Source organism: Mercenaria mercenaria, chromosome 17, assembly GCF_021730395.1.
Source record: "Mercenaria mercenaria strain notata chromosome 17, MADL_Memer_1, whole genome shotgun sequence".
Classification (NCBI taxonomy): Eukaryota; Metazoa; Mollusca; class Bivalvia; order Venerida; family Veneridae; genus Mercenaria; species Mercenaria mercenaria.
This window is the reverse complement of record NC_069377.1, coordinates 18,806,060-19,382,775: the sequence shown is the minus strand read 5'-3', so window position 1 is coordinate 19,382,775 and position 576,716 is coordinate 18,806,060. Positions and strand designations below refer to the sequence as shown.

The following is a 576,716-nucleotide window of genomic DNA, read 5'->3' as shown; positions in this document are numbered from 1 at the left end:
CAAAAATGCACATTTTCACCTTGTGACATGCCTAGCTCAAAAAGTTTTTGATGTAGATTCATGAAACCTTGCATGAGTCTTAGTCATGATATGAACTTGCGCACCTCCTATTTTTCATTTGGGTCCGCCCCCTATTTTTAGCTCACCTGTCACATAGTGACAAGGTGAGCTTTTGTGATCACGCAGCGTCTGTCGTCCGTGCGTGCGTCCGTCCGTGCGTAAACTTTTCCTTGTGACATCTCTAGAGGTCACATTTTTCAATGGATCTTCATGATAATTGGTCAGAATGTTCACCTTGATGATGTCTAGGTCAAGTTCGAAACTGGGTCACTGGCCTTCAAAAACTAGGTCAGTAGGTCTAAAAATAGAAAAACCTTGTGACCTCTCTAGAGGCCATATATTTCACAAGATCTTCATGAAAGTTGGTCAGAACGTTCACCTTGGTGATATCTAGGTCAAGTTCGAAACTGGGTCAGGTGCCATCAAAAACTAGGTCAGTAGGTCAAATAATAGAAAAACCTTGTGACCTCTCTAAAGGCCATATTTTTCTGGGATCTGTATGAAAGTTGGTCTGAATGTTCATCTTGATGGTATCTAGGTCAAGTTCGAAACTGGGTCACGTGCGGTCAAAAACTAGGTCAGTAGGTCTAAAAATAGAAAAACCTTGTGACCTCTCTAGAGGCCATATATTTCATAAGATCTTCATGAATGTTGGTCAGAACGTTCACCTTGATGATATCTAGGTCAAGTTTGAAAGTGGGTCACGTGCCATCAAAAACTAGGTCAATAGGTCAAATAATAGAAAAACCTTGTGACCTCTCTAAAGGCCATATTTTTCATGGGATCTGTATGAAAGTTGGTCTGAATGTTCACCTTGATGATATCTAGGTCAAGTTCGAAACTGGGTCACGTCCGATCAAAATCTAGGTCAGTAGGTCTAAAAAATAGAAAAACCTTGTGACCTCTCTAGAGGCCATATATTTCATGAAATCTTCATGAAAATTGGTCAGACTGTTCACCTTGATGATACCTAAATCAAGTTCGAAAGTGGGTCACCTGCCATCAAAAACTAGGTCAGTAGGTCAAATAATAGAAAAACCTTGTGACCTCTCTAGAGGTAACATTTTCCATGGGATCTGTATGAAAGTTAGTCTGAATGTTCATCTTGATGATATCTAGGTCAAGTTTGAAAGTGGGTCACGTGCCATCAAAAACTAGGTCAGTTGGTCAAATAATAGAAAAACCTTGTGACCTCTCTAAAGGCCATATTTTTCAATGGATCTTCATGAAAGTTAGTCTGAATGTTCATCTTGATGATATCTAGGTCAAGTTCGAAACAGGGTCATGTGTGGTCAAAAACTAGGTCAGTAGGTCTAAAAATAGAAAAACCTTGTGACCTCTCTAGAGGCCATACTTGTGAATGGATCTCCATAAAAGTTGGTCAGAATGTTCATCTTGATGATATCTAGGTCAGGTTCGAAAGTGGGTCACATGCCATCAAAAAGTAGGTCAGTAGGTCAAATAATGAAAAAACGTTGTGACCTCTCTAGAGGCAATATTTTTCATGGGATCTGTATGAAAGTTGCTCTTAATGTTTATCTTGATGATATCTAGGTCAAGTTTGAAACTGGGTCAACTGCTTTCAAAAACTAGGTCAGTAGGTCTTTAAATAGAAAAACCTTGTGACCTCTCTAGAGGCCATACCCTTGAATGGATCTTCATGAAAATTGGTCAGAATGTTCACCTTGATGATATCTAGGTCAAGTTTGAAACTGGATCACATGCCTTAAAAAGCTAGGTCAATAGGTCAACTAATAGAAAAACCTTGTGACCTCTCTAGAGACCATATTTTTCAATGGATCTTCATGAAAATTGGTCAGAATTTTTATCTTGATAATGTCTAGGTCAAGTTCAAAACTGGGTCACATGAGCTCAAAAACTAGGTCACTATGTCAAATAATAGAAAAAACGACGTCATACTCAAAACTGGATCATGTGGGAAGAGGTGAGCGATTCAGGACCATGATGGTCCTCTTGTGGTTAAATTTCTTCCCCTTTGTTGTTACTGTCCTTTGGACTTAGATATTTTTTCTGAGGACCTTCTTGTCCTCAAGTGCAATGATAACAGGTGAGCGATATAGGGCCATCATGGCCCTCTTGTTAGAGTTATGGCCCCTGAAATAGTCAAAAATGTACATTTTCATCTTGTGACACACCTAGCTCAAAAAGTATTTAATATAAATGGTTGAAAAATTGCATAAGTCTTTATCATGATATAAACTTGCACACCTCTAATTTTTTGGCTGGCTCCACCCCCTATTTTTAGCTCACCTGTCACATAGTGACAAGGTGAGCTTTTGTGATCACCCTTTGTCCGTTGTGCATCCATCAACAATTTCTTGTCTGCACGATAGTGGTTTCATTTATGATTTTATTTTAACCAAACTTGCACACAACTTGTATCACCATAAGATCTCGGTTCCTTTCTTGAACTGGCCAGATCCCATTATGGGTTCCAGAGTTATGGCCCCTGAAAGGGCCAAAATCAGCTATTTTGACCTTGTCTGCACAATAGCAGCTTTATTTATGATTTGATTTTTACCAAACTGGCACACAACTTGTATCACCATAAGATCTTGGTTCCTTTCTTGTACTGGCCAGATTCCATTATGGGTTCCAGAGTTATGGCCCCTGAAAGGACCAGAATTAGCTATTTTGCCCTTGTCTGCACAATAGCAGCTTCATTTATGATTTGAATTTAATCAAACTTGCACAAAACTTGTGTTGCCATAAGATCTCAGTTCCTTTGTTAAACCGGCCAGATCCCCTAATGGGTTCCTGAGTTATGGTCCCTGAAAGGGCCAGAATTAGCTATTTTGACCTTGTCTGCACAATAGCAACTTCATTTATGATTTGATTTTAACCAAACTTGCACACAACTTGTATCACCACAAGATCTTGGTTCCTTTCTTAAACTGGCCAGATTCCATCATTGGTTATAGAGTTATGGCCCCTTAAATGTCCAAAATCTGCTATTTTGGCTTTTGCAGCCATATAGACACTTCATTTATGGTTTTATTTGATACAAACTTCCAAAATATCTTCAACAACAATAAATCTTGGATTCCATGACAGATCAGATCCGATCGTAGTTTCCAGAGTTATTTTATATCTGATTACCTCCCCTGATTGTAGTCAGAATGGATTTATATCAGTAAGTACTTACAGGACTTATTTAAAATTTCATTATTGTCATTAGTTTGACCGAGCCAATCAGGGTAGATAACTATGGACTGATTTTATGTCAAATTACCTCCCTTTATTTCAAATTAAAATGGGTATATCTCCGTAACTAATGAAGATACTGATCTGAAATTTCATTTATGTCAGCAGATTTATTTGGCAGATCCTTCTTTTGTTAACTTACAATAATTTTCGTTTGAATTACTTCCCTTTTACGTTACTATAAATAGCCTAGTTTTAGTAACTTTTTTATTATTGGCCGTAGGGAAAAACCGAGACCACTTTTCTGTGGTACAACATGGATGGTACCTCCAATTTTTAGGTGTATTTTGACATATCTGTACCTTGTAAGAATTTTGTTTTTCCTTTTGGTTAAATTTCTTTCCTTTGTTGTTCCTGTCCTTTGGACTTAGATATTTTTTTTGAGGACCTTCTTGTCCTCAAGTGCAATGATAACAGGTGAGCGATATAGGGCCATCATGGCCCTCTTGTTAAAGTTATGGCCCCAGAAATAGTAGAAAAATGCACTTTTTCACCTAATTATGTATCTAGCTCAAAAAGTATTTGATGTAAATTCAGGAAACCTTGCTGGAGTCTTTATCGTGATGTGACCTTGCACACTTGGCATTCTTCTTGAGAATCTTGACTCTTATTACAGAGTTATGGCCCTTGAAATAGCCAAAATAGTGGATTTTTTGTTTGTGATGCTCATAGCTCAAAAAGTATAGGGCCTAGAATAATGAATCCTTTTCATAAAATGTTTGTTGAGGCTATACCCCATTAAGACTGCAAACATTTGAATTATTGCCCCTTATTTGTGACAAATGTACCAGTGGCCGGGGGGCACACCCTGTGTCCTACAGACACATTCTAGTTTGTTACTATACTGTATACATACAGTCTATATACATACAGTCCACATAATTATGCAATCTTGTGTGCGTCAAATTGCAATGTACTGTGTCAGTGCATGCGGGGGGTACATTTATCACCTTTAGTGATAGCTCTAGTGTTTTTAGGGTCACTCCTTTAATGGTCAAGGTCACAGGGGCCTGAACATGGAAAACTGTTTCTGATCAATAACATGATAACTGCTTGACCCAGAATGTTGAAACTGCATAGGATGACTGGATATGCAGAGCAGGTAAACCCTATTGATTTTGGGGTCACTCCATCAAAGGTCAAGGTCACAGGGGCCTGAACATGAAAAACCATTTCCGACCAAAAACTTGAGAACCACTTGACCCAAATTGTTGAAATTTTATAGGATGATTGGACATGTAGAGTAGAAAACCCCTATTGATTTTGGAGTCACTTCATCAGAAGTCAAGGTCACGGGCGTGAGCATTGAAAACTGTTTCCAGTCAATAACTTGAGAATTACTTGACCCAGAATGTTGAAACTTTATAGGATGACTGGACATGCAGAGTCGATGACCCCCTATTTGGGGTCACTCGATCAAAGCTCAAGATCACAGGAGCCATAACATGGAAAATTGTTGCCAATCAATAACTTGACAACCATTTGATAGGACTTACAGAGTAGATGACCTTATTGTTTTTTGGGTCACTACATCAAAGGTCATGGTCACAGGAGCCTGAACATGGAGAACCATTTCTGATCAATAACTTGAGAACCACTTGACCCAGAATGTTGAAATGCTTAGGATGATTGGACATACAGAGTAGATGACCCGTATTGATTTTTGGGACACTTGATCAAAGGTCAGGGTCACAGGGACCAGATATTATTAAATGGATTTGATTCAAACTTTAAATAGTTGTTCCACAACTTCTCCCACATCATTTGATACAAGGGCCATAACTTTGAAATTTAAAGCACATGCATAGTTTTGTGTTTCGAAATAAAATTTGACCTTGATTTTTACCTAGTACTTACTTTCACATTTCTCAAGCTACAGCCTTCAAATTTGAAGCACATTCATAGTTTTGTGTACCGAAGTGAACTTTGACCTTGAAATTGATCTAGTGACCTACTTTCACATTGTTGAAGGTACAGGCTTTAAATTTGGACCACATGCATAGTTTTGTGTTCCAATATTAAATTTGACCTTGTTATTTACCTAGTACCTACTTTCACATTTCTCAAGCTACAGCCTTCAGATTTGAAGCACATGCATAGTTTTGTGTACCGAAATGAACTTTGACCCTGAAATTGATCTAGTGACCTACTTTCACATTGTTGAAGGTACAGGCTTCAAGTTTGGACCGAAATGAACTTTGACCTTGAAATTGATCTAGTGACCTACTTTCCACATGCATGGACCACATGCACAGTTTTGTGTACCGAAATGAACTTTGACCTTGATTTTGACCTAGTGATATATTTGTGCTTTGCTCATAACACATTCATATATATTGACCAATCTCTTTGATATTTTGTATGTAAGTACCTTGTATGGAGCCAAAATTACCAATTGGTATTAGAGGTCACTGGATCCAAGGACTTGATGACCTAAATTCTGACATAGTGACCTATTTTTAGGATTTTGAACTAGTCTTGAAATTTGGAACATTCAAAAATGACTCAATGGTGGGCACCAAGATCATTCTGTGATCTCTTGTTTTTAAAAGAACCATCAAACTATTGGTAAACAATTATAAAACTTAAAATAAAACTGTCAAGATTTTTTTTTTAGGGTGCCTCAAGTAAACGGATTTAATAACACAGAATTCAAACTCCAACGTTGAAAAATTAAGGTCGAATCCTGCGGGTCTGTTTTGAAATTTGCTCACTTCATTCAAAAATAACCTTGGGGCAGAAGTAAAACCTACCTACATTTCTTCCACAATATTTAATCTAAAGAATGAAGGCAAAATAGAGAACTTTTACCGCATGTAACTCAGTATTTTTTTTTTTTAAAGATGTCTAACTCTACCCCTTCTGTTTCAGAGGTAAATTCGCTTTAAACAGCAAGAAATCGCTTATCAAATGAAATTTTTCCACTTTTGTACAATAAATCAATAATAAGTCTTGAAAGAAGTAAAAATTTACTAGAAAAAAAGGAAAATTAGGAAAAAAATTTTGGTCCCAGTGGGGCTTGAACCTACTCTTTATTTCAGAACTATCTCATTGTGAAATATCACAGTCTTTAAATATATTTGAATGCACTATAGAGTGTCTATTGATTGTCTCTCACTTAAATCTAGAGTGGGTACAATTTCACTATTGGTCTGGTAGTAGGCTTTCCACCGTAATCTGGGAACGTCATCGTGCACCTGCACTACGTCGCCTGCTTGTATCGTCTGTTGATTGCTGGTTTGCATATGTTGTTCTCGTAATGACATCAGATAGTAAGTTCGCCATCTTGACCAGAACCTCTGGAGTAGCTCCTGCTGGATTTGAACCCATTTTGACATCTTTTGCTGGTTCTGATTGTGACCTTGTTTCGAACATCCTTGTGTGGTAGCATTGTGAGTCATCGACCATGGAGTAAATGTGCTGGTGTGAGTGGCTCGAGTTCTAACGTGTCGTACGTCATGTAGGTTAGAGGTCTATCATTGAGAATGGCTTCAACTTCAGTCAGCACTGTTTAGAGGGTTTCAAATGATGAATGAACGCTAAGTATCTTCATTAGGCTGGTCTTCATCAATCCGATTTTCTCCCACCAGCTACCGAACCAAGGAGCTCTATTGGGTATGAAACCGCCACTCAATACCTCTCTTGCTAAGCTGGTCTCACAAGGTCTGGGATTCAAACAGCTGTTTCAAACTGTTGGAGACTGAGTGGTAAGTACTAGCGTTGTCTGATATGATGACATTTGGTAGGGATCTTCTGCTCGTAAATCGTCTGAAGGCTTGCAGAAATGATTCATGTGTCAAATCATGTACAAATTCTAGATTGACTGCCTGTGTCAATGTACAAGTAAAGAGACTTAATTATGTAAGCCTTGGACTCTTTGCTGGACTCCATGCGGACATAAAGGGCTCCACTGTAGCCGACCTGTTGACTGAAAATGGTGGTGAATCGTCAACCCGACACTTCGGTAACGGTAGTGGATCTGGTGCAGGGTAAGGCTTGGAGCTGACTTTATGGCAGGTAACACATGTTATGAGTATTGACTTCACGACCTGGCGTATCTTGGGGATCTAAAACCTCTGTCATTACTGGCAATAGTAGTGTTCGCGCCGGAATGAAGTTGAGTTTCATGGGCATCTAGTATCATCAACCTTGTGATAGATGCTTGGCCAGTAAACGTATGGGAAAATTTTGTGTTCTTGTCTAGTGGGGGGTTGTGTATGCGACCTCTACATCTAATAATACTGGATTGATCCAAGTAGAATCGTAGTTGTTGTACAATCGGTAGTCTTGATTTCATGTAACATATGTTCTGGATTTCTTCACTATATGAAGACTATTGACAGTGCAGTATCCATGAAATCTTGGCTTCAGATAACTTTTGTGTTGTCAGTGAACCAGTATATCTTGACTGGATGTCGGACCTACAGTTGCAGATAAATCTGTATATGTATGCCTTAAGTAGTTTACACATGTGACTGTTTTCCTGAGTGTCTATGGCTGCTTGAACATTATTGAACATTAGAATTTTTTTTTGAATTTCAGTTAAGTTCTTTAAATTTTGCTCCCATTCTCTGATGTAACCCTTCGGGCATATATTGCCCCGTTTGGTGGCCCTCTTGTTGTACATTGTTAAGACTTTGGTTTGTATGCACAGTTGAGTTAAATGAGTCCCAGAATGTTTGCCAGTGTAAAAGCTTACCATAGAATGTTGGCAATGATAATTTCGGAAGTCTGTGGAAATTGGACAAATGTGTAGAAAATGAACTGACCTGTGAATCCATTCCTGCTGGCTAAATGTTGACAAATGACAATTCTTCTAGTCTTGATGGGATACTCGGAGCATTCTCCACAGGCTTGTCATGATCTCCGTCAGAGGGCTTCTCATGATCTGTGGTCTTCCCTTCACGAGTTTCACTGTACGCATGTAATTCTCGAATCTTGATTTCACTGTCACTGTATATTCCTGACTGCTTGCAATTTCCTCCTCGATTTCAGCAATTTCAGTCTGCTCCAATATCTTGTCATTCAGTGACTCTAGTGTCTCTAATTTCTTCATGGAGTCAAGAATGGCGTGGAATTCTACCAGTGTTGTGTTTTCCTTCAAGCTTAAGCGTTAACATGAATCATTACCTTATAAATTCCAGACACAGGTTTAAAAAAAACTGCTAATTAGATTGGCGAATGGCAGGCTTATGGGCAGGCGGCGTCAATGGTTTCCGCTCAGTATCTTGAGTAAGGAGTGACAGATTCAAATGAAACTTGGTATATAGGTAGCTTGCAAAGGGTCGGAGTTTGGAATTGCATATGAGGTCACTGGAGTTAAGGTCACTGGTTCTAAAAATAGAAAAAATGGTTTTCGCTTAATAACTTTAGTTTGCAATGATGTATTGAAATTAAACTTGGCCTACTGGTAGCTTATAGAAAAACCAAGGTTGAGATTTTATATGGGGGTCAGTGGGGTCAAGAAGGTCAGCACAACTTAATTAATCTTTATACTTAGAAAATTCCACCGTGGAGCATTGGTCTAGAGCGTTGAGTCAAAGCTGCTTTTTGTGCTGTGGAACAGATGGGTCACAGCACAAATCCCACTGAGATCCTAATTTTTTTATGAGGAAAAAGGTCATTTTAATGCCATTGGGTCAAGGTTAAGGTTACAGTTAAAAAGGTGGTTTCTGTTTTAGCTCACCTGTCACATAGTGACAGGGTGAGCTTTTGTGATTGCCCTTTGTCCGTCGTCAGTAGTCCGTCCGTCCGTCCGTCCACAATTTCTTGTGAACACAATAGAGACCACATTTTGCAAGCAGTTTTGATCAAACTTGTACAAAACTTGTATTGGCATGATATCTCGGTTCCTTTCGAAAACAGGCCAGATCCCATCATGGGTTCTAGAGTTATTGCCCCTCAAAGGGCCAGAATTTGCTACTTTTGTGTGTCAACAATTTCTTGTCTGCACGATAGTGGTTTCATTTATGATTTTATTTTAACCAAACTTGTACACAACTTGTATCACCATAAGATCTTTGTTCCTTTCTTGAACTGGCCAGATCCCATTATGGGTTCCAGAGTCCACTATTCTGTGGTACAACATGGATGGTACCTCCAATTTTTAGATGTATTTTGACATATCTGGAAAATTTAAACTATATTTTCTCATTATTCTTCTGATTGATCTTGATTATGATTTTTTGACCTTCTTGTCCTCAAGTGCAATGATAACAGGTGAGCGATATAGGGCCATTATGGCCCTCTTGTATAATTTTAGTTTGGAGTTACTTACTGTCACCAAACTTGGTGTACAGCAAGCTTATCTGAAGAATTAGCTTTGAATGATATTTGTGGTCACTGTTAGTAAAAAAAGAACAAGAGCTGTCTGTTGACAGTGCGCTTGACTATAAGAAGAATTGATGTAAGCATGAGGTGAAAATATTACCACAGAATTTCAGACAAAAGAGGAAAAATAGATAAGACAAACACTGTAGTACCTGTATTTGTGGAACTGGATAAGTATTGCACTATAATGGCAATTTGTGACCATGATGGTAAACAAGTGTTCAAAGTTTCAAAGCCACATATCAAACAGTTCAGACAAAATATGGAATGATATGCAAAACTTAAATAATTTCTATGTCAAAAAGGGCCATAATTCACCCAAATAGTTGACAGAGTTATGTACTCTTGCCTCCAGATGGATATCATGATGATAAACAAGTATTCAAAGTTTCAAAGTCACAATGTCATGTCATGTAAAATTGTTTTGACAAAACGTAGACTTGTCCAGAGAGGCCCAAAATAGCTTAGTTATATACTCTTGCAAATAGATTGAGACCATGATGATAAGCATGTGTTCAAAGTTTCAAAGCCACATGTCAAATAGTTTTGACAAAATTTGGACTTGTATGAAAACTGAACTGATTTCCAAGTCCATATAGTTCAAGTAAATATCTTTGATGGTATACAAGATATTACCATTTTATAAAAACTAACTTTAGGTGGGCCGGTGGTCTAGTGATAACATGCTAGACTGTCATTTCAGAGGTCCGGGGTTCGAATCCCGGTCCAGGCACTGGAAATTTCTGAGATGCTCTTGAGTGTCTCCCACCTAACTAGAGGCCTGTACTGGTTCTTCCCAGGAAAGACGGCTTCGCCTGTATCGGTGCTAAACACCGGACATGTTAAAGAACCAGACTGTCTATTCGCAAAGAGCTAGGCTAAGTTAGCCGGACACATCTGTATCTAAAATGTTCTCTCTGTCTGTTCTGGGGGGCTTTATCTCACTCTGTCCCTCTGGTCAGATCACTGTGTCTGTACTAGTAGAGGATGAATTTCGTGCCCTGTGTGGCTGCGTTTGCTATATGTAAAGTGCCTTTGAACGTGTTTATTATGAAAAGGGCACTATATAAATCTGGTATAATAATAATAATAATAATAACCAACGCCAGAGCCAGGGTGAGTAGTATAGCTCTCCATATTCTTCGAATAGTCAGCTAAAAATGGCTTCAACTCAATATCTTTATTTTAGGTACACCCGTTGTCAGTAAACTTGGTGTGTAGATAGCTTTTATCCAACACAGGTTATCCAACACAGGTTGTGAATGTATTTGTGGGTCAGGGTCAAGGTCACTAACTAAAAATAGAACACTGGTTCTGCTCAATGCTTCTAGATTGGAATGAGATAAATCTGTTCAGTTTGAAAGTTCCACTGTGGCACAGTGGTCTAGAGTGTTGGGCTAAAGAGATCTGTTGTACTGTGGAACAGATGGGTCACAGTTCAGATCCCTCTGAGCGGCTATTACTTTTTAGCTCACATGAGCCATGGTGAGCTTTTGTAACAGCTTGATGTCCGTTGTCTGTCGTGCGTCTGTCAACAATTTCTAAAAAAATCTTCTTCTTAAAAACCACTGGGCAGATTTACACCAAACTTTACAGGATCCTTAGTTAGCCTCCTTTCAAAATTGTTCAAAGAATTAAATTCCATACAGAACTCTGGTTGCCATGGAAACCGAAAGGAAAACCTTAAAAAATCTTCTTGTCCAAAACTGCAAGGCCTTGGACCTTGATATTTGGTGTGTGACATCATCTAATGGTCTTCTATGATGATTGTTCAAATAATGCCCCTAGGGTGAAAAGAGGCCCTGCCCCGGGGGTCCTAAGTTTTACATGGACTTATATAGGGAAAAACTTTAAAAATCTTCTTGTCTGAAACCACAAGACCTAGGACTTTGATATTTAGTATGTAGCATTGCCTTGTGGTCCTCTACCAAGATTGTTCAAATTATTACCCTTGGGTGAAAAGAGCTCCCGTCCTTGGGGTCTCAAGTAATAAATGGACTTATATAGGGAAAAAATTTAAACTGCAAGGCCTAGGCTTTTGATATGTAGTATGTTGCAGTGCCTAGTGGTCCTCTACCAAGATTGTTCAAATTTTACCCCTAGGGTGAAAAGAGGCCCCACCCTGGGGGTCCCAAGTTTTACATAAACTTATATAGGAAAAAACTTGAAAAAATCTTCTTGTCTGAAAGTTCAAGGCATAGGCCTTTGATATTTGGTATGTAGCATTGCCTAATGGTTCTCAAACAAGGTTCAAATTATGCCCCTGGGATGAAAAGAGGCCCCACCTGGGGGTCACTATATAGGGAAAAATGCTTCAAAAATTATCTGATCATATTTCCTAGACTGTTTAATTATATATACCTGATGACCCCAAGTAATTTGGGTCACTTGACTGTGACCTTGACCAGCTGGCCTACTTGCTTGTTTTTAGCTCACCTCAGAGCACAAAGTGCTGAAGGTGAGGTATTGTGACTGGTCTTTGTCCGGCATCCATCATTGATAGTTGTGTGTCGTGCATCAACATTTGCCTTATGAACACTCTAGAGGCCACAGTTGTGACCCAATCTTTATAAAACTTGGTCAGAATGTTTGTCTTGATGATCTCTAGGTCAAGTTTGAAACTGGGTCATGTGGGATCAAAAACTAGATCAGTAAGCCAGATCATAGAAAAAGCTTGTGTACACTCTAGAGGCCACAGTTGTGACTCAATCTTTATGAAGCTTGGTCAGAATGTTTGTCTTGATGATCTCTTGGTCAAATCCGGAGGTCAAATTTGCCTTGTGAACACTCTAGAGGCCACAGTTGTGACCCAATCTTTATAAAACTTGGTCAGAATGTTTGTCTTGATAATCTCTAGGTGAAATCCAAAATTGGGTTATGTTTGGTCAAAAACTAGGTCACTAGGTCAAATCAATGGAAAAGCTTGTTATCACTCTAGAGGCCACAGTTGTGACTCAATCTTTATGAAACTTGATCAGAGTGCTTGTCTTGATGATCTCTAGGTCAAGTTCAAAACTTGGTCATGTAGGGTCAAAAACTAGGTCAGTAGGCCAGGTCAGAGGAATATCTTTTTAGCTCACCTGTCACATAGTGACAAGGTGAGCTTTTGTGATCACCCGTTGTCCGTCGTCAGTCCGTCTGTGCGTCCGTCCATCAACAATTTCTTGTCTGCACGATAGTGGTTTCATTTATGATTTTATTTTAACCAAACTTGCACACAACTTGTATCACCATAAGATCTCGGTTTCTTTCTTGAACTGGCCAGATCCCATTATGGGTTCCAGAGTTATGGCCCCTGAAAGGGCCAAAATTAGCTATTTTGACCTTGTCTGCACAATAGCAGCTTTATTTATGATTTGATTTTTACAAAACTGGCACACAACTTGTATCACCATAAGATCTTGGTTCCTTTCTTGAACTGGCCAGATTCCTTTATGGGTTCCGGAGTTATGGCCCTTGAAAGGGCCAGAATTAGCTATTTTGACCTTGTCTGCACAATAGCAGCTTCATTTATGATTTGATTTTAACCAAACTTGCACACAACTTGTATCACAATAAGATCTTGGTTCCTTTTTTGAACTGGCGAGATTCCAGTATGGGTTTCAGAGTTATGGCCCCTGAAAGGGCCAGAATTAGCTATTTTGACCTTGTCCGCACAATAGCAGCTTCATTTATGATTTGAATTTAATCAAACTTGCACAAAACTTGTGTCACCATAAGATCTTGATTCCTTAGTTGAACTGGCCAGTTCCCTTAATGGGTTCCAGAGTTATGGCCCCTGAAAGGGCCAAAATTAGCTATTTTGACCTTGTCCGCACAATAGCAGCTTCATTTATGATTCGATTTTAACCAAACTTGCACACAACTTGTATCACCACAAGATCTTGGTTCCTTACTTGAACTGGCCAGATTTCTTCATGGGTTCCAGAGTTATGGCCCCTTAAAGGTCCAAAATTGGCTATTTTGACTTTTGCAGCCATATAGACACTTCATTTATGGTTTATTTGATGCAAACTTCCAAAATAACTTCAACAACAATAATTCTTGGATTCTATGACAAATCAGATCCAAGCGTAGGTTCAGAGTTATTTTATATCTGATTACCTCCCCTGATTGTAATCAAAATGGATTTATTTCAGTAAGTTCTTATAGGACTTATTTGAAATTTCATTATTGTCATTAGTTGGACTGAGCCAATCAGGGTAGATAAATATGGACTGATTTTATGTCAAATTTCCTCCCTTTATTTCAAATTAAAATGGGTATATCTCCGTAACTAATGAAGATACTGATCTGAAATTTCATTTATGTCAACAGATTTATTTAGCAGATCCTTTTGTTCACTTACAATAATTTTTTTTTTAATTACTTTCCTTTTACGTTACTATAAATAGCTTATATTTAGTAACTTTTTTATTATTGGCCGTAGGGAAAAACCGAGACCACTTTTCTGTGGTACAACATGAATGGTACCTCCAATTTTTAGGTGTATTTTGACATATCTGTACCTTGTAAGAATTTTTTTTTCTTTTTGGTTAAATTTTTTTCCTTTGTTGTTATGGTCCTTTGGACGTAGATATTTTTTCTGAGGACCTTCTTGTCCTCAAGTGCAATGATAACAGGTGAGCGATATAGGGCCATCATGGCCCTCTTGTTAACATTCTAGAGACCACAATTTAAGTTTCAAACTTATGAGAATTGGTCAGAATGTTTGTCTTGATGACCTCTAAGTCATGTTCGAATCTGGGTCATGTGGGTCAAAAACTAGGTCATCCAATCAAATCAAAGGAAAAGCCTGATAACACTCCGGAGGACATCTTTATAACCCTATCTTTATGAAACTTGGTCAGAATGATGATCTTGGTGATCTTTAGTCCAAGTTTGAATGTGGATTATCTGGGGTCAAAACCTAGGTCATCTGTTAAAATCAGAGAAAAACATTATGCATGCAATACGGGCTGGATTTTTCATATGATGTGCATGAAACTTGGTCAGAATGTTTGTCTGCATAAAATCTCATATGAATTTATATCTGGGTCATGTGGGGTAAAAAACTAGGTCACTAGGTCAAATCAAAGAAAGCGCTTGTTTATACATGTTTTTTGGTCCAATCTTAATGAAAATTAGTCAGAATATTTTTCTCCAGGAAATCACTAGGTAAAACATGTTTACATTGTTATGGTGAGCGACCTAGGGCCATCTTTGCCCTTTTGTTTAAGATACAGCCTTGAAATTTGGATGTCATATACAGTGTTGCACACCAATCTTAAAACTGATTTTTAGTGACCACAGGCATTCCGGTGTTCCTACTTTTCCCTACATTTTCCTACTTTTTGATGAAAACTTCCTACTTCTTTTTTGCTTGACATAAAAAAGGAAAAAAATCCAGTAATGTTTCTACCTCGTATTATAAGTGCATGCCTATAGGAGGTCTTTATTGATGCAAATGAGCATAAAGTATGGTTGAAGTATCTTTTAATCAATTTCTTTTTAGCTCACATGTCACAGAGTGACAAGGTGAGCTTTTGTGATCGCGCAGCATCTGTCGTCCATCGTCCGTCCGTCCGTCCGTAAACTTTTGCTTGTGACCACTCTAGAGGTGACATTTTTCATGGGATCTTTATGAAAGTTGGTCAGAATGTTCATCTTGATGATATCTAGGTCAAGTTTGAAACTGGGTCACATGCAATCCAAAACTACGTCAGTAGGTCTAAAAATAGAAAAACCTTGTGACCTCTCTAGAGGCCATACCTTTCAATGGACCTTCATGGCAATTGGTCAGAATGTTCACCTTGATGATATCTAGGTCAGGTTCGAAACTGGGTCACTTGCCATCAAAAACTAGGTCAGTAGGTCAAATAATAAAAAAACCTTGTGACCTCTCTAGAGGCCATATTTTTCATAAGATCTGTATGAAAACTGGTCTGAATGTTCATCTTGATGTTATCTAGGTCAAATTCGAAACTGGGTCAACTGCGGTCAAAAACTAGGTCAGTAGGTCTAAAAATAGAAAAACCTTGTGACCTCTCTAGAGGCCATATTTTTCATGAGATCTTCATGAAAATTGGTCAGAATGTTCACCTTGATGATATCTAGTTCAGTTTCAAAACTGGGTCAAGTGCCTTCAAAAACTAGGTCATTAGGTCAAATAATATAAAAACCTTCTGACCTCTCTAGAGGCCATATTTTTCAATGGATCTTCATGAAAATTGGTCAGAATTTTTATCTTGATGATATCTAGGTCAAGTCCAAAACTGGGTCTCATTAGCTCAAAAACTAGGTCACTATGTCAAATAATAGAAAAAACGACGTCATACTCAGTTCAAAACTGGGTCATGTGGGGGACAGGTGAGCGATTCAGGACCATCATGGATCTCTTGTTGATAGTTTTCTATCAAAATTTCGAATTTTGTCATAAAACGCTTGATAGACATCAATATACGGTGTTTCGCATGTGACCCATGGCTCAAATGACGTACATACCATTGATCTAGAAATACAATTTTTATTTTTGCAAAAAAACAGATAAATCTTTACCATTTCTTTGGCAAACAAACCACCGCCAGCGATTATTATCCTTCATATGCTGTAACGTTATCCAGGAATACTGTAACAGTAGCATCCTAAATCTGTAACATGATATCCTCCACAACCGAGTCTCGTGTAACAGTTCCTCCCCCGTGATAATATGACTGGGTGGGGTATTATGCCAGGTGTCTACGGCATGATATTCCAGTGAGGCAGCGCTATAAAGTTGGGCATTGTGCTCACTGCTACAAGAAGACACCGTCGTTTATATGACTGAAAAAATGTTGAAAAAGAAAGACATTACACACATGCACGCACGCACGCACGCACGCACACACACACACAAGGAAAACTTCGGCTTTGATATTTGGTGTGTAGCATGGTGTAGTAGTCCTTCACCAAGATTGTTCAAATTATCCCCCTAGGACCACCCCGGGGGCTGGGGGGGCATGGTATAAATAGACTTGTATAGGGAAAAATCTTTAAAAAAAATTCTTGTCTTAAACCATTAGGCCAAGAGCTTAGATATTTATTATGTGGCATGCTCTAGTGGTTCTCTACCAAGATTATTCAAATCATGACCATGGGGTCAGTATAGGCCATGCCCGGGTGGTCCCTTGTTTTACATAAACTTGTTTTTGAAGCAGTGGCAAAGAAATTTGTACCACAAGTATAATGTTTGATACAGATTTCAATACTCATCTTGAATAGTCTTAATCATGACCTACTGACCTACTTTCTTGTTTTCGAAGGTACTGCGTAGACATTTGGACCACATATATAACTTCTGATACCAAGATTGTTCAAATCATGACCCTGGAGTCAATTTAGGCCACGCCCAGGTGGTCTCTTGTTTTACATAAACTTCTTTGTTTTTGAAGCAGTGGCAAAGAAATATGGACCACAAGTATAGTGTTTGATACAGATTTCAATACTCATCTTGAATAGTTTTAATCTTGACTTTGATTTTGAAGCTACAGCAAAGAGATTTGGACCACCTGTTTCATCTTTAACGGATTTCAGTAGTTATCTTGAATAATCGTTACCATGACCTACTCACCTAGTTTTTTGTTCTTGAAGCTTTATCAAAGAAATTTGTTCAAGCAAGCAACTAAACTTGAGCGATATAGGGCCATCATGGCCCTCTTGTTTTATATTGACAAATTTGTTTTTGAAGCAGTGGCAAAGAAATTTGGGCCACAAGTATAATATTTGATACAGATTTCAGTTGTCATCTTGCACCTATTTTCTTGTTATTTAAGGTACAGCATTTGGACCATATGTATAACTTTTCATACAAATTTCAATGCTCATCTTTGATAATCTAAACCATGACCTATTGACCTACTTGTAGTAAGCAAGTCTACAAGATAGATTAAGCCCCGCCTATGATATCATATTCCATTATTGTTTCTGTATGTAAGATATATACATATTTCTATAGAGAGAGTGTGAGTTTATACTTTGGATGCAACACACCTATTAAATATATAAACCATCCTTCGGGTCTTGTTCTGTTTGTGTGTCAATAAGCCATCTCAATAGATTAATACATATATATTACAATGACGATATATATTACAATGGCGGCGAGGATCGGATTATTTTAAAACTGAGGATTAAGTGATTTTGTGACAATGGAAAATTTACCTGCGTTTCCCAAATTTGATGTTTACGCTGACGAAAATTCCCTAGGTGTTCGGTGGGACAAATATGTAGATAAATTGGAGAATTTATTTGTTGGGCTAGGTATAAATACAAGGAAAAGGAAAAAGGCACTGTTACTGCACTATGCTGGAGATGATGTATATGACATTTATGATACGTTAAATCTGCATGGAGAGAGTGAAAATTACGATGAAACAAAAGCTGGACTTACGAACTACTTCAAACCTAGAAAAAACACTCAGTTTGAAATTTTCGAATTCAGGAATATTAAACAGTTGCACGGTGAAACGATTGACAAATATGTGACTAGATTACGACAAAAAGCTAAAAACTGTGAATTTTCGGACACTGAATCAGAAATTAAAAGCCAAATCATACAGGGTGTTATTTCGCAAAAAATGAGAATGTGATGTTTGCAAGATTCAGAAAAATCACTTAATGACTTACTTACAATGATGAGAACAATGGAAATTTCGAAGACTCAAGCAACAAGTATGTCAAAGGACACTGGTAGTCAGCAGGTAGTGCGTGTAAAAAGCAATCCATATTTTAGTCGGAAATCAAAGGGATTCGTACCACAACGTTCGCAACAACGTTTTAGTTCATATCAAGGTTTACCGCAAGCAGGCTTGTCGTCGGGAAGGCGAATCAGTCCTCAACAAACTAGCAAGAAATGTCGTAACTGTGGAGGAAAATACCCACATATATCACGTTGCCCCGCGCTTGGAGCAGAATGTAATTATTGCCACAAGAAGAACCATTATATATCTGTTTGTAGAAAATGTAAGAAGCAGGTGACATTGATCGAGGATGAACAGCCGGATTTAGAAATTTTAACAGATGAATACGCGACGGATTGTAATTCGGATGAATGTGATGTGCTATTTGGATTCATGTTAGATAGAAAGAAAGTGCCAAAGAAAAGAATAAAATTAAATGGTGTAGATGTGAATGTTTTGGTTGATAGCGGGTCATCGATCAATATTGTCAGTGAAATTGTCCTTAAGAAAATGAAAAAATCACCGGAAATCAAGAAAGCGACCACGAAAGCGTTCGCATTTGGACAGAAGTCTCCACTGCCATTCCAAGGTAAATGTTCTTTGCTTGTTGAGTCGAACTCAAAATTCGTGACCAGAGATTTCCATATCGTTACGGGTAATAAAGAATCATTGATTAGTTATGAGCTGTCAGTAGAGCTTGGGATTTTACCGCAGATACAATCTGTTCAAACCAAAGACGAGTATGAAGGACTTATTGAGGAATACTCGCAAGTTTTCACTGGGTTAGGATGTCTGAAAAACAGAAAAGTTAAGTTTCACATTGATGAAAGTGTTGTGCCAGTAGCTCAGCCTCCTAGGAGAGTGCCATTTCATGTGCGTGAGCAAGTTGAGCAGGAACTTAAAAGTTTGGAGGATATGGATGTTATTGAAAAAGTGCAAGGTGTACCAACACCATGGGTATCGAACCTGGTAGCTGCTCCAAAACCAAATTCACCGAGAGAAGTAAGAGTGTGCATAGATATGAGGAAAGCCAACACCGCAATTAAAACAGAGAAAAATGTTAGTCCGACGGTGGATGATATAATCTTAACGTTGAACGGCGCAAAAGTGTTTTCGCGTCTCGATCTGTACAAAGCTTTCCATCAAATTGAACTGGATGAGTCATCACGTGCAATGACAACGTTTCAGACACATGTTGGACTTTTTCGATATAAACGTTTAAATTTTGGAGTGTCAGCAGCACCGATTCTGTTCCAAAATGAGCTTCGTCAAACACTTCAGGGTCTAACAGGCGTGTTAAACATTGCTGACGATATCGTATGCTACGGCAAAACGCGTGAAGAACATGATATCAATCTGCGAGCATTACTTCAGCGTCTTCAAGAACGGAACCTGACATTGAACAAGAAAAAATGTTCGTTCGGACAATCAAAAATCAAATTCTACGGATACGTGTTTTCGGAATCGGGAATTTCACCTGATCCTGACAAGGTAGATGCAGTAAAAAACATGGACAGACCAAAATCTGTATCCGAAATCCGTTCATTTCTTGGTCTCACAAACTATTTGTCTAAGTTCATAGATGGCTATTCAGTCCTAACGGAACCATTACGACGACTTACACATCAGGATGTAAAATTCGAATGGAATGACGATCAGGAAAAATCGTTCACTTCACTAAAAGAGGCATTGACTAGTGACAAAGTCATGACGTATTTCGACCCGAGGAAAGAAACTGAACTCTGGGTAGACGGCAGCCCAGTAGGCTGTTCAGGAATACTTATTCAGAAAGGAAAAATAGTGTCGTATGGGTCGTATGGAAGCAAAGCTTACAATTCAGTACAAGCGCGCTATTCGCAAACAGAGAGAGAAGCTTTAAGTGCTGTTATCATGATTCAACATTTTCATTTGTACTTATTCGGCAAGCACTTCAAATTGATAACGGATCACGCTGCACTTCAATCAATTTTCAACAATGTAAAGAATATACAGTCACCAAGATTAGAACGTTGGCGTTTGAAGTTGTTAACGTATGATTTCCAGACGTTTTATAGACCAGGTAGTCTAATGATCTCAGATTATCTTTCCAGACATCCGCACGCGAGACACGCGACCAACACAGTAGCCGAACAATATATCAGTTTTATCACTGATAACACTTTGCCAGATGCATTGAAGCTATCAGACGTAGCAAAAGCTACTAAATCAGACTGTGTATTAAGTTGTGTCAAGAATGCAATAGAAACAAATGACTGGAAAAATCAGAAATGCCAATCCGATGAAAGTTTTCGTTTATACGAAAATTTAAACAAGAATCAAGAACTTGCAGTTGCATATACCGATGAAGGATATGTGTTGTTACGGGGTACACAGCTTTGTATACCAGAAACTTTGCAAAAACAAACAGTGTTACTTTCGCACGAGGGTCACCAAGGCCAATCAAAGTGCAAAGGATTACTTCGGGAATATTGTTGGTTCCCGCATATGGATAAAATGGTTGAAGAAGCATGCAAATCATGCATTGTGTGCCAAGCTGCATCACCAGGATGTACTCCAGATCCGATAAAACCAACACCTCTGCCACGAGATGTGTTTTCTGAAGTCAGTTGTGACTTTTGTGGACCATTCCCGGACGGGTACCTGTTATTAGTGGTAATATGCGATTATAGTCGTTTTCCAATAGTTGAGAGAGTCAGGTCAACATCCGCAGAAACTGTCATACCGCGTTTGGAATCAATATTTTCGATATTTGGATATCCAGACGTATTGAGAACGGACAATGGACCTCCATTTCAGAGTCGTACTTTCAGAGAATATGCTGATAAGTCGGGATTTAAACATAAACGAATTACTCCATTGCACCCACAAGGAAATGCAATAGTCGAGCGATTCATGGCACCATTGCAAAAATCAGTCAAAACCGCAATAGCATCAGGTCAAGATTATAAGACAGCGTTGAACAGATATCTAATGAATTTTCGCAATTCGCCACAATCTTCAACACAAAAAGCTCCAAGTGAATTAATGTACAATCGGAAAGTAAAAACGAAATTACCATCAATGACATTTGAAAAGCAAGACACAGATGTTCGCGACAGGGACAGTCTGTCAAAATCGAAAAACAAAATTTATGCGGACAAAAACAGAAGAGCACAGCCAAGTGCATTGAAAATTGGAGACCGTGTGTTACTAAAACGGGAACAACGTAACAAATTTGAGACAATGTTTGACCCTACACCTGGCATTGTCATTGCTAGGAAAGGTTCGATGCTAACAATCAAGCACAGAGGAAAGGAAATTACACGAGACGTGTCAAAGTTCAGGGTAGTTCAAGGTGGTCATGAGCCGGCGCAGACGAAACCTGCAGATACTGTATTTGCACCACGTCAAAGGTCGCAAAGGAAACGACGACCGCCTAGACGGTTTGTCAATGAATGATTGGATTAATCAGTGACATAATTGCACATGTTTCAGTGCACAGGATTAGTCACCTAAGTGTTGTGTGGGCCATAATAATGCCCTATTTGCTACCATAGCAGTGTAGTCATTTTATATTCGCTTGCTGGATTTATTATTCTTTGGACAAATGATCAGTGTGTGAAAATATTATGTTACTCTTGGGAATTATTACTTGTCTGTTTCACAATTACATTATAATTAGTTCTTGGGCGGTAGAACTCAAAACTTAATTTATAATTTTGATAAAAATAACAGTTGATTGTACACATTTTAGGGTTTTGAGATAAAACACGAAACTGTTAGATAACGACGGAACATTCCGAGGACTTTCCCAGGATATTTCAATTTACAGTGACATTGTAAAAGTTCTTAGCTAAAGCAGATGCTCTATAAACTGATTATGTTGATAACAAGGGTTAATGAACTTTGCTGAAAAAAAGAGGAGATATTATGATAATAGACTTGCTAACTAGCTTATTTCATTAGAACAGAATTTTCATGTTTTGAGTATATATTTGAACTTTGATTATTTTAAACAATTTATGTGTTCTGATTATTGATGAGTTCTAATCTAAAGGTAAAGGAGGATGTAGTAAGCAAGTCTACAAGATAGATTAAGCCCCGCCTATGATATCATATTCCATTATTGTTTCTGTATGTAAGATATATACATATTTCTATAGAGAGAGTGTGAGTTTATACTTTGGATGCAACACACCTATTAAATATATAAACCATCCTTCGGGTCTTGTTCTGTTTGTGTGTCAATAAGCCATCTCAATAGATTAATACATATATATTACAATGACGATATATATTACACTACTGACCTACTTTCTTGTTTTTGAAGCTATGGCAAAGAGATTTGGACCATGTGTTTAATTTTTTATACAGATTTCAATACTCATCTTGAATAGTCTTAATTGTGACCTACTTTCTTGTTTTTGAAGTTTCAGACCATGTGTATAATTTTTGATACAGATTTCAATACTCACCTTTAATATTTTTAACCCTGACCTGCTGACCAACTTCCTTGTTTTTGAAGCTACTGCAAAGAGATTTGGACCACCTATATTTCAGTAGTTATCTCGAATTATCTTTACCTTGACCTACTCGTCTACATGTTTGTTTCTGAAGCTTAAGCAAAGAAATTTGAGCCGCATGTATAATTTTTCTAAACAGATTTCAAGACTTATCTCGGATAATCTGGTTAGAATTGCACCAAACTTGGTTGGTAGCATCCCGGCAGAGATGTTTATCAAGTTTGTTTAAATGGTTAACCATTACTTGCCTGTATTTATTTAGTAGAAACTTCTGTTCAAGCAAGCAACTAAACTCAGATGAGCGATATAGGGCCATCATGGCCCTCTTGTAACTTTTGTAAGGATTGACCGACTGTTGCCAAACTTGATGGTATTTTGAGTCACTCTTCCTAAAAGTTATATCAGAGAATCATAAATTACATATGGCATTGACACACCTACTTTTCTTTTATCTGTACTTTTGAAAGGCATGATTGGATGCAGTCAGATATGTATAATAGAACATGACCTTTTTTAAACAGAACCTGTTAGCACACGGCAAAGTTTGAAAACCTGGTATTCGTGGAATTTCCACCTTTCTTGTCTTACAGTTTTCTTGGTAGATCTGCCTGATTATATGTTACCTATTAATGTATAATATCTTGATATGTACATGTACATTATCATGTAAACAATATAATTTACAGGTAATTTGATGCCGCACTCACAGTATCCAAAAATATCCATGACAAAGATTGATTTCCTTACTGCTGATACAGACACAGGTACCACACCAGCTGTGAGTGCCACAGGGGTATGTATTTATTATCATTTGAAATATCAAAATATAAAGCTGCTCTCAACACAAGTTTTAATGGCTGACCTGTTAATAGGCTTTTATTAGCTCACCTGAGCACAAAGTGCTCATGGTGAGGTATTGTGATCACGCTGTGTCTGCCGTTCGTCCGTCAAGTCGTCAACAATTGTGTTTAAATGACGTCTCGTCCAAAACCACTGAATGTATTTTGATGACACTTGGCCTGGATGTTCCTTGAGTGGTCCTCTTCCAAAGCTGTTCAAACAGGTCCGCTTGGTTGCACATAGGGGCTGCCAGAGCTAAAAATAGAAAAATCTTCAAACAACATCTCCTCCTAAACCAATGGTCCGATCTTGAAATAATTTACACAAATGGTCCTTCTGTCACCCTTTACCAAGATTTTACAAATTATACTGATTCGTCAAAAAACATGGCCGCCAGGGTGTGTGGTCACTTTTCCCTATATGTATATAGTGGAAACTTTAAAAATCTCCTTGTGTGAAACTGCTGGCCCAATTTTAAAATAATTTTACACAAATGGTCCTTTTTTTTACCCTCTACCAAGATTGTTCAAATTATTCCGATTCATCAAAAAACATGGCTGCCAGAGACCGTGGTCACTTTTCCCTGTATGTATATAGTAGAAATTTAAAAAATCTTCTTGTGTGAAACTGCTGGCCGGATTTTAAAATAATTTTGCACAAATGGTCCTTTTGTGACCCTTTACCAGTTTTGTTCAAATTATTCCGATTCGTTAAAAAACTTGGCCGCCAGAGGGAGTGGTCACTTTTCATCAACAATTTCTTTAAACAATATCTCCTCCAAAGCCATTGAATGAATTTTGATGAAATTTTACACAAACAATATCTGGGTACCCCTTTTTCAAAGTTGTTCAAATGGTTCTGGTTCATTGAACATATGGGTCTCTTTGGTTAAAAATAGGTTTTCAGCAATCACACTTCAAAAATCTTTTTCTCTTGAGCCTTGATATTTGGCATGTGATATAAGGGTTTAACTCTCTACCATAATTGACCAAATTATTGCCCTAAGGTCAAAAATGGCCACGCCCCTGTATGTGACATGTACTTACTATAGGCTTTTATATAAGAAACTTTGAAAATCTTCTTCTCTGAATCAATAATAGCTAGAGTCTTGATTTTTATACACCCGTGCAGCGTCCACAGACTTTGTCTGGAGAATATCTTCTTCATGCATGGAGGGATTTTGATGAAAAGTGGCACAATTGTTTACCATCATGAGACGAAGTGTCATGCACAAGAACCAGGTCCCTAGGTCTAAGGTCAAGGTCACACTTAGAGGTCAAAGGTCAAATTCAAGAATGACTTTGTCCAGGGCATATCTTATCATGCGTGGAGGGGTTTTGATGTAACTTTACACAATTGTTCACCATCGTGAGATGGAGTGTCCTGCGCAAGAACCAGGTCCCTAGGTCAAAGTCACACTTAGAGGTCAAAGGATACAAGAATGAAAACTTTGTCTGGAGCATTTCTTCAACTTGCATGGAGGGATTTTGATATAACTTGGCAAAAATGTTCACCACCACGAGACGGAGTGTTGTGCGCAAGAACCAGGTCCCTAAGTCTAAGGCCAAGGTCATACTTAGAGGCCAAAGGTCAGATACAAGAATGACTTTGTCCGGAGCATTTCTTCTTCATGCATGAAGGGATTTTGATGTAACTTAACACAATTGTACACCATCTTGTGACGGAGTGTCATGCGCAGGTCCCTTCTTTAGAATTACTTCCCTTTGTTGTTACTATAAATAGCTTATGTTGTAATTTTTTCATTACTAGTCTTAGGGAGAAATCGAGACCACTTTTCTGTAGTTCAACATGCATGTTACATCCAATTTTGAGGTGTATTTTGACCTATCTCTACCTGGTAAGGATTTTTTTTGGACTTACAATTTTTTTTTCTTCTCTAAGATTAACTTCCCTTAGTAGCTACTATAAATAACTTATATTGTAACTTTTTTATAATTGACCATAGGGAAAAACCAAGACCCCTTTTCTGTGGTACAACATAGATGTTACTTTCAAATTTAGGTGTATTTTAAGGTATCTCTTTCTGGAAAGTTTTTTTGTGGTCTTAGAAAAACAAAACTTACTTCCCTTTGTTGCTACTATAAATAGCTTATTCTTGACACTTTTTAAAAGGCTAGGAAAAAGCTTACTATATACATACATGTGATAAGTTCAGAATCCCAAAACTGGAGGTTTGCCATTTTTCAGCTGGAGTTGAGGTCTCAAAACTGGAGGTTTTTTATCGACATAAATTATGCGCGCGGACACAAAACTTGGTGATAAAATCCAAAATTTTAGGCCACAAAATAACACATAAGTCTACACCAGAAGAAACAATTGATCCTCATAATTCTTGATTTGAATTTTGACAGAGTTATGCCACTTTTTAACTTACATTTTTTGGTTAAAGTTTTATATAATGTCCAATATATCTGTTACATTCAAAGCTATTGACTATTATGCCCCTTTTACTAGCAAAGCTTTAACTGCCCCTTTTACCGGCAATGCTTTAATTCAGAGTCAATCACTGAGAAAAGTCGAGCATGCTGTTTTACAGAAGTTAAACGAATTAAATTTGTTGAAACAAAGTCTCAATTTAGGTCTGGAATGGTAGTGAACATGCATTAACATTATTCTACTCGAGGACTGAAGAAAAAAACGAAGCCCTAAATTGGTCTGAACACAACCCATAAATTATGTAAATTCCTTACCCCACCCACTTTTGTATGAAAATACTGATGATTTTGACATGAAAAACAGAAAACAGAAATGCATCAACATGTATTTACCCTTACCAAAATAATGTAGATTGATGTTATCATACAAATGAGTGTGTGTTTTCATCCAATTTTCAATGAAATAAGTCCGATTTATTTAAATTATTAGCAAATTAATTTGGTAAACATTGGAAGAAAATGGCGTAACTGCATAAGGGGAAATAACATTCATGTTCTAAAAATAGTACTGGGTTGGTTTTTCCAACAATTATTTATGTGATTTTATTTTCTTTGAATAATCAAAAATTCATTTCAGCTGGGAATTATTTCTTGTGACCACAGGCACTTGGTTGCACTGATGGTATGTCGAAAATCCGCTTTTTAAAGAATCTTAAAAATTTGGTCTCAGGATAGATATAAAGAGAAGGTATTGCACTCCGCCATTTTCGGCCATTATCGGCAACGGAACTACGGTCGACTGGTTTTGCAAACGGTAGTAAGCCACTAATTTATCGTGGCGTGGTAACTAGGAATGTAACTAGAACTACCTAACTTATTTCATGCGTTAATATTACATATTAACTCTGTATTACTAAAACAGATCAATGGAAAAGACTGTAAAATGAACTGGAGTACATGTCGATTTTTGCCTACAGAGCCAGAACCATAACACAGACACGTCGACAAAGATTGTACAAGAATTATCATTACAATTTTTCACAGAATTCATGATGGACCTCCAGAAATTTATAATTTTAACATGACATCACCGTACGTTAGGGATTCTAACTGACCAGTCAGAGAGCTGCATTTTCGAGTACCTGCCAGTTTCTACTTGGGTATAACAAGTATATTTACAATGAAAATAAAGTGACTAGAAATAAATATCACACTATTTTAGATATCGAATTAAGATTTTTCAATGCACATGCTTCAGACGATGCTACAAAACTTTGAAATTTTGTTCAAATATTATATGGATTTAATACCTTTATTTTAGTTTAAAGTTTGAGATTTTACAAAGAGGTTTACGATAAAGTCCGAGTGAAATGTAATAATCACCAAAGTGGAAATATTAAAGTATCATTGCGCAATGTTTTGGACATGATAAAATTATTAATGGTAATAACTGATTTGGTCTATTGCTGTACAGTTATTTTTTCCTGTCTCTTGACATGGTATTTTTCAAACATCTGATGTTGTTGGAGGAATACATAAGGTGTGCCTGCAGGTATAACTTCATTTGACACCTGGGTAGAACCACCAACCTTCCATGTACCAGGATAAATTTTTCAAGCGAAAGATTTCTACACCAAAGCAGGACTTATAATCCACACTGGTGAAGAGCATGTAAATGTAACTCCTCAGTTATGATGATAGTCTGTGTAAATATTTACTTACCAGCAATATGTAGGGTTATGGAATAACCCTTTTGACATTTCACTGGTTTAAGACCACAAACACTATAATAATCTATTTCATTTTCAAATTTAAAATTATAAATCCGTATTTAAACAAATCACCACTTTATCTTAGACAAAACTGACTTCAAAAACTTAAAATTCTATAGCCTTCTGAACATTGCCTCCATAATATCTGAAATTTCCATCGATAAAATGGATGTTGTTGAAAAACGTAAGTTCGGGTGTGGGGGTTTATACTCCATTGATGAAATACACTTCAAATCCAGTTTTCAATGTTAGTTTATTATGAGATTTTGTCTAAGATGGAAATAAAGTCGTCATAATTATAATTCTCTCATTCCTCTGGTCTAAAGTCACTTAATATTATAACTGTAAAATATTTCATTTCTTGTTTCTATGATCTGTCATTTTCAAAGTCCGAGCCAAAAGTAAAGATTTTTTTCTCCCTAGTTCTGACCTAGGTTTATATACAAAAGCAAGTACCCTCCCATATTTGGAGTGTATCATAGTGATGAAAGACAAAGATTACCCTTAATATTTATGAGGATAACCGTTGACTGATGGTACCATCCCAAATACGGAGCCACCTCTAACTCTAACAAACCAGACATGTTTACGATGGTACATGATGACAACATTCCTTGATAAAATGATACACATTCCAGTCCCAAGCAATTTATGAGGGTAACTGGTGAATGACATCTCTAGTAGCAGAGGCCAAAGTTTCTCATCAGTAGAATCAATTAATAAATCAGTTTTAATAAGACTGCTAAATTTACAACAATATTCTCAAATTGCTAGCTAACCTAAAACCAGACAAAGCTGCAGGACCAGACCATTTTTGTCCAGTTGTCCTCCAGGAACTTAATGATGAAGTTGTTGATGTTCTGCTGGTAATCTTCCACATTTTTTCTTCTCAGGCACTGTTCCCACAAAATAGAGATAAGATTTTGTTTGTCCTCTATTCAAGAAGGGGGACCCGCATGACTTGGCAAATTATCTGTTATATCATTCACTGTGTAAAACACTAGAACACATCTATGCATCCGATGTCTCTGTCCATCTTTCTAAACGTAACATTCTTTATGATATCAATTCTGTGGATGGAAACAAAATCCTCGAGGAAAATCTTAACAAGCTAGAACAATGGGAAAATAAGTGGGACATGGAGTTTAATCCTTCTAAATTAGGCACTACATGTCACAAAAATCAAAGCTGTCATCAAAACCAAATATTTACTCCATGGCTATATTTTATAGTTAATTGTCAGTGCAAAATAGTGTGACAGATGTAAAATATCTTTTAAATATCTTTAAATGCTAATAAACACTTAATTTCATAATCATCGCAACAACAAACGAAAACGTCAAAACATAAGCATACAAATACTTGTCCGTCTACAGCTAGAATATGCATATACCATCTTGTCCCTAAGTAATACTATGGAATAACCTAAGTTTCAGATGTACTGTGGAATAATCTTGACCACCCTGACCTTGCAGCTTTCAAAGTGGTTGTAGCAACCATAAAGTACATGTACTAGACCAGAGTGCTATGGGTTTTTTATCTTTTAATGCTTGTTCTTTTTTAATCACACTTACCATGCTAACATTCCTTTAGCCTTTTCATTTTAGCTGATGTCAGACCCAACAGTCTTTTAGAACTCTTTTTCAACATAACTAGCAAGTCGACGTGTATCCCATGTCTCTATCAGTCGAGAGATGACTTGACATTATGAGAGAGAGAGAGAGAGAGAGAGAGAGAGAGAGAGAGAGAGAGAGAGAGAGGGGGGGGGAGAGATTTTTAATACCTGCCTGCAGCCACTTATGAAGTATATACCTACCTTTCATACAGAAATACATTTTCAATTTTTATAAATTAAATATCTGACATGTGCATTGTGAGTAAGTTCTTTTTCTATAATTAGCTCACCTGAGCACAAAGTGCTCAGGGTGAGGTATTGTGATCGCTCACCGTCCGGCGTCCGTCCGTCCGTCCGTCCGTCCGTCCACACTTTCCTTTAAATAACATCTCCTAAACCAACAGGCCAATTTTGATGAAACTTCACAGGGATGTTCCTTGGATGGTCTTCTTTAAAAATTGTTCAAAGAATTGAATTCCATACAGAATTCTGGTTGCCATGGCAACCGAAAAGAAAAACTTTAAAAATCTTCTTCTCAAAAACCAGAAGCCTAGAGCTTAGATATTTGACATGTAGCATTGCCTAGTGGACCTCTACTAAAGTTGTTCAAATCATGATCCTGGGGTCAAAATTGACCCCGCCCCAGGGGTCACTTGATTTTACATATGAAAATCTTCAAAAAATTTCTAAAAATAAACTAGAAGGCCTAGAGCTTAGATATTTGACATGTAGCATTGCCTAGTGGACCTCTACAAAATTTGTTTAAATCATGACCCCTGGGTCAAAATTGACCCAGCCCCAGGGGTCACTTGATTTTACATAGGAAAATCTTAAAAAATCTTCTTCTCAAAAACCAAAAGCCCTAGAGCTTAGATATATGGTGTGAAGTATTGCCTAATGGACTTCTACCAAGTTTGTTCAAATCATGACCCCGGGGTCAAAATTGACCCCACCCCAGGGGTTACTTGATTGTACATAGGAAAATCTTAAAAAATCTTCTTCTCAAAAAGCATAAGCCCTAGAGCTTTGATATTTGACATGTGGCATTGCCTAGTGGACCTCTACTAAAGTTGTTCAAATCATGACCCGGGGGTCAAAATTGACCCCGCCCCAGGGGTCACTTGATTTTACATAGGAAAATCTTCAAAAAAAATTCTAAAAATAAACCAGAAGGCCTAGAGCTTAGATATTTGACGTGTAGCATTGCCTAGTGGACCTCTACTAAATTTGTTCAAATCATGACCCGGGGGTCAAAATTGACCCCGCCCTAGGGGTCACTTGATTTTACATATGAAAATATTCAAAAAATTTCTAAAAATAAACCAGAAGGCCTAGAGCTTAGTTATTTCACATGTAGCATGGCCTAGTGGACCTCTACAACATTTGTTCAAAAATGACCCCCTTGGTCAAAATTGACCCCGCCCCAGGGGTCACTTGATTTTACATATGAAAAACTTCAAAAATTTTCTAAAAATAAACCAGAAGGCCTAGATCTTAGATATTTGACATGTAGCATTGCCTATTAGACTTCTACAAAAAAATTCAAATCATGACCCCTGGGGTTAAATTGGCTCCGCCCCATGGGGTTACTTGATTGTACATAGAAAAATCTTTAAAATTTTCTAAAAAAAAAAACCAGAAGGCCTAGAGCTTAGATATTTGACATGTAGCATTGCCTAGTGGACCTCTACAAAAATTGTTCAAATCTTGACCCCCACTCCCCCCACGCAGGGTCAAATTGACCAAGCCCCAGGGTTACTTGATTGTACATAGGGAAATCTTCATAAATTTGCTAAAAATAAACCAGAAGGCCTAGATCTTGTTCAAGTAAGCAACTCTACTCAGGTGAGCGATATAGGGCCATCATGGCCCTCTTGTTTAAAGTTGTGAGCTTGTTTTTGACCTTGTGCAACATTTTTATTACATAGTTTTAAAAAAAAAAGACAACAGTCATGATCAACGTTCAAAAGCCGGAAATAATTTAGTGGTTCAAAACCTTTTCATTACCCATCATACACCGGTCATACACTTCCGTTGCCGTGTCAGGTCTGCCTTATATGTAATAATATACCAAAACCTAAAATTTTAACTTTTTTAATAAAAGGGATTCACTTACAGTAAATAATGTTTTTGAATACAGGGAGCACTGGTGCATGTATTAAAACCAACAAACAGTAGGTACAGGCCAATATAAATACTATCAGTGCAACCAAGTGCCTGTGCTTGTGACTTGGAGTTTTTTTGCTTCACATTGGTAAAAAAATGGAGCCTAATTGGCATTGAGAATGGGTTGATATTCGGCCCCATGAGACAGGTGGAAAAGGCCCTGCTTGTCTAATCCCTTATCAAAACAATTAATCATGTTATCAAAATTCACCTGTGAAAAACACTCTTTCCTCCAGCTACGTGTCAAACATGTATAATACACAACAGTCGGTGACACTTTGATTTACTGTGTAAACATGTTTGGCACTCCTCGGTAATTATCAACCAAGTCATAATATAGATTTTTTTTTTTTTGTTGTTGTTGAAACGCGGGAGAATTATGGTTTTAGTCGGGAGACGGGAGGCAAGGTGAAAAAATCGGGATTTTGACCCTCCCGCGCGGGAGATCACATGTATGCTATATAAAAGGCAACAAGTAGTGACACTATGCAACATGCTATGAGCAGTCACACCTTATATAACATGCAATGAGTAGCCACACCTTATATAACAGGCTATGTGTAGTTATAAAGAATTACAATAATTACTAAACAACAACAAAATTAAACTTCCATTTGCAAATACAGGTGCTATTTGCTAATTTGCTGCGACAGGCGTATATTGTGACATTCTTGCACTCTTGTTATAATTTACCTTAGGGAAAAATCAAGACCACTTTTCTGTGGTACATCATAAATGTTACTTTCAAATTCTAGGTGTATTTTAAGGTATCTCTTTCTGGTAAGTTTTTTTGTGGTCTTAGAAAAACAAAACTTACTTCCCTTTGTTGCTACTATAAATAGCTTATTCTTGACACTTTTTAACCTGGTTGTTAGAATTTGATATTTAGTTGTTTTGGCTTACTGTCTACCAAACTTGTACAGAATATGTCTTACTGTATCGTCTATATGACTGGCATATATTGTGACATTCTGGCGCTCTTGTTATTTTTTGTTCATGCCAAGATGCTGTATACGCATGCAGTATGTCTTGTGAAAAATGTCCTTAGGCGGGGGACGTAGGTAACTCTGTTACAAATTCTTTTATATATTGTAGTGTCTTATAGCCTGTTTGATATTATTTGGTGTGTTATAGCTTGCTATATGTAGTGTGCTTACTCCAGGCCTGTTATATTTATTGTAGTATCTCATAACCTGTTTGATATTATTTGGTGTGTTATAGCCTGCTTTTGTAGTGTGCCTACTCCTAGCCTGTTATATATAATGTGGTGTATATAGGGGTCTCATAGGCTGTTACATACATTGTTGTTGCTCATAGCCTGTTATATATAGTGGCGGTGTGGCAATTCAGTCTGTTATATAGTGTTGCAACTCATTGCCTGTTGTATATAGTGTGGTGTCACATAGCCTGTTATATTTAGCATAAATATTTCTAGCCTGTTATGTATACATGTGTGGCAACTCATAGCATGTTTCATATAGATTAGTGTCTCATTATGCGTAACATATAGTGTGTTGGCTCATATACCAGTAGTGTGGTGACTCATAGTTTGTACATATATTTTGGCAGCTCATTGCCTGTTATTTAAGGTGTGGCTACTCATAGCCTGTTATATAAGCTTTAGCTACACATAGCCTGTTATTAGCTCACCAGTTTATATAGACTTATATAGGGAAAACTTTGAAAATCTTCTTGTACAAAACCACATGGCCAAGGGCTTTGAAATTTGGTTTGTAGCATCATCTAGTGGTCCTCTACCAAAACTGTTCAAATTATCCCCCTAGGATCAAATATGGCCCCGCCCCGGGGGTCCCAAGTTTTACATAGACTTATATAGGAAAACAAGTTTAAATATCTTCTTGTCTGAAACCACAAGACTTAGGCCTTTGATATTTTGTTTGTAGCATTGTCTTATGGTCCTCAACCAAAATTGTTCAAATTGTACCCCTTGGGTGAAAAGAGGCCCTACCCTGGGGGTCCCATGTTTTACATAGACTTACATAGGAAAAAACTTTAAAAATCTTCTTGTCTGAAACCACACAACCTAGGCTTTTGATATTTGGTATGATGCATTGCCTAGTAGTCCTCTACCAAAATTGTTCAAATTATGCCCCTGGGGTTAAAAGAGGCCTCGTCCCGAGGTCACTTAATTATTATATGAGTTATATAGCTAAAATACTTTAAAAAGTTATCTGATCCTATTTCCAACACTATTTAATAATAATTACCTGATGACCCTAAATAATATGATGTCACTTGATTGTGACCTTGACCTTCTGACCTACTTTCTTGTTTTCTAAACTACAGCCTTGAAATTTGGATGACATGTACAGTTTTGCACACTGATCGTAAAACTGAATATCATTGACCATGAATGTAACCTACTGACTTTCTTAATATTTTAGCATCAGTTTGACATTTGAAACATGTAGCTCATATTACTCAGGTGAGCGATCCAGGGTCATCATGACCCTCTTGTATAAGGTGCGGCTACTCATAGCCTGTTATATAAAGTGTAGCTACACATAGCCTGTTATACAAGGTGTGGCTACTCATAGCCTGTTATATATGCTGTAGCTACATATAGCCTGTTATATAAGGTGCGGCTACTCATAGCCTGTTATAGAAGTTGTGGCTACACATAGCCTGTTATATAAAGTGTAGCTACACATAGCCTGTTATACAAGGTATGGCTACACATAGCCTGTTATATAAGGTGCAGCTACTTATAGCTTCGTATATAAGGTGTGGCTACTCATAGCCTGTTATGTAAGGTGTGGCTACACATAGCCTGTTATATAAAGTGTAGCTACACATAGCCTGTTATACAAGGTGTGGCTACACATAGCCTGTTACATAAGGTGCAGCTACTTATAGCTTCTTATATAAGGTGTGGCTACTCATAGCCTGTTATACAAGGTGTGGCTACACATAGCCTGTTATATAAGGTGCAGCTACTTAAAGGTTCTTATATAAGGTGTGGCTACTCATAGCCTGTTATATAAGGTGTGGCTACACATAGCCTGTTATATAAGATGTGACTACTCATAGCGCTACACATAGCCTGTTATAGAAGGTGTGGTTTCTCATATCCTGTTATGTAAGGTGTGGCTACTCATAGCCTGTTATATAAGGTGTGACTACACATAGCCTGTTATATAAGGTGTGGTTTCTCATAGCCTGTTATATAAGGTCTGGCTATTCATAGCCTTTTATGTAAGGTGTGGCTACACATAGCCTGTTATATAAGGTGTGACTACACATAGCCTGTTATATAAGGTGTGGTTTCTCATAGCCTGTTATATAAGGTGTGGCTATTCATAGCCTTTTATGTAAGGTGTGGCTACACATAGCCTGTTATATAAGGTGTGGCTACTCATAGCCTGTTATATAAGGTGTAACTACTCATAGCCTGTTATAGAAGGTGTGACTACACATAGCCTGTTATATAAGTTGTGGCTACACATAGCCTGTTATGTAAGGTGTGGCTACACATAGCCTGTTATAGAAGGTGTGGCTACTCATAGCCTGTTATATAAGGTGTAACTACTCATAGCCTGTTATAGAAGGTGTGACTACACATAGCCTGTTATATAAGGTGTAGCTACTCATAGCCTGTTATAGAAGGTGTGGCTACACATAGCCTGTTATATAAGGTGTAGCTACTCATAGCCTGTTATAGAAGGTGTGGCTACACATAGCCTGTTATATAAGGTGTAGCTACTCATAGCCTGTTATAGAAGGTGTGGCTACACATAGCCTGTTATATAAGGTGTAGCTACTCATAGCCAGTTATATAAGGTGTGGCTACACATAGCCTGTTATATAGTATGTGGCTACACATAGCCTGTTATATAAGATGTAGCTACTCATAGCCAGTTATATAAGGTGTGGCTACACATAGCCTGTTATATAAGGTGTGGCTACACATAGCCTGTTATATAGTATGTGGCTACACATAGACTGTTATATAAGGTGTGGCTACACATAACCTGTTATATAGTATGTGGCTACACATAACCTGTTATATAGTATGTGACACACATAGACTGTTATATAAGGTGTGGCTACACAGAGCCTGTTATATAGTATGTGGCTACACATAGCCTGTTATACAAGGTGTGGCTACACATAGCCTGTTATATAAGGTGTGGCTACTTATAGCTTCTTGTATAAGGTGTGGCTACTCATAGCCTGTTATATAAGGTGTGGTTTCTCATAGCCTGTTATACAAGGTGTGGCTACACATAGCCTGTTATATAGTATGTGGCTACACATAGCCTGTTATATAAGGTGTGGCTACTCATTGCATGTTATATAAGGTGTGACTGCTCATAGCATGTTGCATAGTGTCACTACTTGTTGCCTTTTATATAGTAAGCTTTTTCCTAGCCTGTTATAAAGTGTAGCTTCTCAAGACCTATTATAAAGTGTGGGTTCTTATAGCCTGTTTATATAGTGTGACTACTCATAGCCTGTTTTGTAGTAAGGCTTTTTCTAGCCTGTTATAAAGTGTAGCTTCTCATGACCTGTTATAAAGTATGGCTGCTTATAGCCTGTTATATAGTACGACTACTCATTACTTGCTTTATAAAGAGTGTGGCTACTCATAGCCTATTCTAAAGTTCACCTACTCATAGCCTGTTATAAAAGGTGTGGCTACTCATAGCCTGTGATAAAGCATGGCTTCTTATAGACATTTATGTAAGGTGTGGTTACTCATAGCCTGTTGTGTAGTATGGCTTTTCATAGCTTGTTATATTAAGTATGGCTGCTTATAGCCTGTTATATAGTGTAACTACTCATAGCCTGTCATAAAGGGTGGCTTTTTAGCTCACCTGTCACAAAGTGACAAGGTGAGCTTTTGTGATCGCACAGCGTCCGTCGTCCGTGCGTCCGTCCCTGCGTGCGTAAACTTTTGCTTGTGACATCTCTAGAGGTCACATTTTTCATGGGATCTTTATGAAAATGGGTCAGAATGTTCATCTTGGTAAATTCTAGGTCAAGTTCGAAACTGGGTCACGTGCCATCAAAAATTTGGTCAGTAGGTCTAAAAATAGAAAAACCTTGTGACCTCTCTAGAGGCCATAATTTTCAATGGATCTTCATGAAAATTGGTCAGAATGTTCACCTTGATGATATCTAGGTCAGTTTCGAAACTGGGTCACATGCCTTCAAAAACTAGGTCAGTAGGTCTAAAAATAGAAAAACCTTGTGACCTCTCTAGAGGCCATATATTTCACAAGATCTTCATGAAAATTGGTCAGAACGTTCACCTTGATGATATCTAGGTCAAGTTCGAAACTGGGTCACGTGCCTTCAAAAACTAGGTAAGTAGGTCAAATAATAGAAAAACCTTGTGACCTCTCTAAAGGCCATATTTTTCATGGGATCTGTATGAAAGTTGGTCTGAATGTTCATCTTGAATGTTCATCTCTTGGTCAAGTTCGAAACTGGGTCACGTGCGGTCAAAAACTAGGTCAGTAGGTCTAAAAATAGAAAAACCTTGTGACCTTTCTAGAGGCCATATATTTCACAAGATCTTCATGAAAATTGGTCAGAACGTTCACCTTGATGATATCTAGGTCAAGTTCGAAACTGGGTCACGTGCCATCAAAAACTAGGTCAGTAGGTCAAATAATAGAAAAACCTTGTGACCTCTCTAAAGGCCATATTTTTCATGGGATCTGTATGAAAGTTGGTCTGAATGTTCATCTTGATGATATCTAGGTCAAGTTAGAAACTGGGTCACATGCGGTCAAAAACTAGGTCAGTAGGTCTAAAAATAGAAAAACCTTGTGACCTCTCTAGAGGCCATATATTTCATGAAATCTTCATGAAAATTGGTCAGAATGTTCACCTTGATGATATCTAAGTCGAGTTCGAAAGTGGGTCACGTGCCATCAAAAACTAGGTCAGTAGGTCAAATAATAGAAAAACCTTGTGACCTCTCTAGAGACCATATTTTTCAATGGATCTTCATGAAAATTGGTCAGAATTTTTATCTTGATAATATCTAGGTCAAGTTCAAAATTGGGTCACATGAGCTCAAAAACTAGGTCACTATGTCAAATAATAGAAAAAACGACGTCATACTCAAAACTGGATCATGTGGGAAGAGGTGAGCGATTCAGGACCATCATGGTCCTCTTGTTGTAGCTTGTTATATGTGGTACTCATTGCCTATTTTATAAAGTGTGTGGTTGCTCATAGTCTGTTATGTAGTGTGGCTTCTCATAGACTGTTTTAAAGTGTGAATACTCACAGCCTGTTATATAAAGAGTGGGTTGTATTTAGATAATACAATTTGTGGACAAATGTTGAAAATATAGTTTGACAGAATTTTAGTTTTTCTTATCATCCTTGCCAAAAATAGACATGTACCAGTAGATAGCAGTATTAAAAAGATGGATTGATTTTGCAGATTATGACAGTAAATAACAGCCTTAGACATTACCACAACTCTAGTGGACTTTGAGTAGCTTTGTTTGAAACACTAATGACTTTCATTTTGACTTTTAACCAGGTCTTTTTTTGGGATAATGTTGAAAGTTACCAAGATTGTAACAGCATTTACATTGAATGGAGTAGGGAATGGAGTTCATATATGCCCCCCTTTTTTCTTTGGTTGGTCTGTCTGCCGACCAGTCGATTCTTAGACCAGTCAGTTTCAGATGATAACTCAAGAATGCTTTAGCCTAGGATCATGGAAGTTATTAGGGAGTTTGGTCATGATCAGCATATCACCCCTAGGTCAAAGGTGTCAAGGTCACAGTGACCCGGAACAGTTGAACGGTTTCAGGACAATAAATTGAGAACGCTTGGGCCTAGGATCACAAAACTTAATAGGGAGGTTGATCATGACCAGGAGGTGCCCCCTGTAGATTTTGAGATCAGTATGTCAAAGGTCAAGGTCACAGTGACCAAATAATTTCTGTTCCTTGTGCAGTTACTGAATGCATCAAGAGGGGGTGGGGAGGACATTTCATGTTCTACAACCTCTTGTTGACCGTTATATAATGTATAAATTTTATAGATTATCAAGAAGGACAGTAGATGTGGAAAGAGTGTTGGATGTTACCATGATTGTGGCAGCAGTGATTCCTGTGGATTTTTATTGACCTGGATGGAGAATGGAGATGATATAGATTTTACCTTGACCTGTAAACGAGGTAGCAACAGTGTCTACTGTGCCATTGGTTTGTCAAAGGATAACAAAATGGTAAGGATTATAAAAAGCACAATAAAAAAAAGAGGGACATACAAAAGGGCTGCTTCCTTCCATCTGTCTTTCCATCTGTCCTTTTTCTTTTTGTCTTTTAGTCATCTGTCACACTTTCTTGTTTACTCATCTCGTACAGTTTCAGTCTAATTCAACTGAAACTTGGTATAGATCATCAGCATGACGTGGACATGTGCATATTTTGGGGATGTGCATTTCCAATTTTTATGTCCCTACCATTAAAAATGGTGTCCAAGAGTCCTATGTGCACAAAATGTCTTTGTTGTGCATCGTCTGATTTTCGACCTTGTGTCCTCAACTCCTCCAACAGTTTCTGTCCAGTTCAAATGAAACTCGGTATACATCATCAGCATGTTGTGTATATAGGCATATTATCGGGGCTTTCATGTCTGATATTGATATTATAACTGGGTCACTTAAGCCAAGGTTATTAGAGAAATGTGTCAGCTAAATAACTTCAGTTATGAATGAGGAATTTTGGTTAAACTTGATGTGTAGTTAGCTTTTGGAGATAACAGTTGGGACTGCTTAGATCAAGGTCAATGCTAGTGTTACTAAAAAGAAGAAAGTAGTTCACTCTTAACATCTTTAGTGTAGGTGCACCTACATGGCTACTAAACGCTAGTGCCACCACCAAATTGTGGTGATAAGGAAATGAGCTATCGACATTTCTGTGGTGCAGCTATCGCCCGTTTCTATTTGTAAACACGTGAGTAAAATTTATATTTTATCTTATGTTTTTATTGATAAAACTTTTTTCGAAAATCGGAGAATGTAGTTCCATGTAACAACACTTTTACTACAGGTTGACTGTTATTTCATTAAAATATCATGCAAATTGTGGTGTCAGGAGCTTTTCTCCCGAAACTGACTGTGGCACATTTTCATATCGGCCAGTATTCGAACACCATTCCGATGAATAGACACACTGTAAGAACACACCTGCGCATGCAAATGGTGCAGAAATGATAAATAATTATATATGCACACACCATGAACAATAGAATCTCGGGTTAGAAGAAATATACCAGGATTTTTAAAAGTGGTGGCGCTATAACTCTAGTGATGACACTATACAGTAGTGGTGGCGCTGTTACGACATTCAATAATACGAAATGCTGACGCATCCGGAACAAAACAAACACAATATTTTTTCTAATTGATAATTTTCCTGCAAAAAAATATGTTATTAAAGAAAGAAAAACACGATCATAGTTTATTTACCTTTATGAAACATTCTCTATCCAAGAAAAAAAAGAACACAGACCCTTGGGACTCGTGTAGTCAAAGTAAATATTTTCTTTTGTTTAAAATGTTAATGTATAATTATTTCTAACCTTTAAATAGTGTACTTAAATACAAACGTAAGTGTACTTTAAATTTGGGTCAAGAAAAATTGTAGCAATACCTTTATCTCAAACGAAGATTTGTATCCAGGCAATAATTTGAAGATAGTGTAGAATTTATTTTTATATTAATATTCTGAAAGTTACTTCCCTTTGTTTTTATACGTCGTTTGCATGTCATTGTAAACAAAAGACCTTACTTTCACAATTCTTTTTGAAAAGTGAATACAGTACATTTTCAATTCCAATCGATTAAATATGATTAATCAATAGAGCTTAGTTGTACAATCTGAATCAATATATATGTAGATTATTTTATGTATGTATTTTGCTGAGTAACGTAATTTGTTTTAGTATACAATGTAGTGTGGGATAGGTTGATATCATCGATTATTGTAGAAATTTCCATGGCTTGCAGACAGACATTTTCATATATCAAAATTAAATATATTAGCCACTAATCATATACAACAGCGCCACCACTACAGTATAGCGCCACCACTTGAGTGAAAACGCCACCACTTTCGAAAATAGTCGTGTTTTAACTTTTTACCGTGTTTTTCGTAATTCTTTGATGTATGGGAATATGTGTAATTCATTTCTACACCATTTGCATGCGAAGGTATGTTCTTACAGTGTGTCTACTCATCGGAATGGTGTTTGAATACTGGCCGATATGAAAATATGCAACTGTCAGTTTCGGGAGAAAAGCTCCTGGCACCACAATTTGCATAATATTTTAATGAAATAACAGCCAACCTTTAGTAAAAGTGTTGTTACACGGAACTACATTCTCCAATTTTCGAAAAAAGTTCTATCAATAAAAACATAAGATAAAATATAAATTTTACTCACGTGTTTACAAATAGAAACGGGCTATAGCTGCACCACGGAAATGTTGATAGCTCTTTTCCTTATCACCACAATTTGGTGGTGGCGCTAGCGTTTAGTAGCCGTGACCTACTGTCACCTAACATGGTTTATAGATAATTTTTATCCAGACAAAGGTTGTCACTGTTATTAATAATGGAAAAATGGTTTTAGCTCAGTATCTTTAGTTTTGGTTCACCTATTTTAAGCAGACTTTGTAGGCAGATAGCTTTTATCTAGACAAAGGTTTGGATTATATTTGGGGTCACTTATGGTCACTTAAAATTACGGTACAAAAAATTCCACTCAATAATTTTAGTAACGAGGTATAGTGGTAAAACTTTGTTGTCAATACAGTTGGTTTGCAGAAAGCTATCAGTCAGACAAATGTTGAGCATATATTTTGGGTCACTCAGATCAAAGTCAGGGTCATTGTTACTAAAAATAGGAAATGTTTCCACTCAGTAATTTAAGTTAGGAATGAGAAATAATGTTGAAAGTTTGTTTGTAGGTATCTTTGTTGGAGATGCCGATGGAGATTACGTTTGAGGCTGTTGGGGTCAAGGTTAACATCACCGTTACTAAAAAACAGAAAAATTGTTTTCAATTAGTATCTTTAGTTTTTGTATACATATTTTCAATAAACTTGTTTTGTAGAAAGCTTTTATTGAGACAAAGATTTGGAATGTACTGTTACTGTCACAGTTTCTAAAAAACAGAAAGAAATGGTTTCCACTCAGTAACTTAAGTTAGGAAGGAGATATTATGGTGAAACTTTGATTGTTGGTAGCTTTGGTGGAGATGCCAGTTTTGATTACATTTACTGTTTCTAAAAAGAATAGAACAAACTTTTTCAGTCAATATCCTTAATTTTGGTTTACATCTATTGTCACCAAACTTGGTATGTAGAGAGTTTTTATCCAGATTGGAATTTTATTTGGAGTCACTTTTGTCAAAGTCAAGGTCAATGTTATTTAAAATAGAAAAACAGTTTCTACTCAATAACTCTTGGTAGGAATGAGATATAGTGTTAAACCTTTGTCTTAGGTCACTTAGGTGGAGATGACAGTAAGGATTGCATTTGGGAATGCTTGGGTCAAGGCAGTGTTACTAAAAATAGAAAAAAGGTTTCTGCTCAATGTTTTAAGTTTTGGTGCACCTATTGTCACCAAACTTGGTGTGTAAATTGCTTTCATCAAGACAGAAGTTGGGATTTCATTTGGGGTCACTCTGATCAAATTCAAGGCTATTGTTATGGAAAATAGAAAATGGTTTCCACACAATATCTTTAGTTTGGGTAGACCACTTGACAATTAACTTGGTGTGTAGAAAGCTTTTGTAGATTGCTTTCTTCAATTAGTCTTTAGAATTGTGATATGTATTTCTTATGTGGAGTTGCAAACATTACAAGCATTTGCATTCATATGAAAGTGTCTGGTGTCAAATATTGAAATGGTTTCATGGCATTGCCATGTTTCTTTTGTTTTATTTAATATTTTTTGGATACACTTTTTATGCCCCCACCACACAGTGGGGGGGGCATATAGATTTGGTATTGTCAGTCTGTCCGTCTGTAGAAGGAATTTGGCCGGGCTATTTCTCAGCAATTATTTGCCAGATTCCCATCAAACCTTGTAATTATTATCAGTACCAAGCTTAGTTGTGCATGTGTGAAGCAAGATCCATTCGGATGATTTTTCACGAAGTTATGGCCCTAAATAAATTTTTCTTTATATGTATATGTGGAAAAAATTTGTCCAGGCTATTTCTCAGCAATTATGCCAGATTTCCATCAAACCTTGTAATTATTATCAGTACCAAGCCTAGTTGTGCATGTGCGAAGCAAGATCCATTCGGATGATTTTTCATGAAGTTATGGCCCTTTATTAATGTTAGCTCACCTGTCACATAGTGACAAGGTGAGCTTTTGTGATCGCCCTTCGTCTGTTGTCCGTCGTCCATCCTCGTCTGTCCACAATTTCTTGTGAACATGATAGAGACCACATTTTGCAATCAGTTTTAATTAGACTTGCACACAACTTGTATTATCATAATATCTCAGTTCCTTTCGAAAACTGGCCAGATCCCATCATGGGTTCTAGAGTTATGGCCCCTTAAAGGGCCAAAATTTGCTAATTTTGGCTCGTGAATACAATAGAGACTACATTTTGTAATCAATTTTAATCAAACTTGCACACAACTTATATTGGCATAATATCTTGATTCATTTCGAAAACTGGCCAGGTCCCATCAGGGGTTCAAGAGTTCTGGCCCCTTAAAGGGCCAAAATTTGCTATTTTTGGCTTGTGAACAGGAAAGAGACCACATTTTGCAATTGATTTTAATCAGACTTGCACACAACTGGTTTTGGCATAAAATCTCTGTTGCTTTCGAAAATTAGCTAGATCCCATCATGGGTTCCAGAGTTATGGCCCCTTAAAGGGCCAGAATTTGCTATTTTTGGCTTTGGAACACAAAAGAGACTACATTTTGCAATTGATTTTGATCAAACTTGCATACAACTTTAATTGGCATAATATCTTGTTTGCTTTCGAAAACTGGACAGGTCCAATCATGGGTTCCAGAGTTGTGGTCCCTTAAAGGGCCAAAATTTGCTATTTTTGGCTTGTGGGCTTGTGAACACGATAAAGACCATATTTTGCAATTGATTTTAATCAAACATGCACATAACTTGTATTGGCATAATATCTCGGTTTCTTTTGAAAACTGGCCAGATCCCATCATAGGTTCAAGAGTTATGGCCCCTTAAAGAGCCAAAATTTGCTATTTTGGCTTGTGAAAATGTTAGAGACCACATTTTGTAATTTATTTTAATCAAACTTGCACACAACTTGTATTGACATAATATCTCGGTCCTTTCGAAGACTTGCCAGATACCATCATGGGTTCAAGAGTTATGCAGATGTCGGTCAGTCTGGGTCGGTCTGTATGTAGACCAATCCGTTTCCAGATGATAACTCAAGAACGCTTTTGGCCTAGAATCATGAAAGTTGATAGGCAGTTTGATCATCACCAGCAGATTACCCTTATTGATTTTGAGATCTGTATGTTAAAGGTCAAGGTCACAGTGACCCTGATTAGTAAAACGGTTTCCGGAGGATAACTCAAGAACGCTTGGGCCTAGGATCATGAAAGTTGATAGGCTGGTTGGTCATCACTAGGAGATGACCCCTATTGATTTTGAGATCTGTATGTTAAAGGTCAAGGTCACAGTGACCCTGATTAGTAAAACGGTTTCCGGATGATAACTCAAGAACTCTTAGGCTTAGGATCATGAAAGTTGATAGGCTGGTTGGTCATCACTAGGAGATGACCCCTATTGATTTTGAGATCATTAGGTCAAAGGTCAAGGTCACAGTGACCCTGAACAGTAGAACGGTTTCCGGCTGATAACTTAAGAACTCTTAGGCTTAGGATCATGAGTGTTGATAGCGAGGTTGGTCATGACCAGCAGATAACCCCTATCAATTTTGAGGTCAGTATGTCAAAGGTCAAGGTCACAGTGACCAGGAACAGTAAAATGGTTTCCGGGCAATAAGTCAAGAACGCTTAGGCCTAATGTCAAGAAAATTGATAGTGAGGTTGGTCATGACCAGTAGATGACCCGTATTGATTTTGAGGTCATTAGGTCAAAGGTCAAGGTGACATTTGCCAGGAACAGTTAAATGGTTTCTGATCTTCTTGTCCAAAACCACAGGGCCTAGGGCTTTGATATTTGGTATGGAGCAAAATCTAGTGGTCTTCTACCAAGATTGTTCAGATTATTTCCCTGGGGTCAAATATGGCCCCACCCGTGCGAAAATGGAACAGGAAATCCTGGGATTATCCCAGGAAGTCCCAGGACTATCCTGGGATAATGTCCTGAAAATATCTCAGGAATTCCTGGGATAGTCCTGGGACTTTTCATGCCGTTAAATGGGACAATCCCAGGATTTTCCTATGAACATGAAAAAACAGGACATCTGAGAATTCCAATCCTACTATCCTGAAAATCCCAGGCATGTCCTGAGATTTCCTGAAGACAGGACATAAAAATATAATATTGTCCTGTTCTCAGGAAATCCCAGGAATTCTTGAAGTCAGGATATCCCAGGACAATTGTCCTGTCATCAGGAAACCCCAGAACATGTAATTGAATACCTTGTAAACATGATTTGAAATTCTCTTTGGCGGGAAATACAGTTAACAAATTGACTGTTAAAGTTCAATACTATTTACAGTAAGAATATAAGGATTATCATTTCCTAATATTAAAAAATATTTTGTAGTTAAAAGGCAAACATCATGTACATTGAAACAATACAACCTGTCATAGCAGAAATATTAATTTCTTGGCACACCTTAAATCAGCTCAAATATGTGCACTCATGGCAAAAAAAAACTAGGTGAAAGTACTACTATTTAGTCTAGAATCATCAAATTATGAGCTTCATACTGAGCAAAAAGCTCTTATCATTCTATGATCTGTTCACTAGAGTGAAATTGTTTTTGATCAAACATGCATGTACAGATAACCTAAACTGTAGTAACGCATTTCACTTTTTAATGCTCTGACTGATTTTAAAGAAAACTACTTTTCTAAATAACTTATTGTTTTGTAAAATCATTAAATGAAGGAGTACATTTAGTATTATTTCTAAAAGTTTATACAGAAATAATTTGCTAACTTACCACCAATTTATAGAATATATTCCTGTTACACTGACAACACCACAATCAGAAGTACTTAATGATACAGTTTCTCCCAAAACATGAGTCTTCAACACCAGGATGTAATTAACTTATTACGCCATTAAAAGATCATGTTTCAAATTAATTACCATCTTTCAATCTGTATCTTTTAGAAAAAGTCCTGTCTTTTTCCTGTGAACAGGACAATTTTTCTATCAAAAGTCCTGTCTTTTAGTGTTAAAGTCCTGTCTTCAGGACTTTCTTGCAGCCTTGCTAAAAGAATCCCAGGATATCCCAGGATAATCCTGGGATTTCCAGAGAACAGGAAAATATTTCTGCACGGGCACCCCGGGGGTCACATGGTTTATTTAGACTTATATAGGAAAAAACTTTGAAAAACCTTTTGTCCAAAACAACAGGTCCTAGGGCTTTGATATTTGTAATGTAGCATCATCTAGTGGTTCTCTACGAAGTTTTTTCAAATTATCCCTCTAGGGTCAAATGTGGCCCCACCCCGAGGGTCACATGGTTCATATAGACTTATATAGGGAAAAACTAAGAATCTTCATGTGTATAATCTACATCATTCAAAATTCAGACCACATGTATTGTTTTGAGTGACAAGGTGAACCTTGACATGAGTTGATCTTGATCTTGACCTAGTGACCTACTTTCACATTTCTGTAGCTACAGCCTTCAAATTTGGACCACATGCATAGGTTTGTGTACCGAAACAAACTTTAACCTTGTTATTGACCTAGTGACCTACTTTCACATTTTTGAAGGTACAGGCTTCAAATTTGGACCATATGCATAGTTTTGTGTTCCGAAATAAAATCTGACCTTGATTTTGACCTAGTGACCTACTTTCACATTTCTCAAGCTACAGCCTTCAAATTTGGACCACATGCATAGCTTTGTGTACCGAAATGAACTTTGATCTTGAGATTGACCTAGTGACCTACTTTCACATTTCTCAAGCTACAGGCTTCAAATTTGGACTGCATGCATATTTTTGTGTTCTGAATTGAAATTTGACATTGATTTTTACCTAGTACCTACTTTCACATTTCTCAAGCTACAGCCTCCAAATTTGAAGCACATGCATAGTTCTGTCTACCGAAATGAACTTTGACCTTGAAATTGATCTAGTGACCTTCTTCCACGTTTCTCAAGTCACAGCTTTCAAATTTGGACCACATGCACAGTGTTTTGTACCGAAATGAAATTTGATCTTGATTTTGATCACTTGTTAGGTTAATAGGTTAAAGGTCAAGGTCAGATTGTACCAGAACAGTAGAGCTTTGTTTACAGTTAGCATATAATTTCTGTTCCTTGTGCAGTTACTGAATGCATCAAGTGGGGGGGGGGCATTTCGTGTTCGACGAGCTCTTAATTGTTTATCTTGTTATGAATTCTTGGACAAATACGAATCTGGGTCAGATGGGGTCAAAAACAAGGTCACTAGGTCAAATCAAAGAGAATGCTTGTTTACAATCAGGAGGCCACACTTTTGGTCCTATCTTAATGAAAATTGGTCAGAATATTTGTTTTCATGAAGTCACTAGGTCAAAGATGTTTACACTGTTATGGTGTGTTATTCAGGTGAGCTACCTAGGGCCATCTTGGCCCTCTTGTTTCTCTATATGTATGTATGGAAAAAATTTGTCCGGGCTATTTCTCAACAATTATCTGCCAGATTTCCTTCAAACCTTGTAATTATTATCAGTACCAGGTCTAGTTGTGCATGTGCGAAGTGGGTTCCATTTGGATGATTTTTCATGAAAGTTATGGCCCTTTATTAATTTTTTCTTTATATGTATATGGAAAAAATTTGTCTGCGCTATTTCTCTGTCCTTATTTTCCAGACTTTTATCAAACCTAGTAATTATCACTGGTACCAAGTGCAGTTGTTCATGTGGGAAGCTCATTCTATTTGAATGATTTTTCATGAAGTTATTGCCCTTTATTTGTTTCAGATATGTGTTATATAAGAAAAAAGTTCAATAATTTCTAACAGTTCATATGCTGTCACAAATATATTTGAGACAAATGTACCAGTGGGGGACACACCCTGTGTCCTACAGACATATTCTAGTATAAAAGAAGTTTCTTGTTTTATATTCAAACAACTTTTATATTAAAAATTCAAATGAAATATTTTTTTGTCAAGCTCGCTTGCGGAAGCGAAGACATAGTTTTCTTGCCTACCTATCGGGGAAAGCATACATTTATCCGAGCACGTGCCGGGGAAAGATATTCCTGTCTTTCCCAAGGGAAAACCTTGTCTAAAATAGTGTGCACTAAGGTGACGTCACATAGTACTGGTACCATTGTGACGTCATAAACTCTATAAATAATGTCAGGAAATACCAAAAACCTATTTGTCTCAATGATCTCTTTTGAACATGATAGGCAAGAAAAATGATCTAACATGTCTGCCTGTGTAAGACAGCTGTTTTCCCTACCCTCGGGACAGCTTGGATAAAGAACCTCCCTAACGCTCGGTTTTCCATTCCACACTGTCCCTCGGGTAGGGAAAACCCCGTCTTACACAGGCAGGCATGTAAGATCCTTATAGTCCAAATGGCTGTTCGGTGTATGTACATCCGTTTGTCCGTCTGAATTTGTTTGTCAAGACCATAACTTTGACATGCATGGAGCAATCTTGTTTATATTTGGCATGAATATTTACCTCAATGAGATGGAGTGTCATGCATAAAACCCCAGGTTCCTATCTCAAAGGTCAAGGTCACAGTTGGAGGTCAAATGTCATTTTAGAGCTTGTCCAAGCTATAACTTTGATAAGTATTGAGCAATCTTTTTTTTTCTTTGGTATACATGTTCACCTCTATGAGGCGGAGTGTCGTGCGCAAACCTCTGGTCCCTATCTCAAAGGTCAAGGTCACACATGGGGGTCAAAGATCATTTTAGAGCTTGTCCAGGCTGTAACTTTGACACGCATAAAGCAATCTTTTTATGCCCCCACTTGGGTGGGGTGGGCATATAGATTTGCCCTTGTCCGTCCGTCCTTCCATTATCCGTCCATCCTTCTGAGAATGTTGTGTCGTGCCTCGTGGGGTTTTGCATCCGGATTCATTCAGTCTTGTAGGAGTTATGGCCCCTGACTTTGTAAAAAATGGTCATTTTAGTGTTGTGTCGCGCCTAGTTCCAAAAATATTTGACCTAGAGTCACCAAAGTTTACAGGAATGTTGGTCAGCATGTGCACCTGGGGTTTTGCGTACAGATTCATTCAGTTGTGTAGGAGTTATGGCCCCTGACTTAGTTAAAAATTGGTCATTTTAATGTTGTGTCGCGCATAGCTCCAAAAGTATTTGACCTAGAGTCACCAAAGTTTACAGGAATGTTGGTCAGCATGTGCAGTTGTGCACCTGGGGTTTCGCGTCTGGATTCATTCAGTCGTGTAGGAGTTATGGCCCCTGACTTAGTTAAAAATTGGTCATTTTAATGTTGTGTCGCGCGTAGCTCCAAAATTATTTGACCTAGGGTCACCAAAGTTTACAGAAATGTTGGTCAGCATGTGAAGTTGTGCACCTGGGGTTTTGACCCCCCACCCCACCCACCCTCCCCCACCCAAAATTTTTTTTATTTTTTTCATTGCTTATTTTAGATTTTTTTCAAACCTTCCAAGTTGATCTGTGTCCTTTGTCATGTAGAGGGAGCATCTGTGTCCCATGGACACATTTCTAGTTTTTATTTGGCATAAATGTTTGCCTCAATGAGACAGAGTGTCACATGCAACTCCCAGATCCCTACCTCAAAGGTCAAGGTCTGGTAAGTCTTAGAGGTCAAAGGTCAAAACTTGGTGCTGTTAGTCCTTTTGACACCAGTCCTGACAGGCTCGACATGTTGCCCGTGAGCATCTAGTCTGACATGTAAATTTGGCAACAGTCAGCAATACTTTAAAATCCTTATAGTAATATGTATTTTAAAAAAATCAACTGATCGATAATTTTAATCACATTTGTAAGTTCAACATCAAAATTAGAAAAAAAAGACAAGGTGAGCTTTTGTGATCGCATTTTGTTTGTCCTCCATCCGTCTGTCGTCCGTCCCTTCACAGTTTCTTGTGAACACGATAGAGACCACATTTTGCAATCAATTTTAATCAAACTTGCACACAACTTGTATTGGCATAATATCTCAGTTCCTTTCGAAAACTGGCCAGATCCCATCATAGGTTCCAGAGTTATGGCCCCTTAAAGGGCCAAAATTTGCTATTTTGGCTTGTTAACGCAATAGAGTCCACAGTTTGCAATGGACTTCAGTCAAGCTTGCACACAACTTGTATTGGCATAATATCTCGGTTCCTTTCGAAAACTGTCCAGATCCCATCATGGGTTCCAGAGTTGTGGCCCCTTAAAGGGCCAAACTTTGCGATTTTTGGCTTGTGATCACGATAGAGACCACATTTTGCAATCAACTTTAATCAAACTTACACACATAATATCTCAGTTCTTTTCAAAAACTGGCCAGATCCCATCATGGGTTCTAGAGTTATGGCTCCTTAAAGGGCCAAAATTTGCTATTTTGGCTTTTGCAGCCATACAGAGACTTCATTTATGGTTTAATTTTATACAAACTTAGGCCTGGATTGAAACTGAGTCATGTCGGGTCAAAAACTAGGTCATGAGGTCAAATCAAAAGAAAAGCTTGTTAACAGCCTAGAGGCCACATTTATGATCCTTTCTTCTTGAAACTTGGTCAGAATGTTTTAACTTGATGATTCCTATGCCAAGTTTGAAACTGGGTCATATGGGATCAAAAACTAGATCACCTTGTCAAATCAAAGGAAAAGCTTGTTAACACTCTTGTTCATTTGATGTGCATGGAACTTAATCAGAATGTTTGTCTGCATGAAATATCGGATGAATTTTTAACTCGACTATATGAAGTATATGGAGAGCTATCCTACTCAACCCGGTGTTGGCTTTGGCATAGACGTCCTTCTGCGTCCCCACCTTTGTTAAAGTTTTTTAGCTCACCTGTCACATAGTGACAAGGTGAGCTTTTGTGATCACCCTTCGTCCGTCGTCAGTCCGTCAGTGCGTGCGTCAACAATTCCTTGTCTGCACGATAGTGGTTTCATTTATGATTTTATTTTAACCAAACTTGCACACAACTTGTATCACCATAAGATCTTGGTTCCTTTCTTCAACTGGCCAGATCCCGTTATGGGTTCCAGAGTTATGGCCCCCGAAAGGGCCAAAATCAGCTATTTTGACCTTGTCTGCACAATGGCAGCATTCGCTGAGTTATCTTCCCAAATGATTTGACAGGTGTCGCTACGGGCGAATAGGTCCTATCATGCGGTGTACTCTCAGCTTTTATCATAGTGTTAAACTCTTTTTCTTAACCTTTCATGCATTTGATAGCTGAATAAAAAAAATAATTAAAGCATTTTAAAAAAAATTCTAATCATGTAATTTATCAATATAATCTATTTATATAGCTGTTTCTTCTGTTTTTAACATAAAATTAAAAGCCTTGTAAAATTTTCATCATTTCAAAATGCTGGCTAGTAATATATAACTGAAATTATTATTTTAGCATTAATTTAAGCGAGTCACATTTCCGTATAATTTATAAGCAAAGTGGGGCTAGCTAGTAGCTAGTTGAAAATATTGTTAAATTTTACCCCTGAATGGAAGCTTTGTTCCAAATAGACAATGGTTACTCTGGGAACATTTAGTTTGCATAAAATTTCCTATCCACCGGCTGCATACTGATTGTTATCATAAAAATGTGCATGCCATGTGTCCTGTTAACTCTAGGGGGTTAAATTCAAGAATATGTCCTTGAAGCAGACTTAACACTTTCTGCTCCCACTTATGTGTTAAATATCGGTCAGATGTTAATGTTATGTGTATAATAAGTTTTCTTAATACATTGCAATTTGAAATAATGTCTAAAAGGTCTCACATTTGTTTTTATTTTTAAAGCTTCACAAATTTGTGGTCTGTGTATTAAAAATCCTACGGGTGTTTTTATTAAATGTAAAGATTTATATTTTAACTTTATGTGGGCAAGTTACTGTGAATTTGAATTGACTGAAAATTAAAGAGGCAGCAACATAAAATTAAATTAACAGGTGGTATGTCAACTTGTCAATAGAGATCATTTATGCTTCATGGATGATATTTTCATGAAATATATGAGAAAACACATATAATAATTTAATTGAGCTGATGGAAAATTGAAGGGACATCTTATCACAAAGGCATATATATTCTAACATTTTACAGTAATTATTATTATAATTTCTATATTATTCAAGATCTCATTGCATTAAGCTGTGTATGCAGATCTTTCCGATTAATTTGTAACTTTAGGAATATATACTGTCTAGTATATTGATTCTTATTCTAAGAATATAGTCTGAATACTTGCACAATGATAAAATGATTTTCCAAGGAGGCATTTCAATATTGAAAAATACTTTAAAGCTGAATAAAAGCATTTATTGTCACAGTTAACAAACATAACAATCATACAGTCCATATTTAAACTGACACACAGAAAATGCACTTTAAAACAGTCCTTACAGCTAGCCTCATATTTTTTAAGGCACAGAGTATCAATAAATATAAATAAAGCTCTTTCCTCAATTGCTCAAGGTATAAACAGCTGAATTTTGATTACATAATCGGATATTTTCCAAATCTACTAATATAGTTTGAAGTGACAGCGACTGAATAACAATGTAAATAATGTAATCAAACTTTTCTAGGACCTATTCGCATGTAGCGCCACCTATACGCGCACCTGTTTAATCAGGGGAATTAACTGACCGATATCGCCCATAGCGGCTTTATTTATAATTTGATTTTTACCAAACTGGCACACAACTTGTATCACCATAAGATCTTATTTCCTTTCTTGAACTGGCCAGATTCCTTTATGGGTTCCATAGTTATGGCCCATGAAAGGGCCAGAATTAGCTATTTTGACCTTGTCTGCACAATAGCAGCTTCGGGCCTAAATTAAAATTAAGTTTGTTTGACCTTTACCGACCCAGTATTTTTACAGTGGGTAGGTAGGTAGGTAAATAATTTTATTATATTTTAGTTTTTTTTTAATGTTTGTTGTCTCAGTAATAATAAAAATTAAAGTCTATATATTAATACCTATTGCTTGTAGATAATCTCGGAAGATGCTCTGTTAAATGTATGCTTGTAATAAACCCCTAGCCCTATTCATGCACACACAATATGGGCACAGACTTAATTTGCACATAAGGCAAAGTTGACCAAGTCTTTGAGTATCTTTCATGTCTATACTTTTTCTTTATATATATATCAAAAATGTATTTACTACATCTGCGCTTAAAGTACAAAACGATATAGTCGCGAAAATATTTGGCATCTAAACACACTACTGAATTACAGCTTATTTTCAACAAGTGTTTGATGCTTAATTCAATAGATAATAACTTTTTATGAGTTTTAGAAGGTTTTTACAACGGTTATGGCAGTATGCAAGCAAAAGTGATGACTTTTTAGCTTCAAGCTACTTTCACGTATTGGTCATGTTACTAAGAACAGAAACAAGATTGGGTTTCCCCGACATCAGACATTTATTATGCCATTGTCCTGGCAAAAGAAGTATAAGATTTTTATACCTCTTTGTTCTGGCATTACAAAATTAAAATATTAAAACTATCTAGCTTGTCATATTTCAAAACATTTACGTTCGTGTCAAATTCTTGAAATTCGGAAACTGAGATTTTCTCACTTTGAACAAATGCATTTCAAAACGATCTCTGATTAAAGACATTTTGAAATCAACAATTAAGTCAGTTCATAATATATTTTCACAGATAATCAAATTTCCCACCACTCGCCTGTCAATTGCCGTAATACTGTCACTGTTATGAAAGCAGTATTATGTACAAGCAAATTTCAAGTATAACACATAGTAGACAAATAATAATCTCATGTACATTACGTTTCCCTTGTAATCAATCGTATTTGTTCTTAAATTTCGTTTTCACAGCAGACATTTTTCTTTCAGGGTATTTTAGTAATCACCACCACCTAGTTGCTCTCCATAATAACTGCATCGATAGTAAAAATAATCACAGTCTAACCCTTACCGTATTTCCCAAAAATGTTAGGACTAGTTATTTTCACTTTCTCAAGACTTATTTCCCGAAAAATGATTATTTTGTGAAGTGTCCCAAAAATATGGACACAAAAATCATAATCCACCCAATGTTGAAAGCGTAATAAAAAGCGTAAACGATTATCGGTAATTATTCTGTTGATAAACTTAGTCCTTGTCATTGTTTTCATCATCAATTAACACCCCCCTCAAAGAGCTAAAAGAAGTGTGTATATATCATGGCATCTGAAGTGGAGATCAAAGCGTTACAGTTGCCCGAGATTGTCATGGAATTACGTCATGTTTTCGCGCCATATAACACATCACTGTTTGATCGTACCGCCCCGGTTCTTTGAATTAATCAATAAAAAAGTTTCTTCTTTAATTTCTTAAAGCGAATTCAATATCCTGTATAAACTGACAGGTAAATGTGTCAAACGATAATTGTGGATATCCTACCTCTGTGAGCTATTTTGCCGCACTAACATAAATCTGTTTGCCAAAAGTCGTTTTACGCCATGTATTTAAATTGCTGACGCTTTTTCATTATTTAAGATTTTTTTATTCTGTTTTTGTTTTGTTTTTTGTACCTTCTGGTCAAAAGTCTGAACTTTATGCCCATAGAATTTATCATTTATTTACTCTTAGAAAGAAATAAGTAATTTTAAGATCGCACTGTTTGACATTTTACAAAGAACTAAATTTAAATGTGACCGTTTTTATAGAATTTTGCCTACATTTCTGTCGATATCTTATTAAAATCGTTATAGAATTCAAACTATATTACTTCTTAAGCGGTGCTAAAAAAGTATTGATGCGATAATAACAAAAAATGATGCACTACGCGCGTTTTTTTTGTGTATGTGTAAACAAAAGTAACGTCGAGTGATGGAAATTAGATATTACGATAGCTCGCACGTGCTCGTGGAATGGAAAAGTACCGGCATGACGTTTTGGTTTCTTTACATTTAGCGGGTAAATTAGATACTAGATTTGTAAAATTATGTCCTTTCGTCAGATTGCCTTCCGGTTATAAGCGGTTTGATTGTCGTCTGCACCCTATGGCCTTAGGCAACGTTATCGGCATAGTTGACACGTTTTCGGAATACACGAGATGATAAACAGTCTGCTTTATCGATTTCTACTAACCGACCGCGGGTTACTTTCTCACTTGCCATAATTATGTACGCATTTGTTAAATAAAATAATCGCCAGTTTCAAGCACCAAAATAAGTTTTTCCCTTTGATAAGAAAATAAAAATATTTTTTTTCTCTGGAATGCAATAAAATTATTTGAGTCGCGGCAATTTTTTCGGGTCGGTCGGTAAAGGTCAAACAAACTTAATTTTATTTTAAGCCTCATTTATGATTTGATTTTAACCAAACTTGCACACAACTTGTATCACCATAAGATCTTGGTTCCTTTCTTCAACTGGTGAGATTCCTTTATGGGTTCCAGAGTTATGGCCCCTGAAAGGGCCGGAATTAGCTATTTTGAATTTGTCTGCACAATAGCAGCTTCATTTATGATTTGAATTTAATCAAACTTGCAGAAAACTTGTATCACCATAAGATCTTGGTTCCTTTTTTAAACCGGCCAGATCCCTTAATGGGTTCCAGAGTTATGACCCCTGAAAGGGCCAAAATTAGCTATTTTGACCTTGTCTGCACAATAGCAACTTCATTTATGATTTGATTTTAACCACACTTGCACACAACTTGTATTACCACAAGATCTTGGTTCCTTTCTTGAACTGGCCAGATTCCATCATGGGTTCCAGAGTTATGGCCCCTTATAGGTCCAAAATTGGCTATTTTGGCTTTTGCAGCCATATAGAGACTTCATTTATGGTTTTATTTGATACAAACTTCCAAAATATCTTCAGCAACAATAAATCTTGGATTCCATGACAAATCAGATCCAATCGTAGGTTCCAGAGTTATTTTATATCTGATTACCTCCCCTGATTGTAATCAAAATGGATTTATATCAGTAAGTACTTACAGGACTTATTTGAAATTACATTATTGTTATTAGTTGGACTGAGACAATCAGGGTAGATAACTATGGACTGAATTTGTGTGAAATTAACTCCCTTTATTTATCCCCCCGCCAAAGGCAAAGGGGATATTAGAAATGCTCTCCGTCCGTGCGTGCGTGCGTCCGTCCGTGCGTCCATCCGTAACGATCTTTGTCCGGAGCATAACTCCAAAAGTACTGGAGGGATTTTCATCAAACTTCATACACTGATAGAACACATTGGGAAGAAGTGCAGTGTGCAAGAACAATAACTCTACCTAGTCTATTTTTTTAGTTATTCCCCTTTATCGTATTTTCTTAAAAAAATTTGTCCGTAGCATAACTCCAAAAGTACTGGAGGGATTTTCTTCAAACTTCATACACTGATAGAACACATTGGGAGGAAGTGCAGTGTGCAAGAACGATAATCTTCATTTATGGTTTTATTTGATACAAACTTCCAAAATATCTTCAACAACAATAAATCTTGGATTCCATGACAAATCAGATCCATTCGTAGTTTCCAGAGTTATTTTATATCTGATTACCTCCCCTGATTGTAATCAAAATGGATTTATATCAGTAAGTACTTACAGGACTTATTTGAAATTTCATTATTGCCATTAGTTGGACCGAGGCAATCAGGGTATATAACTATGGACTGATTTTTTGTCAGATTACCTCCCTTTATTTTTGAAATTAAAATGGGTATATCTCCGTAACTAATGAAGATACTGATCTGAAATTTCATTTATGTTAACAGATTTATTTGGCAGATCCTTCTTTTGTTATCTTACAATAATTTTCTTTTGAATTATTTCCCTTTTACGTTACTATAAATAGCCTATTTTTAGTAACTTTTTTATTATTGGCCGTAGGGAAAAACTGAGACAACTTTTCTGTGGTACAACATGGATGGTACCTCCAACTTTTAGGCGTATTTTGACATATCTGTACCTTGTAAGAATTTTGTTTTTCTTTTTGGTTAAATTTCTTTCCTTTGTTGTTCCTGTCCTTTGGACTTAGATATTTTTTCTGAGGACCTTCTTGTCCTCAAGTGCAATGATAACAGGTGAGCGATATAGGGCCATCATGGCCCTCTTGTTTTTTTTAGGATTAACTTCCCTTAGTTGTTACTATAAATAATATATTGTAACATTTTTATAATTGACCGTAGGGAAAAAACAAGACCACTTTTCTGTGGTACAACATAGATGTTACTTTCCAATTTTAGGTGTATTTTAAGGTATCTCTACCTGGTAACGAGTTTTTTTGTGGACTTAGAAAAACAAAAGACTTACAATGATTACTAAACAAAATTAAAATTCCATTTGCAAATACAGCTGCTAAGGTAAAGAAATTTGCTGCGACGGGCATATATTGTGACATTCTGGCACTCGTGTTCCCTGTTAGCTTTCCATTCCTTCTTTTTACAGTAGCCATATAGAAAAACATCATAGCTATACTGTTCATGAAAATTAATAAAATTTAGCAGTAAACCACCTCACTACTGACTTATTCTTTCTTCCACATCTTTAAAACCCCTGATGCGTCCACAACTAAACGGTTCTTCAAAGCTTTCCTCAAAATTAATACTTTCAGACACTAACTTGCCAGGAACTTTAGCCTTCAATTATAATATGCCTGGCGGGGGGATTAGCCATGTCTAACATGGCTCTTGTTTCAAATTAAAATGGGTATATCTCTGTAACTAATGAAGATACTGATCTGAAATTTCATTTATGTCAACAGATTTATTGGCAGATCCTTCTTTTCTTCACTTACAATAGTTTTTTTAGCTCACCTGTCACAAAGTGACAAGGTGAGCTTTTGTGATCGCGCGGTGTCCGTCGTCCGTCGTGCGTCCGTCCGTAAACTTTTGCTTGTGACCACTCTAGAGGTCACATTTTTCATGGGATCTTTATGAAAGTTGGTCAGAATGTTCATCTTGATAATATCTAGGTCAAGTTCGAAACTGGGTCATGTGCCTTCAAAAACTAGGTCAGTAGGTCTAAAAATAGGAAAACCTTGTGACCTCTCTAGAGGCCATATATTTTACCAGATCTTCATGAAAATAGGTCAGAATGTTCACCTTGATGATATCTAGGTCAAGTTCGAAACTGGGTCATGTGCCATCAAAAACTAGGTCAGTAGGTCTAAAAATAGAAAAACCTTGTGACCTCTCTAGAGGCCATATATTTCACCAGATCTTCATGAAAATTGGTCAGAATGTTCACCTTGATGATATCTAGGCCAAGTTCGAAACTGGGTCATGTGCCGTCAAAAACAAGGTCAGAAGGTCTAAAAATAGAAAAACCTTGTGACCTCTCTAGAGGCCATATATTTCACAAGATCTTCATGAAAATTGGTCAGAATGTTAACCTTGATAATATCTAGGTCAAGTTCTAAACTGGGTCACGTGCCATCAAAAACTAGGTCAATAGGTCAAATAATAGAAAAAACGATGTCATACTCAAAACTGGGTCATGTGGGAACAGGTGAGCGATTCAGGACCATCATGGTCCTCTTGTACTTTGAATTTCAGGTTAAAGTTTTGATGCACTTTCACTATATCTCAATTATTACTAAATGGATTTGATCCAGACTGAAAACAGTTGTTCAGCATCATCACTCACATCATATGACACAAGGGCCATAGCTCTTGCACCATAATTTCATAAATTATCCCCCTTTTTACTTAGAATTTAAGGTTAAAGTTTTGATACACTTTCACTCAAGCTCGGTTATTACCAAATGGATTTGATTCAAACTTAAAATACTTGTTCCACCTTATCACCCACATCATATTACGCAAGGTTCAGAACTCTGGCACCAATTTTTAATAAATTATCCCCCTTTTACTTAGAATTTAAAGTTAACTTTGATGCATTTTCGCTGTATCTCAGTTATTACTAAATGGATTTGTTTCAAACTTATAAATTAAATATTGTTCCACTTTATCCCCAACATCATATGACACAAGGTTCATAACTCTAGCGCCAATTTTTCATGAATTATGTCCCCTTTTACTTAGAATTTAAGGTTAATTTTGATGCATTTTCACTATATCTCGATTATTACGAAATGAATTTGATTTAAACTTGAAGTAGTTGTTCCACATCATCACCAACATCATAGGACACAAGTTACATAACTCTTGCACCAATATTTTATGAATTATGCCCCCTTTTTGCTTAGAATTATACTTATTTAGTGTTTTCATACACTTTATCTTTACCTGTCTTATTACTTAATATTTTTGACACAGACTCAAGCAATTGTGCAATATCTTCATCCACCATTGGAGTCATTAAACACTCGAGTGACAGCTCTAGTTTCCTCAGATGTGCTCAGTTTCACTATCCAGCATCGGAATAGTCGAGCACGCTGTCTCCTGTGACAGCTCTTGTTATCTGGGTCATGTAGGGTGAAAAACTAGGTCACCAGGTCAAATCGAAGAATAAGCTTGTTTACACTCTGGTGGGCACATTTTTAGCTTGACTATTCAAAGAATAGTAGAGCTATTGGACTCACCCATGCGTCCGCATCCCGATTTGGTTAAGGTTTTGTATGTAAGCTGGTATCTCAGTAACCACTTGTGGGAATGGATTGAAACTTCACACACTTATTCATTGTGATAAACTGACCTACATTGCACAGGTTCCATAACTCTATTTTGCTTTTTAGCTCACCTGTCACATAGTGACAAGGTGAGCTTTTGTGATCACCCTTCATCCGTCGTCTGTGCGTGCGTGCGTCCGTGTGTCCGTCAACAATTTCATGTCTGCACGATAGTGGTTTCATTTGGACAAATTCGAATCTGGTAAAAAACTAGGTCACTAGGTCAAATCAAAGAAAATGCTTATTTACACTCAAGAGGGCACATTTTTAGCTCACCTGTCACATAGTGACAGGGTGAGCTTTTGTGATCACCCTTCGTCCGTCGTCCGTCCATCCGTCCACAATTCTTGGGAACAAGATAGTGACCACATTTTGCAAGCAATTTTGATCAAACTTGTACAAAACTTGTATTGGCATGATATCTCAGTTCCCTTTAAAATCTGGCCAGATCCCATCATGGGTTCTAGAGTTATTGCCCCTTTAAAGGCCAGAATTTGCTATTTTTGTGCGTCAACAATTTCTTGTCTGCACGATAGTGGTTTCATTTATGATTTTATTTTAACCAAACTTACACAAAACTTGTATCACCATAAGATCACGGTTCCTTTCTTGAACTGGCCAGATCCCATTATGGGTTCCAGAGTTATGGCCCCTGAAAGGGCCAAAATTAGCTATTTTGACCTTGTCTGCACAATAGCAGCTTCATTTATGATTTGATTTTTAGCTCACCTGTCACAAAGTGACAAGGTGAGCTTTTATGATCGCGCAGCATCCGTGGGTCCGTGCGTGCGTAAACTTTTGCTTGTGACCACTCTAGAGGTCACATTTTTCATGGGATCTTTATGAAAGTTGGTCAGAATGTTCACCTTGATGATATCTAGGTCAAGTTCGAAACTGGGTCACGTGCGGTCAAAAACTAGGTCAGTAGGTCTAAAAATAGAAAAATTTGTGACCTCTCTAGAGGCCATATTTTTCACAAGATCTTCATGAAAATTGGTTAGAATGTTTATCTTGATGATATCTAGGTCAAGTTGGAAACTGGGTCACGTGCGGTCAAAAACTAGGTCAGTAGGTCTAAAAATAGAAAAACCTTGTGACCTCTCTAGAGGCCATATATTTCACCAGATCTTCATGAAAATTGGTCAGAGTGTTCACCTTGATGATATCTAGGTCAAGTTTGAAACTGGGTCATGTGCCTTCAAAAACTAGGTCAGTAGGTCAAATAATAGAGAAACCTTGTGACCTCTCTAAAGGCCATATTTTTCATGGGATCTGTATGAAAGTTGGTCTGAATGTTCATCTTGATGATATCTAGGTCAAGTTCGAAACAGGGTCATGTGCGGTCAAAAACTAGGTCAGTAGGTCTAAAAATAGTCCATAATTGGCTATTTTGGCTTTTGCAGCCATATAGAGACTTCATTTATGGTTTTATTTGATACAAACTTCCAAAGTATCTTCAACAACAATAAATCTTGGATTCCATGACAAATCAGATCCAATGGTAGGTTCCAGAGTTATTATATATCTGATTACCTCCCCTGATTATAATCAAAATGGATTTATATCAGTAAGTACTTACAGGACTTATTTGAAATTACATTATTGTTATTAGTTGGACTGAGACAATCAGGGTAGATAACTATGGACTGATTTTATGTCAGATTACCTCCCTTTATTTCAAATTAAAATGGGTATATCTCCATAACTAATGAAGATACTTATCTGAAATTTGATTTATTTGGCAGATCCTTCTTTTGTTCACTTACAATATTTATTTTTAGCCCACCTGTCACATAGTGACAAGGTGAGCTTTTGTGATCACCTTTCATCCGTCGTCAGTCCGTCCGTGCGTCCGTCCTTCCGTCCGTGCGTCAACAATTTCTTGTCTGCACGATAGTGATTTCATTTATGATTTTATTTTAACCAAACTTGCACACAACTTGTATCACCATAAGATCTCGGTTCCTTTCTTGAACTGGCCAGATCCCAGTATGGCCAGAGTTATGGCCCCTGAAAGGGCCAAAATTAGCTATTTTGACCTTGTCTGCACAATAGCAGCTTTATTATCCCCCGACGAAAGTCGGAGGGATATAGTTTTGGCGTTGTCCGTCCTTCCGTCCGTCTTTCTGTCCGTCCGTCCTTCCGTCTTTCCGTCTGTCCGTCCGGAGCCATATCTAGGAAATGGTTGGGAATATTTATTTAAAACTTCATATACGTGTTCACCACTATGAGTTCTTGCGGCCCGTCAAGTTTCAGTCAGATTGCCCAAGTAACACCAGAGTTATGGCCCTTAGAAGTTTCTAGTGTTAACTATATAGGGTACTATAAATACGGCAATTTCTGCATCATAACTTTTGATATATTTGACCTAGAACTATGAAACTTAAACAGAATTTAGATCACCATAATTTGGTTGTGTACACACAATTTCATTCAGATTTATTTGTAAATTAAGAGTTATTGCCCTTTAATTGTATAAAAATCCACATATTTGTACATAACAAACTTACCATTTGGTAGAATTTCATTGAATTTCTTTCATTCTTTTCCATCAGCATTTATTGTAAACATGTGAAGTTGTGTACCCACACCTGGTCACCCCCTTACCTTGATTACACACCTCCCCCCCCCCCCCCCCCCCCCCCCCCCCCCCCCCCCCCCGCACAAAAAAAAAAATCATTCCTTATTTTAGATTTTTTTCAAACAAACTTCATATACATGTTCACCACTATGAGGTTATGGGGCCCATCAAGTTTCAGACAGATTGCCCAAGTAACACCAGAGTTATGGCCCTTAGAAGTTTCTAGTGTTAACTATATAGGGTACTATAGATATGGCAATTTCTGCATCATAACTTTTGATATATAGAACTATGAAACTTTAACAGAATTTAGAGCACTATAATGTGGTTGTGCACAGACAATTTTGTACGGATTTCTTTTGTAACTTCAGAGTTATTGCCCTTTAATTGTCTAAAAATCCACATATTTGTACATAACAAACTTACCATTTGGCAGAATTTCATTAAATTTCTTTCATTCTTTTCTGTGAACATTTATTATAAACATGTGAAGTTGCACACCCACACCTGTCACCCACTTGCCTTGGTCACACCCCCTCCTTCACCCTTTTACCTTTTTTTTTTTTTTTTTCATTTTTAATTTTCAATCAATATTTATAATCAACATGTGAAATTTTGTTTCCTCTCCCATTCCCCTGCATCCCCACCCCCTAAAGAAATAAATATTTACATATATCTATATAAATACATATATATATTTCCATTCCTTTTTTTTTTTTTTAATGTTCAAACCTTCAACATGTTAAGTTGTGACTGCACAAACCTTGCCCTCAGCCATGTTCAAGATATCTTACCTATGTTCTCTTAAGGACATCTGTTCTTTTAAGTTCAAATGTACATGTTAAACAGCAACACCTGGTGCCAAACCACTCTAAGACAATATTTCGTTCCAGTTAAACTTCAAGCTCACATTTCAATTAACTGCATTTAATTTTAAAAGCTAAGCTTATTACAGTAAGCATATCCCATTCAAAATAAATTCTTTAGTCAGGATCAAAGTATCATACATTTATTATGTACTGTTTAATTAAACATTTGTTTTCTGTTAAATTGATTTTGACTAATGAAATTATTTGCTTCTTATTAACATCCTTAACTTTTTGCCGGATATATCTTTTTGCCATTCCTCACCATAAACCCTTTCGGCGGGGGATACCAATTCATCGAATTTGCTTGTTTATAACTTGATTTTTACCAAACTGGCACACAACTTGTATTACCACAAGATCTTGGTTCCTTTCTTGAACTGGCCAGATTCCGCCATGGGTTCCAGAGTTATGGCCCCTTAAAGGTCTAAAATTTTATTTTAACCAAACTTGCACACAACTTGTATCACCATAAGATCTTGGTTCCTTTCTTCAACTAGCGAAATTCCCTTATGGGTTCCAGAGTTATGGCCTCTGAAAGGGCCAGAATTAGCTATTTTGACCTTGTCTGCACAATAGCAGCTTCATTTATGATTTGAATTTAATCAAACTTGCACAAAACTTGTGTCACCATAAGATCTCGGTTCCTTTTTATTAAACCGGCCAGATTCCTTAATGGGTTCCTGAGTTATGGCCCCTAAAAGGGCCAAAATTAGCTATTTTGACTTTGTCTGCACAATAGCAGCTTCATTTATGATTTGATTTTAACCAAACTTGCACACAACTTGTATTACCACAAGTTCTTGGTTCCTTTCTTGAACTGGCCAGATAATCAAAATGGATTTATATCAGTAAGTACTTATAGGACTTATTTGAAATTTCATTATTGTTATTAGTTGGACTGAGCCAATCAGGGTAGATAACTATGGATTGATTTTATGTCAAATTACCTCCCTTTATTTCAAATTAAAATGGGTATATCTCCGTAACTAATGAAGATACTGATCTGAAATATCATTTATGTCAACAGATTTATTTGGCAGATCCTTCTTTTGTTCACTTACAATAATTTTTTTTTTAATTACTTCCTTTTTACATCACTATAAATAGCTTATTTTTAGTAACTTTTTTATTATTGGCCGTAGGGAAAAACCGAGACCACTTTTCTGTGGTACAACATGGATGGTACCTCCAATTTTTAGGTGTATTTTGACATATCTATACCTTGTAAGAATTTTATTTTCTTTTTGGTTAAATTTCTTCTCTTTGTTGTTCCTGTCCTTTGGACATAGATATTTTTTCTGAGGACCTTCTTGTCCTCAAGTGCAATGATAACAGGTGAGCGATATAGGGCCATCATGGCCCTCTTGTTGGTCTAATCTTAATGAAAATTGGTCAGAATATTTGCACATGATTTGTCTCCATGAAATCACTAGGTAAAACATGTTTACACTGTTATGTTGTGTTACTCAGGGGAGCAATCTAGGGCCATCTTGGCTCTCTTTGATATTGTACAAAACTAGAGTTAACTTTGCATTAACCTTTTAGTCAAAATTTTTCCATTTTATCTATGATATGCAGAGCATAGGTGCATTTCAAAGTAGATCACACTTACTCAGTCTAACTAGCACAGCCCTTTCCCGTTGTAGACAAATGAAAGTTAGCCTGAAAAAATAAGTGTTATATCTGTATATTTCAGGGAGATGACAGTGTTTTTGAATGTGTGCACAGTGGTGGAACAGCATCAGTGTTTTTATCATACAATGATGGCAGAAGTAATAACAGGCTTGATCAGGTAAATTGGGATTCCTTTTGATCAAACTTGTACAAAACTTGTATTGGCATGAAAGCTCAGTTCCTTTCGAAAACTAGCCAGATCCCATCATGGGTTCTAGAGTTATTGCCCTTTAAAGGGCCAGAATTTGCTATTTTTGTGTGTCAACAATTTCTTGTCTGCACGATAGTGATTTCATATATGATTTTATTTTAACCAAACTTGCACACAACTTGTATCACCACAAGATCTTGGTTCCTTTCTTGAACTGGCCAGATCCCTTCATGGGTTCCAGAGTTATGGCCCCTGAAGTGCCAAAATTAGCTATTTTGACCTTGTCTGCACAATAGCAGCTTCATTTATAATTTGATTTTAACCAAACTTGCACACAACTTGTATCAGCATAAGATCTTGGTTCCTTTCTTGAACAGGCCAGATTCCTTTATAGGTTCTAGAGTTTTGGCCCCTGAAAGGGCCAGAATTAGCTATTTTGACCTTGTCTGCACAATAGCAGCTTCATTTATGATTTGAATTTAATCAAACTTGCAGAAAACTTGTGTCACCATAAGATCTCGGTTCTTTTCTTGAACCAACCAGATCCCTTAATGGGTTCCAGAGTTATGGCCCCTGAAAGGGCCAAAATTAGCTTTTTTGACCTTGTCTGCACAATAGCAGCTTCATTTATGATTTGATTTTAATCAGACTTGCACAAAACTTGTGTCACCATAAGATCTCGGTTCCTTTCTTGAACTGACCAGATCCCATAATGGGTTCCAGAGTAATTGCCCCTGAAAGGGCCAAAATTTGCTATTTTGACCTTGTCTACACAATAGCAGCTTCATTTATGATTTTATTTTAACCAAACTTGCACACAACTTGTATCACCACAAGATCGTTTTTCCTTTCTTGAACTGGCCAGATTCCTTTATGGGTTCCATAGTTATGGCCCCTGATAGGGCCAGAATTAGCTATTTTGACCTTATCTGCACAATAGCAGCTTTATTTATGATTTGAATTCAATCAAACTTGCACAAAACTTGAGTCACCGTAAGGTCTTGGTTACTTTCTTGAACCGGCCAGATTCCATTATGAGTTCCAGAGTTACGGCCACTGGAAACGCCAAAATTAGCTATTTTGACCTTGTCTGCTTAATAGCAGCTTCATTTATAATTTGATTTTGACCAAACTTGCACACAACTTGTATCACCATAAGATGTCGATTTCTTTTTATACGCCCGAAGGGACATATTATGATATCACCTCGGTGTCCGTCTGTCTGTATGTCTGTTGGTTAGCAGTTTCCCATTCGCTCTGTAACTCTTGAACCCCTTGAAGGATTTCAGAGCGCATGTTTTGGATGGCTCACTTCAAGGTCAGGGTCACACTTAGGGGTCAAAGGTCATTATGACTGTTTTGTGTGTATATTGCTCTGCATTTGCGTTGATTGCAGTGCTCTTGTTTTTATTTGGCAGATCCTTCTTTTGTTCACTTACAATATTTTTTTTTAATTACTTCCCTTTTATGTTACTATAAATAGCTTATTTAGTAACTTTTTTATTATTGGCCTTAGGGAAAACCCGAGACCACTTTTCTTTGGTACAACATGGACGGTACCTCCAATTTTTAGGTGTATTTTGACATATCTGTACAATGTAAGATTTTTTTTTTCTTTTTGGTTAAATTCTTCCCTTTGTTGTTCCTGTCCTTTGGACTTAGATATTTTTTCTGAGGACTTAGATTTATTTTTAATTTCTTTCCTTTGTTGTTCCTGTCCTTTGGGCTTCATCAGTCAAAATTTTGCTCCTATCCTCCTCTGATGTAATCCTTCGGGCATGAAACTACTGGTCTGATTTGAAAATAATTTTATTTGAAGTAACTTTAAGAAAATTTCAACTATATTTTCTCATAATTCTTTTGATTGATCTTGATTATGATTTTTTGACCTTCTTGTCCTTAAGTGCAATGATAACAGGTGAGCGATATAGGGCCATTTTGGCCCTCTTGTTAGCTCATCTGAGCCAAAGGCTCATGGTGAGCTTTTGTGACCGCTCAATGTCTATCGTCTGTCGTCTGTCATGTGTCGTGTGTCCGTCAACATTTTCTAAAAAAATCTTCTTCTTGAAAACCACAAGGCAGAATTACACCAAACTTCACAGGAATGATCCTTGGATGGTCCCCTTTCAAAATCTTTCAAAGAATTGAATTCCATGCAAAACTCTGGTTGCCATGGCAGCCAGAAAGAAAAACTTTAAAATCTTGTCCAAAACCGCAATGCATAGAGCCTTGATATTTGGTATGTGACATTATCAAATGGTCCTCTATGAAGATAGTTCAAATTGTGCCCCTGTGGTGAAAAGAGGCCCTTCCCTGGGGTACCAAATTTAACATAGACTTACACAGGGAAAAAAATAAAATCTTCTTTCCTGAAAGTTCAAGGCCTAGGCCTTTGATATTTGGTATGTAGCATTGCCTAGTGGATCTCTAACAAGATTGTTCAAGTTATGCCCCTAAGGTGAAAAGAGACCCTGCCCTGGGGGGTCATTTGTTATATGAGTTATATAGGAATAAATACTTAAAAAATTATCAGATCATATTTCCTAGACTGTTTAATTATAATTACCTGATGACCCCAAGTGATATGGAGTCACTTGACTGTGACCTTGACCTACTGACCTACTTTCTTGTTTTTCTGATTTTTTTTGTTAAAGTTTTTGATAAAGTCAAATATCTGTTACTATCTAAGCTTTTGACTTGAAACTTAAAATGTTTATTTACTATCAAAGTCTACACCAGGAGAAACAATCTTCATAACTCTGTTTGAGTTTTGACATGAGTTATGCAACTTTTTAACTTAGAATTTTTGGTGAAAGCTTTATAAAGTTTTTACTGGCAAAGCTGTAATTCAGAGTCAAGCACTGAGAAAAGTCGATCGCTCTGTCATTAGACAGCTCTTGTTTGTTACTATACTATATACATAGAGTATATAAACATACATTCCACATAATTATGCCATCTTGTGTGCGTAAAATTGCAATGTACTGTGTCAGCGTGCGTGTGTGGGGGTGGGGGGGGGGGGGTACATTTATCACCTTCAGTGATAGCTCTAGTTTGAGACAATGTTTATTCCTTTAATATTCATAATTTCCTATCAATATGATTCTTAAATTTATGTCAAATATATATCTTTAAAAAAAGACACTTTTGCGTTTACAGGATAAATTTGGTCTAAGTTCTATATCAGCTTCATATGAAGATGGGATTTTGACATGTGCATTTTCAAGAAAAAGAACAGCATCATTAAGTGAAGCAGCTATCTCAGGGCGTAAAAAGCGAGCAACTGTTGCATCATCTGCTACATACTTTGATATGAGTGAGGACTGGACATTATTGTATGCTTATGGATCGGTTATTGGAGGTTTGTACAGTGTTATGAAATAATGCACAAAAATTCTATATTATCTGTAATTCTATAAATCTGTAATCTGTAATCTTTGTTTATCTGTAATTATGTCCAGAAATTTCAATTACTTTCAGTTTTTACATTTCAGTTAAATGTTTGTTGTTTTTCAGATAAATTTGATTAAGCCTGACAGATTTGGTTAAGTCTCTGTCTACCATAAGGTAGACCTGCACATTTGTTACATGGGAAGTCATGGATTTATCTGAATTACCTAGAATAAAAGCTGGGCCCAGCGTAGTTCTGCACATTTGTTACATGATTACCTAGAATAAAAGCTAGGCTCAGCATAAGTATGTAACATTCAACAAATTAATAGCAACTCTTGTTATGTCTCCCACATAAATTGATTTAGTGCTGTCTGTCCATATGTCTGTATGTCACAAAGTTTTTCCACCCAACTCCTCCACTCCAAACTTTATAAGGTGGTCATTGCCAAGCCTAGTTGTGCATATCGTCTGCATTTTCCTCAGGGATTTTCAGCAGAGTTATGGCCTTTAATTCATCAAATTTTATGATGTTTTAGCCTCTTCTCTTATATAATAGGGCAGATTTCCACCAAACCTTACAGTAGTGTTCAGTGCCAAGTCTTATTATGCATATTTTTGACATGTTCTGGTTCAATGCTGTTTAGTGGAGTTATGACCCTTTATTTGTCAAATGTTATGATATTTTGGCAACTTCTTTACACCATTGGGCAGATTTCCCGCAACCTTACAGGAGTGATAAGTGCCAAGCCTAGTTATAAATATCATCAGCATATTTCAGTTCAGTGATATTCAACAGAGTTATGGCCCTTGATTTGTAATATTTTACAGTGATTACACTACTTGCTGTATACAATCAGGCTTTATTAGTCCTCTACCGGTGGAACAGGAGGGGACAATAGGAACGCCCTCTGTCCATCCATCTGTCCATCCCCAAATCTGGATCCTGCAGTTACTCAAAAACTATTCAAGGTAGTTTCATAAAACTTGATATGTGAATAGAGGGCAATATGTAGATTATGCACGTACATGACTTACTCTTGTAGGTCAAAGTTCAAGTTCACTATTGAAGGTCAAGTAAAAATTGTTTCTGCTCCATAACTTTTATGTGCATTGATGAATTATCTTAGTGCTACATAACAACATTCCCCATGATGAGACAATGTGTCAACACATGATCTATGCTTGTCGGTTAAAGGTCAAGGTCACAGGTAGGGGACTTCTGTATTGCCACTGCAATACTCGCATAGTTGTGCATTTTATCGTCAGATTCTAATTATCTGATATTCAGTGGATTCATGACCGGTGATTTGTCAAATAATTTGGTCTGTGCTACTTCCCCTATACCACAAGTAGGAATTAAACCAAACTTTACAGGAATGATCAGTGCAAAGCATAGTTGTGTATAATCACAGGAATGTTATGGTGATTTGCATTTGAATTGTGGCCCTTAATGTGTGGCATTTTACAATGTATGCATTGTTAAGTGTCAGGAGACATACATTTTTCATAAAAAACAATTGCCTTTGTAGGTTATATCAGTAAGCATGCAGTGTTGCCTACAGTATCATCTCAGAAAGCAGACTTCCAGAGCTTTATGGACATCAGTGCCACAACAATAGATAGATCATTGATTAAACTTCATGGTATGTTAAATTTGTCTGTCCCGGAATATTATTAAAGAAAGTGTAATGAGCTGAATGGGTAAACAATGTTTTGTTTACAAAAGAGGTTAATGTTGTCATTGAGGATCTCACTGAAATTATTCTGTTTCTGATTTCTGATGTATTCTTGTCCAGTTTATCCCAACAGACAAGTAAATTTCCCATTTGTATTATGTTCAAAAATTGAAATCCATGAATTCACATCCCCACAAAATAGCCGTTCTTGGGAAATCAAGAAATTTCATGCCCATGAAATGAAATGATTGCTCAGTAGTGTAATTATGTCTCCCACCACACAGTGGAGTAGGAGACATAATGATTTACTCCAGTCTGTGTGTGTGTCTTTGTGTCTGTCACAAAGCTTGTCCGCACTCTAAGTCGAACATTTCTCATCCGATCTTCACCAAACTTCAACAAAATGTGTCTACCAATAAGTACTCGGCCAAGTTCGATAACTAGCTAAATCGGCCTAGGCACTTTGGAATTATGGCCCTTGAATTACAAAAAACACTCAGATTTCTTGCGCAGTTTTACCCCCAAACCGACGCCTATACTACTAGTAGTATAGGTGTCCTTTTGGTGTCAAGAAAGCGTATGCACATGTGGATTAAGTAAACAGTATATAAAGACTGACTTACTATTTAGATGATTAGGCAGTTGTGGGAGACATGCGCTTTTCTCAAAAGCATCTCTATTTATGTTTATTAGCTCACCTGAGCAATGCTCAGGTGAGTTTTTCTGATCGCTCGAAGTCCGGCGTCCGGCGTCTGTCGTCTGTCGTCTGTTGTCTGTCGTCTGTCGTCCGTCGTCTGTCAACATTTAGCTTGTGTATGTGATAGAGGCTGTATTTTTCAATTAATCTTCATGAATTTTGGTCAGAATGATTGCCTTGATAAAATCTAGGCTGAGTTCGAAAATGGGTCATCTGGGGTCAAAAACTAGGTCAGTAGGTCAAATCGAAGAAAAACATTGTGTATGCAGTAGAGGATGTATTTTTCAATTGATCTTCATGAAATTTGGTCAGAGTGATTGCCTTGATGAAATCTAGGTCATTTTGGATATGGGTAATCTGAGGTCAAAAACTAGGTCACTAGGTCAAATTAAAGAAAAATCTTGTGTATGCGATAGAGACTGTTTTTTTCAGTTGATTTTTATGAAATTTGGTCAGGTTGATTGCCTTAATGAAATCTAGGTCGAATTTGAACATGGGTCATCTAGGGTAAAAAACTAGGCCATATCGAAGAAAATGCTTGTTTTATCGCAAGAGACCAATTTTTTGGTCCAATCTTAATAAAAATTGGTCAGAATATTTGTTTCCATGAAATCACTAGGTCAAACATGTTTTACACTGTTATGGAGTGTTTCTTAGGTGAGCGACCTAGGGCCATCTTGGCCCTCTTGTATTTTATGATGAGCAAGGAGCAAGACTTTCTTGTCTATGTTCAGGTATTTTGATGACAGTTGCTTGGATGTTCTTTGCTGTGTTTGGTATATTTATGGCAAGATTTTACAAGTGTGTGTGGCCTGATGGAATGGAATGGTGTGACCAGAAACGCTGGTTCATTGTAAGTTACTTTTTACCGGTATAATGGTTTACTCTAAAGAAAGGGAAAATGTGCAAAATCTTGAAATTATTTGCATTGTTAGGACCTTAACATAGTCAGTAATCATATATAGCATAACTGAACATAACTTAAGTGTAGTATCATCTCTTACAGAAAACTTTGTTTTTTTGTGCGCCCCCCCCCCCCAACTTTCAGTGTGTGCTCTTGACCTTGTCCGTCTGTCTATCCATCTGTCAGTCCGTCCTAATTTTTGTGTTGTGTATATCTCAAAGAGTTTTTATACACCTGTTTTGGAAAAATGGGACATATTATGTAATGGCGCATGTGTAGGTCTGTCCGTCTGTCTGGTCTAATGTCACAAATTGAACTCAAAGATCAAATTTTTCCGATTTATTTCGTGTCTGGGGTATAATTTATTAAGCATTCCAGGTATTGACTTCAAACATGGGATGTAGGTAGTTGATGTTGAAACGATGTGCAGAGTGCATGAACATGGTGGTAGTGGGTCAAAGGTCAAGGTCTCAGCAAGGTGAAGTCTGCCATCCTGTTTCATGTCCAGAGCATAACTTAAAAACTATAATTAAAGGTGTTGACTTGAAACTTGGAATATAGGCAAGTGTTGATACAGACTGCAAAAAGTATCTCAAAAATTATTTGGCTTAGGATTATGAAATATTACAGGAGGACTATTATTCAGCATGTTTTGCAGCTAGGGTTTTGTAAGGTTTTTTTACAGTCAGACAAGAGTTATGGCCCTTGACTTAGTAAAAAAATATGCATGAAAGGGCATAAAAGTTTGTGTCGCACATATCTTAAAATGTATTTGGCCTAGAGTCATCAAACATCATAGGAATATTAATCAACATTTGAAGTTGTGCACCTGGGATCTTTTGCCAGATTTCTATCTGTAAGACTAGAGTTATGGCCCTTTATTGTCAAAAATATGCATAAAGGACATACAAGGTTGTGTCGCATGTATCTCAAAAATTGATTGAGTTAGAGTCATAAAATATTAGTGGATTGTTACGGTATATAGCATGTGAAGTTGCACACCTGGTGTTCTGTTTGTGATTTCACTCAACCAGACCAGAGTTATGGTCCTTGACTTCATGAAATGTACACATAAAGTTAAAAGTTTATGCTGCATATAATTTAAAAAATATTTCACCTAGAGTCATGGAACCATTTAGGAATATGTGAATTTGTGCCCCTGAGTTTTTCTTGGATTTCATTCTGCAAAATCAGAGTTACGGCCCTTGATTTAGTGAAAAATGTACATTAAGGGAATATAAGTTTGTGTCCCATGTATCTTAAAAAATATTTCACCTAAAGTCATAAAACATTAGAGAATTGTTATTAATTACATGACTGTATTCTATTGTTTCTCTGATTGGCTAAAAACGGTTCGAAAAGTAATGAGTACATACCATATCAACTTATCTTGGGTTATTAATAGTACGAAAATAAAAATAGATCGAAATAGGTGCTTGGAAAACCAATATCAACCTGATTTGGTCTAAATTTATATTTATTTCCTTATTTCTTTATTAAAGATACAGTTGTAATAACAAGACTGACTATACATTTATTCATGTAATAAAACAATTATTGACTTTTTAATAGGTTGATACTCAGGATTTATCAACCCTCAAAAAGTTATATTCACCTCGCCTTCGGCTCGGTGAATATAACTCTTCTCAGGTTGATAAATCCTGATATCAACCTATGAAAAAGTCGATAATTGTTATATAGCATGTGAAGTTGTGCAGCTGATATTCAGCAATACCAGAGTCTTAAAGGCTTAAAAAGCATTTCACCTAGAGTCATGAAACCAGGTACAGAAACATGAAAGGGATGGGGAAATAGTCTCCTATGGACACAAGTCTAGTTTGGAAAAAAATTATTCTGTGCAGAACTTGGGCCTACGTGGCAAAGTGGTTAAAGTTGCCGACTTCAAATCATTTGCCCCTCACAGATGTTGGTTTGAACCTCAGTTGCGGTATTGAATATTTCATGAGAGGAAGCCATCCAGCTGGCTGACAGAAGGTTTGGTTCTACCCAGCTACTCGCCCATGATGAAACAATGCATGGAGGGGCACCAGGGGTCTTCTTCCACCATCAAAGCTGGAAAGTTGCCATATGACCCATAATTGTGTTGGTGCCATGTTAAACCCAACAAAAAGACATCCATGCATTAAACTCTAGTTGCTTGGCAGTGGAAAAGAAAAAAACTTAAAAACCTCTCAGAAACTACTTGCTGGATTTCAAAGTAGTTTGAAAGGAATGTTCCTTGGGTGACCCTCTACCAAGACTTCAGATTATTGCAGTTTGTTGAAAAACATGGCCATATAAAGGGTAAGTCACTTTTCCCTATATGTATATAGTGTGAAATTTGAAAATCTTCTTATCAGCAACTGCTTGCCCAGTTTTATAATAATTTTCAGGGTTTCCACTGGCCCCAATTTTTTTTCCGCCACAAAATATCGAAGTCAACGACAAATAGGGGGAGAGGGCGTCCAGTGGGTGTATTCTCCAACACACTGTGCATGTTGCAACAATTTGTCATTTTTACAGTTTTTTCATTATTTGATTGTAAAACTCCTATTGGGGGATGGGGGCGAGTAGGGAGCTCTCCCCTTGAAAATTTTTGAAATACAGGCATGAAATGAAGGCCTCTGGTGCATTTTTATGTTCAAAATTTTGAGATAATGGAGAGGTTAGTACCCTTTTGATGAGTGTGGGGGGGAGGGGGGCTTTCCCCCTGGGACATTTTGAAATACAGGCATGAAATGGTGGACTCTGGTGCATTTTAAGGACCATAATTTTGAGGTAAAGGAGGGGTTAGTACCCTCAAAATGAGTGGGGGGTGGGGGTCATAGGGTTTTCCCCCTGGAAAAATTATAAAATACAGGTATGGAATGGTGGCCTCTGGTGTGTTTCTTGGTCTAAATTTTGAGAAAATATTATTATTATTCCTTTGCCAAAATAACAGGGTACTTCTCCGCAAAAATTAAAAAATACATTTGCATAGGTAGGTCTTCTCTGAATGACCAATATTAACTGGAAATTGGGGTCGCGAAAATGTGTGACAAACGAAAAAAAAAGGCAATCAAGACTAGCATTATTTATAAAATGAAAATTTATAACTTATTTTCTATGGCCAGAGTTGATTTTTATCATTGATTTCTGCTTGTTTATCGCAGTTTTTCATTGGAATTTGCCAAAATCAATCTATGATCACGATTTAAAAATTACTGGAATTTATCGCGGATGTCCCGTCAGTCGTTCATTCCAAGGTTTTGCTACAAAATATAACTTAGAAATGGCTACTTTGACACTACTTTGGTGATTCCGCTTGTGAAAACATGTATAAATCAGCTGTCAGTGTCTTTTAATTCAGTCCGTGAAACATGACTTTCATTTGTTTACTACCGCGCCATATTACTTCAATCAACGATGACATGTAAAGGCGGAGCTTAATAATTTATACGTCACGCGTTCTACATCCAAAGCTGTCATTGGTTTATCGCATGTTTAAATTAAAGTCAGAGATCGAGAGGCACGTGGCAGCTTGTGTAATTGATGCCGAATTGCTAATCCCACGCTTGGTGACACGCTGTGTATTGTGTATCATAAACGGAAACGCCCGCGGGTAATATTGATTTTTTAGGCAAGACAGAGAGTACTTAAGACAGAGAATACACATTATAAAAAATACATTTATACAGCAAAAACTTTTTTCGCCAATTTTTTATTAGCTCACCTGAGCACAAAGTGCTCAGGGTGAGGTATTGTGATCACTCACCGTCCGGCGTCCGTCGTCCGTCCGTCCGTCCGTCGTCCGTCCGTCCGTCCACACTTTCCTTTAAACAACATCTCCTCCTAAACCAACAAGCCAATTTTGATGAAACTTCACAGGGTTGTTCCTTGGATGGTCTTCTTTAAAAATTGTTCAAAGAATTGAATTCCATACAGAATTCTGGTTGCCATGGCAACCAAAAGTAAAAACTTTAAAAATCTTCTTCTCAAAAACCAGAAGCCCTAGAGCTTAGATATTTGGTGTGAAGCATTGCCTAGTGGACCTCTACCAAGTTTGTTCAAATCATGACCCCAGGGTCAAAATTGACCCCGCCCCGGGGGTCACTTGATTTTACATAGGAAAATCTTAAAAAATCTTCTTCTCAAAAACCAGAAGCCCTAGAGCTTAGATATTTGACTTGTAGCATTGCCTAGTGGACCTCTACTAAAATTGTTCAAATCATGACCCCGGGGTCAAAATTGACCTCGCCCCAGGGGTCACTTGATTTTACATAGGAAAATCTTCAAAAAATTTCTAAAAATAAACCAGAAGGCTTAGAGCTTAGATATTTGACATGTAGCATTGCCTAGTGGACCTCTACAAAATTTGTTCAAATCATGACCCCCGGGTCAAAGTTGACCCCACCCCAGGGGTCACTTGATTTTACATAGGAAAATCTTCAAAAATTTTCTAAAAATAAACCAAAAGGCCTAGGTCTTAGATATTTGACATGGAGCATTGCCTAGTAGACTTCTACAAAATTTATTCAAATCATGACCCCCGGGATCAAATTGACCCGCCCCATGGGATTACTTGATTGTACATAGAAAAATCTTCAAAATAAACCAGAAGGCCTAGAGCTTAGATATTTCATATGTAGCATTGCCTAGTGGACCTCTACAAAATTTGTTCAAATCATGACCCCCGGTGTTAAAATTGACCCCACCCCAGGGGTCACTTGATTTTACATAGGAAAATCTTCAAAAAATTTCTAAAAATAAACCAGAAGGCTTAGATCTTAGATATTTGACATGTAGCATTGCCTAGTAGACTTCTACAAAAGTTGTTCAAATCATTACCTCCGGGGTCAAATTGACCCCACCCCATGGGGTTATTTGTTTAGCTTTAGCAAAGAATTTTTTTCAAGAAAGCAATTAAACTCAGGTGAGCGATATAGGGCCATCATGGCCCTCTTGTTTTTTTCGCCATTGGTGACTTTGGCGAATTGCAGCGGAAACCCTGATTTTAGAGATATCTTCCTTGTTTGACCTTTACGAGGATTGTTTTATATTTTTTTTGTTTGTCAAATGTATGTATATAGTGATAGTATACATCGTTTTGTCAGAAGCTGCTCATCAGATTTTCAGATAATTTCAGGAAATGTTCCTCGGGTGACCCACTCCCAAGATTTTACAAGTTATTCCGATTGGCCAGAAAAAAAACATGGTCCCCAGGAGTTGTGGTCCCTTTTCCCAATATGTATATAATCGGAACTTTAAAAAAAAATCAGATAGACTGATTTTGAAATAAGCACCAAACTTGGTCTGTAGCAGCCTCTCTCGAATTTGTTCAAATTGTTCTGCTTACCGGTAATTAATTTTAGGGGCTGCCAGAGCTTAAAAAGATAAACCATTGAACAACTTCTCCTCCAACCATGTAAGGGACCACCACTACTCTTGATCTGTAGCATCTTTGTAAGGTCATCTGTCAGATTTTTCAGGTGACCCTACTTCACAAATATCAGATGTCACCAGAGCTAAAAATATATATATAAAAAAAAAAAAACAACCTTTTTACTAAGTGTTCTCATGAACCACTTCATGGATCGTTATCAATCTTGGGCTGTAGCATCCTTTAAAGGGCCTCTCTCAGATTTGTTCAAATAGTTCAGCTTGACTCATTTTAGGGTCTGCCAGATGCTAAAAGTAGAAAGAAAAATAACTTTAAATGGCTTTTTCTATGAACCGTATGATAGATCTTCACAAAACTAAGTTTGTAGCAGTCTTGTAAGGTCATCTATCAGGTGCTTGATAAATTTCAGGTGTCACCAGAGCTAAAATACAAAAAAAAATGTTTAAACTACTTCTACTCTTGAACCACTGGATAGATCATTGCCAAACTTGGGCTATAGCATCCTTTTAAGGAGGGATGAGATTTGTTCAGTTTGGCTAGTTTCAGAGACAGTGAAATGGTAAAATTAGAAAAACAGCTTTAACTCAGGCTTCTTCCTATGAACCGCTTGATAAATCTTCACCAAACTTGGTCTGTAGTATCCTCGTATGGTCCTCTTTTAGGTTTATGCATATGGTTCCATTTGGCCATTTTAGGGAGTGCCAGACATTAAATAGAAAAGAAAACCCTTTAAGCAACTTTTTCTCTTGAACGACTAAGTGATAGATTATCGTCAGACTTGGTCTTATTCTTGATAAACCTTCTCACATATTTATTTAAAAGGTTTAGCTTAATGATGATATCTTGGTAAACATTTTCAGTTGTCAAACGCGATGTCCTATTATTTCTAGGCTCAGTTCAAAAGTGGGACATCTGGGTTCACAAACTAGGTCACTAGGTAAAATCATAAGAAAACCTTACTAAAACTCGAGAGGCCATGCTTTCTACCTTATCGTAGTGAAACCTGATTGGAATATTTGTCTGAATGAATTCTAGGTCAAATTCAAAACTGGATCATCAAAAACTAGGGCAAAGGGTGAAATACTATAAAATCCTTGTTTTCACTCTATAAGGCTTACTACCTTGGTAGAGGTGGCATTTTCTGCATATCTTAATAAAATAAGTGGAAACTGTGAAACTTGATCACCGTGATACAAAGTGTAGGTCACTAGGCCAAATAATAGAGAAAACTTAACTTTAGAAATCACAGTTTTTATCTAATTTTCATGAAACTTTTCTGGTATGTCTAATTTCATAATAAATACAATAATTATTGTTACCTTGTAATACAGTTTGTCATTACATTTCAAGATCAGACAGTCAAGGTCAGTTGAGCATCTCAGGGCCACCATGACCTTCTTGTTTCTTTGAATAAATTTAGATTTAATATTAATAAAAAGTAATTGAATACACAAATCCTGTATGGTGACAGCATTTCTCCTGACAGCAGCATCTTTTGTTGTTATATTTGTAGGTACACAGATCATGTATGGTGACAGCATTTCTCCTGACAGCAGCATCTTTTGTTGTTATATTTGTAGGTACACAGATCATGTATGGTGACAGCATTTCTACTGACAGCAGCATCTTTTGTTGTTATATCTGTAGGTACACAAATCCTGTATGGTGACAGCATTTCTCCTGACAGCAGCATCTTTTGTTGTTATATCTGTAGGTACACAAATCCTGTATGGTGACAGCATTTCTCCTGACAGCAGCATCTTTTGTTGTTATATCTGTAGGTACTCAGATCTTGTATGGTGACAGCATTTCTCCTGACAGCAGCATCTTTTGTTGTTATATTTGTAGGTACTCAGATCATGTATGGTGACAGCATTTCTCCTGACAGCAGCATCTTTTGTTGTTATATTTGTAGGTACACAGATCTTGTATGGTGACAGCGTTTCTCCTGACAGCAGCATCTTTTGTTGTTATATTTGTAGGTACACAGATCATGTATGGTGACAGCATTTCTCCTGACAGCAGCATCTTTTGTTGTTATATTTGTAGGTACACAGATCTTGTATGGTGACAGCATTTCTCCTGACAGCAGCATCTTTTGTTGTTATATTTTGGGTACACAGATCTTGTACGGTGACAGCATTTCTCCTGACAGCAGCATCTGTTGTTGTTGTATTAATTTTGTAGGTACACAGATCATGTATGGTGACATCATTTCTCTTGACAGCAGCATCTGTTGTTAACCAGGTTTTTTTGTCCGTAAACTTTTACTTTAAACGACATCTCCTCATAAACCGCTAGGCCAATTTCATCCAAACTTCACAGGTACGGTATGTTCCTAGGGTGAAGCTCTACAAAAATTGTTCAAAGAATTATATTCCATATAGAACTCTGGTTGCCATTGCAACCAAAAGGAAAAACTTTAAAAATCTTCTTCTCAAAAACCAGAAGCTCTAGGGCTTAGATGTTTGGTGTGAAGCATTCCGTAGTGGACCTCTACCAAGTTTGTTCAAATCATGACCCCGGGGTCAAAATTGACCCCGCCCCAGGGGTCATTTGATTTTACATCTATAGGAAAATCTTCAAAAAATTTCTAAAAATAAACCAGAAGGCTTAGAGCTTAGATATTTAACATGTAGCATTGCCTAGTGGACCTCTACAAAAAATTTTCAAATCATGACCCCCGGGGTCAAAATTGACCGCGCCCCAGGGATCACTTGATTTTACATAGGAAAATCTTCAAAAAATTTCTAAAAATAAACCAGAAGGCCTAGAGCTTAGATATTACATGTAGCATTGCCTAGTGGACCTCTACAAATTTATTTAAATCTTGATCCCCCAGGGTCAAATTGACCCAGCCCCAGGGGTTACTTGATTGTACATAGGGAAATCTTCATAAATTTCTAAAAATAAACCAGAAGACCTAGATCTTAGATATTTGATTTGTAACATTGCCTAGTAGATTTCTACAAACTTTGTTCAAATCATGACCTCCAGGGTAAAATTGGCCCCGCTCCAGGGGTTACTTGATTGTACATCGGAAAATCTTCCAAAAAAATTCTAAAAATCATCAGTTCGACATTTAAAAGATGTAGCTCATATTACTCAGGTGAGCGATCCAGGGTCATCATGACCCTCTTGTTATATTTGTAGGTACACAGATCTTGTATGGTGACAGCATTTCTCCTGACACCAGCTTCTTTTGTTGTTATATTTGTAGGTACACAGATCTTGTATGGTGACAGAATTTCTCCTGACACCAGCTTCTTTTGTTGTTATATTTGTAGGTACACAGATCTTGTATGGTGACAGCATTTCTCCTGACAGCAGCATCTTTTGTTGTTATATTTGTGCATGTTGGAGGATATGCTGAGGTAAGTGTACTGTATCTTGCACCTTTACAACCATATTTTGTATGTTGTATCTTCATCAAGGAGAATTAGTTAGAAAAAGAATATATATGTTTCAAAGTGAAATTGTTGCCCTATGTTGCCAGTGATGATTGGTGAGGCTAAATTTCCTGTTAGATTGTATGACAATTTTTGGTCATTATTATGTGAACCTGTTTCCTTACTTTCTACTTTCTTACTTTATTTTGTTTAGAATTGTTTCACAGTTTTTAGCCCCTGAAATAGCATCCAGGTAGAACAAACTCCTTCATCTACAGTATCTCTTTATACTCTCAACAAAATTTATTTGTTGGGGGCTATATAAGGAATCATGTCCCGTCTGTCCATTTTCCTTCCTGTCCCATCCTGTCTAGGAAACCAGCACAGATATCAAGTTGAAACTTACAATATAGTTGAAGGATCATAAGACAAATTCATATACCAGATCAAATAAATCTGACTTTTGTTTTGACAAAAATATTTCCCATTTTCACTTGGAAAATTTCCCAAATTGACTTCAATATTTTTCCTATTCATGCCTTTAGTTGAAATTTTACACAACCATTTGAGATCACAATATCAGTTTACAGTTTACCAAGTTCCATATCTCTGCCATTATTTTTGACAAAGGACGAATATGGTAAGATATGCAAAATGGCCTCCTAAATAATTAGAATATGAAAACTCCATAAATGAAATTTTAACTGTCTGAAACAAAAAAGAAGATCATAATCGTTAAAACTATGACTTTTAAAAACTTCAAAACCTTTAAAATAGGCGAGGTCCGTGACTTTTACCGTTTTTACACGCAATTTACACACTACATGCTCGATTTTCATTGTGAGCCGGACCTGGTAATAATTTATTGTAGGTTGATTGTGATTTGTTTTGTTTTGCGTTTTAAAGCCGTTTTTCAACAGTAACAGACAATTAACTTAAGCAGAGTTCCTGGATTCCGTACCAGTAAAAACCTGTTCTCCGCAAGTAATTGTCAACTTCCCCACATGATTATGAGATGGAGGACAAATGATTATAGTCACAATACCCCTTATCAGATCATCACGGAGAAGAAAAACCTTGCCCGGGGATCGCACTCGCGATCCTGCGATCATGGCCTTATTGAGCTTGTGAAGCAAGTTCTACAACTTATATAAATCAATTTCGACATTTCATTCCTGATGAATCCATCATCAGGGTAGGAGCAGAGAAACCAGTTTCCCTTTTAATGACAAGCATCCAAGCAACTGGTAATATTTCTCACGTCTTTGGTATGACGGGGCCGAAGATCAAACCCAATACCAGCCCCGCCCCACCGGAGTCGAAGTGGGACCGAAGTAGCTAGGCTCTCTGCACTGTTAATGAATACGCTTTTGAAATATATTAGTATAAAAATACCTCTGCACACATATCACTCTGCATGATTGAAAACTTACTATAGAGATCACTTGTTAGCTATTACGTGGGCACGTGCATAGCTGTTTCTTAGACTAACACGTGCGTACTGAGCAACTATGCTGGTTCTTTATCGCTGCAGCTGTTTCGTCTCAAATCTGTCTTTCTTTCTATCTGAAGAAAGGAAAAGCAGAAATCCAGAGGGAAGTCGGGGCATCTGCTTCTCATTGTGCAACCATGACCTATTGTTATTTTGTAAACAATTTATACCTACTGCTCTAATGAATTCAGTGTTTTCATACCATTAGAATAAAATCAAATGTCTTCATGCGCGCATACAAATGGTATACTACTTGGGTATATCCCAGGTCGTCTTGTAAACTGATTTTAATATAATCGCAATATATAATATAAATGCAACAATTGTAATTGGAATATAACATAATGGAGTAAAATCAAAAAAAAATTCTTTCATCTATAACCAAAAATCTTTTGCAGGAAATCGGAAGCATATTACGTTACATATATAAGGGCATTTTGGCGGGAAACTGCACGTGCCTTTCATGTCAATCCTTCCGTAATGATCTTACATACGCTAATGTATATTTCTTGCTTCTCATATCGATATTATAGTTTCGTGTTAAAGGAAACGTTTTTGATTAAATTAAGTTGAATAAACTACATAGATATGCTTCCATAGTTGTAATACTGATCTAACTCGGTTCCGGCGACATTTTTGCGGGTACGTGTTTTAATTATGTGGTAAGGATTTAGTAATATTCAACTCGTATATTATTTATTCAAGTAAAATGAACACTGTCGTTTTTTCAACTTACTTGATGAAGATACTTCATTACATATTTAAAATAAAAAATCACCGAAAATATGAAAAAAATGGAAACTTGTAAGACAAAGTCCTGCCTCCTGATTTATTCGACGAAGGTTTTGTTTCATACGAATGTCACACAAGAAGAACATTCCGTATACAAAACAAAAAAACCCACTAAATATGTAAGGAGATATAGAAGCAAAATTTTTTATTTCAAAAAATTAATATTTTATCAAGTATGTGAAATAACTCGCTAAATCACTATAAATCCAAAAAATGCAAAACTGTTTCTATGTTGCTGTGGTAATGCATATGAAATGAAAGTTTTGAATTTTAGTTTTAGAAATTTTCTTGATACGAAATAAAGCGAAACAGACATAATAGTTAGAGAATAAGCCAATGCAGATGTATAAAATAAAAAAAAAAATCTTATTTCTTAAAAGAGTTTTCGGTCGTCCTTACATGAAAGAGTTATCTCCCTTGTTTTTACACGATCATTCTGTCTTAGAATACAAAATAAAAATTTGTTTCAAGAAGTTGGATCACTGTGTATTGTGACGACATACAAATTATAGGGTTCAGCCAAATAAACTAAAATATTTTGCAAAATAGTTTCTATACCCCCATTCTAAATTATCAAACATCTTTTCAGCGGAAGTCTTAAATGGATGTAATAATCAATTATTTTTGGTTCATTACCAACGTCTGGTCATTATATCTTGGTGGATTTTGAAAAATATAGTTAATTACCAATGGAATGGTGTTGTTTTACATGCATATTTAGTGGGGGCCATTTTTGGTCCTAATCATATCCCGTCCTTTATTCTGCATTTTGAGTTTGAAAATGTGACATAATTTATGTATTCTTTAAATATCTCTGGAGCAAATGAAGGTTTGGCATTGGTACTTCAAAACAAGTCAAAAGGATCATAAAACATGTTCACATGATAGGCTGTATAACTATTGACTTTCGTTTTGACAATTTTTTTCCCTTTAAAAGTGGTCAAAAATGGACATTTCCATTATTTTTAACTCACCTGTCACATAGTGACAAGGTGAGCTATTTTGATCACCCTTCGTTCGTCGTCCGTACGTGCATCAGTCTGTCCGTCATTCAACAATTTCTTGTCTGCACAATAGAGGTTTCATTTATGATTTTATTTTAACCAAACTTGCACACAACTTGTATCACCATAATATCTCGGTTCCTTTTTTGAACTGGCCAGATTCCATTATGGATTCCAGAGTTATGGCCCCTGAAAGGGCCAAAATAAGCTATTTTGACCTTGTCTGCACAATAGCAGCTTTATTTATGATTTGATTTTTACCAAACTTGCATAGAATTTGTATCACCATAAGATCTTGGTTCCTTTCTTGAACTGGCCAGATTCCATTGTGGGTTTCATAGTTATGGCCCCTGAAAGGGCCAGAATTAGCTATTTTGACCTTGTCTGCACAATAGCAGCTTCATTTATGATTCGAATTTAATCAAACTTGCACAAAACTTGTGTCACCATAAGATCTCGATTCTTTTCTTGAACTGGCCAGATCCCTTGATGGGTTCCAGAGTTATGGCCCCTGAAAGGGCCAAAATTAGCTATTTTGACCTTGTCTGCACAATAGCAGCTTCATTTATGATTTGATTTTAACCAAACTTGCACACAACTTGTATCATATCTTTGTTACTGTTGCTTATATCTTACTGTAACTTCACATAACATTGTCCAGTATACAAACAATGTATGTGTAGGGGCTGAGCCCATTATACCCAAGGTCAAGGTCACCAAGCTGTTATACTTAGGTTATTTTTAAGGTTAAAGTTTTTCGGCAACCTTTGTTTTTCTGTCATATCTTTGTTAATATTGCTTATATCTTACTTCACATAAACATTGTCCAGTATGCAAACAAAGTATGCTTAGGGGCTGAGCTCATTATACTCAAGGTCAAGGTCACCAAGGTGCTATACTTAGGTTATTTTTAAGGTTAAAGTTTTTTGGCAACCTTTGTTTTTCTGCCATATTTTTGTTACTATTGCTTATATCTTACTGTAACTTTACATAAACATTGTCCAGTATGCAAACAAAGTATGTTTAGGGACTGGGCCCATTTTATCCAAGGTCAAGGTCACCAAGGTCTTATACTTAGGTTATTTTTAAGGTTAAAGTTTTTCGGCAACCTTTGTTTTTCTGTCAAAAGTTTGTTACTTTTGCTTATATCTTACTGTAAGTTCTCATAAACATTGTCCAGCATACAAACATAGTATATGCAGGGGCTGGGCCCATTATACCCAAGGTCAGGGTCACAAAGGAGTTATACTTGGAATTATTTTCATGTTAAATTTTTTCGAAAGCTTTATTAATAGACGTATCTTTGGTACTTTAAAAGATAATGACTTGAAATTAAAAATATTTGTTTACAATCATCACCTGCATGTGTGGTTACATACCCCATAACTCTAATTGTATTTTTGACAGAATTATGCCCCTTTTGTACTTAAACTTTTTTTTACAATCTTCGCTTTCTGGATATTACTTTAATGCAATATAAGATGAAGACTTGAAACTTAAAATGTATCTTTAACACCATCATCTGCATGTGTGTTAGCAAACCCCCGTAACTCTGATTTGTATTTTTAGCTCGACTATTCGAAGAATAGTCTAGCTATTCTGTTCACCCTGGCGTCGGCGTCGGCGTCACACCTTGGTTAAGTTTTTGCATGTAAGTACATACAGCTATCATTTAAAGGCATATAGCTTTGAAACTTATTTATTCTTTTTTAGGTCAATTACCAACCTCACTGGGTCAAGTTCCATAACTCTAACATGTATTTTGAGCAAATTATGCCCCCTTTTGGACTCAGAAAATTCTGGTTAAAGTTTTACATGCAAGTTACTATCTCCAAAACTAATGCAGATATTGAATTGAAACTTCACATGTGTCTTCGGGGTTATAAAACTAGTTGATAGCACCAAGTCCCATAACTCTGACCTTCATTTTGGCCAAATTATGCCCCCTTTTGGACTTAGAAAATTCTGGTTAAAGTTTTGCGTGCAAGTACATACAGCTATTACTAAAAGGCATATAGATTTGAAACTTATTTTTTCTTTTTCTAGATCAATTACCTACCTCACTGGGTCAAGTCCAATAACTCTGACATGTATTTTGGCCAAATTATGCCCCCTTTTGGACTTAGAAAATCCTGGTTAAAGTTTTGCGTGCAAGTACATACAGCTATTACCAAAAGGCATATAGCTTTGAAACTTATTTATTCTTTTTCTAGGTCAATTACCAACCTCACTGGGTCAAGTTCCATAACTCTTAAGATGTATTTTGAGCAAATTATGCCCCCTTTTGGACTTAGAAAATTCTGGTTAAAGTTTTACATGCAAGTTACTATCCCCAAAACTAATGCAAATATTGAATTGAAACTTAACATGTTTCTTCGGGGTTATAAAACTAGTTGATAGCATCAAGTCCCATAACTCTGATATGTATTTTGGTCAAATTATGTCCCCTTTCGAACTTACAACTCTTTTGATATTTAACATTTTGGGTAATAATTTCCTGCTTCTGTGACAATATTTCGAATAGTCGAGCTTGGCTGTCTTACGGACAGCTCTTGTTTACCAAATTATGCCCCTTTTATACTTAAATTTTTTTTAACAAACTTCATTTTCTGGACATAACTTTGGTACTATATATGATAATGACTTGAAACTCAAAATTTATCTTTACCATCATCATCTGCATTTGTTGTAACAATCCTAATATCTCTTATTTGTGTATTTGATGGAATTATGCCCCTTGGTGTATCTTCCTTTTATAGTAGAGGTCTCTTATTCAGACATATATTCATTTTACTATCAAATCCCCGAATAGTAGAGCGCGCTGTCTTACTGACAGCTGTTGTTTTTTCCCTTTTTGCTCTGTGAAAATATCCTTAAAGTGCTATTTCAGTTAATAAGATAGATTCATCATCACACAATGTGGGTCATAATGCAAAAATACACACCTCAAGTCAAGTACGGTGTGAACTCCAGGTATGCTTTATTTTGACAAAATTATTCCCCCTCTTGAATCCTAGAGCAGGGTATTGGCATAGATATCTTTGTCCTTGCTCTGAAACTCTGAAACCAATGGAAGTATTTCATTGGAATTTCACATAAACCTGTTGACTCGTGAGGAAATTGACATAACAGGTACCATAACTATCATAACCAATGGCTCATGGAGAGCTTTTGTGCCCGCTCAATGTCCGTAGTCCGTCGTCTGTCCATCAACATTTTCAAAAAAAATCTTCTTAAAAACAACTGGGCAGAGTTACACCAAACTTTACAGGAATAATCCTTGGTTGGCCTCCTTTCAAAATTGTTCAAAGAATTGAATTCCATGCAGAACTCAGGTTGCCATGGCAACCGAAAGGAAAAACTTTAAAAAAATCTTCTTGTCCAAAATCATAAGGCATAGAGCCTTGATATTTGGCATGTGACATTATCAAATGATCTCTATGAAGTTTGTTTAAATTGTGCCCTTGGGGTGGAAAGAGGCCCCGCCCCAGGGGTCCCAAGTTTTACATAGACTACTTTAAAAATCTTCTTGTCTGAAACCACAAGACTGAGGCCTTTGATATTTGGTATGTAGCATTGCCTTGTGGTCCTCTAGCAAGATTGTTCAAATCAAATTGTGCCCCTGGGGTGAAAAGTGACCCAGTTAGTGAATGATGACTGTACACAGTGAATGGTGACTGTATATAGTGAATGATGACAGTGAACTGAAAGGAAGAACAGAAGAACCATAAATCTGTTATGACTTCTTATTACACTTTCATTGTTTTTGTTTTAAATCATATTTCACATTTTGTGATTTAAGACAATGATTTTAAAACCAGTGAAGAGAATTGCATGATATTATATACAATGATAAATAAAAAAAATGAAATAAACTGAAATAGTCAAGAACTGTAACTCTTTCTTTATTATACATAAAATCATCTCCCAGTTTTAACATAAAAGGTGCAGTGAGTTGTATTCAAAATGATACAGTGATGTTTATTTTATTACCCAGAATCAAGAACCAAAAGAAAGAAGTGCAGTATTCTCAATTTTAATTCAATATGCCAGAAATGTGAATATATATCAGTACAACTAAAATAAAGCACTTGAAAACGTTTGTATCTTTTGTCTTAAATATGGGAATATTATGACCACTCAAAAGTTTAGCCGGGTGACCAGCTAAACAGCAAATCTATCCGGGTAACCAGCTAGGGAATAAATCCTCCATCCAAAAGAAGACCAGGCGTGTTCTTTAAAATCTAACCGGGTGACAAGCTAAATTTAATTATTTACAGAAAAAGCTTATACCGAGGCACAAAGTCCATCAATTACGGTTCACTACGACGGATGAAATGACACGTGTGGTTTTTTCCATTACTCTACAAGTAACCATAATAATAATGAAAAATATCAAACGACTGTCACTTAACCAGATACAGCACTGTAGTGACCAGCATCAGCAGACATGACAGACGAGTGGTATCCTTCATTATTCTATGGGTAACCATAGTAACAATGAAAATCTAGCCAGGTAACCAGCTAGAGTCGCAAAGCAAAGCAAGGCAAAGTACTGTAGTGATTAGCACCAGCAAGGCTATGTATCACTTGAGCAAGGCTATATAGAGCTAGGCAAGGCAAAACGCAACGCTTTGAAGGTTTTACCATAGTACTTGGGCAATACCTTTTGTACATCACTTAACTCAATGCCACGCAAGTTAACTACAAAAATGACCAAACTAAAAGTGAATTGCAATGCTCTGGCCCTAGTCCCACCACTCACGCTAGTAACTCACATGAGCCGAAAACCAGGACCAGAGTTAAATACAGTTTGAATAAAGCACATACTTATAAAACAGTTAATGAAACTAGTATAGAAAGATGCTAAAGTATGATACGCCCAGTCCACTTCCAATCTGCAGAATTTTTCACCGAAGCCCATATATGAGTGACTTATCTAAAATAATTTATAATAATACATGTCCATAATATCCTTCTGGATAATATTTCCTTCATGAAAATGTTAATCCATAGAAAGGAGTAGAACTGCAGCAAAATATACATATAATATGTAATAGTTCATTTATGCTTGTACCAAACTGCATACTTAAAGGGTAAGGAAAGCCTGAAAATAAGTTGATTTTATATGAAAGCCAACATCAAGCCTTTCATAATGCTGAAAGAATTTTTAAAATTGGACAACCATTGAAAAAGACATGACAGTTTGAAATTTAAGAAAATGGCTGATAATGGAGGCTGCCATTTTAGTGTGTTTATGACGTCATTTACACACTGCTGAAAACTTTATTTAGCAAATAACCTTTTAAAAGACTAATTTTCATATGTTTCTTGAGTACACTGGGACCCCTTTATAACGCTGTCATCGGGGTCCAAGGTTCGAGACCCGCGGATCTAGCGGGGTTAAATTTATAACGCGGGTTGGCCGTATATGCCGATTGTGCAATACCCCACCCACCCGTAATGCATTTAACGTATTTTGAACGCTGCTTTTTTTAAATATCAAATTCTAAGCGTATAAACGGGACATTGATTTACCTTATATGCTACTGGAAAATACATTTAAAAAATTATAACGCTGTGTCATCTTCCCATTTCGTCGTAATTCTAAAAGAAAGTTGAAATTCTGAATCCCGGAAGTAAACATATAACGCTGTGTGAAAAGCGCGCGGTCATGTAAATTACAATAGTGCGGGGTTTTTAAACACGTGGAAAATAAATAAAAATGTAGAGTTACGAAGGAGAAAAAACGCGAACAGTTTTACAAAATGGATAAAATAAGATAGAAAATAGTAAAATAATCTAGATCTACGATAATAAAAAAATGAGAATGGGATGATTATGAAAAACGGCTGCATTTTATTACAAAACTGGACATGTTGTTTGATTTTTTTATTCACTCAAATTTTCATGTCGTCTGCTTAATTGATGCAAACTTAAACGGCTTGATAATTGACCAATGTTACACTCTTGTTATCAATGCAAACATTAATGTAATTTTGACACGGTGTTGATTGCCTAATTGTCACATGTCTACATGTATTCAAAATTTAACAAAGGCGTTACCAAACAAGTAAGCTAGCAGACGGTTATTGATTTTTTGTCATAGTTGTCATGGCAAAAGTGTTAAAGTACACAGGTACCTGCAGTTTTAACACTGGTTATGGTCAAATTAAATAACATCCGCGGATTCGTTTTTTTTTAGCTCACCTGTCACAAAGTGACAAGGTGAGCTTTTGTGATCGCGCAGTGTCCGTCGTCCGTCCGTGCGTCCATAAACTTTTGCTTGTGACCACTCTAGAGGTCACATTTTTCATGGGATCTTTATGAAAGTTGGTCAGAATGTTCATCTTGATGATATCTAGGTCAAGTTTGAAACTGGGTCACGTGCCATCAAAAACTAGGTCAGTAGGTCTAAAAATAGAAAAACCTTGTGACCTCTCTAGAGGCCATATATTTCACAAGACCTTCATGAAAATTGGTCAGAATGTTCACCTTGATGATATCTAGGTCAAGTTCGAAACTGGGTCACGTGGGGTCAAAAACTAGGTCAGTAGGTCTAAAAATAGAAAAACCTTGTGACCTCTCTAGAGGCCATATTTTTCATGAATATTGGTCAGAATGTTTATCTTGATGATATCTAGGTCAAGTTCGAAACTTGGTCACGTAGGGTCAAAAACTAGGTCATTAGGTCTAAAAATAGAAAAACCTTGTGACCTCTCTAGAGGCCATATTTCTCAATGCATCTTCATGAAAATTGGTCAGAATGTTCATCTTGATGATATCTAGATCAAGTTCGAAACTGGGTCACGTGGGGTTAAAAACTAGGTCAGTAGATCTAAAAATAGAAAAACCTTGTGACCTCTCTAGAGGCCATATTTTTCATGAGATCTTCATGAATATTTGTCAGAATGTTAACCTTGATGACATCTAGGTCAAGTTCGAAACTGGGTCATGTGGGGTCAAAAACTAGGTCAGTAGATCTAAAAATAGTAAAACCTTGTGACCTCTCTTGTGGCCATATTTCTCAATGGATCTTCATGAAAATTGGTCAGAATGTTCACCTTGATGATATCTAGTTCAGGTTCGAAACTGGGTCATGTGCGGTCAAAAACTAGGTCAGTAGGTCTAAAAATAGGAAAACCTTGTGACCTCTCTAGAGGCGATATTTTTCAATGGATCTTCATGAAAATTGGTCGGAATGTTTACCTTGAAGATATCTAGGTCAAGTTCGAAACTGGGTCACGTGGGGTTAAAAACTAGGTCAGTAGATCTAAAAATAGAAAAACCTTGTGACCTCTCTAGAGGCCATATTTTTCATGAGATCTTCATGAATATTGGTCGGAATGTTCATCTTGATGATATCTAAGTCAGATTCGAAACTGGGTCACGTGGGGTCAAAAAGTAGGTCAGTAGGTCTAAAAATAGAAAAAACCTTGTGACCTCTCTAGAGGCCATATTTCTCAATGGATCTTCATGAAAATTGGTGAGAATGTTCAGCTTGATGATATCTAGGTCAGGTTCGTAACTGGGTCATGTGCGGTCAAAAACTAGGTCAGTAGGTCGAAAAATAGAAAAACCTTGTGACCTCTCTAGAGGCCATATTTTTCACGAGATCTTCATGAAAATTGGTGAGAATGTTCACCTTGATGATATCTAGGTCAAGTTTAAAAGTGGGTCACGTGCCTTCAAAAACTAGGTCATTAGGTCAAATAATAGAAAAACCTTGTGACTTCTCTAGAGGCCATATTTTTCAATGGATCTTCATGAAAATTGGTCAGAATGTTTTATCTTGATGATATCTAGGTCACATGTGCTCAAAAACTAGGTCACTATGTCAAATAATAGAAATAGCGATGTCATACTCAGTTGAACACTGGGTCATGTGGAGATAGGTGAGCGATTCAGGACCATCATGGTCCTCTTGTTTTATAAATTTGGGAGCCAAGACCGTACCGCGGTATATCGAATAGCGTTATAAAGGGTTTTGAGTGTATAAGGTGTAAAAGATGATAATTTCTTTCATTATAGCGGGAAAAAGCAGAGGAATTATTTACATTAAAATGTAAATGCAGTTCAAATGTGTATCTAAAAAATTTTAAAAATCGCCGTTTTGTTTTTTTGTTGCCATGGAAACAAAATGGCCGCCAATTTGACCAAATATTTAAATGCTCATAATTTCCTCAGTTTTACTCGGATTTTGAAAATTCTTTCACTTCTTTAAATGATTTAAGATATCCCAGCTGACAAAATTAACATTAGAACAGCGTTGCCTTTCCCTTTAAATAATTAAGTAAAATCAACACTGTCATAATAAAAGCACAAGCACTAACACTTGGGAATTATCACTTGACACAGGTAAGTCAGTGTAATAACATGCACACATAAACATATACATGTTCTCACAATTAAATCACGATTGCATCAGCAATGTTCATCACAAATTTATAGTTTATGCTTTATTTATGCTTCAAAGTCAAAATCTAACAAGCGTTGTTTCGTAAGTTGTGTAAGTTTACTGACTGAGAATATTGCATGAGTTTCTGTGTTATATATGTTCATATTTTGTGTTTGGTTCCAGAACAAATCTGGTTTATAAATATGTTACGCTTATAATAAACCTGGAACCAAAACCAGTTTTGCTTCACAAAGCTTACTGAAAACATACATGATCATCAGGGCTCCGGAAATTTTGATAACTCAATCGGTCCGAAATGAAAATCCTGACATCGGCGCTACCCCACCCACCGCATTCCCAATATTACATATTTTGTAAAACGTGATATGGTAAAGAAATAAGCATGTCATGCATTAAAACTGAGTTACCAGTCACCACGCGTTACCATGCAATGAAGACGGTTATTCAGTGTTATGTGTGATCATTACTTTGTTTAAATTTCGATGTTTTTCCGAGATAATACGAGGCATTGACACCGTGTGCGTAACTAGTCTAAAAGCCAACGCACGTGACTTCGCTACCGTATACACGGCAGATACTTTGTGATGTTTCCTCATTCTTTGACGGAATTCTATAAAATACAATGCGTCAAAGTGAGTTACACGACACATATTCTCTGCATAACAGCCTCAGTATTTAAAGAATACTCTGCCGCAGACCGAATGTGTACGTTATTTGAACGCTGAGATCGAAATTTCCCGCATGTATAGTACCAAAACGTCACGCGGGTTGGCCACGGATATTTCATTTCACTTACGTTGTACTTCAATAAGCAACTACATTTTATAAAGTTATATGCTTTTCTGATGTAAACAAAATTTCATTTTGAAACTTTTTTTAAAAGACCGATTTGATAAACAGTGCCACTCCGGTTTTCTTTATCATTCGTGGTTGCCCGTCCATTTTTTTCTTTTTTGTACAGTCGGGTTGCAAAGACGATTTTCTGCATTTGTTTCAACTGGAGCCCCAACAAATGAATCATGTAATTTTTTCAAATCAAGTAATTATAAAAATTATTTTTATCGGTTTTCCGTGTGATGTCTCATTAAATCAAAGACCTATAATGTACAATTATAGCTCTTTGATTAAATGCAGCGACCATTTGTTTGTTACCATGATCAAACATAGCCTTTTGAAATAAACCATCCGTCGGATTCTAAATAAAAGAAGTGGATCCCCGTCGAAATGATTTGGATCCAGTCAGACACGTTAGGAAACATTAAAGGATGTGCCGCGCGAGCACTGATTGCGTCACGCGCTAATTACGGACCGATTATCAAAGTGACAATCAGACCGATTGACACGTTTATTGATTATCTGAAGGTGAGACCAACAATTTCCAACTTGGCAGGTGATCGTGTATTGAGATATCAGACCGAAATTTATACTTTTCTCCATTTTTACGGGACCGATTTTTTTCGTTTTTTCACTTCACGAATCGGTCTGAAAAGTCAAAATTTGGTCCAAAACCGACAAACCGGCAAATTTCCGAAGCCCTGATGATCATACATGTATAGATATAGATAGGTATAGATACAGGATGACAAACTGACCTAAGTATAGATACGCGATGACAAACTGACAATTTCGTAAAAAATAAGAGCAATTATTTCAAAGATAAAATAATTGATGTTTTATAAAATCCAGTGAGCAAAATATAAAAGGTAATTCAGCGAAAGGAAATATTTCATGGATTTTCTGTTTACTAAAATATAATGGGCATCAACAAGTCAGATTGTTACAAAGATCAAAGAAAAATTCATGGCATCACAAATTACCCATCTACATTTGAAATATGTATATAGCTACAGTAGCCTTGAAGTATGGTTGATATCAAGTTATAAGAAAGCAATTCATAGGAATGGTATCATATTGATTCTTGTTGAGTATAACATAGTGCTATTTGAATATGTTTACAGATAGAGGGATCAGGTTTTGAGAAATCTCATCCTATCATAGGGATAGTGGTCATGTGTTTAGCTCTTATTAATGTAAGTATCAATAAAACATTAATCATTCTGTTTTCTTACTGGCAATTTATGTTGCATTTTGTGTTTTTTGCTAATTTGGCTATTTCAGGGGGGAATTAATATGGGTTTGATAATAGTTTGTTAGTATTTAAGGTGGAATGCGCCCCAAATTTTTTTGCTGAATTTCGTCCTCAAATTTTTACTGTACATAATTCAAGATATATGCGATTGAGCTCCGGTTTTACTTTGTCGCCATAATGTTCGTGTTTTTTGCTATTATGTCCGAAACATGGCCCCTGACGTCACTTTTCGTGCAACACCCGGTTCCGAGTGCTTTCGGCATTTTTCCTTTCCTGCGCTCTGAATGTCATATGAATGAAAAATACAAAATAATTATCACTTTGCATTCAGAAAATGCTACTCAGTAGTACAAAATTCAGCAAAATAACATTTAAGCTTAGGACGTCAGAGATGATATTGTCACGTCAGAATGGAAAATCTCACATCAAGTTTTGTTACAAATTTTGCCTTAAAATCCAGTTTATAAGAAATCGGCTCGATAAAAAAACATACAATTTTGGTATGTTGTTTTGCAATGTGTGTACATGTAGTAGACACATAAATACTTAGGGGTCACCGACTTATATTTTTCAATATTTGACGATATTTTACCCCTACCCCATGTAGAAATGACATGCTTAATCGTCGTTTATTTAACAAAATAATTAAAAAAGTATGCGAAGCTGCATATATATATACGGTACATTGGGAATGAATTGATGAAATGAATCGACATGAAGTATTGAGAGACATATGGTGAGATTTGCTAAGAAAGTGTAAAAGAAAAAGTCGATTTTCTTTAAAAAGAACAAAAAAACATGTAATAAATTGAAACATTCAGGTGATTACGAACATGTTCCGAAAAGAAGAATTGTAGATATGAAATATCTTAATGAGATATTTGATAAAGGGTGTAAATCATGTAAACGGCATTTCCTTTTAAGTGTTCTGATTGTGAACACGAAACTACAGTTTCTAAATCCAGGGCATCTGGAGAAAAAGGTATGGCTTTTACTAAATCTCCGTACTCAGCTGCAACTGGTGAGGGGTTTATAACATATTTTCTAGTATTTATTTCTAAGAGTTTGTAACTGCACTTGATCAAAAGGTTCCCGCTAATAAATGAATTATTTGCATCGGACCAGCAGTTGTGCTTTGTTGTTATAAAAAGACACTGTCTCAAGAATAGATTCTCTGCGTCTGGCCAGCTGCAATACTTTATCGTCATCTGAAGATCTATCCTTAAAGAATAAAGTCTATTAGCTGGACTAGCTACACTGCCTTACTATGACATCACTGTCTTTGTCTCTTTGTCTTTCTCGTGCGGAGGGAAGGGACTTTGATTGCTGGTCGTTTACCAAGGATGTGAAAAAAATGATACCAGTTGCTCAGCATTATGCGTATAGAACAGACTCTTCTCTCAACTCATAATCTCGCATGAATAAGATGTGGAGATTGAAGTCTAAATTGGTAGAATTTGTTCCATGATTCACAATAAATTAATCCATGTAAAAATATTAATTTCATATAAGATATAGGATCTGGTATACTATTTTCGTGCTGATTATACATGGGAAATAGAGCAACAGTGCCTCGATAAATATTTCTGTTAAATCAGGCAAACCCTCGTATCATAAAATTACATATGAATGAAATTTCTAAATATTTAAAACATGTTTAAGTACCATTTTTCATGAAATTAAATCGTCAGTTGACCGCATACTAGTTTTTTTTTACAAAGTTAAGTTAGCATTTTGCATTACCGTATTTTGGTGTGTATAGGTCGCGGTAATGTATAGTCCGCATCTAATTTTTGCTCTGGAAATGGTCGGAAAATTTAACTTCTAGCGTATTAGTCGCAGTTAAATTTCGGATTTTTTTCCCCAGCAATATTTAATATTTAGGCCTAACTAAACTAAAGGAACCAGCTTTGGAGCCATCTGGTCTAGTCGCGTAATGGCTGCCAGGTATTTGAACACTAATTTTTCACTTGGCATGGCAACAGAGATCTAAATTGAGGCTAGTTTTGTTTAAATTTCATTGTGGATGTATTGTTGACATTTTGGTAGGAAAAATGGGAGAGCAGGTTGTATTTGGTGAAGTCAAGCTCCATTTTAGTATGAGTAGTACTTCCAGGTCACAGCAGTGTGATTTTGATGTCAGTTTACAGTAAGTAAATGTGACCAGAGAAATCTTTCTTAGAAGATACATGACCCCTACTTTTCTCTTCATTTTATAGCGAGCTCGAAGAGCAGGCCCAAAGGGCCTGCTCGAGAATCGAGCTTTACGGTAACCGCAAGTATGTTTTTCCCCTTTTGGTGATGATTTAAAAATTTTCCCGGTCGGAAGTTTTTAAAAAAGGGCGAAACCCCAAAGGGGACAGGTGCCACAGGAAATATTTTCTTTCCGGGTAAATACAGAACTTCTTTCCCTTTGCTAAAAATTACTCTCACTAAACCCAAAACAATGAAAAAAAATTTTTTCCAGTTGTTTAAAAAAAAAAAATTTTTTCATTTAAAAGATCAAGCATGGGCCAAAAAGGGAAAAATGTATTAATAAGCAGAAAAACGGGGAACGCGGTAATAAGTCCCCGGGTGCCCAACCGGGTTCCCATAAATTTTGCAACGTATGTTTTCCCGGTGTTATAGTAGGGTGACACAAAATGTAGATTTTTTTTAAAGGGAAAAAAGGGTTTTCCTCCCAATTTTTTGGGGAGTAGGGAATATTTTCCCTTTGGAATTTAAATGATGCAAAATTTCTATCAAATCCTTTCCCTTTGACCCCTTTTTAGGTTTGGCCCTTATTTCAAATTATCAGTTTTTTCAAAACTCTTAAAAGGGGAAAGGATTTTTTTCTCTAAAATGGGTCTACAAATGTTTGGTAGCCCCTTTGAAAAAGGTCATTTTAATATAAAAAATATAGGGAAAATTTTTTTAAAGGCTTTTGGGGACCTTTATTATAACAACAAATATTTTGTTTGTTCTTTTTTTCTAAAAAAATTTGGGGACCTTTTTTCCAAATGACCGGAGCCACAAGGCCCCCTTTTAAATTTCTGAAATTTAACTTTTTCTTGAAGAATATTGTCAGTGCTAACAAAAATAAAAAGAAAAGGGGGGGTTCAGTTTGATGCAAGAAAAAATAATTTCATTAAAACACACAAACTGAAAAAATCAGCAAAAAAAAAAGGGAGCCCCCAAATTTATACGGGTTGGGGGAAATGATCTAATTTTCCTTTAAAAATTTTTTGTCATGGTTTTTTCTTTCATATCAAAAGCTTCTTCATGTCAAGAAATAGCTGTCATGTGTTTTTAAAACCAAAAAAAATTTCAAAGAAAAAAAAGGGAAAAAATAGCTCTAAAAACAGCAAAAAATTTAGGACTATTGAAATCCGCCATTAGCGACTACCTTTTTTTTTTCGCCCTTTTTTCCTATTTAGTGTCCTTTATCCTATAAAAAAAACTTTTCCGGACAGGGTGCCAATTTCATTTAAAATGTCCCAAAAAAACCCCCAAAGGCATGAAGAAACCCAAAGGGTTTTAGTTTGATATCAACATTTTCCGGGTTTTTTAATGGCTTTTTCAGAAACCATAAACAAAGAAACAGATTTTGCCCAAAAAATAGCTGTCGCGACAAAAGGTTAAAGCATTTAAACCCTTTTAAAAAAATTCAGCCTTTTTTTTGCCCTGTTTTGACTTTTTCAAACTCTGATCTGCATGCAATTAAAACTTTTAAAAAAACCGGTTTATATTTTCACTTTTACCCTGAGGGACAAAAAAAGCAATCAGTACCTAAAAAATAGCAGTTTATGAAAAAAAATACCCCAAAACAGGGGAAAATGTAAATTTTTTTTGGGTTTTTAAATCCCCCTTTTTCAAAAAATTGCCATTAATTTGTCATTTTTTTTAACCAAATTCTAATCAAAACTAGCCCCTTTCCCCCCTTTAAATCTGGCCAGATTTCTTTTTTAAACCAAATGCACCCTTATAAGAAAAACTTTTTTTTTTTTCCCCTGACAGTGTGCCAATTTCATTTAAATTTGAAACAAAAACCCCCCCAAATTTCATGAAGAAACCCAAAGGGTTTTTTAGCTTGATATAAACCCAGTTTCCGGTTTTTTGGCTTTTTTCAGTACCAAAAGACAAAGCGCAGTTTTTGGGTCAAAAATGCTGCCCCGCGACTGATTTTAAGCAGTTACCCAAAATTTTCAGCCTTGTTTTCCCTTTTTTGACATTTTCAAACTCTGATCTCAAAACCCAAAATGAAAATTACTTTTTTTTTTAAACTGTTATATAATTCACTTTTACCCTGTTTGGGAAAAAAGAAAAAAAAAAATCAGTAGCCTATAAATTTGCAGTTTATAAAAAAAATTTACACCCAAAACAGTGAAATTGTGATTTTTTGGGTTTGTTTTTAAAAAATCCTCTTTTTCCCAAAAAAATTTGGGGCCTTTAAATTTTGTCATTTTCTAAAAAATTTTTCTAAATTCAAAACTAGGCCCCTTTCCCCCATTACCCGGGCCAGTTTTCTTTTTTTTTCCCAAATGTCTTTATGGGTTTATAACACCTAAATGTTGTTTTTTCTTTTTTCTATAAAAAAAATTGCCCTTTTCCAATGCCCCCGCACACACATAAAGGAACCCCTTTTTAAAAATTTTTCTGTAATTTAACATTTTTTTGAAAAATATTGTCATGCTAACTAAAAATCAAAAAAAAAGGGGGGTCATTTTTTGATGCAAGAAAAAAAATTTCATAAAAACACAACAAACGCCAAAATCACCCAAAAAAAATTAGCCCCCCCAAATTAAAATTGGGGGTGTATATCTAATTTTCCCCAATAAAAAAATTTTGTCATGGTGTTTTTTTCCAGAAAAAAAAAGGGCTATCTTCATGTCAACCCATAGATCTGTCATTTGGATTTTCCAAAAAAAATTTGAAAAGAAAAAAAGGAAAATACTCTAAAAAACGGGCGAAAAAACGAGGACTTTTTGGTATCCGCCATTATGCGACTACCTTTTTTTTTTCGCGCCATTTTCTATTTATTGTCTGTATCCCCTTAAAAAAAACCCTTTTTTTCCCCTCCCCTTGTCCCAATTTTTCCATTTGAAATGTACAAAAAACCCAAAAAATTTAAATGAAAAAACCCAAAGGGTTTTTAAAGCTTGATATCAAAAACTTTTTCCGGGTTTTTAAATGGCATTTTCGGGTACCATAAGAAAAAGCGTCAGTTTTGTCAAAAAAAGCTGCCCGCGACTAATGTTGAAGCAGTTCCCCCCAAATTTTCGGGCCTTTGGGGTTTTTGGGGGTTTTTTTTTAAAAATTTTTCCTACTCTAAATCTCCTGCAAATTAAAATTTTAAAAAACTTTTAATACTTCCCTTTTACCTCTAAGGACAAAAGGGAAATCATAGCCTATAAATATGCATTTTTTGAAAAAAAAAACCCCCAAAAAAACGTAAAAAATGTGATTTTTTTTTGGGTTTTTTTTCCTCATTTTTCAAAAAAAATTTGGCCATTTTTTTTCATTTTCTACCTTCTAAAAAATTTAAAACCCCCTACCCCCTTTTCCACCATTATCGGGCCCAGATTTCTTTTTTTTAACCAATGCCCATCCTATAAAAAAAATTTTTTTTCTCTGACAGTGTCCCAAATTTCATTTAAAATGTACAAGAAACCCAAATGCATAAAGGGAAACCCAAGGGTTTTTAGTTTGAATAAACCATTTTTCCGGGTTTTTAATGGCATTTTCATCCCCAATAAACAAAGCTCAGTTTTTTGTAAAAAAAAAGCTGCCCCGCGACTTAAGTTAAAACCATTTAAACCCAAAATTCACCCTTTTTTTCCCCTGTTTTTGCCATTTTCTACTCTGATCGGCATGCAAAAATAAAACTTTTAAAACTGTTATTTTAATTCTTCATTTTTTACCTCTGAGGGGACAAAAAATAGCAATCATACCTATAAAAAATTTTTTTAATGAAAAAAAAACACCCAAAACAGAAAAAATGTATTTTTTTTTTTTGGGTTTTTTCCCATTTTCAAAAAAATTGCCATTAATTTGTCTTTTTTCCTTCCCCCAATTCAAATAAAATACCCCCTTTTCCCAAAACCCAATTTTTCGGGCCAAATTTTTTCATTTTTTCCCAAAGTCACTTATGGGTTTATAACACACAAATAGTTGTTGTTCTTTATTCTATAAAAAATTGACCTATTTCCAATGACCGCAGCACCCCTCAGGCCCCCTTAAAATTTCTGTAACTTACATTTTCTTGAAGAATTGTCAGTGCTAACAAAAAATCAAAAAAAAAGGGGGTCTTTTGAGGGCAAAAAAAAAATTTCAGTCAAACACCAACGGGCAAAATCAGCAAAAAATAGCCCCCCAAATTAAAAACTGGTGGGTATAAATTTTTTCAAAATTTTCCATAAAAATTTTTGTCATGGTGTTTTTTTTCCCTGACCCAAAATGCTATCTTCATGTCAAGCAAGACTTCATTGATTTAAACCAAAAAAAAAATTTGCAAAGAAAATAAGGAAAAAGCTCTAAAACCGCAAAAAAACTGGGACTATTTGTATCCCCCCTTATGCGACACCTTTTTTTTTTTCCCCGGCCAAATTTTTCCCTTTTTATGTCTTAGGGCCTATAAAAACAAACTTTTTTCCCCTTAAACAGTGTCCCAAATTTAATTTGAAATGTCCCAGAACCCAAATTAAAACCAATTTGAAAAAGAAATTTTTCCCAAAAAAAGGTTTTTAAAAGCTTGAAATTTAAATTCCCAAACAGTTTTTCCCAAAGGTTTTTAAAAAAGGGCCATTTTCCCAAAAAAGTAACCAAAAAAAAAAACCCCAAAGGGGCTTTTTTTTCCCCAAAAGGATTTTTGGTCAAAAAAAAAAAAGTTTTTTGGGTTTCCCCGACCCCAAATTAATTTTGTTGAAAGCCCGTTAACCCAAATTTTAAAAAGCCTTGTTTTTTGCCCCTGTTTTTTTGGGACAAATTTTCCTTCCCCTTTCCCTTTTCCGGGCTTTTCAATTACAAAAAATTTAAAAATTTTTTTATATATCTTCATTTTTCCCTCTGAGGGCCCGAAAATACCCAATCGTAGCCTTAAATATGCTTTTTATGAAAAAAATACCCCCAAAACAGGGAAAAAGTGATATTTTTGGGTTTTATCCTCATTTTCAAAAAAAAATTCCCAAATTAATTTGTCATTTTTTTTTTTAACCAAATTCTAATAAACAACCCCTTTTCCCCACCATTACCCTGGCCAGATTTCTTTTTTTCCCAATGTCATTTTATAAAAAAAAATTTTTTTCCCTCTAACGGGGGCCCAAATTTTTAATTTAAAATGTACAAAAAACCCCAAAATGCATGAAGAAACCCAAAGGGTTTTAGCTTATATCAACATTCCCCCAGGTTTTTATGGCTTTTTTAGTACCATAAACAAAGCTTTCCAGTTTTTTGTAAAAAAATCTGTCGCGACATAATTTTAAAGGGCGTTCCCCCAAAATTTTCGGGGCCTTTGGGTTTTCCCCTGTTTTAAACATTTTCTACTTTTATCTCCCATGAAATTAAAACATTTAAACTTTTATATATCTTCATTTTTACCTCTAAATGGACAAAAAAAACCCAATCAGAAAGCCTATAAATATCATTTTTATGAAAAAAATACCCCCAAAAACCCGGGAAAATGTGAAAATTTTTGGGTTTTTCCTCATTTTAAAAACAAATTGCCTTTAAATTTTGGTCATTTTCAAACCAAATTCTAATCAAAAATCCCCTTTCCCCCATTATCGGGCCCGGGTTTTAAATTTTTTTAAACCAATGTCACCCTTATAAAAAAAATTTTTTTTCTCTGACGGGTGGGCCAAATTTCTTTTGAAATGTACAAAAAACCCAAAGGGCATGAAGAAACCCAAAAGGTTTTTTAGTTTGATATAAACCCATTTTCCCCGGGTTTTTAGGGGCCTTTTTCATACCATAAGAAAAAGCGTCAGTTTTTTGCCAAAATAGCTTCGCGACATAATGTTGAAGCATTACCCTAAATTCAGCCTTTTTTTTGGGGGCCCTTTTTTAAACTTTTTTCTACTCGATCTGCTGAAAATTACATTTTTTAAACTTTTTAATATCTTCATTTTTTACCTCTATGGACAAAAATAGCAATCGGGAAAGCCTAAAAAAAATTGCAGTTTATAAAAAAAATACCCCCAAAAACAGTGAAAATGGGGATATTTTTGGGGTTTTAAAAATCATTTTTCAAAAAAAGGGGGCCAAAAATTTGTCTTTTCAAAACCAAATTCTAATAAAACTAGCCCCTTTTTTCCCCCCTTATCGGGCCCAGTTTTTAAATTTTTTAAACCAATGTCATCTTATAGGAAAAAAACCCACTAAATAGTTGTTGTTCTTTTTTCCCTTATAAAATTGACCTATTTCCAATGACCGCGGGCACACATCAGGCCCCCCTTTTAAAATTTTTCCTGTAATTTACTTTTCTTAAAGAATATTTTCATGCAATAAAAATCAAAAAAAAAGGGGGGTCATGTTTGATGAAAGAAAAATTTTTTCAGTCAAACACACAAACTGCAAAATCAGCAAAAAAAATGGGGCCCCCCAAATTTACTGGTGGTGTTGATCTTTTTCCATAAAAAATTTTTGCCCATGGTGTTTTTCATGATCAAAAAGGCTATCTTCATGTAAAGCATAGATCTGCCTTAAATTTTAAAAAAAAAATTGCAAAGAAATAAGGAAAATAGCTCTACAAAAAAGCGAAAAAACTGGGACTTTTTGTATCCGCCATTATCAACTCCCCTTTTTTTCCGCGCCTTTTTAGCTCACCTGCCCAAAAAAAGTGAAAAGGTGAGTTTTTTGTGATCCCCGGGGTTGTCCCGTCGTCCGCCCGTCCGGCCGGCGTCCGCCCTTGCGCCCCGCCCCGTCCGCCGTAAACTTTTGCTTGGGGGCCCCCACCTAGGGGTTCCAAAAATTTTTTGGGGGGACTTTTTTAAATTTGGGTCAGAATGTTCATCTTGATGAATCAAAGGTAAATTTTCAAAAGGGGTCCCAAAGGGCCTTCCAAAACTGGGTTTCAGTAGGTCTAAAAATAGAAAAACCTTTTTGACCCTCTCTAGGGGCCAAAATTTTCACAAGATTTTCATAAAAATTTGGGTCAAATTTCCCCTTGGTGTATCTAGGTCAATTCGAAACTGGGTCCGTGCCGTCAAAAACTAGGCATAGGTCTAAAAAAAAAACCCCCCCTTGTGACCCCCTCAAAGAGGCCATTTTTTCAAAAGACCTTAAATGAAAATTGGTCAGAATGTTCCCCTTTGTGATTCAGGTTTTCCCGGAAACGGGGTTCACTTGCCCTCAAAACGGGAGGCCCCGTGGGTCAAAAAATTTAAAAAAACCTTGTGACCCCCTAGAGCCATATATACCCCAAGATTTTTCATGAAAATTGGTCAAAACGTTAAACTTAAATTGATATCTAGGTAAAGTTGGGAAACGGGGTCACTGCAAAAAAAAACTGGGGCAGTGGGTCAAATAAAAAACCCTTTGTGCCCCTTTCCTAAAGGGCACATTTTTTCAGGGGACTGTATGAAATTTTGGTCTGAATTTTTAAATTTTGAGGATATCTGGGCCCAATTCAAAATTGGGGGTTCCCGTGGGGGTAAAAAACTAGGTCATATTTTCTAAAATAAAAAACCCCCTTGTGCCCCCTCTCTAGGGGCCATATTTTTCCCAAGGGAAATTTTTCGGGGAAAATTTGGGCAAGTTTCCCCTTGATATATCAGGTCGGGTTTCGAAGGGGGGTCCCCTTCCTTAAAAAAACGGGTCAGAAAGGCCCAAATAATAAAAAAAACCTTGGGACCTCTCTAGGGGCCATTTTTTTTTTCAGGGGAATCTTAAAAGTTGATCTGAATTTTTTCATCTTAAATGATATCTAGGTCATTTTTTAAAAAGGGGTTTCCCGGGGCCTTCAAAAACTGTCAGTGGGTCAAATAATAAAAAAAAACCTTTGTGACCTCTCTAAAGGCCATTTTTTTTCCGGGGATCTGTATAAATTTTTGGGGTCTGAATTTTCATTTTGATGATTCTGGGGCGGGTTCAAAAACCGGTCATTTTGGGGAAAAAACCTGGGCCCGGAGGTTAAAATTTAAAAAAAACCTTTTTTGACCCCCTCTAGAGGCCAACTTGTAAAGGGATCTCCAAAAAATTTGGGGGTTTCAAAATTTGTTCCCTTGATGATATCTAGGTCGGGTTTTTAAAACGGGGTCCTTCCCTTTTAAAAAACTGGGTCAGTAGGTAAAATTTAATAAAAAAACCTTTTTGCCCCTCTCTAGAGGCCATACTTTTCAGGGACCCTGTATGAAATTTGGGTCTGAATCTTCACTTGATGAATCTGGGTCAATTTTAAAACGGGGTCAGGGTGCGGCCCAAAAACTAGGTCGGGTGGGGTTTTAAAATTTTTAAAAATTTTTTAAACCTCTCTAGAGGCCATTTTTTTCAAGGATTTTCCATAAAGGGGGGATCGGAAAGTTAAACCTAAATGAATCTGGGGTCATTTTCAAAATTTGGGTCATTTTCGGGTAAAAAAAAATTTGGGCCAGTATTTAAAAAAATAGAAAAAAACCCTTGTGACCTCTAGAGGCCATTTTTTTTTTCATGAATCTTCATGAAAATTAGTGAGAATTTTCACTTTTGATGATTTTCTAGGTAAAATTAAAAACACAGGCCCACCCCCCCTTTCAAAAAACAAATTTAAATTGGTTTAAAATAATGGGAAAAACCTTGTGACCTCTCTAAGCCATTTTTTTCAAGGGATTTTTCATAAAAATTTGGGGTCCAAAAAATTTTTATTTTTGAAAATATCTAGGTCAAGTTCAAAACTGATCACATAGCCAAAACTGGGCCCACTATGTAAATAATAAAAAAACGACGTCAAAACTCAAAACGGGGTCTTTGGGGGGAAAGGGGTTTAGCGATTAAAGGAAACCCATCAGGGGCCCCTTTTGTTCTATTTAGTGTCTGTATCCTATAAAAAAAACCTTTTTTTCTTCTGACAGTGTCCCAAATTTCTTTTTGAAATGTACAAAAAACCCAAAGGGCATGAAGAAACCCAAAGGGTTTTTAGCTTGATACTTTAAACATTTTGGTTTTTTAAATAATAGACATTTTTGGCAACTTTGGAAAGTCATTTATTAAAATTTTTGGGGAAATTTGAAAAAACTAAAAAGGGAATAAAAGAACTAAATTTTTTTAAAAAAAAGACTTTTTTTTTTTTTTGGCAAATTTAAATTGCTTTTTTTTATGTTTAAACCCTAGAAATTTTATTAGTAAAAGGGGGAAGTTGAATCAATCTGCAAATATATATCAAATTTTATCGATACAACCTACAAAATTACAAAAAAGGGGATTTAAAAAAACTTTGGCAATTTTTTTTTCGTTTAGTTTCAAAGCAGTTTTTTAAATTTATTTGGGGCCCAGATAATTAAAAATTTTTCCCAAAATCACCTATCCTAATCTTTTTTTGTAAGCAAAAAACCCTTTTTAAGATATACCTACTTGTAAGGATTTTTAAAAAAGTTTTTTTGTTTAATGACATAATTAAACTCACTAAAAATTAGGTTTTTAGAATATGTTAATGTATAAAACTAGTGTATAGATCAAATTGTCTCTTTTTATTTCTGAAAAGAAAGGGGATAAAGTTTTTTTTTAAAAAAATTGTAATAATGACTGTTTTGTCCCTGCTGTACGTATTAAGAGACCTAAATAAACTTTTGCCCCTTTACTTGACTTGTAATGACACAGAATTGCTTGTCTAACCAAAAAATCTAGGAAAAAATGAAAAAACAAAACCGATCAAACCACTACAATCACAAAAAATTTTTTGAATGAAATTTCTTCTTACGCTCAATGTTTTTAAATATTCTTTGTTTTTTACAAATACAGCTACTTTAAAAAAATAAAGAAAATTAAAGTTTTTTTTAAACAAAGGGAAAATTTTTCAAAATGTTGCTTTTGAGTCATTGTGACTGACCAAAAATGATATTGGTAAAAACCTAAAAAAATATATAAAATATTTTTTTTGAAAAAAAACTACTTGTAAAAAAATTGATAATTTCTTTTTTAACCCCCTTAAAACATAAAAAGGGCAGTACATTTGCAATTTTTTACCTTCCTAGCATATTTGTGACCCTCCACTTTTGCAGTTGGGGAGGTTTCAGCACCCACCTCAGAAAAAGAACTCCTACCCAGGGGATTTGCAACCCTTTTAAAAATATCACAATCTAATTAACTGTAAAAACATATTTGTGAGCCTCCTACTTTTTGTGTTTTGGGGGTTTTCCCCGTAAGCAGCAGCCCCAAATCAAAAAGGCTCTTTGGCCCCAAAAATCTAGATAAGGGGGTTAAATTCTACACATTTACTGTATGTTTTAATTGGTCACACAAACATCCAGCTTTCTATTCAAAATTAAAAACAACGGGTTGGGGCAGTTGAATTTAAAAATTTGATAAAACATTTCTATCAAGTTTTTTAAAAACAAATTTTCAACTTTTTATTTTTTTTAAAGTGTCACATGTAAAACATACAAACATTTTACATAATATTAAAAAAAAGACACTTTTAAAAAAGTTTTCACCACCCTTACTGACTTATGGACCTAAAACAGTATTAAACCCAAATTTTTTTCACCCAAATGTTTTGTTTTTAAAAATACCCATTTAAAGTTTACTTCATTTACCGACGGGGCCCATCCACCCCCCCAAAAAGCATTGGGTGTAACCAAAGCATTGCCGGGCAAATATACTACAAAGACAATACATACCCTAAAACCCATTTAAACAAAAATTTAAAAACTTAACACAATTTTAAAAAAATACCCATAATTTTAAAAAAAAATAAAAAACAGTATAAAAAAAAAAGGGCCCGGGCATTAACCATATTCTTATTTTAGAACCCTAATTTTGAAAGCAAACTGAACATCTATGACTTTCCCGGTTTTTTTCAAAATGTGACAAAAGCAATAACCCACCAAAATTTTTTTTTATTTAAACCTATTTGGGAAATTTTTTTAAAAAATCCCTATAATGAAAAAACCAAAAAATTTGGGTTTTTTTCCCCGAGTGTCATAAAATTTTATTTTTCATTTTTTGAAATTACCATAAATAAGAGAAAAAAAATGAGCTTTTTTCATTATTCTGAAAATTGGCAGATATTATTTTTCATAACAAGAAATTATTGAGTTTTCACTATAAAGTGTTTTATCATAATTATTTTTATTTCTATATTTACTACCTTAAATTTTTATCATTTAAAATACTGTTGATGGTAAAAAATTAAAAATTTAAATTTTGATTATTATTTAAATATCAATTTGATTATTGTTATCAGTATTAAAACCTACATTCACTGAAGGGAATTTTTAATTAGCTGCGATAACACAGATAAACAGAAGTTTTTTATAATCGGAAATTTTGGGGGGGGGAGAGGCACTTTCAAAACATGACTCTAGGAGGGAAAAAGTACTAAAAATTAAAAATTGAAAAGTACCCAAAAGTTAAAAATTTTTAAATATTTTAGCGGGATTGTATAGCCAATCAAGGTAAAACTTTTCACAAAATATAAGTGATTTTTTTAACTAAAAAAAAGGGTAGCCCCAAATGTATCAAGACTGAATTTTTTTTAATATTCGTTATTCAACTAAAACATCAAGATGTATCAACAAATAAGTTGTTAGTTCAATATTTTTAATCCTTTTAGCACTCCATTTAAATGATAAAGCTGTCCAAACATTTTTAAAGATGTTAAATGAATAAAAAAAAATTACTGATTTTTACAAGAATTAAAATTGGGAAAATTAAATTTTAAAACATTTACAGTACAAACCCAAAAAATTTGAAAATTATATTTCTGTAATAAAACATAAGGGGCTTAAAAATCAACTCCTGAAAATCAGATTTTATTAGAGTTCCCCATCTTTGTTACAAATTTCAATTTACAGCAATAAATGTTTTGGGTGGGTCCTAGTATTCACTAAAGTACCTAGATTATTCAATAATGAAAAATTAGAAATAGCACCTCTAATCAATTAGTAGACTAGATAAACCATTTATCTTGTACTTGTTTATTTGAACATTTATTAACAACAGAACCCTTTGATAGGAGACTTAAAAATGTAATCAGGTGCAATAAATATTTCTATGATTTAATCAGTCTAAGCCTTTTAAGTTCAAATCCTTTTTGTTCATGTACCTTTTTATTAAATTTTATTATATGTTATGTCCTGTCAATATTATAAATGCAATCATTGTAATTTGTTGCAGCTTTAAGTTTTTGATATTTTCTCCAATTAATCATAAATTTAAAACAAATTTATATGTTGAAAGCAGACTATTTAGTACCCTGTAAATTAACCATATGAAACAAATCAACAATTACAGTTTACTTTTGTGTTCATAAAAACTATGAGCTGAGCCATGCGGAGATGTGTCTTCAGAAAAAATATACTGAAATATATGTCTTTTCAAATTTCAAACAAATGATTCTTCAAAAATAATATTTGCAGAATTCAGGTGCTAATGTCATTGCCATTTCCTTAATACCATCAATATTTATTATTAATTTGAATACTAAATTTATGTACTCACTGAGAAAATTATTTTTATTTAAGACTTCTGCAGTTCACTGAAGGTGTAATTATTGTTAAAATTAGATTATCAATTTATAACTTTTTTTTCAACTTTGTGGTCATGGAAAGTTTATCTATAATTTATTACTAAATTAAATGTATGTACATATTTATAATTTGTGTTTCTTTTCTTTGTGGTAGTGGACAGTAAACAAATACAATTTTTGAGAAATTGCACAAACTTTTTATTTAATATTCAACTATTGATATTTAGGTATAAAAGATTCAACTTTTGATATTTTGAAAGTCTCCCAAATCATTACTTTATGATCTGTCAATTCCATAAATATATTTCTATCTAAACATAAAAAATGCAGATAAATTTTGTAAAACAAAAAAATAGATAATAATAATAATAGTCTATTTATTCAATGAAGTTCTACAAATTCACAATAACTTGTAATTAACTGACTTTCCAATGTCTGCACATTATGTCCACTTATAAAACACAAGTGTCATATTTTCACACATTCTATGTGGTCTGCGTTTTCCAATACCTAGTATATTCTTTGTGGTCTGCATTTTGTAGATCCCCTATATAACTCTACTGGTCTGCACTCTTCTTTCCCTTTGTGGTCTGCGTTTTACCCTGTGCCAATTTTGCGAGAGCTACGGTCAGAAAATTGGCCCGAAAAAAAAAACTGCTGGCAATGTTCTGTCGTATAGGTCGCAGGAACTTTTTCAGGCAGCAAAATGGGTAGAAAAAGTGCGACCTATACACACCAAAATACGGTAGACTAAGAAGGTTAGTAACAGAAATGACATCTAGTCTTCAAGTTTTGAATCTGCATTTTGAAAACCTCGATAGGAATAATCAATGGATAGTAAAAGGTGGATATTGTCCATAAGTATTGACCCGGCCCTCTATAGAGAAATAACTACTGCGTAAGTATTCTTGATGATTTAAAAAAAATATCGCATGTGCAAGTAGCTGCGGGGACAAAACGATTAGCCATCAGTCTCGGGGTTGTGGGTTTTAGTCCTCAGTCTAACACCTTTTTTTAAATTTTAAATTTTCCAAAATTTACAGGACGGAAAATTGATACACTTATCTATTTATTTTGTATGGTTCATTTATTGAAAGACATACACTTGTATTCGATATATTTTGTAGGAAGTGTCGAATAAAAATCTTTAAAGGTATCTTAAATGAAAAGACAAATTACTCCCGAAAATATGCCACAAGAGAAAACAATTAAATTTCGTGAAAGTCGTTGCAAAAGATATTGTAAGAATAAAAGCAAATACGGTAACACTATATTACATTGAATTTAAAAAATGGTCTTAAGTAATTTCGAACCTGTGGTAACGTGCGTGGAAGTCAGACGGTTACCAATAAAGGTTATTTGTGTAACAATGAATCTTTTCAGGATACAATATTGCATAAAGTAACGAAAACGCTGGAAAGTATTAGCGAAGATTAATGAGTGCCAGGTCAAATACTTACAGTCAATAGTACAAGATATACATTTTGTCAGAGGTGTTTCCTTTCACTAGTACATGGCACCTGCAGTTCAGATCGAATGTATCGTGAACATTTCTTATAATAAATACATCTCGTTTTTTAACACGAACGTGAGTTGTGTAAGCTGAAAACACATTCTTTTTAACTCTAACATCATATAGCCTCAAACTATGTGGGGGTAGGGGTAAAGTTATATTATATTGCGAAAAAATGAAGTCGGTGACCCCTAAGTATTTATGTGTCTACTAGACGTACACACATTGCGAAAGAACATACCAAAATTGTACGTTTTTTTATCGAGCCGATGTTTTATAAACTGGATTTTAAGGTAGAATAGCACTTTGTAGTTTTTTTACAACCCGCATATGATTTTCATATCATATTAAAGTAGAAGTTATCCCCGGCATGAATTTGCAACTGTTTTCTTGGTTATTAGTGAAACTTTTTAGCTATGACGTCGCAAACATTACCATGCACGTCTGTTTTGGCGCCACGTTAAAAAGCGATAAAAAATCGGTTTATTTTCTCTCATTTGTTAATTTTTCAATTTACGGCAATGAAATTTACATCTTTATGTGTGTTATACAAAGGTCTACAGCGCTGGATAGTAGTTGTCACTTTTATTTTCAAAACGATGGAAAAAATGAAGAAAAACGACATTCTCAAAATTTTAGTTTTATTGAAAAAAATCGCACACTCGTTGAATTAACGGGAAAACGGCTCGAAATTTTTTTACCAAAATTTTATATATTTAAGATAAAATTATATATAATAATATTCAAAAAAATTGAGAACTTTTACCATCTAGTATTCTTTTTAATCACTGATTTTGTCCCCTATCCGACGAACAAAAAGTGACGTCAAAATGCGTTCTTAGATACAACGCGGGTATGGTTTCGTAAGAATAATCTATATACTTAAAAAGGCATGTATGCACTGAATATTCCCTTATAAATGTACTCCATTTTTCTCAATTCTTAATTGTTTTATAGTAAAAATATTTCGTGAATGAATTTCATATAAATTCTGTTTCCAGATCTTGTTAAATCTGGCAAAAATGTGCCGTCATGATGCAATCAAAGGCATTTATAAATATACCAGTTTTTAATTTTTTACGAAAAGAAAATTGTTTGAAAATTTTAATAGCTGAAGAATGTAAAAGCTGAAGAACGTTAAAGAGGATCAGAGCCCGCCCGCCCGCTTTGCTCAGTAGTGATAGCGCAGATCTGCGGATCGTGAGTTCGAGCCCTGAGGGAAACTTAAGTTCTCCGTGACGATATGATAAAAGACAGTGTCTGAAATCATTCGTCCTCCACCTCCGATTCATGGGGGAAGTTGGCAGTTACTTAGCGGAGAACATGTTTGTACTGGTACAGAATCCAGGAAGACTGTTTGGTCAACTGTCCACTGTTACATAACTGGAATACTGTTGAAAAACCCAAGACAAACAAACAAAATAAAAATCTCATGACAATAGTGAGGTCACACGAACATATGACATAACAAATTCAATCAAGTATAGTGATAAAACAATGTCTTTCAGGAAGCCTTTTCCGCAGGTAAAATATCTTTTTTTCTAAAATGTAGTAGTGTTTGACAATATCTTGTTAGCCCACCATCATCGGATGGTGGGCTATTCAAATCACTCTGCGTCCGTGGTCCGACGTCCATCCTTCCGTCCTTCCATCCTTCGTTAACAATTTCTCGTTATCGCATCTCCCCAGAAACTACCAGGGGGATTTTGACCAAACTTTGTCAGAATGATGTATTGGTACCCTAGTTGTGTCCCCCTGAAAATCAGACTGGTTCAACAATTCTTTAGTGAGTTATGGCCCTTTGTTTATTTCTATAATTTACATAGATTTATATAGGGAAAAACTTGAAAATCTTCTTGTCCAAAACCACAGAGCCTAGAGCTTTGATATTTGGTATGAAGCATCATCTAGTGGTCCTCTACCAAAATGATTCAAATTATTTCCCTGGGGTCTAATATGGCCCCGCCCCGGGGGTCACGTGGTTTATATAGACTTATATAGGGAAAAACTTTGAAAAACCTCTTATTCAAAAACACAGGGCCTAGGGCTTTGATATTTTGTATGCGACATTATCTAGTGGTCTTCTACTAAGATTGTTCAAATTATTCCTCTAGGGTCAAATATGGCCCCGCCCCGGGGGTCACATTGTTTACATAGACTTATATAGGGAAAAACTTTGAAAATCTTCTTGTCCAAACCACAAAGCCTAGGGCTTTGGCATTTGTAATGTAGCATCATCTAGTGGTTCTCTACCAAGTTTGTTCAAATCATCCCCTAGGGTCAATTATGGCCCCGCCCTGGGGGTCACATGGTTCACATTGACTTATATAGGGAAAATAAAAGCTTTTAAAATCTTTTCAATAACCTACAACATTCAAGTTTGGACCACCAGTATGGTTTTGAGTGGCAAGATGAACCTTGACATGAATTGACCTTGATTTTGACCTAAAGACCTACTTTCACATTTCTGTAGCTACAGCCTTCAAATTTGGACCACATGCATAGTTTTGTGCACTGAAAAAAACTTTGACCTTGATATTGACCTAGTGACCTACTTTCACATTTTTGAAGGTACAGGCTTCAAATTTGGACCACATGCATAGTTCTGTGTTCCGAAATAAAATTTGACCTTGATTTTGACCTAGTGACCTACTTTCACATTTCTCAAGCTACAGCCTTCAAATTTGGACCACATGCATAGTTTTGTGTTCCGAAATGAAATTTGACCTTCATTTAGACCTGGCGACCTACTTTCACATTTCTCAAGCTACAGCCTTTAAATTTGGACCACATGCATAATTTTGTGTACCGAAACAAACTTTGACCTTTACATTGACCTAGTGACCTACTTTCACATTATTGAAGGTACAGGCCTCAAATTTGGACCACATGCATAGTTCTGTGTTCCAAAATAAAATTTGACCTTGATTTTGACCTAGTTACCTACTTTCACATTTCTCGAGCTACAACCATCAAATTTGGACCTCTTGCATAGTTTTGTGTACCGAAATGAACTTTGACCTTAAGATTGACCTAGTGACCTACTTTCACATTTCTGTAGGTACAGGCTTCAAATTTAGACGTACATACATGGGATTGTGTACCGAAGCAAACTTTGACCTTGACATTGACCTAGTGACCTACTTCCACATTTTTGAATATACAGGCTTTAAATTTGGACCACATGTATAGATTTGTATTCTGAAGTGTAATTTGACCTTGATTTTGACCTAGTGACCTACTTTCACATTTCTAAAGCTACAGCCTTCAAATTTGGACCACATGCATAGTTTTGTGCACTGAAAAAAACTTTGACCTTGATATTGACCTAGTGACCTACTTTCAAATTTATCAAACTACAGCCTTCAAACTTGATGCACATGCATAGTTTTGTGTACAAAGAACTTTGTCCTTGAAATTGATATAGTGACCTACTTTCACATTTCTCAAGCTACAGGTTTCGAATTTTGACCACATGCACAGTGTTTTGTACGGAAATGAAATTTGACCTTGAGCTAGTCAATAAGTCTTAAAATTTGGAATTCTCAAAAATGGCACATTGGTGGGCGCCAAGATCACTCTGTGATCTCTTGTTTTCTTATAGTACTTTGCAGTGATAGATATATACATGTTTAGATTTTATACATGTACTTTCACCTTTGCTAGTAACTTAAGTAAGAGCTCGCGCTTTAATTTGTTGAGCGCCAGAGTTGTCGCAGTTTTGATCATTTCAGTTTCAGTTCACGCTTATTATTACATTGATAAATTAAAAACTTTTTCAAGCGGATGTACTACGGATATACTACAGTAGTATGTTCAGGACATGCATCTATTTTTAGCTCACCTGTCACAAAGTGACAAGGTGAGCTTTTGTGATCGCGCAGTGTCCGTCGTCCGTGCGTGCGTCCGTAAACTTTTGCTTGTGACCACTCTAGAGGTCACATTTTTCATGGGATCTTTATGAAATTTGGTCAGAATGTTCATCTTGATGATATCTAGATCAAGTTCAAAACTGGGCCACGTGCCTTCAAAAACTAGGTCAGTAGGTCTAAAAATAGGAAAACCTTGTGACCACTCTAGAGGCCATATATTTCACACGATCTTCATGAAAATTAGTAAGAAAGTTCACCTTGATGATATCTAGGTCAAGTTCGAAACTGGGTCACGTGCGGTCAAAAACTAGGTCAGTAGGTCTAAAAATAGAAAAACCTTGTGACCTCTCTAGAGGCCATATATTTCACAAGATCTTCATGAAAATTGGTCAGAACGTTCATCTTGATGATATCTAGGTCAAGTTCGAAACTGGGTCACGTGCCGTCAAAAACTAGGTCAGTAGGTCAAATAATAGAAAAACCTTGTGACCTCTCTAAAGGCCACATTTTTCATGGGATCTGTATGAAAGTTGGTCTGAATGTTCATCTTGATGATATCTAGGTCAAGTTCGAAACTGGGTCACATGGGGTAAAAAACTAGGTCAGTAGGTCTAAAAATAGAAAAACCTTGTGACCTCTCTAGAGGCCATATACTTCATGAGATCTTCATGAAAATTGGTCAGAATGTTTACCTTGATGATATCTAGGCCAAGTTCGAAAGTGGGTCACGTGCCATCAAAAACTAGGTCAGTAGGTCAAATAATAGAAAAACCTTGTGACCTCTCTAGAGGCCATATTTTTCAGGGATCTGTATGAAAGTTGGTCTGAATGTTCATCTTGATGATATCTAGGTCAGTTTCAAAAGTGGGTCACGTGCCGTCAAAAACTAGGTCAATAGGTCAAATAATAGAAAAACCTTGTGACCTCTCTAAAGGCCATATTTTTCATGGGATCTGTATGAAAGTTGGTCTGAATGTTCATCTTGATGATATCTAGGTCAAGTTCGAAACAGGGTCATGTGCGGTCAAAAACTAGGTCAGTAGGTCTAAAAATAGAAAAACCTTGTGACCTCTCTAGAGGCCATACTTGTGAATGGATCTCCATAAAAATTGGTCAGAATGTTCACCTTGATGATATCTAGGTCAAGTTTGAAACTGGGTCACGTGCCGTAAAAACTAGGTCAGTAGGTCAAATGATAGAAAAACCTTGTGACCTCTCTAGAGGCCATACTTTTCATGGGATCTGTATAAAAGTTGGTCTGAATGTTCATCTTGATATCTAGGTCAGATTTGAAACTGGGTCAACTGCGGTCAAAAACAAGGTCAGTAGGTCTAAAATTATTAAAATCTTTTGACCTCTCTAGAGGCCATATTTTTCAATGGATCTTCATGAAAATTAATCTGAATGTTCACCTTGATGATATCTAGGTCATTTTCGAAACTGGGTCACGTGCGGTCAAAAACTAGGCCAGTAGGTATAAAAATAGAAAATCGTTGTGACCTCTCTAGAGGCCATATTTTTCATGAGATCTTCATGAAAATTAGTGAGAATGTTCACCTTGATGATATCTAGGTAAAATTCAAAACAGGGTCATGTACCTTCGAAAACTAGGTCAATAGGTCAAATAATAGAAAAACCTTGTGACCTCTCTAGAGACCATATTTTTCAATGGATCTTCTTGAAAATTGGTCAGAATTTTTATCTTGATAATATCTAGGTCAAGTTCAAAACTGGGTCACATGAGCTCAAAAACTAGGTCACTATGTCAAATGATAGAAAAAACGACGTCATACTCAAAACTGGGTCATGTGGGAAGAAGTGAGCTATTCAGGACCATCATGGTCCTCTTGTTTTTGAAATTAAATTATTTCATGCGCACGACATCTTGTCTCGTGCTATTGACAACTTATCTCATGTGCAAGAAATATTATCTGGAGAGCACGACATTTTGGCATTTTAAAATTAGCATGGCACACTGGCCTTCCACAGTCTCATTACTATACTACTAAAAACGTAACCCGCTTCCAAAATGATTAAAATGGAATTGCTAAATAATAAATAATAGCCTAATATATAAAAAATTAGCCGCTGTGCCATTCACTGATTTCGCCTATCATCACCAACCCTCCTACCCCCCCCCCCCCCCCCACCCCTCCAAAAAAAATTAAATAAAATAAACAAACAAATAGCAAAGATAAAAAAATCATCGTATCAAGTTTGGCCTACCGGAATAACGAAATACGATTGTATTAAGCAAACCTGAGATAAAAAGTGATGAAATTAATGAACAGTTATGATAAATTTGTCTGTCCCCAACGAAATATTACTACTCTATCCCCACTTACCTGACCCCCAACACACATCCTTCAGTCCATCGGTGAGTCCAACAGTGACGGGATATGTGACTTTAAAATAGCAAAATTTTTCATGTCATATAGATACAGAGAAATATTCATGGGTGAGTGCATGCAAGCGTGCGTACATCTGACCGTCCATCTGTCCGGCTAATTTTTGTGCAGATCATAACTTCGTCGTGTATTTTGAAAATACTTTATGCTTTACTCAGTGAGATCGATTCTCGGGAGCAAACATAGGACCTCTATCTCTAAGGTAAATGTAACACTTAACTGAGGGGGTTAGACAAAGGTTGTGCTCACAAAAATCATCACACTGCGGTAAGCATGTAGCATTTTCCCAATGTGGAGCAACAAACATTAAACAGACAGATGTTGAGAATTACGTCATACTGACACAATTTTAGTCATATAGCGGCTTTCCAGCTTTTGTTGATAGAGGAGACCCTGTGTTCCCATTTGTGCATTTTTCAAGGGAAGAGATAAATTGTCATGCGCAGAAGATATATGCGCGCACGACACACAAAATAAGATGTCATGCGTGAGCAGGGAATACGCGCAATATTAACTGAGAAGGTTGGAAAAAGTGCTAGTGAAACTAACAGGTCAAAAATAATGAACTTATTGTCATTATATTTTGATAGGAAATGAAAATGTAATGTGCAATTTTAATGAACGTTTCAGCGCTATTGTAAGTGCACATATACGAGTAGCATTTCATTTCTAAATTTCGTTGAAATTCAGAATACGACAGCTTGTGCAATTTCATTGTACACGCTTAAAATGTACTTGTAAAACATAAATCTGATAAGTTATACTTTTAGCTATGTGTAGCAGGCAAAAAGATGGAATTTATTTGTAAAAATTATGCAAGTTTTTACTTAACATCCGAAGAAGTTCACTGCACGTATGTGTAACAGTTTGGGATCGCATCGATATTGCGCGGAACAACCTATATCTAATGTTTAATCAAATGCAATAATTCTATAAGACTATGTGTCTTTCATTTTTATCCTTTCCTACTTGTCTTGTTCAAACTATGATGTATGTATTTAATTTGTATATGTATTACTGGAAATAAAATATGTTTAAACTATTTTTCCCAACTGTTATGGAAATGAGTTAATGCAGATACTGCTTGTGTTCTTTTCATTCAATAGCTGCTTTTGATTTATTCTAAAAACAAAGTTGTGATATGCAAGACATTTTTCACTTATGTTCAGTGGTTTATTTCTCCTATAAGATGATTTTTTTTCAGTAAAGAATGTTCTGAATAGAAAACAGAATAGTATTTTATTATTACCTCCACACAGGAAGAATACGTAATATGTCACATTATACATGCATAAATACATTTAACATAAAGTTTTTTTTAAGAACAAAACATAATGCAAAAATACTTGAGGCTTGATACTTTGCTGTTTCTGTCATATGCACATACAAACAAAGTGTGAGTGTAAACGTACTGTATCTCTTCATCCAAATTATTCTATTGACGCAACATTAATTAGATAGAGTTTATATTTTGACGTCAAATTTTACTGACGGATATGTTTAATAAACCATTAATTAAAAAATAACTGGATGGTAAAAGTACTTAATTTTTTAATATTCTATCAAACATAAATCTATCTTAAAAATATAAAAATTTGGCAAAAAAATTTCAAGCCGTTTTTCCGTTAATTAGACAAGTTTGCCATTTTTTCTAAAAATCTAAAAAATTGAGAATGTCGTTTTTCTTCATTTGTTTTCTTAATTTTGAAAATAAAAGATACAACAACTGTCTAGCGCCATAGACCTTTGTATATCACACAAAAAGATGTAAGTTTCATTGCTGTGAATAGAAAAGTAAACAAATGAGGGAAAATAAACCTATTTTTTACCGCTTTTTAACGTGGCGCCAAAACAGACGTGCATGGTAATGTTTGTGACGTCATAGCTGAAACGTTTCACTAGTAACCAAGAAAACAGTTACACATAAACGCCGGGGATAACTTGTACTTTAATATGATATCAAAATCATATGCAGGTTGTAAAAAAATTACAAAGTGCTATTCCACCTTAAGGCAAAATTTATAGCAAAACTTGATGTGAGTTTTTCCGTTCTGACGTCACAATATCGTCTCTGACATCCTAAGTGTAAATGTTATTTCGCAGAATTTTGTACCATTTAGTTGTAATTTCTATATGCAAAATGAACATTATTTTGTATTTTTCATTTATATGACATTCAGAGCGCAGGAAAGGAAAAATGCCGAAAACACTCGGAGCTGGGCTTTGCACAAAAACTGACGTCAGGGGCCATGTATATGACACAATAACAAAAAACACGAACAATATGGCAACAAAGTGAAACCTGAACTCAGTCACATATATCCTGAATTTTGTACAGTATAAATTTCAGGACAATATTCGGCAGAAAAAATTGGGGCGCATTCCACCTTAATTTTGATGATTGAAGTGACACCAAAAGCCACTGAAATTTATTAGGCAAAGAAATATATAACATTTTTATTTGAAATTATGATATACATTTTTAGCTCACCTGTCATGTAGTGACAGGGTGAGCTTTTGTGATCACATTTTGTCTGTCGTCCGTCTGTTCACAATTTCTTGTGAACACGATAGAGACCACATTTTGCAATTAATTTTAATCAAACTTGCACACAACTTGTATTGGCCTAATATCTTGGCTCCTATAGAAAACTTGCCAGATCCCATCATGGGTTCCAGAGTTATTGCCCCTTAAAGGACCAAAATTTGCTACCGGGTATATTGGGCTGTGAACACGATAGAGACCACATGTTGCAGTCAAGTTTAATCAAACTTGAGCACAACTTGTATTGGCATAATATAAGTCTGCCGGACAAGTCTGTATCTAAAAAGAATTTCTCTCTATCTGTTCTGGGGGCTTTATCACACTCTGTGTCTGTACTAGTAGAGGATGAATTTAGTGCCCTGTGTGGCTGCGTTTGCTGTATGTAAAGCACCTTTGAATGTGTTTATCATGAAAAGGGTGCTATTTAAATCTGGTATAATAATGATAATAATTAAAGGGCCAAAATTTGCTATTTTGTCTTTTGCAGACATATAGAGACTTCATTTATGGTTTGATATGATACGAATGTGCAAAATAGCTTAAACAACAATAAATCTTTGATTCCATGATGAATCTGTCAGATCCAATCATAGGTTCCATGGAACAGCCCTTGATTGACCCATGAAAGAGCCAGAATTTGTTAATTATGTCTCCTCTGGGGGAGACATATTGTTTTTGCCCTGTCCGCCCGTCCGTCCGGGGTCACTCTGTCAAAGGTCAAGGTCACAGGGGCCTGAACATTGAAAACCATTTCCGATCAATAACTAGAGAACCACTTGACCCAGAATGTTGAAACTTCATAGGATGATTGGTCATGAAGAGTAGATGACCCCTATTGATTTTGGGGTCACTCCATCAAAGGTCAAGGTCACAGGGGCCTGAACATTGAAAACCATTTCCGATCAATAACTAGAGAACCACTTGACCCAGAATGTTGAAACTTCATAGGATGATTGGTCATGAAGAGTAGATGACCCCTATTGATTTTGGGGTCACTCCGTCAAAGGTCAAGGTCACAGGGGCCTGAACATTGAAAACCATTTCCGATCAATAACTAGAGAACCACTTGATCCAGAATGTTGAAACTTCATAGGATGATTGGTCATGAAGAGTAGATGACCCCAATTGTTTTTGGGGTCACTCCGTCAAAGGTCAAGGTCACAGGGGCCTGAACATTTAAAACCATTTCCGATCAATAACTAGAGAACCACTTGACCCAGAATGTTGAAACTTCATAGGATGATTGGTCATGAAGAGTAGATGACCCCTATTGATTTTGGGTCACTCCGTCAAAGGTCAAGGTCACAGGGGCCTGAACATTGAAAACCATTTCCGATCAATAACTAGAGAACCACTTGACCCAGAATGTTGAAACTTCAAAGGATGATTGGTCATGAAGAGTAGATGACCCCTATTGATTTTGGGGTCAGTCTATTAAAGGTCAAGGTCACAGGGGCCTGGTCATGTAAAATCATTTCTGGAGAATAACTTGAGAACCACTTGACCTAGAATGTTGAAACTTAATAGGATGATTGGACATGCAGAGTAGATGACCCATATGTATTTTGAGGTCACTTGATCAAAGGTCAAGGTCACAGGAGCCTGAACAGTGACTTGAGAACCACTAGGCCAATAGTGTTGAAATTTAGCTGGATGACTGGACATGCCAAGTAGATGATCCCTTTTGCAGCCAACCATCAGTGTCTCTTTGACTTTCGCTCCTGACCCCTATTGACTTCTTGCCTATAGGACTTTGCATTGGGGGAGACATGTGTTTTTTTACAAAAGCAATTTCTAGTTGTTCAAATTATTGCCCTAGGTTCAAAAATGTGTGTGACATGTATATAATATAGGTTAACAGAAAAAACTTAACTCTGTACTTACACAAACACACTTGAAGCCTTGTACACAGGTGAGCGCTTTAGGGTCAGTGACCCTCTTGTTTAGATGATAACCATAGTTTGTAACCAATGATATAAAAGTATTTGTATGATGTAGTACTTTAGAGTGATATTGAATGAATATTTCAGCCTATAATGGCAGTATTCAGACCTCACCCAGGAACACCAAAACGACCAGTATTCAATATTTTTCACAAGGGGTTTGGTACAGGAGCTGCAGTCTGCTCAAGTAAGTCTTTTATATGTATACACTAACTGTTGAGCTGATTAGATGAAAAGTAAAAGGGATTTGGTTGAAGAACCACTCAGCCTATATGTTATAGAACTGAACTTTGCTATACCTCTATATATAACATCCAACTACTGGTTTGTGTTGCTAAAATAAATAGTGCAAACTATGCATAGTTTTTACTAGGTAATTAAATCTTGCTAGGCGTTTGTCCGTACAAGTTTGTTCCGGCTGTAACTTATCTATGAATCAAGGGATTCTTAAATAATTTGGCACATGTGGTGTGTCACGTGCAAGAACCAGATTGGTAGCTTAAAGGTCAAGTTCATACTTGAAGGTCAAAGGTTGTTAAAAGAGGCATCCGTGGAACTTTCAAGTCCTCTTTCGCAATATTTCAACATTCTTTTAGCGAAATCTTTCTTCCCAGATGAATGGAAAAAGGCAAATGTTACGCCAATTTTTAAAAAATCAGATCCCTCTAATCCTAGAAATTATCGACCTATATCTCTATTAAGTTGTGTGGGTAAATTAATGGAACGTTGTGTACATAAGCATGTTTATAATCATTTGATAAATCAAAATCTACTTAGCCCATTTCAGTCCGGATTCATTCGTGGAGATTCTACAACAAATCAGTTAGTTTATATCTATAATGATATTTGCAAGGCTCTTGATGATGGCAAGGAGATACGAGTAGTTTTCTGCGATATTTCAAAAGCATTTGACCGTGTTTGGCACCGTGGATTAATACATAAATTATCGTCTTTTGGAATAAGGGATTCCCTTTTACAGTGGTTTACATCATATTTAGAAAACAGAAAACAAAGCGTAGTCTTAAAAAACTCAAATTCAAAATGGAGGAACGTAATGGCCGGGGTGTCACAGGGCTCGATCCTCGGGCCTCTTCTTTTTCTCATTTATATAAACGACATTGTGAAAGATATTAAATCAAACATTCGATTATTCGCCGATGACACAAGCTTATATCTAGTAGTTGACGATCCAAAAGACGCCGCATCTCAACTCAACTCTGACCTCGGTAAAATACATCATTGGGCAAAAACTTGGCTAGTTGATTTTAATCCTAATAAAACGGAAACTCTTCTCATTTCTAGAAAGTATAATAAACCTCACCATCCGAACTTATTCATGAACAATATTCTTATAAAAACAGTAGAAGAACATAAACACTTAGGAGTCATATTTTCAAGTGATGGTAAATGGCGCCCTCATATTTCATCCGTTATTACTCGTGCATGGCAGAGAATAGGAATACTAAGGTCGATGAAATTTATTATCAACAGACAATCGCTCGAACGCCTTTATATATCTTTTATAAGACCACTTCTCGAGTACAGTGATGTCCTTTGGGACAACTGTACTGAAGAACTTAAATGCGAACTAGAAGCGATACAAACTGAAGCAGCGAGAATTATTACCGGCGCGACGAAGCTCTGCAGTATTAACAACCTGTATACCGACTTAAAGTGGGAAACACTATCTAACAGAAGAAAGAAACATAAACTTATACTATTCTACAAAATGAAAAATGACATTTCCCCAAGCTACTTATGTGACCTTATCCCTCCTTCTACACAGAATAGATATCAATTAAGAAATAACACGAATATTCCCTTATTAAATTGTCGTACACAATTATATAAAGATTCTTTTATTCCATCTACGATTCGTGAATGGAACGCGTTGTCCGAAGAAATCAAAGCAAGTCCTTCGTTAGAAATATTTAAGAGACGCTTAAACAGCAACGTAACCAAACCCCCGCTGCATTACCTTTCAGGAAGTAGGATTGGTCAAGTACTACATACTTGTCTCCGTCTAGGCTGCAGTTCCCTAAATTATGACCTTTTTCGTAAATCAATTTGAAATAATCCTTATTGTATATGCGGTGAACCAGAAACAACAAATCACTACCTTTTATCATGCCCGATTTATATACCACAAAGACAATTGCTCCTAAATGAATTACCTTGTGCACCCACTATTGATAACTTACTGTTTGGTAACGAACACTTAACAACGACTCAAAATATATCGGTCTTTACTAAAGTGCAACAATACATCGTTGCCTCGAAGTGGTTCTCCACGTGACCGGCATACCGGTGCGTGCGGGTGGCCATTGGCGCGGACTGGCCGCATGCAGCACATTCTTAGTACCAAGCAGCATTTCTCAACTATTTTCACAATGTTCATACTTTACTAACTAAAAAGATATAAAAAGAGTTTAAACTAACAAATAAATAGACAAACACCATATTCTTTTACACTCTATCCTTGCGACATGTTTTACTGTCGAGGAAATGAATTAATATAAGTTTTCGCTGAAAACTTGTTTTCAGATCCTTTACATCATTTTGATTGTAAATGTTACTGTATATATTTATGTACATGATATATCTAATAAATACTGTTTAAACTAAGGTCAAAGGTCAAAACTCGGTGCTGTTTTGCTTGTCCGGGCTTTAACTCAGCCATGGATTGAGATATTCTTAAATACTTTGGCACAAACGTTTGCCTCAATAAGATAATGTGTCATGTGCAACAACCAGATTGGTAGATTAAAGGTCAAAGGTTAAAACTCGATGCAGTTTTTTCTTGTCTGGGTGATGAAGATGTTCAAAAACAACTTTGCAGAAATGTTTGGCGCAGTCAGTTCTGTCACCGCCAAATAGTTCCATAAATGTTAGTCTTTTTGACAACTGGCGGGCTGGTCGCTGTGTGGTTAAGGTTCTCTTAGATGTTAATAAAGAGACTATTACTAGTAGGAGGGTATCATTTAGAAACTTAAAAAATTTGAACAAATCAGAATTTTCCAGTGACCTAAGTGAAATAAACGTTGATTCACACAAAAACAACAAGTTTGTGAATGAATTTGAATCGGAAATAGAGGATGTCCTGAATAAGCATGCTTCTTTAAAAGAGAATACTATAATTCAGAGAGCACCCAGACCACGGGTTAGTGAAAATTTGCAACGTCTAAATCAGTGAGAAAGTCTGAGCGTACATGGAGGCATTACAGTAAAACAGAAAAGTTTGTGTCATATAAAGTAGTAAGAAAGGAATACAATTTTGAAAATCAAATGTCAAGGCCACATTTAAAAATGTCTGCTGTCTCCCAACCCTACTTTTTAAAGTTTGGTAGGTAGGTAGGCAATTCTTTGTTTTGTTTATTTTTTTGGTAGGGGGATTATACTTTTACCAGTAGATATAAATTATAATTATTTCTTACAGAAGATTTCTTCTGTATATGTTGTATAAAAGGATGAAATTAAATAATACAATTTAAACTTTCTTATTACACTGGGACCCCTTTATAAAGCTATCGTTGGGGTCCAAGGTTCGAGACCCGCGGATCTAGCGGGGTTAAATTTACAATGCGGGTTGGCTGTATATGCAATACCCCACCCACCCATAATGCATTAGAAGTATTTTGAACGCTGCATCATGTTATATAAGAAAATTCTAAGTGTATAAACAGGACATTCATTTACCTTATATGCTACTGGAAAATACATTTAAAAAATTATAATGCCGTGTAATCTTCCCATTTCATCATAATTCTAAAAGAAAGTTAGAATTGTGTATCCTGGAAGTGTGTGTGAGGAGCGCAGTCATGAAAATTTAAAATCGCGGAAAGAAAAGAAAAGATAAACGCGGACAGTCTTAAAAAAAAAGAAAAATTTTGAAAACATGTAGAAAATGGATAAGATAAGATAAAGATAAAAAATGGTAAAATAAACTAAATCTACGATAATAAAAAGTGAGAATGGGATGATTACAAAAAACTGCTGCATTTTATTACATGATAAGCTTTTAGGATCATTAGATGTCCATCTTTTTTCTTTAAAGAACCTCTTGTCTTAAGACGCTATGCCAGTTTCAACCACATGCTGCAGGAATGTTTCTTGGGTGGTCTTCTTTCAGATTTCTTTAAATCTAGGTCATCCATGCAGAATTCTTGTTGCCATGACAACTGAAAGGATTAGAATAAGAATTCTTCTTCTCAGAATTTGCTGGCCCAGTTTTGAAATAATTTCACAGAATTGTTATTTAGTGGCCCTCTACCAAATTTTTGTGCACCCCCCACATGAGCGGTGGGGGCATATAGATTTGCTCTTGTCTGTCCATCCTTCTGTCTGTCCTTCCGAGAATGTTGTGTCGCGCCTAGCTCCAAAAGTATTTGACTTAGAGTCACAAAACTTTACAGGAATGTTGGTCAGCATCTGTAGTTGTGCACCTGGGGTTTCGCGTCTGGATTCATTCAGTTTTGTAGGAGTTATGGCCCCTGACTTAGTTAAAAATTGGTCATTTTAATGTTGTGTCGCGCGTAGCTCCAAAAGTATTTGACCTAGAGTCACCAAAGTTTACAGGAATGTAAGTCAGCATGTGCAGTTGTGCACCATGGGTTTCGCATCCGGATTCATTCAGTCATGTAGAAGTTATGGCCCCTGACTTAGTTAAAAATTGGTCATTTTAATGTTGTGTCGCGTGTAGCTCCAAAAGTATTTGACCTAGAGTCACCAAAGTTTACAGGAATGTAAGTTAGCATGTGCAGTTGTGATCCTGAGGTTTCGTGTCCAGATTCATCTAGTCGTGTAGGAGTTATGGCCCCTGACTTAGTTAAAAATTGGTCATTTTAATGTTGTGTCGCGCGTAGCTCCAAAAGTATTTGACCTAGAGTCACCAAAGTTTACAGGAATGTTGGTCAGCATATGCAGTTGTGCACCTGGGGTTTCGCATCTGGATTCATTCAGTATTGTAGGAGTTATGGCCTCTGACCTAGGAAAAAATTATCATTTTAATGTTTTGTTGCGCATAGCACCAAAAGTATGTGACAAAACTATTGTGTCCTATGGACACACATCTAGTTTCAAATTATTCTGTGTTGTCAAACATTACGCTTGAGGACGCCACGTCTTTGAGTTCTAAGCATTGATGATAAACAGCTTTAATGCTGAAGATTTCATTTTGCATCCATTTTTATGGCCCTGAAGGGAGGCATATTAGTTTTCAACTGTCCTTCCGTTCGTTCATTAGTTTGTTAGTCACAACATTAACTTTTTGCATGAAGGCACTTTACTCAAGAACCACTGCACCCAGGACCTTCAAACTTCATGTGCTGATAGTACTTATTGAGTACACAACCCCTACTGACTTTGGAGTCACCAGGTCAAAGGTCAAGGTCACAGGGGCCAATGTTAACTTTTTGCATGAAGGCACTTTTCTTGCAAACCACTGCACCCAGGACCTTCAAACTTCAGCATTCAAACTTCATATGCTGATAGTACTTATTGAGTACACGACCCCTACTGACTTTGGGGTCACCAGGTCAAAGGTCAAGGTCACAGGGGTCAATGTTAACTTTTTGCATGAAGGCACTTTACTCGCGAACCACTGCACCCAGGACCTTCAAACTTCACATGCTAATAGTACTTATTGACTACACGACCTCTATTGACTTTGGGGTCACCAGGTCAAAGGTCAAGGTGCTGCTGGGGCATTTGTCACCATTAGTGACAGCTCTTGTTTCATCATATTTAAAAGATTGAATGTCTACTTGTAGTTCATAAAAGGAGTTGATATAACTCCTGCCTTCTTTAAATATATTTTCTGATATTCTTTTCCATCGAAGCTATAATGAACGCCTATAAACAAAAAAATATTTACTTATGTTACGAGTAAAACTATCGCTAAACTTTTTTCAGCATTTCACCGTATACATTAACACTCAGATAAAAACATCACCGTTTTTATCAGTATGTGGTGTTCTTTTTTCTTTTTCTTTTCAAATTTGAATAAATTGAATATTATAGCTGGATGTAGTTGCTAAATGGCTGTCAGTGTCAACTTCAGCTTGAACAAAACTGGGTAATATGAATGAACTGAAGTATGAAATACATGTATCAAAGATTGGTGTCATTTCTAAACTTTTACACAAAAATTTAGAACCCAGGTCTCCATAACATGACTGCCCAGAGTCTGTTTTAAAACAGCACTATAAAATAAATAAACACAGCACTGTCCAGATAAAAATACGAATAAATGGGATGGAATTTAACTCGCAAAAGTGTGAACAAATAACTTTCGCCTTTTAGCAATTAACTGTTAATTTCCTTTTTAGCTCACCTGAGTGGTGAGCTATTAGGATTGATGAATGTCCATCATCCGTCCGTCCATTCACATTTAATTTGTATACACTCTAGCATCACAGTTTTGAAGCAATCTTAATCAGACTTGGTCGCAATGTTTTTGGTCAGAAGACCTCAGATAAGTTTGATTATGGGCTAGATCGGATCAGTATGTCAAGAGTTATGTGCCCTTGATTGACAAAATTTATATAGAATGTTCAAGATCTTGGATGATTTAGATTATTAGCGAAATTGGGCCAGTAGGACAAGAGTTATGTGAACTTGATTGACAAAATTTGCTATATTTCATCTTGTTTAAACTCTAGCATCTCATTTCTTCACCAATCCTAATCATATATACATAGAATGTGTATGGCCTCAAGATCTTGGATGAGTTTGATTATGAGCAAAATCGGGCTGGTAGGACCAGAGTTATGAACCCTTGATTTACAAAAATTGCTATATTTTATGTTGTTTACACTCTAGCACCTTCATTTCTTCACCAGTCCAAAACATATTTACATAGTATATGACTGTATTGGATGAGTTGAATTTTGAACAAAATCGGACAAGTAGGAGCCTTGATTTTGCAAAATATGTTTTACCTTGTTTACACTATAACAACTTTATTCCTTCAGCTATCCAAATCATATTTATACAGATGTGTTTGAGCATAAGATCTCGGATGAGTTCGATTATGAGTGAAATCTGACCAGTAGGACTAGAGTTACTCGCCCTTGATCTTACAGAAATTGCTATATTTTCCCATGTTTACACCCAAGCAACTTCATTTCTTCACCAGTCCAAATAATATTTACACAGAATGTGTATGATTAAAAGATCTTGGATTAGTTCTAAGAGCTAAATCGGTTCAATAGGACCAGAGTTATTTGCCCTTGATATACAAAAATTGCTATATTTCACATTGTTTTGCATTTTTCTTTCTTCATAATCATGTGTATGTGATTGATTTGAAAGTTTATAAGGAACAGCTTAGGACCTCTAAAAATTGTTCCCTATAACCTAGGTTCCTTATATCCATATAGCGAACTTTTTCCTTGTAACTGAGGTTTGTATGACGACACAATTTGTATAGCGAACACTATTTGACTGACGTTTGTTCACACTCCGGGCCAACCATGAACCGTTATGTGAGAAAGTTGCGAGTCTAGTAGTAGTTCCGATCCTTTCCTGGAGAGATGGTAAGGTAAACTGCCTGCATGTATATGACTGAAATGGTGTTGAAACACAGCATTAAACCTAAACTAAGCCAAAATGTACGTCGGTAAGAATGTCCGTAATTTGTGTTTATTTTTTGTCGGTTATTTCAATCTTTTTTAGAGAGCGCTACATTATGACTATAAGATATGTTACAGTTTCTCCCCTTACCTTGCTTGAGAATAGGCATCAATACTAATATAAAATAAATGTTCAAATCATTTATTTTGCACACATTGTAATGTACATGTACAAATAAAATATCATATAGAACTCAAATCTTCAGTGTCAATATAGCAAAATCAAAATAATACATACCGATTAAAGTGTAAATTATACCTATATAGTTTTGCTATTGTCCATTTTAGCACCTGCTATAATGTTTACAAATGACAATTTAGTAAACTGGACTGTTTGCCATTGTTAATCACACGTAATTAGCACATTTACTTAGGTGAGACAATAATGACCAATATTAATATCCCAAATTTCAGTGGCTGTTACTGATTTTCGTTCATGATTGTTAACATGAAATACCTAATACATGTAACTCTTGAGCATAATCTTGAGAGTAAATATAAGTCTACTATCGTCTAGTATTTGGTAAATGTTAATGATGATATTATATTATTTTCTTTTTATAGTATCTGTGAATTAACAAAATAAAGATCATAATTCTAAATGAAATCATTTGTGTTTATTCATGTGCATGAAAGCGCTTGCAAGTGCCGACATTACTTCGATGTCACCAGCGATTCTCCTAATTATTTCCAGTTTGCAATAATTTTTATTCTTTATGTCTGTTCGCTATAATCGAGGGGTTTTCCATTGAATTTCGTACTTTGGGACTGGAAAAAGTGTTACTTATAACCGAGTGTTCCTTATAACTGAGTTCCCTATAACCGAGGATTTTTACATTGAATAAAGAAGGAATTAGATCGGGAGATTGAAAACTGTTCCTTATAACCGAGTGTTCCTTATAACCGAGTTCCTTATAAGTGAGGTTTACTGTATATGTCTTCAAGTGGTCTCAGATTATCAGGGTAGATAACTCTTGACTGATTTTATTTCAAATTACCTCCCTTTGTCTTTAATTAAAATGAACATATTTTGGTAACCTCTTGCAAGATGGGTTCCAAATTTCATTTATGTGATCAAGTGGACCCAGACAACCAGGGTAGACAACTCCGGAGTGAATGTTTGACAAATAACCTCCCTTTATTTTAATTTGAATGGATATTTCTCAGTAACTTCTGACAAGACTGATTTGAAATTTCATCAATGTCATCAGGGTACTCAGATGGTCAAGTTAGAAACTTCTGGACTGATTTATGTCAGATTACCTCTCTTTGTTTTTAGCTCACGATGATTATTGTAAAACCTTGATAACACTATACTCACTGTAGCATTTCTATTCCCAGTCCATTTGTTTATAAGTATGTCATATAATATACTTCCACTGACACAAATAGGTGAGCGATATAGGGCCATCTTGGCCCTCTTGTTTTATTAGCTTGTCTGATTTTTACAAAAAATCTACGATGTAGGTTATCAAGGATGCAACTTGCTTTGAAAATCCTGCTTATTACGCCTTCTTGACCTTAACTGGTCCTCAGCCAGATTCCTTCAAATTATTCTTTTTAGCTCACCTGAGCCAAAGGCTCAGGATGAGCTATTGTGATTGCTCACCATCCGGTGTCCGTCCACACTTTCCTTTAAACAACATCTCCTCCTAAACCACCAGGCCAATTTTGATGAAACTTCACAGGGTTGTTCCTTAGATGATCTTCTTTAAAAATTATTCAAAGAATTGAATTCCATACAGAACTCTGGTTGCCATGGCAACAGAAAGGAAAAACTTTAAAAATATTCTTATACAAAACCACAGGTCATAGGGCTTTAATATTTTGCATGTAGCATCATCTAATGGTCCTCTACCAAGTTTGTTCAAATTATCCTCCTAGGATCAAATATGACCCCGCCCTGGGGGTCACATGGTTTACATTGACCTATATAGGGAAAACTTTGAAAATCTTCTTGTGCAAAACCACAAAGCATAGAGCCTCAATATTTGGCATGTAACATTATCTAATGGTCCTCTATGAAGTTTGTTCAAATTATGCCCTGGGGTGAAAAGAGCCCCTGCACGGGGAGGGGGGGGGGAGGGTCCCAAATTTTACATAGAGTTCTATAGGAAAAAAACTTTAAAAATCTTCTTGTCAGAAACCACAAGATCTAGGTCTTTGATATTTGGCATGTAGCATTGCCTTATGGTCCTCTACCAAGATTGTTCAAATTATAACCCTGGGGTGAAAAGAGGCCCTGCCGTGGGGATCCAAAGTTTTACATAGACTTGAATAGGAAAAAAATTTAAAAACTTCTTGTCTGAAACTGCAAGGCCTAGGCTTTTGATATTTGGTATGTTGCATTGCCCAGTGGTCCTCTAACAACATTATTCAAATTATGACCCTGGGGTGAAAAGAGGCCCCACCCAGGGGGTCCCAAGTTTTACATAGACTTATATAGGAAAAAAACTTTAAAAATCTTGTCTGAAAGTTCAAGGCTTATTTGGTATGTAGCAATGCCTAGTGGTTCTCTAACAAGGTTGTTCAAATTATGCCCCTGGGGTGAAAAGAGACCCCGCCCTTGGGGTCATTTGTATGAGTTATATAGGAAAAAATACTTTAAAAATTATCTGATCATATTTCCTAGACTGTTTAATTATAATTACCTGATGACCCCAAGTAATTAGGGTTCACTTGACTGTGACCTTGACCTACTGACGTTCTTTTTTGTTTTTTAAGATACAGCCTTGAAATTTGGATGACATATACAGTTTTGCACACCGATCTTAACAGCATAGAAATTTGGACCAGGTCAATAACATTCAATAAAGATTTCAATACTCTTCTTTAATGTTCTTAGCCCTGACCTCCTAACCTACTGACCGACACTCTTGTTTTTGAAAGTATGCAAAAAGGTTTGGACCACATGTATAATGTTTGATATAGATTTCAATACTCATCTTGAATAGTCTTAATCCTGACCTACTGACCTACTTTTATGTTTTTGAAGTTACAGTAAAGAAATTTGGACCACCTGTATATTTTTTATGCAGATTTCAAAACTCATCTTGAATAGTCTTAATCATGACCTTCTGACCTACTTTCTTGTTTTTGAAGATACAGCATGGAAATTTGGACCTTTTGTAGAACTTTTGATACAGATTTCAATACTCATCTTAAATATTATTAACCCTGACCTACTGACCTACTTTCTTGTTATTGAAGCTACTGCAAAGAGATTTGGACCACCTGTATAATGTTTTAACAGATTTCAGTACTTATCTTGAAGAACCTTTACCATGACCTTCTCACCTATTTATGTCTCCCCCCCCTCTGGGGGAGACATATTGTTTTTGCCCTGTCCGTCCGTCCGTCCTTCCGTCCGTCCGCCCATCTGTCCGTACGTCACACTTCATTTCCGGGCAATAACTGGAGAACCATTTGACATAGACCTTCAAACTTCATAGGGTTGTAGGGCTGCTGGAGTAGACAACCCCTGTTGTTTTTGGGTCACTCCGTCAAAGGTCAAGGTCACAGGGGCCTGAACATTGAAAACCATTTTCGATCAATAACTAGAGAACCACTTGACCCAGAATGTTGAAACTTCATAGGATGATTGGTCATGAAGAGTAGATGACCCCTATTGATCTTGGGGTCACTCCGTCAAAGGTCAAGGTCGGTCACAGGGGCCTGAACATTGAAAACCATTTCCGATCAATAACTAGAGAACCACTTGACCCAGAATGTTGAAACTTCATAGGGTGATTGGTCATGAAGAGTAGATGACCCCTATTGATTTTGAGGTCACTCGTCAAAGGTCAAGGTCACAGGGGCCTGAACATTGAAAACCATTTCCGATCAATAACTAGAGAACCACTTGACCCAGAATGTTGCAACTTCATAGGTTGATTGATCATGAAGAGTAGATGACCCCTATTGATTTTGGGGTCACTCCGTCAAAGGTCAAGGTCACAGGGGCCTGAACATTGAAAACCATTTCCGGTCAGTAACTTGAGAACCACTTGACCCAGAATGATGAAACTTCATAGGATGATTGGTCATGCAGAGTAGATGACCCCTAACGATTTTAGGGTCACTCTGTTAAAGGTCAAGGTCACAGGGGCCTTAACATGGAAAACCATTTCTAATCAATAACTTGAGAACCTCTCGACCCAGAATGTTGAAACTTCATAGGATGATTGTTCATGCAGAGTAAATGACCCCTATTGTTTTTGGGGTCACTCCGTTAAAAGGTCAAGGTCACAGTGGCCTGATCATTGATAACCAGTTCTAATCAATAACTTGAGAACCACTTGACCCAGAATGTTGAAACTTCATAGGATGATTGAACATGCAGAGTAGATGACCCCTATTGATTTTGGGATCAGTCTATTAAAGGTCAAGGTCACAGTGGCCTGTTCATGTAAAATCAGTTTTTGGAAATAACTTGAGAACCACTTGACCTACAATGTTGAAACTTAATAGGATGATTGGACATGCAGAGTAGATGACCCCTATTTATCTTGAGGTCACTTGATCAAAGGTCAAGGTCACAGGAGCCTGAACAGTAACTTGAGAACCACTAGGCCAAGAGTGTTGAAATTTAGCGGGATGACTGGACATGCCAAGTAGATGATCCCTATTGCAGCCAACCATCAGTGTCTCTTTGACTTTCGCTCCTGAACCCTATTGACTTCTTGCCTATAGGACTTTGCATTGGGGGAGACATGCACTTTTTTACAAAAGCATTTTCTAGTTGTTTTTTTTTGTTTTTGAAGCATTCGCAAAGAAATTTGTTCAACCAAGCAATTAAACTCAGGTGAGCGATATAGGGCCATCATGGCCCTCTTGTTTGTTAAAAAGCATGGACGCCAGAGGACAGGGCTTGATTTTCCTATATGGCTATGGATAACTTTGAAAATCTTCTGCTTTGAAACTGCAAGCTTAATTTCAAAATAATTTCACAGCAATGTTCCTTACATGACTATCTTCAAAATTCCTTCAAATCATTTTGTTTTGTTAAAAACATTACCACTGAGAGGTGGGGCTAGTTTTCCAAATATTGCTTTATGGAAAGCTTTAAAATTCTTCTATTAAACTGCTGGTCCTGTCTCAAAATAATTTGACAGCAATGTTCGTTTGGTGACCCTCTACCAATATCTGTTTCTTTTCATTAAAAACTTGGCCTCCATGGAATTGGCCTAGTTTCCTCTTTATGGCTATATGGAAAACTAAAAGTCTTTTAAAACCTTCTTCTAGAAAATTGACACCAGAATTCAAAATTATTTCACTAGGATGTTCCTGAACTACTAAATTCATTCACGCTCCCACCTACATTACCTCATCTCCCACCCCACAAACCTCCTCAGATTTATTTACTTCTAATTACTTGTATTTCTTGATACAGTCGACATTGTATTAAGAGACCACCCAAGGGACTGCTAAGAAGTGGTCTCTTAATGGAATGGTCTCTTAATGAATTTCAGTCAGATGAAAAGGAAAGTTATTTTTAACTGTTAATGTAACTGTATTTATTACGAACATACATTTATGGTTTCAAAATCTGTTTTAACATCGTGAACAGTTTTCCAAGTCCGCAAGCCTTGAAAATTATGGCTAGATTGTTTGTCAGTTTGACTGATACAAAAGTTAATTGCTTTCAGTCACGTGCCAAACGTACTCGCTAATTACACAGATGAAGAAATGCCCAGTAGAATTTTGGTACCCGGTCGCTTAATAGATACTTTTGTCAAATATTTTACCTGTCGGGACTACATTAAAAACGTCGTTTAATGGAATGAATTTATATACTGAAAACTTTCGGGAGGGATTTTGACTGGTCGTTTAATACAAAAATCGCTTAATAGAGGTAGTGGCAAGTACGATGTTGACTCTACTAATTTTTTTTAATACCCCCTCCCCTACTTCTGTCCACTACTGCTTCCTCATGCTCAAGGTGAGCTATTGTGACCAGTCTGAGTCGTCTGTCATGTATCAACTTGCCTTGTTCTAGAGGCCACAGTTTTTACCCAATCTTTATGAAACTTGGTCAAAATGTTAGTCTTGATGATCTCTAGGTCAAGTTCGAAACTGGGTCATGTTGGTCAAAAACTTGGTCAGTAGGCCAGATCAAACGAAAATCTTGTCATCACTCTAGAGTCCACAGTTTAAGTTTGAAACTAATGAGACTTGGTCAGAATGTTTGTCTTGATGACCTCAAAGTCAAGTTCGAATCAGGGTCATGTGGGGTCAGAAACTAGGTCACCTGGTCAAATTGCAGGAAAAGCTTGTTAACACTTTAGAGGCCACATTTTTGACCATATCTTCATGAAACTTGATAGAATATTTATCTTGATGATCTTTAGGCCAGGTTTGAAACTGGGTCATATGGGGTCAAAAACTAGGTCACTAGGCCAGATCAAAGGAAAATCTTGTTAACACTCATAGAGACCACATATATTAAGTTTAAAACTCATGGTGATTGGCCAGAATGTTTGTCTTGATGTCTTCTAGATCAAGTTAGAATCTGGGTTATTTGGGATCAAAAACTAGGTTACCCACTCAAAAAAAGCAAAGAAAAACCCTATGTATGCAATAGGAGCTGCATTTTACATTAGATTTTCATGAAATTTAATCAGAATGTTTGTCTTGATGAAATCTAAGTCAAGTTCGAATATGGGTCATCTGGGTTGAAAAACTAGGTCACCCGGTCAAATCAAAGAAAAACCTTGTGTATGCAATAGGGACTACATTTTTCACTGGATCTTCGTGAAATTTAATCAGAATGTTTGTCTTGATAAAATCTAGGTCAAGTTTGAATATAGGTAATCTGCATTAAAAAACTAGGCCACTCCTTCAATCAAAGAAAAACTTGGTGTGTGCAATAGGGCTGCATTTTCATCTGATGTTCATTAAACTTGTTCAGAATATTTGTCTCCATAAAATCTCATATGAGTTCTTATCGTGGTCAAGTAGATGTAAAAATTAGGTCACCAGGTCAAGTCAAAGAAAAAGCTTGTTTACACTCTAGGGGCCTCATATTTGATTCAATCTTCATAAAACTTGATCAGAATGTTTATCAAAAAATCTTGAAATATTTTGAATCAGCTCACATGGGGTCAAAAACTAGGCTACTAGGTCAAATCAAAGGAAAAGCTTGTTTACACTCTAGAGGCCACATTTTTGCTCCAATCTTCACAAAACTTTGTCAAAATATTTGCCTCCATGAAATCTTGGAAAAGTTCTAATCTGGGTCTTGTAGGGTCAAAAACTAGGTCACTAGGTAAAATAAAAGAAAATGCTTGTTTACAATCAAGAGGCCACATTTTTGGTCCAAACATAATGAAAATTGGTCAGAATATCAGATGGGTTAAAAATTTGGTCAGTCTAAATGTTTTATCTTGAGTTATTACGGCCTTTTGGAGTTCCTACTTTTTCCTACATTTTCCAACTTTTTTTAAAATGCCTCCTACTTTTTCCTACTTTTTGATGAAAACCTCCTACTTCTCCTACTTTTTTGCTTGACAGAAAAAGATATAAGGGGAGAGCCCCTCCCTCCCCCCTCCTCATCAAGAGGGCTGTATTTCAAAAATTTCCAGGAGAGAGAGCCCCCTGCCCTAAAATGAGGGGAGTACAGACACCAGTAAATGCACCAGAGGCCACCATTTCTTACCTGTATTTCAAAAACTTTCCTGGGGAAGTTCCCCACCCCCTAGACATGGGCAAAAGGCACCTGTCCAATACCTACCCACTCTTAGTGCTCGCTATGCACCTTAGTCGTTCTAGACTGGTGTCCCCACCTCTCCAGTCAAAAATGTCTGGTTCCAGGCCTGGTTTAGATGTAGTATTATCTGCTATTAAGGTAAGCATTGCAAATTTTACTTTAATAACCTCCTTCTTTTCCTCCTTTTTTGTCTGCAAACCTCCTGCTTTTTCCTACTTTTTTGTGTAGGGAACTCCTACTTTTCTCCTACTTTTTTGCAAGGCCATGCTGGAAGGCATGGTTATTCCCCTGTTTTTGACTTTACAGTAGTACAACTACTTTGTTCCTTGTGTACTCAACTCCTCCTACAGTTTGCATTCAATTTAGATGAAACTTGATATATACCATCAGCATGAAAAGAACATATGCATATTTTGGGTCCTGAATATTTTTAATCCCCCGCCGTGGCGGAGGGATTATAGGAATGGTCTGCGTCCGTCCTTCCGTCCTTCCGTCAGTCCTTCCGTCCGTCCATCCTTCCGTCCGTCCGTCCTTCCGTCCGTAACACTTTCATGTCTACTCCATATCTCCTAAACCCCTTGAAGGATTTTCATCAAACATGGGTCAAATGATCACCTCATCAGGACGATGTGCAGAACCCATGAGTCAGCCTTGTCGGTTCAAGGTCAAGGTCACAACTCAAGGTCAAAGGTTTGAGCCTGCCATTTTGTGTCCGCTCTATATCTCCTAAACCCCTTGAAGGAATTTTATAAAACTTGGGTCAAATGCTCACCTCATCAAGATGATGTGCAGAACCCATGAGTCAGCCATGCCAGCTCAAGGTCAAGGTCACAACTTTGGGTCAAAGGTTTGAGCCTTCCATTTTGTGTCCGCTCTATATCTCTTAAACCCCTTGAAGGAATTTTATAAAACTTGGGTCAAATGATCACCTCATCAAGACGATGTGCAGAACCCATGAGTCAGTCATGCCGGCTCAAGGTCAAGGTCACAACTTGGGGTCAAAGGTTTGAGCCTTCCATTTTGTGTCCGCTCTATATCTCCTAAACCCCTTGAAGGATTTTCATCAGACTTGGGTCAAACGATCACCTCATCAAGGCGATGTGCAGAACTTATGAGTCAGCCATGTCGGCTCAAGGTCAAGGTCACAACTGAAGGTCAAAGGTTTGAGCCTTCCATTTCGTGTCCGCTCTATATCTCCTAAACCCCTTGAAGGAATTTTATAAAACTTGGGTCAAATGATTACCTCATCAGAATGATGTGCAGAAATTATGAGTCAACCATGCCAGCTCAAGGTCAAGGTCGCAACTAAGGGTAGAAGGTTTGAGCCTTCCATTTTGGTGTCCACTCTGTATCTCCTAAACCCCTTGAAGGATTTTCGTCAAACTTGGGTCAAATGATCACCTCATAAAGAACTCATGAGTCAGCCATGTCAACTCAAGGTCAAGGTCACAACTGAAGGTCAAAGGTTTCAGCTCTGTATCTCCTAAACCCCTTGAAGGATTTTCATGAAACTTGGGTCAAATGATCACCTCATCAAGACGTTGTGCAGAATTCATGAGTCAGCCATGTCAGTTCAAGGTCAAGGTCACAGCTAAAATCAAAGGTTTACCCTTTCACTATCCATAGCAGTGGCGGGGGATTTAGCTGTCGTTCAGACTGCCTTGTATCTGGAGTTATGCCCCTGTTTTTACTTTACAACATTACAACTACATTAATTTTGTACAGTGTGAACTGAACTGCTCCTTAAACTTGATATACCTCATTAAGATCAAGTGGACATGTACATATTGTTGGGAGTTTATGTCTGATTTTTTTTCAGTCAGCCATATTTTGACATTATATATTATTCTATGGAGCATTATCAGGGGGCATCTGTCTTACAATGTTGGCATCATTCCTGTTTTCCAAAAAAGGTGAAAATATTTATTTATCTACTTTCAGTTATGAATATTTTCTCTGGGACCATTCTAACAGGAGCATTTGTACCAGAATATGTGAGAATTGTACTCTGGGTGGCCATAGGCTGGTGTGCTCTTATTGAAATCATATCATTTGTATATGACTGCCAAACACAGAAAGGTAGGCTGTATTTTTGTGCCCACCCATGAGTGGTGGGGGCATATAGATTTGCTCTTGTCCGTCCGTCCTTCCGAGAATGTTGTGCCGCGCCTAGCTCCAAAAGTATTTGACGTATAGTCACAAAACTTTACATGAATGTTGGTCAGCATGTGTAGTTGTGCACCTGGGGTTTTGCGTCCAGATTCATTCAGTCGTGTAGGAGTTCTTGACCCTGACTTTGTAAAAATTGGCCATTTTAGTGTTGTGTCGCGCCTAGCTCCAAAAGTATTTGACGTAGAGTCACAAAACTTCACAGGAATGTTGGTCAGCATGTGTAGTTGTGCACCTGGGGTTTCGCGTCCGGATTCATTCAGTCTTGTAGGAGTTATGGCCCCTGACTTAGTAAAAAATTGGTCATTTTAATGTTGTGTCGCGCGTAGCTCCAAAAGTATTTGACCTAGAGTCAACAAAGTTTACAGGAATGTTGGTCAGCATGTGCAGTTGTGCACTTGGGGTTTCTTGTCCGGATTCATTCAGTCATGTAGGAGTTATGGCCCCTAACTTAGTTAAAAATTGGTCATTTTAATGTTGTGTCGCACGTAGCTCCAAAAGTATTTGACCTAGAGTCACCAAAGTTTACAGGAATGTTGGTAAGCATGTGCAGTTGTGCACCTGGGGTTTCGCATCCGGATTCATTCAGTATTGTAGGAGATATGGCCCCTGACCTAGGAAAAAATTATCATTAGCTCACCTGAGCACAAAGTGCTCAAAGGTGAGCTTTTGTGATCGCCCTGTGTCTGGTGTCCATCTGTCGTCTGTCGTCAACAATTTGGCTGGAGGTCACAATTTTGGCCCAATCTTAATGAAACTTGGTCAGAATGTTACCCTCAATAAAATCTTGGACGAGTTCGATATTGGGTCATCTGGGGTAAAAAACTAGGTCACCAGGTCAAATCAAAGGAAAAGCTTCTTAACACTCCTGAGGTCACAGTTTCTCAATAGGGAAGGAAAAATGGGTTTGAAATAAGGTAATACTTCAATTTTTCGTGCTTTGTACGCATGGATGGATATACAAATACTAGGCACAAACAATTAACATGTGATAGTAATTGAATTGGTAATATTTAAGACCCATCTCTTGCCAGAGGTCATTGTCAGAGGTCATTTTTGTGCCCCCCAAAAGTTTTTGGGAGCACTTAAAGTTGCATATGTTCGTCTGTCTGTCAGAATTTGTGTCATGCGTATCTCAAAAAGTATTTATCCCAGTCATCAAACCTCACATGATCGTAATTCCGCATGTGGAGTTGTGTACCTGGTGTTTTAACTTGGATCTCACACAGCTAGACCAGAGTTATGGCCCTTGACTTAGTCAAAATATGCATAGAAAGGGCCTAAAAGTTTGTGTCACATGTATTTGACCTAGGATTATGAAACAATTCAGGAATTTATTCAGTATGTGAAGTTGTGCACCTAGGATTTTGTTAGAGATTTCTTTCAGCCAAAGAATGCGTAAAAGGACATAAATGTTTGTGTTGCATGTATCTTAAAATGTATTTGACCTAAGGTCATGAAACATAATATGAATATTATTCAACATGTGAAGTTGTGCACCTTAGTTGGATTTCACTCTGCAATACCAGAGTTATGGGCCTTGACTTGGACAAGGTTTTGTTCCAGATTTCTGTTGGTCAGACTTCAGTTTCGGCATATGGTTTAGTTAAAAATATGCATAAATAGCATACATGTTTGTATCCAATTATCTCAAAAAGTATTTGACTTAGAAACATAAAACATTATGGTATTGTTATATAAGATGTGAAGTTGTGCACCTGGTGTTTTATTTGGGATTTTAATCAGTCACACCAGAGTTACGGTCCTTGTCAATGATCAAGGTCAAACATGAAGGTCAACTTCATGTCTGCTCCATATCTTCTTAGTTGTTAACCTCATTAAGATGACATGCAGAGCACACAACCTTGGTCACTAGGTTCAAGGCCAGGGTCTTATTTGAAGGTCAAGGTAATGATCACAACATTGTACTTACCCTGTAATAAAGTGGTACTAGTATCTGGGGGCTATACTGGATTCCAGTCCGTACGTCAGTCCGTCTGTAGACGAAATATGTCTGGGCTGTTTCTCAGCAACCATTTGCCAGATTTCAAAACAGACTTTCAGTGACATTGATTTTGACCTACTGACCTACTTTCTTCTTTTTAAGGTACAGCAATGAAATGGAGATTTGATACAGTTTTGCACAACATTTTTTGTGCATTTTTGTACATTTTCTTCCTATACAATATACAAATGCAATGCATCATATTTTCAATACCCCTGTTCCTCTGACAATAAGCTACTGTCTGGGAGTTCATCATCATTAGTGATAGGGCTTGTTTATGTCTAGATCAATATTCAGATAACTTGGTACTTACAGGAGATAACAGTTCTCTGTTACATTTCAACACAAGGCAAGTTGTGGGAACTTGTTTATCTTCCATCTCTGATTCATGTGGAGAAATTGTCAGTTATACTTGGAGGACAAGTCAGGTTCAGTATCCAGGAACACAGTTTGAGCCATTATAAAACTGAAACACTGTTTAATGGTGGAGGTTTACATAAATTAAACAAATATATGTAGTTACTTATTCTTGCAGAAAATAAAGGTGAAGCATATGAACTGAAACCAGTGGGAGGGGAAATGGAGAAACAGGAAAGACACCAGGTAAGTACAAGTAACTACACTAGTTATTCAGTGGAATTTCTTTATACCTACGCAAACAATGTTGAGATGGAGTATATAGCAGAAATTTTATGATTGGTTGATCAGCTGGTTGGTGAGTCTTGCAGTTGAAGGCATTTTAGAAAAATTGTAGAGGTTTGTGACAAGGGTCTAGATGTTAATGACATCAGTCTAGATGTTTGTGACATCAGTCTAGGTATTTGTGACATGAGTGTATGAGTCTACATGTAGATGTTTGTGCCATGTGTCTACATGTTTGTAACATGACTCTTGATGTTTGTGACATGAGTCTTTATGTTTGTGACACAAGTTTAGATGTAAATGACACGAGTCGAGATGTTTGTGACATGAGTCTAAATGTTTATGACATCAGTCTAGTCGTTTGAGACACGAGTCTATGAGTCTAGAAGTTTGTGACACAAGTCTACATGTTTGTGACATGAGTCTAGATGTTTATGGTATGAGGCTATATGTTTATGACACAGGTTTAGATGTTTATGACACAAGTCTAGATGTTTATGACACAAGTCTAGATGTTTGTGACAGATTTACATGTTTATTACCAATAGATTGTATTAAGTATGTGTGTGAAATTCCCAGATTCACAATACTTATTCAGTAGGTAGAAATTGATTGGTTTATTTTCAAGTTTTTTTTTTTTTTGCCTGCCAAATAGTCATTAGATTTATAGATCTTCAAGAAAATTTCATGCTATTCAACAAAATGAAACCACTTTGCACAAGTTCTGTCTATTTGTTTTGCAACCAGTTTAAATGTTAAATGTCATTTTTTATTTATAAAAAATAGATGTATTGTTTATTTCAGAATGTTCCATTGTTTAAGATTGTTATTCTGTGGTTACATTTGGTGATACTGGTTGGGCTGACAGCAGGTGTATGTGTTCTTATAGCAGTGGGAGACCGTATAGCAGACCATGATGAGCATCACTGAATGATACACAGACACTTAGTAGATGTTTTAACTTGAGGGTCACTATCTATTCCTACCATGTTTTAGACAAGGAAAACTAAAACACCACTTTCTTTGGCCTTTTTAGCTCACCTGTCACAAAGTGACAAGGTGAGCTTTTGTGATCGCGCAGCGTCCGTCGTCCGTCCGTGCATGCGTGCGTCCGTCTGTAAACTTTTGCTTGTGACCACTCTAGAGGTCACATTTTTGATGGGATCTTTATGAAAGTTGGTGAGAATGTTTACCTTGATGATATCTAGGTCAAGTTCGAAACTGGGTCATGTGCCTTCAAAAACTAGGTCAGTAGGTCTAAAAATAGAAAAACCTGGTGACCTCTCTAGAGGCCATATATTTCACAAGATCTTCATGAAAATTGGTCAGAACGTTCACCTTGATGATATCTAGGTCAAGTTCGAAACTGGGTCACGTGCCTTCAAAAACTAGGTCAGTAGGTCAAATAATAGAAAAACCTTGTGACCTCTCTAAAGGCCATATTTTTCATGGGATCTGTATGAAAGTTGGTTTGAATGTTCATCTTGATGATATCTAGGTCAAGTTCGAAACTGGGTCACGTGCGGTCAAAAACTAGGTCAGTAGGTCTAAAAATAGAAAAACCTTGTGACCTCTCTAGAGGCAATATATTTCATGAGATCTTCATGAAAATTGGTCAGAATGTTCACCTTAATGATATCTAGGTCAGATTCGAAATTGGGTCACGTGCCATCAAAAACTAGGTCAGTAGGTCAAATAATAGAAAAACCTTGTGACCTCTCTAGAGGCCATTTTTTTCATTAGATCTGTATGAAAGTTGGTCAGAATGTTCATCTTGATGATATCTAGGTCAAGTTCGAAAGTACCTTCAAAAACTAGGTCAATAGGTCAAATAATAGAAAAACCTTGTGACCTCTCTAGAGACCATATTTTTCAATGGATCTTCATGAAAATTGGTCAGAATTTTTATCTTGATAATATCTAGGTCAAATTCAAAACTAGGTCACATGAGCTCAAAAACTAGGTCACTATGTCAAATAATAGAAAAAACGATGTCATACTCAAAACTGGGTCATGTGGGAAGAGGTGAGCGATTCAGGACCATCATGGTCCTCTTGTTATATTGAACAGGAATGTGATTTTTTTTAGCTTGACTATTCAAAGAATAGTCTGAGCTATTCTACTCACCTTGGCGTCAGCATCTTACCTTTATTTAACCAGGTTTTTGTAGAAAAGCAGTTATTAGATTGGGGTATGTCGTCGGGCGGGCATTCGGGTGTCAAACTTGGTTTCCGCACAACAACTTTAGTTTGGAATAAGCTATAGGCACCAAACTTGACCTGTAGATAGATGGTAAGGAGATTAAGGTTGGGATTACATTTAGGGTCATTTGGATCGAGGTCAAGGTCGCTCTTTCTAAAAATAGAAAAATTGGTTTCTGCACAATAACTTTAGTTTACATTGATATATTGAAATTAAACTGGGTCTATAGGTAGCTTATAGAAAAACCAAGGTTGGGATTGTATATGGGTCATTGGGGTCAAGTTCAAGGTCATGATAACTTATTTAATCTTCACACTTAGAAAATTCCATGGCGGCGCGTTGGCTAGAGCGTTGGGCCAAAAGCTACTTTTTAGTCAGTGTGACGGAAGGGCGTCGGTTCAGATCCTACTAAGATCTAAATTTTTCTTTCTATTTTGCTTTTTTTTTTTATGATAAAAAGGTCATTATAATGCCATTTGGTCAAGGTCACAGTTACTTAAAATAGATTTTTTTTCTTTAAAAGAAATTTTATTTCTCAGTGCGGTCATCAAAAAGGTGGTTTCCGCTTTATAATTTTAGTTTGGCCTTACTTACTGCTACCAAACTTTGTGCACAGCAAGCTTACCTGAAAAGTTAGCTTTGAATGGTATTTGGGGTCACTGTTACTAAATATAGAAAAATGGTTTCCACTCAATATATTTAGTTTGGGTACACTTATTGTCAGTATACTTGGTGTGTAGATAGCTTATATCAAACACAAAAGGTTGAGAATGTTTTTGAGGTCACTTGGATCAGGGTCAAGGTCAGTGTAGCTAAAAATAGAAAAATGGGGTCATATTTGAAATAAAAAATAGATTTTTGTTCTGTGAAATGGAAGGGTGTTGGTTCAAATCTCACCGAGTTCCAAACAAATTTTTTTTTCTTTTTTTTCTTTTTTTTTTTGGTGACAAAAAGGTCATTTTAAAATGCCATTGGGTAACTAAAATTAGAAAAGTATGGTCATAGATATAATAAAAGATATCTGTAAAACGACTATTTTTTTAAAGAACCTATTGGCGTGATGCAATTGAAAATCTGGTTTTCGTGGAATTTCCACATTTCTTGGTAAAGTTTTACATGCAAGTACATACAGCTGTCACTTAAAGGTATATAGCTTTGAAACTTATGTTTTCTTTATCTAGGTCAATTACCAACCTAACTCGGTCAAGTCCCATTACTCTGACATGTATTTTGGCAAAATTTTGCCCCCTTTTGGATTACCGTATTTTCCCAAGTCTTGGGACACCCTTAAAGTGGAGGACGGACGTTTTGGCCACGGACATTTTTGTCTGGACGTTTTGGTCTAGGATCTTTTGGCCTAAGATGTTTTGGCCAAGAAAATTTTTGAGGTAGGATGTTTTGGCCAAAAAAAAAATATTTCCATAATATGCAAAATATGATATGGATATTAATATGTTATCATATGTTACAGTATAATTGATCATTTTTTAAGAAAAATAATTGTGAATAAAATTTATTTTCATAACTCTTGATTTGTTGTAAATGGCAAATATTTTCACATACACACACACATACACAATGTATATATATATATATATACATATAAAAAGATTATAAAGAAATAAAAATAAAATACCATGAGTATGTTTTATTATCAGTTTCATTTATTTACTTACACTATAACAAAGAGCTATAAAAATAAATGTTTTTATACTTCGTTGACTATAACAATTTTTAGAATAATCTCCAGACCATATTTTGCATGATATGGAACCACAATTTATTTTTGGCCAAAACGTCCTACCCCCAAAAAATGCCTGGCCAAAAAATCATAGGCCGAAAGATCCTAGGCCAAAACGTCCGGGCCAAAACATCCACTGGCCAAAACGTCCTACATTCCCTTAAAGTTGGGACACCCTCAAAAATTGCCAAAATAATTATTTTTTCGTACCTAAAATTTGGGACAGAAGAAAAATTGGACATTTTTCTGTTACTAGAAGTTGGACAGTCAGTGAAGCAATTGTTTTACCAACAAAAAAAGTGAGAAAAATCGAGAGAAAATTGAATTATATTACTGTTTAAATTGACTTGTTAAACTTCATAAAAAAAGCTGAAGTTATAATCAGTAATTTGACTGATTGTAAAATGATAACGACCTATTAATTGCATATAATATGTCACACTCGTAAATTTATTACACTCATAATTTCTCAAACAATTGTACAAACAAATATTAATTTTAGTTTAGTGACATTGCGTAAGCTTTTTAATCTGCCCAGAGGATTAAATTGCAGTGACATTTCACATGGAGAGAGCACAATATTATAGCAAGTGAATGTGCAAGCTGCTTGCTCCATGTCTACTATCTTTACCATCATCATCTGCATGTGTGGTAAACTCGTATTTGTGTTCTTGACAGAATTATGCCCCTTTGTGTAACTTCCTTTGGTTTTGCTGTAACTCTGTGATTCCAGCAGGTATACAAATTTTGATTCCATACCTCATGTTTTTATTTCGATGTAAATGAGATGTGGAACCAAAATTTGTAGTCCTGTTTGGCGCCATATAACCTATACTGTGTTTGTGCGCCATAAAACCCAAATAAATAAATAAATTAATTAAAGTAGAGGTCTCTTATTGAGACATATATTCATTTTACTATCAAATCGCTGAATAGTGGAGCGTGCTGTCGTACGAACAGCTCTTGTTTTAATTTGCAGTTTGTAAACATGGTTTTCTGTGGGATTTCTATGTAACCTCTTATTTCTATTGACAAAAATTCATTCCCACAACTTTTACTTTTTCTTTAAAATACCGCACTGCTTAAAATAATTTAAGTTACGTGAAACTCTTATCCACTAAACTTGTGTTATATTAAATCTTTGAACAGTGTCAGATATTTGTACCTACTGACAACAAAGTTGTAGGGGGAGGGTATACTGGTTTCAGGTTGTCCGTCTGTCCGTAGACACAAGCTTGTGTGCACCATCTCTCCTCATCCCCTTGACACAATTTAATGAAACTTCACACAAGTGATCAGTAACAACAGTAGTTGTGCATGGGGCATGTTAGGTTCTTTCAACGACAAAAATTGCAGAGTTATGGGACTTTGTTTCTTGTTAACATACTATGTACATACAGTCTGCATATGCAATCTTGTGCGCGCCTAATCTTCTGAACCCATGCACATAATTTAATGAAACTTCACACAAGTGATCAGTATCAACCCTGGTTGTGCATGGTGCATGTTATGTTCTTTTAGATAAATATTCTGCATAGTTATAGGACTTTGTTTTTAGCTCACCTGAGCAATGCTCAGGTGAGTTTTTCTGATCGCTCGATGTCCGGCGTCCGGCGTCTGTCGTCTGTCGTCCGTCGTCTGTCAACATTTAGCTTGTGTATGCGATAGAGGCTGTATTTTTAGCCCACCATCATCAGATGGTGGGCTATTAAAATCACTCTGCGTCCGTGGTCCGTCCGTCCGTCATTCCGTCCGTCCGTCCGTTAACAATTTCTCGTTATCGCATCTCCTCAGAAACTACTGGGGGGATTTTTACCAAACTTTGTCAGAATGATGTGTTGGTACCCTAGTTGTGTCCCCCTGAAAATCAGACTGGTTCAACAATTTATGAGTGAGTTATGGCCCTTTGTTTATTTCTATATTTTACATAGATTTATATAGGGAAAAACTTTGAAAACCTTCTTGTCCAAAACCACAGAGCCTAGGGCTTTGATATTTGGTTTAAAGCATTATCTAGTGGTCTTCTACCAAGATGATTCAAATTATTTCTCTGGGGTCAAATATGGCCCCGCCCTGGAAGTCACATGGTTTATATAGACTTATATAGGGAAAAACTTTGAATAACATCTTGTCCAAAACCACAAGGCCTAGGGCTTTGCTATTTTGTATGTGACATCATCTAGTAGTCTTCTACTAAGATTGTTCAAATTATACCCCTAGGGTCAAAAATGGCCCCGCCCTGGGGGTCATATGGTTTACATAGACTTATATAAGGAAAAACTTTGAAAATCTTCTTGTCCAAACCACAAAGCCTAAGGCTTTGATACTTGTAATGTAGCATCATCTAGTGGTTCTCTACCAAGTTTGTTCAAATTATCCCCCTAGGGTCAAAAATGGCCCCGCCCCGGGGGTCACATGGTTCATATAGACTTATATAGGGAAAAGCTTTTAAAATGTTCTTGCCAATAACTACAACATTCAAATTTGGACCACATGTATATTTTTGAGTGGCAAGATGAACCTTGACATGAGTTGACCTTGATTTTGACCTAGTGACCTACTTTCACATTTCTGTAGCTACAGCCTTCAAATTTGGACCACATGTATATTTTTGAGTGGCAAGATGAACCTTGACATGAGTTGACCTTGACTTTGACCTAGTGACCTACTTTCACATTTCTGTAGCTACAGCCTTCAAATTTGGACCACATGTATATTTTTGAGTGGCAAGATGAACATTGACATGAGTTGACCTTGATTTTGACCTAGTGACCTACTTTCACATTTCTGTAGCTACAGCCTTCAAATTTGGACCACATGCATAGTTTTGTGCACTGGAAAAACTTTGACCTTGATTTTGACCTAGTGACCTACTTTCACATTTTTAGCTCATCTGATTTTTTGAAAAAAAATGATGAGTTAATGTCATCACTTGAGCGGTTGTCGGCGTCGGCGTCGGCATCGGCGTCGGCGTCGGCGTCTGCGTCGGCGTTGCCTGGTTAAGTTTTATGTTTAGGTCAGCTTTTCTCCTAAACTATCAAAGCTATTGCTTTGAAACTTGGAATACTTGTTCACCATCATAAGCCGACCCTGTATAGCAAGAAACATAACTCCATCTTGCTTTTTGCAAGATTTATGGCCCCTTTTGTACTTAGAAAATATCAGATTTCTTGGTTAAGTTTTATGTTTAGGTCAACTTTTCTCCTAAACTATCAAAGCTATTGCTTTGAAACTTGGAATACTTGTTCACCATCATAAGCAGACCCTGTACATCAAGAAACATAACTCCATCTTGCTTTTTGCAAGATTTATTGCCCCTTTTGGACTTAGAAAATCATTTTCTTGGTTGAGTATTATGTTTAAGTCATCAGTTTTCTTGGTTAAGTTTTATGTTTAGGTCAGCTTTTATCCTAAACTATCAAAGCTATTGCTTTAAAACTTGCAACACTTGTTCACCATCATAAGTTGACCCTGTATAGCAAGAAACATAACTCTGTCCTGCTTTTTGCAAGATTTATGGCCCCTTTTGGACTTAGAAAATATCAGATTTCTTGGTTAAGTTTTATGTTTAGGTCAACTTTTTCTCTTAAACTATCAAAGCTATTGCTTTGAAACTTGCAACACTTGTTCACCATCATAAGCTGACCCTGTACAGCAAGCAACATAACTCCATCCTGCTTTTTGCAATAATTATTGCCCCTTTTGGACTTAGAAAATCATTTTCTTGGTTGAGTATTATGTTTAAGTCAACTTTTCTCATAAACTATCAAAGCTATTGCTTTAAAACTTGCAACAGTTTTTCACCATCATAAGTGGACACTGTACATCAAGAAACATAACTCTATCCTGCTTTTTGCAAGAATGATGGCCCTTTTTAGACTTAGAAAATCATGGGTAGGACAATATTTCTATTACACAAAAAAAATCAGATGAGCGTCAGCACCCGCAAGGCGGTGCTCTTGTTGAAGGTACAGGCGTCAAATTTGGACCATATGCATAGTTCCGTGTTTCAAAATGAAATTTGACATTGATTTTGACCTAGTGACCTACTTTCACATTTCTCAAGCTGCAGCCTTCAAATTTGGACCATATGCATAGGTTTGTGTACCGAAAAAAACTTTGTCCTTCACGTTGACCTAGTGACCCACTTTCCCATTTTTGAAGATACAGGCTTCAAATTTGGACCCCATGCATAGTTTTGTATTCCGAAATAAAATTTGACCTTCATTTTGACCTAGTGACCTACTTTTACATTTCTCAAGCTACAGCCTTCAAATTTGGACCACTTGCATAGTTTTGTGTACCGAAATGAACTTTGACCTTTACATTGACCTAGTGACCTACTTTCACAATTTTAAGGTACAGGCTTCAGATTTGGACCACATGCATAGTTTTGTATTCCAAAATAAAATTTGACCTTGATTTTGACCTAGTGACCTACTTTTACATTTCTCAAGCTATACCCTTCAGATTTGGACCACATGCATAATTTTGTGTACTGAAATGAACTTTGACCTTTACATTGACCTAGTGACCTACTTTCACACTTTTGAAGGTACAGGCTTCAAATTTGGACCACATGCGTAGTTTTGTATTCCGAAATAGAATTTGACCTTGATTTTGACCTAGTGACCTACTTTTACATTTCTCAAGCTACAGCCTTCAAATTTTGACCACTTGCATAGTTTTGTATACCGAAATGAACTTTGACCTTAAGATTGACCTAGTGACCTACTTTCACATTTCTGTAGCTACAGGCTTCAGATTTAGATCACATGCATAGGATTGTGTACCGAAACAAACTTTGACCTTGACATTGACCTAGTGACCTACTTTCACATTTCTCAAGCTACAGCTTTCGAATTTGGACCATATGCACAGTGTTGTGTACAGAAATGAAATTTGACCTTGAGCTAGTCAATAAGTCTTGAAATTTGGAACACCCAAAAATGGCACATTGGTGGGCGCCAAGATCACTCTGTGATCTCTTGTTCAATTAATCTTCATGAATATTGGTCAGAATGATAACCTTGATGAAATCTAGGCCGAGTTCGAAAATGGGTCATCTCGGGTCAAAAACTAGGTCACTAGGTCAAATCAAAGAAAAACCTTGTGTATGCGATAGAGACTGTATTTTTCATTTAATCTTTATGAATATTGGTCAGAATGATAACTTTGATGAAATCTAGGCCGAGTTCGAAAATGGGTCATCTCGGGTCAAAAACTAGGTCACTAGGTCAAATCAAAGAAAAACCTTGTGTATGCGATAGAGGTGGTATTTTTCAATTAATCTTCATGAATATTGGTCAGAATGATAACCTTGATGAAATCTAAGCCGAGTTCGAAAATGGGTCATCTCGGGTCAAAAACTAGGTCACTAGGTCAAATCAAAGAAAAACCTTGTGTATGCGATAGAGGCTGTATTTTTCAATTCTTCTTCATGAATTTTGGTCAGAATGATAACCTTGATGACATCTAGGCCGAGTTCAGAAATGGGTCTTCTCGGGTCAAAAACTAGGTCACTAGGTCAAATCAAAGAAAAACCTTGTGTATGCGATAGAGGCTGTATTTTTCAATTGATCTTCATGAATTTTGGTCAGAATGATTGCCTTGATGAAATCTAGGCCGAGTTCGAAAATGGGTCATCTCGGGTCAAAAACTAGGTCACTAGGTCAAATCAAAGAAAAACCTTGTGTATGCGATAGAGGAGGTATTTTTCAATTGATCTTCATGAATTTTGGTCAGAATGATTACCTTGATGAAATCTAGGCAGAGTTCGAAAATGGGTCATCTGGGGTCAAAACCTAGGTCACTAGGTCATATCACGTAAAAACCTTGTGTATGCGATAGAGGCTGTATTTTTCAATTGATCTTCATGAATTTTGGTCAGAATGATTGCCTTGATAAAATTTAGACCAAGTTCGAGAATGGGTCATCTGGGATCAAAAACTAGGTCACTAGGTCAAATCAAAGAAAAACCTTGTGTATGCAATAGAGGCTGTATTTTTCAACTGATCTTCATGAAATGTAGCCAGAATGATTACCTTGATAAAATCTAGGCTGATTTCGAAAATGGGTCATCTGGGGTCAAAAACTAGGTCACTAGGTCAAATCGAAGAAAAACATTGTGTATGCAATAGAGGATGTATTTTTCAATTGATCTTCATGAAATTTGGTCAGAGTGATTGCCTTGATGAAAACTAGGTCGGTTTTGAATATGGGTTATCTGAGGTCAAAAACTAGGTCACTAGGTCAAATTAAAGAAAAATCTTGTGTATGCGATAGAGACTGTTTTTTTCAGTTGATATTTATGAAATTTGGTCAGGTTGATTGCCTTAATGAAATCTAGGTCGAATTTGAATATGGGTCATCTGAGGTCAAAAACTAGGTCACTTGGTCAAATCAAAGAAAAAACTTCTGTATGTGATAGAGGCTGTATTTTTCGGTTGATCTTCATGAATTTAGGTCAGAATGATTGCCTTGATAAAATCTAGGTCGAGTTTGAACATGGGTCATCTAGGGTCAAAAACTAGGTCATATCTAAGAAAGTGCTTGTTTTATCGCAAGAGACCAATTTTTTGGTCCAATCTTAATGAAAATTGGTCAGAATATTTGTTTCCATGAAATCACTAGGTCAAACATGTTTTACACTGTTATGGAGTGTTTCTTAGGTGAGCGACCTAGGGCCATCTTGGCCCTCTTGTTTGTTACTATACTATATACATACAGTCTACATACATACAGTCCACATAATTATGCAATCTTGTGTGCGTCAAATTGCAGTGTACTGTGTCAGTGCATGCGGGGGGTACATTCATCACCTTTAGTGATAGCTGTAGTTTATTCTATTTTGGTTCTTTGCAATTTTAAATGGTGGTCCTATTGCATGTTGATTTTATACTTTTGATTGATCTTGAATTTTCAAGATTTAAATTATATTACTTTAAACCTAGAAATGTTCGCGCATACTATAATTTGCGTTTTTCAAAGCGTGGACATTTTCGCGGATACAAATGTTCGCAGAATCATATCCATCGCAAATCCAGCGAAAAATGGAATCGCAAGTGAACATATTTAGTATACTAATGTGAGTATCACTGCATAGTTGCATTTATAGTATTATCGAAAATGTTCAGTTTTATTGTACCCTTCAATTGTAAATGCACCCTAATCTTTTTCATCCATATCAACGGTTATTCACAACCCAAATTATTGACAGTTGGTAAATTGCTGATATTACACTGTCATTAATTTTGTTTGCCATTTAAATAGGCAATTAATCATCACTTCGCAGACATAGACACAATATTTTAATTACAAATAATATATTGTATTGGCTGCCGACTGCAAATTACATTTATATGTCAGTCGATAGATGCATATTGTTTTTGTTTTTATCCACTGACGGATCGATATTGAAAAAGCTGTTACTTCATACATAAGTACTTTGTCAATCGACTGAAATAATGTGGATTTGTGCACACATGTTATGCAGTTATAGTACTAGAATATGAGTTATTAATATCCAGGTATTTGTAAGCACAGAACCATTTTATAGCGATATATTTAAGATGAAGCTAGAAGCTTTCAAGTTTTTTGCGGCTATTTAATTTCACAGAAATATACTACCCACAAAAGGCGCTAATATGAAAAGCACGAAAACAATTCTAGGTTTACAGTATATAATGGTTGTTGAACTAGGTAGATATGGTTTTATATGCCCTATGAGAGTGGGGCTTATGTTAATCTGTTTAGATACTTGATGATAAAACTGATACTATAAGTGTAATTTTCAATATTTTTACATGTATCTTGAGAACTCACTAAAATTGTATAGTCTTATATTGCTGTGTATTATGTATTTCAGCTATTTTTGGCAGTTAATGAATCCAAGTTTATGTAATTTTGTGTCCTTTTATAAATTTGTTTAAGTTATTTTGCTAGAGGCTACAAGATCTAAAGATAGAAAAAAACATAAACAACTCGTTAAGCTTGTTCCATAGTATCGTTTCATGTAACTCTCTCTCTCTCTCAATTCATTCAGATGGTTTCACTTGTTAAAGCTAAAAAAATCTTTAAACAACTTCTTATGAAATGCTTGAAAGATCTTATTTAAACTTGGTCTGTAACATTATTGGATGGACGTTTGCAAGGTTTGATAAACTAGAAGTAATGGCGTAATGACATTTATTCTGAAAATGTAGAATAAAACCTGAATTAAGCAAACAGCAGTGAAAATTAGTTTTAATCACCTGCCAGGAGGGGTGGGGGATTATAGGAATGGTCTCCGTCCTTCAGTCTGTCCGTAACATTTTGTGTCCGCTCTATATTTCCTAAACCCCTTGAAGGATTTTCATGAAATTTGGGCCAAGTGATCACCTTATCAAGACGATGTGCAGAACACATGAGTCAGCCATGTCGGCTCAAGGTCAGGGTCACAACTCGAGGTCAAAGGTTTGAGCCTTCCATTTTGTGTCCATTCTGTATCTCTTAAGTTCGACTTTGTCTACAAACCACCAATTTTTTATGTAGTTATGGCCCCTTTCCAACTTAAATTTTGCCAGACAAGAACTTGAAAGGCTTGACAGATTTAGATAAATTTTGGTACACAGGTGTAACCTCATAAAATACAGGTCAAGTACATTTAAATTGCACCTTCTTGTGGCTATGTCTTTCTTATGGTTGCCATTCTTCTGTGACCGTATTGTGGGGGTATTGGTCACTCCTGTGACAGTTCTAGTTTCCTCATACATGGACTATAAAATATATTTAACAAAGTCAATGCTTCCACCCAGTACCATCGACCCTTTCACTATCCATAACAGCGGCCGTGTGACAGGAAAGGCCGTACCGGCGACAGTAACCATCAGAACAAATCAACACCCTTTACAATATTTACAAATTTATTTACATAAGATGATTATTAACAATGAATAGATATGAAAAGAAAAAAAAACTGATTATAAGAAAGAAAAAAAAAAAAAGTTCAGTATCTCTAGATACAAAAGTTCTTAAATTCCATTCTAATCTGACGTGACACAGTTCTTTAATTCAATTGTGAACTTTAAGTAGCACAAACAAAACGTAGCTTCTAAATTCAGTCCCTTTAAACCGTGAATACGTTGATTCCGTGTTGGCTCCCTATGGTGGTAGGTGATTGCATCCCTGAGCTGACTTCAAAGGATAACAAAAATCATCGTCTTTGCGGTTTACGGCACAACCATGGGACGAAAGCTCTGCGCTGGGAATATCACATCCAGGCGAGTGAAGACAAGTGAACCTCGGGCATTGTACTTCCGGGTTATGACGTCACCAGGTAAAATCGTCTGGCGGAAGAAGCTAAAATATATAACATATGGTAAGCACCATAGCAAAACAAATAAGTCAGGGCATAAAACTGCTCCTTTGGGTACACCATACCTCCGTAGGCTCCCATAAATAATACGTGCTACTTATACAAAACATGTGCTACTAAGTTCAAACGTCACATGATTAAAATACGTCACTTATTACTTCCATATTACAAAGATTACTTACTTAAAAGACTAAAGTTAAAGTATGAAATGATATGAAAAGTATATGATGAAACATTATAGATACGGACATGATAAACTGCAGCTATTATTTACAACTACAAATTAACAAAATTCAATGTAAATCAAACGTTATATGATAGTTGGCATCCATATAATATCTAATGCCATACACTAAAACGGACATTGTATGTGTATGCAATAGACTGTCACACAATTTCATATTACAATAATATATACATGGTACTAGACTTGCCATATAAATTTATACATAACAATACAATGCAGTAATGGCGTTCCATAATAACGAAATGTTTGACATAAGTTTTTGAAACAAAGTACTTTATAAATATCATGTTACAAATTTCAGTACAAATTTTACATCTTATATAAATGAAACATTTTAGATTCCTCTTTCGAAATAATTTACAAAAGTCTGAAAATTTAATAAATCATCCTGACATACCGAAACTAGCTAAAATCATATGCCGAAAAGTAAATGTTACAGAATTCTGTAGAATGAACAAAAATTTACCCCAAAAAAATCGTAATGCAAAAATCATACAAAAATCTAACAAATAAATTTCTTACCTCGATCGAGCATAAATTTCTAGCAAGAAAATAATTCAGACATAGATTCGTCTATAAAGTCGTAAGGTGGTGTGCGCAAGGCATATCTAGTCCAGTCTATTTAAAGGGTAATGTCCCGCCAAATACTAAATTTCATGGGATTCACGGCTAAGCCGTGGACTCCGACTATTGTCATTTTCACGGGATTCACGATATAGCCGGGGAATCTAACTACTTTGGCGCGAATTTAAATTGACAATTTGAGGCCCATTATAGTGGTTTTGGGGATAAAAACATAAATTACTGAAGTTTATAAAATATCAACTTTCTTATTACTGAACAGAATTTAATGAAATTTACATGGAAATTTAAGTTATGAAATACAGAAAAACATGAGAGGTATTTCATGCGTGAAATCTGACATTTACCTCAATAATTCAAAAATTTACAAAAAGATGATGCAATACCTGCATTTACAATACATATAAAATAAGGCCCGTATGTCAATTTGTGACAGGCCGAGAATATAGCTGTCTTTCAGACTGCCTTGTATGAAATAATGCTAACACATGAGTAAATTCGTTTTAAAGTCAATGTTACTATCTTTCTTAAGTTAAAACATATGATGCATTAGATAATTTGAAAAAAACAGCTTAAAATCACCTGGAAATATGTGGATCTCTTTAATCATTGGCAGATATCTGGAATACAAACACACAGACCCATACATTTTATTATGCCCCCCAAAGGTGGGCATATTAAAATCACAATGTCCGAACATCCGTGTGTCCGTCCGTGCATCCATGTAAATTCTTGTCTGGGTTGTAACTCTGCCATCCATAAAGGGATTTTGAAATAATTTGGCATAAATGTTCACCATGATGGGACGACATGTCTTATGTGAGACCCAGACCCATAGCTCCAAGGTCAAGGTCACACTTAGAGGTCAAAGTTTAACAGAGTCTGTTTCGTGTCGGGTCCATAAAAGGATTTTGAAATAACTTGGCACAAATATTTCCAATAACGAGACGAGATCCAGACCCCTAACTCTAAGGTCAAGGTCACACTTCGAGGTTAAAGGTTAACATGGAGTGTTTCTTGTCAGATCCATAACTCTGCCATCGATGAAGGGATTTTAAAATTACTTGGCATAAATGTTCTCTATAATGGGATGACTAGTTATGCACAAGACCCAGACCCCTAGCTCCAAGGTCAAGGTCATACTTAGACGTCAAATACTAACATGGTCTGTTTCTTGTCTGGTCCATAACTCTGACATTTATTAAGGAATTTGAAAATAATTTGAGACAAAATTAATGTTAACCATATTGGGAAGAAGGTGTGTCGCGCTTACGACCCGGGTCTCTCAGGTCAAGGACAAGGTCACAAAATGATTCATACCTAAACTGTTCTAGCATATTTTGCGCAGACAACTGCAGCATTCTTGGACAGGCTTCAGGGGTATTTGTTACTAATAGTGACAGCTCTTGTTTCACCATATTTTAGGCCGTATGTTTATTTACGACTGAGAAGTTTCATATAAATCTACATTGTAGAAAAAATTCTATCTGCAAAAATGTTATCAAAAATGTGATTTTCCCAGACTCCCATTATGAAAACTTGTGTGAGGTTAAAATTTTTCAAATAGTCTAGCACAAAATCAAGCACACAACCCTAACTTGGTTTTATTTGCTGAATTTTCTAAATCTATTCTGAAGTTTTAAATAATCAAAGTTTAATTAAATTCTACACTAGAAAATTTTTTGATCCAAATGTGCAAAACTGTCTTAACTGGATGTAGGGTTACGGGTCTCAAAAACCTTTTAACAGCTGCTGCTTATGAACTTGGACCAAACCTGATCTTAAGCCCCCTTGGTTGGACTTCTCTCAAGTTTGCATTAAGGGATATGCATTTCAGTGCCATCAAAGCAAGAAATAGAAAAAAGCTTTAAATAGCTGTTGATGATGTGTATTTAATGTTCACCAAACTGTTCAGAAGCAAGGTCAAAAGGTCATTCTCAAGACACAGGTTTTGTAGAAACAGTCTTTCAATAGAGATGCCATATCCAAATCAAAGCACTGAGAGTACTGATGGGTCAGGGCAATACAGCTGTATTTATAACATAGCAGAATAATCTCCAGGGTTCATACAGAAATCTGGGAACTGAATTCAAAGACTTCCCAAGGACAAATTGGCATTTTCAAGGACCTGTACCCAGCTCCAATTTTTGAGACAGTTACAGTTTTTAGCTCATCTGATTTTTTGGAAAAAAATGATGAGTTATTGTCATCACTTGATCGGTGTCGGCTGGTTAAGTTTTATGTTTAGGTCATCTTTTCTCCTAAACTATCAAAGCTATTGCTTTGAAACTTGGAACACTTGTTCACCATCATAAGCTGACCCTGTACAGCAAGAAACATAACCCCATCCTGCTTTTTGCAAGATTTATGACCCCTTTTGTACTTAGAAAATATCAGATTTCTTGGTTAAGTTTTATGTTTAGGTCAACCTTTTCTCCTAAACTAATGAAGCTATTGCTTTGAAACTTGCAACACTTGTTCACCATCATAAGCTGACCCTGCACATCAAGAAACATAACTCCATCCTGCATTTTGCAAGAATTATTGCCTCTTTTGGACTTAGAAAATCAGTTTTCTTGGTTACGTTTTATGTTAAGGTCAGCTTTTCTCCTAAACTATGAAAGCTATTGTTTTAAAACATGTTACACTTATTCACCATCATAAGCTGACCCTGTACAGCAAGAAACATAACTCCATCCTGCTTTTTGCAAGATTTATGGCCCCTTTTGGACTTAGAAAATATCAGATTTCTTGGTTAAGTTTTATGTTTAGGTCAACCTTTTCTCTTAAACTATCAAAGCTATTGCTTTGAAACTTACAACACTTGTTCACCATCATAAGCTGACCCTGTACAGCAAGAAACATAACTCCATCCTGCTTTTTGCAATAATTATTGCCCCTTTTGGACTTAGAAAATCAGTTTTCTTCGTTGAGTATTATGTTTAAGCAAAGAGTTATAAAATTAAATAGATCGGCAACTTGAAAGGCTTATAGAGCAAATCTCGCCAACATCCCGTGACTACAGAATGAGATCTCGTTTACCGGAAGTGACGCGTTCTCCACGCGCCATTTTGTATTTATTATATTATATATTTGTATTTAAAACAATTATTCATCGGTAAATTAATTATCACAGTATGACCACGCTTCTTTTGATGGTAAGAAACGTGTACTTTGTGTCTTAAGACTATTTCACATTAAACTAATGTTGTTTTAGAAGCTAACATGTATTTTAAATGTAGTTTTAAAGTTACAAGTTGTAACTCCATCCTCACCGATGTTTGTTTTTACTAAGATAACGCCGATTCACGCTCTGACACGAGATCATGCGAGATTACAGCCAGTTGCCATTCTGTGTATTTTATACTTCTTTGGTTTAAGTCAGCTTTTCTCCTAAATTATCAAAGCTATTGCTTTAAAACTTGCAACAGTTTTTCACCATCATAAGCGGATGCTGTACATCAAGAAACATAACTCTGTCCTGCTTTTTGCAAGAATGATGGCCCTTTTTAGACTTAGAAAATCATGGGTAGGACAATATTTCTGTTATACAAAAAAATCAGATGAGCGTCAGCACCCGCAAGGCGGTGCTACTGTTTTTTGGTGTTGTTACTTTGAAACACATTTATCAAACTATTTAAACCATAGATATTATTCATAACTTTCGCCCATGATACTTTTTCAGTTTTTTTATTATAAACTCGACAATGCGCTTTGTAGACGTCTTTTTCTTTTCTGCACCATCTTTAATCCTTTAGCCAACTCAGTTTGAAATGACAATTGCCATTTTGAAATTAATTGTCAGTAAATCACAACAGGAATCAGTAAATTTACGTCGTCAGTCCGTGCGTGCGTCAACAATTTCTTCTCTGCACGATAGTGGCTACATTTATGATTTTATTTTAACCAAACTTGCACACAACTTGTATCACCATAAGATCTCGGTTCCTTTCTTGAACTGGCCAGATCCCATTATGGGTTCCAGAGTTATGGCCCCTGCAAGGGCCAAAATTAGCTATTTTGAGCTTGTCTGGTCAATAGCAGCTTGATTTATGATTTGATTTTTACCAAACTTGCACACAACTTGTATCACCATAGGATCTTGGTTCCTTTCTGGAACTGGCCAGATTCCTTTATGGGTTCCAGAGTTACGGCCCCTGAAAGGCCCAAAATTGGCTATTTTGACCTTGACTGCACAATAGCAGCTTCATTTATGATTTGATTTTAACCAACTTGCACAAAACTTGTGTCACCATAAGATCTTGGTTCCTTTCTTGAACCGACCAGATCCCTTAATGGTTTCCAGAGTTATGGCCCCTGATAGGGCCGGAATTAGCTATTTTGACCTTGTCTGCACAATAGCAGCTTCATTAATGATATCTTGGTTCCTTTCTTGAACCGGCCAGATCACATAATGGGTTCCAGAGTTATGGCCCCTTAAAGGGCCAAAATTGGCTGTTTTGACCTTGTCTGCACAATAGCAGCTTCATTTATGATTTGATTTTAACCAAACTTGCCGCAACTGATATCACCATAAGATCTCGATTCTTTTTTTATACGCCTGCAGGGACGTATTATGTTATCGCCTCGGTGTCCGTCTGTCTGTCTGTGTGTTGGTTAGCAATTTACCTTCTGCTCTATAACTCTTGAACCCCTTGATGGATTTCAGAGAAACCTGACACAAATGTTCACTCATTGAAAGGATGTGCAGAGTGCATGTTTCGGATGGCTAAATTCAATGTCAAGGTCACACTTAGGGGTCAAAGGTCATATGACTTTGTTTTATGTGAATATTGCTCTGCATTTGCGTTGCATTGCAGTGCTCTTGTTTTTATTTGGCAGATCCTTCTTTTGTTTGCTTACAATATTTTTTTTTATTACTTCCCTTTTATGTTACTATAAATAGCTTATTTAGTAACTTTTTAGCTCACATGTCACAAAGTGACAGTGTGAGCTTTTGTGATCGCGCAGCGTCCGTCGTCCGTCCGTGCGTCCATCCGTGCGTCCGTGCGTAAACTTTTGCTTGTGACCTCTCTAGAGGTCACATTTTTCATGGGATCTTTATGAAAGTTGGTCAGAATGTTCATCTTGATGATATCTAGGTCAAGTTCGAAACTGGGTCATGTGTGGTCAAAAACTAGGTCAGTAGGTCTAAAAATAGAAAAACCTTGTGACCTCTCTAGGGGCTATATTTTTCACAAGATCTTCATGAAAATTGGTCAGAATGTTTACCTTGATGATATCTAAGTCAAGTTCGAAACTGGGTCACGTGCCATCAAAAACTAGGTCAGTAGGTCAAATAATAGAAAAACCTTGTGACCTCTCTAGAGGCCATATTTTTCATGGGATCTGTATGAAAGTTGGTCTCAATGTTCATCTTGATGATATCTAGGTCAAGTTCCAAACTGGGTCAGCTGCGGTCAAAAACTAGGTCATTAGGTCTAAAAATAGAAAAACCTTGTGACCTCTCTAGAGGCCATACTTTTGAATGGATCTTCATGAAAATTGGTCAGAATGTTCACCTTGATGATATCTAGGTCAAGTTCGAAACTGGGTCACGTGCCCTCAATAACTAGGTCAGTAGGTCAAATAATAAAAAAACCTTGTGACCTCTCTAGAGGCCATATTTTTTATGGGATCTGTATGAAGGTTGGTCAGAATGTTCATCTTGATGATATCTAGGCCAAGTTCGAAACTGGGTCAACTGTGGTTAAAAACTAGGTCAGTAGGTCTAAAAATAAAAAAAACTTGTGACCTCTCTAGAGGCCATATTTTCATAAGATCTTCATGAAAATTGGTCTGAATGTTCACCTTGATGATATCTAGGTCAAGTTCGAAACTGGGTCATGTGCCTTCAAAAACTAGGTCAGTAGGTCAAATAATAGAAAAACCTTGTGACCTCTCTAGAGGCCATATTTTTCATGGGATCTGTATGAAAGTTGGTCTGAATGTTCATCTTGATGATATCTAGGTCAAGTTTGAAACTGGGTCAGCTGCGGTCAAAAACTAGGTCATTAGGTCTAAAAATAGAAAAACCTTGTGACCTGTCTAGAGGCCATACTTTTGAATGGATCTTCATGAAAATTGGTCAGAATGTTCACCTTGATGATATCTAGGTCAAGTTTGAAACTGGGTCACGTGCCATCAATAACTAGGTCAGTAGGTCAAATAATGAAAAAACCTTGTGACCTCTCTGGAGGCCATATTTTTCATGGGATCTGTATGAAGGTTGGTCTGAATGTTCATCTTTATGATATCTAGGTCAGGGTCACATGAGCTCAAAAACTAGGTCACTATGTCAAATAATAGAAAAAAAAGGACGTCATACTCAGTTCAAAACTGGGTCATGTTGGGACAGGTGAGCGATTCAGGACCATCATGGTCCTCTTGTTTATTATTGGCCGTAGGGAAAAACTGAGACCACTTTTCTGTGGTACAACATTGGTACCTCCAATTTTTAGGTGTATTTTGACATATCTGTACCTTGTAAGAATTTTTTCTTTTTGTTTTTGGTTAAAGCAATGGTACTCAGGTGAGCGATATAGGGCCATCATGGCCCTCTTGTTTATTTTCTTTTATTTTTTTTCTCAGATTCCTTTGATAACAGCTAAAACATTTCAGATTCAGAGATGTTAATTGATCACATGTTTGACTTCGTGGGAGTGTAATAAAGCCAATGAATAAAAATGATAATACATTAGAGTATTAAAGTTTTGATGTCGATATTGTTTAAAATATATATGAGAATTGGTCAAACTGACTTGTTTCTATAGTGAAAGAAAGTAGATTTTTTGTTGTTTCAATAGGAAACGCTAACATGTACCGTAATTAATGCTTGGCAGAGCCTCGCATTTCTTTATATTATTCAACTTGTTTAAAAATTCAATATGAAAAGACACTTATGTAATATCCTTTATAATATCCTTTATCAAAGTGCTGTTACGGATCTCACGTGCAATCATAAGAAAATAGAAAGTTTTAGACCAACTTTGCTAAATAAATAAGCACTTCTGTGAAGAAAACAAAGAACCTGCTTGTAAATGAACTTCATCTTTTAAAAGATTTTTTCCAAACATGCGACAGCGCTGCACTGCAAATTATGCTCGGTATTATGACAATACAACACTTAGATAAAGCTTCATTCCAATATGGTGGCTTCTAGCAAATTAATTACATCTTTTTTTCTAAGTCTTAGCATCTGTATTAGTACTTGTTTTATATTTCTAAAATAATTAACATTTTATCTTGGCCAATAAAACAAACAAAATGCTGTTAAATGCAGTTATTTTACATAGTACATTAAATTCATACATGTAGTACATTTTTTCGTATTTAAAAAAAAAAACATTTATGGAATCCTTGTTTAGGTTCTCATCATTTTCACTGAGTCTGTTAGAGCTTAACAGAAACAGTCACTTTTGCAGATTCAATATTATTTCCATATATCAATCAATAACAAAAGCGCTTGTATCATCCAGGCTGTTATTAGAAGAACTGGAATGGTTGTTCAACTCCTTTTTTGCAGTCTGTTAAATGTCTCTTACTTCCTACTCGTACCCACTTCCCTTGTCAACAGAAATAACAATGTCTGTCTTAAAACTTCCATCATTTTGAATAGGACAAGTATATATGCGCTGGGGAAAATATTACATGATGGACCTGTGAATTCTTTACTTATTTGTGAAACAGGTCTCATAAGCGTAAATACGACTAGTTATTACTGGTATACACTCCAGACACCTGAAATGATAAACTTGACAAGTAGTTGATTAAGTTACACTTTTCATCTTATAGGAAATCAGTCACAATATTTGAAACTTATGTTTCTGGAATCTTGTATAAGTATGTACATTTTAACTGAGATGCTGAGCTCCATTTTTTTCATCAATAACATGTTCAGTCAAATGGTTCAATTTTGGCTTCAAATAGAGGTATATGTACAGGTAACAAAAGCGGTAACAACATTTATGTCGCATTTGTTATTGCGATTAGAATAATAAAGTTAAACTTTTACTTTTAATATTTTAGACTTGGAATTGTTGCATTGCTTAATTCATTCTACTAACAGAGTAGATTATAACAGTTACTAATGTCACCGAGTGTGAGCTGTTTACATAAAATATTTAACAAAAACTATGTTTATGACAATAAATCATAGCTTTTCCTCAGCAAATATCATATACATTGTTAACATCAGGTACATAGCAGTACAACTACAAGTACATAATTTGATTACCGCACCGCCAGGGGTCCGTTTGTTTGTTTTATTTATTTATTTTTTTGGGGGGAGGGGGGGTGGTTAACGTCGCACCGACACAATTATAGGTCATACGGCGACTTTCCAGCTTTGATGGTGCCCCATCCGTGCATTATTTCATCAAGAGCAGGCACCTGGGTAGAACCACCGACCTTCTGTAAGCCAGCTGTGTCACAAATTGACATACGGGCCTTATTTTATATGTATTGTAAATGCAGGTATTGCATCATCTTTTTGTAAATTTTTGAGTTATTGAGGTAAATGTCAGATTTCACGCATGAAATACCTCTCATGTTTTTCTGTATTTCATAACTTAAATTTCCATGTAAATTTCATTAAATTCTGTTCAGTAATAAGAAAGTTGATATTTTATAAACTTCAGTAATTTATGTTTTTATCCCCAAAACCACTATAATGGGCCTCAAATTGTCAATTTAAATCCGCGCCAAAGTAGTTAGATTCCCCGGCTATATCGTGAATCCCGTGGAAACACAAATAGTCGGAGTCCATGGCTTAGCCGTGAATCCTATGAAATTTAGTATTTGGCGGGACATTATCCTTTAAATAGACTGGACTAGATATGCCTTGCGCACACCACCTTACGACTTTATAGACGAATCTATGTCTGAATTATTTTCTTGCTAGAAATTTATGCTCGATCGAGGTAAGAAATTTATTTGTTAGATTTTTGTATGATTTTTGCATTACGATTTTTATTTGGTAAATTTTTGTTCATTCTACAGAATTCTGTAACATTTACTTTTCGGCATATGATTTTAGTTAGTTTCGGTATGTCAGGATGATTTATTAAATTTTTCAGACTTTTGTAAATTATTTCGAAAGAGGAATCTAAAATGTTTCATTTATATAAGATGTTAGATTTGTACTGAAATTTGTATCGTGATAATTGTAAAGCACAGTTTCAAAAACTTATGTCAAACATTTTGTTAATTATGGAACGCCATTACTGCATTGTATTGTTATGTATAAATCTATATGGCAAGTTTAGTACCATATATATATTATTGTAATATGAAATTGTGTGCCAGTCTATTGCATACACATACAATGTCCGTTTTAGTGTATGGCTTTTGATATTATATGGATGCCAACTATCATATAACGTTTGATTTATATTGAATTTTGTTAATTTGTAGTTGTAAATAATAGCTGCAGTTTATCATGTCCGTATCTATAATGTTTCATCATATACTTTTCATATCTTTTTCATACTTTAACTTTAGTCTTTTAAGTAAGTAATTAATTTTGGTAATAATGGAAGTAATAAGTGACGTATTTTAATCATGTGACGTTTGAACTTAGTAGCACATATGTTTTGTATAAGTAGCACGTATTATTTATGGGAGCCTACGGAGGTATGGTGTACCCAAAGGAGCAGCTTTATGCCCTGACTTATTTGTTTTGCTATGGTGCTTACCATATGTTATATATTTTAGCTTCTTCCGCCAGACGATTTTTCCTGGTGATGTCATAACCCGGAAGTACAATGCCCGAGGTTCACTTGTCTTCACTCGCCTGGATGTGATATTCCCAGCGCAGAGCTTTCGTCCCATGGTTGTGCCGTAAACCGCAAAGACGATGATTTTTGTTATCCTCTGAAGTCAGCTCAGGGATGCAATCACCTACCACCATAGGGAGCCAACACGGAATCAACGTATTCACGGTTTAAAGGGACTGTATTTTGAATTTAGAAGCTACGTTTTGTTTGTGCTACTTAAAGTTCACAATTACATTAAAGACCTGTGTCACGTCAGATTAGAATGGACTATAAGAACTTTTGTATCTAGAGATACTGAACTTTCTTTTTTTTTTCTTATAATCAGTTTTTTTTTTTGTTTTTTTTTCTTCATATCATCTATTCATTGTAAATAAGCATCTTTTGTAAATAAATTTGTAAATATTGTAAAGGGTGTTGATTTGTTCTGATGGTTACTGTCGCCGGTACGGCCTTTCCTGTCACAAGCTGGATGGCTTCCTCACATGAAGAATTCAACACCCCGAGTGAGGCTCGAACCCACATCGATGAGGAGCAAGTGATTTGAAGTCAGGGACTTTAACCACTTGGCCATGGAGGCCCAAGGGGTCCGTTTGTCATTACCGACCCCTAGCCTGCATGTAATGAAACTAATTTACAAGTCAGTTTACATGCTGGCTGCACATAAATTCTATTTTCATAAGATGAAAACATATTTTACAGACAAAGTACGTGGTTGATTAAAACATGTTTTGCAAACTAAGTACGTGGTTTGCAGTATAAAAACAAATTATACATGATATACGGACACATACAACCACCACTTTTTTAGTCAGTTTTGATAACAGATGAAAGTCATGTTTATCATCATGAAACGGTCTCAGAAAAAATGTGCAGCCTAAACCGGGACTCGAACCTATGGCTTACCATGCCTACGCTCTTCCAATTGAGCTACAATGGCCGACCAGTACGAGAACCGCTACACACCTTTCCACTTATCGCAAGAAAATTGGCTCTCTTTGCTAATGTCTGATGCAGACTATTAACCGAATTCAGATGCACACCCCAGTCAAAGTGCTTTGTTCCGCATGGGCCCCAAGAGTGAACATGTCAGTAAGAACCTCCAAATGTAACAGTCTAAGGAAAAGTTGTGCAAACTAGACCCGAACTTAATGCGCCAACGCTCTACCAACTGAGCTTATAGGACACCCGATAATAGAACTTATACGTAATATGTGAATAAATGACAAATCGATTGTTCGTTTGACCATAAAATGTAGTGATAAAGATTTATAGAGTGTTAAATTCATGTTCTAGCTTTTGACACAAAACATGTGTGCTAAACTTTTTTTCTGCTACATATATTTGATTAATTTTAAATTCAATATGACTTGTTAATTTACAAAAAAAGGAAGATTTCCGTAGCTACTTTAGAGACATTACGCAGCCATTCAATAAAAAAAAAAAAAATGAAAATGAAATTTTAGTCCCATTCAAATACAGTATAGTCAGTAGGCTCTTTGAAAAACAGTGTATAATTTCCAGTCTGTGCACTTTCCTGTCTTAAAACTCTCTAAGATGTGCATGCAACAAAATAAGCTAGGTTTAAAACATGAAAGCTAGCATTTGAATCTGCAATTATAAGTTATGGATTCAGGTGTAAGCAAGTCACGACAAGTGTTTGCTGAACGGCGAACGTTATACTTCACGAACCTTTTCTGCTATAACTTTTGGTTTATCTCCACGGTTAGGTAATCCACATTCAAGCCAGAGTTTCAGCTCAAATACTGAATGCTCATTTATATCATTTGAGTGAAACTTCGCCCTTGGAATACGGTTTCTGTCAAGTTTTTATTTGGAATAGTTTCTCAGAAGCAATTGTGTTTGTTGTGTATATCAACTTAATCAAGCAGTATACATGACATATATCGATGACGTCACTGGCGACTGCATTCTAAAAATAGCCGTTAATATAAAAATAGCCGTAAATAGTCCTGATGATATTCATGCACTTTGTTATAGCTGCACTAATTTTTTTTTTATTTGCTGTTTTGCACTAAAAAGTGTAGTGGTTTTCGTTTACCGTCAATTATTCCATTGAGTCAGAGCAAAGCCCCGACCAAAAAACCAGTCATTCACTAGACACATCTTTTCTGGAAAATAGTAATTCTCTAGACACATTTTTTTTTCAGAAATTAGTCATTCTCTAGACATACCTTTTCCAGAAATAATCATTTTCTAAACACATCTTTTCCATAAATTATCAGTCTCAAGACACACCTTTTCCAGAAAATAGTCATTCACTAGACGCACCTTTTCCAGAAAATAGTCATTCACTAGGCACACCTTTTCCAGAAAGCAGTCATTCTCCAGACACACTTTTTCCAGAAAAAGTCATTCACTAGACACTTTATCCAGAAGACAGTCATTCATTAGACACACCTTTTCCAGAAATTATTACCGGTAGTCTCTAGACACACTTTTTCCACAAACACTCATTCACTAGACACACCTTTTCTAGAAATGACAACTTTTTCAGAAAACAGTCTTTCTGTAGACACACCTTTTCCAGAAATCCGGAAAATAAAGTTTGCTAAATCTTGCAATGTCAACAAGTAACTTATGGCTACATAGAAAAAGTAAAAAGGGGCACTGGCATCATAGGGACACACAGCTAGTTTTCCAGTAGAGTAGGAATAGAACCTAAAACTTTCAGAGATAGGAAAACATTCTTAGAAAATAATTGTTAAGTCCTTCAAATAGCCAGATATTATTTTACAATTGTGAATTGTATGAAAGTTGTGTTTATATCAATAATTAAAATTTTGGGATTTTTTAACATCAAGATCATTATCATGTTTTTGCAAACAATGACAGCTCTTGTGTTAAGGAATAGGTTAGATTTTTTAAAACTTCAGAATATACCAGGTATTAAAACTTTAATCCATAATATATGGAATTTTTAACTTGTCAAACTTTTTGGTATCATATTTCATCTTTAGAAATATAGTAATGTAACTGTTTATATAAATTTACTGATGGGTTGCTGTTCTTTCATGGAATGATTTTCATTTCCTAATACGAGTCCAAGTTTGATCCTCGGGTGGGGCGTATGTTCTCCGTGACTATTTGATAAACGACATTGTGTCTGAAATCATTAGTCCTCCACCTCTGATTCATGTGGGGAAGTTGGCAGTTACTTGCGGAGAACAGGTTTGTACTGGTACAGAATCCAGGAACACTGGTTAGGTTAACTGCCCGCCGTTACATGACTGAAATACTGTTGAAAAATGGCGTTAAACCCAAAACAAAAAAAAAAAACAAAAAATAATACGAGTCCAGGTTTGCAACCTGTCTACAATATTTTTCCGTTACAGCATCTTTTTGTTGTGGACCTACTTTGCGATGCATGGCTCTATGACTGTGTTTGGGGTGCTCTGTGCTTCTGGGAAATCTACCCTTACCTTTTATCTTTTATTCTGTCAGCTGGATTAATTACGTTACACCATTTATTCTGGTTTATCAAACATGCAGAACTACTTTAACTATGTATTTCAGGTACTTTAAAGGCACAGTTATCTATCAGTTTATTTCTTACTGCTGTCACCATAGAGTGGAAAATGAAATAAGCTTTAGGTATAATATGATAATTGTTTTCACAAAAAAGGCAATTTTTGTCAGTATGTGATCTACATTTACCTCACTGTATTGTGTGTTTGTCAGCTTATTTACTTAAAAAAATGAGATTTTAACAATGAGATGATATTGTGAAGTATCACTCAGTAGTTTTCTATGAGGATACTACACTTTTGCATGTAACAAAATGTCACATTTAAGAACATGTGTTGTAGTACATAAAATGTTAGGTTAGCAAGGTGTGATTATATTTATCTGTAGTATCTGTGTATGTTTAAAGGGCTTGATACTGAGAGGAAAAGATGGCTTGTGGGTTTTCATTTTACAGAATTAACAAGTCATATTAATAGATCTGTCTTAAAGTGAATCATTCAGTTCTATCTTTTTGCAGTAACCAGGATTGTTATATTTAGTTGTTCTTTTTAAATGTATTTTTTAGAAAAATAAACAGCAATAAAGTAGTTTTCACTTTTAGTTGTTTATATTTAGATGGAGATGAAATATCCTGTAAGTTAGGTAATTAATTATTATTTTCAATTAGGTATTGATAATGAGAGAAATTGTTTACATATATCCAGTTACACCCATTATACAAAGACTGGGAATAATGAATGATAGCAAACATGTGTAAATTGTTGAACATAGGTCAGTCATCCAAACATTGGTCAGTCATCCAAACATAGGTCAGTCATCCAAACATAGGTCAGTCAGTTATGCAAATATAGGTCAGTCATCCAAACATTGGTCAGTCATCCAAACATAGGTCAGTCATCCAAACATTGGTCAGTCATCCAAACATTGATCAATCAGTTATGCAAACATAGGTCAGTCATCCAAACATTGGTCAGTCATCCAAACATAGGTCAGTCATCCAAACATTGGTCAGTCATCCAAACATAGGTCAGTCATCCAAAGATTGGTCAGTCATCCAAACATTGATCAGTCATCCAAACATTGGTCAGTCATCCAAACATTGGTCAGTCATCCAAACATAGGTCAGTCATCCAAACATATAGGTCAGTTATCCAAACATTGGTCAGTCAGTCAAACATAGGTCAGTCATGGTCAGTCGGTCAAACATAGGTCAGTCATCCAAACATTGGTCAGTCATCCAAACATAGGTCAGTTATCCAAACATCGGTCAGTCATCCAAACATAGGTCAGTCATCCAAACATTGGTCAGTTATCCAAACATTGGTCAGTCATCCAAACATAGGTCAGTTATCCAAACGTAGGTCAGTTATCCAAACATTGGTCAGTCATCCAAACATAAGTCAGTTATCCAAACATTGGTCAGTCATTGTCAGTCGGTCAAACATAGGTCAGTCATCCAAACATTGGTCAGTCATCAAAATATAAGTCAGTTATCCAAACATTGGTCAGTCATTGTCAGTCGGTCAAACATAAGTCAGTCATCCAAACACTGGTCAGTCATCCAAACATAGGTCAGTCATCCAAACATAAGTCAGTCATCCAAACATAGGTCAGTCAGTCAAACATAGGTCAGTCATTGTCAGTCGGTCAAACATAGGTCAGTCATCCAAACATTGGTCAGTCATCCAAACATAGGTCAGTCATCAAAACATAAGTCAGTCATCCAAACATAGGTCAGTCAGTCAAACATAGGTCAGTCATTGTCAGTCGGTCAAACATAGGTCAGTCATCCAAACATTGGTCAGTCAGTCAAACATAGGTCAGTCATTGTCAGTCGGTCAAACATAGGTCAGTCATCCAAACATTGGTCAGTCAGTCAAACATAGGTCAGTCATTGTCAGTCGGTCAAACATAGGTCAGTCATCCAAACATTGGTCAGTCGGTCAAACATAGGTCAGTCATTGTCAGTTGGTCAAACATAAGTCAGTTATCCAAACATAGGTCAGTTATCCAAACATTGGTCAGTCATCCAAACATTGGTCAGTCATCCAAACATAGGTCAGTCATCCAAACATTGGTCAGTCATCCAAACGTAGGTCAGTTATCCAAACATAGGTCAGTCATCCAAACATTGGTCAGTCATCTAAACATAGGTCAGTCATCCAAACATTGGTCAGTCATCCAAACATAGGTCAGTTATCCAAACATAGGTCAGTTATCCAAACATTGGTCAGTCATCCAAACATTGGTCAGTCATCCAAACATAAGTCAGTCATCCAAACATAAGTCAGTTATCCAAACATAGGTCAGTTATCCAAACATTGGTCAGTCAGTCGAACATAGGTCAGTCATTGTCAGTCAGTCAAACATAGGTCAGTCATCCAAACATTGGTCAGTCAGTCAAACATAGGTCAGTCATTGTCAGTCGGTCAAACATAAGTCAGTTATCCAAACATGGGTCAGTTATCCAAACATAGGTCAGTTATCCAAACATAGGTCAGTCATCCAAACATAAGTCAGTCATCCAAACATAGGTCAGTTATCCAAACATAGGTCAGTTATCCAAACATTGGTCAGTCGGTCAAACATAGGTCAGTCATCCAAACATTAGTCAGTTATCAAAACATTGGTCAGTCATCCAAACATAGGTCAGTCATCCAAACATAAGTCAGTCATCCAAACATAGGTCAGTTATCCAAACATAGGTCAGTTATCCAAACATTGGTCAGTCGGTCAAACATAGGTCAGTCATCCAAACATTGGTCAGTCATCCAAACACAAGTCAGTTATCCAAACATAGGTCAGTTATCCAAACATTGGTCAGTCATCCAAACATAGGTCAGTCATCCAAACATAAGTCAGTTATCCAAACATTGGTCAGTCGGTCAAACATAGGTCAGTCATCCAAACATAGGTCAGTCATCCAAACATAGGTTAGTCATCCAAACATAAGTCAGTCATCCAAACATAGGTCAGTTATCCAAACATTGGTCAGTTATCCATTCATTGGTCAGTTATCCAAACTTTGGTCAGTGAGTTCATAGTCAAACAAGTGCCAAAGACTGGGAATGAGACAAAATTACCAGAAATTGCAGCATTAGCTGTCTAACTTAGGAAGTTCTTACCCAATATTTTTCAATGGGTCAAAATGTTTTGGCAATAAAACTTACAGACAAGTAATTATGTCTCCCACCACACAGTGGTGTGGGAGACATATTAATTTACTCCAGTCTGTGGGTGTGTGTGTCTGTCTGTCTGTGTGTGTGTCTGTCTGTCACAAAGCTTGTCCGCACTCTAAGTCGAACATTTCTCATCCGATCTTCACCAAACTTCAACAAAATGTGTCCGCCAATAAGTGCTCGACCAAGTTCGATAACTAGCCAAATCGGCCTAAGCACTTTGGAATTATGGCCCTTGAATTACCAAAAACACTCAGATTTCTTGTGCAGCTTTGCCCCTAAACCAACGCCTATACTACTAGTAGTATAGGCGTCCTTTTGGTGTCAAGAAAGCGCATGCACATGTTGATTAAGTAAACAGTATATAAAGACTGACTTACTATTTAGATGATTAGGCAGTTGTGGGAGACATGCGCTTTTCTCAAAAGCATCTCTAGTTGGTATCATGATGGGAACCAACTGCGCGCCACTCATTGCTGATTTATTCTTATACTGTTATGAACGAGATTTCATGCTTAGTTTATCCAGTGAGACACAATTTGAAATCATTGAAGCTTTTAATGGAACCTCAAGGTATCTTGATGATATTTTAAATATAGACAACCTATACTCAAAATGGTGAAACACATTTACCCAAAAGAGTTACAGCTTAATTATCAGGCTAATACTTCAGACTTAGAAGCATCATTTTTGGATTTAAATTTAACAATTGTGAATAATAATCTAGAAATGAAAATATATGATAAAAAGGACGATTTTAATTTTGAAATTGTCAACTTCCCCCACCTTGATGGAGATGTCCCTCGAGCAACATCGTACGGTTTCTATACTTCACAACTTACTCGTTTTGCCAGAGCCTGCTCAAAGATAGAGGATTTTAATGATAGAAATCTTCATATCACTAAAAAATTATTACAACAGGGTTAACGTTATCATACGCTACGGAAAGCTTTCAGTAAATTTTACTACAGTTCGTCCGAACTGTTAGAAAAATACAATACTAACCTAAAAACACTTTTAAAACTTGGACTTACACACCAGGAATACTATGGAGATGTATTTTATAAAATTAGGAAAATTAAACATAGTCCTTATTTTAATCAGATATTTGTAAAATGTGTTAAAAAGTTTATCAAAAGAGGATACGATGCGAAAATCGTGAAGCACAGTGCATGTTTAGTGATTGACCCCTCTACAGTTAATCGCTACGCTTTCCTATTTGATGGTGCGATGACTAATAAAGTGTAAGACTCCATGATGCTTTTCTCCTAAATCCTACATACAACGGACGGAGGGAGTTGAATTTTGTCTTGCAACTTTCTTAGTCGTGCCCTTGAAAGTTAGGCTCTTTATTTTAGCTGCCAGGGTCCTGGGATGGTGCACGATTGTTTTTTCTTGCTTGTAGGTGTGCTTGTGTGCTTGTGTGTCTAAAGCCGTGCCCTGTAGTGTTCTTGTATCTGACTTATCTGTTTTTAGCTCACCTGAGCAATGCTTAGGTGAGTTATTGTGATCACTCAATGTATGTCATCTGTCGTCTGTCAACATTTCGCTTGTGTATGCAATAGAGGCTGTATTTTTAGCTTGACTATTTGAAGAATAGTCTAGATATTCTACTCACCCTGGCATCGGCGTCTGTGTGGCCATCAGCGTCGGTGTCACACCTTGGTTAAGTTTTAGCATGCAAGTACATACAGCTAACATTTAAAGGCATATAGCTTTGAAACTTATTTTTTCTTTTTCTAGGTCAATTACCAACCTCACTGGGTCAAATTCCATAACTCTGACATGTATTTTGAGCAAATTATGCCCCCTTTTGGACTTAGAAAATTCTGGTTAAAGTTTTACATGCAAAACTAATGCAGATATTGAATTGAAACTTCACATATGTCTTCGGGGTTATAAGACTAGTTGATAGCACCAAGTCCCATAACTCTGACCTTCATTTTGGCGAAATTATGCCCCCTTTTGGACTGGTTAAGGTTTTGCTTGCAAGTACATACAGCTATTACTAAAAGGCATATAGATTTGGAACTTATTTTTTCTGGTTAAAGTTTTGCGTGCAAGTACATACAGCTATTACTAAAAGGCATATAGATTTGGAACTTATTTTTTCTTTTTCTAGATAAATTACCAACCTCACTGGGTCAAGTTCCATAACTCTGACATGTATTTTGGGAAAATTATGCCCCCTTTTGGACTTAGAAAATCCTGGTTAAAGTTTTACGTGCAAGTTACAATCTCCAAAACTAATGCAGATATTGAATTGAAACTTAATATCTGTCTTCGGGGTAATCAAACTAGTTGATAGCATCAAGTCCCATAACTCCGACCTGCATTTTAGCCAAATTATGCCCCCTTTTGGACTTAGAAAATCCTGGTTAAAGTTTTGCTTGCAAGTACATACAGCTATTACCAAAAGGTATACGGATTTGAAACTTAATTTTTCTTTTTCTAGATCAATTACCAACCTCACTGGGTCAAGTCCCATAACTCTGACATGTATTTTGGGCATATTATGCCCACTTTTGGACTTAGAAAATCCTGGTTAAAGTTTTACATGCAAGTTACTATCTCCAAAGCTAATGCAGATATTGAATTGAAACTTCACATGTGTCTTTGGGGTTATAAAACTAGTTGATAGCATCAAGTCCCATAACTCTGACCTTCATTTTAGCTAAATTATGCCCCCTTTGGACTTAGAAAATCCTGGTTAAAGTTTTGCATGCAAGTACAGACAGATATTACTCAAAGGCATTAGATTTGAAACTTATATTTCCATTTTCTAGATCAATTACCAACCTCACTGGGTCAAGTTCCATAACTCTGACATGTATTTTTGGCAAATTATGCCCCCTTTTGGACTTAAAAAATTCTGGTTAAAGTTTTACATGCAAGTTACTATTTCCAAAACCAATGCAGATTTTGAATTGAAACTTCACATGTGCCTTCGGGGTTATAAAACTAGTTGATAGCATCAAGTCTCATAACTCTGATATGCATTTTGGTCAAATTATGTCCCCTTTTGAACTTAAAACTCTTTTGATATTTAACATTTTGGTAATATTTTCCTGCTTCTGGGACAATATTTCGAATAGTCGAGCTTTGCTGTCTTACGGACAGCTCTTGTTCAACTGATCTTCATGAAATTTGGTCAGAATGATAACCTTGATGAAATCTAGGCCAAGTTCGAAAATGGGTCATCCGGGGTCAAAAACTAGGTCACTAGGTCAAATAAAAGAAAAACCTTTTGTATGCGATAGAGGCTGTATTTTTCAGTTGATCTTCATGAATTTTGGTGAGAATGATTAACTTGATGAAATCTAGGCCGAGTTCAAAAATGGGTCATTTGGGATCAAAAACTAGGTCACTAGGTCAAATCAAAGAGAAACCTTGTGTTTCCGATAGAGGCTGTATTTTTCAACTGATCTTCATGAAATTTGGTCAGAATGATTACCTTGATGAAATCTAGGCCAAGTTCGAAAATGGGTCATCTGGGTTCTAAAATTAGGTCACTAGGTCAAATCAAAGAAAAACCTTGTGTTTGCGATTAAGGCTGTATTTTTCAAATGATCTTCAAGAAATTTGGTCAGAATGATTGCCTTGATGAAATCTAGGCCAAGTTTGAATATAGGTCATCTGTGTTCAAAAACTAGGTCTCTAGGTCATATCAAAGAAAATACTTGTTTAAATTCAAGAGACTGCATTTTTGGTCCAATCCTTATGAAAATTGGCAAGAATATTCATTTCCATGAAATCACTACGTCAAACATGTTTACACTGTTATGGTGTGTTTCTCAGGTGAGTGACCTAGGGCCATCTTGGCCCTCTTGTTCTATGTTAGTTAGTTGGATGTGGTTGTGTGTTTATCTTTGGTACATGAATGTCTGCGCTGTTGTGGTTTACGTTGTTGTGTAACTGTTATTAAGGAACTTGGCATTCCCTTTGTATATTCACCCTTGTTCTACTTTTCCCTTCGACCTCCTCCCTCACCCACTTTCTACCCCTTACCACTTCCTCCCCCTCTATCTATGTTTGGCATAAATTTATATGTACTTGTTAGATTTTTGAAGCAACCCGTCTGTAATATTTTTCTGTTACAGCTTCTTTTTGTTGTGGGCCTACTTTGCAAATGCTTGGCTCTGAGGCTGTGTTTTTAGTGCTCCATGCTTCTGAGAAATCTACCCTTACCTATTATCTTTTCATCACCCTGGAATTATTGACCCTTGTTGAATTTGTTGAGAAAATTGAGAAGAGGTCTGCTCAGGTTTAAAGTTGTGTTTTTATGCCCCCGAAGGGAGGCATATAGTTTTTGAACCGTCTGTCAGTCTGTCAGTCTGTCTGTCCGCAATTTTCGTGTCCAGTCCATATCTTTGTCATCGATGGATGGATTTTCAAATAACTTGGCATGAATGTGTACCACAGTAAGACGATGTGTCGCGCGCAAGACCCAGGTCCGTAGCTCTAAGGTCAAGGTCACACTTAGACGTTAAAGGATAGTGCATTGATGGGCGTGTCCGGTCCATATCTTTGTCATCGATGGATATATTTTCAAATCACTTGGCATGAATGTGTACCACAGTAAGACGACGTGTCGTGCGCAAGACCCAGGTCCGTAGCTCAAAGGTCAAGGTCACACTTAGACATTAAAGGATAGTGCATTGATTGGCGTGTCCGGTCCATATCTTTGTCATCCATGGATGGATTTTCAAATAAATTGGCATGAATGTGTTCCACAGTAAGATGATGTGTCACGCGCAAGACCCAGGTCCGTAGCTCAAAGGTCAAGGTCACACTTTGACGTTAAAGGTCATTTTTCATGATAGTGCATTGATGGGCGTGTCCGGTCCATATCTTTATCATTCATGCATGGATTTTAAAATAACTACACATGAATGTGTGGCACAGTAAGACGATGTGTCGCGCAAAAGACCCAGCTCCATAGGTCAAAGGTCCTAAACTCTAACATCGGCCATAACTATTCATTCAAAGTGCCATCGGGGGCATGTGTCATCCTATGGAGACAGCTCTCTTGTTTTAAAGTAATTTGCTGTGAGAGGCGTATATTGTGACACTTTTTTACTCTTGCTTATGTGTGATATGAAAGAATATGTCTATTGTTCTGTGCTGACAATGATATTTCAGTAAAACAAAATTTAATTACATTATTGCTCAATAATTGGTTCAACCATATAAAAAATATACGTTTATATTGATTTTAACTGATATCTTTTTCTAAATGATTAGTACCTATGGGTACATTTTTTTGGCTCACCTGATCACAAAGTGCTTGGGTGAGCTGTTATGATCACCTACCATCCGGGGTCCATCCATCCATCCACACTATATGTCATCTCCTCTGAAACTGTGTGGGGGAAATTGATGGAACTTGGCTTGGATGTTCTTGTGTGGTCTTCCAAAATTGTTCAAACTGTTCTTGCTTGGTTGCACATAGGGGCCGCCAGAGCTAAAAATCTTCAAATGATATCTCCTCCTAAACGGTTACTCTGATTCTGAAATAAATTAACACAAATGGTCCTTGTGTGACTTTCTACCAAGATTGTTCAAATCATTCTGATCAGTCAAAAACATGGCTGTCAGGGGTCGTGGTCACCTTTTCCTATATGTTTAGAGTGGAAATTTAAAAAAAATTCTTGTGTGAAAGTCTGGAATTTAAAATAATTTCTCACAAATAGTCCTTGTATGACCCTCTACCAAGGTTGTTCAAACTATTCTGATGCATTATTATTATTACACCAGATTTATATAGCGCCCATTCCTATATGTGTATAGTGGAAACTTTAGAAATCTTATTGTATGAAACCTTTTTGGCCCAAAAATTTAAATAGTTTCACACAAATATTCCTTGCATGACCCTCTACCAAGATTTGTTCAAATTATTTTGATATATGAAAAAACATGGCCGCCAGAGGGTGTGGTCACTTTTCCCTGTATATGTATAGATGACACTCGAAAAATTTTCTTGTTTGAAACTGCTGCCCTGATTTTCGAATAATTTTTGAGATACATGTGACACAAACTTGTATGCCCTTTATGAATATTTTTGACAATTAATGGTCCTTGTGTGACCCTCTACAAAGAACGTTCTAATTATTTTGATTTGTCAAAAAAATGGCTTTCAGGGGGCGTGGTCATTTTTCCGTGTATGTGTATGTTGAAAACTTTAAAAATCCCCTGGTCAGAGACTGCTGGCCGTATTTTGAAATAATTTCACACAAGTGGTCCTTGTGTGACGTTCTACCAAGATTGTTAAAATAATTCTGAATTGTCAAAAGTCAGAGGATGTGGTCACTTTTCCCTATATGTAGGGAGGACTGTTAAAAGATAATGTAGACTTTTGCTGTCAAAAGCCACCTTTTGTGTATAGTTCAATGTGAGATATATGATTGTAATTTGCAATCTTTGTGAAATTCGGTCATACATTTTTGCATAACCAGCGTTGTCGCTTTTTTAATTCATCTTGATTTGCATTTGACTGCTAATGTTCGCACCTATAGTCCACTTGTATATTTGAATTTTAGTCAAAGTGCAGCCCCATGTTAAGGTGACATGTACTGAAAGTAAGGTGCCATTTGGATTAGGGAAGTGGAAATAAACAACATTTGAACTAAGTGGTCATTGCTGTTGGTAATGCACTTAAATTGTTATTGACATAGATAATCAGACCTTTGCTCAGTTATGTACAGTCAAACCTGTGTTAAAGACCACCTCTGAACAGAGACCACCTGGCTCTAAAGACCACATGATTTGTTTCCCATTTTAATATTTACAGTGTAGTCTAACCTGTGAATAAAGACCACCTCCCAATAAAGACCACATTTTGGCTCTCCCAAGGGTGGTCTTTATAGACAGGTTTGACTGTATAAGTACCGCACAGTATTATGGCGTTTTTATTTTTAGCAACATGTAAATAAACAATCAGTACTAAGCACTCTCTTTTAAAACAAAAGATATAGGAAGTAAATTCAAAAGTTGGCTTGGTGGCGCGTTAGGTTGAGTGGATAGACATGTAATCATTTTGTTGTGATAGTTTTGATGGTTTGAACCTTGCATCCGTCCAGTTTTTTTTTGTTGTTTTTTTTTTTCATTTTTTATTTTAATTTACATTCTTGGTGTAAGTTTGTTTTCCCTGGTTTCTAATTCATTCACGAAAGCTTCAAAAACATTAGATTATAATAAGAAGCGTATTTAAACATAATTACGTGTTAACTGTGACATGTGTAAGTTAGTGAACAAGTCAATACTAGATTAACCGACTCATGTTGTTTTCGTTGACTCGTATTGAAAAAAAGAGAAGAAATTACAGTTTTAAAAATATTTTGTACGGGTCTGGGAACCAAACTCCCGAGGAAAAATTATAATACGGACACTGTTACTGCTCGGCCAACGAGGAATAACTATTTGTGCTGTAAACATAGTGTATTGACTTAAATTTATGCTATTGTTTTGTTTGTTTACATTTCAAAGCGCCTTATTACTGTGCGATACCTATAGAGATTTTGGCAAACACCAACTGAAATTTATAAACTAATGAAGCAGACGCCATAACAATAATCGGTCATCTATGTCTTGATCTTTAAGTTGTACAAACAATTGGCAAATGGCCCAGAATTGCTAAAAGACAGCAAAGATTGAGAGAGAAAACAAAAAATCCGTGATTCAACTTTAAAGTCAGTCTATGACACCTTGGATGTACAAAGTGTGCATCCTGTCTGAGATTCTTGTCATAAGTGTTCATACTATTTTCAGTATTTGAACCAAACAACTTCTAATGATTTAGATATTGTTTATCAAAATTAATAAAAGAAATATACAAATATAAATTAATACAAACTTGATTAAGCATCTAGATGAAGTCAAGATGTTGAAATATACGGTGCCCCTAAAGTGACATGTTACGCACTTTTTTTCCACTTAGGTAATGTGAGACTTTTTTTATTTCGTTTAAATCATTTCGTTTAAACGAAATAACTATTTCGTTTTAACGAAATCATTTCGTTTTAACGAAATAACTATTTCGTTTAAACGAAATAACTAATTCGTTTAAACGAAATCATTTCGTTTAAACGAAATAGTTATTTCGTTGAAACGAAATAGTTATTTCGTTGAAACGAAATAAGTTCGTTTAAACGAAATAACTAATTCGTTTAAAAGAAATCATTTCGTTTAGAATAGCATTTCGTTTAAACGAAATAACATTTCGTAAAAAGGAAATCATTTCGTTTAAACATATTAGTTATTTCGTTTAAACGAAATGATTTCGTTTTTACGAAATGTTATTTCGTTTAAACGAAATGATTTCGTTTTTACGAAATGTTATTTCGTTTAAACGAAATGATTTCGTTTAAACGAAATAGTTATTTCGTTTAAAAGAATTAGTTATCTTGTTTAAACGAATTAGTTATCTCGTTTAAACGAATTAGTTATTTCGTTTAACGAATTAGTTATTTCGTTTAAACGAAATAACTAATTCGTTTAAACGAAATGATTTCGTTTTTACGAAATGTTATTTCGTTTAAACGAAATCATTTCGTTTAAACGAAATAAAAAAAGTCTCACATTACCTAAGTGGAAAAAAAGTGATTTTGTAATTCTTGTTTAAACGAATTAGTTATCTCGTTTAAACGAATTTGTTATTTCGTTTAAACGAATTAGTTATTTTATTTCGTTTAAACGAATTAGTTAATTCGTTTAAACGAAATAACTAATTCATTTAAACGAAATAACTAATTCGTTTAAACGAAATAGTTATTTCGTTAAAACGAAATGATTTCGTTTAAATGAAATAAAAAAAGTCTCACATTACCTAAGTGGAAAAAAAGTGCGTAACATGTCACTTTAGGGGCACCGTAGAAATGTGATCACCGTGCACCAGATTATTGTAAGTGACTGTTTTTGCGAAGGACTATCTCATGATTGTATGATCATAATCACATCAAATTTGCAGTGAAGTTATTAGAAAGATTGTAAATCATGATTTTGTAATTCTTGTTTTGCTTCATTAAAGTATATAAAAGCTAGAGGCAAAGTCTACATTATTTTTTAACAGTCCTCTTGTAGTGGAAACTTCAAAAATCTTCTTGTCAGAAACAGCAAGCCCAATTTTGAAAGAATTCTACACAAATGTTTCTTGGACCCTTTACGAAGATTGTACAAATTATTTTGTTTTGTCAAAAACATGGCCACCAGGGGATGTGGTCACTTTTCCCTGTATGTATGTAGGGAAACTGTTCAATATTATCTCTATCCAATGTCTTACACCCCCACTGTCCCAAAAAAACACATTATCTGCCAGTGTTTATTCAGAAGAAACTTGAATTTATTCTTGTCTGAGAACACTGGCACTATTTCAAAATAATTTTATAGACATTTTCCCTGCATAACCATCTACCAAAACTGTTCAAGTAAGCAATGTAACTGTCAGGTTGGCGATCTAGAGCCATGTCACTTGTAATCATTTTTTTTTCCCTGAAAGGATGTATGCCACCTTATTTTACTTTATTTTCATTTTCTATTAAAATTAATACCTTAAAATATATACAAATCCCTGCCTTAAAGCAGCTACCTTAAAAATAAAACAGCTACCTTAAAATAATATTAAGGTAAAAATCTTCTAGTAAAAGGACATAAAATTTTGTTTCAGCAAATTAATGTTACACCTCAAGAATGTAAGTACACCTTTAAAATTTTTGAAGAATATAGTAAATACAGATTTGATGGAACTGTTAATTCTGAATGAAATTTTGATGGTAGGCAACTGATTGTATTAGTATTTCAATGTATGTATTATAGATATCATCAGCATGAAAATACATGGAAGAATGTCTAATTTTTCATGCAAACCAGTATCAGACTAGGGATAAAATATGCCAGAATTTATAGCTTACTACATTCTACATGCATTTATATCTGGAGTTAAAATGACAATGGCTAGATGGTACAATATCATGGCACAATTGTTGAGATATGTCATCTAGAATTCTTAAGTAATGTCCGATACATATTGAGTCCATTTCTGTGGACCATAATTATGCTGTATCAATATTCTACTGGTATGCTATAGCATAAATGTTTGTTTTGAATATCAGACAAAAATATATTTCAAGATTTCTAGCTCGACTATATGAAGTATATGGAGAGCTATCCTACTTGACCCGGCATCAGCGTCTTTCCGCGTCTTTTCCACCTTGTTTAAAATTTTAATGCACTTTCTTTTTTTTCTTCTTATCTTTGTTTTTATACACCTGAAGGGATGTATTATGTTATACCCCCGGTGTCCGTCCATCTGTCCGTCGGTTAGCAATATCGTGTCCGCTCTATAACTCTTGAACCCCTTGAAGGATTTCGAAGAAACTTGACACAAATGTTCACCACACTGAGACGACATGCAGAGTGCATGTTTTGGATGTCTTGCTGCAAGGTCAAGGTCACACTTAGGATTCAAATGTCATATGAGTGTGTTTTGTGTCCGCTCTGTAACTTTTGAACTGCTTGAAGTATTTCGAAGAAACTTGGCACAAATGTTCACCACACTGAGACGACATGCAGAGCGCTTGTTCCGGTTGACTAGCTTTAAGGTCAAGATCACACTTAGGGGTCAAAGGTCATATATGACTTTGCTTTGTGTATACTGCTCTGCATTGCAGTGCTCTTGTTTTTATTTGGCAGATCCCTTTTCTGTTCTCTTACAAAATTTTTTTTATGAATTACTTCCCTTTTTTGTTACTATAAATAGCTTCTTTTGAAACTTTTTTATTATTGGCCGTAGGGAAAAACCGAGACCACTTTTCTGTGGTACAACAGGGATGGTACATCCAATTTTTAGCTCTTCTGAAACTTGGAACACTTGTTCACCATCAATAACTGAACCTGTACAGCAAGAAACATAACTCCATCTGCTTTTTTGCAAGAATTATGGCCCCTTTTGGACTTAGAAAATATCAGATTTCTTGGTTAAGTTTTATGTTTAGGTCAACTTTTCTCCTAAACTATCAAAGCTATTGCTTTGAAACTTGCAACACTTGTTCACCATCATAAGCTGACCCTGTATATCAAGAAACGTAACTCTGTCCTGCTTTTTTCAAGAATTATTGCCCCTTTTGGACTTAGAAAATCAGATTTCTTGGTTAAGTTTTATGTTTAGGTCAGCTTTTTTCATAAACTATCAAAGCTATTTCTTTAAAACTTGCAACACTTGTTCACCATCATAAGCTGACCATGTACAGCAAGAAACATAACTCTGTCCTGCTTTTTGCAAGAATTATGGCCCCTTTTGGACTTAGAAAATATCAGATTTATTGGTTAAGTTTTATGTTTAGGTCACCTTTTCTCCTAAACTATTCAAGCTATTGCTTTGAAACTTGCAACAGTTGTTCACCATCATAAGCTGACTCTGTACATCAAGAAACATAACTCCATCCTGCTTTTTGCAAGAATTATGGCCCTTTTTGGACTTAGAAAATCATGGGTAGGACAATTTTTATGCCCCAGAAGGGAGGCATATAGTTTTTGAACCGTCTGTCTGTCCGTCGGTCTGTCGGTCTGTCGGTCTGTCACTCTGTCGGTCCGTCCGCAATTTTCGTGTCCGGTCCATATCTTTGTCATCCATGGATGGATTTTCAAATAACTTGGCATGAATGTGTACCACAGTAAGACGACGTGCAGTGCGCAAGACCCAGGTCCGTTGCTCAAAGGTCAAGGTCACACTTAGACGTTAAAGGATAGTGCATTGATGGGCGTGTCCGGTCCATATCTTTGTCATCGATGGATGGATTTTCAAATAACTTGGCATGAATGTGTACCACAGTAAGACGACGTGCAGTGGGCAAGACCTAGGTCCGTAGCTCAAAGGTCAAGGTCACACTTAGACGTTAAAGGATAGTGCATTGATGGGCGTGTCCGGTCCATATCTTTGTCATCGATGGATGGATTTTCAAATAACTTGGCATGAATGTGTACCACAGTAAGACGACGTGCAGTGCGCAAGACCCAGGTCCGTAGCTCAAAGGTCAAGGTCACACTTAGACGTTAAAGGATAGTGCATTGATGGGCGTGTCCGGTCCATATCTTTGTCATCGATGGATGGATTTTCAAATAACTTGGCATGAATGTGTACCACAGTAAGACGACGTGCAGTGCGCAAGACCCAGGTCCGTAGCTCAAAGGTCAAGGTCACACTTAGACGTTAAAGATCATTTTTCATGATAGTGCATTGATGGGCATGTCCGGTCCATATCTTTGTCATTCATGCATGGATTTTAAAATAACTATGCATGAATGTGTGACACAGTAAGACGGTGTGTCGCGCGCAAGACCCAGCTCCGTAGGTCAAAGGTCCAAAACTCTTAACATCGGCCATAACTATTCATTCAAAGTGCCATCGGGGGCATGTGTCATCCTACGGAGACAGCTCTTGTTCTATTATAAAAAAAGAAAAATCAGATGAGCGTCAGCACCCGCAAGGCGGTGCTCTTGTTAGGTGTATTTAGACATTACTTTACCTTGTAAGAATTTTGTTTTTGGACTTAGAATTTATTTTTTTTGAATTACTTCTTTTTGTTGTTCCTGTCCTTTGGGCTTCAACAGTCAAGTTCATTAAATTTTGCTCCCATCCTCTGATGTAACCCTTTGGGCGTATATTGCCCCACTTGGCGGCACTGTTGTTACTAGATGGATTTGCTTCAAACTTAAAATAGTTATTCCTCATCATCACCAACATCATCTGGCATAAGGGCCATAACTCTCACACCAATATTTTATGAATTATTCCCCCCTTCTTACTTAGAAGTTCAGGTTAAAGTTTTGGTGCACTTTCACTCTATCTCAGTTATTACTAAATAGATTTGATTCAGATTTAAAATAGTTGTTCTGCGTTATCAACCACATCAGATGACACAAGGTCCATAACTCTGGCACCAATTTTTCATGAATTATGCCTCCTTTTTACTTATAATTTCAGGTTAAAGTTTTGATGCACTTTTGCTCTTTATCTGTTATTACCAAACGGATTTGATTCAAACTTAAAACAGTTGTAGCACATCATCACCCACATCTTATGATACAAGGGCCATAACTCTGGCACCAATATTTCATGAATTATCCCCCTTTTTACCTAGAATTCCAGTTTAATGTTGGTGCACTTTTATTTTATCTGTGTTATTACTTAATGAATATTTTATTCAAACTTAAAATAGTTCTTCCACATTGTCGTCTTCATCATATGACACATGGTCCATAATTCTGGCACAAATATTTAGTGACTTATGTCCCTTTTTTACTTAGAATTTCAGTTTAATTTTGAAGCTTTTTCACTATATCTTTGTTGTTACTAAATGGATTTTATTCAAACTTAAAACGGTGGTTCCATATGACGCATTGTTCATGAAGCTGGCACCAAAAACGCTATAAGTTATGCCCCCTTTTTACTAGAATTTCTGGTTCAACTTGTGATGCACTTCTGTTCTATCTCACTTATTTGATTCAAACTTCAAATAGTTGCTCCACATTATTAGCCACATGATATGACACAATGTCCTGGTGCATTACTTTTGCAGAAATTTCCATGAATTATGTCTCTTTTATACTTATTTAATGTTTTGATACACTTCTCTATCCCTGTTATTACTAAATACATTTGACACAGACTTAAGCTATTGTCCAATATCTTCATCCACATTGGAGTAATTAAACACTTCAGTGTCAGCTCCAGCCCAGTTTCACTATCCAGCATCAAAATAGTCCAGCGCGATGTCTCCTGTGACAGCTCTTGTTCACTGTCTTTGTCAAAAAAGTGTTGGTTAATCAAAATTCAGAACATTGGTGTCAAAATTCAGAACAAAGGTTTCAGAATTCAGAACAAAGATGTCAAAATTCAGAACATAAAATTTCTGACCAAATTTATACAGATTTCTAAAACCAACTTGCCAGCATTGAAGATAAAAGGGGTTTAACACCAAACATGTGTATCTCAAAGACAGAAACAAGAACAAAACATATTCACAATGTTACTACAGATGGATGGGGTACTTGATAACATCACTCAAAAATCGTAAACAGTTTTGGCAATTTATTTATTATTTATAAAATGCTTCTTGTTCTGCTTAATTATGTAATGTATTTATGTGAATAAAGAAATGATACTAAGATTTCATTTAATTTACTTTATTTTAGATAATTTTACATTACTTTGTTCAATTAAAACCTAAAGGAAGCTGCCCTCAAATTTCACCTAATTTGGCTAGTTTCAGAGTTTGGCTAGGATTTCTTTTGAGGACTTTTTTCTTCTGTTGCATAAATAACTAAAGATTATAAATCCTCAATAAAACTTAATGTTGCAATTAACTTAAGATTCTATCATAACTTCTATATGACAGTTATATGACTGGGGCCGTATTCATAAAGCATCTTAAGTATAAGTTTTGACTTAAGTTTAAGATTTTACTTAAGTTTGTGGTGATTTCAACTTAAGTCTAAGTAAAAACTTAAGTTCTAGTCATAAAACAGCTAAAACTTAACATGCTTAAATACGTAAGAAATGACTTAAGTCAGAAAATAAAATAGCGTGGTGAGTACGATTAAAGTGTTGTTTTCAGATAAAAGCACTTTAAACATAATTGTGCATGTTGTATCTGTCTGAAATTAATGGGTTTTTTTTAATGTTTTCGTCCACAATAAAAAACAAGAATTACTTATTAAGTTGTTTTATGAATAACAAATATACTTGAGTAAAATAAATTTCTAACCTAAGTAATACTTAAGTAAATAATCAATTTCTTATACTTATATTTAAGATGCTTTATGAATACGGCCCCTGGCCTAATTATTAAACATGAAACAGGATATTGGCAAAGTATGTATATACCACTGCATGAATGATATCGTGTTGAACTACTTTCCATTCAAGTGTGTTTGTACCTTTGGTAAACATAAATTTTATTTTGCAAACTGGAAAATCAATGAAGCATTATACTGCCACACCTTTAGCTATATTGTCATTATATTTCCTGTTTCAGCTTTCAAGCGGGTCTATTTTGGTGTGATATTATTGTACGATATATATATTTGTTAATATGTAGATTTTTACCTTTATGCAGTGGATTACTTGGGCATTTTGAGACGTGTTTAATTACCTACTTTACTTTATGCTACTGGATTTATCTCTTTCACAGGTATCCTATATGCATTTTTTATTTTTTCAAATATTTCATTGCTGTATTCATACATGCTTATCAATTGTAATACTGTGTAATAATTACTGTTCAGACACATTCCTACCATGAAATCATTTAGGGAAAAGTTTTTCTAAAGGTTTTAATTACTGAATCTAGTTATAAGCGTAGTCTTGTAGTAGCTTCCTTTCAGTGTTCTATCATAGTGTCTTCTTTACTTTCCACAGACTGTATATCCACATGTGTATTCACATTGCTACACAAGTTTCTTCAGGCTGCATGTCCACATTACTACATAAGGTTCCATATGTTGTGTGTCCACATTACTGCATCACATTCCACATGCTGTGTGATAGCTTTGCTTCATTATCTTCCTCATACTGTGTGTCCACATTACTACATCAAATTCCACATGTTGTGTGCCCACATTGCACCATCAGTTTCCTCTTGATGTGTGTCCACATTACTACATCAGATTTCACATACTGTGTGCCCACATTGCAACAGCAGTTTCCTCTTGCTGTGTGTCCTTATTACTGCATCAGATTCCACATGCTGTGTGCCCACATTGCAACATCAGATTCCACATGTTGTGTGCCCACATTGCAACATCAGATTTCACATACTTTGTGTTCACATTACTACATCAGTTTCCTCTTGCTGTGTCCACATTACAACATATTCCACATGTTGTGTGCCAACATTGCAACATCAGTTTCCTCTTGCTGTGTGACCACATTACAACATCAGATTCCACATGTTGTTTGATCACATTACAACATCAGTTTCCTCTTGCTGTGTGTCCATGTTACTACATCAGATTCCACATGTTGTTTGATCACATTGCAACATCAGTTTCCTCTTGCTGTGTGACCACATTACAACATCAGATTCCACATGATGGCCACATTTCAATATCAGTTTCCTCTCTGCTGTATGTCCACATTACATCAAATTCCACATGTTGTGTGCCAACATTGCAACATCAGTTTCATCTTGCTGTGTGTTCACATTACTACATCAGATTCCACATGTTGTGTGCCCACATTGCAACATCAGTTTTCTCATGTCGTGTGTCCATATTAACTTCATCATATTTCAGCATTTCTACATCAGTTTCCCCTTAAAGAGCAAGTTGGTACATAAATAGTTTTAGATTTATACCTCCTTTTCAGTACACATTAGGAGATGAAGATACTATTTGTACTGCCTGAGGGCACTATAGTTGCTGTATAACTGATGTTAAACAGATTTATGAGAGTTTCATAGCAAGTAGACATCAAGTTTTATGTAAATTTTATGTAAATCTTTGTATTTGTATAGCAGAATAATGCTGGATATCAAACATATGATATTATTATATCAATAAATAGATTTGTTGACAAATTTATTTCCATTTTTAATTTAAAAGAAAACAATATGCAATTTGTCCACCAGTTTTTGGTTAGAATACTTAGTTAATTAGATACAGTAGAATTTTGCTGAAGTTTTATCCACAGAATGTGTCATGTTTTTTGTACTGATTAATGACTTTATAGTTCTAAATGCATGTTTATCTATATAGTGGAAAGCTAACATAGGTATTACCATGGAAAGGTAGGTTTGTTACCTTTTTGCATTTTAAATAATTTTAATTTTATATTTCAATCATTAAACAGTAAAATGTAGTTCAGTTATTGTGAATGACTGGAAAAATTCTGCATTTTGTCTAATTGCCCCTTTGTTGATATGCATAGAATCTAATGTATGAGCGTAATTTTCAATTTTCATTGGTAATGTAGAGATAAAACCTAAAATTTTCAAGGAAAGAATCACTTTAAATACCAGCAAGCACATAGACGTTGAAACATTAGCTAGTATTGAAATTGTTTGGATGATGTTGAAATTTCAGCATTGAAACTATGTCAGAATTTCAACCATATTTCAGTGTTGAAATATGATTGAAATATGGTTGAAATCCCGATGTTAGGATTTCAGTCATATTTCAAAGTTTTTTGTTTCAAACAATCTAGTCTTAAATTGTTCAAATTGTCAGTTGTAAAAATTTTAATATCCATGAAAAGAAATCATCGAAGGAACAAATGAATCACAAATTAAATCTGCTGGTACTTACAACTTCTTATTGAACACAGGTCACTGTAAATGTTTTCTTTGTTCCATGGTTTTACTATTCAGTAATAGTGGAATGATGTCTTGAGAATGTGCAGACAACCTAAGCATTACATGTACATTTTGCTGGGCATATTAATGACACATAGAGTTTTTTGTGGGTAGCAGTTTAATTTTGTTTTCAAACTAGTTGCATCAACCAGATTTCAACTTCCTTGGTCAAATATGGACAAATTTTCAGCATTGAAACAGTGTCGGGATTTCGACAATATTTCAACATTGAAACATTGCAGTCCTATTTCAATCTTGAAACAGCGTCTTTTGATCTCTTAAGTCCTACAAAAAACCCAGAAATTAATTAAAATGTGAATTTGATGTAAGTTTTGTTCATATCAGTAATCAAAATTTTGTTTGAAAAGAATGACAACTCTACTAGGGAGTACTTACAAGCATAGATATCCCTTGCACATTGAAAAGTGAAAACGGTTTAGACATGTAAAATTGTGATTAACTTTGCAACAAAGACAATAGGGGATATATATTCATTTGTGTATGATTTACAATTGCTTCACTGTTTCATATGTTTTTGTCAATTTTTTATTGAAAAAACAACTTTTACTAATCCACATTGCTCTTCTGCAATATCAGCCAGGAAAATAAATTCTTTACCGTTCTGTCATAGAGAAAATGAAATTGAATTTTTTTTATCTGAAAATAAAAAGATTTTTAATTGCTAAAAAGCCAGTAAATATTTAGATTTTGACAAATTACAAAATTGTTCAATTCACTATGCCTCATTTAGGGACCGACCATTTGATATTGTGAGGGGGGGGGGGCGGGGAGGGGCTGGGATTTTTTTGAGGTGGGGGACATTGGTAACTCGAATATGGATTTCCTCGACAGCGTATATCCTGTCACTGCTTTAATCAACACATTTTATAAATTAACAAAGCTACTTACAGTGCAGACTGGAATCCTGCAATCATTTGTTTGGTCATCATGTTTTGTTTACAGTTTATTAACACCAGCCATAAAATACACAACTGTATTTTGACTGAATCACAAAACACAAAAGCTCATTTATACAGGTTATGAACTGGTTTTGATCAGAAACAAAATTTTGAAAGTTTTGTGTGTCGTTTTGGGATGTGTGCCAACATGACAAAATAAAACTAATAAACTGACATATTATAAATGAAACATAGAATGCGACGGAACAAAATATTTTATTTCGCATTGGTATGCACACCATTAACAAAGATTTCATTGGTATGCATGCCATTAACAAAGATTTCATTGGTATGCACGCCATTAACAAAGATTTCATTGGTATGCATGCCATTAACAAAGATTTCATTGGTATGCATGCCATTAACAAAGATTTCATTGGTATATGCCATTAACAAAGATTTCATTGGTATGCGCGCCATTAACAAAGATTTCATTGGTATGCGCGCCATTAACAAAGATTTCATTGGTATGCGCGCCATTAACAAAGATTTCATTGGTACGCGCACTATTAACAAAGATTTCATTGGTATGCACGCCATTAACAAAGGTTTCATTGGTATGCGTGCCATTAACAAAGATTCCATTGTTATGCGCGCCATTTACAAAGATTTCATTGGTATATGCACCAAGACAAAATATAATGTTTTGTTGTCACACTGGCACATGCCAAAATGACACACAAAACTTTCAAGGTTGCATTATGACACATTGGTATGCGTAAAAGGATGATGAAATGTGCGGCACAAACCACTACCACACCACCCTGAGAAACTTTACGAAATGTCCCAAATCAGCCACCATAGTATCATAACAGACTTTTGGGTTGAAATGTACATGACTCAGTCAAAACCAACAATAATTTGTCTCCCGCCTTTTCAAAAGAAAAAAAGGGAACATAGAAATGGACTGTGCTATGGACTGTCCCTAGGTAGATATTGGTAACTCTGTTACAGTTTCTTGTTGTATATGATGTTGTTTACAGAAGGTACCAAAACTGTTTTTGGGAAATGAACTCAAAATTGCTTTTTGCAGTTGTAAAAGTTATTCTATGTAAGAACATAAATAGACGAGAAATGAGCCTGAACAAAGACTTTAGTGATATGATTTACAAGATAAGTTGAGAAAACAAATGATTTGAGAACTCTGTTTTGCAGGGGAATGCTATTATATGGATTTGATCATTTGCACTGGGCATGCACTGGCTGAATTATTAGTTCATCAGTAGTATTAAAAGTAAGTTTATCCAGTGTTTGGAGGAGTCACCCATCAGAATTGACCAAATACGTAATCACAACGTAGCTGTGCACATTTACATTTATAATGCCAGAATGGTCTAATAGCTAGACATTGACAGATATCAGATCATTATGTTATGCTGCAATAGAAATAATTAGTCACCTTCTAGAAGGGGTTTTGTATTGTATAGCAAGACTTCATTCACTCGTTGATCGCTTGATGCAGGTTCATGATCGCTTAATGGTGGTTCATGATCGCTTGATGGTGGTCCATGATCACTTGATGGAGGTTCATGATCGCTTGATGGTGGTTCATGATCGCTTGATGGAGGTTCATGATCACTTGATGGTGGTGACATGATCGCTTGATGGAGGTTCATGATCACTTGATGGTGGTGACATGATCACTTGATGGAGGTTCATGATCACTTGATGGTGGTTCATGATCGCTTGATGGTGGTTCATGATCACTTGATGGTGGTGACATGATCGCTTGATGGAGGTTCATGATCACTTGATGGTGGTTCATGATCGCTTGATAGTGGTTCAGCATGGGAATGGTGAGCATGAATTTGTCTTTGAAATCATTTTCTTTCCACACAGTTTTTAAGTTTTGATTTGTTGTTGTTGTTGTTGATATGAAGTGTAAAAAATTGGGTACATACATCAAAATTAATATGGAAAAAAGAATGAAAAGAAGAAATTTCACATTTTGACATCAATGATAAGGGACATTGAGATTTAAAAAGTTTGTGATCCACACATACATTTACTGCGCCACAGGCAGTTTTCAAAAATATTCATTGCTGTCAGTTAGTTTTCCTTATGAAAATTTCTTATGCAAATGCATTTATGTCTCCTGTGTATTGATTATTTCAAATACTGATCAGGTTTTCATTATTTTGTTTCATTTATATAAGAGCTGTAAGCCCCCATCACACCAAACTAGTTCTCAAAATGTCCCAACCCGTCGTAAAAAATCGTAAAACGGGCTGCAGTCTGGCTAGAACGTTTGTATTATGGCCGGATAGTATCCATAATGTGATCTGTTGCATAGTTAGTTTATAAACAGTTCTTGATATGTCCATCGCGTCTTTATCCCTTCTGAATTTAAGTTCGTTTATAGTAAGTTCAGTTTGGGAAAAATTGCCTGTTCACCTTCTGTGGACACCGTTTGTAAGCAGTCTAAGCTCGTCTGTAGTCAGATTAAAGCAGTTCGTAACTGGTCCTACTTCATTCCGAGTACGTCGAAATATGTTCTAACTAGTTTGTAACTCGACCAACTCATTCACAGACAGTTTAACTCGTTCTGATTACGTCCTCATTTCATCCCTAGTACTTTCAGAACATAAATTGCGATCAAGTTCTGGTCCGACGGCTATAAAAAGCCGTCATGTTTCGTCCAGTTCTCATTCTCATTTGTCTCTTCAACCTCTCAAGATAAACAAAAACAATCCACAGCAATTAGCAAGTATCAATATGCCTCCAAAGAAAAGTAGAGCCAAACAGATGTGGTGTTAAAGCAGTAAAAGATCCAACGTCTCATAGCTACTGCACAACGGATGAAACAGAGTCTCCTGAGCCAGAGTGTAAAAACCGAGAGGATGAGTGTCGTAATTTGTCCCCGCACCTTCTGATGACCCTGTCTCAAAGTCCGAGGATGAAGGAAGACAGAGTCAGAAACCAAAGAAGAAAAAAACAAAGACATACACTCATCTCCCGACTAAACCTTGTGCCCAAATGTTGAACCTGTACTGTAACAGCCGGTATTTATACCCTACCTTGTGTAATTGTACTGCAGACAGGATCGACGAAGTAGGAACTGCGAACAAACGTAATAAATGTACTAAAAATGAGCAGAGCATACAGAGAGTCTACTGCAAACTCTTAGAACTTTTTAGAAACGTATTGCAAACTTAGTATTTTATTTTGATCGTATTCAGACGGAATAATGATGCACTAAGGGTGTAATGTGGTCGAGTTAAGTCTGTCTGTGAACGGGTTGAGCAAGACACAAACGGCTCAGGTTGCTTTGCACACATACTAAAATTGATGCCTGATCGCATTACGTCATACAACGTCTCTAGTACGATCAAAGTACAACAGTTCAGTTCTTAGTACGTCCATCTCGTTTTAAGTACGTTGTCAGGCCGTCTAACTGCAGGACTGGATGATCAGCAGAAAATTTTGAGCACGCTCAAAGTTCTGGAGCACCATTTCCATTCAAACCAGTCCGAGCCAGTCCATAAAGTTCTTAGACAGACAGCAGAGCATCGCTACTACGTCTGTTCTATTGGCACACGGTCTGAGCCCGTTAGGCTATATACATATTTTAGAACGTATTGAAAACGAGCTTGGTGTGATGGGGGTATTAGCTTTAAAACTTTTTACACTTGTTTATTATCATCAGATGCATAAGTAGGTAACTCTGTCTTGCATTTTGTCAGAAGTATGGCCCTTTTTTGTCCCCTGCCTTTTTCGAAGAAGAAAAGGGGGGCATAGAAATAGGCTGCCCATCATACTTCGTGTCCAACCTTAACTCTGCCATCCATGAAGGGTTTTGAAAAAAACTTGGCATAAATGTTTCCCATAATGAGACGACTTGTCACACACAAGATCCAGACCCCTAGCTCCAAGGTCGAGATCACACTTAGAGGTCAAAGGTTAACAGGGTCTGTTTCGTGTCCAGTAAGTAACTCTGCCATTCATCAAGGGATTTTGAAATTTCTTGGCACAAATGTTCCCCATAATGAGACGACATGTCTTACACAGGACCAGACCCGTAGCTCCAAGGTCAAGGTCACACTTAGAGGTTAAAGATTAACATGGTCTGTTTCTTGTCCGGTCCATAACTCTGCCATTCATCAAGGGATTTTAAAATTACTTGGCACAAATATTCCCTATAATGAGTTAATGTGTCATGCATAAGACCTAGACCCCTAGCTCCAAGGTCAAGGTCACCTTTGGAGATAGGTCGTTTTTGTAATTCTTTTTGTCTGGTCTGTAATTTTTTGTGGATTAGTGTATATTTAAATAACTTAGCATAAATATTCACCATTACAAGAGATTGTGTCATGTGCAAAGGTCAAGATCACAGGCAGCCAAGTTAACTTCCTTTTTATGCCCCCAGCATCTACTGATGCGGGAGGCATATAGTGATTGTCCTGTCAGTCTATTCGTTCGTCCGTCCGTACAAGGTTAACCAAATGGGACCGTTTCGTCTAGCATCAATACCCCTTACTAGAATGACTTGATACTAATGCAGATGTAACCTGTGACCATTCCTCATCTTCAGACATCACCTTACCTCAGTTTGACCTTGACCTTGACCTCCTTTTGGACTTAGGTTGCTTTATATGGGCCATCTCTTGGTTAACCAAATGGGACCATTTCGTCTAGCATCAATACCCCTTACAAGAATGAATTGATACTAATACATACGTAAACTGTGACCATTCCTCATCTTCAAACATCACCTGACCTCAGTTTGACCTTGACCTTGACCTCGTTTTGGACTTAGGTGCAAAATCTATCGACAAGGATGCCACTGAGGGCATCAAGCGTTTACTGAACACAACTTCTTGTTATACCCCCACAAAACGAAGTTTGGTGGGGGGGGGGGGCGTATATGGGAGTGAGCTTGTCTGTCGGCCCGTTGGTTTTCATGGTTTCCGGATGATAACTCATGAAAGGCTTGACCGATTTAAATAATTTTTGGTACACAGGTGTAATATCAGAAAATACAGGTCAAGTTCGACTTTGGGGTCAGTAGGTCAAAGGTCAAGGTCAAAGTGACCCTGAACAGTTAAACTGTTTCTGGATGATAACTTGAGAAGGCTTGGACCTAGGATCATAGATTTTGGTACATAGGTGTAACATCATAACATACAGGTCAAGTTTGATTTTGAGGTCAGTAGGTCAAAGGTCAAGGTCACAGTGACTCGGAACAGTTGAACGGTTTCCGGATGATAACTTGAGAACGCTTGGGTCTAGGATCATAATTTTTTGTACACAGGTGTAACATGATAAAATACAGGTCAAGTTTTACTTTGAGGTTAGTAGGTCAAAGGTCAAGGTCACAGTGACACGAAACATTTAAACGATTTCCGGATGATAACTTGAGAACGCTTAAGCCTAGGATCATGAAAATTGATAGGGAGGTTGGTTATGGCCAGCAGATGACCCATAATGATTTTGAGGTCAATAGGTCACAGGTCAAGGTCACAGTGACCCGGAACATTTAAAACGTATTTCGGACAACAACTTCAGAACGCTTTGGACTAGGATCATGAAACTTAATAGGGAGATTGGTCATTGACCCGCAGATGACCCCTATTGATTCCGAGTTCCAAAGGTCAGAGTGACCTGGAACCTTTAAACCTTTTCCGGACAATACCTTGAGAACGTTTGGGCCGAGGATCATGAATCTTCATAGGGAGGTTGATCATGACCAGCAGATGACCTGTATTGATTTTGAGGTCAGTAGGTCAAAGGTCAAGCAAGTTCGGCTTTGACATTGGCTTAGTTCTGTGACAAGGCCATATTGTAGGGGTATAATTCGTCACTCCTGTGACAACTCTAGTTTTGTTTGTACCTTGAATTACCTCCCTTTTATCAGCTAAACTGTCACTATGTGACAGGGTGAGCTTTTGTGATCGCCCTTGGTTCCTTTCTTGAACTGGCCAGATTCTATTATGGGTTCCAGAGTTATGGCCCCTGATATGGCCAGAATTAGCTATTTTGACCTTGTCTGCACAATAGCAGCTTCATTTATGATTTGATTTTAACCAAACTTGCACAAAACTTGTGTCACCATAAGATCTCGGTTCCTTTCTTGAACCGGCCAGATCCCATAATGGGTTTCAGAGTTATGGTCCCTGAAAGGGCCAAAATTAGCTATTTTGACCTTGTCTGTGCAATAGCAGCCTCATTTATGATTTGATTTTAACCAAACTTGCACACAACTTGTATCACTACAAGATCTTGATTCCTTTCTTGAACTGGCCAGATTCCATTATGGGTTCCAGGGTTATGGCCCCTGATAGGGCCAGAATTAGCCATTTTAACCTTGTCTGCACAATAGCAGCTTCATTTATGATTTGAATTTAATCAAACTTGCACAAAAACTTGTGTCACCATAAGATCTCGGTTCCTTTCTTGAACCGGCCAGATCCCATAATGGGTTTCAGAGTTATGGCCCCTGAAAGGGCCAAAATTAGCTATTTTGACCTTGTCTGCGCAATAGCAGCTTCATTTATGATTTGATTTTAACCAAACTTGCACACAACTTGTATCACCATAAGATCTCGATTCCTTTTTATACGCCCTAACGGACATATTATGTTATCGCCTCGGTGTCCGTCTGTCTGTCTGTCTGTTGGTTAGCAATTTCCCTTCCGCTCTGTAACTCTTGAACCCCTTGAAGGATTTCAAAGAAACCTGACACAAATGTTCACCTCAATAAAGCGATGTGCAGAACGCATGTTTCGGATGGCGCACTTCAAGGTCAAGGTCACACTTAGGGGTCAAAGGTCATATGACTTTGTTTTGTATATTGCTCTGCATTTGTGTTGCATTGCAGTGCTCTTGTCTTTATTTGGCAGATCCTTCTTTTGTTCACTTACAATGTTTTTTTTTAATTACTTCCCTTTTATGTTACTATAAATAGCTTATTTAGTAACATTTTTAGCTCGACTATTCAAAGAATAGTCTAGCTATTCTACTCACCCTGGCGTCGGCGTCGGCGTCACACCTTGGTTAAGTTTTTGCATGCAAGTACATACAGCTATCATTTAAAGGCATATAGCTTTGAAACTTATTTATTCTTTTTCTAGGTCAATTACCAACCTCACTGGGTCAAGTTCCATAACTCTAACATGTATTTTGAGCAAATTATGCCCCCTTTTGGACTTAGAAAATTCTGGTTAAAGTTTTACATGCAAGTTGCTATCTCCAAAACTAATGCAGATATTGAATTGAAACTTCACATGTGTCTTCGGGGTTATAAAACTAGTTGATAGCACCAAGTCCCATAACTCTGACCTTCATTTTGGCCAAATTATGCCCCCTTTTGTACTTAGAAAATTTTGGTTAAAGTTTTGCGTGCAAGTACATACAGCTATTACTAAAAGGCATATAGATTTGAAACTTATTTTTTCTTTTTCTAGATCAATTACCTACCTCACTGGGTCAAGTCCCATAACTCTGACCTGTATTTTGGCCAAATTATGCCCCCATTTGGACTTAGAAAATTCTGGTTAAAGTTTTGCATGCATGTACATACAGCTATTACTAAATGGCATATTGATTTGAAACTTATTTTTTCTTTTTCTAGATCAATTACCTACCTCATTGGCTCAAGTCCCGTAACTCTGACATGTATTTTGAGCAAATTATGCCCCCTTTTGGACTTAGAAAATCCTGGTTAAAGTTTTGCATGCAAGTACATACAGCTATTACTAAAAGGCATATTGATTTGAAACTTATTTTTTCTTTTTCTAGATCAATTACCTACCTCACTGGGTCAAGTCCCATAACTCTGATATGTATTTTGAGCAAATTATGCCCCCTTTTGGACTAAGAAAATCCTGGTTAAAGTTTTAAATGCAAGTAACTATCTCAAAAACTAATGCAGATATTAAATTGAAACTTCACATGTGTCTTCGGGGTTATAAAACTAGTTGATAGAATCAAGTCCCATAACTCTGACATGAATTTTGGGCAAATTATGCCCCCTTTTGGACTTAGAAAATCCTGGTTAAAGTTTTGCGTGCAAGTACATACAGCTATTACCAAAAGGCATATAGCTTTGAAACTTATTTATTCTTTTTCTAGGTCAGTTACCAACCTCACTGGGTCAAGTTCCATAACTCTTAACATGTATTTTGAGCAAATTATGCCCCCTTTTGGACTTAGAAAATTCTGGTTAAAGTTTTGCGTGCAAGTTACTATCTCCGAAACTAATGCAGATATGGAATTGAAACTTAACATCTTTCTTCGGGGTTATTATGTCTCCCCCAGGAGACATATTGTTTTTGCCCTGTCCGTCCGTCCGTCCGTCCGTACGTCCGTACGTCACACTTCATTTCCGAGCAATAAATGGAGAACCATTTGACCTAGAACCTTCAAACTTCATAGGGTTGTAGGGCTGCTGGAGTAGACAACCCTTATTGTTTTTTGGGTCACTCCGTCAAAGGTCAAGGTCACAGGGGCCTGAACATTGAAAACCATTTCCGATCAATAACTAGAGAACCACTTGACCCAGAATGTTGAAACTTCATAGGATGATTGGTCATGAAGAGTAGATGACCCCTATTGATTTTGGGGTCACTCCATCAAAGGTCAAGGTCACAGGGGCCTGAACATTGAAAACCATTTTTGATCAATAACTAGAGAACCACTTGACCCAGAATGTTGAAACTTCATAGGATGATTGATCATGAACAGTAGATGAACCCTATTGATTTTGGGGTCACTCCGTCAAAGGTCAAGGTCACAGTGGCCTGAACATTGAAAACCATTTTTGATCAATAACTAGAGAACCACTTGACCCAGAATGTTGAAACTTCATAGGATGATTGGTCATGAAGAGTAGATGACCCCTATTGATTTTGGGGTCACTCCGTCAAAGGTCAAGGTCACAGGGGCCTGAACATTGAAAACCATTTCCGATCAATAACTAGAGAACCACTTGACCCAGAATGTTGAAACTTCATAGGATGATTCTAAATGCAAAGTAGATGACCCCTATCGATTTTGGGGTCACTCCATTAAAGGTCAAGGTCACAGGAGCCTGAACATTGAAAACCATTTCCAGTCAGTAACTTGAGAACCACTTGACCCAGAATGTTGAAACTTAATAGGATGATTGGTCATGCAGAGTAGATGACCCCTATTGATTTTGGGGTCACTCTGTGAAAGGTCAAGGTCACAGGAGCCTGAACATTGAAAACCATTTCCGGTCAGTAACTTGAGAACCACTTGACCCAGAATGTTGAAACTTAATAGGATGATTGGTCATGCAGAGTAGATGACCCCTATTGATTTTGGGGTCACTCTGTGAAAGGTCAAGGTCACAGGGGCCCGAACATTGAAAACAATTTCCGGTCAGTAACTTGAGAACCACTTGACCCAGAATGATGAAACTTCATAGGATGATTGGTCTTGCAGAGTAGATGACCCCTAATGATTTTAGGGTCACTCTGTTAAAGGTCAAGGCCAAAGGGGCCTGAACATGGAAAACCATTTCCAATCAACTTGAGAACCTCTCGACCTAGAATGTTGAAACTTCATAGGATGATTGTTCATGCAGAGTAAATGACCCCTATTGTTTTTGGGGTCACTCCGATAAAGGTCAAGGTCACAGGGGCCTGAACATTGATAACCAATTCCGATTAATAACTTGAGAACCACTTGACCCAGAATGTTGAAACTTCATAGGATGATTGAACATGCAGAGTAGATGACCCCTATTGATTTTGGGGTCAGTCTGTTAAAGGTCAAGGTCAAAGTGGCCTGTTCATGTAAAATCATTTTTTGGAAATAACTTGAGAACCACTTGACCTATAATGTTGAAACTTAATAGGATGATTAGACATGCAGAGTAGATGACCCCTATTTATTTTGAGGTCACTTCATCAAAGGTCAAGGTCACAGGAGCCTGAACAGTGACTTGAGAACCACTAGGCCAAGAGTGTTGAAATTTAGCGGGATGACTGGACATGCCAAGTAGATGATCCCTATTGCAGCCAACCATCAGTGTCTCTTTGACTTTCGCTCCTGACCCCTATTGACTTCTTGCCTATAGGACTTTGCATTGGGGGAGACATGCGCTGTTTTACAAAAGCATTTTCTAGTTTCACTGGTTGATAGCATCAAGTCCCATAACTCTGATATGCATTTTGGTCAAATTATGTCCCGTTTCGAACTTAAAACTCTTTCGATATTTAACATTTTGGGTAATAATTTCCTGCTTCTGTGACAATATTTCGAATAGTCGAGCTTGGCTGTCTTACGGACAGCTCTTGTTATTATCGGCCTTAGGGAAAAACCGAGACCACTTTCCTGTGGTACAACATGGATGGTACCTTATTTATATGTGTATTTTGACATATCTGTACCTTTAAGAAAATTTCAACTATATTTTCCCATGATTCTTTTTATTGATCTTGATTATGATTTTTTGACCTTGTCCCTAAGTGCAATGACGACAGGTGAGCGATATAGGGCCATTATGGCCCTCTTGTATGATAAAGGACAATATATGTGTTTATATATCAGTTTTCCCACAAATTTCAAAAAGCAGTTATGTTTTTAGCTCGACTATTCGAAGAATAGGGGAGCTGTCCTACTCGCCCTGGCGTCGGCGTGAGCGTCACACAAAAGTTAAAGTTTGCGTACCATCCCAAATATTTTCAAAGTCCATTGAGGTATTGCTTTGATATTTTGCATACTTGTTTACCATCATGACCCCAGTCTGCTGTAAAAAGGAGGAGGCAACACTATCAAGCATTTTGACTGAATTATGGCTCCTTTTCAACTTAGAATAAATGTTAAAGTTTGCGTACCACCCCAAATATTTTCAAAGTCCATTGAGGTATTGCTTTGATATTTTGCATACTTGTTTACCATCATGTCTACAGTCTGTAAAAAGGAGGAGGCAACTCTATCAAGCATTTTGACTGAGTTATGGCCCCTTTTCGACTTAGAATAAATGTTAAAGTTTGCGTACCACCCCCAAATATTTTCAAAGTCCATTGAGATATTGCTTTGATATTTTGCATACTTGTTTACCATCATGACCCTAGTCTGTAAAAAGGAGGAGGCAACTCTGTCAAACATTTTGACTGAATTATGGCCCCTTTTTGACTTAGAATATGCTTATTGTAATGTTATAGTTTTACTCATAGCTTATATTATACTATCAAGCACTGAAAATAGTCGAGCGCGCTGTCCACTGACAGCTCTTGTTATTAAGATGATCTTATTGATAGATATAAAAAGCTATTAACAATTGTAGACTTGTAGAATGCAAACCAAGGCACAAGTTATAACTTAATGGTTTATATAGGTAAATGCAGCATTACTAGGGTTGCAATACATTAGGTTGATATATGTTTTTAGTACCATACAACTGACATGCATTTCATTTTTTATTAATTACCTCCCTTTAATATGATAAAATATTTATTATATTTTTATTCATCTTTCCGTACCAATTTAAAAATAAAATCACATTTTATCTTTGAAATACAGATATTTACATTTGAAAGCATTCATCAATTATGGATTTCCAAAAAATTTCGAATTTCATAATGTCTTCATGAATTATATGAAATATAGTTATGATTTATATATATTGTTAGTATGTTGCCCTATTACTTAGAAGATGTTGTATTGGCATGCAATATGTTTTGTGAAAAATGTCCTTAGGTGGGGGAGTCCTTAGATGGGGGATGCTGGTAACTGTTACAAATTCTTGTTAACTTAGAAAATTGGTATATTTTTAGTACGGGGCTTTTTCAGGAACATGATCCTTCAGTTAACCTAACGCTGGTTACATCATTAAGCATTCATGATGTTTTAGCAGAATAAAAATGTTCATATTTTTAACACTGACTTGTTTTGTAAGTTTCAAACAGTTAAACTTGAAGTGCAGTGAGACTTTCAGTTAATTTTAGCCAGTGCTTATTGCTATAGTTTGGAGGTTTCACATAAAGAGACAGGTCTACTGAAATTTTAAATTCTCTACTGATTTCTGTTATACTGATATTTGTACCATTTGTTTGTTTTTCAGTATAAGAATGCTTGAAGCAGTTTTTATAATGATTTTGGTTCCGGGCGTCATAAGCTATGGCATTGGCCCCCCATCCAGTGTATGTGGAAACATGATGCCGGGACATGGAAAAGTAGCTCAATCAAGTAAACCGCCATACATTATCAAGTTTCAGCCAGACAAGACAACCTACTCAGACAGTGAGGAGATTCAAGGTAATCAACCATTGATAAATGACAGTTCATGTGAATGGTACTTGTATTTTTAGCAACACTTTTATATACATGTACTATTTTACACTTTTCTTAAAATTTTATCATGAAATCCTAAATTTTCATTGTAATCCCATTTTAAAAGTGAGATATTCTATGCTGTAGTTACCTTTTCTGTATACTGATTCAATGTGTAAAAAATTATGATTTATTACAGTATATTTAATATTTTAAATGAGAGAATTGAGTTTTATAATAAATGTCTTGTGTTACAGTAACACTGGAAGGTAAAGATAATACGAAATTCCGAGGATTTATGATACAGGCACGGCCAGATGCGAATACCTACACAACATATGGTTCAATGTCTAAAACACCAGATAATACAAAAAATGAATGCATCAGTGAAGGAGCTGGTAAGGTAAGAGAACAGTAATGTTAATAATTTTTTTACTTTGTAAGTTACAGTAGATAACTTTGTAAGGTAAAGGTACACTAAGGCTTATATTCAGGATAGATAGCATTTGGAGGTTAGAGAGCATACTTTCCAATTCAGAAATATTTGTCAAAACAGGATAATTTTCCAATACAGAAATTTTTAAAGCACTAAGAGTACTGAGTTATTTTTCTGCTCTTGTTTGTAACTAGGGATACTTGATATATTATTCTTTTACTGTTAAAAGCATTTGTTAAGTTGTTTGATGTTAGCATTACCATTTTCTCACCATAAAGCTCTTTATTAATCAATACAATCTTCAGGCTATACCATGCTTGTCAATAGTTTTTATCAAAGCTTAAAGAAAAAGTCAACAGTGGAAACTTAGAAATGTCATCAATTAAGATGAGTAAGAAGGCTAAGAACCATAACTCTTTTCTTGCATATTGTCCAGCACATACAGACAAGCGATTGCATCCACAGGTGGTGCTCTTGTGATGCCCCCCTTCGAAGGAGGGGTATATTGTTTTGCCGGTCGGTTTGTAGACCAATCTGTTTCTGGATGATAACTCAAGAACACTTGGGCCTAGGATCATGAAAGTTTATAGCGAGGTTGATCATAACCAGCAGATGACCCAAGTCGATTTTGAGATCAGTAGGTCAAAGGTCAAGGTCACAGTGACCCACATTAGTTAAACGGTTTCCAGATGATAAGTCAAGAACTCTTAGGCCTAGGAGCATGAAAGTTGATAGAAAGGTTGATCATAACCAGCAGATGACCCCTATTGATTTTGAGATCAGTAGGTCAAAGGTCAAGGTGACAGTGACCAAGAACAGTTAAACGGTTTCCTGATGATAACTCAAGAATGCTTGGGCCTAGGATCATAAAAGTTAATAGGGAGGTTGGTCATGAGCAGCAGATGACCCCTATCAATTTTGAGGTCAGTAGGTCAAAGGTCAAAGTCACTGTGATTTGGAACAGTTAAATGGTTTCCGGATGATAACTCAAGAATGCTTGGGCCTAGGATCACGAAACTTAATAGGGAAGTTGATGATGACCAGCAGATGACCCCTATTGATTTTGAAATGAGTAGGTCAAAGGTCAAGGTCACAGTGACCCGAACAGTTAAATGGTTTCCGGATGATAACTCAAGAACACTTGGGCCTAGGGTCATGAAAGTTGATAGGGAGGTTGGTCATGATCAGCAGATGACCCCTATTGATTTATTTAGGCCAGTTGGCCAAAGGTCAAGGTCACAGTGACCTGGAACAGTTAAACCGTTTCCGGATAATTTCTGTTGCACACTGTTCCTTGTGCAATTACTGAATGCGTCAAGGGGGGCATTTCGTGTTCTATGAGCTCTTATTTACGTTTAGTTTCTGTGTCCCCCAAAAAAATTTTTAGGGGGAACTTAGAGTTGCCCTTGTCCATCCGTCCGTCCTTCAGAGAATGTTCTGTCGCGCCTAGCTCCAGAAGTATTTGACGTAGAGTCACAAAACTTTACAGGAATGTTGGTCAGCATGTGTAGTTGTGCACCTGGGGTTTCACGTCCAGATTCATTCAGTAATGTATGAGTTATGGGCCCTGACTTTGTAAAATTGGTCATTTTAGTGTTGTGTCGTACCTAGCTCCAAAAGTATTTGAGGTAGAGTCACAAAACTTTACAGGAATGTTGGTCAGCATGTGTAGTTGTGCACCTGGGGTTTCGCGTCCGGATTCATTCAGTCATGTAGGAGTTATGGCCCCTGACTTAGTAAAAAATTGGTCATTTTAATGTTGTGTCACACATAGCTCCAAAAGTATTTGAGGTAGAGTCACCAAAGTTTACAGGAATGTTGGTCAGCATGTGCAGTTGTGCACCTGGGGTTTTGTGTCCGGATTCATTCAGTATTATAGGAGTTATGGCCCTTGACCTAGGAAAAAATTTGTGTCCTTTGTCATATAGTGGGGGCATCTGTGTCCCATGGACACATTTCTAGTTCAGTGAACATTTTTACTGCAGTTATGGCCCCTTGATAGTTTTTGCTGTAAAGAGGATGTGGGGGCATCTGTGTCCTATGGACACAAGTTCTAGGTGTTTTTAAATCAACACTGTTGAACACAGATTTATACTAAATCCCTAATTTTGAGTTGAGTTTGTCAGACTATGATGTATGTAAATATATATTAATATTTGAAATATTAGTATAAAGATCAGTTAGTGACATGGTGAGCTTTTGTGATCGCCCATCGTCTGTCCACAATTTCTTGTCTGCACGATAGTGGTTTCATTTATGATTTTATTATGCCCCCCTTCGAAGAAGGAGGAGTATATTGTTTTGCAGATGTCGGTCGGTAGGTCGGTCGGTCGGTCCGTCTGTCAGTCGGTCGGTCGGGCGGTCGGAATGTAGACCAATCCGTTTCCGGATGATAACTCAAGAACGCTTGGGCCTAGGATCATGAAAGTTGATAGGGAGGTTGGTCATCACCAGCAGATGACCCCTATTGATTTTGAGGTCTGTATGTCAAAGGTCAAGGTCACAGTGACCCTGAATAGTAAAACGGTTTCCGGATGATAACTCAAGAACACTTGGGCCTAGGATCATGAAAGTTGATAGGGAGGTTGGTAATGACCAGCAGATGACCCCTATTGATTTTGAGGTCAGTATTTTAAAGGTCAAGGTCACAGTGACCCTGAACAGTAAAACGGTTTCCGGATGATAACTCAAGAACGCTTAGGCCTAGGGTCACGAAAGTTAGTAGGGAGGTTGGTCATGACCAGCAGATGACCCCTTTTGATGTTGAGGTCAGTATGTCAAAGGTCAAGGTCAAGGTCACAGTGACCAGGAACAGTAAAATGGTTTCCAGACAATAACTTTAGAACGCTTGGACCTAGTGTCAGGAAAATTGATAGTTAGGTTGGCCATGACCAGCAAATGACCCCTATTGATTTTGAGGTCATTAGGTCAAAGGTCAAGGTCACATTGGCCAGGAACAGTTAAAACGGTTTCTGATCTTCTTGTCTAAAACCATAGGGCCTAGGGCTTTGATATTTGTTATGTAGCAAAATCTAGTGGTCTTCTACCAAGATTGTTCAGATTATTTCCCTGGGGTCAAATGTGGCGCCACCCCGGGGGTCACATGGTTTATATAGACTTATATAGGAAAAAACTTTGAAAAACCTCTTGTCCAAAACCACAGGGCCTAGGGCTTTGATATTTTGTATATGACATCATCTAGTGGTCCTCTACTAAGATTGTTCAAATTTTTCCCCTAGGGTCAAATATGGCTCCGCCTTGGGGGTCACATGGTTAACATAGACTTATATAGGGAAAAACTTTGAAAATCTTCTTGTCCAAACCACAAAGACTATGGCTTTGATATTTTGTAATGTAGCATCATTTAGCGGTTCTCTACCAAGTTTGTTCAAATTATCCCTCTAGGGTCAAACATGGCACTGCCCCAGGGGTCATATGGTTCATATTGACTTATATAGGGAAAAACTTGGAACCTTCATGTCCATAACTTACATCATTCAAATTTGGACCACATGTATAGTTTTGAGTGGCAAGATTTACCTTGACATGAGTTGACCTTGATCTTGACCTAGTGACCTACTTTCACATTTCTGTAGCTACAGCCTTCAAATTTGGACCACATGCATAGGTTTGTGTACCGAAAAAAACTTTGACCTTGTTATTGACCTAGTGACCTACTTTCACATTTTTGAAGGTAAGGCTTCAAATTTGGACCACATGCATAGTTTTTTGTTCCAAAATAAAATTTGACCTTGCTTTTGATCTAGTGACCTACTTTCACATTTCTCAAGCTACAGCCTTCAAATTTGAACCACAAGCATATTTTTGTGTACTGAAATGAACTTTGATCTTGAGATTGACATTGTGACCTACTTTCACATTTCTCAAGCTACAGGCTTCAAATTTGGACCGCTTGCATATTTTTGTGTTCTGAATTGAAATTTGACATTGATTTTTGAGTCGGCTAAAGGCTGAAAGCCTTTTGACGAGTCCTTGCTATCCAACGATTCTCTAAATGGACCGAATAACATGTGAAGGGATGTAGTTCCATTAGATTTCTCAAATTTCAAACAGTTCACTGCATGAATGAAGTTAAGTTGTGTCAATTCCCTTTGCTATGACCAATATACGATGTAATCTGTCATATTTATGACTTGTAATTGTGCAATTCTCGAATGTAACTCATTAAGCATAAATGTGCATTTTCAGAATTGCGCAGGCTTACAAAGCTTGGGTAACATCCAGCGAAAGACAAAAAATAGTTCCAGCAGGGCTCCAGATAAGATGCGTATTGGCGTAAATTACGTATAGAAATAATGCAAATACGCATGTCTAATAGTTTCTAAGCGTATAAAAACGTATATAAAATTACAGAAACGCACACAATGCTTTTTTAAAAACAAAATCTGAATCGTCTGGATGCGTTAGGTAACATAGCCGATCAGCCTTAATTCTCCCACATTGAACGTAAACACGCATCGTATGATTTCTATAAACTTTGCGTGGGTTGAATTTTGCAGTCAGTAAAGGGATAAATTATCGGAAGAAGCTCTTACTGGTTTGTTTAGTTACTACTGATATTAAAAATGGTTTTAATTCTTATTTTTCGAGAAATAAACAAATCGGCGAAACATTAAATTGTATTTTCTTGTAGTTTTTGAAATCGAAAGTAGATCGTCTATGTTTGGCGAAACGAAACAATTTTTTTATGAAAAGATTTAAATAAGAGGTAATTTAACCGTAAACTTCAATGTCAGATACTGCCAATTGCTGCTAAATGTCTTCGTATCATCACAATTTGTAAAATATATTGTTCAAACTGGAGAAAAGTGTAATCGTATCCGGATATAATATTTTGGGTAAATACCGAGCTGTGTTATGAAATTTTAAGAAAAAAACTAAAAACAAACTGAAACTGGTAGACTATACTGTCAGTACATCAATCATTAGCCGACTCAGGCCATTCAGGCCTTTGATTACCTATTACCTACTTTCACATTTTTCAAGCTACAGCCTTCAGATTTGAAGAACATGCATAGTTCTGTCTACCGAAATGAACTTTGACCTTGAAATTGATCTAGTGACCTGCTTTTACATTTCTCAAGCCACAGCTTTCAAATTTGGACCACATACACATTGTTTTGTACCGAAATGAAATTTGACATTGATTTTGACCTTGAGCTAGTCTTGAAATTTGGAACATTCAAAAATAGCTCAGTGGATGGCGCCAAGATCACTCTGTAATCTCTTGTTAGGTTTATAGGTTAAAGGTCAAGGTCAGATTAAACCAGAATGGTAGAACTTTTGTTTACAGTGAGCATATAATTTCTGTTCCTTGTGCAATTACTGAATGCATCAAGGGGGGCATTTCGTGTTCAGCGAGCTCTTGTTTTAACCAAACTTGCACACAACTTGTATCACCATAAGATCTTGATTCCTTTCTTGAACTGGCTGGATCCCATTTTGGATTCCAGAGTTATGGCCCCTGAAAGGGCCAAAATTAGCTATTTTGACCTTGTCTGCATAATAGCAGCTTTATTTATGATTTGATTTTTACCAAACTTGCACACAATTTGTATCACTATAAGTTCTTGGTTCCTTTCTTGAACCAGCCAGATCCCATTATGGGTTCCAGAGTTATGGCCCCTGAAAGGGCCAAAATCGGCTATTTTGACCTTGTCTGCACAATAGCAGCTTTATGATTTGAATTTTACCAAACTTGCACACAATTTGTATCACCATAAGATCTTGATTCCTTTCTTGAACTGGCCAGATTCCGATATGGGTTCCAGAGTTATGGCCCCTGATAGGGCCAGAATTAGCCATTTTGACCTTGTCTGCACAATAGCAGCTTCATTTATGATTTGAATTTAATCAAACTTGCACAAAACTTGTGTCACCATAAGATCTCGGTTCCTTTTTTGAACCGGCCAGATCCCATAATGGGTTTCAGAGTTATGGCCCCTGAAAGGGCCAAAATTAGCTCTTTTGACCTTGTCTGCACAATAGCAGCTTCATTTATGATTTTGTTTTAACCAAACTTGCACACAATTTGTATCACCACAAGATCTTGATTCCTTTCTTGAACTGGCCAGATTCCATTATGGGTTCCAGAGTTATGGCCCCTGATAGGGCCAGAATTAGCCATTTTGACCTTGTCTGCACAATAGCAGCTTCATTTATGATTTGAATTTAATCAAACTTGCACAAAAACTTGTGTCACCATAAGAACTCGGTTCCTTTCTTGAACCGGCCAGATCCCATAATGGGTTTCAGAGTTATGGCCCCTGAAAGGGCCAAAATTAGCTATTTTGACCTTGTCTGCGCAATAGCAGTTTCATTTATGATTTGATTTTAACCAAACTTGCACACAACTTGTATCACCATAAGATCTAGATTCCTTTTTATACGCCCTAAGGGATGTATTATGTTATCGCCACAGTGTCCGTCTGTCTGTCTGTCTGTTGGTTAGCAATTTCCCTTCCGCTCTTTAACTCTTGAACCCCTTGAAGGATTTCAAAGAAACCTGACACAAATGTTCACCTCAATAAAGCGATGTGCAGAATGCATGTTTCGGATGGCGCACTTCAAGGTCAAGGTCACACTTAGGGGTCAAAGGTCATATGACTTTGTTTTGTATATTGCTCTGCATTTGTGTTGCATTGCAGTGCTCTTGTTTTTATTTGGCAGATCCTTCTTTTGTTCACTTACAATGTTTTTTTTTAAATTACTTCCCTTTTATGTTACTATAAATAGCTTATTTAGTAATTTTTTTATTATCGGCCTTAGGGGAAAACCGAGACCACTTTCCTGTGGTACAACATGGATGGTACCTTATTTATATGTGTATTTTGACATATCTGTACCTTTAAGAAAATTTCAACTATATTTTCCCATGATTCTTTTGATTGATCTTGATTATGATTTTTTACCTTGTCCTTAAGTGCAGTGATGACAGGTGAGCGATATAGGGCCATTATGGCCCTCTTGTTATCTTTTTTTCATCTTCAAAATGAATTTTAGAATTATTACATTTTGATGTTTTATGAAAACCTATTAAGGTTACGAAGTAGGCCTTGAGAAACAAAAATCAAACAACACTAAATCATAGAAAGAAAGATTTGTTTGACATGAAAATTAAACAGCATGTAAAAGATGTATATTACTTTAAGAAACAAGTGTCAGTATACTGATATAAACGTTGAATTCTAGAAAATGACTGCCTACAGGGGCCCCACTTCCGGACAGTCAAACACCTTTAAAAACTCACCATTTTCAAAGAACTGTTACACATGTTCGTTTTGATGTATTTGCAATAGCGTGCGAGTGGTGAAATTTGAGTACCTTTAGGCAGTCCTTTTCCGGAATTCAATGTTTTTATCAGTATACTGACACTAGTTTCGTAAAGTAATGTACATGTTTTACATGCTGTTCAATTTTCATGTCAAACAACTCTTTCTTTCTATGATTTGGTGTAGTTTGAGTTTTGTTTCTCAAGGTCTAATTCTCATCCTTAAATGATATCATTTTTAAAACATTGAAATTATGTATGCTGTCTGCTAAATTTGATCCTTCTTTCGGCAACTGTTTTTTTTTATGACACTGTATATCAAAGTTCAGTTTCTGAAATATTTTTAAATGGTTTCACTTGACTGCACATAGGAGCCTCTTTACATTTTTAAAAATTTTGTTTGAAAGTGCTGTCCAGACTTCTGTATATTACTTAGTTAACAGAAATGTTCCTTTTGTGAACTTTTATCAAGTATGGCCAGCCCAGTTACTAACAAGAGCTGTCACAGGAGACAGAGCACTCGACTATTTCGATGATGGATAGTGAAACTGGCACATATGAGGAAGCTGGAGCTGTCACTGAAGTGTTTAATGACTCCAATGGTGGATGAAGATATTGCACAAGAGCTTGAGTCTGTGTCAAAAATATTAAGTAATAAGAGAGATAAAGTGTATCAAAACACTAAATAAGTATAATTCTAAGCCAAAAGGGGACATAATTCATGAAATATTGGTGCAAAAGTTATGCACCTTGTGTCATATGATGTGGGTGATGATGTGGAACAACTACTTCAAGTTTGAATCAAATCCATTTAGTAATAACTGAGATAGAGTGAAAGTGCATCAAAATTAACTTTAAATTCTAAGTAAAAGGGGGCATAATTCATGAAAAATTGGTGCCAGAGTTATGCACCTTGTGTCATACGATGTGGGACCTGAAATTCTATTGGGATAATTCATTAAATATTCTTACCAGAGTTATGGACCTTGTGTCATATGATGTGGGAGATGATGTGGAACAACTACTTTCAGTTTGAATCAAATCCATTTAGTAATAACTGATCAAAACTTAACCTGAAATTCTAAGTAAAAAGGGGGGATAATTCATGAAATATTGGTGTGAGAATTATGACCCTTGTGCCATATGATGTGGGTGATGATGAGGAATAACATCCATCAAGTAATTACAGAGATAAAGAGAAAGTGCATCAAAACTTTAACCAAGGTGCGGACACGGAAGGACGCCGACGCCTATGCCAGGTCGAGTAGGACAGCTCTCCATACTTCGTATAGTCGAGCTAAAAACCATGACTATATAATTATATATTTAGGGTGTTCTTTGAAAATCATCTTTTTAAAAACTGTTCCATTTCAGAAAAAATTCACACAATGGCTCCTTGGATGACCCTCAATCTTGTTTATTGTTAAAAACCATAGCCCAAATGAAACATGTTTGTGTCAAGTGAGTCACTGCCATCTGATGGCCCTTTTAAGTTTTTTAGTGACAAGGCTTTTGAATAGTCCTCCAACAGCTCTTGGTTTATGAGGTAGCCCCTTTTTAGCTTGTCTATAGAAAGTATATGGAGAGCTATCCTGCTAAACCCGGTGTCCATGTCTGGTGTCTGTTCCACATCCATGCCTTAGTTAAAGTTTCTGTTTATCTCTGTTTTTAGCTCACCTGTCACATAGTGACAAGGTGAGCTTTTGTGATCACCCTTCTGTGATCACTCTGTCGTCAGTCCGTCCGTGCGTCAACAATTTCTTGTTATTTGATGGATTTATTCACACTTAAAATTCTTACTCTTCATCATCATCCACATCATATGACATAAGGGCTGTAAATCTGGCACAAATATTTCATGAATTATGTCCCCTTTTTGTTTCGAATTTCAGGTTAAAATTTTTACTCAGATTGGTTAATTTTTATGCACTTTCACTATATCTTAGTTATTTCTAAATGGGTTTGATTGAAACTTAGAATATTTGTTTCTCATCATTGCCAATATCATATGACACAAGGGCCCTAACTCTGGCACCGGTATTTCATGCATTATGCCCAGTCTAAATGGATTTGATTCAGTCTTGAAAAGTTGTTTCACATCATCACTAACAGCATATGATACAAGGTGCATACATTGCTCTGGCAGAAATATCCCATGAATTATGTCCCTTTTATACTTTGGAATTTTAGATATGCTTTTTACATACTTCCACTTTATCTCTGTTATTACTAAGATTTCTGAGATTTGACTTAAACTGTTGTCTGACAACACCTCCCGCATCTGAGGCATAGATTACTGCATTGATAATTCATGTTTCTTCAGATACGCCCATATTCACAGACAAGCATGGAAATAGTCCAGCACTCTGTTTCCTCTTACAGCTCATCTCATTCTAAGCAGTTTCCTGGGGCATGTGTCATACAATATTGAAATCATTCTCATGATAGAAATAACCTCATAATTATTATCCAATAGCTAATTAAGACTGGTGTGTCTAGTTCCTAGGGAAAATAACTCAGATAAGGTAACCCAACCCAGGGGTGAAAAACTGTATGTGTAGTCCCATATTGAAATGAATTTGTTTTGCTTTTTGACTGTTTTTGTGCAGTATAATTGTAAAACAAATGAAACATTGCAATGACCGTACTGCTTGTTTGATGATCTTTTTTTTTACAGAATGTTGCCATTACACACAGTGATGGATCTGATAAAACTTCTATAACATTTACCTGGAGAGCTCCAGCAACTGATGTTGGAAATATTACTTTTGTGTAAGTTTTTTCAGTAGTAAATATTATTATCATAATGTTAAAAAGATTGCATGATAAACTACTAATTTAGATGTAAACAGCAAAAAGAAAAGGATACATTGTGGTATATGTGATACAGCCTTCAGTGATGGTCTCAGTATGCATAACACAGAGCACACAATGTGATATAATTAAAAGCTGAATCATTAATTAATGGTTTGGATTTGGATACAAACCACATTGTCAGGCCTGATCACACTTGGCACAAGCATCTTGTGGGATCCAGGTATGAGTATAACCTCATCGTATTGTCTGGATATGTTACAACATGGTTTTGCTACATATTATTTCTTAAATGCAATAAAACACTGAACATCCAAAGTCACAAAGTGATGAGTAAAATACTCAGGTTAGCCAGGGTTTTGAACTGTTGAAAAATAGAAAATGTTTTGTAAACAGACAGCAACTACATGAATTGCTGGAGTAAGGCCTGGTACTGGAGCCATCAAGCAAGTGCTGTTTCAATGTATACAAACTTGATTGTACCATTGCAATTCATGAAATAAAAAAAATTCTGTATCAAATCTAAAATCAAATATCTTGCACTCTTGTACAGGTCATAAGCTACTCATGGAAATATTGCATGGTATTCACTAGGGGGATAATAATTTCATCATTCAGTAAAACAAACAGAGTGTAAGAAATGGGTCTATGACTTGAACTATTATCAGTAGCTGACAGCACTGGTCAGTAGATGGCCTTTATTAATTACAGGCTGCTATGGGGCAAGCTTTTAATGTTGTCAGTTTAGTTTTCTGGTTCATCTTAACAGTTGATTTATCCATTGATTCATACTTATGAAGTTGACAAAATTGTCTGCCAACGTTGGCTGTTTGAATGTCAAAATAATGTTCTTATGTTGTGTCTCAATGCCATCTACATTATTTCAAGATATTGCAACAGAGAACTCAGTTCAAAGTGTATTTTAATTGTAGTATGGTTCATTGTAAGTACCAGGATGTTGTAAATAATATTTGTAATTAATAGGTATACTGTGGTGCAAGTAAAAGCAACATTTTGGGTGAAAGCAGAATCCAGTATGTTAACCTACAAGCCAGGTGCAGGAACTGAGGCTAGTACAGCACCCAGCCAAACAACTAAAACTCAGACTGACTCCCAAACTGATGTCCCAACTACACCACAACCCAACCAGGTAAAGAACAGAATCAGGCTTCATACCTGTTTGGCTTAATTTAGATAGGATTTGTGTGATTGCAGAATTTATCTCAGTGCGGGGAGGCATAATTAGATTTGTGTGATTGCAGAATTTATCTAAGTGCCGGGAGGCATAATTAAATTTGTGTGACTGCAGAATTTATCTAAGTGCGTGGAGGCATAATTAGATTTGTGTGATTGCAGAATTTATCTCAGTGCGGGGAGGCATAATTAGATTTGTGTGATTGCAGAATTTATCTCAATGTGGGGAGGCATAATTAGATTTGTGTGATTGCAGAATTTATCTCAATGTGGGGAGGCATAATTAGATTTGTGTGATTGCAGAATTTATCTCAATGTGGGGAGGCATAATTAGATTTGTGTGATTGCAGAATTTATCTCAATGTGGGGAGGCATAATTAGGTTTGTGTGATTGCAAAATCATCTCCATGTGGGGAGGCATAATCAGGTTTGTGTGATTGCAGAATCATCTCAATGTGGGGAGGCATAATTAGGTTTGTGTGATTGCAATATCTGATCTCAATGTTAGGAGGCATGTAGTCTATAGATTTGTGTGATTGCAGAATCTTATCTCAAAGTGGGGTGGCATATAGATTTATGTGCTCTTAGAATCTTATCTCAAAGTGGGGAGGCATAAAGATTTATGTGCTCTCAGAGTCTTAACTCAAAGTGGGATGGCATATAGATTTCATTTGTGTGATCATTTAATCTTGTCTCAAAGTGGGGAGGCTTATAAATATGTACATCTTGAAAATCTTGTCTGCCAGATTCCCATTCAGGTCAAATCGAACCAGAACCCTTGATATGTACATGTATATTATATTAAAATTTTTTAAAGGTCTTGTTTGGTCTACAGGTCACAATTTTGGCCAGATCTTAATGAAATTTGATGAAATGTCTGTCTTAATTGCCACAGATGGAAATATGAAGTTGGTTCATCTAGAATCAAAAACTACATCACTGTTGAAGATCATAGAAAAACCTTGTCAACACACTGGAGATAATATTTTGTGCCTGACACTTTTAGAAAACTTTGTCAGAATGTTTGTCTTTATGAAATCTAGGTCAGATTTGAAACTGGGTCAGTTAATGAAAAAATATGGGCAAATCAACACTCTCGATATTTTTAGCTCACCTGTCACATAGTGACAAAGTGAGCTTTTGTGATCGCCCTTCGTCCGTCTGTGAACAGGATAGAGACCAAATTTTGCAACTGATTTTAAACAAACTTACACACAACTTGTATTAGGTTAGAGACCACCAATTGTTTTCCCATAGACTTACATTGTAACATTATGGCGTGTACGGCCTTCCATACATCGAAACATGTATATCTAATTACAAGTTTTTCAAGAACTATCTTAGTTCTACCAAAATATTGGACGAAAAACATATGAATAGTGATACTTTATTTAAGTAATTTTCGTGTGAATGAGATGACCCCCTGTTTACATCATTGACATGGCGGGAGAAATTCGTTTGATAAAACTTTTTTTCAATACACAAAATGTACCAAATTTTGTCAAAATGTATAATAAAATATTGTAAATGCAGTGAAAACATATCAATTTTGAAAAAATAATCACTTCCTGGGTTTGTTTACATGACTGACCAATCAGAACGCACAGATGTTACCTTATTCCCAGGTATACACTTACCTCATTCCCAGTAAGTTCCCTGTACTTTTTTGAATTGGTGGTCTCTGACCATTAGCATAATTAGCTCACCTGAGCACTAAGTGCTCATAACTGAAGAAGCTTTCATGTGTACGGGCCGTAAGGATTTTAATTTACCCAACATACAAAACTTTTTCACCTATATAAAAATACAGTTCGGCAACAAATGGAGGTTTTAAATGAGGTCGTAGAAATTTAGCGGTGTGCCATGGAAATGGCTTCTGAAGCTTGTAATCGCGGAAACTAAAAATCTTTCTTTTGTCATATTTCAACAAGAAACGCGGCAATGCCACGAAACCAGGTTTTCAACACTTTTCATAAGAATAAACAAGAGTGCCAGAATGTCACAATATATGCCCGTCACAGCAAATTTCTTTACTCTAGCACCTGTATTTGCAGATGTAATTTTAATTTTGTGGTTGTTTAGTAATCATTGTAATTCTTTTGTTTTTCTAAGTCCACAAAAAAACTCTTTACCAGGTAGAGATACCTTAAAATACACCTAAAATTAGAAAGTAACAACTATATTGTACCACAGAAAAGTGGTCTTGGTTTTTCCCTACGGTCAATTATAAAAAAGTTACAATATAAGTTATTTATAGTAACAACTAAGGGAAGTTAATCTTTAAAACAAAAAAAAAACAAAAATACAAAAAAAAAAATTGTAAGTCCACACAGAAATCCTTACCAGGTAGAGATTGGTCAAAATACACCTCAAAATTGGATGTAACATGCATGTTGTACTACAGAAAAGTGGTCTCGATTTTTCCCTACGTCTAGTAATGAAAAAGTTACAATATAAGCTATTTATAGTAACAACAAAGGGAAGTAATTCTAAAGAAGGGAACTGCGCAAGACACTTTGTCTCATGATGGTGTATAATTGTGCCAAGTTACATCAAAATCCCTCTATGCATGAAGAAGATATGCCCCGGACAAAGTTTTCATTCTTGTATCCTTTGACCTCTAAGTGTGACCTTGACCTTAGAAGTAGGGACCTGGTCCTTGCGCATGACACTCCGTCTCATGATGGTGAACAATTGTGCCAACTTTCATCAAAATCCCTCCATGCATGTAGAAGATATGCTAACCCTAACCCTAACCTAACCCTAACCCTATTTTTAGTAACAATGACCTTGACCTTGATCCCAGAAACCACAAAATCAATCCCAAGCTACAACTTAATATAAGTTTTCTATACACCAAGTTTCATCATGATAGCTCATTCCTAAGTTAAGTTATTGACCGGAAACCCTTTTTCTATTTTAAGTAAGAGTGACCTTGACCTTGACCCCAGAAACCCCAAAATCAATCCCAGCCTTTGTCTTGATATAAGCTACATACATACCAAGTTTTATTCAAATATCTTTACCAAAACGAAAGTTATTTACCGGAAACCCTTTTTCTATTTTAAGTAACAGTGACCTTGACCTTGACCCCAGAAACCCCAAAATCAATCCCAGCCTTTGTCTTGATATAAGCTGCATACATACCAAGTTTTATTCAAATATCTTTACTGAAACAAAAGTTATTGACCGGAAACACCAGTTTGACGCCGCCGCCGCCACCACCGCCGCCGCCGCCGCCCGCCCGCCCGCCCGCCCGACCGACATCTACCCCAATCTAATAACTCAGGTTTTCGTTGAAAACCTGGTTGAAAAGTAATAGTATTAGAAACTTGACTTTTTCATATTTTTATTAAGTTATGAATACCTATTGTTTGCAGTGATTATATTCTAATTATCTTATTAAATTTCTTAATTGTCGTCAGCACCTGTAATTTTAGTAATTAGCACATGCATTTAGTTGTGAACCAACAAGGTGCCTTTTTTAATCAGAAAATGTTTTTTGGACTTAATTACAACTATGGCTGAATTTTGGCTTGAAAATATTTTATAGTACGCATACAATTAAAATTCTAAAAATTTTGATACGTCAGTTTAACACCATTTCATATATTAATACAGCGGATTACATGCCATATACGTTATTCATTCGCTTCCTTTTTCAATACACATAGACAATGAAGTTAAGGAATAACTCGTTGAATCTCGGCTTGGAGTATTTAACATATATGATATGAAAAAAATTGTTTATTAAATAAATTGTTGAAAAAATTGTGAATAAATTATGTTGTTTTTTGTTGTTGTTTTTTTGTGACATTGTTACCTGTCAGTATTGTATAGATACGCTTAACATATAATGCATACATAAAATTGTTCTCATTTTCGTTGATATTTTTACTATTACTGTTACGAATTTAAGTATTTTAAATTTCATACTTCTATCAATTTAATAATTAATCATATTACCGGACTTCTCTCCATAATTCAGTGGTACAATAATGGGAGTAAACTTACAATCCCTAGAGTAAAGACTTCCAGTGTGTGTAGAGTGGTTCTACCAAAGTGATGCTAATGTTCATGTTTATATTGAAACCTGGTGCGCCATGTTATTTGTCAATTGCAAAATATCAGATATCAATGCTAAATGCCAAAACACCTTATGCAAAATGTTTTGAAAACGAAATGACATTTATTAAGTACTATAGAAGGTTATGGAAAGCTGGTGTGCCATGCTAATTGTCAAATGCTAAGTGACAAACAGTTATTGCAAAATGCTATTTGCTATATGCTTAATGTCAAATATTGCCTGTGAAATGGTAATTATCAAACAATAAATGATAATTGTTAATTGCAAATGCCAAATGCGTATTGCTAAGTACTTATTCAGAATATATCAGTGTATAAATGCATCCTGTAAATAGTCATTGGCCTTTGTAACATAACTTTGTCTCTATTAAAAATATTTCTTTTAAAACATTTTAGAGTGAAAAGTTTCGATCATGTCATCTCATAACCTTTAGAACATGTTATTGCTTCAAATCAGACTGATAGAACTTCATATGTTTTCAAGTGATTAAAAGTAACAGTCATTAGTGTAAGTAAGGGATACAGATCATTTGACGAGTAGCATTTGCCATTTGGCAATAATTATAGGCATTTAGCACAAAGGATATGGCATTTGATATGTATTGAAGGCCGTGCGCCATGAATATAGCCAAATGTTAAATGACAAATATTTAATGCTAAATGTCAATAACTTAATGCTAAATGCCAAATACTTAAATGCTAAATGCCAATTACTTAAAGGTGGATAATCAGATTTTGGCCATGTAACGGATTTGTTCAAAACTTTAGCATCTGATCATTTACACTCATTTATGTTCACTTAACACTTAATACAAATTAGATTTTCACTGGAGGTATATTTAAAATTTCATTATCCTATCCTGGTTGCCCAACCAAGATAGAGTTATTTTATCATAAGTATAAAGGTGATAAACATACTTTGCCTAAGGAAATGTATAAATATTAGACATATTGTAATATATTTGTAAAATATTTGCATTAAAAATTATGTATTTAGATGGAATTCATTAGAAACGCAAGTTTGAAAAATTATTATTACCTCCCTTTGATTGGAAATAAATGAATTCAGAAGCTACACACAGCTTTAAAACTTGCATTTTGGTTCAGATTGTTCAATAGTTGATATGTCTATCAAATGCAAATGTAAAACTAGACATTGTTTCGAAATAAAAAGAAATACCCAGCTTTTTATATACTTTCATATTAAAGGGGAGTAATTACAAAATTTTATAAAAATAATAAAATATACATTTCAAATAGGAATCTAACTCTATGTAATCGGTCTTTTTGTTCCTTAAATAATTCTCTACCAGAATATACAAAAAGTAAAAAATGTCATTAAATGTTGTTTAAATGTGATTGACCACCTTTAATGCAAAATGCCAAATACTTTACATAAAATGCAACATACCAAAATACTATATGCCTAAGGAAGGCCAATGCGCAATGGTGCAAAAATGTTAATGCAAAATGAAAAATGCTATTTACGAACTGCTTAATTTCAAATATTGGCTTTCGAACGGTAATTGTCAATGATAAATGTGTTGTTGTTTTGTTTTTTTGTTAAAACAATAAATGTCAAAATGCTCATTGCTAAGTTTTCATTAAAATAAAGAGCTGAATATAACAGTCATATAATCATTGCCCTTCGTCACATAACTTTGTCTCTGTTACATATCTTAGTCTATTATATAATAAACATTTTACAGCAAAATGTTTTGGTTCCATGTCCCCATAACATCTGCTTTAAATTAGGAAGGCAGGACATTTTTTTTTTCAAATGAGTAAAAGCTACATTCATTAGTTGAAGAAATAAAGATAATAAAAATTGTTAAACTGAGAAGTACCATTTATCATTTGACAAAAAGAATTTGTTTTTATTTTCTTCTTCTCATTTCGCAACTACACTGTCAGACCAGTAGCCTCGATGAAACTTGTGGTTTGCCGCAGATCCTCAATGCCTCCATATAGTTTCTAGTGCATTGAGGTATCTATCGGCCAAGTCGCAGCTACTCATGGTCATGCCTTTTACATCTCTGAAGTATATGCTATGCAGTCTGATCTTCTTCACCACTTGAACAAGTTGGCGATGGTGCCAGTCTGTATTTCTTGTACATGTGAGCATTGAGCTTGTTGTGCCCTGAGCGAAGCCTAACCAGCATCACTTGTTCAGACCGATCAAGGAGATGAAAAGCATCTTCCTCTATTCTTGGTCTCGTTAGTGCCTTGATGATGGTGACTTTCTCCTTGTAACTCACAGGTTTTGTTGGTTGTTCTGACTGAGCTTCTAGCTTAGCCAGTTTGTCTGCCTCTTCGTTGCCCGCAAGTCCACAATGGGATGGATCCACTGAAGTGCTACTTTGCAGGTTATACTCAGGCTCTGCATTCTCCTGGCTATCTGTGGAGCTTTATTGTTGATTAGAACTTCCATAACAGACAGTGCATATGTGAGAAAGACGACTGAGGAGCTTTCTTCTGCCGAGTCTTTAACCATTGAGACGGCCTTCATGAGTGTTTCAGTCTCTGCCTTGTAATTGCTGCAGTGGCTGCATGTAGAGTTGTAATGACTTTTAACATTTTGTATACGGCATATAGTATTTTGTATGTAGCATTTAGCATTAAGTATGTGACATTAACATTAAGCTATTGACATTTAGCATTAACAACTTCTTATTTAGCATTTGGCAGTTAGCATAGCGCATCGGTCCCCACTAACTGCGCAGGGACAATGAGCCCCAGTGTTATGAAAAGAGAAGTTCGCCAAGCATGTAAGATGATGTTAGATGATCTGTTTTTGCAATTCAAAATGTAGTTCCATCTTGTATATGAGTCAGATAAGGATGTGACAGTTATAGCTTTGGCTTAGCTGTATTGCTTATTGTATTGAGAAAAGATCTAGATCTCTTTCACTGTGAATTTCCATGACTACATATATACGGGTTATTGCTAAATGACAAATTTCATGAGAGTATTTTCAGATGGTGATGTTTTCCAGACAGATAATGTTTCTTGAATATATGTAACCTAACATCTCAATATATATTTTTTTTCATTTTTGGTGAGAAGACATGTTATATTTAATGGCTATATATGTGTTTTTATATGCTGTAAAGCACTGAAAATGAGGTCTCAAGATTTAACTGTTTATATAAATATGAAACAAAGGAAGAATATAACTCTGTACCATTTCGGTATTTTCACTCAAAGCAAATTGATTCTAATATAGTGTGCATATTGATAATATCGAAACAGTCGTACAAAGTTGCAATAAAGAGTTAATCCTAGCACTGAGACGTCCAGGATTTATTCAAGTTGCTCAAATTGAGTAAGGGGTAGTGCGTGGGGGTGGGGGGGGGGTCCAGGATTTGGCCATTCGGAGTTACTCGTTAATACTTGAAATTCGTCTTTACACATAGTCCCCAACTAACGTTCTGTTTGCTTCTTAAAACGAGATTATGGTATTTGTATGTTTTGCAATGTTTAGAATGTAAGTCATCATAGTAAAACGATCATTTGGATTTCATTTTGTTTTTCATTTTGTTAATAAACTGTAAAGTGTTTTTGTATATAAGATAACTAGAAATATGGGACTTATTGAAGTAACGGAGCCGGAATGAAAACGTATAAAGATAACATTTACTGACCATCCTTTTGCAAACTGTCACTTTAACATATGTATTTTCTTTGTAACCGCATGCAGAGGATGTATATTGCTACTACAAATTTGCATGAAAGAAATACAGACATACTCTATCAAAAACATCGTATTTTCCTTTTATTTTTCCATCTAGGCTATATACAAAATATGAAGTGTACTTGATAACATACCAATGGTGATCGGATATCTCCGGAAAGTTTATTGCATAATACGGGATTTCAACAGAGTAACAATAAGTGACCCACCCCCAAAATAAGAAATACGCAAAGCATTATTATTTTTTCGCAAATTTTATCGTACATTCTTTCTGCATGAACATTAGCATCACTTTGGTAGAACCGCTCTACACACACTGGAAGCCTTTACTCTATGCCTAGTTTACTCCCATTATGGTTCCGCTGAATTATGGAGAGAAGTCCGGTAATATGATTAATTATTAAAGTGATAGAAGTATCAAATCTAAAATATTTGATTTCGTAACAGTAATAGTAAAAATATCAACGGAAAAGGGAACAATTTTATGCATGCATTATAATATGTTAAGCGTATCTATACAATACTGACAGCTAACAAAAGGCAATGTCACAAAAACAATTTATCAACATCTTTTCCAACAATTGATTAATTAAACTTTGTTGTTTTTCATATAATATACATTAAACATTCCAAACCGATATTTAACGTGTTATTAATGAACTTCATTGTCCATATGTATTGAAAAAGGAAGTGAATTAATAGCCTCTATGGCATGCAATCCACTGCATTAATATATAAAATTATGTTAAACTGACTATCAAAATTTTTAGAATTTAAATTGCATGCGTATTATACAATATTTTCAAGAGTTTTTTGAGTTTCCGCGATTACCAGCTTCTGTAGCTGTTTCCATGGTTACGGCACACCGCTATATTTCTACGACCGACCTTTAAAGTCAGTTCTTATTTTACTTAATTGTTTTATCATAGTAAAAAAGTTTTGTATGATGGGTAAATTAAGTGTGGCAGATATTTTGAAAGATTCCTCGTATATCAAGGGTGACCTTTTGTGGTCATTGATTGTCCGGTGGCGTCCAGCGTCTGTCAACACCTCCCAGCCTATTAACCACCAGTCCAATTTTGATGAAACTTCACAGGAATGTTCCTTGCATGATCCTCATTGAAAATTAGTTAAAGAAATGAATTCCATACAGAACTCTGGTTGCCATGGCAATTGAAAGGAAAAACTTTAAAAATCTTCTTATCCAAAACCACAGTAGCTAGGGCTTTGATATTTTGTATGTGGCATCATCTAATGGTCCTTTACCAATTTTATTCAAATTATCCCCCTAGGGTCAAATATGGCCCCGCCCTGTGGGGGTCACATGGTTTACATAGATTTATATAGGGAAAAACTTTGAAAATCTTCTTGTCCAAAACCACTTGGCCTAGGGCTTTGATATTTGGTATATAACATCATCTAGTGGTCCTCTACTAAGATTGTTCAAATTATCCCCCTAGGGTCAATTATGGCCCTGCCCCAGGGTTCACATGGTTTATTGAGTTGGCTAAACGCTGAAAGCGTTTGACGAGTCCTTACTATCACCCGATTCTCATTAAATGGCCTCACAACACAGCGAATAGATGTAGTTCCATTAGATTGTCTCTAATTTCAAAGAGTTCATTGATCGGATGAAGTTCAGTTATGTCAATCCCATTTGCTATGACCAATATACACTGTAATCTGTCAAATTTATGAAGTGTAATTGTGCAATACTCAAATAAAGCTATGTATTTTCTTCAGCGGAAACTCATTAAGCATAAACACGCATAACGATTCTGCGGGATTTGGTAATACATTTTCGCATATGATTATTGTGACTAATTTTATGCCCTTTTGTCACAAAATAGCAATTATAATATTCACAAATTCATATAAAAACTGCATATTAGCTAATAAGCCAAATTATCCATTTGTTACCCTGTCCGTTTCAAAAAATAATCTCTAAAAGCATTGCGCAAATAACAAATTTATTTACCACATCGGTGAAATTAAATTATGACAGCTTCATTTTAAATGGCCCGAATAAGATATGTGCAGTATGTTAATTCTTCCGCGAGACTTCGCGGATGAATCCTAATTACATTCTGGGCACTTGTCGACGAACACACGTGACCTGTTTATAACATCGCTTCTACAACTTTGCGCTTGAAAATACGGATTTCGGTTCACCAAAAAAATACTACGAAGATCGGCCAGATCAAAATGATGCAAAATCGCGAGTCTCAAAAAATGCCAATGTCTACATACAGCTTCGTTCTAAATCGTAACCTTTCTCGAATTTTGACTGGTTCGGATAATTTGCTTACGATTCAGGTCACAAAAAATGAAACCGTCACCCATTCTGCATTTCATGATGACACATGGGTTGAATTTTGCAGTCAGTAAGCGGATAAATTATCGGGAAAAGAAGCTCTTACTGGTTTGTTTAATTACTACTGATTTTTAAAATGATTGAGTCGGCTAAACGCTGTCAAGCGTTTGACGAGTCCTTGCTATCGCACGATTTCTCATTCTTAAATGGCCTCACAACACAGCGAAGTGATGTAGTTCCATTGGATTGTCTCTAATTTCAAAGATTTCATTGATCGAATGAAGTTCATTTATGTCAATCCTATTTGCTATGACCAATATACGATGTAATCTGTCATATTTATGACTTGTAATTGTGCAATACTCGAATAAGCCACGTATTTTCTTCCGCGGTAACTCATTAAGCATAAACACGCATAACCATTCTGCGGGATTTGGTAATACATTTGCGCATATGATTATGGTGACGAATTTTATGCCCTTTTGTCACAAAATAGCAAATATGATGTTCACAAATTCAAATAAAAACTGCATATTAACTTATTAGCCAAATTATCCATTTGTTACCCTGTCCGTTTCAAAAAATAATCTTTAAAATCATTGCGCAAATTACAAATTTATTGTGCTGTGCATTTTATGAATTGCGCAGACTTACAAAGCTTGCGTAACATCCAGCGAAAGACAAAATATAGTTCCAGAACATACTGCTAGTATTTTATTGAGTGGGTACCTCTGAAAGCATTGGAATGTCTCTTATCAAAGAGTTTACCACATCGATGAAATTAAATTATGACAGCTTTATTTTAAATGACCCGAATAAGATATGTGCTGTACGTTAATTCTTCCGCGAGACTTCGCGGATGAATCCTAACTACATTCTGGACACTTTTCGGCGAACAGCGTGACCTGTTTATAACAATGCTTCTACGACTTTGCGTGGGTTGAATTTTGTAGTCAGTAAACGGATAAACTATCGGAAAAAGAAGCTAAACTGTCTTCATATCATCACAATTTGTAAAACATATTGTTGAAACTGGAGATTTTGGCAGTATAAAAGAAAGTGTAATCATATCCGGATATAATATTTTGGGTAAATATCGAGCTGTGTTATGAAATTTAAACATTAAAGTAACAGACATGATAGATATTATTGTAACAGAAATGACTCTAGAATTTATTTTATAATACACATGTACATACATAGAATCAATATCAGACTTATATTCTAGTGCTGAGGCATGACCTGAAAGTAAAAATATGAAGTGACAGTCATTCATACTTTGAATATTGTAATACTAAAAAGAATCTGGGTAATATTTAGAAATTGAAACATAAAATTTTCAGTTAGAAATCGCACCAAGGCTGTATCAAGGGTTTACATTTTCAAAATTTCCTTGTGGTGATACCCCAAACCCTACTTGCAGGAGGGGGTATCCTCCCACACCCTCCCCCCATATTGCCACTTTACAGGTTGATACATTTGCCCTTTTACCACCTGCCACAATGCCCATTTCAAAATCTAACTGCAGTTCAAAGCGGGAAGGAACACCCCTCCCAACACCCATCCTGCTACCGACCACGTAAAAATGGCTCAAACTTTTTTTCAGCCCAGTCTGGGCCTGTCTGTCTACATGAATCAAAATGGATAATTGAAAGTACATAGACTTGGGGACTACTGACATGGTTTTGAAGGGGTTAACAGGTCTGAAATAGAATAAATGATGGTTTTAACTAAAAAAGAACTGCATTTATTAATATTGGTTATCTTTTCCGAAATTGGTAGCTAGTCCGAGTAACTTCTCTTAGTTTCGAATGCGCAATTTTCCTGTCAGTGTAAACATTCATGACACTATATATTGACACTCAGCAACATTTACATATCTTTAAACGCAAAAGTAAGTATACTTTAAATTCACATCCCTTATAATATGATTGAACAATACCTAGCGTGTGACACGGTTATTGGCAGGTCCCTTATCTGTAAAATATCTGAACAGTTCTTTCGTCCATCCGTTACAAATTGTATGTGGCAATCCGCGCTATAAAATTTCAATATATAAATTTTCATATTCAAATTTTATCATGTGCGAATATATACCAGCCGATAATTGCCTGTTTTGGTAATGCCGGAGGCAAATGTTTACTGGAAAAATATTTATAGTCATGGGCAGTAACTTAGTGTCACCTGTCAAATTGTAGTTTGTACTTTCAACATTTTTATTTTTGCGAACCACTCTTCAATTTCAGAGAAATATATTGGGTTTAAATACTTGTATAATGTCAGTCAAAGTTTTACTAGGCATCGACTGAATGTCCTTTTCATCTATTGTAACAAAATCTCTGTTCAGTTGAAGAAAAAAACTAAAACCAAACTGAAACTGGTAGACTATACTACCAGTACATCAATCATTAGCCGACTCTCAGGCCCTTCAGGCCTTTGATTTTATTTCTTATTTTTCGAGAAATAAACAAATTGGCGAAATATTAAATTGTATTTTCTTGTTGTTTTTGAAATCGAAAGTAGATCTTCTAATATGTTAGACTGCTTTGACGAAACGAAACAATTTTTGTTATGAAATGATTTGAATAAGAGGTAATATCACCGTGAACTTCTATGTCAGATACTGCCAACTGCTGCTAAACTGTCTTCCTGTCATCACAATTTGTAAAACATATTATTGACACTGGATATTTTGGCGGTATAAAGAAAAGTGTAATCGTATCCGGATATAATATTTTGGATAAATATCGAGCTGTGTTATGAAATTTTAACATTCAAGTAACAGACATGATAGATATTATTGTAACAGAAATGATTTTAGAATTTGTTTTTATAACACATACATAGAATCTATATCAGACTTATATTCTAGTCCTGAGGCATGACCTGAAAGTAAAAATATGAAGTAACAAGTCATTCATACTTTGGATATTGTAATACTAAAAAGAATCTAGGTTATAAAATTTTCAGTTAGAAATCGCACCAAAGGCTGTATCAGGGGTCTACATTTTCAAAATTTTCTTGTGGTGATACCCCAAACCCTACTTGCAGGAGGGGGTATCCTCCCTTACCCACCCCCCTTATTACCACTTTACAGTTTGATACATTTGCTCTTTTACCACCTGCCACAATGCCTATTTCAAAATCTGACTGCAGTTCAAAGCGGGAAGCAACAACCCTCCCCACACCCACCCTGCTACCACCACGTAAATATGGCTCAAACATTTTTCAGCCCAGTCTGGGTCTGTCTGTCTACATGAATCAAAATGGATAATTGAAAGTGCATGGACTTGGGGACTACTGACATGGTTTTGAAGGGGTTAGCAGGTCTGAAACAGAATAAATGATGGTTTTAACTAAAAAAGAACTGCATTTATTAATATCGGTTATCTTTTCCAAAATTGGTAGCTAGTCCGAGTAACTTCCCTTTGTTTCGAATGCGCAATTTTCCTGTCAGTGTAAACATTCATGACACTATATATTGACACTCAGCAACATTTACATATCTTTAAAAGCAAAAGTAAGTATACTTTAAATTCACATCACTTATAATATGATTGAACAATACCTAGCGTGTGACACGGTTATCACCAGGACAGTTATCTATAAAATATCTGAACCGTTCTTTCATCCATCCGTTACAAATTGTATGTGACAATCCGTGCTATAACTTATGAATTTCAATATACAAATTGTCATATTCAAATTTTATCATGTGCGAATATATACCAGCCGATAATTGCCTGTTTTGGTAATGCCGGAGGCAAATGTTTACTGAAAAAAATATATAGTCATGGGCAGTATCATGGTGTCAGCTGTAAAATTGTAGTTTGTACTTTCAACATTTTTATTTTTGCGAACCACTCTTCAATTTTAGAGAAATATATTGGGTTTAGATACTTGTATAATGTCAATCAAAGTTTTACTAGTCATCGATTGAATGTCAGTTTCATCTATTGTAACAAAATCTCTGTTCAGTTGGGAAAAAAACTAAAAACAAACTGAAATTGGTAGACTATACTACCAGTACATCAATCATTAGCCGACTCTCAAGCCCTTCAGGCCTTTGATATTGACTTATATAGGAGAAAAACTTTGAAGATCTTCTTGTCAAAAACCACAGGGCATAGGTCTTTGATATTAGGGATGTGACATCATCTAGTGGTCCTCTACCAAGAATGTTTGAATTACGCCTCTTGGATGAAAAGTGGCCACACCCCGGGGGTCTCAAGTTTTATATAGACTTTTATAGAAAAAAACTTTTAAAATCTTCTTGTTTTAAACCACAAGACATAGGCCTTTGAAATTTGGTATGTAGCATTGCCTGGTGGTCCTCCACCAAGATTGTTCAAATTATTACCCTGGGGTGAAAAGAGGCCTCGCCCCAGGGGTCCCAATTTTATATAGACTTATATAGAAAAAAAACTTCAAAAATCTTCTTGTCTGAAACCACAACACCTAGGCCTTTGATAATTGGTATGTAGCATTGCCTTATGGTCCTCAACCAAAGTTATTCAAATTAAAACCCTGGGGTGAAAAGAGGCCCCACCCCGGAGTTTTACATAGACTTATATAAGAAAAAACTTTAAAAATCTTCTTGTCTGAAACCACAAGACCTAGGCCTTTGATATTTGGTATGTAGCATTGCATTGTGGCCCTCTACTAACTTTATTCAAATTATGTCCCTGGGGTGAAAAGAGGCCTCGCCCCAGGGGTACCAAGTTTTACATAGATTTATATAGGAAAAAACGTTTAAATTTTTTTTTCTGAAACTCCAAGGCCTAGGCTTTTGATATTTGGTATGCTGCATTGCCTAGTGGTCCTTTACCAAGATTATTCAAATCATGCCCCTCAGGTGAAAAGAGCCCCCACCCAGGGGTCCCATGTTTTACGTAGACTTATATAGGAAAAAATTTTAAAATCTTCTTGCCTGAAACTGCAAGGCCTAGGCTTTTGATATTTGGTATGTTGCATTGCCTGATGGGTCCTCTACCATAATTGTTCAAAATATGCCCCTGGGGTGAAAAAAGGCCCTGCCCCGGGAGCCCCAAGTTTTACATAGACTTATGTAGGAAACAAATTAAAAAATTTTCTTGTCTGGAAGTTCAAGGCTTAAGCCTTTGACATTTGGTATGTAGCATTGCCTAGTGGTTCTCTAACAAGATTGTTCAAATTATGCCCCTGGGGTGAAAAGAGGCCCTGCCCTGGGGGTCACTTGTATATGAATTATATAGGAAAAAATACTTCAAAAATTATCTTATCATAATTCCTAGATTGTTTAATAATAATTACCTGATGACCCCAAGTAATTAGGGGTCACTTGACTGTGACCTTGACCTTCTGACCTACTTTCTTGTTTTTTAAGATACAGCCTTGAAATTTGGATGACATGTACAGTTTTGCACACCAATCATAACAGCATAGAAATTTGGACCACGTCAGTAACTTTCGATAAAGATTTCAATAATCAGCTTTAATGCTCTTAGCCCTGACCTACTGACCTACTTTTCTTGTTTTTGAAGCTACAGTAAAGAGATTTGTATAATTTTTTAACAGATTTCAGCACTTATCTTGAAGAATCTTTACCATGACCTTCTCACCATATTGTTTTGTTTTTTTTTGTTTTGGTTTTTAAGCTTTATAGCAAAGAAATTTGCTAAAGCAAGCAATTAAACTCAGGTGAGCAATATAGGGCCATCATGGCCCTCATGTATCTCACTTCCTTTCAAAAACTGGCCAAATCCCATTATGGGTTCCAGATTTTTGGCCCCTTAAAGGGCCAACATTTGCTATTTTGGCTTGTTAACCCGATAGAAACCACATTTTGCAATCAATTTTAATCAAACTTGCACACAACTTGTATTGACATAATATCTAAGTTCCTTTCAAAAACTGACCAGATCCCATTATTGGTTTCAGAGTTATGCCCTTTAAAGGGCCAAAATTTGCTATTTTGGCTTTATGCAGCCATATAAAGACTTCATTTATGGTTTGATTTGATACAAACTTGCAAGATATCTTTAACATCAATAGATCTTGGATTCCATGATGAATCCATTAGATCCAATCATAGGTTCCAAAGTAAAGGCCCCTAATAGACCCCTGAAAGAGCCAACTTTTGTAAATTTTTATCTTGTGAACATGATAGAAGTGACATTTTATACTTGATTTTAACCACACTTACACGCAACTTAAGTCACAATAAGATCTTGGTTCCTTTCCAAAACCGGCTTGATTCCATCATGGGTTCTAGAGTTACTGCCCTTGAAAGGGGCAAAATTTTCTATTTTAACCCTTTCAGCCATATAGAGGTTTCATTTATGCTTTGATTTGATACAAACTCGCACAGAATGTTTATCTTGATGATATTTAGGCCAAGTTCAAAACAGGATCATGAGGGGTCAGTAACTAGGTCAGATCAAATGAAAAACTTGTTGACACCCTAGAGGCCACATTTAAGACACTATTTTCATGAAACTTGGTGAGGATGTTTATCTTGATGATTCCTATGCCAAGTTAAAACTGGGTCGTATGGGGTCAAAAACTAGGTCATCTGGTCAAATCTAAGGACAAGCTTATGACCCTTGTGGCCACATTTATGACCCTATCTTCATGAAGCTTGGTCAGAATGTTTATCTTGATGATTTCTAGGCCAAGTTCAAAACTGGGTCATATGGTGTCAAAAACTAGATCACCCGCTCAAATCAAAGGACAAGCTTGTTAACACTCTTGAGGCCACATTTATGACCCTATCTTTATGAAACTTGGCCAGAATGTTTATCTTGATGATTCCTAGGCCAGATTCGAAACTGAGTATGTGGGGTCAACAACTAGATCACCTGCTCAGATCAAAGGCCAAGATTGTTAACAACCTAGAGGCCACATTTATGACCCTATCTTCATGAAACTTGGTCAGAATTTTTATCTTGATGATTACTAGGCCATATTCGAAACTGGGTCATGTGGAGTCAAAGACTAGGTCACCCGCTCAGATCAAAGGACAAGCTTGTTAACACTCTTGAGGCCACATTTATGACCCTATCTTTATCTTGATGATTCCTAGGCCAAATTCAAAACTGGGCCATGTGAGGTCAGAAACTAGGTCACCCTCTCAAACCAAAGGAAAATCTTGTTTTCACTCCAGAGGCCATATTCATGATCCTATCTTCATGGTCAGAATGTTTATCTTGATGATTCCTAGTCCATATTTGAAACTGGGTCATGTTGGGTCAAGAACTAGGTCACCACTCAAATCAAAGGAAAAGCTTTTCAACACTGCAGAGGCCACATTTATGACCCATCTTCATGTAACTTGGTCAAAATGTTCATCTTGATGATTACAAGTTTAACAGGTGAGCAATATAGGGTCATTATGACACTCTTGTTCATTATCTTTATTAAACCTGGTCAGGATTTTTGTCTTTGAAATCTAAATAAAGTTTAAAAATAAGTTATCTGAGGTCAAAAACAAGATCACTTGGTCATATCATAGAAAAACATTGTTGACATTCTAGAGGTAATACTTTCTGCCTGTACTTTATGAAACTTGGTCAGAATAATTGTTATATGCCCAAAGGGACGTATTATGTTATGACGCCGGTGTATGTCTGTCTGTCCATTAGCAACTTTTTGTCTGCTCTGTAACTCTTGAACCCCTTGAAGAGCGCATGTTTCGAATGGCTCGCTTCAGGGTCAAGGTCACACTTAGGGGTCAAAGGTCATATGACTTTGTTTTGTGTCCGCTCTGTAACTCTAGAACTGCTTGAAGGATTTTAAAGAAACTTGGCACAAATGTTCATTACATTGAGACGACACGCAGAGCGCATGTTTTGGATGGCTCGCTTCAAGGTCAAGGGGTCTAAGGTCATATGACTTTGGGGTCTAAGGTCATATGACTTTGTTTTGTGTATATTGCTGTGCATTGCGGTGATCTTGTTTTTATTTGCCAGATCCCTTTTTTGTGCACTTACAATAATTTTTCTATTGAATAACTTCCTTTTTATGTTACTAAAAATAGCTTATTTTGTAACTTTTTTTTATCATTAGCCATAGAAATAAGCCAAGACCACTTTTCTTTGGTACAACATGGATGATATCTCTAATTTTTAAGTGTATTTTGACATATCTGTACCTGATAAGGATTTTTTGTGGACTTAAAAAAATTTTTTGAATTTCTTCCCTTTATTGTTCCTGTCCTTTGGGATTCAGCAGTCAAGAACGGCAAAGACAGTTAGCTTTGTCCAAATATAAGCAGTTATTTTACCAGTTTTGAGAGGATTTCAATTAATAGGAAATTACAGTTACAAACTAAATACCTTTCTGTAACACATAAAGTCATTAGCAGTCATTGTCAATCAGTATTATGACTAAGATCGACTGTCATTCATTCATTCCAATGATTCATAGACAGAGTCCATTGTTTACATTTTTAATCGTAACCGGTGTACTTGTAAAAAAAAACACTTTATTTTGAAAAATCGAAGTATGCAAAGAGCTATCGTAGGGTCTCTAGATTGCCCAGCATTGAATACAAACAACAACAACTGTTTAAATAGCTAAACCCCTTTGTTCTGAGAAACTGTTGATGAATTATGAGCTATTGTTTGTACATATAGTTGCTGCTTTGTCATCCAGCGGGCTTTCATGTCCAGAATATAACTACAGTCAAACCTGTGTTAAAGACCACCTCTGAACAAAGACAACCTGGCTCTAAAGACATAATTACAGTGTATTTTAACCTGTGAATAAAGACCACCTCCCAATAAAGATCACATTTTGGCTCTCCTAATGGTGGTCTTTATAGACAGGTTTGACTGTACAAAATTCTTGCTTTACTTAATATTAAATTATTAGTTGAGTTTTGCTATCCCTCCTCCATTCACAACTTTGAAAATGGAGATAAGAATATTTGACCTAACCTTTAACCTAATTATATAATGTATTTATAGATTATCAAGAGGAAAGAGTGTGGAATGTTACCAAGATTGTAGTGGCATTGTAGGGAAAGGAGACCTTTATATTTGACCTTTAACCTAATTATATAATGTATTTATAGATTATCAAGAAGGACAGTAGATGTGGAAAGAGTGTTGGATGTTACCATGATTGTGACAGCAGTGATTCCTGTGGATTTTTATTGACCTGGATGCAGAATGGAGATGATATAGATTTTACCTTGACCTGTAAACAAGGTAGCAACAGTGTCTACTGTGCCATTGGTTTGTCTAAGGATAACAAAATGGTAATTTTAGATTGATGCAGAATTTGCAAATACACAAATACACAACTATGGTGAAACATCTGTAACACAATATCAGCAAAGAAAAATTCAGCTTTCAGGATTTTTTTGGGGGGAGTTGGGGGAGGGTTATCTCTAAAAGCAGACTACAACATTTGTTTGGAAGGGTTTCTGGTTTGGCTGTCTTTAATTACAGGCTGTGACTATGTCAACACTCAGAATTGAATAATTGTTCAGTGTTGAGGGGTGTCTGGTTTTAGAGAAACCTATGAAAATTGTTCAGTTCTTTTGAAAATTACAAGCATGCAGCAACAAAAGAGTGCATAAAGCTTTAATCACTTTCACAGTTATAAGTATACAGCAACAAAAAATGGATAGTGTAGCAATCACTTTCACAGTTACTACAAGAATACAGCAACAAAAGAGTGCATAAGTTAGCAGTCACTTTCACAGTTACAAGAATACAGCAACAAAAGAGTGCATAAAGCTTTAATCACTTTCACAGTATACAGCAACAAAAGAGTGCATAAAGCTTTAATCACTTTCACAGTATACAGCAACAAAAGAGTGCATAAAGCTTTAATCACTTTCACAGTATACAGCATCAAAAGAGTGCATAATGTAGCGATCACTTTCACAGTTATAAGTATACAGCAACAAAAGAGTGCATAATGTAGCGATCACTTTCACAGTTATAAGTATACAGCAACAAAAGAGTGCATAATGTAGCGATCACTTTCACAGTTATAAGTATACAGCATCAAAAGAGTGCATAATGTAGCGATCACTTTCACAGTTATAAGTATACAGCAACAAAAGAGTGCATAATGTAGCGATCACTTTCACAGTTATAAGTATACAGCATCAAAAGAGTGCATAATGTAGCGATCACTTTCACAGTTATAAGTATACAGCAACAAAAGAGTGCATAATGTAGCGATCACTTTCACAGTTATAAGTATACAGCAACAAAAGAGTGCATAATGTAGCGATCACTTTCACAGTTATAAGTATACAGCAACAAAAAAGTGAGTAATGTAGCGATCACTTTCACAGTTACAAGAATACAGCAACAAAAGAGTGCATAATTTAGCAGTCACTTTCACAGTTACAAGAATACAGCAACAAAAGAGTACATAATTTAGCAGTCACTTTCACAGTTATAAGCATACAGCAACAAAAGAGTGCATAGTGTAGCAACAAAAGAGTGCATAAAGCTTCTATCACTTTCACAGTTACAAGCATACAGCAATAAATGAGTGCATAAAGCTTCAATCACTTTCACAGTTATAAGTATACAGTAACAAAAAAGTGAGTAGTGTAGCAATCACTTTCACAGTTACAAGAATACAGCAACAAAAGAGTGCATAAGTTAGCAGTCACTTTCACAGTTACAAGAATACAGCAACAAAAGAGTGTGTAATGTAGCAGTTATTTTCACAGTTACAAGCATACCACAACAAAAGAGTGCATAGTGTAGCAACAAAAGAGTGCATAGTGTAGCAATCACTTTTACAGTTACAAGCATACCACAACAAAAGAGTGCATAGTGTAACAACAAAAGAGTGTATAGTGTAGCAATCACTTTTACAGTTACAAGTATACAGCAACAAAAGAGTGCATAGTGCTTCAGTCACTTTCACAGTTACAAGCATAGTCAGGAACATGTGTGCATAGTGTAGCAACAAAAAATGTGTAGTTTAGCAATTATTTTCACAGTAACAGGCATACAGCAACAAGAGTGCATAATGCTTCAGTCACTTTCACAGTTACAAGCATAGTCAGGAACATGTGTGCATAGTGTAGCAACAAAAAATGTGTAGTTTAGCAATTATTTTCACAGTAACAGGCATACAGCAACAAGAGTGCATAATGCTTCAGTCACTTTCACAGTTAAAAGTATACAGCAACAGAAGTACCAAATGCAGCAATTACTTTCATAGTTACAAGTATACAGCAACAAAAGAGTGCATAAAGTTTCAATCACTTTCACACTTACAAACATACATCAACAGAAGAGTGCATAACACTTCAATCACATTCACAGTTACAAACATACAGCAACAGAAGAGTGCATACTCTTCAATCACTTTCATGGTTACAAACATACAGCAACAGAAGAGTGCATAACACTTCAATCACATTCACAGTTACAAACATACAGCAACAGAAGAGTGCATACTCTTCAATCACTTTCACGGTTACAAACATAAGCAACAGAAGAGCACAGAAACAAAAGAGTGCAAAATGCAGCAATTACTTTCACAGTTACAAGTATTCAGGAACAAAAGAGTACAAAATGCAGCATTACGTTTTACAGTTACAAGCATGCAGGAACAGAAGTGTACAAAATGCAACAATCACTTTCACAGTTACAATCATGCATGAACAGAAGTGTACAAAATGCAGCATTACTTTTACAGTTACAAGTATTCAGGAACATAAGAGTACAAAATGCAGCAGTTACTTTCACAGTTACAAGCATGTGGGAACAGAAGAGTGCATAGTGTAGCAGTCACTTCACAGTTACAACCATTCAGCAACAAAAGAGTGCCTAGTTACAAGCATGCAGGAACAGAAGAGTACAAAATGCAGCATTACTTTCACAGTTACAAGTGTTCAGGAACAAAAGATTACAAAATGCAGCAATTACTTTCACAGTTACAAGTATTCAAGAACAGAAGGGTACAAAATGCAGCAGTCACTTTCACAGCTACAAGCATTAAGGAACAGAAGGGTACAAAATGCAGCAATCACTTTCACAGTTACAATCATGCAGGAACAGAAGAGTACAAAATGCTGCAATTACTTTCACAGTTACAAGTATTCAGAAACATAAGAGTACAAAATGCAGCAATTACTTCCACAGTTACAAGCATGTGGGAACAGAAGAGTGCATAGTGTAGGAGTCACTTTCACAGTTACAACCATTCAGCAACAAAAGAGTGCCTAGTTACAAGCATGCAGGAACAGAAGAGTACAAAATGCAGCATTACTTTCACAGTTACAAGTGTTCAGGAACAGAAGATTACAAAATGCAGCAATTGCTTTCACAGTTACAAGTATTCAGGAACAGAAGGGTACAAAATGCAGCAGTCACTTTCACAGTTACAAGCATTAAGGAACAGAAGGGTACAAAATGCAGCAATAACTTTCACAGTTACAATCATGCAGGAACAGAAGAGTACAAAATGCAGCAATTACTTTCACAGTTACAAGTATTCAGGAACAGAAGAGTGCAAAATGCAGTAATTACTTTCACAGTTACAAGTATTCAGGAACAGAAAATTGCAAAATGCAGCAATCACTTTCACAGTTACAAGTATTCAGGAACAGAAGATTACAAAATGCAGCAATCACTTTCACAGTTACAATCATGCAGGAACAGAAGAGTACAAAATGTGGCAATTACTTTCACAGTTACAAGTATTCAGGAACAGAAGAGTGCAAAATGCAGCAGTTACTTTCACAGTTACAAGTATTCAGGAACAGAAGAGTGCAAAATGAAGCAATCACTTTCACAGTTACAAGTATTCAGGAACAGAAGATTACAAAATGCAGCAATCACTTTCACAGTTACAATCATGCAGGAACAGAAGAGTACAAAATGCAGCAATTACTTTTACAGTTACAAGTATTCAGGAACAGAAGAGTGCAAAATGCAGCAATCACTTTCACAGTTACAAGTATTCAGGAACAGAAGATTACAAAATGCAGCAATCACTTTCACAGTTACAATCATGCAGGAACAGAAGAGTACAAAATGCAGCAATTACTTTTACAGTTACAAGTATTCAGGAACAGAAGATTACAAAATGCAGCAATTACTTCACAGTTATAAGCATTAAGGAAGAAAAGTGTACAAAATGCAGCAATTTCTTTCACAGTTACAGGTATTCAGGAACAGAAAATTACAAAATGCAGCAATTACAGTCAAATATCGATATCTCGACTTTGTCGGGACCAAGGAAAAAAGTCGAGATATCGAACAATGGAGATAACCGAAGTACAGTCAACTAAGGCCGGTAGTTGGGGTAATGAAGTTTTGTGTTGATAAATACATGTTTTTTTTTAGAAAATAAAAACTGTATATTCACTCTGATGTTTTGTGACCTTGCACTGTTGAACCATTTCAACAGTGCTGTCTTAACTTCTTGGAATTTTTCTAGTCTTTCGACTGGCGCTTGGGCAAATTCTTGACTCTCCATCCGACATGACTCAGCAGTTTGACAATATTGTAAGGTAGATCTAACCTGTTTCTGTGATTATTCGTGGAGAATATCTGATGCGTCAGTAATGAAGACAGGATGTTAATTATACAGAATCTTCAATTCTTGGTGTTTATAAATGCAATTAAATTCACTCAGTTTTGACACAATTCAATACAATTTACTCAATCAGCGCACGTTGCAAACAAACAAGTAATGGTCTGTGGGCCAGTTTCTGTAAGTCCTCTAGTTTTTCGATTTCGTAACTCAGAAATTAGGCAAAGGTTTATCCACTTCAGCCATTAATACATTCATTCCGGGATTGTTTAAGACCGGATGTCGCTTTCTACCATATGTCAAACGAAAATTATACTCATTTGAGTAAACCTTGTGTATGAAAAATGTGGAATTCTCTCTCTTTGAAAGTATTATTGGCTACATACGAATTTTTAATAGATTGTTTCAATACTGACTTTCAGATATTAGCGTTTTGCTTATGTAACTGTTCTAAATTAATCAAAAGCTCACTGTAACATTTTATTCCAAATTATAACGATATCTACCAAAATTTAGGGGTTAAAATACCCCACCCACCCGAGTTACATTTTCGCCATTTTTAATAACTCATAAAATTATCAAAATTACAGTATTTTTAGCTCACCTGTCACAAAGTGACAAGGTGAGCTTTTGTGATCGCGCGGTGTCCGTTGTCCATCGTCCGTCCGTCCGTAAACTTTTGCTTGTGACCACTCTAGAGGTCACATTTTTGATGGGATCTTTATGAAAGTTGGTCAGAATGTTCATCTTGATGATATCTAGGTGAAGTTCTAAACTGGGTCACGTGCAGTCAAAAACTAGGTCAGTAGGTCTAAAAATAGAAAAACCTTGTGACATCTCTAGAGGCCATATATTTAACAAGATCTTCATGAAAATTGGTCAGAATGTTCACCTTGATGATATCTAGGTCAAGTTTGAAACTGGGTCACGTGCCATCAAAAACTAGGTCAGTAGGTCTAAAAATAGAAAAACCTTGTGACCTCTCCAGAGGCCATATATTTCACAAGATCTTCATGAAAATTGGTCAGAACGTTCACCTTGATGATATCTAGGTCAAGTTCGAAACTCGGTCACGTGCCTTCAAAAACTAGGTCAGTAGGTCAGATAATAGAAAAACCTTGTGACCTCTCTAAAGGCCATATTTTTCATGGGATCTGTATGAAAGTTGGTCTGAATGTTCATCTTGATGCTATCTAGGTCAAGTTCGAAACTGGGTCACGTGCGGTCAAAAACTAGGTCAGTAGGTCTAAAAATAGAAAAACTCGGGGCTTTGAATTCTTCATGTGAGGAAGCCATCCAGCTGGCTTGCGGAAGGTCGGTGGTTCTACCCAGGTACCCGCTCGTGATGAAATAATGCACGGAGGGGCACCTGGGGTCTTCCTCCACCATCAAAGCTGGAAAGTCGCCATATGACCTATAATTGTGTCGGTGCGACGTTAAACCCAACCAAAAAAAAAAAAAAAAAAAAAAAAAAATAGAAAACCTTGTGACCTCTCTAGAGGCCATATATTTCATGAGATCTTCATGAAAATTGGTCAGAATGTTCACCTTGATGATATCTAGGTCAAGTTCGAAAGTGGATCATGTGCCATCAAAAACTAGGTCAGTAGGTCAAATAATAGAAAAACCTTGTGACCTCTCTAGAGGCCATATTTTTCATGAGATCTGTATGAAAGTTTATCTGAATGTTCATCTTGATGATATCTAGGTCAAGTTCGAAAGTGGGTCACGTGCCGTCAAAAACTAGGTCAGTAGGTCAAATAATAGAAAAACCTTGTGACCTCTCTAAAGGCCATATTTTTCATTGGATCTGTATGAAAATTGGTCTGAATGTTCATCTTGATGATATCTAGGTCAAGTTCGAAACGGGGTCATGTGCGGTCAAAAACTAGGTCAGTAGGTCTAAAATTATTAAAATCTTTTGACCTCTCTAGAGGCCATATTTTTCAATGGATCTTCATGAAAATTGATTTGAATGTTCACCTTGATGATATCTAAGTCAGTTTCAAAACTGGGTTATGTGCGGTCAAAAACTAGGCTAGTAGGTATAAAAATAGAAAAACCTTGTGACCTCTAGAGGCCATATTTTTCATGAGATCTTCATGAAAATTAGTGAGAATGTTCACCTTGATGATATCTAGGTAAAGTTCAAAACAGGGTCACGTACCTTCGAAAACTAGGTCAATAGGTCAAATAATAGAAAAACCTTGTGACCTCTCTAGAGACCATAGTTTTCAATGGATCTTCATGAAAATTGGTCAGAATTTTTGTCTTGATAATATCTAGGTTAAGTTAAAAACTGGGTCACATGAGCTCAAAAACTAGGTCACTATGTCAAATAATAGAAAAAAACGACGTCATACTCAAAACTGGGTCATGTGGGAAGAGGTGAGCGATTCAGGACCATCATGGTCCTCTTGTTTAATAAGACATCACCAAATAATTGTGTTAAGATTCACAATTTTATATATTTTTAATGAGAATATATAATATATTGCAATCAGCAATCTGTAAAGATAGATTAGCAGTTTTTATGGCTTATGCTTCAAACATAGATGGCATATTGATAATTAACAGTAGACTTGGTTACAGTATGTGAGCAGTCTGAATATGTTTGACTTTCATTCAAAAGAAATACAGAACGTGAGGATAACCAAGAATCAAATATACGTTACCTAGGTTTTAAAGGTCACCTATTCAGTTTCATATTTCGTATTTTATCATTCCAGTCTAATTCATAAATCATGCTTATTGGCATTGCAAAGCAACTACTCCGTCAGTTTTTACAGCATTACAAAGATGAAATGAAACAGACTGAGTATGAAACATACGTTACCAAGATTATTTAGAACATCAAGTAACATTAAAGCTAGGATAGCTTTTGGTTTTCGATGGACTGTGGTGGTTTCAAGACAGAAGATTTTTATATTTTAATGCGTTGTTTTGATATTTATGGAAGGGGTAAGATTGTATTCATTACTCAGTCTGAAATTATCGGTTTATATGCATTATGTGTTCAAAGTTGCTGATGTAATTCCTGATGTAAATAAACACGGCAATTTTGAACTTATAGAGCATCATACATATGGGTAGTGATACAAATATCACTTTTGGTAAAACATGTTTCTTCAAATAGTTCTGTTTCTTTGACCATAGTGATTATACTGTGGGACGGAATTACTGAACTACACGATCATATTACATTAACGAAAACATAGATGAGATTCCTTGTTCATAATTCATTGTGGTTGTGGTATAATTGTTGTCAATTCTGAGTTCTTACTAAAATTCAATATTCTACTTTTAAAACTATTAACAAATACAAACAAACTAGTTTATTCAAAAGATGATGTATTACAACTATTACTCGTATAGATTACCTAGGTATGGAACTGTGTTTAAAATATTAAGTCTAGTAACTACCTTTATCTAAATTCGGTAACGTATGTTTCAGACCTACACAAGAGGGCACATTATAACATCAATGTATACCATATGACAGAAATATACTCTAAAATTTGATGTGAGAGGTTGCGAGAGTCACTTTTTGGTATCAGTATCAGAATAAGTTCATCATACATGCATAGATGCATATGTACAAACTTACAGAGTCTGCACCATTTGTTTGGAACATGCCAGTGGTGCACTGATGTCTTTATGACATATTTGTAAAAACTCTTTTAGTGCCCTCCCATGAGTGGTGGGGGCATATAGATTTGGTCTTATCCGTGCGTGCGTCCGTCCGTCCGAAGTTCGTGACACGCCTAGCTCGAAAAGTATTTGATATAGATTCATGAAACCTTGCATGAGTCTTAATCATGATATGAACTTGCGCACCTCCTATTTTTTATCTGGCTCCGCCCCCCCATTTTTAGAGTTTTGGCCCCTGAAATAGTCAAAAATGCACATTTTCACCTTGTGACATGCCTAGCTCAAAAAATATTTGATATAGATTCATGAAACCTTGCATGAGTCTTAATCATGATATGAACTTGCGCACCTTCTATTTTTTATCTGGCTCCGCCCCCCCATTTTTAGAGTTTTGGCCCCTGAAATAGTCAAAAATGCACATTTTCACCTTGTGACATGCCTAGCTCAAAAAGTATTTGATATAGATTCATGAAACCTTGCCTGAGTCTTAATCATGATATGAACTTGCGCACCTCCTATTTTTTATCTGGCTCCTACCCCTATTTTTAGCTCACCTGTCACAAAGTGACAAGGTGAGCTTTTGTGATCGTGCGGTGTCCGTCGTCCGTCGTCCGTCCGTGCGTCCGTCCGTAAACTTTTGCTTGTGACCACTCTAGAGGTCACGTTTTTCATGGGATCTTTATGAAAGTTGGTCAGAATGTTCATCTTGATGATATCTAGGTCAAGTTCGAAACTGGGTCACGTGCCATCAAAAACTAGGTCAGTAGGTCTAAAAATAGAAAATCCTTGTGACCTCTCTAGAGGCCATATATTTCACAAGATCTTCATGAAAATTGGTCAGAATGTTCACCTTGATGATATCTAGGTCAAGTTCGAAACTGGGTCACGTTCCATCAAAAACTAGGTCAGTAGGTCTAAAAATAGAAAAACCTTGTGACCTCTCTAGAGGCCATATATTTCACAAGATCTTCATGAAAATTGGTCAGAATGTTCACCTTGATGATATCTAGGTCAAGTTCGAAACTGGGTCACGTGCCGTCAAAAACTAGGTCAGTAGGTCAAATAATAGAAAAACCTTGTGACCTCTCTAAAGGCCATATTTTTCATGGGATCTGTATGAAAGTTGGTCAGAATGTTCATCTTGATGATATCTAGGTCAAGTTCGAAACTGGGTCACCTGCGGTCAAAAACTAGGTCAGTAGGGCTAAAAATAGAAAAACCTTGTGACCACTCTAGAGGCCATATATTTCATGAGATCTTCATGAAAATTGGTCAGAATGTTCATCTTGATGATATCTAGGTCAAGTTCGAAACTGGGTCATGTGCCATCAAAAACTAGGTCAGTAGGTCAAATAATAGAAAAACCTTGTGACCTCTCTAGAGGCCATATTTTTCATGGGATCTGTATGAAAGTTGGTCAGAATATTCACCTTGATGATATCTAGGTCAAGTTCGAAAGTGGGTCACGTGCCGTCAAAAACTAGGTCAGTAGGTCAAATAATAGAAAGACCTTATGACCTCTCTAAAGGCCATATTTTTCATGGGATCTATATGAAAATTGGTCTGAATGTTCATCTTGATGATATCTAGGTCAAGTTCGAAACAGGGTCATGTGCGGTCAAAAACTAGGTCAGTAGGTCTAAAAATAGAAAAACCTTGTGACCTCTCTAGAGGCCATACTTGTGAATGGATCTCCCTAAAAATTGGTCAGAATGTTCATCTTGATGATATCTAGGTCAAGTTTGAAACTGGGTCACGTGCGGTAAAAAACTAGGTCAGTAGGTCAAATAATAGAAAAACCTTGTGACCTCTCTAGAGACCATACTTTTCATGGGATCTGTATGAAAGTTGGTCTGAATGTTCATCTTTATGATATGTAGGTCAAATTTGAAACTGGGTCAACTGCTATCAAAAACTAGGTCAGTAGGTCTAAAATTATTAAAATCTTTTGACCTCTCTAGAGGCCATATTTTTCAATGGATCTTCATGAAAATTGATCTGAATATTCACCTTGATGATATCTAGGTCAGTTTCAAAACTGGGTCACGTGTGGTCAAAAACTAGGCCAGTAGGTATAAAAATAGAAAAACCTTGTGACCTCTCTAGAGGCCATATTTTTCATGAGATCTTCATGAAAATTAGTGAGAATGTTCACCTTGATGATATCTATATAAAGTTCAAAACAGGGTCACGTACCTTCGAAAACTAGGTCAATAGGTCAAATAATAGAAAAACCTTGTGACCTCTCTAGAGACCATATTTTTCAATGGATCTTCATGAAAATTGGTCAGAATTTTTATCTTGATAATATCTAGGTCAAGTTCAAAACTGGGTCACATGAGCTCAAAAACTAGGTCACTATGTCAAATAATAGAAAAAAGGACGTCATACTCAAAACTGGGTCATGTGGGAAGAGGTGAGCGATTCAGGACCATCATGGTCCTCTTGTTAGAGTTATGGCCCATGAAATAGTCAAAAATGCACATTTTCACCTTGTGACATGCCTAGCTCAAAAAGTATTTGATATAGATTCATGAAACCTTGCATTAGTCTTAATCATGATATAAACTTGCGCACCTCCTATTTTTCGTTTGGGTCCGCCCTCTATTTTTAGAGTTATGGCCCCTGAAATAGTAAAAAATGCACATTTTCACCTTGTGACATGCTTAGCTCAAAAAGTATTTGATATAGATTCATGAAACCTTGCATGAGTCTTAATCATGATATGAACTTGCGCACCTCCTATTTTTCATTTGGGTCCGCCCCCTATTTTTAGAGTTATGGCCCCTGAAATAGTCAAAAATGTACATTTTCACCTTGTGATGCACCTAGCTCAAAAAGTATTTAATATAAATGGTTGAAAACTTGCATAAGTCTTTATCACACCTTGCACACCTCTAATTTTTTGGGCTAGTTCCACCCCCTATTTTTAAAGTTATGACCCCTGAAATAGTAAAAAAATGCACTTTTTCACCTAATTATGTGCCTAGCTGAAGAAGTATTAGATGTAAATTCAGGAAACCTTGCAGGAGTCTTTATCATGATGTGGCCTTGCACACTTGGCATTCTTCTTGAGAATCTTACTCTTATTACAGAGTTATGGCCCTTGAAATAGCCAAAATAGTAGATTTTTTGTTTGTGATGCTCATAGTTCAAAAAGTATAGAGCCTAGAATAATGAACCGTTTTCATAAAATGTTTGTTGAGGCTATACCCCATTAAGACTGCAAACGTTTGAATTATTGCCCATTATTTGTGACAAATGTACCAGTGGGGGGCACACCCTGTGTCCTACAGACACATTCTAGTTATTTATTAATAAGTGCTTTATTCCATAGTGATATCATTAAGCTACATCCTAAAATGGATTGAAACATATGTTACTTTAAATATTCATTACAACAATACCAATTAGTATTACTCATACGACCAAACAACAAACAGATACGATACAAGATTTCTTGATTCCAGGACTTGCTCAATTTATAGCTATGAAGCTCTGTACTACCTGTCCATAATGTCAAGCAAATGCATGGCTATAGATGTATTCATAATAGTATGGCACTATTTGAAAGGCATACTTATTGAAAGGGCTTTGCAGAAGGATATTGAAGGGATTTGGCATTGTGATATATCTGAAACTTTCTATTTCAAACAAAACAGATAAAACGTCCAAGCACCACCAAAATGTACATCAATATAATTATATGTATCATAAATTGCTTTGATAGGTTTAGAAATGAATATGCTCATTTCCATTTGTGTAATCAGATAGGGCTTTGTCCTTTAAAAAAAGGTGATAAATACTTCGGTGATTTGTGACGGAAAAATGCAACTGCATTTAAACATAAACTTTATAAATCCTTTCAATTTTTTAAAACACAAAACTGTTTGTACATTTATCTTTTTCACTAGACTTTTAAAAGAAAGTGACAATTTCATTCTATTCTCCATTTCTCGTTATTTTACTAGGATACACTGTGTATGTAACATCTTATCAAGCAGTCATTCTGATACAAATTAATATTACATTGTAGCAACATTCAAAATCCTTTGAATGAAAATTGAGAGTAGCATGTTTAGTTTTAAAAGAAATAAAAGTGGCATTTAGATTATATTATTGTAACGTCTTTTATGGTATGCCTTTTGAAAATGGCGCCATCGTGATTAAAATAAGAGAAGTAGCTCATATCGGTAACGTAGTTTTCAATTGAAATTATTTTAACAAAATCAGATGACTTCTATTACAGCAATGATTACTTAGATCTTATCCATATGTATGTTTGCAAACTTATTTCTAGCGGCCAGTTTGAAAATGACAGGACAGTATCTTTATTAGATTTATCTGAATAACCAAATTTCAATCCCTTGAAAACTTATTTGATTTGTTTTATAATACTGAATATTTGAACAGTAGTAGCTCATCAATGTTTGTACATGTAACAGATTTCAAGCTATCATAGAAGAAAATTAAAGTAATCAAAATATGAAAACTTTGGTGGCATTAACTCATATGTATAATAATTTCGGATTAATTTGAAATAGCTCTCATCTTGAAAAAAGGCTTATATGGCTGGATCTGCTTCCCTTTTGATGTTCCCCATAGGGAACTTCCTTAAGAATTTTGCAGTCATATCAGCTTTTGCAATACTTTCATCATTTCTGCTGCACTATCAAAGAATAGGTCTGTCAGTATGTAAATCGCCTAGAAATGAAACACAAACCATAGGTTAGCCAACTGACATTAAGATGCAAAGGTATCTGATTTGTTAGTTAATTATTCATTCATTTTGTTTTCTTTATTGTAAACATGAGGGTTCTGTTCCTTTATAAAGGATTAAAAGTACTTAAGATTTCCCGTGTAAGTATATATACTAATGTGGTGGATGGGGTACATCAACCCCTTCTTTTTACATTTTATTCAGTACATGTATATAATAAATAGCATAGCATTATTTGACAACCAAAGTAAATCATTGATTATTTCAGGCATTAAAAGAAAAGATTTATCATAAGAAATGTAAAATAAATTTCTTTTTCAACATCAAAATCAGCTTTATCCCTATGCAATGCTAAATTGTATTCATTAGACACGAACATTTTTAAAATCATCATTAAATTTTACTGACATGTTGCTCACACAGACATCCACCCTTAAAAGTTTCCTGAATGATAGTATAACAAAATGGTATAGCTCAACCTTTGCCTAATTTCTGGGTTACGACTTTCAAATTTTTTGGCCTTGGCCCACAGACCATAATGACACATTAGAGCCGGATAATGTGGTTTTGGGTTGTAATCAGGATCATTGAGTGAACAACCGCGAGTGTTGTTTTTCGCTCCTCCGACGGCAAATGACAAATCAGCGAATTCAAGCGCGTGCAGTTTTTCGCACCTTGTTTGGCAGAAGATTACTGTCCATTCAGGGTAACCAATGTCCAAATAGAGTAAATTTTAAAGTTGGGGACTAAAATTTAGTTGAGATAGCGAAAAAATCGAAATAAAAAATCGAAGTTGAGATATCGAGATTTGACTGTACATTCACAGTTACAAGCATGCAGGAACAGAAGTGTGCATAGTAAAGCAATCACTCTCTTAGTTACACTTATTCAGCAACAAAAACGTGCACAGCTTCAAGTATGCAGGTACAGAAGAGTACAAAAGGCAACAATCACTTTCACAGTTACAAGCATGCAGGAACAGAAGAGTGCATAGTGAAGCAATCACTTTCAAAGTTACAACCATTCAGCAACAAAAGAGTGCACAGTTACAAGCATGCAGGAATAGAAGAGTACAAAATGCAGCAATCACTTTCACAGTTACAAGTATTCAGGAACAGAAGAGTACAAAATGCAGCAATCACTTTCACAGTTACAAACATGCAGGAACAGAAGAGTACAAAATGCAGCAATTACTTTCACAGTTACAAGCATTAAGGAAGAGAAGAGTACAAAATGCAGCAATCACTTTCACAGTTACAAGTATTCAGGAACAGAAGAGTACAAAATGCAGCAATTACTTTCACAGTTACAAGCATTAAGGAAGAGAAGAGTCCAGAATGCAGCATTACTTTCACAGTCACAAGTCTTCAGGAACAGAAGAGTCTAAAATGCAGCATTACTTTCACAGTTACAAGTATTAAGGAAGAGAAGAGTCCAGAATGCAGCATTACTTTCACAGTCACAAGTCTTCAGGAACAGAAGAGTTTAAAATGCAGCATTACTTTCACAGTTACAAGTATTAAGGAAGAATCCAAAATGCAGCATTTCTTTCACAGTCACAAGTATTCAGGAAGAGTCCAGAATGCAGCAATACTTTCACAGTTACAAGTATTAAGGAAGAGTCCAGAATGCAGCATTACTTTCACAGTCACAAGTATTAAGGAAGAGTCCAGAATGCAGCATTTCTTTCACAGTTACAAGTATAAAGAAAGGGTCCAGGATGCAGCATTACTTTCACAGTCACAAGTATTCAGGAACAGAAGAGTCTAAAATGCAGCAATACTTTCACAGTTACAAGTATTAAGGAAGAGAAGAGTCCAGAATGCAGCATTACTTTCACAGTTACAAGTATTCAGGAATAGAAGAGCACAAAATGCAGCATTACTTTCACAGTTACAAGTATTAAGGAAGAGAAGAGTCAAAAATACAACATTTCTTTCACAGTTACAAGTATTCAGGAACAGAAGAGTACAAAATGCAGCATTACCTTCACAGTTACAAGCATTAAGGAACAGAAGTGTACAAAATGCAGCAATAACTTTCACAGTTACAAGTATGAAGGAAGAGAAGAGTACAAAATGCAGCAATCACTTTCACAGTTAAAAGCATTAAGAAAGAGAAGAGTCCAAAATGCAGCAATTACTTTCACAGTTACAAGTATTCAGGCACAAAAGAGTACAAAATGCAGCAATCACTTTCATAGTTACAAGCATTAAGAAACAGAAGAGTACAAAACGCATCAATTTCTTTCACAGTTACTAGCATTAAGGAACAGAAGAGAACGAAATGCAGCAATTACTTTCACAGTTACAAGTATTCAGGAACAAAAGAGTACAAAATGCAGCATAACTTTCACAGTTACAAGCATTAAGGAACAGAGGAGTACAAAATGCAGCAATTACTTTCAAAGTTGCATGCATTCAGGAACAGACGTGTACATAATGCAGCAATCACTTTCACAGTTTCAATCATGCAGGAACAGAAGTGTACAAAATGCAGCATCCACTTTCACTGTTACAAGTATTCAGGAACAGAAGAGTACAAAATGCAGCATTACTTTCACAGTTACAAGTATTAAGGAACAGAAGAGTACAAAATGCAGCATTAGCTTTCACTGTTACAAGCATTAAGGAAGAGAAGAGTCCAAAACACAGCAATTTCTTTCACAGTTACAAGGATTCAGGAACAGAAGAGTACAAAATGCAGCAATCACTTTCACAGTTACAATCATGCAGGAACAGAAGAGTACAAAATGCAGCATTACTTCCATGGTTACAAGCATTAAGAAACAGAAGAGTACAAAATGCAGCAATTACTTTCAAAGTTACATGCATTCAGGAACAGACGTGTACAAAATGCAGCAATCACTTTCACAGTTACAATCATGCAGGAACAGAAGTGTACAAAATGCAGCAATAACTTTCACAGTTACAAGTGTTAAGGAAGAGAAGAGTACAAAATGCAGCAATCACTTTCACAGTTAAAAGCATTAAGGAAGAGAAGAGTCCAAAATGCAGCAATTACTTTCACAGTTACAAGTATTCAGGAACAAAAGAGTACAAAATGCAATTACTTTCACAGTTACAAGTATTCAGGAACAGAAGAGTACAAAATGCAGCATAACTTTCACAGTTACAAGCATTAAGAAACAGAGGAGTACTAAATGCAGCAATTACTTTCAAAATTACATGCATTCAGGAACAGACGTGTACAAAATGCAGCAATCACTTTCACAGTTACAATCATGCAGGAACAGAAGTGTACAAAATGCAGCTGTAACTTTCACTGTTACAAGTATTCAGGAACAGAAGAGTACAAAATGCAGCATTACTTTCACAGTTACAAGCATTAAGGAAGTGAAGAGGCCAAAATGCAGCAATTTCTTTAACAGTTAAAATCATTAAGGAAGAGAAGTGTCCAAAATGCAGCAATCACTTTCACAGTTACAAGTATAAAGGAACAGAAGAGTAAAAAATGCAGCAATTACTTTCACAGTTACAAGCATTAAGGAAGTGAAGAGGCCAAAATGCAGCAATTTCTTTAACAGTTAAAATCATTAAGGAAGAGAAGTGTCCAAAATGCAGCAATCACTTTCACAGTTACAAGTATAAAGGAACAGAAGAGTAAAAAATGCAGCAATTACTTTCACAGTTACAAGCATGCAGGAACAGAAGAGTACAAAATGCAGCAAGTACTTTCACAGTTACAAGCATGCAGGAAGAGAAGTGTACAAAATGCAGCAATTACTTCCACAGTTACAAGTATTCAGGAACAGAAGAGTACAAAATGCAGCAATTACTTTCACAGTTACATGCATTCAGGAACAGAAGTGTACAAAATGCAGCAATCACTTTCACAGTTACAATCATTAAGGAAGAGAAGAGTACAAAATGCAGCAATCACTTTCACAGTTACAAGCATTAAGGAAGAGAAGAGTACAAAATGCAGCAATCACTTTCACAGTTACAAGCACTAAGGAACAGTAGAGTACAAAATGCAGCAATCACTTTCACAGTTACAACCATTAAGGAACAGAAGAGTAAAAAATGCAGCAGTCACTTTCACAGTTACAAGTATTCAGGAACAGAAGAGTACAAAATGCAGCATTACTTTCACAGTTACAAGCATTAAGGAAGAGAAGAGTACAAAATGCAGCAATCTCTTTCACAGTTACAATCATTAAGGAACAGAAGAGTACAAAATGCAGCAATCACTTTCACAGTTACAAGCATTAAGGAATAGAAGAGTACAAAATGCAGCAATCACGTTCTCAGTTACAAGCATGCAGGAACAGAAGATTACAAAATGCTGCAATTACTTTCTCAGTTACAAGCATTAAGAAACAGAAGAGTACAAAATGCAGCATTACTTTCACAGTTACAAGCATTAAGGAAGAGAAGAGTACAAAATGCAGCAATCACTTTCACAGTTACAAGCATTAAGAAACAGAAGAGTACAAAATGCAGCAATTACTTTCACAGTTACAAGCATTAAGAAACAGAAAAGTACAAAATGCAGCAATTACTTTCACAGTTACAATCATTAAGAAACAGAACAGTACAAAATGCAGCAATTACTTTCAAAGTTACATGCATTCAGGAACAGACGTGTACATAATGCAGCAATCACTTTCACAGTTACAATCATGCAGGAACAGAAGTGTACAAAATGCAGCAGTAACTTTCACAGTTTGAGTATTAAGGAAGAGAAGAGTACAAAATGCAGCAATCACTTTCACTGTTACAAGTATTCAGGAACAGAAGAGTACAAAATGCAGCATTACTTTCACAGTTACAAGTATTAAGGAACAGAAGAGTCCAAAATGCAGCATTAGCTTTCACTGTTACAAGCATTAAGAAAGAGAAGAGTCCAAAACGCAGCAATTTCTTTCACAGTTACAAGCATTCAGGAACAGAAGAGTACAATATACAGCATTACTTTCACGGTTACAAGCATTAAGAAACTGAAGAGTACAAAATGCAGCAATTGCTTTCAAAGTTACATGCATTCAGGAACAGACGTGTACAAAATGCAGCAATCACTTTCACAGTAACAAGCATTAAGAAACAGAAAAGTACAAAATGCAGCAATTACTTTCACAGTTACAATCATTAAGAAACAGAACAGTGCAAAATGCAGCAATTACTTTCAAAGTTACATGCATTCAGGAACAGACGTGTACATAATGCAGCAATCACTTTCACAGTTACAATCATGCAGGAACAGAAGTGTACAAAATGCAGCAGTAACTTTCACAGTTCGAGTACTAAGGAAGAGAAGAGTACAAAATGCAGCAATCACTTTCACTGTTACAAGTATTCAGGAACAGAAGAGTACAAAATGCAGCATTACTTTCACAGTTACAAGTATTAAGGAACAGAAGAGTACAAAATGCAGCAATTAGTTTCACAGTTACAAGCATACAGGAACAGAAGAGTACAAAATGCAGCAATTAGTTTCACAGTTACAAGCACTCAGGAACAGAAGAGTACAACATGCAGGAATTACTTTCACAGTTACAAGCATTCAGAAACAGAAGAGTACAAAATGCAGCAATCACTTTCACAGTTACAAGCATTAAGAAACAGAAGAGTAGAAAATGCAGCAATCACTTTCACAGTTACAAGCATTAAGAAAAAGAAGAGTACAAAATGCAGCAATCAGTTTCGCAGTTACAAGCATTAAGAAACAGAAAAGTACAAAATGCAGCAATCACTTTCACAGTTACAAGCATTAAGAAAAAGAAGAGTACAAAACACAGGAACAGAAGAGTACAAAATGCAGCAATCACTTTCACAGTTACAAGCATTAAGAAACAGAAGAGTACAAAACGTAGGAACAGAAGAGTACAAAATGCAGCAATTAGTTTCACACTTACAGTCATTAAGAAACAGAAGATTACAAAATCCAGCAATTACTTTCACAGTTACAATCATTAAGAAACAGAACAGTACAAAATGTAGCAATTAGTTTCACAGTTACAAGCATTCAGGAACAGAAGATTACAAAATGCAGCAATTAGTTTCACAGTTACAAGCATTCAGGAACAGAAGATTACAAAATGCAGCAATTAGTTTCAATGTTAAAGCATTCAGGAACAGAAGATTGCAAAATGCAGCAATTACTTTCACAGTTACAAGCATTAACAAACAGAACAGTACAAAATGTAGCAATTAGTTTCACAGTTACAAGCATTCAGGAACAGAAGAGAACAAAGTGCAGCAATTAGTTTCACAGTTACAAGCATTAAGAAACAGAAGATTACAAAATGCAGCAATTACTTTCACAGTTACAATCATTAAGAAACAGAACAGAACAAAATGCAGCAGTTAGTTTCACAGTTACATGCATTCAGGAACAGAAGAGTACAAAATGCAGCAATTACTTTCACAGTTACAAGCATTCAGAAACAGAAGAGTACAAAATGCAGCAATTAGTTTCACAGTTACAAGCATTCAGGAACAGAAGAGTACAAAATGCAGCAATTAGTTTCACAGGTACAAGCATTCAGAAACAGAACAGTACAAAATGTAGCAATTAGTTTCACAGTTACAAGCATTCAGGAACAGAAGAGAACAAAGTGCAGCAATTAGTTTCACAGTTACAAGCATTTAGAAACAGAAGATTACAAAATGCAGCAATTACTTTCACAGTTACAATCATTAAGAAACAGAACAGAACAAAATGCAGCAGTTAGTTTCACAGTTACAAGCATTCAGGAACAGAAGAGTACAAAATGCAGCAATTAGTTTCACAGTTACAAGCATTCAGAAACAGAAGAGTACAAAATGCAGCAATTAGTTTCACAGTTACAAGCATTCAGGAACAGAAGAGTACAAAATGCAGCAATTACTTTCACAGTTACAATCATTAAGAAACAGAAGAGTACAAAATGCAGCAATTACTTTTACAGTTACAAGCATTCAGAAACAGAAGAGTACAAAATGCAACATTGGTTTCACAGTTAGAAGCATTAAGAAACAGAAGAGTACAAAATGCAGCAATTACTTTCACAGTTACAAGCATTAAGAAACAGAGGAGTACAAAATGCAACAATTACTTTCACAGTTACAAGCATTAAGAAACAGAAGAGTACAAAATGCAGCAATTACTTTCACAGTTACAAGCACTAAGAAACAGAAGAGTACAAAATGCAGCAATTACTTTCACACTTACAATCATTAAGAAACAGAACAGTACAAAATGCAGCAATTACTTTCAAAGTTACAAGCATTCAGGAACAGCTGAGTACAAGATGCAGCAATTAGTTTCACAGTTACAAGCATTCAGGAACAGAAGAGAACAAAATGCAGCAATTAGTTTCACAGTTACAAGCATTAAGAAACAGAAGAGAACAAAATGCAGCAATTACTTTCACAGTTATAATCATTAAGAAACAGAAGAGTACAAAATGCAGCAATTACTTTCACAGTTACAAGCATTAAGAAACAGAAGAGTACAAAATGCAGCATTGGTTTCACAATTACAAGCATTAAGAAACAGAAGAGTACAAAATGCAGCAATTACTTTCACAGTTACAAGCATTAAGGAGGTAGGTTACCTTAATATTTGTATGTGCGCATGTCCAACCGGAAGCTAACATGACGATTTAAGACGACGTTTACGACAAACTAAATGTATTTGTATATCCATTCTTCTGAAAACAAATCATGAACCTGTGTCCAATCTGATGCTTTATGATTTGATAATGCATAAATAATGAATAAATTGCTGCAGAAACGCTTCAAAACAATGTTGCCTTAAAATGATGTCATGACGTTACGTGTCAGTTACCGCGCAAAATTAATAGCTTTTATTTTGAAAGTACGTACTTCTGTGCATTTTCTTTATTTAAACTATTTTCAAACAGCCATTATTTGCTGGAACATTTTTTATGAGTTTTTTGCTTTGAATAATAATCAATATTTTGCTTCTTTTGTTTAGTTATATTGAAATGTTAGGCGGAATGTAAGAAAATGGATGATGGTAACTAATGTTATTTGGAATATAGATGGGTGTAAGGTTACTTGTTACGGTCATTTTTAAATAAAAATTCTGGCACTTTGATTTGTAATACCCATTTTCCAGTTTCCGTTGATAATTTGTTACTTATATACTAAAACTAAGCTATAATATTGTTGAAATTTCAGTAGAAAATTGTGGTTTCTTGAATTGAATTGATTTTACCATGGAAACGAAGCCCGTGACCTATATATCTAAATATAAAATTAAAAAACGTGGACACTGGTCTATTTAAGGAAAACTGTGAGCTTCGGCTTTTTATTTTCATTTCTACAATATCCATGAGAATAATAGCAGCATGCCGAACGATTTTTCCATAAAAAATGCCAGATGAAGGGTACTGCTGTAAGTATTTTAAGCTGTGAAATTTGTTTGAATAAATGCAAATAACACGAAAATATAATTTACGTTAGAAATAATATGTTTTAAAGCTACATTAACAAGAAAGATAATTTTGTTCAATATTTTTTATAAGAAATTACGACAAAAAGCAAGATATAAGCTATTTTAAACATCTCTGTTGCCATGGTTACTTTAAACTTTAAGAAAAATAGGGTGCCATGTAAAGTGCTTGGTATTTTGCTAATAATAGTACCCAAATATTCCATGTTGGTCATTAACAGAATGGCACTGGAGCCGTCAAAAACCCCGTTTTTAGCTCACCTGTCACAAAGTGACAAGGTGAGCTTTTGCGATCGTGCGGTGTCCGTCGTCCGTCCGTGCGTGCGTGCGTCCGTAAACTTTTGCTTGTGACCGATCTAGAGGTCACATTTTTCATGGGATCTTTATGAAAGTTGGTCAGAATGTTCATCTTGATGATATCTAGGTCAAGTTCGAAACTGGGTCACGTGCCTTCAAAAACTAGGTCAGTAGGTCTAAAAATAGAAAAACCTTGTGACCTCTCTAGAGGCCATATATTTCACAAGATCTTCATGAAAATTGATCAGAATGTTCACCTTGATGATATCTAGGTCAAGTTTGAAACTGGGTCACGTGCCGTAAAAACTAGGTCAGTAGGTCAAATGATAGAAAAACCTTGTGACCTCTCTAGAGGCCATATTTTTCATGAGATCTGTATGAAAGTTTATCTGAATGTTCATCTTGATGATATCTAGGTCAAATTTGAAACTGGGTCAACTGCGGTCAAAAACTAGGTCAGTAGATCTAAAATTATTAAAATCTTTTGACCTGTCTAGAGGCCATATTTTTCAAAGGATCTTCATGAAAATTGATCTGAATGTTCACCTTGATGATATGTAGGTCGGTTTCGAAACTGGATCACGTGCGGTCAAAAACTAGGCCAGTAGGTATAAGAATAGAAAAACCTTGTGACCTTTCTAGAGGCCATATTTTTCATGAGATCTTCATGAAAATTAGTGAGAATGTTCACCTTGATGATATCTAGGTAAAGTTCAAAACAGGGTCACGTACCTTCGAAAATAAGGTCAATAGGTCAAATAATAGAAAAACCTTGTGACCTCTCTAGAGACCATATTTTTCAATGGATCTTCATGAAAATTGGTCAGAATTTTTATCTTGATAATATCTAGGTCAAGTTCAAAACTGGGTCACATGAGCTCAAAAACTAGGTCACTATGTTAAATAATAGAAAAAACGACGTCATACTCAAAACTGGGTCATGTGGGAAGAGGTGAGCGATTCAGGACCATCATTGTCCTCTTGTTATACATAGTTGTTTAAAAATGAGAGAAAATGCGTTACCATGGAAACACGAGCCCCGCGACATATACATTTTAAGCTTTTATTAGAAAGCTAACGCGCATACAAGTAAAATTATCAATTATGCAGACTTCTACGGATATCAGGGAAACTAAAATACAATAAGTGAAAAGTGTTAAATATCCGTATTTTCCTTCTTCTTTCAATATAAAATACCCGTGGAGGGTCATGTTCTTCAAACCTGAATAAAACTTGAACTTGAAGGGTCAGAGATTTTCGAAATTGAGATTGAAGCAGTTAAAACATCATATTACATGGAATACAAAAAATTTCTGCGGTTCAATTAATTTGAATTTACCCTGGTAACAAGGTAACCTACCTCCTTAAGGAAGAGAAGAGTACAAAATGCAGCATTACTTTCACAGTTACAAGCATTAAGAAACAGAAGAGTACAAAATGCAGCAATTACTTTCACAGTTACAAGCATTAAGAAACAAGAGTACAAAATGCAGCATTAGTTTCACAGTAACAAGCATTAAGAAACAGAAGAGTACAAAATGCAGCAATCACTTTCATGGTTACCGGTATAAATACAGTTACAGCAACAGAATGGTACATAATGCGGCAGTCGTGTTCACTATTACTTGCACACATCAATAAAAGAGTACATAATATATCAAGCTTTTTATCTTGCAATGGACACAATCATGCACTCTAACTTATATCTCAGTCTGTCTGCATTACACCTTTACTAACAAACCAGTAAACCATCTTTTGTTTTATGGATATAATGCAATCTTATATGCCAAGCCTTTTGATCTATGTATTAAAAATCAGAGTCTGAGGATCTAGGAGTGATTAGCGCTTCAAGGCTAATGCAGCTGTTGATTGATGATTTAGAAATTTCCAACAATTTCATTTCTTCAATGAAGTCAATAAATATATTCACTATGTAGTTTGTAACTCTCATTTAAAACACAACTTGTCAGATAGACATTAATTAACTCTCAGTTAAGTCACAATCTATCAGATAGACATTAACTATTCACAATATCAGAATATACACTGTCATTTCTCAGCAAGAAGCATTTTAATTAACTTAGCATTCATTTGTGGAATGATATCGTAACATAGTGTAGTTTATCTCCTCGTAACAAAAAGTAATTTCCAGTTATTTAACACAAAGTCTTTCAAATGCATTTAACACAAAGCATTTGTCTTTTGGTCTGTCACCAGCTTTTTAGCTCGACTATACGAAGTATATGGAGAGTTATCCTACTCGCCCTGGCATCGGCATCAGCATCCTTCTGCGTCCACACCTTGGTTAAAGTTTTGATGCACTTCCTCTTTTTTCTCTTTATATCTGTAATTACTTGATAGATTTGCTTCAAACTTTAAATAGTTATTCCTCATCATCACCCACCTCATCTGGAACAAGGGTCATATAACTCTTGCACCAATGTTTTATGAATTATCCCCCCTTTTTACTTAGAATGTCAGGTTAAAGTTTTGGTGCACTTCTGCTCTGTTTTTTCACTTGGCAACAGAGGTCTAAATTAAAGCTGGTTTCTGTTTAAATTTCATTGCGGATGTTTTTTTGACATTTTGGTAGAAAAAAATGGTTGAGAAGGTTGTATTTGGTGATGTGAAACTCAGTTTTAGTATGAGTAGTACTTCCAGGTCACAGCAGTGTGATTTTGATGTGATTTTACAGTAAGCAAATGTGACAAGAGAAATCTCTCTTAGAAGATACTTGACCCCTACTTTTCTCTTCATTTTATATCATTTTTATCATAACTCTTTAAAATGAGGTAAGGATTTGTTCTCTGAAATGGGTCTAGCTATGTTTGGTAGCTCTTTAAATAAAGTCAGTTTTATATAGATATATAGGGAATACTATTTACCGGCTTGTGACCTTTTGCAGAATTTTTTTATGAATTATGTCCCTTTTATATTTATTTAATGGTTTGATACACTTCTCTGTCTCTTTTATTACTAAATGCATTTGACACAGACTTAAGTTGTTGTCCAATATCTTCATCCACATTGGAGTAATTAAACACTCCAGTGACAGCTCCAGCTTCCTCACATGTGCCCAGTTTCACTATCCAGCATGGAAATAGTCAAGCATGCTGTCTCCTATGAAGGCTCTTGTTTTTCTAGTATTAAAAATTTAGATTATATACCTTGGATGTATGGAATTATACTTAAGCTTATCTTAAAGATAGTTTTGATACAACAAAAAGTGTTTCTGTAACAACAATAAAAATAAATAAAAAATCTGATAACCTTTTTCTGGCAAGGAAGTGATCAGTGACAAACTTTGTATTTAATTATGAAAAAGGGATCACCAGTGACTGGATAAAGGTGCTAAAATTGTTTGAGACTTTTAAGTTGTAAAAGGTGTTTTTGAAAAATAGTGCAACAGACTTAAGTGTAAAAATATAGATCATAATAGATGTATGTAGAGCTGTGTATTTGCAGGGAGATGACAGTGTTTTTGAGTGTGTATCAAGTGATGGAACAGTGTCTGTGTTTGTATCATACAATGATGGAAGAAATAATTACAGACTTAAGATGGTAGGTGTATTTTATCATATATCATATTGAGTTAAATATTGTACAGAGGCGTAGTTGACCTGAAAATCACCGTATGCACATGTGAATTTTTTAATTCTGTATCCAATTAGGTGCATTTCGGAGTTCTTTGAGGCAAAGTTCTTAGTAAATAATTTTGAACAAGTTTCAAGGTTTTTGTTACATAATCTAAAAAACTTATATATTCAAGATAAAACATTGTATAAGTCTACAATAAAGGTATGATATATTTCCTGATGAAATTCGCAATAAAATTTGGTCGGACCCTACCGGAAAATTTGAAGTATGACATCGCTAATGGCATGACATTCAAAATGGCATGAAATCAATTGTCTTTAAGAAATAAAAAAAAGTGTGGACTTAATTTATTTGTCCCCAAAATTTGTTTTTGACGTATCAATTGATGTTTTTTCGAGTAAGTTTAAAAACTATTAATCTATACTATAAAATTGGATGAACAGTCAGTTGTAAGCCGACTTTGGGTATGCCTCCGTTATGTACGCAGGCTGTCTGTGAAAAGAAAAATGCATGAAGCTATTAATGTGTAGCTGTGTTACCAAGGTATTAAAAGATAAATGAAGGTTTGTCTCGTGTCGGGGATCAGTTTATACAAAAGTACAATGGAGTCACTCATCATACATGTAAAATAAAAATGTGCTATACTATGTTTAGTCTTCAGTTTTTAAACAATGACAAAACAAGCGAGTTCTATCCTTCTGCAGCAATTCTCGTACGTTTTTTACTGAATTGAAAAGCTGTAGACAACGTTGCATGTTGTACACAAGATGTCTCTTTTCATCAACAAATTGTATCTATAAACGAAACAACAATGCCAGTCGGCATTCCTTCTCCCTGACAAACATAAATCTACGACCTCTTCTGCATTGATCTCACGCCCGCTATGTATGTTCAGTTCCCATCGTGTTCCGCAGGCAGGTCTCCACACAACGCATGGTGAATAAGGACCTTTCTGCAATGACTGTTGTTTCTGGCATACAAAGAAGAAACAATATCTCCAAATATTTGGCTGCAGATGATAAGCCCGTTTCTAATGTATTGAAATTCTCGGGAGAGGTGGGGCATGATATCTGCCACTTTGTCTTCCGACGCTGACATTCCCGGACAAATGTGAAAATGTCCTTGCTTGCTTTTTTGCAAAATAAGATTAAAGTGCTATTACAGGTTCAAACATGACTACAAATACATTTGAATTTGATAAATGCAACAACAAACATATTTTATACCCAAGTTTTGTGTGGCATAAAGATTCATGAAGTGACCAAGTAAATAAATTATAGCTTTACTGCAGTTATACCTATAGAGGGAATTTTTGCACAAATTTTTTTTTATAAACACTTACTCTTTAACCATTTGATTTGCAGAGTTTGTGTGCCTAACCCGGGTTAAGTATCGATATTTAGTGCATTTTGAGGTCCTTTATTTTCGTCATTTTTTTAAACAGCGTGCGTATTTGCGTATGCCTGGCTACGCCCCTGTTGTATGTAGCAGAATCTTAAGATTCAAACATTTTTTTCATTCCCAGATTTTGTTGTTCTTCTGTATTGACTTAGCATTGAAATAATAAATGTGTATGGTAACACTGACTGTAGAAAGATAGTCTCCAGACTGGAGAATGTTAGATCTTACGGACCTCCGTAGATCTTGGTAGACCTCAGTAGACCTCGCCAGACCTCACCAGATCTTGGTAGACCTCCGCAAACCTCAGCAGTCCTTGATAGACCTCAGCAGTCCTGGATAAACTTCAGCAGTCCTTGATAGACCTCAGCCGTCCTTGATAGACCTTAGCAGTCCTTGATAGGCTTCAGCAGTCCTTGATAAACCTCAGCAGTCCTTGGTAGACCTTAGCAGACCTCAGCAGTCCTTGATAGACCTCAGCAGACCTTGGCAGACATCAGCAGTCTTTGATAGACCTCAGCAGTGCTTGATTAACCTCAGCAGTCCTTGATAGACCTCAGCAGACCTTGGCAGACCTCAGCAGTCCTTGATGGACCTCAGCAGTTTTTGATAGACCTCAACCTTTAGATACATATACTTCTTGCTTTCTTTCAGAAATTATTTCTTAAAATTTTTGGATTTGTGATCTTGTATCAAGATCCTTACAGCATTTCCTATCAAAATCAAACTTACCTTCTGTTATTGAAAAATACTTCCCAACCATTACCATTTTTAGCTCCACTATTCGGAGAATAGGGGGCTATTCTACTCGCCCCAGCGACAGCGTCGGCATGACCTTTCTTGGTTAAAGTTTTTCAGCAACCTTTGTTTTTCTGTCATATCTTTGTTACTATTGCCTATATCTTACTAAACATTGTCCAGCATACAAACAAAGTATATGTAGGGGCTTGGCCAATTATACCTAAGGTCAAGTTCACCAAAGTGTTATACTTAGGTTATTGTTGAGCCTGCTTGCAGATGCGAAGACATAGTTGTCCAAATGGCTGTTCGGTGTATGTGCGTGCGTCCATCCGTGAGTGCGTCCGTCCGGATTTGTTTGTCCGGACCATAACTTTGACATGCATGGAGCAATCTTGTTTATATTTGGCATGAATGTTAACCTCAGTGAGACGGAGTGTCATGCGCAAACCCCAGGTTCCTATCTCAAAGGTCAAGGTCACACTTACAGGTCAAAGGTCAAATTCAAAAATGACTTTGTCCGGAGCATTTCTTCTTCATGCATGTAGGGATTTTGATGTAACATGGCACAAATGTTCACCACCATGAGATGGAGTGTCATGCGCAAAAACCAGGTCCCTAGGTCTAAGGTCAAGGTCACACTTAGAGGTCAAAAGTCAGATACAAGAATGACTTTGTCTGGAGCATTTCCTTTTGATGCATAGAGTGATTTTGATGTAACCTGGCACAATTGTTCATCATCATGAGACGGAGTTTCATGCGCATGTTACTATAAATAGCTTATATTTGTAACTTTTTTATTACTGGTCGTAGGGAAAAATCAAGACCACTTTTCTGTAGTACAACATGCATGTTACATCCAATTTTCAGGTGAATTTTGACCTATCTCAGTCTGCTGGTGAGGATTTTTGTGTGGACTTAGATTTTTTTTTTTTTTTAAAGATTTACGTCCCTTAGTTGTTACTTTAAATAACTTATATTGTAACTTTTTGCAATCGCTTTTTTATTTGGCATAAATGTGTGCCTCAATGAGACAGGGAGTGTCATGTGCAACTCCCAGTCCTTTTGACAGCTGGCGGGCTCGACATGTTGCCCGTGGGCATCTAGTTTTTAAGGTTAAAGTTTTTCAGCAACCTTTGTTTTTCTGTCATACCTTTGTTACTATTGCTTATATCTTACTGTAAGTTTACATAAATATTGTCAAGCATACAAACAAAGTATGTGCAGGGGCTTGGCCCATTATACCCAAGGTCAAGGTCACCAAGGTGTTATACTTAAGTTATTTTTAAGGTTAAAGTTTTTTGGCAACCTTTGTTTTTCTGTCATATCTTTGTTACTATTGCATTTATGTTACTGTAACTTCACATAAACATTGTCCAGCATACAAACAAAGTATATTCAGGGGCTGGGCCCATTATACCCAAGGTCAAGGTCACCAAGGTGTTATACTTAGGTTATTTTTAAAGTTAAAGTTTTTCGGCAACCTTTGTTTTTCTGTCATATCTTTGTTATTATTGCTTATATCTTACTGTACGTTTACACAAACATTGTCCAGCATACAAACAAAGTATGTGCAGGGGCTTGGCCCATTATACCCAAGGTCAAGGTCACCAAGGTGTTATACTTAGGTTATTTTTAAGGTTAAAGTTTTTTGGCAACCTTTGTTTTTCTGTCATATCTTTGTTACTATTGCCTATATCTTACTATTACTTCACATAAACATTGTCCATCATACAAACAAAGTATATTCAGGGGCTGGGCCCATTATACCCAAGGTCAAGGTCACCAAGGTGTTATACTTAGGTTATTTTTAAGGTTAAAGTTTTTCAGCAGCCTTTGTTTTTCTGTCATATCTTTATTACTATTGCTTATATCTTGCTGTAAGTTTACATAAACATTGTCAAGCATACAAACAAAGTATGTGCAGGGGCTTGGCCCATTATACCCAAGGTCAAGGTCACAAAGTTGTTATACTTGGAATTATTTTCATGTTAAATTTTTTTGAAAGCTTGGTTTTGTAGACATATCTTTATTATTATTGGTACTTTAAAAGATAATGACTTGAAATTAAAAATATTTCTTTATAGTCATCATCTGCATGTGTGGTTACAATCCCCATAACTCTAATTTTATTTTTGACAGAATTATGCCCCTTTCATACTTAAAGATTTTTTTGCAATTTTCGCTATCTAGATATAACTTTAGTACAATATAAGATAAACCCTTGAAATTAAAAATATTTCTTTATAATCATATTCTGCATGTGTGGTTACAATCCCCATAACTCTAATTGTATTTTTGACAGAATTATGCACCTTTCATACTTAAAGATTTTTGGCAATTTTCGCTTTCTAGATATAACTTTAGTAAAATATAAGATAAAGACTTGAAACTTAAAATGTATCTTTATCATCATCATCTGCATGTGTAGTAACAATCCCTATAACTCTAATTTGTATTTTTGACCAAATTATGCCCCCTGATACTTAAATTTTTTGACAAACTTTGTTTTCTGGACATAACTTTGGTACTATATAAGATAATGACTTGAAACTCAAAATGTGTTTTTACCATCATTATCTGCATGACTGTGTGGTAACAATCCCAGTAACTCTTATTTGTGTTCTTGACAGAATTATGCCCCTTGGTGTATCTTCCTTTTAAAGTAGTGGTCTCTTATTGAGACATATATTCATTTTACTGTCAAATCGCCGAATAGTGGAGCGCGCTGTCTTACGGACAGCTCTTGTCCGTTATTTTTGCCTGTGAGAACATTGTTTTGTCCAAAACTGCAGTTGGCCATTTACATCTCATTTAAAGCATCTTTTTCTAAAACCTGTTATATAGTGAAATAGTTTAAGTGCAGGGGCCTCCGTGGCTGAGTGGTTAGGGTCGCTGACTTCAAATCACTTGCCCCTCATTGATGTGGGTTCGAGCCTCACTCAGGGCGTTGAATTCTTCATGTGAGGAAACCATCCAGCTGGCTTATGGAAGGTCGGTGGTTCTACCCAGGTGCCCGCTCGTGATGAAGTAATGCACGGAGGGGCACCTGGGGTCTTCCTCCACCATTAAAAAGCTGGAAAGTCGCGATATGACCTATCATGTGTCGGTGTGACGTTAAATCCAACCATCATCATCATCAGTTTAAGTGCAACTAATGTTTGCAGACTGAAGCTGAGCTGTTGCTGGGCCACTAATGATTTATTTTAAAAACTTATGAAATATAAAATCATATTGGAACGAAATTGATCAAACTAGCATAGTGTCAGGTAATACTGACAGTCGTCAGTTATCGACACCCTAATTGTAAGAGTGCATTTATGTTAATATTTTCTGTAATGTTTTTATGACGTCACAAAGTCTTCCTAAATGTCTGCGAGTCCAAGCGAAACCCCTACGCGCTATCGTTTTACATCAAGATATTGTTCTTACTGATAGGATGCATCTCCTACAACAACATTTGGAAGAGTTATTGCAAGTTGTAAGATGGATAGTGTTCTCTCCCTTGAAATTGCTTTTGAAAATTCAGTTATTTTCGCGTTTGTAACATGATGACAGATGGGAAAGATGTCCTTGACAAGATACCAAGGATACATGACAGAATGGGGTGTCGATATCTGCCGACATAAAAACATTGTGTCGGCAGTTTTCGACCCCATTAGAAAATTCATAGTCTTGATTGTTTCTCTAACCTGTCGATATAGATCTTTTATGCTTCTTTCAGAACAGAATGGATCTTTATTATACACATAGATTCTGTAAAAGAATCGGCTTGTATTTCACAAGTAAATATGAACAGGCAGAACAAAAATCTGTATTGTACCTATTGCATTGTATGTTGCCGGACTACTTTCATTAACATGCATGACCTGACACAGTTCTTAACATAGCGTACATAAAAACTTCACTAAGTTCCATTTTAGTATCAATAAACATTGAAAAGTTCGTTCAATAACAAAACAGGTGGAGGCATATAATAACAGGGTCATTGTAACATTAGTAAGATCTGGGATTTTGTATTTGGCTCTCGTGGATTTTTATGCCCCCAACATCTACTGATGCGGGAGGCATATAGTGATTGTCCTGTCCATCCGTCCGTCCGTCCTTCCGTACGAAGTTAACCAAATGGGACCGTTTCGTCTAGCATCAATACCCCTTACTAGAATGACTTGATACTAATGCAGATGTAACCTGTGACCATTCCTCATCTTCAGACATCACCTGACCTCAGTTTGACCTTGACCTTGACCTCATTTTGGACTTAGGTTGCTTTATATGGGCCATCTCTTGGTTTAAGTTTTGCTGGAATTTTCCACTGAAGTTTTTCACCGGCATTCATGAAAGAACAAGCATGTGCATATATAGATATCTCCACTAACATTTATAATTTTCACACCAATATCCTTTTAAAGATATAAATCATATTGCACAAATGCACTTTGAATTAGCCTGAGACATTGTAAAGGGCCACTAGAGTTAAAAATAGAAATGCCTTGTTCTCATGAACTGCTTGATGGATCTTCATCAAACTTGATTTGTAGCATCATTATAAGGTCCTTTAAACAAATCTGTACAACTGGAGACACTTGGTCCCTTTTAGGGGCTGCTTGAACCTTTAAATAACTTCTTCTCATGAACTGCTTGATGGGTCTTCATCAGACCTTCTCTGGAGCATCATTATAATGTCCTTTACCATGTCTTTGTTAAATTGGGGGCCTTGGCCGCTTTTAGGGGCCACTAGAGTATAATATAGAAATACCTTTAAAGTACTTCTCATGAATAGCTTGATGGATCTTCATAAAACTTGGTCTGTAACATCATTATAAGGTCTTATGCCAATTTTTTTCAAATCGAGGGTTGCCCGCAAAACTGCAGTAACTCACTTTTTTTTGGAAAATCACTTTTTTGAATTTTTTTAAGTATTTTCATATTATATACCTGCAGAAAAAATTATAGGGTTATATTCCCAAAACTTTTGTTGTATAATTAAAATGCAACATAGTTGTAACTCAAAATGACATAATGCAATTCCCGCAAGACTGTTGTAAGTTGACTTACTGCAGTCTTGCGGGAAACTGATGGTCATTTGTCAGTAAGAAAGAAATGACTTACTGCTATATTGCACTGATAAACATTTTGAACTGTTTTAGTTATACTCCTAAATTGCTTCTTATAGTAATGCCTTAAACAGAACTTACATGCAAGGATGTGGTAAGGGAGTTAAAATGAATTTTTAACTCAATGCACTATGCATCTCCTATAGAAATGCTTTGGAAAGCTTTTTCATACAAATTCAATAAATTGTAGTGGTCAAAGTACCTTTTTTACACATAAACAGTAATTAATCAATAGCTTACAATGGCTTTTGGCAAAAAAAAAACCAAAACTGATCAGCAGTATGTACCATCATCGTATGAGTATAGGCTGCACCTTTTTACCGAGATTCTGGCCAGGAATGACCAATGTGCCCTGGATACATGGGTACAGGACAAGCCGCATTTTTCCCTGACTAAAAAAATTTAAAAATCTATCTTTGTTTACACCACATACCTTTACATTGCAGACAATTCATGGGGAGTAACTACCTAGGACTCGGGCATAAAAGCGGGTGTCATGACCTAGTGTCTTAAATGAATTTTTTCTAAAATGTAAAATTAAGAGCTCCCTTATAAGCTTTAAAGAAATGCAGTTTTTCATTAATATATTTAGTAGATAATCAGGAGATATTTTAGAAGATGATGAGATCAAAAAGGTGTTGTGCTCAGAGAAGTTTGAGATAGTTTGGATAAAACTTTAAATACCTCCTGATTTTAGTACGGTAAGTCTTTTTCACAACTTTGTCAAAATTACGGGTGGTGCAACAATGGCCGACTAATGCCGGAAAAATACATTTCTTACAAATTTACATGGTTTTGAGATTCCCTTTCTGCGGCCAATACATGGTTATAAGCATTTTTCAGAAATCTTTATATATTTTACAGTGTCTTATACACAAATGTGACATATACTCATACCTCACAATGACGGTATGCCCATACACATTTAACCCTTTGTCATGTGTTTGCAGAATATATTTTGAATATTTGTTTTCTCAGAAACTATATTCCAAGTGATTGCAAAGTATTTGCACCAGACTTTCGCAAACAGTCTGCAAAACATATCACAGTGAAGCAAAGGGTTTGCAAATAAACACTTAGATAAATTACAGACTGCAAAGGTTTTGCAAACAGACAGCAAAGCATCCGCAAACAAACACTTAGCTCATTTAGTTAGCAAAGGTATTGCAAATAAACACTTTGTACACAAAAGAAAGAGCAAAGCATTTGCAAATAGTTAACATAGATGAATTTGCTTTCCTGGTAGACTCTAGGTACATGAAGTGATTAACCATTCTGTTTCCTGATTGGTCTATATTCAAATGGCAGGATTTTTGAAAATATTGTGAGGAAATGTTTACACATCAGTTAGTAGAAATATTTTTGGTGATGCAAACTTGTGTTAAACAGATCATTATATTCTAATTATTTTTTCTGGATATAAACTTTGTTGAATATGGATAATGCAATACCAAGTTATTAAGCAATAAGACTTCCAAGAACCAGAGAATATTGCAGCATGTGGAAAGGTAATTAATGTTAATCAATGATAGTTATTTAAAACACTTTTTACTGAAGCAATTGTTGAAACTTACATTATTACATGATTTTAGTTATTGTTACTGAATGATCACTGCAATGATTGACTTTTAATAGATATTTAAACTGCAAATGGTTTTGTGACTTTACTTATATGTTTTTCAGATATTAAGTCCTTTTCTTTGAACCTCAGAAATTCATTTTTTGCTATTTGTTACGTATTTGCAAATACTTTGCATATTATTTGCATGTAAGTTGCAAATACTTTGCTATCACTTTGCGATTACTTTGCTATCACTTTGCGATTACTTTGCTATCACTTTGCAATGTGTTTGCCAAAGTTTCAGCTGCGAATTGTAAATTGTTTGCGAAGTATTTGCATTCTGTGTGCGTAGTGTATATTTGCAAAAGCTTTGTAGAATAGTTGCATGTTTCGTTCCATTTCTACTCGTCTGTGGAATATATTCAGCAATCATGTGTTGCAACTGTTCTGCAAAGGTTATGGCAAATATTTGGCAAAGATAAAAAATATATTCTGCAAAGGCTCTGTTTTTGCATGGGTGTTTTGCTCCCGTATGAGCAAGACTTTCTGAAATTCGTACAAGCAGTCTACTGCAATGATAGTCTATCAAATTAGACCACCTACTGGAAGCTCAACTCGATATCAGTTGATTTGTAACATGTGGTTGGGTCATGAAATAACACTTTCCACTCATGGAAGTGATATTACATTTATATAATACAAAATTTGATTCATATATAGCTTAATTGATAGAGAGGTAACTCGGAGTAGGGACAAAACAAGATTTTTTGTTTGAATCATAAAATTTAATGTGATGTATTTGTTTTTAGCTCGACTATTCGAAGAATAGTCTAGCTATTCTACTCACCCTGGCGTCGGCGTCGGCGTCGGCGTCGGCGTCACACCTTGGTTAAGTTTTTGCATGCAAGTACATACAGCCATCAATTAAAGGCATATAGCTTTGAAACTTATTTTTTCTTTTTCTAGGTCAATTACCAACCTCTCTGGGTCAAGTCCCATAACTCTGACATGTATTTTGAGCAAATTATGCCCCCTTTTGGACTTAGAAAATTTTGGTTAAAGTTTTACATGCAAGTTACTATCTCCAAAACTAATGCAGATATTGATTTGAAACTTCACATGTGTCTTCGGGGTTATAAAACTAGTTGATAGCAGCAAGTCCCATAACTCTGACTTTCATTTTGGCCAAATTATGCCCCCTTTTGGACTTAGAAAATTCTGGTTAAAGTTTTGCGTGCAAGTACATACAGCTATTTCTAAAAGGCATATAGATTTGAAACTTATTTTTTCTTTTTCTTGATCAATTTCCAACCTCTCTGGGTCAAGTCCCATAACTCTGACATGTATTTTGAGCAAATTATGCCCCCTTTTAGACTTAGAATATTTTGGTTAAAGTTTTACATGCAAGTTATTATCTCCAAAACTAATGCAGATATTGATTTGAAACTTCACATGTGTCTTCGGGGTTATAAAACTAGTTGATAGCAGCAAGTCCCATAACTCTGACCTTCATTTTGGCCAAATTATGCCCCCTTTTGGACTTAGAAAATTCTGGTTAAAGTTTTGCATGCAAGTACATACAGCTATTTCTAAAAGGCATATAGATTTGAAACATATTTTTTCTTTTTCTAGATCAATTACCAACCTCACTGGGTCAAGTTCCATAACTCTGACATGTTTTCTGAGCAAATTATGCCCCCTTTTAGACTTAGAAAATTTTGGTTAAAGTTTTACATGCAAGTTATTATCTCCAAAACTAATGCAGATATTGATTTGAAACTTCACATGTGTCTTCGGGGTTATAAAGCTAGTTGATAGCAGCAAGTCCCATAACTCTGACCTTCATTTTGGCCAAATTATGCCCCCTTTTGGACTTAGCAAATTCTGGTTAAAGTTTTGCGTGCAAGTACATACAGCTATTACTAAAAGGCGTATAGATTTGAAACTTATTTTTTCTTTTTCTAGATCAATTACTAACCTCACTGGATCAAGTTCCATAACTCTGGCATGTATTTTGGGCAAATTATGCCCCCTTTTGGACTTTGAAAATTCTGGTTAAAGTTTTACATGCGAGTTTCTACTTCCAAAACTAATGCAGATATTGAATTGAAACTTCACATGTGCCTTAGGAGTTATAAAACTAGTTGATAGCAGCAAGTCCCATAACTGATATGCATTTTGGTCAAATTATTCCCCCTTTTGAACTTAAAACTCTTTTGATATTTAACCTTTTTAGGTAATATTTTCCTGCCTCTGGGACAATATTTCGAATAGTCGAGCTTGGCTGTCTTACGGACAGCTCTTGTTCCTATTTTTTCTCTGTAAACATGCTACTGTTCATAATTTTCATTTATATGTTAGTTATTTAATATCATTCAGATGTGAAACATTTTTTTATGCTTCAGTGTTTCATACCATAATTATAATCTGCCTAGGACAGAAGCTGTGAAGAACTAATATTATGTTAATTTCATATCAATGAAATATATAACCCATATAAATGAAAGTGTCTACATGCAGCAGTGAGAACAATGCCAGAGTAACTTTATAGTGCTGCTTCACTGGAATGTCACCCTGTAGATGCATCCAAAACTTTAACCATAATTAAGCCAAAATGCATGTCAGAGTTATGGGACTTCATGCTATCACCTACATTTATAATCCCAAAGACACCTGGTAAGTTCCAATTCAATATCTGCATTTGTTTTGGAGATAGTAATTTGCACGTAAAACTTTAACCAGGATTTTCTTCGTCAACAAGAGCTGTCTCCATAGGATGACACATGCCCCCGATGGCACTTTAAATGAATAGTTATGGCCGATGTTCGAGTTTAGGACCTTTGACCTACAGAGCTGGGTCTTGCGCGTGACACGTCGTCTTACTGTGTCACACATTTATGCGTAGTTATTTTAAAATGCATGCATGAATGACAAAGATATGGACCGGACACGCCCATCAATGCACTATCATGAAAAAAGACCTTTAACATCTAAGTGTGACCTTGACCTTTGAGCTACGGATCTGGGTCTTGCGCATGACACGTCGTCTTACTGTGGTACACATTCATGCCAAGTTATTTGAAAATCCATCCATCGATGACAAAGATATGGACCGGACACGCCCATCAATGCACTATCCCTTAATGTCTAAGTGTGACCTTGACCTTTGAGGTACGGACCTGGGTCTTGCGCGCGACACATCGTCTTACTGTGGTACACATTCATGCCAAGTTATTTGAAAATCCATCCATCGATGACAAAGATATGGACCGGACACGCCCATCAATGCAATAACCTTTAATGTCTAAGTGTGACCTTGACCTTTGAGCTACGGACCTGGGTCTTGCGCACGACACGTCGTCTTACTGTGGTACACATTCATGCCAAGTTATTTGAAAATCCATCCATCGATGACAAAGATATGGACCGGACACGCCCATCAATGCACTATCATTTAATGTCTAAGTGTGACCTTGACCTTTGAGCTATGGACCTGGGTCTTGCGCGCGACACGTCGTCTTACTGTGGTACACATTCATGCCAAGTTATTTGAAAATCCATCCATCGATGACAAAGATATGGACCGGACACGAAAAATGCGGACAGACTGACAGACTGACAGACCGACAGACAGACAGACGGTTCAAAAACTATATGCCTCCCTTCGGGGGCATAAAAAGAGGACATAATTTGGCCAAATTACATGTCAGATTTATTGGACTTGACCCAGTGAGGTTGATAGTTGACCTAGAAAAAGAAAAAAATAAGTTTCAAAGCTATATGCCTATAAATGATAGCCATATGTACTTACATGCAAAACTTTAAGCAAGGTGAGATGCCGACGCAGACGCCAGGGTGAGCAGAGCCGAGTTATAGAACCTGCACACTGCATGTCATATCATCAGAGTGAACAAGTCTTTGAAGTTTCAATCCATTCCTATCAGTGGGTACTGAGATACCACATTTTGCTTACATATTAAAACTCAACCAATAATTTTTTAGTCAAAAAAAGAGCATTTAGATTTTGTAAAAAGAGCTATCGGATGACAGCAACGCCGTACTATTCAACAGCCCTGTCAATTGAATGAATATAAAAGTCTAAAAAGGGGCATGATTCTGTAAAATTGCAAAACAAGGTTATGGAACCTGTGCAAGTATACCAGCTCATGACAACGAACAATTATCTTAAGTTTCAGTCCATTCCCATTAGTATGTTCTGAGATATCAGCTTACATACAAAAACTTAACCAAAAGCTGCTAAGTCGAAAAAGAGGCATAGTTTTGTAAAAATATAAATAGTGTTATGGAACCTGTGCACTGCATGTCATAACATCACAGTGAACAAATGTGACAAGTTTCAGTCCATTCCCATTCGTGGGCACAGAGTTACGAGCTTACGTATAAAACCTTTACCAAACATTTCCATTTTGGAAAACTAGCATAATTTTGTAAAAAGCAAAATAGAGTAATGGAACATATGCAGTGTAAGTCAAGTTATCACAGTAAATAACTGTGTGCAGTTTCAATCCATTCCCACCAGTGGTTACTGCGGTACCAACTTCCATACAAAAACTAAACCAAATCTGGACACCAACGCATGGGTGAGTCCAGTAGCTTCTTTCAATAGTCAAGCTAAAAAGCAAAACAGAGTTATGGAACCTGTGCAGTGCAAGTCAGTTCTTCACAGTGAATAATTGTGTGAAGTATCAATCCATTCTCAGTTGTAACTTACATAACAGTTTTACATACAAAAACTTAACCAAAATGGGATGCCGACACCAACAAATGGATGAATACAATAGCTCTATTTTTTCTTGGAATAGCTGATCTAACAAGAACTGTCCGCAAGACAACACCCTCAACTTTTCTCAGTGTTTGACTCTGAATTAGAGCATTGCCAGTAAAAGGGACATAAATCTGTCAAAATTCTAATCAGAGTTATGTGGATTGTTTCTTATGTTGCAGTCTGTGATGTAAATAACTACTTTAAGTTTCAAGTCAATAGCTTTGATAGTAACAAATATATTAGATGTTATATAAAACTTAAACCAAAAAAAAATTAAGTGGAAAAGGGAAATAACTCTGACAAAAATTAAGAGTTAAGTTATGTGGATTTTTTCTTCTGGTGTAGACTTTGTAAGTGTATAATAACTGTTTCAAGTTTCAAGACCAAATCAATGATATTAACAGAGATATTTGACTTTATCAAAAACGTTAACCAAAAAATTTTAAGTTAAAAAGGAGCATAAATCTATCAAAATTCAAATCAGAGTTATGGAGATTGTAAACTTTGATAGTAAATAACCGTTTTAAGTTTCAAGTCAATAGCTCAGATAGTAACAGAGAATTTGACTTTAGCAAAAAATTTAACCAACATCAACGCCGACACCGACACTGTGGCGAGTGCAACAGCTCTGTATTTTCTTCAAAAGGTTGAGTTAAAGAGTGTGTAATATTAATGTCAAACTCTATATTTGATTTGCATTCATGTGTACACAGTGATGCCAGGCTCTCATAATTTGAGTAATATATGCCAAGTTAATCATACTTCAACAAAATCCACTATCCTGTTGCAGATATGAATAGAAATTTCCTCTGAGCAAGTGGAACTTGCTATAGTACTTGCCCTGCAGGGTTAAATTTTGATTTATGACCAAAAATATGAATTAATCTAATTAAAAAAAGCTTTGCAGAAGTCAGACAGCTAAAAGATGTAAAAGGAATTGTAACCATATAATTCATCCCTCGATCTTTAATGTACTATATATTATAATTGCATTAGGTAGACCCTCGGCAATCAAGAAATTATTAATACTCTGAGTACTACTTTTAAGAAACTTCAGAAAAGACAAGTCTGTAAAAAAATTATCCTAGCAGGATGAGTACAAACTGAAGCTGGACGAGTGAAAATTCTAAGCGGTCATCCTTCAGAACTACAATTACTTTCAAGGAATTCGTCGAGCCCTGTTATAGAAATGCCATTGTTACATTGATGTTTGTTATACTACTCTCATTACAAAAGTCATGGATATTTATATCAGTCCACTCATTTAGTTCAGGAGATAGACTACAGGACTATGGCTTAAAAGTTCAGTACTAATGACATCTATGTCACATACGCTGTGACAAAATAATTGTGGTGTACAAACACACGCAGTTTCGATCTTCTTTAAACAGGAAAATCAAACAGATTGTGCAAAAAAGTTTATTTACAGTTCGCATTCTAATGAAGTTGTTGCTAGAAGTATAGGGGTGTGATTTTATGGAAAAGTAAAGAACTATACCAGAATTAGCATTTAAATTACTGATTGAGTGCAAATGTAACAATGCAGACAGTTCATATTCACCAAGCCGTTTCAAGATTTTTCAGTTTATATAAAAAAGAAAGCAAAAGAAAAGTTAGAAATGCATAATTTTAAGTTTTATTTCAAATGCAAAAGGTAGTAACTGATTCCAATGTAAATAATTTGTAGTCTAGAATACTGCAAAAGAGTTGTAACTTTAGATACAACTTTTTTGCAGTAAACATCAACAATGCAAGAGAAATAGATTAGCTCGCAAAAGAGTTGTAAGTCAAGTTACAACACTTTTGCGGTAATGAATTGACTGCTAAAAGTTAGAAAAGTCATGCAATATAGTTGTAAGTAATTGTAAGTCAAATATCTCCGATAAGTATAACTTTAAACATAAAAGAAGAATTTATTTTCGTAAGTCATTGAAATTTTTCCAACATATCTTCAAGTTTTGTCAGATAAGCTGTTTCTTGTAAAATAAGGAATTTTTAGCTTTTCCTGAAAAGTTTTCAAAAATGCAGTTACCACAGTTTTGCGGGCAACCCTCGAAATGGGGGCACTTGGGCCCTTTTAGGGGCCGCTAGAGTTAAAATAGAAATACCTTTGAATGATTTCTTCTGCTGGATAGTTTTTGGTGCATGACAGCAAAATGTAGAAAAAAACAACTTTTAAATAACTTTTGTCTTAATAAACAGTTTAAAGGATATACCGAGTCGGAAGCAAAGTCAAATAGTTATGGTTTTCGTCAGGTGAGCGACTTAGGCTCATTTGGGCCTCTTGTTTAAAAACCTATGCCATACAGCTAAAATACTCTGACCAGATTGAGGACATTTTACTAAATAAATTAAGAAAGTTTAAGACATTCTTTGGTACATATATGGCACATGCTAATATTGGAGAATTCTGGCCAATATTTATAAAAAATACTTCCTACATTTTTAAATCTGGGTAAGTTGATATCATGTCAGTAAATAATAGTTCCTTATAAAAACATAAATTCATCTAAGCTATATAGTGCCCTTAGAATTTGCCTATGAAGTTGTGCTTTCAAATAATTGCTATCTGGTACTGGTACATGATGTTGAATGAAATGCACCTACAGTGATGTGATAAGGCTATGACATTATAAACAGTGGAACTAATTAATGATATAGGTCAGTGGGTGATTTTCTATGGGTTCTGTATAATGCTTATGATGTGACATATCATGTGTTGCACAAAAATGTATGCTTGATAGACTTTGCTATTCAGAAATATTTTTCTTTTCTCCATTAAATTATCCTTGTGTTAAAAATCATAGATGGAGGACAGAAGTACCTCACTTACCATCATCCTACAAATACAAGACGCACATTTTTAGCCCACCATCATCAGATGGTGGGCTATTAAAATCACTCTGCGTCCATGGTCCGTCCGTCCGTCATTCCGTCCGTCCGTCCGTTAACAATTTCTCGTTATTGCATCTCCTCAGAAACTACTGGGGGGATTTTGACCAAACTTTGCCAGAATGATGTATTGGTACCCTAGTTGTGTCCCCCTGAAAATCAGACAGGTTCAACAATTTATGAGTGAGTTATGGCCCTTTGTTTATTTCTATAATTTATATAGATTTATATAGGGAAAAACTTTGAAAACCTTCTTGTCCCAAACCACAGAGCCTAGGGCTTTGATATTTGGTATGAAGCATCATCTAGTGGTCCTCTACCAAGATGATTCAAATTATTTCTCTGGGGTCAAATATGGCCCCGCCCTGGGGGTCACGTGGTTTATATAGACTTATATAGGGAAAAACTTTGAATAACCTCTTGTCCAAAACCACAGGGCCTAGGGCTTTGATATTTTGTATGTGACATCATCTAGTGGTCTTCAACTAAGATTATTCAAATTATACCCCTAGGGTCAAATATGGCCCCGCCCTGGGGGTCATATGGTTTACATAGACTTATATAGGGAAAAACTTTGAAAATCTTCTTGTCCAAACCAGAAAGCCTAGGGCTTTGATACTTGTAATGTAGCATCATCTAGTGGTTCTCTACCAAGTTTGTTCAAATTATCCTCCGAGGGTTAAATATGGCCCCGCCCCGGAGGTCACATGGTTCATATAAACTTATATAGGGAAAAGCTTTTAAAATGTTCTTGTCAGTAACTACAACATTCAAACTTGGACCACATGTATATTTTTGAGTGGCAAGATGAACCTTGACATGAGTTGACCTTGATTTTGACCTAGTGACCTACTTTCGCATTTCTGTAGCTACAGCCTTCAAATTTGGACCACATGCATAATTTTGTGCACTGGAAAAAACTTTTACCTTTATTTTGACCTAGTGACCTACTTTCACATTTTTGAAGGTACAGGCATCAAATTTGGACCATATGCATAGTTTCGTGTTTCAAAATGAAATTTGACATTGATTTTGACCTAGTGACCTACTTTCACATTTCTCAAGCTACAGTCTTCAAATTTGGACTACATGCATAGTTTTGTGTACCGAAAAAAAACTTTGACCTTGACACTGACCTAGTGACCTACTTTCACATTTTTGAAGGTACAGGCTTCAAATTTGGACCACATGCATAGTTTTGTATTCTGAAATAAAATTTGACCTTGATTTTGACCTAGTGACCTACTTTCACATTTTTGAAGGTACAGGCTTCAAATTTGGACCACATGCATAGTTTTGTATTCCGAAGTAAAATTTGACCTGGATTTTGACCTAGTGACCTACTTTTACATTTCTCAAGCTACAGCCTTCAAATTTGGACCACTTGCATAGTTTTGTGTACCGAAATGAACTTTGACCTTAAGATTGACCTAGTGACCTACTTTCACATTTCTGTAGCTACAGGCTTCAAATTTAGGACCACATGCATAGTTTTGTGTATCTAAACAAACTTTGACCATGACATTGACCTAGTGACCTACTTTCACATTTTTGAAGGTACAGGCTTCAAATTTGGACCACATGCATAGATTTATGTTGTGTACGGAAATAAAATTTGACCTTGAGCTAGTCAATAAGTCTTGAAATTTGGAACACTCAAAAATGGCACATTAGTGGGCGCCAAGATCACTCTGTGATCTCTTGTTTTACCAAGATTCTGGTCTCAAAGGACCGATGCGTCCTATATATGGGGATAGAAAAAGATCAAACATTTCCCCTGACTCAAAAATTAAGAAAATCGATCTTTGTTTACACAGCGTTCCTTTATACTGAAGAGAATTCAAGGGGAGTAAATACCAATGACTCGGGTATCGCTAATAGCCGGTATTGGGACCCGGCGTCTTAAATTACTTTTGTATAAAATGTAAAAGGACCTCGGACATTTTCCTATTCAGATTGCCTATCCGATTAAGGAAAACGTGACACAGGGATAGACTTCTGAAATTGCATAGTTATGATAGTTGAAGACCATTTCTTGATAAATGCGACTTCATTTTACAAGTTTATGAACAAAAAAGAAGACTCTGTAGACATTTCTCATTCTCTTTTCTATTAAAATATGAACCTAAATCATTTTTACGTTTTAAACATCTTTCCCACCAGTGACGCAACAAAATAGTTCACATGCCTTTGTAAATAATTACTATATACGTTTGCTGCAAAAATGGCACTTGGTCACGGGTGGGAAAGTGTTTAAAATTGAAAAAAACTACGTACAGGGTGTCAGCAAATAAATTTTTACATAAATATTTGACACTTATTGCATGTGTTTCCTAAGTCTTACATATATACAGCTTTATTCATTTTTGCAAATATTTCAAGCACAGAAAACACTAAACTAAATACATAGGGGACATAGAAAGTGAAGCTAGAAAGCAGACAGATCCTTATAAGTATATCTTATGAATTTTTCAATCAGATCTGTTACCTATTGACAGTCCGTCGATTGAGTGCTATCAGGATTGAGACAACTGCATCTGTCATAAGTCAAGAACCAAGCAGGTGGCTTCGACATATTACATAATTATGTGTCTTCAACGTAAACATGACAAAGAAATACAGACGAACTTCTATGGGAATAGTGCCACTTAGGTGCATTTTTTTTACCTTTTGTAGGACACAGTTGAAGCGAATCTAGAATGCATTTTAAGAGCAACATTTGCTTTTATTCGATCCAGCATCCTATACCCTAACAAAAACTACACCAGACACCATCTCATTAACTAACCTAATTGCTTCCAGAACTTACACTGACACCCATAGAACTAATACTGACTCGCCCATAACTAATACTGACACCCCCAGAATTAACATCAATTCGCTCACACGTCTGAAACTAATTTTGAAGCCAACCGAAATACTAGTAAGGACCTCAAAGAACTAACACAGACACCCCAAGAGTATCTATATAAATGTTGATACTAGCTAGTGAAGTTCCACTGATAAAAAATGCTAAAAGTAAGGCATCCCTGAACCTGCAGTGGAATAGGCAGTCTCCTGCACCCCTCCGTTTCAATTGAAAAAGGCCAACTACGCCAATGTATGGCTAGGTACACTACTGCATGTATTCATTAATAATCCTCCACATAATGCCCGGTCAGTATTGTACATGTGTATAAATACAGTATAGCAATAGATTTATAGAAAACAAACAATAGGATATGATCAATGCATCAGTGTTATCATGGGCACTCGGGTGGAAATAACTGAAGTACAGTTAGGGACCAAATGTTTTGTTCCACTTTTATTTTTTCCGTTTCGTTTATTTTGAAAAATGTCAATAAAACTGATAACCTGCATGGTATCAGTTTATTTATTGTGTTAACATATTTCATAGTAGACATACCTTAAATACCAATGTTTATTTTAACTAAAAATACACATTTTAAATTTTTCAAAAATATGACCCTTAGTTACAAACTGTTCGAATTTCAAGAAAACAAGTATAAAATAAAACTATTTTTTTGTGACAGTTTGATAGGAATATAACTTATTTATCAGTATTTGAAGCTGTTATATAAAACTGTCAGCTTCTGAAGTCAAGAAATAGCATTGAACTTGGGGCAAAATCCCTAGCATAATGTCCGATGTCCTTTAGAGCTCACATAAAATCTTAAGATAAATAATTGCTGTTTTTCATTAAAATATATATTTTACAACGCATTTCTGTAACTGACCATTAAGTTTTTAACAAGACCTGTGTAAAACTTTCCCATCGTGTTTTTCACACGTTTTGCATTAAAATACTTGAAACTCCAAATCAGGTAGCCCGGAAATCGATTATCTAGTCTTCAAACATAATTTTGATTAGTTGTCTATAATCCTCTTGTTCATCGAGAAATTCACGTCAGAGGCATTACTTATCTTACACATACTGTCACAATCTGCAAACAATTAACCGTTTAATCATACCCGGAGGCAATTGTAAACATGTGCATGTGAGATTTTAGACTGATCAAATATGATCATAGTCGCTGATCCGTAATGTTCAAAACAATTTACAAACCAGTCTTAAAATTACGTCATTTTACCGCCACTTGCCAAAGTGTACTTTCGTTTTCACTGGCGTCAACATTCATTGAGTGATCGGAGGATGCGGCAGTTTAGTGCTTAGACAGAGTTTATGCTTTTCAATTTAAATACTTGCACAACATGCAAAAATATCGACAATGATTTAGCAAAAACCGGCGAGTTCGTAGAAACTATAGCAAATTTCGGACAAACATAAATTCAGATAAGTGATAAGTGGGTATAAACATTTTTCCAGAATTCTGCTGATATTTTTTCACTGCGTCCTATACACGAGTGCAACCTGTATTCGGCCGATTATGGTATGCCAATTCTTAATAGCCATCACTTGTGACTGTGGACATACATTTAGGGGAGGTAACTAGGGTTACGGATTGAAACTAGTATAAACCCTACCTATAATGCAGATTTAATTAATTTGAGGCTTTATGTTCAGTGTATGCATCAAAGGCAGGATTCTGAGTGTTCATTTCTTAATATGTTTCTTCCATATGTCTTTTAGGTTCTTCTAGTATGTTATTTGTAGCTTGACTATTTCAAATTTTCAAATAATAGAGTTTTTGTTGTCACCCAGCATCTATGTCAGTTAAGTCTGTGTCCCAAAAATTTTTCATGTAAACAAAATTGTTTAAAACAATTAGGGCAAATTCTTACAAATTTCACACATTTATTGTTCCTTCTCTTGAGAAGGAACATTTTAATTCGGTAAGTTACACTTGACTGAGCTTCTGATATCATTACAAGCTGGCCAGTCAAACTCCGTGACCTTAGAAATAACCTCTGACGTTAAAACTATTTTTTCCTAATTGGGGCGACTCTCTGACTGAACGCGTCCGTGGATTACATATTACTAAACCCAAGGATGGTTGATTGATTCTTTTATTTCCTCCATTCTTGAAGAACATAACATTTGTACAACCAGATAGACATATATCAGCAAATTTACATGTAAACAACTAAATATTAATGTTACCTTCAAATGCATGGTTAATATGTGAAAACAAACCCCATTGCGACCCTCTAATTATGCGCAACAAGTTCACGCATCGAATCGTAATGGATTGACCGGGTCAGTGTTTTATTGCCGTATTTACTCAACTGAAAGTGGTAACAGATTTAATTCGTTGCTGGATTTAACAATTTATGTTAAATAATAACTAGCATAAATACCTACTTGACATTTTTTGGCAGTATAAAACAGACATTGCAACCAAAATTTTACAAGATGATCATTATATATTTATAAAGATGTGCCCTAGAAGGAACTTTTGCTATGCTTTAACTTGTTTGGCATCATGAGTTGACATTGCAGGACTAGATATTATTTTGCCAAATTTTATTGCGTGTAAGCAGATTTTTCAAATACTTTCAAACTTTATACATGACTTTGGCATTATGAGATTACCTCAGAGGTCAAGTTATGACCCTTTTTACAAAGAAATGTTTTTGGAAGTTTTGCATTTTCCTCAGGACCTACTTGACCTAATGTTTGATATTCTACGTACTTCTTTGGTATCATGAGGTGACCTAACATAGTAAGTTTTGTATTTTTGGCCTAATTGTTGGCAAAATTATGCCTCTTTTTCAATTTGGAAAATTATGCTTAAGCTTTTGTATGTAATTAAAGGCACTTGCTACAGTTTTTCCAGACGGGTCGATATTTACCCCGACACCATGCCAATTTGGTTGTGTTTCTAATCGATGTAGCTCACTACAGAGTTGGAGCGGTTTTCTGCGCATGCCCGGAAGTGATTATCTAATGTCGCGTATGGCAAAAATTTGCAAATTATTGTATGTTCGCTTGCATTTAATGTAAAATATGTATAATATACTGACTAAATGTTAGGGTAAGTATCACCATGGCTACAAAATATATACATTTAAAGTACATTTAGTTCAAATTGCTTCAATCCGACATATACTGGAGTCTGTAATTTATACCAGCGCTCCAACTCTTCATTGAGTCACAGCTGTTTCTAATCCCATACCGTACCCATACCGTACATCCTTATTTGTAAACTATAGGTTTTGTTCGGGGAAAGGTGGAAACTTTCATCGTTCTTTAAATTGACATCAAAATGCTTCAGAAACACCTTAAAATCCTCTTATTAAGAAATCTGCCGTTTGATAATTTGATATATCTCTAAGTTATTTGCTCAAACACTGAAAGCGTATTTCGTACCAGCCTGTGTTGTATAAATGCCCGCCACACCCCACCTCATTGTAATTTGATTTAAGCGAAATCTAATATGGTGACCTATCAATTTTCTTTTTGTTTTAGATTAGGTAGACATTACCAAAGGTATGTGCAGAGATTGATTAAATTCTATTATGTGAAACTCGATAAAATAGCAGAAGTACCAACTTAAAATTGACAAAAATATGCAAAAATAGTCCTTGGGTCTGCTGAACAAGTATTCCTTTCTTTACAAAATCATTTTCTTTTTGATTTCTCTGAGCATGTTTAAAATAGATATATTGTTTTCCGTTATAAAAATGCTTAGATATCAAATTTGTGCTGATTATTGTACTTTACTGAAATATTTTTTAGGATTATAGAAATTTTGAAAAATGATAAAAATAGCACCATATCTAGAGGCAAATTAAATTGAAACAAAGCTGGTGACCTAGTATTTTTATATCATTTTTCAATACATCATAACATGATCTTTTAGTACAAAACATTTCATCAAAATCTATTATTGAGAAAACAAGAGCTGTCACTAATGGTGACAAATGCCCCCGCAGCACCTTGACCTTTGACCAGGTGACCCCAAAGTCAGTAGGGGTGGTGTACTCAATAAGTACTATCAGCATGTGAAGTTTGAAGGTCCTGGGTGAAGTGGTTCGCATGAAAAGTGCCTTCATGCAAAAAGTTAACGTTGGCCCCTGTGACTTTGACCTTTGACCTGGTCACCCCAAAGTCAGTAAGGATGGTGTACTCAATAAACACTGTCAGCATGTGAAGTTTGAAGGTCCTGGGTGCAGTGGTTCGCGAGTAAAGTGCCTTCATGCAAAAAGTTAACGTTGTGATGAACGAACTAACTAACGAACGAACGGACGGACAGTTGAAAACTAATATGCCTCCCTTCGGGGGCATAAGAATAACGAAACTGTAGCGAGCTTCCTTAAGCTAGTATTAGGTGGAAGGGATTCAAGTATTTGAGTGTGCTGTCATTAGACAGCTCTTGCTGTAAAGTTAATATCAAATTGATAGGTTTGTTTCTTTGCTCATCTAAGGTCCAAAAAGTAAGTCATCATGCGCATGTGTTTATACCCACCAGGACTGGAAACAATAATTAGTCTAGTGGAATAGTTCCACTTGGGTGCAAATGGTATTGAATTGTTATCTGTTACTTATAACAAACAATCAAAGACAGTTCAGTGTATTAAGTGCTTTAAAATGTGGCTTTTGTGTAAAATTAATATATGATTAAATTTGAAGCCCTATTTTCTAGTGCATACTTGGTGCTAAATATCATGTTGAAGTGTTATCATGACCACTATTGACATTGTGATGATTTAAGTCATACTTGAACTTTTATTTACAGTATAAACTTAAATCTTCATTACTTTTACAGGAAAAATTTGGTGTAAGTAAAATTACAGCTGTACATCAAGATGGGATCCTTAAATGTACCTTTTCAAGGAAAAAGACATTTGACCTTGCTTCAGCTGGACGTAAAAAGCGAGCAGTAGATGCCACAACCTCAACATTCTTTGATATGAATGATGACTTCAATTTATTGTATGCTTATGGAACTGCTATAGGAGGTATAACACACTGCATTTAGTAACTACATTCTTTGTTATGTATCACAATCTGCTTACAACAACAACATTCTTTGATATGTATGACATTCTGCTTACAATAATTGCATTCTTTGATATGTATGACATACTGCTTACAATAACAACATTATTTAATATCTATGACATACCCATACTGCTTACAATAACAACATTCTTTGATATGTATGACATACTGCTTACAATAACAACACTCTTTGATATGTATGACATACTGCTTACAATAACAACACTCTTTGATATGTATGACAAACTGCTTACAATAACAACACTCTTTGATATGTATGACATACTGCTTACAATAACTACATTTTTGATATGTATGACATACTGCTTACAATAACAACACTCTTTGATATGTATGACATACTGCTTACAATAACAACACTCTTTGATATGTATGACATACTGCTTACAATAACTACACTTGATATGTATGACATACTGCTTACAATAACAACACTCTTTGATATGTATGACATGCTGCTTACAATAACAACACTCTTTGATATGTATGACATAATGCTTACAATAACTACATTTTTGGTATGTATGACATTCTGCTTACAATAATTGCATTCTTTGATATGTATGACATACTGCTTACAATAACAACATTATTTAATATCTATGACATACCCATACTGCTTACAATAACAACATTCTTTGATATGTATGACATACTGCTTACAATAACAACATTTTTGATATGTATGACATACTGCTTACAATAACTACATTTTTGATATGTATGACATACTGCTTACAATAACAACACTCTTTGATATGTATGACATACTGCTTACAGTAACAACACTCTTTGATATGTATGACATACTGCTTACAATAACAACACTCTTTGATATGTATGACAAACTGCTTACAATAACTACACTTGATATGTATGACATACTGCTTACAATAACAACACTCTTTGATATTACAATAACAACACTCTTTGATATGTATGACATGCTGCTTACAATAACAACACTCTTTGATATGTATGACATAATGCTTACAATAACTACATTTTTGATATGTATGACATACTGCTTACAATAACTACATTTTTGATATGTATGACATACTGCTTACAATAACAACACTCTTTGATATATATGACATACTGCTTACAATAACAACACTCTTTGATATGTATGACATAATGCTTACAATAACAACATTCTTTGATATGAATTATGTCTTTTATCTAATGTATGCTAACAGAACTGCTGTAGGAGGTATGACACACTGCTTACGATTAGTACAATCTTTGATGTGTATGACACACTGCTTATGATAACTACAATCTTTGATCTGTATGACACACTAGCTCCAATGTCAAGGTCACACTTAGAAGTCAAAGGTTATCAGGATCTGTTTTGTGTCTGGTTCTTAACTGTGCCATTCATCAAGGGATTTTAAAATTACTTGGTATAAATGTTCCCAAAAATGAGACGATGTGTCATGCACAAGACTAAGACCCCTTGCTCTAAGGTCAAGGTCACACTTAGAGGTTAAATGTTAACATGGTCTGTTTCTTGTCTGGTCTATAACTCTGTCATCCATGAAGAGATTTTGAAATAACTTGGCATAAATGTTCCCAATAATGAGACCATGTGTTATGTGCAAGACCCAGACCCCTAGCTCTAAGGTCAAGGTTACACTTAAAGGTTAAATGTTAACATGATCTTGTCTGGTCCATAACTCTGCCATCCATGAAGGGATTTTAAAATTACTTTCCATAAATGTTCCCTATATTGAGATGATATGTCATGTGTAAGACTCAGACCCCTAGCTTCAAGATCAAGGTTGCACTTGGAGGTAAAAGGTTAACAGGGTCTGTTTTGTGTATGGTCCATAACTGTGCCATCCATGAAGGGATTTTAGAATAACTTGGCATAAATGTTTACTATAACGAGAGGACTTGTCATGTGCAAGATCCAGACCCCTAGCTCCAAGGTCAAGGTCACACTTAGAAGTCAAAGGTTATGTTTTAGGTTAACATGGTCTGTTTCTTGTCTGGTCCATAACTCTGCCATTTATCAAGGGATTTTTAAATTACATGTCACAAATGTTCCCCATAATGAGTTAATATATCATGTGAAAAAGTGCAAGACCCAGACTCCTAGCTCAAAGGTCAAGGTCACCTTTGGTAAAAAAATTTGTCTGGTCTGTAACTTTTTTACGCATTGTTGTATTTTCAATTAACTTGGCATAAATATTTACAATTACAAGACATTGTGTCATGTGCAAAGGTCAAGGTCATGTGCACCCAAGTTAACTTTCTTTTTCTTTTTATGTTTGTTCATGAAATTACCTCCCTTATACATGATAAAATATAATACATGTGTTTTTATATCAGTTTTCACACTAATTTAAAAATGAAATTATGTTTAATGATAGTGATAGAGATCTAGATATGAAAAAGCTATTAACAATTGTAGACTTGTAGAATGCAAACCCAGTCACAAGTTATAACTAAATGATATATATAGGTAAAGGCAGCATTTTACTATAGTTGCAAAACATTAGGTTGATAATTATGTATTGCAGCTCTGCATTGACCAAATTTTTCTGGTGTGTGATTTAAAAACAAGTGTTTTAGTACATGCATTTCATTTGTTTATTTATAATAATTACCTTCCTTTGATATGATGAAATACTTCATTATATTTTTAGCTCAACCTTTCATCGGCATTGCCATTGCCGTTGGTTAAAGTTTTTGATTAAGTCAATTATCAGCTTAAAATAGGTTATTTACTATCAAAGTCTACACCAGAAGAAACAATCCCTATTAACATTGGTTTGAATTTTGACAGAGATATGCCCCTTTTTAACTTTTTTGGTTAAAGTTTTGATAAAGTCAGATATCTCTGTTACTATCAAAGCTTTTGACTTGAAACTTAAAATAGTTATTTACTATCAAAGTCTACACCAGGAGAAATAATCCACATAACTCTGATTTGAATTTTGAATTTTGACAGAGTTATGTCCCTTTTTAACTTAGAACTTTTTTGTTAAAGTTTTATGTAACGTCCAATTTCTCTGTTACTGTGAAAGCTATTGACTTGAAACTTAAAGTCGTTATTTACTATCAAAGGCTACACCATAAGAAACAATCCCCATAACCCTTTTTATAAAGTTTTATTACTTTTTTACTGGCAAAGCTCTAATTCAGAGTCAAGCACTGAGAAAAGTTGAGCGTGCTGTCTTGTTATTTATTCGTGACAGCTTGTGTTATTTATTTTTCCTTATCAGTTTAAAAATAAAATGAAATTATATCTTTAAAATACAGATATGGCCATAGGGAAATACCGAGACCACTTTTCTGTGGTACAACATGGATTGTAACTCCAATTTTTAGGTGTATTTTGACATATCTATACCTGGTAAGGATTATTCTGTGATTTTTTTTTTTTTTTTGAATTTCTTCCCTTTGTTGTTAGTGCCCTTTGGGCTTCAACAGTCAAGTTCTTTAAGTTTTGCTTCCATCCTCTGATAAGATAATTATAACCCTTCGGTCACACTTAGGGGTCAAAGGTTGCCCTTTGGGCATATTTTGCTCTGCATTGCGGTGCTCTTGTGTTTTAGTTGCTAGGAGTGATGGAGTTAAACATTTTTTATTACAGGCAACCTGAACAAACATCAGATGCATCCCAAAGTGTCTTCACAGAAAGCAGACTTTCAGAGCTTTACTGACCTCAGTGCATCGGCCATTTCAAAACCACAAATTAAACTGCATGGTAAATACCTGCCTTATATTTGAAACTTGAAAATTTTCTGAAAAAATATATAATATTTAAGCTGAAGATGATAGTACTCATACACTTTAATCTTTCAGTAAATAGGCTGTCAATATTAACTGTTTACTATGACTGGTCTTACAGTTGACTGTTGTAACCCATTTTACAGATTGTAGCTTTTTAACTTGAAGAAGAATTAGTACAGTAACTGTGCTTTTACAGTAAGTTACTGTGTATTACTTGAATTAATATTATCCTTTTAGAGTAGTTTATTAGCTTGTAGAGCTATTGCACTTGCCCCAGCATTGGTGCGTCACCGGCATCGCCGTTGGTTCAAGTTTTATAAAGTCAAATATCTCTGTTACAGTCAGAGCTATTGACTTGAAACTTAAAATGGTTATTTACTATCTTAGTCTACACCAGGAGAAACAATCCCCATAACTCTGGTTTGAACTTTGACAGATTTATGCCCCTTTCTAATTTAGAATTTTTAGGTGAGTTATTGTGATCGCTCAATGTCCGGCGTCTGTCGGTCTGTCAATATTTAGCTTGTGTATGCATTAGAGGCTATATTTTTCAATGATCTTCATGAAATTTGGTCAGAATGATTGCCTTGATGAATTGTAGGTCGAGTTTGAATATAGGTCATCTGAGGTCAAAAACTAGGTCACGAGGTCAAATCAAAGAAAAACCTTGTGTATGCGATAGAGGCTGTATTTTTCAACTGATCTTCATGAAATTTGGTCAGAATGATTGCCTTGATGAAATCTAGGTCAAATTCGAATATGGATTATCTGGGGTCAAAAACTAGTTCATTAGGTCAAATCAAAGAAAAACCCTGTGTATGCGATAGAAGCTGTATTTATCAATTGATCTTCATAAAATTTGGTCAGAATGATTGCCTTGATGAAATCTAGGCCGAGTTTGAATATGGGTTATCTGGGGTCAAAAACTAGGTCACGAGGTCAAATCAAAGAAAAATCTTGTGTATGCAATAGAGGCTGTATTTTTTAATTGATCTTCATGACATTTAGTCAGAATGATTGCCTTGATGAAATCTAGGTTGAGTTTGAATATGGTTTTTCTTGGTTCAAAAAGTAGGTCACTAGGTCAAATCAAAGAAAACTTTGTGTATGCGATAGAAGCTGCATTTTTCAATTGATCTTCATGAAATTTGGTCAGAATGATTGCCTTGATAAAATCTAGCTTGAGTTCGAATATGCTTTATCTGGAGTCAAACACTAGGTGACTAGGTCAAATCAAAGAAAAACGTTGTGTATGCGATAGAGGCTGTATTTTTCAATTGATCTTCATGAAATTTGGTCAGAATGATTGTCTTGATAAATTCTAGGTTGAGTTCGAATATGGGTCATCTGAGCTCAAAAACTAGGTCACAAGGTCAAATCAAAGAAAAACCTTGTGTATGCACTAGAGGCTGTATTTTTCAATTGATCTTCATGAAATTTGGTCAGAATGATTGCCTTGATAAATTCTAGGTCGAGTTCGAATATGGGTCATCTTGGGTCAAAAAGTAGGTCACTAGGTCAAATTAAAGAAAAAACTTGTGTATGCGATAGAAGCTATACTTTTCAATTGATCTTCATGAAATTTGGTCAGAATGATTGCCTTGATGAAATCTAGGTCGAGTTCGAATATGGGTATTTTGCTTCAAAAAATAGGTCACTAGGTCAAATCAAAGAAAAACCCTGTGTATGCGATAGAGACTGTATTTTTCAATTGATCTTCATAAAATTCGGTCAGAATGATTGCCTTGATGAAATCTAGGCTGTGTTTAAATATGGGTCATCTCGGGTCAAAAACTAGGTCACTAGGTCATATCAAAGAAAATACTTGTTTTAACTCAAGAGACCACATTTTTGGCCCAATCCTAATGAAAATTTGCCAGAATATTTGTTTCCATAAAATCACTAGGTCAAACATGTTTACACTGTTATGGTATGTTTCTCAGGTGAGCGACCTAGGGCCATCTTGGCCCTCTTGTTTGGTTAAAGTTTTTGATAACGTCAAATATCTCTGTAACTATCAAAGCTTTTGACTTGATTTTACATTGGAAAATCTTCAAAATTTTTTTAAAAATTAACCAGAAAGCTAGATCTTAGATATTTGACATGTAGCATTGCCTAGTAGACTTCTACAAAATTTGTTCAAATCATGACACCTGGGGTCAAATTGACCCCGTCCCATGGGGTAACTTGATTGTACATAGCTCCGGGGTCAAATTGACCCCGCCCCATGGGGTAACTTGATTGTACATAGGAAAATCTTCAAAATTTTCTAAAAATAAACCAGAAGGCCTAGAGCTTAGATATTTGACATGTAGCATTGCCTAGTGGACCTCTTCAAAATTTGTTCAAATCTTGACCCCCCAGGGTCAAATTGACCCAGCCCCAGGGGGTACTTGATTGTACATAGGGAAAATTTCATAAATTTGCTAAAAATAAACCAGGAGGCCTAGATCTTATATATTTGATATGTAGCATTGCCTAGTAGACTTCTACAAACTTTGTTCAAATCATGACCCCTGGGGTAAAATTGGCCTCACCTCAGGGGTTACTTGATTGTACATCAGAAAATCTTCCAAAAAATTTCTAAAAAATTTCTAAAAATCATCAGTTTGACATTTGAAACATGTAGCTTATATTTCTCAGGTGAGCGATCCAAGGTCATCATGACCCTCTTGTTTTTTAATGGTTCTGCTTGTTCCCTTTTAAAGCGGCTAACATTGTGATTTGTGGTTTTTAGCTCATCTGATTTTTTGAAAAAAAAATGATGAGTTATTGTCATCACTTGAGCGGTTGTCGGCGTCGGCGTCGGCGTTGCCTGGTTAAGTTTTATGTTTAGGTCAGCTTTTCTCCTAAACTATCAAAGCTATTGCTTTGAAACTTGGAATACTTGTTCACCATCATAAGCTGACCCTGTATAGCAAGAAAAATAACTCCATCTTGCTTTTTGCAAGATTTATGGCCCCTTTTGTACTTAGAAAATATCAGATTTCTTTGTTAAGTTTTATGTTTAGGTCAACTTTTCTCCCAAACTATCAAAGCTATTGCTTTGAAACTTGGAATACTTGTTCACCATCATAAGCAGACCCTGTACATCAAGAAACATAACTCCATTTTGCTTTTTTGCAAGATTTATTGCCCCTTTTGGACTTAGAAAATCAGTTTTCTTGGTTAAGTTTTATGTTTAGGTCAGCTTTTATCCTAAACTATCAAAGCTATTGCTTTAAAACTTGCAACACTTGTTTACCATCATAAGTTGACCCTGTACAGCAAGAAACATAACTCTGTCCTGCTTTTTGCAAGAATTATGGCCCCTTTTGGACTTAGAAAATATCAGATTTCTTGGTTAAGTTTTGTGTTTAGGTCAACTTTTTCTCTTAAACTATCAAAGCTATTGCTTTGAAACTTGCAACACTTGTTCACCATCATAAGCTGACCCTGTACAGCAAGCAGCGTAACTCCATCCTGCTTTTTGCAATAATTATTGCCCCTTTTGGACTTAGAAAATCATTTTCTTGGTTGAGTATTATGTTCAAGTCAACTTTTCTCATAAACTATCAAAGCTATTGCTTTAAAACTTGCAACAGCTTTTCACCATCATAAGTGGACACTGAACATCAAGAAACATAACTCTATCCTGCTTTTTGCAAGAATGATGGCCCTTTTTAGACTTAGATAATCATGGGTAGGACAATATTTCTATTACACAAAAAAAATCAGATGAGCGTCAGCACCCGCAAGGCGGTGCTCTTGTTTAAAATAAATATCACTAAAAGGCAAAATGCCACCACGGTTTTATATATTTACATGAAACTTAATGGTTGATAAGTTTCTTGTTTCCAGAATTACGGGAACATTTGAGGTTTTTCTCCTGCACTTTTATAAATCATTGCAATGCTTGATAAATATAGAACGAGAAGCGACAGTATTTTTAGACACTATCATCATCACGTGCACAGTGAACCAAAACTGCGCATGGCAAAATGTGGCGTAATGCTGTATATGTATAGGAGAATTAAGCATAATGTATATCTATCTTTGATGTTTATATTTATAATGGAAGGAAAAAGATTATATAGCACTAAATGATACATTTATAGCCTAAATACCAGGCATAGATATATTCAATAGGGCTGTTTATTGAATGGAAAAAATAAATACGATACGTATTGCAACAAAGAAGGATTAATACATGATACGTATTGGTGATTCAATACATCAGCTAGTAGGACATATAACTTCAAAGCTGCAACATAACGGGTCCAATATAATTGTTTGTTTCAGGTAAAATGACCGTGAGAAACTGAAAATGTCAAGTTGTGTGCTCCTATAAAGTTTGCACTCAGTTAAAATTGTTAAAGAAATGTTAAAGCACGATCTTTTTATCTAATAGATGTATCAGTCTATATTTCAGAGCTATACGTAGGGAAAGCTTAAAGTCGTAAATTTCGACTGAGAACTTAATACGTACATGGTATGCAAGGGCTTTATTAGTATATCAGATCTTTAAGTTTGTTTTGCTTTCAATTTTTGTTACTAAAATGAAAACAGCAACATGCGCGGTAACAACATCCGTGTAAATTGAAATCCCCTCAACAGAAATTACATAGCGGAATTGCCCAAAGTGGAAAATTACCGGTGTGACGTATGGATTTCATTTAATTTTAGCATGTAATTTCCAGTCGGTGCGTGAATAAAAATAAAAAGCCAATGAAAAATGGAATTTCCTTAAATCACGTGCTTGATTTACATGATTGTCGACAGTTGTCTTTGAACTTAGCTGTCAAAACAAAAAGTGAAAGTATGCAGTGACTGTTTTTGGGATATAATGGTGGCACGAGGTTAAGAAAATATATTTTCTTTTAATTTCTCTGAATATTTTCATGTAAAGTGATAAAAAATGAAGAAGTTTAATTTTATTTTGTATTAAAAGTAGGGTCACTGAATATATTGATTCACGATGAAAGTCGATATGCGTATTGGTGTAAAAATGAATATTCAATTCATATCGATATACCGTTATATTGATCCAGCCGTAATATTCAAAACTATTTCTGACTGCCTTCTTTATATATTAGGCCCGTTATTACCCTTTTTAGGTCAATTTCTTTCTTTCATGCATCAATTCGATAAAGGGAACGTCAATGTTTTTTAGCTCACCTGTCACAAAGTGACAAGGTGAGCTTTTGTGATCGCGTGGCGTCCGTCATCCGTCCGTGCGTCCGTCCGTCCGTCCATCCGTGAGTAAACTTTTGCTTGTGACCTTTTCATGGGATCTTTATGAAAGTTGGTCAGAATGTTCATCTTGATGATATCTAGGTCAAGTTCGCAACTGAGTCATGTGCGGTCAAAAACTAGGTCAGTAGGTCTAAAAATAGAAAAACCTTGTGACCTCTCTAGAGGCCATATTTCTCAATGGATCTTCATGAAAATTGGTCAGAATGTTCACCTTGATGATATCTAGGTCAGGTTTGAAACTGGGTCACGTGGGGTCAAAAACTAGGTCAGTAGGTCTGAAAATAGAAAAACTTTGTGACCTCTCTAGAGGCCATATTTTTCATGGGATCTTTATAAAAATTAGTCAGAATGTTCACCTTGATGATATCTAGGTCAAGTTCGAAACTGGGTCACATGCGGTCAATAACTAGGTCAGTAGATCTAAAAATAGAAAAACCTTGTGACCTCTCTAGAGGCCATATTTTTCAAGAGATCTTCATGAAAGTTGATCAGAATGTTCATCTTGATGATATCTAGGTCAAGTTCGAAACTGGGTCACTTGCGGTCAATAACTAGGTCAGTAGATCTAAAAATAGAAAAACCTTGTGACCTCTCTAGAGGCCATATTTTTCAAGAGATCTTCATGAAAATTGATCAGAATGTTCATCTTGATGATATCTAGGTCAAGTTCGAAACTGGGTCACGTGGGGTCAAAAACTAGGTCAATAGGTCTAAAAATAGAAAAACCTTGTGACCTCTTTAGAGGCCATATTTCTCAATGGATCTTCATGTAATTGGTGAGAGTGTTCAGCTTGATGACATCTAGGTCAAGTTCGAAACTGGGTCATGTGCGGTCAAAAACTAGGTCAGTCGGTTGAAAAATAGAAAAACCTTGTGACCTCTAGAGGCCATATTTTTCATGAGATCTTCATGAAAATTGGTGAGAATGTTCACCTTGATGATATCTAGGTCAGGTTCAAAAGTGGATCATTTGCCTTCAAAAACTAGGTCATTAGGTCAAATAATAGAAAAACCTTGTGACCTCTCTAGAGATCATATTTTTCAATGGATCTTCATGAAAATTGGTCAGAATTTTTTATCTTGATGATATCTAGGTCACATGTGCTCAAAAACTAGGTCACCTTGTCAAATAATAGAAATAACGACGTCATACTCAGTTCAACACTGGGTCATGTGGGGATAGGTGAGCGATCCAGGACCATCATGGTCCTCTTGTCTTATATTTAGACATTTGTTTTTTTTCTTATATTTATATAATTCTTCCTCTTTATATTTTTCAGTAATAATGATATGAAAGAATGCAAAGACATTCGAGATCAATTAAAAAAAATCAATATCAATTTTATTGTACAACTATGAATGTTGATCTCTTCTTCTGGATTGTCAAATTTAGAGTAATAATCCATTAACACAGAAGAAAAACTAACTTTATATTTCGGCAGTATCTCACTGCCTTCGTCAGCGATGGTGTACTAATTTGCATCACGTGATGATATATGAACATTGTCAGCAAACTAGACATTATTTCAAACCAGAGAACACACAGGTCATAACATCTGCGGACCATCACATCAAACGACGTGTCAAAGAGGCTATTAACATCAAACAAAGGCAACCATCGTTCAGCTGGGATGATGGGCTGGCATTACCTCCAGTTTACAGCACTCTCCTTCAGTCACGTGACCTTCTGTCGTCACGTGATGCAAATTAGTACACCATCGCTGATGAAGGCAGTGAGGTACTGCCGAAATATAAAGTTAGTTTTTCTTCTGTGTTCATGGATTATTACTCTAAAATTTTATTGTAAGTATTGAATCAAATGCCATTTATTTTCAAATGATACCGCGGTTCCAATTGTTATTACATTTGATCAAATCAAAATTATATTTCGCAATCCATAATTCTTTATTAATCAAGAGAGGGGACAGTAACATGCTACTAGCATGTATATGATATCACATGACTTGTGTCTTCTTTAGTCAACTTCCGTGTAATGTCACATGTGTCGTTTTTAATTGTAAAATTTGCGTTAAAAACAACTCTGAAATTATTAAAAGGACCAATTTCAATTTCAATTAGGATTGCATGGAGTTTATCAACATGAAAGGTATCTTTAATTCAACAGTGTCACTGGTCAAAGAAAATACACAGACTTTAAAAAGTGTTTAATTGGTTGCTTCTGAGTATAAATGCCATTTTTTACAATTTATTTAGTTATATATTCTTTATTCTAAATAAATATACATAGCTTTGCATTTGCTAAACATTGTGCATTGTGATAATATGTTTTTTTGGAATATATAAACTATTCATGTTTGAACAATATATGATATTGTGATCTGTGATTATGGGTTGAGGAAAAACAAGTGCAATTTCCATGCGGATCTTGCAGAAAAAAATGTCACGGGGAATGCCTAGCATGTGAGCTAATTGATGTTTAAAAGTATTAAATATTTGGATCTTTACACAACCTACAAAATATGTATCAAATCATAAACTATGTAAGGCAGTTATCACTCTAAGATAATATACACTTGGTAACTTACCCAAACAAACAAAATGGGATCATGAAAATACATGAAAACACTTCGATTTCTGACTCCCATTGCATAAAAAGTACTTTAAACAAATTTTGCAGACTGCTCAATAAGTGATCTTTAAATAAGGCTCTTGCAGTAAATTGTAACAAAATATTTATTAGAATCATAGCATTTAATGTGAAATTAAATCAGATAACTGTTGAATCTACCATAAGAAAAACACATGATGAAGTCCCTTGAAAATTCTCCTCATCTTGCATCATTACGCATCTACTTTCAAGATATCTTGACTACTATGAAAAGTTGTCGCACATTTTTGATTCTATTTGAAAAATTGCATGGGATTTCAAATGAGAGAAAACTGCATTCTTTAAGATATCTTAAAATGAAAAGAGTTCATAAAACCATCTCAGGAGATGCTTATGATTATTAAAATCTTGCGAAAAATATCCAACACACCTTGATACTGAAAGGGTTGAATCAAACATGAACTCTGCCAACCCAAGGAATAAATGAGGATTAATATGCAAGTTAATTAATAATTTCATATTCCATAAAATCTTTACTCATTATTCCATTTCCAATAAAATGTTTATTCATCAGATTAATTTTGAAAGTGTTTGTATCTTAAAACAAAGTCTGTATTTAAGATCAATATTACACCTATAAGAGGGTTGTGCCAGAAAATCACGAGTTTTTTTTATTATTTCGAAAAATAAGCGACGCATCAAATGATTATTTTAACTGGTGTTATTTCAATGTATACTCGACAGGACTATAGAGTTTAAATTTAAATATCTGTAATATTATTTGAGTTTTTTTCCACCCGGTCAGATCAAAAGAAAAGCTTGTTAACACACTAGAGGCTACACTTATGATCCTATCTTTATGAAACTTGGTCAGAATGTTTGTCTTGAATCAGATGATCTTTAGGCCAAGTTGGAATCTGGGTCATGTGGGTCAAAAACTAGATCACTAGGCCAGATCAAAGGAAAATCTTTTTTACACTCTAGAGGCCACATTTTAAGTTTAAATCTCATGAGAATTGATCAGAATGTTTGTCTAGATGAAATCTAGGTCAAGTTTGAATATGGGTCATCTGGGGTTAAAACTAGGTCACCTGGTCAAATCAAAGAAAAACTGTGTGTGCAATAGAGGCTGCATTTTTGACTGGATATTTGTGAAATTTGATTAGAATGATTTTTTTGATGAAATCTAGGTCAAGTTTGAATCTGATTTATCTGGGGTCAAAAACTAGGTCACCTGGTCAAATCAAAGAAAAACCTTGTGTATGCAATAGGGACTGCATTTTTTACTTGATTGCATGAAACTTGGTCAGATTGTTTATCTCCATGAAATCTCGGATGATTTTTTATCTAGGTCACATGGGGTCAAAAACTAGGTTACCAGGTCAAATCAAAGAAAAAGCTTGTTTACACTGTAGGGGGCCACTTTTTATGCACCCGAAGGGAGGCATATTAGTTTTCAACTGTCCGTCCGTTAGTTCGTTCGTTCGTCACAACGTTAACTTTTTGCATGAAGGCACTTTACTCGCGAACCACTGCACCCAGGACCTTCAAACTTCACATGCTGATAGTACTTATTGAGTACACGACTCCTACTGACTTTGGGGTCACCAGGTCAAAGGTCAAGGTCACCAGGTCAAAGGTCAAGGCGCTGCGGGGGCATTTGTCACCATTAGCGACAGCTCTTGTTTATTCTATCTTCATAAAACTTGGTCAGAATAATTTGTTATCATGAAGTTCTGGATGAATTCTGGTTCACATGGGGTAAAAACTAGGTCACTAGGTCAAATTGAAGGAAAAGCTTGTTTATACTCTAGAGGCCTCTGTTGGCTCCAATCTTCCCAAAACTTTGTCAGAATGTTTGTTTTGATGAAATCTTGGATGAGTTTTAATCTGGTTCATGTGTTGTCAAAAACTAGGCCACTAGGTCTAATCAAAGAAAATGCTTGTTTACACTTGAGGCCACATTTTTAGTCCAATCTGAATGGAAATTGGTCAGAATATTTGTCTCCATGACATCACTAAGTCGAACATGTTTACACTAATATGGTGTTTTACTCAGGTGAGCGACCTAGGGTCATCTTGGCCGGCTTGTTTTATTTTTTGTTTAACAAGATTTAAAAAAAAATAGTGTTTAGAAGAGGAAATGAAAATAAAAATAAATGTATGAAAGTGAGAAGTCCATAAAGAAATAGAAATAAATCAGAGTTTTTCTCTTTCTCTTTTGTTAGCTCACCTGAGCCAAAGGCTCATGGTGAGCTTTTGTGACTGCTCTGAGTGTCCATCATGCGTCTTGCGTCGTCCGTTGTCCGTCATGTGTCAGTCAACATTTTGTAAAAAAATCTTCTTGAAAACCAATGGGCAGAATTACACCAAACTTCACAGGAATGATCCTTGGGTGGCCCCCTTTCAAAAGTGTTCAAAGAATTGAATTCCGTATAGAACTCCATAATAACATATATTATAACTTTTCTGTAATTGGCCAAACAATTCCATATGAAAATACAGGTGCTAGTGTAAAGAAATTTGCTATGACAGGCATATATTGTGACATCCTGGCACTCTTGTTTATATTAATAGATGTTATGATTCAATCAACAACTGTAGGTTTTTGTATACGCAAATTTTTATCCAAGTGTTTCATTATAACATATTGTATATATAGTGCAGCATTGTTCTGACATCGTTCATCATGTTATACATGTACTGCAGTAGAGAAAATTAGGTGCCTTCCAGTAGGGGACTTTGTATTGCATGGCAGTACTTTATTAACTTGTTTTCCATAAATTTGAAAAGAAATTACCACGTCAAGAATTTATTATGCTACATTTGTAAATGTCTTGACATGTTTAAAATATACAAAGTTACTGTAGGCCCCAGAAAGGCATAAATAAAACATATGCCCCATCTGACTTGGATCCGCAAATTTCTTTCTTTAAACAACACCTGCAGAAACCCCGGCCATAAGCCGGGCTATGTTGGTGCACGAGCCTGGCACCAACCAATCCCTCGGGATTCAGCAGATGTTGTTACACGAAAAAACATGTGTTAACCCTACATTTATTATCAAGTCAATGCTGGTTAATCTGCGACCATTTACATTCAAGTTTTAGGTTAATATTGATTAATCTAATTTAATATTTCATTTCAAACAAAACTAAAGATGTAAATAACCCACAATATCTGGAAAAAAAGGATTTTTCTTCAATTTTCTAGTTGGTTTTCAATGTTTATACTTACAGGAATTTTGATGATGTTTGCATGGTTGTTTTTTGCTAACTTTGGTATATTCATGGCAAGATTTTACAAGACAGTTTGGCCTGAAGGCATGGAGTGGTGTGCACAGAAACGCTGGTTTATAGTAAGTTTTCAAGATTTAACTTGCTTTTTGTCAACTTTGGTTTATTAATGACAAAATTTTACAAGATAATTAGGCCTGAAGTCATGGAGAGGTGTGCACAAAAACTTTTGTTTATAGCAAGTCTCCAAAGTTTTTTCCTAACTTTGGTTTATTCTTGTATAAAAAAAAAACTTTTTTTACTGAACCCTGGCATGTATTAACGCAAGAAAAATCATGCATTAACAAGGCAATTAACATGCTGTTGATACAAGATTTTTGTTGCACTCTCCCCAAGTTGTTTTGTGTGGCATTTAGAGTTGCCCTTGTCTGTTTGTTTGTCTGTCCATCCAAATTTGTATTTCATCCAGAGTCATCATACCTCAAAGGATTGTCATTCAGTGAAAATGTGCACCTGGTGTTTTTAACACAGCAACAACAGAGTCATGGACCTTTAATCAATAAAAAATATACAATAAAAAGGGCCTTAAAGTTGTGTCACGTATATCTCAAAGTGCATTTGACCTAGGATTATGAAACATAATTCAACATGTGAAATTGTGCATCTAGGGTTTTGTTTGAGATTTCACTCAGCCAGACCAAAGTTATGGCCCTTAGAGGTGGTCAGTCACATCTAAGCAACATTTTATAACATTTTTAGCTCGACTATACGAAGTATGGAGAGCTATCCTACTCGACCCGGCATCGGCGTCCTTCCGCGTCCGCACTTTGGTTAAAGTTTTGATGCACTTTCTCTTTATCTTTGTTACTACTTGATGGATTTACTTCAAACTTAAAATAGTTGTTCCCCGTCATCACCCACATCATATGGCACAAGGGTCATAACTCTTGCACCAATATTTCATGAATTATCCCCCTTTTTACTTATTTGATTCAAACTAAAATAGTTGTTCAACATCATCAACCACATTATATGGCACAAGGGTCATAACTCTGGCACCAATATTTCATGAATTATCCCCCCTTTATACTTATAATTTCAGGTTAAAGTTTTGGTGCACTTTCACTTTATCTCGGTTAGTACTAAATGGTTTTGATTCAAACTTAAAATAGTTGTTCAACATCATCACTCACATCACATGACACAAGGGCCATAACTCTTGCACCAGTATTTCATGAATTATCCCCCCTTTTTACTTTATTTCAGGTTAAAGTTTTGGTGCACTTTCACTCTATCTCAGTTATTACTAAATGGATTTGATTTAAACTTAAAATAGTTGGCACACCAATAGTTGTACACCATCATGAGATGGAGTGTCATGCGCAGGTCCCTCCTTAGAATTACATCCCTTTGTTGTTACTATAAATAGCTTATATTGTAACTTTTTCATTACTAGTCGTAGAGAAAAATCGAGACCACTTTTATGTAGTACAACATGCATGTTACATCCAATTTTGAGGTGTATTTTGACCTATCTCTACCTGGTAAGGATTTTTATGTGGACTTACAATTTTTTGGGGGATATTTTTTTTTTTTTTTTATTAAGATTAACTTCCCTTAGTCATGTTAGTTGTTACTATAAATAGCTTATATTGTAACTTTTTCATTACTAGTCGTAGAGAAAAATCGAGACCACTTTTATGTAGTACAACATGCATGTTAATCCAATTTTGAGGTGTATTTTGACCTATCTCTACCTGGTAAGGATTTTTATGTGGACTTACAATTTTTTGGGGGATATTTTTTTTTTTTTTTTTTATTAAGATTAACTTCCCTTAGTCATGTTAGTTGTTACTGTAAATAACTTATATTGTAACTTTTTTTTATAATTGACCGTAGGGAAAAACGAAGACCACTTTTTGTGGTACAACATAAATGTTACCGTATTTTCCCGTATTAAGGCCCCCCCTCTAATTAACGCACCCCACCCATTTTGGAGGGGAAAAAATCAACAAGAATGGGAAAAAAATCACCTACCTCGTTTTTATAAGTCCATGTAATAAGTAATTTACAGTACTAAAGTCCAATGTATTAAAAATTAAACACACTTTTAAACAGTCCATGTACTGTAAGTCCAAAACATTTGTACTAAGTACGGTACGTATCCAATCATCAAACAGAAAATTAAACGGTAAATACATTTTTGATTTGTTTTTACACCACTCGCGCACACGCTTCCTGCCGACTTGCAGCAATGTGTTTACGATATACCCTTTTCTTTGGCAATTTTAAGAACTTTTAATTTAAAAGCAGGCACAGCAGCGTGTCAAACCATTGACATTGTGTATTGCGCTATTAGCTACCCGCATGTACTAAGGAAAATGTTATCGAAGTACACAGCTGTTTGGGTCATGACGTAATGTGTAGTGTCGCGAGCGTGCAAAAAGCCAGACATGGAATACAAGAGGTATCGATACCGTATTTAAATGCATAAAAGACACACTGCATTAAATTGGATGCCAAATAATTACGTTTTGGGGGGATTAAACAACACAGAAACACTTTACAGCTAGTTTATACGATGTTTTTAAGTTTTGTAAAAATTTTCATTTTTTAATTTTTTACCTCAAATAAACGCCCCCTCTTTGGAAAATGTAACACCCCCAGGGGCGTTAATACGGGAAAATACGGTACTTCCATATTTTAGGTGTATCTTAAGGTATCTCTACCTGGTAAGGAATTTTTTTTGTGGACTTAGAAAAACAGAAGAATTACTATAATTACTAAACAACCACAAAATAAAATTCCATTTGCAAATACAGGTGCTAGTGTAAAGAAATTTGCTGTGACGGGCATATATTGTGACATTCTGGCACTCTTGTTGGACTTAGAAAATACGAGTTGCTTGGTTCCATTTGCAAATACAGGTGCTAGTGTAAAGAAATTTGCTGTGACGGGCGTATATTGTGACATTCTGGCACTCTTGTTGGACTTAGAAAATTCGACTTGCTTGGTTAAAATTTGTTTAAGTCCACCTTTTCTGAAAAGCTGTAAGAAGTACAGCTTTGAAACTTTGCACACTTGTTTATTATTATTATTTGACTATGTAGGCCATGGATCATAATTCTGATATGCATCTTGCCAGAATAATGACCCTTTTAGTAATTAGACAATTTTGAGTTTTATGCTACTTTTTTTGTTTAGGTCATCTTTTTCTCCAAAGCTGTAAGAGGTACAGCTTTGAAACTATGTACACATTTGTTTATCATCATTCATTGTCTATATAGGCCAAGAAACATAACTCTGATATGAATTCTGTCAAATTTATTGCCGTTTTTGTACTTAGAAAAACTGAATTATAACTATTTTCCTACATATTGTCCAGCACTTGCAGATGTGCGATGGCATCCTAGGCGATGCTCTTGATTCAACTTGCAGAAAGTCGTTCTACGCACTCTTTACCGTAGAAACAACCAATCTCACTAGCTTTGATTATTTGAATACTTCAGTGAACCTGATCTATCATACGGAATATCTAGAATTCCTACCTTTGCTTCTAGAAATATGTAACATTGTTAAAATCGTCCTTCATAGATCCTACCACTTTATTCTTTTTTCTCCATTTTTTTGTTTTTGTTTCCTTTACCCTTTCCCCCTACTAACACCACTAGAAGAATGCTGATTGTTGCTGAGTTTAGAATCATGTCCCAAAAATTCTATAAATCTTGTTCGTGGTCTTGGCTGCGATGGGTTTTGTGGTGCTGCTCTGTCTCTGTTTTCTTTGTGACCCTTCGTGAGTCTTAAATTGGAGACAGGGAGGTGGGTAGGGAGGATGAATCTTCATTCACTGACTGGATCTACTTGCTGCATAGCCAAATTATACTTGTTTCCTGCACATTGCCATATATTTGTCTCATTTGTCCCTGCTGTTTCATTACCATTATCTGGAGATATGCATCCTAACCCAGGTCCTTCAAATGATTCCTGCGACGAATTGTCGTCGGCTTGCAGTGATACTGATTCTGAATCTATAAATATCCTAAATAGTGGTCTAAGTATTACGCATGTGAACATTCAAAGTAGGTATTCTCGAAGCAGAGGCACAACAGTATGACATTCTTATCTTCTCTGAAACGTGGTTGGCACATGATGTTAAAGACGAATCTCTCAAGATACCTAATTTAAACTTACTTTCCGATGCGATCGAGTTGGAAGAGTTGGCGGTGGTGTTTGTATTTATCTTCGTGATAATATACATGGAAAAATAAGAAATGACCTTGCCTTACCAAGTCTTGAGGCACTATGGGTTGAATGCGTCTACCTAAATGAGTCTTCATTACTTGGCGGTTTCTACCACCCTCCCGATGCAAATAATCACTATTGGTCTTTAATAGAAGAGAGCATCGATAGAGCACACAATACAAATATTCAAAACATCATAATTGCAGGCGACTTCAATTATAATATGAAAGGCCCCAACTCAAATAAAATGAACAACCTAATTAGTTCATACAACTTTTTTCAAACTATTGACGAACCTACCCATTTCACAGAAGGTTCCAGCACTCTTATTGACATTTTTATCATTAAAAACAAAAACAGTGTTCCAACCAGTTTTGTAACAGATCCGTTTATTCCTGATCTAACTAGATATCATGCCCAATAGTCCTAGTCTTGAAAATGAGAAAACCAATAACGCAGTGCTATAAAAGACACATATGGAAGTACAATCAAGGAGATTATGACACCTATCGAAACACTCTTGGCTCGACAAATTGGGAAGAAATTCTCTCTCATGAAGACCTTGACTTAGTAGCATCTAAAATAACAACCATCATCAATGAAACAGCTAAATTATCAATTCCAAACAAGACTGTTACGATTCGTCCTAATGATGTTCCCTGGTTTAACTCTTAACATTCGGAAACGTATCAATCGAAGAAACCGAATTCACAACACTGCAAAATCTCGAAATACTGACAATCATTGGGAAAAATTCCGCCGAATGAGAAACAAAGTAATAAAAGAAATTAAAAAGGCAAAAGCCCAATTCCAAAATTCAGATTAGCTAAAACTGTTCTAAAACTTGAAAAATCTAATCAAACAATTCCAATATTGATAAATGGTAACACTATAGCAAATACTAACCTTGAAAAAGCAGACTTTCTGAATGTTTTCTTCAGTAAACAGTGCTCCATTAATGATACAAACAAAGAACTACCAAACTTACACTTCACAGCAGAATCCATCCTTACCAGCATTAGTATACTTCCTCAGGATGTTGCAGATGCCATATCAAACACTGATCCTTCTAAAGCCTCTGGCCCAGACTAGATTAGCCCTCGACTGCTGAAGGAAGCAATGAACGAGTTGTGTTTACTCCACTCTCTGAATATTTCAATCGACTTCTGTCCAATTCCTATGTCCAAACAGGTTGGAAAAAGGCTAATGTAACCCCAGTATTTAAAAAATCTGACCCATCAAATCCTAGTAATTACAGACCTATTTCTCTCCTCTCGTGTCTTGGAAAAATTATGGAAAGATGTATCCATAAGTATTTGTACAACTTCTTTATGTCAGACAAGCTTCTGACACCTCTTCAATCTGGATTCATCAAGATGATTCTACCAAAACTCAACTTCTCTACATAAATAATGATTTCTGCAAAGCCTTAGATGAAGGAAAAGAAATAAGCATCGTGTTTTGCGATATATCTAAGGCTTCTGACTGTGTCAGGCATAAGGGGCTCATACAGAAACTCTCTTCTATTGGTATCCGAGGTACACTTCTTACTTGGTTTAAGTCTTATCTCTCTGACAGAAAACAACGTGTTGTCATTAACAACGCTTATTCTGAATGGCAAACAGTTCCCGCTGGAGTGCCACAAGGTTCTATCTTAGGCCCCCTTTTATTTCTTATATATATATCAATGACATAGTCAATGAAGTAAACTCCAACATCAGACTCTTTGCAGACGACACAAGTCTTTATGTAATCGTAGACCATCCATTAACTGCAGCTCATACTCTAAATACAGACTTAGAGAAGATGCTATTGAGGGTAACAATCTGACCAAGTTTCATTATGTGTGACATCTCAGTGTTAACAGTCAAATTGTTGACGACGGACGACAGGGTGATCACAAAAGCTCACCTTGAGCACTTCTTGCTCAGGTGAGGTAATAAATCCTCAGTCTTTCTCTAATGGCACTTCTGCTTGTAAAATGGGGACTTATTTCATTCGCAGAATGTATTTTCAGTAAAATAAGACAAGTTTCATGTTAAAGTTCATATGTTTATGGCAAATACAAAGACAAAACTAAAATAGAGCTGTTTACTGTGCGACGTTGTCAAGAAAGTGATCCACAAATGATTAGTGGATTCAATCTGGCGCCATTTCACTCCAAATCACCCCATTTACTGTTCATATTTTCACACCTTATTAATTGCAGTTGCGATTATATATTGGTTTCAATGGTTTGAAATTCTAGAAAATATAGTCTTGTATGCGACACATTGTCGCATTTCCGTCTCATGATGGTGAACATTTGTGCCAAGTTATTTCAAAATCCCTTAATGCATTAAGAAGTTATGGCACTGACACGAAAAACAGACCATGTTTCACCTTTGTCACTTTAAAAAGAAAAAGGAAAATAATAAGTTGGACATTAACTACATATGACCGATGTTTGTATGTAAACTTTGAGAGAGGTAGGTGCAATAGCATTGAAGTAATTGCACGACCAAATATATGAGGACACATATACAAACAGATCGAACAGACAGACCGCATGGTGACTGCTTTATACCACCCTCCTTCAAACATTGTTTGCGGGTTCTAAATATGAAGAAATACTACAGAAGCATAGGAAACGCGGATATTTTATAAAGAAGTCACTCACAGACAGGCATACAGTCTTTTTACCAAACTTGCAAGCACTTGTACAGTAATTAAGCAAGCGTGCATACAGTCAGGAAATAACACCGAATCTTCTTTCATTTATGGTTATAAACAAATTGGAGAATTTATCTATGATTTTATTTTATTTTACCAATCTCTTATTGTTTCTTTATCCACGAAACAGTGGAATTTACATGTAGGTCATTCTTTAAGCAAGAAAATAAGTACTTTTGTCGCCGACAATGTACAATTTCTGGACAAAATCAGTGATCATTCGAGTTTTTTGCTATAATTCTACCAGTCATCAGACTAACACATTATATAAAGAAACAAATCTTGTTTAGCTTCCAATAAAATGTAAATATACATACCTTCAAAGCAAGTCAGTCACTTTAAAATGCTGTTTTTCAACTTTTAGCTGTCAGTTTATTGTTTTGATCACTTGCAAGAGGAAGAGGGGGAATACAGTCGTTTATAGGGTGTGGATATAGGAATCTGTTGGATAATATTTGTAAAAGGGTGTGTTCATACATAAAATTCTTAGGGGCTGAGGAATGAATGAGGGAAGGGAGTCGAAGTCAGTTAGAAAAAAGATGTATTGATAGAAGTAAGTAGAGTTTGAAGGTTGAAGGAAGAATGATAGTGAATAAATGCAAAGTTACAAATGATGGACATGGATATTGAAATTAATGATCGAAAATAAAGGAGTAGAACACAGAAAGCAAGTTTTATGTATTATTTCCCCAAATGAGTAAGAACAGTCGTAATAATTTAAGGTACTTCCGCAAATTGAAATTAGAAATTCATGTGAAAAATCAGAATCCTCGAAACAGCTTTCGAAATGCAAGGACATAAAATATATATGATAAAAGTTGAAAAGATATATCTGTAGGTAAACTTGCGAGCATGAAAACTACGCTGAACCCTTTCTCCACAGTGCTTTGGAAGAAAATGAGTGAACATTTTTGGTGCAAAATTTTGGTATTGTATGCAACCTAAATTGCTATAAAATATTTATTTTCAAGTCAAAGAAATGCCAAAATAGTGCACACGAGCGTTACCTTTTCATGAAAATGTCGTTAAACATTCTAATGCGCAAAACACGTGCACAGTTTTTCTAAAATATTTTGCCGCCATGTTTATTTCAAGGAATAGAATATATGATTGTTCTTTTACCTCAAATTTCCTTACTGAAATATGTATGTCTACTTATTCATGGTTAGAGATATCCATTTAGTATAGTTTTTCACTGTCCGATCTCTATAATCTGTTACCGATCCTTCACATTTAAAGAATAAACGCAATGTGTAATGATAGTTTTTCGCTTTACACACCTCTCTTGGACAAGAAAGCCGTTTCACTTAAAATTTGTATGCATCCGCTGGCAAAATATTAATGAAAGATCGGAACATTTTCTAAAATAAAGTTGAATTTCAATCATTTTCAAAAACTGGAATTGCACATTGTGTTGAATTTATAAATAAAACAAAAATCCCCAAAATAAACCATTTTAGAATTTTTCCGGGAACTATACGTTTCAGCCAAACAACGCATTTCAAGATGACACAAAACTGATTTCTCTTCGTAAACAATGTCAGAGTTCACCTGAGGAACATTGCTGAAAAAGTAAAAGTGCTTACTTGTTTAAGTTTTACGTCCTGTAGAAAACAATCAACTTTCAACTTCAAATGCATATATGTTCTATAATTATTCCAATATAAAAAACCGTCCGATCTTTTCCGTGAGAAATAAAATGAAGCATATTTAACTATTTGTTTACACTTCAAGCATGTGAAATGCTAAGGCACGTACTATCACGAGACTTTTGTGCATTTTGAACCTCGTGGTGAATAAACTGAATTTACTTTAAAGTATGGTGTCTCAGTTGAGCCAGTTATTGGTTAATTTCTGAGAACATACATTAAAGAAGTGTTTATGAGATTATGCATATGTACGAATATTTACTAGTCTACTGTATATTAACGACGATAGAAAACAAGTGTGCACTCGGCAAATAGCAAGTCTATTATTTTCAGGTGTATACTGACCACTGATCCCAATGTTCGTAATTTTCAGATAGAGAACCCGTTATCCTTGGTTTCGTAGACAGTCTTAGTACTGGACCGCTGCTTCCGCTGTCAACACCGCAGTAATCACTAATGTAAAGTCAGTTTCTATGCCGGAATTTCAATACACATTTATTATCAGTTTAAATCTATGAAAATGTGAAAAAATATCATTGTTTAACGAAGAACCAAGATACAGAAAAGTTACTTTTGAGATATTGCTGATTTTAAGGTATTTCCGCAAATTGAAATTAGAAATCCATGTGAAAAATCAGAACCCTCGAAACAGCTTTCGAAATGCAAGGACACAAAAAATATATGATAAAAATTGAAAAGATATATCTGTAGGTAAACTTGCGAGCATGAAAGCTACGCTGAACCCTATCTCCACAGTGCTTTGGAAGAAAATGAGTGAACATTTTTGGTGCAAAATTTCGGTATCGTATGCAACCTAAATTTCTATAAAACATTTATTTTCAAATCAAAGAAATGCCAAAATAGTGCACACGAGCGTTACTTTTTCAAGAAAATGTCGTTAAACATTCTAATGCGCAAAACACGTGCACAGTTTTTCTAAAATATTTTGCCGCCATGTTTATTTCAAGGAATAAAATATATGACTGTTCTTTTACCTGAGTTTTCCTTACTGAAATATGTATGTCTCCTTATTCATGGTTAGAGATATCCATTTAGTATAGTTTTTCACTGTCCGATCTCCTTAATCTGTTACCGATCCTTCACATTTAAAGAATAAACGCAATGTGTAATGATAGTTTTTCGCTTTACACACCTCCCTTGGACAAGAAAGCCGTTTCAGTTAAAATTTGTAAGCATCCGCTGACAAAATATTACTGAAAGATTGAAACTTTTTCTAAAATAAAGTTGAATTTCAATCATTTTCAAAAACTGGAAATATTACACATTGTGTTGACTTTATAAATAAAACAAAAATCCCCAAAATAAACCATTTTAGAATTTTTCCGGGAACTATATGTTTCAGCCAAACAACGCATTTCAAGATGACACAAAACTGATTTCTCTTCGTAAACAAAGTCAAAGTTCACCTGAGGAACATTGTTGAAAAAGTAAAAGTGCTTACTTGTTTCAGTTTTACGTCCTGCAGAAAACAATCAACTTTAAACTTTAAATGCATAGATGTTCTATAATTATTCCAATATAAAAAACAGTCCGATCTTTTCCATGAGAAATAAAACAAAGCAAATTTAACTATTTGTTTACACTTCAACCATGTGAAATTAAAGGCATGTATTATCACGAGACTTTTGTGCATTTTGAACCTCGTGGTGAATAAACTGAATTTACTTTAAAGTATGGTGTCTCAGTTGAGCCAGTTATTTGTTCATTTCAGAGAACATACATTAAAGAAGTGTTTATGAGATTATGCATGTGTACGAATATTTACTAGTCTACTTTATATTAACGACAATAGAAAACAAGTGTGCACTCGGCAAATAGCAAGTCTATTATTTTCAGGTGTATACTGAACACTGATCCCAATGTTCGTAATTTTCATATAAAGACCTCGTTATCCTTGGTTTCGTAGACAGTCTTAGTACTGGACCGCTGTTTCTGCTGTCAACACCGCAGTAATGTAAAGTCAATGTCCATTTCTATGCCGGAATTTCAATACACATTTATTATCAGTTTAAATCTACGAAAATGTGAAAAAATGTCATTGTTTAACGAAGAACCAAGATGCAGAAAAGTTACTTTTGAGATATTGCTGATTTTAATCATCAGGTTTTTGCGTGAGAAGTTCAACTGATTGCATTTTGTAAAATGTTTCGTAGTTATCTACAACTGTATACAAATTGTATTACCTCCTAACCTATTTGGCTGTACATTTTTTTCTGCGATTTATTCTCACTGTGTTTTCAAAAAATGCTGCATTATTCTCATATTGTTTAAAAAGTCAATAGATCAAAATTGGTTAGTTTACGATGCATGAAACATCTAATATTATAAGGAATCACTATACACATCGAACTTGTCCTGGACCAGTATGCGGAAATACTGTTGCCTGATGTTTCAAGATTGTCTAAAAATATTTGCATATATCGTGATAAAGCAAATATTTCGTTTGTTTTTATAATTATGAGTGAGAAAGTTACGTTAAGTAATTTCGTTAGTTACCACAGGAAGTGCCGAATATTCCATTTCCACCAAATTTTCCGTGAGATAAGCAGCGCATAAGTACATAAATTCCACTATGATAAATTAAACCTTTCTTATACTTGCAAAATCCTTGAAAAGAATTTTGGATCGTTGCCAAATCTTGTTCACATTAAGTCTGAGACTTGTCTTACAATTTTAGGGAGTTTGGTACACCATACGTGCAAAAATCATTGTCCGCACATTGCACTACTTTTATGTATGCTGAAAATAGTAATATGTACAGATTTATTTTCGTTTTAAAACATGAGGTGGTCAGGTTTGAAAACAGATTTTGTGATAATAAGTTTAGTTCATTTCAGTAAGACAATTCTCCTATGCACTAATTGAAACTTTGAACTAACTTTTGCCATTCATGAATTTTTAATAAAGTATTTTGAAAGGATTTATAAATCTAACCAAAAATTTGGAAAAATACAGGTAAAATATCTTCTTTGTTTATTTCCAAATTTTAGTTTTACTTTTTATACAGCTACTTTTAGTTCAGGTCTTGCAAACTGAGCTGATTTTGTACTCTGGAACAGCTGCATTTGAAAGCTTTTGTTCACTATATTTTCACACCTCAAATGAAGGTCACTCTAAATTTAAGATGGCGGAAGTACCTTAAGTGACGCAATAAATGAGCCGGTTACAAAAGACATAATCGACTTATCTGATAACGTTTTCGTTATCTTTTTCTATTTATATTGATTATAGTCAACATTCTGTCGAACATCTTCAAAAACTACGCAAACAAAAATACCTAGGCAGTTTATAAAAGAATTGAATTGACAACCGATTAAATCAACAATAGAAATTATATCTGAATAGCGAATGTTTTCACAGCTGAATTTTTTTTTTAAAGAAAGTGATCATTTAAGCATGTTTACCAAGATTTGTTTGATGGTGCATTATTATTTCTGCATGTTTGCAAGTGTTATGATAAAACATAACACGAAACAACAATTGTTTTCTTTTCAATAATTTAATAAAATTACAATAACTAACAAGTTGTTTATATTCATTATATACATGAAGGTACAAATGCATAATGACGAATCATGCATACTTTTACAGATTAGATTGAGATGTTTCACATTTGCGCGAAAGTATGACTTACAAGTAGAAATTTGTGTAGAAATACTCACAGTAATCATGAATTTGTGGACTGCTGATCACTGCGAATATCACGAAAATTTGAAACCCGCGAATATTTCTATACTTACAGTACTTCCCTTTAATATGAAAGTATTCAATAAGAAGACTATTTCTTTTGTTGTAAAATAGGGGGTGTGTGTGTGTGTTCGGGTTTAACGTCTTTTCAACATTTTTTCAGTCATATAAATGAGGGTGTCTACTTGTAGCAGTGAGCACAATGCCCAACTTTATAGTGCTGCCTCACTGAAATATCATGGCGTAGACACGTGGCATGATACCCCACCCAGTCACATTATACTGACACCGTGCTGACCAGTCCTAGCACTATCCTGTTAATGCTGAGCGCCAAGCGAATGAAGCTACTAGTACCATTTTTTACGTCTTTGGTATGATGCGGCCGAGGATCAAACCCACGACCTCCCGCACTCGAAGCGGACGCTTAAAATAGGGTGTAGTTTCTGAATTAGTTGTGTTGCCTGCATCTCAAAAAAGGCATAGTAGTTTGTGTTGCCTGCATCTCAAAAAGTATTTGACTTAGAGTTGTAAAGCATTATAGGATAAATCTGTGTTGAAATTTTACTCTTTATTTCGAATTTTCGGACACTTGTCCTTTTTCAAGAATATGGAAATATTTTTCTGACTAAGTAATATCCATGTAACATTTATATCACAGGAAATGAATAATGTTGACGTCCTGTCACTAAGACAACGTCACGTCATATCCTGTGTAAGACGTGACGTCGTTTCCCGCAACGACGTCACGTCTTACACAGGATATGACGTGACGTTGTCTTAGTGACAGGACGTCAACATTATTCATTTCCTGTGATATAAATGTTACATGGATATTACTTAGTCAGAAAAATATTTCCATATTCTTGAAAAAGGACAAGTGTCCGAAAATTCGAAATAAAGAGTAAAATTTCAACACAGATTTGTACTATACTTCCCTTCGGAAGATTTACAGACACATTATAGGATAGTTAACTAGCATTTGCAGTTGTGCACCTGGTGTTCTTTCTGGGATTTCACTCAGCCAGAGGAGAGTTATGCTCCTTGACTAAGTGACTAAGTGAAAAAACCACATTAAATGCTTAAAAGTTTGTGTCACATGTTTCTCAAAAAGTATTTGACCTAGAGTCAAAAAACAATACAGGATTGTTATACATTGCATGTGAAGTTGTGCAACTGATTATCTGTTTGGGTTTTCACTCAGCAAGACCAGAGTTATGGTCCTTGTCTTAGTGAAAACTACACATGAAGTGTTTAAAAGTTAGCATTGCATTTACCTTAAAAATGTTTCACCTAGAGTCATGAAACTATGTACAGTGACAGGAACTGAGAGGTTGGGGGGGCACCAGTGTCCTATGGACATACATCTTGTTTGGTATTCATTAATTTAACTGTTTTAATGTCAATTTTTAAGGGTCATGTGTTGCCATATACAAACAGCTCTTGTTGTACATGTTAAAGTTTCAGTGATATCTTGATATACATTTTTAGCTCACCTGTCACATGGTGACAAGGTGAGCTTTTGTGATTGCGCGTCGTCCGTGCGTGCATAAACTTTTGCTTGTGACCACTCTAGAGGTCACATTTTTCATGGGATCTTTATGAAAGATTGTCAGAATGTTCATCTTGATGATATCAAGGTCAAGTTAGAAACTGGGTCACATGTGGTCCAAAACTAGGTCAGTAGGTCTAAAAATAGAGAAACCTTGTGACCTCTCTAGAGGCCATATTTTTCAATGGATCTTCATGAAAATTGGTGAGAATGTTCACCTTGATGGTATCTAGATCAAGTTCGAAACTGGGTCATGTGCGGTCAAAAACTAGGTCATTAGGTCTAAAAATAGAAAAGCTTTGACCTCTCTAGAGGCCATACATTTCAACGGATCTTCATGAAAATTGATCAGAGTGTTCACCTTGATAATATATCTAGTTCAAGTTCAAAACTGGGTCACGTGCTATCAAAAACTAGGTCATTAGGTCAAATAATAGAAAAACCTTGTGACCTCTATATTAAGAGGCCATTTTTTTCCTGGGATCTGTATGAAAGTTGGTCTGAATCTTGATGATATCTAGGTCAAGTTCGAAACTGGGTCAACTGCGGTCAAAAACTAGGTCAGTAGGTCTAAAAATAGGAAAACCTTTTGACCTCTCTAGAGGCCATATTTTTCAATGGATCTTCATGAAAATTGTTCAGAATGTTCACCTTGATGATATCTAGGTCAGGTTCAAAACAGGGTCACGTGCGGTCAAAAACTAGGTCAGTAGGTCTAAAAATAGAAAAGCCTTGTGACCTCTCTAGAGGCCATATTTTTCATGAGATCTTCATGAAAATTGGTGAAAATGTTCACCTTGATGATATCTAGGTCAAGTTCAAAACTGGGTCACATGAGCTCAAAAACTAGGTCACTATGTCAAATAATAGAAAAAATGACGTCATACTCAGTTCAAAACTGGGTCATGTGGGGACAGGTGTGCGATTCAGGACCATCATGGTCCTCTTGTTAGCTCACTTGAGCCAAAGGCTCATGGTGAGCTTTTGTGACCGCTCAATGTCCGTCGTGCGTTGTGTGTTGTCAGTCGTCCGTCGTCCGTCTGTCAACATTTTCTAAAAAAATCTTCTTCTTGAAAATCACTGAACAGAATTACATCAAACTTCACAGGAATGATCCTTGGGTGGTCCCCTTTCAAAATGTTTCAAAGAATTGAATCCCATGCAGAACAAAAGGAAAAATTTTAAAAATCTTCTTGTCCAAAACCGCAAGGTATAGAGCCTTGATATTTGGCATGTGACAACATCTAATGGTCCTCTATGATGATTGTTCAAATTATGCCCCTGGGGAGAAAAGAGGCCCCATCCCGGGGGTGTCAAGTTTTACATAGGAAAAAACTTTGAAAATCTTCTTGTCTAAAACCACAAGACCTAGGCCTTCGATATTTGGTATGTAGCATTGTCTTGAGGTCCTCTACCAAAATTGTTCAAATTGTAACTCTGGGGTGAAAAGAGACCCTGCCCTGGGGGTCCCAAATTTAACATAGACTTATATAGGGGAAAAAACTCTTCTTGTCTCAAAGTTCAAGGCCTAAGCCTTTGATATTTGGTATGTAGCATTGCCTAGTGGATGTCTAACAAGACTATTCAAATTATTCCCCTGGGGTGAAAAGAGGCCCCGCCCTGGGAGTCACTTGTTACATGAGTTATATAGGAATAAATACTTCAAAAATTATCAGATCATATTTCCTAGACTGTTTAATTATAATTAGCTGATTAGGGGTCACTTGACTGTGACCATGACCTACCTACCTACTTTCTTGTTTTTTAAGATACAGCCTTGAAATTTGGATGACATGTACAGTTTTGCACACCGATCTTAAAACTGACTTTCAGCGACCATGAATATGACCTACTGACCTACTTTCTAATATTTTAGCATCAGTTTGCCATTTTAAACATGTGGCTCATATTACTCAGGTGAGCGCTTCAGGGTCATCATGACCATCTTGTTAAGTTTCAGTAATGTCTTGTTGTATATATTAAAATTTCAGTGATATTTTGTTGTACATGTTGAAGGTTCAGTGATATCTTGATATACATTTTTAAGTTTCAGTAATGTCTTGCTGTATTGAAGTTTCAGTGATACCTTGTTGTACATGTTGAAGTTTCAGTGTGATATCTTGATATACATGTTGAAGTTTCAGTGATATCTTGATATACATGTTGAAGTTTCAGTGATATCTTGTTGTACATGTTGAAGTTTCAGTGATATCTTAATATACATGTTGAAGTTTCAGTGATATCTTGATATACATGTTGAAGTTTCAGTGATATCTTGTTGTACATGTTGAAGTTTCAGTGATATCTTAATATACATGATGAAGTTTCAGTGATATCTTGATATACATGTTGAAGTTTCAGTGATACCTTGTTGTACATGTTGAAGTTTCAGTGATATCTTGATATTCATGTTGAAGTTTCAGTGATATCTTGTTGTACATGTTGAAGTTTCAATGATATCTTGTTGCACATGTTGAAATTTCAGTGATATCATGTTGTAGATGTTGAGAAGCTTCAGTGATATCTTGTTGTATATGTTGAAGTTTCAATTATATCATGTTGTACATGTTGAAGTTTCAGTGACATCTTTGTGTTTATGTTTTCAGCTTCACAGATCCTTCATGGTGACAGCTTTCTTACTGACAGTAGCATCTTTCATTGTTATTTTTGTGCATGTTGGAGGTTATGCAAAGGTTTGTATATACATTTTTTATTTTTGTAAGAAAAAGGTTAAATGGGAAGAAAGGAAAAATCTATACATGAATAATTCTTGCTCATAATGAAACATCTTGTACTCTATGAATAAATGAATGTTAAGAAATGAAAGGTTTTATTTGGATACTTAGATATTGCAGTCATAAGCAAACACATATTCAGTGAAATTTTCATTTCTTAGTTTCATTAATATTGTTTAAAAAAATCATTGTTAAGAGTTCTAATTAGAAGGAATTATATAACCAGTGTGAAACCAGAGTAATATACATCAGAACGGCAATGATTTTATTCTAGAGATAACCTCTTTTTATTTCCTGCCGAAGACAGAGAGATATAGTTTTGGCGTTATTGTCTTTCCATCCATCCATCTGGAGCCATATCTAGGAGATGGTTGTGAATATTTAAATAAAACTTCATTATGCATGTTCACCACTATGAGTTTAATCGGCCCATGAAGTTTTAGTCAGATTGTGCAAGGAACACCAGAGTTATGGACATAGAAGTTTCAAGAGTAAACTGTATAGGGTACTATAAATATGGCAATTTCTGCTCTCATAACTTGTGATATATTTGACCTAGAACTATGAAACTGAATTGAGATCACCATAATATGGTTGTGCACACACAATTTCCTCAGGATCTCTTCAGTAACTTCTGAGTTATTGCACTTTAATTGTTTAAAAATCCACATATTTGTACAAAACAAATTAACCTATTGGTAGAATTTCATTGAACTTCTTTCATTTTTTTCCATGAACATTTATTGTAATGAAGTTGTGTACGCACACTTGGTCACCTACACCCAACCAACCACCTTAGTCTCCTCCCCTCCAACCCCCCCCCCCCCCCAAAAAAAAAAATTTTTTTTTTTTTCATTCCTTATTTTGAAATTTTTCAAACATTCCATGAATATTTATCAACTTGCAAAGTTGTACCCTTCCCCGACCTGGCTCCTCCACCCAGTCACTCCCACTACCCCGATCATGCAGCATCCCTCATCCCCCGCTCCCCACCCGCATCTCCAACATTTTTTCCTTCATTTTTAGCTCATCTGAGTTTTTTAAAAAAGATGATGAGTTATTGTCATCACTTGGTCGGCGCCGGTGTTGGCGTTGCCAGGTTAAGTTTTATGTTTAGGTATTGCTTTAAAAGTTGCAACACTTGTTCACCATCAATAGCTGACTCTATATAGCAACAAACATAACTCCATCCTGCTTTTTGCAAGAATTATGGCCCCTTTTGGATTTAGAAAATCAGATTTCTTGGTTAAGTTTTATGTTTAGGTCAGTTTTTCTCCTAAACTATCAAAGCTATTGCTTTAAAACTTGCGACACTTGTTTGCCTTCAAAAGCTGACTCTGTACAGCAAGAAACATAACTCCATCCTGCTTTTTGCAAGAATATATTTATGGCCCTTTTGGACTTAGAAAATATCAGATTTCTTGGTTAAGTTTTGTGTTTGGGTAAACTTTTCTCCTTAACAGTTAAAGCTATTGCTTTAAAACTTGGAGCAGTTATTTGCCATGAAAAGCTGACTCTGCACAGCTAGTACCATAACTCTACATTGCTTTTTTGCAAGAATAATGGCCCCTTTGGACTTAGAAAATCATGGTTATGACAATATTTCTATTATACAGAGACAAAAAATAAGATGATCTGCCAGGCGGTGCTCTTGTTTATTTTCCATCAATATTTATTATCAACATGTGAAGTTTTGTACCCTCATCCGGTCATCCCCATCCTCCCCCATCCAAAAAAAAAACAAACTTTTTTAGCTCACCTGTCACATAGTTGGATTTTTTTTCTGGGTCATGTGGGGTCAAAAACTAGGTCACCAGGTCAAATCAAAGAATAAGATTGTTTACATCCTAGGGAGCAAATTTTTTATTCTTATCTTCATAAAATTTGGTCAGAATGTTTGTACTAATTAATTTTTGGACAATTTTCAAATCTGGGTCATGTGGGGTCAAAAACTAGGTCACAAGGTCAAATCATAGGAAAAGCTTGTAAACACTCTAGAGGCCACTTTTTTCTTAAATCTTCCCGAAACTTCATCAGAATGTTTGTTCTCATGAAATTTTGAACAAGTTCATGGGTGATGTGGGGGAAAAAATAGGTAACTAGGTCAAATCAAAGAAAACGCTTGTTTTGTTTGTTTGTTTGTTTCAGGTTTAACGCCGTTTTTCAACAGTATTTCAGTCATGTAATGGAGGGCAGTTAACCTAACCAGTGTTCCTGGATTCTGTACCAGTACAAACCTGTTCTCTGCAAGTAACTGCCAACTTCCCCACATGAATCAGAGGTGGAGGACTAATGATTTCAGACACAATGCCGTTAAGCAAATAGTCACGGAGAACATACGCCCTGCCCGAGGATCAAACTCACGACCCCGCGATCCATAGTCCAATGCTGTACCTACTGAGCTAAGCGGGCAGGCTCAAAATGCTTGTTTACACTCAAGAGGCAAGGTTTTTTGGTCCAATCTTAATGAAAATTGGTCAGAATATTTGTCTCCATGAAAACACATGGTGAAACATGTTTCCACTGTTATGGTGTGTTACACAGGTGAGCGACATAGGGCCATCTTGGCCCTCTTGTTATGAAATTTTAGACAAGTTCGAATCTGGGTTATGTGGGGTAAAAAACTAGGTAACTAGGTCAAATCAAAGAAAGTGCTTGTATACACTCAAGAGGCCACGTTTTTTGGTTCAATCTTAATGAAAATTGGTCAGAATATTTGTCTCCATGAAATCACTAGGTAAAGCATGTTTACACTATTATGGTGTGTTACACAGGTGAGCAACCTTAGGGCCATCTTGGCCCTCTTGTTGTTCACTTACAATAAAAAAATTTGAATTACTTCCCTTTTAAGTTACTATAAATAGCTTATTTTGAAACTTTTTTATTATTGTCCGTAGGGAAAAACCGAGACCACTTTTCTGTGGTACAACATGGATGGTACCTCCACTTTTTAGGTGTATTTTGACATACCTGTACCTGGTAAGGATTTTTTTGTGGACTTTTTTTAGCTCACCTGAGCAAAAGCTCTTGGTGAGTTTTTGTGACCGCTCAATGTCCGTCGTGCGTCGTTCGTCGTGTGTCGTTTGTCCGTCAACATTTTCTAAAAAAATCTTCTTCTTGAAAACCACTGGGCAGAATTACACCAAACTTCACAGGAATGATCCTTGGATGGTCCCCTTTCAAAATTGTTCAAAGAATTGAATTCCATGCAGAACTCTGTTTGCAATGGCAACCGAAAGGAAAAACTTTAAAAATCTTCTTGTCCAAACCCGCAAGGCATAGAGCCTTGATATTTGGCATGTGCCACCATCTAACACTGCGAAAAAAGAGTTAATATGGGAGTGTACGGGATCCCGTATATTACCCGTATACGGGAAGAAATACGGGAAAACTAAAATACGGGCGTGTACGGGGCTTGTATATTTAAAAGTCCGTATACTAATAAAATACGGATTTCCATATACTATGAAATACGGAATTCTTAGTATACGATACCCCGTATATTATTGAAATACGGGAAATTCTAAAAAGGGTTATTCTGATCGTATACAACACCGTATATTCCCGTATATGTCTGGTGTACGGGAATATATAAATCCGTATATTACGAAAATACGGGACGTATATTTCCCGTATATGTTTCATATACAACCCCGTATATTTCCGTATATTCTGGATATACGGGATATGTATAGTTTGTATATTTCGAAAATACAGGGATTAAATTTCCCGTATATTCTTCGTATACAACTCCGTATATTTCCCGTATATGCCGGAAATACGGGATTTAAATAATTTGTATATTTCGAAAATACGGGACGTATATGTCCCGTATATGCTTGGTATACAACTCCGTATTATTCCCGTATATGCCAGAAATACTGGATTTAAATAATTTGTATATTTTGAAAATACGGGACTTATATTTCCCGTATATTCTTTGTATACAACTCCGTATATTTCCCGTATATTCTGGATATACGAGATATGTATAGTTTGTATATTTCGAAAATACAGGGATTAAATTTCCCGTATATTCTTCGTATATAATTCCGTATATTTTCTGTATATGCCGGGAATACGGGATTTAAATAATTTGTATATTTCGAAAATACGGGACGTATATGTCCCGTATATGCTTGGTATACAACTCCGTATATGTCCCGTATATGCCGGAAATACGGGATTTAAATAATTTATATATTTAAAAAATACGGGATGCAATCAATATGTGTAGTGAAAATTATATTCTCCGGCCATTTCAAAGGACAAACGTTTTGCATGTTTTCGAACTTGTAATTTGCCGTAAATCAACGACATTGATTAATTCATCCTTCCTTCCATGTTTCGAACTTTCTACAATGTACAATATATATTCCTTCGTGTTTTCATAATTTCTACATTCAGTGTATACAGACAAAGAATCCAGTCCCGATATTCACTAAATTTTTCATTCATAATCTTTATTAGACTGAAAACGTTTGTCACGGGGTACCGAAGGTAAACTGCGTTAATTATAAAGCTTTATTTAAACGAGTCGTACAAATTCCTCCGTGGTGTGCTGGTGAAGATGTTTAGGGGCTTTATATTGCCTAGGCAATCCGGGTTCGATTCCCAACTCATAAATATCTTTTGCTTTGTTTAACATTCTTTTAATTAAAAAGTGTGCAAAGAATAGCTTGTTCTAATGTTCATAATATGACCAATTTTCATTTTTAAAGAAAGATCATATTAGCTAAAATCATACATGTGATACGTCCCGGATTGTCCGGGATTGTCCCGGAAATTACATACTCGTCCCGGTGTCCCGGACAGTCTTAAAATGTCCCGGAAAAATAAAAATACAGGAACAAATAAAAATAATCCCCCAAAAACTTGTTTTTGTCTATAAGTTGTTAAATTTTACACAATAAATAGTCCCGGTGTCACATTATTTATTCATAATCAGTTTCATGCCCTCGAGCCACATGTTGATTAAGCCCGCTTTGATCACGCGACGATCTTTTGGTGACACTGATTAAGTTACAGTCGGTTATTATGATGCGGTAGGGATAGAGTGCGAAATGGACTCCATTCGCAAAATGGACTTTACGTCTACGAAATGGACTTTTATTATTTAAAATACGGCTTAAATTTCAAATATATATGTATTTTCTTAAAAGAATCTGATAGAGGATAGTTTCACCTACATGATGATTATTTTTGATGGTAAATTGGCCGGGGGAATAAAAGAAATTGTACGATTTATCAAGACCGCGGCCTACGAAATGTACATTTTCATACAGAATCTTATACAAAATGGACTTTTATTTTTAGCTCGACTATTCGAAGAATAGTCTAGCTATTCTACTCACCCTGGCGTCGGCGTCGGCGTCGGCGTCGGCGTCGGCGTCGGCGTCACACCTTGGTTAAGTTTTTGCATGCAAGTACATACAGCTATCATTTAAAGGCATATAGCTTTGAAACTTATTTATTCTTTTTCTAGGTCAATTACCAACCTCACTGGGTCAAGTTCCATAACTCTAACATGTATTTTGAGCAAATTATGCCCCCTTTTGGACTTAGAAAATTCTGGTTAAAGTTTTACATGCAAGTTACTATCTCCAAAACTAATGCAGATATTGAATTGAAACTTCACATGTGTCTTCGGGTTATAAAACTAGTTGATAGCACCAAGTCCCATAACTCTGACCTCATTTTGGCAAATTTTGCACCCTTTTGACTTAGATAAATTTTGTTAAAGTTTGCGTGCAAGTACATACAGCTATTACTATCAAGGCATTTGATTGACAATTATTTTTTCTTTTTCTAGATCAATTATCAACTCACTGGTCAAGTCCCATAACTCCTACATGTATTTTGGCAAATTATGCCCTTTTCGACTTAGAAAATTTGGTAAGTTGCGTGCAAGTACAACGCTAATACTATAAAGGCTTTGATTTGAAACTTATTTCTTTTGATCAAATTACCTACTCACTGGGTCAGTCCAAATCTTGGCATGTATTTTGAGCAATTAGCCCGTTTTCGACTTAGAAAATCCTGTTAAAGTTTTACATGCAAGTTACTATTCAAAACTAATGCGATTATAAATTGAAACTTCACAATTTTCTTCGGGGTTATAAAACTAGTTGATAGAATCAAGTCCATAACTCTGACATGTATTTTGGGCAATTATGCCCCTTTGGACTTAGAAATCCTGGTGAAGTTTTGTGCAAGATAATACAGCTATTACAAAAGCATATAGCTTGAAAACTTATTTATTTCTTTTTCTAGGTCAGTAACAACCTCACTGGGTCAAGTTCCATAACTCTTAATATGTATTTGAGCAAATTATGCCCTTCCGTTTTGGACTTAGATAATTCGGTTAAGTTTACATGCAAGTTAATATCTCCAAAACTAATTGCAGATATGGAATTGAAACTTAACATGTTTTCATTCGAGTTTATTAAACATTGATAGCATCAAGTCCCTAACATGATATGCATTTTGGTCAAATATGTCCCGTTTCGAACTAAAAACTCTTCTGATATTTAACATTGGTAATAATTACCTGCTTCTTGACAAATTTTCGAAAGTCGACTTGGCTTCTTAGACACTCTTGTTTAAAATACGGCTTAAATTTCAAATATATCTGTATTTTCTTAAATGAATCTGATAGAGGATAGTTTCACCTACATGATGATTATTTTTTATGATAAATTGGCCGGGGAAATAAAAGAAATTGTACGATTTATCAAGATCGCGGCTTACGAAATGGACATTTTCATACAGAATCTTATACATAATGGACTTTTATTTTTTAAAATACGGCTTAATTTTCAAATATATCTGTATTTTCTTAAATGAATCTGATAGAGGATAGTTTCACCTACATGATGATTATTTTTGATGGTAAACTGGCCGGGTGAATAAAAGAAATTGTACGATTTATCAAGACCGCGGCTTACGAAATGGACATTTTTATACAAAATCTTATACAAAATGGACTTTTATTTTTTAATTGCGGCATTACAGTAATTTCAAAGATTTATAAAGTTTCTTCAATTTATTTTATTAAATAATAGATAAACCTTCACATTGGATTGGTCATGTTAGATGATATATTTTTGTTATTTATAACAGAATTATTACAATGTAAATTAAGAGCGCGTCATAGGAAATGGAAATTGTGTGCCAAACTTGTACGAAATGGACTTTTTATTTCATTTCTATTACTTTAATGTTGAAGATATCGTCATTTTCTTTGACAGATGTGATAGATTAGAGTTTAACTTACATGTTACACTCTTTTGATAACCTGTCGTATTTTATACGGAATATAGTTACATAAGAAATATTAGACATGTTAGAACGTTTAAATAATGAGTTGTTTTTTTTTTACGAAATAGATATGTCCCTTAAAAGATACAAATAGATACTTTTAAAAATTATTTAAATTGTTTTTCCATGTCATAAAGTGTTTATTTAATTGTAATTAAGTTGCCGCAGCTTTTAATATTATTTTCGCGTTAATTGCCCGATGATTGGATTATCACACCTAACTAATCAGTGTATGCACGTGTATAATACTAGCCCCTCTTGATTGACCACGTGTGTATCTTTACCATTGTCACCTTACTAATTATCATATATTAGAGCGGCAAGTATATTTGTTCGCTCCGACATCAAAAACAGTCAAAGGTAAGTTTAATAACAATTATATAAAATTGAGAAATGCCAATTAAATAAAATCGTATAAATACACCCGTTATTGAATACTTGGTCTACTCTTACATTTTTTTGTCAAAATGTCTAAGAAATACGCTTGTTCAGTGTGTCTGGAAAATTGTAAAACGGATTGTATTTACTGTGAGGTAAGAATTTTCGTTTTAATGTTTTGAATTGTTGTTTGATTGTGGTAATATATTACATTCAAATAAGAAAATTAGCATAATTGGATTTATACATTAATTGTCGTTTATTGACTTATTAGTTTAATTATGTACTCCCTGTGCTCCATATTATATTTTTTTTTGTATTTGCTATAGACATTGTGTTAACACGCTTTATGCAATAAATCGAAATTGAATTTAATTTACATGTATGTAGTAAAATTGATGTACAATGTCTTTTCAACTACCGATAGCTGCGAAAATATCACGAAATGGAATTTGCAAAAATTATTAACATAAGATGAACAATCATAAAAATGCCAGCCGTAAAAACTTTATAAATAAATTCCATCAATGAATCATATTCATTAATATCAAACGTATATTTCACCTTCAGTTCTTGTTCTTGTGACCTTAAACACGAGAAATGAAATTCGACACCGTTTTTGTCTCATGTATAAAGAAAATAATTGAAAAAAAAATTATTAACAGAAGATGAACAATCATAAAAATGCCAGCCGTAAAAACTTTATAAATAAATTCTAGTGACAAATTCAGAGGATGCGGTCTTACTAAATTGTAACGTTCTGGTTATTATTTAGTGAAATATTTTATCTAAAGCTACCAAGATTTAGTTATACATCTAATGTATCATATATATTTAGGAAATTACAAATATCATCGAAATTGACGCCACAATTAAGAAAATAATTGTCCATTTCGTAGAACTTTAGCGCGAATATGTCCATTTCGGAGGGCGCGGTTTTAATAAATTGTAACAGTTTGGTTATATATTAGAAAAAAACTACCAAAAGTGTCCAACATTTAGTTTTACCTTTAATCTATCATATCTATTTATGAAAATACATATTTCATCAAAATTAAACCCACACTTAGAAAAATAAAAATCCATTTCGTAGAAGTTTGGCGCGAAAATGTCATTTTCGGAGGACGCGGTCTCAATAAATTGCAATATTATGTTTAAAAATTAAAAAATAATTTATCAAAGGTGACCAATATTTAGTATTAACGTCTACCAATAATATCTTTTCATGAAAACACAAACATCATAGACATTAACGCCACACTTAAGAAAATAAAAGTCCATTTCGTAGAAGGTTGGCACGAAAATGTCCATTTCGGAGGGCGCTGTTTTAATACATTGAAATATTTTGGTTATAGATTAGAAACAAATATTATCAAAAGTGACAAACATTTAGTATTACTTCTAATATATCAGATCTATTTATGAAAATACAAACTTCAACAAATTAAGACCCGCAATTAAGAAAATACAAGACTATTTTGTATAACTTTGGCGCGAAAAAAGTCCGTTTCAGCGGACGCGGTCTGAATAAATTGTAATATTTTGATTATAACTTGGAAAAATAATTTATCCAAGGTGACAAATATTTATTTTACATCTTACCTATAATATCTATTTACGGAAATACATGTAACTTTTTCATTGAAGTTCCATTTAAGAAAATAAAAGTCCATTTCGTAGGATCGAGGCGGTCTTAATAAATTGTAATATTTTAGTTATAAATTAAAAAAAAAAATTATCAAAAGTGACCCATACTTTAACCTATCATATCTTCTTATGAAAATACAGATTTCACCAAAATTAAATGCAGTTAAGAGAATAAAAGTCCATTTCGTAGAAGTTTGGCGCGAAAATGTCCATTTCGGAGGACGCGGCCTTACTAACTTGTAATAATTTGGTTATAAGTTACAAAATAATGTATAAAAGGTGACCAATATTTAGTATTACCTTTAACCTATCATATCTTCTTATGAAAATACAAAAATCATCAAAATTAAACCCATAATTAAGAAAATAAAAGTCCATTTCGTTGAATTTTGGCACGAAAATGTCCATTTCGGACGACGTGGTCTTAATAAATTGTAATATTTTGGTTAAAAATTAGAAAAATATATTATCATAAGTGTCCAACAGTTAGTATTACCTCTAATCTATCATACCGTTTTATAAAAATGTATATTTCATGAAAATTAAACCCATAATTAAGAAAATAAAAGTCCATTTTGTAGAATTTTTGCACGAAAATGTCCATTTCGGAGGACGCGGTCTTAATAAATTGCAATATTTTGGTTATAAATTAAAAAAATGACTTTTCAAAGGTGATCAATATTTAGCTTTACCTATTATCAATCATATCTATGGAAGAAAATACATATAACTTTTTTATTAAAGTCACAATTAAGAAAATAAAAGTCCATTTCGTAGACGTAAAGTCCATTTTGCGAATGGAGTCCATTTCGCACTCTATCCCTACCCATTATGATGACCCTGATTAAGAACTGACAAGATTATGCAATCAGTAACTGTTTTATGATAGTTAAATTAGGAACAATAGTCGTAAATCTCTTTGTTTTTAGCACGTTGGCGGTAAAACTACATGTAGCCTTTATGGAAGAGATTGTTGAAAACGGTCAATTAAACGATAATTATTTTAAAAGGTTGTAATTATTTAAGATCTACATCGATTGTCACACATATTCTGAATGAAAATGCTGAATGCCTTTGCCGACCGACCCATGAAAATTGACCCGACTCCAAATATTTTATATTGTCGATTTTATCTTCAAGATTTATTTATTCCTTTAAGGATTCAATTTAATTATTAGATAAATGTTTAAGCTTTAGAATGATACCAAATTAGCTAGAATCTAAATCACGACGACCAGGTTGATTCTTCGTTTATAGTAAGTCTCCTAATTCTGTTCACTTTGGGAACGCAATAAATTCACGTGCCGAACTATAGATGTATTACCTGTATACATGTATTTACCTCCCTTAGAAAGCTAGACGACATTTGCCGCAAATTAATACAAGCGAGTGAACAATGCTTATCTCGGGGAAACTACATGTATATTATGATAATTTTGCATGAAACAGACGAATACCAATGTCACGGTGTATGTCCCGGACAAAAGGTAAAAATCCCGGAAATTTTAACTCAGAATCCCGGAAACGTTCTGAAAAATTATGGCGTGTATGCTAAAATCTGGTGTCAAGGCCCTTTGATATTGATAGAAGAAGATGGATTTCTTGTAGTAAACTCATTCAAATGGAAAATCAAGGCATGGAATAATTCATTTTTGTTCTTGTGCGTCCAAAATTGAAAAATAAACATTCGCGGACCATCGCAAATATAAAATCAAAGACCTCAAATAATTCATCCTTTCTTCTTGTATCTTGCATGTATTTCTTCTTCTTCTTTTTCAATACAAGCAATTAGGATTGATTAAGCTATCAATTTCTTTCCTCGTCGATACTAATGAAAAATCATTATGAATGATAAGCCATGCAATCAATATATGTAGTGATTATATTATCCGGCAATTTCCAAGGCCAAACGTTTTGCATGTTTGTGAATGAATGAATGAATGAATAGATGTATAGCACTAATAACACACGAACTGATAAAAACATTCGCGGGCTAAAAACAGGTATAAAGTCTAAGACATGAATAAATCCATCATTTCTTCTTGGGTGTTTCCGAATTACATTCAATCTAAATATCCGATTGAGAAAAAAATTCATTCATCCTGATTCATTTGTAGTGATAAACACATTCGTGTGTCATCGCCGTTGTAAAAATTAAATGCATGCATCAATTACTCTTTCTGCTGCACATTTCCAACGCTCATGTATACAATGCAAATAATTACTAGTATAGAAAAAAAATAATCAACTAATCCATCCCTGTTTTATTCAGTAATAATATAAGACCTTACGAAGAATATAACACCAAAGACGTGTGTTGATACTTTACTTATGAAATTGATTCCTCCGTGCAATATTTTATCAGGAGCAGCTGGCACCTGGGTAGCCCCACCGACCTTCCGTAAGCCAGCTTGATGGCTTCCTCACATGGAGAATTCAACACCCCGAATGAGGCTCAGACCCATATCGGTGAGGGGCAAGTTGTTTGAAGTCAGCGATCTAAACCACTCGGCCACTGAGGCCCCATTCAGCTAGGTCGGACCCTTAAACCAACGTGTAGATAACATGGCATTTTGATTATTAAGAAAGCACATAATTAACCGTAGTCATTCAGTTTAGTTCAATTCAGAGAGCTATAAAATGTATTTTATACTTCTTTGTTTAATTTTAGCTGTTACTTATGAACTATTAAGTGAAATATGTGTTCGTATTTTAAAAATAATTCCGCGGATGCTTCTATGTATACTACGGTTGCATAGCGGGGACATAGGAAACATTTTATTTATCACGTGCGCACGTGTTAGCTACCACGTGCGAACGTGTTGGCTAACACAAGCGAACGTGATAGCTAACAAGTGCGAACATGTCCCCTCTATGCTACCGTAGTATACACTGTTCCAAGTTGTTTCTCGTGGTTGTAGTTTCCGTTGGTAGTGACCTGGCACTCATGAATATTTCGTATATTTCCGTAAATTGATTTTCAGTGTTCGATCACATATATAACTCTTAATTGATATACTGTTGCACGTGCAGGTAACTGAGTGGACAAGCGGTGTTGCTGCCAATATCAGGGTCGTGGGTTCGAATCCTACCTCTGACCATACCTTTTCCCCCAAATTTTATATGCAAACTTACCAATACCACTTATTTGATCAAACGTATCGTGATATTTATGGTCTATTTACTAAAAGTTATCATATTTACTCGTTGTAACAAAGTAGAATAATTTGTTTTATGTATTTTAGATAAAAAGGCATGTTACCCGTCATAAGCGTACTAGAATATAAATACTACAAGAGAAAACACTATTTTTTTTTAAAAAAAAAACATAATACATAAATTTATGTAAAAATAAAACAGGTATCGTTAACATTATATTATATTTTAAAAAAATGATACCCGTGGTAACGTGCCTGGAAATCAAACCCACCGTGACATTGGTTAGCTGTAAAATATGGTTATTTTCCCGATACAAATATTAGGTTAATTAACGAAAACGCCCGAAAATATTTTCAAAGATTAATGAGTGCCAGGTCAATACTTACGGACATATTAAGAAAATAAATACAATCGTCTAACATAGACTTCATCAAAATGCTATATAAGTTTGCACTCATTCATCGATCTCTTCGTAAATAAATTGTACATATAGGTTCTGCGGCACAGTTTTACTGCAACATTAATTGATACTAATTGTATGCATATTAATTAATTTTATGGGATAATCGGCATGGCCTAATTTAACCCTCTGCCATTTAATGGAATCGGCCAATCAGCGCGCATTCATCTAGCCCGAGGCGATAACATCTGGTTGAAGTGACCGCACGCACTAATCTGTATATTGCAAAAATGTCTTGTCATTAGCGTTATTCTGCAGAGGAAGACGAAGGCTCGGGTAAGTATTTATTTGATTTAATTTTTGATTAACTGAATTAGACAGGTTTTTTTTCTAAATATGAGTTCTTTTTGTAACAAGGCAGATCATGAAATACTTAAATTCATGACGTTGTTTATTTCATAATCATATTTGTTGACTTCCTGATGAAGACTTAATAAATAGTCGAAAGGTTGTATGAAAATGGAGTTAGCCTTGTACTTCTCCTGTTCTCTGTTGTTGTTTTTTAAATCAGTCGGGAATACGAGTTGCTGCGATTTAAAGAAAAATATTTAATGTACAATTATGTAGATGAAATAATACACTTCAAACGAAATACTCTTTTAATTGCTAGCGTCAGTAAAAATTGTCTATTTACTAAATTATTAAATTATATAATTATGATATGAAAAAGGAAATTCAGAATAGCCGTTAAGTAGTTTCATTCATTCGTGAAATCTTTCATTCATTCAGTCATTCAAGCACAATTAATTCAACAATTATTTCATTCATTCTTTCATTCATTAGTAGACAAAAATTCCAGTCACCAAAAGCTAATGTTGCAAGTGTTTGAAATAAAAGAAAATATCGTGCAAAAATATTTCATGAATACCATTGTGGTTAAACAAGAAAAAAGTTACAAAGAAAAAAATATATTTCGCAGAAGCAAAGTAGCCACGGCTAACTTCTTTACGAATTAGGCGGCACGTACATTCATTCATTCGTTCAAAACTGGAATCTCGTGAAAGCATTCATGAATTTAGTATTAACGATCTTTTATCTTTAGAAAATGGGTAATCTAACTGACAAAATAATGCTTTTCTAGACTAAAATGTAAGCGGTTGTGATGCGTATTATTGTTTCATAGTATCGTATCAAAAAAGGTTGGTTATAATAAAATTTCAGAATTTTTGAAAGTTTTATTATCTTTCAATATGGAAAAAATACACACCTACTCTAGATCTTTTGTTTGCCTAGGGTTTATATATTTTGAAACAACTGTAAGAACATTAAAAATCTCGCCGGAAGGTCGATTTGTGCATGTAAACGTGTTCTTACTCTAACCAGACCTGTTCACGTGCACAGATAGACCTGCGCACGTGCATATTCAATCATTCTGAGAACAAAAAAAAAGTCATTTGTTAGAAAAAAATCGAGTATGTCTGTAATTTCGATCTTAAAACATATCATGAAATATTTAGAAATCGTTAGATATTATACATCTAACACTTAAGTTTACTTTCTTGTAAATATATGAAACATGATATTAAACATATGAGCCGCGCCATGAGAAAACCAACATAGCGGCTTTGCGACCTGCATGGATCCGAATGCGCAGGCTGGTCAGGATCCATGTTGTTCGCTAACAGTTTCTCTAATTGCAATAAGGTTTGAAGGCGAACAACAAATATCCTGGATGCGCGGGCTGGTCTGGATCCAGGCTGGCTGCAAACGCACTATGTTGGTTTTCCCATGGCCCCGCTCATATTATTATATATATGTACACAATATAAGTAATTGCGTAGCTAAGTCTTTTATTTCAAATGTACACCACCTACCGATTTTCAACGGACTATTACGAAATTTTCATAATTTACATATGTATTTCCGAAAGATTGGTATATTTTCAGTTTTCTGTTATTACCTCTAGCTTGTGTTAAAATTTTCTCTCCAATGATTTCAAATTTGTCAAGTGAAATAACTGTAAAAATCATAAAAACTAAATTCCCGAGAAAAAAGACGATACAAAGACAGAATAAGGTGATGCATAAATACAATGTAAAAACCATAAAAATACCTATAAGTGTATTAACATATTTTATGACCCACCTTGAAACAACACTAGTCGGGTAATGCTTATCCCTAGGCAATGTTGTAATACACAATGAAATTTAAAGTGTGATTAAATATTTGGCACAGTTAGATTATTTTATGTTAATTGTAACTGTGTGCAATCTTGGAGGGAAAAAAAGATAACGCAATTTTCAAACTAAAAATTAAAAGAATACCAAATACAGGCATTAAAGGCAAAGTTCGACATTTTTTAAATCTCTGGAAATTAATGCTATATTTCTTAATTTCTGACAGACTATATGTTACAGAAAATGAGAATTATTTGTTTTAACTACTTTTTATGATGAAAATTGAAAAGCGTTTGTAAATTTAACGCGCATTGAACATCAAACCCTCCTCAGCATTAATGGTAACGACAACGGAAAACTTCTTTATTGCCGCGGCAGTCCGGGTTCGATTCCTGACGCTGTCATCTTTTATTTTCTCTTGATATGGTATTTTTAAATAGTTGAGAAACAAAAATTCCTATTCTGTTGTTCGTAATATGACCAAACTTCAATTTGAAAGATAATCTTTATGATCTGATAGTATCGAATACTAATATTTGGTAACACTTATACGAAATAATGTAAATTATATTGATTGATATCTTTTAATATTTCATTTAGGTTAATCTATAAGATTGGATACATGTGTCTAACAATTATACTTGTTTTCTATTTCATACTTGAATACAGGACTGCTGAATAAAAGCATTTTAACATGAAGAGATAAGACGTTTTTGGTGAATCATTTTACTTGTCTAAAATAAATCTTAGTGAGAATATTACACTGAGCGCAAGACTGGAAATTCTTGAAAACTCTCCAGATCATTTTATTAAAAAAAAGAAAAAAAATAGTGGCAAATATATCATACAGAATTTGCTAATTTACCACGTTTTTAAGAAATGTTTGAAATAAAATGAATCGCGTAATGGTGGACAGGTTATAGAACACTAATATAGCATAATAACGACGAACAGGTTATGTGACTCTATTTTTTGCTACAATAAATGGCTACGAATGTTTGTGTTTAAGCTAGCTTTCGTTTAAATAGTGGATGTATTTTTTACATTTTAGTAGAAATAGAATGGGAAAGTGTTATTTAGATCACATCGCTGCACTTAATATGCTTTTGTAGAATCTCTCTTGAAAATATCTTCCCTACTTTTGTCGTGACTTTGTCAGTTTGAAGACAATTCTTCAAAATGAGGTGGCTGCGTGTGTCGGCACTATGAACACCATGCATTATATATAAAAGGTTGGGGATAGATTTTAACGTAATATAACTATTAAACGCAAATGAAACACTTTAAATAAGATGACTGTATATCTAGTTTCTTTGCGCGAAATGAGCACTTAAATGATGTCATCCCTGCCCACACGTCATTTCATTTTTTTCACATCATTTATAACGTTAAAATATACCATTCTCTATATCTGTTAAATACAAGAGTCCATTTATATAACCTTTAATGCGTGCAAATTCTATTTCAGGTTGACACAAGAGATTTTTCAATTAACTCCAACTGGACGACGATTTGTTTTCAAGATAGAGAATACGCTTATGTGAGAAGTTTGGTCAGTAGATGCTGACAGACAGCCCGGATGAGCCATCGTACTCAGTGACATTCGTACCTCAACAGACAAAAGCTTACATTTATTGAGATCATGAAACTGAAGATTTCCATGGGGTGCATCATTTGTAACCTGCTTACATATTGAATTCCAACACAGAATGCATCATGCATCTTTTCAAAGCGCTAAATTTGAATACATCTTCAGACATTAGAAAGGATGTACTGCTCTTTTAGCAGACGGCAAATCGAAAAGCCTATAGTGGGAATCAACATTCACTGGAATAACGAAACAATTGTAAACAGTAATAAAGAAGTGTTACTATACTGATTTGTTGCGTTAACGGTGTTTTTTTTTTCAATTAGAAACGAACATCTAAAAATGCATAATGTTATTGATTGCTATAAGATTCTTTCACTGGTTGTAAGTGCAGATGGGAATTTCCGGCTTCGAGGGTAACTATTTAGCCAAGAGCCGGATATTCACATCTGCACCTATAACCAGTGACAGAATATTTTTCTTGCATACCGACATGAAGAAATAATAATAATAATAATAAAATCAATCGAACTTCTTTATAGAACTATTTCTTATAGCAGCGTAATTAAACAAAGCGCGGGAAAGCAACGTCCGTAAACAGGAAAGATGTCATGACGTTTCATAGACAAATAACAATGTTTAGTTCCGATTTTGTTTTATCAGTTGCAGCGTAACGTTATGAATTTTTGATAAAATAACGTCCTTTGAATCGAGAAATATATTATCAGGAACCAAGAGGAACTGTCAAGGTATTGGATTTTTATTTCGTTTTTGAAAGAAAATATAACTACATGAATCATCTCCATATATGTAGTTCGTAATACGTCATTTAAAGCACGAGAGTCATCTTACACCCCGGATGGATTTTTCCAGCACCGGTAAAAATACCGGAAATCCCCGTCTGGTATGCAAGAATTACATTTTCTGCTTATTTCATTTGGACAAAAAATAAAAATAACGCATAATCGTACGAGAAAAAAACAACTTTTTTTTTTTTTTTTTTTTTTTTTTAAAAGTATTTATGTTATATATAATGTAAATTTAATCTGACTTGTCTCCATTGATGATAATGTTTTTCTCATACCCTGTCTTTGTCTTGATTTTTCCTAACATACCGTATTCTGCTAAAGGTTTGTTTAACCTTCATTCTTTGTCATCTTTCAGTGTGTGCCCCATATACCAGATTAGTTCTAATAAAATAAAAATACGGGATAGTGCATATACGGGAAAAATCTGGCCAACGTATATTTCAACAATACTGTTCCGTGTATTTCCCGTATACGAAAAAACAAATTCAGTCTGTATGTGACACAAATACGGGATCTGTATCCTACGTATATCTTGCATATACGGGAAAAACCCTGGCCCGTATATCAACAAAATACAGTTCCGTATATCCCCTTATATCAGATGCAAATAAATTCCGTATATGCCACATGTATGGGATCCGTATATTACGTATACCTTGCATATACGGGACAAGTCCGTAGCCCGTATATCAAAAAATACAGTTCCGTATATGCCCCGTATATGTCAATAGTACGGGATCCGTATACTTAGTACATCATGTGTATACGGAAAAAATCCGATGCCCGTATATTAGAAAATACAGGTCCGTATATGTCCCGTATATTAGATGCAGTTGCAGTCCGTATATGTCAAAAATACGGGCTCCGTATACTACGTATATCCGGAATATACAGGCTCGTATACGTGTTCCGTATATTCTAAAATACGACAAGTATACGGGATAAAATTCAAAGACCCTTCGAATACATGGAAATAAAATCTATGTTAAAGCAGAACATTAATAAACATCATTTCTTATTGATTTTTTTTGAAAACTCGTATATTTAATATATACGGGAAATATACATGTATGTATATTCGGCGTATACGGGATCCCGTATATGCATGACAAATATACGGACTTCCCGTATACTAGATGTTCCGAATACGGGATTGTATACTAGGTCCGTATATTTATAATATACACCCCGTATACTCCCGTATTTTCAAAATATACGGGACTGTACACTCCCGTATATTGACACTTTTTTCGCAGTGTAATGGTTCTCTATGAAGATTATTCAAATTGTGCCCCTGGGGTGAAAAGAGGCCTCGCCCCGGAGGTAACAAGTTTTACATAGACTTATATAGAAAAAAACTTTAAAAATCTTCTTGTCCAAAACAGCAAGGCATAGAGCCTCGATACTTAGCCTGTGGCATCGGCATCTAATGGTCCTCTATGAAGATTGTTCAAATTATGCCCCTGGGCTGAAAAGAGGCCCCGCCCCAGGGGTCACAAATTTTACATAGGCTTATATAGGAAAAAACTTTAAAAATCTTCTTGTCTGAAACCACAAAACGTAGGCTTTTGATATTTGGTATGTTGCATTGCCTAGTGGTCCTCTACCAAAATTGTTCAAATTATGTCCCTAGGGTGAACAGAGGCCCTGCCCTGGGGGTCCCAAGTTTTGCATAGACTTTTATAGGAAAAAAACTTTAAAAAATTTCTTGTCTGAAAGTTCAAGGCCTAGGCCTTTGATATTTGGTACGTAGCATTACCTAGTGGATCTCTAACAAGATTGTTCAAATTATGCCCCTGGGATGAAAAGAGTCCCCGCCCTGGGGTTCACTTGTTATAGGAGTTCTATAGGAATAAATACTTAAAAAATTATCAGATCATATTTCCTAGACTGTTTAATTATAATTACCTGATGACCCCAAGCGATTAGGGGTCACTTGACTGTGACCTTGACCTACTGACCTACTTTCTTCTTTTTTTAAGATACAGTTTTGAAATTTGGATGACATGTACAGTTTTGCAAACCGATCTTAAAACTGACTTTCAGTGACTATGAATGTCACCTACTGACCTACTTTCTAATATTTTACAGTTGCCATTTTAAACATGTGGCTCATATTACTCAGGTGAGCGATTCAGGGTCATCATGACCCTCTTGTTTTGAATTTCTTCCCTTTGTTGTTCCTGTCCTTTGGGCTTCAACAGTCAAGTTCTTTAAATTTTGCTCCCATCCTCCATGATGTAATCCTTTGGGCGTATATTGCCCCGCTTGGCGGAGCTCTTGTTTTGTCTGGTCTATAACTTTTTTATGCATGGATGTATATTTAAATAACTTGGCATAAATATGTACCATTACATGACAATGTGTCATGTGTAAAGGTCAAGGTCATAGGCACCCAAGGTAACTTTCTTTTTTATTGGTACATGAAATTCCTTCCATTTTATATGATAAAGTACAATATATTGCATTTTCATCAGTTTTCCCACTATTTCCCCCTAATTCAAAAAATGATATTATGTTTAATGTAAAACAGTTGGTAGTCAGAGATATAAAAAAAAAGCTAGTAGTTACAGTTCTAGATTTCCAGAATGCAAACCCAGGCACAAGTTATATTTAGCTCACCTGAACAATGCTCGTGAGCTATTGTGATCAAGCTGTGTCTGTCGTCCGTCCATGCGTCCGTCATCAACAATTGTGTTTAAAAGACATCTTCTCCATAACCACTGAATGGATCATGGATGTTCCTTGGATGGTCCGCTACCAAAGTTGTTCAAACGGTTTCGCTTGGTTACACATAGGGGCCGCCAGAGCTAAAAACAGAAAAATCTTCAAACGACATCTCCTCCTAAAACGATTGTCCAATTTTGAAATAATTTCACACAAATGGTCCTTATGTCAGCCTCTACCAAGATTTTTCAAATTATATTGATTCGTCAAAAAACATGGCTGCCAGAGGGCATGGATATTTTTCCCTATATGTATATAGTGGAAACTTTAAAAATCTTCTTATGTGAAACTGCTTGGCCAATTTTAAAATAATTTTACACAAATGGTCCTTGTGTGACCCTCTACCAAGTTTGTTCACATTATTTCGATTCGTCAAAAAACATGGCCACCAGAGGGCGTGGTCACTTTTCCCTATATGTATATAGTGGAAACTTTAAAAATCTTCTTGCGTGAAACTATTGGCCTGATTTTAGAATAATTTTACACAAATGGTCCTTGTGTGAACCTCTACCAAGATTGTTCAAATTATTTTGATTTGTCAAAAAACATGGCCGCCAGAGGGCATGGTCACTTTTCCCTATATGTATAAAGTGGAAACTTTAAAAATCTTCTTGTGTGAAACTGCTCTCCCGAATTTAGAATAATTTTACACAAATAGTCCTTATGTCACCCTCTACCAGGATTATTCAAGTTATTTTGATTCGTCAAAAGACATGGCTGCCAGAGGGCGTGGTCACTTTTCCCTATAGTGGAAACTTTAATAATCTTCTTGTGTGGAACTGCTGGCCTAATTTTAAAATAATTTTACACAAATGGTTCTTGTGTGACCCTCTACAAAGATTATTCAAATTATTCTGATTCGTCAAAAAACATGGCTGCCAGGGGGCGTGGTCACTTTTCCCTTTATGTATACCATACTTGTCCAAATTATTGCCCTAAGGTCAAAAGATGGCCACACCCCTGTGTCTGACATGTACTTACTATAGGCTTTCATATTTGAAACTTTGAAAATCTTCTTCTCTGAATCAATAATAGCTAGAGCCTTAATATTTGGGTGTGATATCAGATTTGTAATGTCTGCCGTAATTGTTCAAATTATTGCCCTAGGTTTCAAAAGTGTGTGTGACATGTATGTAATATAGGTTAACATAGAAGAAACCTAACTCTGTACTTATACAAGCACACTTGAAACCTTGTACACAGGTGAGCGCTTTAGGGTCATTGACCCTCTTGTTGTCGAGCCCGCTTGGGGAAGTGAAGACATAGTTGTCCAAATGGCTGTTCGGTGTATGTGTGTGCATCCGTGCGTACGTCCGTCCGGATTTGTTTGTCCGGACCATAACTTTGACATGCATGGAGCAATCTTATTTATATTTGGCATGAATGTTAACCTCAGTGAGACGGAGTGTCTTGCGCAAACACCAGTTCCTATCTCAAAGGTCAAGGTCACATTTAGAGGTCAAAGGTCAAATTCAATAAAGACTTTGTCCGGAGCATTGCTTCTTCATGCATGGAGGGATTTTGATATAACTTGGCACAATTGTTCACCATCATGAGACGGAGTGTCGTGCGCAAGAATCTGGCCCCGTGTTCACAAAACATTTTTCGGTCTCAGCTGAGTTTGAGTTTGAAATTTTAATATCAATTTTACCGAGTCGTCAAGGGTAAATAGCACCTGACACTGACCATCAATAGTGGATAGGCATTTGAAAATAGTTATCAACTTAAAATTTAGTTTTAAACATGTTATTTAGATATAAATGACATATACAGTTTCATTATCAAACTCAGTTGAGACTGAAAATGTTTTGTGAACACGGGGCCAGGTCCCTAGGTCTAAGGTCAAGGTCACACTTAGAGGTCAAAGGTCAGATACAAGAATGACTTTGTCCTGAGCATTTCTTTTTCCTGCATAGAGGGATTTTGATGTAACTTGGCACAATTGTTCACCATCATGAGATGGAGTGCCATGCGCAAGAACCTAGAATTACTTCCCTTTGTTGTTACTATAAATAGCTTATATTGTAACTTTTTTTATTACTGGTCGTAGGGAAAAATCAAGACCACTTTTATGTAGTACAACATGCATGTTACATCCAATTTTGAGGTGTATTTTGACCTATCTCTACTGGTAAGGATTTTTATGTTGACTTAGAATTTTTTTTTTTTAAGATTTACTTCCCTTTGTTGTTACTACAAATAACTTATATTGTAACTTTTTTCAATCTTTTTTTTATTTGGCATAAATGTTTGCCTCAATGCGACAGAGTGTCGTGTGCAACTCCCAGTCCTTTTGACAGCTGACGGGCTTGACATGTTGCCCATGGGCATCTAGTTTTATTGACAACACTGGTATTAACTTTCACTGGTTTGTAATTTAACAAAAGCTGTCACAGATGTTTCTAAGCTATTTTAAGTTTAAATTGAACCTATTTAGTAATACTGAGATAGAGCAAAAGTACATCACAATTTGAACCTGAAATTTTAAATAAAAAGGGGGCATAGCTCGTAACATATTGGTGCCAGGTTATAGAACTTTCGTCGTATGAATCATAATGATACGAGTGATGATGCGGAAGAACTGTTTCAAGTTTGAATCACATCCATATAGTAACAACAGAGATATAGTGAAAAAACATGAAAATTACCCTAAAATTCTAAGTAAAAAGGGAAACATTAAATTCATGAAATAGGTATGGCCCTTGTGTCATATGATGTGGGTGATGATATGGTACAACTATTTTATTTGAAACAATTTTTTATAACATTATTAACATTATACTGGTTGGGAACCAGTAGCCGGACAGGACCAGTTTCCGGACACATGTAATATCCTCTTTATTTCGGTATTATTCACACAGTTGTTTCATCTGTATCATTTGGATGTTTGTTCTTCATGTCCATGACAAACCACTGCTTTACAAGGCTGTATAATGTTAGGTTTTATGATGATACCTCACCTGTGCATCAAAATTTAAACGAAGGTGTTGATGCGGAAGTACGAAAATGCTGATGCTGGGTCGAGTAAGATAGTTCTCCCTATATATTGTCAAGCTAAAAACATTTTCATTAGCACCTTTCCATTAGCACCATATAAATGCGAACAGTCATTTGTTTGTTAATTACCTGCCTTTGATATGATAAAATATTTCATTACATTTTTATTTCTTTTTTCTTAAAAATTTAAAAGTAAAATTATATTAAATATTTGAATTATACAGATGTTAGCAATTGAAAGCATTCACCAATTATAGATTTCCAGACTTTTTCAAACTAATTTTTATTTTTACGCCTCTTCATGAATTATATGATAAATAGGTTTTAGTTTTAAAAGGTCCATATTTGCTTGAAATTTTTATCTTAGAAAACTGATGAAACAGCTTTCCAAATAAATGTAATGCATACTTACATGGTTAGAAGCACTTTTTTTATATTGCACATGAACTGTTACAGTTAGAGCCTTAAAGGGAGGTAATAAAACGATAGATTCAATACACATTCTAGTATATTAAGCAATAATCAAACCTTCCACAAATGTTAAGGAAAGTAATTATCAGAAATAGGATTTAACAAGCAATTACCTTGCTCAATGTGTTCATTGAAGAAAATTGCTGCAAAAAATGACAATATGCAATGTAAAGATATATATTTTTAAATACTTAAGATATAGAAAATATTCATGTCAATATTTGTTATATGCATATGCAAGTTTCCCTTCCTAAATGAATGAATGACCTTAATATCATATGACTGTTTCAGATAGAAGGAAATAACTTTGAGAAATCACATCCAATCATAGGAATAGTGGTCATGTGTTTAGCTACAATAAATGTAAGTATAACAGATTTTATTATATTATCATGAGGTAGTTAATGATACTGAGTAATGTTGCCAGTATTTTTAGCTCACCTGAGCATGAAGTGCTCAAGGGTGAGCAATTGTGGTCAGTAATTGTCTGTCATCCATGTTGTCCGTCAACATTTTCCTTTAAACAACATCTCCTCCTAAACCACCAGGTTAATTTTGATGAAATCTCATGGGGATGTTCCTTGGATGGTATTCTTTAAAAATTGCTCTGTTCATAACTCTGGTTGCCAAGGCAACCAAAAGGAAAACCACAGGTCCTAGGGCTTTGATATCTGGTACGAGGGCTGTTCAAAAATAAAGTATACTTTGACTATAGCTTTTAAATACTTTAATAAAGTAAAACAAGAAATATATCATTACAATTCGCAATCTTTCTACTAACTTCTCTGAAAATTTGACTTGATTATGATTATACAGTCAGAGTAATGGTTCCTGGAAAATAGTTACTTACATGAAATCGGCATACGGTATTAATATTTCAACAACGTTAACAATGTTTTGACTTCAGCGAAATGCTTTCATTAAGTTTGCATTAACTCATATATTTGTAAATCTCTTTGATTGGTTTTGATAAATAATACTAAATCATCATCAGTTGTTTGGTCAGAATACTGAAAAAAGTATGACCGCTTATGTCAATCATCTCAGACAGGTTTCACACCATGAGTAGTTGGTCTTTATCCAAGGCATCATAGATTGACGTTAACTTCGAATCACAGATTTTTAACTTTAACTCACCTGAGCATAAAAAAATTTGCTCAGGGTGAGCTATTGTGATCACTCTCCGTCCGGTGTCCGTCCATCGTATATCTGTCATCTGTACACACTTTCCTTTAAACAACATCTCCTTTTAAACCACCAGGCCAACTTTGATGAAACTTCACAGGGATGTTCCTTGAATGGTCATCTTTAAAAATTGTTCAAAGAATTGGATTCCATACAGAATTCTGGTTGCCATGGCAACCGAAGGGAAAAAGTTTTTTTTGTCTAGAGCTTTGATATTTGGCATGTAGCATCATCTAGTGGTCCTCTACAAAGATTGTTCAAATTATCTCCCTAGGGTCAAATATGGCCTCACCATTTGGGTCACATGGTTTATATAGACTTATTATATAATGAAAACTTCTTGTACAAAACCACATGGCCTAGGGTTTTGATATTTGGTATGTAGCATTGTGTAGTAGTCCTTTACCAAGATTGATCAAATTATCCCCTGGGGTTAAAACTGGCCCCACCCCGGGGTAGGGGCACATGGTTTAAATAGACTTGTATAGGGAAAAACCTTTTAAAATTTTTTTGTCTCAAACCATAAGGCCCAGAGCTTAGATATTTAGTATGTGGCATGCTCTAGTGGTTCTTCACCAAGATTGTTCAAATCATGACCCTGGGGTCAATATATGCCACGCCCGAGGAGTCCCTTGTTTGTCCAATAACTTCAACCACAATTGGAGTCATTAAACATTCCAGTGACAGCTCCAGCTTCCTCAGATGTGCCAAGTTTCACTATCTAGCATCAAATAGTCAAGCGCGCTGTCTCCTGTGACAACTTTAAATTTGTTTTATTTTCCACCAATTTTTATTTTAAACGTGAAATTTTGTACCCTCACCTGGTCACCCCCTCCCCCCACCTCCCAAAAGAAAATCACACGCATTACCTGCCTGTATTTATTTAGTAGAAACTTTTAACTGTTCAAGCAAGCAACTAAAGTCAAGTGAGCAATATAGGGCCATCATGGCCCTCTTGGTTGTTTTTTCCTTCAACCTTTGTTGATTTTTACCAAGTCTGTGCCATTTGTGAATTGTTCATGACCGAACATTGCTGTGGCATCTGCTTCATTGATTTATAAATTCCAGTTGGTGTTAGCTAAAATCTCTACATGACTCAACAACTGTCCAATTATCTCAGCAAGTCAGTGATGACATAACCTGCTTTATAACCAGCAATACTCACTTAGTTAAAATGTTGTTTACTTCCGCCTCCCACGTTCGAATGACGCTATACTTTCGGTGCATGTCACCTTGATGTATTGATGCTCTCTAGTAAACAAGTGGACTTTCAGTGCAAACACTAGCAGTCAAATTTAAATTTTGACAGAATGATGAGAAAGCGATTGCGCTGGTTATGTGTAGCCATGGTAATTTAAACGTTTTATGCATTTTGACTATCAGCAAAAATGCTACAAAAAATATATGACGTCATCTTTGAAAACCAGTCCAGATGCAGCTTGACATAATACTGTGAAATCATTTAATTTCGTGGGCATGAAATTTCGTTGTTTTGGTGAAAACGGCAGTTTCGTGGGGATATAAATTTGTAGATTTCAACTTTTGAACATACAGTGAATGGGAACTTTACTTTTTCGTTGGGATTAAATTTCGTGGATTGACTCAACCACGAAATCCATGAAAATTAGTCCCCCACCCCCCCATGAATATTAATGATTTCACAGTATCGAGAAATGAGCAGCTTTCTAACACCTGTTTCAATAAGCAAAAATTTGAACGTTCAAATATGGCTATAATAACAGCTTACATTATTCAAAATTACACAAAGATTGCGATATACTTCAAAGTGCAGTACATAATAGATGGCGTTTAACAACAGAAGTCTATGTTATTTTTGAACAGCCCTTGTATGTAACATCATCTAGTGGTCCTCTACCAAGATTATTCAAATTATCCCCCTAAGGTCAAATATGGCCCCGCCCTAGGGGTCACATGGTTTATTAGCTCACCTGAGCCAAAGGCTCATGTTCACACTGGCCATAGCTTTCACAGAAGCGGTGGTTCCAACGCCGCGGCAGTGGAGGATTCATCGCAGAAGCGGTGGATAAATATGGCAGGCTGACTACATTATGGGAAGTTTTCTAATGATTTTTCCCATCTTTTTTCACGATTGAATAAAAACAACCAGTGAGACAGGAGCCCACGTGTTCTCTTCAAGCCACAAACACTTGTTCGGTGCAATTCTTTGTCATGAATGTAAACACTTCTGTACAATTTGATGAGGGACTGCGGTTTTAGTAGAATTTCCATCACAAATGGTAAAATATTGTTCAAAGCGACCCCTGAGCACGTTTGCATCAAATCGTAAGTATGACACTGTCAAGCAAAAACTATTTCTTCACCACTTCTGCAACGAATTCTCCACCACCCCGGCATTAGAACCACCGCTTCTGCGAAAGCTATGGCCAGAGTGATGGTGAGCTTTTGTGACCGCTTGATGTCCGTTGTCTGCCGTGCATCCGTCATTTTTCTAAAAAAATCATCTTCAAAACCACTGGGCATATTTACACCAAACTTCAAAATTATTTAAAGAATTGAATTCCACACAGAACTCCAGTTGCCATGGCAACCAAAAGGAAAAACTTAAAAACTCTTCTTGTCCAAAAACGCTAGGCATAGAGCTCGATATTTGGCATTTGACATCATCTAATGGTCCTCTATGAAGGTTGTTCAAATAATGCCCCTAGGTAAAAAGAGGCCCCCCGCCACCACCCTGGTGGGGGTCCCAAGTTTGACATAGACTGATATACGGTAGGAAATTTTTTTTAATCTTCTTGTCTGAAACCACCTATAGGCCTTTGATATTTGGTTCCCCCCCCCCCCCCCGGAGGTGAAAAGAGGCCCCACACAGGGGGTCCCAAGTTTTACAGAGACTTATATAGGAAAAAAAATTCTTGCCTGAAACTGCAAGGCCTAAGCTTATGATATCTGGTATGTAGCATTGCCTAGTAGTCCTCTACCAACTTTGTTCAAATTATGCCCCTGGGGTGAAAAGATAGGAAAAAACTTTAAAAATCTTCTTGTCTGAAAGTTCAAGGCCTAGGCCTTTGATATTTGGAATGTACCATTGCCTAGTGGTTCTCTAACAAGACTGTTCAAATTATGCCCCTAGGGTGAAAAGAAGCCCCGCCCTGGGGCTCACTTGTTATATGAGTTATATAGGAAAAAATACTTTAAAAAATACTGTTTAACCATAATTACCTGATTACCCCAAGTAATTAGGGGTCACTTGACCTTGCCCTACTGACCTACTTTCTTGTTTTTGTGCGCCCCCCCCCCCCCCCCCCCCCCCCATTAGTGGTAGGGGCATACAGATTTGCTCTTGTCCATGCGTCCGTCCGTCCGAAGTTCGTGACACGCCTAGCTCAAAAAGTATTTGATATAAATTAATGAAACCTTGCATGAGTCTTTATCAAGATATGAACTTGCGCACCTATTATTTTTCGTCTGGCTCCGCCACCTAGTTTTAGAGTTATGGCCCCTGAAGTAGTCAAAAATGCACATTTTCACCTTGCATGAGTCTTAATCATGATATGAGTTTGCGCACCTCCTATTTTTCTTCTGGGTCCGTCCCCTATTTCTAGAGTTATGGCCCCTGAAATAGTCAAAAATGCACATTTTCACCTTGAGACACGCCTAGCTTAAAAGTATTTGATATAAATTGATGAAACCTTGCATGAATCTTTATCATGGTATGAACTTGCGCACCTCCTATTTTTTGTCTGGCTCCGCCCCCTAGTTTTAGAGTTATGGCCCCTGAAATAGTCAAAAATGCACATTTTCACCTTGTGACACGCCTAGCTCCAAAAGTATTTGATATAGATTCATGAAACCTTGCATGAGTCTTAATCATGATATGAACTTGCGCACCTCCTATTTTTCATTTGGGTCCACCCTCTATTTTCAGAGTTATGGCCCCTGAAATAGTCAAAAATGCACATTTTCACCTTGTGACACGCCTAGTTCCAAAAGTATTTGATATAGATTCATGAAACCTTGCACGAGCCTTAATCATGATATGAACTTGCGCACCTCCTATTTTTATGCCCCCGAAGGAAGGCATATAGTTTTTGAACCGTCTGTCTGTCTGTCAGTCTGTCGGTCTGTCGGTCTGTCCGCAATTTTCGTGTCCGGTCCATATCTTTGTCATCGATGGATGGATTTTCAAATAACTTGGCATGAATGTGTACCACAGTAAGACGACGTGCAGAGCGCAAGACCCAGGTCCGTAGCTCAAAGGTCAAGGTCACACTTAGACGTTAAAGGATAGTGCATTGATGGGCGTGTCCGGTCCATATCTTTGTCATCGATGGATGGATTTTCAAATAACTTGGCATGAATGTGTACCACAGTAAGACGACGTGCAGTGCGCAAGACCCAGGTCCGTAGCTCAAAGGTCAAGGTCACACTTAGATGTTAAAGGATAGTGCATTGATGGGCGTGTCCGGTCCATATCTTTGTCATCGATGGATGGATTTTCAAATAACTTTGCATGAATGCGTACCACAGTAAGACGATGTGCAGTGCGCAAGACCCAGGTCCGTAGCTCAAAGGTCAAGGTCACACTTAGACGTTAAAGATCATTTTTCATGATAGTGCATTGATGGGCATGTCCGGTCCATATCTTTGTCATTCATGCCTGGATTTTAAAATAACTATGCATGAATGTGTGACACAGTAAGACGATGTGTCGCGCGCAAGACCCAGCTCCATAGGTCAAAGGTCCTAAACTCTAACATCGGCCATAACTATTCATTCAAAGTGCCATTGGGGGCATGTGTCATCCTACGGAGGCAGCTCTTGTTCATCTGGGTCCGCCCCCTATTTCTAGAGTTATAGCCCCTGATATAGTCAAAAATGCACATTTTCACCTTGTGACACGCCTAGCTCAAAAAGTATTTGATATAAATTGATGAAACCTTGCATGAATCTTTATCATGATATGAACTTGCGCACCTCCTATTTTTCATCTGGGTCTGCCCCCTATTTCTAGAGTTATGGCCCCTGAAATAGTCCAAAAATGCACATTTTCACCTAATTATGTGCCTCACTCAAAAAGTATATAATGTAAATTCATGAAACCTTGCTTGAGTCTTTATCATAATGTGACCTTGCACACTTGGCATTCTTCTTGAGAATTTTAGCATTTGTTACAGAGTTATGGCCCTTGAAATAGCCAAAATAGTGGATTATTTGTTTGTGATGCTCATAGCTCAAAAAGTATATGGTATAGAATAATGAATCCATTTCATAATATTTTTTTTTGAGGCTATACCCCATTAAGACTGCAAACATTTGAATGACTTCCCCTTATTTGTGACAAATGTACCAGTGGGGGGCACACCCTGTGCCCTACAGACTCATTCTAGTTTAAGATAAAGCCTTAAAATTTGGATGACATATACAGTTTTGCACACTGATCTTAAAACTGACCTTCAGTGACTATGAATGTGACCTACTGACCTACTTCCTTAATATTTTAGCATCAGTTTTATATTTTAAACATGTAGCTCATATTACTTAGGTGAGTGATCCAGGGTCAACATGACCCTCTTTTATAGACTTGTATAGGGAAAAAACTTTGAAAATCTGTTTTTGCAAAACCACAGGGCCTAGGGCTTTGATATTTGGTATGTAGCATCATCTGGTGGTTATCTACCAAGATAGTTCAAATTATTCCCCCGAGGGTCAAATATGGCCCCCGCCCTGGGGGTCGCGTGGTTTATATGGACTTGTTTAGGGAAAAATTAGGAAAATATTCTGGTCCAAATCAACAGGGCCTAGGGCTCTGATATTTGGTATGTTGCATCACCTAGAAGTCCTTTACCAAGATTATTCAAATTATCCCTTAGGGGTTAAACATGGCCGTCCAAGGGGGCATATGGTTTAAATAGACTTGTGTATAAACAACATCTCCTCTGAAACCATTAGATGGAAGTTGATAAAACTTGGCTTAGATGTTCCTTTCAAACTTTCTCAAACGGTTCCTCTTGGTTGCACATAGGAACTGCCAGAGCTAAAAATAGTAAAAGCTTCTAACAACATCTATTTTCCTTATTATAGTGGAAACTTTAAAAATCTTGTTTGAAAATGATGGCCTGATTTTTAAATAAATTCACACTTATGGTCCGTATGATTGTGATCTATTACCAGGATCAAATTATTCTGATTTCTCAAAAAAACATGGCTGCCAGAGGGTGTGGTCTTTTTTTCCCTGTATGAATATAGTGGAAACTTTAAAAATCTTCTAGTTTGAAATTGCTGGCCCAATTTTTAAATAGTTTCACACAATTGACCCTTGTGTGATCATCTACCAAGATTGTTTAAATTATTAAGATTTGTAAAAAAAGCATGGCCGCCAGGGGGCATGGTCATGCTGCACTTTCCCTATATGTATATAGCGAAAACTTAAAAAATGTTCTTGTATGAAACTGCTGGTCTGATTTTAAAATAATTTCACACAAATGGTCCTTGTGCAACCCTCTACCAAGATTTTTTTTTCACAAACATGGCCTCCAGTGGGTGTGGCCACTTTCCCCTATATGTATATATTAGAAATTTTAAAAATATTCTTGTCAGAAACTGCAGGCCCAATTTTAAAATAATATTACAGAAATGTTTCTTTAATGGCCCTTTACAAAGAGTGTAGAAATTATTCTGTTTCATCAAAAAGCACAACCACTAAGGGGTGTGGTCACTTTACCCCTTATTTATGTAGTGAAAACTTTAAAAATCTTCATGTTTGATATTGTCATATCACATCATTTCCCCATTGTCTTACCCCACCTCAACAGCAACCCCCCCACACACACAAAAGTACATATTACCTGCATGTAAATATTTAGTAGAAACTTTTGACTGTTCAGGCAAGCAACTAAACTCAGATGAGCAATATTGGGTCATCATGGCCCTCTTGTCTCATACATGCCATATTTTCAGACGGTCAATAAGGGAGATTTGCCTCAGCAGGGCTATTTTTAAGGGAGATTTGGGTAAAAATAAGGGAGACTTTTATTCGGTCATTTTTTACGTGCTGAATAGCTGTTTTCAAGAAAAAATCATCAAGTTTTTTTACATTGAATTGATGAGTGGAGCCAACAGTTGTGTACAGAATGCATGATTATTACTTATAGCACTTAACTTAATCCAAGGATATTCAGAATTCCATGAAAGATTGAACCAGGAATTTTGTTTTTGGTTTATGTCTTGATGCTTCTGCATCTGGAGAGAGTGATCTTTTTGACATGTTTAAGCATACTCAAAAGATTGTGGAGATATCATGTCAAAACAGTCTTTTAAGGGCAGTCATTTCTTTTCATAAATGAAGTTGTTAAAACAAAAATGAAAGTCGTTTTGCTGGATTGTCCATATTTAGATTAAAACTACATGCATTTAACCTGGGAATTCTTCTCCCGTTAATTGTTGCAACATGACAATATCACAAAGGAATGGCAGTCAATTATTCGGGCAGTATGAATTGCAATTTATTTCGTAAAATTCACTTATCCGAATTCATGTTTGTCCAAAATTCTGTGTAGTCTGACGTTAAGGTTAAAGGTCAGTAATTCAAATCCTTCTTTGTTTCATATAAAAAACGACAACTTCAGGTCGTCTTTACGTATCTTTAGAGAACATCACTTTTTCCTACACCTATTTTTCATGGAAGTTCTATCACAAATTAACGAAAAAATGAAAAGAAAATAGGGGGTTATGTAGTTCCTAGTGAAATGCCAGTCAGTTGTGGTCTGCTACCCTAAAAATGGCGCATATTTGCTCTCGTCCGTGCAATAAACACCTACTTCCGGTTTCGATCTGCAAAACTTGCCATGTGGGGTGAATGAACATGAAAACCGTCTCATTTCATGCAGAATGTATTCTAGTAGTGAAAAATGGTGATTAAAGCACTCGTTCTACACGAATTTGCGCAAAAAATGGGAAAATTAGGATCTGTTTATTATGGACTTCTTTCGACTACACCACGGAAGCACATTTTCGACCGAATTACTGACCTTATTCCTATAAGAAATGTTTCTTATCAAATATCACACAATTTTCATTTCTATTTTCAAGAAAGATGTAATACCAAACATATCGCCAAGTTTCATTGTGAAATTTCGAGATTTTAGAGAAATATAGACATTTAATAGAAGCCACCCCCTACCAATTTACTGGGCTAAATTTTGGTCCTTATAATGGTCCTTTTATTGTATATTTTGGTAAAAGATTCACTCGTTTGCATTATTTTTCACTTGGATTCTGAAAAATCATTCATTCCGTCTTGAATAAGACCCAAAAGGATGCATTTTGTGCATTTTCTGACATTCTGGAGACAAAATATTGGATTTTTAATCCCAGAAATCACTGCTGAATAGGCGCATCTACTCCAAATATGGTCAAAATTCAAAAATTTTCAAATTTCACTATTATTTTGCATTGGAAACACCCTTTTATATCATATACAACCGATCTATGACTATTAAGACTAATTGCGATGTGTTTCGAGAAAGTCTTATTTCAGCTCTTATAAGAAATGTTTCTTATCAAATATCACACAATTTTCATTTCTATTTTCAAGAAAGATGTAATACCAAACATATCGCCAAGTTTCATTGTGAAATTTCGAGATTTTAGAGAAATATAGACATTTAATAGAAGCCACCCCCTACCAATTTACTGGGCTAAATTTTGGTCCTATGGTCCTTTTATTGTATATTTTGGTAAAAGATTCACTCGTTTGCATTATTTTTCACTTGGATTCTGAAATATCATTCATTCCGTCATGAATAAAACCCAAAAGGATGCATTTTGTGCATTTTCTGACATTCTGGAGACAAAATATTGGCTTTTTAATCCCAGAAATCGCTGCTGAATAGGCGCATCTACTCAAAATATGGTCAAAATTCAAAAATTTTCAAATTTCACTATTATTTTGCATTGGAAACACCCTTTTATATCATATACAACCGATCTATGACTATTAAGACTAATTGCGATGTGTTTCGAGAAAGTCTTATTTCAGCTCTTATAAGAAATGTTTCTTATCAAATATCACACAATTTTCATTTCTATTTTCAAGAAAGATGTAATACCAAACATATTGTCAAGTTTCATTGTGAAATTTCGAGATTTTAGAGAAATATAGACATTTAATAGAAGCCACCCCCTACCAATTTACTGGGCTAAATTTTGGTCCTATGGTCCTTTTATTGTATATTTTGGTAAAAGATTCTCTCGTTTGCATTATTTTTCACTTGGATTCTGAAATATCATTCATTCCGTCATGAATAAGACCCAAAAGGATGCATTTTGTGCATTTTCTGACATTCTGGAGACAAAATATTGGCTTTTTAATCCCAGAAATCGCTGCTGAATAGGCGCATCTACTCAAAATATGGTCAAAATTCAAAAATTTTCAAATTTCACTATTATTTTGCATTGGAAACACCCTTTTATATCATATACAACCGATCTATGACTATTAAGACTAATTGCGATGTGTTACGAGAAAGTCTTATTTCAGCTCTTATAAGAAATGTTTCTTATCAAATATCACACAATTTTCATTTCTTTTTTCAAGAAAGATGTAATACCAAACATATTGCCAAGTTTCATTGTGAAATTTCGAGATTTTAGAGAAATATAGACATTTAATAGAAGCCACCCCCAACCAATTTACTGGGCTAAATTTTGGTCCTATGGTCCTTTTATTGTATATTTTGGTAAAAGATTCACTCGTTTGCATTATTTTTCACTTGGATTCTGAAATATCATTCATTCCGTCATGAATAAGACCCAAAAGGATGCATTTTGTGCATTTTCTGACATTCTGGAGACAAAATATTGGCTTTTTAATCCCAGAAATCGCTGCTGAATAGGTGCATCTACTCAAAATATGGTCAAAATTCAAAAATTTTCAAATTTCACTATTATTTTGCATTGGAAACACCCTTTTATATCATATACAACCGATCTATGACTATTAAGACTAATTGCGATGTGTTACGAGAAAGTCTTATTTCAGCTCTTATAAGAAATGTTTCTTATCAAATATCACACAATTTTCATTTCTATTTTCAAGAAAGATGTAATACCAAACATATTGCCAAGTTTCATTGTGAAATTTCGAGATTTTAGAGAAATATAGACATTTAATAGAAGCCACCCCCAACCAATTTACTGGGCTAAATTTTGGTCCTATGGTCCTTTTATTGTATATTTTGGTAAAAGATTCACTCGTTTGCATTATTTTTCACTTGGATTCTGAAATATCATTCATTCCGTCATGAATAAGACCCAAAAGGATGCATTTTGTGCATTTTCTGACATTCTGGAGACAAAATACTGGCTTTTTAATCCCAGAAATCGCTGCTGAATAGGCGCATCTACTCAAAATATGGTCAAAATTCAAAAATTTTCAAATTTCACTATTATTTTGCATTGGAAACACCCTTTTATATCATATACAACCGATCTATGACTATTAAGACTAATTGCGATGTGTTTCGAGAAAGTCTTATTTCAGCTCTCATAACTCGCTAATTTTGTTAAGTCGTTGTTGATTTTTTGCATGTTGTGCAATTATTTAAATTGAGAAACATAAACTCGGTGTTAGCACTAACCTGTCTTATCCTCTGATGGCTCGATAAATATTGGAAAAGACTGTTTCCCGATAAATATAGAGGTCAGCGAAAACGAAAGTACACTTTGGCAGGTGGCAGTAAAATGACATAATTTTAAGGCTGGTTTACATATTGTTTTGAAAAACTACGGATCAGTGGCTTTGATGTTATTGAATCAGTCTAAAATCTCGCACATGCACATGTTTACAATTGCCTACGGTTAATTGTTTGCAGATGGTGACAGTTAGACTTACAAAGTCTGCTGAGATCAAATAGTCTGTAATAATATTAATTTCTTCACACTGACACTAAATTATTTTCTCAGAAAAACAATTTCTCTCTAGGCTCATCTCAACAGACTTATAAAATGCGATTCTGAGGTTATATAACATCATGAAGAGCCATTAGTAGCACCTGTCAATAGCCACCACAAACTGACCGGCAACAAGATTAATTGAATAAACTATTTCAAATGACCTGTACCAGATGTTTGATTTTTCTCTAGAATTGAAAGAAAGCCAAGCCTTTTTCATGCAGAACTGAAGTAATTGGTTAGGCATTTATAGTTGCTGAATAGCTGCTGCAGAACTTTTTTTAACATTCACATCTTTCGAAATGTTTTTTTTTTATTTGTTTACATTACTGTAAAAAATATGACAGGAGTCAGGAGTTTAAGTTTTCAATATAATATTATTAAAATTGCTTTAGAAATCGCTAGTTTGACTTTAAGAAATCATTACAAATGAAAATTACTTTTTCAAAAAAAGAAAATTGATGCATCATAACAATCAAGGCTGCCATTAACAAATTCTGCCTGTAACAGTTAATAAAAATAATTAACGTCTCATAATAAATTATTATGGACTTTTAAAACTACTTAAAGTTTAAACTGCGCATTATACTACTTACGATTTACTAATTCGATTTACAAAAGAACAATTTTTTGTAGCCAGACGTTCTGCGCAATTTAAAAATTCAAATAACTGTTATGGCATAACCATTTCTGTGGTCAGTTAAAACAATGACATGGAAATACAAGTAGTACGAAATTTTACCTGAAACGGTGTATGTCATAATTATAATGGTGACATTTAATGCAGAGGAAGATCCTATGTGCACTTCCAGGCATTGTATCCGACATGAGTAGACATCAGTCTATAACCTACATTTCCCATTCTATTAAAAAATATGTCCACAGGCCCATTACAAAATACCCTTTTCCTCTTTCTGTGACCCCTGCACCCACTCATATACTGTGGCTTATCTCAACAGGAATTCAACATTTAATTGGTGCACTTTTGTATGTATGTTATTTGATTGGGGATAAATTACATATTATTGTACATGACATTTTCATCTGTGCGTGAAGTGTTATAACATATTTTCATGAAATTCCCTTAAAACCATGCGTATTAAAATATAAATATTTCCTGCATGAATTATTTTGACCACTTAATTTTCATTTATTTCTGTCAACAGTTGAACTTAATTTCATAAAAATACTACTTATCAAATACTGCAGACGTGATTATTTTTGCACAGTTTTTTTTACCAAATCGCGAATCCAGTTAAAATGTACGCATAACGCATCTCGGTTTATATTAGGAAAAGTAAGCATCATAAGGAATTTCATTCTTTGTGTATGTGAATATTTTAGCATGTTAACCAGAGCGGAAGTACCATTTTCATCATTATTTAAAAATTGACACCATGAATACTTCGAGCGTTTCCAAAAGCTAGACAATTAATGTATACTAGCTTGAAGAATAATCATTTTTGTATTTCAGAAGAAAAATGTATCTTATTACAGTTTTTAAAAGTTATCAGTTCAAGAACAAGAGCTGTCCATAAGACAGCACGCTGCTTGACTCTGAATTAGAGCTTTGCCAGTAAAAGGGGCATAAATTTGTTAAAATTTTAATCAGAGTTATGGGGATTGTTCCTTATGGTGTAGCCTTTGATAGTAAATAACTATTTTAAGTTTCAAGTCAATAGCTTTAATAATAACAGAGATATTGAACGTTATATAAAACTTTAACCAAAAAATTCTAAGTTAAAACAGGGACATAAATCTGACAAAATGCAAATCAGAGTTACGTGGATTGTTTCTCCTGGTGTAGACTGTGAAAATGAATAACTACTTTAAGTTTCAAGTCAAAAGCTTTGATAGTAACAGAGATATTTGACTTTATCAAAAACTTTAACGAAAAAGTTCTGAATTAAAAAGGGGCATAAATCTGTCAAAATTCAATCAGAGTTATGGGGATTATTTCTCCTGGTGTAGACTGTGATAGTAAATAACTATTTTAAGTTTCAAGTCAATAGCTCTGATAGTAACAGAGATATTTGACTTTATCAAAATCTTTAACCAACACCAACGCCGGCGACGACACCAGGGCGAATGCAATAGCTCTACATTTTCTTCAAAATGTCGAGCTAAAAACTGCAATTAACCACATTTTGTAGCAGCACTGAGTAAGCATATCAGCATTCAATATGACTGAAAGCTATGCAGGTCTTACTTTTCGTGTTTTTGCTGATTTACTTTTCCAGTTGGAACAAACTTTCCTACACCGTTTATAACGTTACATGTATTCCACAATACATACAACATAAAAACTGCTTTCTTAAATCATGGAAAGTTGAAATCATATTTATATTGTTTTTCCCTTAAACAACCTGATTGATTAAACAGGCTTAATTTTAACTATGATTGAAAAATTTCTCTACACGTATGACATATAAACTTTCAGATTGATATGATTTTCTAAAGTTGCCACCTTCAATTACCGGTATGTTGGTCAGTTTTCAAGTCATTTGTTATTGTTATTACTTAGCACCCTAGTGCACAGCATGTCTTCACTATCTAATCAGAATTATAATTTATGTAATACATTGCACCATGCCATGCCATTCACAGGGACCACTACAGTCTAACTAACATGAATCTGCATGGGGACTGTAGATAGAAAAATAATTTTGTGACTTACTGCAGAGATTAATCTACCCTCTGACATAAGTAAAAAAACTTTGGCGGTGTATTGAATAAAATGTATTTAATTCATTCACAAAAATGAGTTGAAGATATTTTGAATTTTATTTTTATTTTTTTTCAATTTCAAATCTCTTCCCACTGTTTTTTCTTATCAAGGATTCAAACAATTCAGAAATAGAATTAAATTTACAGTATTTTGATGTAATTTATACATTTTCAAATTTAAATTGTAATTTATTTATACTTACTGCGATCTTTTACAATTAGTGAAAATCTCTCTCTACCTTACTCACCAAGTCATAAAAGCAAAGCACTGCTTATTGAACTCTTGGGGCAGTCAGCCAAAGGTTACATTACATCATGAACACGCGTGCAATGATCTTAATGAGATGGTGATTACTAGCGAGTATGAAATCTGTCCGGTTCAAAATCGCATTTGTCCAGTCGTTAGAGACAGAGGCAAGAGAATTTTTTTAGAAAGTGGTATCAGAGAGGATTGATTTTATGGCCAGGTGCTTTACATTCAATGACTCTAACGACTGATGCCAGTTTAGGTGACAGTAGGTGGTAATATAATTAATGCCTCAGGCGTGTATCTCTCGATAAACAAGCTAGGGATTATAGACAACTATGAAAATTATGTTTGAAGAGTATTTCCGGGCTACTCGATATTGAATTTCAAGTATTTTCTAAAGGTCTACATGTGGTCCGAGATACGATTTTTTGACAGAGGACTTTTTTTCTGAATTTATTTTTTTACGGGAGGTTTTCATGTCCCGGCGGGAGACCGGGAGATATACTGAAAATATGGGAGAAAAAGTCTCCCGGCGGGAGATATGGCATGTATGTTGTCTGTATAATCATTGAGACAGGTTTATGAGATTGGGGAATTTTGCTGTTATTGGTGAATGTTGCCAATGTTTTCTTTATAATCATTGAGGCAGGTTAATGATATTAGGGTATGTTGCCAATGTTTTCTGTATAATCATTGAAGCAGGTTTTCTTTATAATCATTGAGACAGGTTAATGATATTGGTGAACATTGCCATTGAACATTGGGGAATGTTGCCAATGTTTTCTGTATAATCATTGAGGCAGGTTATCTTTATAATTATTGAGATAGGTTAATGGTATTGGTGAACATTGACTCTTGGTACATACAGTGTGGCCTGTGTCTTACTAGCTACATGCATGGTTGATAGATACAGCATGTGGCCTGTGTCTTACATGTTACACAAATCATTGATAGATATAGCATGTGGCCTGTGTCTTACATGTTACACACATCATTGATAGATACAGCATGTTGCCTGTGTCTTACATGAGACATTCATGGTTGATAGATACAGCGCACGGACTGTATCTTGCATGCTCAAATATCATTGGTAGATACAGCATGTGGCCTGTGCCTTACATGCCACACACAACGTTATTGATAGATACAGCTTGTGGCCTGTGTCTTACATGCCACACACAACATTATTGATAGATACAGCATGTGACCTGTGTTTACATGCTTCACATATGGTTGCTAGCAATCTGATTAAAATCATCACCTATTAATGCTGTGCATAGAATCTGAGTACAGCCGTTTGAGTGTTATGTTCAGATGTTTCAACATTTTTGAAGTAAAAGTAGAAGTTTAAAAAATCTATATTTAGCATGGGGTTACAGCTTTAGATATGTGATTATCACAGTTTTGTAATTCTTATGATGATATCATGGCTGTACCCATGTGTTTTTATGCCTCCGGCATCTACTGATGCAGGAGGCTTATAGTGATTGCCCTGTCCATCCGTCCGTTCGTTCGTCCGTACGAGGTTAACCAAATGGGACCGTTTCGTCTAGCATCAATACCCCTTACTAGAATGACTTGATACTAATGCAGATGTAACCTGTGACCATTCCTCATCTTCAGACATCACCTGACCTCAGTTTGACCTTGACCTTGACCTCATTTTGGACTTAGGTTGCTTTATATGGGCCATCTCTTGGTAAACCAAATGGGACCGTTTGGTCTAGCATCAATACCAGTTACAAGAATGATTTGATACTAATACAGATGTAACCTGTGACCATTCCTTATCTTCAAACATCACCTGACTCAGTTTGACCTTGACCGTGACCTCATTTTGGACTTAGGTTGCTTTATATGGGCCATCTCTTGGTTAACCAAATGGGACCATTTCGTCTAGCATCAATACCGCTTACAAGAATGAATTGATACTAATACAGATGTAACCTGTGACCATTCCTCATCTTCAAACATCACCTGACCTCAGTTTGACCTTGACCTCGTTTTGGACTTCGGTTGCTTTGTATTGACAAGGATGCCACCGGGGGCATCAACATTTATTGAACGCAGCTCCTTGTTTTTCCTTGTGAAGAAATCAAATGATAAAGCAAAAGAAGATAGATATGGTGGAGTCCACACATCGACAGTAGTTCTTTGCTCTGGTAAACCAGAGTAAATTTAGCGATTTTAATTTTTTGTCATAGCATCATGTAATACTCCTTCAATCGATGTCATTTTGAAGGTTAAGCTAGACAAAGCTTGTTGAAACAAGCCATCTGATTGGTTCAAATACAAATAGGTTGGTGGAAATAAAAATAGCAGGACTGGAAATCCAATGATACAGAAAGATGAATTTGACTGGGTGCAATTAGGTCTTTCAATACAAAGATCAAGTACTTTAATCAGATTGGGTTGATAGATACAGCATGTGGACTGTGTCTTGGATGCTACACACATCATTGGTAGATACAGCATGTGACCTTTGTCTTAGATGCTACACACACATCTTTGGTAGATACAACATGTGGCCTGTGTCTTACATGATGCATACATCATTGGTAGACCAAACATGTTACCTGTGTCTTACAATGCTATACACATCATTAGCAGATACATCATGTGGTCTGTGTCTTACATGCTACTGTAACGTGCACCGAGGAATAGATATAATAATACAGAATTTTCCTTCAGACTTCTTTGTCTTATGATTATTTGATTATGGACGATTGATTTTTAAATGATTATGTTGTTGAAAAGAATTATGTTTAATTAATGTAAATGAAGCATGCATCCCTCGCAAATATATAAACAATTTTCCTCCAAGCTTTCTAGCTTTTACTTAGACCGTATATAGTACAGAGGACTAATATAAGCCTCTGTCCTCTATGACTTCTAACACAGGTTTCCATCCCTATGTAACACTAACAGACTATCCTAACTTCCGCCTGTACCTTACACGTTTATTTGTCTGCAAACCTCGTTTTCCGTCTACTATTACTGACACAACTTTTCTACGGCACAATGCACCAATAGCCAATGTATAGAAGGTATAAGGTTATGAGAATGCATCCTAAACGTCCTCTTCGAAATTCAACACAACATTGAATAAATATTTAGAGACACTAACTTTTATAATGACTGTCAGTAGCGCCCTCTAGTGGATACAATGACTGTCTTACGTTATACAGCGTCTAGCTATTTGACCCTGTATCACCATAAATACAATGTACATACAAATTCTAACCTGACTTAAGTTAATTATTTAATGTTGTCATTTCTGATATAAACAAAATCAATATTTATAGGAATCATTGTATATTTTTGCCACAAAACATTAAACTACCCACCTAAATTATATTGTTGTATTTTCGTACAAATGGCGTTGCAGAATTCAAGGGAAACAACTATGCAACTACCTAATCTATTAATATACTAATCCTTTACGGACCTACAGTAGTACATTCACTACATTACCCATGCCTCCGAAGGTCATGCGTCCCGCATGGATAAAACAAAACATATTTCAAAACAAAATATCTTTATTACGTTCCTCGTAATAGATTATACAAGTTTTTTGCTTGTTAAAAGCAAATAAAAAAAATGTATAAACTTATTAAGACTGTCTCATATCTATACATGCAGTTCTCTTATATTTTAGATGCTATTTTATCTAAAAGGCTCTTATACTCGAACTTTTCTATTTCCAGATTTAATTTACGTTTTTCAAGTTCCAGTTTACCCTTCTTTTACTGTCATTATCTGACAACTCTCCAGGCATATCATTTTGATCTACACTTTGTGCACTTACTACAACTTTCTCTTCTGTCACTTTCATCACTTTCACAGGAGCAATAACTGGATTTGGATTCGACCTCTTTCTGTATATCCTACCGACTCTTATGTCATTCACTAGTCTCGAATCTTTATTCTCGTCGGTCTTATCACTCTTTGACTTTATTCCTGTTTCTCACATGTTTCAGCATCTTTTTCAATATCTGGGTCTTGATCCCAGTCAGAATTGCAACTGCTTTCACCATCTTGTTTATTCTCTGGCACAGTGTCTGTGGGAACACCACAACTCTTATCCCTACTCTCTTGTTCAAGACTGTTACCTTCAGGAAAAGCATCATTGGTTGACCCATGTACTCTTTTCTTGTGCTTGTTCAGATATGTTTCTTTTTTGAAGAACAATTCACACTGCATACAGCAGCAGCTTTTCTTCTTACACAACAATAGGTGCTCTTCAAATTTGTCTTCATCTATCATGTCCTTGCATAAAGGACAAGTGTTTTAATTGTCTTTCTTGTCTGTTTTGTTTTTGCCGTTCTGTAAGTAGAAAATACATATTCATTTAAATAAAATGGCTTCTTAATTATTCTACCAAACCTTGTTCTTGTGTCTACTTCTTCAATGTCTGGCCCTGAAACAAATTCAGAGTTCAAGTTTTCAGTATTTTCTTCTCGGGCATTCATCCCTTGAACTTCGATCGTTTTCAATGCCTGGACCTGAAACAAACCCAGAATATACATTTTCAGCATTTTGGTCATGCGTATTCGTCTCTTGAGCTTCTTCGACCCCTATCTCTTGTCCAGAAAGAATCTGGTCTTTAATCTTTCGTGTTTGGTTTACATGAATAACCTGTAATGAATTTTTGAAACCACAGTTTATTTTGTACAAGACATCTGAAATTTTCTCTTTTACTTGAAAGGGACCTTTCCAGTATGATGTAATTTGGAAGAACATCCTACCCTTTTTACTGAAAAATACACTAGTACCTTAACATCAGGATTAACCTATTGAAAGAGAGCTTAACATCATAAAACATTTTGTCTTCTAATAGAATGACCTACATACTGTCGTACCAAATTATGAGCCATTTCTAGTTTTTCTTGAAGCTCCCAAACCCAATAAGACCTAGGAACTGATTTCATAAAAGATGGCATTTGGAAAGCCAAATCTAGTGGTGTAGAAGTTTCTCTACCCAGCATCAAAAAGTTTGGAGACATACCTGTTGTTTCATTGTCTGTTGCTCGATAAGCCATCATCACATAAGGTAAATACTAGGGATGGGGTCGAATATTCGAATATGAAAATCAAATTCGAATATTCGTAAATTATTGTATTATTGTTTTCAAAATAAGTATCATTGATTTTGGGCAACATGAACATGCTAATTCTACAAAATAAAACCAAGTCATGTTTGTTTATCACGTATCAAAAGATGTCCAATTAACAAGAAAATAGCAATGCATAATTGGCAGGGGCCATCGTTACGGATTAACAGTTTACAACAGGCGTCAATCTGTCAGATGCATGTCAAAAGATGTCCAATTAACAAGAAAATTGCACTGCATAATTACCTGGGGTCATCGCTACGGATTAACAGTTTGTATTAGGCGTAAATGTGATATCTTTTTATCTTTTATTCATTTTTATTGGCGCCTGTTTTATGTAAAAAGTTGTAGAATTTTTTTATAAAACAATACCAAACTTGTAGATATTGTCGATCTTTTCACAATATTTTGTACGTTTCAGACCATCCGCAGAATCGGTTTTCATCCGCCATCGGCCGTATTTGAATTAAATTTTGAAGTACTTTATAATAAAATCAAGAAATAACATATGATTGATACATAAGTGCATGTTGAAGGAGGTTTAAGTCTACCTTACTTGCTTTTTACACGACGATTTTTACACGCCGATTGAAAATTTTCAAAATGGTGGCGGTAATACAACAGTGCGTCATGTGTTTAAATGGGACGACCTGCTATTTTTAGATAAACTTGCGACGGTCTTAATTATAATCGTTTCGATTTTTTGTATCATTTTGAAGCTAAAACACTGAATTAGTTAAATCTGTTCATGATTATACTGACAAAATCGTAAAATAAAACACTAGGATCGGCGGGTTTTGCTAGGTAGGATCGGGTTACCCGAAACAAACATTTTTTTGGCCTTATTACGTACGATGATCCACGCTTTAAACAAATGAATACGTTGTGTATATGCCAATCACTTAATAAGAATTTAAAGCTTCCATTAAAACAAACCGAATATTCGAATATATTCGAATATGGCAAACCGAATATTCGAATATTGATTTCAGTATTCGTTCCCATCCCTAGTAAATACTCATCCCAATCTCTGTGGTTATCTCTTACAAACATACTAAGCATAGTAGTTAAGGTTTTATTAAAAACTTCTACCATTCCATCTGATTGTGGGTGATAGGGTGTAGTTCTTGTCTTTTGTACTTGCAATAGTTCACACATTTCTTGAAAAAGCATACTTTCAAATTACCTACCTTGATCGGAATGAATAATATTTGGTACTCCAAACCTAGCTACAATTTCTTCTACCATAACCTTAGCCACTGTTTTAGCCTACTGTTTTAGCCTATTTCTGAGACTTATGAAGTGGTTTTGCGACATCAGCGTGACCTGGGATAAACTTTCTGTAATAGCTACTAAAAATGAACGAAGGTCATGAACATTTCTTGGTATAGGCCATGACTGTACACAACTATTTTTTTCCGGATCAGTCTTAATTCCTTCAGCAGAGACTATGTGCCCTAAAGATTCCACTTCTTTTGAAAAAAGGAGCATTTTCTGGCTTTCAATTGAAGGTCTGCTTCCTCAAACCTTTGGAATACAGATTCTAAATTATTAAGCATATTTTGAAAGTTTTGCCAACTACAATTATGTCATCGAGATAAATCAAGCGTATGTCCCATTGTAATCCAGCCAATATTGTCTCCATGAGCCTCTAAAACGTCGCTGGGTCATTACATAACAAGGCATTACCTGAAACTCAAAGAGACCTTGTCTTGTCATGAAGGCTGTTTTCTTTTTAATCCCCCGCCGTGGCGGAGGGATTATAGGAATGGTCTGCGTCCGTCCGTCCTTCCGTCTGTCTGTCCGTCCTTCCGTACGTAACAAAATCGTGTCCGGTCCATATTTCCTAAACCCCTTGAAGGATTTTCATGAAACTTGGGTCAAATGATTTTGTTTGTTTGTGTTGGGTTTTACGCCGTTTTTCAACAGTATTTCAGTCATGTAACGGCGGGCAGTTAACCTAACCAGTGTTCCTGGATTCTGTACCAGTACAAACCTGTTCTCCGCAAGTAACTGCCAACTTCCCCACATGAATTATCAGAGGTGGAGGACTAATGATTGCAGACACAATGTCGTTTATCAAATAGTCACGGAGAACATACGCCCCGCCCGAGGATCGAACTCGCGACCCAACGATCCATAGACCGACGCTCTAACTACTGAGCTAAGCGGGCGGGTTTGGGTCAAATGATGACCTCATCAAGACGATGTGCAGAACCCATGAGTCAGCCTTGTCAGTTCAAGGTCAAGGTCACAACTCAAGGTCAAAGGTTTGAGCCTGCCATTTTGTGTCCGCTCTATATCTCCTAAACCCCTTGAAGGAATTTTATAAAACTTGGGTCAAATGATCACCTCATCAAGACGATGTGCAGAACCTATGAGTCAGCCATGCTGGCTCAAAGTCAAGGTCACAACTCAAGGTCAAAGGTTTGAGCCTTCCATTTTGTGTCCGCTCTATATCTCTTAAACCCCTTAAAGGAATTTTATAAAACTTGGGTCAAATGATCACCTCATCAAGACGATGTGCAGAACCCATGAGTCAGTCATGCCGGCTCAAGGTCAAGGTCACAACTTAGGGTCAAAGGTTTGAGCCTTCCTTTTTGTGTCCGCTCTATATCTCCTAAACCCCTTGAAGGATTTTCATCAAACTTGGGTCAAACGATCACCTCATCAAGGGGATGTGCAGAACTTTTGAGTCAGTCATGTCGGCTCAAGGTCAAGGTCACAACTGAAGGTCAAGGGTTTTAGTCTTCCATTTCATGTCCGCTCTATATCTCCTAAACCCCTTGAAGGAATTTTATAAAACTTGGGTCAAATGATTACCTCATCAGAATGATGTGCAGAAATTATGAGTCAACCATGCCAGCTCAAGGTCAAGGTCACAACTAACGGTCGAAGGTTTGAGCCTTCCATTTGGTGTCCACTCTGTATCTCCTTAACCCCTTGAAGGATTTTCATCAAACTTGGGTCAAATGATCACCTCATCAAGAACTCATGAGTCAGCCATGTCAACTCAAGGTCAAGTTCACAACTGAAGGTTAAAGGTTTCAGCTCTGTATCTCCTAAACCCCTTGAAGGATTTTCATGAAACTTTGATCAAATGATCACCTCATCAAGACGTTGTGCGAATTCATGAGTCAGCCATGTCAGTTCAAGGTCAAGGTCACAGCTAAAATCAAAGGTTTACCTTTTCCCTATCCATAGCAGTGGCGGGGCATTTAGCTGTCTTTCAGACTGCCTTGTTATCCTCTGGGTCACCTTCAACCTGCCAATAGTCAACTGAAATCAAGGCAGGAAAACCATTTTGCGCCAGACAACTGATCTAATGATTTGTCAATTCTTGGAATCGGGTATACAGCCTTCATTGTCACGTCATTTAATTTTCAGTAATCAATACAAAATCGACGTGTCCCATCTTTCTTTTGGACTAGTACAACTCCACTGGCCCATGGACTTGAAGATCGTTGTATAATTCCTTTTTCTAACATGACTGTTATATAGGTGTTTACTTCTGTATTCATGCTTCCCAGGAAGTCTACGTAGCGATTGCTTGATTGGACAGGCATCTCCCGTTAGAATTCTATGATGCACGATCTGAATCTGTTTCCGGGAATATATGCGAATATTTAGTAACTTTAACATTTCTTTGCTTTGATTTTTATCAAGGCCATTTGTGGCTCTTTCTTCGATATCATGCGGGCTGGCAACTTGATACAACTTTTAGCTTTAGAAGGTTTTACAGCTGGACTGATCAAAGCTACGTGAGTACCTGCATATAATACACGAGGTTCCTCAGATATCTCTAAATAGGTATTTTATATTCTGCTTTGACAAGTAATCTAGCTATTAGACCATTATTCTCCAAAATAGGGCGTTTCAAAGGTTCTACTAAATATAAATCTTATTCAGGCTTTGATGTTCCATGAACTTTCCCCTCAATAAGTATTTCTGAATTGCCAACAATAACTCTATAACAACCAATTGGTCCTGAACAATTCAGCTGACATCGCTCACCATTTAATATCAAAACCTCGAGCTAGATCTCCTTTCATATCAATGCTAGCATTTTGTGATTTTAGAAAATCAAGTCCTAAAATTGCTTCTCCTTCTATCTCAAAAACAATAACATCAATCGAATATGTATTACCTTCAATATCAATGTTAACTTTTGTCCGTCCCCTAATATCGAGAGAAGTGCCTGCAGCCGTAATAATATCAGATTTGTTTGACTCTAAATTTATTGGAGCACCGATCTTATCCATACATTTACTTGAAACAATACTTAAGGTGGCCCCTGTATCTACCAAGCATGTAGCTTCTAAACCATTGATTTTTGCTTTAATAAACAAACCCGACCCATTATTACCAGTATTATTTGCATAATGTTTACCTGGAATATTTCGAGAAGGGGTCTGGATCTGTCTTTGCGGGCACTGATATTTAAAGTGACCTATTTCTCCAAACTCATGGCATTTGTAACCAGCATCAGTTTTGTTTGATGTCTTATCATTATGAATATTTGAATTAGGATAAGCTGAATTCGATTTACTTGCATTATTTTTCTGCTGTTTTTGTGACCTAACATTTTGACCTGTATGAGGGAAGTTAGATCCTTTATTTTGTTGCAATAACTGCTTTATTTCATACATTGATTTCTGTAACTGTTCAATATCGTGTTTTAACTTGGCATGTGAACTGTCTGTTTGACCGACAGCATGCATGAAGTTTTGTCCATCAGCTATTTTCCTTTCAGCCTTGTTAAAAGCATCCAACTCATGTCTAACGGGATCATTGATACTTAATTGGTCGAGCCTGTTTTATTCTAAGTCTCATATCTGAATTGTTCATGGAATCGATAAACTGTTCTTTGGCTAAGATCTCCTTATCATCGTTTGGAGTTGATGGATAAGCTAAGTTTGTTAACCTTCTAATATCCTGACCCATCTCTGATAAAGATTCTGTAGCCCGTTGTCTTCTGTCTCTAAGCTGAGTCCTGTATAGTTCAGTTTGATAAGGTGGTGCGAAACATTCTTTTAAAGCTATAATAAGGTCCTTATAGCTATGTCAACTTCCGCCGAGGTTTCCGAACACCCCCTGAGCTTGTCCATGTAAAGAAACGGCCAAATAAAGCCCTTTCTGTTCCTCTGTCCATTTATTGATCTCACAGCATGCTTCGAAATGGGCTTTATAATCGAGCCATGAACCTGTTCCATCAAAAGGCTTCATGTAAAACTTTGGTTCAGTCACCCTGTTTGAATTTTGTTGTTTTTCAACGGTTGGCTCTTGATTGGGTTTCTGTAACTGGTCTTTTGAATTTTGTAAGTCTCTGTCCTCCTTATGCCGGATGCCTAAATTTAAGTCTTGAGACCTTGTTCTTTTTGTTACAAATTTATCCCAAGAATTATTTTGGCCATCATTATTTTCTGTATCTGCATGGGTAACCAAAGGTTCAATACTTCGTCCCATACTTTTTAAGCCAAGTAGAGGTGTCTGCGTCCCTTGAGTTACAGACGGATTTCTTTCTTGACAGGATTTATTATGTCTCCCCGAGGAGACATATTGTTTTTGCCCTGTCCGTCCGTCCGTCCGTCCGTACGTCACACTTCATTTCCGAGCAATAACTGGAGAACCATTTGACCTAGAACCTTCAAACTTCATAGGGTTGTAGGGCTGCTGGAGTAGACGACCCCTATTGCTTTTGGGGTCACTCCGTCAAAGGTCAAGGTCACAGGGGCCTGAACATTGAAACCCATTTCCGATCAATAACTAGAGGACCACTTGACCCAGAATGTTGAAACTTCATAGGATGATTGGTCATGAAGAGTAGATGACCCCTATTGATTTTGGGATCACTCCGTCAAAGGTCAAGGTCACAGGGGCCTGAACATTGAAAACCATTTCCGATCAATTACTAGAGAACCACTTGACCCAGAATGTTGAAACTTCATAGGATGATTGGTCATGAAGACTAGATGACCCCTATTGATTTTGGGGTCACTCCGTCAAAGATCAAGGTCACAGGGGCCTGAACATTGAAAACCATTTCCGATCAATAACTAGAGAACCACTTGACCCAGAATGTTGAAACTTCATAGGATGATTGCACATGCAAAGTAGATGACCCCTATCGATTTTGGGGTCACTCTGTGAAAGGTCAAGGTCACAGGGGCCTGAACATTGAAAACCATTTCCGGTCAGTAACTTGAGAACCACTTGACCCAGAATGATGAAACTTCATAGGATGATTGGTCATGCAGAGTAGATGACCCCTAATGATTTTAGGGTCACTCTGTTAAAGGTCAAGGCCACAAGGGCCTGAACATGGAAAACCATTTCCAATCAATAACTTGAGAACCTCTCGACCCAGAATGTTGAAACTTCATAGGATGATTGTTCATGCAGAGTAAATGACCCCTATTGTTTTCTGGGCCACTCCATTAAAGGTCAAGGTCACAGGGGCCTGAACATTGATAACCAGTTCTGATCAATAACTTGAGAACCACTTGACCCAGAATGTTGAAACTTCATAGGATGATTGAACATGCAGAGTAGATGACCCCTATTGATTTTGGGGTCAGTCTGTTAAAGGTCAAGGTCACAGTGGCCTGTTCATGTAAAATCATTTTTTGGAAATAACTTGAGAACCACTTGACCTACAATGTTGAAACTTAATAGGATGATTGGACATGCAGAGTAGATGACCCCTATTTATTTTGAGGTCACTTGATCAAAGGTCAAGGTCACAGGAGCCTGAACAGTGACTGGAGAACCACTAGGCCAAGAGTGTTGAAATTTAGCGGGATGACTGGACATGCCAAGTAGATGATCCCTATTGCAGCCAACCATCAGTGTCTCTTTGATTTTTGCTCCTGACTTCTTGCCTATAGGACTTTGCATTGGGGGAGACATGCGCTTTTTTACAAAAGCATTTTCTGGTTTCCGTTACCTTGGCCTTGTTTTTGTCATTAGATATAACGGGCTTTCTTTCATATAGCACTGTGTTAGTTATGTTTGGGGTACTGTGCTCCTGGCTAAATGTCTCGTAACCATCAAGTTTGTCAAAAAATTCTGTTGAATTCAGAGTGGTCTGGGAGACATTTAACTTACTTTCTAGTATCTGTTTTTAGCTCACCTGTCACATAGTGACAAGGTGAGCTTTTGTGATCACCCTTCGTCCGTCGTCTGTGTGTTCGTGCGTGCATCAACAATTTCTTCTCTGCACGATAGAGGTTTCATTTATGATTTTATTAGCTCACCAGAGCACTTTGTGCTCAGGGTGAGCTTTTGTGATCGCCCTGTGTCCGTCGTCCGTCGTCGTCAGTCATCCATCGTCTGTCTGTCGTCCGTTGTCGTCAACAATTTGACCGTTAACACTCTAGAGGTCACAGTTTTGACCCAATCTTACTGAAACTAAGTCAGAATGTTACCCTCATTAAAATCTTGGACGAGTTCGATATTGGGTCATCTGGGGTCAAAAACTAGGTCACCAGGTCAAATCAAATTAAAAGCTTGTTAACACGCTAGAGGTCACAATTTTAGCCCAATCTTCATGAAACTTGGTCAGAATGTTACCCTCAAAAAAATCTTGGACGAGATCGATATTGGGTCATCTGGGCTCAAAAACTAGGTCACCAGGTCAAATCAAAGGAAAAGCTTGTTAACACTCTAGAGGTCACAATTTTGGCCCAATCTTCATGAAACTTGGTCAGAATGTTACCCTCAATAAAATCTTGGACGAGTTCGATATTGGGTCATCCGGGGTCAAAAACTAGGTCACCAGGTCAAATCAAAGGGAAAGCTTGTTAACACTCTAGAGGTCACAATTTTGGCCCAATCTTAATGAATCTTAGTCAGAATGTTACCCTCAATGAAATCTTGGACAAGTTCGATATTGGGTTATCTTGGGTCAAAAACTAGGTCACCAGGTCAAATTAAAGGTAAAGCTTGTTAACACTGTAGAGGCCACATTGAAGACTGTATCTTCATGAAATTTGGTCAGAATGTTTATCTTGATGATCTCAAGGTCCAGTTTGAATCTGGGTCATGTAGGCTCAAAAACTAGGTCACCAGGTCAAATAAGAGGAAAAGCTAGTTAACACTCTAGAGGCCACATTTATGACATATCTTAATGAAACTTGGTCAGAATGTTAATCTTGATGATATATAGGTCAAGTTCAAATCTGGGTAAGATGGGGTCAAAAACAAGGTCACTAGGTCAAATCAAAGGAAAAACTTGTTAACACTCTAGAGGCCACATTTATGACTGTATCTTCATGAAACTTAGTCAGAATGTTAATCTTGATGATCTTTAGGTCTAGTTCGAAACTGGGTCTTATGGGGTCAAAAACTAGGTCACCGGGTCATATCAAAAGAAAAGCTAGTTAACACTCTAGAGGTCACAATTTTGGCCCAATTTTAATGAAACTTGGTCAGAATGTTAACCTCAATAAAATCTTGGACGAGATCGATATTGGGTCATCTGGGATTAAAAACTACCACAGGGAGTAGTTTCCCTTTACCAAAATGGCGAACATCGGTAATGAACTTGTTTTGAAGTTGGAAAATTGTCTATACCTGTGTATTATGCGCACCAACGATTCGGGGGTAGTCCCGGAGGTGAAAATACTGCGCATTATAAATGGGTATCTACGGTAGGTTTCCAGGTCAAATCAAAGGAAAAGCTTGTTAACACTGTAGAGGCCACATTTATGACTGTATATTCATGAAACTTGGTCAGAATTTTAATCTTGGTGATCTCAAGGTCCTAGTTTGAATCTGGGTCAAAAACTAGGTCACCAGGTCAAATCAAAGAAAAAGCTAGTTAACACTTTAGAGGCCACATTTATGACCATATCTTAATGAAACTTGGTCAGAATGTTAATCTTGATGATTCCTAGGTCAGGTGAGTGATACAGGGCCTTCCTGGCCCTCTTGTTTTAACCAAACTTGCACACAACTTGATCTCGGTTCCTTTCTTGAACTGGCCAGATCCCATTATGGGTTCCAGAGTTATGGCCCCTGAAAGGGCCAAAATTAGCTTTTTTGACCTTGTATGCACAAATAGCAGCTTTATTTATGATTTGATTTTTACCAGGCTTGCACACAACTTGTATCACCATAAGATCTTGGTTTCTTTCTTGAACTGGCCAGATTCCGTTATGGGTTTCAGAGATATGGCCCCTGAAAAGGCCAGAATTAGCTATTTTGACCTTGTCTGCACAATAGCAGCTTCATTTATGATTTTATTTTAACCAAACTTGCACATAACTTGTATCACCATAAGATCTTGGTTCCTTTCTTGAACTGGCCAGATTCCTTTATGGCTTTCAGAGTTATGGCCCCTGAAAGGGCCAGAATTAGCTATTTTGACCTTGTCTGCACAATAGCAGCTTCATTTATGATTTGTCAATTCTTTTCTTGAACTGGCCAGATCCCTTAATGGGTTCCAGAGTTATGGCCCCTTTAAGGTCCAAAACTTGCTATTTTGGCTTTTGCAGCCATATAGAGAGTTCATTTATGGTTTGATTTGATACAAACTTCCAAAATATCTTCAACAACAATAAATCTTGGATTCCATGACGAATGTCAGATCAAATCTTAGGTTCCAGAGTTATTTTATATCTGATTACCTCCCCTGATTGTAATCAAAATGGATTTATATCAGTAAGTACTTATTTTGTTTGTTTGTTTTGGGTTTAACGCCGATTTTCAACACTATTTCAGTCATGTAATGGTGGGCAGTTAACCTAACCAGTGTTCCTGGATTCTGTACCAGTACAAGCCTGTTCTCCGCAAGTAACTGCCAACTTCCCCACATGAATCAGTGGTGGAGGACTAATGATTTCAGACACAATGTCGTTTATCAAATAGTCATGGTAGGACTTATTTGAAATTTCATTATTGTCATTAGTTGGACTGAGACAATCAGGGTAGATAACTATGGACTGATTTTATGTCAAATTACCTCCCTTTATTTCAAATAAAAATGTATCTTCGTAACTAATGAAGATACTGATCTGAAATTTCATTTATGTCAACAGATGGACTTGGACAATCAGAAGATACATATTGACTGAATTTATGACAAATTACCTCCCTTTATTTTTTATCTAAATCTATACACCTTAGCAGCTTCTAATGTACGGTGCCCCTAAAGTGACATGTTACACACTTTTTTTCCAATTAGGTAATGTGAGACTTTTTTTTATTTCGTTTTAACGAAATGATTTCGTTTAAACGAAATAGCTTATTTCGTTTAAATGAAATGATTTATTAATAGCTTTATTTAACGAATCGTTTAAACGAAATAGCTGATTTCGTTTAAACGAAATGATTTCGTTTAAACGAAATGATTATTTCGTTTAAACGAAATAAGTTATTTCGTCATTTCGAAATCAGGGTAGATAACAAAATGATTTCATTTAAACGAAATAAGTTATTTCGTCATTTCGTTAAAACCAAATCATTTAGTTTAAACGAAATAAAAAAAAGTCTCACATTACCTAATTGGAAAAAAAGTGTGTAACATGTCACTTTAGGGGCACCGTACTAATGAGATAGGTTTGAAACGTTATTTATGTCTTCCATGGTAAGAAATAGTCATATTAGATAACTTGATTGAACATTTACCGATATGAATACTTTACTAATATATTGTTGTATAGGCTTGTACTTTGTATCTTCTACATGCATATACCAATGCGTGATTACCTCCCCTGATTTTAATAAAAATGGATTTATCTCGGTAAATATTTATAGAACTCATTTGAAATTTCATTATTGTCTTTAGTTGGACTGAGGCAATCAGGGTAGATAGCTATGGACTGATTTTATATCAAATTACCTCACTTGGTTTTACATAGGAAAATCTTAAAAAATCTTCTTCTCAAAAACCAGAAGCCCTAGAGCTTAGATATTTGAAATTTAGCATTGACTAATGGACCTCTACTAAAGTTGTTCAAATCATGACCCCTGGATCAAAATTGACCCCCGCCCCAGGGGTCACTTGATTTTACATAGATTTCTATAGGAAAATAAACCAGAAGGCCTAGAGCTTAGATATTTGACATGTAGTATTGCCTACTGGACCTCTACAAAATTTGTTCAAATCATGACACCCGGGGTCAAAATTGACCCTGCCCCAGTGGTCATTTGATTTTACATAGGAAAATCTTCAAAATTTTTCTAAAAATAAACCAGAAGGCCTAGAGCTTAGATATTTGACATGTAGCATTGCCTAGTAGACTTGTACAAAATTTGTTCAAATCATGACCCCCAGTTTTAAATTGACCCCGCCCCATGGGGTTACTTGATTGTACATAGAAATATCTTCAAAATTTTCTAAAAATAAACCAGAAGTCCTAGAGCTTAGATATTTGACATGTAGCATTGTCTAGTGGACCTCTACAAAATTTGTTCAAATCTTGACCCCCCCCCCCCCCCCCCCGGGTCAAATTGACCCAGCCCCAGGGGTTACTTGATTGTACATAGGAAATCTTCATAAATTTGCTAAAAATAAACCAGAAGGCCTAGATCTTAGATATATGATTTGTAACATTGCCTAGTAGACTTCTATAAACTTTTTTCAAACATGACCCCCAGGGTAAAATTGGCCCTGCCCCAGGGGTAACTTGATTGTACATTGGAAAATCTTCCAAAAAATTTCTAAAAATCATCAGTTTGACATTTGAAACATGTAGCTCATATTACTCAGGTGAGCGATCCAGGGTCATCATGACCCTCTTCTTTAATATTAGGAAATGATAATCCTTAATATATTCTTACTGTAAATACTAATGAAATTTAACAGTCAATTTGTTAACTGTATTTCCCACCAAAGAGAATTTCAAATCATGTTTACAAGGTATTCAATTATATGTCCTGGGGTTTCCTGAAGACAGGACAATTGTCCTGAGATTTCCTGACATCAGGAATTCCTGGGATTTCCTGAAGACAGGACAATTCTCCAGAAATTTCCTGACATCAGGAATTCCTGGGATTTCCTCAAGACAGAACAATTGTCCTTGGATTTCCTGAGAACAGGACAATATATACTATTATGTCCTGTCTTCAGGAAATCCCGGGACATTCCTGGGATTTTCAGGATAGCAGGATTGGAATTCTGATGTCCTGTTTTTTTCCAGTTCATAGGAAAATCCTGGGGTTGTCCCATTCCCATTTAACGGCGTGAAAAGTCCCAGGACTATCCCAGGAATTCCTGAGATATTTTCAGGACATTATCCCAGGATAGTCCTGGGACTTCCTGGGATAATCCCAGGATTTCCTGTTCCATTTTCACACGGGAATTTTCTGTAACGTGCACCGAGGAATAGATATAATAATACAGAATTTTCCTTCAGACTTCTTTGTCTTATGATTATTTGATTATGGACGATTGATTTTTAAATGATTATGTTGTTGAAAAGAATTATGTTTAATTAATGTAAATAAAACATGCGTCCCTCGCAAATGTATAAACAATTTTCCTCCAAACTTGCAATTAGACCCTATATAGTATAGAGGACCAATATAGGCCTCTGTCCTCTATGACTTCTAACACAGGTTTCCATCCCTATGTAACACTAACAGACTATCCTAACTTCTGCATGTACCTTACACATTTATTTGTCTGCAAACCTTGTTTTCTGTCTACTATTACTGACACAACCTTTCTAGGTCACAATGCACCAATAGAAAACATGGTTAAGCCAATGTATAGTAGGTATAAACGTCCTCTTCGAAATTCTACACAACATTGAATAAATATTTAGAGATACTCACTTTTGTAATGACTGTCAGTAGCGCCTTCTAGTGGATTCAGTGACTGTCAGTAGTGCCCTCTAGTGTTTTATTCTGATTGGCTAATATCTTACCATTTCAAGTCCTCTTCGAAATTCAACACAACATTGAATAAATATTTAGAGACACTCACTTTTATAATGACTGTCAATAGCGCCCTCTAATGGATACAATGACTGTCTTACGTTATACAGCGTCTAGCTATTTGACCCTGTATCACCATAAATACAATGTACATACAAATTCTAATCTGACTTAATAATAATAATAACTTTATTTTAAGAAGGTGACATATTAAGAGTACATAGTATACATACAACTTATTTCCAATATGGCCTTCTACATAAATGTTAAAACACAGTATCTACAACAATAAGAGTAGCACAATTGCAACGACAAACACACTTTAAAAACAAACTCGATTTGAAATGATTTTACCAGGAAAATAAATCAGTGTAATTCATTTTGCATACATGTACATTCATCCATCAATATCATAAAGTTAAGCTACCCTATACGACATAAAATGCATGATAATTGATGAAGATTTGAGAAAAAAAAAATGAATAAATAAATAAATAAAAAAAAAAAAAAAAAAATTTCAGTATTAGTAACGTTGTTCTTGTAATAAATAATCCTTAATTTTTCGTTTAAACGTTAACAGATTATCTTGAAGTTTGATGGAATGGAATTCCATAAATGTGTGGCTTTGTATGAGAATGTTTGTTTCAAGTAGTTTGTTCGGGGCTTTAACAAAGAAAGATCTTTACGAGTCGAGGAACGAAGATTATATCTATCGTTATGAGCAAAAGATAATAATTCAGACATATATTTTGGTACAAGGTTATGGTCACATTTAAAAACCAGTACAGCCATGTGGTAATTGCATCTGTTTCAAAAGTGAGCAGATTCAGATTTTTAAAAACGCTACCTGTGATACGATTTTTTGTTATCCCCCGACGAAAGTCGGAGGGATATAGTTTTGGTGTTGTCCGTCCTTCCGTCCTTCCGTCCGTCTTTCCGTCTGTCCGTCCTTCCGTCTTTCCATCCGTCCGTCCGTCCATCCGTCCGGAGCCATATCTAGGAAATGGTTGGGAATATTTATTTAAAACATTATATAAATGTTCACCACAATGAGTTCTTGCGGCCCGTCAGGTTTCAGTCAGATTGCCCAAGTAACACCAGAGTTATGGCCCTTAGAAGTTTCTAGTGTTAACTATATAGGGTACTATAAATATGGCAATTTCTGAATCATAACTTTTGATATATTTGACCTAGAACTATGAAACTTAAACAGAATTTAGATCACCATAATGTGGTTATGTACACACAATTTTATTTGGATTTATCTGTAAATTAAGAGTTATTGCCCTTCAATTGTATAAAAATCCACATATTTGTACATAACAAACTTACCATTTGGTAGAATTTCATTAAATTTTTTTCATTCTTTTCCATGAACATTTATTGTAAACATGTGAAGTTGTGTACCCACACCTGGTCACCCCCTTACCTTGATCACACACCTCCCCCCTTATCCCCTGACACCCCCCCCCACCCCCCAAAAAATAAAAAAAAAATCATTCCTTATTTTAGATTTTTTTCAAACAAACTTCATATACATGTTCACCACTATAAGGTTATGGGACCCATCAAGTTTCAGACAGATTGCCCAAGTAACACCAGAGTTATGGCCCTTAGAAGTTTCTAGTGTTAACTATATAGGGTACTATAGATCTATAGATATGCCAATTTCTGCATCATAACTTTTGACATATTTGACCTAGAACTATGAAACTTTAACAGAATTTAGAGCACTATAATGTGGTTGTGCACAGACAATTTTGTAAGGATTTCTTTTTGTAACTTCAGAGTTACTGCCCTTTAATTGTCTAAAAATCCACATATTTGTACATAACAAACTTACCATTTGGCAGAATTTCATTAAATTTCTTTCATTCTTTTATGTGAACATTTATTATAAACATGTGAAGTTGCGCACCCACACCTGGTCACCCACTTGCCTTGGTCACTCCCCCCCCCCCCCCCCCATTTTTTTTTTATTTTTTTTTCATTTCTTATTTTAGATTTTTTTCAAACCTTCCAAGTTGTACCATTCCCCCACCTCACTTCTCCATCCAGTCATGCCCACCAATGATCATGCATCCTCTGCCCCCCCCCCCCCCCCCCCCCCCTCCAACTTCCCCCTTTTACCTTTTTTTTTTTTTTTTTTTTCATTTTTAATTTTCAATCAATATTTATAATCAACATGTGAAATTTTGTTTCCTCTCCTGTTCCCCTACACCCCCACCCCCTAAAAAAATAAATATATACATATATCTATATATAGATATATATATTTCCATTCCTTTTTTTTTTTTTTTTTTTTAAATGTTCAAACCTTCAACATGTTAAGTTGTGACTGCACAAACCTTGCCCTCAGCCATGTTCATGATATCTTACCTGTGTTCTCTCAAGGACATCTGCTCTTTTAAGTTCAAATGTACATGTTAAACAGCAACACCTGGTGCCAAACCACTCAAAGACAACATTTCGTTCCAGTTAAACTTCAAGCTCACATTTCAATTAACTGCATTAAATTTTAAAAGCTAAGCTTATTACAGTAAGCATATCCCATTCAAATTAAATTCTTTAGTCAGGATCAAAGTATCATACATTTATTATGTACTCTTTAATTATGTCTCCCCCAGGAGACATATTGTTTTTGCTCTGTCCGTCCGTCCGTCCGTACGTCACACTTCATTTCCGAGCAATAACTGGAGAACCATTTGACCTAGAACCTTCAAACTTCATAGGGTTGTAGGGCTGCTGGAGTAGACGACCCCTATTGTTTTTGGGGTCACTCTGTCAAAGGTCAAGGTCACAGGGGCCTGAACATTGAAAACCATTTCCGATCAATAACTAGCGAACCACTTGACCCAGAATGTTGAAGCTTCATAGGATGATTGGCCATGAAGAGTAGATGACCCCTATTGATTTTGGGGTCACTCCATCGAAGATCAAGGTCACAGGGGCCTGAACATTGAAAACCATTTCCGATCAATAACTAGAGAACCACTTGACCCAGAATGTTGAAACTTCATAGGATGATTGGCCATGAAGAGTAGATGACCCCTATTGATTTTGGGGTCACTCCGTCGAAGGTCAAGGTCACAGGGGCCTGAACATTGAAAACCATTTCCGATCAATAACTAGAGAACCACTTGACCCAGAATGTTGAAACTTCATAGGATGATTGGCCATGAAGAGTAGATGACCCCTATCGATTTTGGGGTCACTCCGTCAAAGGTCAAGGTCACAGGGGCCTGAACATTGAAAACCATTTCCGATCAATATCTAGAGAACCACTTGACCAAGAATGTTGAAACTTCATAGGATGATTGGCCATGAAGAGTAGATAACCCCTATCGATTTTGGGGTCACTCCGTCAAAGGTCAAGGTCACGGGCCTGAACATTGAAAACCATTTTCGGTCAGTAACTTGAGAACCACTTGACCTACAATGTTGAAACTTAATAGGATGATTGGGCATGCAGAGTAGATGACCCCTATCGATTTTGGGGTCACTCTGTCAAAGGTCAAGGTCACAGGGGCCTGAACATTGAAAACCATTTCCGGTCAGTAACTTGAGAACCACTTGACCCAGAATGTTGAAACTTAATAGGATGATTGGTCATGCAGAGTAGATGACCCCTAACGATTTTGGGGTCACTCTGTCGAAGGTCAAGGTCACAGGGGCCTGAACATTGAAAAACATTTCCAGTCAGTAACTTGAGAACCGCTTGACCCAGAATGATGAAACTTCATAGGATGATTAGTCATGCAGAGTAGATGACCCCTAACGATTTTAGGGTCACTCTGTTAAAGGTCAAGGCCACAGGGGCCTGAACATGGAAAACCATTTCCAATCAGTAACTTGAGAACCTCTCGACCCAGAATGTTGAAACTTCATAGGATGATTGTTCATGCAGAGTAAATGACCCCTATTGTTTTTGGGGTCACTCCGTTAAAGGTCAAGGTCACAGAGGCCTGAACATTGATAACCAGTTCCGATCAATAACTTGAGAACCACTTGACCCAGAATGTTGAAACTTCATAGGATGATTGAACATGCAGAGTAGATGACCCCTATTGATTTTGGGGTCAGTCTATTAAAGGTCAAGGTCACAGGGGCCTGTTCATGTAAAATCATTTTTTGGAAATAATTTGAGAACCACTTGACCTACCATGTTGAAACTTAATAAGATGATTGGACATGCAGAGTAGATGACCCCTATTTATTATGAGGTCACTTGATCAAAGGTAAAGGTCACAGGAGCCTGAACAGTGACTTGAGAACCACTAGGCCAAGAGTGTTGAAATTTAGCGGGATGACTGGACATGCCAAGTAGATGATCCCTATTGCAGCCAACCATCAGTGTCTCTTTGACTTCTGCTCCTGACCCCTATTGACTTCTTGCCTATAGGACTTTGCATTGGGGGAGACATGCGCTTTTTTACAAAAGCATTTCTAGTTAAACATTTGTTTTCTGTTAAATTGATTTTGGCTAATGAAATTATTTGCTTCTTATTAACATCCTTAACTTTTTGCCGGATATATCTTTTTGCCATTCCTCACCACAAACCCTTTCGGCGGGGGATACCAATTCATCGAATTTGCTTGTTATTACACGAATTGCCCTCTTTTGTGTATTATATATTTTATCAGTATCTGATTTACGGGCAAGCCCCCATACAGTACTGCAATAGTCCATGGTTGATATAATATATGCATTATAATATAACATCTTCATTTCATCGGTCAAAAAGTACAAAATTCTTTTTAAAAGTGCAACCTTTGAGTTAAGTTTATTAACAACATTGCAAACTTGTGCATGCCACGTTATATTATTATCTATACAGATTCCAAGAATATTTTGACTTGTTTCATTTTCAATTATCGTTCCATTGATAAACAGTTCAAGGTTCCTTGCTTGTTTCGTTTTATAATTTGTACTAAGAAGCATACATTTTGTTTTTTCTGGATGTAATGACATATTATTAATTTTGCACCATGTGTTAAATGAGGCTAATAGATTACTTTGGAGCTCTTGCTCTATAACTGAAATGTCAGTGTCGGATTTATGCACATTGGAATCGTCAGCATACATGTCAATATTAATAGTGTCTGAAATAAGTGTCATATCATTTATATATAATATAAATAGTAAGGGTCCTAAAATCGAGCCTTGTGGAACTCCAGACTTTACAAACAGTTTTTTAGAATATAAATTTCTAATTTTAACTAGCTGAGTTCTTTTCGACAGATATGATTCAAATAATTTCAGTGAGTTATCTGTAAAGTGATAAAGCTTTAGTTTATGCAGTAATATTTCATGGTCGACAAGATCGAATGCTTTTCGAAGATCAAGAAATACGGACCCTACATATTTATCACTGTCAACATCTTTCAACCAAGTATCAATTAAAAGTGTTAAAGCAGTGTGGCATGAATGTGTAGGACAAAAACCTGATTGTTTTGTGTGTAATATATTTGTCTTTTTGAAATACAATTGCAACTGTGAAGCAATATGCCTTTCAAATATCTTAGATATGGTAGGTAAAATTGAGATAGGTCTATAATTACTTGGATTCTGCTTATTCCCTTTTTTAAAAATTGGAATAACGTAAGCATCTTTTAATTTATCGGGAAAAACACACACTCAAAGACGTAGCCATTAATATGTAAATTGCAATCATCGATTTTATCTGATAAGAATGTTTCGCAAAGTCCTAATATATCAATTGGACATTGTTTTAATAAATATTGCCTAAGTTCGTCCAGTTTATTAAGGATATGTTGTATATTTAGATTTACTACATGTAATTCCCTTACTTAAGTTAAATCTTGTCATTTCTGATATAAACAAAATCAATACTTATAGGAATCATTGTATATTTTGGCCACAAAACATGAAACTACCCATCTAAATTATATTGTTGTATTTTCGTACAAATGGCATTGCAGAATTCAAGGGAAACAAATATGCCACTATCTAATCTATTAATATACTAATCCTGTACGGACCTACTGTAGTATATTCGCTACACTACACACATTGTTTGTAGATACAGCATGTGGCCTGTGTCTTGCATGCTACACACATCATTGGTAGATACAGCATATGGCCTGTTTATTGCATGCTACATACATTGTTGGAAGATACAGCATATATCCAGTGTTTTATAATGCTACACATATGGTTGATAGATATGTAGCTTTTGGACAGTTTTTTACATACTATATACATGCTTGGTAGATACAGCATGTGGCCTGTGTCGTACATTCTACATACATCATTGATAGATACAGCATGTGGCCTGTGTCTTACATTGAACTTACATTGTTAGTATATACAGCATATGGCCAGTATTTTACATACTACCCGCATTTTAAGTAGATACAGCATGTGACCTATGTCTTACATGCTACATATACATTGTTGGTAGATACAGCATGTGGCCTGTGTCTTTCATGCTACATATACATTGTAAGTAGATACAGCATGTGGCCTATGTCTTTCATGTTACATATACATTGTAAGTAGATACAACATATGACCTGTGTCTTTCATGCTACACACATTGTTGGTCGATACAGCATATGACTGGCGTCTTAGCATCATTGGTTGATACAGCATGCAGATGTGTCTTACCTGCTATACACATCTTTGGTAGATACAGCTTGTGGCCTGTGTCTTACATGCTACTCACATTGTAAGTATATACAGCATGTAGTGTGTGTCTTACATGCTACATCCATTGTTGGGAGATACAGCATATGGCCTGTGTCTTACATGCTACACACATCATTGGTAGATGCAGCATATGGCCTGTGTCTTACATGCTACACACATTGTTTGGAGATACAGCATATGGCCTGTGATTTACATGCTACAAAAGTTGTTGGGAGATACAGCATTAAGAGGGAGAGCTAGGACTGGTCAGCCCGGTGTCAGTATAATGTGACTAGGTGGGGTATCATGTCATGTGTCTACGATGTGATATTCCAGTGAGGCAGCACTATAAAGTTGGGCATTGTGCTCACTTCTATAATTATGTAGACACTGTCATTTATATGACTGAAAAATTGTTGGAAAATATGTTAAACCTGAACACACACACACACACACACAAAAATTGTTGGGAGATGCAGCATATGGTCTGTGTCTTACATGCTACAAAAATTGTTGGGAGATACAGCATATGACCTATGTCTTACATGCTACAAATATTGTTGGGAGAAATACAGCATATGGCCTGTGTCTTTCATGCTACAAAAATTGTTGGGAGATACAGCATATGGCCGGTGTCTTTTTTTTGCTACAGACATTGTTAGGAGATACAGTATATGGCCTGTGTCTTACATGCTACACACATTGTTTGGAGATACAGTATATGGCCTGTGTCTTACACGCTACAGCCATTGTTGGGAGATACAGCATATGGCCTGTGTCTAACATGCTACACATATTGTTGGGAGATACAGCATATGGCCTATGTCTTACATGCTACACACATTGTTGGGAGATACAGCATATGGCCTGTGTCTTACATGCTGCACACATTGTTAGGAGATACAGCATATGGCCTGTGTCTTACATGCTACACACATTGTTAGGAGATACAGCAGATGGCCTGTGTCTTACATGCTATAGCCATTGTTGGGAGATACAGCATATGGCCTGTGTCTTTCATGCTACACACATTGTTGGGAGATACAGCATATGGCCTATGTCTTACATGCTACACACATTGTTGGGAGATACAGCATATGACCTGTGTCTTACATGCTACACACATTGTTAGGAGATACAGTAGATGGCCTGTGTCTTACATGCTATAGCCATTGTTGGGAGATACAGCATATGGCCTGTGTCTTTCATGCTACACACATTGTTAGGAAATACAGTATATGGCCTGTCTTACATGCTACACACATTGTTTGGAGGTACGGTATATGGCCTGTGTCTAACATGCTACACACATTGTTTGGAAATACACACTGCGAAAAAAGGGTCAATATACGGGAGTGTACCGTCCCGTATATTTCGAAAATACGGGCGTATACGGGATGTATATTACAAATATACGGACCTAATATACGATCCCGTATTCGGAACATCTAGTACACGGGAAGTCCGTATATTTGTCATGCATATACGGGATCCCGTATACGCCGAATATACATAAATGTATATTTCCCGTATATATGCAATATACGAACTTTCCTAAAAAATCCCTAGAAATGGTGTTTATTCGTGTCCTGCTTTAACATAAGTTTCATTTTCATGTATTCGAAGGGTCTTGAGACTTTTTTTCCGGTATACTTTCCGTATTTTAGAATATACGGAACACGTATACGAGCCTGTATATTCCGAATATACGTAGTATACGGATCCCCGTATTTTGTCATATACGGACTGTGATTGCATCTAATATACGGGCATATACGGACTTGTATTTTCTAATATACGGCTTGGGATTTTTTTCCGTATACGCATGATATACGTAGTATACGGATCCCGTATTTTTGGTCATATACGGACTGTGATTGCATCTAATATACGGGGCATATACGGACTTGTATTTCTAATATACGGCTTGGATTTTTTCCGTATACGCATGATATACTAAGTATACGATCCCGTACTTTTGTCATATACGGGGCATATACGAAACTGTACTTTTGATATACGTGCTACTGACTAGTCCCGTATATGCATGGTATACGCAATATACGGATCCCGTACTTGTGTCATATACGGGGAAAATACGACAACTGTATTTTTTATTATACGGTTACGGACTAGTCCCGTATATGCATGGTATACACAATATACGGATCCCGTACTTGTGTCATATACGGAATGTTTTTGCAACTGATATACGGGATATACGAACCTGTAGTTTTTGATATACGGGCCAGGTTTTTCCCCGTTTATGCAAGATATGCAAGTATACAGATTCCATATTGTGTCACATTTAGACTGAATTTGGTTTCGTATTCGGGAATTCACGGACCAGTTATTTCTAAAAGATACATTTACCAGACTTTTCCCGTATATGCATGTATAGTATACAAATCCCGTATTTTTCTTTTATGTAAACTGATTTTGTATATGGGCACACACTGAAAGATGACAAAATGAATGTGGGTGATACCTACAGCAGAATACGTATGTTAGAAAAAGCAAGACAAAGACGGGGTATGAGAAAAAAATCATATGTTTTTAAATTTGGGAGACATGTCAGTTTAAACTAACATTTTATTCAACTTAAATACTTTTTAAATCAGTTTTTCAAAGGGTTATGAATCATTTTCATTTCTTGTCCAAATGAAATAAGCAGAATTAAATGTGAGTAATCAATAACATCAAGCATTTCTTTATATTATTATATGTTCATTTCTGATTGAAAAACTAGCAATTCGCACACTTAATTCTGCGCGTTGACTCAACAAATCAGTTGAGTATCACTTTCTTTTACTATTGTCTGTACATGTTTTCGTTATTCCCATGAATGCTGATTACCGCTATAGGCTTTTCGATTTGCCGTCTTCTAAAAGAGCATACAACCCCTCCTAATGTCCGAAGATGTACTTTAAAAAGACGCATGTTGGTTCTGTACTGGAACACGATATGTAAGCAGTTACAAATGATGAACCACATGGAAATATTCATTTCCTGATCTCAATAAGTATAAGCTTTTATCTGTTGTTACGAATGTCACTGAGAACGAATGGCTCATCCGGGCTGTCTGTCTGCATCTGTTGATCAAACTAGTAGAAACTGCACACATAAGTATATTCTCTATCGTGAAAATAAATAGTCGTCCCGTTTTCTGATTCCAGTAAACAACTCTTGTGTCAACCTGGAATAAAAAAAATGCACGCATTAAAAGTTATAAAAAATTGACTCTTGCAATTCATGGATACTGATAATTATATCTATTAAATGATGTGAAAATTATGACGAATAAATGACATGTGGTCGCGCCGGGAAACGAACCCTGACCGCAGCGGCAATAAAGAAGTTTTCCACTGTCGTTACCAATTATAACGCAAGGGGGGTTTTTAGTGTTTAATGCGCGTTAAATATACAATTTTTATCGTAAAAATAGTTTAAAACACCTAATTCTCATGTGTTTCCCAACATTATAGTCTGTCATATACGTAGCATAATTATACACCATTAATATCCATATATCTAAAAAAATATAATGCCGTGCCATGAGAAAACCAACATAGTGGGTTCGCGACCAGCATGGATCGAGACCAGCCTGCGCATCCGTGCAGTCTGGTCAGGAGCCATGCTGTTCGCTTTCAAAGCCTATTGGAATTAGAAAAACTGTTAGCGAACAGCATGGATCCTGAGCAGACTGCGCGGATGCGCAGGTTGGTCTCGATCCATGCTGGTCGAAAACTAAGACTACGTTGGTTTTCTCATGGCACGGCTCAATTATATATTTTTTTCTGTTCTTGTCGGACGATCTGGAGGCCAGTGCCTTTTTTTAGTATTCGTTTAAACATTGCGTTATTTCTTAAATTTATTTTAACCCCAAGATTGCATACAGTTACACTAAAAATAAGATAATTTAATTGTGTCAAATGTTTAATCACCCTTTAAATTTCATTGTGTATTACAATATTGCCTGGGGATAAGAAATATCCGGTCAGTGTTGTTTCAAGCTGGGTCATAAAAATATGATAACCCACTTACTACAAGTGATAGGTACTTTAAATTTTATGGTTTTATGGTTAACCTGTTAAGTACATCATTTTGCGCCCTGCTGAAAAAAAAACGTTTGTGGTCATATTTGAAGATTTATGCTGTTCGCTTTCAAAGCCTATTGGAATTAGAAAAACTGTTAGCGAACAGCATGGATCCTGAGCAGACTGCGCGGATGCGCAGGTTGGTCTCGATCCATGCTGGTCGAAAACTAAGACTACGTTGGTTTTCTCATGGCACGGCTCAATTATATATTTTTTTCTGTTCTTGTCGGACGATCTGGAGGCCAGTGCCTTTTTTTTAGTATTCGTTTAAACATTGCGTTATTTCTTAAATTTATTTTAACCCCAAGATTGCATACAGTTACACTAAAAATAAGATAATTTAATTGTGTCAAATGTTTAATCACCCTTTAAATTTCATTGTGTATTACAATATTGCCTGGGGATAAGAAATATCCGGTCAGTGTTGTTTCAAGCTGGGTCATAAAAATATGATAACCCACTTACTACAAGTGATAGGTACTTTAAATTTTATGGTTTTATGGTTAACCTGTTAAGTACATCATTTTGCGCCCTGCTGAAAAAAAAACGTTTGTGGTCATATTTGAAGATTTATGCTGTTCGCTTTCAAAGCCTATTGGAATTAGAAAAACTGTTAGCGAACAGCATGGATCCTGAGCAGACTGCGCGGATGCGCAGGTTGGTCTCGATCCATGCTGGTCGAAAACTAAGACTACGTTGGTTTTCTCATGGCACGGCTCAATTATATATTTTTTTCTGTTCTTGTCGGACGATCTGGAGGCCATGCCTTTTTTTTAGTATTCGTTTAAACATTGCGTTATTCTTAAATTATTTTAACCCAAGATTGCATACAGTTACACAAAAAATAAGATATTTTAATTGTGTCAAATGTTTAATCACCCTTTAAATTTCATTGTGTATTACAATATTGCCTGGGGATAAGAAATATCCGGTCAGTGTTGTTTCATAGCTGGTCATAAAATATGATAACCCACTTACTACAAGTGATGGTACTTTAGATAGAAATTTATGGTTTTATGGTTAACCTGTTAAGTACATCATTTTGCGCCCTGCTGAAAAAAAAACGTTTGTGGTCATATTTGAAGATTTACAGCTTTTAAAATGGCGTAAAATAGAGAACTGAAAAAATACCAGTCAATCGGAAATATCGTCAACTTAATTTGTTAAAATGTCAAAATGGTCCGTTGAAATCGATTTAAAATAACAGACTAAGCTCAGCAATTACTTATTGTTTGTACATGTATGGTCCTGAAAGTAAATGTTTGTTTTAGATGTATAATATGTAACGATTTTAAATATGTTAGATACCATATTCATATTACTAAATATTACTTTTATTTTGACAATAAATAAAGTATTATATACATATTCGACTTGTTCCGCATTTCACTTTAATATTAATTTAAATTTCATTCAAGTACATCGTTAGTAAACCGTTTGCCTGTAAATGCATCAGATAAAAAATATAATGACCAAAGCTATTAGTTATCGATTTCACCCCACCCCTACCCCTTTGTTACAACAACAACACTTTGTACGGAAATCGACAAATTGGATTATTTGTTCTCCCGCTTTATCGTTTTAAAGATTTACTAAAAATTGGTAATGCAAAAGATCTATAGTATGTATGTATTTTAGGTCACTATAAAATTCTTATAACTTTCAGATTAATAATCAAATTCTACATAATATAAATTGTTATATTATCAACCTTTTTTATATAATACTTGAAAAAAAAAATACGCATGACAACCGCTTACATAGACTTACAAAGTCTGTAGAGATAAAATAATCTGTAATAGTATTAATTTCTTCATATGACACTGATATTTTCGCAGAGAAAAACATTTCTCTCTAGACAGAGGCAAAGATGTTGTATTTTTTGCAAAAGTGCCATCAGAAAAAAGCGTTATTTTGTCAGATTAAACCGGTACCCATTTTCTAAAAATAAAAGATTGTAACTTTATTAATGCTTTCCGGATTCCGTTTAATATCGAATGAATGAACTGCTGGCCGTCTTATCATTCTTAAAGCTAGCCTCGGCTACCTAGCTTCTACGAAATAAAACTTCTATCTGGTGTTGTTTTTGTCCTTTAACTTTAATCTCGTTTAACCCCCAATGGTATTCACAAATGATTTTGCAACGATATTTTTTATTTCAAACACTTGCAACATCAACATTGGTGACTGAAATCCTTGTAGACTATCGATGAAAGAATGAATGAAATAATAGTTAAATGATTAGTTGTGAAGAAATGAATCAAATCAATGAATGAATGAATGAACTACTTAAACAGCTATTCTGAATTTCTTTTTTATATTAAGATTACAAATTAAAACTGGACCTTTTTTGACGCTTCTGAATTTGTTTTAAAACAATAAAAAGCAACCCGTGTTTCCGATTAATTGAAATATAATTCATGGTCTGGTTTGTCACAAAAAAAATCATTATTAATTTTAAAATTAAAACATATAAATCAAAAAGTACTTACTCTGACTTCCTTTCCCTCTGAAATATGCAATACAGTTATCGCGTGCGGTCACTTGAGCCAGATGTTATCGCTTCGGGATATATGAACGCGCGAAGCGTGACGAAGGGTGTTCTCAACTGATTGGATACCTAATATCTATGCATTAAAGATCCCAATTAATTTGCGCTAATTTGTGTTAATTGGCATTCATCCAGTTTCTGATATTGTCAATTTGCAGGTAGAAAAATGTTAGAAATTGTCAGACTGGGTTACCAGGCTTAGGGTACATGGGCTATCTATCTGATTTAGTTAATATGCGTACAATCAGGGGCGTAGGGACGATTTTAGCATTGGGGCGGCGGAGGGGGTGGGTTTTGGGAGGGGGCTACCCCCTCCCATCAACGGGGTCCGGGGTTGGCCCGGGAAAATTTTGCTTATAGCTAGAGTAAATGGTGCAATCAGGCGACTTCTTGGACTGCTCAGTAGCTGGTTTTTAATATGAATGGATTCCGTAATTTAAAACATTTAACACATTACTCATAGGCATCCTGACAGATCCCAAATGCACAGGAGACCTAACATAACCGTATATTTTACAATAAATATTCACCTCATAATAGTGAGTCCATGGAAATACGCTGAACCATTGAGGGTTGAATAAACGGAGTTAAGGGTTACCGAATGACCGCTTTGGAAACGCGAAATTGCGAGGCTGATTGGGCTTTTCCATTTTTATGTAGAAGCTGTAATACTTGTTTAATGTTATTAATGTTACTAGATCTGAAAAATCTATGAAGATTTTTCTACATTTGATGCGTTGAATTTAATCATTATGATTGGTTTCTTTGATATTTCAAACAATATGTTTAAGTGTCAAAAATTTAATTGAAAAGACATCTAAAGATTTGCGTTTGTGTTTTACTTTGTCGGCAGAATTTGAGACACAACAATTGCAAGTGTCTATAATCTTTTCGGTAGTAAGCAGTTAAATACGATTAGCTCTCATTTATTAATGTATCGCGTGTAATCCGAGTCTGCGGGGCACGAAAATACAGCGACATTGGTCGTTGCGGATTATCGATTTGTACAATACCCTGTCACCAATGTGATCTAGCAAGGTGTCAGCGATATGACAAGATTCTGTGTACATATCAGTCGCTTATGCACTTCATGATGAATTGACAATTTGCAGGGAAAGACCGCTGTAGTTATTCTCAATTATATTTTCTAGCCTTTTCAAAAATTTACGAGTTCGGCATTTCGCTGCTCCTCGAAACATTGGGGCGGCGGGTGCCGCCCCTGCTGCCCCAGCTCCTACGCCCTTGACAGTTATTATCAATTAATGTTGCAGTAAAACTGTTCGGCAGAAATTATATGTACAGTTTATTTTCGTGGAGATGGGTAAATCAGTGTAAATGCTTATATCATTTGATTTAATGAAAGACACTCATTAATCTTTGCCAATATTTTTCGAGCGTTTTCGTTAATTTTAAGCAATATTTGTATTTTATACAGTCAATCAGTGTCACGCCATCCACGTTACCATGGTTATCATTACTTTAAAGTAAAGTAATGTGATGTTATCGCTACCTGTTTTATCTTTATAAATTTTATTTTTTCTCTTAAAGTATTTATTTTTTAGTACGCTTGTGACTGGTAATGTGTCTTTCTTTTTGTCTAGAATATTTTAAATAATTGACTTTTTTACAAACGGGTGAAATATGATAACTTTTAATAAATGGACCATAAATATCACGGTGCGTTTGACAAATAAGTAGAAAGTTTGCAAGTAAATTTAGGGGAAAAGGTATGGCCAAAACTCGAACCCACTACCCTGATATTGGCAGCTAAACGCTTTGCCGCCCAGCTACCTGCACATGCGATAGTATAATATCAACTAAGAATTATATATGTAATATTTGTATCGCTATTTATGTTGGACATTGAAAATGAATTTATGGAAATATACGAAATATTCCATGTGCTAGGTCAAACTAAAGGACCCTACATCCACGAGAAATAAAATAGTCTGCCACAGTGTATCTACAGTGGAATAGAGGGGACATAGGAAACATTTTATTTATCACGTGCACACGTGTTAGCACCACATTCGCACATGTTAGATACCACGTGCGAATGTGTTGATTAACACGTGCGCACGTAATAACTATCTTAGCTAACACGTTCGCATGTGATAGCTATCACGTTCGCAGTTGTTAGCTGACATGTTCGAACGTGAAATATTACCAACGAAACTAATCGAGATATCAGCCTTTTTTCATAAACAAGAAACACTTACTTCGTAAATTACAGCTAACTATAAATAACACTTCCTTATGAAAGACATCCATTTAGAAAAATTGCAGATCTTTCACGCTTTTTCATTGATCAGCTAACACGTGCGCACGTGTAGTTATCACATGGGTACATGGTAGTATAACGTGCGTCACTTGCGCACGTGATAGTTATCACCCCACACACGTGTGAATTACCACATATCGCACGTGGGTAGCTAACACGTGCGCACAGAAAAAGTAAAATATTTCATATGAAAGGCGTTTGTTCGAATTTTGGACGCAGAACACATTATATCGATTATTTTTCGTCTGTAAAATATTAGAATTGATTTCATAAGTAAAGTATCATACATTTGTCCCTTTTTTTCTATAAATATTGCATTGTATGCACAAGCGTTGGAAATGAGGCCAGAAAAACAGTTAATTTTGCTTGCATTAGATTTTACAATGGCGATGATCAACGGATGTATTTATCACTACAAATAAATAGGGATGAATTGATTAATCCTTTCTTTTCTCAATCGGCTATTTAGATTAAAGTTAAAATAAATCGGGAACGCGCTAGGGGGTGAAAATGAGGATTCATTCATGTTGATTTAAATTTATACCCGTTTTTGGGCCGTGAATGCTTTTTTCAGTTCAGTCATATTAGTATTAAACATTTCTTTCTTTCAATATTGGCATTCATTCTACATACACGTACAAGTTCGAAAACATGCAAAACGTTTGACTTTGAAATGGCCGGAGAATATAATTTTCACTAGACATAATGATTGCCTCCTGTATTTTTGAAATATATAAGTTATTTAAACCCCGTATTTCCGGCATATACGGGAAATATACGGAGTTGTATACCAAGCATATACTGACATATACGTCACGTATTTTCGAAATATACAAATTATTTAAATCCTGTATTTCCGGCATATACGGGAAATATACGGAGTTGTATACGAAGAATATACGGGAAATTTATCCCGTATTTTCAAATATACAAACTATTATACATACCCCGTAATCCAGAATATACGGAATATACGGAGTTGTATACAAAGAATATACGGGAAATATAAGTCCCGTATTTTTAAAATATAACAAATTATTTAAATCCCATATTTCTGGCATATACGGGAAATATACGGAGTTGTACACCAAGCATATACGGGACATATACGTGCCGTATTTTCGAAATATACAAATTATTTAAATCCCGTAATTTCCGGCATATACGGAAATATACCCGGAGTTGTATACGAAGAATATACGGGAAATTTAATCCCTGTATTTTCGAAATATACAAACTATACATTATCCCGTATATCCAGAAATATACGGGAAATATACGGGGTTGTATATGAAACATATTTCGGGAAATAACAACTCCCGTATTTTCGTTATTATAACGGATTTATGTATTCCCGTACACCAGACATATACGGGAATATACGGTGTTGTATACGATCAGAATAACCCTTTTTAGAATTTCCCGTATTTCAATAATATACGGGGTATCGTATACTAAGAATTCCGTATTTCATAGTATACGGAAATCCGTATTTTATTAGTATACGGACTTTTAAATATACAAGCCCCGTACACGCCCGTATTTTAGTTTTCCCGTATTTCTTCCCATATATGGGTAATATACAGGATCCCGTACACTCCCGTATATTAACTCTTTTTTCGCAGTGACAGTATATGGCCTGTCTTACATGCTACACACATTGTTTGGAGATACAGTATATGGCATGTCTTACATGCTACACACATTGTTTGGAGATACAGTATATGGCCTGTGTCTAACATGCTACACACATTGTTTGGAAATACAGTATATGGCCTGTCTTACATGCTACACACATTGTTTGGAGATACAGTATATGGCCTGTGTCTAACATGCTAAAGCCATTGTTGGTAAATACAGCATGTAGCCTGTGTCTTACATGCTACAAACATTGTTGGGAGATACAGTATATGGCTGCGTCTTACAAACTACTCACATGGCTGGCATCTTACAATGTACACACAAAGTTTTGTAGATACAGCATGTGACCTGTGTCTTACATGCTACACACAAAGATTGGTAGATACAGCATGTGACCTGTGTCTAATATGCTACTCACATCCTTGGTAGATACAGCATATGGCCTGTGTCTTACATGCCCCACTAATTGTTGGTTGATACAGCATACTGTTTGTGTCTTACATGCTACATACATTATACATTATTGGTAGATACAGCATGTGGTCTGTGTCTTACCTGCTACACAAAATGTCGGTAGATGCAGTATATGGCCTGTGTCTTACATGCTACATTATATTGTTGGTAGATAGAGCATATGGTGTGTGTCTTATATGCTACACACATTGTTGGTAGATACAGCATGTAGCCTGTTTGTTGGTAGATAGAGCAAATGGCCTGTGTCTTACATGCTACACACATGCTTGGTAGATGCTGCATATGGTCTGTGTCCTACATTGTACACACATTGTTGGTAGAAACAGCATGTAGCCTGTGTCGATATGCTACACACGTTGTTGGTAGATACAGCACATGGACTGTATCTTACATGCTACACACATTGTTGGTAGATACAGCACATGGATTGTATCTTGCATGCTACACACATTGTTGGTAGATACAGCACGTAGACTGTATCTTGCATGCTACACACATAGTTGGTAGATACAGCACATGGACTGTATCTTACATGCTACTCAGGTCTTTGGTAGATACAGCACATGGACTGTATCTTGCATGCTACACACATTGTTGGTAGATACCACACATGGACTGTATCTTACATGCTACTCAGGTCTTCGGTAGATACAGCACATGGACTGTATCTTACTTGCTGCACACATAGTTGGTAGATACAGCACATGGACTGTATCTTACATGCTACACATGTAGTTGGTAGATACAGCACATGCACTGTATCTTACATGCTACTCAGGTCTTTGGTAGATACAGCACATGGACTGTATCTTGCATGCTACACACATTGTTGGTAGATACCACACATGGACTGTATCTTACATGCTACTCAGATCTTTGGTAGATACAGCACATGGACTGTATCTTACATGCTATTCAGGTCTTTGGTAGATACAGCACGTGGACTGTATCTTGCATGCTTCACACATTGTTGGTAGATACCACACATGGACTGTATCTTACATGCTACTCAGGTCTTTGGTAGATACAGCACTACAGCACATGGACTGTATCTTACATGCTGCACACATAGTTGGTAGATACAGCACATGGACTGTATCTTACATGCTACACATGTAGTTGGTAGATACAGCACATGGACTGTATCTTTCATGCTACACATGTAGTTGGTAGATACAGCACATGGACTGTATCTTACATATTACACACATAGTTGGTAAATACAGTACATGGACTGTATCTTACATACTACACACAAAGTTGGTAGATACAGCACATGGACTGTATCTTACATGCTACACGGGTCTTTGGTAGATACAGCATATGGACTGTATCTTACATGCTACTCAGGTCTTTGGTAGATACAGCACATGGACTGTATCTTACATGCTACACGGGTCTTTGGTAGATACAGCACATGGACTGTATCTTACATGCTACACGGGTCTTTGGTAGATACAGCACATGGGCTGTATCTTACATACTACACACATAGTTGGTAGATACAGCACATGGACTCTATCTTACATGCTGCACGGGTCTTTGATAGATACAGCACATGGACTGTATCTTACATGCTACACGGGTCTTTGGTAGATACAGCACATGGACTGTATCTTACATACTACACACATAGTTGGTAGATACAGCACATGGACTGTATCTTACATGCTGCACGGGTCTTTGGTAGATACAGCACATGGACTGTATCTTACATGCTACACAGGTCTTTGGTAGATACAGCATATGGCATGCCTCTTACACGTTACTTACAGTGTTTGATAGATAAAGCATTTGGGTTGTGTCTCACAATGCATCATTCATTGTTTGGTAGATAAAGCATGTGGCCTGGGTCTTACAGTGTCACATAGATTACAGTTTACTGATAGTGTGTCTCACAGTTTTATACTGTAGGTGTCTATTGTATTTGTTTCTGCTGATAACTTACCATTGATTATACTGGAGTGCTGTAACCAAGTTGTCTAGGGTCATCAATAAACAAGTCTGAATGCTAGTTTTGCTTTATCACCAGTCTACCAGAACAATGCCCTTAAGGTAGTTCTGCACTTTGATAAACTAGAAGTGATGATGTAACGTCATTGTACCCCCCGACAACAAAGTTGTAAGGGGGTGTATACTGGTTTCAGGTTGTCAGTCTGTCTGTCTGTCCGTAGACACAATTTTGTTCGCACCATCTCTCCTCATCCCTTGACACAATTTAATAAAACTCCACACAAGTGATCAGAAACAACAGTAGTTGTGCATGGGGCATGTTAGGTTCTTTCCGAAAAAATAATTGCAGAGTTATGGGACTTTGTTTTTTGTTACTATACTATATACATAGACACAATGTTGTGCACACCATCTCTCCTGATCCCCTTGACACAATTTAATGAAACTTCACACAAGTGATCAGTAACAATAGTAGTTGTGCATGGGGCATGTTTGGTTCTTTCAGAATTTTTTTTTTGCAGAGTTACGGGACTTTGTTTTTTTTTTACTGTACTATATACATAGACACAATCTTGTGTGCACCATCTCTCCTCATCCCCTTGACACAGTTTAATGAAACTTCACACAAGTGTTTAGTAACAATAGTAGTTGTGCATGGGGCATGTAAGTTTCTTTCAGAAAAAAAAATTGCAGAGTTACGGGACTTTGTTTTTTGTTACTATACTATATACATAGACACAATCTTGTGCGCACCATCTCTCCTGATCCCCTTGACACAATGTAATGAAACTTCACACAAGTGATCAGTAACAACAGTAGTTGTGCATGGGGCATGTTTGGTTCTTTCAGAATTTTTTTTTGCAGAGTTACGGGACTTTGTGTCTATGTATATAGTATAGTAACAAAAAAACAATTTTGTGCGCACCATCTCTCCTCATCCCCTTGACACAATTTAATGAAACTTTACACAAGTGATCAGTAACAACATTAGTTGTGCATCGGGCATGTCATGTTCTTTCAACAACAAAAATTGCAGAGTTTTGGGACTTTGTTTCTTGTTAACATACTATGTACATACAGTCCGCATATGCAATCTTGTGTGCGCCTAATCTTTCAAACCCTTGCACACAACTTAATGAAACTTCACACAAGTGATCAGTGCCAACCCTAGTTGTGCATGGTGCATGTTACTTTCTTTTAAATAAATATTCTGCATAGTTATGGCACTTTGTTTTTTGTTACTATACTGTATACATACAGTCTATATACATAAAGTCCACATAATTATGCAATTGTGTGTGCGTCAAATTGCAATGTACTGTGTCTGTGCATGTGGGGGGTACATTCATCACATTTAGTGATAGCTCTAGTTTATCCAGATAACATAGAAGAAAGCCTGGATTTGGCGTATGGAAAGGAAAAATATTTTATGAAATGAATGGTAACCCGTGAGGAAATTTTTTACAGTAGCAAAATTACTGTCTTTCTAAGTTAAAATATGATATTATAACATATAACATTAAATAATTCAAAATAATGTCTTAAAACCAGCTTGAAATATCTTGATCAATTAAATCATGGGCAAATATCTCAAAAACAAGCACACAGAGTCAGACCTGTACATTTTATTTCACAATATTATAGGCCATATGTTTTTTTTTTACGACAGTGAGAAGTTTCAATAAAATCTACTCTATAGAAAAAATTCTATATGTTATAAAAATTAGGATTTGCCCATTACAAAAGCTTGCGTGAGGTCCTAGTTTTTCAAATCTGTCTAGCAAGAAATCAAGCGCCCTATCTTTTTTATTTTCTGAAAAATCATGGTTTTATCAAATTCTACAATTGTAGAAAAAATTTTGATCCTAACATGCAGAACTACCTTAACTTCAGGCTCATGACCCACTAACATTTTTCTCTTACCTTATTTAGCACTGCTTAGAGATGAAAAACAAGTTTTATTTTCAGCAAGCAACCTTACATTTCAAATATGCCATGCGGCATAACACTCTGCAGCCAATTGTTTAAAACTTTTAACCGCGCAGTAACCACTAAGTGCCAGAAACCAAGTTAGGCATTATTGTTAAAGCCACTATATTACCCCGAAACAGCGTATTTCCTCTCGTTAGAAATGTTACATGTTTGTGGAATGTTGCATTATGTACATTATGTCTGATTACAACACATGTCAAATGCTATATAATTATGCGAAATAAGCTTTAATCAAATATGAATGTATTGTTTACAAATGCACATGTATATTGGGAACGTATTTTCCGTATCAGATGGTGGACACACATTTGATGACGTAAACTGCAAAAAAAACACATTTTTTTTACCACCCTCTGACCATTTATTTTCAAAATGACAGTCATTAGGAAGAATAATGTAAACAAACAAATTTTAACTTTATAGTATGGTTGCGAAAAATTGGTAAAGTATTCTGGTGCAAGTAACTGGTGAATGGCTAAGTTATTGTACCCCCCGAACAACAAAGTTGTAAGGTGGGGTATACTGGTTTCAGGTTGTCTGTCTGTCCGTCTATCTGTCCGTAGACACAATCTTGTGCGCACCATCTGTCAGAACTTAAAACATATACAGACTTATTGTGGTCCTTTAATATTTAAATTGATATATTTGTGGGATTGCTACTTCTCAAAAAGTCACTTAAATTTAGTCGACGTCTGTAAGATAATTCTGTTTTATTAAAGACGGTTTGTTAATATAATCACCTTTTAAAGCTTTTCTTCACTTACCATTTTGATTTTACCGACCTTAACGAAGTTGCTTTAAAGTATTTTGCAGTAACACACTTCGAGGGCTCAAAGCGAAACTAGTCGATTGCATTCAGAAATAGGAGATACATTAGTTTTGCATTAAGCCCTCGACTTTTTGGAAAAGTGTTAGTAGATTTCTGTTACGATTTCAAAGATATTTTGTAAATACTCGACAGAAGTTTGATAAAACAAAGGGATGTACATTTGTTTTAGAATACTAGCGAAATTTAGTTAAGAGTTTTTCGATTATAGATACATGCACAACTTTGGTATCAATTGATAAACCTTCCCAAAATTTAACAATATGTTGTTAGCCATGAATTAACTATTTTTACTTAAAGATAACTGGACGTTAAATGTTCTTTATCTCTGTATGGATTGTTCTTCGGATGGACTTTGCCTTTATTTATAAAGTATTTATTATGATATGCTTTGTTGTTGTGAAGGAAAATAGATAGAGTAAAAAGATCTATAATTCCCCAAATAACGTTTCTGTCTGTTTTGATGTTACTTGACAGTGTGCAAAGGCAACATCAGGACCGCATTCAAAGTGTATGTGGCTGCTGAATTATCTCAAAGAAACAGAGAATTTTACCTTTAAGAAAACTTTATTTTATTATTTTTAGCTCGACTATTCAAAGAATAGTCTAGCTATTCTACTCACCCTGGCGTCGGCGTCGGCGTCACACCTTGGTTAAGTTTTTGCATGCAAGTACATACAGCTATCATTTAAAGGCATATAGCTTTGAAACTTTTTTATTCTTTTTCTAGGTCAATTACCAACCTCACTGGGTCAAGTTCCATAACTCTAACATGTATTTTGAGCAAATTATGCCCCCTTTTGGACTTAGAAAATTCTGGTTAAAGTTTTACATGCAAGTTACTATCTCCAAAACTAATGCAGATATTGAATTGAATCTTCACATGTGTCTTCGGGGTTATAAAACTAGTTGATAGCACCAAGTCCCATAACTCTGACCTTCATTTTGGCCAAATTATGCCCCCTTTTGTACTTAGAAAATTTTGGTTAAAGTTTTGCGTGCAAGTACATACAGCTATTACTAAAAGGCATATAGATTTGAAACTTATTTTTTCTTTTTCTAGATCAATTACCTACCTCACTGGGTCATGTCCCATAACTCTGACATGTATTTTGGCCAAATTATGCCCCCTTTTGGACTTAGAAAATTCTGGTTAAAGTTTTGCGTGCAAGTACATACAGCTATTACTAAAAGGCATATTGATTTGAAACTTATTTTTCCTTTTTCTAGATCAATTACCTACCTCCCTGGGCCAAGTCCCATAACTCTGACATGTATTTTGAGCAAATTATGCCCCCTTTTGGACTTAGAAAATCCTGGTTAAAGTTTTACATGCAAGTTACTATCTCCAAAACTAATGCAGATATTAAATTGAAACTTCACATGTGTCTTCGGTGTTATAAAACTAGTTGATAGAATCAAGTCCCATAACTCTGACATGTATTTTGGGCAAATTATGCACCCTTTTGGACTTAGAAAATCCTGGTTAAAGTTTTGCGTGCAAGTACATACAGCTATTACCAAAAGGCATATAGCTTTGAAACTTATTTATTCTTTTTCTAGGTCAGTTACCAACCTCACTGGGTCAAGTTCCATAACTCTTAACATGTATTTTGAGCAAATTATGCCCCCTTTTGGACTTAGAAAATTCTGGTTAAAGTTTTACATGCAAGTTACTATCTCCAAAACTAATGCAGATATGGAATTGAAACTTAACATGTTTCTTCGGGGTTATTAAACTAGTTGATAGCATCAAGTCCCATAACTCTGATATGCATTTTGGTCAAATTATGTCCCGTTTCGAACTTAAAACTCTTTTGATATTTAACATTTTGGGTAATAATTTCCTGCTTCTGTGACAATATTTCGAATAGTCGAGCTTGGCTGTCTTACGGACAGCTCTTGTTTTATTTAACAGGTTAACTCATAAAAATGTGAAAATAAGGGATATATTGTATATAAAATTGCAGTAGAAAAGGTGTTCATAAATGCTCCTAAAATGCCCCAGAAATGCAGGAAATGAAGCGCTGAATTTCAAAATTTTCCGGGGCATGCCCCCCTTCCCCCTCCCCCTGCTGGTCGGCTTCTTTTCTACCCAGTACTGCACATCAAATCTTTTAGTGTATAAAGACACATGTTTTTCATAGTAAGGGGTTCGTCAGACCCCCTCTGAGAAAATTGGCTGGATCTGCGCATGGTGGGGGTCACAGTTTTTATCTTTGGCAATATGAATGCACAAGTTTTTAACTTCTGCATACATACGGCTACTTTGTATATGATTTAAAAGAGAATAAATTTTATGTTCCCCTGTGTATGGTTATACTGAATGCGTTAATATAAAACTCACTTTGTTAGATTTTAATACATGCCTCTAAGTCTAATATGATTTAAAATGTGAAACATACATTTATATTGTTGAACTAAATTATCTAGCAATAATGAATGTGTAATTTTAACCTGGAGTTGTTTTTTGGCATAAGAAATAGTTATTGTGTGAAAAATGATGTTGGGGATGTTCCCCTATCTTTAGCTATACTGTATGTGTTATTTGAAACTCGCTTTGTTAATTTGATATGTACACCTAGAGGTTGTATATATTCAAAGAAAAATGAAAAGTGATTTTGGTGAAAAGGATGTGGGGGAATATTCCCCTATCTATGGCTATACCGAATATGCCATTTGAAACTCCTAGTTGTTAGTTTGGTATGCATACCACGACGTTGTATATTATATAAAGAAAAATGAAAAGTGATTTTGTTGAACAGGACGTGGGGGGGATGTTCCCCTATCTATAGCTAAACTGCCATTTGAAACTCATGCATACGACGTTTTATATTATTTAAAAAATGAAAAGTGATTTTCTTGAACAAAACCTGTGGAAATGTGCCCCTATGTCCATACTGTATGTGCCATTTTAAACTCGTATCGTATTTTTATGCAAACCAAGTGGTTGTATATGATTTTAAACATTATAACAAGTGACTGTGATGAACAGAACATGTGTTCCCCTATCAGTGACATTAAGGCCTGCGCTATTTGCCCAGGCATTTGTATATTTCAATAACTAGATTGAGATGATTTTTTCATTGGACAGAACGTGGGGTGATTTTCCCTCTCAATGGCCAAACTTTTCGTGCTAATTTTTCCCACAATTGCACATTTTTGTTTTTATAAAAAGTGCAGCATGGAGGGATGTTCCTCCATCTTGCCAATAAAACTGAATAATTATTACATGTATCTCTATATTTCAGAATTCCCCCAGAAAAAAGACAAATGGAATTTCCTTTTTTAGCTCGACTATTCGAAGAATAAGTAGAGCTATCCTACTCACCACGGCGTCGGCGTCACACCTTGGGTATCCTACTCACCACGGCGTCGGCGTCGGCGTCACACCTTGGGTTAAGTTTTTCGTACCAGTCCACATTTTGACAAAGTCTTTTGAGATAAAGCTCTGAAACTTTCAACACTTGTTTACCATCATCATGGCCAGTTATAGGCAAGAGCACATAACTCCATCAAGGATTTTGGCTGAATTATGGCCCCTTTTGACTTAGAAATCATGGTTAAGTTTTTCGTACCAGTTCATATTTTGACAAAGTCTTTTGAGATAAAGCTTTGAAACTTTCAACACTTGTTTACCATCACCATGTCCAGTTATAGGCAAGAGCACATAACTCCATCAAGGATTTTGGCTGAATTATGGCCCTTTTTGACTTAGAAATCTGGGTTAATATTTCGTACCAGTCCACATCTTGACAAAGTCTTTTGAGATAAAGCTTTGAAACTTTCAACACTTGTTTACCATCACCATGTCCAGTTATAGGCAAGAGCACATAACTCCATCAAGGATTTTGGCTGAATTATGGCCCCTTTTGACTTAGAAATCATGGTTAAGTTTTTCGTACCAGTTCATATTTTGACAAAGTCTTTTGAGATAAAGCTTTGAAACTTTCAACACTTAGTTACCATCACCATGTCAAGTTATAGGCAAGAGTACATAACTCCATCAAGGATTTTGGCTGAATTATGGCCCTTTTTGTCTTAGAAATCTGGGTTAATATTTCGTACCAGTTCATATTTTGACAAAGTCTTTTGAGATAAAGCTTTGAAACTTTCAACATCTGTTTACCATCACCATGTCCAGTTATAGGCAAGAGTACATAACTCCATCAAGGATTTTGGCTGAATTATGGCCCTTTTTGTCTGAGAAATCTTGGTTAAGTTTTTCGTACCAGTTAATATTTTTTGTAAAGTGTTTGACATATGGCTTTGAAACTTTTATCACTTGTTTAGTATAATAGTCTCTATCTGTAGGAAAGAGAACATAACTCTGTCATCTATTTTGGCTGAATTATGGCCCATTTTGGACTTTGAAATTGGTTCTGTTTCCATACAAGTCCATGTTTTGTCAAAACTATTTGACATATGGCTTTTAAACTTTGAACACTTGTTTATCATTATGATTTCCATCTGTAGGCAAGAGTACATAACTATTTTGACTGAATTATGGCCCTTTTTAGCTCACCTGTCACATAGTGACAAGGTGAGCTTTTGTGATCACGCAGCGTCCGTCGTCCGTCGTCCGTGCGTCCGTCCGTCAGTCCGTCCGTAAACTTTTGCTTGTGACCACTCTAGAGGTCACATTTTTTGCGGGATCTTGATGAAAGTTGGTCAGAATGTTCATTTTGATGATATCTAGGTCAAGTTCGAAACTGGGTCACGTGCCATCAAAAAGTAGGTCAGTAGGTCTAAAAATAGAAAAACCTTGTGACCTCTCTAGAGGCCATATATTTCACAAGATCTTCATGAAAATTGGTCAGATTGTTCACCTTGATGATATCTAGATCAAGTTCGAAACTGGGTCACGTGCCTTCAAAAACTAGGTCAGTAGGTCTAAAAATAGAAAAACCTTGTGACCTCTCTAGAGGCCATATATTTCACAAGATCTTCATGAAAAGTGGTCAGAATGTTCACCTTGATGATATCTAGGTCAAGTTCGAAACTGGGTCACATGCCGTCAAAATCTAGGTCAGTAGGTCAAATAATAGAAAAACCTTGTGACCTCTCTAAAGGCCATATTTTTCATGGGATCTGTATGAAAGTTGGTCTGAATGTTCATCTTGATGATATCTAGGTCAAGTTTGAAACTGGGTCATGTGCGATCAAAAACTAGGTCAGTAGGTCTAAAAATAGAAAAACCTTATGACCTCTCTAGAGGCCATATATTTCATAAGATCTTCATGAAAATTGGTCAGAATGTTCACCTTGATGATATCTAGGTCAGGTTCGAAAGTGGGTCACATGCCATCAAAAACTAGGTCAGTAGGTCAAATAATAGAAAAACCTTGTGATCTCTCTAAAGGCCATAATTTTCATGGGATCTGTATGAAAGTTGGTCTGAATGTTCATCTTGATGATATCTAGGACAAGTTCGAAACAGGGTCATGTGCAGTCAAAAACTAGGTCAGTAGGTCAAATAAAAGAAAAACCTTGTGACCTCTCTAAAGGCCATATTTTTCATGGGATCTTCATGAAAGTTGGTCTGAATGTTCATCTTGATGATATCTAGGTCAAGTTCAAAACAGGGTCATGTGCGGTCAAAAACTAGGTCAGTAGGTATAAAAATAGAAAAACCTTGTGACCTCTCTAGAGGCCATACTTGTGAATGGATCTCCATAAAAATTGGTCAGAATGTTCCTCTTGATGATATCTAGGTCAAATTCGAAAGTGGGTCACGTACCTTCAAAAAGTAGGTCAGTAGGTCAAATAATGAAAAAACGTTGTGACCTCTCTAGAGGCCATATTTTTTATGGGATCTGTATGAAAGTTGGTCTGAATGTTTATCTTGATGATATATAGGTCAAGTTTGAAACTGGGTCAACTGCGATCAAAAACTAAGACAGTAGGTCTTGAAATAGAAAAACATTATGACCTCTCTAGAGGCCATACCCTTGAATGAATCTTCATGAAAATTGGTCAGAATGTTCACCTTGATGATATCTAGGTCAAGTTTGAAACTGGGTCACGTGCCATAAAAAACTAGGTCAGTAGGTCAGATAATAAAAAAACCTTGTGACCTCTCTAGAGGCCATATTTTTCAATGGATCTGTATGAAATTTGGTCTGAATGTTCATCTTGATGATATCTAGGCCAAGTTTGAAACTGGGTCAACTGCGGTCAAAAACTAGGTCAGTAGGTATAAAAATAGAAAAACCTTGTGACCTCTCTAGAGGCCATATTTTTCATGAGATCTTCATGAAAATTAGTGAGAATGTTCACCTTGATGATATCTAGGTAAAATTCAAAACAGGGTCACGTACCTTCGAAAACTAGGTCAATAGGTCAAATAATAGAAAAACCTTGTGACCTCTCTAGAGACCATATTTTTCAATGGATCTTCATGAAAATTGGTCAGAATTTTTATCTTGATAATATCTAGGTCAAGTTCAAAACAGGGTCACATGAGCTCAAAAACTAGGTCACTGTGTCAAATAATAGAAAAAACGACGTCATACTCAAAACTGGGTCATGTGGGAAGAGGTGAGCGATTCTGGACCATCATGGTCCTCTTGTTGGACTTTGAAATTGGCTCATATATTGCCATTTAGTGCAAGACTTATCGAAATCAAAGTAATACAGGAACATTGTTTGTCTAATCTATTTATTTCTTTTGTCTGAATATCCGTGGAAATATTTTGACACCATTTTTCAATCAATTCTTCGAATAGTTGAGCGCGCTGTCATCAGACAACTCTTGTTATTCTGGAAAGCCTCCAACATGGTAACCTTGTTGTAAGCGATTGTATAAATAACGCCATTCATGGTAACCGTGATATAACCACAGTTAATGGGGGATTGGTAACCACAAATTAACTACTCAAACATGGCCGCCGTTCATTTTGTAAGAGATAGACTACAAAGTAACTGCTCAAACATGCATATGGCCGTCGTTCATTCTCATTTTGTAAGAGATAGACTACAAAGTAACTGCTCAAACATGCATATGGCCGTCGTTCATTCTCATTTTGTAAGAGATAGACTACAAAGTAACTGCTCAAACATAGCCGCCGTTCATTCTTATTTTGTAAGACATAGACCACAAAGTAACTGCTCAACATGGCCGCCATTCATTTTGTAAGACATAGACCACACAGTAACTGCTCAAACATGGCCGCCGCTCATTTTGTAAGACATAGACCACACAGTAACTGCTCAAACATATGGCCGCCATTCTTTTTGTAAGACATAGACCACAAAGTAACTGCTCAAACATGGCCGCCATTCATTTTGTAAGACATAGACCACAAAGTAACTGCACAAACCTGGCCGCCCTTCATTTTGTAAGATATAGACCACAAAGTAACTGCTCAAACATGACCGCCGTTCATTTTGTAAGACATTGACAAATCAATATTGGCAGACAATTGACGGACAAATAATTACGACATTTTTTCAGCTGACAACATAGCTACATGGAGCGACAGATGCGACGGAACTGAGCTCTGACTAACATTGAGATTTGGTGGCACATTTCTACCATCTCACGAGTTGTGTACTATTTGGACTGAAAGTTTCCTGTGATGGACCTCGACCAACAATGAATGATGAGTGGATTTTATGCCATTAGAGGGTTCCCATCTGTAATTGGTTGTATTGTCGGGACCCATGTTAATATAATTTTGCCCGGTTATCCAGATGAGGCCGCATTTGTTAATAGAAAACAACACAGTATCAATGTCCAGGCGACATGCTACCACAGAAGTATGTTTTTAACCAGGTTTTCAACGAAAACCTGATTTATTAGATTGGGGTAGATGTCGGTCGGGCGGGTGGGCGGTGGCGGCGGTAGCGGCGTCAAAACTGGTGTTTCCGGTCAATAACTTTTGTTTCGGTAAAGATATTTGAATAAAACTTGGTATGTATGTAGCTTATATCAAGACAAAGGCTGGGATTGATTTTGGGGTTTCTGGGGTCAAGGTCAAGGTCACTCTTACTTAAAATAGAAAAAGGGTTTCCAGTCAATAACTTAACTTAGGAATGAGCTATCATGATTAAACTTGGTGTATAGAAAACTTACATAAAGTTGTAGCTTGGGATTGATTTTGGGGTTTCTGGGATCAAGTTCAAGGTCATTGTTACTAAAAATAGGGTTAGGGTTAGGTTAGGGTTAGGGTTAGCATATCTTCTACATGCATGGAGGGATTTTGATGAATGTTGGCACAATTGTTCACCATCATGAGACGGAGTGTCATGCACAAGAACCAGGTCCCTAGGTCTAAGGTCAAGGTCACACTTAGAGGTCAAAGGATACACGAATGAAAACTTTGTCCGGAGCATATCTTCTTCATGCATAGAGGGATTTTGATGTAACTTGGCACAATTATACACCATCATGAGACGAAATGTCTTATGCAGTTCCCTTCTTTAGAATTACTTCCCTTTGTTGTTACTATAAATAGCTTATATTGTAACTTTTTCATTACTAGACGTAGGGAAAAATCGAGACCACTTTTCTGTAGTACAACATGCATGTTACATCCAATTTTGAGGTGTATTTTGACCAATCTCTACCTGGTAAGGATTTCTGTGTGGACTTACAATTTTTTTTTTTGTATTTTTTTTTTTTTTTTTTTTTTTTTTTTTTTTAAGATTAACTTCCCTTAGTTGTTACTATAAATAACTTATATTGTAACTTTTTTATAATTGACCGTAGGGAAAAACCAAGACCACTTTTCTGTGGTACAACATAGTTGTTACTTTCTAATTTTAGGTGTATTTTAAGGTATCTCTACCTGCTAAGGAGTTTTTTTGTGGACTTAGAAAAACAAAAGAATTACAATGATTACTAAACAACCACAAAATTAAAATTACATCTGCAAATACAGGTGCTAGAGTAAAGAAATTTGCTTTGACAGGCATATATTGTGACATTCTGGCACTCTTGTTTATTCTAATGAAAAGTGTTGAAAACCTGGTTTCGTGGCATTGCCGCGTTTCTTGTCTTTGTTTGTAATTTAACAACGGTATTGCACCATTGTGCACTAGCTCTACATTACATTGATATGTGAAATGAAGAAGAAACATCTTACTCAGCAATACAGATATGCAAATGAAATACTTCAATGTGAACCATCCATTACTAGAAATTATTATCTAATTACAATAAATTTAGAAGTAGTAATAACAGACAAAGCTAAATGGTAAAATTAACATAATAATGAAGAACTTGCAATAATAGAAATTTGTGTATATAAATCCGTGAAAAAAAAAAACAACAGAACTTCATCTTTGAATTTGGAACACCTCAAAATATTTCAAATCTTGAACCCCAGTTGTCTTGAGGGTCAAGGGTGTTTTACAGCTGAACTATTAATGCGGGGATATTTTTGGTTAAAGGGGGATTTTGTCCACTTCAAAAATTTATCATAGGGGGGATTTTGTCCTAATTGATAATTTCACATGGGGGATTTTATCCACCTTGATAATTTCACAGGGGGGATTTTGTCCAGGTAGATTAAAAATAGCAGGGGGGATTTTGTCCAGGGGGATTTTGTCCGTTTCCCATATTTTCTTAATTGCTTTAAAAAGTAGTAGGCCCCAACAGGGGTGTGGGACTCTGGGATTCAGGGAAATTACCTCCTAATTTGGTTGTGGGGTCCCACTATAAATGTTTAAAATGTTATTCTGAAGGATTTTGAAGGCATTTACAGGACGCGTATTTAGTTTGTGTAAGGCAGCTGAAATGGTTGATATTGATTGACATTGTGGATTGGGCAATTGCTCAATTAGCCCCATTCGTGCACACACAAAATAATGGGCACAGTTGCACACAATGGAAAGTTTAGCAAGTCTTTGAGTATCATTCATGTTTATATACTTGGCGTCATTGAAAAGTTACCACTTAATATATACCTCTTTATTTGTTTATACAATATCTACATCACTTTTTCATGGCATGTGCGCGGTCTTTTACTCATAGACCCTGTCTGATCATGTCTCCTAACCCATTTCATGACTGTCAGGTTAGAACAGCACATACGACGTGCAATTTCACGACATGAAAGCTCGGCGTCAACCATTTTCAGTGGCCTTGTGGCGTTGATCGTGCCTTAAACGTGGCATTCTTAGCAAGGATATTCTGGATTTTTAACGTATTCCTTTTAGTCTGTTGACTAATTTTATAACTTTCAAGTGCGATGAATGATTTGTGATAGAATTTTTCGTACATGTCGACATTGCTGGAAAAAGTCATTTTGCACGTGCAGTCCGTGCCTCAAATGGAGTTAATCGAATTTGACAAATCTTTACACCAGTGACTTCTCAGTTGCGTCAAAATGTAGTCGTTTTATGCTTTTTACATAGTCCAGTGCGATTTTTAAAATATAAGAGCCATTAGGTTGGTAACTTTTCAGTGACGCTGAGTATACTTTTTCTTTATATATATCAAAAGTGTTTTCATGATTCTTTTGACCACAACTGCCCTTAAATTGCCTGAAAAGTACAAAACAATGGGGTCATGAAAATACGTGATATTTGGCATCTATGCACACTATTGAATTGCAGTTTTTTATCAACAAGTTTTTGATGCTTAATTCATAAATATACTAATTTTTTAAGTGTTTTAGAATGTTTTTACTTACGCTAATGACAGTATGCAAGCAAAATTATTTGTTGATTTTTTATAGCTTGCCCGTATCGGCCATGTTTCTAAAAATAGAAACAAGACTGGGTTTCCCGATCATTTCTGGGTTTAATGTGCAAAACAAACATTTTTTATTATGCCAGAATTGTCTTGGTAAAAAAAAACTATTAAAATATCTGGCAAGTGTGAAATTCGAAAAAAAAGAAGATTTTTTCACTAGTTAGGTCAGTTTATAATATGTTTTTACAGATAATTAAATTAGCAGTAACTACAGATGGCAATTTAGGTTTTCATCAGGAAACTGCTGGTACAAATTGGTTTAATTGTCGTCTGCCGAATATAAAGTTGAAGAAAATTTGTGTTGGCATTTGAAGATGTTCCCAAAAAGTAGCTTGCCAGTTCAATCTGTTTGATAGCTAGATTAGTAAGACTGACTTCCGGTTATAATCGGTTTAATTGTCGTCTGCATCCTACTGCCTTAGGCAGTGTTATCGGTTGACACGTGTTTGGAATACACGAGGTAATAAACAGTCCGCTTTATCGATTTTCTACACTAGCTTTTCGCGGGTTACTGTCTCACTTGGCATAATTATTTATGTACTATTAAATAAAAAAATCGCCAGTTCCTGTCGCCAAAATGAAAAAAATATTCGCCATTTAAATAAAATAAGCGCAAATGGCGATAATGGCAACTGGCAGCGTGAGCCCTGCTTGTTCAAGCAACTATATGAAAGGCCAGTGCGGTATCGGAAAATTTACCATGGTTAAATTGATATTTTATGTCGTTAGGTTACTGCGTGGTTAAACTGGTTTGTACAAGAGAAAATAATCAGTGGTTACCTAACCACGATATATATTGCGGTAATTGTTTTACTGTGGTATATTTTAACCCTTTTTTATACAATTGGCTGCTGCTAGAGTGGCAGGAGAAATCATACAAACTAACATTTCTTTAAATGTTTGTAAATGTGCAGAAAATTATTGTACAATGTATGTGTTTGGAGTTTTATGACTGATGCTAGACATTTCTCATTAATAGGAAAAGAAGCGGAATGACAAAAAGGCAAGAATAATACAAGCTATTTTCATATAACAGTGTATGACAGAATATGGATTTGAAAATCTTTGATATGTAAAAAGCTTTATAATATCTTTGCAACTGACTTAGAAGAAATCAGTTTGAGGTTTTTATTGATAAAAGGACAACTGTATATTTTCAGCCCATTATGGCATTATTTCGACCGCATCCAGGCACGCCAAAAAGACCATACTTCAACTTTGCACACATAAGTGTTGGTGTAACAGCTTATGTCTGTGCAGGTAAGTGTGTTAAATCTTCTCCATGACATATTGTTTTAGTAAACCATATGATGGCAATCATGAAACATGTACAATTTCATATACCACTAATAGTATATCGTGTATCGTATCAAACCTGTCATGTGTGAAACATTTCGCTTGCGTACATCATTCATGTAGCATGCACTTTGTATGACACTGTAATGGTATGTGTATTCTCAGCCTAATGTTAAATGCACTGATGTATGTGTAATGGTATTTGTATTCTCAGGCAAACATTAAATGCACTGATGTATGTGTAATGGTATGTGTATTCTCAGGCTAATGTTAAATGCACTGATGTATGTGTAATGGTATTTGTATTCTCAGGCTAACGTTAAATGCACTGATGTATGTGTAATGGTATTTGTATTCTCAGGCTAGCATTAAATGTACTGATGTATGTGTAATGGTATGTGTATTCTCAGGCTAATGTTAAATGCACTGATGTATGTGTAATGGTATGTGTATTCTCAGGCCAACGTTAAATGTACTGATGTATGTGTAATGGTATGTGTATTCTCAGGCTTGGGTTAAATGCACTGATGTATGTGTAATGGTATGTGTATTACCAGGCTTACGTTAAATGTACTGATGTATGTGTAATTGTATGTATATTCTCAGGCTAACATTAAATGCACTGATGTATGTATAATGGTATGTGTATTCTCAGGATTAGGTTAAATGTACTGATGTATGTGTAATGGTATATGTATTCTCAGGCTTACGTTAAATGTACTGATGTATGTGTAATGGTATGTGTATTCTCAGGGTAACGTTAAATGCACTGATGTATGTGTAAAGGTATGTGTATGCTCAGGCAAACATTAAATGCACTGATGTATGTGTAATGGTATGTGTATTCTCAGGCTAACATTATATGCACTGATGTATGTGTAATGGTGTGGGTATGCTCAGGCTAACATTAAATGCACTGAGGTATGTGTAATGGTGTGTGTATTCTCAGGCTAACATTAAATGCACTGATGTATGTGTAATGGTATGTGTATGCTCAGGCTAACGTTAAATTCACTGATGTATGTGTAATGGTATGTGTATTCTCAGGCTAACATTAAATACACTGATGTATGGGTAATGGTATGTGTATTCTCAGGCCAACGTTAAATGTACTGATGTATGTGTAATGGTATGTGTATTCTCAGGCTTGGGTTAAATGCACTGATGTATGTGTAATGGTATGTGTATTACCAGGCTTACGTTAAATGTACTGATGTATGTGTAATTGTATGTATATTCTCAGGCTAACATTAAATGCACTGATGTATGTGTAATGGTATGTGTATTCTCAGGCTAACATTAAATGCACTGATGTATGTGTATGTGTATTCTCAGGCTTACATTAAATACACTGATGTATGGGTAATGGTATGTGTATTCTCAGGCAAACATTAAATGCACTGATGTATGTGTATGCTCAGGCTAATGTTAAATGCACTGATGTACGTGTAATGGTATGTGTATTCTCAGGCAAACATTAAATGCACTGATGTATGTGTAATGGTATGTGTATGCTCAGGCTAATGTTAAATGCACTGATGTATGTGTAATGGTATGTGTATTCTCAGGCTAACATTTAATGCACTGATGTATGTGTAATGGTATGTGTATGCTCAGGCTAACGTTAAACGACTGATGTATGTGTAATGGTATGTGTATGCTCAGGCTAATGTTAAATGCACTGATGTATGTATAATGGTATGTGTATGCTCAGGCTAATGTTAAATACACTGATGTATGTGTAATGGTATGTGTATTCTCAGGCTTACGTTAAATACACTGATGTATGTGTAATGGTATGTGTATTCTCAGGCAAACATTAAATGCACTGATGTATGTGTATGCTCAGGCTAATGTTAAATGCACTGATGTACGTATAATGGTATGTGTATTCTCAGGCAAACATAAAATGCACTGATGTATGTGTAATGGTATGTGTATTGTCAGGCTTACGGTAAATACACTGATGTATGTGTAATGGTATGTGTATTCTCAGGCTAACATTAAATGCACTGATGTATGTGTATGTGTATTCTCAGGCTTACATTAAATACACTGATGTATGGGTAATGGTATGTGTATTCTCAGGCAAACATTAAATGCACTGATGTATGTGTAATGGTATGTGTATTCTCAGGCTAACATTAAATGCACTGATGTATGTGTAATGGTATGTGTATTCTCAGGCTAACATTAAATGCACTGATGTATGTGTATGTGTATTCTCAGGCTTACATTAAATACACTGATGTATGGGTAATGGTATGTGTATTCTCAGGCAAACATTAAATGCACTGATGTATGTGTATGCTCAGGCTAATGTTAAATGCACTGATGTATGTGTAATGGTATGTGTATTCTCAGGCTAACATTTAATGCACTGATGTATGTGTAATGGTATGTGTATGCTCAGGCTAACGTTAAATGCACTGATGTATGTGTAATGGTATGTGTATGCTCAGGCTAATGTTAAATGCACTGATGTATGTATAATGGTATGTGTATGCTCAGGCTAATGTTAAATACACTGATGTATGTGTAATGGTATGTGTATTCTCAGGCTTACGTTAAATACACTGATGTATGTGTAATGGTATGTGTATTCTCAGGCAAACATTAAATGCACTGATGTATGTGTATGCTCAGGCTAATGTTAAATGCACTGATGTACGTATAATGGTATGTGTATTCTCAGGCAAACATAAAATGCACTGATGTATGTGTAATGGTATGTGTATTGTCAGGCTTACGGTAAATACACTGATGTATGTGTAATGGTATGTGTATGCTCAGGCAAACATTAAATGCACTGATGTATGTGTAATGGTGTGTGTATGCTCAGGCTAACATTAAATACACAAATGTATGTGTAATGGTATGTGTGTTCTCAGGCTAATGTTAAATGTACTGATGTATGTGTAATGGTATGTGTGTTCTCATATGTGCTCATTTGTTAATCCCCCGCCGTGGTGGAGGGATTATAGGAATGGTCTGCGTCCGTCTTTCCGTCCTTCCGTCCGTCCTTCCGTCCTTCCGTAGTTACGTCCTTCCGTCCTTCCGTCTGTAACAAATTCGTGTCCGGTCCATATCTCCTAAACCCCTTGAAGGATTTTCATGAAACTTTGGTCAAATGATCACCTCATCAAGATGATGTGCAGAACCCATAATCAGCCTTGTCGGTTCAAGGTCAAGGTCACAACTCAAGGTCAAAGGTTTGAGCCTGCCATTTTGTGTCCGCTCTATATCTCCTAAACCCCTTGAAGGAATTTTATAAAACTTGGGTCAAATGATCACCTCATCAAGACGATGTGCAGAACCCATGAGTCAGCCATGCCGGCTCAAGGTCAAGGTCAAAACTCAAGGTCAAAGGTTTGAGCCTTCCATTTATTGTCCGCTCTATATCTCTTAAACCCCTTGAAGGAATTTTATAAAACTTGGGTCAAATGATCACCTCATCAAGACGATGTGCAGAACCCATGAGTCAGTCATGCCGGCTCAAGGTCAAGGTCAAAACTTAGGGTCAAAGGTTTGAACCTTCCATTTTGTGTCCGCTCTATATCTCCTAAACCCCTTGAAGGATTTTCATCAAACTTGGGTCAAACGATCACCTCATCAAGGCGATGTGCAGAACTTATGAGTCAGCCATGTCAGCTCAAGGTCAAGGTCACAACTGAAGGTTAAAGGTTTGAGCCTTCCATTTCGTGTCCACTCTATATCTCCTAAACCCCTTGAAGGAATTTTATAAAACCTGGGTCAAATGATTACCTCATCAAGACGATGTGCAGAAATTATGAGTCAACCATGCCAGCTCAAGGTCAAGGTCACAACTAAGGGTCGAAGGTTTGAGCCTTCCATTTGGTGTCCACTCTGTATCTCCTTAACCCCTTGAAGGATTTTCATCAAACTTTGGTCAAATGATCACCTCATCAAGAACTCATGAGACAGCCATGTCAACTCAAGGTCAAGGTCACAACTGAAGGTCAAAGGTTTCAGCTCTGTATCTCCTAAACCCCTTGAAGGATTTTCATGAAACTTTGGTCAAATGATCACCTCATCAAGACGGTGTGCAAAATTCATAAGTCAGCCGTGTCAGTTCAAGGTCAAGGTCACAGCTAAAATCAAAGGTTTTACCCTTTCACTATCCATAGCAGTGGCGGGGGATTTAGCTGTCTTTCAGACTGCCTTGTTTACCAAAGCAAAAACACATGCTGACATATGTGGAGTGGTATGTGTATTTTCAGGGTAACTTTCTTGCTGTTTGAGAAGGTTTTACATGATTGAGGCAGATGTCTGCCATTTATTCTAAACTTATCCCAAGTCAGCATTTAGTTGCATTAGTTTCCGAATTATTTTCATGATTATATATGTAACATTTATTCTGTTTTTCTGATTTTGTTTTTCAGTTGTCAACATGTTCTCTGGTTTTGACCAGTCTGCAGCAGATGTACCTTTTAGTGCCAAAATAGTGGTATGGATATATCTTGGATGGATTGGTCTTATTGAGTTAACATCATATATATATGACTGTCAAACAAGAAGAGGTAGGGTTTGTTTCTCAGTGAAGGCAGAAATTGCGTTAATAATGTTTTCTAGAGTAGTCTTACTGAGAATTCAGTGAATAAATCCTTTTCCAAAATTAACTACCTCACTGTATATTATGTGACTTATAGTTCTGTCTTGTAAGACGTCTTATTTCTAGGTTTGTTTTAAACATGAAGTACATCATATTATCAGATGATGAAAATTATAAATGATGTTCAAATTGTTTAAGAGATTATGGTGTATTTCTAAATAAAAATTGAGCATATTTATAACCCATCTGTATAACTATGGTACATAGAATAAAGCATTAATCTATGACTGTATACTCTGTTTACTCTTATATTTGGCTATATTTGTACCCAGAATTCCAGATTCAGTATTTTTGTTATTTATTATGTGTTTAGGAAACCTATAATTTATGCTGAAGTTTTATCTTTGTTAGTAAATACTTCAAATAAGAAGTCACATGACAAAGTTGATATCCAATCAGATGAAGGTATCATAAAGCATGCAGATTCAGTAACAAAGTTATTACATATATGTAGTAATGTTTTTGAAATTATACCCCTCAACAAACATTGGTGGGCGGGGGCTATATAGGAATCACTTTGTCCATCAGTCCCTGTTCCATCTCTGGGACCCATACATGTATCATGTTGAAGGTAACAATACTTTTGTAGGATCATAAGACATGTTCACATACTTGGTCCCATAACTCTGGCTGTTATTTTGACAAATTTGTCTTCCCTTTTTACTTGGAAAATTTGACATTTCTTTCAGTACTTCTGAAACCTGATCATGCATTTGATAGAAATTTCACACAAACATTTGAGATAATTACCGGTAGTAAGTTTACTCGTGAAGTTGCATAACTCTGCAAGTCAAGTTGTATGTCAAGATCGCATAATAAATCCAGTTCTTCTGACTTTTATTTTAACAGATCATTTCCCTTTTTTACACAGGAATATTATTCAGCATGTGAAGTTGTGCGCCTTTGGTTTTGTTCAAAGATTCATCATTCTGCAAGACCAGAGTTATGGCCTTTGACTTAGTAAAAAGTATGCATAAAAAGGGCATAAAAGTTTGTGTTGCACGTATCTTAAAACATATTTGACCTAGGGTCATGAAACATAATAGGAATATTATTCAGCATGTGAAGTTGTGCACTTGGAGTTTTGTTCTGTTGTTCAGATCAGAGTAATTTACCCTGATTAAGTCAGAAATATGCATAAAGGCTTACAAGTTTGTCTCACATATATCTCAAGAAGTCTTTGACTTAAGAGTCATAAAACATTACAGGATTGTTATATAGCATGTGATGTGAAGTTGTGCACCTGATTATCTGTTTGGGATTTTACTCAGCAGTTGCATGTATCTTAAAAAATGTTTCACCTAGAGTCATGACACCATGAACACTGACAGGAAGTGAGAGCACTTATGTCGTATAGACACACATCTAGTTTGATATTGACTTTTAGTATCCCATCTCCCCATTGGTATTATTTGTTGAGTCTCCAGTTTATCTGGCTACTCTGTCTAATCACAAAATGAAAGTTTTCAGTATTCTCATTTGATTGCTTAGTATCGGTATTCATTTACATGCACCTCTTTGCTGCTTCGATCTGTAGTCAGTGCTAGCTACTCAAGAAAAGTTGAACTTGAATTCTATGCAGTTTTCAAGATTTTTTTGTGATCATTCAACAGTAGTATTTCAAAAAATTCAGATTATCCAAATGTTTTCTATGTTGTAGTTATATTTAAACAAGAACGATTATTGTTTATATGACGTGAACCTATAATACACTGTCTTCAAATATACAAAGTCGTAATAGGTAGCACTGCACATTATTCATATGAAAAAAACAAAAACAATTAATCCAGGCCCCAAACTTGGCATATCTAAAATTTCCAGCAAATTCAGCAGGAATTGTTTTATTGATGTATAAATGAAAGCCTCCCTTTGGGAAATTTTCAGTCACTTGTATACATGTAAAAAAAAATTGGGGCTGAACCTGTTTGTAAATATTTCGGCTCAGGTAGAGAATGTATTCTTTCTTTAGATAGATTTGTTAAAATTGGCTTTGCAAGATGCGTGTAATGATTATTGTGATCTCACAAATAAAATGCTGAAATAGAGCCAAGATATTGAAAATGTCGGTTCACTTGATCTCCGAAACTTAACATTTTGAATCAAGGTCTCCAGTCTTTTGATATATAGATGATAAATTGTTGAAGAAGAAGGCAGACACCTAGCCTCCATTTCATGCATCAGGTAGTCAGTTAACTTATTTGGACTTCCATAATTACAATGCCATTCTGCAGTAAGGACTAGACATAGAACAAATTTTTGAACATTCTAAGTATATTTCATCTGAGTATCATGGAGATCCTCACAGGAAGATATACATTCTGTGACAATTTAGACAAAGAACAGATATTCAGTGTATTCTCCTGAGGAAAACCTTTGGTTTGATGAGGCAACATGTCCGTGGAGAGGCAGACTTGAACAAACTTGTTTCAATATATTATTGTATGACTTGTCATTTAAGCTGTTTTGTTGCTCTGCTGGGAACTCTCAGTGATTACCATTGTTACCTTTTTAAACAAGGCTTTTAGTGGAGGTATGAATCACATTTAGTGATAGCTCTAGTTTATGTCAGTTTTTGCATTGTATTCCATTATGTTGTTGTCTAGTCTAGATATATGCTTTAAGAATTTTCAGTTTATTTGCTGACATTATGCTCAAAAGCAGCATAGCATATTCGATGTACAATATTTTATTATGTCTCCATTAGTTTAAGGGGTCTGTGTGTCGAAGGTCAAAGTAAAAGTAATTTATACAGATGGGGTTATTCCTGACTGCTATTATGATTTGGTCGGCAATGTAAGGTCATGGTCAATGTGACCTTTCTAAAGTTCAGTCATAATGAATTACAAAAATTTGAAAATTTACATATCATTTTCAATACAGTTTACACTAATTCAAAGTCTCCTCTTCTCATTTACTGTGAATACTAAGGGATTTTCCTATTTCAGGGTGTTAACCAAATTAGAAGTCCTTCAAAATATACTTATGAGACAGAACCTTTAAAGTATGACCTTCACTTGATTCTTTAAATACACCAAATACCCCATATAAATGCTCCTCAATAAAAATAACACCCCTTTACTTTTCAAAAAGAAAAAAGGGTTATAACATAAGTGAGTTTCAGCATTGTGAGAGGTGTTCAGCTTATAATATTTTGCTCTTTTTTCATGTTTGATTGGAGATCTGTTTTAATAATAAATCATTGTGCAATGCTTATACCATGACAGAAAATTGGTATTAATAATTTATTAATTCAGTTTCTTCTGTTTGACATAAAGATCAATTTTAATTTTGTGAAATAAAGGTCTTGATCAAAATTGATAGTTTGTCTCTATGAAATTCAGGCATTTGAAACTAGGTTATCTATGTCAAAAACTAGATCAAGATCAAATCATAGACTTTGTTGACACTCAAAAGATCACATTGTCTACCTCATTCTTATGATACATGCTCAGGGTGTTTGTCTGTTAAAAATCTAAGATAAATTTGAAACTTGGTCACTTGGATGAAAACTAGGTCACTAAGTCAAATCATTAAAAAACTTGATTAATGATCTACATGATTTACATAAATTAATGTAGTCAGAATGTTTGTTTCTATGAAATCTACTGTTAATATATCAATAAAATGTTTCTTTGGTAACCCTATACCAAATTTGATCAAATTATTCCAAATTATTGAAAACATGGCCACCAGAGTCGGTAGTCATTTTGTTCAAGCAGTAAGTGTATTTACTCAGGTGAGCAATCTAAGGCCATCATGACTCTTGTTAAAACAGTGATATTATGTCTGTATAGATGTATGAGTAGATGCAGTGTGTTGACCAAATATGAAGTATTAAATGAAATCTTCTGGAAACAGACTATGCACTGTTTTGTCAAAATTTTATTTAAATTTTCTGTATAACATTTAGAGTTCACTTTTTCATTTGTTGAAACAGAACAATGCACAAATTTTGAAATTCTCATGCAGATTTCTAGGTAAGGTAGATTTCATTGTGTTCAGTAGTTGTAAGTTGAACTCCTCTCATACCTTGAGAAAAATTGTCCAAATTTATATATGTAAATTTCAATAAATACCTTAAGTAAACTTACAATATTTAATTGACTTTTTTGTTATAGGAAATTTTGGTCTCTTCTTAATCACCTCCTCCCCTACCTGATTTGGCAAAATGCATTGCCTTCACAGGTGTTTATTTGGTGGTATACGGTATATGGTACGAAGTTAGATATAATGGAAGTCAATCTGACTAAAGTTATATCTGAAGACAGCCTGTTCAAATTCATCTTCTGTATAGTCGGATTTCCAGTATTGCGATTTTTATTTCCAACAATCTATTTTTAGCTCGACTATTCAAAGAATAGTCTAGCTATTCTACTCACCCTGGCGTTGGCGTCGGCGTCAAACCTTGGTTAAGTTTTTGCATGCAAGTACATACAGCTATCATTTAAAGGCATATACCTTTGAAACTTATTTATTCTTTTTCTAGGTCAATTACCAACCTCACTGGGTCAAGTTCCATAACTCTAACATGTATTTTGAGCAAATTATGCCCCCTTCTGGACTTAGAAACTTCTGGTTAAAGTTTTACATGCAAGTCACTATCTCCAAAACTAATGCAGATATTGAATTGAAACTTCACATGTGTCTTCGGGGTTATAAAACTAGTTGATAGCACCAAGTCCCATAACTCTGACCTTCATTTTGGCCAAATTATGCCCCCTTTTGGACTTAGAAAATTCTGGTTAAAGTTTTGCGTGCAAGTACATACAGCTATTACTAAAAGGCATAATAGATTTGAAACTTATTTTTTCTTTTTCTAGATCAATTACCTACCTCACTGGGTCAAGTCCCATAACTCTGACATGTATTTTGGGCAATTATGCCCTCTTTTGGACTTAGAAAATCCTGGTTAAAGTTTCACATGCAAGTTACTATCTCCAAAACTAATGCAGGTATTGAATTGAAACTTCACATGTGTCTTCGGGGTTATAAAACTAGTTGATAGAATCAAGTCCCATAACTCTGACATGTATTTTGGGCAAATTATGCCCCCTTTTGGACTTACAAAATCCTGGTTAAAGTTTTGCGTGCAAGTACATACAGCTATTACCAAAAGGCATGTAGCTTTGAAACTTATTTATTATTTTTCTAGGTTAATTACCAACCTCACTGGGTCAAGTTCCATAACTCTAACATGTATTTTGAGCAAATTATGCCCCCTTTTGGACTAAGAAAATTCTGGTTAAAGTTTTACATGCAAGTTACTATCTCCAAAACTAATGCAGATATGGAATTGAAACTTAACATGTTTCTTCGGGGTTATAAAACTAGTTGATAGCATCAAGTCCCATAACTCTGATATGCATTTTGGTCAAATTATGTCCCCTTTCGAACTTAAAACTCTTTTGATATTTAACTTTTTGGGTAATAATTTCCTGCTTCTGTGACACTATTTCGAATAGTCGAGCTTGGCTGTCTTATGGACCAATTAGACAACTCATTTCAACAAGCATTTAGCTAAATGGGACTGGACTCAGATTTTGGCTAAAATAATTTTTCTTTAGAGTAAAAGTTTCATCATATGCACATAAGAACACAAGATTTTGTTTCTAAACTATGTTATAAAAATGTGAAATCAAGAACAAATCAAGCCCGAGTTGGGAATTGAACCCGGGCCGCTGCGGTAATAAATATTTTACTTGACCAGTACACCACAGAGGAACACGTAACATCGATGGCTGAATATAAAGCTTTACAAATAAGGCAGTTTACCTCCAGTATTCCTTAAAATGCTTTTCAATTTTGAATGGAAAAAATAGGAAAAACAACTAATTCTTGTGTGTTTATATAAGCTTACTTATTAGAATAATTATAAACCCATATTTGATAACCACATATCAAAAACTTATATCCCAGGTTAAAATATAGATTTTTTTAAACTTCTACTTCTACTTTCGAAATGTTGAAAGCAAGGCTCTGATTGGTGAATTAGTGTCTCAATAGCCTGTTCTCAGATCCAATGTGTGTAGCATTAATTGGACATTATTTTAATCAGATTGTAATGGAAGTTTTACAAGCAGAAAGCAGGGAAATATCTATATTAACCACTAGTCCATTTATTTGTATAATTCTGTACAGGGCATGATGAGGGCACCTCACCTATTCTTGGCTACAACAGTAATTTGTTTTTCTCTAATTTTCTATACTCCTACATCAGTGTTTCAAACTAGTTGAATCTGCTAACATTGAAAGACTGTAAAGTGAACACTATCAAACTAATGTTCAAAAAAATCATTTTGCAGAACAAATTTCATGTGAATGAATGTTACATGCAAGTTTAAATCTCAGAATGTGTGAAACATTGTACTTTGAGTCCTGTAGCTGTAGTTGCGATCTGTAGCTATATTCCATGGTTGGGTTCTGCAGTATTATTCTCTGGCTGGGTCCTGTATCATTATTTCACATCTAGGTCCTATATCCTCAATCTCTTACTGGAATATGTTCCTATATAGTATATTGTCTATATTTTGGTTGTTTAAGGCTCCGGCCATGAGATAATGGCAAATATTCTGGCTGGGCCCTGTAACTTTATATTCTGGCTGGACCCTGTAACCTTACCTTCTTGCTGGGTCCAGTAACTTTATATTCTTGCTGGGTCCTGTAACTTTATATTCTGGCTGGGATCTATAACTATATTCTGGCTGGGTCCTGTAACTTTATATTCTGGCTGGGCCCTGTAACCATATCTTTTTGCTGGGACCTGTAACTTTATATTCTGGCTGGGTCCTGTAAGCTTCATTTCTGTCTAGGCTCTGTAAACCTGTCTTCTGACTGGGTCCTGTAACCTTACCTGCAAACTGGGTCTTTTATCTTATCTTCTGGCTGGGTCCTGCAACCTTACCTGCTGGCTAGGCCCTGCGACCTAACTTGCTGACTAAGCCAATAAAAACTTTCCCGTGTTCTTGACCAATACACCATGGAGGAAAACGGACTTGTCAATCATTAAATATAAACATTTATTATTAAGGCAGTTTACCTTTGGTACCGAGTTACAAACAATTTTTAATTTTAAATGGAAAGATTAGTAAAAGCAACAAATTCTAATGTTTTTCCATAAAATATATTGATCTGTTTGTAACTATGTTTCAAAACCATCTTAAAAAATATAGCAATAATTTCCTGATGTCTAAAAATTATCTTCTTTTTTTTGTTTAAGAAATAATAAGTTCCCAGCCGTGGTTTATCATAGAATAACCTGTGTTTTTCTTTCTTATGTGTAAAAATATATCACGAAGGCCGGAGGCCTGAGTGATATATTGTTCCGCATAAGAAAGAAAAACTCTACGATAAAATACACTTAATGGGAACTTGTTATTTCGATTCTAACACGACATACTAGTATCATCAGTGTTAGAAAAAATGGTAACTACTTTTTACGACTGTCCTACGCACCTGATCGGATGAGGTCATTGCATGCACTTGGGTTATTCCAGAATAACCCGAGATAGATTTTGCTCTACATGTACGTTGGTTATTTACTGCTCGTGTTAGAATATTGTATAATCTGGAGGTCTTAACTTGAGATAATGACAAATATTCTGGCTGTTACCTTATCTTCTTTCTGGGTCCTGTAAGCTTTTCTTATGGATGGGTTCTGTAAACTAATATTCTGCCTGGGCCATGGAACCTTGCCTGCTGGCGGGAACCTGTAACTTTATCTTCTAGCTGGGTCCTGGGTCCTGTAACCTTATCTTCTTTCTGGGTCCTGTAAGTTTATTCTTTGACAACGGTAAGTCCTGTAAGCTAATATTGTGGCTGGATCTGTTTATATACAGTGTATTTTTAGTTACTCTAACCTTATCTTCCTGGTGGGTCATGTAAGCTTTTAATTGACTGGACCCTGTAGCCTAACCGGTTGGCTTACGTGGATTTTGAAATTAAACATTTGATGCTTGCATTATTATCCCCGCCGATGAAATCGGGAGGGGGGTATTGAAATGGCGTTGTCCGTCTGTCACGTCCGTGCATCCGTGCGTGCGTGCGTCCGTCCGCAGCCATTTCTCAGTAACTATCAGGTAGAATTTTATGAAACTTGAAACAAACATGCACCAACATACTGCGATGATGCCCGTCAAGTTTTTTTTTTGATTGGTCAATTTTCCTTAGAGTTATTGCCCTTGATTTATTGAAAAATACCAAAAAATGTCCGTCCACAGCCATTTCTCAGTGACTATTAGGTAGAATTTCATACAACTTGAAATAAAGATGCACCAATATACTGCGATGATGCCCGTCAAGTTTTTTTTTTGATTGGTCAATTTCCCTTAGAGTTATTGCCCTTGATTTAATGAAAAATCCACGTCTGCAGCCATTTCTCAGTAACAAGCTTGTAGAACTTCATGAAACTTGAAATAAATATGAACCAACATACTTTGATGATGCCTGTCATTTGTTTTTATTAATTGGTCAATTTTCCTTAGAGTTATTGCCCTTTAATTGTTTAAAAATCTACAGATTTGTACATAACAAACCAACCAATTGGTAGAATTTCATTAAACTTCTTTCATTCTTTTTTCATGAACATTTATTATAAGCGTGTGAAGTTGTGTACCCACACCTGGTCACCACCTTGCCTTGGTCATCCCCTCCCCCCCCCCCCCCCCCCCCCCCCCCCAAAAAAAAAAAAAGAATTTTTTTTTTCATTCCTTTTTATTACTTTTTTTTTCATACCTTGATCAACATGTGATGTTTTGTACCCTCACCCAGTCACCCCCCCCCCCCCACCACCACCACCACCAGTTTTCTGTTAAATTGATTTTGACTAATGAAATTATTTGCCTCTAAAGTAACATCCTTAACTTTTTGCCTGATATATTGTTTTGCCATTCCTCACCACAAACCCTTTCGGCGGGGGATACCAATTCATCGAATTTGCTTGTTGTTACATGTCATGACTGTAAAAAATACATTACAGACATACAACATTATGAATTACTATATATCCGGTCTAGTCAATAAAGAATATAGGAAAGTTTCTGCCTCTTCTTGATCTTTTGCACTAAAATAGGATTTATTGATAATACTGTATACGTTTTTATATCTGCGTGGCCAAATGTTGGCATTTTTTTATGGATTTGATTTGGCGGTGTTAAGATTTGGCGCTATAGCTCTCAACTGCCAAAATAAAACCATCTGTCAAAAAGTCGCCACCTACTGTTTTTTTCCGACAATTATAATGACCAATAATAGGTATGACCTGTCAAAAATGAATCAATGATAATCTCCTGAAAGACAAGTTACGAGTGATTGAGATTTAAATCTGTTAAATCCCTCGGAGCATTGTAGTATATACAAGTAATTCGATTAAACATTCACGAATCATATTGTCGTTATCGTCATAGTCGTGTAATGGTATCTGTCATTATACAATTATAACTATGTTATATCAATACCCTACATGATTCTTATTGAACAAAAGGCACTACTGATAGTTCTAATATCTCATATTACACAGTTTTTATCACCTATTAAAATAAACTCATTAACCACTTGTACATCTTTTATCATATGTTTGTTTACGTATTATATACGTTTTCACACCTGACGCATTTGAGATATCTACCAGTATAATTGACAACTTCAAAATAATACACGTGTCAAGAAGCTCCCCATTATGAAGATCAATGATAAAATGACATTCACCGTTCTGCTGGCTGTAACCTCTAAATTGCTAATTTAAATATATTATAGGTGGAAAGCAAGTCCCAATAAACCATTCTTCTGTAGTATTTGCCAACTAAGTAGTCATTGCCACCTGAAATCTGCAGTAGTTATCTCCCTTATGTTGAATTATCGGTGGATGTTATTAAAGAGCAGTGCTTATATTTGGCGATGTTTAGAATTGGCGCATTCGTTGTTGACCGCCAATATTAAACCACTACAAATAAATCTACGCATACAGTATTTTTATACATTTTTGAAGATTTCCTATATTTCTGAGGACCATTATTTTTCTCTTTTCTTTTTAAGCTCACCTATCACATAGTGACAAGGTGAGCTTTTGTGATCGACCAATGTTCGTCCATCTGTTGGTCGTCCGTCCACAATTTCTTGTGAACATGATAGAGACCACATTTTGCAATCAGTTTTAATCAAACTTGCACACAACTTGTATTGGCATAATATCTCGGTTTCTTTCGAAAACTGGACAGATCTCTCTGTGGGTTCCAGAGTTATGGCCCCTTAAAGGGCCACAATTTGCTTTTTGGATTGTGAATACGATAGAGACCACATTTTGCAACCAGTTTTAATCAAACTTGCACAGAACTTGTACTGGCATAATATCTTGGTTCCTTTTGAAAACTGGCCAGATCCCATCATGCGTTCTAGAGTTATGGCCCCTTAAAGGGCCAAAGTTTGCTATTTTGGCTTTTGCAGCCATATGGAGACTTCATTTATGGTTTGATTTGATACAAACTTGCAAAATACCTTTAATAACAATAGATCTTGAATTCTGTGATGAATCCATTAGATGCAGTCATAGGTTCTGGATTGACGGCCCCTGATTGACCCTTGAAAAAGCCAAAAGTTGTTAATTTTTACCTTGTGAACATGGTAGAAGTAACATTTTACATCCGATTTAATTCACACTTACACACAGGTCACAATAAGATCTCGGTTCCTTTTGAAAATTGGCTAGATTCTATCACGGGTTCTAGAGTTTCTGCCCCTGAAAGTGCCAAAATTTTCTATTTTGGCACTTTCAGCCATATAGAGGTTTAATTTATGCCTTGATTTGATACAAACTTGCACAAAATGTTTAGCTTAATGATTTCTAGGCCAAGTTCTAAACTGGGTCATGTGGAGTCAAAAACTAGGCCACCAGGTCAAATCAAAGGAAAAGCTTGTTGACACCCTAGAGGCCACATTTATGACCCAATCTTCATGAAACTTGGTCAGAATGTTTACCTTGATGATTACCATGCCAAGTTCGAAACTGGGTCATGTGGGGTCAAAAACTAGGTCACCCAGTAAATTCAAAGGAAAAGCTTGTTATCGCACTAGAGGCCATATTTATTATGACCCTATCTTCATGAAACTTGGTCAGAATGTTTATCTTGATTCTAAGGCCAAGTTTAATAGGTGAGTGGTATAGGGTCATCATGACCCTCTTGTTTTGATTATAGTTTAAGATGTTAATTTTTTTAAAGATGATGGCAGTGTGCTGTTTTCACTTGTTTGATATCTACACAGAGAGTTGTAATTCATCCAAAGGACAGTTATATATGAAAAAGACAAATCTTGCTTAATTTTATCAAAATATTTTGCTACATTTTTGGCTAAATTTTCCTAATTGTATGTTTTCTATAGAAGTTTCAAAATTGCTTCCAATATTTTTAGACCCCTACAGAGTTTTAAGGGATGTATAGGAGCCATCTAATGGTTAGCTATATGGTTGGTTACATTGTTGCAAAATATGTGGTGTAAACTTCCTCCATATTTTCAAATGGATTCCAGTGAAACTTAAAACAACTGATTACCATTCAATGTAGATGTGCATACACTTTTAGGGTTGCTTTGAGTTGCTAGCAAAGCAGTATGGTTAGGGTATACATTACTTGGTGATGTATCTTGTTTGTAAAGGTGGTTTACAGTACAAATTACTTTGAATATATACATGTATGTCTCCATAATTAGTAACAAATATAACTGAAACATTTTTCTCAATGAGATGTTGTTCTGCAGAATTAAAATAACTTTAGACTTTTAGTAAAATAGGATATCTGTGACTGAACAAACACTTTACAGTCTTTTATTTAATCTTTGACAAAATTATACTACAGTTTTCTTATGTAAAGTCTAATTAAAACAAGTTTGTATACATGTTTATTTGTTGACAAATGACTATTTTGTATATAGTTTTCATTTATGCAGCATTTACTGAAAGGACATGCAAGTCAGTAACTGAGACACTGATGTTAATATGCAACTTAAATGTTGATATTTGCAGAGAAAATACCCAAATAAGATTTGTTGAAAAAATATTCTTTCTGTTAACTATAGCTTGTAGCTTGCTATCTGTCCTATTCTAATATTAAATTGAACAAATGTTTGAAAGTCTTCTGTGCAAGAATATCAGCATTTAACGAAATTATAACCAAGAATACCTTGACAAAATGGGTGAGGATTAGGTGGCAGGGGAGGGTTTGTATTTATTCAATTAAAAAAAGCAGCACTTTGTTCTGTTATATGACAGTATCAAATGTGTGCTTCAAAATGATGGTATTATATAACTAAGACCATTGTGATCCCCTCCAGAATAAATAGGTATTTAAACTGACCCCAATCTTCTCTTAAGGTAGTTCTGCATGTTCCGATAATTTTTTTCAACAATGTAGAATTTGCTTAAACCATGATTTTTCAAAAAATTCAGAAAATTTGGCAAATAAAAAAGATCATGCACTTGATTTTTTGCTGGAATGATTTGAAAAATTTTGACCTCGCACAAATTTTCATAATGTGAATCTATGGGAAAATCACCAATTTGATAACATTTTTGTGAATAGATTTTTTCGTACAATGTAGATTTAAATGAAACTTCTCACAATTGTAAATAAACATATGACCTGTAAAATGGTGTCATAAAATGTATAGGTCCGTGTGCTTGTGTTTGAGATATTTGCCAAAAATTAAAGAAATCCTCTTATTTCAAGCTAATTTTAAGACATTTTTTAAAATTATTTTACATGTCAGATGTTTTAATGCCATATTTTAAATTTAGAAAGATAGTAACAATGCAGTTGTAATAAATATACTCACGGGTTGCCATTAGTTCTTCTTCTTCTTGCCGTTCGCGACTACACTGTCAGACCAGTAGCCTCGATGAAACTTGTGGTTTGCCGCAGATCCTCAATGCCTCCATACAGTTTCTGGTGGATTGAGGTATCTATCGGCCAAGTCGCAGCTCACTCCTGGTCATGCCTTTTACATCTCTGAAGTATATATATAGCTCTGCAGTCTGATCTTCTTCACCACATGGACAAGTTGGCGATGATGTAAGTCTGTATTTCTTGTACATGTGAGCATTGAGCTTGTTGTGCCCTGAGCGGAGCCTGACCATCATCACTTGTTCAGACCGATCAAGGAGATGAAAAGCATCTTCCTCCATCATTAGTCTCGTTAGTGCCTTGATGATGGTGACTTTCTCCTTGTAACTCACAGGTTCTGTTGGTTATTCTGACTGAGCTCCTAGGTTAGCCAGTTTGTCTGCCTCTTCATTGCCTGCAAGTCCACAATGGGATGGAATCTACTGAAGTGCTACTTTGCAGGTTATACTCAGGCTCTGCATTCTCCTGGCTAGCTGCGGAGCTTTATTGTTGATCAGAGCTTCCATGACAGACAGTGCATCTGTGAGAAAGACAGCTGAGGAGCTTTCTTCTGCCGAGTCTTCAACCATTGAGACGGCCTTCATGAATGCTTCAGTCTCTGCCTTGTAATTGCTGCAGTGTTTTCCTGTGGCTGCATGTAGTGTTTCTCTCTTGCCAGATGGGTATTGAATGAAAACTCCTGCTCCTCCATCTTTGACGGCGCATGTGGCTGATCCGTCTGTATAGACATGAGTCCATGATTACGCAGGATAGTCTTCATTGATCATAGCAGGTGTGAGGCTCTTCAGAATGCCTTCATCCTCTTGCTTCCCGCGGTCAAGACGAGGAACAGCAAGTCTCACAGTCACTGAGGACAGATCATTCGCTAGCGGGTTTATTATGTCTTCACTACCTAGGGGAGTCGTTGGTATGCTCAGCTCAGCTCTGAACTCTCGGTTGAGTTTCTTTGCCTCATGTATGAAGCTGCTACGTTTGAGCTGATTCTTTGTGTAGCCATCTAGCTTGGCTTTCATGGGATGGTCTTGGAAAGACCTGAACTTCTCTGCTTGAAGCAGACCCGTTGCATGTCTTCTGTCTTGTAACGGCTGTGTGCCTGTTAGCTTCTCCATGAAGGAGATTGGTGCAGACTTTGTAGCACCTGTCATGATCCGCAATGCTTGATTCTGAACCTTGTCTAAAGCCTGTTGGTTAGTTTTGGCAGTAGTGGACCAGGCAGTTGAGCTATACTCTAAATAGGGTCTCACTGTTCCCTGATATACTGTCTTGAGTATTTGCTCATTTGCTCCCCACGTTCCAGGTTAGCCGTTTGTCAAAGGTCACTCCGAGATATTTTGCCACGCCTGCTTCAATCAGCGAAGTATTTCATATCTTGATTTTACCCGCCCTCTGCTTTGACGACAGGGAGAATAGTGTGCAAGCTTCATACGGGCCTTCCCTTCTGCTTGACTAATGTGGGGCTTCAAGGTTAGCCATTTGTCAGAGGTCACTCCGAGATATTTTGCCACGCCTGCTTCAATCAGCGAAGTATTTCCCATCTTGATTTTACCCGCCCTCTGCTTTGATGACAGGGAGAATAGTGTGGTGGACGATTTCTCTGTATTGATCGATACACACCAATCTTCAGCCCAAGCTGAAAGCTTGTTGATGGCTTCTTGCATCCTGTATGTGGCTGTAGTGGCATGTTCTTCCTTACACCATAACACCAGATCGTCAGCGTAGAGAGCAGTCTTAACTCCTTTCGGTAGTTCAGACACCAGATTATTGATGAAAAACAAGAAGAGTGTAGGGGATAAGACTCTGCCTTGTGGGACACCATGACGCAACAGGAACTTCCTACTGCTGGCATGTTCTAAACTGACTCTTGCTCTCCTGTTGTGGAGGTATGACTTAATCCACCTCAGCATGTGACCTCCTACTCCAGTCCTCATCAGCTTGACAAGGAGCCCATCAGTCCAGACTTTGTCAAACGCCCTCTGCAGATCAATCCATGCTGTAAGCATGACTTTCTGTTCTTGGAAGGCATCCTCTACCTGCAATAGATAAGTGGTCTGGTCCTCAGTGGAGCGGAATTGTCTGAAGCCAGCTTGTTGCGTTGTGAATAGGTTGTTAGTCTCCATGTACCACTTCAGGCATGCATTCACAATCCTCTCCATGGTCTTTCCAACACAGCTGGTTAGGCTGAATGGGGAGTAGCTTGCAGCCTTCTTTGGATCCTTCCCTTTCTTGTGGATAGGGATCATGACTGCCTCTTTCCATATCTGTGGAAGCAGTCCTTGTGTCCAGCTGTAGTTGTAAATTTCCAGGAGTTTGCAAATTGCTTCAGTGCCTAGATGGGTCAGCATTTCATTTGTGACTCCATCTGGTCCAGGAGACTTCTTTGTCTTCAACTGCCTAAGAGCTGTCTGTAGCTCATGCATTTTAAGACTCTGCTCCATGCATTCTGGTGTCACTTGGCTTGTCTGCCTTTCCCTTGTTTCTCTTTGGGCTTCCCTTTGCCGTTCCCTGTTGATGGGGATGTTGGAAACATCTTTGTAGTTAGAGGCAAAAGTGTTTGCTGCTTGTTTACCTGTCAACAGTTCACCATTCTCTTCCAAAGTTACTAAGACTATTTCTATTTCTTCATCATTCAGCTGTCTCGTCAATCTCCACAGCTTTTGGCCATCTCGCTCTAGGTTGAGCGAGGCTGTTTTGTTTCTCCAGCTCTTCCTCTGTGCTTCCTGTTTGTGCCTGAGGAATTTGGCCTTAGCTTGCTGTAGAGAGAGGTTACTTTCTTGTGAGGGATTGTTTTCTGCTTCCTCCCTGGCTTCTGATAACTTTGCCTGTAGATTCTCCAACTCATCACTCCAGTAGGGCTTATAGTCCTTTCTTGCTCCCCTTGGAATGGCGCTGTAAGCAGCCTTAAGTATACTGGCGTTGAAGTCTTTGACAACCCGGTTGATGTCTCTACCTTCCACTCTGATGTCTTTACAGAGCTCATCACTCAGACTTTGGTAAAAGGTCCACCTGGCCTTCTTGTAGTTCCATCTGGGGATGTTAGGTGAAGTAGAGGCTATAAGATCCATAGTAAGTTGGACTGGGCGATGGTCGCTACCTCCTAGTTGTTCATTGACTTCCCACTTGACATGTATAGTGTATGTCATCAGTACATAAAGCAAGATCAGCGGTTGATGTTGTTCGCCAGCTTCTGGAGTAAAAAGTTGGGGGGATCATCTGGCTTGTTGATGAGGTTTAGCTTGTTATCATCTTGCCAGGTCTCCACTTCCTCTCCACGTTTATCCAGGTGGTCATATCCCCAGCTTTGTGAGTGACACAAAGTCTCCTACAATGATGAACCTGGTTTCATCAGTTGTAACTTTGTCAAGGGACAGAGCTTTGTCACTTGGAGAGTATATGTTCATAAGTTTCAAACTGAACTAGTTCTTTCTGATGCTCAGAACTTGGAACTCTGAGTCATCCATATGTGTGTTGGTCTGGACAGCGCTGATGTTGTTCCTGACCAATGTCATGATGCCTCCTTTTCGTCTGCCAAATCTGTCACACTGGTATCCTCTGACTTTGAAGGATTTCTCTGGCTGTAGGTGAGTTTCCTGAATGCAACAGACATTGATGTCTTTCTCATGGAGGATATGCTCAAGTTCAGCTTTCTTGTTGAAGACACCCTCCATATTCCAATGCATCAGCCTGAAAGGTTGATGCGGATTGGTTCTTCTCCTTGGTATTTTCCTCCTTCTTCTCTTTGCATGTTGTGGATTGAAGGAGGGACTCCCAGTAGCAGTGGGTGGACTCTGTCGAGGCTCAGAGCCCCACACTGAATCCCCCTGGAGGGACCTCAGAGATTCAGCACCACATTGTTGAATACTGGATGGCTTTGTAGTCATAGCGATATTGCATGGTGCTGTGGTTCGTTAAGAGAGTGCCAATGGCCCAGCACCTCTGTCTTCAACTCACTAGGTTTCTTTCGTGGTTACCTCACCCTTAGTTCCGAGTTAAAACCCTATCCTGGGAACACAGGAGCTATTTGTCCCATAGCTGGGGGTCTGTTCATAGGCATCAGGGCGTGTCCACACACCGGTGGGCCTGGCATGCCACATGTCTGGGGGCAGACCTCCTCCGAGTCCCCTGCAGTTCTGCCTGATGCCGCAAGGTGCTCAGTTACCGTGTGGCGCCAACTCAGAGGCACTGCAAAAGGGCTTGTCTGCAGAGAGGCTGTGTACTGGCAAGGAAGACTTACGCACTCGGCTCCTTTTTCACCAGAAGGCTAGCCAGCGGTGGAGGCTGAAAGCGGAAGGTGACAAGCACACAGCACACCACACTTGATGCATCAGCAGACCAATGCCACACATTGCCATTAGTTCAAAAAATGATTTTCATTTCCATACACAGAATCCAGGCTTTATTGTATGTTTTCCGGATATATGACGTTATGCCATTACATCCGGTTTATCAAATGTACAGAAGTACCTTAAAGCAATTTGTTCAAACATTTTCGGCAAAAACTTTTACTCTCAAAAATTCCATAAAATGTTGGTACCGTGAAAGTGACAAGTAGTATAATTATATACTTATTGACATACAAATGAATAAATAACTAAAAATAAGGGTACCCTAAATCTGAGTCCAAATTTCAAAACTTCTCCCCAGCCACAGAAAATGCATGAGGCTTTTTAACTGTAACTGAGTTCTGCTTGCTCCACCTGCAAACCTCTGCACTCTATGTATAGGATAGAGGCTATGAAGCAAAAAGAGAGCACAGCTACTGTACTTACACTTTATAACTTACATTTGCCTTTGTCTGTATAATGTCTGTTGGTAGGATATCTGTCCATTGACAGTTATGCTGCCTGCATATCTCAAAGTCTTTGACCTAGAGTCATAACACATTGTGGGAAGAGAAATTATACTGCTGTGCTGTTTCAGATCAAAACAAATTCATATGACCTTTGACCCCTAAATGTGACCTTGACCTTGAAGTGAGCCATCCGAAACATGCGCTCTGCACGTCGTTACAATGAGGTGAACATTTGTGTCAGGTTTCTTTGAAATCCTTCAAGGGGTTCAAGAGTTACAGAGCGGAAGGGAAATTGCTAACCAACAGACAGACAGACACCGAGGCGATAACATAATATGTCCCTTCGGGCGTATAAAAAGGAATCGAGATCTTATGGTGATACAAGTTGTGTGCAAGTTTGGTTAAAATCAAATCATAAATGAAGCTGCTATTGGGCAGACAAGGTCAAAATAGCTAATTTTGGCCCTTTCAGGGGCCATAACTCTGGAACCCATTAAGGGATCTGGCCTGTTCAAGAAAGGAATAAAGTTCTTATGTTGACACACACTTTGTGCAAGTTTGATTTAATTCAAATCATAAATGAAGCTGCTATTGTGCAGACAAGGTCAAAATAGCTAATTCTGGCCCTTTCAGGGGCCATATCTCTGGAACCCATGATGGAATCTGGCCAGTTCAATAAAGGAACCAAGATCTTATGGTGATACAAGTTGTGTGCAAGTCTGGTAAAAATCAAATTATAAATAAAGCTGCTATTGTGCAGACAAGGTCAAAAATAGCTAATTCACATCATATGACTTAAGATGCATAACTCTTGCACCAATATTTTATGAATTATGCCCCTGTTTTGCTTAGAATTATACTTACTTAGTATTTTGATACACTTTATCCTTATCTCTCTTATAACTTAATCATTTAGACACAGACTCAAGCTATTGTGCAATATCTACATCCATCATTGGAGTCATTAAACACTCCAGTGACAGCTCCAGCTTCCTCAGATGTGCCCAGTTTCACTATCCAGCATCGAAATAGACGAGCGCGCTGTCTCCTGTGACAGCTCTTGTGAAATTACTTGGCACAAATGTTTCCAATAATGAGACAACATGTTCTGGACAAGACCCAGACCCCTAGCTCTAAGCTCTAAGACCTTGCACACTTGGCATTCTTCTTGAGAATTTTAGCGTTTATTACAGAGTTATGGCCCTTGAAATAGCCAAAATAGTGGATTTTTTCTTTGTGATGCTCATAGCTCAAAAAGTATATGGTATAGAATAATGAATCCATTTCATAACTTTTTTTTTTTGAGGCTATACTTCATTAAGACTGCAAACATTTGAATGATTTCCCCTTATTTGTAACAAATGTACCAGTGGGGGGGCACACCCTGTGTCCTACAGACACATTCTAGTTTCTTTTTTAGTCCCCTGCTGGTTGAAAACCAGTTTCGGGGACTATAGGAATGCACTTTTCCGTCCGTCTTTCCGTCCGTCTGCAATTTCGTGTCCAGTCCATAACTCTGTCATTCATGAAGGGATTTAGATATTACACAAATGTTCCCCATGATGAGACGACATGCCATGCGCAAGACCCGGACCCCTGGCTCAAAGGTCAAGGTCACAATTGGAGGTCAAAGGTCAACTGGACTTTTTTCCTGTCTGGTCCATAACTCTGCCATCTATGAAGGGATTTTAATATTATATGGCACAAATATACCTCCTAATAAGATGATGTGTCTTGCACAACTTTCAGACCCTAGCTCATATGAGGGTTGATCCAAAAGTAATGTCACTGCATCCATGGTGCGCTTATTCATCTGAGTATGATAATAAAAATATATCAAAATGTACAAAAATTCAATTCTGATAATATGGAAAAATATTTATTACCGGTGTTTTTTTGTTTAAAATGCACATGAATTAAAAAAAAAAACACTGACACTATTTCGCCCCACACTATATATATTATACTAATATTATTGGTTCATTAATAAAACTGTCAAATACAGCCAGTAATCTTTATCAGAATAACGTGCAGAATCATATGAAATTTTAACAACTTGACATCACGTATCTCCGCCGTTTCCTGTTGAGATTTTATTGACGTCATTGCTCGTTGAAACTATCTATGCAGTGTAAGAAACGTCATCTCTGACGTCAATAACGTCAGTGGCGTGCGGCGATTGCTGCAAGTATGCCTTTGGTGTATGTCAATATCATTAAAACCATGCAACATATCTTATCGATATTTTTAGACAATATTGCAAACAGAAAAATGTACTTCGGTATACATTTTTAGCTCACCTGTCACGTAGTGACAGGGTGAGCTTTTGTGATTGCCCTTTGTCCGTCGTCGGTCCATCCACAATTTCTAGAGAACACGATAGAGACCACATTTTGCAAGCAATTTTGATCAAACTTGTATTGGCGTGATATCTCAGTTCCTTTCGAAAACTGGCCAGATCCCATCATGGGTTCTAGAGTTATTGCCCCTTAAAGGGCCAGAATTTACTATTGTGCGTGCGTCAACAATTTCTTGTCTGCACGATAGTGGTTTCATTTATGATTTTATTTTAACCAAACTTGCACACAACTTGTATCATCATAAGAACTTGGTTCTTTTCTTGAACTAGCCAGATCCCGTTATAGGTTCCAGAGTTTTGGCCCCTGAAAGGGCCAAAATTAGCTTTTTTTGACCTTGTCTGCACAATAGCAGCTTTATTTATAATTTGATTTTTACCAGACTTGCACACAACTTGTATCACCATAAGATCTTGGTTCCTTTATTGAACTGGCCAGATTCCATCATGGGTTCCAGAGATATGGCCCCTGAAAGGGCCAGAATTAGCTATTTTGACCTTGTCTGCACAATAGCAGCTTCATTTATGATTTGAATTAAATCAAACTTGCACAAAGTGTGTATCACCATAAGAACTTTATTCCTTTCTTGAACAGGCCAGATCCCTTAATGAGTTCCAGAGTTATGGCCCCTGAAAGGGCCAAAATTAGCTATTTTGACCTTGTCTGCCCAATAGCAGCTTCATTTATGATTTGATTTTAACCAAACTTGCACACAACTTATATCACCATAAGATCTTGATTCCTTTTTATACGCCCGAAGGGACGTATTATGTTATCGCCTTGGTGCCTGTCTGTCTGTTGGTTAGCAATTTCCCTTCCGCTCTGTAACTCTTGAACCCCTTGAAGGATTTCAAAGAAACCTGACACAAATGTTCACCTCATCGTAACGATGTGCAGAGCGCATGTTTCGGATGGCTCACTTCAAGGTCAAGGTCACATTTAGGGGTCAAAGGTCATATGACTTTGTTTTGTGTGTATATTGCTCTGCATTTGCATTGCATTGCAGTGCTCTTGTTTTAATTTGGCAGATCCTTCTTTTGTTCACTTACAAATTTTTTTTTTTAATTACTTCCCTTTTATGTTACTATAGGTAGCTTATTTAGTAACTTTTTTATTATTGGCCGTAGGGAAAAACCGAGACCACTTTTCTGTGGTACAACATGGATGGTACCTCCAATTTTTAGGTGTATTTTGACATATCTGTACCTTGTAAGAATTTTTTTTCTTTTTGGTTAAATTTCTTCCCTTTGTTGTTCCTGTCCTTTGGACTTACGGCTATATAGAAAATTGATTTCAAAATAATTTTACACAAGACTAGTGTTCCTTGGGTGACCCTCTACTATATTCCTTCAAATAATTTTGATTCAGTGAAAAACATGGCCGCCAAGGGGTTTTGCTTATTTTCTCTATATGCCTATATAGAACTTTGAAAATCTTTTTGTCAGAAACTGCTGATCCGTTTTCAAAATAATTTTACACAAATGTTTTTTGGGTGATCCTCTACCAAATTCTTTCAATAATTTGGATTCATTGAAAAAGTGGCTGCCTGGGGGAGGGGCTCATTTTCCCATATGGCTGTACAGAAAACTTCTTGTATGAAACTACTGGCCTGATTTGAAAATGATTGTATTTGAAGTAACTTTAAGAAAATTTCAACTATATTTTCTCATAATTCTTTTGATTGATCTTGATTATGATTTTTTAGCTCGACTATTCGAAGAATATGTAGAGCTATCCTACTCACCACGGCGTCGGCGTCGGCGTCGGCGTCACACCTTGGGTTAAGTTTTTCGTACCAGTCCACATTTTGACAAAGTCCTTTGAGATAAAGCTTTGAAACTTTCAACACTTGTTTACCATCATCATGGCCAGTTATAGGAAAGAGCACATAACTCCATTAAGGATTTTGGCTGAATTATGGCCCCTTTTGACTTAGAAATCATGGTTAAGTTTTTCGTACCAGTTCATATTTTGACAAAGTCTTTTGAGATAAAGCTTTGAAACTTTCAACACTTGTTTACCATCACCATGTCCAGTTATAGGCAAGAGCACATAACTCCATCAAGGATTTTGGCTGAATTATGGCCCTTTTTGACTTAGAAATCTGGGTTAATATTTCGTACCAGTCCACATCTTGACAAAGTCTTTTGAGATAAAGCTTTGAAACTTTCAACACTTGTTTACCATCACCATGTCCAGTTATAGGCAAGAGCACATAACTCCATCAAGGATTTTGACTGAATTATGGCCCCTTTTGACTTAGAAATCATGGTTAAGTTTTTCGTACCAGTTCATATTTTGACAAAGTCTTTTGAGATAAAGCTTTGAAACTTTCAACACTTGGTTATCATCACCATGTCCAGTTATAGGCAAGAGTACATAACTCCATCAAGGATTTTGGCTGAATTATGGCCCTTTTTGTCTTAGAAATCTGGGTTAATATTTCGTACCAGTTCATATTTTGACAAAGTCTTTTGAGATAAAGCTTTGAAACTTTCAACATCTGTTTACCATCACCATGTCCAGTTATAGGCAAGAGAACATAACTCCATCAAGGATTTTGGCTGAATTATGGTACTTTTTGACTGAGAAATCTTGGTTAAGTCTTTCGTACCAGTTCATATTTTTTGTAAAGTGTTTGACATATGGCTTTGAAACTTTTATCACTTGTTTAGTATAATAGTCTCTATCTGTAGGAAAGAGAACATAACTCTGTCATCTATTTTGGCTGAATTATGGCCCATTTTGGACTTTGAAATTGGTTCTGTTTCCATACAAGTCCGTGTTTTGTCAAAACTATTTGACATATGGCTTTTAAACTTTGAACACTTGTTTATCATTATGATTTCCATCTGTAGGCAAGAGTACATAACTATTTGACTGAATTATGGCCCTTTTTGGACTTTGAAATTGGCTCAATATATTGCCATTTAGTGCAAGACTTATCGAAATCAAAGTAATACAGGAACATTGTTTGTCTAATCTATTTATTTCTTTTGTCTGAATATCCGTGGAAATATTTTGACACCATTCTTCAATCTATTCTTCGAATAGTCGAGCGCGCTGTCATCAGACAGCTCTTGTTGACCTTCTTGTCCTTAAGTGCAATGATAACAGGTGAGCGATATAGGGCCATAATGGCCCTCTTGTTGTTTATTTCCTTTCATTATACAGGGTTTTACAGCTACAGTGACATTACTTTTGGATCAGTCCTCGTAGGTCAAGGTCACACTTGGCAGTCAAATGATAGGTTTTCAGCTGTCAGACTTACTCTGCAGTCAAATGATAGGTTTTCAGCTGTCAGACTTTAAATATGTTTTCTCTAGAGCTTTGATATTTGGCATGTGATATAAGGGTTTGACTATCTACCATTATTGTCCAAATTATTGCCCTAAGGTCAAAAATGGTCACACCCGTGTGTGACATGTACTTACTATAGACTTATATATAAGGAATTTTGAGAATCAATAATAGCTAGAGCCTTGATATTTTGCATGTGATTTCAATGTTGAACTGTCTACCGTAATTGTTCAGATTATTACCCTCGGTTCAAAAATGTGTGTGACATGCATATAATATGTACTTGTACCATTACCTTATACAAACACACTTGAAGCCTTGTACAAAGGTGAGCACTTTAGGGTCAGTGACCCTTTTGTTTACTGTTTCAGTTTCTTTTATTAGCTCAACTGAACGGGTCACACATTAAACCGGAATCCACCTAAAAACCGGAATACACCGGAATACACTTTGTATAACCGGAATACACCTGTAGTTTTTAATTTAAAGGTATTTTTGAAGTGTTTTAGATATCATTCAATCATATTTATCATAAATAATTAACATACCAAAGGAAAATAAAATACGTTCAGCCGAAATGATTTTATACGAGACTGAAGTTCGGCGACTGCGCCGGAAATTTCCATAACCGAAATACACCCGTATTTTATTAATAAATGGTATTTTGTAGTGTTTTTTTTTCTGTTTTTTTTAGAAATCATTCATGTTTGATATAAATGGTAAGTTTATAAAAGGAAAATAAAATACTCAACACAAAACGATTTATACGTGACTGAAATTTGGCGACCGCTCGGGAAATTACCATAACTGAAATACACCCGTATTTCTTCAACAAATGGTATTTTTGAAGTGGTTTATGACTGAATTCAAACATATTAATGATAAATAATTAATTTTCAAAAGGATATTAAAATACTTTTGCGCATTACGTCTTGTACATGATTGAAAATCAGCGTGCGCATTGAAAATTTGCGCATTCTTGAATGAATTTCCATGTCCTAAAATTGTCTAATATACACCCGTATTTAAAGGTCCAATACTAAGGAAAGTGAACATTTTAGTTTCTTTTAAAAAGCACAGAAACTATTTCATTTTATTGGAAAATGAAAGTTGGTATGTAGAAATTCGAAATAAATCGCAGTATATGTACAATTATTTTTCTATGAAGTATGAAGAAAGTTGAAAAGACCTGGGGGGTCATTCTGTTGATTCATTGAAATTTCAACATAATACACATACATTTCTTTGAGTTCCAAAGACCTTCTGTAAATTTTGACCTGCCAATCTTCATTATTTAGTGTCTTGCAGAAGTCTATGCACTGGCTATGAAAAAAATTGCCAACTCAGTTTCCCTTAGTAATGGACCTTTAATCAATCGTATTTTTACGGTTTATGACAGAATTAAATCATATCTTAAATGAATAATTAATTTACAAAAGCAAATTAAAACACGCTAAACGTTTTTATACGAGGTTGAAAATTTGTTGAGCGCACGGGAAATTTGCGCACTCGTGGATGAACGTCAATCGCCATAATTTTGTCAGCTTTCAACTTAGGTAGGTAAATTTCTTTCAAGTTTCAATTTTTTAGTTCAGATTATTTCAAAATATCTTTTTATGCTATAATATTCATTTATGACATATTTCAGGTAACAGAGGAATTATTTTACCGCCATGAATGAAGAAATAATGATACTTACATAAATTCTGAGTTGTTAAAATCATCGTTTTTTTCTCTCTCTCTTTTTCAGACCGCTCTTTATTTACTAAAGTTTAATAAAAACCGATATTCTTGAAATATACTTTTAAATCTTATTGCTTATTGTTCTGTTAAAAGTACCTTATAATGTTAATAACGAACAGGCATGTTATTCAAGTGTCACCTGTCAATCAACAAGTTGAGCATGTTGAGTGGACACTGATTGCTATAGTATCAATCAAAATATTTAAAGAAAGTTAAGGATGTTTTTACACCTTTTCGTTGTCAAAATAATCTGCCGTTGAGTAAATGAAGCAATAATATGATATATAAACCATATACAGATTTCAGTATTCGAAAAATGGCTTACTCTGTATTTGGTGATAGTTACGTTACACGCCTGGAAAATCATACCAAGGGCAATATGCATTAATATATAAATGTGCCTTCTATGGTGTATCTGGAATGTCAACTCGTAAAAAATTTAGGCCAATGTATATTGAAATCTACAATTCATCGCTGTTTAAGTAAAACGTTGAATAAGTGTTGATACGTTAAAGTATATATGTTTATGGCTTAATAAGCTTTTCATGTGCAAAAATAAAAATTATACTGAATGTACCTGCAATTTTTCAATTTGCAATGATATCGACAATTAAATGAAATTGAATAAAACTTTATCACATTTAACTGCACTTCCCTCGTTAGACATTATTTGTCACATGTCACTTGTGTGTGCTTTCAAATATATTGATTAATTGATAATCAGTAGGTGTGATAATCCAATCAAACTCTATCAGGACTAATCAGAGACACGTGTTTGTTACGCTGCATATATTCAAAGGAATGAACGCAATAAACGTTTTTATATTTATATATTAAACATGATATAATTCTTTTGAAAACTGATTTTTCAAAATATATTTTCTTCTTAAACATGTTAAATCGTCAAATTAATTCTGAGGAAATAATTCAGTTAGTTCCAATAATAAACGTACTAGTATGGCCGGTCCTTTCCGATCAGCGCGGTTTAATCACTGACATGTGTTTTGTGTATAATTCGAATATTGATATTTTTTCCTCAATTTATTTTATTTTTTATACGAAATCTGAAGAATTAATTAAATAATTTCTAGGGGTGTAACGATACATCGAACTATCGATGCATTGCGATACTAAGTGTCCCGATAGCATGCATCGATAGAAAAGTCACGATCCAATAACAATCGCCGATAGTTCCTTCAACAATCGATAGTTTCGATAGTTTTGAAATTTTAGTAAATACAGAAATAACCAAGAAACAGAGCCAGCCTTTATTTGCGGCTCAGAAAATGTTTACGACTCCATTACAATAATTACCCTCACGGAATTAAACTACCATAAAGGACTGAGAAGTCTGGGAGATAATTAATAAATTTAGTTTCTTACAAACTTTGATTAAATATGTTTAAGTAACCTGTTAATATTAGATGAGAAAATGTACTATGGACATGGAGAAAGAAGGCTACTTGTATTATACAGCAAACTGTTCGGTAGGACCCTTCATTTAGTGCTGGTACACCTTAATCCGATCCGTTAATTTTCGTCTTTTTCGATGCTTTGGGTTATTAAACATGTTGACATTCGCAACAAAATGGCCGATTCGTTTGAGTATACCTTGCATAGGTTTATTGTTTTACTTATTGTTCCAAAGCCAAGGAAGGCAAGAAATATTTATATTAGAATTATTTCTGTCCGTTTCAGTTGTACAAACATCTCAATGTGTGTTAACAGCAATTATAAACAGTGCCGTCTCTTACACCGTGTAACAATGCCAGTTGGTAGCTTTACTGTATAAAATATGATGGCCGATAACTATTGCAATAGTATCGCAATAGTAACCTGCAATAGAATAGTATCGCAATAGTTTTTAAGCAATATCAATAGTATTGCAATAGTCAAAATTGGCCTCAATAGTCACCCCTAATAATTTCCAATAATAAACGCGTGACATGCCTCTTCCGATCATGTTATGTCCTTTCCGATCAGCGCGGTTTATGCCACTCGTATTTTGTCTATAATTCATTTAAAAAGCGAAAATTACTATTTTATAATTCCTAATTTATTTTCTTTTTTTTATTTGTTAAATAAAATATGAAGAAACAATTAATAATTTCAAATAAAAAACATGTGGCAAACCCCATTCCGATCAGCGCGATTATGTCATGACCCGTATTTTCTCTATAATTCATTTATAAATTGAATATCGATATTTTTTATCATCATTATTTTCTTTTTTCATTTTTTTAAATGAAATGTGAAGAAACTTTTAAATAATTTCCAACAATCAACATTCCGGTATCTTGCTAGTCATGTAGCGACGTAATCGTACAACATTTCTGTAAGCTCGCCGAATTTCATTCTCGTATAAAATCGTTTTGCGTTAAAGTATTCCATTTTCCTTTTGTAAACTAATTATTATGCCCCCCTTGGAAAAAGGAGGGGTATATTGTTTTGCAGATGTCGGTCGGTAGATCGGTCGGTCGGTCAGTCTGTCGGTCGGTCGGAATGTAGACCTATCCGTTTCCGGATGATAACTCAAGAACACTTGGGCCTAGGATCATGAAAGTTGATAGGGAGGTTGGTCATCACCAGCAGATGACCCTATTGATTTTGAGGTCAGTATGTTAAAGGTCAAGGTCACAGTGACCCTGAATAGTAAAACGGTTTCTGGATGATAACTCAAGAACACTTGGGCCTAGGATCATGAAAGTTGATAGGGAGGTTGGTAATGACCAGCAGATGACCCCTATTGATTTTGAGGTCAGTATGTTAAAGGTCAAGGTCACAGTGACCCTGAAGAGTGAAACTGTTTCCTGATGATAACTCAAGAACACTTGGGCCTAGGATCATGAGTTGATAGGGAGGTTGGTAATGACCAGCAGATGACCCCTATTGATTTTGAGGTCAGTATGTTAAAGGTCAAGGTCACTGTGACCCTGAAGAGTAAAACAGTTTCCGGATGATAACTCAAGAACGCTTAGGCCTAGGGTCACGAAAGTTGATAGGGAGGTTGGTCATGACCAGCAGATGATCCCTATTGATTTTGAGGTCAGTATGTCAAAGGTCAAGGTCACAGTGACCAGGAACAGTAAAATGGTTTCCAGGCAATAACTCAAGAACGCTTGGGCCTAGTGTCAGGAAACAGATGACCCCTTTTGATTTTGAGGTCAGTATGTCAAAGGTCAAGGTCACAGTGATCCTGAATAGTAAAACGGTTTCTGGATGATAACTCAAGAACACTTGGGCCTAGGATCATGAAAGTTGATAGGGAGGTTGGTAATGACCAGCAGATGACCCCTATTGATTTTGAGGTCAGTATGTTAAAGGTCAAGGTCACAGTGACCCTGAAGAGTAAAACGGTTTCCGGATGATAACTCAAGAACACTTGGGCCTAGGATCATGAAAGTTGATAGGGAGGTTGGTAATGACCAGCAGATGACCCCTATTGATTTTGAGGTCAGTATGTTAAAGGTCAAGGTCACTGTGACCCTGAAGAGTAAAACAGTTTCCGGATGATAACTCAAGAACGCTTAGGCCTAGGGTCACGAAAGTTGATAGGGAGGTTGGTCATGACCAGCAGATGATCCCTATTGATTTTGAGGTCAGTATGTCAAAGGTCAAAGTCACAGTGACCAGGAACAGTAAAATGGTTTCCAGGCAATAACTCAAGAACGCTTGGGCCTAGTGTCAGGAAAATTGATAGTTAGGTTGGCCATGACCAGCAGATGACCCCTATTGATTTTGAGGTCATTAGGTCAAAGGTCAAGGTCACATTGGCCAGGAACAGTTAAATGGTTTCTGATCTTCTTGTCCAAAACCATAGGGCCTAGGGCTTTGATATTTGGTATGTAGCAAAATCTAGTGGTCCCCTACCAAGATTGTTCAGATTATTTCCCTGGGGTCAAATATGGCCCCACCCCTAGGGTCACATGGTTTATATAGACTTATATAGGAAAAAACTTTGAAAAACCTCTTGTCCAAAACCACAGGTCCTAGGGCTTTGATATTTTGTATATGACATCATCTAGTGATCCTCTACTAAGATTATTCAAATTATTCCCCTAGGGTCAAATATGGCTCCGCCCTGGGGGTCACATGGTTTACATATACTTATATAGGGAAAAACCTTGAAAATCTTCTTGTCCAAACCACAAAGTCTGTGGCTTTGGTATTTTGTAATGTAGCATCATTTAGTGGTTCTCTACCAAGGTTGTTCAAGTTATCCCTCTCAGGTCAAATATGGCCCTGCCTCAGAAGTCAAATGGTTCATATAGACTTATATAGGGAAAAACTTAGAATCTTCATGTCCATAACTTACATCATTCAAATTTGGACCACATGTATAGTTTTAAGTGGCAAGATGAACCTTGACATGAGTTGACCTTGATCTTGACCTAGTGACCTACTTTCACATTTCTGTACCTACAGCCTTCAAATTTGGACCACATGCATAGGTTTGTGTACTGAAAAAAACTTTGACCTTGTTATTGACCTAGTGACCTACTTTCACATTTTTGAAGGTACAGGCTTCAAATTTGGACCACATGCATAGTTTTTTGTTCCAAAATAAGATTTGACCTTGATTTTGACCTAGTGACCTACTTACACATTTCTCAAGCTACAGCCTTCAAATTTGAACCACAAGCGTACTTTTGTGTACTGAAATGAACTTTGATCTTGACATTGACCTAGTGACCTACTTTCATATTTCTGAAGATACAGGCTTCAAATTTGGACCACTTGCATAGTTTTGTGTTCCGAAATAAAATTTGACCTTGATTTTGACCTAGTGACCTACCTTCACATTTCTCAAGCTACAGCCTTCAAATTTGAACCACATGCATAGTTTTGTGTACCGAAATGAACTTTGATCTTGAGATTGACCTTGTGACCTATTTTCACATTTTTGAAGGTACAGGTTTCAAATTTGGATTGCTTGCATATTTTTGTGTTCTGAATTGAAATTTGACATTGATTTTTATCTATTACCTACTTTCACATTTCTCAAGCTACAGCCTCCAGATATGAAGCACATGCATAGTTCTGTTTACCGAAATGAACTTTACCTTGAAATTGATCTAGTGACCTGCTTTCACATTTCTCAAGCCACCGCTTTCAAATTTGGACCACATACACATTGTTTTGTACCTAAATGAAATTTGATGCCAAGATCAATCTGTAATCTCTTGTTAGGTTAATAGGTTAAAGGTCAAGGTCAGATTAAACCAGAATGGTAGAACTTTTGTTTACAGTGAGCATATAATTTCTGTTCCTTGTGCAATTACTGAATGCATCAAGGGGGGGGGGGGGGGGGGGGGCATTTCGTGTTTGACGAGCTCTTGTTTATATTATACTCGAATGTTTTCTGCAATAGCCCCTATAAAATACCATTTATTAATGAAATACGGGTGTATTTCGGTTATGGAAATTTCCGACGCAGACGCCGAACTTCAATCTCGTATAAAATCATTTTGCATGAACGTATTTTATTTTCCTTTGGTATGTTAATTATTTATGATAAATATGATTGAATTATATCTAAAACACTTCAAAAATACCTTTTAATTAAAAAATACAGGTGTATTCCGGTTATGCAAAGTGTATTCCGGTGTATTCCGGTTTTTAGGTGGATTCCGGTTTAATGTGTGACCAAACTGAACCATAGAATCAAAATGAGCTTTTAATATAGATGGATGGTTCAGCTTCCATTGTCCATCATCCACTATTTACATAAACATGTCCTTCTCTGAATAAACTGGTCAGAATTAGAATTACACCAAAAATATGTGTAGCAGTAATTCCTGGCAAGGTTTTCTCTCAAATGTATTCCAGTGATTTTGCTTAACCCGTTTTAGGGGCCGCTGGACGTAGAAATAGAAAAACCTTTAAATGTTCTTCTACTAAACCATTTGATGGATAACCATCAAACTTAGTCTGTAAACATTATTAAGGTCTTCTCCCATATTTGTTCATATGTTTACACTTTGCCCTTTCTAGGGGTGGCTAGGGCTAAAAAAGAAATATCTTTAAAGGTGTCTTTTTCTCATGAACTGCTCGATGGATTTTTAACCAGGTTTTCAAAAAAACTTGGGGTAACCGATTTTAATGAAACTTAGTATATAGGTAGCTTGCATAGAGATGGAGTTTGGGATCACTAGGATCAAGGTCAAAGTCACTGTTGCTAAAAATAAAAAAAAAGGTTTATGCTCAATGACTTTAGTTTGCATTGATTAATGTATTGAAATAAACTTGGCCCATAGGTAGCTTATAGAAAAAGCAAGGTTGTAATTGTACATTGGGTCAGTGGGGTCAAGTTCAAGGTCAAAATAACCTAATTAATCTGCATACTAAGAAAATTCAGTGGTCTAGAGTGATAGGCCAAATTTTAAGCTACCTTTTGTTCTGTGGAAGAATACATTGGTACCCTGTTACAGCATCTTTAGAATGCCTCAGACTACATTGGTACTCTGTTACAGCATCTTTAGAATCCCTCAGACTATATTGGTACCCTGTTACAGCATCTTTAGAATCCCTCAGACTACACTGGTACCCTATTACAGCATCTTTAGAATCCCTCAGACTACACTGGTACCCTGTTACAGCATGTTTAGAATCCCTCAGACTACACTGGTACCCTGTTACAGTATGTTTAGAATCCTTCCGAATACATTGGTATCCTGTTACAGCATCTTTAGAATCCCTCAGACTACATTGGTATCCTGTTACAGCATCTTTAGAATCCCTCAGACTACATTGGTACCCTGTTACAGCATCTTTAGAATCCCTCAGACTACATTGGTACCCTGTAACAGCATCTTTAGAATCCCTCAGACTACATTGGTACCCTGTTACAGCATCTTTAGAATCCCTCAGACTACATTGGTACCCTGTTACAGCATCTTTAGAATCCTTTAGACTACATTGGTACAGCCACTTCTTTGGGATTCTGCAGGTGCTATAACATACAAAAACATCATTCTGTTGTCCCTACAATAGTGAATCACTATTGAAAGTCACTGTTGCTAAAAAAAAAAAAAAAGGTTTATGCTCAATGACTTTAGTTTGCATTGATTAATGTATTGAAATAAACTTGGCCCATAGGTAGCTTATAGAAAAAGCAAGGTTGTAATTGTACATTGGGTCAGTGGGGTCAAGTTCAAGGTCAAAATAACCTAATTAATTCTGTTGTCCCTACAATAGTGAATCAAAGGACTGAAAGTACTGGAGGATCGATTGTATTTGAACGACATAGATTGTACAAGATTTTGATGATTAGCATTTATCAATTAACATTAGCTATTTGACATTGATGGAACCGGCTACCTAGCCACTGCCTTCTCCGCATGTAAAAAAATATGACTGTTTAGTACATACTCCCCATCAATTATGTCTCGAAACACATAATTTATAAGCCTCTGATCTGTTATCCATAAGCTATACACTGTGTATATATGATTTAAAATACTGCAAGTATGTTAAGAAAAGCCCTTTGCAATATTTTGCATGAGCGATAAACTGCATTCATAAATATTTTTGACCGTTTAACTGAATTTGATGCTTTTAAGCATTTAGAAACAAATTATTGTTTGATTTACTAGTACGTTATATATTTTTCAAAATATAAAACAACATTTCTATACAAATTTCCAAAATGAAGGTCTGTTAAGCCAGCGGAAGATGTATTATTATCATTATTATTATTATTATACCAGATTTATATAGCGCCCTTTTCATGATAAACACGTTCAAAGGCGCTTTACATATAGCAAACGCAGCCACACAGGGCACAAAATTCATCCTCTACTGACCAGAGGGACAGAGTGAGATAAAGCCCCCAGACAGATAGAGAGAAATCCTTTTTAGATACAGACTTGTCCGGCTAACTTAGCCTAGCTCTTTGCGAATAGACAGTCTGGTTCTTTAACGTTCCCGGTGTATAGCACCGATACACGCGAGGCCATCTTTCCTGGGAAGAACCAGTACAGGCCTCTAAGTGAGGTGGGAGACACTCAAGAGCATCTCAGAAATTTCCAGTGCCTGGACCGCGATTAGAACCCTGGACCTCTGGATTGACAGTCAAGCGTGTTACCACTAGACCACCGGCCCACCACATGTAATCCCTGAAATAATTTCTGTTTCCGTTATAAAAGTATTATCTAATCCAGTCCATATCTAACCGTCCTTGGACCAATACCTCTTTTTAATAGGATAGATATCATAAAATGATGTCGGACCATTATAGTCGGACTGATATCATGTCTAGGTCTGAGATCGATCAGGTATCAAACTGTCTATCCGTCATTGGGGATATTCCGTCTTTTATGCAGTTCACTGTTATTGACAAAAAAATCATCAACGTTGAAATATTTATTACATTTAAGTTGCATTTCTTACGACATCTGGCCAATACTTGACCTTTGTTGTTTTTGATGTGTTTAACATATATGAATGGTTAGGTACTTACACACATAACACTATGCCTAATCGTTAGGAAAATAATAGTGTGGGTCATATTTTTATATCGGGTGGATATAGCGCATACCCGCCAATATTCCGACTGCTGTCAGTCCGATATAGGCATGCAAACTGAGTGACACATCTATGAATTAGGCGCAGAGAATAATCAATAGTAAAGTGTGACATGCTGTTCAAAGTGAACCTCCGATTTAAAAATAACGTGTAGTGTTCCTAGGGCCGTCATTTCATTACTGTATCAACATTTTGATTGAATACATATACCTTTGTATTTAAACGCTACTTACGGAATGAAAAATCATTAAAATCCGAAACAAAACATCTATAAAATCGAACAAATATTTCTCATTCACAAATATTTACAACTCACAACTTTCCCTTGTCTTGCTATATGCTACTATAATCGTAAATGTATTAGCCGCAGAATCCATGTCGTGGCAAAATAATTATATTTTGATGGTTAAATAAATGTATGGCATGGAACTATTTTTTGTACCTATGGCACTACTTTTGTTCGGTCTGCAGTAAGGAAATTTCTACATTGTTAATTTTGGATCGATTGTCCAAAATAAACTCATCACATTTAACATTATCTATATTATATATAATCAATTACAAATCATGTATAGTTATTGTGTTGTGGTGTGCTGCTTTAGCATGGCTATTTTCATACATGCCATATTTTCAGACGGTCAATAAGGGAGATTTGCCTCAGCAGGGCTTTTTTTAAGGGAGATTTGGGTAAAAATAAGGGAGTTTTTTTACATTGAATTGATGAGTGGAGCCAACAGTTGTGTACAGAATGCATGATTATTACTTATAGCACTTAACTTAATCCAAGGAAATTCAGAATTCCATGAAAGATTGAACCAGGAACTTTGTTTTTGGTTTATGTCTTGATGCTTCTGCATCTGGAGAGAGTGATCTTTTTGACATGTTTAAGCATACAATACTCAAAAGATTGTGGAAATATCATGTCAAAACAGTCTTTTAAGGGCAGTCATTTCTTTTCATAAATGAAGTTGTTAAAACAAAAATGAAAATCGTTCTTTTGCTGGATTGTCCATATTTAGATTAAAACTACATGCATTTAACCTGGGAATTCTTCTCCCGTTAATTATTGCAACATGACAATATCACAAAGGAATGGCAGTCAATTATTCGGGCAGTATGAATTGCAATTTATTTCGTAAAATTCACTTATCCGAATTCATGTTTGTCCGAAATTCTGTGTAGTCTGACATTAACTCGCCAATTTTGTTAAGTCGTTGTTGATTTTTTGCATGTTGTGCAAGTATCTAAATTGAGAAACATAAACTCGGTGTTAGCACTAACCTGTCTAATCCTCTGATGGCTCGATAAATATTGGAAAAGAGTGTTTCCCGATAAATATTGAGGTCAGCGAAAACGAAAGTACACTTTGGCAGGTGGCGGTAAAATGACGTAATTTTAAGACTGGTTTACATATTGTTTTGAAAAACTACGGATCAGTGGCTTTGATGTTATTGAATCAGTCTAAAATCTCGCACATGCACATGTTTACAATTGCCTACGGGTAAGATTAAATGGTTAATTGTTTGCAGATGGTGACAGTAGGTGGTAAGATAATTAATGCCTCAGGCGTGTATCTCTCGATAAACAAGCTAGGGATTATAGACAACTATGAAAATTATGTTTGAAGAGTATTTCCGGGCTACTCGATATTGAATTTCAAGTATTTTCTAAAGGTCTACATGTGGTCCGAGATACGATTTTTTGACAGAGGACTTTTTTTCTGAATTTATTTTTTTACGGGAGGTTTTCATGTCCCGGCGGGAGACCGGGAGATATACTGAAAATACGGGAGAAAAAGTCTCCCGGCGGGAGATATGGCATGTATGTATTTTGTACACTGGAAGCATGAGATGGTTGCACAAAATAAGAACTTTTCTGCAGAGAAAGATTTCTAGTTTGTTTTTTTGTTTTTTTTTCAAATTAATTCTAAAACGCTTTGCAACAGAAAATGCATTAATATGACCCAACTTTACAAATAGTACTTTGTGTTTGTCTGCTTGCATGCATATTTTTGATGGTTTATTTGAAGAATAGGTAGAGCTATTGCAGTTGCCTGTTTATTGGCATCTTCGTCCGCATCCAGATTTGGTTTAGTTTTGTATGTACGCTGGTGTGTCTGTAACCACTTGAATGAATATATATTGAAACTTCACATATTTTTTCGCTGTGATGATACAATGCACAGGTGTCATAACTCTATTTTGTATTTTTATAAAATGAAGCCCCTTTTTCAACTTTTGTAACTTACTGTGTCACAAGGCTTTTGAATAGTTGAGTATTGCTGTCCTCCAATAGCTCTTGTTAGAATAGCAACAGTTTTAAATTTACATACTTCTTTTAACATTTTACATAAAACTGTTTTTGTGCCCCCCCCCCCCCCATGAGTGGTGGGGGCATATAGATTTGGTCTTGTCCGTCCGAAGTTCGTGACCCGCCTAGCTCGAAAAGTATTTGATATAAATTGATGAAGCCTTGCATGAGTCTTTATCATGATATGAACTTGCGCACCTCCTATTTATGTCTCCCCAAGGAGACATATTGTTTTTGCCCTGTCCGTCCGTCCGTCCGTCCGTCACACTTCATTTCCAAGCAATAACTGGAGAACCATTTGACCTAGAACCTTCAAACTTCATAGGATTGTAGGGCTGCTGGAGTAGACGACCCCTATTGTTTTTTGGGTCACTCCGTCAAAGGTCAAGGTCACAGGGGCCTGAACATTGAAAACCATTTCCGATCAATAACTAGAGAACCACTTGACCCAGAATGTTGAAACTTCATAGGATGATTGGTCATGAAGAGTAGATGACCCCTATTGATTTTGGGGTCACTCCGTCAAAGGTCAAGGTCACAGGGGCCTGAACATTGAAAACCATTTCCGATCAATAACTAGAGAACCACTTGACCCAGAATGTTGAAACTTCATAGGATGATTGGTCATAAAGAGTAGATGACCCCTATTGATTTTGGGGTCACTCTGTCAAAGGTCAAGGTCACAGGAGCTTGAACATTGAAAACCATTTCCGATCAATAACTAGAGAACCACTTGACCCAGAATGTTGAAACTTCATAGGATGATTGTACATGCAAAGTAGATGACCCCTATCGATTTTGGGGTCACTCCATTAAAGGTCAAGGTCACAGGGGCCTGAACATTGAAAACCATTTCCGGTCAGTAACTTGAGAACCACTTGACCCAGAATGTTGAAACTTAATAGGATGATTGGTCATGAAGAGTAGATGACCCCTAACGATTTTGGGGTCACTCTGTGAAAGGTCAAAGTCAGAGGGGCCCACACATTGAAAACCATTTCCGGTCAATAACTTGAGAACCACTTGACCCAGAATGATGAAACTTCGTAGGATGATTGGTCATGCAGAGTAGATGAACCCTAACGATTTTAGGGTCACTCTGTTAAAGGTCAAGGCCACGGGGGCCTGAACATGGAAAACCATTTCCAATCAATAACTTGAGAACCTCTCGACCCAGAATGTTGAAACTTCATAGGATGATTGTTCATGCAGAGTAAATGACCCTTATTGTTTTTGGGGTCACTCCGTTAAAGGTCAAGGTCACAGAGGCCTGAACATTGATAACCAGTTCCGATCAATAACTTGAGAACCACTTGACCCAGAATGTTGAAACTTCATAGGATGATTGAACATGCAGAGTAGATGACCCCTATTGATTTTGGGGTCAGTCTATTAAAGGTCAAGGTCACAGTGGCCTGTTCATGTAAAATCATTTTTTGGAAATAACTTGAGAACCACTTGACCTACAATGTTGAAACTTAATAGGATGATTGGACATGCACAGTACATGACCCCTATTTATTTTGAGGTCACTTGATCAAAGGTCAGGGTCACAGGAGCCTTAACAGTGACTTGAGAACCACTAGGCCACGAGTGTTGAAATTTAGCGGGATGACTGGACATGCCAAGTAGATGATCCCTATTGCAGCCAACCACCAGTGTCTCTTTGACTTTCGCTCCTGACCCCTATTGACTTCTTGCCTATAGGACTTTGCATTGGGGGAGACATGCGCTTTTTTACAAAAGCATTTTCTAGTTTTCGTCTGGCTCCGCCCCCTATTTTCAGAGTTATGGCCCCTGAAATAGTCAAAAAAGTACATTTTCACCTTGTGACATGCCTAGCTCAAAAAGTATTTGATATGGATTCATGAAACCTTGCATGAGTCTTAATCATGATATGAACTTGCGCACCTCCTATTTTTCATCTGGCTCCACCCCTATTTTTAGACTTGTGGCCCCTGAAATAGTCAAAAATGCACATTTTCACTTTGTGACACGCCTAGCTCAAAAACTATTTGATATAGATTCATGAAACCTTGCATGAGTCTTAATCATGATATGAACATGCGCACCTCCTATTTTTCATTTGGGTCCGCCCCCTATTTTCAGAGTTATTGCCCCTGAAATAGTCAAAAATGCCCATTTTCACCTTGTGACATGCCTAGCTCAAAAAGTATTTGATATAAGTTCATGAAACCTTGCGTGAGTCTTAATCATGATATGAACTTGCGCACCTCCTATTTTTCATTGGGTCCGCCCCCTATTTTTAGAGTTATGGCCCCTGAAATAGTCAAAAATGTACATTTTCACCTTGTGATGCACCTAGCTCAAATAGTATTTGATATAGATTCATGAAACCTTGCATAAATCTTTATCATGATATAAACTTGCACACCTCTAGTTTTTTGGCTGGCTCCACCCCATATTTTTAAAGTTATGGCCCCTGAAATAGTAATAAAATGCACTTTTTCACCTAATTATGTGCCTAGCTCAAAAAGTATTAGATGTAAATTCAGGAAACCTTGCTAGAGTCTTTATCGTGATGTGACCTTGCACACTTGGCATTCTTCTTGAGAATCTTAGCTCTTATTGCAGAGTTATGGCCCTTGAAATAGCCAAATAGTGAATTTTTTGTTTGTGATGCTCATAGCTCAAAAAATATAGGGCCTAGAATAATTAATCCTTTTCATAAAATGTTTGTTGAGGCTATACCCCATTAAGACTGCAAACATTTGAATGATTTCCCCTTATTTGTGACAAATGTATCAGTGGGGGGCACACCCTGTGTCCTACAGACACATTCTAGTTTAACAGCTGAGATAAACAATTTGTCTCTTTTTTAAAAAGCTGAGTTTTTTAGTTACAGGACAATAGCATTGTCTGTACTAAATACTCCTTGATACATTCATGTAAAATCAACTCTGAAGTTTCATTTCTGAATGTGCCATTTTTCAGACTCCCAGAATAACTAAATGCTCAATGTCCCTACTTTTAAATCATCCAAGCAGAAAATAAAGCATTCAATCCTTTCATGTTAATTTGCTGAATTTTCTGGAAAAAAAACAACAACAGTGTTTAATCAAATAAAGAAGTAAAGACAACGGATCTATATTCTTAACTCCACAACCATCACCTCATCATTTACCCAAAGAGCATCAATCAATGTTCTTACCTCCACAACCATCACCTCATTATTTACCCAAAGAGCATCAATCAATGTTCTTACCTCCACAACCATCACCTCATCATTTACCCAAAGAGCATCAATCAATGTTCTTACCTCCACAACCATCACCTCATTATTTACCCAAAGAGCATCAATCAATGTTCTTATCTCCACAACCCTCACCTCATCATTTACCAAAAGAGCATCAATCAATGTTCTTACCTCCACAACCCTCACCTCATCATTTACCCAAAGAGCATCAATCAATGTTCTTACCTGCAATAGCCATCACCTCATCATTTACCTAAAGAGCGTCAATCAATGCTCTTACCTCCACAACCATCACCTCATCATTTACCCAAAGAGCATCAGTCAATGTTCTTACCTCCACAACCATCACCTCATCATTTACCCAAAGAGCATCAATCAATGTTCTTACCTGCAATAGCCATCACCTCATCATTTACCCAAAGAGCATCAATCAATGATCTTAACTTCACAACCATCACCTCATCATTTATCCAAAGAGCATCAATCAATGTTCTTACCTCCACAACCTTCACCTCATCATTTACCCAAAGACCATCAATCAATTTTCTTACCTCCACAACCATCACCACATCATTTACACAAAACCATCAATCAGTGTTCTTAACTCCACCATCATTACCTCATCATTTACCCAAAGAGCATAAATCAACTTTCTTACCTCCACAACCATTACCTCATCATTTACCCAAAGAGCATCAATGTTCTTAACCCCACAACCATCACCTCATCATTTACCAAAAGAGTATCAATCAACTTTCTTACCTCCACAACCATCACCTCATCATTTACCAAAAGAGTATCAATCAACTTTCTTACCTCCACAACCATCACCACATCATTTACACAAAACCATCAATCAGTGTTCTTAACTCCACAATCATTACCTCATCATTTACCCAAAGAGCATAAATCAACTTTCTTACCTCCACAACCATTACCTCATCATTTACCCAAAGAGCATCAATGTTCTTAACCCCACAACCATCACCTCATCATTTACCAAAAGAGTATCAATCAACTTTCTTACCTCCACAACCATCACCTCATCATTTACCCAAAGACCACCAATCAATGTTCTTACCTCCATAACAACCACCTCATCATTTACCCAAAGACCATGGATCAATATTCTTACCTCCATAACCATCACCTCATTATTTACCCAGAGACCACCAATCAATGTTCTTACCTCCATAACAACCACCTTATCATTTACCCAAAGACCATGGATCAATATTCTTACCTCCATAACCATCATCTCATCATTTACCCAAAGACCATCCCAATCAACTGTTCTTACCTCCCTAACACCCCTTCATTTACCAAAGACATGATCAATTTTTTACCTCCACACCGTACCTCATAATTTACCAAGAGACCATCAATGTTCGTAGCTCCATTACCATCATCTCATCATTTACCCAAAGACCATCGATCAGTGTTCTTACCTCCATAACCATCACCTCATTATTTACCCAAAGACCATCAATCAATGTTCTTACCTCCACAATCATTACCTCATCATTTACCCAAGGACCATCAATCAATGTTCTTACCTCCACAACTATCACCACATCATTTACCCAAAGAAAATCAATCAATGTTCTTACCTCCACAACCATCACCACATCATTTACCCAAAGAGCATAAATCAATGTCCTTACCTCCACAACTAACACCTCATCATTTACCCAAAGACCACCAATCAATGTTCTTACCTCCACAACCATCACCACATCATTTACTCAAAGACCATCAGTCAATGTTCTTACCTCCACAACCATCACCTTATCATTTACCCAAAGACCATCAATCAATGTCCTTACCTCCACAACTAACACCACATCATTTACCCAAAGACCACCAATCAATGTTCTTACCTCCGCAACCATCACCACATCATTTACCCAAAGATCACCAGTCAATGTTCTTACCCCCACAACCATCACCTCATCATTTACCCAAAGACCATCAATCAATGTCCTTACCTCCACAACTATCACCACATCATTTACTCAAAGACCATCGATCAATGTCCTTACCTCAACAACCATCACCTCATTATTTACCCAAAGACCATCAATCAATGTTCTTACCTCCATTACCATCACCTCATCATTTACCAAAAGACCATCAATCAACTTTCTTACCTTCATAACCATCACCTCCTAATTTAATTTAAGACATGGATCAATATTCTTACCTCCACAACCATCATCTCATCATTTACCCAAAGACCATCAATCAACTTTCTTACCTTCATAACCATCACCTCCTCATTTACCTTAAGACATGGATCAATGTTCTTACCTCCACAACCATCTCCTCATCACTTACCTAAAGATCGTGAATCAATATTATCTCCACAACCATCTCATTTAGAAGACTCACATGTGAGGTTATAACCTTCCTTTTCACTGATCTTGCACATTGGTACTCTGCGGCTTGACATATGACCGCTATGTTGACTACCTGCAGTCTTATGAACTTGATATTCTCTACATATAAATTCACCAAATAACTTATATACTTCTTTAAAATATTCAAAATTTGCCGATGTTAATAAAAATGCTCATCATCCGCAAATTCTGAATATTTTAAAGAAGCATTTAATTAAAAAGTTGTGGGTTATTTGGTAATTATACATATAGGAGAAATATTGATCAAATCACGGCGGGTTGTCAGCTATATGCTCAGCGCAAAAATGTCTGATGTAATGAATAGATATATTTGCCATCTTTGCCAAAGCAATAAAAATCTAACATGTATATAATTAAAATGTGTATTTACCATCGTTTTTGTTCTTGCTAGAGCAATATTTGTGTAATGTGTATGTAATAAGTAGTTAAAGATAAAACAATAATTTGACTTAATTAAGTTCTATTATATTCAAGTAACACCATGGTTGCATGTTTATCTTAAAGGCACTGACCTCCAGATTTTAGCTAAAAATGATCTTTCTTTAAAATTGAAGTTTGGTCATATTATGAACATTAAATATGAGTTTTTGTTTCTAAACTTTCTTTAAAATGCTAAATCAAGAAAAAAAGATACCTGCATCAGGAATTGAACCCAAGCTGCCGTGGCAATAAAAACTTTTCTGCTGTCTTTACCAATACTGCCATGGAAGAATATGTATATATTGTACCAATACTGCCACAGAGGAATATGTATACATTGTGTTAATTATAGAGATTTATAATTAAAGCAGTTTACCTCGTTTGATTTTCAATGTAAAAATCAGTAAAAACAACTTATTCTCATGTGTTTTCACGACATATAGTCAGTCAGTTTCAAAGCTTTCTTAGGAAATAGAGCATTAATTTCCTGATACAATTTTTTTTTTAAACTGTCACATGATCTGGAGGCCAGTGCTATCAAAATCAATTTATTAATTGTTGTAAGTATTGTATGTAGATATAAAGGAAAGATCGCTTTCACCTATATAAACTTTTTCATTATGATAAAATTGTCAGTTACTCCAAATTTTCAACCAAGTTCTCACTGTACCATTCTTACTTTAGCAATAAATGTTGAGTAATAAGCAGTTGGTTTATAACTGAAAAATATCAAAAAGAGAATGGGTTTTAACTATTATTACTTTTGTCTTGCAGGCTCTAAAGGAGAAGCATATGAAATGAAATCTTCTGCAGCAGATCATGAAACAGTTCATCAGGTATGTAAACTGCTTACATAAAACACAATCTTCTGCAGCAGATCATGAAACAGTTCATCAGGTGTGTAAACTGTTTACATAAAACACAATCAGATGCAGCAGATCATGAAACAGTTCATCAGGTGTGTAAACTGTTTACATAAAACACAATCAGATGCAGCAGATCATGAAACAGTTCATCAGGTGTGTAGACTGATTACATAAAACACAATCAGATGCAGCAGATCATGAAACAGTTCATCAGGTGTGTAAACTGTTTACATAAAACACAATTAGATGCAGCAGATCATGAAACAGTTCATCAGGTATGTAAACTGCTTACATAAAACACAGTCTTCTGCAGCAGATCATGAAACAGTTCATCAGGTATGTAAACTGTTTACATAAAACACAATCAGATGCAGCAGATCAAGAATATTACGTCACGTATGTAAACTGTTTACAAACTGCAGCAGATCAAGAATATTAAGTCAAGTATGTAAACTGTTTACATAAAACACAATCAGATGCAGCAGGTCAAGAATATTAAGTCAAGTATATAAACTGTTTACATGAAACACAATCAGATGCAGCAGATCAAGAATATTAAGTCAGGTATGTAAACTGTTTACAAACTGAAGCAGATCAAGAATATTAAGTCAGGTATGTAAACTGTTTACATAAAAAATGCCCTTGCCTAAGAGACAGCCAGATCTAGCATATCCCATATCCAACCCTCTCCACACTACCCTTGCCTAGGAGGCAGCCAGATCTAGTACATCCACTATATCCAGCCCTCTCCACACTGCCCTTGCCTAAGAGACAGCCAGATCTAGCACATCCCATATCCAACCCTCTCCACTCTGCCCTTACCTAAGAGACAGCCAGATCTAGCACATCCCATATCCAACCCTCTCCACACTGCCCTTGCCTAGGAGACAGCCAGATCTAGCACATCCCATACCCAACCCTCTCCACACTGCCCTTGCCTAGGAGACAGCCAGATCTAGCACATCCCATATCCAACCCTCTCCACAATGCTCTTGCCTAGGAGACAGCCAGATCTAGCACATCCCATATCCAAACCTCTCCACACTACCCTTGCCTAGGAGACAGCCAGATCTAGCACATACCATATCCAATCCTCTCCACTCTACCCTTGCCTAAGAGACAGCCAGATCTAGCACATACCATATCCAACCCTATCCACACTGCCCTTGCCTAAGAGACAGCCAGATCTAGTACATCCCATATTCAACCCTCTCCACACTGCCTTTGCCTAAGAGACAGCCAGATCTAGTACATCCCATATCCAACCGTCTCCACACTGCCCTTGCCTAGGAGACAGTCAGATCTAGCACATCCCATGATTTAGCACATCCCATATCCAACCCTCTCCACACTGCCCTTGCCTAAGAGACAACCAGATCTAGTACATCCCATATCCAACCCTCTCCATTCTGCCCTTGCCTAGGAGACAGCCAGAGCTAGCACCTCCCAAATCCAACCCTCTCCACACTGCCCTTGCCTAAGGGACAGCCAGATCTAGCACATCCCATATCCAACCCCCTCCATGCTGCCCTTGCCTAAGAGACAGCCAGATCTAGCACATCCCATATCCAACCCTCTCCACACTGCCATTGTCTAGGAGACAGCCAGATCTAGCACATCCCATATCCAACCCTCTCCACTCTGCCCTTGCCTAGGAGACAGCCAGATCTAGCACATCCCATATCCAACCCTCTCCATGCTGCCCTTGCCTAGGAGACAGCCAGATCTAGCACATCCCATACCCAACCCTCTCCACACTGCCCTTGCCTAAGAGACAGCCAGATCTAGCACATCCCATATCCAACCCTCTCCATGCTGCTCTTGCCTAGGAGACAGCCAGATCTAACACATCCCATATCCAACCCTCTCCACACTACCCTTGCCTAGGAGACAGCCAGATCTAGCACATACCATATCCAACCCTCTCCACTGTACCCTTGCCTAAGAGACAGCCAGATCTAGCACATACCATATCCAACCCTATCCACACTGCCCTTGCCTAAGAGACAGCCAGATCTAGCACAACCCATATCCAACCCTCTCCACACTGCCCTTGCCTAAGAGACAGCCAGATCTAGCACATCCCATATCAAACCCTCTCCACATTGCCCTTGCTTAGGAGACAGCCAGATCTAGTACATCCCAAATCCAGCCCTCTCCACACTGCCCTTGCCTAGGAGACAGTCAGATCTTGCACGTCCCATATCCAGCCCTCTCCACTCTGCCCTTGCCTAAGAGACAGCCAGATCTAGCACATCCCATATCCAACCCTCTCCACTCTGCCCTCGCTTAAGAGACAGCAAGATCTAGCACATCCCATACCCAACCCTCTCCACACTGCCCTTGCCTAAGAGACAGCCAGATCTAGCACATCCCATATCCAACCCTCTCCACACTGCCCTTGCCTAAGAGACAGCCAGATCTAGCACATCCCATACCCAACCCTCTCCACACTGCCCTTGCCTAAGGGACAGCCAGATCTAGCACATCCCATACCCAACCCTCTCCACTCTGCCCTTGCCTAAGGGACAGCCAGATATAGCACATCCCATACCCAACCCTCTCCACACTGCCCTTTTTTTTATCTATTATATTATTCATATTTAATTCTATTAATGTTATTCATATTTAGAAAAAGTACATTTTTAGAATGTGTTTTAAATCTCTGAACAGACTAAACAAAACTGATCAAATGTGAAATTGAGGTCAACATAGTCATCAAAATGGCTGATGCATAAGTGTGTGTGTGTGTGTGCATGTATCTGCCTAATTTTGTCCGAACAATAACTTTGAAGTATTTTTTATATGCGGCATTAATGTTTAGCTCAGCAAGACTGGGTTTTGTGCGAAACTCAAGGCCCTTTTCTCAAAGTTCAAGGTCACACTTAGAGGTCATAAATCCTTTTAAATTTTGACCTGCATAGGGCAATCTTTTTATTAAGCAGACATTTTTTCCTAAATAATGTGCTTAACCCCTGCTCCCTACAATGTATCTCAAAGATCAGGGTCACACTTGGAGTCAAAGGTCAAGTAAGACCATTACTGTGACATGCACTGAGCAATCTTTTTATGCTCCCCGAAGCATATAGTTGCTGTTTTGTCCGTCCTTCTGTCCGTCCGTCTGTCCGTCACACTTTGTCCGGAGCATTACTTGAAAAGTATTAATGGCATTTCATTGAAACTTCAAAAAATGATAGAGGCCATTGACGGGGAGTGAAGTGTCAAAGAACCATAACTCTACTTCACCTAGTTTTTAGCTCACCTGTCACAAAGTGACAAGGTGAGCTTTTGTGATTGCGCGGCGTCCGTCGTCCGTCCGTCCGTCCATGCGTGCGTGCGTAAACTTTTGCTTGTGACCACTCTAGAGGTCACATTTTTCATTGGATCTTTATGAAAGTTGGTCAGAATGTTTACCTTGATGATATCTAGGTCAAGTTCGAAACTGGGTCACGTGCCATCAAAAACTAGGTCAGTAGGTCTAAAAATAGAAAAACCTTGTGACCTCTCTAAAGGCCATATATTTCACAAGATCTTCATGAAAATTGGTCAGAATGTTCACCTTGATGATATCTAGGTCAAGTTTGAAACTGGGTCACGTGGGGTCAAAAACTAGGTCAGTAGGTCTAAAAATAGAAAAACCTTGTGACCTCTCTAGAGGCCATATTTTTCATGAGATCTTCATGAATATTGGTCAGAATGTTCACCTTGATGATATCTAGGTCAAGTTCGAAACTGGGTCACGTGGGGTCAAAAACTAGGTCATTAGGTTTAAAAATAGAAAAACCTTGTGATCTCTCTAGAGGCCATATTCCTCAATGGATCTTCATGAAAATTGGTCAGAATGTTCAGCTTCATGATATCTAGGTCAAGTACGTAACTGGGTCACGTGGGGGTAAAAACTAGGTCAGTAGATCTAAAATTAGAAAAACCTTGTGACCTCTCTAGAGGCCATATTTTTCATGAGATCTTCATGAATATTGGTCAGAATGTTCACCTTGATGATATCTAGGTCAAGTTCGATACTGGGTCATGTGGGATCAAAAACTAGGTCAGTAGGTCTAAAAATAGAAAAACCTTGTGACCTCTCTAGAGACCATATTTCTCAATGGATCTTCATGAAAATTGGTCAGAATGTTCACCTTGATGATATCTAGGTCAAGTTCGAAACTGGGTCACGTGCGGTCAAAAACTAGGTCAGTAGGTCTAAAAATAGAAAAACCTTGTGACCTCTCTAGAGGCCATATTTTTCAATGGATCTTCAGGAAAATTGGTCAGAATGTTTACCTTGATGATATCTAGATCAAGTTTGAAACTGGGTCACGTGGGGTCAAAAACTAGGTCAGTAGGTCTAAAAATAGAAAAACCTTGTGACCTCTCTAGAGGCCATTTTTTTCATAAGATCTTCATGAATATTGGTCAGAATGTTCACCTTGATGATATCTAGGTCAGATTCGAAACTGGGTCACGTGGGGTCAAAAACTAGGTCAGTAGGTCTAAAAATAGAAAAACCTTGTGACCTCTCTAGAGGCCATATTTCTCAATGGATCTTCATGAAAAATTGTCAGAATGTTCACCTTGATGATATCTAGGTCAAGTTTGAAACTGGGTCACGTACGGTCAAAAACTAGGTCAGTAGGTCTGAAAATAGAAAAACTTTGTGACCTCTCTAGAGGTCATATTTTTAGCTCACATGTCACAAAGTGACAGTGTGAGCTTTTGTGATCGCGCAGCGTCCGTCGTCCGTGCGTGCGTGCGTAAACTTTTGCTTGTGACCTCTCTAGAGGTCACATTTTTCATGGGATCTTTATGAAAGTTGGTCAGAATGTTCATCTTGATGATATCTAGGTCAAGTTCGAAACTGGGTCACGTGCGGTCAAAAACTAGGTCAGTAGGTCTAAAAATAGAAAAACGTTGTGACCTCTCTAGAGGCCATATTTTTCACAAGATCTTCATGAAAATTGGTCTGAATGTTTACCTTGATGATATCTAGGTCAAGTTCGAAACTGGGTCACGTGCCCTCAAAAACTAGGTCAGTAGGTCAAATAATAGATAAACCTTGTGACCTCTCTAGAGGCCATATTTTTCATGGGATCTGTATGAAAGTTGGTCTGAATGTTCATCTTGATGATATCTAGGTCAAGTTCGAAACTGGGTCAGCTGCGGTCCAAAACTAGGTCATTAGGTCTAAAAATAGAAAAACATTGTGACCTCTCTAGAGGTCATACTTTTGAATGGATTTTTATGAAAATTGGTCAGAATGTTCACCTTGATGATATCTAGGTCAGGTTCGAAACTGGGTCACGTGCCATCAATAACTAGGTCAGTAGGTCAAATAATAAAAAAACTTTATGACCTCTCTAGAGGCCATATTTTTCATGGGATCTGCATGAAGGTTGGTCTGATTGTTCACCTTGATGATATCTAGGCAAAGTTCGAAACTGGGTCAACTGTGGTTAAAAACTAGGTCAGTAGGTCTAAAAATAGAAAAACCTTGTGACCTCTCTAAAGGCCATATTTTTCACAAGATCTTCATGAAAATTGGTCTGAATGTTCACCTTGATGATATCTAGGCCAAGTTTGAAACTGGGTCATGTGCCTTCAAAAACTAGGTCAGTAGGTCAAATAATAGAAAAACCTTGTGACCTCTCTAGAGGCCATATTTTTCATGGGATCTTTATGAAAGTTGGTCTGAATGTTCATCATGATGATATCTAGGTCAAGTTTGAAACTGGGTCAGCTGCGGTCAAAAACTAGGTCATTAGGTCTAAAAATAGAAAAACCTTGTGACCTGTCTAGAGGCCATACTTGTGAATGGATCTTCATGAAAATTGGTCAGAATGTTCACCTTGATGATATCTAGGTCAAGTTTGAAACTGGGTCACATGCCATCAATAACTAGGTCAGTAGGTCAAATAATGATAAAACCTTGTGACCTCTCTGGAGGCCCTATTTTTCATGGGATCTATATGATGGTTGGTCTGAATGTTCATCTTTATGATATCTAGGTCAGGTTCAAAACTGGGTCACTTGAGCTCAAAACTAGGTCACTATGTCAAAAAATAGAAAAAAAACGACGTCATACTCGGTTCAAAACTGGGTCATGTTGGGACAGGTGAGCGATTCAGGACCATCATGGTCCTCTTGTTTTAATTATTTCCCTTTATACAAAATAAGGCTTGTCTGGAGCATTACTCGAAAAGTGTTAATGGTATTTCATTGAAACTGCACAAAATTATAGAGGCCATTGACGGAAAGTGCATTGTCAAAGAACCATAACTCTAACTTACCTAGTGTTTGAATTATCTCCCTTTATTCAATTTGCTTGTTTTTATTATCTCCATTTTTTTAGCTCAACCTGTCACATAGTGACAAGGTGGGCTTTTGTAATCACTCTTCGTCCGTCGTCAGTCCGTGCGTGCGTCCGTTCGTGTGTCCATCAACAATTTCTTGTCTGCACGATAGAGGTTTCATTTATGATTTTATTTTAACCAAACTTGCACACAACTTGTATGACCATAAGATCTCGGTTCCTTTCTTGAACTGGCCAGAACCCATTATGGGTTCCAGAGTTATGGCCCCTGAAAGGGTTAAAATTAGCTATTTTGACCTTGTCTGCATAAAGCAGCTTTATTTATGATTTGATTTTTACCAAACTAATGCACACAACTTGTATCACCATAAGATCTTGGTTCCTTTCTTGAACTGGCCAGATTCCATTATGGGTTCCAGAATAATGGCCAGAAAGGGCCAGAATTTGCTATTTTGACCTTGTCTGCACAATAGCAGCTTCATTTATGATTTGATTTTAACCAAACTTGCACACAACTTGTATCACCACAAGATCTTTCTTGAACTGGCCAGATTCCATTATGGGTTCCAGAGTTATGCTATATTGGCTTTTGCAGCCATATAGAGACATTTATGGTTTGATTTCATACAAACTTATATCTTCAACAACAATAAATCATGGATTCCATGACAAATCTGTCAGATCCAATCATAGGTTTCAGTTATTTTATATCTGATTACTTCCCCAGATTGTAATCAAAATGGATTTATATCAGTAAGTACTTATAGGACTTATTTGAAATTTCATTATTGTCATTAGTTGGACTGAGACAATCAGGGTAGATAACTCTGGACTGATTTTATGTCGAATTACTTCCCTTTATTTCAAATTAAAATGGGTATATCTCCGTAACTAATGAAGATACGGATCTGAAATTTCATTTATGTCAATAGATGGACTTGGACAATCAGTGAAGATACATATTGACTGAATTTATAGCAAATTACCTCCCTTTATTTTTCACGGTGGGGAAACCAAGAATGCAACGCCATCAAAACCCAGCGCAAATGAGCTGATCACACACAAATTTACGTCGATTCAGGTCAGAAAAGTCTTGTAACTTTTTTATTACTGCAGCTTTCGACTCGAGATAAAGAGCACCGTACCCGGTTTGGAGTATACTATTCTGCGGTAGTGTTCCATGTTGTACGTTTAGCTTGGTTATTGCTTGAAAACGCGAACAGTTGGCAAAGAGGGTATGAGCTGTACCACACTTTTGTCTAAGAAAGTGAGTTTTGATCATATTTTCGTAAATTGAGGACAGATTTGATGCTCATTTAATATCAGTGACGAGCATAATAGTCAATAATTGTTTTATTCTGCTATTTTCAAGGATATCTGACGATATTTTATTCAAAACAAACAACATTATTAAAATGAGAACGTCCACACTGACGACTTTGTTGGAGAACATCCACACTCTTAATTACAATTATTGCAGTTATGCTTCCTAAAAGCTATCTCTTAGGCAGTCAAGCTACGTTGTTCAACAACAAATGTCGTAGGGAAATTAATTTTGGTAAATCAACATTTACTTCCAGTCGTTTATTAACCCGGTAAATCACATACTGTATGCGGAGCTTAAATTTGTTCACAAAATAATTTTAAATACTAAACAGGTAGCCAATAATTAGAAAAATAAATTTTCTCATTTCATTTAAATAATTTTGGCACCAATTACATATGCGAGATAACAAAGTATATGTAAATTTCTTTTGCCAAACCACAAACCTATACTTAAACACACTTAAAATTTTCCTGGCTGAACTACTATTAATGAACAATACGGCTCAAGCTCTATAAAATAGTTTGAAATTAGTGTCTTTAAATCAGCCCTTGAAATGCGCTGATCTCTTAAAATAAAGGCAACGTCTATAGCCTAGTGGTAGAGCGTCCGCTTCGAGCGCGCGAGGTCGTGGGTTCGATCTCCGTTGTTCAACAACAAATGTTGTTGGGAAATTAATTTTGGTAAATCAACATTTACTTCCAGTCGTTTATTAACCCGGTAAGTCACATGCTGTATGCGGAGCTTAAATTTGTTCACAAAATAATTTTAAATACTAAACAGGTAGCCAATAATTAGAAAAATAAATTTTCTCATTTCATTTAAATAATTTTGGCACCAATTACATATGCGAGATAACAAAGTATATGTAAATTTCTTTTGCCAAACCACAAACCTATACTTAAACACCCTTACAATTTTCCTGGCTGAACTACTATTAATGAACAATACGGCTCAAGCTCTATAAAATAGTTTGAAATTATTAAGATCTGCTAATATCAAAAGGTGTCCGCAACTAGTAAATTTATTAATACAGTTGTAACAGTATTTAATGTTTGAAATTATTTTTTGTCCAATAGCATTGCAGTACATTTCAAATTATGGGAAATTTATTTTAATAAATCAGCATTTGATGGAAGTGCGATATTAGGGGCTAAGCTTCAGCCAGAAAACCTGCTCTGCGGGATCACTTAAGACAGTCACAGCTGAGAGAGAAAACCAAGGATGTGAGGAGTGTGGAAAGGTGTATAAATACTGACGAAAGTTGAAGGCGTCACATGAAAATCTTTCCCGTATGTTGCCTAAGGTAGTTCTACAAGTTTTGATCCATTTGTTTTTCTTCACTGATTTAAAATTCGATTAAATTCCGATTTTTTCCAAATTATAGAATAAACTTGCAACTTTTGGCAAATGTAAATTGATAGTGTCATGTGATTTTTTCTGCTTAACAAAATGTTTTGACCTTAAGTAACTTTTTGTAATATGTGCCTATAGGAAATCATCTTTTCAAAAGTAAATTGTCCCCAATGAAGCTTTTAATGAATCTTCTCAGTCGAAAATATAAGCTACGGTCTTACGTGTGCCTTTATTTTAGTTTATACAGAATTCATTTTAGGTCGATTGTGAAGGAAGTTGTACAACTTATATTATTCACTCTCGACCCCTCATTCCTGATAGGATCAATCTCCACGAGTGTATAAGAGAAGAGGCCAGTTTCCCTTTTAATGCTGAGCGCCAAGTAAGGAAGCTACTGATACCATTTTTCATGTCTTTGGTATGACGCGGCTGGGGATCGAACCCACGACCTCGCGCGCTCAAAGCGGACGCTCTACCACTAGGTTATAGGCGTTGCCTTTATTTTAAGAGATCAGCGCATTTCAAGCGCTGATTTAAAGACACTATTTAGAACTATTTAATGTTCGAACAATTTTAATATCACGTTTTATCTTTAGAAATAAAATATTGTTGTCATGGGATTGCCATTCAATAAATGAATTTCGGTTCCGTATGCAGAACCCAGGCTTTAGTCTACGCAATTATAATACATTGTATGCCTTTCTGTCGGTTTATCAAATGTGCATAATCACCTTAAGTGATAATGCCCTTTTAATGTATAAGGTTGGATTGTATTTGATATTTGAAAGAGACTTCCATTTGCTGAAATAAGATTTAAAATATCTTAGTTATAATATTTAGTTAAAGTACTAGCTATCTGTGTTTTATGCACTTTGGGGTGGATATAGTTATAAACAAAATAACAATACAATAACTATTCCAATCCTCTATTTGCTTTGAAACTTTGTTTGCAGGACTTTTATGCAAATTTGTCTTGTTATCTTAAAATATTTTTTTCCCCAAGATGCAACCAATCTGAACACCGTGTCCTTATGCCACACTATACACAGAGATTAATGTTAGCCTAACATGTGCTCAGCCATTGCCATATGATTAGGCAGATCTATTTTAACTGGTCTAGACTCGAGGTAAATGGTTAGAACTGCTGATTGTATGTATAGACGACACTGGTTGTTGAACAACGTAGCTTGACTACCTAACACATAGCTTTTAGGAAGCATAACTGCAATAATGGTAATTAAGAGTGTGGATGTTCTCCAACAAAGTCGTCAGTGTGGATGTTCTCATTTTAATAATGTTGTTTGTTTTGAATAAAATATCCTCAGATATCCTTGTAAATAGCAAAATAAAACAGTGGTTGACTATTATGCTCGTCACTGATATTAAATGAGCGTCAAATCTGTCCTCAGTTTACGAAAATACGATCAAAACTCACTTTCTTAGACAAAAGTGTGGTACAGCTCATACCCTCTTTGCCAACTGTTCGCGTTTTCGAGCAAAAACCAAGCTATACGTACAACATGGAACACTACCGCAGAATAGTATACTCCAGACCGGGTACGGTGCTCTTTATCTCGAGTCGAAAGCTGCAGTAATAAAAAAGTTACAAGACTTTTCTTACCTGAATCAACGTAAATTTGTGTGTGGCCAGCTCATTTGCGCTGCTTTTTGATGACGTTGCATTCTTTGTTTCCCCACCGTGTTTTTATGCCCCCGAAGGGAGGCATATAGTTTTTGAACCGTCTGTCTGTCGGTCTGTCAGTCTGTCCGCATTTTTCGTGTCCGGTCCATATCTTTGTCATCGATGGATGGATTTTCAAATAACTTGGCATGAATGTGTACCACAGTAAGACGACGTGTCGCGCGGAAGACCAAGGTCCGTAGCTCAAAGGTCAAGGTCACACTTAGACATTAAAGGTTATTGCATTGATGGGCGTGTCGGGTCCATATCTTTGTCATCGATGGATGGATTTTCAAATAACTTGGCATGAATGTGTACCACAGTAAGACGACATGTCGCGCGCAAGACCCAGGTCCGTATCTCAAAGGTCAAGGTCACACTTAGACATTAAGGGATAGTGCATTGATGGGCGTGTCCGGTCCATATCTTTGTCATTGATGGATGGATTTTCAAATAACTTGGCATGAATGTGTACCACAGTAAGACGACGTGTCATGCGCAAGACCCAGGACCGTAGCTCAAAGGTCAAGGTCACACTTAGATGTTAAAGGTCTTTTTTCATGATAGTGCATTGATGGGCGTGTCCGGTTTATATCTTTGTCATTCATGCATGGATTTTAAAATAACTACGCATAAATGTGTGACACAGTAAGACGACAAGTCGCGCGCAAGACCCAGCTCCGTAGGTCAAAGGTCATAAACTCGAACATCGGCCATAACTATTCATTTAAAGTGCCATCAGGGGCATGTGTCATCCTATGGAGACAGCTCTTGTTTATCTAAATGAATACAACTTAGCAGCTTCAAATGAGATTGGTTTGAAACGCTATTTATGTCTTCCATGGTAAGAAAGAGTCATATTAGATAACTCTTGATTGAACATTTATCGATATGAATACTTTACTAATATAATGTTGTATAGGCTTGTACTCTGCATCTTCTACATGCATATACCAATGCATGATTACCTCCCCTGATTTTAATAAAAATGGATTTTTCTCGGTAAATATTTATAGAACTCATTTGAAATTTCATTATTGTCTTTAGTTGGACTGAGGCAATCAGGGTAGATAGCTATGGACTGATTTTATTTCAAATTACCTCCCTTTGTTTCAAATTAAAATGGGTGTATCTCAGTAACCAATGAAGATACTGATTTGAAATGTCATTTGTGCCATCAGATGGACTCGGACAATCAGGGTAGATAACTTTTGACAGAATTTATGACAAATTACCTACCTTTATTTTATGTAAACGAATATATATCAGCAGCATCTAATGAGATTGGTTTTAAATGTTATTTAATTCTTCCAGGGTAAGGAATAGTCATGTTAGTACAAAAATGCAGCATTTGAGCCTAGGACCCTCAAACTTGGTATGGAAATTGGCCCTGACTAGGTCAAAAGGGACTGTTACAAGAAAATGTTTATCCTGATGATATTTAATGGGTATGCCTTATAATGTGCTCTATGTCAAAACTTGATCATATCAGGTGAGCGATACAGGGCCATCATGGCCCTCTTGTGAGTGTATATTGCTCTGCATTTGCATTGCATTGCAGTGCTCTTGTTTTTATTTGGCAGATCCTTCTTTTGTTCACTTACAATAATTTTTTTTTAATTACTTCCCTTTAACATTACTATAAATAGCTAATTTTAGTAACTTTTTTATTATTGGCCGTAGGGAAAAACTGAGACCACTTTTCTGTGATACAACATGGATGGTACCTCCAATGGGCTTGATATTGTTGTCCTTTGGGCATCACAAGTCTAGTTTTCTGGCTGGAGGATTGATGCACAATCTCTTTTACTCATTTGATTAAAACTTGAAATTGTCATCATCAACAACAACATAAAGACAACTCAGAAGGTCGATTACTCTGGCACTAATAATATAATGTAATATGCCCCCCTTTTACTCAGAACTTTAGGCTCTTTTCACTAGATCTTTGTTATTACTCATTGGACTTGCTTCAAAATTAAGACAGTGGTAGGGTACATAACTCTTGCATTAATACTGTGAATTTTAGCCATTTCTGCTAAGAATGTAAAGTAAAAATGCTTTTGTACTTTTACTTTATCTGAATTTAATCTTTGGATTTACTTCAAGTGTTGTTTCTCATAGCCAGTGTTAAAACATCATGAATGACAAGAGCCAAAATCTGGCATCACCATTTCATTAATTTGCCCCATGTTATTGTAGAAAAGTTAAATATTTTGTAAATATTAAGAGTTACTTATTACAGACAGATGTAAGTATTCCAAAACAGTTCTTGTTTATGCCTTTATTATGTTTAGTTTGCCTAAAAATTATAGATACAAAATTGCTCCCACCAAACAAATTTCTTCATTTTCCTAAGTTAATGCCTCTATCAATATCCAGGTGAAGCAGGCCGAATACTTTGATATCTCTTGTTATACTTGTTTAAGCTTGTGAGCAATTTAAGGCCATCTTGTTATCCCCTGCCGAAGGTGGAGGGATATAGTTTTGGCATTGTCCATCCGTCCGTTCGGAGGCATATCAAGGAAGTGGTTGGGAATATTTAAGTAAAACTTCATATACATGTTCACCACTATGAGGTTATGGGGCACGTCAAGTTTCAGTCAGTTTGCCCAAGTAACACCAAAGTTGTGGCCCTTAGAAGTTTCTAGTGTTAACTATATAGGGTACTATAAATTTGGCAATTTCTGCTTCATAACTTGTGATACATTTGACCTAGAACTATGAAACTTATATTGAATTTAGAACACCATAATGTCGTTATGCACAAACAATTTCGTCAGGATCTCTTTAGTAACTTCAGAGTTATTGCCCTTTAATTGTTAAAAAATCCACATATTTGTACATAACAAACTAACCAATTGGTAGAATTTCATTAAACCTCTTTCATTCTTTTCCATGAACATTTATTGTCCGCCTTGGTCACACCCCCCCCCCCCCCCCCCCCCCCCCCCCCCAAAAAAGCCAAAAAAAAATTTTTTTTTTTTTCATTCCTTATTTTAAAATTTTTAGTGCTCAAAGGGAGCTTTTTTGATCGCCCTGTGTCCGTCGACTGTTGTCGTCAACAGTTTGACTGTTAACACTCTAGAGGTCACAATTTTGGCCCAATCTTAATGAAACTTGGTCAGAATGTTACCTCAATAAAATTTTGGATGAGTTTGATATTGGGTCATCTGGGGTCAAAAACTAGGTCCCCAGGTCAAATCAAAGGAAAAGCTTGTTAGCATTCTAGAGGTCACATTTATGATTGTATCTTCATGAAACTTAGTCAGAATGTTAATCTTGATGATCTTTAGGTCAGTTTCGAATCTGGGTCATGTGGGGTCAAAAACTAGAACACCAGGTCAAATCAAAGGAAAAGCTTGTTAACACTCTAGAGGCCACATTTATGACCCTATCTTCATGAAACTTGGTCAGAATGTTAGCCTTGATGATCTTTAAGTCAAGATCAAATCTGGGTCAGGTGGGGTCAGAAACTAGGTCATCAGGTCAAATCAAAGGAAAAGCTAGTTAACACTCTATAAGCCACATTAATGACTGTATCTTAATGAAACTTGGTCAGAATGTTAATCTTGATGATCTGTAGGTCAAGTTTAAATCTAGATCAGGTGGGGTCAAAAACTAGGTCACCTGATCATAACAAAGGAACAGCTTGTTAGCACTCTAGAGGCCACACTTATGACTGTATCTTCATGAAACTTGGTCAGAATGTTAATCTTGATGATCTTTAGTCCAATAGATCAGGTAAGCGATACAGGCCTTCATGGCCCTCTTGTTCAAATGTTCCATGAATATTTATCAACTTACAAAGTTGTACCCTTCCCCCACCTGCCTCCACCCAGTCACCCCCATCCACCATCCCGATCATGCAGCATCCCTCCCCCACCACCCCCCCACAACAATTTTTTTCTTCATTTTATATTTTCCATCAATATTATCAACATGTGAAGTTTTGTACCCTCACCCGATCATGCAGCATCCCTCCCCCCCACCCCCCACACACACAACAATTTTTTTCTTCATTTTATATTTTCCATCAATATTATCAACATGTGAAGTTTTGTACCCTCACCCGGTCACCCACCATCCCACCCCCCACCCCAGAAAAAAAAAACAAAAAAATAACTTTTTTTTTCATTCCTCTTTATACGCCCTTCTCTGATAGAGCGGGGCATATTATGTGAACACCGGCGGGCGGTCAGCGTCCAAAAGCATGTCCGCTCTCTAAGTCGAACAGTTTTCATCCAATCTTCACCAAACTTGGTGACAATGTTTGTGGGCATAATATCTTGGCCAAGTTTGATAACCAGCAAAATTGCCTCAGGCACTCTTGAGTTATGGCCCTTGAATTACTCAAAATCTGCAAATTTAGTCTTGTCCGCCCTCTAAGTCAAATAGTTTTCATCCGATCTTCACCAAACTTGGTGACAATGTTTGTGGGCATAATATCTCAGCCAAATTTGATAACCAGCCAAATCGCCGCAGGCTCTCTTGGATTATGGCCCTTGAATTACTTGAAAAACTGCAAATTGAGCCTTGTCCGCTCAAAGCCAAACAGTTTTCATCCGATCTTTACCAAACTTGGTGACAATGTTTGTTGGCATAATATCTCGGCCAAGTTCAATAACCAGCCAAATCGCCCCAGGCACTCTTAGATTATGGCCCTTGAATTCCTTGAAAAACTGCTAATTTAGCCTTGTCCGCTCTTTAAGTCCAACAGTTTTCATCCGATCTTCCACAAACTTGCAGATAATGTTTGTTGGCATAATATCACAGCCAAGTTTGATAACCAGCCACATCGCCTTAGGCACTCTTGGATTACTTGAAATCTGCGAATTTAACCTTGTCCGCTCTCTAAGTCGAACAGTCTTCATCCGATCTTCACCAAACTTGCTCACAATGTTTGTGGGCATAATATCTCAACCAGATTTGATAACCAGTCAAATCACCCCAGGCACTCTTGGATTATGGCCCTTGAATTAGACCAAGTTCGATGACGGGTGTATATCGTGACAGTCTGCCACGCTTACTGTTTAAATTTTTTAAACCTTTCATGAATATTTATCAGCATGTGAAATTGTAAACACAGCCACCGACCCACCCACCCCTCAGCCCCGCCACCACACACGTTCCAGATTTCTTACTTGATTGTGCTCTCTTTAAAGGACATCTGTTCTTTTAAGTTCAAATGTACAAACAGCAACTTTGGCACTAAACTACTCGAATACAATATCTCGTTCTAGTTACACTTCAAGCTCACATTTCAAATAACTCCATATAATTCCAAAAGCTAAGCTTATTACAGTAAACATATTCCATTCAAAATAATTCCATTAGTCACGATTAAAACGTAACATACATTTGTTATGTACACTTAAAACATTTGTTTTCTGTTGAATTAATCCTGACTAATGAAATTATTTGCTTCTTAGTAACATTCTTAACTTCTTGCCGGGTATATTTCTTTGCCATTCCTCACCACAAATCCATTCGGCTGGGGATACCAATTCATCAGATTTGCTTGTTTGATAATGTGCTTCTTTTATGAAATTTGTTTCACAGTAATTCTTTATTAATCTATGATGATGGTATATTTCAGAATGTTTCAAGATTCAAGATTGGCATACTATGTATACATGCAGTAGTGCTGTTGTCCTTAGTGATTGCTGGGGCAGTTATTGTAGGTATGGGAGAAACTGAGGACAAGGATGATATGTAAAACATCTACATAAAACATGTTATCAAACCTATCCTTTGATAAAATATGTATAGACAATAGTATGGTAAACATGACTGTGTTATTTCAGTGGGCTTCAGTAACAAATTCTAAATCTGCATGTACCATATATCAGTAACATACACGGTGACAAAGGTCATCGTATACTTTTGGACGTGCTTTTGAGCTCAACCATTGGAAGAATAAGGAGGGTATTGCACTCACCAAGGTGTGTTGTTTTGGATTTCACTTAGCCAGACAAAAGTTATGGCCCTTGACTTAGTATCAAATATAAAGGGCATGGAATCATGAGATATTTGTAGGGAGGACATACTGATTTAGGTTCTGTATCTCTCCATCTGTCTGTCTACATGCTAAAAGTTTTTCTACGCAACTCCTCTACACATCTCCTTTGACACCACTTGAAGGATTTACACCAAACTTCACAAGAGTGATCATTGCCAAGCCTAGTTGTGCATACTACTGGCATTTTCTGGTACGATGATTCTCAGTTGAGTTATGGCCCTTGATTCATCAAATTTTATGATGTTTTGGCACTTCTCATACATATTATTGGGCTGATTTCAACCAAACCTTACAGATGTGATCATTGCTAAGCAACATTGTGCATATTTTCTGGTTTGATGATTTTCAGGGAGTTATGGCCCTTGATTTGTCTTAAATATATCTTGTCAGGGCAACTGCTCTGATACCACCGGGAGGAATTACAACTTGAAAAATCATGAATGAGTATAAACAAGAGCTGTCTGTAAGACAGCATGCTTGACTTTTCTCAGTGCTTGTCTCTGAATTAGAGCTTTGCTATTAAAAACTTTATAAAACTTAACCAAAAAATTCTAAGTTAAGAAGGGACATAACTCTGTCAAAATTCAAACTTAGAGATATTGGGATTGTTTCTCCTGGTGTAGACTTTGATAGTAAATAACTATTTTAAGTTCAAGTGAATAGCTTTGATAGTAACTGTAAACATAGATATTTGACTTCATCAAAACTTTAACCAAAAAATTCTAAGGGAAAAAGGGGCATAACTCTGTCAAAATTCAAATCAGAGCTATTGGAATTGTTTCTCCTCGTGTAGACTTTGATAGTAAATAACTATTTTAAGTTCAAGTGAATAGCTTTGATAGTAACAGAGATATTTGACTTTATCAAAAACTTTAACCAAATTCTAAGTTAAAAATGGGCATAACGCTGTCAAAATTCAGGTTAGAGTTATGGGGATTGTTTCTCCTGGTGTACACTTTGATAGTAAATAACTATTTTTTAAGTTTCAAGTCAATAGCTTTGATAGTATCAGAGATATTTGACTTATCAAAATTTTTAACCAACACCGACACCGAGGCGAGTGCAATAGCTCTACTTTTTCTTCGAAAAGTCGAGCTAATAAGTATGCGACCCTTTTTAGCTCACCAGAGCACGAAGTGCTCAAGGTGAGCTATTGTGACCGATCATTGTCCGTCGGCATGCGACGTGCATCGCCCGTCAACATTTGCCTTGTGAACACTCTAGAGGTCATGTGGGGTCAGAAACTAGGCAAGTAGGCCAAATCAAAGGAAAAGCTTTTGAACACTCTAGAGGCTACAGTTATGACCCATTATTTATGAAACTTGGTCAGAATTTTTGTCTTGATGATCTCTAGGTCAAGTTCGAAAAGGCAGTCCCTCGTCAAACTGTACAGAAGTGTTTACATTAATGACAAAGAATTGCACTGAGCAAGTGTTTGTGGCTGGAAGAGTACACATGTGGGCTCCTGTCTCATTGGTTGTTTTCAGTCAAACGTGAAAAACTCATTAGAAAAAGTACCGATGACAGCGTAAATGTAGTCAGCCGGCCATATTTCTCCACCGCTTCTGCGACAAATCCTCCACTGCCGCGGCATTGGAACCACTGCTTCTGCGAAAGCTATGGCCAGTGTGACATAGGCAATTAGTTTCATTCAAGTTGTTAGCCCTCCAGAGGGCACATTTTCTTCCTGATGTTCCTAAAATCTGAGCAGAATATTTGGACTTTTGAAAAAAAAGTTATGATAATTTTGAAAGTTGGTCACTTGGGATAAAAAAAAATAGGCAACTACATCAAATTATAGATAAATCTGTTAACTACTGCAGAAGCCTCATTTTTCTACGAGATTTACTTGAATCCTGGTCAGTATATTTGTCCTTACACTAGGTCAGATCATACAAAAAAACCTTTTATCCACCATAAGACCATGTTTTCTGCTTGACATACATGAAAAAATGAAATATAGGTCTGTTTTAGTCATCTAAGGTCAAAATCTAGGTCTTCGGTAGCACAGGGATCCGTCACATGCTATGATAGGGGGGAAAAATATTTATGATAGAGGGGAATTTTTTTTAAATGTTTTTTTTAGATGAAATTCAAGAACTTATATGTAAAAAAAATCACCCATAAAAAACATAGAGGCAAGGGGGATAACATGGTCAATTTCAATGTTGTCTGCTATGTTCTTGTACCCCATGCTATCACGTCACATATTGGTAATAGCCGACTCATAACCACTGAACTACACGAGCAGAAGATCACTCTAACAGAAAATGTATCATTTTCCCACCTTAAAATGTACCATAAAGTCATAAACTATAATTTTCTATATGCCCATGGGCATCTAATTAAATGATCTTGATGAAACCTTTAATATCATAATTTTTGTTATATATATATTATAGTTAATGTTTGTCTTAAAAAGATGTAATCTATGTTTAAAATTGGGTCACCTTGGGCGGAAGATATGTCACAAGGTCAGATCCTTTAAAAACATTGTTAACACTCTAAAGACCACATTTTCTACCTGATCTACATGTTACCTTGTCAGAATGTTTGTTTTTGTATTTAATTGTCAAAACTGGGTTATCTTCGACAAAAGAAGATCACTATCTAGAACATCATGGCAGCACTGTATAATAATGGGACTTGATCCTTTTTTACCTGATTGAAATGAAAGCTGGTTGGATATTCAAGTAATGCTTATAACTTTTGAATCTCATCTGGGTAGAAAAATTACATCTGAAAGTAAAAATAGAAAGAATTATAAACACATTAGAGGCCACATTTTCAACCTGATATGTATGAAAAATGGTCTGAACTTTACTTTCTTAAGTCTACATCAAATAAAAAAAATGTCTTTTGGGGTCCAAGTCAAGGGCACAAGGTCAAATCATAAGAAAATCTATCTAATTCCAGAACATAGATGTACATTAAAAATGATCTATGGCATTTCTGTAGACATGTTCTTAACCAAACTTAATTATTCTGTAGCATTGAAAGTAAAGGTCATGTGAGCTATTCCGAGGGCTTTTAACTTTCTTCATCAGTTCTTTAATATTAGAGTTTCTAATGTTGTTAATATTCTATAAACTTTTTATTTTTATATATATTTTAGAGTTTCTTTTTAGCTCACCTGTCACATAGTGACAAGGTCAGCTTTTGTGATCACCCTTTGTCCGTCGTCCGTTGTCAGTCCGGGTGTGCGTCCGTCCGTCAACAATTTCTTGTCTGCACAATAGTGGTTTCATTTATGATTTTATTTTAACCAAACTTGCACACAACTTGTATCACCATAAGATCACGGTTCCTTTCTTGAACTGGCCAGATCCCCTTATGAGTTCCAGAGTTATGGCCCCTGAAAGGACCAAAATTAACTATTTTGACCTTGTCTGCACAATAGCAGCTTTATTTATGATTTGATTTGTACCAAACTGGCACACAACTTGTATCACCGTAAGATCTTGGTTCCTTTCTTGAACTGGCCAGATTCCATTATGGGTTCTAGAGTTATGGCCCCTGAAAGGGCCAAAATTAGGTATTTTGACCTTGTCTGCACAATAGCAGCTTCATTTATGATTTTATTTTAACCAAACTTGCACACAACTTGTATCACCATAAGATCTCGGTTCCTTTCTTGAACTGGCGAGATTCCATTATGGGTTCCAGAGTGATGGCCCCTGAAAGGGCCAGAATTAGCTATTTTAACCTTGTCTGCACAATATCAGCTTCATTTATGATTTGAATTAAATCAAACTTGCACAAAACTTGTGTCACCATAAGATCTCGGTATCTTTCTTGAACCGGCCAGATCCCTTAATGGGTTCCAGTGTTATGGCCCCTGAAAGGGCCAAAATTAGCTATTTTGACCTTGTCTGCACAATAGCAGGTTCATTTATGATTTGATTTTAACCAAACCTGCACACAACTTGTATCCCCACAAGATCTTGCATCCTTTCTTCAACTGGCCAGATTCCTTCATAGGTTCCAGAGTTATGGCCCCTTGAAGGTCCAAAATTGGCTATTTTGGCTATTGCAGCCATATAGAGACTTCATTTATGGTTTTATTTGATACAAACTTCCAAAATACCTTCAACAACAATAAGTCTTGGATTCCATGACAAATCAGATCCAATCATAAGTTCCAGAGTTATTTCATATCTGATTACCTCCCCTGATTGTAATCAAAATGGATTTATATCAGTAAGTACTTACAGGACTTATTTGAAATTTCATTATTGTTTTTAGTTGGACTGAGACAATCAGGGTACATAACTTTGGACTGATTTTATGTCAAATTACCTCCCTTTATTTCAAATTAAAATTGTTATATCTCCATGACAAATGAAGATACTGATCTGAAATTTCATTTATGTCAACAGATTTATTTTGCAGATCCTTCTTTTGTCCACTTACAATATTTATTTTTTTTAATTACTTCCCTTTTACGTTACTGTAAATAGCTTATTTTTAGTAACTTTTTTTATTATTGGCCGTAGGGAAATCACAAGACCAGTTTTCTGTGGTACAACATGGATGGTACCTCCAATTTTTAGGTGTATTTTAACATATCTATACCTTGTAAGATTTTTTTTTTCTTTTTGGTTAAATTTCTTCCCTTTGTTGTTCCTTTCCTTTGGACTTAAATATTTTTTCTGAGGACCTTCTTGTCCTCAAGTGCAATGATAACAGGTGAGCGATATAGGGCCATCATGGCCCTCTTGTTTTTTAAACTGTATACAATATGTACATGTACTGGCTTTGTTCTTCTAAATCTGCGATTAAATAGCTTCATATTAGGAGGCTTTACAAATACATATACTGTCTTGTTGTTTTTTTGTTGAGCCCGCTTGTGGAAGCGAAGACATAGTTGTCCAAATGTCTGTTCGGTGTATGTGCGTGCGTCGTCCATCTGGATTTGTTTGTCCGGACCATAACTTTGACATGCATGGAGCAATCTTGTTTATATTTGGTATGACTGTTAACCTCAGTGAGACGGAGTGTCATGCGCAAACCCCAGGTTCCTATCTCAAAGGTCAAGGTCACACTTGCATGTAAAAGGTCAAATTCAAAAATGACTTTGTCCGGAGCATTTCTTCTTCATGCATGGAGGGATTTTGATGTAACTTGGCACAATTGTTCACCATCATGAGATGGAGTGTCTTGCGCAAGAACCAGGTCCCTAGGTCTAAGGTCAAGGTCACACTTAGAGGTCAAAGGATACAAGAATGACAACTTTGTCTGGAGAATTTCTTCTTCATGCATGGAGGGATTTTGATGTAACTTGGCACAAATGTTAACCACCATGAGACGGAGTGTCATGCGCAAGAACCAGGTCCCTAGGTCTAAGGTAAAGGTCACACTTAGAGGTCAAAAGTCAGATACAAGAATGACTTTGTCTGGAGCATTTCTTTATGATGCACAGAGGGATTTTGATGTAACTTGGCACATTTGTTCATCATCATGTGACAGAGTGTCATGCACAAAATCCTAGAATTACTTCCCTTTGTTGTTATTATAAATAGCTTATACTTGTAACTTTTTTATTACTGGTCGTAGGGAAAAATCAAGACCACTTTTCTGTAGTACAACATGCATGTTACATCCAATTTTCAGGTGTATTTTGACCTTTCTCTACTGGTGCGGATTTTTGTGTGGACTTAGAATTTTTTTAAATTTTTTTTTTTAAATTTTTTTTTTAGATTTACGTTCCTTTGTTGTTACTTTAAATAACTTATATTGTAACTTTTTGCAATCTCTTTTTTATTTGGTATAAATGTTTGCCTCAATGAGACAAGGAGTGTCATGTACAACTCCCAGTCCTTTTGACAGCTGGCGGGCTCGACATATTGCCCGTGGGCATCTAGTTTAACTGGCAATGTTTCTTGTCGCCATTTTGGATTTGTATATAGGAACTGTATTAACCTTAGTCTGTCTGTCCAAAGGTGTGTACCATTCTTTGTAAAAGAAGGTTATTTGTGTGGAACAGTGTTGCGACTTTCTGTTGCTAGAAAACTGAAAGTTTGTAACCAGTGTCAGACTATAATTTGTGTTTACATGTAGCTCACACTAAGCAGAAAGTGCTTGGCAGGAGCTATCGAGATAACTCATTGCTTGTCGTCTGTCTGTTCACACTTTTCTTCAAAGGACATCTCCCCTAAAATCAGTTAGCGGAAGTGAATGAAACTGTGTTTTCTACCAAGTTTGTTCAAATCTATAAATGTCAAAATTGGTGACCTCCCATGGGGGTCACTTGTTTTACATAGACTTTAGAAAAACTTTAAAAAATCTTTTCTAAAACCTCAAAGCCAAGAGCTTAAATAGATTGCATATAACATTGTGTATCGGTCCTGTTCCAAAATTTGATGCATCCATTTGAGTCAGTTGAGCCAATTTCATGGCTCCTTTGTTTTGATTTATTAATAACTTGCTAACTTTTACAATAGTTGAAGGGAGCCAGTTAACCATTTATATAGAGCAGGTGTCCATTGAAGAATGCTTTTATCGATTTTTGACCAATGCTAAGGTAGAAATACAGATTTCCCTACGATAACCAAGCATTTAACCTTTTTGATCACTGATACATCACACACCACCAACAAAACAGTGGTTAAGATTGATCGCTTGCACCAAACTGATGTAGATTTGAAACCTTGCCTAGTGTCTTCAGTTATTCGGGGCCTCAAATCTCTTGCCCCTCATCGATGTGGGCCCAGGCCTCACTTGGGGCGTTGAATTCTTCATGTGGAGGAAGCCATCCAGCTGGCTTATGGAAGGTCGGTGGTTCTACACAGGTGCCCGCTCGTGATGAAATAATGCATGGAGGGATACCTTGGGTCTTCCTCCACCATCATAGCTGGAAAGTCGCCAAATGACCTATAATATATAATTGTGTCGGTGCGACGTTAAATTCAACAAAATAAATAAATAAATCTTCAGTTCTTCATGTGAGGAAGTCATGCATTCAGCTGGACTGTTTAACCACGTACCACTTGTACCTGAAACAATGCCTGTTAGGTCTACCACCATCAACAGCTGTAAAAGTAGCCTAAATTGTGTTATATGTGACTCCAATCTGATCACCTCGGCCTTTATGCTACGCAATAGACGTATTATCCGGAAAAACCCGATGTTTCACGATAGATGTGACTCTTAACTCCACCCTAAAATAGGCATACAGACCATTAATATGCCCATCTGTGGCCAGTAAATCTGAACAGAGTATAGATGGATTTACACATCGTGTGATCCTTAGCAACGAAAGTAAATTTTCGCGCTGAGGACCGTCCAGTATTTTACATATTGGATCGTTTGAGGCTTAATTATATCTTACTTAAAACATTGTTTTTATGACATAACTAATGAAGCATTATGTGTAAACCATTGATGTAAAATATTCATAAATTAATTTGGTTTTTATTCACTTTACCGCATTTCATAACATTTGCTATGTGATTATGAAATACTCTGTAGATCCTCATGACCATTTTACGCACGTTTTTCTCATAATGCACGATTGCGTTTTTCTCGTGTTTCTCGCCTTTAGAGTAATCTTGGACTTTTGTTAACCCGGGATTCTCGTGATGCTATTAGTTGTGTAAACTCATGTATGGAATAAGCAATTTTATTTCGAAAGTACTATTCTCACGAGTGGCAGCGCGAGGAAAAAAATTTTGTGACATTTCGGAAACAAATACTGGATTTAATTTAAATCATGACAAGAGTAAAGTGCTTTTGTTCTTTTAATTTAACAAGGAAACACTTTCTTGGTTTTAAAATTTACAAGGGTATAGCGGATGTGGATAACATTGTTTCATTGAAACATAGTTGGAATTGGACGGCTGGAGAAATTGACTGCTGCAGACATGTGCACTGAATTAGAAAATGGGTTATTCGTTTACCTGCCTGGCAATATCACGGTGCATATCCGTATCGGTGGACTCTGCGAAATCTGTTATATCGGCGGTTTATTTGCGTCAGCACCGGCTATTCTTTGCTATAAACAATGTCCGGATCGGTAAAGGATCGAGGCGAAAAATCGAGCTGCCATCCATGATAATAGCAATGCTGCTCAAAAATAAGTAGAGCACGGAACATTAGAATGTCTTTTCTATGTATTGTAGTGTTTACTTTTTAATTATCAGCGATTTTGCTCGCAAACTCGATAAAATTAGTTGATGGTGTACTAACATGGAACACTAGCCCGACCTTTTCCACAGTCTTTAACAAGTTTTTGTTTTGATATCATACATATCTAGTGCACTATTTGTATTTTTTTTTTTTTTTCTATAATGCCTGTCTATATTTCATCACATATTCACTGGGCTAAAAGGTAAATAAATGTTATATAAAATGGAACTTTGAAAATTAATTTCTGATGTCATGTAATGTAACACTACTAAATGGTTTGCCGGTCAATAGTCAAAACTTTTGGTCATCAATCCGATCCCGGGGAATAGTTTTAACTATTAACCGGTAAGTGATACATGCAGTGCACCATATCGGGCCTCAGTAGTTTTTACTACTTACTCGCGGACAAGTCATTCAATGGGTGTATACTATTGGTTCGCGTTCCATCAAACTTCGGGCAGTAGTTTTTATTGACCTGCAAGCAATTAAATAAGTGATACCGTGTAGGTATCATAGTGTTTTTTTTTTTTGTTTTTTTTTTATTTTTAGCTCACCTGTCACAAAGTGACAAGGTGAGCTTTTGTGATCGCGCAGCGTCCGTCGTGCGTCCATGCGTAAACTTTTGCTTGTGACCACTCTAGAGGTCACATGTCATGGGGTCTTTATGAAAATTGGTCAGAATGTTCACCTTGATGATATCTAGGTCAAGTTTGAAACTGGGTCACGTGCGGTCAAAAACTAGGTCAGTAGGTCTAAAAATAAGAAAACCTTGTGACCTCTCTAGAGGCCATCACAAGATCTTCATGAAAATTGGTCAGAATGTTCACCTTGATGATATCTAGGTCAGGTTTGAAAGTGGGTCACGTGCCGGCAAAAACTAGGTCAGTAGGTCTAAAAATAGAAAAACCTTGTGACCTCTCTAGAAGCCATATATTTCACAAGATCTTCATGAAAATTGGTCAGAATGTTCATCTTGATGATATCTAAGTCAAGTTCGAAACTGGGTCACGTGCTTTCAAAAAATAGGTCAGTAGGTCTAAAAATAGAAAAACCTTGTGACCTCTCTAGAGGCCATATATTTCACAAGATCTTCATGAAAATTGGTCAGAACGTTCATCTTGATGATATCTAGGTCAAGTTTGAAACTGGGTCAAGTGCCATCAAAAACTAGGTCAGTAGGTCAAATAATAGAAAAACCTTGTGACCTCTCTAGAGGCCATATTTTTCATGGGATCTGTATGAAAGTTGGTCTGAATGTTAATCTTTATGATATCTAGATCAAGTTCGAAACTGGGTCACGTGCGGTCAAAAACTAGGTCAGTAGGTATAAAAATAGAAAAACCTTGTGACCTTTCTAGAGGCCATGTATTTCATGAAATCTTCATGAAAATTGGTCAGAATGTTCACCTTGATGATATCTAGGTCAAGTTTGAAACTGGGTCATATGCCATCAAAAAATAGGTCATTGGGTCAAAAAATAGAAAAACCTTGTGACCTCTCTAGAGGCCATATTTTTCATGGGATCTGCATGAAAGTCAGTCTGAATGTTCATCTTGATGGTATCTAGGTCAAGTTCGAAAGTGGGTCACGTGCCATCAAAAACTAGGTCAGTAGGTCAAATTATAGAATAAAAACCTTGTGACCTCTCTTAAGGCCATATTTTTCATGGGATCTGTATGAAAGTTGGTTGAATGTTTACCTTGATGATGTATAGGTCAAGTTTGAAACTGGGTCAACTGCGATCAAAAACTAGGTCAGTAGGTCTTGAAATAGAAAAACCTTGTGACCTGTCTAGAGGCCATACCCTTGAATGGATCTTCATGAAAATTGGTCAGAATGTTCACCTTGATGATATCTAGGTCAAGTTTGAAACTGGGTCACGTGCCTTAAAAAACTAGGTCAGTAGGTCAAATAATAGAAAAACCTTGTGACCTCTCTAAAGGCCATATTTTTCATGGGATCTGTATGAAAGTTGGTCTGAATGTTCATCTTGATGATATCTAGGTCAAGTTCGAAACTGGGTCACGTGCGGTCAAAAAATAGGTCAGTAGGTATAAAAATAGAAAAACCTTGTGACCTCTCTAGAGGCCATATATTTCATGAGATCTTCATAAAAATTGGTCAGAATGTTCATCTTGATGATATCTAGGTCAAGTTTGAAACTGGGTCACGTGCCATCAAAAACTAGGTCATTAGGTCAAATAATAGAAAAACCTTGTGACCTCTCTAGAGGCCATATTTTTCATGGGATTTGCATGAAAGTCAGTCTGAATGTTCATCTTGATGGTATCTAGGTCAAGTTCTAAAGTGGGTCACGTGCCATCAAAAACTAGGTCAGTAGGTCAAATAATAGAATAAAAACCTTGTGACCTCTCTAAAGGCCATATTTTTCATGGGATCTGTATGAAAGTTGGTTTGAATGTTTATCTTGATGATGTATAGGTCAAGTTTGAAACTGGGTCAACTGCGATCAAAAACTAGGTCAGTAGGTCTTGAAATAGAAAAACCTTGTGACCTGTCTAGAGGCCATACCCTTGAATGGATCTTCATGAAAATTGGTCAGAATGTTCACCTTGATGATATCTAGGTCAAGTTCGAAACTGGGTCACATGCCTTAAGAAACTAGGTCAGTAGGTCAAATAATAAAAAAGCCTTGTGACCTCTCTAGAGGCCATACTTTTCATGGGATCTGTATGAAAGTTGGTCTGAATGTTCATCTTGATGCTATCTAGGTCAAGTTTGAAACTGGGTCAACTGCGGTCAAAAACTAGGTCAGTAGGTCTAAAATTATTAAAATCTTTTGACCTCTCTAGAGGCCATATTTTTCAATGGATCTTCATAAAAATTGATCTGAATGTTCACCTTGATGATATCTAGGTCAGTTTCGAAACTGGGTCACGTGTGATCAAAAACTAGGCCAGTAGGTATAAAAATAGAAAAACCTTGTGACCTCTCTAGAGGCCATATTTTTCATGAGATCTTCATGAAAATTAGTGAGAATGTTCATCTTGATGATATCTAGTTAAAATTCAAAACAGGGTCACATACCTTCGAAAACTAGGTCAATAGGTCAAATAATAGAAAAACCTTGTGACCTCTCTAGCGACCATATTTTTCAATGGATCTTCATGAAAATTAGACAGAATTTTTATCTTGATAATATCTAGGTCAAGTTCAAAACTGGGTCACATGAGCTCAAAAACTAGGTCACTATGTCAAATAATAAAAAAAAACAACGTCATACTCAAAACTGGGTCATGTGGGAAGAGGTGAGCGATTCAGGACCATCATGGTCCTCTTGTTTTTAAGATTGGCTCAGTGCTTGATAAAATGGAGAGACTACTCAAAGGGACTTGTTTGAACGCCAATTACTAATATTTGAACATGAATTCTTCACTCAGAAAAACTGTATTCTAAGGTATTAATTATACTAGGTAGATATTTATACAGACGCATAAAGTTCTTTATATGCCTTTAACGTATTGAAATTTAATACTTTCATATGTATCTTATCTATTTTTTAAATAGTTTCTTTTTGCTCAGATGACAATTTACTAATTCAGTTTAAAATTTCATCTGAATATTAGCTCCCTTTATTAGGTGCTTACATTCTACAACTGAGTTATGGACGTCTTAGTAAAAAACGATGCTATCAACTATTTTGACAACTTCAAAATACAGTTTTAAGGTTTCGCATTATCTAATTAAGAATTTACTTATCTATCATTTTTGTGTATTTGAACATACACATACCTTTTATATTTATCAGTTTTATGCCAAAATTGTAGCGTCATATACTTAGTTTTTTATCAAAGCGAAACGTGTTAGGATTACAAATAGGACAAAACGATATTATATAAATATTGCATTCCTGAGAGGGTGATATGAAAAATGTTCACCGCAAGATATATGAATATCGACCAAGGCGCCAGCCGAGGTTTATATTTATATTTCGAGGGGTGTACATTTTTCATATCACCCTCTCTGGAATGCAATATTTATTTTATTATACCGAAATCTTATAAAGGTCAAAACATTTACTGGAAAATCAACATAATTATTTATTTAAAAAGTAATTACAAACAATTTTAATAGGGCCTAATGAAGACAGAATTAAAGAGTCTTTACTTGTGGCGACCTTGCTATGTAATAAGACTTTTTTTGATAGATTTAACTGAGACGTTTAAATATCGTTGACTCCTATATTTATTCAAATATTTCAACATTGTGTAAATCAGTAACATTCGAAAAACAGTGATAACTTTCTTTTTTCTAAACGAAACATAATTATAAATGTGAGCACTCATTTTCTTAGTTAGACCATTTCCAATTTCAAGGTGGTAGTTTCGATTCAATATTGGATGAAATATTTGGCACGTACAGCAAATCGTAAAAAAAGAAATTTCGGCCGGGTTTGCACATACAAGAGCATCAGAAAAGGGTAATTTAATCCTAAAGTATAATTATATAAGCGCCTCGTCTGAAAATTTAACGACTCAGTCTTTTAATCAATGGGAAAGTATAAATCTCTCGACGGGAGATATGAAAAAATAATATCACATGCACGGAAAAATGAAATAATGCTGTTGCGCATGTGATATGAAATTATGGATCATATCACCTGCGCAGAAATTGAAAATAACGATTTTGCGCAGGAGCTATAAAATTACTGGGGAATATGATACATTATTCAAGTTAAACTAATGGGAAATTTGAATTGGACATTTATGTGAGGTATAATAATATTTATTTTATGCTAACTGATGAAATATTGTGTTATCAGTTGGATATAATCCATATCACTCACTGTAAATGCCGATCTACTTGTACATTGTGAATAAATTTTAAATTATTTGCTTAAAACCTGATGAAAATTGTAGTCGCACTTTGTTCTTTATAGTATATTTCTCGATTCAAATTATTTTACTTAATGAGAATTTCATAACGTTATGCAGTAAAAAAAGAAAATAAACTGGAACTTTATGTCTTGTGCGTCTTTCTAACGTCACAACACGTCTGACGTCATATCCGTTTACGCGTGTCTGTTTCCCGCGCTGAGATTAAAATTTGTTGCAAAATGCATATCTCAACGTAATTAAGCATGAAATAAAAAAAAATTGTTTGGTTTTTTTTCGTGAATATGGAATATCTCACCTCGAAGTGAGAAAATTTTCACATTTTCACTCTCGCTACATGCTCATGAAAATTTGAAATTTTCTCACTTCGAGGTGAGATATAGCTCTATTCCATATTCACGAAAAACAAACAAATATCTTCTATATATTTGTGAATATAATAATAATGCATACTAGTAATACTTAGTCACCATACCAGTGTATATACAATTTTGCAAAAAGAACTATTTTTTTTGCAAAACGTCCTTCATTCCAATATACCAGTGCTTAAGATTTTACATAACTAGGTTAAACATCGGTTTTGACAATTGTTTACTTTTATTTCTTTACAAATGGCATTCTTTTTTAAAAGAGGACAATTCTTTTCGAATATTTTAAGTATCCAAATGGTAAAAATGTGTTGGACAGATTGTTTTTAGCTCACCTGTCACATAGTGACAAGGTGAGCTTTTGTGATCACCCTTCGTCCGTCGTGCGTCCGTGCTTCAAAATTTCTTGTCTGCACGATAGTGGTTTCATTTATGATTTTATTTTAACCAAACTTGCACACAACTTGTATCACCATAAGATCTTGGTTCCTTTCTTGAACTGGCCAGATCCCATTATAGGTTCCAGAGTTATGGCCCCTGAAAGGGCCAAAAATAGCTATTTTGACCTTGTCTGCACAATAGCAGCTTTATTTATGATTTGATTTTTACCAAACTGGCACACAACTTGTATCACCATAAGATCTTGGTTCCTTTCTTGAACTGGTCAGATTCCATTATGGGTTCCAGAGTTATGGCCCCTGAAAGGGCCAGAAATAGCTATTTTGACCTTGTCTGCACAATAGCAGCTTCATTTATGATTTTATTTTAACCAAACTTGCACACAACTTTTATCACTATAAGATCTTGGTTCCTTTCTTGAACTGGCCAGATTCCATTATGGGTTCCAGAGTGATGGCCCCTGAAAGGGCCAGAATTAGCTATTTTGACCTTGTCTGCACAATAGCAGCTTCATTTATGATTTGAATTTAATCAAACTTGCACAAAACTTTTGTCACCGTAAGATCTCGGTTTCTTTCTTGAACCGGCCAGATCCCATAATGGATTCCAGAGTTATGGCCCCTGAAAGGGCCAAAATTAGCTATTTTGACCTTGTCTGCATAATAGCAGGTTCATTTATGACTTGATTTTAACCAAACTTGCACAAAACTTGTATCACCACAAGATCTCGATTCCTTTCTTGAACTGGCAAGATTCCTTCATGGGTTCCAGAGTTATGGCCCCTTAAAGGTCCAAAATTGGCTATTTTGGCTTTTGCAGCCATAAAGAGACTTCATTTATGGTTTTATTTGATACAAACTTCCAAAATATCTTCAACAACAATAAATCTTGGATTCCATGACAAATCAGATCCATTCGTAGGTTCCAGAGTTATTTTATCTTATATCTGATTACCTCCCCTGATTGTAATCAAAATGGATTTATATCAGTAAGTACTTATAGGACTTATTTGAAATTTCATTATTGTTATTAGTTGGACTGAGCCAATGAGGGTAGATAACTATGGACAGATTTTATGTCAAATTACCTCCCTTTATTTCAAATTAAAATGGGTATATCTCCGTAACTAATGAAGATACTGATCTGAAATTTCATTTATGTCAACAGATTTATTTGGCAGATCCTTCTTTTGTTCACTTACAATCATTTATTTTTTTTAATTACTTCCCTTTTATGTTACTATAAATAGCTTATTTATAGTAACTTTTTTATTATTGGCCGTAGGGAAAAACCTAGACCACTTTTCTGTGGTACAACATGGATGGTACCTCCACTTTTTAGGTGTATTTTGACATATCTGTACCTTGTAAGAATTTTTTTTTTCTTTTTGGTTTATTTTCTTCCCTTTGTTGTTCCTGTCCTTTGGACTAAGATATTTTTTCTGAGGACCTTCTTGTCCTCAAGTGCAATGATAACAGGTGAGCGATATAGGGCCATCATGGCCCTCTTGTTTAAAGATGTTGTTTATTTTCTAAAAAATGCTGTGGTTTTGTGATATACTGCTGCTAAACCTTAAAGAAAAATGAGAAATTGATATTTTCCATGAATTAAAAAAGATTATGTTTGAAATTGATTTTCGAACATGATCTGACAGAACTTACCACCTGTCGCAATTAGCTTACATGATGTAATATCATTAAAAGTCGAAATTGAAAGTTTAATTAAAGGCAAAGAAAATTTCCTATATAATAAGTTACCCCAATTAATATCACATGGAAACACAAAAATAAATGAGAATGAAGCAGATGCTTTAGAATCAGGAGTAAATGAAAAAGAAAATAAAAAGAGTAATAATTATGAGCTTTAAACGTCTTAATTCTCCAGGAGAGGATGGAGCTTATTGCCGAATGGTACCAACAATTTTGGTATCTGATTAAAGGAGATTTGTTAGAAGTAGAGAATGTTTGGAAAATTTTTGTTTATCGGATTCACAATATAAGGGGATAATATCATTATTATATAAAAATGGGGAAAGAGAAAATCTCAAAAACTGGCGTCCGCTAACTTTGCTCAATGTTGATTACAAAATAATTTAAAAAATCATAGCCGAAAGACTGAAACCGCTTCTTCCAAAACTACTTAATACTGATCAAAAAAGGTTTCATAAAAGGGAGAAATTTAAATGAAGCAAACAGATTAATTCAAGACTTAATAGACCTCGAAAATCAAGACGGTATAATAGTTTTTTTAGACCAAACAAAAGCCTTTGACAGAGTAGAATGGGAGTGGGTTGATATATATTTAGAAAAATATGGTTTCGGAACTAAATATAGAAAATGGATTCAAATGTTTCTTTCAGGCTCAAAGGCAGCTATACAAACAAATGGGTTTATATCGGAATACTTCTCGATATCAAGGTCTATAAAACAAGGCTGTCCGGTGGCACCGTTACTTTATATCTTGCAGGCAGAACCTATGGCATGCCAGAGCAGATACAAACATTAAGGTAGTTCTGCACGTTTGGATCGAAATTATTTCTACAATGTAGAATTTGATTAAACTCTTGATTTTTCAAAACTTCAGAATATACCTAGAAAATTAAGCAAATAAAAAAGATAGGGTCGTGTGCTTGATTTTTTGCTGGACTGATTTGAAAAATAGGGACCTCACGAAATATTCCATAATGGGAGTCTATGGGAAACTCATAATTTCATAACATTTTCGCGAATAGAAAATTTTCTACAATGTAGATTTTGATGAAACTTCCCACAGTTGTAAATAAAGTCATGGCCTATAATTTGATGAAATAAAATGTATAGGTCCATGTGCTAATTTTTGAGATATTTGACCATGATTAAAGTAAACCGGACATTCCGCGCTAATTTTAAGACATTATTTTGAATTATTTAACATGTGATATGTTTTAATATCATATTTTGACTTCAGAAATATCGCAACAGTGCCATTGTTATAAATGTACTCGCAGGTTGCGATTAATTCATAAAATGATTTTCATTTCCGTACTCCGAATCCGGTCTTTATTCTACGTTTTCCGGAAAAATGACGTTACGCCATCACTTCTGGTTTATCAAACGTGCAGAACTACCTTAAAGGCATTAAACTCCCATCTCATAATCAGTTTAATTTAGAAATCAAACTTAGCCAATATGTAGACGACACATAATTCTTCTGTGAGAATGAAACTACCGCATCTATTTCAAAATCTAAAGGTTTACGAAAAAGCATCAGGCGCCAAAATCAACAAAGAAAAAACAACCGGACTTTTTATTGGTAAATTAAAGAACAGTACTCCAAAATACAATGAAATTAAATGGACTAAAAATTACATTAAAACATTGGGCGTATGCCACAGCTACAATATTGATGCTAATGAAATTTGGATGGAAAAAATAAACAAAATAAAAAACTGTCAACAAGTATGGAAATCAAGAGATTTATATAACGTATCATGAAAAAATTCTTATTTTAAAAACTTTTGTCGTTTCGCGTATTAAGGTGTAAAATTCAGCATATTCCTCATAGAATGTGTAATTTTAGCCCACCATCATCAGATGGTGGGCTATTCAAATCACTCTGCGTCCGTGGTCCGTCTGTCCGTCATTCCGTCCGTCCGTTAACAATTTATCGTTATCGCATCTCCTCAGAAACTACTGGGGGGATTTTGACCAAACTTTGTCAGAATGATGTATTGGTACCCTAGTTGTGTCCCCCTGAAAATCAGACTGGTTCAACAATTTTTGAGTGAGTTATAACCCTTTGTTTATTTTTATAATTTACATAGATTTATATAGGGAAAATTTTTGAAAATCTTCTTGTCCAAAACCACAGAGCCTTCCCATACACATTTAACCCTTTGTCATGTGTTTGCAGAATATATTTTGAATATTTGTTTTCTCAGAAACTATATTCCAAGTGATTGCAAAGTATTTGCACCAGACTTTCGCAAACAGTCTGCAAAACATATCACAGTGAAGCAAAGGGTTTGCAAATAAACACTTAGATAAATTACAGACTGCAAAGGTTTTGCAAACAGACAGCAAAGCATCCGCAAACAAACACTTAGCTCATTTAGTTAGCAAAGGTATTGCAAATAAACACTTTGTACACAAAAGAAAGAGCAAAGCATTTGCAAATAGTTAACATAGATGAATTTGCTTTCCTGGTAGACTCTAGGTACATGAAGTGATTAACCATTCTGTTTCCTGATTGGTCTATATTCAAATGGCAGGATTTTTGAAAATATTGTGAGAAATGTTTACACATCAGTTAGTAGAAATATTTTGGTGATGCAAACTTGTGTTAAACAGATCATTATATTCTAATTATTTTTTCTGGATATAAACTTTGTTGAATATGGATAATGCAATACCAAGTTATTAAGCAATAAGACTTCCAAGAACCAGAGAATATTGCAGCATGTGGAAAGGTAATTAATGTTAATCAATGATAGTTATTTAAAACACTTTTTACTGAAGCAATTGTTGAAACTTACATTATTACATGATTTTAGTTATTGTTACTGAATGATCACTGCAATGATTGACTTTTAATAGATATTTAAACTGCAAATGGTTTTGTGACTTTACTTATATGTTTTTCAGATATTAAGTCCTTTTCTTTGAACCTCAGAAATTCATTTTTTGCTATTTGTTACGTATTTGCAAATACTTTGCATATTATTTGCATGTAAGTTGCAAATACTTTGCTATCACTTTGCGATTACTTTGCTATCACTTTGCGATTACTTTGCTATCACTTTGCAATGTGTTTGCCAAAGTTTCAGCTGCGAATTGTAAATTGTTTGCGAAGTATTTGCATTCTGTGTGCGTAGTGTATATTTGCAAAAGCTTTGTAGAATAGTTGCATGTTTCGTTCCATTTCTACTCGTCTGTGGAATATATTCAGCAATCATGTGTTGCAACTGTTCTGCAAAGGTTATGGCAAATATTTGGCAAAGATAAAAAATATATTCTGCAAAGGCTCTGTTTTTGCATGGGTAGGGCTTTGATATTTGGTAAGAAGCATCATCTAGTGGTCCTCTACGAAGATGATTCAAATTTTATCCCTGGGGTCAAATGTGGCTGTGCCACGGGGTCACATGATTTATATATACTTATATAGGGAAAAACTTTGAAAAACCTCTTGTCCAAAACCACAGGGCTTAGGGCTTTGATATTTTGCATGCGACATCATCTAGTGGTCTTCTACTAAGGTTGTTCAAATTATCCCCTTAGAGTCAAATATGGCCCCGCCCTGGGGGTCACATGGTTTATACAGACTTATATAGGGAAAAACTTTGAAAAACCTCTTGTTCAAATCCACAGGACCTAGGGCTCTGATATTTTGTATGTGACATCATCTAGTGGTCTTCTACTAAGGTTGTTCAAATTATCCCCCTAGGGTCAAATATGGCCCCGCCCTGAGGGTCACATGGTTTACATAGACTTATATAGGGAAAAACTTTGAAAATCTTCTTGTCCAAACCACAAAGCCTAGGGCTTCCATATTTGTAATGTAGCATCATCTAGTGGTTCTCTACCAAGTTTGTTCAAATTATCCCCCTAGGGTCAAATATGGCCCCACCCCGGGGGTCACATGGTTTATATAGACTTGTATAGGGAAAAAATCTTCTTGTCAATAACCTACAACATTCAAATTTGGACCACATGTATAGTTTTGAGTGGCAAGATGAACATTGACATGAGTTGACCTTGATTTTGACCTAGTGACCTACTTTCACATTTCTGTAGCTACAGCCTTAAAATTTGGACCACATGCATAGTTTTGTGCACCAGAAAAAACTTTGACCTTGACTTTGACTTAGTGACCTACTTCAACATTTTTAAAGGTACAGGCTTCAAATTTGGGCCACATGCATATATAGTTTTGTGTTCCGAAATGAAATTTGACCTTGATTTTGACCTAGTGACCTACTTTCACATTTCTCAAGCTACAGTCTTCAAACTTGGACCACATGTATAGTTTTGTTTACTGAAAAAACTTTGACCTTGACATTGACCTAGTGACCTACTTTCACATTTCTCAAGCTACAGCCTTCAAACTTGGACCACATGCATAGTTTTGTGTACCCAAAAGAACTTTGACCTTGACATTGACTAAGTGACCTACTTTCACATTTTTGAAGGTACAGGCTTCTAGTTACCTACTCTCACATTTCTCAAGCTACAGCCTTCAAATTTGGACCACATGCATAGTTTTGTGTTCCGGAATGAAATTTGACCTTGACAATGACCTAGTGACCTACTTTCACATTTCTCAAGCTACAGCCTTCAAATTTGGACTACATGCATAGTTTTGTGTACCGAAAAAAAACTTTGACCTTGACATTGACCTAGTGACCTGCTTTCACATTTCTCAAGCTACAGCCTTCAAATTTGGACCACATGCTTTTGTGCACCGGAAAAAACTTTGACCTTGACATTGACCTGGTGACCTACTTTCACATTTTTGAAGGTACAGGCTTCAAATTTGGACCACATGCATAGTTTTGTGTACAGAAATGAAATTTGACCTTGTTTTTGACCTAGTGACCTACTTTCACATTTCTCAAGCTACAGCCTTCAAATTTAGACCACATGCATGGACCACATGCACAGTGATGTGTACTGAAATGAAATTTGACCATGAGCTAGTCTTGAAATTTGGAACAATCAAAAATGGCGCAATGGTGGGCGCCAAGATCACTCTGTGATCTCTTGTACATTTTTGATATTTCTGTAACTTTTTTCTCTACAAACCTTCAAACACGACCACTGACGTCCATTTTTGATGAACCATGATTTCACGTCCTTCAGACTGTTTTCGTAAATAGCTCTGTTCAGTCAACAAGTATCGATTTACTTGTTTCTCATCATATTTTCATTTGAAAATGTCCTTGAAATGGTGTATAATTTGTGGAGATCATTTTAACGTTGAAGTCGATATTTACGTTAAAGTGACGTTACGCCATCACTTCCGGTTTATCAAACGTGCAGAACTACCTTAAAGGCATTAAACTCCCATCTCATAATCAGTTTAATTTAGAAATCAAACTTAGCCAATATGTAGACGACACGTAATTCTTCTGTGAAAATGAAACTTGTCTACCGCATCTATTTCAAAATCTAAAGGTTTACGAAAAAGCATCATGCGCCAAAATCAACAAAGAAAAAACAACCGGACTTTTTATTGGTAAATTAAAGAACAGTACTCCAAAATACAATGAAATTAAACAATTAAAGTGACGTCAGAGCGACAAATATGACGTTTAGTTTTGAATAAAAAGTTTGCGGTAATCTTGTCTCATGTAAAATCCAAACGATAGAATTTGACAAAAAACTAACATGATGATGAAAACTTTATTTTCTGTCAATTGAAGGAATAAAATTATGGGGTCACCGAATTCATTTTCGCGTAAAATTACGTTACGCTACCCCTACCCCCCAAATCACACGATAGCGCAATTTAGTATTTTTTCATGTATCTCCTCCTTTCAGGATAAACTACTATTTTATTTTTCCTAGTAAAATTAAATCAAAATAGCCTTTAAAATCTGTTACATTAGCGAAATAATTTCTGTGTAGAACTCAGATTTTAATGTTTAGATTATATTTGATATATGAGAATGCGACAAAATCAACACCCCCATTGCCCTTTGCGCTGAATTACATTATCGCGTAGTACAGCAGTTTTCCTTTGATCTTTGCAGTATGTTAAACATGGTAACACACATTTATACTATAAAATCTGTGCTGATATTTTACAAAACTGTTACGATATATATCAACACAGAAATCTCTATAGAGTTTCATTAGAAAGCTAGAAACTGTTGCGATATATATCAGCACAGTAAAACTGTTCCGATATATATCGCAACACTTTTTCTGTATCGAGGGAGTATAATTTTTTTCCTTTCAAAGAAAAGATGATTTCAGCTCCAATTTACAGTTCACAGAGAAAGAATTGTCACAAACACCTACATTTATAAAGTAAAAGAATAAATAAACTAGAATATTTCAAAAACTCGATAGTAATCACAAAATTCAGAATTACATGAAATATATGAAATTCTGAGATTTCTCAAATGTTTCTTTTTCTTTGATTTTTTTTTACAAACAAAACAACAAGTTTTACAATATGTTTGGCCAATGAAATGCTAAGATTTAAAACCAATGCAGAAATCTATTGGATACTTTTATCTGGGGAACACATTTTCTAAAACAGAAGTTTTAGTGGCGCAGAAAGGGAATCAAAAGAGTAAAAATAATAATAAACAAATTTAAATGAAAATAATATATAAATTTTAATGATAAAACTATGCGATAAAACAGTTATAATATGTAATGCTCGTGTGTTACGAGGATATATCAGAGCTAGGGGTACATCGAGGGTATTTTTCTTTGCACATATCTGTCTCGGCCGGTAACACTCTCACACATACTATAACTATTACTTACTCTACTCCTACCCCAGATAAAAAATGCGTAATTCAATGGATTTTGTGATTCTCCTGATCAAGACAAACTCATTTTTAACCTATTTTAAGTAAAATTGAATCAAAAGAGGCCTTTACAACCATTAATAATTTCATTCAGCGTTACAAGTGAAATGATCTCGCAAGTTGATAATAATACATGAAAACTCGTGTATCGATGCACATTACATTGTTAATATTTACAAAAAAAAAAAAAAACAACAACAACAATAACAACAAAAAAATTAACGACCGAATATAGTGAAAATCCTTTATTTTAATTATCTCAACACGTACCTGTATACTATTTCATCACAGGCAGCTATTTCCGTGACGTATTATCTATGCGTAAAAAATTGTTACATAAAGCAAACAAATATAGGCCTACATTATACATATATGCCATAAATATCTTATTAGTTAATATAGGTGTCTTCTAAATGAAGCAGATTCGACGACAACCAGTCTTCAGAAAATAATACTGGAGTAAACATAACCTGCCCAACCTCGGCACAGTACGAAAAAAGTAAAACGTAGGTGAAAATGAGAAATATTCATTTCAACATAACACATAACTCGGAAAAAAGTGCTAATACAACTTCTAAAATTTAGAAAGCCTTTATGTAATTATAACATCATTCTCGAGTAAACATTATTTTATCTAACTTTATTACACTGAAATTTTACGTTTTGGAATTATTTCGATTGTTTGGAGTCTCCGAGAGTAGTCGAGCACCCCGATTTCGAATAAAGTATATCCTCCTGAATAACCGCGAGAAAACAGCATATTTGTTGTACGGAGGCTGTTGCTTTGAAAAGGTTCATTTATTTAGCAACTTGGCTAGATAGAAACACTATCGTTTGCAAAGAGGTTTTAGCTCTCCGGAGTGTGTGTAAAAATATTATCCTTGTATTCATAGACACATAATAGAAACATATTCCATACAAAAAAAAAATTGTTTCCTAATATTAGAAATATAAGAAATATAGAGTGAAGACTCTCTTAAACATTCCATGACATAAAAAAGAAAGATTTTTTTTAGCTCTGTTTTTTACGTTATGCGGGGCAGTTAATAACCTAACCAGCATTCCTGGATTCTGTATTCTCAACAAATAACTTCTATCTTAATCACATGTATCAGAGGTGGATTACGAATGATTTCGGACACGTGCCTTCTATCAAATCGTCACGCCCTACCTGGGGACCGAACTTGCGATCCCGTGATAGATCTGCGCTCCTACTGAGCTAAGCTGAGTGGGGCAAAAGAAAGAAAGAAAACAGCTGTTGTGCCTGACACTCGCTGTAACTCAACGAAACCTCTCTTATATCATGAATACTGAACTTGTAGAAGTTATGATTTATTTCAAACAGCGTCTGTGGTATAAAATTTCAAAATAATGAAACTGTAAAACCAATACCGCCACGTATGCGTGGTGCGGATAATGAACCGGGCAAGCCAGTGTCAACCTATCTTATGGTCTGATGTTACTAGGGTGGTGAAGTAAGAAACGAAATAGTAAAAATGTAAGACATTGGGAGGTGCGTGCGTGCGTGTGTGCGTACTTAGGGAAGGTTAGGGATTATATTAAGAAAAACAAGATACAAACAACCTTTACTCCCTTGGAGGGGCGGTTGAATCAAGGGTCATACATCTGAAATCGCAAACATTAGAATATTTAAATCTGTTGTATAATATTGATCAATGATATTGTATAAAAATGCTTTCTGTTTGCGTTTCAAGTGTGAAAACTCCGAACAATAAACACAATTGCATATGCAAATATTCTTCATGTTATCAGTGTTTTACAACGGAAAACATGTTTATTGGTACTTTGAATAAGAAAAATATGAAAAAAAGCTTTATCATATAGAAAGTATATTTAAAGAGACTTTCAGAAATAACATGATCAGTATTTTCAGCAAAGTTGTCGTATTGGCGTAATTGTTATACATTCTGCATATTCAAACCATTTCGCAATGAAGTCGCCAGTTTTACAGTTATCAAGGACTTCTTTTGAAAGGAAAACCCTCTTTCTCACGTTCCATGATTCGTTTCTCGCCTGTAGTGAACAACTGATGAATGAGAATGTAAAATACTAAGATTTGAAAAGAGATATATCGGAAAAACAGCCAAACTAAGCTATGTTGTGATTTGGGGGTAGGGGTAGCGTAACGTAATTTTACGCGAAAATGAATTCGGTGACCCCATAATTTTATTCCTTCAATCGACAGAAAATAAAGTTTTCATAATCATGTTAGTTTTTTGTCAAATTCTATTGTTTGGGTTTTACATGAGACAAGATTAACGCGAACATTTTATTCAAAACTAAACGTCATATTTGTCGCTCTGACGTCACTTTAACGTAAATATCGACTTCACCGTTAAAATAATCTCCACAAATTATACACCTTTTCAAAGACATTTTTAAATGAAAATATGATGAGAAACAAGCAAATCGATACTTGTTGACTGAACAGAACGATTTACAAAAACAGTCTGACGGACGTGAAAACATGGTTCATCAAAAATGGACGTCAATGGTCGTGTTTGAAGGTTTGCAGAGAAAAAAGTTACAGAAATATCAAAAAAGTAAAATACGCATCCTATGAGGAATATGCTGAATTTTATATTAAACAATTCGAAAACGGATCTTAACAACTTCAAATTAGGCGCATTCCACCTTAACTTCGAAATAGAAACAAGAGGAATTCCATTAAAATACACTGACGAATATGGAATAATAAGAAACCCTTAGTAGCTAAAAATACAATTTTACTAAACAAAGAAGACGGAGGTCTTAGTATGTGTAAAATACCAAATATCTATGCAGGTCTAAACATTAAAACGATTCAGTATAAAATATTACATTCTGATCCACAAAACTGGAATGCAGTTGGCAAATACTACTTACAATTATATGATAAGAATGTTTCACAACATTTTTTTCTCTGCAAATGCTCCACAGTAGAAAATATAATTGCATCAAAGAATGTTAGTAACTATTATAAAGTAGCATTAAAGCATTGGGCTAGATTTAGAAACTGCTTCAGTCCAGAAACAACAGAGGACATAGGAAATATGTATATTTTTTGCAATAATGAAATAAAATATCGCGGTAATCCTTTAAATTTCGAATCCTTTTTAAAGAGTAACATCATTTCGTTAAAACGTATCTGGGATTTTGCCAGAAATACCTTTTATTTCATCTGAAAACTTGTTAGAATTGTTGAAAAATAAGCGTAACTGGATCTCCGAATGGAACATTATTAAATCGAGCATTCCGAAAAAATATATTGCAGCACTTAAAAGCACGGATTTCAGAGCTGATAAATTATCAATTTATCTAGACGAACTGCATTTAAAAGATATTTCACGAAAGTATATAAAGCCGGAAAATCTAAAACTAAACCAAATATCCACGATACTGAACAGGAAAAAGTTTAAATTCAAGTCGGAGCATACATGGGAAAACGCGCTGAATGGCACCTTACCTCGGGAAAAAATCTGGATTCAGATTTCACATTCTTACCCTTCAAAAAAGGCGAAACAGTTTCAGTGGAAATTTAAACATAGGGCTATATTTACGGAATACAGATTAAATCTTATGAAATTATCAGATGGGAAATGTATCATATGTAAACAACATCCAGAAACTTTACTACATTTGATGTGGGACTGTGCCAAAGATATATGGAATGTTTTGACACAGAAATTTCAAGACCTTTTTTAGCTCACCTAAGCCAAAGGCTCAGGGTGAGCTATTGTGATCACTCACCGTCCGGCGTCCGTCCGTAAACTTTTACATTAAAAGACATCTCCTCATAAACCGCTAGGCCAATTTCATCCAAACTACACAGGAATGTTCCTTGGGTGAAGCTCTACAAAAATTGTTCAAAGAATTGAATTCCATGCAGAACTCTGGTTGCCATGGCAACCGAAAGGAAAAACTTAAAAAATCTTCTCAAAAACCAGAAGCCCTAGAGCTTAGAAATTTGGTGTGAAGCATTCCCTAGTGGACCTCTACCAAGTTCGTTCAAATCATGACCCCGGGGTCAAAATTGACCCCGCCCGAGGGGTCATATGATTTTACATAGGAAAATCTTAAAAAAATCTTCTCAAAAACCAGAAGCCCTAGAGCTTAGATATTTGACATGTAGCATTGCCTAGTGGACCTCTACCAGGGGTCACTTGATTTTACATAGATTTCTATAGGAAAATCTTCAAAATTAAAAAAAATAAATAAACCAGAAGCCCTAGAGCTTAGATATTTGACATGTAGCATTGCCTAGTGGACCTCTACAAAATTGTTCAAATCATGACCGCCGGGGTCAAAATTGACCCCGCCCCAGGGGTCACTTGATTTTACATAGGAAAATCTTCAAAAAATTTCTAAAAATAAACCAGAAGGCCCAGAGCTTAGATGTTTAACATGTAGCATTGCCTAGTGGACCTCTACAAAATTTGTTCAAATCATGACCCCCAGGGTCAAAATTGACCCCGCCCCAGGGGTCACTTGATTTTACATAGGAAAATCTTCAAAAAAATTCTAAGAATAAACCAGAAGGCCTAGATCTTAGATATTTGACATGTAGCGTTGCCTAGTAGACTTCTACAAAATTTGTTCAAATCATGACCCCCGGGTTCAAATTGACCCCGCCCCATGGGGTTGCTTGATTGTACATAGAAAAATCTTCAGAATTTTCTAAAAATAAACCAGACGGCATAGAGCTTAGATATTTGACATGTAGCATTGCCTGTGACCTCTACAAAATTTGTTCAAATCATGAGCCCCCAGGGTCAAACTGACCCAGCCCCAGTGGTTACTTGATTGTACATAGGGAAATCTTCATAAATTTGCTTAAAATAAACCAGAAGGCCTAGATCTTAGATATTTGATATGTAACATTGCCTAGTAGACTTCTACGAACTTTGTTCAAATCATGACCCCCGGGGTAAAATTGACCCCACCCCAGCGGTAACTTAATTGTACATCGGAAAATCTTCAAAAAAATTCTAAAAATAAACCAGAAGGCCTAGAGTTTAGATATTTGACATGTAGCATTGCCTAGAGGACCTCTACAAATTTTTTTTTAAATCATTACCCCCGGCTTCAAATTGGCCCCGCCCTAGGGGTTACTTGATTGTACATAGGAAAATCTTCCAAAAAATGTCTAGAAATAAACTAGAAGGCATAGAGCTTAGATATTTGGTGTGTAGCATTGCCTAGTGGATTTCTACCAAGTTTATTCAAATCATGACCCCGGGGTCAAGCTTAAATGCAAATCTTCATAGCAACCATTTAACCAGGTGAGCGATATAGGGCCATCATGGCCCTCTTGTTTAAATCTTAATTCTCAACATTTTCCCCTAAAACTCGCTGTACTTTTCGGCTTATATGAACAGCCCCCTCTAATATGTGGATTCTTAATACTTTAATATTTGAAACAATTAAAATGGGCTATTTGAAAGTATCGAAATAGTATGAAACACAATAATACAAAGCAACCTCTTAAAACGTTTTACAGAAATTTAAAGTCAGCAATTAAAGATCAAATTTTAATACAAGGTATTGAAACTGAAGGCTTAAATTTTAGAAATGTTATTGAAACTCTGTAGTAACGGATATTGTTTAATACAAGGGACGTAACTCAGAAAAGATTTTGATTCAAGAAAGCAATCTTCGCTTCTCAACCTTGTCAACTTTCGCTTTCGGACAAGTCACTGATATCATATAATGAATGGGTTGTTTCACACCCTGGTACCGGCGCTCCCAAGTACAGGTGGCACTCGCACATACAGCGCTCGATAAGCGATTTTGGAGGAGCGGTGGTGTAAGTATTTCTTATTATATCTCCGGTAATTCAAAACTTTTTGTAAAATGAAAGATATCTGCGCCCTGATGAATAATTGATGACTATGTTCTGTGAGTGTCACAACATTTCATCTTGAAATAAACAAAATACTACGAGTTAAACGTGAACGTTTGACTCATAATTGTCAAATGTCAAAAAACACGTAAAATACTCAGTAAATACTCCAATGTATTCATTTTTGATACAGTATCGTATAGTCATGTCTTCCTACAATAACCAGTTCACTTCACTGTTGACTTCGCCTGTATTTTCTGGAGTATGATATATTTACGTTAATAAACTTCATTAACTGTTATCCTGAGTCTTATAGTCTCTCTGGTTTAGTTAGTTTTACGGTACACTGAATCAACTTGGCCTTTTCGACTACTTAAAGTTTACCCAGACTTTTTCAGTACGCCTAGCCTACCCATCTCCGCAACACCCCTGAGGAGGCAGTAAACAGTTTTCAGCTGTTAGTGTCGAATTGGCCAGTTTACAAATAAGAGGCAATTTACGGAATGAAGTGCATATTTGAACTTCTAAATAATAATAATTGCTAGAATTGAAGTTTCAGCGGCTAGAATTGAGTTTCACTTATTTAAAAAAATAGTTGAGTAGCCTTGATCTTGATATCATGACGTGATGACTTGTAGATGCGAATACATGCCTCCGCTGAGCTAGCTTAAAGTGGAGTTGTCATTTTAGCAGGGGCCTCATTAAAACTGGAATAGTGAAAAAACGGTACGGATGGCACATATATTTGAGCTTATTTTCAGATTTTACAGTGTTACCAGAGTATGACACCGTGTAGCAGTTGGGGCTATCATTTACAGGAAATTTTCTACAGCGATTTTAAATTGGCAAATTTAGCTTTTTTCGTCATCAGTTTCCGCGACAAAATTCAGGACTTGTAAACATAAACCTAGATATTAGGGATGTATTGCAGATGGTTTGTAATGATAGACATACAATCATGTTAATGTTGCAATATCTTTATTTCACCCTTCAGGTGTGTGATTACAGACTTTTGTGTGAGGTTTTGAAAGTTGGGTAGGCGACTCTGGGCCGAGAAGCTCTGAAAACTGTTTACTGCCTCCTGAGTCGTAACAATATCACTTTGACGCATTAAAACAGCGATAAAACCTGTTTTGCCATTATCATTCCGGACCGCGTAATCAGAATTTTTTTTTTCGGAGATCTTTATGTACGTGCGGGCGGGTGAATTTTTTTTCTCGGGAATGAAATTATTGATGCGGTAGTTCTGACGAACGACAAATCAATTTGGTATGGCCTAAATACTTACAGACACTGTTATCTTACCTTCGAATGAATTAAATATTGTAAGTTTACCATCAAAACTTGCATTTAAATATTTGAGAAACACTCGAGTGTCCCCAGGACCTCCTTCAACATTCACTCACACACTTTGATGAATACAAATTCAGTCATTCCTGGGTAAAGACGTGACCGTTTGGCAATTTAATTGAGTGCCCTCAATGAGCTGAGCGGAGAAATATCTGTGAATATAGCCCTATATGTCTGTTATGTCCTTTTTACATATGGACATGAAAAATGTATGCATAATTATTATAGTGGTCAGTGATTTAAAAAAAAATTGCAAAAATCAAACAAAGTTAATGACCTGAGGAAAGTATGACATTTTTTACAGAAATTTGTCAACAAACAGACGTTGTTTTCAACATCGTAGTATCGCCGTATCTTTATACGAGGTAGAAAGTAATTATGTCGATAAAGGTGCTTTGTTACTCTTGTATTCGTCCATTATTTAGAATCCACATGTGTAACAGGAACACGATACTACGATGGTGAAAAGTCAAAAGTACGGCGGTAAAAAAGTTGAAAGTTCAATTTTGAAAAGTTGAAATACCCAAACCACAATAGTGAAAAGTAGAAAGTACGATTGTGAAAGTCCGAAATAATGTTGACTTATCACTATAATAGTTTCATTGTCAAGTTCAACTTTTCAACATCGTTGTTTCTTGTTTTCGTCTTCGTGGTTTCGACTTTTCAGTATCTTTGTTCTGTTATTTCGACATTTCAGCATCGTAGCATCGTTCTTCCGTTGTTTCAAGCTCAGAATATTTTGATTGATTGAAATCCGATATTATATAGAAGATACTTATTCGAACTGTAGCGGCTAACTTTAAACGAGAAGTGGGTCAGATTGATTACTGAACTACATGTACACTCGGTGGAAACGTGTTCTGTTATCATGATTAGTGCTCATGTCCATTAGAGCACCGAATGATATAGATTATTCGTTTCTTAAACAATGAAACTGCTTATTTCCGATTAACTGTTAATTTACTGATCCATATTCCCCAGACGGTAATTCTGCGGAATAATGCTACATAGCGGGGAAAATGTTTGAAACAGAACCTGTTATTATTTAAGCTAAACATTTATCTTATCAGAATAAATTCCTTAATTGGCATGTTTTTTATTCAGCAGTATGCCTATTTGTAACATAAAATTTCAACGATACAACAGTCATGAAAACCAATGTGGAGGATATATCGCAGTCTCGGGTATCCGTCCGTCCTTTCATCTGTCCGTTCGTCTTTCGTTTCCGCTTCATATCTTCTTTGCCGCTGGGAAAATTTTCATAACTATAGACGAATTTACAATGCGGTTGATTGCTCCGTAGTTTTAGCGGATGTTTTGATTTTCATGCGCATTTTACGTGTGGCAAAAAGACCGCTGAACAATATGTAGACCTACATTAAATTATCATTATATTACAAATTGTATTGCCACTATAAAACAATTTTGATGACACAATTTATGGTAAGGAATGGCTTGATTAAAGGTCCAATACTAAGGAAAGTGAACATTTTAATTTCTTTTAAAAAGCACAGAAACTATTTCATTTTATTGGAAAATGAAAGTTGGTATGTAGACATTCGAAATAAATCGCAGTATATGTACAATTATTTTTCTATGAAGTATGAAGAAAGTTAAAAAGACCTGGGGGGGGGGGGGGGGGGGTCATTCTGTCGATTCATTGAAATTTCAACATAATACACATACATTTCTTTGAGTTCCAAAGACCTTCTGTAAATTTTGACCTGCCAATCTTCATTATTTAGTGTCTTGCAGAAGTCTATGCACTGGCTGTGAAAAAAATTGCCAACTCACTTTCCCTTAGTAATGGACCTTTAAAAATACCTATGTAATTATTTATATCTTACCTGTGGTTCCGCATTTTTTCTTAATTTTGGTCCGTCCGCGAGCATCTCCAAGTCTATCACTCGCATTTTAGTAAACATTACACGTTCTTATATTTGAAAATGTAATGTTTTCTTAAATTGTATCTGTCTAAGTAATTTTTTTCTTCAGATAGCTGTAGTATATTTTTTTCTCGGACTCGAATGATATTTATTATATTTTTACGGAACGCTGCCCTTTGTCACTGTAGTGTAGATGTTTTTAGTAACATACCGAAAATTATTACGTAATATTATGCAATTATAGAGGATATTACATGAGTGTCTTTTCATATTGAATTTATTAAACGAGTTGAATAAAATAATAAAATGCGAGGCTCTCACATAAGAATATCTCACTGAGAAGTGAGAAAATGTTCACTCGAAAATATTTGAAATTTTCTCACTTCTCAGGCGGTAGCCGAGGTTCCTACCGAGTTACCGCCTAAACAGTTACCCTCGAGGCCGGAAATTCCCATCTGCACCTATAACCAGTGAAAGAATCTTATAATGTGCGCAGAAATCAACAACTTTTAATTAATAGAATAAATAAACTTATCCACAAAAAATAGAGATAATAGTCTAACAACAGATAATGTGAGAGCATAACACCCCTCTCCCCGGACCCCGTCCCAAGTTTGACCCTCACCCCAACCCCTTTGATACTGTTAATTAATCTGTTACCCTGTCGAAAATATTCAATTTTTGAATTATTAGAACCCTTTAACGAGAACGAAATGTCTGTTTCAACTATTTTTCATTCAACTTTTCGTATATAAGTACGACTTTTGTAAGCTAATTTCGACAGGTTGTAATTAAGTTCCGTCAGATCATGTTATGAAATGTCCATCAAATCCAAAGGTTTTAAATTGATGGATGATGTCAGTTTTTCAATTTTCTTTAACCTAAATTCATGCAAATGAAATATCTATATGGCTGGAGAATAGTTAAATACCTGTTCATCATAGGTCCTTGTTATCAGTTATAACGCACAATGTCTTGAGTGAAACAAGGCAGTTGTGGACCTGCAAAGGATTGTACATGATTATATTTTTCCTTGTCTTGCAATGTTACTTTATTGTAATACAGATACCAAAATAATTGGTATGTAATATAACTTTAAGGTACTTTACATTCTGCGGTCATGTCTGTTTGCCCTACGTAGAATGCGCATGCGCGAAATTTTACATCCGTTGCTAAGGATTTTGCCGAGTGTAAATCCTTAAAGCCGTCTATTAAACTGTTAACTTCATCGAGATGATGTGCAAGTCCAAGGTCAAAGACGTAATACGAAAAATGCAACAGTGCTCACGCCCTACAGCACCTGCTTCGACAGTATTCATTTTTAAAAACTAGGTGTTGAAGTCGACGATCCCATAGGACCAGGAAGTATCACACTGGGTATTCGGCTACCTACTCGTGTGAGCGATACCGTCCTCGTGTGATTTATATACATGTAGGCTGTTTAGGGTAACTAAAAACAATGCCAACGTATGACACATATTTATGGATGTTGAACATTTTATAGACAGATTCGTCCGAAGCAGTGCATTGATTCGTACTGGTTAAAAATTCAGTCATCTATGATATTGATATGACTATAGAATTTGAAGAAATGTATCGAAAGTCGTGTATTTTGACGTTTTGAGACGTATTTTCCTTGGTCCAAAGTTCAAATAACTGAATTTGCCACTCTCCCTGGTAGAACTATACATACTCAACTACATAACGTATGGATCCTTTACCTACCTGCAATTTATTTTTGTTGATAAAATTTAAATTATATGCACCCTGTCGCCGTTTTTGATGATACGTCTGATGATGGATGAAAATAAACAGATACCTACCCGTTTGCGCATAGATACCGTCCTCGTTATGTCAGTGAACATTTATGAAACTCCCCGCAGCGATTACTTCCCCTTACGGTAACCGCTGTGGGGAGCTTGGTAAATGATGAAACCCGACCTTTAGTAGATCTATATGATTAGAATGTTAACTTTTAAGATGTAAAGAAGTGAGAGTGGTCCGTGTTGGCAGTATTTCACCAATATTTAGCCTTCTCTAACACCCACCCTCTACGTCTACATATTCTTCTTCTCGTCTTCTTGAAGTTCTTCTTCTTTTTCTATTTCTGTCTCTTTCTAAAAACGACAAAAGTTGTGGACGCACCATGCACCTGTGCGTATGGCAAGACCTTCCTTTTCTTCCCGAAAGTGAATTCGGGCCCCCTATCCTGATCTGTGCATGTATGCGTGTAGGGAAAGGCTTCGGCTTCATCAATTTGCCAGATATCGTATCGAGTAATATTCGCCTCTGTTTATAGGCGCACCCTCCATTAAGGTAGTGCTCACAAGTGCATACAAAATACACAGACTGGTTTGTTCATACTTTAACTTACTCCTCTTAGATTCATAATCACCATTTTGCAATACATGTATTCACAACATGACGCCAAAACAGGTAAGATGATATTCTGATAAAGTTTAAGTATCAGACAATAATTATGAAAACATAGGTTGTGCAACTCGGTCCCAAAATGCTTCCTACGGGCCTGGTTCAGGAACACACCACTGGCTTTGTGAATCAAATTCAGCCTCATACTGATCAGTTACATTCATCAGGATACTCATAATTTATCTATAAGATACGCTGTATTGATTAATTTCTATAATAATTATTTTTCTGCTTCGACCTTTCGTCTTCAACGCCTGGGAACCGTCTGATTTCTCAAACCGTTCTGCCGTATTTAAATGACTAACATCAAGTGGCAATCCTCATTCTATTTTTAGCTCACCTGAGCAATGCTCAGGTGAGTTTTTTTGACCGCTCGATGTCCGGCGTCTGTCTGTCGTCTGTCAACATTTAGCTTGTGTATGCGATAGAGGCTGTATTTTTCAGCTGATCTTAATGGAATTTAGTCAGAATGATTACCTTGATGAAATCTAGGCTGAGTTCGAAAATGGGTCATCTGGGGTCAAAAACTAGGTCACTAGGTCAGATCAGAGAAAAAGCTTGTGTATGCAATAGAGGCTGTATTTTTCAATAAGTCTTCAAGAATTTTGGTCAGAATGATTACCTTGATGAAATCTAGGCCGAGTTCGAAAATGGGTCATCTGGGGTCAAAAACTAGGTAACGAGGTCAAATCAAAGAAAAAGCTTGTGTATGCGATAGAGGCTGTATTTTTCAATTGATCTTCATGAATTATGGTCAGAATGATAACCTTGATAAAATCTAGGCCGAGTTCGAAAATGGTTCATCTGGGGTCAAAACTAGGTCACTAGGTCAAATCAAAGAAAAACCTTGTGTATGCGATAGAGGCTGTATTTTTCAATTGATCTTCATAAATTTTGGTCAGAATAATTACATTGATGAAATCTTGGCCAAGTCTGAAAATCGGTCATCAAGGGGGCCAAAACAAGGTCACTAGGTCAAATCAAAGAAAAAATTGTGTATTCCGTAGAGGCTGTATTATTCAACTGATCTTCATGAAATTTTGTTAGAATAATTACCTTAATAAAATCTAGGCCAAGTTCGAAAATGGTTAATCTAGGGTCAAAAACTAGGTCAAATCAAAGAAAAACCTTGTGTATGTGATAGAGGCTGTATTTTTCAATTGATCTTCATGAAATTTGGTCGGAATGATTGCCTTGATGCAGTCTAGGTCAAGTTTGAATATGGGTCATCTTAGTTTAAAAACTAGGTCACTAGGTCAAATTATAGAAAAATCTTGTGTATGCGATAGAGACTGTATTTGTCAACTGATTTTCATGAAATTTGGTCAGAATGATTGCCTTGATGAAATCTAGGTTGAGTTTGAATATTGGTTATCTAGGATCCAAAAGTAGGTCACTAGGTCAAATCAAAGAGAAACGTTGTGTATGCGATAGAGGCTGTATTTTTCAATTGGTCTTCATGAAATTTAGTCAGAATGATTGCCTTGATGAAATCTAGGTCAAGTTGGAATATGGGTCATCTGGGGTCAAAAAGTAGGACACCAGGTCAAATCAAAGAAAAACCTTGTGTATGCGATAGAGGCTGTATTTTTCTATTGATCTTCATAAAATTTTGTCAGAATGATTGCCTTGATAAAATCTAGGTCAAGTTCGAATATGGGTCATCTGGGGTCAAATACTAGGTCACTAGGTCATATCTAAGCAAATACTTGTTTAAACTCAAGAGACCACATTTTTAGTCCAATCTTAATGAAAATTGACCAAAATATTTGTTTCCATGAAATCACATGTTTACACTGTTATTGTTTATTTCTCAGGTGAGCGACCTAGCCATCTTGGCCCTCTTGTTTTTATTGGTTAACTGTATCAACACTTTTCTCATTCGTTTGACGACCGCTTTATATTTCAATGAGCGTTCTATCAAAGTACGGCGATTTGCACTACTAATTTCTTACGACAGCTCTATACATTTTTAATCCCCCGCCGTGGCGGAGGGATTATAGGAATGGTCTGCGTCCGTCCTTCCGTCCGTCCGTCCGTCCTTCCGTCCATAACAAAATCGTGGCGGAGGGATTATAGGAATGGTCTGCGTCCGTCCTTCCGTCCGTCCGTCTGTCCTTCCGTCCGTAACAAAATTGTGTCCGATCCATATCTCCTAAACCCCTTGAAGGATTTTCATGAAACTTGGGTCAAATGATCACCTCATCAAGACAATGTGCAGAACCTATGAGTCAGCCTTGTCGGCTCAAGGTCAAGGTCACAACTGAAGGTCAAAGGTTTGAGCCTTCCATTTCATGTCCGCTCTATATCTCCTAAACCCCTTGAAGGAATTTTATAAAACTTGGGTCAAATGATTACCTCATCAGAACGATGTGCAGAAATTATGAGTCAACCATGCCAGCTCAAGGTCAAGGTCACAACTAACTAAGGGTCGAAGGTTTGAGCCTTCCATTTGGTGTCCACTCTGTATCTCCTTAACCCCTTGAAGGATTTTCATCAAACTTGGGTCAAATGATCACCTCATCAAGAACTCATGAGTCAGCCATGTCAACTCAAGGTCAAGGTCACAACTGAAGGTCAAAGGTTTCAGCTCTGTATCTCCTAAACTCCTTGAAGGATTTTCATGAAACTTTGGTCAAATGATCACCTCATCAAGACGTTGTGCAGAATTCATGAGTCAGCCATGTCAGTTCAAGGTCAAGGTCACAGCTAAAATCAAAGGTTTTACCCTTTCACTATCCATAGCAGTGGCGGGGCATTTAGCTGTCTTTCAGACTGCCTTGTAATGTATGAATTTACACTACAAAACTTTATTATTTTGGTAGAAGAAGGTAGTTTAAGCGTTTCTGTCAGATTCCATTTTGACCTTTTTTGATTTTTGCCGCCTTAGGTCGTCAAGTTCATGATCCCTGAAAACACATTAACATGCTATTACATGACGGCCACGTGTGGATCTGTTAGGCTCGTCTTCGAAAAAAAAAAACCCATAACGCACGGCATAGCCTCGCCCTGTATATTTCCTTCAATACCTAATATATTCTCTATCATCAGGGTACTATTTCCGCAGCAATGATAGCATTTATCATACGGATGACTTTAATGCAAGTAGGAATTGCACACAAGTTGCGGTATGTATCGCTGACAGTATGCGTAAAACAATACGTTTTTAACGTTTGGATGATGCTAATACAGTGTGTGGAATCACGTGACTTACAAAGGCAGCTTACACGGGAAAATGGCCGATAATTTCTCCGATTCGTCAGGAAAATCAAGGTATTTCTATTGATAAACATTTGTTTTAGATGTGCTAATGTATCCTATCATCAAAGGGGTCCGACACGTGTGGGTCACCTTAATATGGCATAATAAATAGTCCTAAGGCACTGGGGGCAAAAACATTGGTCAATAGATATATAACTGTGACCAGGGAAATTGCTCTCTATGGACCCTTCAACTACCTCACTCAACAAAACCCCAAAAAAAATTTAACACGCTTCGTTGCATCCATTGTTTCTCTCTGTGAATTACAGGGCTATGCATTGCCACTCATGAAAACACATAACTTTAATCCATGCCTTAAACGATGTTCATTTTGTCAAGCTTTGTATGTCACAATAACGAATAAATTTCGATCCATTTACACGCGTTCGTACACACGGAATGCATCAGTAAAATGACTCTTGAACGCAAATTGTCGGTAAAAAATTGCTACAGTCCGATAAACAAACATATTTACTAACACTCACCACTCATGTTATATTTATATTTTACTTAAAACAGACGAAAATCAGTTCCAAGTAAATTTTAAAAATATTTCCCCAACCATCCTCCATCTTAACTGGCGCGTGCTATTTGACAGAACCGGTGATGTAACAAGTGATTTTAAAGCGCTTAGCCAATCAAATCATTTGTTACATCACCGGTTCTGTCAATAGCACGCGACATGGAAAATGGAGTATGTTGGCGAAAAAGTTTTGAAATTTACTTGGAACTGATTTTTGTCTATGTTAAGTGAAACAGAAACATTTCAACAGTGGTAAGTGTTAGTAAAATATGTTTGTTTATCGATCTGTAGCAATTACTCGCCGATAATTTGAATTTAAGATTCATTTTACTGATGCATTCCGTGTGTACGAACGCGTGTAAATGGATCGAAATTTATTCGTTATTGTGACATACAAAGCTTGACAAAATGAACATCGTTTAAAGCATGGATTAAAGTTATGTGTTTTCATGAGTGGCAATGCATAGCCCTGTAATGCACAGAGAGAAACAATGGATGCAACGAAGCGTGTTAAAATTTTTTGGGGTTTTGTTGAGTGAGGTAGTTGAAGGGTCCATAGAGAGCAATTTCCCTGGTCACAGTTATATATCTATTGACCAATGTTTTTGTCCCCAGTGCCATAGGACTATTTATTATGCCATATTAAGGTGACCCACACGTGTCGGACCCCTTTGCCTATCATATGCCCCTTGCCTTCCGATTTCCTGCGGTACCTTTACTTTGTTGCATTTAACTATATTTTCCGAGAACACTCGGGAAGTTTGATACATTCGCAGTTTTTGGGATGACGGTATCCACGGACCGACACAATTTTGTCCAAAAAATACTAATAACAGTAGTAAATGACAGTACAATCGCATGAAAGGTTTACCAAAAATCCAGTCCATCACAAACATGCAAAACTGGTAAAAACCAATGCTGCCAAAAAGAGAATGTCGAAATCTATGAAATGGCGCTGAACACGTACACAGTCTTCGAGGGCCCTGTGCACGTAAAGGGTCAGCGATTCAATTTTATATTATAGAAATACTTATGTTGCCACAAGGCTTCTGTATTCAGATGTGTATAACATATTTATAGCAAACAGATGTGTAGGTATTACTTTTAAGTAGTTCTTTTGCTGCGACTGTGTAGCTGATCTACTTCATTTTATGCTTTAATGTTTTGGTACAATTTACGGAATGGCATTCATATAAATGATAAAATGGTTGTATATGTAAGCACAGGGATCCGTCACGTGCTATGATAGAGGGGGAAAAAAATTATGATAGAGGGGATTTTTTTTAATGTTTTTAGATGAAATTCAAGAACTTAATATGTAAAAAAAATCACCCATAAAAAACATAAACAGAGGCAAGGGGGATAACATGGTCAACTTCAATGTTATCTCCTACGTTCTTGTACCCCATGCTATCGCGTCACATATTGGTAATAGCCGACTCATAACCACTGAACTACACGAGCAGAAGATCACTCTAACAGAAAATGTATCATTTTCCCACCTTAAAATGTACCATAAAGTCATAAATTATAATTTTCTATATGCTGAAACAGCCGTGTTTACATACAAGACACGATCGCGTAAAATATTTACACGGTCATGTCCAGGTGTAAACTGAACGAAATTGATAAAGAAAAACTATTAATTGTGAACATCTTCAGTACGAAATGCATAGTGCACAAGTCAGATCACTAAGTCCAAGGTCAAACTTACACTTGAAGGTCAAGCTCATGATCACAGCGTCGTCTGTGGGCATTTATCGCCTTTCGTGATAGCTCTAGTCTTACTTGTTGGCCGGCGTTAGCTGGAATTCCATCTTCCGGTAGCAAAATTTTCCATCGATATATCTTTGAGAAGAACAGGAAATATCAGTTTTTATTTTGACTCCGAACTCAGGCAGTGTAATGCCACTGACTGGATACAGTACACGTGATATTAAACATGCCCTTGATTCTCAGCGTGCACGGCGCGACATAGGCACATATAGCGCTACCTAGGTCACCGGTGCTGGTTTCACTCATTGTTAGCGATACATAGTAGATGGCTTTAGCAGTGGCATTAAAAAGCGGACAATCATCGCTTGACTTGCATCTCGCCGCCGAGTCTTCCGAGGTATCTATCAGAACTAAAGTTTTGTACATCGTGAATTAGTTGTTGCCTGTCTATATAAACGCTAATCCTTGGAGTCTTATCTAGTCAATATCTTTGTCACACACATATTGAATTATTAAACTTGATATACAGGAGACATAATAGTCTTAAATTTTTATGAATTTACCTCCACCTTTTTCACTGCTGAGTTGTTTATGTAATAGATTTGGAAATTGAATAAAACTTGATAAAATGATGTATTTCTTAACATATTAGCAAATCTTATATCAGCAGTAGTTACTCGATTACATCCTCTTTCATTGTTGTTAAATATTGGCACACTTCTTGTGTCCAGGATATATTTGGGCGAATACATCAGTTTACTAATTTAAGGTGTAGTCGAATAAACTTGAGGAAGGTCCAGACAAGAATTGCTAATGTTTATTTTTAACTTTGATTGTCCATCAAGATAAGCGTTTCTTTTCACCCCATGTTTCTCGTTCTCCGTTTTCTATCAACAACTGCTTTAGACGACACGTTCTCCCAAACAACCTAGCAAATGTCAACCAAACCCACAAGAATATTTCTATGATTATTTCTCTTCAAATGTGTTTGAAGAAATTCATTCCGTGTAGAACTCTGCTTGTCAACAATGGAAAATAAAAGTTGTTAGGAGGAATGGCCACTTTTCTTTATATAGATACGAGTATTGTTGAACGTTCAATAATATTATTGTCAGTAAATGCTTGTCCGATTGAAAAATGCCCACAATTATTCTCCTGCAGACCCTCTACTAAAATTGTTCAAACTAGAGAAAATTCAGCGAAGATCCATCAATCAGCTCATGGTAAGCATTTGATTAAAGACATGTAATTCTTATCAAAGCTGTTTAAGTAAAATGTTAACCCAGGACAAAATCGCTGTCACATCCACCTGAACCTATAGTCTTCCTAGCGAAGTATAAATATTTAAAAGGAATAGTATAGTGGTTGGATAAATATAACACGACACATACTAGTTGCCAAAAATTGAATTTTATTTCATCTTATTCTTTTAAGCATCAGCCCAGTTGATGTTATCTAAATGACTCCAGATTACACTAAACACCTCTTTACAACAGATTGTGTACGTGCGTATTGCATTAACACTTTTATCACATGAAAATGGATGGTCCTCTAACCTTCTATTCACTAACATCTAATGTATTTTAACAAATCACCTTCTGAAAAGATGCATAATGACTAAATTGTTTCGATACATGTTTTTTATTATAATTTAGACTTTGTAAAATTCAATATACAATGTTTCAGGTGTCTTGAGGAGATTGGCAATGTGTTTTTTTCATAGAAGAAAGTCAACTTCTAGTGCTGTATCCCGTACTTCTATAATAGAGTTGAAAATCAAAACAGTTTCATATTTAACCCCCTGTTTGCATCGAGTCGGTACATAATTTTATCATTTTCTACAGGGCGTCCCGCATTTCATGTGTGAATATTGTTCTAAATACTTATTTTTTTAAAAGTAAATATTATGTATTATATTTTTCCTTCTTGCATATGTACATGTATATAATTCAAAATTTGAAGTAGTAAGATAAATTTAATGTTTCTCCTCTTTGTTTATTTCACTCTGTTCTCTAAAATATTAGTGATTTTAAAAAATCTAAACATAATTGCAAAGATGTCCACAGTGCTGAACGAATAAGTTTTAGCCACCTTTACACACGTTTCTATACGACAACTGTGAAGTTTCTAAACGAAATTAATATATGCATGTCACATATGCAGTTTGATATAAAACTTGGTATGTTAATGAGTGGATAATATGTCGGGAACACGAGATGAGTTATTTTACTTATGGTTATAACAGATTTTTTCCCCTTACAAATATGTGCGTTTTCTGACAAAATGAATGAGTTATAGCGACCTCTTTGATAATAGAGATAAAGGCCATGCTAGTTTTATGTAATAGTTAGTTGAAAAAATTCACTTTTACAGTTTTATTCATATTGTATCTATATCCATCGGAAAATCGTATTGAAAGTGCTAAGTTAATAATATTTTCGACAAAATTAAAATATGTACCGTTTTTGCACAGAAGAAATGTATGGCAGATGTATTGGTTTCTAGCACTTTGAGTATTTGTTGCTGCACGATATTCTGTTTGTGTATGGATTGGTTACAGGTGTCGTGCTGGACAGTGAATACAGTACTACTTTTCCTCTACTTTTGTCTGTTTAACAATGTCTATTGAAACATAATTTCCTACAGTAACTGACAATTAATGGTACACAGTATATTAAAATATCAATAATGCGTCAGTGTTGTAACAAGTCAAGTGATATAATAATTTCAATAATATAAATTAAGACTGATAAGACAAAAACTTAATTAAATACCAATTTTCAGCAATACTTTTGTTCAGGGAATACTGGAAATTGTGTGCATATATTGCATATAACATGTAGTTCTTTTTAACGGAAATTTACACCATATTTTAGCTCGACTGTTCGAAGAATAGTCATAGGTTATTAGCTTTGTATCGGGAAATATGCACGCGTTCTCAGCGGAAATATTGCGCGACTTTAGGAGCGCAATATTCTTCCGCTGAAGAACGAGTGCATATTTCCCGATGCAAAGATAATAACATTTTTATTACATACACATCTATACGTATAAATATAATGTAAATATCATAAATTTGTTCATTAGCCTGAATAGGATTGACAATACTGAACTAAATAAAAAAAGATAGTGCAAGAACAAACACTGAATTACGTCACGCACCCGATATGAAATTCAGACGTCAGTGTATGGGAAAATATTGACGTTTCCGGTACCAGTGTAATTTAACGGGGAATAGAAACGTGTATGTAATAAATAGAGGATATTAATCGGCGTCGAAGTCGTCGCCGTCGTCAGACCTTTATGCGCAAAACCAAATCACAGTACCCATTTACATTGCATATATTGGATTGCAGCTTCACACAAGGCTACCTTGTCATCAAACCTACTGAAATAACCAAGTCAGATAACCAATTTAGTTCAAAGTATGTTCCTTTTAACTCGCCGTGACGAAAGCCATCAGAGATAATATGATATTCCCGGCATCACAGACCTGTAACCACACAAGCTTAAACTATTTTACTTTCTGTATTTGTTGATTTCTTTGGTCTTTGTAATTTTCAGCTTGTTTCGTTAATTGTGGTATGTTAAACATTTTCATAGATAAAAATACCTACGACGTTTATTTTTAATTGAGTATATGTAAATCAGTGCTCTAGCGACGTAAAAATGTTTTCTTCGGAATGTACTGCAGCTTCATTTGCTGACTCGAACGAAACATTGCAATAACTGCATAGCCTATAAAAATCCTCAAATTGAATGTTATAATATGTCGTAACATAGCCCGTACATCAAATATTTACTTCTTGGATACACTAATACAAATCTCGCTAGCAATCAACAACAATAAAAAAAGCAAGAACTGGAAAAACTTACATGTTTGGTGTAATTCATAAAATCATAATGTTTATGATACATATTCTTTATCTACACACATATATATGTGTCATTTAAGAATCATATAATAACTTTTCGAACTTGAATTGACACTTTCGTTTAACAAAAGTAATATGATAAGTTAGTAAGGTTAAATGTAAATTGAATTGCTTAAAATGCTTAAATGTTGCAATTAATTGGTTAAATGCTTAAAAGTTGTTTCTTAGAGAAAAAGTCAAGTGATATAGTTATAAATGCTTTACTGAACCCTAATTACAAAAGATGTGTTAAAAGTGGTGTAAATACGTATCACTTTTAGACCAGAAATGAACAATTAAGAAAATAAGTAAATGAGATAACATGATGAGTCACCGATACATTTTGGGTAGAAACTTCACAAGTGTCGTACAGACACGCATTCGTAGTGTCAGCTGGGCACATCTTATGTATAAACGAAGTTAACCCCCAGTGAGTAAATCAGTGTACAAACATAGAACTAGGCAGAACAAAACGGCAGACCAACATTGGACTAGGTAGAACAAAATGACAGATCAAGATGAACATAGAACTAATTAAAACAAATTGGTCGACCAACTTGAATAAGATAGAACAAAATGGCAGACCAACTTGAACATGGAACTTGGTAAAACAAAATGACACACCAACATTGAATACGAAAGAACAAAATGGCAGACAAGCATATAACTAGACAGAAAAAAATTACTGACCAAATATAAAACTAGATAGAAAAAATGGCAGACCAACTTACACATAGATAGAACAAAATGGCAGACCAAACATAGAACTAAATAGAACGAAATGGCAGACCAAACATAGAACTAGGTAGAACGAAATGGCAAACCAAACATAGAACTAGGTAGAACAAAATCAAACATAGAACTAGGTAGAACGAAATGGCAGACCAAACATAGAACTAGGTAGAACGAAATGGCAAACCAAACATAGCATTAGGTAGAACGAAATGACAGCCCAAACATAGAACTAGGTAGAACGAAATGGCAACCAAAAAGAAAACTATTTAGAACAAAATGGCTGACCAAACATAGAACTAGGTAGAACGGAATGGCAGACCAAATATAAAACTAGGCAGAACGACATGACAATCTAAACACAGCATTAGGTAGAACGAAATGACAGGCCAAACATAGAGCTAGATAGAACAAAACGGCAGGTCTACACAAAATGGCGTTTGTCCTGACTAAGTAAGCAGCAGTGGTAGTCACGGATGTCTTAAAAGAATTTGAAAATTTATTGAATTAAATTCCTTTTACATTTTTCCAAAGAATGATTCTATAGCATGTTTCGTTCATAGATTAAATTCGATTGATTCAAATATAATTCATTAATCCTTAGCAATAACCAGTGAGCAGAAAATATATAATATACTTACAATATTTATTTAAAATCCATTATTTTATAACGCTTCAAACACAGTAGAACAGACCCGGTAATCAAGGTCAGAAATACTTAATGAGGAGAAATCATTATACACATTGTGTGAATTTACGCAACATTTAATAGAAATAGAAGGAAGCTATTATTAGACGAACCTAATATAAAAAGCAACTGACTATGTCATTTTCAACAAAATAGAAAACAATGATACAATACACCTATTTACAGCTGAAGTCAAACTCATAAATAATGATAAATCAAGACACTAGAAGAAGAGACAGTTGGTTCATAATGGGATTAATTACTAATGTAAACATTTCGTGAAACATTGAAATCTAAAACCATTTCGTTTTCTAATGAAGTCAGACTTTGTCATAATGAAGCAACAGTGGTTAATGTTTTGAAACTTTTACACAAAAGATCTAGTTTAAGTTTTATTTTGTCCAACATAATTCACGATCTCCAATGGTAATTATGACAATTATGTTGCAATCTGCATTATTCCTTTTTAGTTTTCACATTATGAATCTACTGTCTTTTTATATCTACATATTCTTTTGTTCAAAAAAATGTACACATAATAACTAGACTACTTTATGACGTCCATTAATATGGGCTTTTGAAGTCCCTATGCCATGGAACACAAATTGGTTCTTTTGCAACTAGTCTCTATTGCGCATGCGCCAATCCACAATCTCGTAGAGGGGTGTTTCCATAAGTTTTTGAATCTTTTTCGTTGGGCTTTGTCTTTTCCGTCTGCCTGTAAAAGCGATAAAACAGGTTAAGCACAGTATGTATCTTCAAGACCTGAAAGCAAAATCATTCTATCTTGCTTATTGATATTTCAAAATATAAATGAGCATGTGCTGATATATTTGCTGTTAAAATTCTTATTGCCTATAGGATGTTTGATGTACGATTGGTATATAAGTAACAAGTATTTGTTTTACGTTCACTCAAATAAAGTAGACACAAACACAACAGTTCAATTCATTTTCACCACTTATTTTTAAACCTCTATGTTTTTTTCATAATTTAACGCTCTGGTCATGTAACACAGTCTGTGTAAAATATTGCATTGTCCTCCGTTCATATCCAGGGTAAATGAAAACAGTTTATCTCAACAGTTTTGATGTAACACGCGATGTTCCAATGGATTTTGACATTAAATTAGTAGTCAGATAAAAGAACTGACCAGTCTGCATTTAAACGTTTTGTCTTTGAAATTGAAGGTAGTTATCAGGGTGTGGTCAAGTTATGGACTTGCAGGAAACTGTGACAACTGATTTAAAAAATAATTATGTTCACTGAGTGCTTAATACATGTTAGATTTTCACTATCTAGAGCTATTATTAAAATTCTATTTTCCTATCCTGTACCCAGTTGTTCGAACTTTAACCAGCTGTTAAACAGTTTAATCAAGAAATGATATATTCCAAACAGTGATTTGTCATTGAATAAAATCATTTGAGTTCAGGTGCGATGGAATTAAATCACGAGGGCGCAGACCGGATGATATAATAATACACATCTAAACGACAATGATTTTATTCAAAGAGTAAATCACTGTTTGAGATATACTATTACGATTCTAACACGTTTTTAATGATTATTATGTACATACTTGACGACATCCACCAATTATTTGCCTGTTTTGCGTGGGTTTCTTTTCCAGCGTGCTGCTAAGACGTTTGACGCTATGACGTAATAATTGAGACGTACAAAAAGTGTGTGTGTGTGTGTGTGTGTTCGGGTTTTACGTCTTTTTCAACAATTTTTCAGTCATAAAAAGTGAATGGCTGCAATAATAACACACAATTTCCGGTCTTCTTTGTTCAACAGGAAAACAAATCGGGTTTTGTTAGAATTTTATACGAAAAGCCTTGGTGGTTAACTCTAGTTTCATGTCTTGATTTTACTGTGATACCATAATTATATTTAACTTAATAAGTTTTCCAAAATGTAGGTGGGCCGGTGGTCTAGTAGTAACACGCTTGACTGCCACTCCAGATGGAACTGGAAATTTCTGAGATGCTCTTGAGTGTCTCCCACCTGACTAAGAAGCCTGTACTGGTTCTTCCCAGGAAAGATGGCTTCACGCGTATCGGTGCTATACACCGGGCACATTAAAGAACCAGACAGTCTATTCGCAAAGAGCTAGTCCTGTATCTCTCTCTGTTCTCTCTGACTGTTCTGGGGGCTTTATCTCACTCTGTCCCTCTGGTCAGATCGCTCTGTGTCTGTACTAGTAGAGGATGAATTTCGCGCCCTATGTGACTGCGTTTGCTATTTGTAAAGCGCCTTTGAACGTGTTTATCATGAAATCTATATAAATCTGGTATAATAATAATAATAATTATAAAATGTCAAAATGTCACCCTAAAAATTAATCGACCGTTTCTGAATCATTTATTCAAATGTCGAACAACTGGGTACAGGTTACCAACCAAGGTAGAGTTATTGTAGCATAAGTATGAATTAAACTTATACTTAGTGTAAGGAATGATATGAATATAAGACATATTGTATTATATTTGTCAAAGATTTGCATTGACAACAATGTATAGTTAGCCGAAAATTATTACAAATGCGAGGTTTTAGCTGAGTCTTCCTTAGTTGTGCAACCAAAGATAAATTGGAAATAAATTAGGAAGCTAATTAAAACATGTAATTTGGTTCAGGTTGTTGAAATATGCCCATGTCTATCAAATGCAATATAAGGCAAGAAACTATATTGAAATCAAAATAATATTTATATACTTAAGAGGCTAATTACAATTTATAAAAGTAATAAAACACATATTTCTAATAGGAATGTAACTTTATATCATGGGTCGCTTTTTTCCCTTAAATACTAGTAAATCTCTACGAAAGTGGAAAATGATGCTTCAATGTGATTGACCATCTTCACAATAAATTTTAAAAAGCTCTTCCATTTAACTAAAGAAAAACAGTGTAGTTCATTATTATTGGAATTTCTCCTCAAATGACGGTGAACTTGAATCCTTAAATTAGTAAAAGAATGTAAATGTATTCATGAAACAAACGCTGTCAAATTGAATTATGAGCTCCTTCGAAAAGTGTCTCATTACGGACTTCGATCAAACTTTCAGACTATTAAAGGATATTGGCAACCTTCAGTTAAATTGCCATTATCAAATCTGTAACTGCAAATTTATGTGCCATAATTTTTATCTATAGATATATTTTGACTGAATTCTTGTGTAGTTTGATATTGTTTGATCACTGAGAAATCAGATCCAGATATAACTCACAGGGTTTCCAGGAATCTCTGCTTTATTTTGCATGTTCCAGATATATAAATTGTATGTTATACCTAAGGTCTATAAGGGTGGTCGTAGGAAGTTTCTCAATTTTATGACAAAACTGTATTTGCCCTGCTTAAAATTCTGGCACATGAACTATTTCGAAACATTTGATTTTCACTCATTTTTATACGCCCGTTTGAAAAACGGGACGTATTATGGGAACGCCCCTGGCGGGCGGATGGGCGGTTGGGCGGGCGGGCGGGCGGGCGGGCGGCGTCCACAGACCTTGTCCGGAGCATATCTTCTACATGCATGGAGGGATTTTGATGAAACTTGGCACAGTTGTTCACCATCATGAGACGGAGTGTCATGCGCAAGAACCAGGTCCCTAGGTCTAAGGTCAAGGTCACACTTAGAGGTCAAAGGTCAAATTCAAGAATGACTTTGTCCGGAGCATATCTTCTTCGTGCATGGAGGGATTTTTATGAAAGTTGGCACAATTGTTCATGATGATGAGACGGAGTGTCATGCGCAAAAATCAGGTCCCTAGGTCTAAGGTCAAGGTCACACTTAGAGGTCAAAGGATACAAGAATGAAAAATTCAAGAATGACTTTGTCCGGAGCATATCTTCTTCATGCATGGAATGATTTTGATGTAGCTTGGCACAGTTGTTCACCATAATGAGAGGGAGTGTCATGCGCAAGAACCAGGTCCCTAGGTCTAAGGTTGAGGTCACACTTAGAGGTCAAAGGTCAAATTCAAGAATGACTTTGTCCGGAGCATATCTTCTTCGTGCATGGAGGGATTTTTATGAAAGTTGGCACAATTGTTCATGATGATGAGACGGAGTGTCATGCGCAAAAATCAGGTCCCTAGGTCTAAGGTCAAGGTCACACTTAGAGGTCAAAGGATACAAGAATGAAAAATTCAAGAATGACTTTGTCCGGAGCATATCTTCTTCATGCATGGAATGATTTTGATGTAGCTTGGCACAGTTGTTCACCATAATGAGAGGGAGTGTCATGCGCAAGAACCAGGTTCCTAGGTCTAAGGTCAAGGTCACACTTAGAGGTCAAAGGATACAAGAATGAAAACTTTGTCCGGAGCATATCTTCTTCATGCATGAAAGGACTTTGATATAGCTTGGCAAAATTGTTCACCATCATGAGACGGAGTGTCATGCGCAAGAACCAGTCCCTAGGGGTAAGGTCAAGGTCACACTTAGAGGTCAAGGATACAAGAATGAAAAACTTTGTCCAGAGCATTTCTTCTTCATGCATTGAGGGATTTTGATACAACTTGGCACAAATGTTCACAAGCATGAGACGGAGTGTCATGCGCAAGAACCAGGTCCCTCAGTCTAAGGTCAAGGTCACACTTAAAGGTCAAAGGTCAGATACAAGAATGACTTTGTCCGGAGCATTTCTTCTTCATGCATGGAGGGATTTTGATGTAACTTGGCACAATTGTACACCATCATGAGACGGAGTGTCATGCACTGGTCCCTTCTTTTGAATTACTTCCCTTTGCTGTTACTATAAATAGCTTATATTGTAACTTTTTCATTACAAGTCGTAGGGAAAAATCGAGACCACATTTCTGTAGTACAACATGCATGTTACATCCAATTATGAGGTGTATTTTGAGCTATCTCTACCTGGTAAGGATTTTTATGTGGACTTGTAATTTTTTTTTTTTGATTTTTTTTTTTTTTTTTTTTTTTTCTCTTTAAAGATTAACTTCCCTTAGTTGTTACTATAAATAACTTACATTGTAACTTTTTTATAACTGACCGTAGGGAAAAACCAAGACCACTTTTCTGTGGTACAACATTGATGTTACTTTCAAATTTTGGGTGTATTTTAAGGTATCTCTACCTGGTAAGGATTTTTTTTTGTGGACTTAGAAAAATAAAAGAATTACAATAATTTCTAAAAAAAACAACATTGTAAACAACTAGAAAATTAAAATTCCATTTGCAAATACAGGTGCTAGTGTAAACAAATTTGCTGTGACGGGCGTATATTGTGACATTCTGGCACCCTTGTTATAAAGAAATATTGCTAACCAAGATAAACTGAATTTTTTATAATGTAAATATAGAGAACAGATTTCTGTCTGTTTTCAGTTTCTTTATTAGTGAATAAAGGACGGAAAATTAGACATGCACATGCCTATAAAGCAGAATAATTTATGAAAATTCCGTTGGATAAACATGCCATTTCTAAATTAAAAAGTGATTGTTCATGATCAGACAAAATGAAATGGAGAGTTTAAGTTATATGTGGGTGGAATATCGGACGAATTGAAACATGCAGATCATAAATGTCGATGTAGATAGAATATCAGACAAAATGAGATAAAAGTTATAAGAAGGTGAAACATCACACAAAATGAAACAGACAGACAGAGCATTTATAAAACGTTAGATGCGTTTAGAATATTGGACAAAATAAAAAGGATTTCCTAAAACACACATGCAGATGGAATATTTAGTCAAAATGAAATAAGCAAGTCATTTAGGTAGATGCGGTTGGAATATCGAACATAATGAGTAAAGGTAGCTGTGGTTAGAGCATCATGAAAGGCAGATGCAGGCGGAATATCGAACATAATGGATAAAGGTAGCTGTGGTTAATGTATCATGAAAGGTAGATGCAGGCTGAATATCGAACATAATGGATAAAGGTAGTTGTGGTTAGAGTATCATGAAAGGTAGATGCAGGCGGAATATCGAACATAATGGATAAAGTAGCTGTGGTTAGAGCATCATGAAAGGTAGATGCAGGCGGGATATCGAACATAATGAATAAAGGTAGTTGTGGTTAGAGCATCATGAAAGGTAGATGCAGGCGGAATATCGAACATAATGGATAAAGGTAGCTGTGGTTAGAGCATCATGAAAGTTAGATGCAGGCGGGATATCGAACATAATGAATAAAGGTAGTTGTGGTTAGAGCATCATGAAAGGTAGATGCAGGCGGAATATCGAACATAATGGATAAAGGTAGCTGTGGTTAGAGCATCATGAAAGGTAGATGCAGGCGGAATATCAAGCATTCATATTCAGACATATTCTAAAATGAAGTATGATGGATGGAGTAAAGGTAGATTTTGGTAGCATATCAGCAAAATGAAAAGAACAGTTGATAAATGAAAGATGTGGACAGACTATTAGAAAGAAAGTAAATCATTTGAGATTGGAACAGAGGACAAAATAAAAATGCATGATCATAAAAGGCATATGCGGATGGAATACAGCACCAAAGGAAACAGACAGTTCATAACAAATATATGCTGGTAAAATACCAGACATAGTCAATCAGACGGATCATAAAGGATATATGCGCATATATAGGATATCGGACAAACGAAACAGGTAAGTCATAAAACGTAGATGTGGATGGACTAGCAACAAAATATCAAAAAAGAAGGCTAAAGCGGTTGGAAAATAGGACGTAAAGAAACAGGCAGGTCATAACAGGCAGATGTGGATAGAGTAGTAGACGAAATGAAACGGGCAGATCATAAAAGATAAATATTGGCAAAATAAAACAGGCAAGCAATAAAAGGTAGATACAGATTGAGTATCAGACGAAATAAAACATGCATATCATAAAAGGTCGATGCGGATAGAATATCAGACACAATGATAGAATATCAGACACAATGGAAGATGCAGATCATTAAACAGCAGTCACAAAAGTGCAGTCGGAATACCTCCGATGAAACTGGAATGTCAGTACTTGAAGGACTCAGTCACAGAACAAAAGATTTTGCAATGCATTATTGTTATCTAGGTAGTAGATCTAATTAAATATGACCCAAAAAGTTTAAACAAAACCAACTTGACATCTAATTACTTTGACCTCTCAGATAGATTCCAAGCTACACACACCAAGGACTATGATAAATATTTCTATAAAACTAAAATTAGATCAGGAAATGCTCGACATTGAAGCAGAAAAGTACAATATATTTGATCCTTCCAGTCCTACGTGACATAAACTTAAAGATAAATATATTATTTTTAAGAATAGCATATTTTTTACTTTTAAAATCCTTATACAGACGTGACATAAACAAAGACGTGGATATCGGTCACTCTTGACTCCTCTAAACATCAACTTTGCAGAAGACACGATGGATGCTGTGCTGTGTGTACCACAAGGTTGAGATAAATACTTACACAAAGTTTAAATAAATCCATATAAAGGGTAACAAAGTTATCACCAAGATAAGAAAGTGCAATGTTTTAAAAACTTTTTGACCCCCTCCCCCATCCTGACCTTAGCCTTGAAGACAGGATTTCGAACTCTTTTCATTGAACTCTACAGTACTGGCACCAAGTTTAAAATCAGTCATACGGACAATGTGTCAAAAAGATGAATATTTCATGACCGTTCTGACGCCTCCAAACGATAGGACGACATATTCTGTGCATTGCACTCCACAACTTTTGCTAAGGTTAAATAACATCCAGTTAAGGGGCACACAGGTATGATTGTGCCGAACAATGTTATGGTCCAACCAAGGTTATGGTCCGAACAAGGTGTCCAGACGCCTTTTGTTCCCTCCTGGCATTGACCATGAAGATAGGTTGAACTATTCATATTGTGAGTTTTATCTAAAAGCATCCAGGGCCTCATTATTGTAAGTTTGAAGCATGAAGCTGAGACATTTAATAAAGACTTATCATACTTGTATTTACATTTTCTATCTAAACTCCATAGTTTTTACAATTTGAAAAATATGTACGATTTATCTTTTGAAAAATGTATGCATCTACTCTGTTCAGTAATGAAATGCTAGAGCCTTTTTGTATCTGAAAGATCATAAACCGTTCTAATGAATTTTGTGAGTCATACGTAAATATGACGCTGAAAAATGGTTAAGAAAACAATTTTAACAACTCGTTCGCGAAGTCATAAAATTGTTGATAACGTCAAAATTTCACCAAAAAAAATGTATAATTTTGTTGACAAAATTACACGAGATTTTGTTGACAAAATTAAGCGAAATTTGATTATATGATGCAAGAGTGAAAACCAAGATTGTTAATGAAGTAAAAAAGCATTTTACTGATCAATGTATGAGTTTGTAGTTTTGAAAACGGGACTCGCATAAGCTATATTTAATCAAGGACGATAACTGTAATGACAATTACGATTAACTGCATACATAAAAACTGAAATTATTTTCATATGCAATACCACGGAATTGCAACTTTACTTTTAACAGTATAGATGTTTTTCACAAGTTATTGGTTGCTACGCTAATTTGATTTTAACGCGCATGCGCTGTTTACGTGTAGCAAAAGAACTCTCAACGATAAGAAAACCTACATAAAATTATCATTATATTACGAATTGTTTTGCCATTATAAAGATAATTTCAGAGAAGTAATTTATTATACAGTATACTTTTGATTAAAGACATGTATGTTAATTAATTATATCTTACCTGAAAAGCCTGCTTTATTCTTATTTTCGTCAGAAAAGAACAAGCATTTCCAGTCTTCCACACATCATACACATATAAAAACTTGTTCCTTACATTTAAAAAATTCATATTTTTCATTATATCTATTTTTCCCACAACTTCAAATAGTTGTTATATATATTTTTCTCCGCCTGAAATGACATCTACATACTTTGTGGTCACAGCTCCATACCACTGAAGTTGCTGTTTTAAAGGCAAAGAAAATCTCCTATATAAGTGACCCCCCAAATACCAGACTTTTTAATCCCCAATATACAAGATCCTGTCTGGTCCAGTCTGATAAGGGTCCATAAAACCCCTGTAGACTTGACATGTAGCCTAATTATTGTCAGAGAATCATAAATTTTATTGCCTACAGGTAAATTGGTTATTTCCTGTGTTTTGCATTTTATTAATTGAAATGCTGTTGTTTTTTTTTTTTTAGTCTTTTTTCAGCATGTACACAAAATTATTTTAATTGATAAGATACTAATTTTGATTGCTCAGTCATGTTGAGTAATGTCCTGGCCAATTAAATTATAACTCTTATAGCAAAGCATTTCTCACTATAAAATAATTATTCAAAACTTAATAAGAGAAATTACAAGTTTGTTTATTCAATGATTATGATCTTTTTATCAAAAGTAACAAAATAAAAACGAAAAAAAAGATAATTGCTGGATTTTATTAGAAATTGAAGAAGCGTTCAGCTGCATTTTTAATAGATAAAGAAGGTATATAGACAGAAGGATGTTATATATTAAAAATGCTTAATTCCTCTTGTGTTGTCTAAATAATGTTAACTTTCTTTTATGTATAATAAAATCCAGCAATAAAGATATATCATTGTTCAAAATACACAATAATTTATTACTTCTAAAAGCTATGTGCCTGAATGCATTTTTTATATTTTTGATAATAAAAAACAGCAATAATGAGATGTAATTGTTAAAATACTTACTTTATTAAAAATATGATAAAACACTGTTGTATCTTATCACTTTGTTTATTTAGCCCTAATTCAATCAAGCTTTCTAAACTCGTTATAAAGGTGAGAACTGATTTGCTATAAAGGTGAGAAATATCACCTGCAATTTATTTACTGCACAGTAGCTATACAGTAGCTTATTATGATAAACAGAAGCAAGTCTACCAATGGTCCTGACTTGTGTATTGGCCCTTATCGCCAATACGCAGACCTTATCGTCTCCATAGGCCACATACCAGGCATACCAGAATCAGTGTCTTTAAAGACACTGATTCTGGTATGCCTGGTATGTGGCCTATGGAGATGATAAGGTCTGCATATTGCCGATAAGGGCCAATACACAAGTCGGGACCATTGGTAGACTTGCTTCTGTTTATCATAATAATCTACTGTATAGCTACTGTGCAGTAAATAAATTGCAGGTGATATTTCTCACCTTTATAGCAAATCAGTTCTCACCTTTATAACGAGTTTAGAAAGCTTGATTGAATTAGGGCTAAATAAACAAAGTGATAGGATACAACAGTGTTTTATCATATTTTTAATAAAGTAAGTTTTTTAACAATTACATCTTATTATTGCTGTTTTTTATTATCAAAAATATTAAAAATGCATTCAGGCACATAGCTTTTAGAAGTAATAAATTAGTGTGTATTTTGAACAATGATATATCTTCATTGCTGGATTTTATTATACATAAAAGAAAGTTAACATAATTTAGACAACGCAAGAGGAATTAAGCATTTTTAATATATAACACCCTTCTGTCTATATACCGTCTTTATATATTAAAAATGCAACTGAACACTTCCTTAATTTCTAATAAAATCCAGCAATTATCTTTTTTTTTCGTATTTATTTTGTTACTTTTGATAAAAAGATCATAATCATTGAATAAACAAACTTGTAATTTCTCTTATTAAGTTTTGAATAATTATTTTATAGTGAGAATTGCTTTACTATAAGAGTTATAATTTAATTGGCCAGGACATTACTCAACATGACTGAGCAATCAAAATTAGTATCTTTTCAATTGAAATAATTTTGTGTACATGCTGAAAAAAAGACTAAAAAAAAAAAACAGCGTTTCAATTAATAAAATGCAAAACACAGGAAATAACCAACTTATCTGTAGGCAATAAAATTCATGATTCTCTGACAATAATTAGGCTACATGTCAAGTCTACAGGGGTTTTATGGACCCTTATCAGACTGGACCAGACAGGATCTTGTATATTGGGGATTAAAAAGTCTGGTATTTGGGGGCGGGGGGGGGGGTCACTTATATAGGAGATTTTCTTTGCCTTTAAGTGATATACCGGAAATCATTGCGTAACTATTATGCAATTGACATGATAAAAGTTAGGTAACCTGGGTAAACAAGACCGTGTGTGTCCCCTAATTAGAGCGGACCATAAAAATTACTGAAGCAAATAAGATGGCTTTGATGTGATATAATTAATGCCTTCGGTCATCAATACCATTAAAAGAACGCACTCAGATTAATTATATCACGTGGCGGAGCTGTTTTGTGAAAAAAAACATTTCACGTGATATCTAGTATTTCAAAATCTATAAGAATATACTTTGGAACTTTATTGGACATTTCCTTTCAAAACGATGAAAGTGTAGTTACAAAAAAATCTAAATTCGTAAGATATTGATCAAATCACACTGAAGGAAAATACCTGATATAAATCTCTATTTTTTTATTTCTTATGTTTACATGCTGGATCATTTTCATATCGAAAATGTATTGTGAGCAGAAGTCATTATCCGTGATTTGATAGAATAATTATGATAAACTTGAATTCCACAAAGAATAGAACAGATAAAGAGTGTAAATGTAGAACGTACACCCCTCCCCGCTACCCGCCCCCTCTCTATTGAATCTGACCGCGTCAGAGAAAAAAGTTTTTCTTATAAGATGTCATTGGTAAAAAATGAAATCTGGCCAGATGATGGTGGAAATGGGCTACTTTGATTAGAATTTGATAGAAAATGACAAATTAATTGCAATTTTGTTGAAATGAGGATAAAACCCAAAAATATCACATTTTCACTGTTTTGAGAGTATTTTTTCAAAAACTGCATATTCATAGGGTACTGATGCTATTTTCTGGCCATCAGAGGTAAACGTGAACATATTTAATAGTTTAAATGTGTAATTTCTATGCAGATCAGAGTAGAAAATGTCAAAACAGGGCAAAACAAAGCTGCATTTAGGGTAACTGCTTCAAAATTATGTCGCGACAGCTATTTTTGACAAAATGTGACGCTTTGTCTTATGGTACTGAAAATGCCGTAAAAACTTGGAAACTGTTGATATCAAGCTAAAACCTTATATTTTTTCATGCATTTGGGTTTCTTGTACATTTCAAATGAAACTTGCACAGTGTCAGAGAAAAAAGTTTTTCTTATAGGCATACAGACACTAAATAGAAAAATGGCGCGAAAAAAATGGTAGTCGCATAATGGCGGATACAAATAGTCCTCAGTTTTTTTGCTCTGCAGAGCTATTTTCCTTACTTTCTTTGCATTTTTTTTTTGGCTAAAATCACATGACAGATCTATGCTTGACATGTAGGTAGCATTTTCATAATGAAATAACAACATGACAAAATTTTTCATGGAAACGTAGATCATACACCACCAGTATAATTTGGGGTCTCATTTTTTAGCTGATTTTGCAGTTTGTGTGTTTGACTGAAATTATTTTTCTTGCATCAAACATGACCCCCACTTTTCTTTTGATTTTTAGTTAGCACTGACAATATTCTTCAAGAAAATGTAAGTTACAGACATTTAAAATGGGTCCTGATGTGTGCTGCGGTCATTGAAAATAGGTCAATTTTATATAGAATAAAGAACAATAACTATTTAGTGTGTTATAACCTATAAGATGTCATTGGTAAAAAATGAAATCTGGCCAGATGATGGTGGAAATGGGCTACTTTGATTAGAATTTGATAGAAAATGACAAATTAATTGCAATTTTGTTGAATTGAGGATAAAACCCAAAAATATCATATTTTCACTGTTTTGAGTGTATTTTTTTCAAAAACTGCATATTCATAGGGTACTGATTGCTATTTTCTGGCCATCAGAGGTAAACGTGAACATATTTAATAGTTTAAATGTGTAATTTCTATGCAGATCAGAGTAGAAAATGTCAAAACAGGGCAAAACAAAGCTGCATTTAGGGTAACTGCTTCAAAATTATGTCGCGACAGCTATTTTTGACAAAATGTGACGCTTTGCTTATGTATGAATATGCGAAAAACATGAAATGTTCATATCACTAACTGTTATATTTTTTCAATGCATATTCATGGTACTGATGTTTCTTTGGGCATTCAAAGGGAAACTGAACAGTTCAGAGTTAAAAATGTTATTTCTATGCAGTCATATAGACAAAATGCAAAAAGGGCAAAAAAATATAGGGTAACTGCTTCAAAATATGTCCAGTTTTTTTGTTGACAATATTTCCTTTGTCTTATGCATTTTAAATGCTAAAAAACTTGAAATCTTGTTATAATGTAATAACAATTTTTCATGCATTTGATTTCTATGTACATTTTCAATGGAAATCACGTAAAAAATCTAAGATACACCTACGCAATGTATATATTGCGGTCTCTCATTTTTTAGCTTGATTTTTGCTATTTTTGTGTTTTGAATCCTGAAGACATTGAATTAAATTTCATATGATCATCAAATCATGAACTACCCCACCATTATTGTCTCTTTTAGATTTTTTTGTTTGACTGAAATTATTTTCTTGCAAAAATGATTTAAGTTACACTGACATATTTAAAATGGTACTGTTAAATGTGTTGCTGCGGTCATTGGAAATAGGTCAGTTTTATATAGAATAAAGAACAAAAACTATTTAGTGTGTTATAACCTCTAATTTAACGTAATTTATATTGTGCAGTCATGTCTTTTTGTCCTACATAGAGTGCGCATGCGCGAAAATTGTTTCCCGTTGCTAAGCAAATAGCTCTGTGTAAAAAGGTCTATATGATAGCGATACCACCAAACAAACGGGTATTCATTGAAGCACGCAGATCATAATACTAGTATGTCTCTGTTGGTGCTATATCGAACAACGTGAACAAGTAGAATATCCGACAACTTTAAAGACCCACCACAACCTAGTGACCTACTTTTTCCTCTCACATGAATTTCGTGCAAGTCATTCTGATAATACTGGTATAATACAGCTATTCTTTAAGATGACATGTGGACAATTTAGGCTCCCCCAAAATTAATCTGTTTTCAAAACTTCATCTGTAAATATATTCAGTCAGCATAGAATAATAACTATCTAATACATTTTGTACTGTGAAAACAAAGTGTGGTCTAAACTCATCTTAATACGTCAAGTATTGTGCATACTACTACATTAATTCAATAATATATTTAGACATTAAACACATTGTCTTGGCCTGCAAAATATGTATAATTACCATCATGGAAATACAAAAGAATACAGTCATTTTGTGGCGCGTCTTTAAAGGCCTAGATTTTGGCAGTGGGCCAAGGGATTTCTGTCTTCACCAGCACAGTTGGGGGCTAATGACCATCACAGTATGGTTCCAATAAACAAGGGTCATTGTTTATTGGAGAGTCAGTCTACCTTACAAGTGTATCAATTAGTAAGAAGGGGAAACAATGTAATTTATTTTAAATTAATGAATAAATGATAACTTTTAAAGTTATACTAGTTTTTTTTTTGGCATTTCTATGTAAAGAAAAATATTTGTTGATCAAACACAATAATAAAATAATCATAAAGTTATTTTCATAATAATGAAATAATGAGAAACTTACTTAAGGAGGTAGGTTACCTTGTTACAAGGGTAAATTCAAATTAGTTGAACCGCAGTATCTTTTTGTATTTCGTGTAATATGAAGTTTTAACTGCTAAAATCTCAGTTTCGTTTGTCTCTATCCCTTCAAGTTAAATTTTTATCCAGGTTTGAAGAACATGACCCTCCAAAGGTATTTCATATTGAAAGAAGAAGGAAAATACGGATATTTAACACTTTTCAGTGTATTTTAGTTTCATTGATATCCGTAGAAGTCAGCATAATCTATAATTTTACTAGTATGCACGTTAGCTTTCTAATATAAGCTTAAAATATATATGTCGCGGGGCTCGTGTTTCCATGGTAACGCATTTTCTCTCATTTTTAAACAACTATGTATAAAAATAGGGGTTTTCGACGGCTTCAGTGCCATTCTGTTAATGACCAACATGGAATATTTGGGTAATATTATTAGCAAAATACCAGGCACTATACATGGTACCCTATTTTTCTTAAAGTTTAAAGTAACCATGGCAACAGAGATGTTTAAAATGGCTTATATCTTGCTTTTTGTCGTAATTTCTTATAAAATAATATTGAATAAGATTATCTTTCTAGTTGATGTAGCTTTAAAACATATTATTTCTAACGTAAGTTATATTTTCGTGTTATCTGCATTTATTCAAACAAATTTCTAAGCTTAGAATACTTACAGCAGTACCCCTCGTCTGGCATTGTTCATGGAAAATCGTTCAGCATGCTACTATTATTCTCATAGATATTGTTGAAATGAAAATAAAAAGCCGAAGCTGTGTTTCTTAAATAGACTAGTGTCAACGCTTTTGAATTTTACATTTAGATACATAGGTCACGGGCTTCGTTTCCATGGTAACATCAATTCAATTCAAGAAACCACAATTTTCTACTGAATTTTGAACAATTTTAGATCTTAGTTTTAGTATATAAGTAACAAATTATCAACGGAACCTGAAAAATAAGTATTACAAATCAAACTGCTATTATTTTTTTTGAAAGTGGCCGTAACAAGTAACCTCTCATCCAACTATATTCCAAATAACATTGGTTACCATCATCCATTTTCTTACATTCCGCATAACATTTCAATATAACTACATAAAAGAAGCAAAATATTGATTATTATTCAGAGCAAAAGACTCATAAAAACATTTCAGCAAATAATGGTTATTTGAAAATAATTTGAATAAAGAAAATGCACAGAATTACGTACTTTCAAGATAAAAGCTATTAATTTTGCGCGGTAACTGACACGTAACGTCATGACGTCAATGACGTCATTTTAAGGCAACATTGTTTTGAAGCGTTTCTGCGGCAATTTATTCATTATTTCTGCATTATTAAACCATAAAGCGTCAGATCGAAGACAGGTCTATGATTTGTTTCCAGAAGAATGAATATACAAACACATTTAGTTTGTCGTAAACGTCGTCGTAAATCGTCACGTTAGCTTCCGGTTGGACATGCGCACATACAAATATGAAGGTAACCTACCTCCTTAACCTAGGAGGTAGGTTACCTTCATATTTGTATGTGCGCATGTCCAACCGGAAGCTAACGTGACGATTTACGACGACTTTTACGACAAACTAAATGTGTTTGTATATTCATTCTTCTGAAAACAAATCATGAACCTGTCTTCGATCTGTTGCTTTATGGCTTAATAATGCAGAAATAATGAATAAATTGCCGCAGAAACGCTTCAAAACAATGCTGTCTTAAAATGACGTCATTGACGTGATGACGTTACGTATCAGTTACCGCGCAAAATTAACAGCTTTTATCTTGAAAGTACGTAATTCTGTGCATTTTCTTTATTTTAACTATTTTTTAAATAACCATTATTTGCTTAAATATTTCTTATGAGTCTATTGCTCTGAATAATAATCAATATTTTGCTTCTTTTATGTAGTTATATTGAAATGTTATGCGGAATGTAAGAAAATGGACGAAGATAACCAATGTTATTTGGAATATAGTTGGGTGAAAGGTTACTTATTACGGCCATTTTCAAATAAAAAAATCTAGCAGTTTGATTTGTAATACCTGTTTTTCAGGTTCCGTTGATAATTTGTTACTTATATACTAGAATTTAGATCTAAAATTGTTCAAATTTCAATAGAAAATTGTGGTTTCTTGAATTAAATTGATGTTACCATGGAAACGAAGCCCGTGACCTATGTATCTAAATGTAAAATTCAAAAGCGTTGACATTGGTCTATTTAAGAAACACAGCTTCGGCTTTTAATTTTCATTTCAACAATATCCATGAGAATAATAGCAGCATGCTGAACGATTTTTCCATAAAAAATGCCAGACGAGGGGTACTGCTGTAAGTATTCTAAGCTGTGAAATTTGTTTGAATAAATGCAAATAAAACGAAAATATAATTTATGTTAGAAATAATATGTTTTAAAGATACATTAACTAGAAAGATAATCTTATTCAATATCTTTTTATAAGAAATTACGACAAAAAGCAAGATATAAGCTATTTTAAACATCTCTGTTACCATGGTTACTTTAAACTTTACGAAAAATAGGGTACCATGTAAAGTGCTTGGTATTTTGCTAACAATATTACCCAAATATTCCATGCCGGTCATTAACAGAATGGCACTGAAGCCGTCGAAAACTCGTATTTATTCATTAAGAATGTTTAATAAATGAGAGAAATGCGTTACCATGGAAACACGAGCCCGCGACATACACATTTTAAGCTGATATTAGAAGCTAACGTGCATTCTAGTAAAATTATCAATTATGCAGACTTCTACGGATATCAATGAAACTAAAATACACTGAAAAGTGTTAAATATCCGTATTTTCCTTCTTCTTTCAATATGAAATACCTTTGGAGGGTCATGTTCTTCAAACCTTGATAAAAACTGAACTAGAAGGGACAGAGACAAACGAAATTGAGATTGTAGCAGTTAAAACTTCATATTAGATGAAATTCAAAAAAATGCTGCGGTTCAACTAATTTGAATTTACCCTTGTAACAAGGTAACCTACCTCCTTAAAGAAATATGCAAGTGTCAGACTTTGGTCAAGAAATGGATTTGTTCAAGACTTGACAAACTGATCATTTACGCTAACTTGTGTTCACCAAGTTATTTATACACGTCAGATTTTCACTGGAAGTATTAAAAATGAATAAACATATTTTGCCAAATATAAGCACTACTATATTAAAGTTGTCAAAGATTTGCATTTACAAGTACATATTTGGCCAAAATTAATTAGAAATGCAAGTTTATGAAATTATTATTACCTCCCTTGGTCTATTTCTGTTGTGCTACCAAGATAGACTAAGATAGATGAATTCCTCTCTGTTTTAAAACTTGCCGTTGAAATATCCCAATATTTATCAAGTGCAAATGTAAAACTAGGAATTATATTGAAATCAAAAGAAATAGACCACTTTTTAAATGCTTCTATATCAATGGATGTAAGTATTAAAAGTAGTCAAAACTACAAAAACTTTTTAAAAAACAAGTCACTTTATTTTTAACCAACGTTTCGGCTACATCAGCCTTCTTCAGGGTTCAAAATAAACATAACAAAGGAAGTGACGTCAACGTCAAACGACGTCGATGACGACAACGTCAAAATTAAACAAAGAGTTTGGCGTAAAAATCATAAACAGGATCATAGTATGATACCGTATAGCGGGTTATTTCTGCGGGGGTAATATTTCTGCGTTTCTGCGGTCTCTCGGTAGAATCGCAAAAAATATTTCCAGCAGAATATTCATCCAGCAAAAATTTAAAACGCAAAAAAATCTGCATTTTTTTTCACCAACGTTGTTTCACGCTATGTTACCCGGGGTAATCCGAAGTTCACAATGGCCTGGACTAATTATTGAAAATTACCGTTGCCATCTAACAATTACCGATAATGGTATAATCATCATAATTAGGTGTGATGGTCAATTAAAGTCCTAACTGTTAATCCCTCAGAAAAACGTTTTTCTTTTGTGAATGAAATAAACTGAGTGAATTTCACTTGTGTTGTTCATATTAATCCCTTGTGGCAATCTTCCGAACTAGGTATACTTTAGTAACCTTTATATAAGTGTAACCGATTTATACCGTAGTTTGCAGTTGTTGTGCAATAATTTATTGTTACATTTTTCTCATTTCGCAAGTTATTATATCCTACCATGTATTCATTAAATGCAAAGTTACCAGTAATTTAGTTTATTGATTTCATACGCTATCATTCTCACAACGTCCGACCATGCGAGGAATTACCTTCTCCTTGGCATCGAAAACGCAGAAATTTCTCTTTCTTTTAAGTGAAAACGCGGAAATTAAACACGCAGAAATTTGTTTCACATTTTTGGGACCAAAACGCAGAATATTTTGACCGCAGAAATAACCCGCTATACGGTACATAAAAACTGGTGAAAAAATGCAGTATAAGTGCAATGATTAAGGAATGGCACCAGTAAAAACTGATTATGGAATACATACAAGTAATAAAATATACATATATAACAAGTATTTCAGAAAGGCATTAATACAGAATTTTTGAATTCATTCCTTGTGGAGACACAGTGCCCAAACGGTACATCCAGGAAGTCTCTTTTAAAAGCCTTTTCCAAGGATTAGTTACCCTAGGCTCCCTTTCCAAGGATTACCATATATCAATGGATGGTAATTACAAAATTTCAAAAAAGTGAAAGATACTTTCAGATATACATTACTTATGGTCTAGTGGTCAAAATAGCTATAGATGCAATGTTAGAGCGTGATCACATGATCTCTAAACATAAACACGACACTTCAGTGCTGTTCCCTAAAAATTCTAGAAGTCAAAAAGTTAGCTGTACTGGATTGACTATATTAAAGACAAATACTTTTGTTTTGAAAAGTTCTGATCACATTTGTATTTAATTTTGTCAATGTTGCAATCAGACACAAAGTTGTCACATATAGTCTAGTCCGATTTTGCAGATATAAGCTTATTTAAGAAGTTACAAGCATTTTGTTAGTATTTGGTCCAACATACTTTTTTAACATATTTTGGGTATGCTGAATCCAAAAATATATGTTGGCCGTTTGGCAAATGCCTCTGAAAGGGTTAAAAATGGGGGCAAAAATTACCACTATTTTTAACAAAAAAAAATTTCCATCGATATTTCTTTATACAAATCTTTATCTTTAGATATGTTTCAACAAATTATTTCATGTTACTAGTATGATTGAGTGAATGTTTATCAATAAAATATATCACAAGTTAAAAATGTGAACTTTACGGGGTTCATAAAGGGGAATTTGAAGAAAATTTAGAAAAAAAAAATAAAAAAAATATCCAACATCATTTATTGAATAGAAAAATGAGACAAAGTATTAGATTGAAAACTTCCGCAGGAATTTTAATGTCAAAAAGAAAATGATATTTTTGATGAAATGGTATTGCAGTTTTAAAATAGTCATTTAAGAAAAAATAAACTTAATTAACATGACATTGTCTGTAATGAACAAAACACGATGTAGAACTTATTTTATCTTTGTAAGATCACTTTTATTAATAATCATTTTTTAATACCTTAGCATCATAATAATTGATGAAAATTAAGTGTGACAGGGATTAAGATTAAGGCTAATGTGAACTTAATCAGTATAAACAATCCATGTCTCTATCACAATAACAATCTGAGTCAAATCATGTTTTTGTTAAAGTCCTTAACTAAAATCTTTGGAGTATTTTATCTGTTGTTTAATGCAAATTAACTCTAACAAGACACACACTTTCATGATCATTAAGGTTTTAGAGGTGTCAAGAATACTTCATGGAATCAGGACTTTTCGAAGGATTTTTTACAGGTAGGACAAATTAACATGTATATTTTATTTCTAAAAATTTTTTAGAGATGCTTTGCTTTATATACTTCGTTATATTTCAAAATTTGGTGAAATTGTATTTATTTTAACTTTCAGTATCTGTGATAAGTTCATTTATATGAATCTGTTAAAGCTAGCTTTTTATATACTATAATTGCTTGTGAATAATAAGTACTAAATATTATTTTGTATTCATAGGTGTTAAAATATTTCAAAGTAAGAATGGACAAGACTTTGCATCTCAAGAGACCATTTCAAGATAGCACAGAATGGTGCATCATTTGTCAGAAGGCAAAATCTGACAAAACTTGAAACTAAACAGCCTCAAGGCATAACATCTCTAAAAGAGTTTGCTGAATCAAGATTTCTTTTAGAGATTTTTTCTAAATAAGAAGCCATTAGTAGAATTGAAAAACATGATGAAAATGACAAAATACATTGCCATAGGAAGCGTTATTCTAATTTTGTCCACAAAGAACTAATACATACTATATATAATCCAGTCAAAGCTAAGTTAAATATAGAATAAACATCAGATAAAGCTGCATCCTCATCAAACTTATCATATACTCCTACTAAATTGGGAAATGTGTATGTTCTGTCAGGGTAAAAAGAACATGAAGAACTTTTTTACATAGCTAGTCAGTGATAGTATTTTAAAGGATGCGATTATGACCCTCTAATGTCAACAGAGGGCAAATATCATAAAATGTTTAAATTCTTTTAGATACGGAGTTCACAAAACCAAGTTGGACAACTCAAATACAGATCTTGCCATCATGTTTCTTATACATGAACGTGGGTATGCTGCAATGAAATCGCAAATACTGCAGCTTTCAAACAGTCGGAACAGATACCGCATACCTACTGAAGCCCTACAACATTAACTGAGAAACCAGTTTTAGTTTGTAACTCCACTTCATATATCTTCTGACGAAAGTAATGCACTTTTTGTTCTATATGAATGTGCTGCGTCAATGCTTAGAGATGCCCATTATAATATTACTGGTAATAGTGATGAACAGCTGACAGTACAGAAATATAATTCCAGTGACGACTTCTTGTCAGAAGTAAATGTAGCACTTAAATTAAGAGCTAATTTGTTCTCTCTGAAAGGACATTCTGGACTGAGTGTGACTGAAAATGATTCAGTAAACTGTGTTCCGGAGTGTCTTTTCATGTTTCTGTATTTAACGTATGGTGGCCAAGAGCTTCTAGATGAAGAATTTGACCATAAAGATCATGAATCTGATAGGCAAACAAAAATAGTGTAGCACAAGATATTATGGAGTGAGTGATGGTAAAAATGGAACCCTAAACACATTGATCTTGCAAGTACATTGCACTAGATGACTAGGTTAAAACATTTAGTTAACCTATTTTATAGTACAGGACACACATAGAGCTACAGAGACATACTAAGAGTAGACACATCTTTAGCTGAAAAAAACAACAACCTGGAATCAATGGATCCTGAAACTGGTCATGTTATTCCGCTGAATCTTACTGGGAATGAGATATCGACACATTAAAAACTGTTGTTCAGAAGTGTATGCATATATCAGAAAGACTGGGGCAGTCGGATTCAATTATAACTGTTCACAATGTTCTTTACTTTAAGTTTGTGGATTTGAAATGGGCAGTGAATGGGTGGTTTACAAATTTCAATGAATTATTTGAAATCTGGTGAAACTTTTTTAGCACTAGCAAATAAAATTGACGTAGTAGATTTTTATCAGAAGCTGATCATGCAGTCGCCTACAGAAAGGACGTTGGTTGTTGGTGTCGGCTTTAAGGAAGAAGAAACTGTTGAAAACTCTGCCATTGAACTTAATTTGGATGAATAAAAGGCTAAACGCGAGGAATCTGACACAAGAATCATTCTCCATGCTGTTCACTGCAGTAAACGATCAAATTGTTTCTGTCAGAGATACTGCCGTATTTGCTCTAACTATGCCACTTGCAGGAAATAAATGCAACAGTATGGATGATGGCTGGAACAGTGAAAGAAACGAAAATGCATTCAAGTGAACACAGTGTTACATAACTCCTCAATAACTGAAGAGTTGTGTAGAAATTTACTTGCCTTTCATGCACTCACTGGCTGAGATATAACATCAAATTTATGTGGAATCTCTAAAGATCTGTATTTGAAGTGTTTACAGCAAGTGCAAAACTGATAGAAGGTCTTGGATATGGACAACTCTCTGATGAAGTAATGAAAAACTGTGAATATTTTATTTGCAAAATGTATGGCCAAGATGCTGTAAGTACTGACAGTGCAAAATGTTATGTTTGGCAGGTCTACAAGTCCTGAACACATACCCCCAACCAGTGATGCTTGCTCATTTCACATTAAAAGAACTCATTATCAAGCCCTGGTATGGAACCAATCAACTGTTCTCAATGCAGACCTGCCTGCACCTTACGACATGGGATGGAAGGTGGCAGGTGACACACTTAAGCTAGTTCTTATTACCCGTGATCCAATTCCTCAAGCTTGTATTGAGTTCATTGCTTGCAAGTGTAAACCTGGATGTAGGACCCTTAGATGTTAATGTAAAAAGACTGGGATCTTATGCACAGATATAAATTATGTATGTGCGATAAAAGCATTACCAGCTGTATGGACTCGAGGCACGAAATGAACATGAAATTAACATGAAATGGGACTGTGAAAGCAAATGTTTCAATCTATATTATTGTGAAATAATTATATGATTATATGAACAGTTTATGGATGAGCTTCTGTCCTGTAAATTCATTTCAGATATGAAATTAGTGTACTGTATTCAGCAATGGCTTTGCAATTATAACCAACGTGAATTATTTAATAATCATCATCATCTTTTTGGCGAAATAGTCAAGTTAGTGTGGGTTTTTAATGCTTTTTTCTCCTAACGGAGCACACACTTTGATTAAAAGCTATTTATCTTTGAAAAAATGTTGTTAATTTAATCTGTTACTGTGTTACACATAACTTTGATAAAAAATCTCCACATATTTTTGGATATTGTAGAACTATTACATATTTATATTAGAAATATCACAATTTGGCGGCCATTTTGTTTTCCGCCATTTTGACCTACAAAAAATCATTTGTCAGATGGCCAACATATATTTTTGAATTCAGCATACCCAAATTATACTGAAACAGTATATGGGACCAAATACTAACAAAATGCCTGTACCTCTCACATTTATTGAAATCTGGACTAGACTAATATACATACAAGTTAAAACAAAAACAAAAACTTATCTATTGACCATTTGGTCATGGGATAGTGACTTTTTATAAATATACATTTTTTTCTGAGCAAGTTGTGTATAAAGCTCTTGTTTAACAAAGATAGCATCACACAAAGATAGCATCACACACGAAAGAAATTGAGATAGAGTTGTGTTTATATTACAGTCTGTCTACAATTGGATACACTCTGTATTCGTTTATAATTATGTTAGCATATCACGACAAAAGCAAAGAAGCTGCTACCTTATAATAGGTTTGGAAGCTATTTTGGATAAAACCCTAATAAAATTTGCTAAGTTATAATAATTTACGAAGATTTGAAAGTTTTTAATCATAAAAGTTTTTGCATTTGAAATACAGTATATTTTAGCAAACTGCAAAGTTACTTCCCCTTGTCGGCATTGCCACCACGTATGGCAAAATTTCAACTGTATATCTTTTATTTTTTATTTCTGCTTTGCAATACTTAAATATTATACGAGGGACGTTTGAAAAGTAGTGGCAACAATGGCGGGCTATCCATATCTCAATCATTTTCCAAGAAATGACTATGTGAGACCTTCAGAGTACTCTCCACCTGACTGTACACACATTTCCAGGCGCAAAAGCAACCCAGAAAACGCATTTTTGAAGCGCTCTTTAGGTATATTGTTTATACACTTGTATAGAGTACTTCCAAAGGCGCTGCGCGTTTCAAAGCGGCGCCCCCTTAAGCATGATTTAATTATGGGTTCAACCAAAAGTCACAAGGGGAGAGATCAGGGCTATACGGTGGAAGTGGTAAAACCTCTATATAATTCTCCTTGAGGTATCTCTGAACTACGGCTGAACGATGGGCCGGGGCGTTGTCATGTAGCAGCTTGATACCACGCTCCCCTGTCTTTGGGCGCTTTGCTGTGTAGTGGTCGAGAACAGCAGGAGGACATTTTCTTTGTAAAATGTACCAGTAGCACTACTGTATTCAGGGACAGAGACTCGAGCCACAGTTCCATCGGAGTCAAAGAATAGGGCAATACATAACCCGCCTGACGCTTCTGCTCCGCCTGACGCTTCTGCTCCGCCGAGCAATAACGGGCATCTCGTTATTTTTACCTACCCGCATTTTATAATTTTCTTTATTTTAAGGCTCAAAAAAGTACAGCCACGTCTCATCACTTGTAAAAAATTCTTTGATACGCTTAGATTCCTTGTTTTTATATTTGACGAGCAGGGCGGAAGCGTTTTCTACCCTCTCCCTCTTTTGCTCAGGGGTCAATAAATGCATTATCAGCGTGCACAAACCTTACGCAGGTTTAACCTTTGTTTGAAAGTCAGAAAAACCGCTGACGAATTAAGGCCCAACATTTTCCCTATCTGCTCAACTGTGCATCTTGCATCTTTCTGGATTATCACTTTCACGGCATCAATGTATTTTTCTGACTCAGCAGTCAGCCGGTGTAACGTTGTAAACTGACCCCCATAGAATAATGACCCCCCGGTCATTATTTTATATAGAATTATGACCCCCCCGGTCATTATTTCATATAGAATAGTTATTCCCCGGTCATAATATTATGACTCCACCACACGTAGAAAAGTGACCCTCACATAGAATTGTGACCCCTATAGAATAACGACCCCTAACCCAAACCCTAACCCTAACCCGTCTAAGATACACTTACAATATAATTATCCCCACCGATAGGCATCGGAGGAGAATATGGTTTTGGCACCCGTCCGTGCGTGCGTCCGTGCATGCGTCCGTGCAACATTTTTGTGACCGCAACTCCTCATTCATTATTGGACGGAATTGATTCAAACTTTCAGGGATTACTACTACTGATGCATAGTTGTACAGGAAAAAAATTAATTTGGATTTGCTCCACCTGTTCGGAAGTTGGTTTAAACAATATTTATTTTCCAAATATGTATAATACAATCATAGATAAATGAATAGGATTGAGGAGTAAGCTAAAAGCTTATATTAAAACCTCTTTCCTGTGTATTGTGATTAATACATATTTAATTAACAATAAAAGTTTCAAACTAATTGCAAGATAGTACATTCATGATGTTGTAAGCTGTAGCTCTAACCAGGTAATAAAGTACTGTAACAAGAAATTTAGAAAATGAAATAATAATATACATAACTATATACAACAGTACGGGAATGAAAGAAGAGAACGGTACTTATTGTTGTACTAGGAACAATATAAATATTATACCAGATGTTCTTTTCTAATAATTACTGGTTAATAGATTGAGATATCTATTAGAAAAATCAGATATAAATAGATATATTTATATACAACGGTAAGATTTAGAGAAGAAAGAACAGTATTATTTGTTGTACTAGGATTGGTTAGTATGATATAATTAAGTGATGTACTTTACTATCACCAATTGAATAATCAGTCAGGAAAAAGAAGAGGGGATGGTCACATTCTAACTGAAAATAGAGTAGGTTTGCATCGATTTTGTGTATATTTCAGTGTAACTGAATGACTCATTTAAGAATGACAGTTGCTATTGATTTTTGAATTGTGTGTAATTAAGATTGAATGAAAAGAATGGCATAATTTAGCTATCAGTGAAGCGCTTTGTTTTCTCGATGTATTCTTGGACATACTTAAAGATAAGAGTGTTTGTAGCAGATTCTAAGTTGTTATCACCAAACAACAGTGTAAAGAGTGAGACAGTAGTTATACCTTGGAGACTATCAAGAAGTTTCGTACGTTCAGTGTTATATCGTTGGCAAACAAAGAAATAGTGGTTGCTGTCTTCAACTTCGCCGCATTCGCAAAGTGGACTTTGGATAATATTTTTACGGAAGAGATCTTCTTTAAGAGAACTACACTGAGTTCTAAGACGTGTGTGCATGATTTGAAGTACCCGATCCCCAGTATAGTAATATTCAGGGATGTTTGTAGTCAGGCCTTTGATCCTGCTTTTGAAAATAGCTAGTGATGGTGCATCTCGCACGTCTTGTGGAAGTGAATTCCATTCTCGAATAGAAGAGGGAAGGAAAGAGTTTGAATACAGCTGCGAGTTGCAAGGTGAGCTTCTAGTATTTTGAGATTTTCTGGGATTGTAATTAGAAAAGTCACAAACATTGACTGGAACGAGATTTGAGAGATAAGGAGGAGAGAGATTATTTTGCATTTTATAGAAAAGAATGAGTTTATGTTTGCGTCGCCTAGATTTTAAGGGTTCGAGTCCAATTTCTTTATAAAGGTTCGAAATAGACACCAATTTCGTAGCACCAGATATGATTCTAGCTGCCTCTAACTGGATTGCTTCAAGTTGCAGTTCTTCATAATTTGTTAAATTATCCCAGACAACATCTGAATATTCCAGTAGGGGTCGTATAAAAGATGTATAAATAATTTCCAAGGATTTCCTGTCAATAATGAATTTAAGTTTCCGCATTATGTTTATTCGTTGCCATGCTTTCTGCTTTATGTTGTCAATATGTTGGTGCCAGGTTCCATCATTAGAAAATGTTAGTCCAAGATGCTTATGTGTGTCAACTTCAGAGATTGTGATATTATTCATTTTTAAAGGAGGATGAAACGTTTTGTTGAATTCTAGATATGAGAAGAGATTCAGTTTTATTTGGATTGAAAGCCACCATCCAAGTGTCAGCCCACTTCGATGTTTTCTCAAGGTCCGAATTCAGAGTATCAGCTGCAACTATTGGGTTATCAACGACTATGTAAAGACTTGTATCATCGGCAAATAGGCGAATAGTGGAATTTATATCTAAGACAATATCATTTATGTATATAAGAAATAAGAGGGGACCAAGAATGGATCCTTGCGGGACACCGGCTGAGATAGAAACAGTATCGGAAGATGTTCCAGGTAACACAACTTTTTGTTTTCTATTTGACAGGTAATCATTAAACCACAGAAAGAGCTGTCCAGAAATTCCCTTTGCATTAAGTTTATGCAGAAGACCTCGATGCCAGACTCTGTCAAAAGCTTTGGATATGTCACAGAACACTGCACGGACCTCTTTTCCTTCATCTACAGCTTTGCAGAAGGTATTATAATTATATAGATACTAGTTGATTAACAGCTGAGTCACCAGAAATGAAACCAGATTATAAAGAAGTTATAGCATTATTAGAAACAAAAAAGTTGAATACATGCTTGTGGATGATTTTCTCCATCACTTTGCTAATTGTACTAAGTAATGATATTGGTCTGTAATCTGAGACTTCCTTGGGATCATTCTTTTTAAAAATAGCACATACATTCGCTAACTTCCACTCTGTCGGAACTTTGCCAATCGATAGTGAGTAGTTGAATAGGTCACACAGGGGCTTGGCTAATTCTTGAGATAATTCTTTAAGGACTCTGTTGTTAATATTATCCGGACCAGCAGCTTTTCCTAATGTAAGTGATTGAAGTGTGATGGCAACCTCCTCTTGGGTGATTGAGATAGAATCTAAAAGTGGCGCAGTTTGATTAGTATGTATTGATAGAAGTTGTTTGTTACTGTCATCAGTTATAGTTTGTGCTTGAAAGTACGTGTTGAGTAAATTAGCTTTATCAACATTGTCAGTATAGTATATGTCATTCTGTTTAAGGACTGGTATTTGAGAGTTATCTGAACTTGATTTGATAAATTGTTTGAGTGTTTTCCAGTAATCGGTGGGTGATAGTTGCTGGGATTTCAATTTGTCACAGAGTTTAATAGACATGTTTGTTTTGGCATTTCTAATCAGATCTACAGTTTTGTTACGTATCTGTTTGTACTGTTTCCAGTGTTCTTGATTCTGTGTAATTTTAGCTCCATCATACATACGTTTTCTTTTCCTAATATGCTTTCGAATTTCATTATGCATCCATGGTGGGTCCTTCTGGCGAACTGTTATTTGTTTGTGTGGTATAAACTGTTGTGAAATGTGTCTAATTTTCTCTATTATATTTTCAGTGTATGTGTCAATGTCATTGTGAAAAAGTGAGTCCCAGTCTACTTGAGAAGCTTCCCGCCGCAAACCGTCATAATCAGCAGTATCAAATTGCCATACAGTTCTTTTGAAACTCACAGTCTTTGGTTTTATGTGATTAAGACAGCAGAAGATAGGGCAATGGTAACGAACATTTTGATCAAGGAAAGGTTCCCCAACACCACAGATAGCTATTTTACATGCTGACGAAAGAAGGAAGAGATCTATAAGTGAGTTTGAGGATTCTGTAAAGTGAGTTGGTTGCGTAATTATTTGCGACAAACTATATTGCATTATCATGTCATTGATTTTTCTTCCAATAGTGGGTTTGATTTTATTTACTTCACAACAGCGGGTGTCAAGTGCTGTATGGCGGTCGTAAAAAGTCGCCCCGACTTCATCTCAGTGTTGTTATATTTTCTGGTCCTTCGGGATCATTGATTTCAACTCATTTAGATTTGAAGATTGAATACTGCTTAAGCCGGTGCTAGGGGGCGTGGGCAGTGTTGCATTTTCCATTACTGCTCATGAACAGACTCAATCAAACCGAGACTGCAATTTTCACTGTTTGCATTGTTCTCGGTGCTTCCGAGGGATCTGCTTTCCAGATTTTATTTGTTCATATCTAGGTTAAAATCTCCAGTTATAACAATGTCTTGTATACCAGTATCGTAGGCTAATCCAATTGAATTTTCTATATTAGTAAGAACTATTGGTAATGAATTAGGAGGGCGATAGAATGTCCCAAAAAGTAACTTTTTGTTGGACACTCTTAATTCAATCCAAATGCATTCAATTCCATGTACTTCTAAATCATATCTTCGTATTGCAGGAATGTGAGTCTTGACGTAAACTAATACTCCTCCATGAGAATCACCGACTCTGTCTTTACGAAAAGGTACTGAATAGTTTTCAAATGTTATGGAACCGGTCTCGATGGTATCACTAAGCCATGTTTCTGTGAAGGAAAGAATATCAAATTGTAGCAATTCACTTTCAAGGATTTCCTTTTTGTGGTAGAAGCTTTGAACATTGTAATGAACAAAAGAGAGATTTTTTTAATTCGTCTATAAAGTCTGTACAGGAACTGCTTGAAGTTGAGTCGGGGCCAGGATTTTCATGGACATCGCCGGCCAGTAGAAGGATCATCGACAACCATAATATTAGTTCAAAACTTGAGAAGTGTTTTAGACCTTTTATTCTCATCTGTTTTGTGACGAACAAACCTACTCTCACCCTGTATTCATTCACCTCTACAAATATTATGTTATTCCAAAGTCCAGAACTTGAGTGGGTGAGATATTCGGGAGTTATGGCCCTTTGTTACTTTTTTCTTATATATATATATTGCAAATTTTTGTGACCGCAACTCCTCATTCATTATCCATTCATTATAAGATTGAATCGATTCAAACTTTCAGGAATTACTTTTATTAACGCTAAGTTGTGGAGGGAGAAACAAATCTTGGATTTGCTCAACCCGTTCCGGAGTTATTGCCCTTTTTTTCAAATGGCATAGGCAGGAGATATGGTTGTCATTCGACTGCAGCCCTTGTTTTTTTTTCTAAGAAGTGGTCCTGGCTTCCCTGGTTTCTGTAAATGGGTATAATAATCGCTCAATACGTGTTACTTAGAAGCTCCTGAAAAGTGACAAAAATCAGCCAAACCTCCAGGGGAATGACTATATTTCAATATTATATTGAACTTTGAACAACATCTTATTGTCATTGGCGTCACAGGTCATAAAACGTGGGACTTCTCCACAACAGATTTGCATATATCATGCCTTATAAATATTGATATAATTGTTGACTTTTCTACTTAATAACGCCTGAAAAATAACAAAAATACCCCAATTCCAAAGAAGGATGTCTCTTCAACAATATACTGAAATTCGAATAATTTATAACGACGAGGAACGTCATAGGTAATAAAACCACTGGGCTACCTCATACCAGTTTCGCCTATTTTTGGAGGTATATATGACTGATATAATTATAGGTGACATAATGAAGATTAAGGGTATTTGACATCACTTTCAGGGGTAGCATAAAACACTGTGCTTTTCCACGTATAAATTGCCTTTTAACAATCTTGCACTCCAGAAAATGAACTATTTTACCGTCAAAAGCATTTTTTCGTAATGAGCCCGCGAGCCCATGCTATTACGAAATAAGTACAACATGTAGGATGAATAACAAAATGATGTTTCCTCTAAAATTTCGAACAAACTGGTGGTGTTTTTCAAGGGAAGCATTAATTCTTCTTTTTAGATATATAATTTTTATATCTTTGAAAAGAGAAAAGAATGACGAACACTTCAATAGGATAATAAATATTGTGTGTTCATTCTAATAAAAACAATATTTGTTCAAACTTTTTTTCCTTCTTTGTTTCTATTGGAAAATATCAACCAGATAAAAATCAATATCGCCCAGCCAGGTGATTTCAAGGGGGATAATTTTACCGATAAGGCGGCAAATTTTACCAAATTGTTGATCACGATCATCATTATTATAAGTTCCAGAATGCTTACACTACATTGTACAGAAGGTAAATTTATAGTTATTTACATGTATGCGTAACATAATTATACGTTATACCTTGCATATAATGCGATGTCACAAAGTTACGAGGCTGTAAAAGGTACTAAATTAAAGGTACTGTTAAAGAATCTTGGACAAAATAAAACTTAAGCCTATTGAAATACTTGAAGCATGAAACTTTTATAGGCAACAAAAAGATTTAGATCTAAAACATGTTCTAAACAAAAAGTCATGCACCTTTTAAAGCAGGAGTTTCGTGATCTACATGTATGTTCTAAGTATGTTCTACCATGTACCTTGAAAGTTGCAGGGGTTCCAAGTTGCAAAAGGATTCCTTTATGTACCCCCCTTTCATTAGGTCATCTGTTTCTATATTACGGCGAAAAATTATCCCTTTGGGGAGACCTATCCGCTTTAATAAGCAAGCGCGCTACCATTGCGCCACCGAGGCTCACAAAAGTCGTAAGTATATTTAAAAGAGGATGCATTATTCGGCCTCAACCGGGATAGCTAGTTTTTAAGATGTGTTGTTATGCCAACGCAATTCGAAGAATAGAGTGAATTAAGGTGGCTTGCCAGTCTTCTTTGACGTCGGTCGACGTAATAATGGTCGAAAAGTAAAGTTACCATATTGCCCTGATATTTGGAATTCATAAACAAGGACATCTCTCCTTCATTTTGTACTATTCAGATCTTTTAAATACCTTTTTTGTTTAGCAAAGGGCTGTTTCGTACAATTTATGAAAAATTGAAGTATCTGAAGTAAAACAAAATTTTTTTTTCGCTGGATTAGTTTCAAAAACAACATCCAGATGCTCTTGATAAGGGAAACAGAATGACATGTCAGTGTTGTCAATCGGAAATTTCATAAAATGTCGCTATGATGGGCGTTAAATGTTCTAAAAATGCGCGATTCTTTTGATCTAAGAGTAGCACCGTACGAGCTTCGGTGGACGATTTGGTCGACGGAAAACGGTTCAATTTACTAACGACTGTGCAGTCTTTTTTTAACATTTACAGTGTAATTTAACCTGTGAGTAAAGACCACCTACCAATAAAGACCACATTTTAGCTCTCCCATTGATTAGACAGGTTTGACTGTATATCATTTCCGCACCTGTAACGTAATAAAACGTATAAACGTCTGAGTGCCCTTTCACGCTTGCGTAGAATCAACATTTGAGTATCAACCAACGCAAATTCGACCTTGATTTTCAGTTTAGCCTGTTTACTTTCATTTTCTTTACTTCTTTGAATAACTTTGAATCGACTGAGATCATTTCTATGTTGTCAAACACATACATAAACGTAATAAATCGTATTAGCGTCTGAGGGCCCATTCAAGCTTCCGTAGAATCAACATTTGAGTATCGACCAACGCAAATTCGAACTGGATTGTCAAGTTTAGCCTTTCTACTTTCATTTTGTAAACTTATTTGAATAACTAAATCGATGAGATTATTTCTATGTTGTCAAAAACATACATAAGCCGGGTGAGATTGCATGAAAATGTGCCCGGTGTCCTAAGGATATATACGAGAGGACGTTGCGATCGATGAAGTTTTCTTGCATACCAGACGGGGATTTCCGGTATTTTTACCGGTGCTGGAAAAATCCATCTTATAAGTTATATAAAGTGAAACATATGCAGAAAGTCTGACGTTATAAACTTACCTTACCCAACACCCGTGTTCTCTTGAGGGCGGCTTTACTAGAGACGGAGAAAGGATAAATATTCTAGGCAATGAACAGGACTGCTGGCAAATTGCATATAACTGACAAGCATAGAAAGACTGTTTCAGAATATAACTCTTTGATACTATGTAAGCATTGAGACACACATATTATATATTATAAGCACATAGTATTTTGGACTTCGAGATTATATCAGCACAGACATTATATAAACACCAGAACTAATAAGAATAGAGTTATGTAGCACGGAAATTATATTAGGCTACAGGGAAGGCAGCTACATATAGCACAGAATCATCTTGCAAAGTTTGTAAACAACATATTCATAAAAATCAGGTTTTGATATTGCAAGATAATTTCTCGTATTATAGTAAACACACATATTATCTGATAATTTGTTGTATCCTTTCTCGAGTGCTATAATGAACACAAGTAATGTCTGATACTTTCTCATGTGTTTTAATAATGATAATTCCTGGTGTGTTATAATCAGCACAGCCATTGCCTGGTAATATCTCTTTTAAACATCAGATAACATAGTCTTTATTTGGCATAAAGTTGCATAGCACATTCAAAGCCATATACAGACACAATTACAAATCATGTGAAAAAGGTGAAAATATGTTTACAGTATTTAACATTTTACAGAGAAAACTGTTAAACAATAATGTAGTGAACCTCTTTAAAATACAGTATGGTAAGTTCCTTACAATATACATTCTTTGATAAAGTGTTTAGTTTTTTTGAACTTTTGCTTGTTTTCGTAAATCATAATATTTTGGGCACACTAGAAGAAAATGAAACTCGTTTTCATGGTGCATTTTGACATTTGCTTTCTTCCTCAGATATTCCGTGGTGCTTGCCGCTTTCAGTTGAGAGGTTATGTGAAGGTAGTCTCAATTTTGTCAAAGAAAATCTGAACTTGTTTATATTTATGACATTTAGATATGTTCTTGATTAAACTCATGTTTATAATGCTGTAGGAAGATAGTCTACTCGAGGTACCAATGTTTGTTTATAGATATCTAACAGTCTGCTTTTTATGACGATAACATTACTTTTGTTAGCATTATGAGTCATATGTTTGACATCCCTATTTCGTTTAGGATGGATTTGACGTGATAACCCCAATTTTTTCCTCTGTATGAATTTCCATCGTTAGCATCATTTTAAAGAGAGTATACATTTTTCGCAGTAAGCAATTTTCGTCAAGATTAATTGTTTTCAGCCAAATCTAAGGATAATGATTTTAAACACACATTGCCTGATAATTTACACACATTTTGTTGATATATATATACTTCTACAGTTTTACCAAGAATAGATGGATTCAGCTTTCTTTTTTCTTGATTTCTTTCTTTGTTTCTTTCTTCAGTTTCATCAGTGTATACTTAAAGACTTGAAGTTTGTATGGATATTGACACAGATTTAAAAATGAATTATTGGGAAAAAGGTTGCTTGAATAAAAATTTCAAAAGTCTTATAGAGTTTATCTACATTTGCGGTTTGAATGCTTTTTATCTGGTTTTATTTGAACTGTTTCCTGTGCCCATATTTATCAATACAATAAAGTAAGATTCATTACTTCTACAACATATTTAAACGCGGTATTAGAGGGAACAAGTATTGAACTATTTAAGGGAACCATTTTAGGGGAACAGGGTTTATGTCTGTCTAGTTTTCTTCAAAATGACAATAACAGAGACGATATAATAAAATAAAAAATGATTTCAGAATATGCATGTGATGCTTGAATTGTGTGGCCTCATGTGTATCATAAAAGGTTCCAAGTGCAATCAACGTGTGAATACATCGGTGGATATCTCTAAATTATATTCTGGTACTTATAACATATGTAAATGTTGAGTTCTGATCAACCCGGGGCTAGAGGGAGAGGACAGTAGCTTGCATTTCCACTACCGTCCATGAACAAGCTCAATCAAACCGAGCCCGCATCATTTTCGTTTATGACGTGTTGGGCGACCTGTGGTTTTCCTCTTTTTTCTATTTTCTTCAACGTTATTTGAAATAGAATTTTAACCTTAATACACATAAGTTGCATGATACTAATTCATTTCCGTATTTCTCTCATATTAACCACTTCACCAGCTGACGTCTTTCTCGGTGATTTAGAGCACTTCAGGAAGAGTCAGTTAGTATAACATGTCACTTACCAAAAATATGTAATATAAAGACGTTTGGCTCATTTAGATAAGAGTAAGTCACGATTAATATTGCGTTTTCTTACACGGTTGAATAGAATTCAAACTCTTAAAACATTTACTTTCTTATGAATGCAATATTTGCTTCATTTTGTTGTATTTATGTAAGAATATTTGTAAGCTGTATTTAATGTGCTCATAGTAACCATCATGAAAGTGAATTCATTAGATACTAGTAGCTATCAAATGGCCCGTAGCTTTTTCCAGCTTCCTTATTCAGTTTTTATTCAAACCAAAACAACTGTCGCTTCTTCATTTCGAAATAAATTTTAGAAGATTTTAAAGAGAGATTTTTTTGAATTCTAAAACAACTTGTTTTCGGCGGCTGTGGTGCACAGTATGAAAATTCTTACATTTAAACGGTATCACTTTCGTACCCTGAAAGGCCTAGATGTTGACAGTGGAAATAGGGATTTCTGCCTTCATCGGCACAGTTAGCGGCTAGTGCCTTTCACAATATGGTTCTAATAAACAGGGGTCAGATATATTTCCTTGCGACTTTCTGTCTAAAGTTCCTACAATAGCGTTAGCAAGTATTGATCAAACAGTTTTCAAATAAACTGCATGCTGCAAAGCAATGCTTTATAAATCTGATGTTTTTTTATTTATGTTAATCCCATCATTTCCTGTGACTAATATTTCCGCATTTTTTATATTTGAACTAAGAGCAGATATCGGTAGGAACGGACTTTAGCCTCGGTCTACAACGATAAACGGTTGTCCATGCGAGAACTTCCTGTAAAGTCAATGAAAAATATTTAAACCAAAATAAGCGTACATTTACTAATCTATCATATTTTGTACTAGAACACATGCTTAGTAATATAGCATTTTTATGAAAATTTTATATATTTATTATGCTCTATCTATATCCGAGTGATCTATCATTTAAAAGTTTCGTCAGTAAATAAACCCGTAAACATAAGTGTGTCAGAAAGTAAAGTATAGCTTATTAAGAAAAAGAACACTCGGTACCGAATAGTTAAACGACTTGTTAACATTGTAACAATATATCATAAAACACTTTGGTCTGAAATAACCGTACATTGTCATAAGAAAGTGAAACCTATTGTCCTTTTTTTTTTTGATAACTAATTTATTGTTGTTTTTACTTTCATATTGTGATAGTTGTGTCAGTTTGAAAAACATTATACTATATTGAATTATTTTGAAAAACAATCATAATGTGTAAACGTACAAGTATACATTGTCAGTTTCAATTAATGGAAAAGAAGTTGAAACGTTTTGTTTTTCCCTTTGTTCCTAGTTTTCTCTGTACAGTATTTTGTTGTTTAAGATGTATTGTTTGTGTCACAAGTTTCCTGGCGTTTCTGACAGTCATCTGTTTTATTTTTTCCAGTTATTTCTTATATTAGTAATTTAGGCTACCTTTTCCCTTATCGCTTTGTTTAATTTTCTACATAGTAGTGGGTATTTGATACAGCCCTTTTTAAAATTACCTAACTGGTGATCAGATAAAAAAAATTCGCAAAATTGTCAGGGTTTGGGAAATACTAAGAAAAGAAGACAGTATAATTTTATTTGTTTGGAATATAAATATTTATAATCACAGAATGACTTTGATAAACTTATACGGTCCAAACGAAGAAAGGCCAGAATTTTATGAAAATACTCAACAGAAAATATATAATACTGGAAATGATCACATCATAATATGTGAAGATTGGAACCTGGTTATTAATTCTACTTTAGACTATAAAAATTATAACTCAGTCAATAATCAAAGAGCTAGAAAAGTTATCACTAATCTTATTGAAAATAGTGCGAATTCAAAACGAAAATATGAGGCAATACACATGGAGAAGACTGAATCGAATTAAGAAACAATCAAGACTAGACTTCTTTTTGATAAGTGACAGTGTTAAGAATTTTGCAATAGATTCAAACATTACTCCTGGTTATAGATCGGATCATAATGGTATAACTTTAACACTGAAGTTTAATGATATCCTACGGGGAAACGGTTACTGGAAGTTTAACAGTTCCCTTTTGAAAGATGAAATTTATAATGAGTTAGTTAAAACTACGTTAGCAAAAGTATTGAACAACATAAAACTGAAACAAATGAATTTACTGGGGATAACACAAACAATAATTTCTTCAAAAATAAACAAGTTCAGTTAAACATCAATGATCAACAATTTTTAGAAACGTTTTAGTTACACTTAGAGGTGAAACTATAAAATATTGCTCTAAAAGAGGAAAAGAGAAAGTAAAAAAGAAATAGATCTAAAAAATATTGAACATTTAAGAAAAAATATGTCAATGAACATTTTATGAGTGTAAATGAAAATACAATCAATAAACTGCAGGAGAAAAAGTCTGAATTAGAAACATTTAGACAAAAATTATAGATGGTGTAATGATAAGATCAATATGTAGATATCAAAAGTTAAGAGAAAAGCCATCAAGCTAACTTTTTCAATCTCGAAAATAGAAACTTTACAAACAAGTGAATGAAGTATTGACATGCAATACAAAGTCCTACTGGAAGGCATCTAATTTTCTCTACTGCAGTGTAACATAATGAATTGATATCTGTCAATGATGTTTAAAAAAATATTGTACTATATATACAATATGTTTTAACAAAACACTTGGATTAAAATTTTGCATATATAAAAATCTACAGTTGTTTTCATTTGGACTTTTAGCCGATTATAAAAAAGTTATCATATAAGTTATTTATAGAAAAAACAAAGGGAAATTAATCCTAAAAAATCTGTATCGTATAAGTCCACCAGAAACTCTTTACCAGGTAGAGATAGATCAAAATACACCTAAAATTGGATGTAACATGCATGTTGTACCACAGGAAAAAGTGGTCTTGATTTTTCCCAACAATTTGGCCTTTGACATTTAAGTGTGACCTTGACCTTAGACCTAGGGACCTGGTTCTTGTGCAAGACAATCCGCCTCATGGTGGTGAACATTTGTGCCAAGTTACAACAAAATCCCTCCATGCATGAAGAAGAAGAAATGCTCCGGACAAAGTCATTCTTCCTTCTGACCTTTGGCCTCTAAGTGTGACCTTGACCTTAGACCAAGGGACCTGGTTCTTGCACATGACACTCCGTCTCATAGTGGTGAACATTTGTGCCAAGTAATATTAAAATCCCTTTAAGGATTGTTCAGTTATAGACCGGACAGGAAAAAAATCCTATTGACCTTTGACCTCCAAGTATGACCTTGACCTTTAAGCTAGGGTTCTGGGTGTTGTGCATGACACGTCGTCTCATCAATGGAAATATTTATGCCAAGAAATATTAAAATCCCTTGATGGATGACAGAGCTCTGGACCGGACAGGAAAAAAAACATTTGACCTTTGAGCTAAGGGTCTGCGTTTTGTGCATAACAAATCATCTCATCATGAGGAACATTTGTGCCAAGTAATATTAAAATCCCTTCATGGATGGCAGAGTTACGGACCGGACAGGAAAAAAGCCCTGTTGACTTTTGACTCCCAATTGTGACCTTGACCTTTGAGCTAGGGGTCCGGGCTTTGAGCATGACACGTTGTCATGGGAAACATTTATACCAAGTAATATTACAATCCCTTAACAAATAAAAAAGTTATGGACCGGACACGAAACAGACCCTGTTCAAGCCATGTTAACATTTGACTGCCAAGTGTGACCTTGACCTTTGATCTAGGGGTCCGAATTTTGCGCATGACACGTCGTCTTATCATGGGGAACATTTGTGCCAAGTAATATTAAAATCCCTTCATCGATGGCAGAGTTACGGACCGGACAGGAAAAAAGCCCTGTTGACTTTTGACCCCCAATTGTGACCTTGACCTTTGAGCTAGGGGTCCGGGCTTTGCGCTTGACATGTCGTCTCCTCATGGGAAACATTTATACCAAGTAATATTAAAATCCCTTAACAAATGACAGAGTTATGGACCGGACACGAAACAGACCCTGTTCAAGCCATGTTAACATTTGACTGCAAAGTGTGACCTTGACCTTTGATCTAGGGGTCCGGGTTTTGCACATGACACGTCGTCTCATCATGTGGAACATTTGTGCCAAGTAATATTAAAATCCCTTCATGGATGGGAGAGTTATGGACCGGACAGGAAAAAAGCCCTGTTGACATTTGACCTCCAATTGTGACCTTGACCTTTGAGCTAGGGGTCCGGGTTTTGCGCATGACAATTTATCTCATCATAGGAAACATTTATGCCAAGTAATATTAAAATCCCTTCATGGATGACAGAGTTATGGACCGGACACGAAATTGCGGACGGACGGATGGACGGACGGAATGACGGAAGAGCGCATTCCTTTAGTCCCCGAAACTGGTTTTCAACCAGTAGGGGACTAACAAAACAATAAATAAACTTATTGACGAAAACAATGTTCATTATACTAAAACGCAAGACATTTTAAACTACAAAAAAACGGTAACTATGAAAAGTTGTATAAAAATTGTTTAAAGGTAAATGAACCACCAATTGTAAATATCACTGGAAATAATCCAAGGGAATTAAGTTTGTCAGAGTCTTTAAAATTAGAAGGTGAAATAGATATAAAAGAATTAAGCAAATCCCTTAATGATATGAAAAATAACAAAAGCCCCGGGTTGGATGGATATACTGTTGAATTTTTGAAGTTTTTTTTTAATGATATCGCATATTTTATTTATGACATCATATTTGAAACTAACTCTCAAAATATACCTGGCACTGATTTTCAGCAAGCATTCGACTCAGTCTCCTGGGCATTTATACAAAAAAACTTTAGACTTCTTTAATTTTGGGAACTCCTGTAAGAAGTGGATACGTTTATTTCAAAATGGGAGTGAAACATGTATTTTACAAAATGGTCATCTGCCTGATTTTTTCTTCCTTGAAAGAGGTTGCCGACAAGGCGACCCAATTTCTCCTTACTTATTTATTTTATGTTCTGAGATATAAGGGCTAATGATTAGGCGAAATAACAGTATTGTAGGTATCAGTTTGCAGTATCAACAATATAAAATCAGTCAATACGCTGATGACACCCAGATCTTTTTCAACGGGTCCGAAGAAACATTAAGACACTGTTTGATAACACTTGATAACTTTTATACAATGTCAGGCTTGAAAATAAACATTGATAAAACAAAAGCCTACTGGATGGGTTCTTCAAGAAACTCTGCACTTAAGTTATGCACTGATCAACCATTAGCCTTGGAGTAAAGAACCAATTAAAACAAGTGAATGAAGTATTGCCATGCAATACAAAGTCCCCTACTGGAAGGCACCTAATTTTCTCTACTGTAGTATAACATAATGAACTGATATCTGTCAATGATGTATAAACAATATTGTACTATATATACAATATGTTATAACAACAAACTTGGATTAAAATGTGCATATATAAAAACCCACAGTTGTTTTCATATTGATTTTTTTTTTGGCTGATTATAAAAATGTTATTATGTAAGTTATTTATAGTAACAACAAAGGGAAATTAATCTTTAAAAAAATATAAATCTGTATAATATAAGTCCACAAAAAGCTCTTTACAAGGTAGAGATAGGTCAAAATACACCTAAAAATTGGATGTAACATGCATGCTGTACCACAGAAAAGTGGTCTCGATTTTTCTCTACCGCCAGTAATAAAAAAGTTACAATAAAATCTATTTATAGTAAAACAAAGGGACGTAATTCTAAAAACAAGGGTGCCTCATGGTGGCGAACATTTGATCCAAGTAACATCAAAATCCCTCCATGCATGAAGAAGAAATGTTTCGTACAAAGTCATTCTTGAATTTGACCTTTGACCTCTAAATATGACCTTGACCTTAGACCTAGGGACCTGGTTCTTGCGCATGACATGTTGTTTCATCCAGGGGAATATTTGTGCCAACTGATATCTAAATCCTGCTTTGCATGACAAAGTTATAAACCGGACAGGAAAAAGATCATCTTGACCTTTGATCTCAAAGTGTGACCTTGACCTTTAAGCTAGGGTACTGGGTGTTGCATACAAGTCGTCTCATCATGGGGAATATTTATGCCAAGTAATATTGTAATTCCTTGATGGATGACAGAGTTCTGGAACGGACAGGGAAAAAACCTTATTGCATTTGACCTCCTATTGTGACCTTGACCTTTGAGCTAAGGGTCTTGCCTTTGCGCACGACATGTTGTCTCATCATTGGGAACATTTGTGCCAAGTAATATTAAAATCCCTTCATGGATGGCAGAGTTATGGACGGGACAGGAAAAAAACTCTGTTGACCTTTGACCCCCAATTGTGACCTTGTCCTTTGAGCTAGGGGTCCGGGATTTGCGCATGACAAGTCGTCTTGTCATGGGGAACACTTGTGCTAAGTGATATTAAAATCCCTTAATGAATGTCAGAGTTATGGACCGGACACGAAACAGACCCTGTTCATGCTATGTTAACATTTGACTGCTAAGTGTGACATTGACCTTTGAGCTAGGGGTCTGAAAGTTGTGCATGACACATCGTCTTATTATGAGGTACATTTGTGCCAAGTAATATTAAAATGCCTTCATGGATGGAAGGGTAATGGACCGGACAGGAAAAAAGCCTTGTTGACCTTTGACCTCCAATTGTGACCTTGACCTTTAAGCTAGTGGTCGAGGTTTTACGCAAGACATGTCGTCTCCTCATGGGGAACATTTGTGCCAAGTAATAGTAAAATCCCTTCATGGATGGAAGAGTTATGGACCGGACAGGAAAAAAGCCCTGTTGAATTTTGATCTCCAATTGTGACCTTGACCTTTGAGCTAGGGTTCCGGGATTTGCGCATGACACGTGGGAAACCTCATGGGAAACATTTATATCAAGTAATATTAAAATCCCTTAACAAATGACAGAGTTATGGACCGGACACGAAACATACCCTGTTCAAGCCATGTTAACATTTGACTGCGAAGTGTGACCTTGACCTTTGATCTAGGGGTCCGGATTTTGCACATGACACGTCGTCTCATCATGGGGAACATTTGTGCCAAGTAATACTAAAATCCCTTCAAGGATGGGAGAGTTGTGGACCGGACAGGAAAAAAGCCCTGTTGACCTTTGACCTCCAATTGTGACCTTGACCTCTGAGCTAGGGGTCTGGGCTTTGAGCATGACAGGTCGTCTCATCATGGGGAACATTTATGCCAACTAAATCCCTTCATGGATGACATAGTTATGGACCGGACACGAAATTGCGGACAGACGGACGGACAGACGGACGTTCCTACATATGGATACTTATGTGGCTACTCTTTTGTTCTCTCTATTGTTCTTTTAGCCACGTAAGAGAAAAATAGCCACATAAAAGCCTTACGGAATGAATGACATCAAAGAAAAAGTACAGTTACCTATTGTTCCTATAGCCACCTAAGTATGCAAATGTGAGCTCGGACAGACGGACGGACGGACGGAAAAGTGCATTCCTATAGTCCCCGAAACTGGTTTTCAACCAGTAGGGGACTAATAATTGGTGTCCGTTTCTCTGCAAATGTTTATGATATTTGGAATTTAAATGCACCTGAAATTTTGCTGAAGTGTAGGAACATCCTCAGTGTATGGTCAAAAAGACAACTAACCCTTTTTGAAAGTGTAACTATTCTGAAATCTCTCATTTTATCTAAGTACGTTTACATATTTATATCACTCCCCGGTCTCTCGAATGAATTTATTAAACAATTAGAAACTATTGCCTATAGCTTTTTTATGGATCAATGGACCAGACAAAATAAAAAGAGTAAACGCTGTCAAAAATATAGAATCCGGAGGACTGAGAATGGTATCAAAGTTTTTATTTTAAGTCTTAAAATTAGTTGGATTAGAAGATTAGCTATTTTTAACTGTGATACATGGAACTCTCTTTTGACATTTTCATTTGATATGATTATTTCTTTAGGTTCGCAATATTCAAAAGTACTCGCTGTGGAAATACAAAATCCTTTTTGGCGAAATGTTCTTAATAGATGGGGTAAATTTATTGAATGTTGTGAAATCAACAACCTAGAAGACATTCTGTACTCACCTTTATGGTATAAAAACCACCACTTCAGAAATAAAACTGAATACATAGAGAATTGGTATCGTAACAATATCATACATGTTATAGATTTACTTGGCAATGAGGGAATGTTTTTGAATTTAGAAACTCTAAAAAACAAATACACAATAAGAGGACCCATTTTAGATTTACATCGTATAATTGGCGATAGCAGGGAAATGTACCCTTTTTATGTTTTTTTTTTATCTTTCTAATTTTCAATGTTTATCAATATTAAAATGGAACTAAGTGAAGTTTTTATGTGCGCTTTTTATAGAACTTTGTCAGGTCATGCATATTAATGAAAGTAGTCCGACAGCATACAATATGGAAGGTATAATACGGAATTTAAAAGGTACAATACGGATTTTTTTCTGCCTGTTGTGAAATACAAGCCGATTTTTTACAGAATTTATATATAAGTGCATTTACTGTGTTTGTACATGTTTTGCTGAAATTCAAAATATATATTATTATATATTATACAAATTCATATGTTTAAGGTTAATAGGTGGATTGCTCTCCGACCCCTATTATACCATTTACGGGGATAATAAACTGGGTTACCATCTGGTAAAAAAGTGTGTCAGCGATTCAAAGAAAGAATTATCTTAGTGTGCTATAACAAAACCTATTATCTTTTTTTCATTTATTTTCTCAGTTATTATCTGTACTGTTGACATTTTTTGTTTATTTGGAAGACTTGGAAATAAGTTTCTCAGCTTGTTATCACGTTTCTCAGCTTGTTATCACGTTTTTTAGCTTGTTATCACGTTTCTCAGCTTGTTATCACGTTTTTTAGCTTAGAAACTTTAAGGTACTATCTCTACATGTTCATACATTTCAAGGAATCAAGATAAGAGTAAAAGAAGATATTTTGTTTGGTCGACATGTTAGGTGTTCTTAAATCTAAAATGTTGAAAATTTCAAGCAAAGATTCATGCTGCTTTGCAGAGAGACTGGAAAATTTAGATACGCAGTAATAGAAAAAGAATTAGAAAAAGAATGTGAATAATATCATTATAACATTTGTTAAATAAGATAAACCTCACCTGAATTATCTTCCGTGTTTAAAATACTGAAAGTGAATAATTTCAAGCTATGAAGCAGTGAAAATGTCATGAAGAAGTGCGAATGTAGGTAAGAACGAATTTCTTTTTAAAGTTTTCAGTTGTTAGCAAGTCATACTTACACTGTACATGTACTAAAGGCACTTTAAGACAAAAACTGGTTCGTGTATCTTTTACAGACTATAAATCATTAATTTACAAAATTAACAGAAATACAACCCCTTTAAAGAAAACAGAATTAAAACGAATTACCTTGGTTCTAGGTTTAGTAGCATGCATGAAGACTTTGAATGATACTTTATCTCAAGCAATATCACATATGGCCGAAGAACAGACGTGCAGAACTATCTTAACCCAGCCATAATTCTCATATAAATCAACAGAACAAAACAGTGTTAAATCGCAGTTACAAAATATGCAATGAAAAGACATATTTGCTTTCATAGTAACAGTTCAATAAAAATCTGGAGTATTTTGCCATATTTTTGTTTTTAAAACAAAAGCATCAGCATGGTACCAGGAAAACTCGCACTTTAGCTTGAATTTTTTTTTCTAAATTTTAACCGCGATTATTTCTTCAGTAAAATCAAAAAGTAAATAGTGGAAATACATGTATGCCCGTAGTTACTGTTGTTAATCATTAATCTGACTGAACTCTGTATATTATTATTTCTCTTGCCTAGTGTTCCAACTAGCCCCGGTCTTCCTTATATGACCACAAAATGGACCACCGCGTAAAATTTATACATCTCGTAGACTATTTCAATGTTTCCACCATACAAATCATGTCGTCATATATAATTGTAGCGCGTGACATTGTGCTGGTAAAATTAGGTAAAATTGTGTTGGACTGAAATATTTTAATTTGTTTGACATGCAAAGGCTAAGTATCTTTCACCCGTAAAAAGGAATTCTGTGAATTATAGTTCGATCAAGTACAAATGTACTTATGTCCTCTTTTATAATAGCAATGTCAGAACTTATCTTGCTACTGAATGGAATTATAATTCAGATACAAATACATATAATACATATAGAAATTACATATTGTCTAAAATTGCTACCAGCAAGCAAAAGTTTAACTTTGTTTTCATAGTTGCCTAGATCTTCCAGATAGAACATCAACACTGTAACAGTTTAGAATAATGGCTACATGGATTCAGCAACAAAATCAACGTTTACCTGGATCACAAGAGGGGTCACTGAAACAGTCATCTATAAAACTTGCTAGCGTTTTATATAATGAAGCCCGGCCTGCTTTCGTACCGAGGTGGGAATACATGCACGGGAAACCATTACACGTGCGTCTTTGAACCTCTGCTGGATCTGCATTTTGAGAAATTATCCTGCAAAAAGAAACGAATGGCATATTTACTACGATATATATTTACAGGTAAAAAACCATTTGTTTGACATGCAAAAGCTAAGTATCTTTCCTCGTAAAAAGGTTGCATCATTCATTCTGTGAATTATACATGTAGTTCGATCAAGTACAAATACTTATGTCCTCTTTTATAATACTAGTAGCAATGTCAAAACTTATCTTGCTACTGCACGGTGGCGATACCCTGGGTATGCAGGGGTGCAAAATGGCGGCGGAATCTCTCGATTCAAGTAACATTTTTCATTATTACTGTCTTAATACTTAACCAATTTTAACGAAATAAAGACGAGTGCCCGCTCATAAGAATACTACACCCTCGGCTATAAAGCTTGGGCTCCTGAGTTTCGTAGTTTTTGTGAAAAGTGCAACGGCGCATTCTGACAGAAAAAATGCAACTGCTATGTAGGGGTGCATTTTTATGAAAATGACTAAACCAGCTATCCCTGTGTGTTTCGAAAAACGGCTTGTAGGGCGGAACTGGGCTTGACATGTTCCGAAGCTGTTGTAGAACTTTGGCCAGTGAAATTGCCAGTTTTCGGCAATTCCGAGCGATTGAAAGGAAATGCTATGTGGGGGAGGTGTTTTCATTATGTTATGTGGGGGTGCTTTTGACATGTGGGGGTGACTTAACTGGCTGCTAGAGACACGCAATAATACGGACAAATAAAGCCAGCGAAAAATACTTTTAACTGTTAAAGGCATATCATATGTCAATATATATTGTGATGATGTCCGTCCGTTTGTCCTTGCATGTTTCTTCTCATACATCGTTGGCACTAGAAACTTGAAACTTGATCACGATACTGCTATGGCCTTTGGAGAGTACATGTTCATACGACACCTACATATAAAGCTATAGGTGTCATAAAGGGGCCTGGATCTATTATATCATATTTGGCCATAACTTGTTCTAAATTAGTACTAGACCGATTTGGCTAATAATCAAATAACAACATTGTTGACACATAACGTTCAATTATATTCTTTGATATTTGACCTTTACCTTTATTTGACTTTTCACCTTTACTTTTAAAAGTCGGAACATAGTCATTTTGATGTCCATCTGATATTTGACATCTGCTACTTAAACGCTAAAAACAGTTAGTTTGCTGTAATGTTTTTTATTACTTCACACATTTGACTTATATTCACAAATACCAATTCTTGTGACAAGATGTTCACTTTGATGTATTTAAGTACGACAGTGTACTTCATTTTACTTTGATCTTTGCGTTTAAAACTCGGAAATAATGAAATTCCCAATAACCTTTGTCAGATTTTATAACCAACTTGGCTGTAATGTAAACTGAACAATCCATGCGACAAAAAAGCGGCGTAAAGATACGCGATGGTATCATTTGACAAATTCTAGTGATTTATTGTAGCCTTCCTTTAACACGGTGGCGATACCTTGAGTATGCAGGGGTGCAAAATTTAACCTTTTTTCATGGTAACTTTATTAATTAATACTTAACCAATTTAAATGAAATAAAGACGAGTGCCCGCCCATATGAAAACTACAGCCTCGGTTGTAGGGTACTCATCCTTATTTCGTTTAGATTGGTTAAGTATTAACAAAGTTATCATGAAAACAATATAAATTTTGCACCCCTGCATACCCAAGGTATCGCCACCGTGGATATGGCTGAGGTTGTCTGCATTGGTTTTGTTTCTCTTAAGATTGGGATAAAGGCACTTTACCAGTTCAGTTTTTTAAAACTGAATTTACCTGAAACGCTTTCCCGCAGCAGTGGAAGTTTCCCTGATTTGCATGAATAGCAAGATGCGGGTCAAGCTGTATTTTCGCGATAATGTTTTCCCGCGTTTCTGGCACACGTGCTCGGTCATACCTGAAACCGAATTGCATTCATTTGGAAATGTGAAGTGATTACAACTTTTTAATATTATAGTATTGAGTATGTAACATTACTATAAATGACTTACTATTGTTATTTTGTAGTTTTATTGACCTGCCTAAAAGTAATATGTGTTTTCGTCCACTGCCACAATGTGTTTAAACACGGTGGCGATACTTTGGGTATGCAGGTACACAAAATTTATATTTTTTCATGATAACTTTATTAATACTTAACAAATTTAAACGAAATAAGGACGAGTGCCCGCTCATAAGAAAACTACAGCCTCGACACAAAATATGAAACCCAGATGACCAAACCCTACAACCGAGGCTGTAGTTTTCGTATGGGCCGGCACTCGTCTTTATTTCATTTAAATTTGTTAAGTATTAATGAAGTTACCATGAAATGTTTGTATGCAGGGGTACAAAATTTATATTGTTTTCATGATAACTTTGTTAATACGTAACCAATTTAAACGAAATAAGGACGAGGAGTACCCGCTCATAAGAAAACTAAAGCCTCGATGGTTAGGCTTTGGCACACGAGTTTCGTTTTTTTTTTTTTTTTGTTTTTTTTTTTTTTTTTGTTTTTTTTTTTTTTTTTTTTTTTTTTTTTTTTTTTTTTTTTTGAAAAGTGCAAACAGTTGGATTTGTTTCATTAGAATGCGCCGTAACACTTTTCACACAAAATATGAAACCCAGATGACCAAACCCTACAGCCGAGACTGTAGTTTTCGTATGGGCCGGCACTCGTCTTAATTTCATTTAAATTGGTTAAAAATTAATGAAGGTACCATGAAAAGAGTTTAACTTTTGCACCCCTGCATAATTAAGGTATCGTCACCGTGTTAAATGAAGGCTACAATAAATCACTAGAATCTGTCAAATGATACCATCGCCTATCTATACGCCGCTTTTTTGTCGCATGGATTGTTCAGTTTACATTACAGCCAAGTTGGTTATAAAATCTGACAAAGGATATTGGGAATTTCATTATTTCCGAGTTTTAAACGCAAAGATCAAAGTAAAATGAAGGACATTGTCATACTTAAAATATATCAAAGTGAACATCTTGTCACAAGAATTGGTATTTGTGAATATGAGTCAAATGTGTGAAGTAATAAAAAACATTACAGCAAACTAACTGTTTTTAGCGTTTAAACAGTAGATGTCAAATATCAGATGGACATCAAAATGACTATGTTCCGACTTTTAAAAGTAAAGGTGAAAAGTCAAATAAAGGTAAAGGTCAAATATTAAAGAATATAATTGAACGTCTTGTCAACAAGGTTGTTATTTGATTATTAGCCAAATCGGTCGAGTATTAATTTAGAACAAGTTATGGTCAAATTTAATATATTAGATCCAGGCCCCTTGTGCCACCTATAGCTTTATATGTAGGTGTCGTATGAAAATGCACTCTCCAAAGGCCATAGCAGTATCGTGATCAAGTTTCAAGTTCCTAGTGCCAACGATGTATGAAAAGAAACATGCAAGGACAAACGGACGGACATCATCACAATATGATTGACATATAATATGCCTTTAACAGTTAAAAGTATTTTTCGCTGGCTTTATTTGTCCGTATTATTGCGTGTCTCTAGCAGCCAGTTAAGTCACCCCCACATGTCAAAAGCACCCCCACATAACATAATGAAAACACCTCCCCCACATAGCAATTCCTTTCAATCGCTCGGAAGTGCCGAAAATTGGCAATTTCACTGGCCAAAGTTCTACAGCAGCTTTGGAACATGTCAAGCCCAGTTCCGCCCTACAAGCTGTTTTTCGAAACACACAGGGATAGCTGGTTTAGTCATTTTCATAAAAATGCACCCCTACATAGCAGTTGCATTTTTTCTGTCAGAATGCGCCGTTGCACTTTTCACAAAAACTACGAAACTCAGGAGCCCAAGCTTTATAGCCGAGGGTGTAGTATTCTTATGAGCGGGCACTCGTCTTTATTTCGTTAAAATTAGTTAAGTATTAAGACAGTAGTAATGAAAATTGTTACCTGAATCGAGAGATTCTGCCGCCATATTGCACCCCTGCATACCCAGGGTATCGCCACCGTGTACTGAACGGAATTATAATTCAGATACAAATACATATAGAAACTACACACTATCTAAAATTGCTTCCAGCAAGCAAAAGTTTAACTTTGTTGTCATAGTTGCCTAGATCTTCCAGACAGAACATCCACAATGTAATAGTTCAGAATTGACCTTCTAATGAAATTAAGTTTTGTAGTTTAATTCATTAGAAAGTCAACCTATCTATAGATTACCAATAGCTTACCAAGTACAACTTTAGGTAACCATTAGCAAACCTTTATTTGCCAACTTGTGTTTCCACTTAGTAGGTGCTGTGTAACCTTGCTTAATTAAAAAAAATCAGTAAGATAAGAATTTGAAAACTAACTGGATATAAATTTAGACTACTTTAACTATAAGCAAAATTTGAGATTAGCCATTTTGTCCTAGCAAACTGGGTGAACTTGAAGGAGACTCACGTACTTAAGGAGACCATAATGGCGTGCCGAAATAGCCTATAATGATATGCTAAAGAAAATGTTTAATTGCGTACTGAAAGAGACTATAACGATGAACTGAAGAAGACTTTAATAACGTACTGAGGAAGGAGACTAATATTTTACTGGAGGAGATTTTAATGACGTATTGAAGGAGACTTTAAAGACATACTGAAGGAGATTTTAATGACACACTGAAGGAGACTTTAATGACGTACTAATGGAGATAAATATATTTCTGGAGGAGATTTTAATGACGTACTGAAGGAAACTTTAATGACGTACTGAAAAAGACTTACGGCGTGCTGAAGGAGACTTTAATGACGCACTGAAGAAGACTTTAATGACGTACAGAAGGAAACATCAATGAAGTACTGAAAGAGACTTTGAAGGAAACTTTAATGACGTACTGAAGAAAATTTTAATGATATGCCGAGAGAGACTTTAACGTCGTAATGAATGATACTTAAATGGCGTTCTACAAGAGACTCAAATGACATACTGAAGGAGAATTTAATGGCGTACTGAAGGAGATTTTAACGATGTTCTTAAGGAGACTTCAATGGCGTTCTGATGGAGACCTTAATGGCGTCCTGAAAACTTTAACGGCGTACTGACGGCAATCTTAATGACATATTGAAGGAAAATCTAATGGCGTATTAAAGGAGACTTTTACGACGTCTTGAAGAAGACTGCAATAGCGTAATGAAGAAGAATTAACGACTTATTGAATGAGACTTTAATGGCATACTGAAGGAGACTTCAATGGCGTTCTGGTGAAGACTATTCCTAAAACCTTTAACGATGTACTGACGGAAATCTCAATGACATACTGAAGGAGAATTTAATGGCATACTGAAAAGGAAGGAGAATTTTAAAGTTAAATTTGAGTTGATATTGATAAAATTATAATTAATTAGCAAAAAGTGAAACATTAAATGCAGTTTCAAAAATTCATCGAGTCGCCAGTGGGGGGTTTCCTCCCATAACGAAAATGGGAGTTTTTTTCAAAAGTCGTTTTTCAACGCGAAATCATGTCACAACAGTTTTTTATTGTATAAATTATTAATTTGAGTTAAAATATTTTGATTTGAAAATTTTAGAAAAAACCCACGGTTTTTTTCTCCCGTAATTGGTAAAGTGGGAGAAATCCACCCGTGGGACCTCCCATGGGTTAGCAAAAACCCCATGGGAGGAAAAAATACTCCCATGGGAGGACCCACTTTGAAAACCTCCCATGAATTCATTCTTTAACATATAAAGAAGAAAACGACCAATTATTACTCTATGGGATTAGAACTATCGTTTAATGTCAAAAAATCAGAGAAAAGTCAAAGGCAAAAGGTAGCTGAGTTTGCGAAAATTCCGGATTTGCAAACTAAATCCGGAGACTGTTTAAATATATTTTTCCTGAGAATATACGACCAATATGCGAAACATTAAAAATCTGAAAACAATGAACAAACATAAAAACAATAGTAAAACAACGGACAGGAATAAAACAAAAGTATAAATAACACAAAGACATATTTCAATAGTTTAAACAACAGACAGACAGTAATGTAAACGACGATCAGACATAAAGCAATGAATGTAAATAATAGACATTTTCACAATAAAACATTTTATATTTTTATAAAGCATCTTTGCTATTATTTCTTTACCATTTTCGAAGCTACTAATTAATCCTACAAACTGCTATATTAGTATTTGCAGTATTAAAGTAAGAAGACATAATACTGAACAAGAACACGAGTGGATACATCCTTTAAAACCGTTCTTCATATTTATGCATTTGAATAAAACGGACACTTAGACTAGGCTAAAATAAAAAATGCTAAAAATAAACAACAGAATCTCTTTTGAAAGCGATCCAAATTCTTGTCACGTCAGTGCTTGATTTTATTCCAAAGATTTCAATCTACTATAATGTGATTTCGGAACTAGATACACTAAACAGTCATCTTAAAACTCCAGCCTAAATAGTCGAGTATGCAAATGCCAACTACTAATTTATTGTTAATTTTTAGTGATTTTTCCACGGAAAAATATCATGTTTGTAATTATGAAGAGGAGATTTAATTTGATATTACTGATATTCATGTCAATTGTTACCAATATTAGCTTCCTTTCTTAAATGTTTCATGAGATAATAAACTATTCTGCCAGATGGTCCCTTCCCAGTAATTGTTCCAAATTTATATCATTTATTTCTACTCGAAATTCTGATGTTTCTTTTTTGGAAGCACAATTGTGACATTCGAATTAGTTTATCTCGCTTAAACGATGAGATAAAAAATCGCTAAGAATGAGACGCTAAGATTATGGTTACGAAATAGGACGAAGTGGAAATGTCTGTGAAAACGAGATAGTAAACATCGAAAAGTTATGAGTATGATTACGAAATCAAAAGAAGTGGAAATGTCTTGCTGTGGAAACGGGACAGTAAACATCGAGAAGTTATGATTATGGTTACGAAATTAAACGAAGCTGTGGAAACGTGATAGTAAACATCGAGAAGTTATGATTATGGTTACAAAATAAAACGACGTGGACATGTCTTGCTGTGGAAACGAGACAGTAAACATCAGAAGTTGAGATTAAGGGTACGAAATAAAACGAAGTGGACATTTCTTGCTGTGGAAACGAGATAGTAAACATCGAGAAGTTATGATTATGGTTACGAAATAGAACGAAGTGGAAATGTTTTGCTGTGGAAACGACATAGAAAACATCGAGAAGTTATGATTATGGTTACGAAATAAAACGAAGTGGAAATGTCTTGCTGTGGAAACGACATAGAAAACATCGGGAAGTTATGATTATGGTTACGAAATAGAATGAAGTGGAAATGTTTTGCTGTTGAAACGACATAGAAAACATCGGGAAGTTATGATTATGGTTACGAAATAGAACGAAGTGGAAATGTTTTGCTGTTGAAACGACATAGAAAACATCGGGAAGTTATGATTATGGTTACGAAATAGAACGAAGTGGAAATGTGTTAAACTATAGCGCAATGTCTGTAATGGATGAGTTTGTTTGTGTTAGACTACAGCACAGTGTCTGCAGTGGGTGCATTTCTGTACCAGACTGTAGCACAATGTCTACAGTACGTGTGCATGTTTGTGTCAGACTGTAACACAATGTATACAGAACTTGTGCATGTTTGTGATAAAATACTATCTACAGTGCGTGTGTATGTTTGTGTTAAACTATAGCACAATGTCTGTAATGGATGAGTTTGTTTGTGTTAGACTATAGCACAATGTCTGCAGTGGGTGTGTATGTGTGTGTTAGAATAAAGCCCAATGTCTGCGGTAGGTGTGTGCATTTGTGTTAGACTATCGCACAACGTGTTAATGTTTGTATTGTATTGTTAGATATAGCAGAATTTGTTTGCAGAGTGTATGTTTGTGTTAGACTATAGCACAGTGTTTGCAGTGGGTGTTTTTACGTTTGTGTTAGACTATAGCACAATGTCTGCAGTGTATGTTTATGTTTGTGTTAGACTGTAGCACAATATCTGAAGTGTATGTTTGTGTTAGATTATAGCACAATATCTGCAGTGTTAGTGTATGTTGGTGTTAGACAACAGCACAATGTCTGCAGTGTATGTTTGTGTTAGACTACATCAAAATGTCTGCAGAGTATGTTTCTGTTAGACTACATCACAATGTCTGCAGTGTATGTTTGTGTGAGACTACAGCACAATGTCTGCAGTGTATGTTTGTGTTAGACTACAGCATAATGTCTGCAGTGTATACTTGTGTTAGACTACAGCACAATGTCTGCAGTGTTAGTGTATGTTTGTGTTAGACTACAGCACTATGTCTGCAGTGTTTGTTTGTGTTAGACTACAGCACAATGTCTGCAGTGTATGTTTGTGTTAGACCACAGCACAATGTCTGCAGTGTATATTTCTGTTAGACTACATCACAATGTCTGCAGTGTATGATTGTGTTAGACTACATCACAATATCTTCAGTGTATGTTTGTGATAAACTACATCACAATGTCTGCAGTGTATGTTTGTGATAGACTACATCACAATGTCTGCAGTGTATGTTTGTGTTAGACTACAGCACAATGTCTGCAGTGTATATTTTTGTTAGACTACATCACAATGTCTGCAGTGTATGTTTGTGATAAACTACATCACAATTTGTGCAGTGAATGTTTGTGTTAGACTACATCACAATGTCTGCAGTGTATGTTTGTGATAAACTACATCACAATGTCTGCAGTGTATGTTTGTGCTAGAATACATCACAATGTCTTCAATGTATGTTTGTGATAAACTACATCACAATGTCTGCAGTGTATGTTTGTGATAGACTACATCACAATGTCTGCAGTGTGTGTTTGTGTTAGACTACAGCACAATGTCTGCAGTGTATATTTGTGTTAGACTACATCACAATGTCTGCAGTGTATGTTTGTGATAAACTACATCACAATTTGTGCAGTGAATGTTTGTGTTAGACTACATCACAATGTCTGCAGTGTTTTTGTGATAAACTACATCACAATGTCTGCAGTGTATGTTTGTGTTAGACTACATCACAATGTCTGCAGTGTATGTTAGTGATAAACTACATCACAATGTCTGCAGTGTATGTTTGTGTTAGACTACAACACAATCTCTGCAGTGTATGTTTGTGTTAGACTACATCACAATGTCTGCAGTGTATGTTTGTGTTAGACTACATCACAATGTCTGCAGGGTATGTTTGTGTTAGACTACGTCACAATGTCTGCAGTGTATGTTTGTGTTAGACTACATCAAAATGTCTGCAGTGTATGTTTGTGTTAGACTACATCACAATGTCTGCAGTGTATGTTTGTGTTAGACTACAGCACAATGTCTGCAGTGTATTTTTGTGTTAGACTACAGCACAATGTCTGCAGTGTATGTTTGTGATAAACTACAGCACAATGTCTGCAGTGTATATTTGTGATAAACTACATCACAATGTCTGCAGTGTATGTTTGTGTTAGACTACATCACAATGTCTGCAGTGTATGTTTGTGTTAGACTACAGCACAATGTCTGCAGTGTATGTCTGCAGTGTATGTTTGTGATAGATTACAGCATAATGTCTGCAGTGTATGTTTGTGTTAGACTACAGCACAATGTCTGCAGTGTATGTTTGTGTTAGACTACATCACAATGTCTGCAGTGTATGTTTGTGTTAGACTACATCACAATGTCTGCAGTGTATGTTTGTGTTAAACTACAGCACAATGTCTGCAGTGTATGTTTGTGTTAGACTACAGCAAAAATGTCTGCAGTGTATGTTTGTGTTAGACTACAGCATAATGTCTGCAGTGTATGTTTGTGTTAGACTACAGCACAATGTCTGCAGTGTATGTTTGTGTTAGAATACAGCATAATGTCTGCAGTGTATGTTTGTGTTAGACTACATCACAATGTCTGCAGTGTATGTTTGTGTTAGACTACATCAAAATGTCTGCAGTGTATGTTTGTGTTAGACTACAGCACAATGTCTGCAGTGTAGTGTATGTTTGTGTTAGACTACATCACAATGTCTGCAGTGTATGTTTGTGTTAGACTACAGCACAATGTCTGCAGTGTATGTTTGTGATAGACTACAGCACAATGTCTGCAGTGTATGTTTGTGATAGACTACAGCACAATGTCTGCAGTGTAGTTGTGATAGTACAGTGTAGTTGTAGACTACAGCACAAGTGATATGTTTGTGATAGACTACAGCACAATGTCTGCAGTGTATGTTTGTGATAGACTACATCACAATGTCTGCAGTGTATGTTTGTGTTAGACTACAGCACTATGTCTGCTGTGTATGTTTGTGATAAACTACATCACAATGTCTGCAGTGTATGTTTGTGATAAACAACATCACAATGTCTGCAGTGTATGTTTGTGACAGACTACAGCACAATGTCTGCAGTGTATGTTGGTGTTATACTACATCACAATGTCTGCAGTGTTTGTGTATGTTGGTGTTAGACTACAGCACAATGTCTGCTGTGTTTGTGTTAGACTACATCACAATGTCTGCAGTGTTTGTCTATGTTTGTGTTAGACTACAGCACACTGTCTGCAGTGTTTGTGTTAGACTACATCACAATGTCTGCAGTGTTTGTCTATGTTTGTGTTAGACTACAGCACACTGTCTGCAGTTTTTGTGTTAGACTACATCACAATGTCTGCAGTGTTTGTGTATGTTTGTGTTAGACTACAGCACACTGTCTGCAGTGTTTGTGTTAGACTACATCACAGTGTCTGCAGTGTTTGTTTATGTTGGTGTTAGACTACAGCACACTGTCTGATGTGTTTGTGTATGTTGGTGTTAGACTACAGCACACTGTCTGAAGTGTTTGTGTATGTTTGTGTTAGACTACAGCACAATGTCTGCAGTGTATGTTGGTGTTAGACTACAGCACAATGTCTGCAGTGTATGTTGGTGTTAGACTACAGCACAATGTTTGCAGTGTTTGTGTTAGACTACATCACAGTGTCTGCAGTGTTTGTTTATGTTGGTGTTAGACTACAGTACACTGTCTGAAGTGTTTGTGTATGTTTGTGTTAGACTACAGCACAATGTCTGCAGTGTATGTTTGTGTTAGACTACATCACAATGTCTGCAGTGTATGTTTGTGTTAGACTACAGCACAATGTTTGCAGTGTATGTTTATGTTAGACTACAGCACAATGTCTTCAGTGTTTGTGTATGTTTGTGTTAGACTACAGCACAATGTCTGCAGTATATGTTTGTGTTAGACTTCCGCACAATGTCTTCTGTGTTTGTGTATATTTGTGTTAGACTACAGCACAATGTCTTCTGTGTTTGTGTATGTTTGTGTTAGACTACAGCACAATGTCTGCAGTGTTTGTGTATGTTTGTTTTAGACTATAGCACAATGTCTGCAGTGTTTGTGTTAGACTACAGCACAATGTCTGCAGTGTTTGTCTATGTTTGTGTTAGACTACAGCACAATGTTTGCAGTGTATGTTTGTGTTAGACTACAACACAATGTCTGCAGTGTTTGTGTATGTTTGTGTTTGACTACAGTACAATGTTTGCAGTGTGTTAGACTATATGGTACTTGTAAATATCATTATGGTATTAATAAACGTGAACGTTTGTGCTAGAGTACAGCACATTGACTGCAGTTCGATATATTTCTCGGGGAAATCTTCTCATGGTGACATTTTATTGTTTCTCGGACATTTGTTACCGAGTCTCATCACATTACAGCCATAGTTCCACCTGGTACTTTGACGTGTTACACCTTATTATGATAACTAAGCTTCTAACGGAGAGAAAATTGTGATCACACCTTCTCGCATTCGCAGGTTCTCAACATAATATATCATTACATTGATAGTCATAATTGCATCGACAAAACTATGTGAAGTTACGTCAATCTTTATAGGCGCGAGTGCGAGGTTAAATATTGTTTACATACCTCAGTAAGTGTTTTAGTATTAAAACAGACATGTTAGATAATATGATATTTTCTCTGTCTGTTTTACTGCACTTGAGTATGGCGTTTATTCTTATCCATGGCATTATTAGAATAAACTGAAAAAACGTTATATTTCTAAGTATATTTATTGTTTATTCTTCTTCTTATTATTATTCATTAGTCAAATACTGTAAATTTGGTAGATGTACTTTTAAGGCCAATAAAAATCTTATAAGTCATACTAAAAGAAACAACAAAACCTTTACAATGTAGAGGCATATATTGTTTATTCGTAAGTTATACATTGAAATTTTAAAGGCATATTCTGTAAAACACGTTCGTGCATGTCCAGGACATAAATACTTATAGGTTATTAGATTTGTATCGAGAAATATGCATGTGTTCTGCAGCGGAAATATTGCGCGACTTTAAGAGCGCAATATTATTCCACAAAAGAACGAGTGTATATTTCTTGATACAAATCTAATAATCTTTTTATTACATACGCATCTACACTTAAAATTATCATATAAATGATGCAAATTTGTTATTAAGCCTAAGTGAAAATTGAAATTTGGTCGTTAAAGAACTTTTAAACGCAACGACATACATGAAACTGGCGTCACAAATGACGTCAAACACCCGATATGAAGTTTGAACGTCAATATGGAAAAAATGCCATATATCATTAACGAAGCAGAGCGCCTAGAATGCATATATTCCACAATATGATGTTCAGCCATATATCATTAACGAAGCAGAGCGCCTAGAATGCATACTCCACAATATGATGTTTCAGCCGTATATCATTAACGAAGCAGAGCGCCTAGAATGCATATTCCACAATATGATGTTTCAGCCATATATCATTAACGAAGCAGAGCGCCTAGAATGCATATTCCACAATATGATGTTTCAGCCATATATCATTAACGAAGCAGAGCGCCTAGAATGCATATTCCACAATATGATGTTTCAGCCATATATCATTAACGAAGCAGAGCGCCTAGAATGCATATTGCACAATATGATGTTCCAGCCATATATCACTAACGAAGCAGAGCGCCTAGAATGCATATTGCACAATATGATGTTCCAGCCATATATCACTAACGAAGCAGAGCGCCTAGAATGCATATTGCACAATATGATGTTCCAGCCATATATCACTAACGAAGCAGAGCGCCTAGAATGCATATATTCCACAATATGATGTTTCAGCCATATATCACTAACGAAGCAGAGCGCCTAGAATGCATATTGCACAATATGATGTTTCAGCCATATATCAGTAACGAAGCAGAGCGCCTAGAATGCATATTGCACAATATGATGTTTCAGCCATATATCATTAACGAAGCAGTGCGCCTAGAATGCATATTGCACAATATGATGTTTCAGCCATATATCATTAACGAAGCAAAGCGCCTAGAATGCATATTCCACAATATGATGTTTCAGTCACATATCATTAACGAAGCAAAGCGCCTAGAATGCATATTCCACAATATGATGTTTCAGTCACATATCATTAACGAAGCAGAGCGCCTAGAATACATATATTCCACAATATGATGTTTCAGTCACATATCATTAACGAAGCAGAGCGCCTAGAATACATATATTCCACAATATGATGTTTCAGTCACATATCATTAACGAAGCAGAGCGCCTAGAATACATATATTCCACAATATGATGTTTCAGTCACATATCATTAACGAAGCAGAGCGCCTAGAATACATATATTCCACAATATGATGTTTCAGTCACATATCATTAACGAAGCAGAGCGCCTAGAATACATATATTCCACAATATGATGTTTCAGTCACATATCATTAACGAAGCAGAGCGCCTAGAATACATATATTCCACAATATGATGTTTCAGCCAGATATCATTAACGAAGCAAAGCGCCTAGAATGCATATTCCACAATATGATGTTTCAGTCATATATCATTAACGAAGCAAAGCGCCTAGAATGCATATTCCACAATATGATGTTTCAGTCATATATCATTAACGAAGCAGAGCATATTCTGTAGTAAAACTGTAACTTATTAGCACGACAAATCAGAACAGAATATGATACAAACTGTGATATATTCAAAATTTTAGAAATATATTGTAAACAATTATAAGTATATACTTCTAAAGGAAGTAAAACATGGTAAATTGTTGTGCACGACGTAGTTACATCTTTTGAAAGTGGCCTGAGGATGGTCCTTTTTATCAAATAAAAAAAATTAGATTGCGCAGACATATGGCCATATGTATGTATTGGCATCCATAAAGAAAGCTATAACTACAATTATCATTACAGTTTCAGTCTAAAAATTTGCTGTCTGTCCTTGTTCTAAATTCAGCTATTTTGACTTGAGCATATTTAAACCATTGTCATAAGAATATCCCTGTGAAAGGTTTGAACTATTTGAAAATTTAATTTGGTTCTTATATGTTCTTGTCCTTTGGGATCATGAAGTCCGTTTCATATATATGACTTCCACTTAAGTCGATTCCGGGGTGGTGATGGTGGTGGTGGGGTGGGGGATGGGCGTGAATAGTGTTCTCTCTCACGAACAGGCTCCATCAAACTAAGTCCGCTCATTTTGCTTTGTTGCATTCTATATTATCGAAGGATTTTCTTGTATGTGCATCGAAATTAATTTCATTGCCACCAATGTTATTCAGAAAGAAGGTCGATATTTAAGGTTCTGAGGAAAAGATGTTAGCAAGTAATCGGCAAAGAACATTTATAAGCAAGGTCGTAGCTGAGGATTTTGAAGTTTTAGACTAACTGAGAGGAGCAGCGTGTGTGCAGTCAGCTGGGGTGGTCCTGGGCATGATCCTCCTCCTCCTCATTTTTCGAAAATGGACGGTAAATGGTGAAGTCTAGCGCATACCGGAGGGTCTTTTCTATATCAACAAGACTCAAACCATTTTTAGTTATCTGCGATTTCTCTAACTTATTTTCGACTCCGTGTAAACTGCTGAAAGACTCGAGCGTTTAACCTGTGTTTGTATGAAATTTCGGCATAAACAGAGGCAAGCTTGTTGTTCAAACTCCGTATCATGAAGAATTATTTTTGTTCGCATTACGCTCATGTTGCAGACATTTACAACGATTTACAACGATGTATGCAGTATACTTTTAGTGCTGTATCTCATCCTGCATATTTGCCAATAATCATTCAACCTTCTGAACTGGAATGAGGTGGTCCTGCCTTATGGCAGCAGGCCCGAGTTCAGAAGTATGCCGAATATGGACACAAGGGTGGGGTAGGGGGTTAAAATCTTACAAGTAGAATGGTGCATGTAAGTTCATTTTAGACATTATATATTGAGCAAATTTATTTGTAATGTATTTGCAAATCTGGTTGAAAAGTTTTCCCTTTCCGCCAGATTCCTTGAAAATGCGGGACTAGATTCTATTTGTTACCTTTGAATATGTCACAAGAAAAAATCAACGGGCACAGGAGACTGGGACCCGCAAAAAGATGTCTGAAGAAAACAGCAGCTAAATTAAACATTCTTCAAGTCGGGATCAAGAATCACAGCAGGGGTTTGAAACCTTGCAAGTAAACGATGTAAATCCATAGAAAATAAGCAGGACTACCAGTGATATTGTGATTTGTGCGCACCACAATCTCGAAATATTTGGAAACAAAACCACGATCACGACAACCATGTGAGTTTATGTAGTTTTCTCCGTTGTTAGAAAATATTCGAAGGAAATTTGAACTAACTTTTACAGTTTTCTGTTATATATATTTTTCCGTTTTTCGACGGTTTGCTAAAATTAAAGTAAAATGCTTCTATTGTATGCATTATTCTAAAGAAATGAAAAGGTCTAACAGAAATTCTTTGCCTTTTCAAAATATATGAATTTCTTTTGAATTCACCATCAAGTCACTGAATGATGTGACACGTGTCAATGGTAGATTTATCCCCTCCCACCACCTTCCTTTCTGAACGTAAGCCTACATGCCTTGTTTCGACCGAAACAGACAATTACATGGGAGTCCTTAGACACACTTGCTGGCAGACTTGGAGGAAATATTCATGCGAACCCCTGTAAATCCGGGCCTGATGCAGTGACCATTTCCAAAATGTTCCCGCGATATGAACATATTCAATATATTATGACGCATACAATATTTATAGCGTGTATATATGCCTATACGATGGTTATATTACGCCTTAAATACACTTGAACTTGCGCACTGTTACCTTATGATTTAAAAGCACTTTTAGCTTTCTAATGTTTTTTCACTTTTTGCTGGGAAAGTGTAAGCTCGGGACGGCGCTGCGCTGATAACAAGATATTAACACACGCCTGTACGGTTCCAAAAACAGATACGAATGTTAATACAATTTAATAATGAGGATTATCTCTCCCTTTCCTAAGGCTGCAGCTGCTCCCATATTATATATTAACAGAACAATTGATTATTGTATAGTTCTCCTTAGATCAGTCCACAATCTGATTGTTATACTTAAGAAAGAAATGACTGTGCAGTAGTCTGTACATTTATCCAGAATTTACACTAATATATAGTTATCTCAAGGATACACTGCTCTGTAATTACCCACAACGTAAACTTATAATTATTCCGATGATAAATTGTATAAGGATGTCTAGAAGAGAAGTTAACTGTGTTTTCCTACAAGAGGGACAGTGTGGAAAAACCGAGCTTAAGCGAGAATTTTCCCAGTTAAAGTGGCATTTTCATGTTTTATGTAAGCCAGATCCTGTTTTTATTTCATTGTGGACCTATACCTGACATTTTGGTAGCATTTTCAAGGAGAATTTTTGCATCTAAAGAAATGTAAACAGACCTAATTACACATGTGTTCATACCCACATTTTTGCTGTCAGGTTGGAAGATATTCAATAGTGTTGACCTGTCAGGCAAAAAATCTCTCTAAGAAGATACATGACCTCTACTTTTCTTGGTGTTCTTTTGTGGTTTATAGGTCATTTAAGAGCTTAAGGCTAGTAATCCCTTTCTTAAAATGGGCCTGGTTATGTGTCACAGCTCTCAGAAGATTGCTAATTTTATATAGAACATATAGCAAATTTATTTACTGCTGTATATCCTATCGAGCCTTATTACCGCCAAAAACAGTTACCCTCAAACCGGATATTCCAATCTGCATCAACAACCAGTGACAGATTACTAGTATAGTAATCTAACCCTGGCACGTGATCTGGCAAGATAAACTAATATATCATCCCGATATCCCGATGATATATTAGTGTAAAGTTATCCAGAAGATAA

At 35.9% G+C, this 576,716-nt stretch overlaps 3 protein-coding genes and 3 long non-coding RNA genes across 11 annotated transcripts in view; 5 read left to right on the top strand and 1 right to left on the bottom strand.

Annotated features, from left to right (window-relative positions):
• The window catches only part of LOC123535601 (uncharacterized), a 251,998-nt gene extending 98,095 nt beyond the window's left edge, over positions 1-153,903 (top strand). Inside the window, exons 8-19 of the mRNA XM_045318314.2 lie at positions 23,500-23,606; positions 38,639-38,824; positions 64,666-64,761; positions 67,954-68,155; positions 69,717-69,830; positions 71,295-71,413; positions 80,132-80,218; positions 93,899-93,970; positions 121,036-121,135; positions 138,229-138,366; positions 140,997-141,064; positions 141,908-153,903. Coding sequence (XP_045174249.2) covers positions 23,500-23,606; positions 38,639-38,824; positions 64,666-64,761; positions 67,954-68,155; positions 69,717-69,830; positions 71,295-71,413; positions 80,132-80,218; positions 93,899-93,970; positions 121,036-121,135; positions 138,229-138,366; positions 140,997-141,064; positions 141,908-142,033 — 1,415 coding nt within the window. The 3' untranslated portion in view covers positions 142,034-153,903. The remainder of the gene's footprint in view (positions 1-23,499; positions 23,607-38,638; positions 38,825-64,665; positions 64,762-67,953; positions 68,156-69,716; positions 69,831-71,294; positions 71,414-80,131; positions 80,219-93,898; positions 93,971-121,035; positions 121,136-138,228; positions 138,367-140,996; positions 141,065-141,907) is intronic.
• Positions 153,904-155,618: 1,715 nt separating this feature from the next.
• Positions 155,619-157,220, top strand: LOC128550340 (uncharacterized). Its single transcript, XR_008368226.1, has 2 exons — positions 155,619-156,094; positions 156,223-157,220. It is a non-coding gene; the product is annotated as an uncharacterized LOC128550340 (long non-coding RNA).
• Positions 157,221-158,980: 1,760 nt separating this feature from the next.
• LOC128550339 (uncharacterized) lies at positions 158,981-169,084 on the top strand. Its single transcript, XR_008368225.1, has 2 exons — positions 158,981-164,151; positions 164,945-169,084. It is a non-coding gene; the product is annotated as an uncharacterized LOC128550339 (long non-coding RNA).
• A 17,430-nt stretch (positions 169,085-186,514) lies between these two features.
• On the top strand, positions 186,515-474,240 carry LOC123536408 (putative ferric-chelate reductase 1). Of its 6 annotated transcripts, none has more exons than XM_045319579.2 (17): positions 186,515-186,856; positions 202,007-202,200; positions 202,473-202,618; positions 212,620-212,714; positions 213,741-213,906; positions 233,100-233,285; positions 258,105-258,200; positions 282,399-282,591; positions 286,263-286,376; positions 297,446-297,564; positions 313,909-313,995; positions 338,002-338,073; positions 405,130-405,229; positions 409,669-409,806; positions 410,250-410,303; positions 452,642-452,703; positions 469,004-474,240. In XM_045319579.2, exons 2-17 carry the CDS (start codon positions 202,014-202,016, stop codon positions 469,121-469,123), a joined length of 1,935 nt encoding a protein of 644 aa, XP_045175514.2. In that variant the 5' UTR covers positions 186,515-186,856; positions 202,007-202,013; the 3' UTR covers positions 469,124-474,240. The 6 variants fall into 6 exon arrangements, 5 of the variants coding, with proteins under 5 accessions (XP_045175514.2, XP_045175513.2, XP_045175515.2 ...); XR_006683316.2 differs by lacking the exons at positions 186,515-186,856; positions 410,250-410,303 and adding exons at positions 188,300-188,452; positions 413,836-413,875 and having other exon boundaries at positions 469,004-469,090; XM_045319578.2 differs by lacking the exon at positions 186,515-186,856 and adding an exon at positions 188,301-188,452.
• Positions 326,736-331,789, top strand: LOC128550338 (uncharacterized). Its single transcript, XR_008368224.1, has 2 exons — positions 326,736-327,277; positions 330,587-331,789. It is a non-coding gene; the product is annotated as an uncharacterized LOC128550338 (long non-coding RNA).
• Positions 474,241-541,772: 67,532 nt separating the features above from the next.
• On the bottom strand, positions 541,773-563,481 carry LOC123535923 (uncharacterized). Its single transcript, XM_053527688.1, has 3 exons — positions 563,457-563,481; positions 543,289-543,582; positions 541,773-542,869 (listed from the first exon to the last, which is right to left on the bottom strand). Exons 1-3 carry the CDS (start codon positions 563,479-563,481, stop codon positions 541,773-541,775), a joined length of 1,416 nt encoding a protein of 471 aa, XP_053383663.1.
• Between the last annotated feature and the right edge of the window lie 13,235 nt (positions 563,482-576,716).

Coding starts and splice junctions, on each gene's coding strand:
- LOC123535923 (XM_053527688.1), bottom strand. CDS start 563,481: ATGGCGGCAGAATCTCTCGATTCAG. Junction 543,583..563,456: donor GGCAGAATCTCTCGATTCAG/GTAACAATTTTC, acceptor TTTCCTTCACAG/AAACATGGCTTAGTGATACC. Junction 542,870..543,288: donor TGGATTAGCCTACGATACTG/GTATACAAGACA, acceptor CTCACTTTACAG/AATCCTCAAACTCACTTATA.
- LOC123536408 (XM_045319578.2), top strand. Junction 202,201..202,472: donor AGACAGTGAGGAGATTCAAG/GTAATCAACCAT, acceptor CTTGTGTTACAG/TAACACTGGAAGGTAAAGAT. Junction 258,201..282,398: donor ATAATTACAGACTTAAGATG/GTAGGTGTATTT, acceptor TTACTTTTACAG/GAAAAATTTGGTGTAAGTAA.